This window comes from Cervus elaphus, chromosome 14, assembly GCF_910594005.1.
Source record: "Cervus elaphus chromosome 14, mCerEla1.1, whole genome shotgun sequence".
Taxonomy (NCBI): Eukaryota; Metazoa; Chordata; class Mammalia; order Artiodactyla; family Cervidae; genus Cervus; species Cervus elaphus.
In genome coordinates this window covers 24,604,612-25,181,327 of record NC_057828.1, presented here as the reverse complement: position 1 = coordinate 25,181,327, position 576,716 = coordinate 24,604,612, and the positions used below count along the sequence as shown (strand labels likewise).

The 576,716-nt window shown below is 38.6% G+C and overlaps 2 protein-coding genes and 1 long non-coding RNA gene across 6 annotated transcripts; 1 reads left to right on the top strand and 2 right to left on the bottom strand.

Annotated features, from left to right (window-relative positions):
- Positions 1–282,817: 282,817 nt before the first annotated feature.
- On the bottom strand, positions 282,818–317,206 carry LYPLAL1 (lysophospholipase like 1). Its single transcript, XM_043923588.1, has 5 exons — positions 317,054–317,206; positions 312,066–312,165; positions 299,012–299,181; positions 285,668–285,783; positions 282,818–284,875 (listed from the first exon to the last, which is right to left on the bottom strand). The coding sequence occupies exons 1-5, from the start codon at positions 317,145–317,147 to the stop codon at positions 284,657–284,659; spliced, it is 699 nt and encodes a 232-aa protein (XP_043779523.1). The 5' UTR covers positions 317,148–317,206; the 3' UTR covers positions 282,818–284,656.
- Positions 317,207–317,235: 29 nt separating this feature from the next.
- On the top strand, positions 317,236–565,395 carry LOC122707756. Of its 4 annotated transcripts, XR_006344905.1 has the most exons (6): positions 317,253–317,477; positions 318,427–318,517; positions 480,414–480,474; positions 496,647–496,729; positions 564,121–564,658; positions 565,327–565,395. It is a non-coding gene; the product is annotated as an uncharacterized LOC122707756 (long non-coding RNA). The 4 variants fall into 4 exon arrangements; XR_006344904.1 differs by lacking the exons at positions 564,121–564,658; positions 565,327–565,395 and adding an exon at positions 503,192–503,886; XR_006344903.1 differs by lacking the exons at positions 564,121–564,658; positions 565,327–565,395 and having other exon boundaries at positions 317,236–317,350; positions 496,647–497,523.
- Positions 565,396–572,971: 7,576 nt separating this feature from the next.
- LOC122707755 (zinc finger CCHC-type and RNA-binding motif-containing protein 1-like) lies at positions 572,972–573,814 on the bottom strand. The gene has a single exon (XM_043923589.1). It carries the CDS (start codon positions 573,637–573,639, stop codon positions 572,986–572,988), a length of 654 nt encoding a protein of 217 aa, XP_043779524.1. The 5' UTR covers positions 573,640–573,814; the 3' UTR covers positions 572,972–572,985.
- Positions 573,815–576,716: the final 2,902 nt, after the last annotated feature.

Sequence of the window (576,716 nt, the reverse complement as noted above, 5' to 3'; positions counted from 1 at the left end):
TATATGTTACATGTAATATATATACTATATGTCATACTTAGTATATATACGATAGGTTATGTATTGATGCAATATCTACACCACATATATATGTAAACACAGAAAACCTAAACTTTTTGGCCAACCCAATATCTATACAGAGACTAGGGAATAAGAAGTATTGTGTATATATCCACATATATATATATAAAATATAGCATTGTGTATATATATATAAAATATATGTACATAGTCTGTGTATGCACACACACTACGGCTTCCCAGGTGGTGCTAGTGATAAAGAACCTGCCCGTCAATGCAGGAGACTTAAGACACATGGGTTTAATCTCTGGATTGGGAAGATTCCCTGAAGGAGAACATGGCATCCCACTCTAGTATTCTTGCCTGGAGAATCCCATGGACAAAGAAGCCTTGTGGGCTATAGGTTCCATGGGTTGCAAAGAGTTGAACTCGGCTGAAGCAGCTTAGCACGCACACATGTGCATATATATAGTCATTTTGTGCTTGCCTTGTAAAGCTATTGAGTACTAGAGCTATAGCTAATTTCAAGAGGTTAAATGAATGCATTCCATGATTTCAGATGATTAAAAGTCTAAATCCATTAATACTGACATATTTTCTTCTTTGCTATCTCTAGGGATGGCTACCACATAGAATTAATTTTAGAAGTAGCCTCAGTCATTCAGTCAGTTCAGTCGCTCAGTCATGTCCTACTCTTTGCGACCCCATGAATCGCAGCACGCCAGGCCTCCCTGTCCATCACAAGCTCCTGGAGTTTACTCAAACTCATGGCCATCCAGTTGGTGATGCCATCCAACCATCTCATCCTCTGTCATCTGCTTCTCCTCCTGCCCCCAATCCCTCCCAGTATCAGGGTCTTTTCCAATGAGTCAACTCTTCATATGAGGTGGCCAAAGTATTGAAGTTTCAGCTTCAGCATCAGTCCTTCCAATGAACACCCAGGACTTATCTCCTTTAGGATGGACTGGTTGGATCTCACTGCAGTCCAAGGGACTCTCAAGAGTCTTCTCCAACGCCACAGTTCAAAAGCATCAATTTTTCAGCGCTCAGCTTTCTTCACAGTCCAACTCTCACATCCATACATGACCACTGGAAAAACCATAGCCTTGACTAGACGGACCTTTGTTGGCAAAGCAATGTCTCTGCTTTTTAATATGCTATCCAGGTTGGTCATCACTTTCCTTACAAGGAGTAAGCGTCTTTTAATTTCATGGCTGCAGTCACCATCTGCAGTGATTTTGGAGCCGAAAAAAATAAAGTCAGCCCCTGTTTCCCCATCTATTTGCCACAAAGTGATGGGACCACATACCATGATCTTAGTTTTCAGAATGTTGAGCTTTAAGCCAACTTTTTCACTTTCCTCTTTCACTTTCATCAAGAGGCTCTTTAGTTCTTCTTCACTTTCTGCTATAAGGGTGGTGTCATCTGCATATCTGAGGTTATTGATATTTCTCCCAGCAATCTTGATTCCAGCTTGTGCTTCCTCCAGCCCAGCGTTTCTCATGATGTAATCTGCATATAAATGAAATAAGCAGGGTGACAATATACAGCCTTGACATATTCCTTTTCCTATTTGGAACCAGTCTGTTGTTTCTTGTCCAGTTCTAACTGTTGCTTCCTGACCTGTATACAGGTTTCTCAAGAGGCAGGTCAGGTGGTCTGGTATTCCCATCTCTTTCAGAATTTTTCACAGTTTATTGTGATCCATATAGTCGAAGGCTTTGGCATAGTCAATAAAGCAGATATAGATGTTTTTCTGGAACTCTCTTGCTTTTTCGATGATCCAGTGGATATTGGCAATTTGATCTCTGGTTCCTCTGCCTTTTCTAAAACCAACTTGAGCATCTGGAAGTTCCTTGTTCACGTATTGCTGAAGCCTGGCTTGGAGAATTTTGAGCATTACTTTACTAGCGTGTGAGATGAGTGCAATTGTGCGGTAGTTTGAGCATTCTCTGGCATTGCCTTTCTTAGGGACTGGAATGAAAATGGACCTTTTCCAGTCCTGTGGCCACTGCTGAGTTTTCCAAATTTGCTGGCATATTGAGTGCAGCACTTTCACAGCATCATCTTTCAGGATTTGAAATAGCTTAACTGGAATTCCATCACATCCACTAGCTTTGTTTGTAGTGATGCTTTCTAAGGCCCACTTGACTTCACATTCCGGGATGTCTGACTCTAGGTGAGTGATCACAACATCGTGATTATCTAGGTCGTGAAGATCTTTTTTGTACAATTCTTCTGTGTATTCTTGCTACCTCTTCTTAATATCTTCTGCTTATGTTAGGTCCATACCATTTCTGTCCTTTATTGAGCCCATCTTTGCATGAAATGTTCCCTTGGTATCTCTAATTTTCTTGAAGAGATCTCTAGTCTTTCCCATTCTGTTGTTTTCCTCTATTTCTTTGCACTGATCATTGAGGAAGGCTTTCTTATCTCTCCTGGCTATTCTTTGAAACTCTGTGTTGAGATGAATATATCTTTCCTTTTCTCCTTTGCTTTTAGCTTCTCTTCGTTTCACAGCTATTTGTAAGGCCTCCTCAGACAACCATTTTGCCTTTTTGCATTTCTTTTCCATGGGGATGGTCTTGATCCCTGTCTCCTGTACAATGTCACGAACCTCTGTCCATAGCTCATCAGGCTGTCTGTCTATCAGATCTAGTCCCTTAAATCTATTTCTAACTTCCACTGAATATTCATAAGGGATTTGATTTAGGTCATACCTGAATGGTCTAGTGGTTATCCAAATATGGAAATATTTTCTACACCACCAAATAAATAATTTTAATAACTACTCACTGATTTCTCACCAACTAAATATATTTAATTCTCTAATGTTCATTTCAATGGTTTTACCTTTTAAAAAAGTCTTTGTATTTTTCCAACAAGACTGGCAGCATTAACTATGTGTAGACTGATTGATATCGAACTTTATTCTGATTTTTGTAAACATTATTTTTTATGCTAATATTGCCTCTAAAGTGCCTTCCTATATTTGGTTAAATGGGATGGCTGAGAAACTCTTCCTTTTGAATTACTGAATCATTTTATCATTTAACATAAATCCATTTCCTCTTACTCCACATTTAATACAGATGAAAGTAAAAGCAAAAATCATGTTGACCTCTTCCCTTTGTAAACAAAAGATTCAGGTACTGTTTAAATTCAAATACATTTTTTTGTTTTATCTTGCTTGCAACTGTGGCACTCTTAGAATTTCCTCAATGAGATGGAGTAGCCCTCTAAAACAGATTGGCAAACTATGGCCTATAGTTCAAGTCTATCACAGTCCATTTTTGTAAATAAAGTTTTGTTTATAAATAAACAATCTCATTGTTTCAGGGATGAGTCCATTTTGGCTTCAAGTTGGATCTTTCTGGTTGACTTTAACCTTTGCTTTCCATTGCTTTTGAAATTATAATCATACATAATGGCCTGCCTCAGGGAACCCTGCCCCTCTGCCTGATTGTTAAAGTGCATTTGTTCAGCTAACAAAGAGACAATCTGACCCTGTTCACCTGTGAATGGCTACAGAAGAGAAGAAAGTAACACATTCCCCCACCTCCTTCCACAGGCTGGCCATTCCAAGAGATATTTGCAAGATTAATGGCCTTTTACTTTATTTCACCTCCTCCCACTCTCTGTACTATAAAAGAACATGGCATCCAGACCCTGACAAGATGGCTATTTTGAGACATTAGTCTGACATCTTCTCAGTCTAATGGCTTTGCTAATAAAGTCATTATTCCTTATCTCAACACCTTGTCTCCAATTTACTGACCTGTTATAGCAGTGAGCAGAGTGAGCTTAGACTAGGTAACAATATTCATTCATTTATGTGTTGTCAAGCTGAGCACTGAAGAATTGATGCTTTTGAACTGTGATGTTGAAGACTCTTGAGTGTCCCCTGGATTGCAAGGGGATCCAACCAGTCAATCCTAAAGGAAATCAGTCCTGAATATTCATTGGAAAGACTGAAGCTGAAGCCGAAGCTCCAGTACTTTGGCCACCTAATGCAAAGAACTGATTCTTTGGAAAAGACTCTGATGCTGGGAAAGATTGAAGGCAGGAGGAGAAGGGGGTAACAGAGGATGAGATGGTTGGATGGTATCACCAACTTGATTGACATGAGTTTGAGCAAGCTCCAGGTGTTGGTGATTGACAGGGAAGCCTGGCATGCTGCAGTTCATGGAGTCACAAAGAGTGGGACACAATTGAGCAACTGAACTGAACTGAACTGAACTGGTGGCTGCTTTTGCATGTCAATAGCAGAGTTGAGCAACTGTAAACAGACTCTGACCCACAAATCTGCAGATAGTTACTATATGGCCTTTACAGAAAAAGTTTGCCAATCCCTGAATATAGATGGACATTTAGAACCACTAATTAATTACACAACTATGGAACCAAGCATTCGTATATAGTATTTTTAGCTGTATTAATAAGTGCATCCAATCATGGGATAATTTATATGTGTATTTTATATTCCATGTCAAACATGTTTACATTTAGTTGCTTGTTTCTACGTCTCTCTACATCTAGAATCTACCAAACTTTCCCTGAATTCAAAGTTCTTTTCTCTTTTCTTGGGGTTACTGAAATATCAAAGTTTCCATGATGGTTAGAAATGTGACACTGTGGGGATAATAAATCTTGATTCAAAACCAAGTGTGTTACCTGCTAGGTACCCAGAAGCAATATGTGACCTTGGGCGTATCACTTGAATATTCTTAATCTTATTTCTTCATTTAGAAAATGAAGGTAATAAGAATGTCCACCTCATATGTTTAGTATGAAGATTAAATTAAAAATATTATAATGTGTTTATGTTACACAAGAGCACATGATGTATACCCTATAGTGTTTTTTATGATAACTGTACAATAAAAATTAATAATTATAGTAACATGGTAGCTGCTCTCATTTTTCACTTTATGTATTACATATAATCCTTAGTCTTTCACCTAAATCAGTAACTCTAATTACTTCTTTGACTTGTGATAAAACTTAGCAGTTCCTTCTGAATCATAATGATATGACATGAGGCAAAGCAGAACTCCTAGTTTATTTATGTTTCTTGATTATCCTCCCTCAGTGAGTCTCTCTGTCTCCAGATACAATTAAAATATTATGTGCTTTTCTAACACACCAAACAAATCTCAGTCCCTGAGCACAGTAGAATCTCAAACTGATTAAGCGATTAAGGAAGAGGAGAAGCCCAGAGATGCCCAATGATGACAGCTAAACATCAGAGATATCAAGAACATTCACATTCATGTTGCCGCTAGGCAAGTCCAGCGCACCCATCCATGGCAGATGATGCCACACTGCTTAAATACTGTCAGGCAGATTTTTATCCATCCAGCAGTTTTTGGTGTTTTTGCCTACCCTGGACATTTTTATCTCTTATACATACTTGTCATAGCATCTGAAGTTTTACCATTGGAGAGTCATTTATTTGAGGATTCTCTTTCCACTTTATCAAACAGGCAAACAACTCCCCAGTGAAAAGTAATTTCCCCTTCCTCTGAAATCTGAATTTTGCTTGCCACTGTTTCATAGCGTGCAGCATATGTTACCTTATGATCATTTGCATATTAACCTGAATCGCTTCCCTATCCTCTCTCTGTACTTCTCAAGACAGCCGAGGACAGGTTACTCATACTTAACTCTCTGTATGCCCTGGACATGCCCTTGCAAACAGGCATTTCTCAGGACTCTTATAACTCAGAAAACTGCTTTCCACAAGACTTTGTATCTTTAAAAATATACTCTGTAAGAATTCTATTACCAGTTAATAAAAGCTATAACATATTGGTCAAATAATCTTTTCTGCTATGGACTGAACGTTTGTGTCCTTTTACTAAAATTTATGTGTTGAAACCTGAATCCTCGATATGATGATATTTGGAAGTGAGGCTTTGGGAAGTTAATTAGGGTTAGATTAAGTCATGGGAGTGGAGTCCTCATGATGGGATTAATATCCTTGTAAAAGAGGAAGAGACAAAATCTTTTTCCACTCTGTGAGGATATAACAAGAAGGCATGCATGTGAAGTTGCTTCAGTTGTATCCGACCCTTTGCGACCCTGTGGACCATAGCCCACCAGTTCCTCTGTCCATGGGATTTTGCAGGCAAGAATACTGGAGTGGGTTGCCATGCCCTCCTCCAGGGGATCTTCCTGACCCAGGGATCAAAACTACATCTTTCACGTCTCTAGACCTGGCAGGCGGTTCTTTACCAGTAGCACCCCCTGGGAAGCCCAGCAAGAAGGCATCCATTTGCAAACCAGGAAGAGGGCTTTAAGCAGGAAATGAACCTTATCTTGGACACCCCAGTGTTCCAAACTGTGAGAAATAACTATCTATCATTTAAGCTACCTTGTCCATGGTATTTTTGTTATAGCAGCTAGGATTGATTAAGAGCCTCTGTAACTGAATATTTACTTTTGGCAGGTACTGTTGGTTGCTTAACTTCATTTCCAATTCCCATTCCCTTCTTCCTTGCCTACTTCCACTTATAGACTCTGCCAAATATATTGCTTGTCTTTGCAGCCTGCTTTGCAGCTAGGTGCAAATCAATCATTCCTAAAGGAAATCAACCCTGAATATTCATTGGAAAGATTGACGCTGAAACTGAATACTTTGGCTACCTGACTTGAAGAGTTGACTCGTTGGAAAAGACCGATGCTGGGAAAGACTGAAGGCAAAGGGAGAAGGTGGGTAGCAAAGGATGAGACAGTTAGATATCATCAGCAACTCAGTGGCCATGAATTTGAGCAAACTCTGAAAATAGTGAAGGACAGAAGAGCCTGGTATGTTGCAGTCCCTGGAGTCACAAAGAGTCAGACGTGACTTAGCAACTGAACAACAACAACAAATTGCAGCTATGTGTAGCCATGTGACAGATCTAGGCAGTAAAATGTTAAGAAGAGTCTGCTCAGACTATGGAGAGTGCTTTGGATTTTCCAGCAAAAAGGATAGATGTCACTGGTCCAGCCTTTTCCCTCTTGCCTGACTTGACCATGAACCTAAGGCTTGCAGCTCTAGTGCTACCACACTTCTAAGCTGATGCTTCTCTGTGTTAAGAGTGATGAATGGACAGATAGAGCCTGAGTCCTTGATGGTGTTGCCAAGCCACTGAAACTAATGCTATAGCCAACCCCCAAACCATGCTTTATCATACAATGAACCTCCTTCAATTTCTTTAGGTCATGTAAGTGTATTTAATGATGCTTGCAATAAAATACAGTCCTATTTGTTCAACAGATGATGAAAATATCAGCAGGATTTGTTTAAAACATTATGTGAAAGATACAGTTAAAAATCATATAGCAATATAACCTCTTTCTATATATAAAGTAACTAAGATAGCGAAGAGTTTAAGAACAAGGATTTAGTTTTTTGTCCCAGCCCCATTACTCACTAGTTTACTTAGGCCTTGCTTCATAGTTCTCAGGCTCAGTTTCTATGCCTGTAAATCGAGCAGAATTATGTAATAAAAGGACTGTAAGAATCAAATGGTAAAAATACATGAAGACACTTGGGACATAGTAAGTGCTCAATAAAGCTGAGATATTTTTATTATTCGTAATGTTATGGATGATGTCATCCTAAAGAACTGAATTCATATCTATTGTGCTTTATTGAGGTTCTACTTTACAAATTCATGACAGTTCAAATTTTTGGATTCCATACTATTCTGTATCAGTTTGACATCAATAAATAAACTCATTTCTACTGACTATGCCTTTCAAAAGAGACAGAAAAGGATAGCAGAGAAAGGCTGGGAGATATTACTTCTGGTCTCGGTTTACCATGCTGTTCTTTCTATCATAATCACATTCTGTCACAATTAGATTAGTTCCCAATTAAGGTTCACGGAAATGGCAACCCACTCCAGTATTCTTGCCTGGAGAATCCCAGGGATGGGAGCCTGGTGGGCTGCCGTCTATGGGGTTGCCCAGAGTCGGACATGACTGATGTGACTTAGCAGAGCTAAGTTATTGGAATTAATAATAATTGATATTAATTACTAGAATTTGTTTAAATTAATAGAATTAATATCTCAATTACCAAAATTAATTTGAATCATCCCATCCATTCCAGAATGCTTGTTATTCCTCTTGTCTACTCAGTGTTCAACGATTTTATTTATTCAGTTTCAGATTAAAAAAAAAAACCTTAATAGCTTTTCTTTTTCTCCTTCTACTCAATTTGGAAAAGGACTCATTCCTGGTTACCATAGCTAAAGCAGGAGACATCAAATAGAAGAAAGGAATGATTTATATGAGAAAGAACGAAAATAAAAATCACTCTTCACTTAGAGGAAGAGACTGGGACCGAGTCAAAATAGTTCGAGATGAAAGCTTAGCAACTTTGCACATTTTAAGCACTGCCTGGAATCCTGACTGATGGGGTATTCTGGAAGAAGGCTTAAGCAAATAAGTACACTAAGAGGAACACTGCAGTCGTTTCATGCTGTGGCTGTTTTAATCTTCGGGCATGGACTAGTAATTATTTTCCTAGGGTGTGGGAGGAGAAGTAACCAGGGGATTTCTGGGGCCCATAAGGGACTGCTGTGGTATGCGATGAGGATCGAATGTTCTACCACAAGATTACAGGACTCTCCTGACCAGTGCCGAGCCGAATCCACACGCTAGCCTTTACGTGTCATCTCAGCTGGGGTTTGTGGGGAATCTTAATCATGCAGCCTGGGCTTTGGGATAAGTAAAATCTTATTAGCCATTATCTTAGAAGTTGAATGAATCCATGGCTCTCAGAGAGGTATGCCTTTAGAATTTAAAGGTATCTCAGGTAACTGCAAAGCCAAAACATATAAAATACCCAGAGTCTCTGTAACAGAGAAGGAATGATAAAGCATCCAGGAAAGATCAAAAATAGCAAACTTCACTAAGTGACATTCTTCTTGTGTCAATCATGTGTTTTCATGTGATTTTTGGTTGGTAAGGAAAGTCAAGCTATCTGAGTTTTTCCTCTCAGACAGGAGACAGCATTTATTTATTTAGGCCATGCCATGCAGCTAGAGGGATCTTAGTTCCCCAAGTAGGGATCCAACCCATGGCCGCTACAGTGGAAGCGTGGAGCCCTAACCACTTGAAGCTTAGACTACTGTGACTTTGTATTTCTCCCTGTGCCTTGGGCCTGGGATGACGTTAAGATGGTCCATTTTGGTGCTCTGTGATGACCTAGAGGGGTATGACGAGGGGAGTGGGGGGAGGCTTAAGAGGCAGGGATATATGTGTACTTATAACTGATTCATATTGCCGTACAGCAGAAACTAACACAACAATTACAAAGCAATTGTCCTCCAATTAAAAATGAAAAATAATAAATCAAATGGCCCATATTGAAGAGTGAAGACGGACAAAACACTCGGGTTCCTGGGAAGATCCCTCATCTCTCATTACATTATTCTTTTACTCAAACAGAGTCTATTATTTCCCTAGCTTATGTATGACTTAAATCCTATTAACTTCTCTTTACCTCCTCATTGCAGGTATAAGATATTAAAAATAATGATGTCATTCTGAGGGCGACTGGTTTCAAAAAGGGGGTTTCTCTGCTGTTTACATGTTTGGTGGACATTTGATGAGGAAAAGTTCTTCGAGGTTAAGTCCTGTACTTATTTTCATAATTTCTGTACACACTGAAGCTAGAGTAACCTTCCCTGGGTATTATTTTTCTTGTGTTATAAATGGTTTCTCCTGTCTGTGGTAAAGCTCCTTCTACAGTCTCAGTCTCAGTTCAGTTGCTCAGTCATTTCCGACTCTTTGCGACCCCATGGACTGCAGCACGCCAGGCTTCTCTGTCCATCACAAACTCCTGGAGTTTGTTCAAACTCATCTCCATTGAGTCAGTGATGCCATCCAACCATCTCATCCTCTGTCGTCCCCTTCTCCTCCTGCCCTCAATCTTTCCCAGCATAAGGGTCTTTTCCAATGAGTCAACTCTTCGCATCAGGTGGCCAAAGTATTGGAGTTTCAGCTTCAGCATCAGTCCTTCCGATGAATATTCAGGACTGATTTCCTTTAGGACGGACTGGTTGGATCTCCTTGCAGTCCAAGGGACTCTCAGGAGTCGTCTCCAACACCGCAGTTCAAAAGCATCAATTCTTCAGTGCTCAGCTTTCTTTATGGTCCAACTCTCACATCCATACGTGACTGGCTAGCCCTAATTCTCCAGTCTTTCCTCTCCTCTCTCTTCTACTTGAACTCCATTACTAAGGTCAAGATAAACTTGGTTCCTGATCGTTCTTCCAACATTCCATGTCATTCTGCATTTGTGCTCGTTTGCTTCGCCCCTCATTTTGGAACGTCCTTGTCAACTCCCAGTATGTTGATCTGACTCATGCATCATGGGCTAAATGAAGTCTCTTCCTGCAAGAGGCCTGTCATGGTGACTGCAGGTCTGATACTTTCCTCTCCTAAACTCCTACAGCGTTCCATTTACACCACTACTAGGTCACTTTTTACTCTTTGCCCTTGATTAAGCTATTTGAAGACCCACCTTCATTATTTAAGGTAAATTTATTGATTGCCCTCTCTGCATCAATAACTGTTCTAGGAACAAGCGGTGCTGTGGTAAAAATGTGAGTCCTACATTCATGAAACTCCAGGGTTTCTCTTTTATTAAACTGAACTTCTTGGGGACATCCACTTCACCTTTTTAGTTTACATATAATGCTTCAAACATGGAAAAGAATTCCTAATTTGTATTAAATAAGTAAATCAATGGTTTCCAACCTTTAAAGACCCAGTGCTCTCTTATAGCCAATATTTTGTCATGTGCTTTTCACTATGCTGGAAGAAAAGTAACAAATGACATCATCAATCTGTATACATAGGGGCTTCCGAGGTGGTGCTAGTGGTAAAGAACTCATTTGCCAATAAAGGAGATGTAAGAGGCATGTGTTCAATCCCTGGGTCAGGAACATCTCCTAGAGAAGGGAATGGCAAACCATTCCCATAGTCTTGTCTGGAGAATCCCATGGACAGAGGAGCCTGGTGGGCTATAGTCCTTGGGGTTGCAAAGAGTTGGACACAGCTGAAGTGACTTAGGATGCACGCAGCATCTGTACACATAATTTCAAAAACAATGTATCTCGATGTAAACATAATAGTCTCAACTGACATATATACACTCCTATGTATAAAACAGATAACTAATGAGAACCTCCTGTATAGCTTAGGGAACTACTCAATGCTTCTGCGGCTACCTAAATGGGAAGGAAATTCAAAAGAGATGGGATATGTGTATACATATAGCTGATTCACTTCGCTATACAGCAGAGACTAACACAACATTGTAAAGCAGCTATTCTCCAATAAAAGAGAATTGGTTTTTAAAAAAAGACCAATAAAAGAAAAGCAATTTATAACAATATGTATTTCCTTATATAAATGCCTAGACAGGGCTACTTAGTAGATGCAGTGAAGTAGTCAGGTGAATGAGTTTAGATTCTCCATAAGCAAAAAGATAAGCATGCATGCCCCACATGAAAAGCAGGAAAATGAAATGGTGGAGGTAGGAGTGATACTAAAATGAAAACTACTATGTGGATAGGTTGTAACAACCTAGATCCATGTGTGTATAATAAGGGAAAGAGGGAAATAACCTTAATTGAAGTTGGGATAACATGCCAAAGAAAATTGCAGAGCAACAAAGTGGAGTAATGAGAAAGTGTGACAGTGTGACAAATGAGCCATATCGCACTTGTAAGGGAAAGGTCAAAATAATTCATACGAAACGACCCCGGACAGAGTCGTGACAGAGGAGCAGAGAAAACATATCTTCTATTTTAAATTCCTGCCACATGTTGGGGAATACTTTCAGTTTCTGCTATTTATTAAGACTTTGAAGGCCAAATATTTTGGCAGGTGGTAGGCAGAAGAGGGTGGGCTGAGAAGAAAGAAGAGTAATACACACAGGAGACTGTAGAAAATGGTTTTAGGATATGTTTCTGAGGAAAATATAAGAAGAAAATAAAAATTGATAGGGAACTCACTTCTGTTTCTGGTCACAGTTGAGGAACTAGTGTTGGAGCAGTCTGTCTACCGTGAACACGTATCTGCACAAAATATAGGAGACAACTGTGTTCTGATGTTGGGCAAGAGTCAGTGCAAGATTATGACTCCCAGGAGATGGAAAACAAGTAAGGTGTCTCATCTGATCGCTCTGGTGTTTGTTCTGAAGCCAGGAGGCACAGCCTACCTGGAGCATAGCTGTCTTGCTGGGCCTGGGACTAAGTTCAGAGCCCAGGGAGGTTGAGAGAGCTAGTATGTGCAGGGCAGAAAGCCAAAGAAGAAGGAGAGATGCAGAGAAAGCATGCAAAAGGAAGAGAATTCCAGAAAAACTACTTCTGCTTCATTGCCTACGCTAAAGCCTTTGACTGTGTGTATCACAACAGACTGTGGAAAATTCTGAAGGAGATGGGAATACCAGACCACCTGACCTGCCTCTTGAGAAACCTGTATGCAGGTCAGGAAGCAACATTAGACCTGGACACGGAACAACAGACTGTTTCCAAATTGGGAAAGGAGTACATCAAGGCTGTATATTGTCACCCTGCTTATTTAACTTATATGCAGAGTACATCATGAGAAATGCTGGGCTGGAGGAAGTACAAGCTGGAATCAAGATTGCTGGGAGAAATATCAGTAACCTCAGATATGCAGATGACACCACCCTTACGGCAGAAAGTGAAGAGGAACTAAAGAGCCTCTTGATGAAAGTGAAAGAGGAGAATGAAAAAGTTGGCTTAAAGCTCAACATTCAGAAAACTAAGATCATGGCATCTAGTCCCATCACTTCATGGGAAATAGATGGGGAAACAGTGGAAACAGTGGCTGACTATTTTTCTGGGCTCCAAAGTCACTGTAGATGGTGACTGCAGCCATGAAATTAAAAGACACTTGCTCCTTGGAAGAAAAGCTGTGACCAACATAGCATATTAAAAAGCAGAGATATAAAAAAAAATAAAAAAATAAAAAGCAGAGACATTACTTTGCAACAAAGATCTGTCTAGTCAAAGCTATGGTTTTTCCAGTAGTCACATATGGATGTGACAGTTGGGCCATAAAGAAAGCTGAACGCTGAAGAATTGATGCTTTTGAATTGTGGTGTTGGAGAAGACTCTTGAGAGTCCCTTGAACTGCAAGGAGTTCAAACCAGTCAATCATAAAGGAAATCATCCCTGAATATTCATTGGGAGTACTGATGCTAAAGCTGAAGCTCCAATACTTTGGCCACCTGATGTGAAGATCTGACTCACTGGAAAAGACCCTGATGCTGAGAAAGATTGAAGGCAAGAGGAGAAGGGGACAATAAAGGATAAAATGGTTGGATGGCATCACAGACTCTATGGGCATGAGTTTGAGCAAACTCTGGGAGTTGGGGATGGACAGGGAGTCCTGGTGTGCTGCAGTCCATGGGGTTGCAAAGAGTTGGACACGACTGAGCAACTGAACTGACTGACTCTACATAAAAGTCCCCTTGGATCTAGAATGCAACTCTGTGTGACTGGAGAAAACAATTACTGGAGAAAGACAAGTAGCAGGAGATATAAGATGATCTACCAACCTCAAGAGGAGTTTGAATTTGTTCTGGTTAGAGTGGAAGAACCTCATTAAACATCTGGAGCACTAGGAGAGGCTGCAGAAAAGCCGTGCCCTAGAAGTATGGCCAAATTAGTTCCTCCTGGCTTAGCCTAATAAAGCTGGATAACAAGACTCCATAGGAGTCAAGGTAATCCACATTTAATTGCTGCTGGAATGAAAATTTAGCACTCTTTAAAGGAAGACAACAAAATGGAGAATGTCAACATCATAACATCCACACCGCTGAGAACTGACTCAATGTGTATTCAATAGTTAAAAGCAGATTCCTAATCACCCTTCTGATCCATCTATAGTGTCTAATAAATGTGTCATTTAGGGTCCCAGGAAAAGAGAAGGGGAAAATGGAAGAATATTTGAAGAAATAACATTCAAAAATGTTTTCAACTTGAAAATAGAAACACACAGTTTCCAGAAGCCAAATGAATTCCAAACAAGGAGAAATTCAAAGAAAACTACAAAGGGGCACATTATAGTACAATTCCTAAAAAATGATAAGACAGAGAAAAATCTGAAAGGTAGCCAGAGGAAAACACAAATTGTGTACCAGGAAATAGAGATATTGATTACCATTGACTTTATCAGAAACAGTGCAGACCAGATGATAAGCAATGACATTTTTAAAATGCTTGACAAAACAAAATTCTTGTTAATCAAGGGATCTGAATCATGCAGCAACATGGTTGGACCTAGAGATGATCATACTAAGTGAAGTAAATCTAATGGAGAAAAACAGATCCTATATGACATCACTTACACGTGGAACCCAAAACACAACACAAATGAACAAAGCTACAAAACACAAACAGATTCACAGTCATAGAGAAGAGACTTGTGGTCACCAAGGGGAGGAGGTTGTGGGAGGGAAGGATTGGGAGTGTGGAATTCACAGATGCAAACTTATATACAGGATGGATAAACAGCAGGTCCCTGCTGTATAGCACAGGGAACTATATTCAATATCCTGTGATAAGACATAACAGAAAAGAAAGCTATTTAATATATATTAAAGATATAATATATGTGGCATTCTTTAAAGCAATATAATTATAGTAACTGTACTATTTAGTAACTGTGAAATAGCACTGAAACTCTATCCAACTATATGAAGTCAAAAATACTCTAGTAAGTAATTTAGCTTATTTCAAAAGAAGTAGGTCTGAAATTCATTAACTGTGTAATTAAACTGCTTAAATCCTTTGGCGCCTGTCCTTTCTTTCTTTCTCAGGTAACACTCTCTGCAAATGTTGCCTGATGGAAGTTTTTCTTTTCAAATAAATAAACCCCACTCAATCACTCGTGAAAATTCATCCAGATCTTTACATCTCATCTTTTAGATTTAATCATATAAGAGTAATATACACCCAAACCAATATTAGCACATTTAACCTGATTCAGCAGCTGGAAAGAAACAATGAAAATGTTCAGTGACAAGGGTTATTTTAAAAGGAATTTGTTTCTTGTAATGCCTATGAAAATTGCTTTTACTTTGATGTGATTAATCTAACTTCCTTGAATCTTAAGGATTACCTCATTTAACTTTATCAATAGCTATGAAAAGCAAATACACCATTTTTCAATACTTTAATTTTGGCATTGAATTGATCACTAATCTTTCACTGGTTGAATGAAACAACTCTACAACAGTATCAAATAGTGAACAAAATATTCATAAGCAGCTTCCTACAAGAGTCATTACAAATGTAGGAAAAATTTTCTTAGTATGTAAGACAAACTTTTTCATATTTTTGTCATGCCACAAGTTCCTAAATAAATTGTCATGCAAAGAATGTCTTACTTTCATTAATTTAAGACTGTTAAACACATATATTGCTTTGAAATCACAAATATTTTTAAAGTTTATTCTTTATTTCAAAAAACATTTATTGAAATGTTTCACCAAGATCCTTGTCTATTGATTCACTAAGAAAAATAGTGAAAATGAAAAACAGAATGAACTACTAAAATATTATGATACTTGAAGCCATTTATAAAACCTTGTTTGGTGACAAATTATAGCTGGTCTATGGAACAAACAGTGATATTGAAAGTTAGATTTTTTCCTGTTTAATATTTTTTAAGAATTTCAACTATTGACACCATTTTTTGTCCTCTATCAGTAATTTTGAAAATAATAGTTTCTTACAACTTTTTTCCCTTGCAAATCTTATGCATGTGAATAGTAAATATTTTCTTGAAAAAAGAGAAAGTGTTAGTTTCTCAGTTGTGCCACTCTCTTTGCAACCTCATGGACTTAAGCATGCCAGGGTCCTCTGTCCATGAAATTCTCCAGGAAAGAATACTGGAATGGGTAGCCATTCTCTTCTTCAGGGAATCTTCCTGACCCAGGGATCAAACCCGGGTCTCCTGCATTGCAGGAGAATTCTTTACCATCTGAGCCAGTATGAAAGCCCAAATATTTTCTTACTGGATGCTTTCATACCCTTGTCACAAATTTGCTTTCTACAGTTCATTACATGGTTAATTTTTCAATACTATTTGCGTCTCATCAATACTTCAAATAATAACATTGCTTAATGAAAAAGTAAAAAATTATTTTATTCATATTCTTTTCCATCATCATTCTAGTAAATTCTTGGACAGCCAGTAAGATTAGATTTTCTCCAAAATTTGTATAGATTACCACATTTTGTAATCATTTGTACTACTCTCTAAGATTTGTCCTTTTTTTGATTAAAAGGCTGTTTTTAAACATCTCAGAGACAAGATTACTTGGAAATGTGACATATCTTTAACAATATTATTAAGATGTTTTATTATAAAATGTTTCTTCAATCAATGATCTTGCTGCTTCACTCAAGGAAAAAAAAAAAAAAAACAACCCTTAGGAATTGAAGACACAATGGTGACTTTTATAGGCAAAACTAAAAAACTCAATTTTAAGTAGTCAGCTGGATATTGTTGTCACTTTCCTTTATATTCAACACTTTGAAATAAGATCTAAAGCAATACATTCATACACATGTTCAATCACAAACGGAACAACTACTAATACAAATGGAATACAAGTGTCTTGCATTAGAAATGCAAATCCTATGACCTGAGTTTCTTTTAGCAGTGCTGTTTTCCAAACAGTTGCGAAAAATCTTTATAACAAAGTACAGGCTTCTCTTGATTTATACAGTAGTTGCATTTTTGGAAAATTCAACATATATGCAAACAGATAAATATATTCTGTAATTTATATGTATAAAGGAGTTAGGCTCAAGGTTCAGGTAATTGTACTGGTTTAAAAAATTTAATCTGCAGAATGCAGAACAATTACTTGTAGTTTGGCACTTCTCTGAACATTGCAAGGCATCTAATGTACCTGGTCCCTTCTCACTAAATGCTAGAAACTTTTCAAACCATGTCTCAGCCTAAACGCATGGCAGATTTCAGAAATGTTCTCTAGAGACTATTTTGAATGACACTGGGGTAAAAGAATAATTGTGAGTTGACTGTGAGCAAGCCTTTCAGGCTACATGTTTCTAAGCTTCATAATTCAAACACTACCCATAATACCAGATAGAAGGAGTGACAGGGAGCTGAAGTCCTTTGTGCTCAGTTCTGCCTGAAGGCAAAGCTTGGCACCTTTTCCTTCCTTAAAAAAGTAACATTCTCTTGTCAAGTAATGATCCAGAGAGATCACTTTTTCTTTATTTGTACAAAGGCACCAGAAAAGCAAATAATATACAAGATGGTCAAGAAGGACACCCCCACATCAAATCCAACATATTTAAATAAAAAGCAATCCAGACAAGAAAAAGTAAAAAAAAGAAAAAAATCAATTCTTAGATTTGGAAACTTTAATATATATATAACTGCTAAATATATTCTTTAATTGATATGTTTAAAGGTGTTCGGGTCAAAAATCAATACTTAGATTTTCAAATAGAAAAATGATATGCCTAACATGTTTTTTTGCTTTTATTTCAACATTGCCATAGTTATAGATAAATGTGTATTATTGCTTCAGATGATCATTTCAGAGACATGGAGGTCAGAGGATGATGGAAATTGAGTTTCACCATCTTTGTCATGGACTCAGAGCTCAGATCTTTACTCATTTGTACTGTATTATGGCTGGTTTTCTAGTAAAAAATCAATGCTTCTTTTGCTGATTGTTAATAATTTTGTCATAGGTTGGGGGTTAGCATAAATATTAAGGGCTTCCCTGTGGCTCAGTGGTAAAGAATCTGCCTGGCAATGCAAGAGATGCAAGGTTGATACCTGGGTCAGGACGAACCCCTGGAGAAGAAAATGACAACCTACTCCAGTATTCTTGCCTGGAAAGTCTCATGTACAGAGGAATTTCGTGGGCTACAGTTCATGGGCTGTAGGTCACAAAAGAGTCAGACACAACTTAGTGACTAAACAGCAACAAGCTTAAGTATTAACCCTATTCAAATAAGTTAATAGATCACATTTTGGAATCTTTCTTTATTGAGGACACCAAGTGTGTTCTAATTTTTTCTATCAGTATTCATGCTGATTACACTCTCTATGGAATCCTAATTTGCAGGTGGCTGGGAGTTGAGACCCTCTGAGCTGGAGTAATGGGACTGAGTGATAGAACTAGCCTGGGATGGAAAATTCTCTGTGTCTGGTGTTTCTTCTTAATGGCAAGTATGGTGGCTGCAGAAAACTGGAAAGATCATGGGTCCAACTCAGGACAAGCAAGGCATCACCACTCAAGGATCCCTGATTGAAAATATTTAGGTGATAAAATATATTTTAAAAGATGGTTTTCTGAATCATTATTGCTACTGAAAAATAATAGAAGCAAGCCACAAGAAAAGTTTTATTTGGTTTAAGTCCCCACCCAAGCCCAACTCTGACACTACCAGACATTCTTGGCAACTTGGCAACAAAATAACTTCTGTTATGGAAAGGCCATGATCTTGAAAATATATCAGTGCTGCTCGATGGGTGTCTGGGTCAACAGCAAAGTTGCTGGATCCTATATCGGGCTCTATTTTCAGCCAGGGTAAGTTCTTCGTTCTCAGCCTTTCTCCCAGTTTTAGTCCCACCTATGGACCAAAGTTTCCACGTTCTCTCGACAACCTGCTCACTGCCTCTGTTCCAGACCTCTGTGGTCACCATGTCTCTTAGCCAGAAAATGCAGTAGTGGGTGGAAATGGGCTGTTGTTCCAAATTATAATTAAGGAAGGTAAAGGAGCACTCATTTTTGAATGGTTTCCTTGCTTTGTGAAGCATTGAGTCAGAATCTCCAGGACTATTACGTGTTGCTAGGCAGAGAGAAGCATCACGAAGGACCAAGTGTGTATAGGTTCTAAACTCAGAGAGACTTGAACTTGAATCTTAACCCTGTGTGAATCAATCAGACCCAACTGATTCAGTTGGGATTGAGTCAATCCCATTTCCCCTTGTGCTCAAAGCCAATGCCTTAAGACAAGTGAGAATCAAATGAGACTCCAGGCTACCCGATATATAAGCAGAACAAATAAAAACATTACAGAAAAAGAAATAATGCTCTATGATTTTATGAAATTATTGCAGACTAATAACTCAAACTCAGACCATTCTAATTTTCATGAACTAGAGAACAGGAAAATTAAAAAAAGATGGCAACAACTATAGAGCAGAGCTTTTAAGCTTTTAAGGTGGAATTAACATACTTTTATTTGTGGTTCCTTAGTGGACTTAAATTTAATAGTGCCTTTTTTATTTTTGACTAGGCATGCCATGGAAACTGATATTCTCCACCAAAGTGAAAGCAGGTCTGTGGATCTATATTTCTTTGTTTGAGAGTGAACACACATGTATAAGACCTGATCAGAACATTCATTTGTAGGGCCATAAACGCATTGCAATGAGTCACTTGTTATGAATAGAAAAAGGCAGATTATTTTGCAAATTGTCGATGCTGAGGCTCACCTGATGCTAGTTATCTGGCACGGCTACCAGGCAGTTCTTAGCCGGGCCGTGGGGTGATGGGACCTAGCGCTGGACCTGGGCTCTTTCCTTCCCACAGACCCCACACTTTTGTGTGGTTTGGGGCTGCTTTCAGGAGACAGAGAGATTTTCTTTCAGGGAAAAAAAAAAAAGTGAGCTGAAAAGTCCATTGTATCTTCCATAACCCGGGGAGAGAGGGGTTTCAAATCTCCTTGGTCTGGAAGGCAAGGGTGGCTGAAGGCTAACAAAGGAAACCATTTTAAGCTTGATGAGCTGAGAGAAAGGAGATCATTTGAAGCTCTGGAAAAATCCCAGAAGGTGACTTTTCTCCCTTTTAATATAAATGTGTGACTAAACCCTTAAGAGCTGATTTGATCTATGTCTTCCTGGTGGGTACAGGTCTTGAAGGCTGCTTCTGTTAGCAGCTAAGTGCCTTTCTCACCTTCTTGCCACTCAGCCAGCAAGCGATGTGGTCTTAAATGGGACAGGTTTACACTTAGTGCCTGAATAATCTCTGAGTGCACGCCTGCAGTGCTAAGTTGCTTTAGTCATGTCTGACTCTTTGTGACCCCACGGACGTAGCCTGCCAGGCTCCTCTGTCCATGGGATTTCCCAGGCAAGAATACTGGAGTGGGTTGCCATTTCCTTCTCCAGGGGATCTTCCCAACCCAGGGATCAAACCCATGTCTCCTGCATTGGCAGGCAGATTCTTTACCATTGAGCCACCAGGTAAGCACCAAAATATGCATGCATGAGTGAGTGAAAGTCGCTCAATTGCGTCCAACTCTTTGGGGCCCCATGGACTGTAGCCCGCCAGGCTCCTCTATCCATAGGATTCTCCAGGCAAGAATACTGGAGTGGGTTGCTGTGCCCTTCTCCAGGGGATCTTCCTGACCCAGGGATTGAACCCACGTCTCTTACGTCTCCTGCATTGGCAGGCGGGTTCTTTACTACTAGCGCCACCTGGGAATCCCATCACCTAATTAAACGGATCATAACATCAGCTTTTGTTGCAAACGTTTTCAGAAAAATATAACACTAATTCTGGAATGGGACATTTTTTTTGGTTTGTTTTTTGTTTTTACGCCTTTCTGCATTTACTGTCCACATATGACAAAGTTTTAAAATTTTGATTAAAAATTCCACCTTTTATTTTTTCCCAAGCTTCTGGATGAATTTCCAAAATGCGGAAAGAAATCTTAGGCTTCCCACCTCTTGCCACCGTTCCCTGCTTCTGCCTCTGCTCCGGAGTGAAATCACACAGTCACAATAGGCGGAGCCACGGCTGAGACCCTGGTGTGTGGTGGGTCATTTTTGCATAGGGGGCATTAAAATGCCAGACTTTTTTTTTTTTTTTGTCTCTTGGTGAAGTTATCTCTCCATTGAAGAGGCAGGCTTCAGCCCCTTTCAAAGAAATTTTGCAAGTGCAAATTATGGGAACCCAAGGGAATTAGCTGTATTTCTTTAAATAAATCCCCTCCTGGTTCTTCTGAAGATGGTTGTGGTTCTCTGAGAAGCAGTAAATTTTGCCTTGAGGGAATGGGGCACCAAAACCCTCCCCACCCTCATTCTCTAGCAAGTATCCAGTCGGGTGGGTGGGGCAGCCGTGGCAATGGTAAGGATTAGGTAATACCCCTCCACCCCACCCCCACCCCCTACCCCCTCCCCCGTTAGACTGCAGATGTGTGAACTAGTTTAAAACTTTTATTAGGGCTTTTTATTAGACTCCAATGCAGTCCCAGCGTCTTTACAGTTGCCAACGTAGCCAGTTGCTCACAAGTTATAACAAATTAGGAATACCTAATGCTTAAGCTATTCTTACACTTTGGGGGCAAAATCCCAAGCAAATCATAGTCTTCCTTCTGAGTCCACTCTCCCTTTATGAAACTGTGCTTCCAGGCAGAATGACACTCCAACCAGGGTTTCCTTATGGTTTTGTTAATAACGATGTGGTTCAAGTCTCTCAAGCACATAAAACCCAAGATCCTTTATCATTTTCTCCCTGGCCCTTAAGTGCCGTCTCTTGAGTCTTTGGTGGCTTTCCAAAGTCACTTTTTCTCTTGTTTTTCTTGCTCATATTCCTTAAGTGACCCTAATACCTCTGTAAGTGCTGGACTGGCATCTCTGAAGGCTGGCATTGACTTCTGATCCCCGGAATAGGTATGGGGAAGCAGAAACTCCCCATCTTCCTTTTGCTTGGGAGAAGAGCTGAGAAAGAAGGGAACACCTTTTTTACCTAGGGAGACACAGCAGCCTGGTCCTTGGCTTCCAAGTTTTTATTATATGCCAGTGAGCTTGTCTCACCAGGCTTTCTAGCTCCTAGAAAGACATTAACGGCCCCCTATTCACACTGACTTACATCGGAGGAAATAAGCACAGAACAGGCTGCTTTTCTTGGTGTTAAGGGTGTGCTTTGAAATGTGTCCATTCATCAGTCCTCAAACCTTTCTTCCTTAAAGTTTCAATTCAGGCACCAAAATGAGATTGTTGTGCCCTAACAGCTGCCCTGAAAGACTCATGCTTTGAGCAAATGAAATGATAGAACATGAAAATGAAAATCATTTGTTGGATCACTATAATGTCATAGTCAGACTTACTAAAGATATCTTAATGCAATATGCAAGGCAATGTTTTAGAAAATGAAAGTGAGTCATTGAATCATTATAATGTCATAGTTAAACCTATTGCAAATTTCTTAATGCAATATGCAAGGCCTGTGTGTAAAGATCTCTTGTCTTGTTCATAACCAATAATCAAAGATATTAACTCAGTTTATTGTATCCTTAGTTTTGCCTATTTTTGGTCAGTTTCTGTTTGACTTCCTTCCACAGTGGTTACTTTCTGTGGCAAGAGTTACACAGCAGGGAATAGTTTAAGTATTCTCTGAAAAATTATACACATGTCAAATCATTTGTATCTCAATTCTTTGCTTATAGGAAACATGTTGCAGATGGCAAGATTTCCCTCTTTTTTTATGGCTGAGTAATATATCTATATCAATATCTATATCTATCTTCCATTACATTTTCTTTATCCACTAATCTGTTGATGGACACTTAGATGGTTTCCATGTCTTGGCAATTATAAATAATGCTTCAAAGAAGTTGAGAGTGCAGATTATCTTTTTGAATTAGTGATTTTATTTCCTTCGCATATATGCCTGGCAGTGGAATTTCTGGATGATATTGTAGTCCTACTTTTAAGTTTTTGAAGAATCTCCATACTGTTTTCCACAGTGACTGCTCCAATTTTCATTCACACCAGCAGTGTACAAGGGTTTCCTTTTCTTCGCACCCTTGCCAACACACCATTTCTTGTCTCAGTGAAGAGTCTTATACCCATTTCTATTAAAAAAACCCATTAAACAGAGTGTATGTTCTTACTGCAGAATTTTAAAATATACATTTAAGTAAATTGTCGTGAAAAGTAAATTCCTTATGCTGCTGCTCTGGCAAGGCACTAACTAGAGCTTTTCTACCTCTAATAAATCTCTCTCTAAATCAGCAGTTACTAAAACCTTAGTTCAAGAAGTGCTGTAAGGAGGAAAGTAACTACTTACATTTTGGATACAAGGAAGAACACCTTTCTTGTTTAGTTTTAGTTTTCATTTTTTTTCAGGTTGCTGATTCATGGAATTTCTTTTTTGAATGTGGATTTTTTTTTCTTTCCTTTCTTTTTGGCTGAGCTGGGTCTTCATTTGCAGTATGTGGATATCTCTAGTTGCAGTTTGCAGGCTCTTTGGTTGCTGCACACAGGCTTTGTTGCCTTGTGGCATATGGGATCTTAGTTTCCCGACCAGGGATCAAACCCATGTCCCCTGCATTGGAAGGCAGATTCTTAACCTCTGGATCAGCAGGGAAGTCCCAGGTGTTGAGTTTTAAGGATGTGTTATTGTTGTTTTAATGTAATTTGTTTGAAGGATTAATGCTTTCATTTTTTATAATGACTATGTTTCACAATTGGCATATAACATTTCTGAAAAATTTAATAGGTGACTTTCATGTGCCTGGTGCTTCCGTGGTGGCTCTGCCTGCAATGAATCTGCCTGCAATGCAGGAGACCCAGGTTCAACCCCTGAGTCGGGAAGATCCCTTGGAGAAGGGAATAGATACCCACTCCAGTATTCTTGCCCAGATAATTTCACCGACAGACGAGCCTGGCAGGCTACAGTCCATGCGGTCACAAAGAGTGAGACATGACTGAGTGACTAACACTTTCACTTTCTCACGTGCCCATGTGAGCTGGCTGCAGCATGTCCCATTTAGAGATCAAGTTAAGAACGTAGAGGTGAAAAAGTCTTCTTTTCCCTAGAGTGTACAATATAATGTGAAATGGACCCTAGGTTGTAAAGGAAGAATCATGTATACCTTCTTTATCCCAAGTATCAGTATATCCCAAGAGAAGCTTTCCTCTAGTATTTTTAGGAAATTGGAAGCTTTAATGTATAACTGGCCTTTAATATATTACATTTATGTATCCAAATATGTCATTGCTTAAACTTTAATATTCTTGATTCTCTCTGTGGTGGCATGAATGGAAGCTTGTGTAATCCCACCAGTAACTCGTCTGGGATGTCCTTGAAGTATTAAAGCTTATTTTTTTAAGCCTTAGTCCGCTCCCAAGGTCATCCTCTTGGCAGCTGATTCTCAGTGGTCCAGGTCCAGGGTCGATGTGGGCCTCTGCTTGCTTTGCTGGTCTTCTGCTCCAGGAACGCTGTGCTGCCTGTGGTGATGTGCACGTATCCTCAGCAGCACAGAGGCTGGGAAAGGCTGGGATTCCATCATAAGCCACAGTCGTTAAGTCTCATTCCTTTTCCGTGATTAATGCTTTTGCTTTCCATCCCTTCAGAAAAGTTATACCTTGAAAATTTCTTAGTAATAATATATTTATCTCCTTTCCACGGAGGAAAACCCTACTTCTGAATTTGGTCTTGTTCTAGGAGCCTTTTTTGTCTCATCAGTCCCTCCGATGCAATCCAGAGGATGCAGTAATTCATAGGAGAATACTTTCAAAGCCTTCGATGAAGGGTATTATGCTAAGTAAGATATGTCAGGGTTTCCCAGGTGGCTCAGTGGTAAAGAATTTGCTTGGCAATGCAGGAGATGTGGGTTGGATCCCTGGGTCAGGAAGATCCCCTGGAAAAGGAAATGGCAGCCCACTCTATTAGTCTTGCCTTGGAGAATTCCATGGACATAGGAGTCTGGCAGGCTACAGTCCATGGGGGTCACAAAGAGTCAGACACGACTGAGCAACTAAACAGCAGCAGCAACAACAAAATAAGTCAGAAAGAGAAAGGCAAACACTGTATGATATCACCTATTTAGTTTGAGCAAGCTGCAGGAGATAGTAAAAGACAGGGAAGATTGGCCTGCTGTAGTCCAGGGGTCACAAAGAGTTGGATATGACTTAGCTACTGAACAACAAAAACAACATATGTGGAATATAAAAAATACAGCAAACTAGTAAATATAACAAAAAAGAAACAGACTCACAGATATAGACAGCAAACTAGTGGTTATCAGTGGGGAGAGGGTAGGGGGAGGGGAAATGTAAGGCTAGAGGATTAAAATGTACAAATTACTGCGTACAAAAAAGCTATGAGGATATATTACACAACACAGGAAATACAGCCAATTTTTCCTAATAACTACATATGGAGTATAACATTTAAAAATTGTGAGTCACCGTACTGTACATCTGTAACTTACATGATATTGTACATCAACTACGTGGTGATGGTCAGTTGCTTCTGCCGTGTGTGCCTCTGTGCGACCCTGTGGACCACAGCCTGCCAGGCTCCTTTGTCCATGGGATTCTCCAAGGCACGAATACTGCAGTGGGTTGCCACGCCCTCCTCCAGGAGATCTTCCCATCCAGGAGATCGAAAATATGGGATCTCCTGCTTTTTCTGCATTGCAGGTGGATTCTTTACCACTGAGCCACCCAGGAAGCCCCATATCAACTATACTTCTAATTTAAAAAAAAAAGGAAAAAGAGAAAGAAAATAAAAAGAAAAACCCCAAAGCCTGAAATGGTTTAGAATAATATCAGCAATGAGTAGTATGCAATGTGTGCTATAAAGTATGTGTGTGTGTATATATATGTGTGTGTGTATATATATATATATATTTATGTGTATATATCTGTGCGCATGTGTGCTAAATCGGTTCAGTTGTGTCTGACTCTTTTCAACTCTGTGGACGATAGCCCTCCAGGCTCCTCTGTCCATGGGGTTATCCAGGCAAGAATACTGGAATGGGTTGCCATGCCCTCCTCTAGGGGTTCTTCCCCCACCTGGAGGTTGAACCGGCATCTCTGAAGTCTCCTGAATTGGCAGGTGGGTTCTTTACCACTAGTGCCACCTGGGAAGCCCATATATATCTGAACATGAAATTATATATAAAATTCTGTCTTTTATATTATATATATATTATTCTGTATCTTGGGTATTATATACACACAACACACATATCAAATACACATGAGTGAAATACCTATCTTCTATACGTATTATTAGTGATATCCTGAACAGTACTTATTTCTGTGGATGGAGGCTGGGGATTCAGATGGAGAAAAACTAGTGTTTTTTGGTCTAAAATTTTTTATGTTTCTATTAATTAGTGAACTAAAATGAGTGCTTGCCAGACTTAGTCTCTCTCTAGCCATTTTTGAGACCTGACCTAGAAAGTCCTTCAGCACCCAGTATATTTGGTCCAAGTCAATGGGAATGTTTGCCGCTGACCATCACTTGCCTTTTTGACCCTCTTTCCTTAATAAGATTTTACTAGTTCAATGAACACCGTCTCCAATCTGCTATCACGATGTTCTTGCTTCACTTTATTCTCTTAGAGCACTGTGATGATTGTCTCAGGGAAGGTCTAGTGATGATTGTCATGTTAGAAGTAACACACTGGTTCTCTGTGCTATATAGTTGTGAACTCTGCTTGGTATCACGTAACAACCTAAATGAGAAAAGATTTTGAAAGAGAATAGATGCATGCATATGTATAACTGAACCGCTTTGCTATACACCTGAAATGAACACAACAGTGTTAATCAACTCTATGCCAATATAAAATAAAAAGCTCTATGCCAATATAAAAAAAATTAAAGTATTTTTAAAAAGTGATATGCTAATATCATATTTGCATGGGTTACCTTCAACAAATGAGCCAGTTGCCTAGTAAAATAAAGACCATGGTGCTCAGCAGAGTAATTTCACAGAGGGGAGGGATAAGAAGATTCCACAGGTAACTGTGGAGGCCCCTGAGTTTTGTTGTGACAGTTGCATGGGGGAGAGGATTTTGTGAGTGGACTTCAAGCTAAAGACATTACTTTCATTTAACTCTGTTTGCTTTCAGGTTAAGTGGGCATGGGTCTGTGTACGTAAATTGCAAAAACATAAAACTTATTTAGAGTTTTGTTTAAATAGAAAAAAAAAGGCCAGAATATTAGCTCATTTGCAGTGGAAAAAACCAGAGTTGTCAGTAAGAGACTGGTTATTCCATTTAGATTTTCCTAGCTTCAAATATAATGAAAGAAAAACAGACCAACTCATACTACGTTTATTTGGATAGGTGAGCTCAGTTGATCAGATGTCAGCTCCAAAGTTATCATTCAGCCTAGAAACCCAATTTAATTATTTGCAATTAACTCTCCTACTTTGTCTTGGAAAAAGATGACTATATCAGTTTTACTTAGCATTCCCATTGAAACTGTAAGCTTTCCTTCTGCTGCTGCTTCAGAACTCATTTTCTACTATTATTAATGTCTTTACTGAGGTTTTTCATGCAGATAAGCAAAATGTCAAATAAAGACATAATTAAAAATAATTAGCAATTGGAAGAGTTTAAAATACATTTTTTCAATCTTAATTTGAATTCAACTTTGAACACCAAATTGATATTTTGGAAAAATCTGAATCCTTTGAGAGAAGTAAACTTATTAAATGGCCTAATGTGCATAGTATAAAGAAAAAAAATAACTTTGAGTCTCTAAAATAATATTAGTTTTTATGTCAATTTTTCTTTAACATCAACCTCTTTTTTGACTGTTTTATTGAAAATTCTACAGACAGTAGCTTATTTTTCCACCAACCTAAGCACCTGAGACTTTTGGCTGATGGATATAAGACCAATAAAATTGCCTATAAAATGCAACTTTATATCATAACTTACACAATGTTTATAGAATATACGTCAACATTTTCTTTTTTCAAAAAGCAAACATCTCAGTACTTGTATGTGCATATTCATTATATCACAATGGAAAACAAAAACTAAGAATCCAATTTTAAATAACACTTGCTCCGTTATCATATTATTATGATGTTTTGTACACACTAATTGATAAACTGAAACCAAGAGAACACTGATCTCACTAAGCATAAAATTTTTCTGAGCCTAGTTTGAAGGAAATAGAGTAATATTTTACTGGAACATATTTTATTAGCTTGATTTTCAAATGCTGTGGTAAAATTGTGTCTCTAACCTTTTATACAGCCTGAAATAATATGGTCAGCCAGTGTGGCTGGTACTATTTTGTATATTAGTCAGGGTTCTCCAGAGAAACAAACCCAGTAGTATACAATTCATGTATATTTATAAAGATACATGGGGCTTCCCTGGTGGCTCAGTGGTAAAGAATTCGACTGCCAATGCAGGAGATGCGGGTTCAGTTCCTGGGTTTGGAAGATCCCCTGGAGGAAGAAATTACAACCGACTCTAGTATTCTTGTCTGGGAAAGCTCATGGACAGAGGAGCCTGGCAGGCTACAGTCCACTGGGTCACAGAGTCGGACACGACTTAAGAGCCTGAGCACACGCGTGTAATGATAGATGTGCTGCGCCAGGCTCCTCTGTCCATGGGGATGCTTCAGGCAAGAATTCTGGAGTGGGTTGCCATGCCCTCCAGAGGATCTTTCTAATCCAGGATCGAACCTGGGTCTCCCACATTGCAGGCAGATTATTACCGTCTGAGCCACCAGAGAAGCCCAAGAATACTGGAGTGGATAACCTATCCCTTCTCCAGGGGATCTTCCCAACCCAGGAACTGAACCGGGGTCTGGATTGCAGGTGGATTTCTTTACCACCTGAGCTATCAGAGAAGCCCATAAAGATAGATAGATAGTTATACATATAAAGACAAGTATGTGTGTGTTTTGTATAGGTAGGTAGATAGATATGTATAGGAATTGGATGACAAGGTTATAGAGGCTGAGAAGTCCCAAGATTTGTCACCTGAAAGTTTCAAATGTAATGGAGACCCAGGAAAGCTGGTGGTATAATTCAGTCGGAGTCAGTGCGAGAACCAGGGGAGTCTAAAGTAAGTTCTGGTTTGATTGCAAAGACCCAAGAACCAGGAATGCTAGTGTGCTAGGGCAGGAGAAGATGGAAGAGAGGAAATTTGTCCTTTTTCTGTCCTTTTTTTTCAGGTCTTCTTGAAGCACTCACAGACACACTTAGAAATGACATTTTACCAGTTATCTGAGCATCTCTTGGCCCAGTCCAGTTGACACATAAAATTAGCCATCACTTCTTGTAACCAGCACAGCACACACTCCAATCTCAGAGTATTCTTTCAGATGCCCCTTTTGGCTTACTCCTTCCCTCCTTGAATTCTTCGCTCAGTATCACTTTCTCAGGTACCCATGAGCATTCCGTTTAAAATGACACTCTTGCCATCCAGAATCTTCCATCTCTTTTAGTCTAAGTATTTTTTCTGTCCTGGAGGAGGACGTGGCAACCCTCTCCAGTATTCCTGTCTGGGAAATTCCATGGACAGAGGAGCCTGGAGAACTACAGTCCATGGGGTCATAGAGAGTCGATCATGACTGAGCAACAGAGCGTGCACGCAAGCATTGTTTCTGCAGAGCACGTATCACTTTCAAAACGTTATGTCATCCAATGATTTATTATGTCTATTGTCTGTCTCCTCACAGCAGATTATAAAAGTCATGATGGGAAGGACTGTCTTTTAAAAAAAAAAATTATTGAAATATAGCTGATTTACAATATGTTAGTTTCAGGTGTACTAACAGAATCAGCAAAATGATTCTGCTCCACACACACAAAAATGTGCATATAGTCTTTTTCATATTCCTTTCCCATATAGGTTATTATAAGATATTGAGTGCAGTTCCCTGTGCTACACAGTAGGTCCTTGTTGGTTATCTATATATATAGTAGTCAGTACAATCCCAAACTACTAATTTATCTCTCTCCTTCCTTTCCTCTTTGATAACCACAGGGGTGTGGTTATCATGTCTTTCTTTTTCTCTCTACTGTGTTCCCAATGCCTATAACCATGTATGTAGTAGGAGTACGATAAACATAGCTGTATAAATGAATACATAAATGAATGAACAGATGTAAGTTACTTTCTCCACACATCTCTTGTATTCATTAGTTAATTCCCTACAGTATTTTTTTTTTAAAAAGGAACTTTAGCATTTCATTAAAGTAATAGACCTAGTATTACATGGCACTGATGGCAGTGAACATTATGATAATTTAAAGAAAAATCCCAAAGAGATGATGCCCATGATAGAGTGAGGCAAATTTGCTGAGGATCATAGAATTCTTCTCAAACATAAAAAAAAAAATCAATAAATGTAGTGTTATTCTGCCAAGTATGACAGAACCAGAGTTGTAAACATTTGACTCATTCAGCACAAGGAAATTGACATGGAGACTTAAAAAAAGACTTGGTGGAAATGTGATTTGTTACTTATCTGCCAATATTACCCACTGGAGTGTCTCAACCCCTGAAAGTCCTAAGTCACATAGTGATAGGTGTTTGGGGCACTGGTCTCCTTCTGAGGCACTGGAAGTCAGGTAGAAGGCATGGCAGCTTGCTGCAAGGATTTGTCATTGATTTGAAGGAGACAATGGAATGTGGCCCCCAAAAGGAGGAGAATGGAAATGATGCTTCTCTCCTCCTCTCTTCTGCACTCTCTCTCTACCCAGTTCTACTTATTCTATGGCTCCCCTCCACCTTTGAGTCTAAAAGGGAAAACATAATATTGTCTTTGCAGTTTTAATGAAGTGTGGTTTTTTGTCCCTTCTAAAGATGGATATTTATTGAGGAAGAAAAAGCTGAAATAGGTATTTGGAAAAAAAAATATTACCGATGGTGAAAGAAATGAAGCAGTGGAAAAGATGGCTAAGGGGGAGAAGGGTTCGTAGAAACTTGATTTTTACAGATATCGTGTCCTACCTGCCAACCCTGAATCATGGTTTGGTTCTCCCATATTAGATGTTCAAATAAGGACTTGGAATATGTTCAGGAGGGAAAAAATATTGCAATCCTATCACTATCATGTGCCAATGCTGTACATGTTGCAAAACCCACATTGCAATACCCTCAATGATTTCTCCATCAGAAAAAAAGTTGTGTCATATTAAGTGGTGCTTGGTGTGTTCATCGAACATTCTGTTTACATTAGATCAAATATCAGTACCCAAAGATACTATAAAAGACATGCGAAAGAGGCATGGGTACTGGTTTTCATTGGAATATTGGGTATTAAAAATGCTATCTGTTCTGTTGAATTCTGAGGACTGAGTCCTCTGAAATAAGGTTCACACTTGGCCTGTTTTAGGTTTGGGGTTTGTCTACATACTTAAACGGGGCTTCCCTGGTGCTTCAGATGGTAAAGAATCTGCCTGCAATGCAGGAGGCGTGAGTTCGATCCCTGGGTCAGGAAGAGCCCCTGAAGAGGGGAATGGCTATCCACTCCAGTTTTCTTGCTAGAAAAGCCCATGGACAGAGGAGCCTGGTGGGCTACGTCCGTGGGGTCACAAAGAGTCGGACATGACTGAGTGACTAACACTACATACTTAAATATCTTTTCCTCTCTTTTTTCCCAGCATTTCCTCTACTCATCTTTAATTTCATGTCTTCCATGTAACAAGACATTGGTAGTAAAACAATGGATCTAATTAGACTGGCTTTAAGTTTTAAATGTATTTGTTGTTTTCCCTGATGAGAAAAGAGATAGGAGCTTTTTACACACTGCTTAGAGTTCAGTACAAGTCATTCTACTTTAAAACTTAAGGTTGGAGGATACACAGTGAGTGGGTTTCAAAAGAAACCAGAAAGAGATGGGTAAGTGGCCCCAAAGAATTCTCTGTCTCTCTGTGTGCCTCTTTTTCAGTGTCCGTCTTTCTCTGTCTCTGAATAAAGCAGTTTACCTATATTATCTCTCCTTTACCTTTTCTATATTAACAAAATTCTTTCTTTATTAATTCCCTTGTATAGTGTAGGAATGAATTTAGAGAAGCTAAATAATTGACACAGACCCATAGGTAATACAAGACAGAAATGGAATTGAAACTCAAGTCTACTTGACTTCAAGGTCAATGTTCATTCAGAAAAGGGAGCTCATATATGATATGCCTGTCAGGCAAGCAAGAGCAGACTTGTCTTGCTGGGCTATTACCAGGGAGAAGACTTCCTGTGGTTTATTTTTAGAACTCCAAATTTCACCTCTGTCATTAACATCCTATCTTGCCAAATGCTACTGGCTCAGTATCACTTCCTCCTTTCTTCCTGTTCTCACATTTCTGCTGTACTGATTTTATTCTGCTTGGTGTGAAAATTAATTTGGATGGCTTTTCCACAAGACCTGGTGTGTGGATCAAGAGAATAATTTCATCTTGCTTATTTCTCATTCCTTTCAGAGCAAAGCCTGGCTCTGTGCACACAATAAGTGTATAATACATGTTAAAAGGGAAATAGTAGCTATACATGAGTCTGGAGAGCCAGCCATGGAGTTTCTTAAGTCCTGTGACGTCTGTATTAGCATAAAAGATAGAAGAAACCATTTTCTTGGTATTGCAGTTTAGTCCACTCTGGCCAAGCAGAAACTGTCATGTGAATACTTTTGAACCGCAAAAACAATTTTGGTTTAAGTCGAGTAGGGGAGGAAAAGGATGCTGGTTCTTATTTCTCCCACACCAGTCCACCCATCTCTTATTAGAACATGTAATTCCAACAGTGCTGACTGTCTTAAATTTTGTGAACAGAGTGTCCTCTGAACACAGTGTGGTACACACACATCGCCTCTTTAAGAAGCTTACTTTAACTTATAATTAAATTAAAGGACCAGCAGCTGCTGGGGAAAAAAAAAAAAGGATAGCCTAAAGGCTGTGTTTATGAGTTTCTCAGGCAAGACATAGTCATGTCAGAACTACTATTGTTTTGAGTTTGTTTCCAATGAAGCTTTTGCACGAATCATTTGCTTAGCACTAGTCATTCAGTCATGCCATTTGATTTCAGCCCACTATTTCCTCTATGAACTGGCAAAAACAACTCTATGAAGGAAAACATTTCATAAAAAAGTCACAGGATTTTGCTTTATAAAGCATAGATCTGTTCTCCATGACCAGCTCTGGAGCTGTTGCCTTTGGTTCCAAAGGCCTGGGAAGACCACCATAAAAACTTGAGCTTATGAAAGCAGAATTTCCTCTGTGCCTCCTTAATAGAATATTTGAATATATGGTTGGTAGAGGACTAGCTGTCCTGGTTTTCCTAGGACTGTCCTAGTTTTAGCACTGAAAATCTCCATTATGTCATGGGAATTCCCTCAATCCTGGTCAAACTGGGATAGTTAGTCATCACAGCATGAATGCTGTTAACCGAGAGACTCACATTCTGGACCAGTTTATGCTCTAGAAGGTATTGGACCATGATGGTCAAGTCCCAAATCAATGGTTAAATACCAGTGAATTTATGCTAAAAAGAAGTCTTGGGATCCCCAGTGAGTCCATAAACATCCTTTTCTCCAGAGCTTCCACACTTGTGTGCCCAGTGGTAGATGTTGACACGCTGGTGTGTAACTGATGAGTCCCAGATGAGCTGAAATATTGACTCCCTCGGCCCCTGGATGGGCTGGGCAGGTTCTACAGTGCCTCGCACCCTCGGTTGTTTTCTTCTGGCCATGAACTGTCTTAGCTTTTTGGCCCAGTGAATGCTACCAAATAATACCATTTTCTACATGTGCCATAATGAGAAAAAAGTCACAAAGAAATGTTTACATTGAACCCATTAATTTTATGGATGAAGCTTAACTTTGATCATTTCTGTTAAACATGGGTTTGTACCAAGCTGAGGCAAAATTGTGTTCCATTTGTCTTGTGTTCAGCTTTTTTCAAGGTAAACTGCCGGGAAACTGTTTTTGTAGAAAGTGGTAAGTTACAGAACTCAGCAAGTCGAATGGACTGTGCTGTAGCCTATCCATTTGTACCAAATGGATACAACTAGCTAGGTGAGGAAAAGAATAGACATTTTTCTGGAGAATATCAATAGAAATTCCTAGATTGCTTCACATATCAGTGTTTTCAGTAAACATATGCCATTTACATTAGAATCACCTTTAAGCTTGTGCTATCTAATGCATGAGGACATTAGATGACATTAGGACATGAGTTTGGGTGAACTCCAGGAGCTGGTGATAGACAGGGAGGCCTGGAATGCTGCGGTTCATGGGGTCAAAAAGAGTCGGACACAACTCAGTGACTGAACTGAACTGACCTGAATGCATCAGGTCCACAGTTGACTTTGTACAGATGCAAAGTTCTAATTTCAAAAATCAAAATGTTTGTAAATGTAAAGACAACAAAGAAAGAATTATATATTAAGAATCCAAGGTTTCAAGGAAATGAGCATTTGTACCTTTACTTACTGATTCTCTAAGTATTAGTTCAACTTCAACATGGAGAAAAGATTCAAGGAGAAAGGCAATATGCTTATGAAAGTCTTATGGCTGCAAAAGTACTAGAGTTTGGAATTCCCTGTTCCCTTGCTATTCCTCACAGGCAGTGAATGAAGAAGAGACAGATTTTGTATATAAAGTTAAGCCTTTACAGATCAGAACTTTACATTGTGCCAAACTCCAATCCTGCCCAACTTCTGACTCTTCGATTGCTTAATACATTAGTGGATGTCTTCCAGTCCCCAGTGGTTGGAGTTCCACATCACACAGTCCCTGTCCCATCTGGTGCTAATTGGCACCCTTGTTGGTAGTTTCCAAAAGCAGAACAGGAAAAATAAAAAAGACTATCTTTCTATCCTTAGAAGCTTAGTACAGGCAGTCCTCAATTTAAAAGGAGCTGTGTACTAAAATACTGTATGTAAATCAGTTGTTTAGATCCCAGAACAAAGTTTTCTAATAAAATAGTCATGCCTCATGGTTTGTTAACCCAGGTCACCCCAGTTCACAAAAGTCTGACTTAACCTGAGTCACCCCAGTTCACAAGAGTCTGTCTGATCCATAAAGCACCCAATAAATAGTGCTCATCTTACTAGCATAGACCTGTCATGGGTAAGCCAAGAATTAGAAAGAGAAGTAAAGCCAATGCCATCTTTGGTGAGAGAAAGCCAGGCTGTACTCTCATCAATCCTGTGACCTTGGACAATTCTCATAAATCTTTTTAGCCCTAAGATTCTTTAACTGAATAGGAGGAAGAGGGCAGGTAAGAAAAATTGCTTTTCATCTTACTGGGTAATTATTGCAAGGATCAAATGAGATAACATATATGAAGCCATTTGAAAATGATTTCACCTTCCCCTGAAAGGACAGAACCACAGATTTCTTCTGCTTCCTTTCTAAACCTTGTCAGTGGTGAGAGTGAGGGGCTGCTGCCTGTTCAATTTCTCTATGTGGTCCCCCTCTGGAGGGAAAGGTAGGGAAACAGGAAGATGATGAGAAGTAGGAATAGAGGCTACAGGGGGATGAGATGAGAGGCTGGCTCCTTATATTCCACATAAACCCTCAAAAATTATTCCTTGGCCCAGGCTTGTCTCAGTCAGCCCTGTGTTTTCTCCCCCTACGGATTGGCCTACTGGTTTCACTGTCAACATCTACTCTTTCTGAACAACACAACATCTCAGTTTTACCAAGGACTTAACATCCTTTTCAGGGTTTCATAATGAATTTGATTACTTCATCATAAGAGAAGGTAAATAGGAAGTCAAAAGATTCACTGCTCTATTCTTTGTATCTCTATATCTATCTATCTATAATTTTACTAAAGTCATAAATGAAAAATAAGGCCACACATACATGCTGATTGTATATATGTATTTTTGTTATTTAATTACACATGTCTTAACCATATTTAAAAGCAGGAATGTGTGCTGTCACTGTAATCATGTCTGACTCTTTGCAACCCTCTGGACTGCAGCCTGCCAGTCTTCTCTGTCCATGGGATTCTCCAGGCAAGAACACTTTCTGGGTTACCGTGTCCTCCTCCAGAGGATCTTCCTGACCCAGGGATCAGACCCTCATCTTATTATGTTTTCTGCATTGGCAGGCAGGTTCTGTATGATTAGTGCCATCTGGGAAGTCCTAAAGGAGGAATAGACTTAGAAAATTTCATCTCAGAATGTGATACTTGAGCTCTGGCAAGAACAACAGGCTGCACAGCTGAATAGGGACTGAGTATAAAACCAGCAAGACATCACAGAGGCTTGGGAGCATGAGGAGTAAGGTAGACTGCCTAGAGGAAGGGGAAAGGAGAGGTATTCTGGGGTGTGATGATGACCCTTTCCTATTCTTCTGATTTTCTTTTCCTTCTCACAGAGAAGGGGATACCATCACAAAGGTATCAGTTATGGCATTTAATAAAACTGAACTTAAAATTTTTTTTTATTTTAAAAGATGCTTGCTCCTTGGAAGAAAAGTTATGACCAACCCAGACAGCATATTAAAAAGCAGAGACATTACTTTGCCGACAAAGTTCTGTCTAGTCAAAGCAATGGTTTTTCTAGTAGCCACCTATGTATGTGAGAGTTGGACTGCAAAGAAAGCTGAGCACCGAAGAATTGATGCTTTTGAACTGTGGTGCTGGAGAAGACTCTTGAGAGTCCCTTGGACTGCAAGGAGATCAAGCCAGTCAATCTTAAAGGAAATTGACCCTGAATACTCATTGAAAGGACTGATACTGAAGCTGAAACTCCAATCCTTTGGCCACCTGCGAAGTGGCTGAAGAACAGACTCATTGGAAAAAGCCCTGGTGCTGGGGAAGATTGAAGGCAAGAGGAGAAGGGGATGACAGAGGATGAGATAGTTGGATGGCATCACCGACTTGATGGACATGAGTTTGAGTAAGCTCCGGGAGTAGATGATGGACAGGGAGTCCTGGTGTGCTGCAGTTCATGGGGTCGCAAAGAATCAGACACAGCTGAGCAACTGAACTGAACTGATTAAAAACTTTATTGCAGTAGAGTTGACTTACAATGTTGTATTAATTTCTGCTGTATAACAAAGTGACTCAGTTATATATATATATATGGATATGTATATATATATTTTCCGTATTATTTTCTCTTGCCATTTTCACAGGATATTGAATATAGTTCCCTGTGCTATACAGTAGAACCTTATAATTTATCCATTCTATATATAATAGTTTACCTTTGCTAATCCCAAATTCCTTATCCTTTGCTCCTCCATCTGCCACCTCTTGGCAACCACACGTGAGACTGTTTTTGTTTGTTAGATATGTTGATTTGTGTCATATTTTAGATCCCACACATAAGTGATATCATATGGTATTTGTCTTTCTCTTCCTGACTTACTTCATTTAGTAGGATAATCTCTAGGTCCATCTGTGTCGCTGTGTGTGTGCTGTGTTTTTAGTAACTCTGTCTTGTTTGACTCTTTGTGAGCGCAAGGACTGCAGCCCGCCAGGCTCCTTTGTCCATGGGGATTCTCCAGGCAAGAATATTGAAGTGGGTTGCCACACCCTCCTCCAGGGGATCTTCCCATCCCAGGGATTGCACCCAAGTCTCCTGCATTTCAGGTGGATTCTGTACTGTCTGAGCCACCAGGGAAGCCCGAGAATACTGGAATGGGTAGAATATTCCTTCTCCAGAGGATCTTCCCAAGCCAGGAATTGAACCAGGGACTCCTGCATTGCAGGGGGTAAATGGCATTATTTCATTCTTTTTGATGGCTGAATAATAGTCTGTTGAATGTATATACCAAATCTTTATCCATTCATCTGTTGATGAATGGATGCAGAAGACAGTGCTAAGAATACAGAGGAAGGAAAGATTAATTTCAAAGACTGTGTGGATTTTCAGGTGTTGGGGGGCAGTCAAGGTGATCCTTGTGGAAGCTGGATCTCAAAGGACAGTTTGAAGAGGAGAGGATCTTTGAAATAAAAAGAATATACCCTTAAGAAAATTCCAGGCTGATTATCACATGCAATAAAATATCACAAATTAATGAACCTCCACCACTTCCCAGGAATCTGTGCATTATTTTTTCCCAGGACAACTGAAAGAGAAACTTCAGGCTTCAAATCAAATCTCTGCTAACATAAGAATAACAGAAACATTTAGACCACATGGAAGAAATACTCATATCTTTCTTTCTTCTTTCAATAGATAGACACAAGCCCCTCGAAGCCTCTAAAAGCAACCCATTAAACCAGAGCTCATGAGGAAAAATAGCAAATCAAGAGTATATCTCAGCCACTCCTGGCTCACAACCAAGCAGCCTTGTAGTCCAGGACTCTGGCTCATGTTAATAAATTCTCTGCAAAACCCCCGGTGGAAAGGTTGTAATCATGTGGCTCTGTTTAATGAAAGTATAAACAGAGACCATCTCATTCTAATTTAAAAGAAGAGAAAAGTAAGGATCTGGGGTTCTCAGTGCAGTGACTCAGACTCTGAGCCATTAACTTGAGAGCAAGCCTGTGTTGACATGTACAAATTGGGTGTCTGTTTTGACTTGACTGGTCAGGGAAACAGCCAGGTTAGGTTAAAAAAAACCAAGAAAACAGTATCCAGGACAGTCAAGAAACAGTCAACCTGATTGTTTGACAGATGATTATTATTTCCGTTTCGCTCTGTCACTTATGTCAAGTAAATCACACCAGTTAAAATACTTCACGTTCAACATACTCTTAGCGGAGTTTACCCATCCATCTCATTCTTACGGAGACTCCAGAGTTCTCATTTGGCTCTTTCTCCTCTACTTACTTACTCTTACTTTTTATTCCTCATTCTGGTTCTTGTTTTTGCCTGCATTTATTTCTTCTTTCTTCGAAAAAAAAAAAGAACTTTTCAAATTGTGGTGCTGGAGAAGACTCTTGAGAGTCCCTTGAGCTGCAAGGAGATCAAACCAGTCAATCCTAAAGGTAATCAACCCTAAATATTCATTGTAAGGACTGATGCTGAAGCTGAAGCTCCAATACTTTGGTCACCTGATGAGACGAGCTGATTCATTGGACTAGACCCTGATGCCGGGAAAGATTGAAGGCAAAAGGAGAAGAGAATGGCAGAGGATGAGATGGTTAGATAGCATCACAGGCTCAAAATGAATTTGAGCAGACTCCAGGAGACAGTGGAAGACGGAGGAGCCTGATGTGCTACAGTTCATGGGGTTGCAAAGAGTTGGACATGACAAAGCAACTCAACGACGTTTTTCTTCATTTCCTGCCGTGTTTTCTTCATCCATTCCTAAAAGCAAAACCCCCGGTGGAAACAAAAAATTGTGCAACATTTTTCTCTACTGAAGCTAAGTCTAATGTTGTATGTCATTTTTAAGGAGTCATATCAGAAATTTATTCAAGAAACTACATTTCCAAACTGGCAGAAATGTAGGTAAGCCTCTTCACATTCAAGAAGAGAGCATTTTGACAGTTCTCATAATAGAATGGCTATAGGTAATTTGCTGACACTATCTAGGAGTCAGAAAGTCAGGCTTATTATTTCTCATTTGGTTTTCCTGAGCCCTCATGGTGCCATTCAAAGAGTCCTGGGCCAGCGGTTGGAAGATTTCTGTTCTACCATCTGTTCTACCACCAACGAATGGTTGACTTTCTTTCTCCTTAGTCTCATTTGTATTTGAAAATCAGATGATTGGTCTACTTGGTTTCTACCTTTGTGTCCACCTAAGATTGTGATTCTCTAAAGTCTCTGTAGAATAAAGAATCATCCTGGGAGCATTTTTACACTATTTCTTTACACACATTTAATGCCATTTTTTATGTCACTGTTGACCTAATATTGAAGATCACAGCTAAAAGCAATCTTTCCTTTACTTTGTGAAATAACAATTGCACATGCTAGATTTCTTAAGACCTTTTCTTCCTGAAGATAGACTGAGATATGCTAATGTTAAAGACTTAAATGTCACTATATTATATCTTCCTATGTGAACATAAGACCCCCTAGATCCCTGGAAATTCTTTCCCCACAGGAGTTCTTCCCCTGCATTCTCATTTGGCCACAAAGTCAGATCCCATGGTACTGGGTACAGAAGTTCTTAAGTTGAGCTTGCTGCTGCTCTCCTGGACATGACAGATACATTTCTGCTCTTCCAGGCTTGCATTCTTACCTGTGGTTCAGCTGGCTCAGCGTTCTTTTATTAGCATCTGTTAATGCTGAGCTGGGTATAAAAGCCTGTCTCAGATACTGGGTACCATGTCTCTGCTCCTCAGCTAAAGGCATGGCATTTCTTCTTGATTGACTACCCTCAAACTTTTGTCAAGACATGATAGAAAAAGCACTAGCTCTCCCAGGCACCACACTGGTGTCCTCAGGACACCAACTCTGTGTGATGACCTGTGGAAAAGTGGTGGAGAGACATTCCCTTTTCTGCTAAGTTCTGTTATCGGGGATCCTAAAGTAGAGATGTTTAGGTTTACAAAGTAAAACAACTGTTTCAGCATTTACTTGGAACTATTTGCTTTCCATAATATTCAGATGAAGCTCAATTGGGGTTAAGCTGAGGATAAATCTCAGACTTGCTGTGTTCAGAATTATCTTCCTCATCCAATGACTAAGACTTTTTTTACTGAGTCACTTCATCATGCCTGGGTCGTCCCTCCCTTGGGACCAGTTCTCTCCCAGATTTCTCAGTCTTCATGCAAATCGGTTTCCAGAGGCTGACACTGCCCTTTTGCCAGATGTCCCAAGGAACATCTGAATCTCTTTTAGTCCCTAGCTGAGGCCTGTATTATAGTTGCATAAAAAGCTGGGTATAATTCAAATTCCTCTCTGAATTTTCTCATTTCCTTGAGCATTTATACTCTACCTTCCCACATAGTTCATCCTGATGAGGGTTCTAACACAACTTGTTAGTAAGATTTTACATGGTTTGCTAGGTTTATATGTGGGCTCTCCTGAGTGTTAACCTTCTCGAAGTTAGACCTTGTTTTCTTCTGTTGTGTCCTCTATCACACTTTGCAGAGAAATCTTGCTCACATGCTAGGATTCTGATTGGTACAGAGATAGCCAAGAAGATCACTGGTGCTTTTGTTTTTATTTTTATTGAAATATAGTTGATTTACAATGTTGTGTTAGTTTCAGGTGTATTGCAAAGTGATTCAGATATACATATATATATGTATTTTTTACATTCTCTTTCATTATAGGTTATTAGCAAGATATTGAATATAGTTCCCTGTGCTATACAGTAGGTCCTTGTGGGTTATCTATTTTATACATAGTAGTATACATATTCACTATTGATACTATGTATAAAATAGATAACCATTTAGAATCTATTGCATACACAGGGAACCCTACTTAATGCACTGTGATCTGAATGGGAAGGATGTCCGAAAGGGAGGGGATTTATGTATATGTCTGGCTAATTCATTTTGCTGTACAGTAGAAACTAACACAATATTTTAAAGCAAATATACTCCAATGAAAATTAATGTAAAAGGAAAATAAGTAAAATATTCCAGTACTTTTGTAACATTAATGTCACCTCTTTGGGCCACAATAACTCCCTGTGCTGAGGTTACTGGAGCATGTCTCCTAATTCCCAGAGAAGCAGATCTCATAGTTCTTAATGTATCCAGAGAAGTTGGGTTTTGTTCTTCAGCTTTGGGTCCCTGGCCTGTATTTTGGTGGTTTAAAATATAGAATAACACACTGGCAAAGAACCCTAAGGAGGTAAGCATGAGGTACTGGGAAGATAGTAATTATACAGAATTTTAAGGGACTGGAACACTTGGGGTAGCTTAATGTTATGGTTAATTGCAGGTTAGTCAGACAATCATTCTTATTTCAACACTTTTGGAATAATCCTTATAAAACGCCCTTAGCAAAATTCCGTGTAGCAAACAGCTGCATCTTTCTTTGATGTCTGAGGATTTTTAGAACCTTTAGGTCAACACTGAAGCATATATTTTCATTTTTGAAGGGGCAAAGATGGTGCAGACATTAGCCTTTGCCAGAACCAGTCACTATATATACTTTCTAGACATTGGTTTAGATAAATCTTTGATCTCATTCATTTTTTAATGGTTTTTTTCTTTACTACTCACTCTCAAAGTTAGGTTTGTAAAATTTTTATGATAAAAAACTGCATACAGGAAAATATCATCCTAAATTATTCCCTTTATTCAGACATAACATACTTTTCACATATTTTGGTGTTTGTTTTGTTCTAATGCTTCTAATGATTCCCGCCCCCCAACACACACATTACAAACTTAAGCTAATCTTGGCATCAACATATAGAACAAATATCTGCAAGTACCACAAACATTGAAGTTTCACTGAAGAGTGAAAAATAATTTTTTAAAATAAAGCCTCTCTTGGCACATATCTTTAGCCCTAATAACTAGAAATTGCCTCTCTCCACCTAGTTCTATAAGAATGAAGTCACTAACCACTGCAGGCACTGACCTTCAACACTGCCTGGAAGGAATTCAGGGCAGAGATCAGGAATAAGCCACTCTGTGCTCTGGAACAAACTGGCAGAATAGGCCTTCAGATAGATATTTTCAGGAGAAGATTTTATGAGCTTTATTACTCACATCTTCTCATATATAAGAAAGCACTAAAACTATTAACAGACACATTATTAATGAAAGCACCACGACCACGTGCCTACCAGCAACCTTCTGCCAAAATGTGTGCTTGATTGCACATATGCCCCTTCATGAAAACCACATTTACACTGACCTTCCTCCCTACTTTTAGGGAGAAGTTTCTCAGAGATATCTGAGAGCCTGTCTCCCAGGCTAGAGTCCTCATTCTGCCCCAAATAAAATTTAAATCAAATCTCACATTGTGTTTTTTTTTTTTTTTTTAAGTTGACAGCTCCTATTCCTCAAGGGAAATATTTTTAAAAATAGATTCTATTTCTGTTTTTCTAGTGTTTTGAGGGACATAGTGCATAGTAAAGCCACTGCTAGATATAATATAGTTCAAGGGAGATTCGGAGAAGTGACAGAACGTATGTTTGTGGGACCAAACTATAAGTAGTGGCCTTCAACCCTCCTCACCGGGTACCAGCAACCAGGCTTTTATTTCTTATCCAAATATGGAGGCTGCTTCTCCGAAGAAGTGGAATGAACCATTTAGGAAAATGCTTAGTGTAGATATTGGCATCACAGATGTAGGCCCTTCTTACGTTCTTACCACAGAGGGGGAAATAGTCTGAGTGTTTCCTTTCACTCATCCAAAGCCAGGTCACCCATCTCCCTGTTCTGCTGTACCTCATGCTTGGTAGCCAAGCATATTTTCATTCAAGAGAGAGAATGAAGGAAAAAGAGACATAAAAGCAGAGGAAATCCTTATTAACTAAGAAGTTATTTCTTAAATATGAATGGACAAGTAAGAATCAATAGATATATGAGAATAAATGACATGAAAGACAAAGATTAAACAAGAAAATGGTAAACTTAATCATGGAGGAAAAAAAATATACTACTCAGGAAACAAATATAACAAAAGTAATATAATTAGAGTAATTTGAGATTGTATTGTAGCCACAAAATGACCATAGGATATCTTTAAAAAATAAAAGGATAAGAAATTCTTACAGAGCAATAATATGAATATCAAAATTAAAAACAAAGCTAAAAGTTCATGGAAAATAAAGTTAAGGAAATTACCTAGTACACAAAAGAAGCAGGAAGAAGAAAAAGCATAAGAAAAACATATAAACCATTAAAAACCATTGCTGCTCACAGGTGAAATAAGAATATAGGAATAAATATAGAACATGCATATATTTTTATTGGAATACAGGCAATCCAAAGGAAACTACAAGGAAACCATGACAAGTAACAAGTGAAGATAGTATGAACACTGGGTACACACCTAATATACAAAACTCAAATATTTTAAATATTTTATACACTAGAGAAAAATAGATGAAAATTGAAATTTAAAATTTACCATGCTCAGTAGTATAAAAAATGATCAAACACCTAGGAATAAATCTAATGCAAAATGTAAGACTTCAGCCTATAAAACATTGCTGAGAGAAAATAAATATGCCTAAAATAATTGGAGATTAATGCAGAGACACACCATATTCATAGATTGTTTTTTTAAAAAGATCTTAAGTCTATCCAAATTGAACGATAGAATTAATACAACTCTAATCAAATAATGGGCTTCCCAGGTGGTGCTAGTGGTAAAGAACCTGTCTGCCAAGGTAGGAGACATAAGAGATGCTGGTTCGATCCCTGGGTTGGGAAGATCCCCTGGAGAAGGGCATGGCAAACCACTCCAGTATGCTTGCTTTTAGAATCCCATGGACAAAGCCTGGTGGGCTACGGCTCATAGCATCACAAAAAGTCAGATACTACTGAAGTAACTTAGCACACAGGCAGACTCAATCAAATAATTGCAAGATATTTTGTGGAAATTGACAAGCTGGCTCTAAAATACGTAGGGAAATATAAAAGACCTAGAATCATTAAGACAATTTTGGAAAAAACGTTAAAGGACAAAACTGCAGCACAGCTTATTAGAGTGAAAACAGTGATTAAGTACTACTGGTACAAGGTTAGGCTAGTAGATGTATGGGAGAGAATAAAGTGTCCTGAAAGGTACTCATACATACAAAGATCCTTGATGTGTAGCCAAAGTGCTATGGCAATTCAGTGGAGAGAGTGACTTTTCCATTAAAAATGGTACAACTGCATATTTTTATGAAAAAAAAAAAAATGAACCTTGATTTTTGTCTCACATAACACACAAAAATTAATGTGTGATGGATTAAAACCTAAATATGAAAGATTAAAAAATAAAGGTTTCAGGTGAAATTGGGCTTCTCTGATAGTTCAGTTGCTAAAGAGTCCACCTGCAATGCAGCAGACCCTGGCTCAATTCCTGGGTCAGGAAGATCCCCTGGAGAAGGGATGGGCTACCCACTCCAGTATTCTTGGGCTTCCCTTGTGGCTCAGCTGGTAAAGAATCCATCTGCAATGTGGGAGACCTCGGTTAGGCCCCTGGGTTGGGAAGATCCTCTGGAGAAGGGAAAGGCTACCCACTCCAGTCTTCGGGCCTGGAGAATTCCATGGACTATGTAGTCCATGGGGTCGCAAAGAGTCAGACACAACTGAGTGACTTTCACTTCATTTCAGGTGAAATTACAGGAGAATATTTTCATAAACTTGGGGTTAAGAAAATATTTTTTAACCAGAGACACAAAACACTAATCATAAATGAAAAGGCTGAGTTTGGATTTTGAATTTAAAAACTTCTATTCATAGAAAAATATCATCAAGAGAGTTAAAAGAAAAACCATGGAATGCAAAAAGATACTCAAAATCCATACATTTAAAAAGTACTTGTGCCCAAAATATATACAACGTCCTACATAAAAATGAGAAAATGCATGTAGCTCAGTTTTAAAATGGATCAAAGATTTGAGTAGGCATTTTATGAAAAAGGATATCCAAAAGATCACAAGCATAAGAAAAAGTGTTCAGTATCATTACTCATCAGAAAAAATGAAAATTAAAACCATAATGGAATATCATCTTAAATCCATCAGAATGGCCCAAATTAAAACGAAGTGAGCCGTGGAGTGACTCTCATATGCTGCTGGTGGGACTGTACGACAACACTTTGGAAAAATGTTTGACAGTTTCTTATAACATTAAATATAGTGACCCAGAAATTTCACTTATAGACATATACCTAAAAGAAATCAGTACATATGTCAATCAAAAGACCTGTCTAAGAATGATTGCATTTGCATTTTTCATAATAGTCTAAAACTATAAACAACTCATAATGCTCACCAAGAGGAGCACTAATAAATTGTGAAACACGGAATATTCTAAAGCAATTTAAAAAAGGAACTAACTGCTGATATTCTGAATCACTGATTCATCTCACAGACATCATGTTGTGTGAAAGAAGTCAGACAAATGACAGTGTATATGTGCATTACTCCATTTACAGTAAGTTCAAGAACAGGCAAAGCTAACCAATGGTACCTTGATTTATGAGGGTATTGGCATCTGAAATGCTAGAGTATTCCTTATATTCATCCGGTGGTGGTATATGAATGCACAGATGTGTATATACTTAAGTATTTTATGTGTGGGTATGCAAAATAAAAAAAAAAAAACAAGGAGATCAATATATGGCATGTTAAAAAAGGAAAGTTGGAGATTATATTTTATTTTTAATTTTATTATTCATGGGTAAACATCTTTTATTTTATTTTTAATTTTTATTGGAGTAGAGGTGCTTACAATGTTATGTTAGTTTCTGCAGTACTACAAAGTGAATTGCTATAAGTATACATATAGCCCCTCTTTTTCTGGATTTCCTTCCCGTTTAGGTCACCACAGAGCGCTGAATAGAGAGAAGATATATATATTTTAAAATGTCACATGAGACTTCCCAAAATATTTAGGTTGAAGGGGTTCACAAATTGTTAAGCAAGATAAATTATATATATATATTTAATTCATTAACAGCATTATATATATAACATTATATGTATATTAACAACATTATATATAATATTATATAATAATCTTCTATATTATATTATATTATATTATATTAATGTTCAACATTATATATATATATATATATAATGTTCTGATTAAATTATGGGGGCTTTCCTGGTAGCTCAGCTGGTAAAGAATCTGCCTGCAATGCAGGAGACCCTAGTTTGATTCCCAGGTTGGGAAGATCTGCTGGAGAAGGGATAGGCTACCCACTCTCGTATTCTGGTCTAGAGAATTCCATGGACAGAGGAGCCTGGCAGGCTAAAGTGCATCAAGGATAAAGGAATGTTCATAAACTCTCTGGTAAGGAAATAAGCCATATATATAAAGGAATAAGGATCACACTGACATCAGACATATGCAGCAACTGAATATTACACGGCTATGAAGCATTGTTCCTCAACATCCTGAAACACATACCAAACAGGTGTGAGCAAAAGATAAAGATATTTTCTGACAGCAAGGAAGGGTACTATTGATCTTTTAGTGATTTTTCTTCCCCAGAAAGTTAGTTGAAGTTGTGACTTCAATCAACTTTAAATAACATAGCAAAGATACAAGAAATGGAAGATGTAGGATTTAGAAAAGAAGGGGACCCACACAGAAGAGAAGAGAAGGCAGGTCCCAGATAAGCAGCATAAAGCAGGCCTGGAGAGAAAATACTCCAGCTTGGTATGGGATGATAAATCAGGAGATTGGAACTAGCCTAAACAGATCACTGTATATGAAGTAGGTAAATAACAAGGACCTACTGAATAGCATAGGGAACTATATTCAGCATCTTGTAATAACCTATAATGGAAAAGAATCTGGAAAAGAATATATATATATATATATGTTGAGATATAGTTAATTTGCAATGTTGTGTTAGTTTCAAGTGTAAAGTGATTCAATTATATATATATATAATTGAATATATAATTCAATACTTATAATTAAACATATAATTGAATCACTTTACATTGAAACTAACACAGCATTGTAAATTAGCTATATCTCAACAAACAAATTAAGGTTTGTTTCTTTTTTAAAAAGAAATCCAGATAAAGAGGTTTCTCACTGGAAAAAAAAATCCAGGCACTAGAAGTTATGGATGAAGGGATAATTGCAGAAAACAAGGAAAATTAGAAGCTCTAAGAAAAATGAAAATGAAATCTGTAGTAGAAAGTTATGATCCCAAGAGTACAAAATTAAAAACACAATTGAAAAAAATACAATAAACAGACTCCATTTAACCTTGCTACTGGTGCGTGTTTTGTTTTCACTGGTGAGTGGTCTACTTTGAGTAACACTGGACGCACAGGAAGAAAAATATTATTTTAACAGAAAATTTGACTGATGGTAAAATTTTTTTGCAAATTCAATTTGTTATATGTACAGAAGCAGGAAAGTCCTGTTTATTGTGGAAAGGTAGAATGTGTATGTTCATACACTTGATGATGCAAAAGTCAGAACAGATCTGACAGAAAGGGGAAGAGAAAGGAGGGCAAGGGTGGAGAAGAGGGAAAAGTGGCTAAAATTCTTCAGAGAAGAAAGTTGAAATACTAATTAAAACTGATGGAAGGAGAATATAGATATATATATTTAGAATAATCACAAAGATAAGCAATAGACTATTTTAAAAGAATAGCATTACTCTAGACTTAAAATAAGTAAGAAGTAAGGAATGGAGAAGGATACATGTATTCTAGTGGCAAAGCTCATTTCATAAAGAGACTGAGCCTAAAAAGCCAATTTAGAATTAAGACAGCAGTCATTAGGAGAACCCAAGGCAGAAGAGTTAAGAGCTTCACTCTAGGAGTAGGACTGGGGTTGGTAAGAGAGGTCCTTGCTAGTTTCATGCTTAACATTTCTTCATGACTTGATCTGTGACCATATACATGTGTTATTCTATTTAAAAAAATTCAAATAAAAATGTAATGACCATTTGCTATGAGAGTCCACCCACCCAAGGATTCATTCTCTGCTTCCTTGTGTGTGCTTGCTCAGTCGCTTCTATCGTGTCTGACTCTTTGCGACCCCGTAGGCTGTAGCCTGCCAGGCTCCTCTGTCTATAGGATTCTCCAGGCAAGAATACTGGAGTGGGTTGCCATGCCTTCCTCCAGGGGACCTTCCCAGCCCAGGGATCGATTCCATGTCTCTTATGCAAGTTTCTTGCATTGGTAGGCGAGTTCTTTACCATTAGCGCCACCGGCATGTTTCCTTGTAGTAATAATAATCAGATATTTCAACCCTTGCTCACCCTTCCATGCATTCGGGGAAATGGCCCCACTTGCACATACCATCTTGTCCTCCCGGTGCCGGGGTGAGAACTGAGAACGTGGCCCAGAGGAGGGCTGCAAGATGTGAGGCTGAGAACACTCCTCTGGGTGTCTGGGAAAGAAGTTTCCTCTCTCTTTTCTGAAAGCCACCTGCAGGGAAGCTGTCTTAAGGCTGGAGTGAATAAGAACACGTGCAAACTCAGGGGCCACTGACAGCTACTCTGTGGGTGTCCAAAGAAAGGCAACACCACAGGATTCAAGGAGGAGAAATGGAAAAATCTTTCTGGGAATCTCTAAAGAGTCACTGTTTGAAGCGTCACATAAGGGTGGCCCTGCCTCTAAAATACTTAAGTTATGTTGGTCAATAAATTTTATTTTTAAAGCTAGTGTCAGTCAGGTTTTCTGTTGCTAACAACCAAAAGAATTCTAAAAGACAAGAAAATAAAGGAAGAAAGAAATACTTTGAGAGCATTTATAAAAGGAACTATATAGGCTGCGTGGGTGCTAAGTCACTTCAGTTGTGTTCAAATCTTTGTGACTCCATGGTCTGTGGCCTGCCAGGCTCCTCTGTCCATGGGATTCTCCAGGAAAGAATACTGGAGCGGATTGCCATGCCCTCCTTCAGGGAATCTTCCTGACTCAGGGATCGAAACTGCATCTCTTGTGTCTCCTGCATTGGCAAGCAGGTTCTTTACCACTAGTGCCACGTCAGAAGCCCAACCATATAGGATGTTTTTACAGAATTTTATAGATTATAAAACACTTCTGCAGGTATCTCTTTGATGTTCACAGCATTCTTGTAAAGTAGGAATTATTATTTGTGTGTTACAAATGGGAAAAAAGAACACAATTGTCAGGAGATCTGCTCCAGTTCCTTTGGTTATAAGTGACAAGATCTGACTATAAGAGCTGTGTTCACACATGTGGGTGCGTGAGTGTGTGTGTGCTCAGTTGTGTCCGACTCTTTGCGACCCCAAGGACGATAGTCTGCCAGGCTCCTCTGTCCATGAGAATTCCCAGGCAAGAATACTGTAGTGGGTTGCCATTTCCTTCTTTAGGGGATCTTCCTGACCCAGGGATCGAACCGTATCTCCTGAGTCTCCTGCATTGGCAGGCAGATTCTTTACCACTGTTCCATCTGGGAATCCCTTAAGAGCTGTGCTATTACCAAAATAGCACGTTGCAGGTGTAGACACGTGAACCAGTTGAATAGAATAGACAGCCCAGAAATAGATCCATGCATATGTGGAACTTTAATGAGGGCAGAGGTGGCCTGGCATTTAAGTGGCGAAAAGAGGGATTATTCAATAAAAGGAGCTGGAAAAACTGGTTGTCCATTTGGAAAAAAATGAATTTGGATCCCACCCTTACACCATACCCAAAAATCAACTCCAGATGGATTAGGGATTTAAATGTCAAAAGCAAACTTTCAAACACTCAGTAGAAAAATATAGGTGGGTATCTTTCCGACCTTGGGGTAGGGAAGGATTTCTTAAACAGCCACAAAAAGCGTTAACCATAAAATAAAAGATTTATGATTTTAATTTATTAAAATTAAGATGTTTTGTTCATCAGAAGAATTCCTGAAGAAAGTGGAAAAGCAAGCTACAAACTAAGAGAAAGTCATTTGTAATACATATAACTGGCAAAGGTTTAGTATCAAGAATATGTAAAGACGACTCTACTAAGGAAAATTCAAACGCCTAAGTAGAAAAAAGATTTAAAAGTGAAAGACCAAAATATGGGAACAGATGCTTTACAGGAGAAAATATATAGCTAAAAACATATGGAACGACACTCAGCCTCTTAATAACAATATATGCTGGCAAGTCCAGACGAAAAAAAGTGAAAGTGTTAGTCATTCAGTCCCGTATGACTCTTTGTGACCCCATGGACTGTAGCCCACCAGGCTCCTCTATCCATGGGATTTCCCAGGCAAGAATACTGGAGTGGGTGGCCATTCCTTTCTGCAGGGGATCTTCTTGACCCAGGGACTGAACCCAGATCTCTCTCTTTGAGCAGTGAGTGACGCATTGTAAGTTACATGTTAGTCCTTGGAAAAGATAATAGAAAGAAAGGAAGGGAGAAAGAAGGAAGGAGAAAAAAAGACTGGAATATAAGAAAGTGGGTGAGTATAATCAATAATTAAATTCTGGGGACTTGAAATATGTTATTAAAACATTAGTCCTCAATATCTTGTGATAAACCATGATGGAACAGAATATAGAAAAGAATGTATATACATGTATGACAATCATTTTACTGTATAGCAGAAATTAACACAACATTGTAAATCAACTATACTTCAATAAAATAAATTAAAAAAAAATTCATGCCATACAAAGAGGTGTCAAAGAGTGCAAAAGAAGGTGTGCTTAATCAGGGAAAATTCTCTAGAGCGGGTAAATTGTGAAAGTTTTTTTTTTTAAGTGTAAAAGTGTTGCTAAACTATAAATACATCAGTGAATTGGTTGACTTGTTAATGGGTTAAAGTTCCAGCTTCTATTTTCAGAGTGGAACTTACTTGCCACGATAATAGGAGGTGACATTTGTTTGATTTTCCTCTTTGAGTTGTGGAAGAATCCTATAAACTCCTCTATAAATAACCATGTAGAGGCCGAAAGGCTTCCTGTAACTTACAGCCTAAAGCCAGTAACCTCTGATGGCAGTCTGAGTGGCGGTTGAATCAGCAGGGTGGCAGCCTTCGCCAGGGAATTCCGCCTCCTTCAGCAGGGCTGGACCCGGCAGGAGAGTCTTGTGTTTTGCTTTCCCTGCATCCTCAGTGTATTACATTAAGAGCCAGGACACATGAAACATTCCCTGCAGTACCACTGTGTACTTGAATCAATGAATAAAGCTGGATCTCTCCGGCCAAGGAAAACAGCATCCAACTGTTCCCAGAGAACACACAGAGAATGTACATGATAACTGAGTAATCCAACCAAATTCCCAGCTTGGAGCAGTGGGCAAGACACAAACCCTTCGTCTGAGCGAAGTGTGGACTTGAATAAATTCCACACCTTAGTGAAATAATATAGTATCCTATGGGCCACATTCTAAGACAGGATGGGAAGGGGAGGACATATACTGGGGAGAGGGGTGGGGTTTGGGTTACAGGTGGAATGGATGGCTCAGACAAGGTAAATGAATAGTTTTCCACTCCTCTGGATTGACCTCAAAGTTATCTGTTATTGTTTACTTGTCTTCTTGCTTAATTTGTTTCCTTTCCATTGTCCAAATTCTTCTTGACTGTCTAGGACTCAAGAAGGAATGAATATCTGGGTGGGTGCCTCTTTGCTTACCTTTGGGTTATTTTATTATTTACATTCCACCTCTCTTCAGCAGATCACAAAGGCTGTCACTTAAAAAAATACAAGAGCAAAGGCATGACCATATACACACTACTACAGAGAAGACAGATTACCAACGAAGACCTGCTGTATAGCACAGGGGACTCTGCTCAGTACTCTGTGATAACCTATATTAGAAAAGAATCTAAAAGAAAATGAATACATGTATGTGTATAACTGAACCATTTACCATACACCTGAAACGAACACCTCGTAAATCAACTATAATCCAATATAAATTAAAATTAAAAAAACATTTTTAATGTCCTACAACAAATAAAGGTCCAAATTGTAAGGAACAGAAAAATAATTTTTAATTTTTACCTTTTACTTCCTGACAATAGTCTACCTTTTCCTTTTTTCATTTGAATAAAAATGAAATATGTTAGGAAGATCAAAGGAATTCCCTGGCAGTCCAGTGGTTAGGGTTCTGCACTCTCACTGCCAAGAGTCTCTGATTGATCCCTGGTCCCACAATAGTCCCTTAAAATCCCAAATCCCCACAAATTGTGCAGTGCAGCCAAAAAACAAATAAATAAATAATTTTTAAAAAAGGAAAACCAAAAAAATAAATAAAAACCAACTGCAACTACAGAATTATCTGGGTTCCTTTAGTCAGGCAGTAAGGATTGAAATTACCTTCTCAACTTTGGTCGACGAATATTCTTTCCCTTCTCAGTTCTTTCTGAATTTATGGAAAGACCAACACTTACACATAGAAACTTGTTATTTTTAAGAAATGACAGTATACGCACAGGTCTTCCCCCAAATCAAAAATAAAGCAGAATGGGAGTTAGGGATAAAGTCATTTCCAATTTATGTACAAAACCGAAAGCTCTGATTTCGCTCTTTATTCACAGGACTTTTTTTTTTTTCTTTTCAGGCTATGGTGTAAGAAACCTATTGTGATTTGAATCAGAGACATGTTCCTCTTTCTACCTTTAACAAATTCAACTTGCTTTGATTTGTATAAGTAGATTTTAGTCTGTCCATAATTGAAAGCCATATTAAAAAAAAAAATGGGAGTGGATAATCCAGACTCATTTTCTATGGTTTTTGTGACTCCAGCTGTTGGGCAGTGAAATTCTGGAGAGAGGGATGGGGTATCTCCAGAGGCTTAGTTTAGTATCCGCAAAGCTACCCTGCTCCTCCCCCGATCCCTGTGCACATAACAATATCTGCTTTACTAATCAGAGGGAAATTTATCATGGAGGATTTAGGGGAGATATTTATGGCGTCTGTAAGCGCAATGGCCTTGCCTTGTGTGATGTCGGCTATTCTCTTTAGGAGATAAAAGGCCACAGCTGGTAAGAGAATAGACCAGGGACCATTTCAGGATTTCAAAACAGAAGGCCTTGTTGAAGAAGAGGGATTTTAAACAGCCTTTGCTTTTCTTTTGTTCCTAATAGAATGAACAGGTGTGGAAGTCAGTGCAAGAGGGCTGCTGAGATGATGGTGGAACAAGAGAATGACTATTTTTTGATGGCTGGCAAAAGATTGAGATTTCCAAACTTCAAATTAAGCAAGGTAACACAAGCTCTTTCCACCTGTGCACATCAAGGAACTAGGAACCTAGGTCAGGGCAAGACAGGAGGGTGCCATGCATATTTTTCATTAAGTTATGGCATCCTCCTAGCTGAACAAAATGGAAAACAGTTGTATGACTTATGTCTGATGTGAACACACATACACTATTCTAAATTCTTTGTACTGATTGTATGAAGTGTCTGAGGGAGGCAGGGTGTTACTATTTCTTGAGCTTATGGGCTAAGTATCTTAAACTTAGGGCGCGACAGAGGTTGAGATGGTTGGATGGCATCACTGATTCAATGGCCATGAACTTGGGCAAATTCCAGGAGATGGTGATGGACAGGGGAGCCTTGTGTGCTATAGTCTGTGGGGTTGCAAAGAGCTGGACATGACTTGCAACTGAACAACAACATCTTAAACATATTATCTCCTGAAAGAGAGGATGAAATAAAATGGCAAACTGATTTTTTTTTTAATTAGGGACATCACAATAAACCAGATGAATTATTAAAATGACTTGGGATATATTAAAGCACTGTGAAAAGTAAATTAATAGATGTATTACAGGTTATTAATAGCATTAACATTATGAGTTAATATATTATGAGTACTATATATGGGGTTGACTAAAAAGTTTGTTCAGGTTTGTCATAGTATCTTATGGAAAAACCCAAACAAACTTCTTAGACAACCCAATATTTTTATCTTTGTAGCCCTGTGGCTCTGCATGGTTTCTTACACATGGAAAGCTTTCAATAAATGTTTGTCCAATTATTAGATGAAAGGTAGTCACACTTGTTAATGTGGCTGCAAAATACCTGAACCACAAGAAGAACAAGTAAAATAATAACCTTGTTTATAAGTAAAGTACAAAGTATAGATCGTTTAGGCATTGAATTTTGTACCTGTTCATTTTTCAACACAAACTTTTGGGGAGATGGTGCAGCGTTATTTTAAACAATTCCTCTTAGGTCCCATTAAGCCGGCATTTCTCTGACAGCATAGATGTCTTTTATAGCTGGTTGGTGTTTAGTTCTCTGAATTCCTGACCTAAGGAAGAAAATGATCAGGTTGTAGGCTATCTGACCTATAGATTGCTCATTCCCTGCATGAGTCAATCTTTGAAGTCCAAAGATAAAAATCATCATTCATCACAAAAATTTCCTATACTCATAAGGAAAGATACTCTAGACTTCTTCCAAAATTATCATGCTGACTGGCAGTGGGAGAGACTGACCCAGCCGTGGTTACCTTTATGACACACAGTTCTTGCCCTCTGGTTGATGCTATGAATGGACAGGCAGGAAGAGAGACTTAAAAGTCAGCTAACCATTGCTGAGTCAGTTCAGCCCACTGCATTCAAAGACTGAAGGGCCACCTGACTCTGAGGAGCCGACAGGAAATGCAGGGCTGTTTTCTCCTGGGGAGCAATTTCATGAGGAGAAATCTTGAGTTCAATAAAGCAGAGTCTGTCTATTGCTTTATTGGGCAATGAAAGTTCCCATCATACTGATCAAAGGTTGAGGATTTGGTACATGTGGGAATGCTTTAATATCTCACCTGTGGCTCAGACAGCTGTGCATTGCCAAATGCTAATTTCTTTTCCTACGAAGCCAGGTGGACAAGAAGAGCTAAGGGAAAAGGGAACGTTTGTTTTTTTCCCAATGAAAATATGGATTCAATTCAATCCAATTCAATGTCAAAACATTTAATTTACTTTGTGTCCCTAGGTAAAGAAAATATTATCCTGAGGAAATAAAGGAGGTAGCAACCTAAGTAAGATAAGAAGGATGGAAGGAAGGGAGGAAAGGAGGCAGGGAGGGAGAAAGAGGAAAGATGGTCAAGGGACATTGTGTGCTATTTCACAGACACTGCATCCTTTCTGGTCCTCACAGCGGTCTTGGGAGTTAGGTGGTGTTTAATCATCTTACAGGTGAGGAAAATGAAACACAGGGAGGTTGTTACTTGCCTAGTGAGGTGAACATTGTTCATTTATTTCTGTGTCCAGTGTTTGAATTCCTTTCTGTGTTTTGGGAATTGCTCAGTCTCTGATCCTTAGTAATGGGGATGAGGCAGGTAAAGCCTCTTGTCCTTGAAGGCAATATTTACAATAGTTGAGGCAAGAAAGCAACTTAAGTTTCCATCAACAGAGAAAATATGTTGTACATATATATGTCTCTGTGTGTGTGTATATATGCATGCATATATATATAATGGAATATTACTTAACCAAATTTTTTGATGGCCGGTGAAAGATTGAGATTTTCAAACTTCCAGTTATGCAAGGTAAAGCAAATGCTTTCCACCTGTGCACATCAAGGAACCAGGAACCTAGGTCAAGGTTAGACAAGAGGGTGCTGTGCAAATTTTTCATTAAGTTATAGCATTCTTCTAGTTGAACAAAATGGGAAGCAACTATATTACATGTGTCTGATGAGAACACACACACAATGTTCTAAATTTTTTGTACCAGTGATATGAAGTATCTGGGGGAGAACGAAATAATGGCATTTGCAACAATATGGATGGACCTAAAGATTATCATACTAAGTGAAGTAAGTCAGACAAAGACAAATATCATATGATATCACTTATGGTGGTGGTGGTTTAGTTGCTAAGTTGTGTCCCACTCTTGCAAACCCATGGCCCACCAGGCTCCTCTGTCCATGAGATTCTCCAGGCAAGAATACTGGAGTGGGTTGCCATTTCGTTCTCCAGGTGATCTTCCCAACTCAGGAATTGAACCCGGGTCTCCTGCATTACAGGCCAATTCTTTACCAACTGAGCTATGAGGGAATCCTGATATTACTTATAGGTGGAATCTAAAAAATAGTACAAATGAACTTACTCATAAAACAGAATTGGACTCAGAGACATAGGCATAGACAACAAACATGGTTACCAAAGGGGAAGGGTTGAGACTTCCTTCCAATAATATGTCTTTCTACTTGCTCAAGTCTCCTTTTGTGTCTTTCATGAGTGTTACAGTTTTAATTATAAACGTGCGGACATTCCTTTCTAAGTTTGATCTCTCTCATTATTATAGAGCTGTCTTTTCCACTATATAGTGCAAATGGCCTCTTTGAATATTCATGGAGATGATTATTTTTTATGTTGATATTGTAGCCTTTTTAAAAAATTAAATTTTCTTATTGTTGGCTGTGGCTTTCCCCTTTATTATTTTGGCTTTTCCAAAATCCTATTATCTGTTAATTGAGATAATTTTACCTCTTTCTCTCCTATTTCAGAACCTTTTTAATAAACTCCTGTCCTATGCAATCAAGAATCAGATTTCCTTGCTGGCAACTGAGAACACTTTATAATGTTCAAAGATCAATAATCTAGGAAGTGATAAAAACAGATTCCAAAACAAGTCTACTTTCCTTAACCCAAGCTTCCTTTTACCTTTCCCTTGATGACATCTGTAAAGAAAACCATATGTGACAGAAAGTCAACTTAAGTGAAAGGGAGATATTTTTGGCTCTTGCAGCTGAGAATCCAAGGGTAGAGATGGTTCAAAGCAGGATCTTGGAGTTCAAGTGGTATTAGGGCTTGCTATGTTTCTGTTTTTTGGCTCTTGATTATCTTTGCATGTTGGCCTCTTTATTCCCTACTTTAAATGACTTTCGCCACTGTGACAGGCAATATGACCATAACTCTTTCACTTTATATTTCCTCACAGCTTTTATTCTGAGAAAAAGATAATCAAGAATAACTCTTGCCAGAAAGTTGCAGATATAATTCTGATTGATGCATCTTGGTTCCCATGCCCTTCTTCAAATCCACTCGGTATACCCTTAAAGTGGAATACTCCAGTGCCTATGAGACACGTGACTGTTTATGGAAACCGGTAGTGGAGTAAACCACACATGAGCCATGTGTGGACCCCCAGCTACAATAGGAACGGTCCTCCTAGCAGTAAAGATGCTGTACAAATAATAAATGTGCACGATACCAGACCCTTTGGTTTTTATAGATGTCACCAAGACTCTGATGCTGGCAAAGATCAAAGGCAAAGGGTGAAGGGAGCAGTAGAGAATGAGATGGTTAGATAGCTTGATGGACTCTGGACATGCATTTGAGCAAACTCAGGGAGATAGTGGAGGACAGAGGAACCTGACATTCTGTAGTTCATGGGGTCACAAAGAGTGGCCACACCTTAGTGACTGAACACTGACAGTAACAATCATCAAGCAAGTGCAGATTAATGGCCTAAACTGCTTCATTAAAAAAAATTAATGGTGTATACTTGCTTTACAATATTGTGTTAATTTCTGCTATACAACGAAGTGAATAAGCCATGGCAAATGGATGGGGAAACAATGGAAACAGTGACAGACTTCATTTTCTTGGGCTCCAAAATCACTGCAGATGGTGACTGCAGCCATGAAATTAAAAGATGCTTGCTCCTTGGGAGAAAAGCTATGACAAATCTAGACAGCGTATTAAAAAGCAGAGACATTACTTTGCCAACAAAGGTCTGTCTAGTCAAAGCTACGGTTTTTCCTGTAGTCATGTAAAGATGTGAGAGTTGGACCATAAAGAAGGCTGAGCGCAGAGGAATTGATGCTTTCAAAGGGTAGTGCTGAAGAAGACTCTTGAGAGTCCATTGGACAGCAAGGAGATCAAAGCAGTCAATCCTAAAGGAAATCAATCCTCCATATTCATTGGGAGGACTGATGCTGAAGCTGAAGATCCAATACTTTGGCCACTTGATGTGAAGAGCCAACTCACTGGAAAAAACCTGAGGCTGGAAAATATTGAAGGCAGGAGGAGAAGGGGATGACAGAGGATGAGATGTTTGAATGGCATCACCGACTCAATGGACATGAGTTAGAGCAAGCTCCAGGAGATGGTGGACAGGAAAGCCTGGCGTACTGCAGTCCATGGAGTCGCAAAGAGTCAGACACGATTAAGCAACTCAACAACAACAGCAAGTGGCACATGTTTCCTTGAAGAGTGCTGTTTACAAGGCAGAATATAAATAAGTGCTACAGAAGTTGATTTGTTATAGGAAGGTGGGAATATAAGGGAACATTGCTTAGGTTGGTTGAGGTTGGGAAACATGTTGCAAAGAGTTGGACACTACTGAAGTGACTTAGCATGCACACACGAATGTCTGCTATATGCCTGCTATAGAGGCATAACTATCAAAGTCTGGCATCTCCAGGTGAGGACTGGGCCTAGTGCCAATGATATGAAAATATTATTTGTCACTGTATTTGATAGGGAGTAAAGGGCAAGTGAAATTCTTTGATGAATTTCTATTAAATAGAGAACTCCACCCTCTCTTTTTTTTTTTTCCTCATTGAGAAGAAAAGGATCAGAGTCTCTTCTGACTCAGGGAAAGAAGGTACGCTAGTGTCACACATCTGAAAAACCATAAAATAAAAGGGTACTAATGGGGGACAAGAGGAGGTATATATAACTATATTCACTGAACCATTTCTTGAACTCCATTTTGGGAGGGATACTTGGCAGCACAAATCAAATTTTCTGTGTAAGATTACTGCCACAGTTATTTGGGTACAGAAATGTAGGGAGAGGGAGGATCAGAGTCAGGCAGACCAGGCATGGGTCTATTGCAAGAGTTCACGTAGTTCAGTTTAATTCAGTTGCTCAGTCGTGTCCGACTCTTCGCGACGCCATGAACTGCAGCATGTCAGGCCTCCCTGTCCATCACCAACTCCTAGAGTCCACCCAATCCCATGTCCATTGTGTCGGTGATGCCATTCAACCATCTCATCCTCTGTCGTCCCCTTTTCCTCCTGCCTTCAATCTTTCCCAGCATCAGGGTCTTTTCAAGTGAGTCAACTCTTCGCATCAGGTGGCCAAAGTATTGGAGTTTCAGCTTCAACATCAGTCCTTCCAATGAACACTAAGCACTGATCTCCTTTAGGATGGACTGGTTGGATCTCCTTGCAGTCCAAAGGACTCTCAAGAGTCACAGTTCAAAAGCATCAATTCTTCTGTGCTCAGCTTTCTTTATAGTCCAACTCTCACATCCATACATGACTACTGGAAAAATCATAGCCTTGACCAGGTGGACCTTTGTTGGCAAAGTAATGTCTCTGCTTTTTAATATGCTGCCTAGGCTGCTCATAACTTTCCTTCCAAGGAGCAAGCATCTTTTAATTTCATGGCTTCAATCACCATCCGCAGTGATTTTGGAGCCCAGAAAAATAAAGTCAGACACTTTTTCCACTGTTTCCCCACCTATTTGCCATGAAGTGATGGGACCAGATGTCATGATCTTAGTTTTCTGAATGTTGAACTTTAAGCCAACTTTTTCACTCTCCTCTTTCACTTTCATCAAGAGGCTCTTTAGTAGTTTTTCACTTTCTGCCATAAGGGTGGTGTCAACTGCATATCTGAGGTTATTGATATTTGTCCCAGCAATCTTGATTCCAGCTTGTGCTTCCTCCAGCCCAGTGTTTCTCATGATGTACTCTGCATAGAAGTGAAATAAGCAGGGTGACAATATACAGTGTTGACAGACTCCTTTTCCTATTAGTATCCACTCTGTTATTTCTTGTCCAGTTCTAACTGTTGCTTCCTGACCTGTATACAGGTTTCTCAAGAGGAAGGTCAGGTGGTCTGGTATTCCCATCTCTTTCAGAATTTCCCACAGTTTATTGTGATCCACACAGTCAAAGCCTTTGGCGTAGTCAATAAAGCAGAAAGATATGTTTTTCTGGAACTCTCTTGCTTTTTTGATGATCCAGCAGATGTTGGCAATTTGATCTCTGGTTCCTCTGCCTTTTCTAAAACCAGCTTGAACATCTGGAAGTTTATGGTTCACATATTGCTGAAGCCTGGCTTGGAGAATTTTAAGCATTACTTTACTAGCGTGTGAGATGAGTGCAATTGGGGTAGAGTTCACATAAGAGGACCTTAAGTGGGATATTGGCTCTGGAAATGCTGATGACATGGCAGGTGTGAGAGCTGGTTAGGAGGGATAGAGTGAGGTGGGGCTAGAGAAGGAAGGAAAGGATCACATGTTGATGGAGCTCTAAGTGTGCAATTATGGGGAAGATACGGAAAGGTGGTGGGGAGAGGTGAAAACCTCAAAAGGTCAAGATGCCTGGACACAGATTCTGCTCTGCGCTCACCCAGCCCTAAGAAACGCTGACCTTTCCTAATTGATGAGCACATTTCCATGTCTAAAGGTGCAATACTATGATAGGCACAGGAACTTGGATTCTTGAAACCAGTGGAAGGCGCCTTCAATCCATTTCCAGGGAGAAGTAGCAAGCAGCCCAGTAAACAGGAGGAGGAGAGGCTGCTACAGACAGCGCAGAGCCTGCCACTAGCAGCCCTGCCCACACTCTGCGCACTGGAGGTGAGAGAGGTCAGAGAACGCCACGGCCGCTTGGGCCTTCTTACCGCCTTGGTTAATTAATTCTGTGTTGTTTAATTTAGCAAAGAAAGAGTGGATCAGGGTTCCCAGTCTCAAATTAAACCCAGGGTGGGTACTTTTATTGTTTCTTTTCGTGACATTGATGTCTGAGAGCTGAAAAAACTCATTTAAAAGATGTCAGCTGCTGGTCTGACTTCCTACAAGTTGGTTCACGTTTCAAGGTCATCTATTAGAGAACAGATGTGGATGGAGAGGCACCAGAATGAGTGCTTTAGTCAGACAAATGCAAAGCAGGTATTGACTCTACCCTCTTCATCACGAGAGAAATTCACTGAAATTCACCTGAATGCTTGTGGGTTACTATAAAACAGGAACATCCCTGGATTTGGGAACAAGGAACCCAAATCTGGACCCTGTTCTTTCCAAGGCTGCATAATCCAGCTCTGCTCTGCCTGTGCAGGTCTAGGCCAAGTAGATGTGCCCGCCTGGAGGGCATCCCCCACTCTCTTTATAGACCATACTCCAGGTACTCCGGTTTACAGTAGGTATAGGAGGCACGGTGCCAAGGACTGTGATCCTGCTAGGGGTCACAAGAATGTTTTAATTTCTTTTAACATCAGAAGGAAAAATATGAACTTTTAGTTTGAAAATGTGTTAATGTTGTTATGCCAGTGCAGATGTAAGATAATTTTTTAACTTTATTTTGTGGAAATATAGTTAATTTACAAGGTTGTGTTGATTTCTGTTGTAGAGCAAAATGATTCAGTTATACATATATTGGCATGCTTTTTCATATTCTTTTCCATTCTGGTATATCACAGGATACTGAATGTGGTTTCCTGTGCTATGCAGTGAGACCTTGTTGTTTATCCATTCTGTGATGGTGGGTGGGTGCTCAGTTGTGTCCCTCTCTTCGCGACCCTGTGAACTGTAGCTCCCTGGGCTCTGCTGTCCAAGGAATTCTCCAGGCAAGAATATTGGAATGGGTTGCCATTTCCTACTCCAGGGAATCTTCCCAACCCAGGGGTCAAAACCGTGTCTCTTGCATCTCCTGCTTTGGCATGCAGATTCTTTACCACTAATGCCACATGGGAAGCCCCTATTCATTCCATATAAAGATATAATTTTAAACATTAGCTTTTTGGTAGAAAGGGGGCTCAAAAAGGCAAGAATGCCTAGGGTTCATTAGAGACCGTTTGGCCCTGCTCCTATTCAGGACCTCAGAATTCCATACCCAAGTTGCCCAAGGCTACCTGCAAAGTCTACTTTTCTGTCTTTTCCTTTAAGAGCAGGCTGCACCACTGGTGTGAGCACTCCAAAGCACACCCATGATCTAGGGGCCACTTTTTACAGAATCTGTGACTGGAGTTCGGGTGTAAGGAAATTCTGCATGGTGAAGCAATAAGGGTGAACCTGGAGGACACGATGTTAGGTGAAAGAAGCCAGGCCCAGGAGGACAGAAAGACAAGCGTGACCTGATTCCTATTCTAGGAGCTCTCTGAAAGGGTCCAATTCATAGAATCCATGGATGGGATGATGAATGTCAACACTGGGAGTGGGGGAGGTGGGAGGTGAGGAGGAGCAGACTAGGGGGAGGGGTCAACCAGGAGTTCCTAACCTAGAGGTGTAAGGGTTCAGTGACTCCTTCGGTGAGTCCTCAGTCCGAGAGATCTGCAGTAGAACCTTGTAGGTATCCTTCCCCACACACTGTCTTGTTCACCTCAGTGTTTCAAGAGGGCTGATTGCCTGAGAAGCGTTCTCATCCCAAGAGAGTGATTGATAGATTGACTGATAGGTAGGTAGATCAATTGATCAATGGATTGATTTGGGGGGAAGAAACAAATATGAGCTTCTGTGTCCTTGCATCTGTGTGTGTGACTGCTTGTGATAAAAGGAGTTGGGGGTGGTATTAAAAGGGGAGCAAATGAGAGCTGGGCTAGTTCTTTGGTGCAGACTGTGTGGATGCAATACTTGAGCTGAGCTGGGTGGTAATAGACATTACACTGCTTTCTGTAAGTGTGGAAATTATCATTGATCTTTTATTATTATTATCATTAAAAATATGTTGTAAACTACACCCATCGAAGAAATGTAAGCTAAACAAAGGCTAATCATTGGTTGCAATGCAGGATATCTGGTTCCATCCCTGGGTTGGGAAGAGCCCCTGGAAAAGGCAACAGCTACCCACTCCAATAGTCTTGCCTGGAGAATTCCATGGATAGAGGAGCCTGGCGGGCTACAGTCCATGGGGTCACAAAGAGTTGGACACAACTGAGAGACTTTGACTTTCATTCATTGGCTGGTAAAATAATTTAATGATGAATTTTGTCTGATAGCTGCCATTAATATTTTTCTCAGAGAAGAAATTGTCTTTGTTCAGGAAAATATCTCAAAAAGTCACCATTGTAGACAGGAGCAACATGCTGAAGATTGAAGCAAAACAGAAAATTCCTGGGTCCTTGGTGGCATCATTGAGTCACTGGACCATTCTTGAAATCACCTTGATTCCAAGGTGATTCCAAACTTGAAACATGTAGTTCAGTATTTAAATTGGTTTAGTGTTCAAGATACATTTGGTTGGAATTTTTATTTCTGATGTGGGTGAAGAATGTCACCTGCCTGATCAGTAAACAAAGGGTGTTGCAACTATCAAGCCAGCTGCCCCTGCAACCGCCCCCAGTGGTGCACATTGGGGGGATTTAGGCTGTAGACAAACAGGAGGCTAGCCCATATCAAAGGAATGATTTCAATGAGTGCAGACTTGCATCCTCCCATCCATAGAAAAGTGCTAAATTCATCAACTTGAGACGTCTGGTTTTCTTTATTTAACAGTAATATTTTGATGTTTCTAATACCTGGGTTTTGTTGCAAAACTCTCATATATTCTGACTCCTCCCTTACCTCTTTGCAGGCAGAATTATCTTTCAGATAATTCTAAAAATCTTTCAGAATTATCTGAGAAGCTGTCTTCTGGACTTAAGTCCAAGTAAAGTGTAATTCTCAACTTTTAGGTTGTGCTTTTTTTTTTAATTGACACTTGCATCAAAAAGAACTACATCATAACCCAACAAGCCATCCCCAGACAATCCTGGGGAGGCTGATAGCAGTGTAACATCATTCACAGAGAAAGGATAAGATCCCTTCTACACCCCTTCTCCTAGTTTCATCAAACAGTAGAACAAACCCTCATCCCTCTTTCCACCATCTCTCAACAGCCAGATGACATTACACTGTTTCCCAGATCAGCAGTGCCAAAGGTATCCCTTCTTCCATTTCTCCTCCCTAAAAGAGCCTATTCTTTTCCTGTAAGCACTTCCCAAGATTTGTAATCTTATACTTATTTGTTTATTTTTTTAATTGTATGAATCCCACAGACAGAGGAGCCTGGTAGGTTACAGTCCATAGCGCTGCACAGAGTTGGACATGACTGAAGTGACTTAGCATGCATGCACATTTCACCCCACATGACTGTATTCCCCATGACAGCCATGACGATGCATCTTTTATTCACACAGGAATAACCAGCGCCTACTATCCAGACCCGGGAACATAATAGGTCCCCACTAAACATCTGTGTAGCAAAGAGTGAAAGAAAGCAGGAATGAATGCTTTCTTCCAGCATAAGGGGTTATGAAATCCAGACAAGTGGGGCCATTATTTTAGGTCCAGAGCTCTGCTGTATTATTCTTTCCAGCACAGTATCACATTTGATTACAACAGGGAGGCATGTCCTAAGAACACAGCTGATTATTTCATGACTGTCAAAGGGATTCACTAATCCTTCCCTCCCTTGAAAGGCAAGTCAGCTCTCTTTCAATCTCCGTTTAGACCGCAGTTCTTCTCATCAGTCAACACATTGATCCATCACAGAAACATCTGGGTGAGCCAAGTTAATCCTCAGCTAAACTGGGATAGTGCTGATAAGTCAGCCTTAAGAGCTGAATAACAGCGTTGCTGAGGGGAGGGCATTTTTCAGACATGGTGAGAGGCTTAAGCCTCGGCTAGGAGGCTTCAGTTACAAGAAGACAGCAATTGCACAGAAAAGCATTAGCTGGAGGAGCCCAACTGCTGTCCTTGCACTGGAGAAATTCTGAGAAGAGCTCTTTGCTTTCTTTCTCATCCACACAAGGAGAAGTCAAGCTCTGCTTCAGAATGCTTAGGCTGGTGTTTACAGCTTCTAGCCTCAAACTTATCTGAGAATAAACAGCATCATAAATGTATGTTCTCAGAGGTCAAGTCTCTGACCCAAATCTGAGAACTGCAAGAATTGCTTCCCTCTAATCATTCTGCTAGTTCCCCATCTTCACACAAGTCATTTATTTCAGAATGGAAAACTTGAATAATAATCTTTTATCACCTGCAGTTTGGTGGTCATTTAGAAAATACCACAGCACCCCATTTTAATAAGAACTAAGCGATAAGAATAAGCCATTTCATGGGTTTTTCTAGATAATAGTGAGATTAAAAATAACAAAAAACCACCAATGTATCTGAGTGATACACGGCCGTAATTTTTTTCTTTTATCTGCATTTTAGAATCCTAATAGAAGCATTTCTGGAATTTTTTTATTGTTGTTTTGCTCATTAATGAATCATTCACTGTAAGAATCAACAGCAGTTGATTCTCAGGTACTTTCAGGATCTCAGATGTGGGAATAAATGATTTAAAGCGGACCCAGTAGATGGAACCAACATTTCCTTAGTGTGTTTGTTCCACAGACTTTTGATAAGCACCAAATCAGAGTTCAGTTGCAGATAACAGAAACCAAGGAAGTAATTTCATCAGAAAGCTATTTAATATGTGGAATTAGGTGCTGACAAAATAGAAGTTTCTGGAAGTCAGGGATCTAGATCAATCCTCATGGAGCTAAAGCCTGGAAACTGAGACCCCAGCTGCCATAGAAAAGTCAAGTGCTTTTATGACTGTGCTGTTGGCAAGAGCGCTGTTCCACCTTGTTAGCCTGTGGTTTTCAAATCTCCCTTGGGTGAGTCAACTCAGTGGCAGCTGGGCTTGGGTTTTAAGAGTGGACCTGTGCTCTATGGGACTCTGCCAAACAACTCTAATGTTAGCTTTCTTGCCTCCACTACAGAGTCTGATCTTCTGCAAGAAGTACTTAATCCAGTTATACAACTCAAAGGTGTCATATCCAGTGGACCTTCCTACCCTGCTGCGCATATGAAATGAATGAGCTACATTTCCTGTCTTCAGGGAGCTCACCATTTAGGAAATAGACAGACCCAGGAACTCAGAAGGATACTTCAGTGTTTCTCGGGGTAGTATTAGAGGCAAGTATTAATAGGGAACCAATGAGCCATATTTTGCACCTCTGTTTTGCTTACAAATTTGAAAATAAAAATTAAAGTGCTTAACTTTAAAGGGAAAGTATTCTTTTCTGAAAATTTGTTTTTAATTAGAGTATAATTGCTTTACAATGTTGTTAGTTTCTGCTGTACAACAACGTCAATCAACTATAAGTTTACAAGGTCCCCTCTCTCCCGGACCTCCCTCCCTCCCACCCCCATCCCACCCCTCTAGGTCATCACCCACCGAGCCCGCAGCTCAGCTCCCCGTGGTATACAGCGTTTTCCCACTAGCTATCTAGTTTACACAGAGTGGTATATCAGTGCTATTCTCTAAGCTCATCACACCTATCATTAATCAGTCAGTCAGTGAGTTCAGTCGCTCAGTCATCTCCGACTCTTTGCGACCCCATGAATCACAGCACACCAGGCCTCCCTGTCCATCACCAACTCCCAGAGTTTACTCAAACTCATGTCCATAGAGTCAGTGATGCCTTCCAGCCATCTCATCCTCTTTTTGTCCCCTTCTCCTCCTGCCCCCAATCCCTCCCAGCATCAGGGTCTTTTCCAATGAGTCAACTCTTCGCCTGAGATGGCCAAAATATTGGAGTTTCAGCTTCAACATCAGTCCTTCCAATGAACACCCAGGGCTGATCTCCTTTAGGATGGACTGGTTGGATCTCCTTGCAGTCCAAGTGACTCTCAAGAGTCTTCTCCAACACCACAGTTCAAAAGTATCAATTCTTCGGCGCTCAGCTTTCTTCACAGTTCAACTCTCACATCCATACATGACCACTGGAAAAACCATATTAATAAGGGCCCCTAAAACAGCCCAGAATATTAAGGGAAGACTAAAAGTGATGGTGCCTTTAATTCCTGCTTTCCCAAGGAGACCCTCAGACTTCCCTTTTAGGAGGCACCCCACACCAGCATCTCCACTTACTCAGGCAAGGGAGCAGAATGGGTTACTTGGCTGCAGTTAGTCATCAGGCCCCTGGCAGGGCCGACTGGCACACGGAAAGCCTGAGGCTGAATTTACCGTCAGTCAGCCTTTTGACTCACAAAGTCCTCCCTACCTCCTTCCGCCCCCAGTCTGAACCCAGAGTCCTGTTCAAAGAAGTTTCCCCTTCTCTTTGACTTACCTTCTGAATTCATTTAGGAAGAATGTACCAAGATCCTTTGAATCCTTCAGGAATGTTGAACTCAGTGAAAAGTGATGTGGTTAAGAAAAGCAAATAATATGCTGAAAGATGTTCATTGCAAGTGGCTAGAGACATCAAAGAGATGGATGAATCTGCATTTCAAAAAGCTGGCAGGGGGTAGCATTTCAGCTTTACCTCATATCCACTCCTCATATCTATCCTGCTCTAAACTGGCTATTCACTGCCAATGATGTTTCTTCTGTCCCATGAGGCAGAATACTACTATAGCTGGTTCCAGGAATGAGATGTCTGGAAACGGTATTGACTTCTTAAATCGAAACAGATCAATGACTTACTTCACTATCATATATTAATGCATATATATAGAATTTAGAAAGATGGTATTGATGAACCTATTTGCAGGGCAGCGTAGAGAACAGCGTGGACACAGTGGAGGAAGGAGAGGGTGGGACATATTGAGAGAGTAGCATGGAAACATATACATTACCATATTTATAGATAGCCAGTGGAAGTTTGCTGTGTGAGATAGGAACTCAAACCTGGTGATCTGTGAGAACCTAGAGGCGTAGAATGCAGTGGGAGGTGGGAGGGAGGTTCAAGAGGGAGGGGACATATGTATATCTGTGGTTGATTCACGTTGATGCATGGCAGAAACCAACACAATATTGTAAAGCAACTATCCTCCAATTAAAAATAAGTAAAATAAAAAACCAAAACCAAACAAAGAACCAAAACAGGTCTATAAATTTTGTCTCTTTTATGAACAATAGAACACAGTTGCCAACATTGAGTGAGCATCCATTACATTTCAGGCACTGTGCTGAATTGAATTGAGATATTATCTCAATCCTTATAGAGTTACCAAGATAGATAATACCATTAGCTTTACTTTACAGTTCAAGAAAATGAGAGATATAGTGGGTTAAGAAAATGAGAGATAGAGAGGGTTAAGAAAATTGCCCCAATTATAAGCATTGGAGCAAATATTTGAATGCTATTGATCATATTGGGCACTATGGAATGTTGCCTTTTTGATTAAAAATCAAACTAGGTTGAGAAGGGAGAGATATATGAGACTCTTTAAGGATATCCATGGTGGTCCCGTGGTTAAGACTCTGGGCTTCCAGTGCAGGGAGTACAGGTTTGATCCCTGATCAGGGAACTAAGATCCCACATGCCAAGTGGCGTGGCCAAAAAATAAAAATAAAATAAAGGTACTGTTTAAAAAAAAAACTCTTTTGTGACATTAATTTTCCAGGACAAACAAGAAAGGAGAAATACTTTCATAATCTGCAAAAAACTTAGCTTCCATTGGCAACTACGGATTGGTGAGGAACTGCTAAAAAGTTAGCACCAGGGAAGAAATAGGAATAAGTGACACCGGCAAGGTATCGAGCGACAACATAGCAGTGGTAGAAGCACATCAGCGTCATCATTAAATCTCAGGTCTTAAAGGAGCCACACAGAAGGTCTGGGACAACAGAGGACCTCAGCCAAGGGCCACCTAGATGCTGCTCCAACACCAGCATGGGGCTCATTCTACCTTCCAAGACACTCAGTTCCATTTTCACATAACTCTGACTGAAGAAAATTGCTTTCTGTTTATCCAAATTTCACATCCTTTGGCATCTATGGCATTCATCCAGTCATTGCTGTTAGTTCTACCCTCCGACAGCATGTAAAACAAATCCCACCCCCTTTTCCACAGGACAGTCCTTCAGCCATTCAAAGCACATCACTCCCCCCATCCTGTCGAGCATCCTTCACATGACATGACATGAATTGAACCAGTCACCATTCTAGTCTCACTCTTTTATGCATATGTCAGTTCCAGTTCCTCTCTTGGGAAGGAATGTCATTAGGTAAGTCTGAATAAGACACGTTTAGGGGCTTTAAAGCTTACTTAAAGAAAATTGTGTAAAATTAACTATTGTCAAAAGTCCCCTTAAAAACAAATATCAAGACATGGACCATTAAACGGGTTTAGACTGGAATTATGTCTTCCATTGGACATTGCATGTCTTTTAATGAGACCTAAGTTTACATTGGTATTTTGAGTCACATTGAGTCAACTAAGCCTCTAAATCTTTTTCACACCAACAGCTACTAAGCCACAAACCAAAGGACAATCACTAGAAAGGGGAAGGAATGTTGGTTTTTGAGGCTTTCTCACCCATTTAGCAATTCAAGTTAATATTACCTATTCATTCATTAATTTACTAACTTGTTCATCCCACAAGCATGTCCTGAATACTTAAATATGCCCTGTTACGCATAACATACTTGGGTGGGCTGAATGTGGAAGAATTATGAGATATTATCGTCTGCATTCAAGAAACCCACAATTCAGTTAGGGAGGGAAAAAAAATATTTACACAACAAGATAAATTCTCAGAGTATCACATAATGGAAAAGCATGGAATGGAGGTAAAAACCCTGAGTTCTAGACAAAATGTAGACTGAATCTTGTCACATCAACTCCCCATCTTCAGTTTTCTCATCTAAACAATGAGACATTTCCATTTTTCAGGTTCTTTCTAGTTCTAAGTAGAGGCTGCTTGAGGGCAGAGATTATGCTTCATGTGTAAGTGAATTTTCTATTAAACTGTACAATGTTAATTTGTAATGTCACTCTGTATACGTCAATTGGATGGCTCAAGGTAAAAGATGTGTAGAGGTAATCCACTACACCTTTTCTTCAGCTTGGAGTACAAAAAGCACCCTAAGGTAATCCCAAAATAGGCAAGGGAGTTCTTACTCCAAGTGTCACTAGATGTGATGATCCAAAGATTTGCATGTACAACCTTGATACTCAGGAACAGACATTTATATATATATATATATATATATTCTTGTGCTGTTCTTAGGGGGTGTGACCAAAAGTACAAACCAAGTATACATTCATTGCCTTCTGTTTTTCCTCAAGGTCCTTGTTCTATCTTGTTCTATCTCTTTTTAGGGCTTTCTATCTCTAAAAGAGGAGAAGACGGAGAAGAGTGTCAGAGGATAAGACGGCTCGATGGCACAACCAATGCAATGGACATGAACTTGGGCACACTTCGGGAGATGGTGAGAGATAGGGAGGCCTGGAGTGCTGCAGTCCATGAGGTCTCAGGGAATCAGACATGACTGGGTAACTGAACAACAACAACAACCTTTAAAAAGCCCATTTTCTCCTTTTTTTTTTTCCATTTATTTTTATTAGTTGAAGGCTAATTACTTTACAATATTGTAGTGGTTTTTGCCATACATTGACATGAATCAGCCATGGATTTACATGTGTTCCCCATCCCGATCCCCCCTCCCATCTCCCTCCCCATCCCATCCCTCTGGGTCATCCCAGTGCACCAGCCCCGAGCACTTGTCTCATGCATCCAACCTGGACTGGCAATCTGTTTCACACTTGATAATATACATATTTCGATGCTGTTCTCTCAAAACATCCCACCCTCGCCTTCTCCCACAGAGTCCAAAAGACTGTTCTGTACATCTGTCTCTTTTTCTGTCTTGCATATAGGGTTATCATTACCATCTTTCTAAATTCCATATATATGCGTTAGTATACTGTATTGGTACTTATCTTTCTGGCTTACTTCACTCTGTATAATGGGCTCCAGTTTTATCCATCTCATTAGAACTTATTCAAATGTATTCTTTTTAATGGCTGAGTAATATTCCATTCTGTATATGTACCACAGCTTTCTTATCCATTCGTCTGCTGATGGGCATTTAGGTTGCTTCCATGTCCTGGCTATTATAAACAGTGCTGCGATGAACATTGGGGTGCACGTCTCTTTCAGATCTGGTTTCCTCGGTGTGTATGCCCAGAAGTGAGATTGCTGGGTCATATGGCAGTTCTACCAAAGTGTTTGGTGGTCCCTAATAAAAAGTTGATGGGAATCATTACAGGATCCTTAGCCACCCTTCGATTGTGACATGTATTGTTATTTGTGCTCATGCCCCACATCATTTTTGCATTGTAAGCTCCTCAAGATAAGGAACTACGTTTTGACAGTTGCAGTGGAAAACGCAGGAAGTAGGAAGACTGGAAGAAAACTTATGACCAACCTAGTTCAGCTCAGTTCGGTTCAGTCGCTCAGTTGTGTCTGACTCTTTGTGACCCCACGAACCACAGCACGCCAGGCCTCCATGTCCATCTCCAAATCCCAGAGTCCACCCAAACCCATGTTCATTGAGTCAGTGATGCCATCCAACCATCTCACTTTCTGTTGTCACCTTCTCCTCCTGCCCTCAATCATTCCCAGCATCAGGGTCTTTTCAAATGAGTCAGTTCTTTGCATCAGGTGGCCAAAGTATTGGAGTTTCAGCTCAACATCAGTCCTTCCAATGAACACCCAGGGCTGATATCCTTTAGGATGGACTGGTTAGATGTCCTTGCAGTCCAAGGGACTCTCAAGAGTCTTCTCCAACACCACAGTTCAAAAGCATCAATTCTTCAGAGCTCATCTTTCTTTATAGTCCAACTCTCACATCCATACATGACCACTGGAAAAACCATAGCCTTGACCAGGTGGACCTTTGTTGACAAAGTAATGTCTCTGCTTTTTCATATGCTGTATAGGTTGGTCATAACTTTCCTTCCAAGGAGCAAGCATCTTTTAATTTCATGGCTTCAATCACCATCCGCAGTGATTTTGGAGCCCAGAAAAATAAAGTCAGCCACTGTTTCCACTGTTTCCCCATCTATTTGCCATGAAGTGATGGGACTGGATACCATGATCTTAGTTTTCTGAATGTTGAGCTTTAAGCCAACTTTTCACTCTCCTCTTTCACTTTCATCAGAGGATCTTTAGTTCTTCTCCACTTTCTGCCATAAGGGTGGTATCAACTGCATATCTGAGGTTATTGATATTTGTCCCAGCAATCTTGATTCCACCTTGTGCTTCCTCCAGCCCAGCATTTCTCATGATGTAATCTGCATATAAATGAAATAAGCAGGGTGACAATATACAGCCTTGACAGACTCTTTTTCCTATTTGGAAACAGTCTGTTGTTTCTTGTCCAGTTCTAACTGTTGCTTCCTGACCTGTATACAGGTTTCTCAAGAGGCAGGTCAGGTGGTCTGGTATTCCCATCTCTTTCAGAATTTCCCACAGTTTATTGTGATCCACACAGTCAAAGCCTTTGGCGTAGTCAATAAAGCAGAAAGATATGTTTTTCTGGAACTCTCTTGCTTTTTCAATGATCCAGCAGATGTTGGCAATTTGATCTCTGGTTCCTCTGCCTTTCTCTAAAACCAGCTTGAACATCTGGAAGTTCATGGTTCACATATGGCTGAAGCCTGGTTTGGAGAATTTTAAGCATTACTTTACTATCATGTGAGATGACCAACCTAGACAGTATATTAAAAAGCAGAGACATTACATTGCCAACAAAGGTCCATCTAGTCAAGCTATGGTTTCTCCAGTAGTCAAGTATGGATGTGAGAGTTGGACTATAAAGAAAACTGAGTGCCGAAGAATTGATGCTTTTGAACTGTGGTGTTGGAGAAGACTCTTGAGAGTCCCTTGGACTGCAAGGTGATCCAATCAGTCCATCATAAAGGAAATCAGTCCTGAATATTCATTGGAAGGACTGATGCTGAAGCTGAAACTCCAATACTTTGGCCACCTCATGCAAAGAACTGACTCATTGGAAAAGACCCTGATGCTGGGAGAGATTGGAGGCAGGAGGAGAAGGGGACAACAGAGGACGAGATGTTTGGATGGCATCCTGACTCTATGGACATGAGTTTGAGTAAACTCCAGGAGTTGGTGATGGACAGGGATGCTTGGTGTGCTGCAGTCCATGGGGTCACAAAGAGTCGGACACAACTGAGTGACTGAACTGAACTTAGGGAGACTGGCAAAGAACTGGGCCCACTCCCTCTGGTGGGGTGGTGAAAGGCTGATTTCCTACAACACTTTTAATGAGGAGACATGCTGTTGCAGAGACTAAAAACTATTTTAAGTGATGGCTAAAATGGCTACTTGAAATTTACAGAGTCTAGATTTTGAAAACATCTTAGACCTTGAGAGTTGTGTTTCCCTGGCAAAATTTGACTCTCACTAACATCCATTTGAGACCAAGAAATAAAAGCTCATGACATTTTGGAAACACTTATGCAAATGGCATTTTGATGAGTTAACTGTAAGTAGATCAGGAACACATGGATTAAATCTTCCACAGAGTACCCATTGGCTTAAAGAGCGAAGGTCCAGTGTTGTTGACATCATGGAGTTTGGGTTTTGCTGAGCTCCCTATCTTTGGAAAAATCAGTTTAAGACTGTCATCAGATGTATGCAGCTGTGGGTTTTTCTCAGATCTGCTTTATGGTTTCATGGGTTTTTAAGTGAAGCCAAAATCTTCCAACAGTCATGGCAAGATGAAGATCTGGAAATTTTTGAAAGCATGTTCACAGGCAGACTCATCATGGCCACAGTCTTTTATAGCTGGTACCTGCCTAAGGGCCAAAGTTACAAGGAAACTAATTTGGGATTTCGTGTTTAGAGACAGTCCTGGGTCACAGACTTTGCTAGAATATCTTAAATGGAAATTTTGGCCATTTCTGGTTTTCCTACACATTCAAGTTACAATTAAAATGGAAAATAAAACTCTCAAAAATGAGCTCATAAATACAAGTAGCAATTGTAATGCTGTTGTGCAATCAGAAAAGAAATTGTCATGGAAAAGAATGAAGCAGAGCTTGGTGGTTGATGAACATCTCCTATAACTATTGCTTTCTAATGTCACAAGGTTAACTGTGACAACCAGATTCACTGTCATCCTCCTGCGGAGAGATTGGGAGAATGAAGGAAAGGTTGAACAGCTTCCAACATTCATCTTCTTAAGTTACAGAGCAACTGGGGTGAAAATAGTGCAGTTCACATTTCAGAAAGCAGTGTTCAGTTCAGCATGTCTGCATTCACAGAATTCACTGTATAAGTGTTAGTCACTCAGTGGTGTCCGACTCTTGGCAACCCCATGGACTGTACCTTGCCAGGCTCCTCTGTCCATGGGATTCTGCAGGCAAGAACACTGGAGTGGGTAGCCATTACCTTCTCCAGGGGATCTTCCTGACTCAGGAATTGAACCAGTGTCTCCTGCATGCAAGCAGATTCTTTACTGTCTGAGCCACCAGGAAAGTCAAGTGTCTGCATATAAAATTTAATAGCTCGTACACAAAACAACCTGACATTTTCAGAAGAGGTGACCACTGAACTCTAGCTTATGTTATATCTAAATCTGCATTTTTTTTTTTTTTTTGCTGTTTTTCAGATCTGATGGTACTTGACATTTGCAAAGGAAGAAACACTTTTCCATTTGAATTCAGCATTTCTACAGTCAGTGATGGAGGCAAAAGCTACAAAGATACCATATAAGAATCAGTTTTGGCAACATCTATATCAATGAAGATCTTTATTAACATGACAAAGTAGATCAAGAAAGCCATAAAACAAGTGGCAAACCTTAAAGAACTTGAGGATGTTTCAACACTTACTTGCATAAAGCTAAAGATTATTTAAAGTAGGATACATATAATTAGAATGAAATTAGGAGGTGGGGATTGATGCTTTCAAACTGTGGTGCTGGAGAAGACTCTTTTTTTTCTTTGTTTTAATTTAATTTTTTTTCATTTATTTTTAATAGTTGGAGGCTAATTTCTTTGCAATATTGTAGTGGTTTTTGTCATACATTGACATGAATCAGCCATGTATTTACATGTACTCCCCATCCTGATCCCCCCTCCCACCTCCCTCTCCACCTGATCCCTCTGGGTCTTCCCAGTGCACCAGCCCTGAGCACTGGTCTCATGCATCTAACCTGGGCTGGTGATCTGTTTCACCATAGATAATATACATGTTTCGATGCTGTTCTCTCAAAACATCCCACCCTCGCCTTCTCCCACAGAGTCCAAAAGACTGTTCTGTACATCTGTGTCTCTTTTTCTGTTTTGCATATAGGGTTATCATTACCATCTTTCTAAATTCCATATATATGTGTTAGTATGCTGGAATAGTCTTTATCTTTCTGGCTCACTTCACTCTGTATAATGGGCTCCAGTTTCATCCATCTCATTAGAACCTATTCAAATGAATTCTTTTTAATGACTGAGTAATATTCCATGGTGTATATGTACCACAGCTTCCTTCTCCATTCGTCTGCTGATGGGCATCTAGGTTGCTTCCATGTCCTGGCTATTATAAACAGTGCTGCGATGAATATTGGGGTGCACGTGTCTTTTTCAGATCTGGTTTCCTCGGTGTGTATGCCCAGGAGTGGGATTGCTGGGTCATATGGCAGTTCTATTTCCAGTTTTTTAAGGAATCTCCACACTGTTCTCCATAGCAGCTGTACTAGTTTGCATTCCCACCAACAGTGTAAGAGGGTTCCCTTTTCTCCACACCCTCTCCAGCATTTATTGCTTGTAGACTTTTGGATAGCAGCCATCCTGACTGGTGTGTAATGGTACCTCATTGTGGTTTTGATTTGAAGAAGACTCTTGAGAGTCCCTTGGGCAGCAAGGAGATCAAACCTGTCAATCATAAAGGAAATCAACCATGAATATTCATTGGAAGGACTGATGCTGAAACTGAAGCTCCAATTCATTGGCCACCTGATGTGAAGAGTCGATTCACTGGAAAAGACCCTGACACAGGGAAAGATTGAGGGCAGGAGGGTAAGGGGATGACAGAGGATGAGATGGTTGGATGGCATTGCAGACTCAAGGGACATGAGTTTGAGCAAGCTCTAGGAGATATTGAAGGACGGGGAAGCCTGCTGTGCTGCAGTCCATGGGGTCACAAAGACTCTGACAGGACTGAATGACTGAACAACAACAAGAAGGAGGTGGTTGTGTGAAATGATCTGATTTACATTTTTGATCCTTCCTAGACATATTATTTGGGGCAAGATAACTAGTCCCTTTAATACTTATTGCTTCTTTCATTTAATAAAGATATAAAAGAACCTACCTGATAGAGTTGTTATGATAATCAAATAAGGTAAAATATGAAGAATCTTAGTGACATTGGCCCTTATTGATTTTCACTTTGATAATTCTGTTTTTACTACTACAACAATGGCAACACTACTGAAAAGAAATTCTACGACAAAGCAAAAGTCAAGTCATGCATTTTTTTTTCTATGAATGTGAATTGTTGCTGTTGTTTAGTTGCTAAGACTCTCTGTGACCTCATGTGATCACCAGGCACGTCCTTCCATAGAATTTCCCAGGAAAAAATACTGGAGTGGGTTGCCATTTCCTTTTCCAGGGAATCTTCCCAACCCAGGGACTGAACCCACATCCACTGCATTGGCAGGCGTATTCTTTGCTGCTGAGCCACCAGAGAAGCTCCTTTAAGGTAGGCAGTACTTTGCTAGAGACAGAACTGAAAGCTCATCAGTTACTAGAAGGACAGAGAAAGAGGAAGAATTTTTTTTTTAATGGTTAGCATTCTTTTTTAACCAGGAAAATGCTTTTATTTTATCGTGAAGAGTAGTTGATTAACAATGTTGTGTTAGTTTCAAGTGTACTGCAAAGTCATTCAGTTAAACATATTCATAGATCCATTCTTTTTCAGATATTTAAAAAAAATACTAATAACATACATTGCTAGATGCTTCAAACCCTCTTTAAAATTTCCCTCTTAGGACAGATCCACCAGGCTGTTTACTCAGAGCAGATGTATGTGAATGGACATCATCCTGTTTCAGCCTTGCCTCATTTTCTCGACAAATGAGCCAAAATGACCTATGGCTTAAACACAGGAGTATAAACTTTCACTTAGGATGCACGGTGGTCAGTCATATTAAGCTCATTTCTCCAGATTGAGCCCTAAAACCTTCTTGTGAAGTTTCTACTATATGGATCTTACTACTGTACAAAACTAGAAAAGACATTTTTAGTTTTTTTTTTTTATTATTTCTTTTTAACTTTTATTTTATGTTGGAATTGCAGGAGATGAGGGTTTAATCCCTGGATCAGGAAAATCCCCTGGAGGAGGAAATGGAAATCCACTCCAGTATTCTTGCCTGGACAATCCCATGGACAGAGGGGCCTGGCAGGCGACAGTCCATAGGATCATGAAGAGTTGGACAAAACTGAACATATATGAGCATAGTTGGTGAACAATGTTGTGCTAGCTTCAGGTGGACTGCAAAGGGATTTAGTTATTGTTCTTTAAAGTGGCCCATCAGTGGGAAGGAAAAAGCTTCCATAATGAATGTGGACCTCAGAAACTACAGAATTCTCTTGAAATGTTAAGAGTTTTGTCTCAGAAACTTTTCCCCTGGTGGGCTCCCTGAATATAAGCAAGAAAGAGGATGGCTGAGGCGTAATGACATACTTAGACAGGGGATGGCATCTTTGTATGAAGGATCAAAAGGGTAGAAGAATCAACCATAGGATAATAAATACATCCTGATTCCCAGAAGTTCAGATTCGACAAGCACCTTGAATTCAGCACCTCTGTATCCAGCTCTACATGAAATGCTTTATGTATACTTCTTCTCTGAATATCACAAACAACTCAACGAGGGAAGTGCAATGATTACTGTTCCCTTTTGCCAAGTGAGATAATTGAGGACTAACAAGCTTAAGTGACTTAAGTCTAGCAAGGGAGACAGACATTATTTTAATAATCACACAGAAAAATAAGATTTTTAAATTGTATTAACTTTACAGCTAGATCCAGTGAAGCATAGAGGTGAAGAATTAGTTCCCTGGCATTTCCCTGCTTGTGTCTGAATCCTAGCTCTGCCCCTTATTAGCTGTGAACTTGAGTTGTCACTTAAACAGTCTATGTCTTATGTCTTAGTCGTGTCTTAGTCACAACTGGTAACAGTTGTGCAGATTAAAAGAGCTAATATATTTTAAGTGCTTAGAAGAATGCTTGTTTATAATAAACCCTCAATATATGTTAGCTGTACTTTTATTCCACTCTGATAAAGAAGAAAACAGAGACAGAGAGGTTAAGTAGCTTTGCCAAGATCACATGGAAGGGCAAGATTGGAGGCTTGAACCCATCCATACAGATTTCAAGATCTGTTCTGTTTAGTTATGATCCTCCCTAAGCATCAGCCCTCACCAAGGGAAGAAGAGGGGCTTCTGGACAAATCCGGAAGTAGGGCCCACGAGAAGATGAAGACTCAGCAGGGGCAGATCTCCACACTTTCTGTGGAGTTCTTTCTTGCTACGAATGGGGGAGTGATAACACTGTTTCCTTGACATGCAGGTCGTCCTCTGACTATCCCCGCCTTGCCCCACTCCTGGTGGGGTCTGTATAAGACACTAGGGCACAAAATGCACCCAATTCACTACGATTGTGAGCAACTGATCTGACAGTAGAGGGCTAATGTGACATGGTCTTCAGTTCTCCAACCAACAAACACCGAAAATCTCAAATATTGACTACTTTTATTGGTCAGATGTAGAGGACCTTAAACCACTGGAAATTTATTTCAGAAAGTTTATGTCAGAACCTTAGTACACTCGAGTTTTCTCTCAGAGTCCGGTGATGCTCAATCTAAATTCTCAGTGCGAAGTTTATAGTTTTTGCAAATGAGATGAGTAATTAAGCAAAACTTATCTAGAATGAAATTCATTTACATGAATCTGCTTTTGCTCATAAAATTTCAGGAATGATACTTTCCTTCATGTCATTTCTTCCAATAAATCTGGTGCTTTATGTGGTGATCCTCATTATTTTTAGTACACATATAATACACCTTTGAGTACCTTAAGTAAGTCCCTAAGTGAAGTTGCTCAGTCATGTCTGACTCTTTGCGACCCCATGGACTGTAGCCCATCAGGCTCTTCCATGGGATTCTCCAGGCAAGAATACTGGAGTGGGTTGCTACTTCCTTCTCCAGGGGGTCTTCCCGACCCAGGGATCAAACTCGGGTCTCCCGCATTGCAGGCAGATGCTTTTACCTCTGAGCCACCAGGGAAGCCCTTTTGAGTACCTTAGATTAGCATATATTAACCTTAGGATGGGATTTATTAAGATGGTATTGTCTTCCGCTTTAAAGATTTATCTGAGGAAGGGAGGGAGAAGAAGAAGTCAGAGAGAGAGAGAATTTCTACTTTCCATTTCCTCAGATTTACTTTCCACCATTTACTAAGTATGGTTTCTTAGGGATATCAGTTAAAGTCCCTAAGGTTTGGATTTTCACCTGTAATTTTCTCTGATAGCCTTCCAAGGTGACTGTGAGATTCCAATTAAATAATATCTTCAAAAAATTCTTCATAAAACTATACAATTGTATACAGAATTATAATTACTAATATGTGCTTAGTAATTGAGTATATACATACAATGGAATGAAGTCATTTAGTTGGACAATTTAGATTCACTCCTGGTCTTTAGAGAATGACATAGAGTTTTAATGTGATAGATTATAGCAGTTTTTGGAGAAGGAAATGGCAACCCACTCCAGTATTCTTGCCTGGAGAATCCCATGGACAAAGGAGCCTGGTGGGCTACAGTCCATGGGGTCGCAAAGAGTCGGACACGACTGAGCGACTAACACACATAGCAGTTTTATATATCCCAATAAAATATTTATTAATACTTGTTAATTTGATATTTGTCTATGTTTTTAAAAATGGTCAAAATACAGGACCTCCAGAAGCAAAGTGATATACCACCACCCTCTTCAATCTTACAAGGCAAACATAGATATATGAAATCATAATGCAAAGTTGAATGTTGAAATTGCCATGAGGTAAGGATGCAGATATTTTGGGTGGTGATGAGGACCAGCAAAGTCCTTCCAGTTGGTAAGAGCAGAAAATGGAAATGTCCAGCCATGTTTTGTGAAGAAGGAGCGCTTGCCTGGGTGCTGATGGTCATGGTATGACGTGTGGGTGCTAGAGCTGAAGAATGAGACGAGGATGTGATGAGCAGAGATCGGTGTTCCAGGAGAAATTAACTGTGTGAGCCAAGACCCGAAGGTGGGAACATTTTAGACTTCTCTTTCTCAAAGTCCAGTCCAGGGGGTTTCCTGATTTGTGAACTGATGAACAATTTGTATGTTCCTTTATGGGTTCTTGTGGGAAAGAAGGATGATGTGCAATCTCATTGATTTCATTTTCATGACTAAGGCCAAATTATTACTGACTGAATAAGTGGATGACTAAAGATGACTGATATCTGGTGTATATACACCAAAATTTGTAAGTTACTAGAATTTCCTTGAGTCTAGACTTCTGTCCTACCACGAGTCTGGTAGCTGTGCCGGGAACAGGTTTTTGCTGTCTTGTAGACATCTAGAAAGTGGAATGTATCTCCACTCCACTGCCACTGTGCCACTCCTCAATTTTCTCTAGAAGTAAAATAATTATTTGTGTATATTAGTTGTTATCTTAAATTGATCATGGCTTTCAATGTTTGCTTTTTTATTATGCATTCTTTTTAGATTCACTCTTGTTTTATTTTTTAACTGTTGTATGTGTAATTGCTGGGCTTTTACCATGTTGGTAACTCAGGTTTTTTCTTTGTGTCTAATCGCCAACTTCTTTTCTTCTGGATAAAGGGAATAGGTGATATAGATGGGGTGATGTGTCCTTGTCTTGATGTAATATATCACTCCCATCCTAAGTGTAGCATTTGTTTTACCACTCTGTCTTGCTGTCTTTGGGCTGGGGTTGTTTAGTCTCTAAGTCATGTCTGAGTCTTTGTGACCCCATGGACTGTAGCCCGCCAGGCTCCTCTGTCCATGGGATTTCCCAGGTAAGAATACTGGACTGGGTTGCCATTTCCTCTTCCAGGGAATCTTCCTGTCCCAGGAATCAAACCCACATCTCCTGCTTGGCAGGCATATTCTTTAACTCTGAGTCACCAAAGGAAAGCCTGCCTTCGGGCAAATTTTGCTATCTTTCAGGAAGGTAAAAGACAAAGTTTCTGATTCTTTAGAGCAGGAGCTGGCTAATAATGATCCACAGGTCAAATCCAGTCTGTTGTTTGCTTTTGAAAATAAATTTTTATTGGTACACAGCCAATCCCATTCATTAACATATGACCTAAGGCTATTTTTTGAAGTACAGTGGCAGAGTTGTGTAGGTGCAATAAAGTCCCAGAAATTTACAAAATTTTTTCTTTGTGCCTTTACAGAAAACTTCTTTTGACCCATACTCTAGACATTTGTTGTTATTGTTTTTTAGTCGCTCAGTCGTGTCTGACTCTTTGCGACCCCATGGACTGCAACACGCCAGGCTTCCCTGTCCTTCACCATCTTCCAAAGCTTGCTTTTGTAATAAGGCTATTTCCCAAATGCAAATCCGATAGCTCGCTTGTGGAGGGAAAAAAAAAAGAATAGGGACACTTCTAAGAGTTCAATCAAAACAGGTTGTAGTAGCTCATTGAGCGATTCCTTCAAAACTCGGAATAAAATGATTCTTTTAGGAATAACTATTTTACATGTTCTTCTTTCATCTTTAGAAGGCACAATTAAATCTTTGTTGGCGAAACAGGAGTACACAAAATAAAGATTATTAAATAGATAAATATTAGTAAAATGTACCAGTATAAAATTAGTAATCCTCTCATTTTTCAGGGGTTTCCCATTCTAAATTCCTCCTTTATTTACTTTGTTTTGAGTCATCCTCTAAATCTAACTCACCCTGAAATCCCCCTGCCTTTCTTCTACCATCCTCCTCCTCTTCTTATTTCTCATCATCTTCTGTTTGTCATGCATACACTCATGACAAATAATACTCATAATACTTTTAGTACAATAGGTTCCCTAGATGTTTTTTGATGGTCTTGAGGATGAATCTTTGGGGTTAGGGCCCAAGGCTGGATTTTAGCCACAAGATATTAAGTAATCAATATGTCTAGCATAAGTGTTGTTTACTTTAAATAGCAAAAATATCTTTATTTTTTTTTTTCATTTATTTTTATTAGTTGGAGGCTAATTACTTTACAATATTGTAGTGGGTTTTGTCATACAGTGACATGAATCAGCCATGGATTTACATGTATTCCCCATCCCAATCCCCCCTCCCACCTCCCTCTCTACCCAATCCCTCTGGGTCTTTCCAGTGCACCGGGCCCGAGCACTTTAAATTAAACAACTTTGTGAAACAGCTACCTAAGATTTCAGGACATTCTGTGGCTTTCTCAAATGCTTATAAATGGCAGAACTGGCTATGAATGGAGCTGACACCATACTTTCCTCAGGATTCTTAGGTAAGATCCTCAGTTTGTTCAAATATGTTCTAGTTATCATACAGTGACTTTCACCCTGAAAAACATTATAAGACACTGGATTGAATATCTAAAAATCAATTTTGTATTCATGCAATTTAACTCTGACAAGTCTGTAGCTGGGTTGACTAGATGACCCAAACAGTTCATAAATTGGGCTTAATTCTTTATTTTAAAATTATTACTAAAAGGTTACACTTTATCCATCAAAAATTGTGAAATATTTCAGATCATAGTGGGGGGTATTTCTGGTTTACTGGCCACGTCAAATGGCCAAGCAAATTGTTTACTTCTCACTTGAATTTTTATTTAAAAATCCAAATTTCACAACCAGTCCAGATTTCCCAAGTGGAGTTTGTTTAAAGTAGATTCCATTTAGAAATACTTGATGCATTTCTAAATTAAAAGAACTAACCTGCAAAGAATCAAAATTTCAGAATAGATTAAGAATACTCTGGCTGTTTCGAGAAAGCATGCTACATCTACTGAGATGAAATCCCACATTACAATTAATTCCCAAAGCTTAGAAACCCAGAACTTACTCTAAAGGGGTTTTGTATTAATAGTTAGAAAAAAAAAAAGATACCACAGTAAGGAAAAATACATGGTTCTAATTATTGTGCTTTTTTTTTTCTTTATGAGATGTGTTTTTCCATGATATTTCAATATTTCTTTTGCAGGTGGTCAGCAATTTTATTAACAATTGGCAAACCTACAAATACAAAGGCAACAGTACCAAATTATAAAGCAAGTCATTGGAGAAGAAAAACTGGGCTATGGATTTGCCATAGGATTATTTGCCATATTACTCATAGGATTTGCAAAAGTCATCAACCTTTGAACTGCTCTGAACTAAACTATAGATTACAATATTAGGGGGAGTGTGTGGGTGATTTCTACTTTCTAAGAACAGCTTCCAAGTCCAGCCATATGGAAATTAAGAATATCCTTGATTTTGTGATACAACTATTGTCTGCTCAGGATTATGAAAAAGTAAAGTGTGCAATCAAAATGAAGTGCAAATCACTAGGGTAAATGTTTAAATCAAAAACCCAGGCTCACCCTAGTTGGCAAATCCTTTATCTGGTGAAATTAAATCTTGGATACTGTAATTCTGAATTTCCTGAATTAAAAAAAAAACAACACAAAAAAAACATTTCTGAAGCCTTTGGGGGTAAGTTCACAGCTCAGCTTCTCTTTTCATGGGATCTCTTCCCAAAGTTTCCCCACTCATATCTATGGTGCTCTCCCCACTGGAAAGGACCTCCTGTGAACTTCGTCCAACTACTGCAGATGATAAAGAATGAGGAAGTGAAGATGGCTGGTCCCTTTGCTAAGCAAGAGAAACTGGTCCTATGGTTCTGGCACCAGCTTTGAGTCTATCAAGTAAGGCTCATGAGGACTTGACACAGCAAAAAAGAGCCCTGACTACCACTTTTTTAATTTTGAGAAGTTAGCTGTACATATATTTCCTTCCAAAATCTCCCTGATTGAATAACTGAGGCAAGACACTCTATGTCATTTGCCTATATGTCTTTTCACCAGCCATTGATGTGGTAGCACCTATGCAGAAGCTGGAATTCCATAGCCACAGCTTAAGTGGAGACAACTGTCTAGCCTCAGATGGGAAACATCCATAAATACCCTCTTGGTTCAGCTAATAATGTATAAGACAATGAAGTAGCAAATAAGCATATGTGTGTGTGTGTATATGTTTAGGACTGGGGGTCAGAAACCAAAGAGGAATCAGAGCATGGCCCACCTCTTTTCTCCTAAGAGCATAGGCCAAGTCACGAGTATTCCTTTCTCCCAATAATCAAAAAGAGGAAATATCAAGGCAGGCATACTCACCAAGTGATGAATGCCTGACTCTGGTGTGGCTGGCCGCTCAAGATAGCTACTCTCCCTCTTAAGTTCTGAGAACTGACTCTGGGGCAGGGATTCCAAAGATGAAGAGACACAGCTGGAAATTTGGTTGGAAAGTAGATGGACTTTTTGTCAATGATAAGATCTTCAAACAATTAGAAACTAGTTTGGTAGTTTCTTACAAAACTGAACATGTCTGACCAGATAAACAGGCAACTGTCTGGTAAGACTATTTGGGTATTTACCTAAATAAGTTGAAAACTTTTGTCTACATAAAAATCTACACCTGAATGTTTATAGAAGCTTTATTCATAATGGCCCAAACTTGGAAGAAACCAAGATGTCCTTTGGTAGGTGAATGGATAAAGTATGGTGCATCCAGACAATGGAATATTTTTGAGCACTAAAAATAAATGAACTATCAAGCACAAAGACATGGAGGAATTTTAAGTGCACTTTAGTAACTGAAAGAAAATCTGAAAGGTCTGCAAACTATATAATTCCAACTACTTTCTGGAAAAGGCAGAACTATGGAGACAGTGAAAGGATCAGTGGATCAGAGGCGGGGAGAGGGATAAATGTGGAGAACAGATTTTTAGGGCAGTGAAACCATACTGTAAAATATTATAATGATAGATACACATCATTATACATTTGTCAAAACCCATAGACTCTGCAACATCAAGAGTGAACAGTACTGTAATTGACTAACATGTGTCAACATAGGTTCATTGATGATAACAAATGTACCACCTGGTTTGGGATGTTGACAGTGGGGAAAGGCTGTGCATATGTGGGGCAGAGGCTATATGGGACATCTTTGTACCCTCCTGCTCAATTTCGTAGTGAACTTAAAATTGCTCTTAAAAATAAAGCCTATTTTTAAAAAAACTCTCAATCTAAACAAAGGCTAAATCAGAGCCCCTAGAATAGGCTGGAACCAGTGCTGGAGGGATAGGAGGTTTGGGTTCTCTTAGGGCCTGGAGGGGCTTCCCTGGTGGTTAAGATGGGAAAGAAACCACCTGCAATGTGGGAGACCTGAGTTTGATCCCTGGCTTGGGAAGATCCCCTGGCGAAGGGCATGGCAACCCACTGCAGTATTCTTGTCTGGAGAATCCCCATGGACAGAGGGGCCTGGTGGGCTACGGTCCATGGGGTCACAAAGAGTTGGACCCGACCGAGCAGCTAAGCACAGCACAGCACAGGGCCTGGAGAGCCTGAGGCCCGGATTAATATTTGGTCAAAACCTTGTGTGTAGGAATTGCCCTCCTTTATCCTGCATTGAGAGAAGGACTTGTCCAGCTCTGGGTAAAAACCCAGGTCCACCTCCTCAATGAGGGAGATTGGAATGAGAAGTACTTACTCGTGGCTGAAACAGATTCACAAGCTAACAATGCAGCAGAATTATTGCTTTGGAGATGTTAATATGTGGCTTTCTTTTCCCATTCCCAGTAGATAGCCAGGCATTTTGGATTCCAGTGGTGGAAGAATTTGTGTCAGGGAGGGTGCAGGAGCTGGTGAAGTCAGGGTTCTATTTGTCTTGTTAATTACGTAATGAAACCTGTTAAGTGTCCTGTGTAGAAGGGAAGTTAGGGGAGAGGATTCGAGAGACAGTGGCTCAGTTTTAAATACACATATATCCACTTTGGTTTTAATCCATTGTTCTTTTATTTTTATTATTAATTTTATTGGAATATAGTTGCTTTATAATGTTGTGTTAGTTAGTTGTACAGCAAAGTGAATCAGCTATTTGGATACATGTATCCCCTCTTTTTCGGGTTTTCTTCCAGTTTAGGTCACCAGAGAACATTGAGTAGAGTTCCCTGGGCTTTATAGTAGGTTCAGTAGAAACTAACACAACATTGTAAAGCAGCTGTACTTTAACACACTTCAATAAAAAATTTAAAAATATAAAACTTCTGGTGAAGTTCAAATATTACTTTAAATAAAGTGGTTGCGTCGCACTGTATGCCTTGACACCTAAAAACTGGGAAAGGGGGTTGGGGCAGGAATGGAGTGGGAGGCTGGGGTTAGCAGATGTAAGCTATTATACATGGAATGGATAAACAACAAGGTCCTACTGAATAGCACAGGGAACTCTATTCAGTATCCTATGATAAGCCGTGATGGAAGAGAATATTAAGAAAAGAAGGCAAAACAAAAAATAAGAGACAGCGGCAGGTGGGGGTTCCTGATACTGGAAAGGGGGCAAAGGTCAGAGCACCTTTGGTCTCTGTGGTAGTTCCTGGGGGCAAGGCAAGGCTCTGGAGGCATGAGCTCATGGCATGCCTTGGGAAGCTTCACTCTGGTACACGACTGCATGGCAGAGCTCCCCTTGCTCCCAGCATGAGATTGAGGCAGCAGAGCTGCTAACATGATGAGTCCAGGCAGCTCTGGACCAAGAACTTACATACTGGTAACCTGGGAGGGGCGTTTAGGACCTTTGTCAGCCCCAATGATAGCTGAGATTGAATTGATTCATAATCAGACTTATATTCCTTTTGAGAAAATAGGCCCATCACTGAGAGTACATCAGAGGTTCTCTTTGCAAGTTCTTACCCACAGCATCTGCTCATGCTATGGACCGTCTTACAAAATGTGACACAGGCCAGCTCCTTAGAACGGCAGCCCTCGCACACCTCCATTTCAAATGATGATCTTTGCCTCATGCAGATAACTAGTAGACTCCTTATCCTAGCTTGTCCAAGAAAAGAAATACCAAAGACCTGGTCTTCATAGCTTGCAATTGAGTAAACTGTTTCAACTGTAACGTAAAGTTGCTTTCAAGAATATATTTTTTCCCATCAAAGTTTAAAAATTTTAGGGTTCTGGGTCAACCCAATAATAACGACATTACAAGTCACTGTGCTTATGCTACCAGGGCCTCTGTCTCATGAAACACAAACAGTAGAAGGGGTAAATCTCCTATGTAGAAGAATCCCCAATAATTTATGTGAGCTACATGGCCTTTAAGGAGGGGAAACAGAATTCCCTACCCTTTAAGTGGGTACTGTGCACAGTGACTCCCTTCCAAGAAGTAAACTTTGTAAAGGGGAAATGGGAGTAACTTGGTGTTGCATTGGTGTTGCTGGTGAGAAGGCTGTTGGTGTTCTGATTTTGTTTCTTTATATATGATCTATTTTTATGCTTTGACTTTTAAAAATCTTACCACGATCCCTGCCATACTGAAATGTGGTATTGCGCTTCCCTGTTTGTGTGTGTGTGTGTGTTCATTCATGTGTTGGGTACTTCAAGTAGATGAAAATGTGCTTAGTTGCTCATCATGTCTGATTCTTTGCAACTACATGGACTGTGGCCTGCCAGACTTCTCTGTCCATGGGATTTCCCAGGCAAGAATACTGGAGTGGGTTGCTGTTTCCTACTCCAGGGGATCATCCCAACCCAGGGATTGAACCTGCTTGTCCTTCATTGGCAGTGCATTCTTCACCACTGAGCCACCTGGGAAGAGAAGATGAGTGTCCTTCAATTCTGGATCTCACTGGTTTCTTTTGTTGATAATATTTCTGTGGGCAACGCCCTTGTCTGCTGTATCCTTACTGTCTAACACAGAACTTTCCATATATTCAACATTTAATTAAATCATTGAATGAAGGAAGAAATGAAGAGGGGAAAAGTCATGATGGACTTTGAATTGGTTCTTCAAATATCTCTATAAGTTGAAAGAAAAATTTATATCCACTAAAAGGAAAGAGGGCTGACTTATTGGTCACTTTCTTCTAAAATGGGTAGCATTATCTCACGTAACAGTTGAAAAAGCTAGGGCTCAGGTTCTTCAAAATGGTGAAACCGGAACTTGAGTCCACTTGTTTTTCTGCTTCTATTTACCAAGCACTGTTGAGGCTCCATGCTGTTGCAGGTATGCTCCAAGGCTGTTTTAAGTCCCAGACTCATGCCTTTTCCTCCACTTGTATTGTCTGCAAATACTGCAAGCAGGGAGAAATTGTATACCCTAAAATTCTATAGCATGGGACATGTATGAGGAGACAAAAATGCTATCAGATATTGGCATTTATTGTAAAACTAAGGAGTAACCTTTGAGCTGCAACTAAGCAGGACCTATGGAGCCTTCCTGGGGCAGACTCCTTCCCCCATATTGTCTGCATTAACTCCTCTCTGAAGTGCCTAGATAGCAGTACAAGATGCACATTTCCTGAGTTGTTTTATAGATGTGAAAACCTCCACCAAATGGAAGAAGTTAACTACTTGATGACCGTGAGCACATAGCTCCAGGCCTTCCAGGCCTATCCAGGAGCTTAAGAATAAATAATGTTAACCCCTATGACCCTGCCCTGTTACCTCCCCATTAACCAATCAGACTTGTGCATAAACTGAGCAGATCATATACCCCGGGACAGTGCCCCCTCGGTCATTTTGCATTTAAAAGTGCTTTGCTGAAACCTTTGGGAGAGGGGAGGGATCTGATCACAAGCCGCCTATTCTCCTTGTATTGGCACCTTTACAATGAACAATGCACTTGCCTTCACCACCACCCGATGTTGGTAGATTGGCATCACGAGTACATTGGCTTTACTGAAATGGCAGTAGACCCATTTGGTTTGGTGACAGAACTGAAATGCAGCGATGGTGGGAGAAATAGAGAAGGCTGATGGAGAGGTCTGGTTCCTCTAATTATGGCCTTCCCCAAACCCTGCTACATCCATCCTTCTTCTCTGATGCACTCAGTAGTGTTTGGGGACATATGAAAGATGTTAAGAAATATTAGGAAATGGAGGAGAAGGGGGCAACAGAAAATGAGATAGTTGGATGGCCTCACCAACTCAATGCACATGAATTTGAGCAAACTCCTGGAGACAATGAAAGACACGGAAGCCTGGTGTGCTGCTGTGCATGGGGTTACAGAGTCAGACCTGACTTAGTGACTGAACAATAACAACAACATTGTATCAGTGATATTTAGGGTTTCCCAGGTGGTGCTGGTGATAAAGAACTTGTCTGTCAGTGTAGGAAATGTAAGAGTCACAGGTTCAGTCCTTCAGTCAGGAAGATCTGGAGGAGGGCACAGCAACCCACTTCAATATTCTTACCTGGAGAATCCCATGGACAGAGGAGCCTGACAGCCTACAGTCCATAGGGTCTTAAAGAGTGGACACGACCTAAGTGACAGCACATGCAAACAATGGTATTTAACTCCATGTTTCCCAAGTGTATTTCCCCACAGAATTCCCTATCTTGTTTACAGATTGCAATTTATAGTCCATAATAACTCTTTGGAAAGTATTCTTTTAGCAAGGAGTTGTGTAACACAGTTAGAGTTTAAACTTGTGAGAGCAGGGACTGTTTCCAGGGCCTAGCACAGTGCCCTGTGAGCTATCAGAACTCGATAATGAAAGAATGAATGAATTTAAGAAGTGTTAACACATGGGCAGCATTAAGTTATACGGAGTTGTTGTTTGCTTATGTTAAAGGGCAGGAAGCTCTCAGATAGCCCTTAAAAATGACAATTTTGCTGTTGTTTTAGTTGCAACTCTTTGCAACCCCGTGGACTCTAGCCCCTCAGGCCCTTCTGTTCATGGGATTTCCCAGTCAAGAATACTGGAATGAGTTGCCATTTACTTCCCCAGGGATCTTCCCAACCCAGGGATCAAACCTGTATCTTCTATTTGGCAGGCAGGTTCTTTACCATTGACCCACCAGAGTAGTCTTTTAAAAGGACAATTAGGTAGGTAGCTGTTTACTTTTCTTAGCACCAGTACTTAGAAGGAAATTAAATGCTCCTTTGTTTAGTAACTTTTCACTCAGGCCTCAGAGGTGATTTCAGTTACCAAAATAAACAGGGGCTTCTCTTTCCCTACCAAAAGATATTATAGTTATCTGATTCTTAAAACACTGCTTTAAAAAAAAAAAGCTATTCCAAATGGATCAAGTTTGGAAGGTGTTCTGTTTATCTGGCACATGGTGCAGTGGCAGTCAGCAAGCCCATATAAAAGAAGATGAAGATGCTTATCTGGATGGAATTTAATTAAAAATAAACAAGAAGATGGCTACTATTTTAGGATAATTTCTTTTCAAGAAGGAAGATGATATGAAGTCTTTACAGATTCCAAAGTATTAAAGCATATTCTACATCACATTATGATTCCCAAGTGTAGTTCCCCCCAATAACCTTCAGTGCTCTTCTGTCAAGTAATTTTTCTTCTACACATGAGTTCCATTAGCAGATTCAGTTACATCCTGCCCAGTATCTCTATCTAGTTAATTTTGACAACACCAAGAGCTGAAAGGCTAAGCCAACAATTCCAAAAATAGTTCCTTTGAAAACAAAGATGCAATCACAATTAGATTGGACTGAAAACGTTCCCTGGATAATGTCTTACGAAGTTCTTTCAAAAAAACAAAGGTAATGAGCCAACTCCTGATACCAGAGGTCTCAAGAAATAAACCACAAAAATGCATTTATCTCTTTTGTTGTACTTAATGTACATTCTTAGCTTGGAGACTTCATTTGGGTCTGTCTTAATGCGCATCTTGCCTGTCTTGGTAACACTGAACTTAAAGGCAGACTCTCAAGGGACACTTTCCTTATCTCTTATCACCATGTGAGTGATAAGTAACAGCACTCTTTGAGATAAGACTGTCCAATTAGAGAAGGTTCTGTATAAATCTGGGAAATGGTATGGATTCTTCATGGTAATCTTACAGGCACTTTGAGGCACCCTCTTTTTGTTCCCTCTGAGCAAATAATAGCAGACGTTTACACATCTTTGGAGTTTTCACTAGTGTCAGGTAATGTGCTATTCATCTAACTGGAGTAGATTGTTTAGCTTTGGTTATAATCATGTGAGGTATGTCCTATTGTTTTCACTGTTTTACAAATATATAAGTGGTAGTATAGAGGGATTATTGCAAAAAGTCATGGAATTTGAGTTAGTTAGATTAAAAACTGTCAAATAAAACGCGGAGTTTGACTTCGGAACCCACACCCATAGCACTACACACAATACTGATGTTTGCCCTAGAATTTGAGGGAAGATCTCTTCTTTTATTCCCTCCACTTTTTCTCTCTTTGCTCCACACCATCCACTGTCCATACCTGCTATTATCCCTGAACAATCTTTAATTGTAGAAAGCAAGAAATTCTTCAGTATTAAACCGAACAGAAGACTCAAATTAGATATCACTTTTTAAAGTGCCACTAAACTCCCCAAGGGCCTCTCTGATGGCTGAGTGGTAAAGAATCCTCCTGCAAATGCAAGAGACGAGAGTTCTATCCCTGAGTCGGGAAGATTCCCCGGGACAGGAAATGGCAACCCACTCTGGTATTCTTATCTGGGAAATCCCATTGACAGAGGAGCCTGCAGGCTAAGTCCATGGAGTCTCAAAGAGTTGGACATAACTTGGTGAATAAACAATCACAAAAGCAAAAACTCCCCAGCCTCTCAAAGCATACACATTTCATGCAGAACCACAACAAAAATCTCATTTATTTCCTAAACTTAAACTAGATTTTCATGAATAACTAGCATACAAGAAAAAAACCTATTTCTTATTTAGTTTTTCTCTAGGGTTTCCTAGTAACAGAACAGTAATGCAGCTTAGTTTTCCAGTGAAGATGCAAGTAATGGGGAGTGGAAGAAGGAAAACCAGGAAAATAGATTGGGATCACAGTGTATAGAGCCTAAATCTTGAGACTCAGTCTAGGCTAGCTGTCTAGGATGCAATAGTCAATCTGACATACCTCATTAACTCTCAACATCAAAGACAACACCTGAATACAGCTCCCTCCATATTTTCAAAGACAGTTTTTCTCATTCCTCTTTAACAAACTCCAAGATAATATACCCATGGTTATGTGGAAGTGATAAAAAGACTCCACCTGCATAAAAAGCTTCTCTTCCCCAAAATAGTTTCTCTCCCCCAGAATTTCATGCAGCCATTAAATTAAAAAGGCACTTGCTCCTTGGAAGAACAGGTATGACCATCCTAGACAGCATATTAAAAAGCAGAGACATTACTTTGCCAACAAAGGTCCATCTAGTCAAAGCTATGGTTTTTCCAGTAGTCATGTATGGATGTGAGAGTTGGACCATAGAGAAAGCTGAGCAACGAAGAATTGATGCTTTTGAACTGTGGTGTTGGAGAAGACTCTTGAAAGTCCCTTGGGCTGCAAGGAGATCCAACCACTCCATCCTAAAGGAAATCAGTCCTGAATATTCATTGGAAGGACTGATGCTGAAACTGAAACTCCAATACTTTGGCCACTTGATGGGAAGAACTGACTCATTTGAAAAGACCCTGATGCTGGGAAAGAATGAAGGCAGGAGGAGAAGGGGATGACAAAGGATGAGATGGTTGATCATAGAATCAATGGACATGAGTTTGAGCAAGCTCTGGGAGTTGGTGATAAACTGACTGACTGAAGCACTTGACATATGATATTCATTCATTCAGTAGTTTTGACACAATTAATGAATTCAGCTCCAGAGGTGAATCTCTTTGTATAGATATGAATGCTAGTATTTTTTAATTAACATTTTCATAAATAAAACCAAACTCTCATATCTACACAGCAACTAGCTATACTAATGAACATACAAACTCATTTAGATTTCATGTTTGCTGTTTACTTATTACTTCTAATTTATTGCTAAATTATATCTCTTGTTTATTGAGCCCTAACTGTACCCCAGTTAATGTTATGATATTTTACATTTAGGGTCTCCAATCTTTATTATAACACCCCATAGCTGACACCATTAGGTGTTTACTCAATAGCCACTTGCCAGCATGATATTTCCTGCCAATAGAACCTCAGGTTTGTTTGCAGAGAAAATGTGGCCAAATTCAGACAATAAATCACCATTTCTCTGAACGATCATAAGGATCTAGTCGGTTTCTTATTTTCCTAGCCTCCAGAGGTGGCTGTACAACACATTTCTGGCTGATAAGACAACATCAGAAATCTATAAGCATTTCAAAAAGATTTTGATTTGCTGATAAAAGAAGACAGACATTTGCTGCCTGATTGTTTTTTCTTTTTGATTGCCTTGCATGTTTAGAACCATCTATACATTCTACATCCAGACTTAGTTGTATTTGAGATGCTTCTTTAAGCTAAGATCATTCAGGATTTTTGTAGCTGAACACACTCCCCACTGATCTGCTTTCTAAAATGAATGTCATTTCCCCTTTCACTGATGAGAAAACAAGGGCTCATAGAGTGCTGTGTAATAATAAATGCAGTGTTTTTTTTTTTTTCATTTAAGATAGACTCACATATCTACTATGTTCTTGGCATTGAACCAATTAATAGGAATAAACATAAGACATAATCTTTACAAGCATGGATTGAACAATCTAGGTTCAGCGCAGAATTTCATCATAAATTTCTTAAACTTGTTTTAAATTTCATTTTCCTTCTTTGCATCTTGCCAAACTAAAAATATCAGAATGGTCATTTCAGCTTGATTATAGAAGAGCAGAATCTCTGAGGAAAAAGAGACCTTGAGTATTTCTAAAGGTGAGGAGAGCCTGGCGAGAAACAAAGTCATAGAGTGTGTTTATTAATAGTTGCTAAACTTATTAATAGGCTTCCCGCATAGCTCAGTTGGTAAAGATTCTGCCTGCAATGCAGGAGACCCAGGTTCATTTCCTGGGTTGGGAAGATCCCCTGGAGAAGGAAATGGCAACCCACTCCAGTATTCTTGCCTGGAGAATCCCATGGACAAAGGAGCCTGGCAGGCTATAGTCCATGGGGTCGCAAAGAGTTGGACACGACTTAGCGACTAAACCACCACCACCAAACTTATTAATGCAATTAGTGACACATAGTCTTCTCAGAATTAATGAGAGCAGGACGGTTGTTTGATGTTTTTGGGTACATACCTGAACTACAGAGACGAACTTGCCTCAAATCCCAAGAGATGTATTTTTCTAGACATTAGTGCCAAGTAAAATGGGTCAAATTTCGTCTCAGTTTCAAAGCTTTTCTTTCTTGAACTGGAAACAAGCTGTTGCTTTAATTTTTAGTAAATGAAAGTCAGTTAAGAGTTGCCTGGCCCCAAAGCAGAGAAGATGGTTTACATAATAACTGATTTCCCCCTTTAGAAAGTGGACTTCTGCCTGATATCTAAATGCACTACAGCCTTTTAAAGAAATGGAGTTCTCAAGTCTCAAACCTATTGGGTTGCAGCTGGCACCTGAATCCAGGAGCACTCAGAGCTGGTTAATGTTAGTAACAGTAGGACTGTCAGGAAAAATAGGCAAAGGACACCGTTTTACAATATTAAAGGTGGACCTCGAGACATTCCAACGTTCAGCTCCTTGACCCAATGGGCTAAATACCTCTGACCACCTCACATGTGGCCTGTGCTTCCATTCTCAGGGCTTATTAGAAAGGATTGAAGCTAGAGACCTATAATGACGAAGGGATCAGGGCAGCCTCTGAACCTCCTCAGAGGTACGGTAATGAACTGGTCTCAGAAGGTCTTTGATGCTGCTGCCTCTGCACCCTGCCTATGAGCTTTCCACTCACTCATTTCCTCTGCACTTTGGTAGCACAGCATGAAGCCTACTATTAGAAACAAGGTTTATTGCTGCCTTGCAAACATTTATTGGGTAATATCTAAAACATGGTGTCAAGTTATAGTAATGTGCTGTTCCGGGAACCTTTTTGAGAATTTTAGTGTTTCAGAAAATGGTCCTTTGAGAATTCCTCTGTTTTAGAAATGAAAAGTAGAAGAGACTGTTTATCTATCTATATATATAGACACACTCACTCACATAACCTTTGATTATTTGGTAGAGATATATCATTTTTCTTTCAAGAGGAACATCTATTCCTAAGACAGATCATTCTTAGACTGTTCAAGTAGTGAGCCTCAGAGAGCAAACATCCATATTTGCCATTTGCCTGGGGATATTATTTGCCTGCATTTATACAGGGTCAATGACACGACATACATTTTAATTAATCCCCATGAGAATTTATTTGGCATTGCTATCTACTCAATCTAGCTCAAGCTTCTCTGGTTCACAAGAAAATAGCACAGTATATACTCCATGCAGATTTTTTTTTCATGTTGCTAGAAAAGAATCATTGTGATGGAAATGCATATTGTGAAATCTAATTATGATTGTGCAAGTTCTCTTTTACTCCTCATGACATCTGCAGTATATTTCATATATGGAGGTGATCTGGCAATGTCTGTTGGTTGAGTAGATGATGATTAAACAGATGTATGAATGGTGAAAAATACTATTACTCTGTGCTTGTTTCCTCTTTGATATTAAAAGATTTTTACCAATTGACATGTAGCTGTTTTTCACAAATAGTGAAGCACCATACGGAATGGAGTGATGAAAAATACATGAAGGAATTATTCCTCCATGTCAAGGAGGAGTCAGTTGAATTAGGTTGAACAAACAAATAAATTGAATGTCACCCTAGTCCTTTTGGGCTTCCCTGGTGGCTCAGATGGTAAAAAAATCCACCTGCAATGTGGGAGACCTGGGTTCAATACCTGGGTTGGGAAGATCCCCTGGAGAAGGGCATGGCAACCCACGGTAGTATTCTTGCCTGGAGAATTCCATAGAAAGAGAAGCCTGGTGGGCTACAGTCCACAGGCTAGCACAGAATCAGACACGGCTGAACAACTAAGAAAAGCACTAGTTCTTTTATGATGTGCTCAGCCGTCTTCAACTTTCAATTTTCACTGCTCAGTTTCTCCAAGGAAAACTGTTTCCTGGTCCCTTGCACTGCTTACTGCTGCCTCCTCTTGCCATCCTCTCCTGCATCATCAGACTAGAGCTCCCGTAGCCCCATCCACTTCTCCTCTTCTCTCCCTTTCTTCTTGTCCCCCTTGCACTTTTCTAATTCCAGATTCTCAACTCTCCTTTAGATTCTGACTCCCAGATTTGGCTTTTATGTCCATTTGTGTGTGTGTGTGTTTCCATAATATCCTATGTGCATTTGTGCTCAGTAAGGCTAAGTCATGCCCAACTCTTTGCAACCCATGGTCTGTAGCCCCAGGCTCCTCTGTCCATGGGATTTTCCAGGCAAGAACACTGGAGTGGATTGCCATTTCCCCCTCCAGGGGATCTTCCTGACCCAGGAATCAAACCCATGTCTACTGTGTCTCCTGCTTTGGCAGACAGATTCTTTATCACTGAGCCATCTGGGAAGCCCAATATTCATCTCTATTTAGGATAGGTATATTGCAAAAATCCAGGGAGATTTGCTGATAATGATGACATACATTATTATCCTATATGCTAAGAAAAAAATAAATAGTTACCTGAAAAGATCATCTTCTAGCACCAAAACATTTAAAGATTATAAGGAACAGACAATGTTCTATTCTTCATTTGTAAAGTGACTTGGTTGAAAGGCCTAGATTACTAGTAACTCCCCTAAAAGGAGATTACTTGTTAGGATACTAGTTATATAATTAATCTCTCTACAACATTGTTATGGAATGAATTGTGTTCACTCAGCATTCATATGGGGAAGACCTAATTCCCAAAGTGATGGTATTTGGAGATGGGACCTTTGTTAGCTGACTAGGATTAGATGAGCTCAAGAGGATGGGACCTTCATGATGGTCCCATAAAAGAAGAAACGTCACGGAGCTTTCTCTCTTTCTCTGCAGTGTGTGGACTCAGAGATAAGATGGCTGTCCACAAGCCAGGAGGAGCGCCTTCACCACAGACCGACCATGTTGGTTACCTTGATAGTGAACTTCCAGCCTCTAGAACTGTGAGGAAATACCTTTCTGTTGTTTACTACCACTTAATATGTGGTATGTCATGGAAGCCCAAGATGACTAAGACATACAACTGAATGGAATCTATTAGAGGTAGTTTCTAGTGGGCAGGAAGACTATATTTTTAAATGCGGGATTGAAAGCTCTATTTTCATAAAAGAGCAATCCCAGATTGAGGTTTGTAAATTTCAAACAGTAGAAACAAAGGGATTAATGAAACTGCTTCCTAACATTGTTCTGCTCCAGTCTTGGTCCCTTCAACGATTCTCCATGAACTATCTTCAGAGTTACATATTGAAAATTAAATTTGGACCACATATACATCACTATTTCATTTAAATTCTCTCACTGAATACCTATTGCCCTAAAGCATAGTCTGCTGTTGTAGCTGATTCATTTGAAATAATTTGCCTTTCCTCTGAGCCTTTGCTTCATCCAGTTCAGCGTTTCTCATGGTGTACTCTGCATATAAGTAAATAAGCAGGGTGACAATATACAGCCCTGACGTACTCCTTTCCCTATTTGGAACCAGTCTGTTGTTCCACGTCCAGTTCTAACTGTTGCTTCCTGACCTGCATACAGATTTCTCAAGAGGCAGGTCAGGTGATCTGGTATTCCCATCTCTTTAAGAATTTTCCACAGTTTGTTGTGATCCACACAGTCAAAGGCTTTGGCGTCGTCAGTAAAGCAGAAATAGATGTTTTTCTGGAAGTCTCTTGCTGGATGAAGCACAAGGTAGCATCAAGATTGCCGGGAGAAATATCAATAACCTCAGATATGCAGATGACACCACCCTTATGGCAGAAAGCAAAGAAGAACTAAAGAGCCTCTTGTTGAAAGTGAAAGAGGAGAGTGAAAAAGTTGGCTTAAAACTCAACATTCAGAAAAATAAGTTCATGGCATCCGGTTCCATCACTTCATGGCAAACAGATGGGGAAACAATGGAAATAGTGACAGACTATTTTTGGGGGCTCCAAAATCATTGCAGATGGTGACTTCAGCCATGAAATTAAAAGACATTTGCTCCTTGGAAGAAAAGTTATTACCAACCTAGACAGCATATTAAAAAGCAGAGACATTACTTTGCCAACAAAGGTCTGTCTAGTCAAAGCTATGGTTTTTCCAGTAGTCATGTATGGATGTGAGAGTTGGACTACAAAGAAAGCTGAGCACTGAAGAATTGATGCTTTTGAACTGTGGTGTTGGAGAAGACTCTTGAGAGTCCCTTGGGCTGCAACGAGATCCAACCACTCCATCCTAAAGGAAATCAGTCCTGGGTGTTCATTCGAAGGACTGATGCTGAAGCTAAAACTCCAATATTTTGGCCACCTGATGGGAATAACTGACTCATTTGAAAAGACACTGATGCTGGGAAAGATTGAAGGTGGGAGGAGAAGGGGACGGCAGAGGATGAGATGGTTGGATGGTATCACTGACTCAATGGATATGGGTTTGAGTGGACTCCAGGAGTTGGTGATGGACAGGGAGGCCTGGCATGCTGCAGTCCATGGGGTCGCAAAGAGTTGGACACGACTGAGCAACTGAACTGACTGGGCCTTTGAATAGCTCGTTTATTCTTCTTGTAATCTACAATTCCTTCTCCTTCACTTTTAATAATTAAATTCTACCCAATCTTCAGAATTCAATCAGTATGTCACATCTTCTTTGGGAAAATTTCCTTGGTTTTCTCAAAGCTGGGAAGATGTTTGTCCCCTGTGATCTTAATCCATGGTAAACATCCCCTTTAGGCCCCTATGTTGTAAATGATTATTCACTTGTCTATCTGTGTCACTGGACTGAAATTTTTTAGAAAGGAAGGGGTATTTCTTCTCTTAACTGTCACGCACCTGCACTTAAGTGTTCATAGAGAAAATGATTAAATGAATCATTTACTTTCTGGATCTTTCTGTCTATTATTATTACTAATGACTCATGGTCACAAACCTAAGATGGTCCCTACACCTGAGATTGTATCTCTTTGGTTTGCATGACCCTTAGATTTCAATCTCCCTGTACTCTCCCCTGATCCTTGAGTTCCGATTATTGTCTGGCTTTTAGATATGAGTGCAGTATGGGGGATGAATTGGGAAACTGGGACTGACATAATACACAAAGTTCACCTAAGTGTTATTCACTCAGTCATGTCTGATTCTCTGTGGCCCCATGTACTGTAAGTAGACTGCTAGGCTCCTCTGTCCATTGGATTTCCCAGGCAAGAATACTGGAGTGGGGTGTTCTTTCCTTCTCCAGAGGATCTTTCTGACCCAGGGATCAAACCCGGGTCTCTTGCATTGCAGGTAGATTCTTCACCATCTGAGCAACCAGGGAAGTCCAAGCACGCTATAAGGAGCTATTAATTCTGACATAAAAGTTTGAGGCAGAAATGTGGTAGATTCCAGGGAATGTCTCTGTTCCTTCTGATGCTATCCTTAATTCCCAGAACAGAAGAAGCCTTTTCTTAAGTTTTATTTTCTCTCCACTTTTACTTCTTTCTCCCTATCATAATTAGATGAGATTAACATGAATCAAGACTGCCAGGAGAAATATCAATAACCTCAGATGTGCAGATGACACCACCCTTATGGCAGAAAGTGAAGAGGAACTAAAAAGCCTCTTGATGAATGTGAAAGAGGACAGTGAAAAAGTTGGCTTAAAGCTCAACATCCAGAAAACTAAGATCATGGCATCCGGTCCCATCACTTCATGGGGAATAGACGGGGAAACAGTGGAAACAGTGTCAGACTTTATTTTTTGGGGCTCCAAAATCACTGCAGATGGTGATTGCAGCCATGAAATTAAAAGACACTTACTCCTTGGAAGGAAAGTTATGACCAACCTAGATAGCATATTAAAAAGCAGAGACATTACTTTGCCAACAAAAGTCCGTCTAGTCAAGGCTGTGGTTTTTTCAGTGGTCATGTATGGATGTGAGAGTTGGACTGTGAAGAAAGCTGAGTGCCGAAAAATTGATGCTTTTGAACTGTGGTGTTGGAGAAGACTCTTGAGAGTCCCTTGGACTGTGAGGAGATCCAACCAGTCCATCCTGAAGGAGATAAGTCCTGGTGTTCATTGGAAGGACTGATGCTGAAGCTGAAACTCCAATACTTTGGCCACCTGATGGGAAGAGTTGACTCATCGGAAAAGACCCTGATGCTGGGAGGAATTGGGGGCAGGAGGAGAAGGGGACGACAGAGGATGAGATGGCTGGATGGCATCATGAGTTTTAGTAAACTCCTGGAGTTGGTGATGGACAGGGAGGCCTGGCGTGCTGCGATTCATGGGGTCACAGAGTCAGACACGACTGAGCGACTGTACTGAACTGAACTGAACATGAATTAACTCCCTACATTAATTTATATTCAGACAACAGAAAACATCTCTTTCAGCATTTGTTAATCTTAGTGATTTATACAACAGACAGTTGCATGTATTTCTACATCTGCCTTTTCTATTGGCTCCTGAGAGAGTTTTCCTTTAGCTGGTACTGTGATAATGACAACCCAGATTTTTTCAAAACCATATTAGTAGAAACTCACTAGACGTCAACCTACTTGGCCAAGGTTGATTGACTCATCAACTTTAATGTTTATGAAACATTATAATGTTATGTTTGATGTGAAGGCTTATTTTAGGAGAAAATGTACTTTTCAAAAAACTGATCATGTTTAGACATGCTAGTTCTAGTTTTAAATATGATACTGAAAAGCAAAACAAAATAAGACATTCAATTTTTATTTAAGATTGTGGGCAATTTGCTTTTTTTTCTGTCTGGGATCTGATTCAAATGCCTCCATTCTACTTATTGCAGAACTAACTAAACTAAAACTCAAAGGAAAAATTTTAAAAATGATTTTTATAGCAATGACATCATTATATAAAATGCTGGCATTTCATATTTTCCAAACAGAAACTTGGAAATAACAGAATACAAGTTAAACTTTAAAAGTTGAAACTAATCCAATTCTCTGTTTTTCTTTCCACTTTTTTTTCTAACCAAGCTTTTTATTGCAGCTTTTACTTTGCATAATAATATATGATGAATAGCCCAGGAAAGACCCAGTGGGTACATTTCTCTTAGAAATAAGCCTCACTGCAATAGGAGGCCAAGTTGTAGGGCAGCATGTTTATATAATCATGTAAGATTTTCCTTACTGCTGAACAATTGGCCACGCTGGGCATTTGTCGACTATGTAAATCATGGAGACACTGATCACCAGAAGGCTGAAAACAGAAATCAAATGCATCTCTATTTCTAGAGAAACAATATCAACTCAAAACACATCTCCCACTAGCAATAGTAGTAGTAACATTATCTTGGTATACCAAAACTGTATGTTAAACATTTTAGTATTCATCTATTTAATTATTCTGAATTGCTATACACTAGGGCTAGAACTGTGGATCTTAAAATATTTTGCTGGCATATCTTCTAAAAGAATTTTGAGAAACTATAAATCTTCTTGTAATTTTGTTTGACAGATAAAATATTTCACTTTAACTTGGCAAAAAATATAGTTCCCATTGTAAATATTACTATTATAAATATAATCTATAAAATAGATCACAAAAACGGAAATGCATTTACATTAATAAATATCAAACATAAAAATGAAAACTTTATTGGAAATTTATTGAATCTCTTTATAGATGTATTGGAATTTCCCTCACTGAATTATTTAATATGATTATTTATATGATTATTTAATACAATTATTTAATGAATATGATTGATTATCAGAAGGAGGCTGGGTTAAGTGAAAATTAATAACAAAAAGATAAGGCATTAGGCCATTAAAAGTGTGGAGACAATAAAAAGTTATCAATGATTTTCTGTTAATAACATTATTTGTGGCTTCCCAGGCAGCACTAGTGGTAAAGAATCTTCTTACCAATGTAGGAGATGCAAGAGATGTGAGTTTGATTCCTGGGTCAGGAAGATCCATCCCCTGGAGAAGGAAATGGCACCCCACTCCAGGATTCTTGCCTTGGAAATTTCATGGACAGAGGGGCCTGCCAGGCTAAAGTCCATGGGACCTCAAAGAATCGGACATGACTGAATGACTGAGCACAAGAACTCTATTTATATTAGAATCTAGAATGTGAAGGTATTAATCTAGAATTAATACCTTAATAAGAATTTACTAAGGTATGCCATATCTAATAAATATACAGTGCAGATAAATAAGCATATCAAAAGTTGATTAATGAGAGCAAATTTTGGAGAAAACTCAATGAAAATATATAATCTTATGAGTATGAAAAATGATTAAGAAAAGATAAAATGGTAATTAACTAGCTCTAATATATAGTTCTTTTGTTTCAAAATGTAATGTTGATCTGTGGGATGGAACACAAGTCTCCCACATTGCAGGTGGATTTTTTACCATCTGAGACACCAGTGAAGCCCAAGAATACTGGAGTGGGTAGCCTATCCCTTCTTCAGTGAATCTTCCTGGCCCAGGAATTGAACCGGGGTCTGCTGCATTGCAGATGGATTCTTTACCAACTGAGCTACCAGGGAAACTAAACATTTGGCTCTTTTATTTCAAAATGTAATCTTGATCTGTAAGAAATACTTATGAACCTTTTTATCTCCTTATTAAACTAATGCAAAATAGGCAACTAACACATGAGATGAATGAAAGCTTCTATCAAGCTATTTCTTTTTATTAGTTGTAGGGAAAATGAAGACTGTGTGTTTGCCAGCATACAGTTTTATGAATATTGACTATTCTCATCCTAAGACAGGTAGATAGTAAGTAGATAGATAAACAATAGACAGATTAAAGCACAGAGCCTTGCCACAAGTTTGCTGCCTGACTGACATCAGGTTCTACATGCTTGAATATTTCTTATTGATTATATTTGCTTTGTTTGCACAAAGTTTATCCTTCTGGGTTATACAATTTTTGATGGTACTTGTGGAATTGAAAAGAAAAGTCTTTAAATAAAAGCAAACATTATCATCGTCCTAGCACGGAACTCTGCAAACATTGTGAATTCAAAATACTTCAGCAAGGGCTCAAATAATCCCCATTCTTAAGCACAGGCTTCACCTTTAGCAGAAATACAGTCAAAACAAGGAAAGATAAGAACTTCTAATGTGAGTTTATGGTGCGTCATTAAAGGAGGTTTGTCAGACACAAATATTTCATAATGTTCCTTATTTCCTGCCCTGGAGAGTTCTACACTCCAGTTTAGTTACCACAACATGATTCAGGATGGATAAGAATGACTTTTCTTTGGTACAAAAGGAAGATGATGATTTTGTAAGGGGACCTGGGAATAAGAGAACCTGGCTGATGTCATGAACAAAGCAAGTTCTCAGACATCAGTTTTAAGGAAGAGTAGCATACGGAATTTGAGGATCTAGAAGTTGTCTCCCTTAACACCATCCATCACCATATACCTCATAGGAAAGTCTCTCTAGATCTCCAGGGGTACAAAGAGAATTTATTGGTCCATATAGCCAGAAAACTTTGAGGTAGAATGAGCAGGAATCAGGGTTGATATGATTTAAAGCCATCTGGGTTCAGGAAACTACCTTGGAGGAACTTGCAAACTTCAGTCCTCTCTTATCCTGGGGATACAATCAACGTTAGATAACACCAATTATTCTTTCCAAGTGTCAGCCTCCAACCCTTCTCCCAAGCTGGATAAAACCAAGCTCCACTGGAAGGCTGATTGCCTTGAGGATGGTTCTTAACTCTTTCATCTCCCATCACTCCAAGGAAGAACAGAAGAAAACCAGAATCTTCAGGGAAGTTATATAGCAGGAGGGAAAAAAGACAACTTACTTTAAAAAATAGTTACATCAGATTAATCTGCTAAGAATTCATTTGTACAGTTTTTCTATCACTATTAATTTGCAATCCCATTTCAAAGTACCCAGCAAAAGAGTCATTACCTCACACATAGCTCTGTTCCCTGGCCACTGTGGAGTCAGTTTTCCTAACCCTCGGTGGCAGAGAGGAGCCCCTCACTCTGCAATGCTCATTTTCACTAGCCCTCATCTGGTGTCAGCACAGAAGGACATCAGAAACAGCATCTTAGATGAAACACAGAAAAACAAACATTAACATGGAATGGATAATTTTATGGGTAAAAATGAATTTAAATGGCTATGAAGTTTATTACCTTTTTTTTTTTTTAATTGACCCTTACGGATTTCCATTATTTAAATTATTCTCAAAGATTCTGTGGCTTAAACTTTAAAAAAAATGTTATTGAAGTATGCATGCATGCTCAGTCATGTCCAACTCTTTGAGACCCCATGGACTGTAGTAACCAGGCTCCTCTGTCCATAGAATTTTCCAGGCAAAAATACTGGAGTGAGTTGCCATTTCCTTCTCTACCCAGGGACTGAACCCGTGTCTCTTGCATGGGCAGGCAGATTCTTTACCACTGTGCCACCTGGAAAGCCCTTAGTGAATTATAGTTGCTTCACTGTGTTAGTTTCTGCTGCACAAAAAACTGAAACAGCTATGCACATGTCCCCTCTTTTTTGGATTTCCTTCCCATTCAGGTCACAGAGGCGTCCCTGGTGGCTCAATGGTAAAGAATCCGTCTGCCAGTGCAGGAGATGCCAGACATTTGGGTTGAATCCCTGGGTTGAGAAGATTGCCTGGAGGAGGGAATGCATCCTGCTCCATTATTCTTGCTTGGGAAATCCCAGGGACAAAGGAGCCTGGCAGGCTACAGTCCACAGGGTCTCAAAGAGTTGGACAAAGCTGAACAACTGAGCCTGCAGGCCACCACAGAGCTCTGAGTAGAGTTGCCCGTGCTATAGAGGAAACTACCTTGGAGGAACTTGCAAACTTCAATCCTCTCTTATCCTGGGGATACAATCAACGTTAGATAACACCAATTATTCTTTCCAAGTGTCAGCCTCCAACCCTTCTCCCAAGCTGGATAAAACCAAGCTCCACTGGAAGGCTGATTGCCTTGAGGATGGTTCATTATTTACTTATTTTAAACATATGCTTGATGCAGCTTGTGGCGTCATCCAAAGGTACAGTGTGGCTGAAAATCTCCAGGTATAGCCTACTGCTCTTTCCATAGTCTGTGCTAGGACCCCTGGATTTGATCCCATGACTGGTTCTCAAAGAGGCTTTCATTATTGGACACTATTTAATATGAGGAAAATTTTACCTAAAAAAAACCCCTTTCTGATTGCTGAAATCTATGAGGCTGACATGTTTTAGAAGCTAAACATTAGGCTTGAACATGAAAGAGAGGGTAAAAAAATCCACCCTCCATCTAAAAAAACTTCTCTGAATTGAGAAGGATGGGTTTACACTCATGAGACAATGAGGAATCAATGAACCCAGGATAAGAACGAATGAGACAAGCACTCAATAAACCAGAGCAGGTGCTTTAAACTCATTATCTCACTTAATTCCCACAATGAACTGGAAGGCACATACTGTTGTTTTCTTTTATAAATGAAAATGGAAACTGACTAAGGTGAAAGGTGACTCAACTGGTAAATAAAGGATTTGAGATTCAAATCCAGGTCTATTTTGAGAAAACAACCTCCTTGCTGTTTTGGTAAGTAATAATTCACCTTCTGGTAGCTCTGAATTTCTTGCTAATCACCTGGGGAGAAAGAATTATTGTATCAAAAGTGTCAGGATGGGCTTCCCAGGTGGCTCAGATGGCCTGCAATGTGGGAGACCTGGGTTCGATCCCTGGGTTGGGAAGATCTCCTGGAGGAGGGCATGGCAACCCACTCCAATATTCTTGCCTGGAGAACCCCCATGGACAGAGGAGCCAGATGGGCTACAGTCCATGGTTCGCAAAGAGCTGGACACAGCTGAGCAGCTAATTAATTAATTAAAAATAATAAAGTGTCAAGATTTGAACTTTCCCTGTATAAGTTTTGGAAATACTTTAATCTTCCTGTGGTCTACTTTTAACATGTATAAAATGTAGATAATATCTTTATGTTTGTCTTCTGGATTTACTGAGCAAACAAAATAAATCCTACAGACACATAGAGCAAAAACCAACCTTAGAAGCTACCTAATCTAACATGTAAGTGTTCATTGATGAGGAGCTGAAGAATTAAGTGAATAACTAAAATCAAATAATAAATTCTAAGGATTGCTGAAGCCTTCTAATTTCTAGTCTACTGCTTTTCAGTCTATGAAAATGTGGCATTTCACAATGGAGAATGCTGCTATTAATGTTACTACAAATGTTGCTTTTACCTTTCATTCTTGTCACATAGCCTATTCAGAAAGGTTGTACAGCAAACATCAGTTCTACCTGGTAGCTTACTCTTTGCCATTTGGTGTTAATCTGGCTAATATGTTACACTTTGAGTCCAGATTAAGAGTTCAGATTAACTTGATGCTGATGAGTATTACCTAATAGATAAACTAATTTCCTTGATGAAGCTTTCAGTTTCTGCTGCCAGACTTTCACTACCCAGAGTACAGTTCAAAGAGCAGAGCTGAGTAACATCTTTAAGAATTGGGACTTAGCAAATCAAATTCACAAGTGTGGGAAATTCTATATACTGATTTGCCTGAGAAATTAAAAATGATGATACTAATGTTTGCACAGTAGCTGTCATTTATATTTTCACAATACTTTAGAAGATTTCATTTTATTCCTTTCCTTATCCATGTTTTCAAATTATTCTCTAATGGCCAAACATGACTTAGTTCTAGGAACACAAAGAGGAATATCACACAGTCTTTCCTCTCTCAAAGTTTATACTTGACTACACATGTTTAGAGGCTTTTGGTTTATAGATCCATTTGAGACTCCGATATTCTGTGAAAAAAAAACATCCTTTCATGTGTATGGAATTTTGCTCATGACTCTAGGTGGGCCATGGCTTATCCCCACAGCAAAGTCAAGTTTAGCTGTTCTAGGGGCCTCTGGTTTCTCAGCTCTACAGAGAACTGTAGAACTGTGTTCTTCTATTCTCTCAGAGAAGAATAAAGTTTACAAAAGTTAAGTAACTCACCCTGGGGCATACGGCTAATAAGTAAAAAGAATTCCACCAATTCCATTTTCATTTTTTAAATTGTAGAAGATAACATGGTATAAAAATACATTTATCAAATAGTTCAGAAGGATGCAAACTAGGAACAGTCCTCAGTTCTGACTCTTCCTACCTTGCTAACAGGTAACCATTATTTATATTTTCTTGTTTATTCTTTTAGAAGCATTTGTTCCATGCATATGCAAACATGCTTACATGAATGTGATTGTACTCAACACACTATTCTGAACTTGATTTATTTGCTTAAACATTTTCCCATATTTATACATCTGGATCTACCTCACTCATTTTTATAGAGGTACCGTAATTTGTCTATTCTGCTTTGACAAACGTGCTCTTTTCATTCCACTTGAAATGGAATTAAGTCCGTTTCTTTCCACAGAAACAGAAAGAGGTACCACCTCTGCTTTAGTCTCCAAATAGCTAAATCTAGTACAATTCTCTCACTCCCCATCAGCATTCCTCATATGGTGGACAATAATTAATGTTCACTCTCTACAAAGATGTTTTCACATTTAACTTACCTGCAGAGAGCCAAGTTTTCAACCCAGTCTATGTAAGGAGAGCATTTTTAACCAGACTGTGTTGTTTGTTTCCAGAAATGTCCAGCTCCATATTTATTAGTTAAAGTATTTTGGTTGAGTATGACAAGAAACAAATCTGTCTGGCTTAAGCTAAGAAAAGAAATATACTGGCAGGACTGGGTCCGTCAAAGAATCTGAGAGGTAAATGAACTCCAGGCACAAGCATTGCCATTAATGTGACTCACCTCAGACAACCCAGACTCTGTATCTGCTAGCTCCAAAGTTCACATTCTTGGGGACAGGACTTGTTACTCTAGAGCTCACTTCTGTCCAGATGATGAGAACACACTGTCCTAACACGTGTATGTCCTCAGCTGCTTCAGTTGTGTCTGACTCTTTGCAACCCTGTGGACTATAGCTCACCAGGCTCCTCTGTCTATAGGACCCTCCAGGCAAGAATACAGGAGTTCGTTGCCATGCCCTCCTCCAGGGGATCTTCACAACCCAGGGACTGAACCCAAGTCTCCTGCATCTCCTGTATTGCAGGTGGGCTCTTTTACTCAGCGAGACACCTGGGAACCCCTGTCCTAACACAGTGCTTCTGTTTTCACCAGAGAGCTGAGCCATGGGATATGGCCGGGCAGTTCCTAGGTGAAGTATGCTAGTACAAATACCATGTGTCCACTACCATAGCTAGTGAGACAGGAAGTATTCAAACAGCTCAGGGATGCCATCCTAACCAAGGGGGTGATGATCATCATCTCAATTTTAACACCCTACTTTTTAAAATCAATTTTTTATTGAAGGATAATTGCTTTACCGAATCTTGTTGCTTTCTGTCAAACCTCGACATGAATCAGCCATAGGTACACACATATCCTCTCCCCTCTGAACCTCCCTCCTATCTCCCTCCCCATCCCACCCCTCTAGGCTGACACAGAGCCCCTATTTGGGTCTCCTGAGCCATACAGCAAATTCCCATTGGCTATCAATTCTACATAGGGTAATGTAAGTTTCCATGTTACTCTTTCCATACATCTCACCCTCTCCTCCCCTCTCTCCACGTCCATAAGTCTATTCTCTATGTCTGTTTCTCCGTTGCTGCCCTGTAAATAAATCCTTCACTACCATTTTTTCTAGATTCCATATATGTGCATTAGAATACAATGTTTATCTTTCTCCTTCTGACTCACTTCACTCTGTATAATAGGTTCTAGGTTCATCCACCTCATCAGAACTGACTCATATGCATTCCTTTTATGGCTGAGTAATATTCCATTGTGTATATGTACCACAACTTCTTTAGCCATTCATCTGTTGCTGGACATCTAGGTTGTTTCCATGTTCTAGCTATTGTAAATAGTGCTGCATGAACAATGGGATACATATGTCTTTTTCAATTTTGGTTTCCTCAGGGTGTATGTCTAGGAGTGGAATTGCTGGGTCATATGGTGGTTTTATTCCTAGCTTTTAATTGAATCTCCATACCATCTTCCATAGTGGCTGTATCAATAAACATCCCCACCAACAGTCAAGAGGGTTCCCTTTTCTCCACACCCTCTCCAGCATTTGTTGTTTGTAGACTTTTTGATGGTGGCCTTTCTGAGGTGATATCTCATTGCAGTTTTAATTTGCATTTCTACAATAATGAGCAATATTGAGCATCTTTTCAAGTGTTTGTTAGCCATCTGTTTGTCTTTGGAGAAATGTCTGTTTAGATCTTTTCCCCAATTTTTGATTGGGTTGTTTGTTTTTCTGGTATTGAGTTGTATGAGCTACTTGTATATTTTGGAAATTAACCCTTTGTCAGTTGTTTCATATGCTATTATTTTCTCCCATTCTGAGGGTTGTCTTTTCACCTTGCTTATAGTTTCCTTTGCTGTGCAAAAGCCTTTAAGTTTAATCAGGTCCCATTTGTTTACTTTTGTTTTTATTTCCATTACTCTAGGAGGTGGGTCATAGAGGATCTTGCTTTGATTTATGTTATCGAGTGTTCTGCCTATGTTTTCCTCTGAGAGTTTTATAGTTTCTGGTCTTACATTTAGGTCTTTAATCTATTTTGAGTTTATCTTTGTGTATGGTGTTAGGAAGTGTTCTAATTTCATTCTTTTACATGTAGCTGTCCGGTTTGCCCAGCACCATTTATTGAAGAGGCTGTCTTTGCCCCATTATATAGTCTTGTCTCCTTTGTCAAAAATAAGGTACCGATAGGTGCATGGGTTTATTTCTGGGCTTTTTGTCTTGTTCCATTGGTCTATATTTCTGTTTTTGTGCCAGTACCATACTGTGTTGATGACTGTAGCTTTGCAGTATAATCTAAAGTCAGGAAGGTTGATTCCTCCAGCTCCATTCTTCTTTCTCAAGACTGCTTTGGCTATTCAGGGTCTCTTGTGCTTCCATATAAACTGTGAAATATTTCGTTCTAGTTCTGTGAAAAATGTCATTGGTAATCTGATAGGGATAACATTGAGTCTGTAGATTGAGTTTAGTAGTATAGTCATTTTCACAATATTGATTCCTTCTACCCAGGAACATGGAATATCTCTCCATCTGTTTATGTCATCTTTTATATCTTTCATCAGTGTCTTATAATTTTCTGTGTAAGGTTCTTTTGTCTCCTTAGGTAAGTTTATTAGTAGATATTTAATTCTTCTTGTTGCAATGGTGAAATGGGGTTGATTCCTTAATTTCTTTTTCTGATTTTTCACTGTTAATATATAGAAATGCAAGTGATTTCTGTGTATTGATTTTTTACCCTGCAACTTTGATAAATTCACTGATTAGCTCTATTAAGCCTCTATTTTAATATCTGCTTCAAGATTTGATGGTCATTTCTTATTTGCATAAACTCTTCTGCTAGCTAGTCAAGAGGTCTAAAAATGATAGAGGAATTAGCTACTAGCTAAATGGGTACCAAAGGTTTCTACTTTGTAAGATCAACATACTGCAGAAGAAAACAAATATGTTCATTTTATATTTTACCTGTTGACATTTTCTCACCTCTGTAATAGTTTTATGAGATCTGCTTGCTTATGATTTAAGATTTGCTTGTTTTATGTTATTATTTACTATATATAGGTTTCAAAAAATCAGAAAAAAACATGAATGTCATGAAATAATTATTATGAGAGTCCTCAGCAGAAGTATAGAGAGAAGCAAAATCAGAGATTGAGAAAGGAGTGTCTAAGAGAGGATTTGCTGATTTCTGGTGGTGTTTCTGTTGGTTTTCCAGGCCTTCCTCAGGTTCAACTACACTTCCTGTCTTGGGGATCTATGAGGAATACCACAGTCTTACAATAATTTTCTTTTCTTATCCATGGTCTTGTCAGGAAACCACTCTTCAAATGAGAAAATATCACTTTTTTTTTTCACTTGACAATTATTTTCAGAAAGCTGGCTATATCCAGAGTACTGTGTTCTGTGAAGAATATGAACAAATGAACAAGGCAGGTGTAATGTGGATCTCATAAACTGAAAGATCTGATACTGATGGTAATTATTATAGGACATACAACACTTCCTGTGAGCATAATAATAACACCTGATGTGGTCTAAGGATATTGGGGAAACTTTATTTGAGGAGGTGGTATTTAGGCTGAGGCTGATGGATGAAAGGTATAGAAGCAACAAGTTTAATGACTGGTGTGTGAATTAAAAACCAGCCAATATTGCTTCCCAATTATAAATACCAAATACTGCTGGAAAGAAGCACATTAAACTCAGAAATTTTCACAGTTAATTTATACAGCTGGAAGAACAAAGGGAGAAAATAAAATGTGGAAATCTTTTAAATGAGAGCAAGGAACAATTGACGTTTCTCAGCCCTCTGTCCCAATGATTCATGATTCCAAACATTTAAGACTGTCTTTAAAACCCAGAGGTTGAAGTAGCATTTAAGGTGTTTAACACAACTTAGTAAAAATAATTTGACCTCAGCAAGTTATTATCTCTTTATGTTGGATGAAAGGAAATTACAGAAAACGGAAGCTAGCCCCATGGGAGCAAGAATTATGTCGATTTTTGTCTTGAGGGAAGCCGACTTTAATTTGATTAATCAGCTAATCAAATATCTTCGTTTCATTTTAGTTTCTTTATCAACTCAAAGCAAAACCTTTCAGAGCACACCATCTGTGTAAATATAGCAGTTGTAGGTGAGGCGAGACAGCTTTCTTTCCATGCAGAAGACTTTGCTTAATTTCTTTCGTTTTAATTATGTCTCTGCTAAAGAACATATACTAAAAAACAAAGCTAAATATCAATGTATTTAACCAAAAAGACACTTACATTTTAAAATGCTAGATTTGTATTAGTAATTAGGTAAGTGCAGGCAAGAGAGTATGTCAGGCAGGAATAGCTGAGTGAAGGTTCCAAGGCAAGGAGGAATGTGAAGGATTGTTATAGTTGGACAGAGGAACATGAGGGAGAGAGTGGGAAAAGAAACTGGGCAGATAAGAAGGGGCCAGAATATGTAGTGTTTTGAGGCCATAATAAGAATTTGGAATTTTATCCTAGAAACCGTCAAAATGTTTAAGGTAGGGATATGATCAGATGTGCATTTGAAGATAATGGATTAGAGGGCATGGATATAGAAATTTTTGTTCAAAAGTGATTGTGTTAGTTTGTGTGGCTTAAACTAGGCTACTTATGATGGTTAAACTAGAGAAAGTGGGAATAGAGGTGATTTAAGAGATAGAATTTATTGACTTGGCTGTTTAAGTGTCTCAAAAAGAGAGGAACGTTCACCAAGGATGGCCATGTTTGTAGAGTGTGCCATATTGCTTTGATTGGAAACACGCAGAGGGAGTAGGTTGGGTCAGTTCACTTTTGCTCATGTTGAGCTTGATGCTCTTGTGACATACCTAAAAGGAGAGATCAAGTAGGGCGGTCTGGAGCTCAAGAAGCCTCTTTGGGTACAATTTTGAAATTGAATGCTTATGGGTATATAGAAGATACATGAAGGAATAGATGTACTTAAGACTGCAGAAAGTAAGAAGAGAGAAGAATTGGGATAGGGCTCAAGTTGCTCCAAGATTTTAAGGTCCCATGAAGGATAAGCTAATAAAAGAGAAAAACAAGCAGAGAATGTGAGGACAGCCCCTGGGAAAGCTTTTGTTGTATGTCCAAAAACATTTTGTGAGGTCAATTTCTAATTAATCCTTGAGAGGTTTTGAGGGATCTCAAACTTACCTTCAAATTACAGAGAAACACCCTGATTGTGACAAATTAGTCACTGGTTATCCACACAGCTAGTTTTGTGGAAGAGTTGTGAATAGGAAAGTCACTCAGTCATGTCCGACTCTTTGCGATCCCGTGGACTATACAGTCCATGGAATTCTCCAGGCCAGACTACTGGAATGGATAGCCTTTCCCTTCTCCAGGGGATCTTTGCAACCAAAGGATCAAACCCAGGTCTCCTGCATGGCAGGAAGAGTTGTACTAGAATATAAATATGCTTTCTCTTAGTGCAGAACTCAATCTTTTTATAATAATCTAATAGCCATTCTCTAGTGGTTCTACTCAAAGCTTTGGTAGAAAGTCAGTGAAAGAGTGTAATACTTTTTGTTGTTGCTCAGTCGCTCAGTCTTGTCTGACTCTTTGAGACCCCATGGACTGCAGCACGCCAGGCATCCCTGTTCTTCACTGTCTCCCGGAGCTTGCTCAAACTCATGCCCATTGAGTCGGTGATGCCATCCAACCATCTCATCCTCTGTCGTCTTCTTCTCTTGCCTTCAATCTTTCCCAGCATCAGGGTCTTCTCTAATGAATTGACTCTACACATTAGGTGACCCAAGTATTGGAGCTTCAGCTTCAACATCAGTCCTTCCAATGAATATTCAGGATTGATTTCCTTTAGGACTGATTGTTTGGAAATGCTAAATAACAATTGGCAGAAGAGGTAGGGTTTAGAATTCCCAATTTGCATTTGGGGCTATGGAAGTGTATCCAGAAGGCTCTGCAATCTCCCCTCAGTTGCCCAATGGGAATGGGAGAAGATAGAAATATTCCAGGAACAGAGTTCCGGAACCCGTATGAATGGAGTTCACCTGGCCACTAGAGGGCTCCAACCACACAGGTGATTGTTGTAAAGTACGCAGGGTCTACAACAGTGTATTTCAAAGGCTATCTGTGAAACTAATGTATTTTTGTATATTTCAGTCATACAATAGAGTTAGTGTTAGAAACACTGACGGAGAAAAAAATAGATGAAGTGATTATGTTTCCCTCTGCTTGGAGGTCTTTTCCCAACTGCGTATAATTTACACAGGTTGGCAACCTACAAAATTCTTTGTTAGCAAATTATAGTGTACAATTACTTCTTAACTCTGTTTGTCTTTGTTTCTTTACCCTCTTGTCCCTGTGAACAATTTCATTCTTCTTTACTTCTTCATGAAGCTTGCAAAGAGAAAAAAAATTAAACAAAAGCAGTATTTGGGAAGCTCTGCTCTTTCCCACCTTTGTCCTATGCGTCTACCATACTTTCCTAATGCTTCTCAACATATACAGACATAATGTAAAATTATTTTCACATGCCCAAATCAGAACTCATGCTTTGACAATGAAACCCTACTTTTTAAAGTAAGTTATGCTGTCACCATATTTTGCCCCCAAATTCCTCAAGGATAGGCCAACCATTCTAGAATGGACCAGATTTAGAGCACATCTATTTAGTCTTTTACATAATATTTGGGTGACCTTGGAATACAAACTCAGGTAGGGGACGAGAGAAACTGTAAGAAGCAGCCCATGAGTTTAACCTTTTCACTCTATCTCTGGGCTATATCTGCTAGATTTTCATCATGGGATTCCTGGGTGTAAATTTCTAGGTATAAGTACTTGTTTTGATAGTCTTCCTTCTCCCCCACCCCCCTCAAAAAAAGTGGATTCTCTAGGCAAAGAGTGAGATAAGAACTTTTTTTTTTTTTTGCTTTCTTTTCAAAATGAATTGGTTCTACTTGGATCAAGAGAGTTTAAAATCCCCATCAGATTTCTGGGTATTTACTACCAGCTCATAGTTTCACTAACTGCACCCCCCACCCTTTTGCAAGGAGTTATGAAGCTGAACAAGCCCACCATTCAAGTTGACCGCCAAATATTATGACCTAGACAATCCAAGATAAGTAGAATCTCATTTGAATCTGCTGTATATCCAGTGGCGTCTGGTCATAAAGAGTTACTATACAGCCTCTATCCTCATTTCTTATTGGTGGAACAGAATCATATTAAATGTCTTAGAATGCTATCTAGTCTCTGGATGAGCTATAAATATTTCTGTCTGATGGATTTCTCCTGATTTTATCATTTAGGAATGCTATGTATGTCTTTTCTGTACATATTTTATGGTACCAAAATAAATCATAAAATATAAATAAATAGGTTGCAGTTATTAAACTGATTCATATTTACTAAACTTCTTAACAAATGTGTTATTACAGTATAATTGATGCCATTTAAATATTTGACACAATGTGTTTCAAATACTTTTTAAACTGAAAATCATCATCAGTTCACCTGATTGTGGATTTTACTCTGAGCATTTTGCTTTAATCCCCTGACTTCACCTTTGATCTGAGAAAATTTGAAATAAACTAGAATATATAAAGAGGAGTCAAACATCTTCTCCTAGAAGCTGCTACTGAGATGCCTCCCAAATGCTTGTTGATTACCAACAGAGGCATCATCCAAACACTGTTGGAGAGGCATCAAAGAACATTTTTGTGTGATTGAAACAACAGGTGGATATTCCTCTCTAATTATAATACATGTACAAAATTTTTAAACTTGGCAAGATTATCATTTCTCAATAGTTTCCTTTATCCATTGAAAACTTTGCCATTGGAATAATGGGACTCTAAGATTTCTCTGCACTGTCTTTTCTATTTTCCTTTCTTCCACCTTTCCTATAAATTAATCTCAAAGGAGTTTGGAGGTATTGGTAATGATGAAGATGGGTGTTTCTATTTATTACTCTGGTCTCACTTCTGTATGGAGCTTTGGTTAGTTTTCAAGTGAAGCTTGTTCATGTAAGATGTATGGGCTATGAAGGGGAGGGAAACAGTAGGGAAGAAGAGTGGAAAGTTGGCAAAGTGAAGAAAGAGGTGGTGAGATACCATCCAAAGAAGTCTTTCTACTTGAAAAAAAAGGCTGTAGTCTTAACAGAAAATGAACCATACGTAAACAGGAATGACATCATAAATCATTTCTCTTCATACTAAGTTCCAAAGCCACAGGGTTAGTCTGCTGCTATATCTTTTCTAAATCAAGCTCACCTGGAATATTCCACTGGCTTGCCATGCCAAAAAGAATCTGACAACAAATACACATTGATTCAGTCAGTTGAAAATATGCTACCACAAAAATTGAGACAGATTGGACAATAATAAACTCTGGAGTTGTGCTGTTTATAATTTTCTGTTTCTATTAAATATTATGCATGGGTCTCTACGTTAGTTCCAATTTATTGTTATGGTGAACTGTTACGGAGAAGATCTGTTTGCCATGTGGTTACAGGCATCTGTTGAATATCAAGAAATATAATCAAGTGATTGGCCAAGAATTCCATCAGAGATGTTGCGTGCATTTTTCTGAGTTGAGAACACCACCTGAAGTGTACTGACCTACACTAGTGCAGTAATGCATTTGAACTGAGGGGCACAGTGACCAGCCCAAGCAACTGAGGTGTTTTAAATAAATGTCTGCATTTCCCACTTAGCACAATTTTGATACAACTTTTTACATTTCACCTTCAGAACTTTGCAATCTCAACTAAAACTATCTGTGAATTTGATTCTTCTCATGTCTCAGAACTCAAGGAGTTGACTCAAGCTCTGGGTAAAGTATATAGTGAGGAAGTATAGCTGACCCTTGAAATGCAGGAGTAAAGGATGCTGACACCCCATGTAGTTAAAAATCGGAGTATAAGTTTGGACTCTCCCGAAATTACTACTATTACTACCAATAATAGTAGCTAGTACTGACTGGAAGCCTTATTGATAACATAAACAGTCCATTACCACATATTTTGTATGTTATGTGTATTACAGATTGTATTCTTACAACAAAGCAAGCTAGAAAATAATGAAGAAAATCATAAAGTAGAGAAAATATATTTACCAGTGCATGCTGTGGACTAAGTTGCTTCTGTTGTGTCCAACTCTTTGCGACCCCATGGACCATAGCCCATCAGGTTCCTCTGTCCATGGGATTCTCCAGGCAAGAATACTGGGGATTGTGTAGGCATATAGGATCACTGTCACAACTACTCATTTTTTCTACTGTGGAAATACAACTTTACTGACAAAGCAGACACTATGTCAGACTTAACCTGAAGACCATATTTTGCCAAAACTAGCTCTATATGACAAGAAACTGAAGTCAAATTAAAGAGAAAACAAAACGGTAATACCTGCAGAAGATTAACAATTGAGGATCCACAATCCAATATATCATCTTCTTTCCTTCACAACGATTTTTTGGCTGCCATGGAAACTCATGTGTAGTCTCTATTTCCTATCCAAGAGGAAACTCAGATACACATTCCTAATGCGGACAATATAGGAAACAAATTCTTCTATGCCTGATGCATAATTTCCCTGGGCCAGGAAAACAACCAAAGTGGGTCATGACTGAGTTAATGATATGGACGCTGCTGGGTACTCATGCTGGAGTGACAGTAAGGGGAAGATGCTGAACATGAAATAAGAGAGAACCTTTTTGAAGTGATTTGAGGGAGACGAAGATCCCTTTGTGAAATTAACATTAGAGATCATCCATTCATTTACTTGGTAACAAAGCCCCTTTCATCTTGACCCTGTGCTGTTGCGAGAGATGCAATAAGAGCTACATCAAGGACTCAACACATGACAAGGTCCCAGGCCACTGGGGGAGAGGACAGTGCAGGGCAGTCAGGCTGCAATATAGGAAAGCACGTGGTCTCTATGGACCAATGCCGGAGAAGGTGCTCTCCTGAGTGGCCCTGCTTCTCTTGGGTGTAAATAGATCTCACCTCCACCAGCTTAGCTAGGAATGGGATGTACATCACCTTTCCTTTCTGACAAGAAGACTGTAGTAGCGCCTGAGGAGCTGTTGCCTGCTGGGAGCTGATGCACAGAAGAGGCGCAGGGAAGATGAGCTGTTTGAAACGTGTAACCTGCTTCCAAGTTTTGCAGAAGATTGCCCTAGGTGGGTGGAGAATCTGACTCTACATGAAATGTATTCCCTTCAAAAGGAAGGCAAATTTCTACAGGAAGAGTTGGGGAGTCACAGCCTACGGGAGAACCCCCTGAGGGTAGAAGGCTGCTCCTAAGGACAGCGGGGCTCAGGATCATGGTGAAGGAAAGCCCTTCCTCATTTCATATTGCAGCCCGAGTTGCCTCATGTTAAAATAAGAAAACATATATAGATGACCCTTGAACAAAGTAGGGGTACAAGATTCTTTTTGTATCCACAGTTCCACATCTCTGTATCAAACCATCAAGGATCCCATGGTACTATAATAACTACTCCTAAAAAGACTCTTATAAGTGGGTCCACACAATTCAAATCTGAATTGCTTAATGGTCAAACTGTACTTAAAACTATCAAGTTGAAATATTTATTATCTTGCCCTTTAGAGAAAAAGTACACTAATCTCTGGTATGTGGCAACTACATATGTGGCAACTACAGTGTTAAAATATTTATGTGGATTTTTTACTTTTTTGACCTTTTCAAGGAAGGCTTCACACCAGAGTGTAGTGCTGATTTAAAAAAAAAAAATTTTGCACCCCACGTGGCATGTAGTGTCTTAGCCCTCTGACCATGGATTGAACTTGTGCTCTTTGCCTTGGAAGTGCAGAGTCTTAACCGATGGACCAGAGAAGTCCTGTAATTCTGACAATTTTTGTACATCAGGTATAGAATTTTTAAAGGTTACTTTCCATTTACAGTTATTACAAGACATTGGCTATATTCCCCTTGTTGTGCAACACATCCTTGATTCTATCTTATATCCAATAATTTGTGTCTCCTACTCCCCAATTCCTATATTGCCCCTGCCATCCCCCACTGGTCATCACTAGTTTGTTCCCTATATCTGTGAGTCTGTTTGTTTTATGTTATATTCATTAGCTTGTTGTATTTTTTAGATTCCATATATAGGTCATATCATATAATATTTATCTTTTCCTGTCTTATTTCAATTAGCATAATGTCCTCCAAGTCCATCTATGTTGCTACAAGTGGCAAAATCTTATCCTTATTATGGTTGAGTAGTATTCCAAAGTATAATGTCCACTGAATAAAGAGACAGGAAACCCGTGATCAAATCTCCTTCTTGTAATCTGCATGACCTCATACAGACAGCATGGGGCTTCTGCTGAGATGGCCTCCAGGAGAACCTGCAACAGGGAGCAGAGTAGTTGGCTGACAACCTCCAGGTGCCTCTGGATCCAGCACATGCTGTCACCGAGGCATGCTTCCCTGAGGCTGCTCCCAGCCAGAGACTGTACATGGCAGGGCTAATGGTAATCCTTCCTTTCCTCTTCTTCTACAGCATCCAAACCGCATCATGGTCTGAAGGTTCTCATGTCCACTTTGGATGTGAAGCACCCTGACGGAACTGACATGCTTGAAATAATTTCTAACTTATATGGAAGGCACTTAACCCAGTCTCAAATCATTATATGTCTAAATAATGAATAGGAATTTAAAGGGACTTCCCATCCCACTCATCACTAATGTACACTTGGGTTCTCCATCAGAGGAACCTTCACACATGGAGACCCAGAAGCTAAATGGTACCAGGTGTGTTTGAAGAAGAGCCGTGATCCTCCTGGAATATATATGTGTAGTATATTATATAACATATATAATATACAGTAGTATAGTATACATTGTATGTACTATATATAGTATATAGTATAACTAAGGTATAATTTTAATAAAGTATAAAGTGTATAATATAGTATAATAGTACAAGCATAGTACAAAATGTATAGTATATTATTGTATATTGTATATATTATGTGTGTGTGCATGTGTGTGTAACTCATCAGTCGTGTCTAACTCACTGTATTCCACCAGGATCCTCTGTCCATGGGGATTTTCCAGGCAAGAATACTGGAGTGGTAGCCATTTCCTTCTCCAGGGGATCTTCCTGACTTGGGGATCAAACCCGGGTCTCCAGCATTGCAGGCAGATTCTTTATCATTTGAGCCACCAGGGAAGCCCCCGTATATATTATATAGAATACACAGTAATATATAAATGGTACCTGGTGTGTTAGATGATGAGCATAGCTGCTCCTGGAATATATGTATATAAATGTAATATATATAATATCAATTATATAATAGTTACATTAATGTTAATATATATTATATTAGTATATTACACATTAATAAATAATAATGAGATAATTTGTTGTTGTGACCCCATGGACTGCAGCATACCAGGCTTCCCTGTCCTTCCCCATCTCCTGGAGCTTGCTCAAACTCATGCCCATTGAGTCGGTGATGCCATCCAACCATCTCATCCTCTGTCGTCCCCTTCTCTTCCTGCCCTCAATCTTTCCCAGCATCAGGGTCTTTTCTAATGAGTCAGCTCTTTGCATCAGGTGGCCAAAGTATTGGAGCTTCAGCTGAGATAATTAGATATTACATATTGCAATAGAGTTTACATATAAATACATATAATGCTTCTTCTTTAATATTTTTGAAGTAATAGAAGGAACAGCAAGGTGGGTGAAGCATTATAGGACCAAAAATGCCATCCTGCCCTGGAACTCCTGGTCATAACTTAGCTGACATGTAACAGAGATCCTCCTGAGCCCACCATAAATGTCCTCGAGTTTGGAGCTTCTAAGCTGTGAAACCCCAGGCCCCTTTACAGCTACCCACGGCAAACACCGCATGACACCTTACCAAAAGATGGCTGACTACCCCAGGCCAGTGGAGGGCCAGGACCTCTGCACTACCACTCGGGACAGCGCTGGTCTTCCAGAGGTGGAAGAAGCAGCCCCCCCCAGGGACCCGCTTGGCCCCCCCTCCCCGCCGTCAGACCCAGCCTGCAGGCTAATCTTGGGTTGTGCTTTGCTGTCCTAGTCTTTGCCTACGGGGAGTCCTCAGTCAATGTGACGCAATGGCTTTGCTGAGAGTTGACCAGAGTTTGAAGAAGAGTAAATCAGAGGTTAAATCAAGTCACCAAATCATCCCTCGTGACATTTTTTACAGAATGACTATGTCACTTACTGGCAAATGTTACAGCCAGGCTTAAAGGATAGAACAGACACACTTGCTATATACATATATACTGTGATATTAAAATGAAATGTATACTACGTTGCTAGTTGGCCTCCAAGCAAAAATGGAAATGGTTTGAGTTAAGAATTTGTGCCTCCCTTCAGTGGATCAATATTTAATGGTGGACAAGCTTTCCTCCTTGGTAGGGTGATTCACTGGGCATTGGTCTGTCAAAACTGCTTAGAGCATTTTGTTTAGAATTCAGAAGTCCTTTTAAGTTTTAATTCAAAACAGAATTCATCTCCAGCTTCATCTCTCTCTGCCTCCCCTCAGCCTTCATAAGCCTCTAGGTCTCAGCTGGCTGAAAACCCTTCACATACACTATAGACTGGGCTTCCCAAGTGGCAAACTGGTAAAGAATATGCCTACCAATGCAGGAGACTTGGGTTCAGTCCCTGGGTTGGGAAGATCCCCTGGAGAAGAAAACGGCAACCCGCCCCAGTATTCTTGCCTGGAGAATCCCAGGAACAGAGAAGCGTGGTGGGCTGCAGCGCATGGGGTCGCAAAGAATCGGACACGGCTGAGTGAATCAGACACAACTATAGTCAATAGAGTGAGCACACATGCACGTACTGTCGACGATTCTAACTCCATCACTCCCCCTCCATGCCCCTCCTCTTCCCCCCGACCCCATGCCCTCAGCGAGCTCCGGAAGCACCAGTGTTCTGGACACACACAGCACCATTGAGCCTCTGGGTCTCCACATGTCAGGTTTCCTCTCCTGGATCACCACCTCTCTCGCCTCCCCCACACTGGCCGGTAGGTATAGCATCTTATTTCCTTGTCCTGACTCCATTCAGATATCACTTCCCTGGAGCAGTCTCATCAGACTCTTCTAGCAAGAAGACCCCACTAGGTCAGTCCTGCTCAATGTCGGCTTTTGTAAACAAAGTTTTATTAGAACATGGCTATCACCGTTAGTTTGTGTATTGTTTGTTTTCGCTTTCTGGTGACAATGGCAGAGTTGAGGAGTCAAGGCAGAGATCATATGGTTAGCAAAACTGGAAATTTACTCTTCAGCCTTTTGCCTATAACGTTTACCCACCTGGTGTGGCCCATATCTTTCAGAAGTTGGTTGCCTTATATTTGTTGTTGTTGTTTAGTCACTAAGTCACGTCTGACTCTTTTGTGACCAAATGGACGGTAGTGTCAGGCTCCTCTATTTATGGAATTGCCCATGTACGAATACTGGAGTGGGTTGCCATTTCCTTCAGGGGATCTTCCCAACCCAGGGATCAAACTCAGGTCTCCTGCATTGGCAGGCAGATTTTTTACCATTGAGCTACCTGGGAAGTCCATGTCTTATATGAAAAATTAACAATTTGTATTGGAGACCAAAATATAAAGATCTACATTATTAATATTTTTACTTTGTTGCTTCTTTAAATAAAAAGGATTATTATTACTTTGAAATATGGATACATAAGAAATTGACAATTAATATTTTAGGGAAGTATCTGTTATAGAGAACCAGCTACATACTAATTAAAGAGGCAGTTTCTAGCTTTTATTCTACAGATAAGTCTATCTTTTCTCTTAATTTGGGAATATCTGGGGGCATTTGAAAAGTTGTTTGAATGTACATTTTATAAAAGTAGTTTTTTATTATTTTTTGGCTGCACTGCTTGGCATGCAGGCTCTATTTTCCCCAACCAGAGACCGAACCTGTGCCCTCTGCAGTGGAAGCTCAGAGTCTTAGCCATTGGGCCACCAGGGAAGTCCCTGAATATATATTTTTATTGTGGTAAAATATAGATAATGTGATATAAAAGTTACTATTTTTACCATTTTAAAATGTGTATCACGGACATTAAGTATTTTCAAATTTTTGGGCAGCCTTCACTACCACCCATCTTCAGAACCTTCTGCATCTTTCAAAACCAAACCCTGTATCCAATTAGGACAATCCTAATTGTCCTATTGCCCAACCCCTGGCAACCACCATTCTACTTTCTGTGTCTATGAATTTGACTACTGTAGGTATTTCACGTGCATAGAATCATTTAGTATTTGTCTTTTTATGACTAATTTCACTTAGCAAAATGTTCTCAAGTTTCATTCATGTGTTGGAATGGCCTTCCTTTGAGGGCTGAGTAATATTCCATCAGATGTATATACTGCATTTAGAAAGTTCATTTGTCCACTGATGAATATTTGGCTTGCTTCCACTTTTGGATATTGTGAATAATGCTGCTAAGTACCTGAGTACAAATGTTTATTTGAGCCTGTTCTTTCCATTTTTTTGAGTATATATCCAGACGTAGAATTGCTGGATCATATGGCAATTCTATTTTTTTTTTTGAGAATCACATTTACTGTTTTCCATAGTGGTTGCACCATTTTGCTTTTCCACCAGCAGTGCACAAGGATTTCAATTTTTCCATATCCTTGCCAACACTTACTTTCTGTTTCTTTGCTAATAGCCTTTTTAGTGGTTGCGAAGTGGTGGGTCATTGCAATTTTGATTTGTTTTTCCCTAACAATTAGTGATGCTGAGCATCTTTTCATGTGTTTATTGGTTTCATTTGTATATCTTCTTTGGAGAAATGTTTATTTTGAATAAACATTTTGAATGTTCATTCTTTAATCAATTTTTTTGTTTTTGCTGTTTTTCTGAAACGTAGGAATCTTTTTATATATTCTGGATAATAGCCCTTTATTAGAGATATGATTTGTAAATATTTGCTTCTATTCTTCAGGTTGCCTTTTCACTCTACTGATAGTCTCCTTTGATGCACAGAAGCTTTTAATTTTGATGTAATCTAATTTATTTATATTTTTCTTTTGTGGTCTGTGCTTTTGGTCTTATCCAAGAAATCACTGCCAAATCCAATGTCTTGAGGCATTTCCTCTGTTTTCTTCTAAGATTATTATAGTTTTAGCTCTTACATTTAGGTCTTTGATCCAGTGCGAGCTAGCTACTTTTGTATATAGTATAAAGAAAAAGTCCAGTTTCCTTCTTTTACATGTGGATATCCAGTTTTCCCTGCACAATTAAAAAAATAAAAATAAAAAAGCAACTGTCCTCCCCTCATTGACTGGTCTTGGAACCCTTGTAAAAATCATTTGATCATACATGTGAGGATTTATTTCTGGGCTCTGTCCAATTCCATTGGTCCCTATTTCTGCCTTTATGCCAGTACCATACTGTTTTTCTTACTGTATCTTGTAGTGAGTTTTGGAGTCAGAATGTGTGAGACCTCCAATTTGGTTCTTCTCTTCAAGATTATTTTGGCTATTCAAAGTCCCTTGAAATTTCATAAGAACTTTAAGATGGATTTTTTAAAGATGTCATTAGGTCAAATGTACTTTTCTGAGACAACCTCTACTGCATTAACCAAAATTTCCTCCACTTCACTCTCTTTCCTACGTGTATGACTTGAACATTTTCTTTTGTTCTATTCCTTTCTTGCCCGACCAGAGAAAAGACATTTTTATTTGCCTATGGTGTATTTCATGTGTCTTGCTCTGTCTAAATTAGAGAAGTGGACACCAGAGATAAGATTGGCATCACTTTCCTTGTGCAGGTATTTCTCATTTGGGTTGCTATCACTCTTTGGAAGTCTGTCTTTTTTCTCTGCAGAAAGGATAGGTCTCAGTAACCCCTCATCTCTGTGGTGCCCAAGGGGTCTCGAGAAACTCCCACTCATGGCTGATGTAAACACCATCATATAGCTAACAGCCCTTGTGTGTAACTGGCAGAAATTCAGCTGGAAAACATAAAGATTCAACCTCTCTCTGCCAACTGGATTTTAATGACCAAACCACAGAGGTTTGGACTATTTGAATAAAATAGGACAAATGGAAGAAAAATCTAGTATTCCTATGGGGATGGGGGGAAAACTGACCAATGTGATTTGTAATCTGCCGGATTGTAAAACCAATGTTATATTTGAGAGTAAAAAAGTGGAAACATTTCTTGGATATGCACAGCAGGCACTATTTGGAGTTTCAGTATTTGACCCAATAAACTGTATTATTAAAAATTTGCAGGCAGAAATCTCTTCCTTTTTCCTTTTGGAGATTTTGCTTGATTTTATTTTTTTAGCTGTCTTCCAAAAGGAATTCCAAAGCTTTTTTTTTTTTTTTTTGACAATTTTATCATTTCTGACTTAAGCCTGTTGCAAATCTCTTTGGAACAACTAGGCCCAAGGGTGGCTCGGGCAGCTGCCTGAATTCCACGCAAATGTAAAAAGTCTCTTCCATGTTAAGTGCTATACTTTGCTGTAATAGAATCCAGATGCTTAAACCATTCAAAGATTACCTTTTACAGTGTGAACAGAAGCATGAATGTAAGTGTTATGTTAAAATGTAGTTAGATTCCAATTGTTACTAAGCTTTTTGAGTGTAGCTTCTGAAGCAGAGTTGAGGGAGAGAAGACTGGGGAACAAGGAAGTGGAAAAAAAAAAAAGGCTAGAAATATCTTATCATGCAGTCACTAGAGAGTCCTAATTACATTAAGCTGCTGCAGAGTATGCATAATTAACAGCAAAAGAGACCAGGAGACTTTTGAGACTGCGGTAATAACTCAATAAGCAGGAACCCACTTTCTTCTCTCATGTAATTCAAAGGGAATTCCCATTACGGGGTGAAACTGAGCCCGCACAACTCTATGCTCCGTCAGCTGCTGTGACTTATCTCTCCTTCCCAGTGGAGTGACCAGGGAGGGAGGTTCCCTATTGTTTCTTACGTGTTGTACCTGTTGTACAGATAAGCCCTCAAAGTCTCGTGTCATATCATTGAATTTACTACTGATATTCTGGCACGTCTCCTGGTTTCCCATCTATGTTCAGCAAAATCTCTACATACACACCAATACACACTAACACCCAACTGTCATGTCAAAGTAAGTGACTCATTGTTCCAGCTAGCAGCATGCCTGATGGTTAAATCACAGTTAATCCATGGGACAGCCAATGTAAATGTTTACATGGCACCAACTGCTCAATTATTTTTGCCTTTAGGACAATGTTGGGGACACTGCTTGCAAATTCTTAGTGATCAGTCTAGGAATGGTACAGTTAATTGCTTTCCCAGGAAATAAATTGGGGAGGAATAATTTTTATCACTTTATATTTCCAGGCATCATCAAAGGACACTAATTACACACCTACACTGTGTGAAATGGTTTTGGATCTCAGAAGCAAATGTTCATACTGGAAAGAAAAGATGAAGACTCACACTAAAGATTAAAAAAACAGTGGCCTTCTGAATTGAGAAGGGTCTGCTGAGATTCCAGTGGTGTCACTTGGGGATCTTGTTGTTGTGGGTGCATGGTCAGTTGTAACTGACTCTTTGTGACCCCATGGACTGCAGCCCACCAGGCTCCTCTCTCATGGGACTTTCTGGGCAAGAAAAGTGGGTTGGCTGGAGTGGGTTGCCAATTCCTTCTCCAGGGAAACTTCCTGACCCAAGGATCAAACCCACGCCTCCTGTGTCTCCTGCATTGGTAGGTGGATTCTTTACCCCTGAGCCACCTGGGAAGCCCAGTTTCCTTATTTGGAATATAAGGAAGTTGGACAAGATTTCTAAGTTCTCTTGTGCTTCTAATATTTAATGTTTCTGAAAGTGAAAATCTCTCAGTCATGTCCGACTCTTTGTAACCTCATGGACTATTCAGTCCATGGAATTCTCCAGGCCAGAATACTGGAGTGGGTAGCCTTTCCCTTCTCCAGAGGATCTTCCCAACCCAGAGATTGAAGCCAATTCTCCCTCATTGCAGGCAGATTCTTAACCAGCTGAGCCACAAGGGAAGCCCAAGAATACTGGAGTAGGTAGCCTATCCCTTCTCCAGCCAATCTTCCCGACCCAGGAATGGAACCAGGGTCTCCTGAATTGCAGGTGGATTCTTTACCAACCAAGCTATCAGGGAAGCCCCTTAACATTTCTAAAATCCTCAAATTAGGACATGCCCTATGCAGAGGAAAAGAAATGTTTTTGTTCTTTCTTTTGTTTGTTTTTCTATAAATATGATAGCAAAGGTTCCCTATCACAGAATCTTTAAGTTCTCCTTATCTCACCTGCTTGGTTGCTTGAATTTTGGCCAGTAGAGTTCATCTTTGAAATAAGACAGATGTTAATGTCTTCAGAAGGTTTGGTTGCAAATATAATTGTGCTATCTGGGTCAGGTTGCACTATGTCATTTTCTCCTACTGATGTATTAACATGGAACTCATTTCCCAAAGGCTGAAAATGAAGAACCAGGGGTAGAGGTGTTCAAAGAACAGGGAAATGTTGGATGAGAAGGTCAAAGAGCTGGCTTCAGACAGTGGAATGGAGGGAGCCTTCCTTGTGGCTCAGTTGTAAAGAGTCCACTGGCCAGTGCAGGAGAGACCTGTTCAATCCCTGGGCTGGGAAGATACCCCAGAAGAAGCAGTGGCAACCTACTCCAGTGTTCTTGTCTGGAAAATCCCATGGATAGAGGAGCCTGGTGGGCACTGTCCATGGATCCCAAAGAGTTGGGCAGGACTGAGTAGACACACACACACATAATGGGAGAAGACTGGGGAAGTGGGAGTACATTAAAAAAAAGTTATTATTATTGTTGCTGAGACACGCTTCATGAACTTAATAGTACCCATTCAAAGAAACCAAAAACTACTGACAGAATGCTGTTCACTAGTCAAGGACCATGTTTAGTTCTCAGTAAAAGCAGCACAGTTTTACATCCCTGAAGCCTCCACAAGGGCAGTGCTTCCTTCAGTGTGATTGTTTCTGTACTTTCTGAAGAAACCTGCTCTTTCTTAAGCCAAAGACACGTGCTTGGTGGAAAGAAAAACCTGGTGGGCGGGGAGGGGGACAAAGAGTTAGTGTCTGTGAATCCTCTCTTTTTTGATTGTCCTTGAGTTGTCACTCCAGGTAAGGTTTACCTGCAGTTCAGTGCTGAAAGAAAGGCAGGGGGGATAGAACATGTATTTGTTGGTCAATGTCTTGGAGGAGGCTATGGCAACCCATTACAGTATTCTTGCCTGGAAAAATCCCATGGACAGTGGAGCCTGGTGGGCTACAGTCCATGGGGTCGCAAGAGCTGGATGTGACTGAGTGACTGAGCATGTAGACGTCTTTCTCTGCAGAACTGTTTTAGGTGTTTTGCAGTATTCACTGTCTAGAAAAATTAAGTAGCACACTTAGGCTGATGCAGTCAGGAATTAATAGCATCAAGAATTGATCTACTCATGTATATGAAAGTGAAGTTTGTATGGGGAGGAATTACAATGAATACTTTTTCTCATTGCCAGAAACCTGACAAAGAGGCCTGGAAGTTAGAGTGGACAACTGACTCAGTGCCACCATATTATTGGCCTTTATTATTATATTTTAAATGTTTATTTGCAAAGGTTAGCACAGTTTCCCTGTGTCATTGCAGAAACCCATCTGGTGAGGTAGTTATGCTTGGAGAAGCCCAGAAGGATGGGTGTTAGAAATGATTGCTTCCTTGAACTCCATACAGCCGTGGCATTCCTTCTCTAAAACACAGATCTGAGAGGTTGTTCACTTTCTTAGTAGGGTGGTGCCCGCTTTAGACTCAAGACTCTTTACCATCTGGCCCCAAACCAATGACCAAATCTCATTTCCAGCATTTTCTCTCCCTGTGCTGCCTGGTGGTACCTGACGAAGTTGGTATTCAGTGCTTTCTTACGTGATAGGACAAAAAGTTTTCATCTGTGGGGCTTGATGAACTTTCTGCAGAGAGGAGACCTCATATCACTTTATTTCCCCAATTTTTGAGGGTCTTTCTGCTTCTGGATTTTGAGAATATAGACCTGAGTTATAGGACAATAGGCAAGTGCATCAGGATGATTGGAAGAAAGGGAGATGGAAAGAAAGATTCCCCGAGTCAGGTTTTGGAAACCAGGGTTAAAGTTGGTTGACATTCATAGGGCTTGGAGTGAGAAGGAAAAGAGAAAATGGAAGTGAGAACAGGGTGAGATGGATGGGGCAAGAGAATGCTTCTCATGTAAGAGAACTGGAACAAGCAAGTTGTGGGGATGTGGAGAAATGCAAAGCTCGGGGGATTTTGATAAGGGTTGCTGTTGACAATGTACTTAGATCTTCTTAAATGTTCTCTAAGAGTTGCAAGTTAGGACAAAAACTGCTCCCAGAGTGCTCCTTGAAATGTGACTCACCCCAGAACTGACCCTCTGAGTCATCACTGCAATGGAGCCACACTTGTCATTGCTCTGCTTTCTCTTTGCATAAAATACCCTTCTTTTTTTTTTTTCTCCTATCACACAATAGTTTGCTTGAAGCAGTTCTCATTGCAAACTCCACCTTGATCCAAGGAACCAGTTCTCCATGAGTGCTCCAGAAGCACTTTTTAAATTATTTCAATTACAATACTTATTACAGTTTGGTGTATTGTATATGAGGATGCACTTGTCTTCTTAATACCCCTTGGCTTGATCAAGTTTGCATCTTTAGCATTCTTGCATGTGCCTTGCATGTTGTGTATGACCAGGACATGTTGTACTGAACTGAATCAGTCAAGATCTGGCCTGGTCCCAACCCATACAAACATTCAAATTTGTGCTGTACACTGGTCTTAATCCATACCAGCACTCACACACAATGATTAAAATATTTCTTCAACTAGAATATAGAGTGTTAATAGAATTCTACTTTATTATTTCTCTTTTTATACGGAAGACAGAATGCTGATGTGACAATTTATAAGTCTGAAGTCATCTTTTTTTATTGTCTCCATTTCATACATGTCTGAGTTTGTTATTTGGGAAGGCCATATAAAAGAAACAAAAAGAACATTTTAGAATATTGTCCCATTTTATTTGGTTTCATTATTAAAGAGATTTGTATGCCCACCCTTGTTCAAAGTTAAATGAGCCTGCTCAAATCCTTGTGGGGTTTAAGTGGAATATAAATAAAGAAGAAATATACTCTCTATGTTCTTGTTGAAAAAAATATTTGTGTAGTGCCAGGTTTGTGATAGTAAAACAAAGTGATTCACCATGTTATTATAGTTTTTGCTATACAAACTCTGCTTTTGCTTAAATGTTGTAGATAATTCAAGATTGTTGCAGTTTGAATTACACACATGATAGCTTCAATTCTACTCTTCATTTTGGGTGATTGAAAACCTCTTCTCTGGAATCACAGCAAACACTATTGGTGGCCTAGCCAACTACCTTAATCCCATTTTTTTCCTTGCTGACAAAGCCTTCCAACCCTCTGTTTTCACTTGGGAATCCACTGCTCATGTGACTCAGACAGAGTGACTATCTCAAGGTCCAGGAGTACATCTAAACTGAATATGACAATAATAATTGACTTCAGTGTGGGTCTGAGATGTAATTCTGGAAAAGAAGACAGGGGATAGTCTTCTGGAGGGTACTTTGTAAGATTCCCGCCACTCTTAAGTTAAAATAAAAATGATAATAGAGAGAAAATATCTGTATACTTCGTGATGCCTAGTTTTAAAGTTTGGAACAGCTAAAGAATAAAGTTGACATGCTGAGGATGACATAACAAAAAGGTGGAAAGAAATTACTTCCTTGATATTTGAGCTCCAAATTATGCAGTTCTAGGGTAACTCTACCTCAGCATTTAATGCTAGGTGAGATGAAAAATATACTCCATGGTATAAAACAGGTGAGATAGGCTTTTATTTTTTATTAAAATAAAAAGATACTGATCTAGTGAAAGAAGAATATTGAAGAAGTAGAAAGATATAGTTATTATCTCAGCTTATAATTTAGTCAGAAAGAATAAATCCACATAGGAAATGACTGAAGAAAAAAAAGAATAAAAAGAATACTAGTGCAATCTTTTTATTAATAAAACCATACATCAAGTAGAGAATATTAAGTTTTTGCCCATCTGAACACTTTCACTTTGTCAGTCTCATGAAATCTATGGTTTCCTTGTCAGACAAATACTTCTAGGTGAATAAAGTAAAATACATAGTTTCATAAAAGAAAAGAAGTATATTTTAAAAGTTCCCCAGGTTAAGAACTCTAGAAGGATGCATACTTAAATATGACACTTAGCATTCTTTTTCATGAACTTAAGTTCTCAGAATGAGCATGACTTACAGACTCAAGCCCAGTGTCAACTTGTCCAAGGTCTAAAAAGGCAAAAAGTCAATCAAATCATCTTTTTCAAATATTATTATAAATTTAACTTCAAAAATAAACCTAACTGAATAAAGTTGTTATCCTATACACGTGCTACCAAAGTCATCACCAAGTGGTTAGAAACTGTTATATTCTTTTCCAGTCTTCAGAAAGTAAAGACATTCACAATAAGAATATCACCCTCCACTTTCACTGAAGAAGCTGTGCAATAGCGTGTTATGGTCCCAGGTATATGCTAGCTCTCCTCAACCATTCATGGGGCCCCTCCTTATAGGTTCCTTCTCTGGTATGTTCTCGGTGGTAAGATTATACTTGCTGCCCCAATGATGTCAAGCTTGGCTGCATGACCTGATTTGGCCAATGGAATATGAGCAGAAATGACACGTGCCACTTCCCAGCTGAGGCTTCACAGCAGGTATTGTGGTTCCACCATTATTCTTTTTTCTCTTTGTCATGACAATGTGTTGTACCAGAGAGGAGTCACTCCTTTAGCCTGGATCCTAGAGCAGTGGAGATCCATGGAACAGAATCTGGTCTACAGGTGACAGAATGTGTGAGGAAGAAATACATCTTTGTAGTTTTTAAGTCACTTACATTTTGTGGTTGTTTATTTCCAAGCATAACTTAGTGAAAAGTGATCAAAGCAGGTTGGTATTTATGGAGAATCTATCTGATTTCTCCTTAGGGATCCTTTGTTTCTGTTACCCTGCAACACTTTCCATATTTCTAACTTTTTAAATATCAGATCTCAAGCAGCAGCACCTAATAGGCATTTAAGCATTTATTATCATTTGCAATACTTTTGTAAGCTTTTCTTTCTTCTTCCTGGAAGCTGAGTTTTGCAGCTATTATTAGACAAGATATACGTTAGTGAGAAATTGGTTGTATGGTGAGATAGATCACTCCCACTATAGCAACATTTTGCAGACTAAGCCTGCAGCCAAAATGACTAGATGAGGTCTTTTTAGTTGGAGGATTAGCTAACCTGAACTGATATAAGTTTATAAGCACAAAATCAAAAATCTGGAATACAATTGAAAATGTAGTCAATCATCTTGATATTTTTTACTGTCAACACACTCAACTTCAAGGCACTGAATTTTAAAGTTATCATCATGGAGAGTCTTAACCATAATGCTGAAAGTTTATAGTTCCACTACATCGGAGCTGAGGCTCCCAGGGAAGCCATCAAGACAACGATAACAATTTTTTAAAAGCAGGGAGAAATTTTTAAGTCAAAATTTCACCACTGTCCTGGGAGGTGCTGGCCGTGACTCACATTTATTATGGTTACATCTGTGCTTCTGACTTGTTTGATAGTCCTTTTATGACTAAACTTGAAAGGAATTTTAGTTTTGTGGAATACTGTCAAGAAAAGAGAAGAGGGGGTCTGTTCTGGCAACATTCCCAGGCCTAAACTTTGTGGAGGTATCTAGGGAAGAGCTGTTATTAATTGACATTGACAGTCAAATGGCACAGGTCAACTCCTGGTGATCCAAGGCTGTTTATTCAAGTCTCAGGAACTCAGGTTCTCCTCCTCCTTTTGCATGAAACCTTTCCTTGTGTCATTTTGCTCTCTATTAATATTTCTACCAGAAAAGCAGAAAGTGTATGCTTGATTTTGTGAACCAGCTCAAACAGTAAGTTAGCATGGAGGATGATGAAACATTGAGATTTGAAAATTATAAGTTAATTTCATGCATGAATGTGTACTGATCATTAAGACTTGGCTGAAAGCCACTCAAACAGAAAGCCAGTTAATTTCCTTCCGTCTAGTTCAACTGATGGTCACTAACTGGTCCTTTAAGAAAAGATTCCAGAATCTTTCTGTGACTCCTTTTAAACTCTTCATCACTTAATGTATCCTTGTTTCAGACTATCTTTGACCGTGTACACATTTTCATCATTCTTTGCAGCACTCTTGTGCTGTGCTGCCTTGTTTTGAAACATGGGCTGTATCAACACTGAGCCAAAATAAATATAGATCAAATATCTGATGCAGCTATTCACTTTTTCATCAGTAACATGGAAACAATCCAAATTGTTTAAACAATTTTTGAATACAGAAGCATACCGTTTAAGTTTAACTCAGTTTTTACCTTCTTAACTGTCAGTTGGTTGTAGTAGGTGGAAAGCTTCCCAGGTGGCACTAGGGGTAAAGAATCCACCTACCTGTGCAGGAGATATGAGACGTGGGTTCAGTCTCTGGGTCAGAAAGATCCCCTGGAGGATCACGGCAACACCCGCCAGTGTTCTTGCCTGGAGAATCCCAGGGACAGAGGAGCCTGGCGGGCTACAGACCATAGCATCATGAAGAGTCAAACACGACTGAAGTGACTTAGCATGAATACAGCAACTGAAATAAGCAAGCTGAATCATGATAAAATTCATAAAAACGATACCCTGATTAGCTCAGAAGGCTATAATTAAAGATTCAATGTACTTCCTGTGACTCAATATAAATTCATGTATGAATAAATCCAAATAGAGACTGTATCTGTCCATGAAAAAGGAGTGGTTTTTCTGTTAAAGTAATATGTTTGCTTTCTCTTATTTAAGTTTCTATTCTTTTGTTTGTTCAGCAAATAGTTATTGAATCTCTCTTCTGTGTCTGGCATAGTATGGGGTTTACATTTTATTAAGGGAAAACAAAGAAGTAATCACAAAATCAAGATCAGATGGTGATAAGGTCTCTGAAGACAATACAAACAGCAGGATGAGATGAAGAACGACTGGCAATTTCTGGCTACTCTAGAGGTTGATGAAGGAGGTATAGTCTGATGAAATCACTTCAGTTGGTCCTGGGATGATTGTAAGGAGCTAGCAAGACTAGATTAGAGGCTAGAGTGCAAAGCTCAAAACATGAAAAACTGTGCTGGGAAATGGAAAATAAGTGGATTTTAGGAGGTAAGATGTTTCTAGCTGTGAGTAATTATACTCACTTCAAACAGATTTAAATACTACATCTTTATTTTTAATTGGGCTTCCCAAGTGGCACAGTGGTAAAGAATCCACCTGTCAAAGCAGGAGATACGGGAGACGTGGGTATGATCCCTGGTTTGAGATCTCCTGGAGGAAGAAATGGCAACCCACATAGGTATTCTTGAGAATCCCATGGACAGAGGAGCCTGGCATGCTACAGTCCATAGCGTTGCAATGAGTCAGACACAACTGAGCATGCATGCACATTTATTATCAAACTTAAAAAGATAGAGTTAAATTATACAGGTAATTGGTTTAACAAAGGTAAAGAAAAGGGCAAACATAATATGTTTTATTTAAACTCTATCTCCCATATATTATGAAATCAACATGTAATCAGTATAAAAAATTACCAGTTGGAAATCTTACCATTTTTGACAACCTGGATAGAATTTGAGGGCATTATGCTAAGTGAAATAAGCTAGGCAGAGATAGACAAATAAGGCATGGTATCACTTACATATGGGAAATATAAAAAAAGGTCAAACTCTTAGAAACACAGTAGAAAGGTGACTGCCAAATCCTCGGGCATGGGGGAAATTAAGACAAGTTAGTAAAGGACATGAACTTTCAGCTCTAAGATGAATAAGATCTGAGGCTTTAATGTAAAACATAGTGACTAATATTGGTACCATGTATAAAATAGATAACTAATGAGAACCTATTATATAGGACAGGGAACTCTATTTAATGCTCTGTGGTGTCCTACATGGGAAGGAAATCCCAAAAGGAGGGGATATGTGTATACCTATGGCTTCCCAGGTGATGCGAGTGGTAAAGAACCCACCTGCCAATGCAGGAGACATAAGAGACACAGGTTTGATCCCTGGGTCAGGAAGATCACCTGGAGGAGAACATGGCAACCCACTCCAGTGTTCTTGCGTGGAGAATCCCATGGACAGAGGAGCCTGGCGGGCTACAGTCCGTAGGATCGCAGAGTTGGACACAACTGAAGGGACTTAGGACACACACGTGTGCACACATATAGTTGATTCCCTCTGCTGCACAGTACAAACCACCAAAGCATTGTAAAGCAACCACACTCCAATAAAAGTTAATTTAAAAAAAGCGTCATGACTGTAGCTGCTGTGTTATGAACTTTGCTCAAGTAAACCTTAAGTGTTATCACCCAAATGATTAATAGCAATAAAAATAATGAATCTGTGAGATGGTGGATGTATTAATTAGATGGTGGGAATCCTTTTGTAAAGTGTACATAGATCAAATCATCATGACATACGCTTTAAATATCTTACAATTTTACTTGTCAATTATACCTCAATAAAGCTGAAAAAAACTATGCAGAAAAAATGATCAATGAACTATTTTGCATACTTTGTCTCTTTTTTGATATTAAGTCTTCAAAATCTAGTGTATTTTGTGTAGTGTAGTGTAGCTTCAAAAGCTACACTTTTGTTGTTGTTTAGTCACAAAATTGTGTCCAACTCTTTTTCGACCTCATGTACTGTAGCCCACCAATCTCCTTTGTCCATGGGGTTTCCCAGGCAGGAATACTGGAGTGGGTTGTCATTTCCTTTTCCAGGGGATCTTCCCGACCCAGGGATCAAACCCAGGTCTCCTGAGTTGCAGGTAGACTCTTTACGGCTGAGCCACCGGGAAGACACACTTCCTGTGCTCAATAGTTGTATGTGAACAGTGGCTATTATATTGGACAGAACAAGTAAAGACAATGAATTACGGAGAGACAGGAGAGGAAGCAGAGATAGATTATTCTGACACTAGTCCTAGCAAGAGATGGTGATGTCTTGGACTATGGTGGCATCAGTGAACATGAAGTTCGTGACTTTGAGATATATATGCATATCTTGGGGATATAAAGTCAGTTATGTGTGCTATGATTTCTGCCCTTTACTAGCTGTATAATTTAGAAAAATTAACTTCTGAAAGTTCCTTTGTTACATAGGAATAATATCACACTCCTCTCCTGCAGATGACAGAATGGCATGAGGCAAATCAAGGAAACACTTATCAAAGTTCTTGGAACAGATTTAGTTCTTTAAAACATATAAATGTGGTACAAGTGGACTCATATAAGACCTCAGAGAAGACAGAGAGTTTTTCTGCAGGTAGTAATCACGGAAAGTCACTTTTAAGCAGAGACTTGAAGGATGAGTAGATTCAATACAGGAAGGATGACAGAAGAAGGTATGGAGGCAGTAAATCTCAAGGCACGTGTAAAAAGTGGCAAGTAGTTAAGTTTGACCCAAATGAACACTGACTAAGGAACAATGAAAGATATGGGTGAAAAGGGATACGGCATAGAATATTTGGAATCTTAGCTAAAAAGTTAAATCTTATTGGACAAACCATAAGAAGTTTGGTTCTATTTTAATCAGAGGATTGTCACCAACGTGATATTTTTCAGTTCTGCTTAGGAGAGATTAAAGAAAGGAAATATTAGGTTAGGAGAACTAATCAAAATGCTATTGTGATTGTCCAGGCATGAGACAGTAAAGGAATGGGATAAAGAATTGAGTGCAAACATCACACAGATTTATTACTACATTGTTTTTTTTATTCCTTTGTGCAAACATTGTAAGACTCTGATTCTGTCTATATAGCTCCAAGTTTTTCATTTATTTACAAATAGATGTGGCACATACATATAATGGAATACTACTCAGCCATAAAAAATTTAAACAATGTCACTTGCAGCAATGAAGATGGACCTAGAGGTTAACATACTGGTGAGGTAAGTCAGGAAGAGAAAGACAAATACAATATGATATCACTTATATGTGGAATCTAAAATATGGCACAAATGAACATATCTACAAAACAGAAACAGATTCACAGACACAGAAAACAGACTTGTGGTTCCCAAGGGGAAGGGGGTGGAGGAGGGATGGATTGGGAGTTTGGGGCTAGCAGATGCAAATGATTACATACAGAACAGATAAACAACAAGGTCTTATAGAAAACTATACTCAGTATCCTGTGATAAACCACAATGGAAAATAATATTAAAAAGAGAAAATATATATACATGTAACTGATTCACTTTGGTGTACAGAAGAAATTAACGTAACACTGCAAATCAGCTATAATTCAGCAAAACACATTTTTAGAAAAGCTAAAGGCTACAGAGCAACAAACATACCCAATTCACATGTGAAATATGCACAACAAAGATTTTACAATAAGATTTATCCAGTGCTATTGGGAAATCAATTATTCATGTAAGTTAATCGTCTAAGTTACTGAAAGTTTTCCCTTTGCACACCCAATCCTTTAAAAGCTTTATTTTGGCTGTCTATATGTCTAGTTTAATATGTTCCGTAGCAATTGGCTATTAAGTGAGTTGCGTTGGAAATGTGTGTGTGTGTATGTGGTGACTTGTGCAAGGAACTAGGATTATAACTATTCTTGTGCTTCTCTGGTGGCTTAGAAGGTAAGAAATCCATCTGCAATGCAGGGGACCTGGGTTCAATCCCTGGGTTGGGAAGATCCCCTGGAGAAGGGAATGGCAACCCACTCCAGTATTCTTGTCTGGAGAATTCCATGGATAGAGCAGCCTGGTGGGCTACAGTCCATGGGGTCACAATAGTTGGGCATGACTGACTAATACTTTCACACTCACATGCTATTTTCCTGCTATGTGACCTGGGACAAGTTGCTTTACATCTCTGGGTGTCAGAAGGAGGATTTTGAAGTTTCTCAAAACAGAGAAGAAAGAGAAGTTTCAAGTGGATTAGCATTTCATTTGGGTATTTCTCAGTATGTTACTGGTTTGCTGGCCAAAATAGAGGGACAAAGCATGCATGCTTATCTCTCTAAATGAAGGAGAGATTAACTGTTTTAGGAAGGTATGATTTACTTCTGAGAAACAGAAAAATTGACACTGAAAGACTGCCTTTGCCAAAATAGAACGGTTTTAAAATCAAAGATGCTCGCCAAACTCAATCCCACTAAGATTCAAGTTCCCTTTCCCCCTCGCTGTTGTCGTAAATAATGTGAATACTGATCTTCCCTTAATAACACCTTTCTCTGGAGCTATTGCATGCTGCTATTGGAAAAGCAACTTTTCCAATTTCCAAGAAGTAAGACTTTCTGAAGACTTTGGACTTCTTGGACATCAAACCCAGCTTTGCTGAGCATATATTTTACAAGCATGTTGCTAAATTGAGTGTGAAGGACCCCAAAGCCTGGATTTAGAAGCTGAGGCAAAAGTGCAGGGTAAGGCACATTCCTGCATTCTCCAAGCTCTCAACACCGAGAAATAGCTTCGGATGTGGAACAAACTGGAAGTGTGAAGATGCACACTCTCCTTAACAAATAAATCTACTCTAATAGGAGGTTTGAAAGAAAGGTCAGCTTTAAAGTTTCTCCCCAGATAGACTCTCACGGCGAAAGGGGAAACATCTAACAGATAAATCAAACTGCAAGCGACCCAGAAGAAGTCTGAAAGCAGGAGGCAGTCCTTGTGGAAAACAATGAACCTGTTTTTTAATTGAGAGATCAGAGGGCTGATGGCTGTAAACCTGTACCAAATGGACCCTTTGCTAGTTTTTATCTGTATCAGAGAATTAGGACTCATAATTTGCATGCATGCATACACATACATTCTGCACATAGTCAAGTTAAGCTGTTATGAGAGAACATGCCCCCCCCTCCCACTTCTTTTAAGTGTTTTGTTCCCTGTGCAGAAAGAGGAAAAAAAGAATTGTGATTTTTAAATCTTTGAGTCTTATTAGGACATCTTCTCTTTTATCATAAATTCTCATTTTGTATTCTAATCATCTTTGCATCTTTTCTGTGTGCCTGGCAGAAAAAAAAAAAAAAAGAACAAGGGAAGAGAAAATTCATTCCCCAGTAGAGAAGCCTGCCCAGACCTGATAATGGTGCTTTATGTTTTTCTCCACAAGAGCCCTCTCCTCTGGCCATCATGGAGCATGCACTTAAAAACAGGCTTATTGTGCAAAGATATGTTTCTTCTATGTGAAGGTAAGGGATACATGGGTCTGGATTCACTTAAAGTGGTATGGATACATGCAGAAAATGTCCTCTTATATTTCCTTTTACAAGGGAAATACATGGTGTGTATATGAATGTGCACAAGAATGAACATGCCTACATTAATCCTTTACTTTCTACTTTCACTGATTTATATAAATATACTTGCAACTTTACTCTTCACCTGGGACTTTGCTGGGTTTTGATTATGATTTTGTCACTCATGGAACTTACATTTTCATACAGGGGCAGATGTTTGTCAAATGACTACACTGATGTTTGTGAGTAGAAACTGCCATAAATGTTTTGAAAGCAAGTCTTCAAGTGCTGTGAATCTACAGAGGAAAATGGCAAACTCTAAGAAGAGTTGATCCCATCAATCAGTTCTGCACGAAGAAGAAGCAAGCATAACTAAAATTTGTCACCAAGAAGATCTCATGGTGCAGGCTTTCCAGCTCCATTCTAAGAGCTCCCTCACTTTGCAAAAGCTTTAGATAAGCTTTGACGATTCTAAACTTGAATGGGTTGCAGTTCACCTGGCGCTATGTTAGCTCTTGCTGGTTCCATTCTATCATCAGCAATGCTTTGAGGGGAGTTTCTCACATGTGGAGAGACAGGTGACAATCCTGACTGAGTTTTCCAAAGTTATGGATTTGAATTCTGGGGAGATGCCATGAAAGCTCTATTTGAGACCGCCTCTTTGCAACCCCATGGACTGTAGCCTGCCAGGCTCCTCTGTCCATGAAATTTTCCATGCAAGAATACTGGAGTGGGTTGCCATTTTCTTCTCCAGGGGATCTTCATGACCCAGGGATCAAACCCACAGGTCCCGTGTCTCCTGTACTGGACGGCAGATTCTTTACCACTAGCGCCACCTGGGAAGAGCGTGTTAAGACCTTGGGCAAACAGAGATGGCTGATTCTCAGAGGGAGGTAATTTTGATGCAGCTGCTCTGAGTAGATGCCCACACACTTGCACTTTTTATAACTGGATGTCACGCCTAGTTTCAGTCTTGTGGCCTTTTCATAACCAGCCCTTTTTATGTGTTACGTGTAAAGTTTGAAATAAAGCCGCCTTTGACCACCATGCCCCAGAAATGATGGTTTTGATGCCAGGTGTGTCAGGTAATAGCGAATTTTGGACTTGCATTTTTTTCTTTACAATCAGTTTATACCCCTTCAGTGACATTTTCATTACTTGTGTGTGTCTGTTTATAGATTTTTTTTTTCGCTCTGAATAAGTACATGGATGTTATTTGTTATGGGCTCCATGTTTACTTTAAGAAACTGGATCATTAAACTCACGTCCCATGTTTCAGCAAATGACCTTCAAGTATAAAATGAGGTGAGGGCTGTTAGTTTTCAGAAGAAAGGAAGGCTTTGTGAAGGACTCTACTGGGTGAATTTTGCAGTATCTGCTTCTGTTCCTTCCATTGTTCACCAAAAAACTTCCTGTCTGATCTCCAAAGTGGGGTTGTTTTAGGCTCTAAAGAACTCAAGCCTCCAAATAATGAGGCTGATGTAACGCTGGGAGTAAAAAGGGGATAAATCCCTGATGTAAGAAAACACAGTTCGCTTTGTCTATCCTTTAAGAGTTTAAGACCACGGAGATGCTCGGAGGTATGGAGGTATTTGCTCCACTGCTGAGGTAAGCGCAAAGCTTTACAATGGTCTTGTGACACCCACAGCATGATTTGTAATTAGCCAGAAATGTAATGGTAGCTCAGCACATCTCTTTATTATATTAAAAGTGAGTTTAATTGCCAGGAATTTGTTTTGCTTTTTTGCCTTCTTAAGTATGATGTAAGATTTCTCCAACTGGAAAATCCCTCATTTGCTGACTTACATGAAGTTTATAATGCTGTCTGAGCTTTGGCTTTTGTTTTTTACCTTAATTTCATGCCACAGAGGAATTGCTTTTATCAGTCAAATCCTCCTTTTGTGACTATGGGAGAGCCTGGCACGGCTGTGGAACCCTATTGTTGGGCCCATAAGTGATCTCTTCCTGTCAGCCAGAGCCTGAAGTAGGATGACCAGATGACCAGCTCCATCTCTTCACAGAACATAGGGAATCTGGTTACTAATGATCATGTTGTCTTCTCTTAAGCAAATGAAATATGCTCTGTGATAGCTGCTGCTTCACAATAAAGATTTATTGGGATGCATTTCACCTTCATCTGACAGATTGATTTTCAGCCTGCCCACATACACAAGTGGAATTGGTAGATGGCCTTTTAAAAAATTAAAACTACCATGATTAGTCAAATACATCGATAAAAATCGTACTCTCTGATCTCGCCAGTTCCAGTACAATTCCTTCTTGTTTGTAGGAATAGGCTTTTCTTTGGGAAAATAAGCAGATGATTAATATTTGTTTTGGGAATCCACAGTTCCAATTTTCAGCAGATGCACAAGGGAAGAGAAATAAGACGCTGCTCCCAGAGAGGAAACAAACTCATCTCTCTAATTATGTTGAGTGAGGTTCCTTCCTAAAAGGCCCTCAAGCATCTCCACACCCCCATGGCATTCATGCTTCAGCTGCCACCTTGGGAAATAAATACAGATTGAAATATGGCATCTAGGAAGTGCCCTCTGTGTCGGAAACTTACACTGTGTACATGTGTGTATAAAAGAATGTTAAAATATTATAATCTATTTAATGCCACAGAGTCCTTGTAAAGCGAAAGACATGTAACTATGATAAAACTATGAATAAAGCAAGCTGGTTTAATACTGTAGTGGGAGAGAAAAAATTGAGCTAGGGAGAATGAAGTAAAATACTCTATAAGTGAAAGTGAAGTCGCTTAGTCGTGTCTGACTCTTTGCGACCCCATGGACTGTAGCCTACCAGGCGCCTCCATCCATGGGATTTTCCAGACAAGAGTACTGGAGTGGATAGCCATTTCCTTCTCCAGGGGATCTTCTTGACCCAGGGATTGAACCCAGGTCTCCCGCATTGCAGGCAGATGCTTTACTGTCTGAGCCACCAGGGAAGTTCCTGATAGAAACACTCTATAGTTGCTGCTAAAAATTTTTGATCATCCTCACCCACCCTTTTCTTTTAGTGGTTCTAAAGGGATGGTATTCCTGGAGGAGGAAATGGCAACCCACTCCAGTATTCTTGCCTGGAGAATCCTATGGACAGGGGAGCCTGGCAGGTTACTGTCCGTGGGGTTGCAAAGAGTCGGACACGACTTAGCAAGTACACAAAGGGATGGTGTAACCCATAAAAGGGCTTTCCAGGTGGCTCAATGGTAAAGAACTGACTTTTCAATGTAGGAGAAGCAGGTTTGATCCCTGAGTTAGAAAGATCACCTAGAGTAGGAATGGCAACCCACTCCAGTTTTCTTGCCTGGGAAATCCCATGGACAGAGTGGGCTGCAGTCCTAGGGGTTGCAAAGTGTCAGACATGACTTAATGACTAAACAATATCAACAACAACCCATAAAAATAAACTCAATTGAAGGATAGCTCAGTCAGAGATGCAGTATATGAATTTGTTTCGGGCAGCAGCTTCGTGGCTGGGTCCTAGAACAGAGTGGGCACAGAGTCCTGGGGCATCTCTTTAAGCATTGCTCTTGACAAAACTCCTGACCCAGGGGACACCCAGCCCACACACTCTCTGCTCAAGACAGTGATAATAGCAAGCTTTCATTGGGAGTTAATATAAATTTTAAGGGGTTTGGGAGGGACATAATTATGATTCTCTGCCCTCACCTGGTTTTACAATCTGTATTTGGACCCTCTGGGAAGCAGAATCTGAGATGCAGGCAGAAAGTTTATCAGGGAGAGCCCTGGAGAACATCAATCTGCAAAGGAAAGCAGGATGAGGATCGGGCAGAGGGAGAGGGTCAACTGCCATGAGCTTCAGCACAGGTCTCAGCCCATTAATTACTGGGGAAGTCCAGAGCTGGGATAGCCAACAAGGTTTCCCCATACTGAGGGCGAGAGTGATAAGACTTACTACCTGTAATAGAACCAGTCCCTAGAGGCAAGCTGTCTCTACAGGGAGGCTTTACCTTGGGCAAGGTAAGCTTCTTCAGCCAAAGAAGTCCAGAGAGGCACTCAGCTAAGAGCAGTCAGCCAGCAGTGCTAAGGGAATGAGGGTTTCAGTACCAGAGGAGGGATGTGGATGGTACGCCCTACAGTCCCCTGCAGAGAACGGTAGCACCCATGACAACACAATGAGTGGTTTTTGTATGGCTCATGTAGACTCCGCATATTGTAGGAGTTCAAAACTGAGGACAGGAATTCTCAGAAGACACTGCACACACCAGGAAATGCTTCACAGCTAATTTGGAAAATGGGAAATTTGGGAGTTAGAAACAAAAAGGGAGAATTTAGGGAAATGTTAAAACTTTGGGTGAGCAACATGAATGAATGGACAAAGGTGGTGATAAGCTTGGCTAGTTAGTAGCATTTAATAAAATGGTCCAAGAGAAGGATGTATTTAGCAGAAATAAGATCATCTAGGTGAGATGGGGTAGAAGAAGGCAAGATGAGAATCTTGGCCAAGATACAGTTACTATCTATTATTCTTTTTACTCTGCATTGAAATACATTCCACATACATTCAGATGTTCCCATTTTGACTGAATGTTTCAATGAGTTTTGACAAATATATGGAGCCATGCAGTCATCATTCAAGATATATAGACTTTCTTTCAGTCTCACGCACTTTGACAATGAACCTTATTTCTTGTCTCTATAGATTAATTTTGCCAGGACTGTAATTTCTTGTGAATGAAATTATACAGTATATAATCTATTGTGTCTGGATTTTTTCCTTCAGCAATTTTTTTTCTAATTGGTTGCTGCTGTTTTATGTAATCACCATGGATTTTTGTATAGTCATCTCCCGTCTGTGATCTGGGTAAATTCACTCATTAGTTATATTAGCTTTTGGGGGGAGTGCTTGGAATTTTGTATGTGCATATGCATGCCTCTTGCAGATACAGTTTCACTTATTCTTTTTCAATATGGATGATTTTTACTTCTTTTCTTGCACTAGTACATTGTCTAGGACTTACAATGCTGAGCAGAAGGCGGTAAGAGCAAATATCCATGACTTGCTCTTCATCTTAGGTGGAAACATTCAGTTTTCTACTTTTAAATATGGGGTTAGCTATAGTTATTTTTTAAATTCTATTTCTAATTTGCTGAAAGGTTTTTAACAGGAATTTGTATTTTGTCTCATGTTTTTTTTTTTTTTTTTCCTGTATCTTCTGAGGTGATCCTGTGGGTTTTCTTGATTATGTTTATAAGGTGAATTGCATGGATTAATTTTCAAATGTTAAACCCACTTTGAATTTTGGGGTCATGTAATTTTGAACCTGATTGGTCATGATGCATTATAATTTTTATATGTTGTTAGATCCTGCTTGTTAATATTCATAATCCTGTGGATTTTTTTTAAAGAAATGGTGTCACTTCTCTTACTCCTCACCTGCTTAGTTTTTTTTTTTTTTTTTTTTTGCTTTTTCAAATTTATTTGGCTGCTCCAGGTCTTAGCTGCCACAGACAGAGTCTTCGATCTTCATTGTGACATATGATATCTTTAGTTGCAGCATGGAGTTTTGAATGAACCCGTATTCATGAAGGCTATTGATCTCTAGCTTTCCTGTGATGTCATTTTCCACTCTTTCATTGTGTCTGGTTATGCCACCTTCATTCTGAAAAAACTTATATAGGATTGGCATTATTTATTTCTTAAATTTCTGATAGACCTGCCAGTGAACACCAGGGCCTGAAACTTTCTTTGTGGAAATATTATTAATAAAGATTAATTTTTATTAGGTAAAGGGTTTGTAAATTTTTCTATCCCTCCTTGGGTCACTTTGGTAAGGAATGTGTCCATTCCATCTAAACTGCTTAATCTCTTGGCATTAAAATTTTTCATTATGTTTTTCTTTTCAAGCTTTAAATGCTTACAATTTCTGTAGTTTTATTCTGTCTTTCATCAATATTATTGGTAAGTTGTTTTTCTCTGTTTTTCTTAATTAGTCTAGCTAAAGTTAACCAATTTTATTGATTTTAATTGTTTAATTGACTTTCTCTACTGTTTTGTGCTTTCTAGTTCACTGATCTCTTTTATAGTTACTTTTGCTTATTTTAGATTTAATTTAGTATTTTCCTAGTTTCTGAAGGTGAAGATTTGAGTAATTAATTTTGACCTTTTTATTTTTAAATATAATTACTTAAAGCTATACATTTCCCTCTAATTAATAATTCTCAGATGTGATTCACAGATCCCTGGAGTAACTATATCCTTTTTGGGGATCTGAAAAAACCTTAAACAATTTTCATGACCATATTGAAAAACTGACTCTTACTATATTGACATTTACCCTGATGATATGAAAGCAATGGTATATAAAATATGGGCACCTTAGTGTGATTTAGAGTATAAGCTATAAGAGTTGACGTTACAGTCTTTACAGCTATGCATTCACAGTAAAAATATGCCAGTTTTACTTAAAGATGCCATTGATGAAGTGGTAACAATTATTAACTTTATTAAATGTCAATCTTTGAGTGCTTCTCTGTTTTATGTAAACTTTTATTTTTGAATACTTTTAGGTTTACTGAAAAAAATGACAAAAATAGAAGAGAGTTCTCAGATATATTATACTCTGCTGTTACTATCATTACCTTATGACATAGTAATTATAGTTATATTTATTACATATTACACTATATATTCAATATTATTATACATAATATAATTATATATAATGATATATAATATATAAACTGTATGTATAATAGCTTATATACCATGTATTATATGTAATACACTCATAATTATTATTGTTTCCCCAAAGAGTATATGTGTATAGTAGTTTCCTAAATATTAACCTGTATTCCCACAGGAAACTATGCACAGTGCTTGCATATGCTTTCTTCTGACTCATCACAACCTTTGCCCTCTACCCTCTTCAGTGAGGCTGTTTCATATATTTGCAATACAATTAAATAATATTGCCATATTCTGCATTTCATCCTGGGATTCCCCAATCTCCTAAATGATTTTTTTTTAAATTTTCATACATTGAAGTCACTCTTGGTGCTATAAATTTCCATGAATTTTGACAAAAGCATAGTGTCATGTATCCACCATTATAATGTGGTCCAGAAGAGTTCCACCACCTTAGAAATGCCCCTCCTTCATGTTTAACCCTTCTCTCCAGACCCCTGGCAACTACTGATCTGCTCACTATGTCTGTAGTCTGTCTTTACCAGAACTCCAAATAAAGAGGAATGCGCAGTCTGTAGCCTTTACACAATGACTTACCACACTTGGCACTGTGCATTTAAGATTTATCCACGTCTTTCCTTGGCCTAATAGCACATTTCTCTTAGCAATGAATAGTACTCCATTGTATGGATGTACCAAAGTTTGTTTATTCATTCACTTATTAAAGGACATCTTGATTGCATCCAGTTTTTGGTGATTATAAATAAAGTTGTTCTAAACATTTGCATGCAGGTTTTCATGTAGACATAAGTTTTCAAGTCAGTCGGGGAAGTAACTCGGAGTGTGATTGCTGGATTGTATGGTAAAACTATGTTCAGTTTTGTAAGGAAACATCAGACTGTTTTCCAAAGTGGCTCTAACATTTTTCACTCCCATCAGTAGTGAATCATACATGTGGTTTCTGTTACTCCATATCTTTGTCAACAATTGGCAATCAGCCTTTCTAATAGTGGGTAGTTGTATCCTATAATATTTTAATTTGCATTTCTATAATGACATCATAGATAGTGAGCATTTTAATAGACTGATTTGCCATTTGTATATCTTCTTTAGTGAGATGTCAGTTCTTTTGTCCTTTTTAAAATTGGGTTGCTTGTTTTCTTATTGCTGAGTTTCTGTCTTTCTAAAACTCTTTGTGGGGAAATGGAAAATGTATAAAACACTTGCTGTGTATTAAAATACAGTGATTATCTCAGGGCTCAGCACTTGTGTGATTGTTTCAGTTGCAAGCTGAACAAGCTGGTTTTGGGTTTATATGTTTGTTTCCAGAGAACATCAGTTTTGCTTGGGAAAAATGACTAATAAAAATTTGCATGATTGTAAGTCATTGTTTCAAATATTAATGAAGAAGACATATAACTTCAAGAAATCAACTGATATTTTTGTTGCTAGTGATACTATTTGAACTTTCAAGTGAAAATTAGAATTTTGGAAAACTTTACCAAGTGGGCTTAAAAATTTCTTTCTTATGATGACATCGGTAGTTAAATTAACAAATGAAAGTTTTGAGAGCATATAATGAATCAATATTCTGAAGGACTGCTTAAAATTCAATGAACCAATATTTTCCAAGTAGCCAATGCATAAATGAACAAAATTATGTATGGATAAAAGATTCATTCAACGTGCAAAACAGGTTAATAGAGTTTAATGTAATTAGTGTACAAAAAAAAATCATTGATGTGGCTTCAGATTTTGTATTTCAACTCATCTTTAAAAAAACCACTTCTTATCAAGTTCTGGCATACTGTCAAATAAAAATATCCACAATTATCTGTAAAGGTCATTAAAATACTCCCTCATTTTCTAACTACAAGTCTTTGTGAGGCTAGACTTTCTTATATAGTTCAGTTAAACAATCTGGTAAAAGCTTGACTGCAGAAGCAGATTTAAGAATTGTGCTGTGTTCTCATGAGCAAGACTTTAAAGAGATTTGTGAAAACTAAAACATGTCATTTTTACTAATTTTTTGGAAGATATAGTTAACCTGATAAAAACAGCTTAGTTATGTTAACAGGCAATGGATTTGTTATTCTATTTTATTGTCACTAAATATTTTTTAAATCTTCAGCTTTAATTTCTTAGAAAGTAATCATTGATAGATACGTGCATAATTAAAACCCTTACAGTTGTCAATAATTTTTAAAAGAGTAAAGGGCTTTGAGATGAAAAAGTTTAAGAATAATTGCTCTAAAAAGCTAGCATCTTTCCATAAATTTTGATATATTTGAATTTTCATTTATATTTAGTTCAACATATTTTCTAATTTTCTTTCTGATTTCTTCTTTGTCTTACGATTATTTAGAAGTATGCAGTTTAACTTCCAAATATCTAGGAGTTTTCCAGAAATCTTTCTGTTTTTAATTTCTAATTTAATGCCATTGTGGTCAAAAAGCATTCTCTGGTTTCAATCCTTTTAAATTTATTGAGACATATTTTATGGCCCACCATATGGTCTATCTTGGTGAATGTTCCGTGTGTTCTTGTAAGAAGCTACATTCTCCAGTTTTGTGTATAGTGTTCTATACATCTTCTTGATTGACCCTTTTATTATTTTTTAATGTTCTTCTATGTCTCTAGTACTACTCCTTGCTCTGATGCTTGCTTTTTCTAAAGTAATACAGGCAATTCATTAGGGTCTTGATTTTTTTTTAACAGTCTGATAATCTCTGCCTTTTAATGGAGTGTTTAATCCGTTTACATTTAAATAATTGTCAACATGATTTGTTGATTTGTTTTCTACTCATTCCATCTGTTTGCTGTTCCCATTTTATTCTTTTTTCTTCTTCTTTGGGACTACTTGATTATTTTTGGTATCCCCTTTTATGCCCTTTATTAGCTTACTAATAGATCTTTGTATTATTTTGTTTTTATATTGGATTTTATTGTTTTGTTTGTATTGTATATTTTTTATACTGTGTTGTTTTGTTTTTAGTAGTTACTGTAGGTTGTGATATCTAGTGCCTATACCTGTGGCTCAGGTGCATAGTTCATTGGCCATATGTGGCTCAATTAATTTCTTTTCAATCTTTTTTTTGCCTGTACTTTAGTTTGGAGCTGTTTCTACTGCTCTATCTACAAATTCACTTGTCTTCTCTTTTTCAATGACTAATTTGCTGTTATGCTCATAATGCGAACATTTTTATTTCAAATAAAGTCTATTTTAACTCATGAGATACTTTTTACTTGCATTTTTCTCTTTATTATATTCATGTTTTCCTTTTAACCCTTAACAAATTTATAATACTATTTTTTAACATTTTTGTGTGCTAATACAATAATTTTCTCTGTCATATCTTAGTCTACTTCCCTTGGGTGATGTTTCTTCTATTTATGGGCCATATTTTCCTGTTTCTTCATATGCCTAGTAATATTCAATTAGATGCTAGATAAAGTGATTTTTATGTTGTTGAGAGTCTGGAATTTGCTTTCTTCCTTTAAAGAATGTTGAATTTTATTTTGGCAGGCAATTAAGTCACATAGGGGAGGCCAGTTTATCCTTTGGATGTTTATTTTTAAGGTTGTTCTGGGTTTGTCCACTACAGCATTTACTCTGGAGCTATTTTAGCTCACTTTGAGACGATATATTTCTGAGGTTCTTACCAAGTGCCTTCACTGTTCAGCAAAGTATCTCTACTTCAGTTAGAACACAAATGTTTCCCAACATTGTGTCACTTTTAGAGCTTTCTTGACTTTCCAACAGTTTACCTTTCTTAAGCAGTTGTTCTTTCCCAGGATTTATGAATTCCCACCTTGTGCATGACATTCAAATTTGGTATTCAAACAAACACTTAAGGAACCCTATGCAGATTTCTGGGGTTCTAGCTGAGTTGCTACTTCCTGACTGATTTTATTGTTCAATCACTCAGTCTTGTCCAACTCTTTGTGACCCCATGCATTGCAGCACACCAGTCTTCCCTGTCCTTCACCATCTCCCAGAGTTTGCTCAAACTCATCTCCATTGAGTTGGTGAGGATGTCCAACCATCTCATCCTCTGTCATCTCTTTCTCATCCCACCTTCAATCTTTCCCAGCATCAGGGTCTTTTCCAATGAGTCAGCTCTTCGCATCAGGCGGCCAAAGTATTGGAGTTTCAGCTTCAGCATCAGTCCTTCCAATGAATATTCAGGACCGATTTCCTTTAGAATTGACTGGTTTGATCTCCTTGCAGTCCAAGGGACTCTCAAGAGTCTTCTCAAGCACCACAGTTTGAAGACATCAATTCTTCAGTGCTCAACCCATTTTTATTGTTCAACTCTCACATCACATCCATACATGACTACTGTAAAAACCATAGCTTGACTATACAGACCTTTGTAGACAAAGTAATGTCTCTGCTTTTTAATATACTGCCTAGGTTTTTCATTGCTTTTCTTCCAAGGAGCAAGCTCTTTTAATTTCATGGCTGCCATCACTGTCCACAGTGATTTTAGAGCCCAAGAAAATAAAATCTCACTGTTTCCATTGTTTCGCCATCGGTTTGCCATGAAGTGATGAGATGGGATGCCTTGATCTTTGTTTTTTGAATGTTGAGTTTTAAGTCAGCTTTTTCACTCTCCTCTTTCACCTTATCAAGAGACTCTTTAATTCCTCTTTGCTTTATGCCATATACATTTAAGTTAAATATGCAGAGCAAGCGCATCACTGTACTGATTGGTACACTGCACCATAAATTCCAGTGACTTCAGCTTCTCTGAATTTAATGTCTGTCTCTGCCCCTCAGGGAGACCACAGTGATCTAGTAAATGCCTCCAGGCAAAATTCTGGAGTAATAGAAAGACTCATAGCCTTTGTTTCACTTTCTTAGACAATATATTCTTGTGTTGACAGCTTTTCAATGTATTAAAACTATTGTTTCATATATTTGGTCAAGTTTTCTAGTTGCGTAGGGCAGGCAGGCTAATTGGTGCCAATTACTCCACCATGGTTGAGGTCCGAAGTTAACACTTAGTTTTTGCATTATGTGAAATAAAGAACAATTGAATGTTTTGAGGAAAACAGAAGCATTAAAAGCATTGTATTTGAGAATGATCAATATTGAGAAAGACAGATGCATTATATGGTGGAAAAAGTAGGATAAGGAAAACCGTCAAGGGAGTGGTAAGTCAGATGTAGGATGAATAGAGACTAGCCTGGGCTAGTGGTGATGACAATGAACATGTTGGTACAGTTAGGAAACTTTGTCTCTAGTGTTACTGTTCAGCAAGGATTGGGCTGGGGAGATACAAACACCTGTTAAAATGTTTCTGAACATTTTAACACCTGAAAGAGTAGCGAGTGTTAACAAGTAGTAAAGTTTACTGAGCACCCACTGTGTTTGAAATGCTTTTCATATTTCATCTTATTTATTCAAAGCAACCATTGGGTACTATAATGCTTAACTTGAAGGTGAAGAGACTAGGGCTCAGAGACATTGAGAAGGGGAATTAATTCAAATCAGCTAGGAATGATAGAGATTCACATCCAGTTGTCTATGGACTTGAAGATCTTTCCTCGGTCATGATTCCTCTATAAAGTGAAGCAGAAATAGCTCTTAAAATTAAATATTATATTAAAATTTGCAATGTTATAATTATAATTTATTGAAATCTAAAATGTTCTACCCAAATAGAATTAGAAATTCCAAATTCCTGAAATCTGCTACAAAGCTTCACCCAAGTGGAATTTGGAAGTGATTTTTTTACCATCAATATGACAGATTGATTCATTATAGATATTATGACCTAACTCCAATTACCAGAAAATGTCTCATTGCCAACAGAAGATTCATTAATAATGCATCTAAGATTTGTTTATTTAATTCTCTAATTAACTGATTAATTATTATGATGATCTCTGCTTTTAATAAGGGTTCTTAGTACATCAAAACCATCTTCTGTTTTGTTTCAAAAGTCTCAGAATGACTTTAGGAATAAAAGAGAAAATAAAAGCATGATTTGCTGATTTACCAGAGTTAGCAACAACTTTTTGATGGGCTTTTATTCCTTTACAAGAACATTAACCATCTATGGAATGGATGGGCTGGGGATAAAGAAGGCAACATGGACATTCTCTGTGAAGCAATTGATTATTATCAGACATCAACCAGTAACTTTATGACATTGACCTTTGCTATTGTAACACTAGACTGGTTATTAGATTGATCCTCACCAGAGTGACTTAGTGACACTCTGCATAGAAGGATTTCTTTTTATGTATCCTCAATGACTCTTTTGCTCTCTCTTATGGTTCCCTTCCCTTTCTTCTATACCACTTGTGCTAGTGGATCACAATGGACCTCTCATCCCAACAATTAGCAGCTGATAGGCTTTTTTAGCAGCTGGAGATCTGCATATGTAAAGTCCTGAGAGAAAGTGTGTATGTCTATTACATTTGTGTTTTCTAATCTAATAACTGTCTAATATATTCTTTCTGAAAGTATGACCAGAGGTATTTGGTAAATGCTGAAAATCAATACACTTCAGTATTTTTATCCTTGGCTCCATTAACAGATGTAGTAGGGAGATCTTGAGGGTCTAAGGTGGACACAGTAGAGGCTGAACGAGGCTGTTGATCACTTTCTTTTCTGCCTATAGTTTGTTGTGATGTTTCAGAACAAGATGAACAAATATTTCATAAAATGGCCACTGACCCACTGGGCTCCTCACCCTCTTGGAGAAGCCCAACCAGGAGTCCATTTCTGTAGCCAGTGACAGAAGATGGGGTCAGGCTCATCGCTTTCACCCCACCTAGCTGAGCTACAGATGTTATTCATATTCATCCCAGTGTCCAGCCCTTTGACCAAAGTTACAGAGTTCCTTGGCTCAATAAAAATCATGTGTCATCGAGTTCCCTGGATGATGTGCATGCTACTTAGAAAATAATTCCCCTTTGTCTGTTTGTTTGATAGGATGTTTGGAGACCTCCAACATCTACATTTCAGTTTCAGCCTGTCTTCCCTTGTTCTTCTGTTGTCAAATGCCCTTCACTTGACTTTCCTTCATTCTCCCAGGTGCTTGCTGGCTCTACTTACCTTTACACTTTATATTTTGTCATTCTCAACATTTTCTTGAGTCCAGTGGAATGTTGATCTCCTCTACCCAAAGTACAGAATGTTGGGAGTAGAAGGAGGAGGCAATGTAGCTTCACACAGTTTTATTATTTCCTGCCCTCCGTCTCAATCCCAAAGGCTGAAGATTATTTCCAAATGTGCCCTGTAGCCAATCCCATCATTACATGGATATTAGGTCCTACAACCCAGCATTGTGGCTTCGGCATCTCTGTGCCTCCTGAGACCATGTGTGGGTTAAGTTTTGACATTGAAAAAAATAACAACCTTGTAGCACTGATTGAAAACATATATCGTGGCAGGGTGTACATGTGGATCTCAGCCCATGGCTCCATAGATGTGAGTGGAAACACCAGCATCTGGTGCTGAAAAAAGTCGCTTAAAAAATAGACACCTCTTTTCATTACTCTCTGCCAACATGCAGAAGCTGTTTCTATCCATATAAATTAGTCTGAAGGATGGTCAGGTCACATGTAAAAATTCCGCGGTAGACAACGATTTGGTTTTGAAAGGCAGTGGAGCCTCACTCTAACTCTAGTCTTGGGAGTCATCACTTGGTAACGTAATGACTGACCTAATTTTGTTTTTTTTCCAAAGAAAATCTAATTGTTCTCTGGCTGGAATGGAGGTAAAGGTGTTTCTAAGACCTGATATCATGTTACCATTCCCCCTCTCACCATGTTAGAGATGAAAGCAAAGCCACCTACACAGTGAGAGGTTTGAATAAAAACAATGAGAAGAGTAAGACCAAGAGTGACGTTCCCCCAATACACCATGTTATCCCAGGACTGTCTGCTCCTCCTGACATGTTCCCCATTTCTCCCACTTTGCAGTCATGCTGTTTCTCTTCCACCCCCACCCCTGCACACACACATGTTTTCCCCAGTGCTCTCATTTTTGAGGAACTCTTTCTGACTACCACAGCAAGGGCTTAGAAGTGAAGTGAAGTGAAGTCGCTCAGTCGTGTCTGACTCTTTGCGACCCCACAGACTGTAGCCTACCAGGATCCTCAGTCCACGGGATTTTCCAGGCAAGAATATTGGAGTGGGTTGCCATTTCCTTCTCCAAGCTGCTCCTATTTCGTGCTTCTTTAACCTTCTGTTTACAACTCTCTTGTAGCATTTACCCCATCATATTGCCTACATCTCTCTCTACCCTGTCTCAAAAGTTTTGTGAAGCTTGGGACCATATGTTACCATCTTATCAACTCCTTGTGTAGCTCTTAACACACAGGAAGGTTCAGTAAATACTGGACTGAATAAGCTATTATATTTAAGAAGGATTTCTCTGGGAACACTTTCAAGAGAACTCAGGATCAAAACCAGGGGACTCTCTAGGTCAATGATTTTTTTCTCGAGGTCAAAATTCAGTCTAGTGGTGAGTCAGACAGACCTCTTTTCATCTCTGTATAGCCATAACCTCTCAAAATCTCAGTTTTCTTATTTATAAAGGTGAAATAATGATGTTACCTACCAAGTAGATTGTTACTAGAATGAAACAAATAATTCATAGAAAGTACTGAGCTTCCTGGTAACTCAGATGGTAAAGAATCTGCCTGCAATGCAGGAGACCTGGGTTCGATACCTGGATTAGGAAGATCTCCTAGAGAAGAGAATGGCTATTCACTCCAGTATTCTTGGCTGGAGAAGGCCGACAGAGGAGCCTGGCAGGCTATAGTCTGAGGGGTCACAAAGAGTCGGACACAACTGAGAGACTGTGATAGCTGAGATGGTGAGTGGGGAGATTGCCCTTATTTTTAGAGATGATATTTTCACTTCATCACCAGGACATGCAAATTCCATGAAGTGAGGATTTTTATCTTTTTCTTATTTCCAGCTGTTAAAGATAGTGCCTAGGAAGTGCCTGGTATATAGCAAGACCTCAGTCAATATTTGTTGAATAAATACATGAACACAGGTTTCTTTCCCAAGATTGGTGGCAGACTCTACAGCTTAATATATTCTGGTTCTTCTGAACATTCATAAGACAGCTGGATGGGTATTTAACACAGTGCAGGGACTATATAGTCACCAAACAATGATTTTATACCTTAAAAAAGCATAAGGTAGACTTAATTGACCTGACTGGCTGATAAGAAGTAAACGGAGAATGTAGGAGGTTTTTTCTTTTTTTCTTTTTTTAAAGAAGGTGAAAGGCATGTTCTTTCTTGAAGAAAAAAAAAAAAAATCTATCAGACCTGGAAGGAAACCATGAGTTGAAGTGACCCAGGGGAAGCAGAAGGATGTACTGAATGACCTCCAGAGACTCCTGTCAGCACTAATGATCCAGGAAGGAGATTTACAGACCCACAGGAATTGACCCCAACCAAGCCTTGGCTTGCTGCTTTCCCCCACTTTGGCCAATCTTCTCACTTCATTCACTGGAGCAGCTCCTTCCAGACCCATCCTGCCCACCCCTCCATCCCTGGCTCTGCAGCTGGAAATTTACTGACCCCTGGCCCTTGGCCTGGAGGGAGTGGCTGGCACCATAGAGGTGAGGTGTGCCCCAGCTTGTAGAGCCACACACACAAGGGGTCCAGAGCCAGTTTGTTTTGGGGACAGGACTCCCATGAGAATTTCACTTCCCCCTCTTGTCTAACTTGCCAGTTGAGTAGTGGTTATCCCTGGATCACAGGAAGCACATATTTGCTACAAGTCTCCTTGGAGACCCACGTGGCCCTCAGATGAGCAATAATACAGATTTCTTATTTTATTTTTTTCCAAGGGAATAAGAGTGACTCCCTGCCAAAGGACATAGTTTAGGCTTTGCTTTTAGTTGTTCCCAGGGGTAGAAGTTCAAGAGCCTGGTGATTTTTTTTTTTAAACTATGCATCAAGGGGGAGCTGAACACTTTCATGAAATAAAAGTGTGGAAATATGCTTCATGCACTGAATTGACCTGTCTCCTCCAGTGAACTAGGCTTCAAGGGTAGAGTTGAATCTGTTAAGGTCTTGGTGGGGACAACTGAGGGGACAGGGTAATGGATTCTTTGAATCATCCCAGCCACACCTCTTGTTTAGAAAAAATCAATTATGATGTGCAAATACTTTGTGGATCACAACATCTATTGGCAGCCAGACCCCCCCTTTTTTTTTTTTTTTGCTGTGAATAAAAGGGAAAACAAAAACTGGTAGAATTCTGGGAGATGGATATTTATGTCAGCTCTGATGGGGAGCAAAGGTTGAATCCTAGTAATTGTGAAAGCATCAGGATATATCTTCACTTCTTTGCAGATGTCAATGACCAAGTGCGAGGTCAAGGATTCTGACTTAAATGATACGTGTGCTGAATTTTATTTTGCTTTTAAGAATGTGAATAAAGTGAATGCATTAAAAGTCTGCTCATAGAAGCTCCTTCCAAAAATAGGACTACAGGAAGGAAAAAGTAGTAAGAAGGTCAAATAGTAAGAAAGGTTTTTGAGAAGTCATAATTAATAAGAACGAAAGTGATGGTGTCAGTTTAAGAGAAGTGTGAAAAATATGAAGATACATAGAGATATAACAAGGATGAAAGAGGGAAAATGATTAACAAGCAAAATTAAAGTCTTGTTGGAGGTGTTTTTGTGATTTAAGAATGCATTTTATCTACAATAAACAATGTTTGTCAAAGCCCCAATAAAAGAGACAAAATAGGGACCCTGGTGTTTGTCAAAAGAGGTTTCCACCAGTCTTTCCCAGAGGGAAGCTCTCTGCCCTGGTCTTACCCGAGTTCCTCTGTTTCCTTTCTGATCAGACATTTTGAGTTTGATATTCTGGGTCTCCAGCTTCTCCTCACCCTTTATTTCCCAGTTTATAACTTGTCTGGATTTCTATTTATGTGACTGCCAGCCTAGGTTTACAAACTTGGTCACATCTACATTAATCTCTGAGTGGCCCCCACTGCCTGCTTTTACAGGTTTTCCTTAGGCTCATAGGGTCTCCTGGGAGCATTGGGATCTACTGAGGGGTTTTCCTCTGACATCAGCCTCATCATTTCTTATTCATCTCTCACGTACCTGTGTGTGGGCTTCCCAGGTGGCACAGTGGATAAAGAATCTGCTTGCAATGCAGGAAACAAAGGAGATGCTGGTTTGATCCCTGGGTAGGGAAGATACCCTGGAGGAGGTCACGGCAACCAACTCTAGTATTCTTGCCTAGAGAATCCCATGGGCAGAGGAGCCTGGTTGGCTACCGTTCATAGGATCACAAAGAGTTGGACATGACTTAAAAGCTGTAATATTCTGGAGATGATGGAGATTTGAAACCGATGCCAAGAAGTCATTCAGGTTATGAACAAAGCTAGGAACCATCTGTGCTGACTGATTTAAAGCCATAGCAGTAATACATTAACAGTAGATGTAAACCACAAAAGGAGAAAACCTAGAGAAAGACTCTGATTTAGTGAATGGGAAGAGGACACACAGCTGGTAAAGCAAGAGAGTGAAAAGGGTGAATAGAGAAGAGGGACAAGAGTGTCATTTCACAGAAGTCAAAGGAGGAGCTAACTTTAGGCAGGGAGACAGCACACAGTTTCACCTACCATAAAGGGGTAACACTGGTTGTGGAGGAATAAAAACCCGAAGGGCCCACTGGTTCCCTTAGAGCAAACAGCTTTAGGAAAGTGGTAGAAAGAAAACCAGCAGAGATGGATTATCTCATGAGTGCAGCAGCAAGGCTGAGAACTCTTTTAGAAACATGATAATTAGGAGGAAACAGATGGATGTGTATTTTCAGGAGGTATCAGATTTTAGAAAGGCTATTTGTTTTTGCTCAGAAGTGACCTGAGCAAATCTTAGATAGAAGAGAAACTTTCCACAGGAAGAGAGACTGTAAGATGTTACAAATTAATGAGAGAATCACTGATAAAGAAAAAGCATAGAAAGACAACTATGAATGGAAATAATATCAAGCTGTGGAGAAACCAGCTTTAGAAGAATCAGAGAGGGAAGGAAGGGGAAGATGGCTAAGCGATGGGCAGTTATATTGAGGCAAAGATCAGAGAAAGATGTGGGAACTCTCCCTAGAAGTGAAGTAAAAGGTTAAGGTTATTTGTGATTGATACAGGAAGTCCCCTATGCATGACCATCCAAGTGGCGAACGTTAAAAGATGTGAATGTGCGTTCACTGTCCAACCACGTAAGTTGGTTCATGTGTCTGGCACGCATTGTCACGTGCCGGCGTCCCCTACACGTGGCCGTGGTTCTGTGTGCTTTGGTGTGTGCAGTACTGCAGAGAGCACAGTAGTCCAGTATTTTTCAAGCCCAGGAAGTTGGGAAGCAAGGGTAAAAGCAGGAGGATGCAGCTGGTACAGTAGTGCTTTTCAAGGTACCCTATTGTAAGATGAAAATGTTTTCTTATTTTTTGTGTTTGCTTTTTATGTATTATTTGGGTGAAAAGTATTATAAACCTATTACAGTACAGTACTACATAGTCGATTGTGTTAGTTGGGTACCCAGGCTAACTCTGTCAGACTTAACAAACAAATCGGACTTAAGAACACACTTTTGGAATGGAACCCGTTCATATGTAGGGGACTTACTGTATCCCGACTTAAAGAGTGGGACCTTGTAAACATCTTCAGATTTGCCAACCAAAAGAAGGGGCTTCTATAACAGCTGTGACTGTTGATTGGTTTAAGGGAAAAAAAAAATGCTTTGAAAAAAATTGGAACAAGGGTTTCCCTGGTGCCTCAGTGGTAGAGTCCGCCTGCCAAAGCAGGAGATGCAGGTTCGATCCCTGATCTGGGAAGATCCCATATGCAGAGCAAAGCAGCTAAGCCTGTGCCCCACAACTATTGAGCCTGTGCTCTGAAGCCTGGGAATTGCAACTACTGAATCCTCATACCTCAACTACTGAAGCCCATGCTCTGCAACAAGAGAAGGCATCGCAATGAGAAGCCCACGCACCACAATAAAGAAGACCTCACTCACTGCAACTAGAGAAAACCTTCTTGCAGCAATGAAGACCCAGGGCAGCCAAGAATAGATTAAAAAATAAATTGAAACAAATATTATGTAGGTATAAAACATTTTTTAAAAGGAATTTTTTTAAACATACCTGCTATTTTCCCCTCTGTCTGACTTTAATTTAAAACTTTGCTCCAGTAAAACAAATCTACTAAAAGATGTCAAACATTCCAAACAGAGAAATCGTCAAGGTTCAGATTTCAATCAACTTTTTATTGCAATGGCTTTATGAATCTACCTAATTTAGATTTTGTTTTAAAATAAATTAGATTCATTTTTATTATAAATTCTACATAAATCTAAAGCAAACAGCTTGTCATTCATGCTCAGACCTATAAAAACAGGCTCTTGTAAGTTCACCTAGTAGGGAAAAAAAGAAATGATAAGTGTATTCTTTAACAATGGTTCTTTGTGAACTTTGTTTTCATAAGGTTTTTAATAATAAAAAGACCAGTTGGTTCAGGATAGAGGGGTATAATAAATGCAGCACATTAAAACAAATAAAACATACATTACCAAACTGTCTAATACTGAATCTGATGATTTATCAAGTTGACCCAAAATAATAAACTCTACTTTGAGAAAAAAACGAAATAAAATTGGTCATTTTCTGAAAAGAGAGTCACGCTGCTTATGGGATACACCACATTAATACAATATAAGGAGGAAGAAAACTCGTATGAGTTGAAAGTTGAAGGAAATTGTGACTGTGAGCACACCTCCAAGTATGTGTATTCTAGATCTAGCTTATATATTATGTTGTTAAGAGTAGTAGAATATGTTAATGTGTATTCAAATGAACTTTTTTTTCCCTCTCTGAAGTATTTGAGTTTTTTAATGAAAATATAGCAAACATACTGGCTCTTATTAACAAGACAAAAACCAAAGGAATAATAATAAAGCTGTATCTTAAATGTACGCCACAGGTATTATTTGTAGATTTTGTGATATGTACACAATTCCTATCTTTGGAAAATAAATTCGGACAGGTAGATCAGGCAGACACATGCACGAGGAGCATTAGTGAATAGCACCCTCCAGATTGAGATACTGCTGAGCTCTGACAAGGACTACTGCAGTTCAAGTGAAGCCTTGCGGATCTGGAGCGTGTAGAAAATTTTAAACAGGTAGAAGTTCAGCTGAAGAACTCTTACCCCCATCCTATTCTATAAAAAAAAGAAAAAAGAAAGAAGAAATCTCTAGTTTATATTAGTGAAGATGATCCCAGAAAGACAGGAATTCTCTTGTAGTTTCACTGATGGTTTTTCAGACCCATATCCAACAGTGATTCTCATTATGACCTCATCCCAGCTTCATCTTCCCAGTATCATGAAGCGACTCTTCGTGTAAGTGGGAAACTTGTTGAAGTTACTGAAAGGAATAGCTTTTTAAAATGCCCATTGACTCAACACCAGGAGTGAGAAGAATCCAGGTGAAAGGAAGAAATTGTGGACTTTAATGAGGAGAATAGGAAGAAGGAACTGAAAATAGGTTAATGTCACCTACCCTCCAACACACACTCATTAGTATCCCACCCTCTTAATTGGTTGGTTATGTTTACCATACTTATTGGGGAAATCCCTGATTGTTGTGTAACAGAAGGGCAATCTATGGTAGCTTAAAGAGGTTTGATTCTTAGGTTAAATTTGGGAGAGACTGGCCCTGGAATATTGGATTGATCTGCTTCTAGCACTTTCAAATAAATAGTCAACTACTAAAGCTATCACAGAGAGACTTAAATGAACTAAACACTGTAACTATTTTCCATCATTTTGCGGATACCCAAAACTACAGTTATTAGTTACAGAATAACTCTGTGCCAGTTGCTGTAAGCTGTGTATTCTGTTCACTGAATTGTGTTAATTTTTGTTAGTCACTCAGTCGTGTCCGACTCTTTGCGACCCCATGGACTGTAGCCCTCCAGGCTCCTCTGTCCATGGAATTCTCCAGGCAAGTATACTGGAGTGGGTAGCCATTCCCTTCTCCAGGGAGTCTTCCTGACCCAGGGACTGAATATCTGGGTTTCCTGCATTGCAGGCAGATTCTTTACCATCAGAGCCACCAGGAAAGTCTGTGTTAATTTTTATTGTAAGATAGTTACATGCTGTATATTTTTTAAATACAAAATATTCATGATGAGTGTGTTAGATTTCTCATATATACACTTTTCAGAATCTTGGAGGAAGGTTCTAAGAAACTTGGAGAAAGAAATGTTACAGTTGTGAATTCCTGCATTGGAAAGAGAAATATTGGTTGACAATACAAAAAGTCAATGGAGAGGAAGCCGACAAGCCTGCCAATTAATGATGCAAAAATGCAGTGGGGTTTTGGGTTGGTCAAGTTTCCCAAGCCGTCCTTTACAGATTTACATAAAATCAAACATTTTTCCCCTTAATTTTTCAATCCTGATGTGTTTTCAGGGAAATTTGATCCATATGTTTCTAATTCATTTACTCCAACTCATCAAATGCTGTTTTGTAAGACTATTCTCTGCCTAAGGTTTTCTAAACAATCTTAAGAAGGCCTCTAAACTAGAAAAGGGGATAAACACACATGATGCCCATTGCCAAACCTAAATTTTCCTGAACTCAGTGTTAAGGAAAAGACTAACATCTATTTTTAAAACTTGACAAACTATAGACACATCCAGTTGCTGACTCAAACAGTGAAACAACAATTAGGTGTTATTTGTATAAATTGTGGATGCATAAAGGCTTGTTTTCTAAAAATCTATGGAAAAAAATTCAATTCGTAATAATAACTAATGTTGTTATTGTTGTTGTTGATCTGCTCAGCCGTGTTCAATTCTTTGTGACCCCAAGGACTATAGCCCACTAGGCTCCTCTGTCCATGGAACTCTCCAGGCAAGAATCCTGGAGGGGTGGCCATTTCCTTCTCCAGGGGAATTCCCAACTCAGGGATTGAACCCGGCTCTCCTGTAAGTCTCCTGCACTGCAGGTGTATTCTTGACCACTGAGCCATCAGGGAATAACAAATAGAACAAACAAATAACAAATAATAATAACAAATAGAACAACACTGTGTTTCACTTTTTCCTAAAATTTTATTTATTCTTACCCTTGCTTCTCAGACTTCCCTGGTGTCCCAGACAGTAAAAGCGTCTGCCTACAAAGCAGGAGACCTGGGTTTGATCCCTGGGTTAGGAAGATCCCCTGGAGAAGGAAATGGCAACCCAGTTCAGTACTCTGGCCTGGAGAATCCCATGGACGGAGGAGCCTGGTGGGCTACAGTCCATGGGGTCACAAAGAGTCGGACACGACTGAGTGACTTCACTTTCACTTTGCTTCTCATCAGAATCTCATGAAGTAGACAAGGTAGTTATCATTCCCACTGTATAGATGAGGGAATTGAAGCCGAGAGATATCTAGGAAGCTTCACCCTATCACACAGGGATGATGTGGCAGAAGATGGTCTGTAACCCAGTCCTTCTGGCTCTAAATGACTGTTTGTTTGAACAGATAGTGTTGTCTATGTCTCTCCGTGACTCTCACAGGGTGAGACAATATCCTGCCTCAGGGGAACCCAGTGTGTAAAACTTAGTGGCACAAGGGTTTTGTTAATTTCAGGGCCAAAGAACAAGCCTTTTTTTCTAACATACCTGGGACTTGGATGTGGGGTCAGGCAGCCTCTCAATGACAGCTGAGTAAAGTTAACTTATAGGTATTTACACATACCTATGGTGATGGTTTAGTCGCTAAGTTGTGTCTGACTCTATTGACCTTATGGACTGTAGCCCACCAGTCTCTTCTGTACATGGGATTTTCCGGGCATGAATACTGCGGTGGGCTGCCATTTCCTTCTCCAGGGGATCTTCCCAACCCAGGAATCAAACCCAGGTCTCCTGCATTGTAGGCAGTTTCTTTACCAACTGAGCCACAAGGGAAGCCACACATGCCTATAAATTTCCTCTAATTCTAGTTTTGTCAAATTTAGTCTAATCGGTTTATTCATGTATTTATTGCAAATATTGTTGCAAAGGTTTATCACAAAGATTAATATGACACTTTGTGATGTTAACAATGATTGTGTCTGAGATATTTGATTCTCAAAACACTGAAAGATCAATAACTGCTTGTTTCTTTTATAAATAAAGAACCTAAGGTGTGAAGGTATTGAGTTTTCCATATCAAGAGCAGAGTTCAGATGGGTTAGATTATCTAGAAGCTATTCATACTGAGATGAAGCAACTTTAGGCTTATCTTCAATTTTAGTGATGATGTTGATGATGAAGATGATGAAAATGGTAATAACCACTGATTGGGTTTTTACCATCTGCCACATACATGATCTCAATCACATCTCTCAAAAATATTGAGATAAATATTTTTACTCTTATTTTTAAGATAAAGAAACAGACTCAGCAAAGGTAGTTATTTTATCAGTTACAAATCTATTTGGGGCAAATGATGGATGACCAAACTAAACTGACTTAAACAGAAACAGAATGTCTTGACCTATATAACTGAAAACTTCATGGGCCAGCCTGGCTTCATGTGTGGTTTCATTCTAGGTCACAAATAATATCATCAGACATCAGATTTTTCTGTTTCTTATTCCTTCTTTTTCCTATTGTTGATCTCAGTCTCAGCTCCCACATGGAAGCAAGGTGATAACCAAAAGCTCTAGATCTTTTCTTGCTTTAAGAGTATGTGCTTTTCAGGGGCCAATATTGGTTGTTCAGATCACATGTTCTTCCCTGAACTAATTCCCAAATGATCTTTCTGGTTTAAGCCTGAGTTTCATGCTTACCCTTGAAATTAAAGGTAGGGCAAGTTCTGTTAAAGTTATATAGAAAGAAAATGAAAAAGGAGAGTCCCTGAAGAAAATCTGAGGGAAGTTTATCACAATAACAAAGAGGGCAAGAAGATTCTAGGAACACAAATAAATATTGTGTGCTCAGTCACTCAGTTGTGTCCAACTACTTGTGATCCCCTGGACTGTAGCCCATCACACTCTGTCCATAGGATTCTCCAGGCAGGAATACTGGAGCGGGTTGCCATTTCCTCCTCCAGGGAATCTTCCCAACTTGGGGATTGAACCCGTGTCTCTGCATTGCAGGTGGATTCTTTATCTCTGAATTGCCTGGGAAGCTAAAAGAAATATCGGTGTGGCCAAAAATTTCCTTCAGATTTTCCCGCTACATCTTATGGAAAAAAAACAAACAAACTTATTGCCCAACCCTATACAAATGTCCACTGTTAACAGCATGCCCAACATCAAACAGCTGGAGTGTGACAGTCTTTTTAATTCCAATGTCCATTCTTTAATCCAAGAGTTAGTAATTTTTTTTGAATAAACAGCAAGTTCATAAATATTTCAGGTTTGCAAGTCATAGAGTATGTGATGGAACTACCAAAGTTGGCCTTTGTTGTACAAGACAATGTAGAAACAGATGAACATGGCTGTGTTCATAAAGTTTACAGAAAGAAGTGAAGGACCAGATTCGATCATGTACTATAGTTTGTTGATCCCTGCACCCCACTATTCATGATCCAGACCAGCTACACTCCCCACATACAGAACAGAATAGAACAGCCTCTGTAATATGAATAGGTGAAAAATATTGACCAGAAAAAGGTGCACCAGCTACAAAGCTAATGGACAGTCAAGGTGAGACCCCCAAATTCTTATAATCCTCTTAGAAAATCCTCCATAGGCTTTTGCTCTAACCAAATGAGATACAAGAAACAGAAGCATTCAGTGTTTGTGAGTTAGACAATATTCTACACTATGAGATATTTTCTACGAAAAATCAGTTTTCTTCAGATGCTCTTATTCTCTGAATAAATTAACTTCTTTTCTGCCAATCTTTGTGGCAGATAGAATAATGGATTCCCGAATATGTTCATGTCCTAATCCTCAGAGCCTCCAAATTTGTTACTTTACATGATAAAATGGACTTTGCAAATGTGATTTTAAGAAGTCTTAAAAGGGGAGATTATCCTGGATCATCTGTGTGGTCCCAATGGAAACACAAGTGCACTTCTAAGAGACATCTGGAATAGTTACAGGTGAAGAGTGGAGAAGGGAGTGGGATGCTGGAAACAGAGAGTGGAGTGATGCAGCCCCAAGCCAAGGAATGCCAGCAACCTCTGGAAGGTGAGAGTGGTGAGGAAGGGGTTCTGCCCTGGAGCCTCCAGAAGAAACCACCCTGCTGACAATTTGATTCTACCCCAGGACTTATTTTGAACTTCTAACATCCAAAAATGTCAGATAATAAATTCTCATTGATTTTAGTCAGTAAGTTGTTTGTAACTTGTTATAGCATCCCTAAGAAAAAGCTATGACAAACCTGGACAGTGTGTTAAAAAACAGAGACATCACTTTGCTGACAAAGGTCCTGTTAATCAAAGCTATGGTTTATCTGGTAGTCAAGTAAGGATGTGAGGGTTGGACCATAAAGAAAGCTGAGTGCTGAAGAAATGATACTTTCAAATTGTGGTGCTGGAGAAGACTCATGAGAGTCCCATGTACAGCAAGGAGATCAAATCAGTCAATCCTAAAGAAATCAACCTTGAATATTCTTTGGAAGAACTGATGCTGAAGCTGAAGCTCTAATACTTTGGCCACATGATGCATAGAGCTGACTCATTGGAAAAGACACTGATGCTGAGAAAGATGGAGGGCAGGAGGAGAAGGGGATGACAGAGGATGAGATGGTTGGATGGCATCACCAACTCAATGGACAAGAGTTTAAGCAAACTCTGGGAGATAGTGAAGGACAAGGAAGCGTGGCATGATGAAGTTCATGGGATTACAAAAAGCTGGACATGACTTAGCGACTGAACGACAACAACAAGGAAACAAATGGGCTTCCCTGGTGACTCAGTGGTAAAGAATCTGCCTGCCAATGCAGGAAGATGCAGGCTTGATCCCTGGGTTGGGAAGATCCCCTGGAGAAGAAAATGGCAACCTACTCCAGTATTCTTGCCTAGAAAATTCCACGGACAGAGGAGCCTGGTGGGCTATAGTTCATGGGGTCACAAAGAGTCAGACACGACTTAGTGACTAAACAAACAATTCAAAAGGAAACAAATACAATTCTAAACCTAAGAAAGTTAAGATTATTTTGGTAGTTTTCTCCTCTACTGGATTCAGTAGTAAACATACAAACAAGTAAGAAAAAGTAACAACAGAGTTCCCAATACCCAATATTGATATGCCATACCTAGGTTGTGTCTTATGATGAGAAATAACATACATGGACATTTTGACATTATAATGATTTAGTAGTTGTAGGAATAATAGTAGTTGTAGGAATAGTAGTTGTAGGGATAATAATAGTAGAAAAAACAAGTAAATTAGCTAATGCATGTAAAAAAGTATTGTTGTTGCTCTGCAAGAGTTTTTAAAAAATAGCGATTATTATTTTCAGTAGTTGTAGTATCAGCAACAGTTATAGTATTGGTATTGGTATCAATCAGTACTAGTAACAAAATTAATCATTCTTTTTTAGTAAATGTCATTGCTAAATACTGTCCCAAACATTTTCTATGTATTACCTGTTTTAGTCCTCATGTAATACAGTGAACTAAGCATCATTACCCTCTTTTTGTGAACGATAAAAGAGAATGAATGTAAACTTAAATCCTAACCTTTAATATGGCAGTAGTAGAAGGTGAGACCCTTGCGAAGTGACGAGGTAGGTTATGAGGGTGGAGCGCTCATGAAGGAAGTGAAGTCAGTCAGTCATGTCTGACTCTTTGCGACCCCAAGGACTGTAGCCTACCAGGCTCCTCTGTCCATGGGATTTCCAGGCAAGAGTACTGGAGTGGGTTGCCATTTCCTTCTCCAGGGGACCTTCCCGACCCGGGGATCAAACCCAGGTCCCCCACATTGCAGGCAGACGCTTTACCCTCTGAGCCCCCAGAGAGCTCTCATGAGCAGAATTAATATCTTTATAACAGAACCTGGAGAACTTTCTTGTCTCTTTTTCCATGTGAGGACACAGCTAGAAGACGGCCATCTATAAACCAGAAAGTGGTTCTCATTAGACACCAAATCTATCACTGCTTTTATCTTGGACTTTCTGGGTCCCAGAACTGTGAGAAATAAGTTTCTACTATAGGCCACTCCCTTAATGGCATTCTGTTATAGCTGCCTGAAAAGACTGAGATGGTGAACCTTTGGTGAAGTTCATTATTTGTCCAATAAATTATGTTTATAAGTAGTTGCAATAGAGTTAAATCTTGGTATGTTTATTAATAAAATCCAAACATTTTACAATACTTTGACCATGAAACTAGCATTCCTATGCCTCTAAAATTAGCAGACATAGCTGAGGGTCATTGAATCCTTGATGAAAGAGAATACCACGGGATATCAAAGACACACTTTATTCATCTGACACTTGTGCCGAGAGCTTACATTCCTTTGTTAACCTTGATCCCTCTACTAAGAATATCTTTGTTGGTCTGCCTAGGAAAACTCCAGGCATCTGTCAAGGTATTAATCAAACATCACCCTATTTGTGAAGTTGTCTTGTTTTTCATTGAAATAAAGTTGATTTACAAAATTATGTTTGTTTTAGGTGTACAACATAGTGATTCAAAATATCAAGGTAGAAAATGGAGAACAGAAATGCAGCAGGAGATGAGAGTGATGCTCATAACAGTCCTATGAACTGGTAAGAAAAGATCTTATTCTCACTTAGATGAGAAGAGAAACTCAAGAGTTGAAAGCATCACTCAACTTTACAAGGCTGATATTTAGGTTGGTGCAAAAGTAATTGTGATTTTTGCATTATTGAACTTTGCTGTTTATCCATTCTCAAATAAATATGGTTATGTTATACATCATTTTAATGTGCATTTCTTGCTTTATATATATATTTTTTGCTAATGACATTACTTCCTGTGTATTTTATATTTATTTTAGACTATGGAAATGATGTTAGACAAAAAAGCAAATTTGAGTGGTTTTCTTATTTGAGTTCAAAATGTGTCATAAAGCAGTGGAGACAACTCAAGAACACATTTGGCCCAAGAACTGCTAATAAACATGCAGTGTAGTGGTGGTTTAAGAAGTTTTACAAAGTAGATGAGAGCCTTGAAGATGAGGAGCTTGGAGACTGGCCATTGGAAATTGACAACGACCAACTGAGAGCAATTATTGAAGCTGATCCTCTTACAGCTACACAAGAAGTTGCTGAAGAACTCAACAGTATGCCATTCTGTGACCACGCAGCATTTGAAGCAAATTGGAAAGGTGAAAAAGCTCGATGAGTGGGTTCCTCATGAACTGACTGCAAATCAAAAAAATCATTATTTTGAAGTGTCATCTTCTCTCATTGTATGCAACAACAACAAACCATTTCTAGATTGGATCGTGATGTGCAATGAAAAGTGGATTTCATATGACAACCAGTGATGGCCAGCTCAGTCATTAGACTGAGAAAAATCTATAAAGCACTTTCCAAAGCCAAACTTGCACCAAAAAGAGGTCACAGTTACTGTTTGGTGATCTGCTGCCAGTCTGATCCACTACAGCTTTCTGAATCCCAGCGAAACTGTTACAGCTGAGAAGTATGCTCAGCAAATCGATGAGATGCACTGAAAATTGCAAGGCCTGCAGCTGGCATTGATCAACAGAATGGGCCCAATTCTTCTCCACAATAATACCCAACCACACATTGCACAACCAACGCTTCAAAGGTTGAACAAATTGGGCTGTGAAGTTTTGTCTCATCCACCATATTCACCTAACCTCTTGCCAACCTACTACCACTTCTTCAAGCATCCTGAAAACTTTTTGGAGGGTAAATGCTTCCACAGCCAGCAGGAGGCAGAAAATGCTTTCCAAGAGGTCGTTGAATCCCAAAGCACGGATCTTTATGCTACAGGAATAAACAAACTTATTTCTCGTTGGCAAAAATGTGTTGATTGTAATGGCTCCTATTTTGGTTAATAAAGAAGTGTTTGAGCCTAATTATAATGATTTAACATTCACATCCAAAATCATAATTACTTTTGCACCAACCTAAATAAAACAGAAATATATTCTGTTTCCCATTCCAATAATCTGTCCAAATATTAATATTTTCAACACTGAGTTCAAAGAAACTTTAGGATTCTATGATGGGGTTTCAGGAGTTACAAAGACAGGCGAAGGGGAATCTGAATTAACAATCATGAAAGCTCCATTTGTGCTTTTAAAATAATTGGACTTCTTACATTATTTATCTTTGAAAACCATTTTCCACTACATAAATAAAGTTGAGAGATATTGCACTATATCAATCTTCCTCAAGTCAAACTCATGGCTTCATAATGAGCTTGTGAGGTAATGAATAGTCCTGAGTAATGTTATCATAACTGGAAGAGGACAAGATGGCAGCTGTCTCCTGGGCGAGGTAACAGCTGGTGACCCACGAGAAAGGCTGACTCAGCTGGACAGCCAGAGACAACTTTGTGAGCAGAGCTGAAATGTGCTCAGGATACACGAGAAGAATAGCTACGCTTGAGAATGAGCTGAACAATCTGCAAGTACCTGTTATTTTCTTGCTGATCTATCCTACAGTTTTTCTTTCTACAATTAAAAATAAATTTTATTCCTGTTACAAATATTTCCTTTAAAAAGTTCCCTTGTTTATGTCTAAGAGAATATATTCCTCTTGGGTTAATAAAAACTGGAGATAAAAAGAGACATGCCTCTTTGCAATGAGAGGAAGGTAGTGACTTAACAGTTTGAGATTGGGAGCATCCTTGACACAGACATGGAGCCCCGGATATATAACCTTCATCTCTTCTCTATTATGCTTCTAAGAGCTGAAGCATATGGCTACGCTGGCTGCACATTACACAATTCCTGAGAGTGCCATTTACATAGACCACGATGTGAAAGGAGATACTTGCAATTAACGGAGGCAGAAGGTTTGCTATAGTAGACAGAATAATGGGCTCCTAAATACATCTATGTCCTCATTCTCAGAAACTGTATTATGTTATATAGCAAAGGGAAGTGAAAGTTGTAGACTGAATTAAGGTTACTAATCAGTTGACCTTAACATATGGAAATTAAATTATCCAGTTAGGCCCAATCTAATCATCTGAGCTCCTAAAAGCAGAAGAGGGGGGCAGGAAGTGGCTCAGAAAATGAGACAGAAGTAGGAGAGATTTGAAGTGTGAGAGAGACATGACCTGCCATTGCTGGAGGATGGGGGCAAGAAACCAAGGAATTCAAATTTCCTTTAGAAGTTGGGAGTAGCTCTTAGTTCACTGCCAGCAAGAAAATCTGGTTCTCAATCCTACACCCTAGCATACTTAATTCTACCAACACCTCAAATGAGCACGAAATGAATTCTACTCTAGAGCCTCCAATAACTGCTGATCCTTTGACTTGGCTTAATTTTCTGGCAGAAAACCAACTAATATATTAATTTATTGAACCTCTTCCCTTAAGTAGTCTAGCTGTAGGTTTTAGAATTCAAAATTAAAGAAACTAGTACTAGCTTTTCCCTCTCCAAACTCAACCAATAATGAGAAACTTGAGTCTTTTTTTACCACTGATATTCTCTGTGATAAAAATGCCATGTTCCTTAGAAAGAATGTACAAAATAGTGAAGTGATAAGGGTCAAATAATAATTGTCTTTTGGATAAATTCTCATGAAGATTTGTTTCAATTATCTTTTGCTTTTTAACAAACTATCTCAAAACTTAGTGGCTTAAAGCAAAAACACATTTGTCATTTCTCACAACTCTGTGGATTAGGAATTCAGATCAGGCACAACAAGAATGACTTATCTTTGCTTCACATAATATTTGCTGGTGATCTCTTCACTGTCATACACAGTAAGTATTCTCCTTATGAACCTTCAAGTTGTAAACTTTCAAAGATTTGAACATGCATCTGATTCCAGCAAGGAACGAGAACCCGTGCCATCAAAGTCAGGCATGAATAAAATTGCTGCTTGCCCTCTGTCTCCTATTGCTGTCGATCCTTCAGCTCTACTGTCTCCCACTTCCTAAGGTGATCTCCTCACTCATGTGCAGTAAGTCCCTTACATATAAATGGGCTCCATTCTGAGAGCTCCATTCCAATCTGGTAGTTAAGTCCAACAAAGTTAGCTTAAGTCATGCCAACTAACACAATTGGCTATACAATACTGAACTGTAATAGGTTTATAATACTTTTTACACAAATAATACATTAAAAACAAACACAGAAAATAAAGAAAGCTTAATAAAGTTTTATCTTACAGTATAGTCCCTTTAAAAGTACAGTAGTCTTTCGAAACATCCCACCCTCATGCATGAGACAAGTGCTCGGGCCTGGTGCACTGGGAAGACCCAGAGGAATCGGGTGGAGAGGGAGGTCGGAGGGGGGATCGGGATGGGGAATACGTGTAACTCTATGGCTGATTCATATCAATGTATGACAAAACCCACTGAAATGTTGTGAAGTAATTAGCCTCCAACTAATAAATAAATAAATAAATAAATAAAAAAGAAAACTAAAAAAAATTAAAAAAAAAAATCACTGTCAAAAAAAAAAAAAAAGTACAGTAGTACAGTATAACAGTTGGCTTGCAGGGCCTGGCATTGAGTGAACAGGCAAAAAGAGTTATGACTAGAGGGAAAGGAAGTGGGAGATGGTAGAGCTGAAGGATCGTCAGCAATAGGAGCCAGAGGGCAAGCTGCAGTTTTATCCATGCCTGACACTGATGGCACGGGTTCTCGTTCCTTGCTGGAATCAGATGCACATTCAAATATTTGAAAGTTCACAACTTGAAGGTTCATAAGGAGAGTACTTACTATATATGACAGTTCAGCCAGAGTAGTTGGCGCAGCTGGGAGCTGGCTGAGACAAATCAACTGGACTGATTGTCTGAGTCCAGGCTCTTGCTGTTGGCTGGATACTATTCTCTACGTAGCCTTTCCTTTATCCTTACAACACCATCCCCACCCTTTGACAGCCACCTCAAACTTAGTCTTTCCCTGGGGTACCTCCAGCAGTGGCAGACCCTGACTGCTTGAGTGGCAGCTGGGCTCCAAGAAAAAAGGAGCAGAGGCTGCCAATTTTCTTACTGGCAGAGTTTTCCAAACTAACACAGCATCAACTTTTCCCATCAAGAAATGTACAAATCTCTACAAAGTCTCTTTTCTATATTAGCCAATGTAAGGTGAGAGATACCACTGAAGTCCATAGTCTGTGTAACCTTGCATTAACTACCCAAAAATTAGAGATCTGTCTTGAGGTGCTTCAGTAAGTCCTCGGAGGCTGTGAAAGGTCAAGTTCAAGTGAAAGCTGTTGCATGGCCTTTGTTGCTGAGGTGATTATACCTCTCAAAGGCACCACCATTAATGCCTTGACTATGGCTCTGTGTGTTTCCCCTTGTCCATCTTTATGTCTCTGCCATCGCCATCAGATTAACATATCCTGGCTACTCTGCCAGTCATATGATGATAAACATACGGAACAGACCCAGATCCAACCTGGAAATTGGAGTTGTGCCCAATGGAGACCAATTTAGACCACCTAACCCCTATCTGATCAGCAGATGTGTGAGCGAGAATGATCATTATTGTGTAAAGACACTGAGTTTGGGGTGGCTTATTATGGCGCATTATTTCAGCAACAATTGGTGAATATGCATGGCAAGCTTAAATCACAAGAGAAAAATCTTCCCGTGACTTCAAGCATCAGTTTTCACTATGAAATTTGGAAATCATAAAATCAAAGAACTCCAACCACCTAGCCAATGCTGAGACTCCTATATCACTAAGTGATCTCCAGATTTTGCCAGACTAAATGAATTCCTGGCTTTCTGGTATACTTGAAAGGGTACAGATTACAAGCCAAGAGAATGAAAATAACTCCTAACGGATGTGCTGATGCATACCTTTAGACGATGGAAACTAGCTGAGAAGCTGTTACAATAGCAGTAATGTTGGCCTAACTCTCGCCAGTTGCTAATATGTGACTTTGAGAAGCTTTGGAAGCCAAGAGGTAGAAACAGAAACTGCATTATAAAAACAATGCCTGTTGCCTCAGAGCCAAAGAGAGCTTTGGTCATGCCATGGCCTTCTCAGCACTTGGATCATGTGTCCATGGTGACTGATGCTAATGTAAAGAATGGGGACATACAGCTGTTGGGGAAAATACACATCAGTAGCCAAAGTCAGCAGCCCCCCTTCCCCTCCACTGTTGAGTAGGCAAAAACCTTTTTTCTTGTAGAAAAGCGACTATTTCACTGAATATATTTAGAAGTATGTGTTCATTGGGACTTCTTGTTAACTTAGCATACCACTAAATCACTTTAATTGATATTTCTAACATATCAATTGGGTAAAAGCCTATATGAAAGACAAATTTAGAAATAGGTTGAGATATATGTTATGTTCAACATGAGAGTGATGGAAAGAGTTCACAATTTAAACTTTTGCACTAGAAACAATTAACATTTAGACAATTGATGTAAAAAATACAGTTTCGTTTTTTCTGTAGAACATGAATATTTTACAAAGTTGGGTCTCTGTTCAGATTTAAAATATTTTGTGTTGGTGTAGCAGCATTAAATATATTGTCTGCAGTATCTCACCCTTACTCCATAGGTTATGTCAACATGAAATTCCTGAAAGTAATGTCAATGAAACATGAAATTAATTTTGTGTGGCTTACTAGCTTTTGCCAAAACAGCAGTCGTGTCTTTAAAGTGGTTACTTAAAATGCAGCTATGTTCTGTCTATGGAAAGTTTAATTTTCCTCTTAGGACTTAGTCCCTTTATTATTTCTCCTCACACAACTGAAAGATATCAAAACCCACATGCCTTCATGGCATTCTATGCCCGAGAGATCTGTAAGTCCATTCCCAAGGGGGAACCTCCAGTAAATTTTAGCATTTATCTGCTGGCCTGTGCTATATAATGGCAACTTAATGCTTTTCATGAAGAGAGAAAGAAGGTCAAAAGATACAGTAATAAATCAGAGGGGGTGAGGGTGAAAAGGAGATTACCAGGAATGCTTTGGGGGGAGATAGTAAGCCTGCTTGAATACCACAGGTTCTATAGTTGCCTGTGGGAGACAAAACCTTTGAAGCTCAAGTTCTCATTGTGTGCTCTATAGCTGACTGAGAGGGAGAAACTTGGACAATGAATTTCCTTTTGACACCAATCCCTTCTTCCCACTTCCATTAAGCCTTATCAGAGTTGGTTGGGCAAAAACGGGTGGCACGCTCACCATGAAGGCTGGACTGCACATTTCTGAGAGAATCAAGTAATGCCCTTGGGGAAATATACAACAAAAAGACAAAATAGCTCTTGAGAGTGCTTCATTCATTCAAGAAGAAAAGGATTTTAATTAAAGCATCATTGTCCCTATCTAAAAATGTTTACATACATATTCAATTAATGGCTTCACACTTGGGACTAGGGGGGATATCTTTAAACCAGAAAGAATAGGTTTCTCAGAAATACTACTCAAAAGATACATATTGGCATTGCTTCATGCTAGAGAAAAATTAGGTTTTGATGGTGACAATCATATTTTATAAGACACGAATCAAGTAGTAGTTATTGAGGATATGGTATGGATGACAAATTATGCTAAGACCTTTCATATTCATGATTTTATCTATTTGTCACATTGTCCTTGTTGTAAGAACAGTTCATAAATGTGTGTGTGTGTGTGTGTGTGTATAAATGATTGATTGAGTCAGACTTTTATTTACTTATTTATTTGTTTATTTTACATTTTGCCCATGCAGCATGTGAGATCTTAGTTCCCTGAGCAGGGATCAAACATATAGCCCTGTGGTGGAAGCACAGAGTCTTAACCACATGACCACAAGGGAAGTCCCAGGACCAGTTCTAGTTTAAGTATAGTAAAGAAACTCTTGGGGATAACAGTGCTAAGTGTGGAACTGGGGCCACTACCAAGATTTGTTTATTCCTGTTTTAGATTATGGTGATGGTAAGATGGAAAATCAAGACCGAAAAGGAAGTACTGAACCATGGAAAGAGAGAAGGAAAAAAACACAGGAGAATGAGTGTTTACCTTGCTAAGCTTACAAATAACTTCTGCCTGTTCCAAAAGGGATTTAGTGTAGCATCTAAAAACATACATAAAAATGAGAAAGAAATAAAATTAACTTAGTAGTAGTAAGAGAAAACAATGGTAAATAAGCTAGAAAAGAAAATACTTATTGATGAATAAAAAAATGCAGCGTAGAAATTAGTAGTAAGAGAAAACAACTGTAAATAAGATAGAAAAGAAAATGTTTGTTGATGAATAAAAACCCACACAGCATAGAAATGGCTTTGAAATTCCAGTCAATCCCAAATACTCAAACTTGGTATGGTGGAAAGAAGGGAAATAACAAAGAATACTTTCAGTGTTGGCAAATAATGACATTGGCACCAGAAGCCCATGTGGTGGGCCATTTTCTTTGAGGTTTCTTAATATGACTTGATTTCCATAGGAAACTTCCCCCAAGTTAAGGCCAGTTCCACTTATAAGGGTTTGTATGTTGCATCATGACTTATTTCCTTATCAAATATAAAAGAGGATTTTTGAGCTGTCAGTTATGTTCTGAATGATGACTCTATTAGACAAGAGGGGAAAAAAAGCCAAGAGTGTTAATGAGGAGAAAATGACAATTCTTCTAGCACGTAGTCAAAGGAATAGGACAGTGGCAGGCATACAGAAAAAGGATGCCATTGAAGCTAAGAAAGTAGAAAGAATAGATCCAGATTGAAAGACTACTATTGGCTAGCAAAAAAATCTTTCATCAGGTGTAGATCAGTGAGAAAGGCTCAACAATGGAGAAAACAGCTTAGGGAAATTTTTCTGGGCAGGCAAAATGTATCTACAAAAGACTGGCTGGGTCAGAGAGACATCAAAGAAGTATTGCCATTACAGATGTCAGGAACCAGAATGGAAATTAGAAAGTAGCAAAAAAATATACAGTAAGAGCTCAGACTTGTATGGAGTGTGAGGGCAAGCATATAGGGCAAAACATGTCATGCATAAGTAAGATCTTTAAAATACCTATCTATACATGACAGTGTATATACACTCCTTTCCTAATTTGTCCTACCCTCTCATCCCCTACTGTGTCCACAAGTCCATTCTTTGTGAACTAGTGGGAAGCTGCTATGTAACACCTGCCTGATACCCCCACCTAGAGGGGTGGGATGAGAAAGGGGGATGGAGGCTCAAGAGGGAGGGGATATATAATTAGGACTGATTCTCGTTATTGTATAGTAGAAACCAATACAACATTGTAAAGCAATTATCCTCCAATTAAAAAATAAATAAAAGCAATTAAAACATGGAAAAAATAAAATGAAATGCCTATCTATAGACAAATACAGACTAGAGGAAGAATAAAGGTATTAGTCTTGAAAGTGTGCTCTCTAGATTAAAAACTGATTTTCCCTATGCCTGGGAGGATGGATATTATCAACAACAGGGTATCAGCATTCCCTATCCATGTTTTCAGTTACCCATGGTCAACTATGGTCCAAAAATATAAAATGAAAAGTTCCAGAAATAAACAATTCATAAGTTTTAAATTGCATGCCATTCCAAGCAATATGATGAAATCTCACCATTCTTGCTCCACGCTGCTACCCTGGAGGTGAATTGTCCCTTCATCCAGGGTATTTCGCCCATCAGTCAATTAGCAGCCCTTGGTTATCAGATCAAATGTCTCAGTATCTCAGGGCTTGTGTTCAGATAACATTTATTTTACATTAATAATGGCCCCAAAATGCAAGAGTGGTAATGCTGCTAATTTGGATATACTGAAGAGAAGCTAAAGTAAAGTGAAAGGGCAAAGTTCTTAACAATAAGAATAGAAAAAAACAAAATGTACGCTGAGATTGTTAAAATGTACAGTAAGAACATCTCTCTGTGGGAGCTACTAAGCTGCTTGAATCTAACAGGTGTAAAGAATTCTCCAGCTCACATAGGGGTTTAGGCCACTGACGCGAGTCAAGAATCCCAGAAAGGGTGAAATAAGTCAGACAGAGAAAGGCAAATGTTGCATGGTATCACTTATATATGGAGTCTAAAATATACAACAAGCTAGTGGAGAAGGCAATGGCAGCCCACTCCAGTGTTCTTGCCTGGAGAATCCCATGGACGGAGGAGCCTGGTGGGCTGCAGTCCATGGGGTCTCGAGGAGTCGGAGACGACTGAGCAAATTCACTTTCACTTTTCACTTTCACACACTGGAGAAGGAAATGGCAACCCACTCCAGTGTTCTTGCCTGGAGAATCCCAGGGACGGGGGAGCCTGGTGGGCTGCAGTCCATGGGGTCTCGAGGAGTCGGAGACGACTGAGCAAATTCACTTTCACTTTTCACTTTCACACACTGGAGAAGGAAATGGCAACCCACTCCAGTGTTCTTGCCTGGAGAATCCCATGGACGGAGGAGCCTGGTGGGCTGCAGTCCATGGGGTCTCGAGGAGTCGGAGACGACTGAGCAAATTCACTTTCACTTTTCACTTTCACACACTGGAGAAGGAAATGGCAACCCACTCCAGTGTTCTTGCCTGGAGAATCCCAGGGACGGGGGAGCCTGGTGGGCTGCCATCTATGGGGTCGCACAGAGTCGGACACGACTGAAGCGACTTAGCAGCAGCAGTGAATGTAACAAAAAAGAAGCAGTCTCATAGGTATAGAGAACAAACTGGTGATTACCAGTGAAGCAACTTAGCAGCAGCAGTGAATGTAACAAAAAAGAAGCAGACTCATAGGTATAGAGAACAAACTGGTGATTACCAGTGGGGAGAGGGAAGCAGGGAGGGGCAAGGTAAGGATAGGGGAGTAAAAGGTATAAATGATTAGATATAAAATATGCTACAAGGATGTATCATATGACATGGTGAATATAACAAATATTTTATAATACGTATAAATGGAGTATAACCTTTAAAAATTGCGAATCACGATTTGGTACACCTACGACTGCTACAATATGGTACATCAATTATGTCTTAGTCACTCAACTGTGTCTAATTCTTTGCAACCCTGGGGACTGTAGCCCACCAGGCTCCTCTGTCCCTGGGATTCTCACTATACTTCTATTTTTCTTAAAAAAAAGGACCCCAGAAAGGAGTTGGGGACCATAGTGTATAGTAATAAGCACTACTTGGGTTACGATGGGTAACTCAAAGAGTACTTGTATTTTGGGGTCCCAGTCATCTCTGGGCGCATGGCTAATACATTATTATCCCTGGCCAGTACTGGAAGTCTATAATAACTGGGAAATTGTCACTTTAACCCAAAGAAAAGTGCATGTGCTTATTTCTGTCCTTAACAAAGACCTTTTTATTTAACCAAAAAAATAAATAAATAAAACAAAGTAGGGATTTCAGGTTAGTAAGATTGAGATTTGGGAATCAGAAACCCTTTAAAGCTCCCAAATTACATCATTTAGGTACTTATTACTTTACCTACAAAAAAAATCCTAGATGGACATACCTTTAGGATTACATCACTTCCCACATTTCCCCCCAAATCTATAATCCCAAACTTCACACAGGATTAGTCTGAAGAGATGGCAACAATCACCACTGGGAGCCAACACCTCTGTTAAAACTGTGTGGATTAACAATATGAGTTCAGTGAACCAAGGAGAAGCCTGATATAATTCATGCAGAATTAAGTCAGAATTCATTCTGTTTCTCGGAGGGGAAGGTGAGGTGAGAAGCGAAGTGATGAAGGAAAAAAAAAAAATGTATGTGGTTGCTTAATTGACTTGTACTCATTTATAAGCTACAACCTATTGCTTTTATTCTTTTCATATGTTCTTGAACTCTTCAAAATTCTCAAAGGAATAACACCATATAAGTACAAAACCATGATGATACACTATTGTTATTTCCATTCCCTTTAAGCCTGCTATAATGGTCTTCATGAGTCGGGGGAGATGGTGTTGTTTTTCTTAGCATGGCAATCTTCAAAATATCAAGGAGAGGGTGGTTTAGATAACGTCTCAGAATTTCTTTTTTCAGGAGCTGTGACTTAACAATGTTGTTACAAAGAGCAAAAAAACGGAGGGGTAGGATGGGGGCGAATGAATCTATATGACAAATCTTGTAGTACAAGTGTTTGTGGTTAACCGAGAAACACATTATGAGTCAAACCTTTGGAAAGAGGTGAGTAATTAAAGACAAATGCTATGACATAATCATTTACACACAGCAGAAATATTTTAGATTAAATCTGGCCTGACCCACTGCTCGGCAAGTGTTATCATGGATTCTTGAGAAGTATTCATTTATTTACTTTCTAATTTGGCCCATATGTTTTATTGAAAACAAAAAAATTTGTATTTCCCAGAGGAAATAGGCTGAGTCCGGCGATGGTTAATAAGGTTGGTGTATTCAGGAACAGACCCCTCGTGTGCACCCGCAAACCTGATGAACAACATGTCAGCTGGAACACACCTCATTTGAAAAAAGCCAAGGAGTTTCGCTATAAGCACTTTTACTGAAATAAATTCTCATATTTAAGAAGGTTACTATGTGTTCCTCGAGATAATTCAGAGAAACGTCAGTTAAGCCAGTCATTTTGCCATGATAATGAAAATCACATTGACTGAGTTTTTAGCTTTGCTACTCTTCAACTTGCCCCAAACATGCAAACACACACACACACATACTCACACACACACACACACACACATACTCACACACACACACTCACACACATACACACACACACACACACACTCACACACACACACACACACACACATACTCACACACACACACTCACACACATACACACACACACACACTCACACACACACACATACTCACACACACTCACACACACACACATACACACACACATACTCACACACACACACACTTTTTGGCCTTATTCTATGTTCAGTCACCGTCAATATCAGCCTGATGTCAAGAAACCAGTTTTTGGAGCGAGAACAGAATCTAGCCTCCCTCCATTCTTAATCCCAGCTCTATAATATAAAACATGCCATGTAACTCCAGGAGATGGCTTCATGGTTTTCCAAATGCTGTTAAATTTTAGCTGCTGCTTTTATTAAATGCAGGAAACAGGAGTGGGGAGGGCGCTGGGGGGACAGAAAGGGACTGAGTCTCTACCTTTTGTTCTTTTTCTTTGGGTAGATGTGGAATCGTTATGGTAGGTAGGTCTTCTGCAGAATGAAACCATAGTAGGTTCTGTTTGGTGAGCTGGCCCAGTTCTTCCAGGAATCTCGGAACATTCTATCAAAGAGCAATATACCTGTCTCAGGGAAGGAGAGCCATGTTAACACTCATCTCTACCAGAGAAAGACACTTAGAATTCAGGGCCCTAAACCCATGAGTCACAGGGTGAGGATTAAGTATTATAAATAAACTGGCATGCATTTCCCTTACAGGTTAGTTATTTCCTAGTCACAACTCTACGGCCACTGTTCTTTTGCAGGGTAAAGCCATGAATGTGTGTTCCTGGAGAAACACACATTTAGAGCTGGTGGTGAAAAAAAAAATTATATATATGGCACAACAACAATAAAATAAAATATTAGAGTTGGTGGTAAAGACAACACTCCTCATTGACCAGTTAACTGTGTTCCTGGAAACTGCTGATTGGTCCAAACTTGACAGAGGAGACTTACGTCACAGTCTTTAAAAAATTATTGTTTGATATACATGAGTTTATTGTCTACATCTGTGTCTCTATTTCTGCTTTGCAAATAAGTTCATCTGTACCATTTTTCTAGATTCCACATATATGCGACGTTATATGACATTTGTTTTTCCATGGATACCGAGGGAGGAAGACAGGATGGGATGAGTTGGGAGGTTGGGATTGACATACATACCCTGCTATGTATAAAATAGGTGACTAACGAGAACCTCATGCGAAGAGCTGACTCATTGAAAAAGACCCTGATGCTGGGAGGGACTGGGGGCAGGAGGAGAAGGGGACGACAGAGGATGAGATGGCTGGATGGCATCACCGACATGATGGACGTGAGTTTGAGTAAACTCCGGGAGTTGGTGATGGACAAGGGGCCTGGTGTGCTGCGATTCAGGGGGTCGCAAAGAGTTGGACACGACTGAGCGACTGAACTGAACTGAGCTGAATGAGAACCTACTATATAGCGCAGGGAACTCTCCTTGATGCTCTGTGGTGGCATAAAGGGACAGGAAACCAAGGAAGAGGAGATGTATGTTTGTATGTAGCTGACTCACTTTGCCGCACAGCAGAAACTAATGCAGCGTTGTAAAGCGACTCTACTTCAGTAAAAATTCATTTAAAAAGTTGTGTGAATGTATGTAGGTGTGAGTTTGTGTGTACACAGGCATGGGTATATTTCTTCCCCCAAGTTGAAAACATCACTCCCATCAGTACTGTTATATGGTAGAGGTAAAAGCCACCGCATGAATCTCCTGTACTTTTCCTCTAGGGCTCTTATGATTGCTTTTGCCTTTGCTCTCATCCTTTCTAAATCGCCTCTGTTATTATTGAGGCTTATATTACACATTGTTGAATGAGCGCCAGCCCCATGGGAACCACAGTTTTCAGTCCATGGGTCACTGTGGTATCTGTTTTGCCTGAAGCAGTGGTAACAAAGCCCGGAGTGAAGGTAGCATTCTGACGAGAAAAGTGGGCAGAGATTTCACTATGCCACACGGCGCACGTGGGGCACTCAGGCCATTTCAGCGATTGCCAGTCTCATGGGACACAGAAAAATGGGCTGGGGTGCTTCACTTCCTGCTGTTTGCCTCAGCGTCTTTACCCTTTATCTTTCCCAAAGCCAACTATTTGCTGGAAGAGAATAAGTCTTCTCCGGAGAGTAGGACTATTGGCAGGCAGGCAGTACAAGGGTCTAAGTTCCACTTACCTCTCTCCTATTTTCTTTCCTCCCCACAAGATATTTTATCTTAGATTTTTTTCACCACTCGTCCAACCCCATGACTGACTAAACCTTGATCCATATGTTTTCACCTGCAGCTTTTCACAGTGCACTTTGCGACTTTTCCCCAGACGTTTCTGTGTTTCAGGAAAGGACAATAGGCCTTCTGTGTATACATTCAACAGTCAGGTTAGGTCTTGGATTGTTTAGCTAAATAGTTATACTTGCTTATAGGAGTTAATGAATAAAACAAGGTCTGGATTTCACTAGTATCTTTGAACTTCAAGTCTTACATTTCACACCAGGAGCCAATTTCACACACAACTTTCCTATTTTAACACCTAAGATCAAAGAATAAGAGCATTACTTAAACAAACTGGCATTTAGAATATAGCATTAAAATTTAAAACTGAGGCTAGCTTCAGATTTTCTTTTTTTCCCTTGCTGCAATGTTTATGCGTTTGATTTTTAATTTGAACATGTATCTAGGCTCATAAAAGATCAGAAACAATAGAGTTCTGAATAATTGCGACGGAATACAGGCTCAGTGAGGAAGAGAAAAATAATACACAGGAACCCTGAGGCTCCTGATTTGTTTTTTTCTCAGATATAATACAATTTAAAGTTGGAGAAAACCTCTGTAAACTATTGCCTTCTTTATTTCTCGGGAGTTTCAAGTAAACAATTTTTCCTTGGTTTGCTTGATTTTTGGAAGAATGCTTAAAAGTATGACAGAAGGATATTTTGCCAGAAAGGGACAATACATTCCATTATGTATATCCTAATGTTATCTGATTCCAAAATCATTGCATGTGGGTTTTTACACCTCATTGTCTTTAAAGAATGACTTTGCTTTTGACTTTTATGAAACCAGTATATCCATCCCAGTACTGCAGCACTCTTTTTAAAGTCAGCCTGGATAAATTTATCAACTGGGCTGATGAGAGAGCTGAGAGATTGGGTTTTATACAGATGGGTTTAAATCACTAATATATTATAGTCAAAGTCTGTAATCTTGGGACTTTAGGAGGTTTCCCAGTGTGGGTAAACACCAGTGAGGGTAGACCTGGCCAAAATGGTACCAAAGGAAGTCAAACTCTAGAGTGAGGAGAGTTCTAAGACTCTAAGGGGAAGTGAGGGGCTTGGGAAGATAGTTTCTACATAAATATTTCTAGGCCAGTTCTCGTTATTCCACAAAATACAACTTAGATGTGCTAAACAGAACCAACTGTGTTTCTCTTAACTTCCATATTCTGTTCAATTTCATGCAAGGCATTGGAGCTCCAATTCGGCAAGAAATGGTTACTTCTAGTTTCCGATCTTGGGGAAGCACTGCTTCGGTCTGGGGTATGCTAGTGTTCAACCACAATGCATAATGACATCATTCCCACTTCACATGATAGTTCTCTCTTTTACTCTCCCTCTTCCTTGTCTCTTTGAATGAAGCCTAACTTTTTACCTCTGGCAAACTCCTAGGAGGAGCCCCAAAACCAGTTTCGAAAACTTGTTGAATGAGCCTGGTTCATGCTGTCACTACCTCAGCATTGTGATGCTACCACTAACCACTTTGGGGTCCGCATGCTATCGAACCAACATTCAAAAAAAAAAAAAGAACAAAAAAGGAGCTTCCTGTTTGCTCATGTGATCGATCCTGATGACCAAGGGGAAATCAGATGACTCTGTTTGGTGGGGACAGGAAGGACTATGTCTGGCTTCCGGAGGATTCTCAGGGCATCTTTTCACGTTCCATGACCCACAGCGAAAATGAATGGAAAATGATGGCAATGCAAAAATGGCAGCACCGGTTAGGAATGGAGGTTTGTTTCACTTTAGTAGGTAAGGAACCAAACTTGCTGAGGAGCTGAAGGATAAGAAAACATGGAGTAGAGAGTGGAGGGAAGAAATGAGGAAGTATCTGCTATGGCCTCGTGACTACTGGCAAAATAAGAACTATAGCAAGCATGCATATTTACTTCCTTGTTTATTGTGTTGTGTGGCATATACACTGGTAATTTTCTTCCCTTTTTCTTCCTATTATATTATGTAAGGATTATTTATTTGTCAGCTCATTTTAAAGTTTAGCGTTTAGGTTACAGAATGTTCTGCTGAGTCTGAGACTGGATTATGAAAATAAGAACTGTCTAGGCTTCCTTGGTGGCTCAGTAGTAAAGAATATGCCTGCCAATGCAGGAGATAAGGATTTGATCCATAGTCTGGGAAGATCCCTCTTCAGAGACCTGGGTCCCAACTTTCCAAGGTCTTTCCAAGGTCTTTCCTCTGAGTCCTGTTGGTCAGTCAACACAAGTCCTGAGGCCTGAGTCCAGCCCCTCTGAGATCTCTGAAGTTAGAAAATTCAAACTTCTAACCTCTTTGTTTCCCCAGGCCCTGCTTCCTGCAGCACTTGTCTCTGGGTTATCTCCACCTTCCTCATTTGCTTTTTAGTTCTCCAATGCCTGTTTAACCAATTCTCTGTATTATATTATCTCTGCTGAAACATGGATTCTGTTTTCTCAACTGGATCTTGCCTGGAAAAAAATTGAACTACTAAAAAGTAGTTGAAAATCTTTTCAAATCTAACTACTTGAAAGCCTGCCTACTTTCACTTGAATAAGGACAGACTAGGAAGCAACCTCGAGGGGTCACTTGTCCAAATCATATGCCATATTCCCATGGAAAGGAAACCAGGACCCCCTACACTGGCATTGGGCTGAATTCCTTGGTCAACCCACCTGTCAGCCTTTATCCATCCTCTGGAAATATTTCCCTGTTCGTTTTCCCAGAGACTCACTGGGGGTTCTCCACTTCCTCTTGGAGAGTGTGTGAGTACAAGGTGATCTCATTAGGGAATGAGCAATCCTAGGACTTCCTTCATTAGCTTTGCTTTTGTCTAAGCACACAATTCCCTGATGACCTTGGTCAAATTTTATTCTATTTTATTCATTCAACTCAAGGGCTAGTAAGCAAAGCTAGAGCTATTATTGTGGGTTGTAATCTTTGAGCCTGGAATTTGGCATGAGCATTTCTCCTTTTTTTGACCAAAGATCTGCGGTTCTCTTACTATTAGCAAGTATTTACTAAGTATATGCTAGTCACATCAGTGAATAATGGGATTATTCACATTATTTTTAGATCAGCTTACAGCTGAGTGGGGGGGGGGGATTAGAATGGGCAAAAAATGAGCAAATTGGGTGTTTTAACTTAGTTCTGGCTGCAGTGAAAAGAAGTAACCTTGATTTCTGTGTGAGTTGGTAAGAGGATGGTTTAGACTCAGTGAGGTAGGGAGAACTTCCTAGTGAAGAGAACTTGAGCTGATAGTAAGACAAAGGGAACGAGGAAGACTCTAGGTGATTAGAAGTCAGAGAAGTAGGACAAGTATTAATTGTTCTGCAAAACTGTGCAAAGGAAAAGGAGAAATCTTTTTTTAACTCAAAAGAAAATTAGTTCAAGTTCATACACATCAGATTAGCCAAACATTCTTTATCTCTGTCTTGTAATTCCTCATTTTTCTGAGTTTTCTAATACTCCAAAAACTTACACATTCCAACAGGAGGTCATCACTCTGTCTAATGACCCAAGAGTGATGCGCCTGGGGTCTGGTCAGTCTGTTGTTGCTTTTGCTTCTTGCTGCCACTTGGCGACACTGTTGACAACTGGACTTACCACAGAGATGCTGACGTATCAGAGACCTGCTGGCATGGACCTTGGAGGTTGGAGGATCCGCCTCTCAGAATCAGCCTCAGCAGAGCAAGGGGGGCCTGGGAGCAAAGCTCTTAATCTTTGGTCTTTAGGTTCCACACAGAATCGTTTTCTGAGATGACAGCTTCAGCAGGAGTATGCTGTCAGGATGGAATCAAGTATTTGTTCCCTGCAGGTCTAGAATTTCTGATTTCTTTCTTCCCTATGGACTGATATCACCAGAGGTCAGATAGATTTTCTTTTTCAATCCTGGAAACAGATAAGTGCTTTTGACCCACTCTTCCTTGGACAAATAGAATAGCTTCCTCCTTCCTCGTGGCCACCTCATGTTTCTCCAGAATGTGAGTATATATAGCTCTCTCTATACCATCCCCTCTTTGAATCGAAAGCTCTACATCCTGTCCCTGAAGATTCCTTACTCTTCTGAAGAGGATCAAAGGGACCTCCTACAATCACTTTCAGAACAGCAAAAACGAAAAAAATCCAGATTAAATGTTCAGCAAGACTACAGAAGCATTAGGACTGAAAATAGTTTATAGGAATAGAAAATAATGGTTTGGGGGATAGTAAAACATGAGACTGGTACACAGGAAGGACCTTGGTTCCATGCTAAAGAGTTTGAGCTCACTTCTGAAGGAAGTGGATAGTTCATGAAGGATTTAAGTGGCATGAAGTATTTGAATTTTAGACAGTTGCTCTTGCACTAGTGTGGAGGACTGACTGAGGAAGGCAAACTTGTAAAGATTTAACAAGAAATTGTATCATGACTTTAGTTTTGTTAGTACAAGTCTTCATCAACTCATTAGGGTCAAAATTTATAGAGGCATTTGCCCCTAAAGGGATTCCCTCATGACTCAGAGGGTAAAGAGTCTGCCTGCAATGTGGAAGACCTGACTTTGATCCCTGGGTCGGGAAGATCCCCTGGAGAAGAAAATGGAAACCCACTCCAGTATTCTTGCCTGGAAAACCCCATGGATGGAGGAGCCTGGTGGGCTACAGGGCTATAGTCCATAGGGTTGCAAAGAGTTGGACACAACTAAGCAACTTCACTTTCACTTTCACTTACCCCTAAAGAATGATTGAGCTAGCCTTCTCTTTATGAGCACATGGAAAGTAGCTTATCACCAAATTGTCCCATAAAGGAGTTTTCTTAATCAGAATTTTTCTTAAAATATGTATCTACCTATATTTGTTATTAAATATATTGTTTCAAAGTATAAGAAGGCAGTTAAATGATTTCATTAGCTACTAAGGATCAGATAGTTCATCCTTATCTTTTGAAGACAGAAACCCTAAGTTTGTACTTGTTTATTTCTAAATTTGTGCTCTTTCCTCATTTCTTTCTGACATTTTGCCAATATTTGCTAATACTTTTGTAATATTTGTAATTACCAGAACTCCCAATAGTTCATATCTTGGAACTAGAGATGGGTGAAACCAGCTGTATTGGGGGTTTGGTGAACATCTGGAACTATTTTTCAAATCGTGTTTGGGGTTCAAGGAAAACCAAAACATATTTTCATATTTTACCAAGAACTTTATTTCCACCTCAATTTTAAAATGATGTCTATTTTAAGGGAAATTTAATCCATATGTTACTAAATTCCTTACACTTACCTCATCAAAATTTGGTTCTGTAAGAGCTATTTGATGTGCAAAAAGCCTTGGGAGTTATTTTATGAGATTTTTTTTTAAGAGAAAAATTTTTTTTAGAAACAGGAAGTCAAATTTGCTAGGTGAAGATTGACTCAAGTGTACCTTTTGCCAACTGTAAATTGCTTAATCAGCCAAAAGACCTGAATTTCATGCAGAAATTTTACTTGTCAAAATTTTGTGAATCCTGGTGATGTTAACATTAATATTTTTTCCTTTGCTATTTCACATCATCTTAACTATTCTTGCCAGGTACTAATTTCTATAATAATATTGTTTTACTTTTAACATAAAAAGTCATTCTTAGTTTTAAATTAAATTTGAGAGTACCAGTAATATCCAAAATTTCATATTTCTCATTTCTGCTAAGATTTGCTTATGTTACCACTCAGTTCAGTTCATTTCAGTTGCTCAGTCATGTCCAACTCTTTGTGACCCCATGGACTGCAGCACACCAGGCTTCCCTGTGCTGCAATTGGAATCACCAATTCCTGAAGCTTACTCAAACTCATGTCCACTGAGTCAGTGATGCCATCCAACCATCTCATCCTCTGCCGTCCCCTTCTCCTCTCGCCTTCAAACTTTCCCAGCATTAGGGTCTTTTCAAATAAGTCAGTTCTTCCCATCAGGTGGCCAAAGTATTGCAGTCTCCACTTCAGCATCAGTAGTTCCAATGAATATTCAGGATTGATTTCCTTTAGGATTGACTCGTTGGATCTCTTTGCAGTCCAAGGGACTCTCAAGAGTCTTCTCCAACACCGCAGTTGAAAAGCATCAATTCTTGGGTGCTCAGCTTTCTTTTTAGTCCATACATGACCATTGGAAAATCCATAGCTTTGACTAGACAGACCTTTGTTGACAAAGTAATGTCTGCTTTTTAATATGCTGTCTAGGTTGGTCATAACTTTCCTTCCAAGGAGGAAGTGTCTTAATTTCATGGCTGCAGTCACCGTCTGCAGTGATTTTGGAACCCCCAAATGTAAAGTCTCTCTGTTTCCATTATTTCCCCATCTATTTGACATGAAGTGATGGGACTGGATCCCATGATCTTAGTTTTCTGAATGTTGAGCTTTAATTAAGCCAACTTTTTCATTCTCCTCTTTATAACTTTCCTCAAGAGGCTCTTTAGTTCTTCTTTGCTTTCTGCCATGAGTGGTGTTATCTGCATATCTGAGGCTATTGATATTTCTTCCAGAATCTTGATTCCAGCCTGTGCTTCATCCAGCCTGACATTTCTCATGATGTACTCTGCATATAAGTTAAATAAGCAGGGTGACAATACAAAGCCTTGACATACTCCTTTCCCGATTTGGAACCAGTCTGTGGTTCCATGTCCAGTTCTAACTGTTGCTTCTTGACCTGCATATAGGTTTCTCAGGAGGCAGGTCAGGTGGTCTGGTATTCCCATTTCTTTAAGAATTTTCTACTGTTTGTTGTGATCCACACGGTCAAAGGCTTTCACATAGTCAGAGGATTTGGCATATTGAGTATCGACTATATACAAGGAAAAAAAGGAAACAAATGTTACCAATAATAAACCTTATAGGATCCACCCTTCTTTAAAAAAAAACAACAAAAAAAGCACATGTTATCAAAAATATAGTAAGTATTCCTTCTGGTATTCAGATACTTCTCTTGAGCCACTGTTTTTTACACAGCTTTCAGTGAGTTGCTTGTATCAGAATTATCTAGAATATTTGTTAAACATGTAGAGCCAGGACTTTCCTGGTGGCTCAGTGCTTAAGAATCTGCCTGCCAATGCAGGAGACATGGGTTCAATTTGTGGTCTGCGAGGATTTCGCAAGCTGTGGAGCAGCTCACCCTGCACCAGCCCTGCTCCACCACCACCGAGCCTGTGTGCCCTAGAGCCTGTGCTCCAAACAAGGGAGGCCACTGAAAAGAAAACCCTAAGCACCACTATTAGAGAGTAGCCCCATTAGCTGCAACTAGAGAAAGCCAGCGCACAGCAACAAAAGCCCAGCAAAAATAAATAAAATAAAAATATGTATATTACCATATGCAAAATAGATTGCCAGTTCAGGTTCAATGCATGAGACAGGGCGCTCAAGGCCAGTGCCCCGGGACAACCCTGAGGGATGGGGTGGGCAGGGCGGTGGAGGGGGGTTCATAATGGGGGACACATGTACACCTATGGCTGATTCATGTCAGTGTGTGGCAAAAGCCACTACAACACTGTAAGGTAGCCTCCAATTAAAATAAATTAATTAATTTACAAAAAAAAAAAATAATGAAGAGTCAGTAGCTCTTTCCAAACCTGCAAGTTAAAAATCTCTGCTTTAATGGATCAATAAAGATGAGTTAGGTCAAGGCTGACAGAATATCAATACATGAAATAATGCATGTGCAAAATCTCTGAAAACCGTAAGATGCTATAGAAATGTATTCTTTTAACTAACATTTATTGAGTATCGACTATATACAAGGAAAGAAAGGAAATAAATGTTACTGAGCGCTTGCTATACAGCAGGCTTCATACAGACTTACCATCGCATTTAAACTTATCTGATCATTACAGGGGCTTCCCAGGTAGCAAAGTGGTAAAGAATCCTTCTGCCAATGCAGGAGATGTCAGAGATGCAGGTTCGATCCCTGGGTTAGGAGGATCCCTTGGAGGAGGGCCTGGCAACCCACTCCAGTATTCTTGCCTGGAGAATCCCATGAACAGAGGAGCTTAGTGGGCTACAGTCCATGGGATCACAAAGAGTTGAACACAACTGAAGTGACTTGCCATACACACACAAGGAGACCCTGGGTAGGGCTTCTGGGAGAGCTGATAGGAAAAGGTGCTTCTCTTTAGTCCCAGCCTTTTCTATTTAGCCTTTCCCTTTCCTTCTTGAACCTGGAAGTGAAACACCCGTCCTGTGATTGCACAGCAGCCCAGATTAGGACAGATGCCATCATTTCAGGAGGTCTTTGTTACATGAGAAGAATAAAACCATGTATTTGTTTGGAGCAAAGCCCAACACAAACCTAACTAGTACTCTGAGGTTAGGCAGTTTGTCCCCGGTGACCCACAACTTTCTTGTAGCGGTAGAAAATGAGTCCTTTCCCTTGATCCAAGCACACACTCTTTTACCTATGATTTTTTGGTATGCCACTCATTTCCCAAGGGTCAGAATGCAAGATCTTATACTCGGTAGTCTAAAGGGCTGTAAACATGGAGGAGACAGGATGATGAGCTTTACTTTCCAAAAATTTACAGACAGGCAGGCAGGATGAAGCGAGGCCACAATTACTTGCAATGCTAAATGGAAGAAGAGATGCTGGAAGCGAGAAACAAGAGACAGATTAGAGAAGAGAGAGACCACTGTATTATTATGATGAATAAAAATCATCTGACAGAGCAGCAGCAGCAGTCGTAGTCATGGTGATAAGATTTCAGCTTAGGATGTTGTTGCTTAACAGCCTCTTTCTTGATCTCCCGCAGGTGTTCAAGTAAACCACAGGAAGAACCCAATAAATTCCCTGAAGGGAATTTATTCCCTTCAGGTCTAAATTCAACCCAAGTCCAGCTGAAGGTAGGCATTTTGTCTGCTCAAGAGTGCGGGGAATGGAGACGTTTCCAGCAAAAATGCTTTAGAATAAAGAGGCAGAGAGCCCCCTGTTGTTTATCCTTCATGATAGTTGTCTTCGAAGATGTGCCCAGAAAATGTGCCCCAGAACCCCCTTCTCCGAGCCATGTCCTGAAGAACAGAAGGTAACAGCCAGACCCCTGTCTGGCGGTGGCCTCCCTTGGGGGTCTGCCTATAAAACCAGGCAGGGGCTCACTGAGTACGGTCTCACTGAGACCTCACCACTTTCCTGCTTCCAAAAATGGTATGATCATTGCCTTAGTTTGGGGTTTGCTTTGAGGAGAGGCAGAGACAGTCTAGGGTAAAGGGTGCTAAAGAAGTAGAGAAAGGAATACTAGGGGCCCTGGCAAAATGTCAAAATGAAGTTTGTCCATGCTGAATGCACTCTTGCTTTCTTGCGCCCTCTGACTCTTTCTACCCCTCAACAGATCCCCAGAAGTCCAGTATCCTCTTACTCCCTGAAACACTGCAGTGTTCTCCTCAAATTCCCACTCCAATTTTCCTGTACTTTCCAATGCACTAACATGAATTCTTCCTCTTTTCTCTCTCATCACAAACCTCTTCCTTTCATAGCGCCTCAGCAAATGTTCAGAAAGCAAAATGATTAAACCATCTGCCCTAATGTAAGAACAACTGATGATTCTTCTACAACCTTCCAAAAGGTCTTCCTGGTTCACAAAATATATATTATTATTGTATATAATTTAAAGTATTGTTGGAGGAAGTATTTTTTGAGCAGAAAAATGGATACTATTAAACATATGTTTAATCAATTCTATGTCTAGTTGAAGGATAGATGATACGAGAAAGGAAAAATATAGAGTATCAGGCAGAAAGTAGGTACTAAGAAAATGTTGACTACCTCATGTGTTTATTCAAGCTCTCATCATGAATATCCAATGGCCTGGATAATAATGATACATCTCTTGAACTATGAATCAGTTCAAAATTATTTAAGCCTTTTATCCTATTTACAATTTGTACTAAGTGTCTATGGTAGCCACAACATCACACTAGGTACTGAGTGAAGGAGACTGATAGAAAGTATCAAAAGACATGGTACCAACCTTTAAAGGGCGTGCTAAGTCACGTCAGTCGTGTCCGACTCTGTGCGACCTCATAGACGGCAGCCCACCAGGCTCCCGTTCTTGGGATTCTCCAGGCAAGAATACTGGAGTGGGTTGCCATTTCCTTCTCCAGTGCATGAAAGTGAAAAGTGAAAGTGAAGTCGCTCAATCGTGTCCGACTCTTCACGACCCCATGGACTGTAGCCTACCAGGCTCCTCCATCCATGGGATTTCCCAGGTAAGAGTACTGGAGTGGGGTGCCATTGTCTTCTCCGTTAAAGGGAGACTCATGTGTAAATGATAACAAAGATGAGGATTGGTGTAGGGCTGAGGACAAGAACTGAGATTGTGATGGATTTGGAATGGACCAGACTCCAGGTTCCAAACTACAATATCAGAGCTACTGATAAATGTTATTCCATAAGGATTATAGCATCAAACACAGGACATGTGCTCACACTTCATCAATTTTTTCAGGTGCCATTGTTGCCTCTCACAATTTTTTAAATTCTGGGAGACAGATGGCTCTTCCACTCCATCTCGTCCAGTCCGTGACTGACAAAGATTGTAGTTAAGCCCAAAGCCTACGTAGCAACTCAACACCCAAACCCATGGAGGAAGAAAAACTCGGGATAGAAGCTGAGTGAGGAGACTTCCATGCAATGATTTGATCTGATGGAGAAGATGACAGGGTGGGTAGTCTGTAATGCATAAACCAAAATGATATTCAAGGTGAAGCCCAAATCAGCCAAAGCTAACATATAATATCTCTCACCCTGGGCCAGGGACTGTGCTGAAATGTTTACCTGCATCAAAGTATTTTTTACTTCTCAGCAGTCTTTAGACATAAGATGAGAAAATGGAGGCTACCTAGAGTTAAGGAGCTTTTCTAAAGTAACACAGAGAAGAGGTGGTCAAACTGAGTGCTAACTCAGCATTTTCTGACCCCAAACTCCATTCTCTAAATCACTTTCCTATATCATCATCATGTTTTTTTCCAATGGGGGCAAGGAATGTACACTCATCCAAGGATGAAAAGCATGAGAAGATGGTTTCTTTCACTTCACTTTTTTTCTCCAGATTTTGCCATTGTTTCTTTTTCTCTCCACTCTGTAATTCACAACTTGACCTTTGCTTTTAGTTATGTCATTGATGTGAGTCACAGTGTGCTCTGAAGTCCAGGCTTGTAGAGAGCAAGATAAGGGAGGCACCACCAGCCTGCTCCACTCATTCAAGCATTCCCTTCTCATTTAATTTATTCACAGGTCTCGGTCTTCTGGTTTTACGCTTCCAGTTTACTTGAGTGCTTGCTTGCAACAAGTCTTCCAACTGAAATATGTTACTGAGACCCACAGGCATCTATTTGGGCCCTTACAAGTTGAGAGTCCCAGGTTCTTGGAAGGCCAGGGGACCCAGGCAGAGAGCAACTTAGCTCTGCGTGTGGAAATGAGTGAGTGAAACCTGCTGGGTTTGCTATTCAGCATCCCCCTAAACAGGGCTGATATTTCTGTCACCTGGAAAACAGACAGAAATATTTACTCACTTTGAAAGTGTAGCACCTTGATCTTCTCAACAATGTAGCGAGGAATATTATGATTCCATTTTGTTTTTATTATTTTTAAAGGTTTTTTTTTTTTTTTCTGATGTGGGTGATTATTAAAATTTCTACTGAATTTGTTACAATACTGCTTCTGTTTTATGTTTTTGTTTTTTGGCCATAAGGCATGTGGAATCTTAGGTATCTGACAAGGATCGAACCTGCACCCCCTTGCATCGGAAGGTGAAGTTCTAACTACTGGACCACCAGGGAGGTTCCTATAATCCCACTTATATTTAAAAGTGAGATAACAGACTTGAAGAATTGGAAAGAAAGTGGAGTCGCTCAGTCGTGTCCGACTCTTTGCGACCCCATGGACTGTAGCCTACCCAGCTCCTCCGTCCATGGGATTTTCCAGGCAAGAGTAACCAGAATGGGTTGTCATTTCCTTCTCCAGGGGATCTTCCCAACCCAGGAATTGAACCCAGATCTCCTGCATTGCAGGCAGATGCTTTACCCTCTGAGCCACCAGGGAAGAGTTTACTTTACCCATAAATAGTAAATCTAGGATTCCAGTTCAGGTGTTATGACCCCATGTAATATTCTTTCCTGTACAGCCCACTGTAACTATGGTTTAAAAATTCAAATTTGTTTGAATCAAATAAACAATGAAATTGGTTTAGTATAATAAGGTGACTTAAGTAGACTGAATCTAAGAGTAGGTTTTCAAACCAAATCATCTATCCTTTTCTTTTTTTTGACTCCTAATTAACTGTCTGGGGTTTCCTGGATGGCTCATCAGTAAAGAATCCATCCATTTGCAATGCAGGAGACACAGGGTTCAATCCCTGGGTCAGGAAGATCCCTTGGAGAAGGAAATGGCAACCCACTCCAGTATCTTGCCTGGGAGATTCCTGGCCAGAGGAGCCTGGAGGGCTACAGTCCATGGAGTTACAAAGAGTCCAGCATGACTTAGCAACTAAACAATTACAACAAATTTTATATCTACATGTCTAGCAACAAAGGCAAGTAACTAGATTCTAATAAGTGAAGGTGGAATTCCTAGATTTTGAGATATAATTTTTTTTTAATTTTCTTGGATGAATCACATACATGTGGGATCTTAATTCCCCAACCAAGGATTGAATCCACATCCCTTGCATTGGAAGCTCAGAGTCTTAACCACTGGACCACCAGGGAAGTCCCAGAGATGGATATTTTAAGCAGACATCCCAGAAGTTATAAATTCACATGACCTCATTCTCCAACAGTAACACCTCTGCTCTTATCCCGACAATGCTGTTTATCACTTAGTAATACCAGCTACTAGTGCACTCCCAACATTTCATTAGCTCCGTAAACATAAGTTTATTTTTCATTCATGTAAAATCCAAAAGGAGTTCTCCAGGGCATGTCTCCTCCAGTTGAGAGGAGGGACACAGGTTTCTTCTGTTTCATGTTGCACTGTCTTCAATATATGACTGAATTCCACTGAGCAGAGAAGAACATGAAGACTTTTCTGTGGGAGGTATTTATGGGCCATAAGTGAAAGGAGTAGATGCATCAGGACTCAGTCTCCCACAGGGAGGCTGGGAAAAGTAGTCAAGGTGTACCCCCAGGAAGAAGAATGAGTGGATTTGGTGATCAGTTAGCCAAATACCTCCAGTATTCAAGATCAACTTGGAATTCCCATTTTAAAATTATTTTCAAAGCTAGCTTTTGATCCTTTAAGACAAATAAGGGATGAAACATCTCCATCTATCTGTCTACCTATCTTTTGAGGTGTGTGTGACCAAACTTTCATTTCTAGCTTATCAACTAATGTGTTCTTTGAGTTTGGCTTTCATATTAACAAGAGTTCCACAGGAGAACTGAACAGATAGATCTATCAGTTTAGCTATCTCTTGTATCCCATCCATATACATATACATATGCATATATATATATATACATATATATATATATATATAAGAAGTTTATACAAGATATATAGAGAGTGTGTGTGTATGATGTGCATATGTGTATGATATATGTGTATGTGTAAATGAGAGGGGAAGAGAGTGAGATTTATTATAAGCAATTGGCTCCTGGAATTAAGGAGGCTTACAAGTCCCAGACCTGCAGTTGGTAAGCTGAAAGCTAGAGCCCAAGGCCAGAGTCAGTGGTGTAATTTCAGTCCAAGCACAGAGGTGTGAGAACTGAGAGAACTGATATTGCCATTCCAGCCCATGCCCAACAGACTCAAGATGAAGGAAAAGCTGATGTTTCTATTTAAATCCAAAGGGAAAAAAAATCATTTCCCAGCTTGGCAGTCAAGCAGAAGGAATCTCTTTTATTGAATCTTTTTGTTTTGTTTAGGTCTTCAACTGATCAGACAAGGCTCACCCATATTAGGGCACACTATCTGATTTATTCTGTCTACTCACTCAAAAGTTAATCTCATCCAGAAACACCTTTACAGACACAGTCAGAATAATATTTGACCAACTATCTGAGCACCTTGTAGCCTGATCAAATTGACAGTTAAAATTACTGGTAAGACTCCAAAAAACTTTTAGCTATATATATAAAATATATTTATCTATTTTAAAGTGGGTGATAATTTTGATTTTTTTTTCTGGGATCTTAGTTCCCTGAGCAGAGATTGAACCCATGCTCCCTACAGTGAAAGTGCACAGTGTTAGCCACTGGATCACCAGGGAAATCCCTGAAGTTTATATTTTTAACAAGATAAATATTTTATAGAACTAATAAATTCAAAGGATGCAATGAACTTGCTGAAATCAATTTCCAAAGAGTTTTTCCAAGACTGTTTTTGACTTTGGACTCTTAAGGTCTACATTGAAAACTGTAACGTTCACATGTATGAACATATATGTTTGGTGTGGCTGCTAAGAATTTAGCTGCGTGTATAGAGCACATTGTGTTCTAAAAAACACTGGAATTCTAGAACACTAGAGTTCTAGAAAACTCTCAGATTAGATTTTTCCTCATGTACAAAAACAACCTGACCCAATGCAATATCTCTAATCTGGAAATGAGAGAAAGATAACCATCAACAACCTTAGGTTAAATCACAAAATACTGTATAAATCAGCTGAAATTATGATGGCACCATGATGGCAGTGCTGGTGATGGCGATGGTGTTGAAGGTGAGAGGTTATCATTATCAATAATATGTTGATGATTCTTCCTACCCCAGTTGTAGTTTCCTCTCAGCTGAGAAATCAGCCTTGCATGTCTTTCATGTTCTGAAAGCAACTGGTATAGAGCTCAAAGCATAGTGAGTGGCCAGTAAACTTTTGTGTGTAAATTTTAGGTTTTTCAACAAATACCTAAGCACTGAACACCACATTCGGCAGTATCAAATTGTGTCCATCAGTTTAGACATGCACAGTTAAGTACTGTTTCCAACAGCCAAAGTGTGGGAAGAACCTGAATATCTATGGACAGATGAAAGGATAAAGAAGATGTGGTGCACACACACTGACAAGCAGTTCAGTTCACTTCAGTTGCTCAGTCATGTCGACTCTTTGCAGCCCCATGAACCTCAGCACGCCAGGCCTCCCTGTCCATCACCAGCTCCCGGAGTTTACCCAAACCCATGTCCATTGTGTTGGTGATGCCATCCAACTATCTCATCCTCTGTTGTCCCTTTCTCCTCCTGACCTCAATCCTTCCCGGCATCAAGGTCTTTTCAAATGAGTCAACTCTTCGCATCAGGTGGCCAAAGTACTGGAGTTTCAGCTTCAACATCAGTCCTTCCAATGAACACCCAGGACTGACCTCCTTCAGGATGGACTGGTTGGATCTCCTTGCATTCCAAGGGACTCTCAAGAGTCTTCTCCAACACCACAGCTCAAAAGCATCAATTCTTTGGTGCTCAGCTTTCTTCACAGTCCAACTCTCACATCTATACATGACCAGTGGAAAAACCATAGCCTTGACCAGACGGACCTTTGTTGGCAAAGTAATGTCTCTGCTTTTTAATATGCTGTCTAGGTTGGTCATAACTTGCCTTCCCAGGAGTAAGCGTCTTTTAATTTCATAGCTGCAATCACCATCTGCAGTGATTTTGGAGCCCCCTAAAATAAAGTCAGCCACTGTTTCCACTGTTTCCCCATCTATTTGCCATGAAGTGATGGGACCAGATGCCATGATCTTAGTTTTCTGAATGTTGAGCTTTAAGCCAACTTTTTCACTCTCCTCTTTCACTTTCATCAAGAGGCTCTTTAGTTCTTCTTCACTTTCTGCCATAAAGGTGGTGTCGTCTGCGTATCTGAGGCTAATGATATTTCTCCCGGCAATCTTGATTCCAGCTTGTGCTTCCTCCAGCCCAGCGTTTCTCATGATGTACTCTGCATATAAGTTAAATAAGCAGGGTAACAATATACAGCCTTGATGTACTCCTTTTCCTATTTGGAATATACAAAGCTGACTTGGGCCAGTGGATCTTCCTGACCCAGGGATCGAACCCGCATATCCTGCATTATTGGCAGGCAGATTTTTTACTGCTGAGCCACCAGGGAAGCCCTACAAGCCATATACGTCACATATTTATACCAGAAATTCTGCCCCCTTCCCATTGCTAATTTATTGAGCCAGAATTCATGTAAGAACAGACCACATCTCCTTGGCGACATGGCCCAAGTCAGCTTTGTATATTGCAGGATATGTCAAACTAGTGAGAAATGTCTGGGAACTTGTTGGCTGATTTCCTCCTGGTCGAGGACAATTTTGCATCCTCATAAGTTCTCAGAATGTTTCTCCTTTAGGAACAACATCTGACACTGTAATTTCTGAAACCTGCTGAACTGTGTTGCCAAGCCTCTTCTCTGATAGGAAAATGAAAGTCCATTTTGTTCTTCCTTTTGACGGACTCGTTGTGTTTCGACCTTGCGTAGACCAGCCTTTAGTTCCCTTTGAGGTCTGTGTGGATGATTTGGCGCCTCAGTGCAGCACTTGTTGCTTTCGTGGCAATCCAGGGCCTGGAACCTTCGCTATGTTCCTCCACAGCCATCCCTTAGTGATGACTCCTTCAATTTCTGTCTAACTTACACCCATTGCACGACTTAGAAATTAATTATATGTGACTTTCCAGGTGGTTCAGAAAGAATTTGCCTGCAATGCATGAGACCCGGGTTCAATCCCTGGGTGGGGAAGATCTCCTTGAGGAGGAAATGGCAACCCACTCCAGTGTTCTTGCCTGGAGAATTCCATGGACATAGAAGCCTGGTGGGCTATGAGACATGGGATCGCAAAGAGCTGGGCATGACTGAGCGACTAACACACACATGTGTGTGATTTTATATTTTTGAACTCTTGCTTCTTAGTCTAAACTGCTGATTTGTTAAGGTATGGGCTGTATTTTGTGCTTCTCCTAAATCCTAGTTAAAAAACCTAGTATCCTGTCTGAATAACCTAATGGTCACTCACTAAATAGGTGCCATGATGATGAAATCATGCTTACAGACTTTTTTATGTGGTAAAAATCACATAATATAAAACATGCTATTTTAACCGTATTTAACTATTCAGTTCAATGGCTCTGAGTGTATTCACATTAACTCTCACCATTACTCATCTCCTGAATTTTTTACCTTCCTAAACTGAAACTCTGTTCCCATTAAACTCTAAATGCCCATCCCCCCTCCCCACCTCCAACCCCTGGTACCTACCAATATACTTTCTGATTATGAATTCAACTCTTCTAGGTATCTTGTATAAGTGGAATCGAACAATATTTGTCTGCACTTAATGTATACTGGAATGCAATTTTAAGGTTAACTTAATATATGTCCTACAAACAGATTGTACCTTCTTAGTTTTTAAATTCCCTGTCCTATACAGCAGGCCTTCACTGGACATTTACCTGATGACATCCCAGATCTTACACTTTCAAATGAATGCTTTCCTTGGCAAGACTACCCACCTGAGGAGGCGATCCACATATGCCAATGATTTTATCAATGCTCAACATAATTTTTCAATACTTCTCTCTGCTTAAGTATGTGTCAAAATCTGTGATGCCTTTTAATACTTGATCTGTAGCACGGACTATGATGTCGAGCACTGTTTTCAGTGGGTATCTCAAAGATTATTAAGACACAATTCCTGTGCATGGACGTTTACCATCTTATGTAGAAGAGAAGGCAAAGGTTTAAATAGTGATGATACAACGCAAAATGTGTCATGTACCACTGTGAGGTACAAAGGATGATAAGGGCCACAAAGAGAAGAGGTGATTCAGAGCTGAGCCTGCAAGGTACCGTGCGATGCCAGTAGCTATAAATCCTTTTCCTATAGTTGGGTTGGTCTAGGGAAGCAAAACTAAAAGCTGCCTAAAACTAGGTCTAGGAGTAAATTAGATGAATACATTATATAATACCATTTGTAGCAGCATGTCAATGTTCCTACGTTAAGAAATGATTTTGAAGGCAATTCCACCTTCAGACAGAAGAAATTGATGGCCAAATGAACCAATCACATATCAAAAGCTGCCTGTAATATGGGTCACACCTGCCTGGCATCTAATTTTTGACCATTCATCTCTACATCCATCTCTACCTCCATTTCCTCAACCGTAAAAGGAAATAACATAAACCAGATCGAAGGTTTTCAATGGAACTATGAACATATCCAGAGGTTGTAGACCTTGTGAGATTTCATTTGCACAAGCCAGTTATGTGTTATATGACGTTATATGGCAATAACAGCGCATTTGAGAATCACTGGGCTGTAAAACTGCCGAGTCCTCTTCCCGTTTGCATGTTCTATGCTCTGCACACAGCAGAGGAGAGGAGCTACCGTGCCATCGGGTGACAGAAAGCAGCCATCTGCCCGCGGCAGATCAGCTGTCCCGTGGCCAAAAAGCCCTGGGAACTCCAAGACCCCGGGCCCTGTCCTGCTCTCTGTCATCAGGTCTCCCGTCGCTCGATTTTATTTCTCTCGGAGTATTCATGGCTCAGATTATTCATTTGTTTACCTTTGAATTGTGTGTTTTTCCCACTAGGGAGACAGAGAAAAAATAAAGCTGAAATTAATTTGTTGTTGGAATATACGAAGGTCCTTGAATGAAATTCTGTACTGTAACTGTAACTGAAGTAGTTCTTACCCATGGGGGTGACTCTTTGGAAGTGCTAATTTAGGAAATTTCATTTGAATGGATTTGAACCTCAGGGATGGAAACAAGGAGGTCTGTTCATGGTTATTGTGGCATCTTTGAGCTGAGGTGAATGTCAGTGAAGTAGCAGGGAATAGGAACATTGGTGAGCCTGCCTTTAAGGGGGAGAGAATGCCTGAGTCACCAGGGGACTAAGTCAGAAAGAATACGCACCCTTAGTGCTTTATGCTCACCTCCCCTGTCACACCTGTCATACCTTCTTCTGGTTAGAATCCCTATCCTCAACACACACACACACACACACACACACACACACACACACACATCATAGTTTTTTCTTTGCTTTTTTAATCCCTATTTTGTAGTCTTTTATCCAAAACAAATATGGATTATCAGGGAATAAAAAGGAAATAGCACTGAAACATACACGTTGCCATATGTAAAACAGATAGCCAGTGGGAGTTTGATGTGTAACCCAGAGCCGGTGCTCTGTGACAACTGGAGCAATGGGCAGGGAGAGAGGTGGGAGGGGGCTTCAGGAAGGAGAGGACATGCGTGTGCCTATGGCTGATTCACCTTCATGTGTGGCAAAACCCATCACAATATTGCAAAGTAATTATCCTCCAATTATATGCTAATATACACCAAGAATGGAAAAGGAGAGTTAAATGGTATATTAAAGAAATGCAGTGTTAGATTATGAACAGAAGAGTACAAATGATATATTTTGGAGAGCTGTAAATTTTAAGAACTTTTACTAAACAATGATTATGGTCTCTCGCCTGGAAAGTAGCTGAAGTTATGAGTTATTTCTATAAATGAGAAATAATAAAAGTACTTGCCTCTTTTTGCATCTCTGAAACACTACAAGATTAATGATAAACATGATGCATTTGAAATTGTTTTATATTTTTTGAGAAACATTTATTGAAATATATCTTAAAAGAAAGGAGCAAATTCTAAATGTAATAAAAATAAACTTATTATGTCTTGCTTTCTATCACCACAATTTCCCTATATATTTTAAAATCATTTTTATTCAGTATAGTTCTTAATGGAGTTCCGAGGTGGCTCAGTGGTAAAGAATCTGCCTCCCAATGCAGGAGACATGGGTTTGATCCATCCCTGGGTCAGAAAGAAAGATCCCCTGGAGAAGGGAATGGCTACCCACCCCAGTGTTCTTGCCTGGGAAATTCCATGGACAGAGGAGCCTGATGGGCTACAGTCCATGGATTGCATAAGAGTCAGATATGATCCAGTAATGAAACAACAACAGCATAGTTCTCATTTCTGGATATCTGAGAATTTAGAAAGCCTGGTTACGCTCATGGGGTTCTCCAGGCAAGAATACCAGGGTGGGCTGCTGTGCCCTCCTCCAGGAAATCTTCCCAACCCAGGGATGGAATCATGTGTCATGCCTACTTGCTTTGGCAGGCTAGCGCTGCCTGGGCAGTCCACGGTTATGCTCACTCACATGTATATGTATCGCACATAATCCTCACTATTTTGTACCATAATTAAATAATTTTCTACCTGTGAGTGTCTTGGGGAAGATGATGTGTTTATTTTTGCATCCTTGGTGCCTTGAGTAAATGAGATGCTTAATAAGTGGGATTATTGAATGAAAAGATTCATACAATACAAATCATGCTATGACATTTCATAGCATAAGAATTAATACTATTGAATTACTCTTGGAAAAAAAACTATTTGATTTCTTGTATAAAAGTCAATAAAATACGAATATTCTTGAAAAGAGGAAACAAATATTTCAATATCTAAAAGATAATTTCCACCACTGATTTATTCTCAGGGAAAGTAGAATTAAAGAATCTCATAGTTTCAAGTTTCTTTTCTTTCTTATTACATAAATCATTTTTTCCACCTGCTTGTGGGTTATAATTAAAAATAAATGTTTAGGAAATGAAAAGGGGAATTTTATGTTAAAAATAATCACTATATTCACAGAATAATCTTACCGCTTCACATAAATACCCTGAAAATGAGAATTACTCACATTTTTCCTTGTGATTATATTTACATACATGTTAAAGGATAATGGGCTTCCCTGATATCAGTTGGTAAAGAGTCCACCTGCAGTGCTGGAGACCTGGGTTCAATCCCTGATCCCCTGCAGAAGGGAACAGCTACCCATTCCAGTATTCTGGCCTGGAGAATTTCATGGACTGCATAGCCCATGGGGTCGCAAAGAGTCGGACATGACTGAGAGGCTTTCACTTTCGAGAATAAAGATTATATCTCATATATAGCTATATGTTATACATCTATTTCAATTTTTACTTTAAGCCGACTTACTTTGATTACATATAATAATTATTTCCTTATTTGGCTATATTGGCATGGGGATCTCTAGTTGTGGCTTAGTTGCCCCAGGGCATGTGAGATCTTAGTTTCTGACCGAGGCTTTCCAGGTAGCCAAGTGGTAAAAAATCTGCCTGTCAATTCAGGAGACACGGGTTCGATCCCTGGGTCAGGAAGATCCCTTGGAGTAGGAAGATCCGCTCCAGTATTCGTGACTGGAAAGTTCCATGGACAGAGGATCCTGGTGGGTTACAGTCCTTGGGGTCACAAAGAGTCAGATGTGACTGCACACACAATAATAATTATCATATGAAATATTAAACATTTAAATTTATTAAATATTAATAAATTTTATTAATTTAAATTAAAAACTAAATATTAAATTGAAGTAAGTGAAGATTTTACAAACAGTGGTGGGAAATGACAACTTTTTCCCTTTGACTATTCTGAAATGTTGATAGACCATGTGGTGCTGGTCTTCATGTTTTCTCACCTCCATTCAGGCCAGCTCAAGAAGGAGCAACACTTTGGCCTAGGAGGAGAATCAACTTCACAGTCAGATATTCTCAGACTCGAATTGCTCTCTCCCACTATTTTGAGGTCATGAGTGCTTAAACAAATCACTTTACCTTTCTAGCACTCTGGCCATCAGTCCAATGGGGGTGATTCCTACTCACCCCCTCCAACACACCTTCACACCTCCCACGTATTAACTCCTCTGTAAACACTAGTAGGCCTGCTCTTACTTCCCGACACTTAAATCTTATTTCAAGATCTACAGAAATCTCTTTGAATCCATTACTTCACAATGATGCCTTCTTCTTTTTTTTTTTCCCCCTGTTAAACCTTCCACTATGGTTTCTGAAACCACACATGTGCAATACCACATAGTTCATATGACTAAGATGTAATACCCTGTAACAGCATTTGCTCATCCTGGTAGGTGGAATCTCAAATTGGCGGCCTCCAACTGGTTATCTGTTGAAACACTTTATCCTTTCATAAGGGTGAATCCAGAGTGCACTGAGTAATGCATAATAAAATTAGTTTTGGGAGAAAGGAACCAAGTTTAAAAGAAAAAAAAAAAAAGAAGAAGGGACAGATAAGCACAGTAAAATAATCTCCAATGACTTCATTGTGAAGTAATGACTTTTACCAAATAACTGCATTGTAGTTTTATCTTTCCAACCAAGATTGTGTTAATGCTCTAAAATTAAATCTCTTGTGAAAGTTATCTGGAATTTCTCAACAAGATTTTAAAGGGGTTTTATTTTTTCATTGGAGGTCATGCCTCAAGAATTTGTAGGAATTCCGCCTGGAAAGTAATAATCAGTGGAAACTGGCAGTCAAAGCTAATTTATATTACTCTTCCAGATAAAAATTCCTTCCGTCTTAGACCTGCATTTCAAAAAAGATTATTATCACTCTGGAGAGAATACATCAGTGTAGAGAAAAAAAAAAAGAGAGAATGACCTCAAAGATGTCTTTGCTGCCTCTGTGCAACTTCAGGTCTGCTTTTTTTTAAAAACTCCCTTTTTAATCCTTTTTTTTTTTGAAATGTTTTGAGGCTATTCAAAGTGGGAGGATGTCAGAGGCATGCCTGAGGAGGACACCCAAAATGATGTTTCCTAGTTTGCCTGCTGTGGGAGTTCATGACACGTCTTGGGTGGTGGGAAAAGGAGGACAGAAGAAGGAAATATGGTTTCAGCCTCCAGATCAAGAAGAGGAAGGTGTTTTCCCTACAGCAATATATTCTCATTCCCTTAGTGGCTAAGAAGATTGGTCCTTCCCAAATCAGATTCTTTGTCCCTCCTTTAGCTATGTCTGTATTTTCATATGCATGAGCTATTCATGAGGGAGAACACTTAATGGGAAAGCCTTGTTTTTTGTTTTTTTTTTCATTTATTTTTATTAGTTGGAGGCTAATTACTTTACAATATTGTAGTGGGTTTTGTCCTACATTGACATGAATCAGCCTTGGTTATTTTTAATGACCTATCTAAATTTAAACCTCAGCTCCTCATTTACAAGTTACTGAAGCCCTCAGTGTCTCAGTTTCCATATCTATAAAATGGGTTTCATAGAACTGTTAGGAGTCAGCTATATGTTATATGTAAACCACTCAGCTCAGTATTTGGTTAGTGCCAAATAAAAGTTTGCTGGAAAGACAAATGGGTCAATAAATATTTGTTTTTCTTTCTACCCTCTCCAGAAAATGTGAGGTATTACTCCAGTGTGGATAACTTGTCTTTTCAAAGATCCAATCAATGAAGCACTAGCACTGTCTGTGGTGATGCTGAAAAGTGAAGCCACCAGACATTTTTGAATCAGTATTAGTTACAATCCACAAGAGAAATGATAAATCAAAATCTGTAAGACCCGGTCAGGTATTCAGAAGCCCCACCGATTTCTCAAGACTAGAAACACACCTAGGAGATTAAGAATAACTTCAAAGGACCATTTTTTTAATTTATATGATTTCAGTCTGAGATACATTAAAAAAAATGGTATCAAAACCAAATGGCTGGCCTTTTCTTTCATCCTAGATATATGTAATGAATGGATCAGACTCACCAAACTTCCAGCATTCAACAGACCAAAACTGAACAGAGGAAGCATTTCATTTACTAAGAATTCAGTCCCTCTTACTGAAATATTTCAGCAGTTAAACCGAAATCTGCTAGCATCATAAATACAATTTGTACAATTCCAAGAAGCTTATATTTGGGACATGGCCATTGTTAATACTATGTGGCTTTTCAGTGGGTAGGTAATTCTTTAACAGTAGAAACAGAAGACAGATTCGCTTCCAATTGTGAGCTCATTCCTAAGGTCAGAACTGAAAGCTGAAAGAGAAACAGAGTCCAAAATAAACATCAGTTTGGACTGTAAAGCATTTCTCACTGAGGGTGCCCAGGTTTATAGGAAGGAATTCCACCTCAAACAAGGAGACATCTAACTCACTTTTCCCAGTGAGTGAGTGGGTATATCTAGTGTCTCTGCCCGCTCACATTGATCCATCCCCCCACCTCCGATCCATTTTCTTAAGGTCCTGATTTAAGAACCACATGAATCCAGAGTCCTCCTGACTTGTTGCACTTCAGTTGCTCTGGAGGGGCAAAAAATAGAGTTATAAACTATCTGTAGGAACAGTCACTAACACGGTTGGCCAAAAAACCTCAGTAAGAGAGCCAAAAAGTTTAATTTGTTGTAACCTATGATTTCTTAGTAAATGTTAACTAATGTGGGAAGTATGCATGGATTTACTTCCCTAGGCTGTTTGAACCTTTTAAATCACAATTTTTTAAAACAAAAAATTTAAGCAAGACCTTAAAAAATGACTCATAAAGGAAGGGTGTTTGGTTTGCTTCCCTCACCTCCTCCAGGCTACCCATCTTCAGAGTGATGTTTTTCTTTCATGGGCTTGTCCCTTTCACTTATGTGCCTGGTTGATGGATAGTCCCCTTTGCAGATGTCTCCAAATCTCCCTCTGGTCAAGAGCCTGAACAAACCAACCAGTGTGCACCAAAGATACTTACCTTTCTTTACTTCAGTCACCTCTGCCAACTGGATGCTCAATTGCGACAAGATTGAAGACTTAACCACTGACCCAGGTGCACACTCCCAGGAGCCCTATGCGGAATCATGACTGAGACATGAACCAGAAGCCTACATGTCTCCTCACCATGACAATTATCTTCCTAGCCCAACCTGCACAATTCTCTTCCTAGCCCAACCTGAAGAAGCTCAGTTGACCTGTAAATAGATGTCTGTATAGAGTGGATTCTTAGAAGCTATTCTTTACAATTTATTTATTTATTTATTCATATATTTTTCAGAATGTCAGATGCTGCCTTCCTTAGATCCAATGGACACAGAACTACTTTAGAATTTAGGAAATTTCCAACATGTGTATGCTGGAAATATAGATATTAATATATTAATAAACTATCAATTTAATACCAACTCTGTACCAATTGGAGAAATGAGGGAAAGGAAGAAGACAAGAAAAAGCAAGAAAGGCTCTATGATATACTGCAGAATATGAACAAGTCAGTGTGGCTAGAACTTGGCATTCATTCATTTGAGAAAAGGGTATTAACTGGGGACTGGAAAGCTGGGGAAATGGGGAGACGCACTGAAAGGACCCATTGGAAAGATCTTCCAAATGCCATTGACTTTGGTTTTGCAAATCAAAAGAGAACTAAAGGAAGCACATGAAATTTGTGATGTGGGATGATAGTATTAGCTGCAGTTTGGAGAACAGCCAGAGTTGGGGACTGACCAACAGCAAAGACGCTAGTACAAAGGCTCTGGTAGCGTGGAAGCTCTGAATTAATGTCAGTGAAGAGAAGTGGAAGAGAATGGGACAAATTAAGGAACTTGGCTAAAATTAATATGGTCTCACAACAGTCCTCTTTTGGAACAGACATGTTTTCTGGTAGTGAATGTAGCTTAAAACTAAAACGATTTCAAAACTAGGGTTTGGAAATCCCTCTTAAACACTGAATGTGTTTCTCTCTTTACTAATGCGTGACTTCAGAGCTAAACTAAAATATCAATTCAAGCACATGCACAATGAATGTCCTTGTGTAGGAGGTGGGGGTGGTACAAAGATTTAAAAAGATACTGTCTCTGCCCTTAGAGGTTTGAGAGACTAGTTCAATGGTTCCCAATGGTTATGTGTTGTGAACAATTGTGAACTGAGCCATAATGAAAATTTTAAAATGACAATACAGGGCAGCATATGTAAGTGTCTAGTAACAGTGATGATAAATGTTATAATAGAATTTTTGAGCTCTTTATTTGAGCTTTGTATTGCATGGATTAGTTCATCCAATCCTTAGAGAAAAAGGAAACTATCATTTCCTTCTCTCTTTTGAAATAAGCCATAGAGGCATAGAAAAGTTGAGACACTTATCTGCAATCACATAGCTAGAAGCGGGAGGGCCAGTGGGTACTCAACAGGTCTGTAATGGATGCTGTCGTGTGCTGCCCAGACTTCTTTTGGGACCAGGAAAGGCACTCATCCTCCAAGAGCAGGAAAGGAGTGTTGATTGCTCACGATTCTTGGTCTCTCCAAGAATTGTCATTGGCTGAAAGAAGTTGCCTTGCCTACAGTTTAGTCTGGTGGTGGGAGAAGGGTATAAACTGGTCTCAGCTGGAAAACTGGGAGGATCATCCCACCCCCAGAGCTCCCAGGATTGGCTGAAGTCTCTGGAGCAATGGTGTTACAATTCAACCTCTCCCTCTGCACAGTATTACCTCTTTCCCTCCTCCAAAGACATTGACCCCAAGAGTAGGCTGCAATAATTCTCTTCGTGACCCAGGAATATGAGCTGTAAGAAGGCTTGACTCTAAAGACTGTGTGTTTAGCTATCAAGCTGGGCAATAGAAGAGTCATCACAGATAATTTGAGCCAAGTGTGAAGAAAGGGTAGATTTTGAAAGACAAAGATTAGATGCTTCAAGGAGTAATGGCAAGAAATTGAAGTGTATTTAGGGATTGAGGACAAGAAGCATCTGACAAGAACAGGAGGTTCAAGTGGTTATTAGAGGTGAGTGATGAGGGTTTTGTTCAGGCTGCATATTGGATGCCAGGGTCAGGAGCTTCTTTCTTGCTCTCTTCTTGAAAATGGCAGAAGATTGATAAGATTTAAACAATATTTTAGGAAAATCAATCAGGTATCTGTGGAGAGGACAGACTAGAACAGGAGTGCCAAACATCAGTGACCTTTTGTGCTAAAAATAATCCACAAGAATTGTTGACTAACTGGACAAGGGAAGCCAGGGAAAAATAAGAGTCATGGAGACTTGAAATCTTCAACCTGGGTAATGGGAGAAGAACAGGTGTCCTTCCAGAGAGATGTGACCTGCTTACCCTCCTTGGGATATCTTCATGGAGAGTTACTATGCACATAAACAGTTGAATCTGAGGATAGCTCCCTCTTATCATATCAGGCTTCCTTGGTGGCTCAGATAGTAAAGAATTTGCCTGCAATGCAGGAGACCCAGGTTTGACTCCTGGGTTGAAAAGATTCCCTGGAGAAGGGAATGGCAACCTACTGCAGTATTCTTGCTTGGGAAATTCATAGACAGAGGAACCTGGTGGGCTACAGTTCACGGGGTCGCAAAGAGTCAGACATGACTTAGTGACGAAGCAGCAGCAGCAGCTCTTGTCAAATACTTTGTGGAAATTTCCTTCTTTTATGAAATATCCCTTGATTAACCCTCTCCAGCAAATTCACCATTTTGGATGTTGGCCTCAAGAAGATGGTAATGAAGAAGTAGTCAAGCTTCTTTGGGGATAACCTGCCGTTTGAGTATTTTTCCAAGGACCAGTTTCGTATCACTGCCCTGTCCTGGGCACGTGAAACACAGACAGTGTAGGCACGCAGAGGCAGGACAGAGGCTGTAACTTCTGTGACACAAGGCAAGTGTTCATCTTTTATCCAAGGGTGATTTTATTCACCCTCGAACCTTAGGTTCTTATTAACCTCAGCTGCCATATTTGAAATGCGAGCTTCCCTAATAAATACCAGTTTTATTCTGGATATGTTATCGATTAAGATACCCATGATATGAGTTCCTATGTATGCACAGGTCTAGTGACCTGGTCATAATTAGTTACTAATCATTTGGTGAAATCAAGTAGGAAAGACATACCAAAACACTATTTGTGTTTTGTAATCAGCCTTCCCAAGACAAGTTCTTTCTGGCTTTCAGCTATAGGAAACAATATGTTTTATTTCAATGTGAATTTCCTGATTCCAAATTTAAATAAAATAACAAAAAATGTGACAGATGAGGAAAGCAATGACCCCAATGATATGATTACATTAAATTGCAGAATTGAGGGGAGCAAAGAGAGATGGGGAAAGAAAGACTAATATTTTCAGCTGTGAACCAGAGGTGTAATAACTAAAATTTCAAGTTTGGATAACAGAATTGTCTTATTTGAATCTCTTCTCTGTAATGTCATAATGAATCCATTACTTGGGGAAAATACGCTGTATCTTTTCATTTTTACTGTTTCTCCTTGCTTCTCTGCTTTTCTTTTTCTGCTCAACTTTTACATAGTTGCTCAGACCAGAAGTGTCAAAACTGTGGGGAACAGCTGTTCCCCTTGTTGGCTCCTCTGTTGAGGAAGTGTTCAGAATGTCCTAAAGGCACATGCCTTCCATGAGCTGTCCCATTCCAGATGTAAACCAGGAGACTGATTTTTTTATACTCTGAGAAAGAAAGAGAGGCAATGGACTTAAATTCTCCCTTAGCTATCATATGGAAATTATTTGGAACCAAAGCTCCAAAATGGCGAAGCTCTCAGGAGGTCTCAATGCAGTGGGTTCAATAGGATATAAACAAGACATTAACAAGACAACCCAAGGCTTTGGGGTGGAGTCAGAGAAGACTAACTGTTGCTCTTCCTCCAGGAAACGTTCTCTGAAACCCCATCTGCCAGCCTAGGTCAATTGTCTTTTTACAAGTGCCCAGGAACCCTTGCCTCTTTCTCAACACACTAACTATAAAGCACACATTTTTATAATAATCCCCTTAAGTGCCCCCTCCACAGTAGATGTGGAGTGGAGGATGTCTCATATTTAAAATCGTGACCACGGTGTCTGGTAGAGTATGCAGCACATCTAAAGTGCTCAGTAAATATTTGAAGGAGGCAGTCAGTTTTGAACTCAGCTGGATACAGCTGGAAGAGAATTGAGAAGGTTCTAAAAGACAAGCTGTGCCGGGAAAAGTAAAGGTGCAGAGGTTCTCTGTCTCAATTTCAGGCATAGGACTCTGAGAGGCAAGTTCCCTGCAGGCTCACAGGGCACCAGCTGGCGAGGGAGCATCAGTGCCTAAGAGGTTGCTCAGATAGACAGAAAGGATGTTAGCTTTTTTCCAAAACTTGATTGGCTCCCAGGCTAAGGTGGGTGCATGCTCAGTCCTGTCCGATTCTTTGTGACTCCATGGACTATAGCACCCCCCAGGCTCCTCTATCCATCAGATTTCCCAGGCAAGAATACTGGAGCCGGTTGCCATTTCCTCCTCCAGGGGATCTTCCTAGCCCGGGAATCGAAACTTCGTCTCCTGCATTGGCAGGCACACTTGGGAAGCCTCTTAAGGTCAGTGATGTGCTGTGCTTAGTCACTTAGCCGTGTCAGACTCTGCGAGCCCATGGACTGTAGCCCATGAGGCTCCTCTGTCCACGGGGATTCTCCAGGCAAGAATACTGGAGTGGGTTGTCATACCCTCTTGCAGGGGATCTTCCCGACCCAGGGATCGAACCCAGGTCTCCCACATTGCAGGCAGATTCTTTAATGTCTGAGCCACCTGTGAAAGAGTGAGTGAAAGTCTCTTAGTTGTGGCCAACTGTTTGTGACCCCATGGACTATACAGTCCATGGAATTCTCCAGGCCAGAATACTGGAATGGGTAGCCTTTTCCTTCTCCAGGGTATCTTCCCAACCTAGGGATTGAACCCAGGTCTCCCACATGACAGGTGGATTCTTTACCAGCTGAGCCACAAGGGAAGCCCTGGGAAGCCCCTTAAAGTGAGTAGGACTCAGCAATTCCAACTCATTCCCACTAGGGGATGTGACATTGCTGAAAGTCTGAAATTACCAGAAAAGATTTACAATTGTGGGTGGAAAGCATTTGGTGGTGGAAGGCATCTGGTTAGACCCTCTGGTCTGGGGACCAAACTTGAATCACCTTGAGACCTCAGGGGGTCCACACTGTCAGGAGAGACGTGGACATTAGCAGGAGTCCTCTGGGCTCCAGTTAATTCAGACTTGGAGAGCAGAGAGCAGCAGCACAGATGTATCAGGAGAAGGGCGTTGCTGCAGGACCAAAGGAGGAAAAGGACAGTTTCTGAGTCCACCTGGGCCCCCACCATAGACCAAGGCAGCTTCTAGTAAAGAGCAAGGAGGATGGGAAGAAATGTACTCATAACTGCCTGGCATATGCAGATTGTTTCAGTTATTAATATAACCAGTGATGGGGAAAAAAGGACACTTTTTTTTATTGGCTTTACTCTCCAACCCTGTTACCAGTGGGTAGAACCTTTCGATGACAAAGAGAGCATGTATGTGTGCTCAATCCTGTCTGGCTCTTTGCGACCCCATGGTTTGTAGACTGCCAGGCTCCTCTGTCCATGGAGTTTCCCAGGCAAGAACACTGGAGCAGGTTTCCATTTCCTGCTCCAGGAGATCGAACCAGCCTCTCTTGCATTGGCAGGTGGACTCTTTACCGGCATGCCGTCTTAGAAGCCCTAACAATGAGAGCATTTTGCCATAAAACAAAGAAACTACAATTTCTCTCCACATAAGAATGGTGTGTGAGGAATTTGTAATCCTGCAACAGATCAGTTTAATTTATCATTTATACTGAAGTAAATTTAAGTAAAAGAGACTTGCTTAACTTGGAAAGTATATAGAGAAGCAAGGGCTGGAGGAAAGATCTGATCTTTGATTAGAAGTAAGATGAATTCATCGGCCTCCCTGGTGGATCAGCTAGTAAAGAATCTGCCTGCAATGCTGGAGACCTGGGTTCAGTCCCTGGGATGGGAAGACCCCCCTGGAGAAGGGAATGGCTACCCACTCTGGTGTTCTTGCCTGGAGAATTCCATGGACAGAGGAGCTTGGCGGGCTACAGTCAAAGAGTTGAACGTGACTGAGCAACTGCCAATAACACAAGATAAATTCATGACATATAACTTCATTATCACCACCTCCATTCCCACCAAAGGTCAGGAGACCCATAGAAACCGGAACAGCTGCGAAAAGATGTATTGATGTTTCACCTATGAAACATGGTAAACATTATTATTATTCTGGGAAAAGAATCATTAGGGAAGTCAAAAGATAAATGTTCCCAACAGAACAAAAGACAGGGTGATATAAAGAAGATTGAGAACTGGCACTTATTTTTATATATCTGTGTACTATTTATCTCTTGTACATCCAAATCATCCACACAAATAAGCAAAAATAAATATTTTCCTCCACATCTAACACAGCCCAGAACACTGAAACACAAAATGACAACCTCTGGTTAAGAGATCATTTGGTCTTGTACTAAATGAGGTACTGAGAATTTATTAAATAAGCAAAAATTATTTGGGTATTTTCCTTTTCTAACTTATTGTTTTTTTCTGATACCAACAACATCATATTAAATAATATATAAAGTAAAAGTATCTAGCACTTACCGCATGCCAAGTACTTCTTTAAAAACTTCATACAGATTTACTTAGCAGGAAACTATATGAAGTAGGCGCTAGTAATTCCCTGTATCACAGATAAAGAACCGAAGAAAAGGATCTTAAGCAAGTCAATTAAGGTTTTACAGCCAGTAAGTAGCAGGTGTGGGATTTATGCCAGGCTTTCTGCTACCTTAGACTATGTGCTTAGCTTCTACACTACACTGCTCTGTGAGTAGAGCAAATCCAACGGAATCTCATGAGTATCTCCCACAGGCAAGGCTCTATGGCAAATACAAAGATTACTCATGCAGGGATGGTTCCAGGTAAAATGTAAGTTCTAAAATCACTATCGGAAGAGAAAATAAAAGAAATAGAATTCACAGCCCTTGTGCTTAAGGGTCTGACAAATTAACAGCAGAGAAAACATGGCAAGAAAGCTTGTTCAAGAAAATAATATATCATGTAAATAGAAAATGGTGCATAAAATGTAGGAATGGTCAGAAAGAAGTATTGTGTTGAATGAACAGTCTTTGGTTCCAGTATAAAAAAATCACTCTCAGTTCTGGGTCCACATTTGTTCAGCTGGTTTTCTTTCTTTTTCTTTTTTGAGTTCCTGTTATTGTCAAGAGCTTTCAAGTGCATTGTTTTCCTTAATGTTCACAATAACTCATGTCATCCTCATTTTACAAATGAAGAAACTGCAGTTCAGAGAAGTTAAATAAACATTCCCAAGATGACACCATTAAGTGATCAAACTTGGATTAAAAGCCAAGAAAGTCTCTCTGATCCTAGAGCCACTTGGCCACCTTATTTCACTTTAGAGAAACATGTCTATTCATCAACTGTTATTTAATGAAATAAGAAGTAGTATCTTGTGACTGATCCCAGTCATCCAAACTCTTCCATGTCCAGATAACCCTTTGGTTTAGTGAGTGCTGCAAATGAACTTGGCTTTGCCTTGCTAATGCCAGATGTCTGAGAGATGACTGAAGTGAAGTGAAAGTCAGTCGTGTCCAACTCTTTGCAACTCCATGGACTATACAGTCCATGGAATTCTCCAGGCCAGAATACTGGAGTGGGTAACTGTTCCCTTCTCCAGGAGATCTTCCCGCATTGCAGGCAGATTCTTTACCAGCTGAGCCACCATGAATCTACAGGAAATGACAGGTCACCCTGACTTTCTTGCTTAAACTCACTGGAATGCTCAAATGTAGTGTTTTTGTAACCATGCCCCCCAAAATAAGTAAGTATTAATTGCTCAGTCATGTCTGATGCTTTGTGACCCCATGGACTGTAGCCCAGCAGACTCTACTGTCCATGGAATTCTCCAGGCAAGAATATGGAGTGGGTTGCCATTTCCTCCTCCAGGGAATCTTCCCCACCCAGGGATTGAACCCAGGTCTCCTGTATTACAGGCATATTCTTTACCATCTGAGCCAACAACAGTTGAGCATGTCTGGGGCTCTGTTGTTCCATGTTATTGTAATGGGGAAGAATATATCTGACTCCTATTAGATCTGTTCCTTTTGCTTTAACTTTTGTCCTCTGTTGCCTGTGCTTAGTCATGCTGGCTCTGCACCTTTTGGAAAAGAATGTTGCCTATAGACTGATACATACAGGATAGCCTGTTCTCAAGATTTTTCTTTTAAAAGTCCATTCATATAGAGATAAAAAGTTGCAGAACTGATAATAACATTTGTCTCATTGGAGATTTACAGAAACATTGTGACCCGACCTACATGGACAGTTGCAGGAACAAAGGATTCCTACACCAAGAGTTTGCAACAACTAACCATACTCCTCCGTCACTTTGCCTTTAAAATCGCACCGCTGAAACCCTTAGAGGAGTTGGAGTGTGAGCCCCCTGTCTCCCTGCAGGGCCCTGCAATAAACATTTTTGTGTTTCAGACTCCCGACGTTTTGATATTGTTTGGCCTCACTTTGGGTCAAGCACATGGACTTTTATTTGCTAACATCATTTGTACAAATATTTTGTTTCTCTTCCCATAGTACCTCTCAACAGAGCCTGTGATGTATGGTAATAATACAAATATATTGCACTTGACAATTTACAGCACTATATAATATGCTTTGCAATTTACTAAATAATTTCTTATGCATCACCTCATGTGATCTCAGCACACCTCTCATGGGCTTTCTTGGTTCTCAGATCACTGTGATTGGGCGGTGGTCAGACTAAGTAATGATCAGGTTTCAGCGTGAAGCATGTACCCTGATACTTATCAAATTTTTCTTTGCCACCTCCTTCTTCTCTCTAACCTTATGCCCTCAGAAATGTATCTCAATTACACACCCTCGGGTCCTGTACCTCCAAAAGAGGGTTCAAGCAGCCAAAGAAAACCAAAAGATAACACGTTCAGCACAGTCTCTGTACTCCTTCCCTCAAAGGAAAGCAGCCTAAGTTTATCATCCAGATTCGTTAATACATTAACATATTCTGACCTAGTTCGTGCAAAGTGATTTAAGTGAGAACACGGCATTGAACAACAAATGCATTTGAAAAGCATAAGTTGGTTAATTTAATTCTACCAAAATTTTTACCAAACCAACAAGGACCTACTGTATAACACATGGAACTCTCCTCAGTGTTATGTGGCAGCCTAGATAGATGGGGAGTTTGAGGGAGAATGGATAATGTATTTATCTCCCTGTTCACCTGAAATTAACACAACATTGTTTGCTAATCAGCTATACCCCAATCCCCAGTGGCCCAGGGGTAAGAATCCACCTGCAATGCAGGAGACACAGGAGACATGGGTTCAATCCCTAGGTCAGGAAGTCTGGAGGAGGGTGTGGCTCCAGTATTCTTGCCTGGAGAATCCCATGGACAGAGGAACCCGACAGGCTACAGTCCATAGGGTTGCAAAGAGTTGGACACGACTGAAGCAATTTAGCACGCATGTACCCCAATACAAAATAAAAAGCTTTTTAAAAACTCCAAATGTACTCCAGAATCAATCTCCCTTTACCAAAAAGTTTTACCTATAGTCATAAGAAATATATCCCCCTTATCTTAAAAAAAATAATAAATGTGATTTTTAAAATCTTTGCTGGGAACAACTGCACAGGCATCTGTGTAGAATAGGTTAGTAATGGACATCATCTTTAAAAAAATATCCTGTGGCTTGGTTAACTCTCTGTTAAAATAGTTAGATCATTTACATCCAGGGGAGACTGGGAAGCAAGTCTTTATCATTCTTTCTCATTTCTATCCCTGAATCCACTAGAAAGAGAGGATTGTTGTGGTGTCCACAAGACAAAAGGTAAGGCCAACAGCCAGCATCTCTATAGAAATTCCAAGGTCACAGATCCAAACCTCATACCTCAAAGAGCAAAATGATGCACTAACCTTGCTGAGCAAATACACGGTGGCTGTGTTTTGCTGTTGCATCCTGCCATGCAACTGAAAAGGTGACACCCTATGTTTTGCCTCATGCTGTGTCCTTCCTCACTGTCTCCTAAATTTAATTCTTTTGCAGATGATTTCAATAAAGTAGGCGAGTGGAAGAAGCCCACTACTGGTAAGTGTCTAAAGCAAAGGCCATGAAAATCTAGAGGGGTAGCCAGAACTGTTACCACACAGAGAAGGGTAGGCAAAGTGTTATGGAGCAAAATATTCGCTGTTTTCTTGGAGTTAGAAGTTCACAGAGAAAAGAAAGTAAAGCATGTTGTACAGGATTCACAGTTGAGCTCCACTTCCTGATGGGAGAGGTGTCATGTGACTTGTTGTGACCAATAGCATGCAGCAGAGGCCACAGGGTCCAGGGTGAGCTGGAAGTGGCCTGGCAACCTCTGTATTCACTCAGGGAAGAGGGATTTCTCAGTTAGGCACAGTGCATTGTGCAGAAGGAAGCTGTAAACTTCAGAGAGAAGGAGTTTTAAAACAAAAATACCTTCAATTTTCTTTTCTCTAGGGATTTTGAGTGACCCTAATAAGTCAGGGCTAGCCATTGTTATGAAATTGTGATTGTTGACCTATCAAATGAGCAAGGAGGATATGTTTCTTGGTTAAAAAGTATAAACTGATTTTGGTTCTCATCAGAGCTGAAATTCAGCTAGTGTTATGCTTGTTGTGAAAATATTAAACTATTTCATTGCCCATTGCTACACAGCTCCTTCCTCCGGCTCTTTTAATGATCTTCAGGTCCCAGGATCCCCAGTTTGTCACTTTAGGGAAGGCCACTAGCCAGTCTAGTGCAGCTCTTCTCTACCAGCCCTTTTTCTTGGCTCCCCAATGCAGGAGACAGCATCTTTGGCTTCAGGATAGACACCCTGGTGAGCAAAACCCCAGGGAACCCATTAGCTTAAGCTACCTGGCTATTTGTGGGAACTGTAGCTTTCCACATGCACTGTGCTGGTTGGTTGTATGGGTGTGTCTATCTCAGTTCAGTCGCTCAGTCGTGTCCAACTCTTTACGACCCCATGGACTGCAGCACACCAGGCTTCCCTCACCAACTCCCAGAGCTTGCTCAAACTCATGTTCATTGAGTGGTTGATACCATCCAGTCATCTCATCCTCTGTCGTCCCCTTCTCCTCCTGCCTTCAATCTTTCCCAGCATCAGACTCACTGGTCTTTTCCAATGAGTCAGTTCTTCACATCAGGTGGCCAATGTATTGGAGTTTCAGCTTCAACGTGAGTCCTACTGATGAACAATCAGGACTGATTTCCTTAGGATTGACTGGTTTGATCTCCTTGCAGTCCAAGGTACTCCCAAGAGTCTTCTCCAACATCACAGTTCAAAAGCATCAATTCTTCAGCACTCAGCTTTCTTTATAATCCAACTATTACATCCATACATGACTACTGGAAAAACCATAGCTTTGACTAGATGGATGTGTCTATCTAAAGTCTGTCTATCTATTTATCTACCTATCTTTATCTCAAGAGAAAGGGATGAAATTCACATAACACAAAATTGACCATTTAAAGTGTGGTTTAAATTTGAGGCACTTCCCTGGTGATCCAGTGGTTAAGAATCCACCTTCCAGTGTGGAGGATGTGGGTTCAACTCCTGGTCAGAGAACTAAGACCCCATGTGAAATGGGGCAACTAAATCTAAGTGCCACAATGAAGATCCCACATGCCAAAACTAAGACATGATGCAGTCAAATAAATAAATAAATGCATTTATGTGTGTGTGTACATATATATATATATATATATATATATTTATATAAGACATTTAAAGTGTGCAATTTAATGATATTTAGTATTTTCACTCACAATGTTGTATACCACCAGCCCTAGCTCCAAAACAATTTCTCATCCCAAAAGCAACCCTCTGCACCATAAGCAGCATTCCTCTCTCTTCCCAGTCCCTGGAAACCACTAATCTACCTTCTGTCCCTATGAAGTATTACTAATGAATACTAAGTAATTACTAAGTGTTAATAAATAAGTATTTTTCTAAGTAAAATACTAAGTATTACTATGAATAATATTCAATATTACTAATGAAAAGTTGCCTATTCTCAATATTTCACGTAAGTGGAATAATGTGAGATTTGGCTTTTTGTGTCTTGACTCCTTTTACTTAGTATGATGTTTTCGAAATTTATTCATGTTACAGCAGATCTGAGTACTTTGATCCTTTTTATTGCTGAATAAATCCAGCAACTATGCTGTCTGATTTCCAATCCAGATCAAACTGTCTGAATTTCAACACACCTTCCCTTATGCATCAGCTAGGGGCCAAGGCAAGGTCTTCAATGTCTCTTTGATGTTAGTTTCCTCATCTGTGAAACGGAGATAATGTATGTAGTCCCTACCTTATGGGGGTATTGTGAAATTAAATTAATGACTATATAAATAGCATTAAGAACAGCTCTGGACATGTACTTAGTAAATGCAAATTTTTTGCTTTTTTCATTTATTCTTGTGAATAGGATGACAGAGGCAGAGTAGTCCTTTGGGGTCATCTAATCTCTGTGGTTCCCATAACCGGGAGAGCAGTTTGATCCTGAGTTTCCATCACCTGACTATTGCCCAGGCTCAGAGCCTCTATGTTTTCCACTGTATTCCCACTCTTCTGATATCATAAACGAGATAAAATTGACAATGACTCCTGTTACTCAATGAGTTAGGCACCACCCACAGAACACAAATGAGACAGTATAAACTTGTAGTTGAAAATGTACAAGAATATACAAGGTAATTTGACAGTTTAACAAATCACTACAGCTCCTAATAAACATTTTGCCTTTCCTCTGCCCAAAGCCCAGAAAGGTAATTGTCAATTGCTACAAAAATTATTTTTTTAAAGTTGTGCTTTGGTTTGAAACTATTGTACAATTACTTTTGTTTTAACTAGAATAAAAGGTGTAGAATTTAAAATTCAAATAGCACTGGAAAGCTGGTGATAAAAATGGATTTTTTTCACTTTCCATCTCTTCTGACATCTGAGTCCTACTCAAGTGAATACCTTCAATAGATCTGTTTCTCCTCTGCCTTTAACTCAATGTGTTTAAATAATATGCATGCCCTGTGATTTTTCCAGTAACATGATTCCAATAACTATGAAAAAATTAAATAGTCATCTTTCCTTCATCTTCTTTCCTCCAGGTGTACACATCTCACACCTATTTTCCGTAGGTAAAGTTGTAGGAAGAATAAAAATACAGCTTCACATCCTGGAAAAGCAGATATTGTTGTTGTTCAGTTTCCCAATCCTGCCCAACTCTTTGCAGACCCATGGACTGCAGCATGCCAGGCCTCTCTGTCCCTCAACATCTCCTGAAGTTTGCCCAAGTTCATGTCCATTGCATCAGTAATGCCATCCAGCCATCTCAACCTCTGATGCTCTCTTCTTCTGCCCTCAATCTTTCCCAGCATCAGGGTCTTTTCCAATGAGTCAGCTGTTCACAACAGATGACCAAAGTCATCTGTTTCAGCTTCAGCATCAGTCCTTCCAGTGAGTATTCAGGGTTGATCTCCCTTAAGATTGACTGGTTTGATCTCCTTGCTGCCCAAGGGGCTCTCAGGACTCTTCTCCAGCACTGCAGTTTGAAGGCGTCAATTCTTTGGCACTCTGCCTTCTTTACAGTTCAGCTCTCAAAACCGTACATGACCACTGGCAGGACGATAGCCTTGACTGTACAGACCTTTGTTGGCAGAGTAATGTCTCTGTTTTTCAGCACACTGCCTAGGTTTGTTATAGCTTTCCTGCCAAGAAGCAAACATCTTCTGACTTCATGGCTGCAGTCACCATCCACAGTGATTTTAGAGCCCAAGAAGAGAAAATCTGTCATTATTTCCACCTTTCACCCCTGTATTTGCTGTGAAGTAATGGGACCAGATGCCATGATCTTCATTGTTTTAATATTTAGTTTTAAGCCAACTCTTTCTCCTCTTTCACCCTCATCAAGAGGCTCTTTAGTTCCTTTTCACTTTCTGCCATTAGAATGGTATCATCCACATATCTGAGGTTGTTGATGTTTCTCTCATCTATCTTGATTCCAGCTTGTAACTTATCCAGCCCGCCATTTCTCACAGTGTGCTCAGCGTATAGATTAAACAAACACGGTGACAGCAGACAGCCCTGTCATACTTCTTTCTCAATCTTGACCCAATCAGTTGTTCCACAAAGGGTTCTAACTGTTGCTTCTTGACAGTTTCTCAGGAGACAGGTAAGATGGTGGGTGTTCCCATCTCTCTAAGAGCTTTCCACAGTTTATTTTGATCCACACAATCAAAGGCTTTGGAGTAGTGGATGAAACAGAAGTAGATGTCTTTCTGGAATTCCCTAGCTTTCTCTCTGATCCAGCAAATGTTGGCAATTTGATCTCTAGTTCCTGTTCCTTTTCTAAGCCCAGCTTGAACATCTGAAAGTTCTTGGTTTGCATAATGCTGAAGCCTAGCATGCAAGATTTTAGCATAACCTTACTAGCATAGGAGATGAGGGCAATTGTCCGATGGTTAGCACATTCTTTGGTACTACCCTTCTTGGGAACTGGGATGAGGGTTGATCTTTTCCGGTCCTGTGGCCACTGCTGGGTCTTCCAGGTTTGCTGACATATTGAATGCAACACCTTGATGGAATCGTCCTTTAGGGTTTTGAATAGTTCTACTGGAATTCTGTTGCATCCACTACCTTTATTAACAGCAGTGTTTCCTAAGGCTCACTTGACTTCTCTCTCCAGAATGTCTGGCTCTGGGTGGCTGACCACATCACTATAGCCATCTGGTTCATTTGGATCTTTTTTGTACAGTTCTTCCATGTATTCTTTCCATCTCTTGATCTCTTCAGTGTCTACTAGGTCTCTACCATTTATGTCCTTTATTGTGCCCATCTTTGGGCAATATGTTCCCTTGATAACTCCAATTTTCCTGAAGACATCTCTAGTCTTTTGCCTTTTGTTGTTTTCTTCTAGTTTTATACACTGTTCATTGAAACAGGGCTTCCGTCTCTCTGTGCTGTTCTTTGGAAATCTGCATTTAGGTGGATGTACCTTTCCCTTTCTCCCTTGCTTTTAACTTCTCTTCTTTGATTAGCTATTTGTAAGGCCTCCTAAGATAGCCACTTTGCCTTCCTGCTTTTCATTTTCTTTGGGATGGTTTTTTTCACTGCCTCCTGTACAATATTACAAATCTCTGTCCATAGTTCTTCAGGCATACTGTTTACAAGTTCTAATCCCTTGAATCTATTCATTACCTCCACTGCATATTCATAGGGGATTTGATTTAAGTCATACCTGGCTGGCCTAGTGGTTTTCCCTGCTTTCTTTAGTTTAAGTCTGAATTTTGCTATGGGAAGCTGATGATCTGAGCCACAGTCAGCTCCAGGTTTTATTTTTGCTGGCTGTATACAGCTTCTCCATCTTTGGCTACAGAAAGTATAATCAATTTGATTTCAGTATTGACCATTTGATGATGTCCGTGTGCAAAGTCATCTCTTTTGTTGTTGAAAAAGGGTATCTGCTAAGAGCAATGCATTCTCTTGGCAGAATGCATTGTAAAGCAGATATGCACCTGTCTAAATGACTGTCATTGGGATATTAGGAGTAATAATATTATAATAACATCTAGGTGTTGAGTGACCAGTTCAAGTATTTTGTTAAGTTTTAAAAGTATCTTTTAAAAGCGTTTTTGAAGCATCAAAAAGCTTTATGTAATAGTTATTAACCACATGCTTATATATGGAAATGAGACTCAGGGAAGTTATGAGGCTCAGGGATGGGACAGAGGTATTTGGACAACTGTCTGAACATCTCTGAAGCCCACATATTCCATTTTGCAGTAGTGAGTAATGAAAATAACATCCATTTATAAACTTTTGAAAATCATTGACTTCCCTTGGGAATCATCTGTCTCAATATTTTTTATTCTTTTCTGCTACCTCATCTCAGGGAAAAAAGTCAAGATGTTTGGTACATTTGTAATCATATTTTCAAATATCCTGAGCTCTCTTAAAGGTGCAAGCTTATCTGTAATTTCTTCTCTCTTATTTATTTTACTTTATCTGATGTGATTTTTATAAATGTCTATGGGGATTTGGGAGTCTTTTCTGACATCTCTGAAGAAAATTTGATTTAGAAAGTCTTCATTCAAAAGAACTATAAATCTCACTGTGAAAAATCCTCCTGACTTTGGTTTTCTCTGCACAGTTGAATATACTGTTTATGATAGGATGACTGTGCTACAATTAAACATCCTATAAAGAAACCCAACTTGTCAAAACTGGCTTGTTAAATAATCTTGGAACCATTATTTGAATAACAAACTAGATTTGAACTTGGATAGCAAACTTCAGTTTTATGGGTCTTCCAGTGACCTCATTGTTATTGTCAATGAGTACATCAGGTTTCCTTATCCATCAGGAAAGCCCCACACTCCATGTGTCAGATGACTCAGAAAACACACAAATGTCTCCCATGCTGAAAGATAAGCTGGTTCTGAATTTTCTCCATCCAATGCCCCTTATAGCCATACATCAAAGCAACATCATCTCAGTCAACTCCTAACTGAGTGAGGGGTATTTACCAACCTCTCGGTTCACCCGGGCATCGGCTCCATTACTGCACAGTGAGCCTCATTCCTTTCTTTTCAGGAAGATGCTGCAGGTACTGGCATGTGGCCGGATAGGAGCATTTGCACCATCAAGAAATCCTCTCTCCATCAGCGTTCCCCCAGCCACCCACCATCCTCTCCCTAGCACAGGTAGAATATTGCCTAGATTCAAAGATGTCATCCCAGCAAGCACTGTCTCCCAGCTGTTGGGAGAGGAGGCAGAGATGCAAAAGGCTCTCCATTCTCTTTCCAAGGTTGTATTGAGGCAAGGTAGTCAAGCGAGAGCATTCTTGAAATGAAATTTCTGAAGAGGCCCTACCTGCTATATTCTCCTTAAAGATTGTACATCTTTTTTATGCCCTTGGGCAAAATGTCTCAATCTAGGGTTTATTTTCCCATCACCCCTACCCCCGCTTGGATATTGGGCAATATCTGGATGCATTTGAAACTCCAATACTTTGGCCACCTCATGCGAAGAATTGACTCATTGGAAAATACCCTGATGCTGGGAGGGATTTGGGGGCAGGAGGAGAAGGGGATGACAGAGGATGAGATGGCTGGATGGCATCACCGACTCGATGGACATGAGTTTGAGTAAACTCTGGGAGTTGGTGATGGACAGGAAGGCCTGGCGTGCTGCGATTCATGGGGTCGCAAACAGTCAGATGTGACTGAGCGACTGAACTGAACTGAACTGGATGCATTTGGGGGTTTTCCCAGGTGACGCAATGGTAAATAATCCACTGCCAATGCAGGAGACGCAAGAGATGTGGATTTGATCCCCAGATCAGGAAGATTCCCCTGGAGGAGGAAATGGCAACCCATTTCCATGGAAAATCCCATAGACAGAGGAGCCTGGCAGGTTGTGGTCCATGGGGTCGCAAAGAGTCAGATACAACTGAGCTCACACTCAAATGCAAAAACAAAAACAATAGACATTTTTGATCATCACAATCAGGGCAAACCACTGGCATCTAGTGAGTAGAGGCCAGTGATGCTGCTAAACCTCCTCCAAGGCACAGAAAGCCCCCGATGCCAATACTGGAGAGGTTGGAAAGCCCAGCCCCAAGCCCAGAGGCAAGTAGACAAAAAGATATCACCCCTTCTTTCTCCATCCATAGACAAATTATTAAGTGCTTTTCATGTGGTAAAGATTGTGCTCACTATCAAAGGAGATAAAAAGGAATTGGACTGAGTTGGGAAAGTGAATAAAGTATGGTGGTTAAGAGCACCAACTCAGGTGCCAGAGACCCTGAGTTCAAACTTCAGCTCTGTCACTTAGGAGCTGTGTGAACCTGGGCAAATTCCATAATCACTTTGAGCATCTTTTCTCATTTGTAAAATACCACAAACAATGACACATATCTTATAAGCTTGATGATTAAATGAATTGTTACACATAAAAGTGCTTTGAATAGGCCTGCCACTTTTCCCCTCTCTTTTCCTACTACTTCAGATGATATGGACACATTAGGAGTGTGTCCTCGGACAAAAAGAGACTGGTTCCCCTACAAACAGGTGAGATCTGGCAGAAATGTAGTTCATGTGACAGATCCTGGGCTGCGTTATGTTCTAGTTCTGACTTCCTTAGCAGTCTTGGCAAAATGACTCATGCAACTCAGACCTCTATTTCCTTTTGTTCAAAATGAGGGTGTTGGTACCTGCCAAATCAGAAAGTCACTGGGAAGATAAAATGAAATAGTAAATGTGAAACCAATTTGAAAAATTGTCACAGATTTAAACTTTGGGAGAATAATATTTCATGGTATATATACTGCATCTTTCTGCATTCTCACATCTCCTCCAAAACTTAAAAGAAAATTATTTGTTTTCTCGAAAACAGTACAAATGGAAGACTTTATTCAAAGACCTTCAATTTATTCCTGGATATAGGCCAGTGAATTGAATTAATCTCCAAAGTTTTGCTAAAATATTGTTTAAGATTACAATGATAATATTCTGGTTTGAAAAGAAGATGGTGGATAAAATACATTGATTACCGAGACCAATTTGTTGAATGCCTTCAAGGCTCACAGGCATCTGAACATGAGTCATTTAGAGAGTGACAACCAACTGGGGAATCACATCAGATTCAGCATGTGTGTGGGGCTGTGTTCTTTTGTTTTCCAGTTTCTGAGTTTAAAACACTGTGCTTCCCCTAAATCTCTTAGTTCTGGCTGAAGTTGCTGATCACTAGTGTGAGATCCTGACTTGACTCCACTGCGTTTCTCGCCTCACTTCCTGTTTGTGTCGGCTGTATGGTACAAGTTCCAGGTTAAGACAAGCGGAGATTCCTAAACCCACAGCCTCACTCTCCTCTTCTCTCTCCCTACCTAGGCACGTGCTATTTTCTGTGCTCTATGATCAGGGGAACACTGCAGCGACACTTCTTTTACAACACCAAAATGTACTGACCAAAATCAAAGGATATTCTCAACTCCAGGTGAAAGGAGCTGTCAAAAAGCATCATAATGGACACATGTCCACCTCATCAAACTCTCAGTAGAAATCCCAGAGAAAAGGAGCATGACCCCTTGTAAAATTAATTGTTCTAATTGGGGATTATAGGGGATTAGGCGGGAGGGAGTCTTATGCTGAGCTGTGCTGTCCCTGTTCTGCCAGGGTGGAAAGAGCCTCTGCCTCTGAAGACCAATGCCCTTCTCTAAAATCTAAATAAATGTTAGATTTATTTTCACTGGACCTTTTATATATGCCACTGAAGTCCTTCAATTTGCCTGGTTGTCAGAATTCATTTTCCCTTGGTAACTGGACAGGAACAAACATGACAGTGATTTCACAAGTCCATGTACAGTGCGACTTGGTTTTGATGCGATAAAAGCCATTCACCACCAACCTCACCATCAGGACACTAACTGGGAAGCAACATCTCAGCTTCTATAGCTGAGCTCTTATACTTCTTTATAGCGAGGGTTGCCATATCCTGGATATGTTCTCTTGGGCACTGCCTTCCATATTCCTCCCTTCTTCACTTCTTTGGCAAGTTGATCTGTGTGTTATGCAAACGCAGAGCTGAACTTAATTTCCCATCCAATATGCAACATGATCCCCACCCAGAACAAAACCAATCTCTGTCATTTCCCTCCGAGGCCTTGAAGACTGTATCAGTACATTTGTGCAAATACGGTAATTGACACATAGCCCCACCCCCAGGGCAAGAAGCTATGTCACGTGCTCCAAGTCTACAGTAAATTCTCAGTTTTCATTAAGATACTGGAAGGGTTTTCGCTCAATTTATCCTCTGGCTGACTCAATTCTATGTCTTAGACAATGAATGCTTTTATAGGGAAAATGTTCTTGGCTTTTAAATCTTTTTTTTTTTTTTAAGTCCGGTGCAAATGTAAAAATTGATTTCCTTCACTGCTTCTTCTTAATTCCAAATAATGCTGCGTGTATTGCTGTTGCCTGAAGGAGCAGGAAGGACATAATTTACCAGATGTAAGGCTATTAGGCCTTCATTTCCTGAAGTAATGAAATAGCAACTTTTTTTCCCTGTCACAGAAAATTGTCACCAGAATAGTCCAAGACACAATGGCAAGTCCAATTAATGTTTTGTTTCTTCAAGACAGCCAGCTGAGAGATGAATTGACCAAGTGAGAAGCAAATTGGGTAGGAAAATACTCAGTTCCAAAGCGGGGAAGAAGGGCACTGCAGTAAACGTTGTTTTGTATATTCTAACATTGTTTTGTATATTCTATATTGTAAATGTTTCAAAGATTACATGAGGATCATTCTTTCCTACTAGTCAAGATGAAAGATCATAGGTGATATCTTTGATTTTGCTTTCTCCAATTCTCTCATGAAAAACACCCAATTTCACTTTATAAAAAGTAGCAGCAGAAAGATAAATTTAAAACATGCAAAATTCTCTTGTAGTTGGAGTAGTGTCTTGGGGGCAAAGAGTTAAGTTAGATTCTGGAATCCTTAACCTTAAGATGAGTTTAATATTTTTCAAATTATTTTTACTTTATATTCAATGTATTTACACATTATATTTAATGTGAATATTCATGACGGTTAATAACTTGAGAATAAGTACATACCTTTTTTTACTTAGAGCTTACCTTAGTAGATGGTGTATTCTTGGCCTACTCTATGGAAATATCTATAAGCTTTATCATAGATTAATAATTTGCTTTTAGAAGAAAGTATTCTCTGAAATTGACTTTGCTGCTTTCATTGAATAATAGGAAAATCTACTTAAATCTTATGAAAAGAATAAAGATAAAAGTTATGATAATATAGTCCATGTTTCTGAATATATAGAAAATTATGGATACTCTTCCCTTGTTGGGGCTTCCCTGGTGGCTCAGATGATAAGGAATCTGCCTGCAATGAAGGAGACCTGGGTTCAATCCCTGGGTCAGGAAAATTCCCTGGAGAACAGAGTGCCTACCCACACCAGTACTCTTGCTTGGAGAACTCCACACGCAGGGGAGCCTGGCAGGTTCCAGTCCACAGAGTCTGAAAGAGTCAGCCATGGCTGAGTGACTAACACCGTCACTACTACTATTTTCTCTTGTTGGTACATTTGGTTAATAATCATGTCGAAACCATGTGAGATTATATAGGATACACATAAGAAGTGGAGGACACAGTCCTTGCTCTTGAGGAACTTGGGACACAACAGAGAGACTAAAGGGAAGTCCTGGAAGCATTTGGAGAATAATTACCAGGAGCCCACAAGGAAAGCAGAGTCAGTATAATAGAGATACCGACACTGGAGTCAAGGACTTCTGTAATTAGGGAATGTTTGCTGTGTGCAACTGCAGCCAGGAAAGCCTGGCAATCTCTTTCCTAAGAAATTTAACAGAAATGAAGAAGAGAAGAGTGGTTGGAGGTAGGGAAGGGCATTGGAGTCGGAAATAGAGAAACTATACTGAAAATCATTTCTGAAAATCCCCATATTTGTCTTTAGATTTATGGAAAGCTTTCCATGAGACTGAGGGGGCAATAGGAGTGATTTAGGAAAAACAACTTATTGATGGGACACCACCAACGAAAGGAGAGTTACCCTTATAGAATACTATATAAAACTCATAATAATGAAAATCAATTTTTAAAGCCTGGTGTAGGAGGAGGGTGTGAGAACTTTTAGAGAGTCCTTATGGATTATCTCACATGATAATGTTGGGAAAAATCCATCCTTTTGCCTCCTCTGGAAGGTTATGAAATCCTGAAAAGTGGCATAGGAAATAGAACTCACCTCCTGAAACATGCTGATTAATTCCACTTGGGTCTCAAAAAATACAAAGCTAAGTCTTCTGTGCTTTAGATTTTCCTCAGGTAATAGATAAAAATGTTACCACATTTTCTGTTTTATGATTTTTGGGTCTCTTCATGTACTTCACTCTCCAATGGATTAGTTCAGCTGCTGGTCTCCCAGGTAACCTGTATGCTTTTCTTCCTACGTGCATTTGGGCATGCTGTTTTCAGTGCCTGAAATCATTGACTCCATCATTCCACTTCATTTCATTTTTGTTCAAAATCGTTCCACTTTCTAGATCTAGCTCAAATTCTACACCCAAGTTCCTCCCTGTCTGTTTCGGCAAGTAAGTCAGCGGTACTTACAGAACACATTCAAAAAATACTGAAAGTAGCAGGGAGGTCAGTGGTGGGGAGTTGGAGAATGCACTCCTCTTCCTTACAGAGAAACAATCCTCTTTGAGAAGAAAGAACATACAATGGGAGCAATACTTTGGAATGCATGTTCAAAGGCACACCATGAGCCCCAAGTAAGAGCATAAATACTAAAAGAATTAGATTTGTTAGTTTGGAATTGCAAATGTCCCACCTCCTCAATCATTAAGTCATTTAATTCTATCACACCAGTAAATTGAATCTTCCTAAACTGTCGTCATCAGGTGCCTAGGAAAAACACAAATAAATCAAAGTTAACACACTTTTATTTATTTATTCAGAGTTTAAGGGAAAAATGATATCACAACGTGGGTTCTGATTATGAATGAAGTATATTGAAAAAGTCTTACATCAAAAAGTGTGTGTTGGCAGTTCCACATGACATCATATGATAGATACAAGAAGGATTTTATGTTGATGCAAACTACTATTTTATTGCAGTTGTATCAAATAAGTTAAGCCTCTTATGGACTTTAACAAATGTTTACCTTTTCTAGGCAATTACTTAACTTTTCAATTATCCAGAAAGTGAGCTCATGTGGAGAGCAAAATATACTAAATAATCTGAACACACGGTATTAAAAATCAGAGAACTTTGTTCTTTGTTTGCTTAACATTCCATAAGGAGGTAGAGACATGACCCTGAGCATTTTGTTAATTACAAAGCTTCTCTTTCTATTTGAAACAAGCTATACAGTTTGCTCTCATCATCTATTCACCCATTTAGATGCAGGTTTTCAATTGTCAGGGTAAACTCTAGCAACATAGGGAAAGGAGTAGCTATACTCTTCTCACCTGTTTAGACCATCCAGAATTTATTTTTAACTATTATTGTCATTTGTGGGAGAATGGGATACCAATAGCTACCCAGGCATCCTTCCTAGGATTCTAATATAGCTCTTGGTAGAATTTTCACTCCTTAGAATATTACTAACATTGTACAGGAGGAAATGATCAAAACCATCCCCAAGAAAAAGAAATGCAAAAAGGCAAAAACGTTGAGGAAGCCTTACAAATAGCTGAGAAAAAAGAAGTGAAAGGCAAAGGAGAAAAGGAAAGGTATACCCATCTGAATGCAGAGTTCCAAAGAATAGTAAGGAGAGATTAAAAAAAAAAAGTTTTGCTAAGTGAACAATGCAAAGGAATAGAGGAAAACAATAGAATGGGAAAGACTAGAGGTATCCTCAAGAAAATTAGAGATACCAAACAGAAGCAGAAGATATTAAGAAGAGGTGGCAATAACACACAGAAGACCTATACAAAAAAAGAGCTTAATGAACCAGATAACCACGATGCTGTGATCACCCACCTAGAGCCAGACATCCTAGAGTGTGAAGTCAAGTGGGCCTTAGGAAGCAACACTACAGACAAAGCTAGTAGAGGTGATGGAACTCCAGATGAGCAATTTCAAATCTTTAAAGATGATGCTATTAAAGTGCTGCACTCAATATGCCAGCAAATTTGGAAAACTTAGCATAGCCATGTGACTGGAAAAGGTTGGTTTTCATTCGATCCCAAAGAAGGGCAATGTCAAAAAACGTTCAAACTACCACACAATTGCACTCATCTCACATGCTAACAATGTCATGCTCAAAGTCCTCCAATCTAGGCTTCAACAGTATGCAAACCAAGAACTTCCAGATGTACAAGCTGGATTTAGAAAAGGCAGAGGAACCAGAGATCAAATTGCCAACATCTGTTGGATCATAGAAAAAGCTAGAGAATTCCAGAAAAACATCTGCTTCATTGACAACACTAAAGCCTTTGACTATGTGTATCACAACAAACTGTGGAAAATTCTTAAACAGATGGGATTTCCAGACCACATTACATGTCTCCTGAGAAACCTGAATGCAGGTCAAGAAGCTACAGTTATAACTGGACATGGAATGATGGACTGGTTCCAAATTGGAAAAGTAGTACATCTAGGCTATATATTGTCACTCTGCTTACTTAACTTATATGCAGAGTACATCATATAAAATGCTGGGCTGGATGAAGCACAAGCTGGAATCAAGATTGCTGGGAGAAATATCAATATCCTCAGACACGCAGATGATACCACCCATACGGCAGAAACTGAAGAGGAACTAAAGAGCCTCATGATGAAGGTTAAAGAGGAGAGTGAAAAAGCTGGCTTAAAACTCAACATTCAAAAACCTAAGATCATGGCATTTGGTGCCATTACTTCATGGCAAATAGATGGAGAAACAATGGAAACAGTGCAAGACTTTACTTTCTTGGGCTCCAAAATAACTTCAAACAGTGACTAAAGTGATGAAATTAAATGACACTTGTTCCTTGGAAGAAAAGCTACGACAAATCTAGATATCATATTAAAGAGTAGAGATATTACTTTGCTGACAAATGTTCATCTAGTCAAAGCTATGGTTTTTCCAATAGCCAAGTATGGCTGTGAGAGTTGGACCATAAAGGAGGCTGAGTGCCGAAGAATTGATGCTTTTGAATTGTGGTGTTGGAAAAGACCCTTGAGAGTCCCTTGGATGGAAGGAGATCAAGCCAGTCAATCCTAATGGAAATCAGTCCTGAATATTCACTGGAAGGACTGATGCTGAAGTTCCAATGCTTTGGTCACCTGATAAGAAGAATCAACTCACTGGAAAAGACCGTGATGCTGGGAAAGGTAGAAGGCAGGAGGAGGAGACAATAGAGGATGAGATGGTTGGATGGCATCACCGACTCAGTGGGCATGAGTTTGAGCAAGCTCAGGGTGATAGTGAAGGTCAGGGAAACTTGGTATGCTGCAGTGCATGAGGTCTCGAAGAGTCAGAGACAAATGAGTGACTGGACAGCAGAACATTACTAAGGTAATCAGTATTGTTGGTATTGATCAGACTGCTAGATCAAGTTGGATATGGGCTTTTATCATTAACTCATTTTTCAAATATATCTAAGGATGTAAATAGACTTACTCAAAGATATGCACCAAAGCACTGGAATGAAAGCTAGGACTCTCAAATCTTCACTTAATGTGAGGTCTGGGAATCTGGGTAAACAATTTCAAGGTATGACATCCAATTGAACCTTCTTGATCAATAATGCATTTGATAGGGATCTAAGTTCCTAATACTAGAGTTGTTTTTCTTTTGATGATTTGAAGATGTTCTCTTTTTCTTTGACTTTCAACATATGGACCATAGTATATGTAGGTGAGGATTTCTTTATGTTTACCTTATTTGGGATGCAAAGAGTTTCTTAAGTTCAGTTCAGTTACTCAGTCCTGTCTGACTCTTTGCGACCCCATGGACTGCAGCAACCAGGCTTCCCTGCCCATCACCAACTCCCGAAGCTTACTCAAACTCATGTCCATCAAGTCATTGATGCCATCCATCCATCTCATCCTCTGTCGTCCCCTTCTCCTCCCGCCTTCAATCTTTCCCAGCATCAGGGTCTTTTCCAATGAGTCAGTTCTTCCCATCAGGTGGTCAAAGTATTGGAGTTTCAGCTTCAGCATCAGTCCTTCCAATGAATATTGAGGACTGATTTCCTTTAGGATGGATTGGTTGGATCTCCTTGTAGTCCATGGGACTCTCAAGAGTGTTCTTCAACACCACAGTTCAAAAACATCAATTCTTCGGCACTCAGCTCTCTTTATAGTCCAACTCTCACATCCATACGTGACTACTGGAAAAACCATAGCTTTGACTAGATGGACCTTTGTTGGCAAAGTAATGTCTCTGCTTTTTAATATGCTGTCAAGTTTGGTCATAACTTTTCTTCCAAGGAGCAAGCATCTTTTAATTTCATGGCTGCAGTCACCATCTGCAGTGATTTTGGAACCCCCAACAATAAAGTCTCTTACTGTTTCCACTGTTTCCCCATTTTTTGCCATGAAGTGATGGGACTGGATGCCATGATCTTAGTTTTCTGAATGTTGAATTTTAAACTAACTTTTTCACTCTCTTCTTTCACTTTCATCAAGAGGCTCTTTAGTTCTTCACTTTCTGCCATAAGGGTGGTGTCATCTGCACATCTGAGGTTATTGGTATTTCTCCCGGCAGTCTTGATTCGAGCTTGTGTTTCATCCAGCCCAGTGTTTCTCATGATGTACTCTGCATATAAGTTAAATAAGCAGGGTGACAATATACAGCCTTGACGTGCTCCTTTCTTGATTTGAAACCAGTCTGTTTTTCCATGTCCAGTTCTAACTGTAGCTTCTTGACCTGCATACAAATTTCTTAGGAGGCAGGTCAGGTGGTCTGGTATTCCCACCTCTTTAAGAATTTTACACAGTTTGCTGTGATTCACACAGTCAAAGGCTTTGGTGTAGTCACTAAAGCAGAAGTAGAAGATGAGTTTCTTATATGTATTAATTTTTTTTTTCATAAAGCTTGGGGGCATTTTCAGTAATTATTTCTTCAGGAATTTGTGTGTCCCTTTCTTCTCCTACTGAGACTTATTATGCACAGGCTGATATGCTTGGCAGTGGCTGTGAGATCTCTCAGGCATTGTTTAACTTCAGTTTTTTTCTCTCTCCTGTTTAGGCTGGATAAAGTCTATTAGTTCATCACCAAATTGACTAATTATTTTTTTAATTGATCTCAAATCTGTTGTGGAACTCATCTACTGAATATTTCATTTTAGATACTGTGTTTTTCAACTCTAGAATTTTCAACTGGTATTTTTAGTAGATCTGATTTCTTTATCAATATTCCCTATATATTCAGTCATTGTCAGTATATTCTTCATGGGTTCTTTAATACTGATAATAGATGTTTTGAAGTCTTTGTCTGGTAAATTTAACTTATAGAACTTCTCAGTTTTTTTTGTTTTTTTTTTTTTACTGCTTTTTCCCCACTCTGCATATGGGTTGTATTTTCTGCTTTATTTGCATGTCTAATAATTTTTATTTTGGAAATTGGACATTTTAAATAAAATATTACAACAACTCTGGTTCTAATTTTTCCTCTGAGGGTTTTTTCCTTCAGTTCAGTTGCTCAGTTGTGTCCAACTGTTTGTAATCCCCTGGCATGCAGGATGTCAGGCTTCTCTGTCCATCACCAACTCCCAGATCTTGCTCAAACGCACGTCGGTGATGCCATCTAACTATCTCATCCTCTGTTGTCCCCTTCTCCTCCTGCCTTCAATCTTTCCAAGCATCAGGGTCCTTTCCAATGAGCCAGTCTTCTCCTCAGGTGGCCAATGTATTGGAGCTTTGGCATCAGTCCTTCCAATGAATCAGGACTGATTTCCTTTATGATTGACTGGTTGGATCTCCTTGCAGTCCAAGAGACTCTCAAGAATCTTCTCCAACATCACAGTTCAAAAGCATCAATTCCTCAGTGCTCAACTTTCTTTATAGTCCAACTCTCACCTCCAAACATGACTACATTTTTTCGTGTTGGGTTTTTAATTTTTACTTTCTTTTAAATTAAATGAACATTTTCTTAACTAGCATGGATTTACCCAGCAGAAACTATCATCCCTGTCATGTGGGGTTGTGGTCTGTTTCTGCTCATATTTTTTTTAATGTTCTATTTTCAAACTGTTTTCCTAGAAGTAACCCTGGTATCTCACAGCTTTGTGGCCAGTCAGTGGCTGTTGACAAACTGTGCTCAAACACATCTAGTCTATAAGGCTTCTACTCCCTGTTAGAGGATCGGTGTTTGGTTTGGGAAAGCACTCCAAATATGGGCAGTTTTCAAGTTTGCCAAGTTCTTACTTTCTGCAGAGCCGTCTCAGGTCTCCACTTCATAAGTACATGGGCTTCGAGTCAGGGATGTGTGGAATGCCTATCAAGGTCCTCCAAGGCTATGTAATTTCCAGAATCTCCTGTCTAGTCCTCTGATATTCACACACATCCCAACAAGGGCTTCAACCTCAGATTAGAAGAACTCAGGCTTTTCTCATTTGCTGCTGGATATGGCTATTCCTTCTTCTACTCTAAATCCAAGTCTGCCCCTCCACCAGTAAAGCTGCTGGTTTTCACAGACTGCTTTGGGAGATTTAGTGATTGTTTTGGTCAACTTTGCTTCACTTTCAGAGTTGTTTTAGGGAGAGAGGGTTTGTTCATCTATTCATTCCTCCACATCTGAAGTTCAGCCTCATTCTTGACATGAGAATCATTCTCTTCTTAAGAGATTTTAAAGCCTTATCATTGGTTTACTTGTGGCAGTGGGCATCATTTCTTGGCAGGTGGCCATCCATGACTACCCAGGGACAAATGGTCAGGTCAGGTCAGTATCATCTTAACATGAGTCTAGTAAGGGAAGAACGGGCCTAGCATTACAGGTTTATAATCTGTTAAAGACAAATATTGGCTGATCAATTCCATGTTCCTAAATTACCTGCATGGTCTCTTAATTGACAATATTTTTCAACTGCTTTTTAATGCACAGTCAGAAAGTCAATGAGAAAGATTAATCTTTTAATCTCATGGATCTGGCTTCCTAGTTAGCAATATAGAAAATGCCCAAGGAAAAATGTCTTCAGGAAAGAAACACTTGAACAAGCATGAATCAGTGAACCTAAATTCAACCCCACAAATGCTGTGGGGACTAGCACATGTTAGTTCTCAAGAGAAAAGTCCTCAAGGTCCCACTGTTTTTCGAAAAGTCAACAGAATCTTTATACAATGTCATTTAAAAGTGCATGATACGTGAACAAAGAGTAATTCCAAGTATATCAAGATAGGGTGAGAATTTGCCTTTTTGCTTGGTTTTTCCTATTGTGCAACTGCTCACCATCCCTAGCTAAGCAAAGTGTAGATTTTAGTTCTATGCTGCTATTTCTCCATGTGGACCATGCTGGTGACTTGAGGGAGGTCTAAATTTAGCTTTTGTCTTCCATTTTCCATCAGCAATATCTAAGCTTGAGATTTATGATTTACTGGACTTAAACCCTCAACCTAACATTATGAGACAGGACTCTAAGTCATTTTTTTAAAAATCATGCAACCTTTGTCACTTTACCTTTATTATTTTTAGTTGCATCTCTGTTTTCCCTTTTTTCTTGAAAATAAAATGGCAAGAACACATCTAGAAAATGATGTCTTCTCTTATCAGAGATTTTCTGCTTCTTCATAGTATGATATGTTTATAATTATGATTTATGGTATATTTATATTAAGATGTCTTATAAAAAGTAAAAATTCTATTTATCAGCTTAAATCTTTAGGAATAAAAAATTGAATGAGGGAGATAGGATGTACTCTGATCATCCCTTGGGCTGACATATTTATGAAACAAATAATTATGCCAGAAAGTTAGCATAGCATAGAATTGGCCTGGAGGTAGAACACTAAGAAAGATCTTTTAAACGTGGCCATTAAAATGTCTTTGTATTAAAGTAGAGTTAAGATATTAATCAGATAAAATTCCTGTTCGTTTTCCCCTTCTGAGTAACAAAGCTGTGTTTGTGCATTACCACGCTATTTCCACTATCTGTGAAGTCTGCAAGCTGAATCATTTGAAAATAATTAGTCACCAGGTTCAGATTTTTTCCTTTGGCATGTCTTCATCCCATGTTTTGCTATTCCTCCAAAGCATTTTCCCATTCAATGGTGATAAAAACAAGTTTAAGATATATGCTACATACTTAAAGTGACTAGTTTGACTGATGTTTCATTTCTAATCCCCAAAAGACATGACCAACACCTTTCCCATCTCTTCTGCTTTCAACTCCAGGAAATGAGAAATTTCTCAGCTTCTTTCGCCTTTGCCCTTCAATTTCTGATATTCTGTCTTCTCTGCCAGTAATCTTGTCTTCCCATTAAGACAAACCTGTGCATATAACACCTTTTCTTCCTTATAAAACTTTGGGAAAGACTGCCAGCCACAGCTTGTCACAGATGCCAAACTGGTGACCATTTAGACTGATTACGTCACCTACTGACAATCAGCCAAAGGAAAAGGGGTTTAATTGCAATGGAAGTAATTAGGTTGGGAATAAACAATTGCTTCACAGGCAGCTTGGACCACATACACTGCTACTGAGGCCCATGAGCGTAAATCCAATAAAGCCCTCTGCACTCAGCATAGCACCTCACCCAGGGTAGGCTATGGATTTAATAAATCTGTCGTTAATGAATGGTTGAATGAAGCGGCTAGGTGACTAAAGAATAATGAAACCTCATAGGGAACTATACTCGATATTTAGTAATAACTTACAAAGGAAAAGAACCTGAAAAGGAATACATACATGTATATGTGTATACATATGTGTGTGTGTTCAGTCATCCAGTCACTCAGTCTGACTCTCTGTGACCCCACGGGCTCCTCTGTCCATGAGATTTTCCCAGCAAGAATACAGGACTGTGTTGCCATTTCTTCCTCCAGGGGATCTTCCTGACCCAGGGAGCAAAACTGGGTCTCCTGTGTCTCTTGCATTGCAGGCGGATTCTTTACAGCTGAGCCACCGGGGCAGCCCTGTCTCGTGTGTGTGTGTGTGTGTGTGTGTGTGTGTGTGTGTATACTAAATCACTTGGCTGTATACCTGAAACTAACACAACACTGTAAGCCAACTACAGTTCAGTAAATAAAATAAAAAAATAAAAGAATATTGAAGCCTCCTTGCTTGTGAAATTGTAACTTTTTCTGGACTAATAAAAATAAAAAGCCTGACTTTTCAATGAAATCTGGACTAGAGAACTTCTCAAAAATTTCCGGGCTTTTGCAAACTGAATTGTTTGTTTTTTATTTATCAGTTCATCTAACTTTTCCCCCTCCTCAAAACTTGACAGTTCTTTTCCGCTTTATTTAGAGTAAAAGCACTTACAATAGCCTGTATGACCCAAGATGGATTCACCTGGTCCTTCCCCTCTCTTTGCCTCTTGGACTTCAACTTTTTCTCCTTTTTCTCACTCTTTTCCTCGGTCTCTTTGGTACTTTTTTAAGTATTTATTTTTATTTATTCACTTATTTGGCTGCAGTGGGTCTTAGTTGTGGCATGCAAAATTTTTAGTTGCGTCATATGGGATCAAGTTAACCAGGGATCAAACCTGGGCCCCTGCATTGGGAGCACAGAGTCTTAACCACTGGACCACCAGGGAAGTCCCTCTCTTTGGTATTTCTTGGATGCCCCAGGCACATACTTGCTGAGGGCTTCTGTGCTAGCTGTTCCACCTGCCTGGTTGTTCTTCACAGAGATGCACATGGGTCATCCGGTCACCTCCTTTAAATGTCGCCTTGACAAGAAAAGCAACCCCGACCACCCTATTTAGTACTTACCCTGCTAATCTCCTTACACTATTGTTTTCCCTCAGCACCTACCATCTCCTAACACATGTCATTTGCTTATGTATCTTGTTTTTGTCATCTTCTGTGACCTGCCTCCATCTTTACACTAGAATGTAAGCTTCGTGAGAGCTGGAATTTTTGCAATTGCCATTCCTATAACAATGCCAGAGACATGGTGACATATGGATGCTCAGTAAATGTTTGTCAGATGAGTATTTATTAAGTGTTTTGGATCAGTTACTGTATTAGGAGTTGGAAAACTAGCATGCTGTGTTTTAGGTGTTTCTAAACCTGCGTACATATCAAACATCAGATGGAACCCTTGTTAAAATAGATTCCCGAGCCCCACCACAAAAAATTCTGTTTAAATAATCCAGAATGAGATTCAGAAATATATATGGGGACCCAAATAAAATGGCTACCCACTCCAGTATTCTTGCCTGGAAAATCCCATGGACAGAGGAACCTGGCAGGCTGCAGTCCATGGGGTCTCAAAGAGTTGGACATGACTGAATGACTAAAACACACACACACACACACACACACATATAACCACACACATACAAACATACACACACCCACATATAGAGATCCAGATGATTCTGATGGAGCCCATGTTTCAGAGACCTTGAATGGCGGAAAGAACATGAGTTGGAGTCATATTCATCTAGCTTCAAATCTCTTCTTTACAATTTTATTAACTGACTGGGTGATCTCACACAATTGACTTGGTAAAGCTTATTCTCTAGGAGCCTGTTTCCTCATCAGTAAACTAGAAGCAAGTATTTAGTGAATGAATAATTGAATGAATGGATGAGAGGCCCTCTAAAGGATACTTCATAAACAACATACCACAAGAAAAGGAGATAGACTTTAATGAGAACCAATTAAGGGATGTTAATTTCCTAGTTGCCTCTAGGCATAGTTACTTTTAACAAATAAACAGGCACATATCCTGTCCACTTTTCAGCCTTCTCAGTTTGGCAAAGGCTAAACTTGCTGGGGCTTCATCCAAGCGTGAACTATTTACTCTCTGTACTTAAGTAGATAAGAGTTGACTCAGGTTGGCAGGTTATTTTGTTGTTGTTATTGACTTTGGCCAGAACTACTACGTCATTAGCTCTTTGGAAAATGTCCTAAGTTTATGAGATGGGTACATTTGACATCAATATGTAAGTGGTATCTTGCTGGGGTCTTAAATATCTGTGTTTGAAATGATACTGTATTCTCTTGACTGAGATTGTGTCACCCCAGAAGATTCCTTTCCGAGTTTGGGAAATATAAAAAAAGAATTCATACACTGGTTTACGAAGAATTGCCAAGGTTTATGAATGCTCATAGGTAACTTCAGAAAAAAATAGTTTTTCTGCAACTTTGAAGTTTATTTTCAAAGAGTAACTGGGGTAGTATTTTCCAGCATTAAATAATTCATCCCTAAATTTAATTTGATTCTTTGACACAGCCAATAACAGAGACCGTTTTCATAGAAATATCTTCTACACACTCTCCATTTTATCCTACTACTTGCAAATGCAGCTTATTTGATGATGAGGCACTGCCTTGCAAGAAAAATATTTTTTCTTATTTTACAATTGTCAATTATTTATCTATTTTACTATAACTTATCATTTATTGATTTAAGATTTATCTCTTCAAAAACTCCTGGAAATAGCAAGAGTTATCATGTTCTTCATTTCCAGGCTTTCCTGAGACCTGCATCCCAAACTTCAGCATAAGAAGAGTGTAATAAGCCTCTATTATTTGAATGATTGGCTTGCTGGTTTAATCCATGTAATCAAGGAAAGGAACATTAACTAGAAAATCATAGAAAGTGCTGTGTATGCCCCAGGGCCACACCCATGCTGGGTCAACCTGCGGCACCCCTTTGCCTAATTTATTACTGTTAACACTCTTTATTTAAGAACAAAACACATAAAATTAGCAAAGTGAATTTGCTATATTATTTTCAATATTAACTTTTAATACAAAGACAACTGGCTGCTTAAGAAAAAGTATTATTTAATATGCCTGCCCAAGCCAACAATAAATTATATATTTTTGAAAATGCTGCCGGCAAAGTAACAGGGGTAAGGCACTGAAATCATAATTGGCACTACTGTTTTGGCCCCATGACCAGTTTTACATCAGGGACTTATTTTCCAGTTTTTTTCCTCTATAATCATTTGCTCTAGTAGAAGTTAAATTGAATGGCATGCACAATAAACATGCTCCCTCCTGGAGTTCACATAGGCATTGTAAAATGCAAGCTAAACAGTGAGAGGCATTGAAGTGATTCACACATTGATCTTTAAAAAACTGAATAGGAGAAAAGAACTTCTAAAAGCCCAGGCTAGTTCAGAATCCCACCCACACTACTCCAGACTACCCATACTCCAACCCAAGCAAACATTTATATCTAATATAACTATGGCTGCTGCTGCTAAGTCGCTTCAGTTGTGTCTGAATCTGTGTGACCCCATAGATGGCAGCCCACCAGGCTCCTCTGTCCCTGAGATTCTCCAGGCAAGAATACTGGAGTGGGTTGCCATTTCCTACTCCAACGCATGGAAGTGAAAAGTGAAAGTGAAGTCGCTCATATAACTATGGAGACAGACCCAAATACAATGGAGTCAGCCTGGAGCCATAGGTATAAAACTAGCAAGTGAGGATGAATTCTACTTTGAATAGTCTATGAACTGACTTTGCTGAAGTTGGTAAATATACTTAATATTTGTCTTTGCAATGCAAATCTAAGCTAAATAAAAAGAACTAACCAAAGATTTTTCTAGCTACTTTTAAAGAACTTTTCAAGAAAAGACACATTTTCAACTGATCAAAAACTCTGTCAGACGTACCTAGAAATAAAACATGGTGATGCGTTTAAATCTTTCTCCACCCAACTGGTTGTCTGAAAAATCCAATTTCTCTTCAATTGCTAATAAGAAATGTCCTTCTGTTAGAGTTGACCCTTTCATTAATAACATGTGATGGAGATCTGGTTATAGGCTGGCTCTTGAAAGATTCTGGCTCTGGGGATACATAGAGAGCAGTGATTAAAAGAAAAGTAAAATATTAAAGACAACTCAATGAAACAAAGTATAAAGTATATGTATGATATAATACATAAACCATCATTTACACTTAAAAATTGAAACATATGAAAACTAGTTTGATTAATTAAATCAGTGCCCTTATAACTTTTAAAGAGTGTCAAGGTTTACTCTAACTTAAATCTCAGAAATGGTCCCACTACCATGCCCCCACCACTACCCTTAGTTTTTTCTTCCTGAGTTAGTTGTTAGTTTCCCAGGTGGCACAGTGGTGAAGAATCCGCCTGCTAATGCAGGAGATGCAAGAGAGGCGGGTTCAATCCCTGGGTTGGGAAGATCTTCCGGAGTAGGAAATGGCAGCCTGCTCCAGTATTCTTGCCTGGAAAATTGCATGGACAGAGGAGTCTGGTGGGCTACAGTCCATGGGTTGCAAAGAGTCAGACATGACTGAACACACACACACACACATCATAGTAATTTCTTAGCACATTTCCCCTGTATCAACTCTAGAAATGAAGCCAACTACCTATAACGTCTCTCAAATTGTTTCTCCTGCTCTGCAACACAGTCACAGTTCTCCCCGTTGATATTTATGGCCTGGCGTGCTGCGGTTCATGGGGCCGCAAAGAGTCGGACACGACTGAGAGACTGAGCTGAACTGAGCTGAGATAATCACTATTGAGTAGTGACAAATCATAAACAGAACGATGAGGAACCTGGATTTTATGGCTGGGCTGTAACTAATGTATAGGTTCATGCAGGTTATTTAAATAATTATGTAAATATTCTATTTAATGTTTTGAACTTCACTTATCATGCTATGGTGGGGATTGATGATAACTAGCTTCTTAATTTTTCATCTTTTTTTTTCTCTAATAAGGAAGGCATTTAAAGCAATTCCTTTTCCTCTGAATACAGTTATTACTGTGCTCCATAGATTTTGATATAATGTATTCTCCTTTTCATTGCTTTCCATATTGTTTTATAGTCTTTTTTTTTTTAATCTTTTCTTTGTGATCCAAGGAATCTTGAAGGGGATGTTTCTTAATTTTCAAGTTGCAGGGCTTGCAATCTTAATGATCAATAATTTGCAGAGGAAAAAATTCACTTTTCAATTATTTTAATGTTTATGATCAAAGAATGTGGCATCTCTTTGTGGTTTTAATTTATATTCTTTGATGGCAAGTAAGTTCCTTTCACTTGGAAGATTGTAAACTTTTTCTTTATAGCCTCTGAGTTCAGAAATTCTGTTCCATATAGGACAAGACATGCCTTGTCTCATGCCATCCTGGAACACAATGAGAGTCTCTAAGCTTTGAGTCAGCTCTTTCTTCAGTATAGAGAAAATCATTTTTTCCTTTATGAATTTCCCATATAAGTTGTTTTCTCTCTATCATGGGTTTTATTGATTCCTCTAAACAAATTCTCACCCTAGGCTTTCTCTTCTCCAAATTTTTCATGTTAAATCTTATAATATTTTTTATATTATGTTCTATGCTTTGAAGTATTTCATTAATTCATTAATATTTTAAAATGTATTAATAGTTATGGCAGCACAACCATCTGTCAGAACAACTAGAAACACTGGGTTAATTTAATGTTAGTTCTAAAACACTGGGGAACTACCAAGGTGGATGAACTTGAGGAGCCAAGATACAATATAGAAGGGAGGGACAGAGAAGTGAGTGCAACATTTATCTCCACAGGACTCCTCAAGAGATTTGCTAATTTGAAAGACATGAATGATGAACCACTAAGGTGAACAAAGCTTCGTTCAATCTCACCAGGTTTGGGAATCAAACTTTTAGTTTAGAAACTACCATGGAGGTAGGTTTTAAGGGATCCACGCTAATGTTAGGATTCAACTGTATGTAGATAAAGCCTCAGAGAGACTGAAAACTTTAATGTTTATTATTTGACATGATTAAATATCCTGAATATATGATTTAAGTATGATAATCTTTTCCTAGTCTAACTCCCCATTAGAATAAAATTAACCCTCTGTAGAAAGATATCTTCCAAAACTTCAAATTATTTCTCAAGTCTTCCCTTGAATTATAAGGTATTCCAAGAGACAACACCAAACAAATGAAAATCAAGAGAAAAGATAGAAAATAGAGACAGAGGCACAAGAAAAAAAAAAGTTTTCAGATATCACTGTCAAACTAGTTGTAATTACAAGATCAAGATAACGAGCAGAGAACTGCTGTGAGCTGAGCTCAGTCATGTCAGCCGTGTCCTACTGTCTGTGACTGCAGCCTGCCAGGCTCCTCTGTCCATGGGATTCTCCAGGCAAGAACACTGGAGTGGGTTGCCATGCCCTCCTCCAGGGGATCTTCCCAACCCAGGGATCAAACCCGCATCTCTTATGTCTCCTGCATTGGCAGGCAGGTTCTTTACCACTAGTGCCACATAGGAAGCCCAGATGTGTGTGTGTGTGTGTATAAAATTTAAATTCCAAAAGTGAAAAAAATAAATACCCTAAATTGAGAATTTGATAAATGGGTTTAACAGAAGAATCAATGCAGCTGAAGAAGTGTTGGTAAGCTGGAAGATGGCCAGTAGGAAATATCTACACTGAATCTTAGGGACAAAAGTAATAACAACACAAAAAAGAGGGAAAGATGTATGACACACCGTGAAAAAGATTAACCTATGTAGAAATGGAGTTCCAGAAGAAAAAAAGTGAGAAAATGGGACAGAAATAAGAGTTGAAGAGAGGAGAACTGAGAAAGACATCAAAACACAAATTCAAGAAGCACTACCTTGTGGATGGGAGAAATTCATAACTAATGACATCGTATCAAAACTGTTGAAAACCAAATAAGAAGAGAAAAATCTAACAGAACTTAAAGGAGAGAGTACACATTATTCTTAAAGAAACAACAATAAAATTAAAATTGACTTCTCAACAGAAATAACAGAATATAAAAGTTGATAATGGGATTACATCTTCAAAGTGCTGAAAGAAAATGAACCTAGAATTCTAGAATTGGCAATCTAGAATTCTATATGCAGTTTATGTATTCTTAAACATAAAGCAAAATAAAGGTATTTTCAGACTATCTACCATACTCTCCTCCTCCCAAAAAAGAAAATTAAAGAAATCGTCAACAGTTGATTAATTTGAAAGCAAACATTTTTTTTTAAAGGTTGTGACAGGTATTTATTTATTTTTTTTTTATTTTTTAGTTTAGTAAGTACATTTATTAATTATTAAAAATGAATTTGATGGGTATGGATATATTGTATAGTCTGCTGACTATTGCAACCTCCAACATTATTGATGTCTTTTTTTTCCCCCCACTTATTTTTATTAGTTGGAGGCTAATTACTTTACAATATTGTAGTGTTTTTTGTCATATATTGACATGAATCAGCCATGGATTTACATGTATTCCCCATCCCACCACCCTTTCCACCCAATCCCTCTGGGTCTTCCCAGTGTACCAGCCCCGAGCCCTTGTCTCATGCGTCCAACCTGGGCTGGTGATCTGTTTCACCCTAGATAATATACATGTTTCGATGCTGCTCTCTTGAAACATCCCACCCTCACCTTCTCCCACAGAGTCCAAAAGTCTGTTCTGTACATCTGTGTCTCTTTTTCTGTTTTGCATATTGGATTATGGTTACCATCTTTTTAAATTCCATATATATGTGTTAGTATACTGTATTGGTCTTTATCTTTCTGGCTTATTTCACCCTGTATAATGGGCTCCAGTTTCATCCATCTCATTAGAACTGATTCAAATGAATTCTTTTTAATGGCTGAGTAATATTCCATGGTGTATATGTGCCACAGCTTCCTTATCCATTCGTCTGCTGATGGACATCTAGGTTGCTTCCATGTCCTGGCTATTATAAACAGTGCTGCGATGAACATTGGGGTGCAAGTGTCTCTGAAAGCAAACATTTTAAAGAGGTATTTAGTTAGAAGAAAACTTTTTCTGATTTACACATGAAAACTCAGGAAAAGATAAACAGCAATTAAAAAGGTAAAATGTAAATCTTAATAAATACTGGCTTATTAAATAATGATAATAATACCTTGTAGCACTTAAAGTGTATATAGAATGGACATACATTTTTAAAATAGCAAAAATGGTGTTAGGGGGTAAATGTAATGTGCCCTAAAGTTTTTGCATTGTCTGGGAAATGGCAAAAGTATTGATATATACTGCATTTTCTAGAGAATCATTAAAAGAATAGCAAAATAATATATAATTTATAAACTAATAGAAAGAAAATGGAATTTTAAAAATAGTTCATCTTTAAATGCTTTAATATAATCTTTAAAAAAGATAAAATAGAACAAGCAGATTAAATTAAAAATTGGCAAAGGTATAGAGCATCTGAAAAAGCAATTAAGAAACCTTATCTAGAGGCACCAGGGAGGGGCTGGGGGGAAGCGACCTGTCCCTTGGAAGGCAACTGTACCCAACTTCGAGAAACGGGAGGACCCTGGGCTCCAACAACGCTCTGCGCCCCCAAGTGTCACCTCCCACTCTCCTTTGGGGGAGAAGAGCCCAGGGCTGGGGGCAACCAGGACCCATCCCTGTTTCAACCGCTTGTGGGCAGAGCAAGGGGTCCGTTTAAATTTCCTTCCAAGACTCCTTCTTAAAAGACTGAACTTGTGGGAATCCCCTGGAAGTCCAGTGGTTAATAGGACCCGGAGCTCTCACTCCGGCCGTGCGTTCGATCCTTGGTCGGGGAACTAAGATCTTGCAAGACTCACGGTCAAAAAAACAAAACAATCAAACAAAAAGATATAAAAAGAAACTTTCCATGGTGCTGTCTAAATAAGACTTAGGTTTTCAAGTTTTAGGAGTGTGGCCAGAGGAGAATGTGAGTCTTGTCACTAGCAGGAAACTCAAGAGAAAAAATGTTTTAAGGCGATGATGTCAAAAGGCTGAACGACTCTCTGGGGTCAGGCCAGGCACCAAGACCCCCGAGAGGTGGAGTCAGCTCTGCGCAGAGAGGGGGCCCGTCCCCCCTCACAAAAAAAAAAAAAAAGAAACCTTATCTAAGGGACAAACTAGATTAATAACAAAATAAACATTTTTTTTAAGTACTCAAAGAACATTTACTAAAATCAACAATATGCTAGACAAGACATGTCTCAATCAGTTTTAAAAGCTTAAATCATTCAGTATATTCCCTATTATGGAATTTAGGTAAAAAAAAAATGAAAAGATAGGGAGAAAATTCCCTTATTTTTGGAAAATAAGTAATATACTTTCACCTAACTCATGGATCAAAAATAACCACAAGGAAAACTGAAAAACAATTTTAAGTAAATGGTGATTAAAATATAACAACTTATTGAATGTGCCTAAACCCTTATATAGAGTGAAGCATGTAGTCTTAAATACATACACTGAAGGGAAGAAAGGTTCAAATCAACAACTGAATGTCTACCTTAAACAAAGAGACAAATTACAGCAAATTAAATCCAAAGAAGAGAATGGAAAATAATAAATGCTAGAGAAACAAAAATTAATGAGATATGAAAACAAATGTGTGATCAGAAGCATCAACAAAGCCAGAGGTTGGTTATTTTACAAGGAAAATCAGCAGGACTGATAAGGCTGTTAATTAACATAGAGAAAGGGAAAGTATGGATAGAGGAGGGAGGGGCCCAAATTAGCTTCTGGAAAAGGAGTCCTCACTATGTTTTATACAGATATTCACATTATAATAAGAGGCAAGTATAAATGACTATAAGATAGTAAATCTGAAAATTTTAACTAATTTAAAATCATCAATAATTTTTAAATAAAATGTATACATTTATTGAAAAACTAATTTAAGAATACTAATTTAAGAATAATTGGAAAATCAAAATAGTTCTTTTCCTATTAAGGAATTAAATCAATTATTAAATAACCTCTCCCAAAAGAAAACTCTTAAGTCCAGATGGCTTCACTTCTGAATTCTCCCAAACATTTAAGGAAGCAATAAAACCAATATTATAAAAACTCTTGAGACTAGGAATAAAGGAACACTTCCTAACTTATTTTATGATGCAATTAAACTTTGATAGAAAAACCTGATAAGAACATTACAAAAAGGAAAATTACAGGCAAATTTATTTATTTTAGGAACACAGATGAAAAATTTCTAAGCAAAATAATAACAAACCAAATCCAACAATACATAAAAGGAATCATGATCAAGTGGGGTTCAAAATTCAAAACTCAATCAATATGGTCTATAACATCATGTGAAGAGAAAAGGGGGGAAAATCATGTGATTTTCTTGTATTTTTATCATCTTTATAGTTAAAGAAAAATAAAATTCAATGCCCATTCATGATAAACACTCAGAATCTTAGAAGGAAGCTTCCTTAATCTGATGAAAGTTATCTACAAAATATCTATATTATATTTAGCTGTAATTTGTTGAAAGATTCCTGACAACGGGAATGGAAACACGGTTGTCCACTCTTGTTACTTTTACTCAACTTTGGGATAGAGGTCCTACTCTGTACAACAGGCCAGAAAAAGAAATGGAAGGTGTGAGGATTAGGAAGAAACACAATTGCACTTTTTTGGAGCTAAAACGATTTTAGTTCCAGTAGTTACATATGGATGTGAGAGTTGGACCTTAAGAAGGCTGAGTGCCGAAGAATTGATGCTTTTCAACTGTGGTGTTGGAAAAGACTCTTGAGAGTCCCTTGGACTGCAAGGAGATCAAACCAGTCAGTCCTAAGGGAAATCAGTCCTGAATATTCATTGGAAGGACTGATGCTGAAGCTGAAGCTCTGATACTTTGGCCACCTGATGCGAAGAACTGACTTATTGGAAAAGACCCTGATGCTGGGAAAGACTGAAGGAAGGAGGAGAAGGGGACGACAGAAGGTGAGATGTTTGGATGGCATCACCAACTCAATGGACATGAGTTTGAGCAAACTCTGAGATGGTTGAGGACAGGGAGGCCTGGCATGCTGCAGTCCACGGGGTCACAAAGAATCAGGAATGACTGAGCAACAACAAAATGATTTTAAACATAGAAAACCCAAATGATTTATAGCTGAACTATTAGAATTAGTAAGTGAATTTAGCAAGTTTGCTATATACCAGCTTGATAAAAGCAAATGGTATACAGTAGAATTAACAAATAGAAGTGAAAGTGTTAGTTATTCAGTTGTGTCTGTCTCTTTGCGACCCCATGGACTGTAGCTCATTAGGCTCCTCTGTCCATGGGATTTCCCAGGCAAGAATACTGGAATGGGTTGCCATTTCCTTTTCCAGAGAATCTTCCTCACCCAGGGATTGAATCCGGGTCTCCCACTTTGCAGGTAGATTCTTTATGATCTGAGTTATCAAATAGAAAAGTGAATTTAAAATGACATTTACAACAGCATAAAAAAAACAGCATATGTAATAAACATAATAAAAGAAGTATACTACCTCTACATTAAAAACCAAAAACAATTAAACAAACCAAAAACATTATTGACAGAAACAAAAATAATCCTAAATAAATGAAATAATATGTGACATGTTCATGAATAGTAAAAGTCATTGTAATATCATTTCTTCCCAAATTGATTTATAATTCAATAAAATTTCAATTAAAATGTTAGCATTTTTTTGTGCATATATTGACAACCTGATTCTAAAATGTATAAGGAAATCCAGAGGACCTGTAATAGTCAAGTTCTTCTTTAATAAGAAATAAAACGTTGGAAGACTTATGCTATCAGACCTCAAGTCCTATTATAAAATGATAATAATTAACACTTTGAGGCAGGACTTCCCTGGTGATCCAGTGGTTAAGACTTTGTCTTCCAATGCAGGGGGTATGGGTTCAATCCCTGGTCTGGAAGCTAGGATCCCACATGGCTCACAGCCAAAAAACCAAAACATAAAACAAAAGCAATACCATGACAAATTCAATAAAGACTTTAAAAATGGTCTACACACACACATACACACCAAAAAAAAAAAAAAAAAAGCTTTAAAAAAGTACTTTGAGGCACTGATGTAAGAAGAGGCCAGTGGAACAGAGGGAAAGAAACAGACTCACACATGTATGATCATCAGAGTACAACAAAGATAACATAGCAGTGTGGTAGGAAAGAAGTGTTATGTCACTTGATGGTGTTATGTCAAATGAATATCTGTATGGAAAAAAAGTGAATCTCGAATCCTACCATACCATACAAAAAATCAATTTTAAATAAAACACAGATCTAACTATGGTATACTTCTAGAAATAAATATAGGAAAATATATTTATGACTTTGGAGTAAGCAAAAATATTTCTTAGACACAATTGATACTACATAAAAGGTGTTAGCATAAGGGAAAATTTAAAAATTAGACTAACTTAAAGTCAAAGTTTCTATTCTTCATAAGACTTGCGACCCCATAAACTATAGCCCACTAGGCTCCTCTGTCCGTGGAATTCTCCAGACAAGAATACTGGAGTGGGTAGCCATTCCCTTCTCCAGAGATCTTCACCACCTAGGGATCAAACCCACATCTCCCGCATTGCAGGCAGTTTCTTCACTGAGTCACCAGGGAAGCCCTAAAAAGCATCACACAGTGAAATGGCAGGACAGAGAATGGAAGAAAGTATTAGCCACTCATTAACTCAACAACAAACTCAGAATGTGCTATTTAAAATTCCTGCAGTTAAATGAAACAAAGAAAAAATCAGTGGAAAATGAATGAAAGATATAAGCATGTACTTTACAAAAGAAAAATTCCAGATGTCTAATCAACACATGACTAGGTGCTCACCTCCACCAGCCATGGGAGGAATGCTGATTTAAACACAGCACCTCTCTGCTCCCACAAGAGTAGCTGAAAGGAAAAAACTAGAAAAGATCCAGTATAGGTAAGAATATAGAACAATTAGTACTTTCTTGCACTTTTGTGTACTCTGGGTGAGAGCATAATTGGCATAATCCACTTTGGAAAATAATTTGACATGTTATTGTACAGCCAAATATTAGCATAATCTATGATCCAGTGTTTTCATTCCTGGATACTTTTGCTTCTGTGACAGGACACACGCACAAGATTATTCATGTCAGTGGTATTTCTAAGAGCAACACATACACACACATTCCTAACACAAATGCCCATCAACATTAGAATGGTATTTAAATAGGCATATTTTAACACTGTAGAATAACCCGAGGAATGAATTATATTCAATAATATGGATGAATCCTAAAAACATTCATAAAGCTAAGTGATAAAGAAAGCTACAAACAAGATGATCCTACTTTTACAACAGCCAAATAGCAGAGAAAATAGACCACATACTGTGTCCACATGTGCATAGGTGTGTGTGCGCACGTGTATATGTAGTTTGGCTTTTTTGTTTTCATTTTTTTAACTTTTGGCCACTCCCAGTGACACGCAGGACCCCCAACCAGAAATGGAACCTGTGCCCTCTGCAGTGGACGTGCAGAGTCCTAACCAGAGCACTGCCAGGGAATTCCTTGTGGTTTGTTCTTAAAAAGGAAGAGAAGATAGATAGAAACCCAAAAACTTCATAGTGGTTTCTTCTGGTGGGAGGGCAAGCAAACGAAGTAGGTGAGAAGCTTGAGTGTCTACAAAAGTGTTGGTAATCATCCAGTCATTTGACTGGGTGATGGTTTCATTTTTAAAATTTAATTGTTTCTATTTAACATTCAGAAGTAAAATGTCCAGCACCAGCTTCTAGCCCAGTCTGGCTCATGCACTGTGTCATGAGTTGCTGACTTATTAGGTTTTTAAAAATAATTTATTTTAGTAAAGTGAAGTTGATTTACAATACTGTGTTAATTTCTACTGTAGTTTATTCTATTTTAGTTGCTGAAAGCAGTGCACAGAAGACAGGTCTGGCCTTTCTTATAAAAAGAGATGGTACCCATCTATATAACAGGACATTATGTAATCATTAAAATGAATATAAACACATACATCACAGAAAGTGGGAGAGGAAGAGAGAGAAAGAGAGATTGATTGATTGAGATGGTTCTAATATACTGTGTGAAAAAAAACACTATCTTGAGCAATATGTGAAAGACTTCATACTATTTATTTAAAGGCATACATGTATCAATATATATTTTTGTGTCTTTATGAGTCTGCATGTATAAGAGAAATCAACATACACCAAAAGTGGTTATTTCTAGATGGTGGAATTCATTTCCTTTATGTTTATCTGTGGTATATAAAGGTTGTAGAGTGAACATATAATGCAACTTTTTAAAACATGTGTGCTATTTTTAGATGGGGACTTTCCTGGTGGCTCAGCGGTGAAGAATCCACTTGCAATGCAGGAGACATGGGTTCAATCCCTGGGTTGGGAAGATCCCCTGGAGAAGGAAATAGCAACCCATTCCAGTATTCTTGCCTGGGAAATCCCAAGGACAGAGGAGCCTGGTGGGGCTACAGTCCATGGGGTCACAAAAGAATCAGACACAACTTTAGCAACTAAACAACAACAAATTTTAGGTGTTTAATTTATCATGACAACACTCCTACATGTCGAGAAAGATATCCATTTTTACTAAAGCATTCATGCTCTGAAGTAACAGCAAAAGAGAACATTCTACATGGAATGAATTGTCTGTGCAAATCAACCAGTCCCCACAGTGGCTGAAATAATGGTACCAACCATCTCAAAATCCATGAGCCATGATGACACAGCCTCAGCAGCTGTTCATAATTAATATTTCAGCAGACTTAGTTCCTTGCATCTTTTACAGTTTGGTGTCTTCTTCTGAGAATGTATTTTCTGAATGTAAAGAAAAGGTACTTAGGTCAGCACCTAAACCCAAAGCTGTATGCTCATTTTGATTTTAAACCTGCCACTCTCATCTCACGGAGAGCCAGGTGTGGGAAACAGATCCTCCTGCTTAAGTCTATAAAGCAAACCTCATCACTGCGTGTGTCAGAACCCAGGGATTTATTATAAAGTGATATATTTTCAAAGAGCAGCTCAAAGAGTCTTTTAACACTGAATTTGTCAGAGACCTTGCCGACATCAAACAGATGCTTTTCGCTTGGAGCATTTGACTCTTAAACTTCAGTGTTTCATATGTTAAGTGATTGGAAACTTGGGAACCATGAAGTAATACTTTTCTCTGATTTGGAAAATTTGACTCTTTAACAATGAAACTTTAGATGCATATTAAGAAATACTTTGAGAAGTGGTAGAGTGTTTTCTTTATAGACAGACTATCATTTGGTCCAATAATATCACTTTTTCAAAGATTAAAAAAAATCTCTGAAATTGACTTCATGTTAACAAGTTTTTTTTTAACCCTCTCAACCCTTTCCCCTTGACTCACTAACATTTCTTGTGATTTCTCCTAAAAATCAAATAAGCACTACATGCCTGAGGCTTTCATAAAAGACTTCTAACATGGGTCACTTGATTTTTGGCCTTAAGAAATAAATCATATGCCAGGAGCTGGATTACTATCATGCCCGATTCTTGGATAAACACGGTGCCGCTCCTCAGCTGAGACTCCTGCCAGTGTTTATATTTTTGCATACATTTTAACCCAGATGCCATGAGCTGGTTATATTGCATTTTCCTGGTAACCGATCATGTTATTAAGCCATAGAAAGCATGCAAACTGGAAGAAGCAAAGCCTAGCTTTGGTTTATGGCCCTGCTCAACTTTTGGTCCAACTGACTCTAACAACATCTCTGAACTGGATCATAAGGAAGAGGGCTATTGCTTTTGGATTTAAGAAGCAGGCAGTGCCTAACATTCCTAATGCACAGGGGGAACAGCTGGGCCACCCATCATGATCTTAAACCTGCACCATAAATAACAGAGCATAAATGAGAACTTTCCCTAGTAAAGAGACTTATGAATTTCACTTGACAGATGTTTCTTTATAAGATTTTTACATTGCACTTTTCTATGTAAAAATAAACCAAAACTTCTTTAGTTTGGATTCTATTTCTCATTCTTCAGGGGCAAAGCCTGAATAAAAGGAATGAATACTAACCACCCAGACAGAAGAAGACAGATACTGTAAGATATCACTTACAGGTAGAATCTAAGAAGTACAACAAACCAGTGAATATAACAAAAAAGAAGCAGATTCACAGATACAGAGAACAAACTAGAAGTTACCAGTGGGGAGAGGAAAGAGGGCAGAGCAATATAGGGCAGTAAGAGGCACACACAACTGTCCACTGAAAAATAACCACAATGTGAGTTAAGTTTTATTGGGGGCAAATGAGGGCAGCATTTCAGATAGCTCTGAGAACTATCTCAGATGGAGATGGATGGTTGGCCAATATATATGTGATTTTGGTGAAGGGGGAGTACATGAAATCTAGCACATATTTTTTGCAGAGGTCTCTGCTAATCTCGTGAAGCTTTCTGCCAGTCACGAGGAGCACATGTCCATGAAGTATTTTATTTTAGTGCTTTTTGAGATGTGAAGAGATACAAAAACTGGGCTCATAAAGTCTTCTCCTGAAAATATCTAACTATTTAAAAACCTGCACTGCCCGTTTTTCCCAGAGTACAGGGTGCCTCGTTCTTGATCTCCATCCTGAACTTCTTTCAGGGGGTGTTGAAGGTCAGCAGCTGCAGCAGCATGTGATTTAATCCTCATAGAGGTAGATGGCAAGTGTCGATTTGTCATCGGCACTATTAGGTATAAAATAAGCTCCAAGGATATGTTGCACAACACGGGAAATACAGCCACTATTTATAGTAACTATAAAAAGAATATGGGCTGTCCAGGTGGCTCAGTAGTAAAGAATCTGCCTGTCAGTGCAGGAGACCCAGGTTCAACCCCTGAGTTGGGAAGATCCCCTGGAGAAGGAAATGGCAGCACCCTCTAGTTTTCTTCCTGGGAAACTCATGGACAGAGGGGCCTGGCGGGCTACTGTCCATGGGGTCACAAAGAAGCAGACATGACTTAGCAACTAAAACAACATAAATGGAATATAACCTTTAAAAAATTGTGAATCACTGTATCTTACACCTGCTGCTGCTTAGCCACTTCGGTTGTGCTTGATTCTGTGTGACCCTATGAACTGCAGCCCGCCAGGCTCCTCTGTCCATGGGATTGTCTAGGCAAGAGTACTAGAGTGGGTTGCCATGCCCTCCCCCAGGGGATCTTCTCAACCCAGAGATTGAATTCAGGTCTTCTGCATTGCAGGCAGATTCTTTACCACTAGCCACCAGGGAAGTCCATATCATATAACCATCACTTATATAATATACAGTAACTGTATTTAAAAAAAAATATTCACTGACTATCATGTGACATGTCAAAAATCTGTTTTTCCTTAACAAGCCATTACCAATATTAGCAAAAACAATCTATTATTGAATAACTCTTATACTTGACATAGTATTAGGTGTTTTTTTAAATATGTCTCATTTAATACACAGGGTAGTCCTGCCAGAGAGAAAGCAGGTTCAGAGAAAATGATATCCTGTGCTGACATTCAGGTCATGATGGACCTAGGGTTCTAAACTTAAGTTTCTGGGTTTTCTTTTAACCCTAAACACTAATCCTTTATTTTTATGGACAATAAAAATCAAATCTATTCATAAGCTAGGCATTTGTTTGTCATAAAGGGAGGGAGTTCTAGTGTCTGGCAATCCAAGCTGGGGCAACAACACAGAATGCGCTGGTGTAAAGAGTTCTTTGCAGGAGACTCCTTTTGTTCTTGTCACTTTAGCGAAGTTATATTGTACCTCCAGTTCACACCTTTCAAATCTTTGGATCACACAATGCCTTGCCTAACCTGCTGATTCTTTCCTTAGATTACTTTATCAATGAAATAGAAGTGAAGGATAAGTAATTAATGGCTGATCAGATCTCTCCCCCAGCTTCACTTTCAGTAACCTCATGAGCAAACAGTGTGAACAAAACAGCATCTGAAGAAAGATCCCTCCAAACTGGGGTAACAACGCAGGATGCATGGGGAGAAGTGTTGATGTTCAGGAAGCAGTAAATAATATCCTTTGCCTCCCTTTTCTTGTTCAGATACATTTGAGAAATCAGACCCAGATGGAGATGAAAAGGTCAGCTGTATTGCTGATAAAGACAATTGAATAACATGACTTTAGGTCAATTGATGAAAGGGTCTTCCTTATTCATTTCAAGTCTGAACCTTGGGCCAGCCTGCGGGAACATTTGGATCTAGAGAATAGGATTCCTGCCTCTCATTCACCTCTCCTTGCAGCCTTTGGATAGTTCTACTCAATTGAGAGTAGGGACCATGGGCTCTATCTGCCAATTCTCTCTCAAGGATAAGTAAGAGATGAGGCAAGCAGCCAGGTCTGCTATGTTAGTGGAAGCTTTTTTAGAGAATGGGGTGCTGGTGATCAGCTGTGTCTAACTCTTTGCCACCCCATGGACTATAGCCTGTCAGGCTCCTCTGTCCATGGGATTTCCCAGGTAAGAATACTGGAGTGGGTTGCCATTCCGTCCTCCAGGGGATCTTCCCAACCCAGGGATCAAACTCGAGTCTCTTGCATCTCCTGCAACAGCAAGTTGATTCTTTACCTCTGCACCACCTGAGGGAGCCTAAGAACAAGGATGCAGGGTGAAAAACAGTTTTCTGTTAACATTTTCCAGCAGCTTCCCTTCTTACCCATTAAACCTAAAATAAACCAGGGATATGGCTTGCTGCTCACCCTCACCCCCAGCTGCCTGGAACTCCCCACTGTGCATGCACACAGGAGAGTCTCTCATGGTAGTTCAGTTTCTAACCTCATCAAGCCCTAATTCCTCTTTTGTTTATCCAACTCAGTCCAGAGTGTGCAGTTTAGATTCTGTCATGATAAGGTGCTGAAATGGGTCAAATTTTATACTAATCAAATCAACTCCAAGCCTGGTTCTATCCTAGGATACAAATTCTCTCCTCACTCTTTTTCTGATTTCACACTGACACATGTAGCTCAACATAGCTTACCAGAACAAAGGCACAATCTAGATACTCCAGTTATAAGCAGTGAATCACCATAGAGATGCCTCCAATTTCATTAAAATCATTGCCAAATTCAGTGAATAATTAAGGTAAAAATTCCCTTGTTCTGAGTTAAAATGCAGTAAAACATGAGTTCACAGTCATCAAAATCTGAAAACCATCCTCCCCAGTTTATCGTTGCCTATTCCATGCCTCATTAGAGCTGTGAGTCCTTCAACAACTGTGACTCAGATGGATGAAGTTCCTTTAGGACTCCAGAAGTTGAGCAGTCTATCCAGAGATGCTGATTTTCCCTGCCGGATGTTTTCAAATGCTTCCAAGTTGTGACTTGATCTGTCCTTTTTACCCTGTAATTCTGCAACTGTAATGTGATATTGAACATGAGCTCTCTCTAAACATCTGAATCTAAATGAATGAAATGAAGTTCTATTATTTAGTCTATTTCCAAAGTACAATTCATTCATTTACTCAGGTTGCTAATCTTAAGGTCCAGAAAGACATATAAGATATACATGTGTGTGTAAATGTCTTCCAGCAGTGATTCTTTCACAACTGCATTATGAAAACCACACATACAACTGTCAGTGCAGTATGCTATAGAAGCTAGTTTTTATTTTTCCATATGTTTTTTAACTAGGACCTCCATATTTCAGACTACATCAGTTGTCTTTTCCCATTTGGAGTCATTGTTTAACAAACATCTAATAATAGTGGGAATGTTGAGGTCCTTTTTTTGTCCCAGTTAATGGGTTATTTTCAAATCCATCGATCAGTGTCTGACGAGTAGGGAAAATTCCAGTGGTCACTTCATAGTGAGCAAATAAACAGACTCAATGATAAAGATTGGATTAAATGCCTGTAGAGAAAATGCTGTAACTTAACTTCATTCCAGGCCTAAATATGAAGAGTTAAAATATTATGATGCATTCTAGAGGCATACTTGAGGAACTGCCAAGATTTCCATTATAATCCTTCCTTGTCAGGAGTTTATATTCTGTGACATTATAGTATGGCTATAAATTGGAATATAATACCTAAATCTCACTTTTAAGTTTAGACCTTATCATTTTAAAAGTATTTTATATGCTAACAAAAGTAAACACACACCCACATACACACACACACATATTGTGAATCACACATATATTTTTGTGACAAATTTCTTTCTCTGTATCCCAGGATAGTGCTTTTCTTTTCTTTCTTTCTTTCTTTTTTTTTGGCACACCTCAGGGCACGTGGACCTTCCCTGATCATGGATCACACCCATGCCCCCTGGTGTAAAGCACAGAGTCTTAACTATTGGACCTCCAGGGAAGCCCGAGTGCTCCTTTAATAAAGGGAATTCCACCATCATCGTGACCAACTCCCCAAGTTAGCTTCACGTTTCAGATCTCCCCAACTACTTCTGGAACCCTATCTATTCAATCTTTTATTCACTTATTAATTCAGCAAACATTAACTGAGCACTTACTATGTGCCAGGAAGTAGGTTCTATGCTGGAAATATCAGCAGACCAAGCAGGTCGCAGAAACATATAGTAACAACATGCTTGGTCTTCATTCATATAGCCCATATTCAAATCTCAGTACTCCCATTTGTTTTCTAATTACTTAATCTGTAAACATTTTTACCTAATCTCTTACCTGGACCTAACCTGTGCACTATCACAGTGCCTACACATAGCAAACTCTGAATGAGTGCTAGCTATTATTATCTGACAGTCTCTTTGGCTGGGCCAAGGCCAGAGAAGTTAAGATAGGAAAATAAAAAAGACCATTAAAGAAATTTCTCTTGATGTACAGATTTCCTGGGATGATCCTCGTCAGTATATCATTTACAGAGATTTGAACATATTCTCCAGGTCTTTCACTCTATCCTAGATAATGTCTGCCATATCCTTCTCTTCTTTCTCTTCTCTGGTTAATTTCTGCTTGAATTCATATAGATAATGGTCAAAACATTTATCTAAATAGTGGTAGCAAGATTATATGTCTATTTTAATACTTTACCTTATTTTATACTAAGCTTATTGTTTAAATGGCTAAATGAAAAATTTAAAGAATATAAGGTTTATATTGTTCTTTGTGCTGACATAGGTAAAATAAGGCCTTATTTTATTTTATGGTCTCCCATTTGATTTTCTGTGATAGTCTGAACACCATACAACAGATGGTATGTACAAAGTCTGCGACAATTCAAGACTTTGCCTCAAAGGCTAAACAAATGCTCTATATTTAGGTTATCAGTTACAAATTTGTTCATGGAAGCAATTTTTCCTCAACATGGCTTATGAAGTATTTTGGGGTTTTCCTCAGGCAAATGAAATGATACTCTGAGGAAATGATTATTATGAAAGGTTCATCATAGAACTGTATACACTGAGATTCATAAAGTTTTTAGAAATCATCTTGCCCACACCTACATCTCTCATTCTGACCTTGTGGAAACTAAGACAGAGAGATGTGAGTGCCCTGCCAAAAACCATATAGTTAATGGCAAGTTCAGGAGCCAGGTCTTCAAATTATTATTCATCTATTTATTCATTGATTTTTCATTTACTCATTATTTCATTTATCCAATACATATATGTTGGACAATTGTTATTTGCCAGAGACTCTGCTAGATGCTGGGGCATGCGCGCATACATAGTTGCTCAGTTGTATCCGACTCTTTGCGACCTTGTGGACTGTAGCCCACCAGGCTCCTCTCTCCATGGAATTCTCCAGGCAACAGTACTAGAGTGGGTGGCCATTTCTTGCATTGCAGGAAGATTCTTTACCATCGAGTCACAACAAAAGCACAGAAGCTGAGGATAAGGTGGTAAATGAGATAGTTCTGCCCTAGTAGAGCATACACTGGGAAGGGAGTGGCCAAGCAGGTGGGCAGACTATTATACAAGGAATTATAATAAAGGGGAAACAAAAGAGCCATAATATAGGGAGTCATGAGAAAAACCAGGGGAGGTCTAACTCAGCCTTGATGCTCCCAGAAAGCTTCCTGGAGAAAGAGAAGTCTAAACTGAAAACTGAAGAAAAGAACAGATGAAAACCAGACAAAGAGAAGAGAGAAAACAGAGACAAGAACAGTAGAAAGGATGATCAAACTGGACCCAGCAGTAAGATAACTAATATAACTCTTCATTCAAAATGAAGACATCTTTGCTGCTCTGACATAATGCCACATGTCGTAATTACTAATACTGCCTTTGTCATGAGGCTTAGTATCATATTACCCAGGAAAATGTGTTGACAAAATCTCTGTTAACCATTGGAAACTTCTCCTTGCCACTTTTATCCTCCCACACAGAGGTTCTGAACCTTTGTTAAGGGCCATTGTTTAGTCAATGTGAAAGTGAAAAATGAACATTTTAGTCGCTTAGTCATGTCTGACTCTTTGCGACCCCATGGATTGTAGCCTGCCAGGCTCCTCTGTCCATGGAATTCTCCAGGCAAGAATACTGGAGTGGTTGCCATTTCCTTCTCCAGAGGATCTTCCCAACCAGAGATCAAACCCTGGTCTCCTGCTTTGCTGGTGGATTCTTTACTGTCTGAGCCACCGGGGAAGCCCAGTTTGGTCAATATGATCCAGAAAATAATATTACTTGAAAAAAAAGAGATAATTTTCTGTTATACTGAAAAGAAAGTAGAAAACATGTAAACAATGAAATTTGAAGTATATGGAATCCATATTTTATTCTGCTGATGATTGAGTTAGCACAATAGTTTACTCAAAGATTTCTCAACCTCAGTATGCAGTAGGGATTTTCAACAAGTGTGCATATTCATTTTTGTTGATCTGACTTTTTATGTTGTTCTAACCTTTAATTTCCTTGATTATCAAACTACTTGGTTAACAGCTTTAGTTTCTTGTTGGCATTTTCTCTGAACCCATACAGTCTTAAGGTGTTAAAATTTTTTTCTCTTACATTCAACTGGCATTTAACTGATCTGAAAATTCATAAAAAGTTCAAATGGATTATTTGACTGAAATAAAGTTTATTATTTTAGTACTTTACTCTTTCACAGAAGATTAGGGATGCTCTGGGGTACAGAAAAAAAGGATCTTTACTAGGATTATATGAAAGAATGGATTGTTTTAGTAGAGATACATAAAGTGATACATTTTTGTTTATTAGCAGACTTTTATTGACAGGTGTTTGATATAGGTTTTAGATGAATGAATGAAACTATAAGTGAATGTATGAAATTAACATGAAGTCTGATGCAGACAACTAAAACCATGAAGGTTTTTGTATGACAACTTCATACATAACAGAGGCACCATTACTTTCTTTGAGATAACTGAATGCTATAATTGCTAATACTGTCTATTCCGTGAATCTTAGTATGCCATTATCCAATAAAACGTGTTAAACAAAATTGTGATAACTGCTGAAAACTTTGCCCCACCCTTTTTGTTCCCCACAGGAAACCACATCTTCTCACTTGTAACACCCCCAGACAGTAAGAGCTGTCCCCTGACTGAAAGGATCTTATGCTCCTAAATGGATGGAATCCAGACATGTTAGTGGATGACTTCAATCATACCACATGGGACTCATATCGTGCACATTTTCGTTTTTTTAATTTTTAATGTCCATATGTTTGTTTGGCTGGAAATCTCATTTTATTACATGCTCCTATTATTCCACTGTATAACAATTTTATTTATAGGCCATTCACATGAGGACTAATTTCTTTGATAGAAAGACCGCTAATACTTATTTAAGCTCACTATAATGAAAACAATATTGTTGGAACTCTGAACAAATGCCAAATCTTAAAGCCATGTCCTTGGTCTTTTCCCTGAAAATGGAACTTCACAATGTCAACATATTCTCTTGGCTCCCTACACAAATGTGCCCAAGGTAGACAAGAACTTTACGAAATGATGGCAATTTGTATACAATTCATATAAAACAAGCACGGTGTACTTAATCTTCATCCTGGCTTTGAGAAATCTTCCTGATGCCAAGACTATGCTAGAATTCAGAGGCTCACATACATAATGAATATGTCTTAAAAATCATGTAGGAAGTAAGCAATTTTATTTTTGAATACACTCTGTATGTGTACACATACTTTGTAGAAGGGGCAAGCTTGATTTCTGTGCTACTCTGCAAAAACATTTTTGGTCAACTCACACACTTCAAGGCTGAATGTAAAATAGATTGTCTGAAATACTAAAAGAGCATTGATGTCAAGTCAGTTTCTGGCCTATTTTCCCACCCTGATCCTTAGGTAATTAGATTATGCTCTGTAAACAAAGGCTTGGCTTGACAACCTCACTTTCTCCTGCAGCATGGTCTGGTAGTAATCAAAGATGCCTCAGTATTAACTTTAGAAAGTGTATGTTCTCTGTGAAAGAAGTTTTCTGTTTCAAGAATGTCACCTTTATGTTTCAGATGTTTACATTTTTGCTTACAGATGTGGCCGTGAGCAAGTACACCAGTTACTCTGTGATTTAAAGGTGCGGCTGTTTCAACCTCTGTAAAGTGTCTTGTCGTCTTGTCAGCCATCTAAAACCAAATAACATGTTAATTCAATTAATCTTTTTTTTTTTTTTGCTCAAGGCATCTTGGTCAAAGTGAATTATGATGTACACAGAGGAGAGATCCTATATGATATAAGAACTACATAGAAAGCCAGGGTGGAAAAAGTAATATTTTTAAAAAGTATTGCTTTTAAATCATTTTGAGTGATTTTGATCTTTTTCACATTCTTATTTTCATCAGTTAGAAGGATAAAGAAATGAGCAATCTTTGACATTTAAAGGAAAGATATAACCCTTATCCTACTTCCAACCTAGAGGATGCATGTACATTACCCATTATCTGTTTGCAGATATAAATTGTCTTAGGGACTCCACAGTGTAGACCCAATAAATATTTCTAAGTGATAAAAATGCCACATCAGTTCAGTTCAGTTCAGTTGCTGAGTCGTGTCTGACTCTTTGCAAACCCACGAATCACAGCACACCAGGCCTCCCTGTCCATCATAAACTCCTGGAGTTTACTGAAACTCATGCCCATCGAGTCAGTGATGCCATCTCATCCTCTGTCATCCCCTTCTCCTCCTGCCCCTAATCCCTCCCAGCATCAGGGTCTTTTCCAATGAGTCAACTCTTCGCATGAGGTGGCCAAAGTATTGGAGTTTCAGCCTCAGCATCAGTCCTTCCAATGAACATCCAGGACTGATCTCCTTTAGGATGGACTGGTTGGATCTCCTGGCAGTCCAAGGGACTCTCATGAGTCTTCTCCAACACCACAGTTCAAAAGCATCAATTTTTCGGCACTCAGCTTTCTTCACAGTCCAACTCTCACATCCATACATGACCACTGGGAAAACCATAGCCTTGACCAGATGGACCTTTGTTGGCAAAGTAATGTCTCCACTTTTCAATATGCTATCTAGGTTGGTCATAACTTTCCTTCCAAGGAGTAAGCGTCTTTTAATTTCATGGCTGCAGTAATCAAATACTATGTTTTATAAAAGAACCAAATACAAGATATTCTAAAAATTAGTGAGAATTCTACAGGAAGAGGATGACTGCTGTTCCCAGTTGTTTTATAGCAATAGGTAGGAAAGAAAGCCCATGGAGTTATGAATATTTGCTAACATGGAAGCAGCTTTTTTTCTTATTCAATGTATAGATTATCATTATCATTTTTATAATGTAAAATATGCTTTAGTTTTAAACTTATAACATTTCCAATTATCTTTAGTTAATTCTTTGTGCATAACTAAATGTGAAACTCTTTACATTTTGAATTCTACAAGTCTTGTTGATTTGATTATAGGGAAAGAAACTCTTATTTAAGGAAGTTATCTAATACTTTAGACCATTTGAGACTCATTAGTAATTTATCAGTTGAATAACTTAGGCTTAAAATTCTACCTATTAAATATAAACTCTGGCATGTTAGCTATTTTCCAAAGTTCAAAACAATTTTGACTTGAAGCAAAAGCATTTCTATTTGAAGAACAGTGATAATGATAGTAAAACAACAATATATTAGTATTTCCTTTGTTCCAGACTGGAACAAACACACATATATCAACTGATCTTCAAAAAATCATATAAAGCTTGTTATATTTGTCATATACATATAAGACAGCTCAGGACCAGAACACTTAACGACTTTGGCCCAGCATAACAATACTTAACATGGTCAAACTCTAGTTTGACTGACCTTAGGTGTGACAGTCTTTCCCCATAAATATGTCATATCTCTTCTTCGAATGCCTAGTACAGCCTGTCCCGTTTCTATATGGCAGTGATTATAGGCAGAGGTTATACTGACTTGAAAAGCATTTTGCATTGTTATATCTGATTGTGTTTTGTTATTCTGTTTTTTTTTTTTTTAAGATGATGGTAAAATAACGGCTACCATCTTAATCCTTTTTATACTTCAGTAGAATTAACTATATTCACATTGCTGTGAAACCCATCTCCAAATCTTCTTCATCTTGCAAAAGTGAAAATATATATCCTTTAAACAACAACTCCTCCATCCCCTCTCTCTCATTCTTGGTTAAACCACTATCCTGTTTTCAGTTTCCAGGAGTTTGACTGCCCTAGATTCTTCACTTAAGAGGAATCCTACAGTATTTTCTGCTTTGTGACTGACATTTCCTTAGTATAATGTCTTCAAGGTTCATTCATGTTATAGCATATGTTGGAATTTCCTTCCTTTCCAATGCTGAATAATATTCCATTGTACATATATATACCATATTTTATTCATCCATCAGTGGACAATTGATTGCTTCACCTTTTTGGCTATTGTGAATAATGCTGCTATGAACATGAATACACAAATACCTCTTTGAGACTCTGCTTTCAGTTCTTTTGGCTATATACCCAGAAGGGAAATTGCTGGATTATAAAGTAATTCTATTTTTAATTTTCTGAGGAACTGTCATACTGTTTTCCATAGCAGCTGCACCATTTTACATTTGCACCAAGAGTACACAGAGGTTCCAGTTTCTTCACATCCTTGCCAACACTTGCCTTCCTTTTGTGTTTGTGTCTGTGATAGTAGCCATTCTAATGGGTGTGAGGTGATCTTTCATTATGGTTTTGATTTGCGTTTTCCCAATGACTGGCAACACTGAGCATCTTTCATATGCTTGTTGGACATTTCTACATCTTCCCTGAAGAAATGTCTAAAAATCTCTGCTTAAGTAAGTTCTTTATCCATTATTAAATCTTTTTATTGTTGTTGCTGAGTTGTTATTTTTTATATATAATCTGAATATTAACCCCTTATCAGATTTACAATTTGCAAATATTTTATCCCATTCTATACATTGCATTTTCACTCTGTTGATTGTGTCCTTTAGTGTACAGAAGATTTTAATTTTGATACAGTCCAGTTTTCTAAATTTACTTTTTTCCTCTGCCTTTGGTGTCATATTCAAGAAATCACTGCCACATGAAATGTCATGAAGCTTTCCTCCATGTTTCCTTTTGAGAATCTTATAGTTCAGCTTTTTGATCCATTTTGAGTTAATTTTTGTATATGACATAGGATATAACTTCAACTTCATGCTATACGTTTTTTTTAAGTGTGTGTGTGTGTATGTGTAAATGAATTGTATTCAGGCTATCTGAGCTTGGGCATTCCTATAAGTTAGCTCTTCACTAACTTATCTGAAGTAAAAAATACCACTCTATTCCAAATCAATGTAATAAATATTTCCTTAAAAACCTTAAAAACCTTTCCTTAAAAACCTCACACAGATTTTAGGTGATATATCTAAAAGGGAAAGCTTCATTTCTGAATAAAAAGGTATCATCACAGAAGAAATGAAGATTTAGAATTTCAGGAGAAAACTTGTCTCCTGAAAGCTGACAGCCAGTTTTATGAAAATAACTGTGGTAGAAACATATAGAATTTCAATTACGTATATGCACAAATTCTACAGTGCCATGAAAAGTCCATACTAAGTATTCTCTATCATGGGCATCAAAAGAATCTGTATTTCTGAGACAGCTTAGTATTTAGTGAAAATAAGGCAGCTGGTATACAGCACATAGAAATAATTACATACACATATTTATTGGTGATTGTTTGACATAGCCTTTACCCTTATGAGAATATATATGCAGTTGCCCATAGATATTGATGTTCAACAAGTAAGGGAAGTGTGCCAAGCTTGTCAAGGAATGCCAGATAGTCTGCAGAGAAGTTGATGCAGACAAAACATCAGTCTGGCTGTTCTTCCCCAGAGAGTGTTTTTCCCATCTGTTTAAAAAATGAAGATCCTTTTTAATTTTATATTTTCTCACTTTGGTGGTGTTGTTAAGAAAATAAGAAAATAAAGTTTGATAATGAACATTTTCCATCAATTACCAGTGCCATACGTCCTCTAAAAACCTACATACATATGAATACATACAATCATATATATACATACACATATATGACATATGTAATATATGCAACACATTGCATAAAATTTTATGTGTATTGACATATATGTTGGTCTGATATACTTTATATATTCAAGCTTAACCCCCTCTTGAAAGAAAACACAAATATTTTTGACCAGGGAAAGACTGAATGAAGACACCACAGGTTTTGATATCTACATATTCTTGCATTGTTTCAGACAGCATTAGGACAGTTATTTCCATTGCTTATAATCACACTGTTTGATGTTTTCAGTGTTCTCCCCTAAAATGTTTTAAACAACCCTTTCTACATTCTCGTCATCTGGATCTCATCCCCATGCATGCAAGATATTCACCCACGTGGCCCTCCATCTGTACAAAATTGTTAAGGGAACTTAAGGATGATTTACTTAAAATTCCAAGCAGTTCAATATACTGGCAAGAGGGACTAATTTAAAAGTAGAATTATATTTCTTTTAAAATGCCTTTCTACAAGTTAGCTGTCATTGTTAGTAGTTTTATGAGCTATTTTCAGGGATTTATATAAGTAAATTTTGACAAGTAAATTTTTTTTAAAGGGCCTCTGAAGTGACTTCTGAATCAGAACAATGTCTGTTTGGGTGGGTGGCCAAGTGGGATTCTGTGACTCTGCCATGAAGATTGGACTGAGACTTGCCTTGGCACAGTTTGCCCACAGAATTAAGCTTTTCCTCTAGAGCCGCCTGAGTGAAAACAACTTCCCCCCAGCACCCTAGAAAGCTTCTTTGCACCAATTAGGGGGGATTTAAACTGAACAAAAGTGGATGTCAGCTGAACATTTAGATAATACTTCAGGCATTAAAAACCAATGGATGTAATAGAAAAAGGTGAAAGGAGACACAGATGGAGACAGAGTATTACATTTGGGGATTAGAGGTTGTCTGCTAAACTTTAATTACAATTGCACCTAAGATTTTTAATGATATGAGATTAACTCCATACATATTCCATTTGTATGTTGCTTTTAGACACTGTTGAAAACATCTAGTCAGGACAATAAAATCTTAGCTAGACTAATTTTCTTTTGACCAATGAATTGACATTGCTAAACCGAGCAAATAGCAAAAAATCTACTTGTGAGTGCACATTCAGTCAAATTCAACTCTTTGTGGCCCCATGGACTGTAGGCCGCCAGGCTTCTCTGTCCATGAGATTCTCCAGGCAAGAATACTGGAATAGATTGCCATGCCCTCCTGCATGGGATCTTTCTGACCCAGGGACGAAACCCACGTTTCCTGCGGCTCCTTCAATGCAGGCAGATTCTCTACTGCTGAGCCACCAGGGAAGCCCTTAAGAACCTACTTGGCAGTTGTTTAGTGGTTTCTTCTTCAGCATCCATTTCCTCTCCTTCCAGCTTCTTCTTTCCTAGCAGAATCCAATTGAGTTCAGATATCTGCTTTCTACATGGCGTATCATGAGAAAGTGCTCCTATCCTCAGCTCTATGAAATGGACCTTAATTTAAGCAAATCCTGACAACCCCACTTCTCTCACCAGCAACTGGTTTAGAAATGGGCACGTGACCCAAATCTAGTCAGCAACACATGAATGAGAGCCTTCCGGCGTGGGGGGAGGGGAGGACCTTTAGGAAGGTTTCTCACTCAAGAAAAAAAGATGGTTTTTCTGATTCCCCTTGACGATGTTGTGTCTGAATGGAATGCATGGCACTTCTTAAGCCGTCACTCAGTCAGAGTGAAGTTGGTCTGAGAGCACAGTCAGCCCTTTTAGGGTGGTAGGGCCACGGGTTGGAATGAGCCTGAGTCCCTAACAGCTTAGCTGTGTGGTGGAGGAGCCAGTGCAACCTCTGGACTTCTTATTACGTGAGATAATACATGTATTTATTTACTCAGTTTATAAGTCTGTATGGGGGCTTCTCTGGTGGTCCGGTGGTTAAGAATCCACCTTGCAATGCAAGGGACTTGTGTTCAGTCTCTGGATGGGGAACTAAGATCCCATATGCCACAGGGCAACTAAGTCAGAGCCCCACAACTTAAGAGCTCTTGTGCCTTATTGAAAGACTTCGCATGATGCAGCAAAGATCCCATGTACTGCAACTAAGACTCAATAGCCACTGAAAGAAAACTTTAAAATAATCTTTTTTAAAAAGTCTATATACATCGGGCTAAATGTTTGCACTAACCCCACCCCCAGCCACAAACAAGCTTATATTTGGAAATCCTAATGCCATATGTGATGCTATTAGGAGGCTGGGCCATTGGGGGTGGTTAGGTCATAAGGGAGGAACCTTCATGAATGGGAATGATGACCTTATAAAGCCCTAGAGAGCTCCCTTGACCTTTCTGTCATCTGAGGACATAATGAAAAGTCATCACAACCCAGAAGAGGACCTCCACAAAAAGGCAACCAGGCTGGCCCTTTGATCTTGGACTTCTAGGCTTTAGAACCATGCAAAATAAATTTCTGTTCTTTATAAGCCACCCAGCCTGTGGTGTTTTGTTATAACAGCCCAAATGGACAAAGACAGAGTCAGTGTTTTCTATCACATGCAGTTCCAAAGCATCTAAACTGATAAAATGTCCTCTTAAAATAGACATCAAGCAGTAAGTTATTATTTAGTTAAATATACACTGTTCTTTTGTAAGAAAAGCATATCATAGAGAAAGAGTGATATAATAACATTCCCTCTTTTTCTTCTCCAAGGTGTCAAATCCAAGGATTATTTTTTAATGTCCTTCTTTAACCAATTATTTTCATTGCCAAGTCCTATACAATCAAAAAACATTCCTGTGGCGATTTTCCAAAGCCATATCATACAGCCAAAGTTTCCATTTAAAGTATAAGTTTCGTCCCCCGTGGGACATACTAAATTTAAGGAAGGGTGGCTGTTCAAAGTATAAGACTACGCAATTCTCAACACCCTAAATGACCAAAAGGAGGAAAAAGATGCAAAAATAACATTGCGAATGTTAGTACTTAAAAGTAGGAAGAAGCCCAAATTCACTTCACAAACTAAGAAATATTAGCCAGGAAAAATATAATTTAGGTCGGAGTCAAATCTACAAATTTAGGTCAGAGCTGACTCCTGGTTTTGAAAGAGTAAAGCTGAGTGATAGGAAGTAAGTAAAGGAAATTCTGAGAAATCTTCTGATCTACTCTCATCTGGGTTTAGATTTCCTCTAATGAAGCACAGATTGGTCACTAGAATGCAAGCTCCTTCAGGGCAGGAATTTTTGTCTATAATGTTAACCACCATATCATAGCATTTACAATAATATCCAATGAATGTTCTTTGAACTAATAAATACATATTCTGTCATCTTGGTGGAATTGGACCCCTGCATAAGGGTGTCAATAAGTTTAGAAAGAACAGATGTGGTTTTCTCTACATATTTACCCAAGAGAAAGAGCTGCTGTAAACTTCAAATTAAAAGTATGTATATTGTTAACAAAGTCAGAGAAGTTTAACTAAGTATGACTTTATTTCTAAGGGAGCTGGGGCCACAGAGCATAGTTCTGAAAACTCCTATGGAAGGCGGAGACAGTTGGGAGATTTCCGGGAGAGATTACATTGATTGTAAAAAGACAAGTGATGAAGTCTTTCTTGTGCTGTGCCTTCTCTTTCTTCTGGCACATCTTGCTGTGGTGTGAGGAAGAACTGTCTTGTTCTCTGGCAGCCATCTTGTGACCATAGGGTGAAAGGGTCAGGAAAAAGGCCGACATGCTAGGAATGACAGAGTGAACAAATAGAGAAGGCCAGATCCTTAGTGACAGCCTTGGACAGCTATACCAAACCAGCGAGCACTTTCCCAACTTTTCTTTGTGAGATTTATAACTGTTTTACCTGTTTAAGTGACAGTTGATCAGGATTTCTATAGCCAAAGTCACTCTGTACTGATGATTCTAAACTTTAACACATTTCAGAAAAAGTCAGAATATATTCCATTATCATACATTATCTCTCATTCAAGGTAACAAGTTTATGAATTCAGTTGACCATGCAAGAAAAAAGCAAAGACAAAAATAAGGCTGTGTTTATGATGACAGGGGCTAATAAAGAGGGACATATAAGAAATGTTTCAGAGATGGACTCAGTAGAACTTGAGGACTAGATTTAAGAAGGTTTAGATTAAGAAGTGAATAAAAATGATTCTATTGTTTCTTGTTTATGGGACTGGGAGAAAGCTGTCTTCTTAGTTATAAGGTGAACATCAGGAGTAGAAGCAGAAGTGGGGGGAAAGGATGATTAGACTTCTAACCCTGGAGTTAATGCTCACAAGATGAAGTCAATGAGCAGATAGATATCTGGCAAGGAAATCTTGGTCTGTTGTTCAGAAGCAAGATGGGTGTTTCAGTTGCAAATTATAAATCAGACACGTGGAGGGGAGTGTTTGACAGTTTCCATGGTGTAAAGACTCTAACCATGACCAATGTCAAGCTATCAGCTTGCAAAATTTCTGTAAAATTCACAATTGGGAGATAGTAAAATTGGCTCTAAGACAACTCAGGAGTAGAATAATCACTTGTATTGGAATTAGAGGTATATGTATGAACTCATCTCATATATGCATATATGTAATATATATATTCATATAATGTAAATATAAGCAAATGTATATATTAATATATTGTATAATACTCATATGTATATATAGATAATCTAGGATATACATAAGTATATATACATATACCTAAATACAGTCATTAATGTGTGTATGTATATACATAAATTCATCCCCAGTTCTTTCCACTAGGTCCTGGAAACAAATATCCTAAAGAATGAGTTTACTCAGTGTCCAGATCTTGGTTTCTGAATTTTATGTTACAGTAAATCAGAACCAGGAGTCTTTGGAGAAATAATTGATTTGGTGGCTTGGGCAAGAAAAATACAGGATGTGCCTGATACATCTTTTGTGAGCTATAAAATAACACAATGTTCAAAGAGGGAAAGGAACCTGTGAAAAGAACATTGAAGCCATCTCAAAAAGGCACTCACTGGCCAATTCTGGGAAAATTTTCAGTATCCAAAGGAAATGACAGCATCATATTACAACCCATTGAATAATGTAGGAAGCCATGAGTTGATTTTGATATAAGCAAATAAACAAATTAAAACTTTGATGAAGAATAATATCTCGCCATGATTTCATATTACCTCTTCCATAAAATACTTATGAATTGCAAAATGGACAGAAGTAACCTTATAGTGAATAATTCTTAAGTCACCATACTGATAAAATGATCAAAATAAACATATCTAAATATGGGCTATATTGAAACCATGAGCCATTTGATAAGATACAATGAGGAGTAAACATTGTCAATTGTATATTTCTGCATAAGAGTAATTAGCCCAAATGTAATTGTGAGGAAACATCAGAATATCTCAGTTTATAAGAATAACTAGCCTATGGCAACCCACTTTGTCCTGGGAAATCCCATGGACAGAAGAGACTGGCAGGCTACAGTCCATGGGGTTGCAAGAGTCAGACTTAGTGACTAAACCAGCCAGGAACAGGGCTGAAGACCAAGACCAACCAAAAGTTTCAAGAGTATCAAAGTGACTTAAGTCAAGGAAGTGTAGGAACTCCTCCAGGACAAAGGCAATTAAACAGACATAGTGACTAAATGTAATGAGTTATCTGTGGATTTTTTTTTTTTTTACTATAAAGGATATAATTGAACACTTGATGAAACTTGAGTGGGTACCCAATCTAATGAGAATTAAATAGAAGTAATGTATTATTTTGAACTTCTCAATTATTATGGTTATATGAAATTCTTGATTATTACAGATCTGCAGAATGTTCTTGCTTATAGAAAATATACACCAAAGTATTGGAAATGATAGGGCATCTTGCTGGCAACTCACTCTCAAATAGTTCAGGAAAAAAGTTCTTTGTATGGTACTTGCAACTGTTTTTTATATAAATTTAAAATTGTTTCAAAATATACACTGTCTGTCCTACCTTCCTAATTGTTATAATGCAATAAGAAGACATTAAATTAGTTTTCCAAGTTAACTATTTCATTGTATACAAAATTTTAACTGAACAAAACTCTTCCTTATTTATTAAATTTTTTTCCTCAATTCCTGATATTTTTTTTCTTATGTCAACCATCCAAAGTAGTTTGGAAATTGCCTACTTGATGTGTGAATAGAGAAAATGAGGGGGAAACAGTCACTAAATGAGGGGGAATAGTCACTAAAAGAAGGATACCTGTTGAATATCTATGTCATGCAAGACACCACACAAAATACATCACATGCATTTCGGAGTTGTTAGCAATGAAGCTGGACCAGGATTTCAGTTTAACCTGTATTCAGCTCACCCTGTATTTTTTAACTACCTATTATCCCAAATAGGCTCCATATCAGCTGCCAACATGATTCAGGATACAGTGGCTACTCGGAGTGCTGTGTCCAGAAGGATGAAGAAACTACCTGGCCAGGTAGTTTCTCAGGGAAAAATGACTTGCCTGATGATCCATGTCTGCTGGGGTTGGGTGGAGAGTAGAATGCAAGTAGTATATTTACCAACATTTTGACTGTAAAATGTTGTCTTCCTGAAAATTAAATCTAACCTCATGGGAAACTAACGTTAAAGAAAGGACCATATCCCTGAATTCTTAATTTTTTCGGCCACGCTGTGCACTTTGTGGGGTCTTAGTTCTGGATGAGGAATCAAACCTAGGTTCTCGGCAGTGAGAGTAGGGAGTCCTAACCTCAGGACTGCCAGAGAATTCCAATTAAATTCCTACAAATAAATGGAAAAGGACATCCAAAGAAATCTAACAGTTAAAGAAGCCAGCAGGAAATGGTAATTATGTTATCAGCCATTCATTGCTCTTCTGTTGCCTATTCTTTTTCTAATACCAGTCACTTTACTAGGTGTGAAAGTCACTCAGTTGTGTCTGACTCTTTGTGACCCCATGGACTGCAGCCCACCAGGCTACTCTGTCCATGGGATTTCCCAGGCAAGAATACTGGAATGGGTTGCCATTTCCTTTTCCAGGGGCTCTTCCTGACCTAGGGATTGAACTTAGGTCTACTGCATTGTAGGCAGATTCTTTACTATCTGAGCCACCAGGGAAGTACTGAAGAGGAAAAAAATAAATACCCCTTGCCTTTGAGTTCAAAATTCACAGTTTGTGGGACCAACATGTAACAAATAAATACAGAAACATGGAGAACACAACACCTTCTTCTGTCAAAGACAATTGGGCAAGATTGGGTCACTCAAAATCTGTGTCTTAAGTGTTTAGAGTTTGTCAGTTGAAGGAGGAAGGGAGAGTATTCCAAGTGGAGGTAAGAATATGCTAAAGGTAAAGTTGTGCCAAAGGTAATAGGTAAAGGTAAAGTTGAACTGTGGTGTTGAAGAAGACTCTTGAGAGTCCCTTGTACAGTAAGGAGATTCAACCAGTCCATCCTAAAGGAAATCAGTCCTGAATATTCATTGGAAGGACTGATGCTGAAGCTGAAGCTCCAATACTTTGTCCACCTGATGTGAAGAACTGACTCATTTGAAAAGACCCTGATGCTGGGAAAGATTGAAGGCGGGAGGAGAAGGGGATGACAGAAGATGAGATGGTTGGATGGCATCACTGACTCAGTGGACATGAGTTTGAGTAAACTCCGGGAGTTGGTGGTGGACAGGGAGGCCTGGCGTGCTGCAGTCCATGGGATCACAAAGAGTCGAACACAACTGAGTGACTGAACTGAACTGAACTGAAAGTTGTGAAAATGTTTGGTGTGTTTAAGGAATTTTGGGGTGGCAGAAATATCACGCATGTGTGTGTGTGTGTGTCTGTGTGTATTCACATGCACTATGACTTGGGAGAAAGGAAGAGCAGGAGATAACACTAAAATAGTAGCTAGGTACTATGTTGTAAAGGGATTTACTGCTTAACTTAAAAAAAAACTTTAATTTTTCTCTAATGACAGTGGGAAGCCTGCCCAAACAGTGGAGTTGTCAGGTAGAAGAGGTGGCCATTAACTCTGATGGCATGCTGGAGAATGAAGACAAAAGAGGCCAGAGGCAGACTGATCACCAGAACTAAGGCAGAGATGATGAGTTGGTTTAGAGGCCAAAACGGAAACATCTTTCATTGATATAACATCAGAAGGCTTTGTTAACTGACTTGATGAAAAGATGAGAGAGGGGGAAGAGTAGGGTATGACACAAAGATATTAGTATGCTGAAGGAAGGTCATGGAAAGCAGATCACAACAGAAGTAGGTTCTGGAGTGGACAACAAAGTAATCCTTCTCCACTTGCTGTGCTGGGCTCTTTATATACAATCTCCTAACAAATCCATTTACAGGTGAGGGAACAGAAAGTTGGAGAGATATTTTTTTTTTTAATTCAAATCACATTTGGAAAGTGTGAACATTTTGCAATGTTTTGAAAATACAAGATGTATCTTGGCTGTCTGACAACCAGGTGGGAAGCTCCAGCAGGAAGTGTAAAACACAGATGTGGAGTGTCAATGAGAGCCTGGGACCAGAGATTTAGCTATGGAGCCAGCTTTTCAAAGCCATAAAGTAGAAGATCACCCCAGAGAGAGAATACAGTCTTCAGGGTGGAAGACTTGAGTCACCAGAATCAGGGGTTAATCAAAGTGTCGCGTTCTATAAAGATATCAAGTAAGATAAAGACTGGAGTAGGCTATGGGATTCAGAGGTTAGAACTCTGATAGAAATGGTTCTGATGTAAAGATGGAAGTCATTACAAAGTCTTAAATCTGTGCCAGTACTTAAAAATGAGGCTGGGTCTGCTATTACACGAGGCAGAGACCACTACATTCATTTAGCAAAATGGTTAGAAATGGGGCCAAAAGGAGCCTGAATAGAAAACGTCTACAAAGGAAAGGAAATGGCTCTGAACCTAAAATGTTTGAAATTTATCTGAATATTTAGCTATATCTTCTGGATATAATGTGGCATAATGAAAGTTTCGGTTCTCCTTATTCAGGACTATGCGTACGTCACCAACTATCTCTGGATCTCAGTTTCGGTATGTGTAAAACCATCATCCCTGAATTCCCTCCAGCAATAAAATTTCTTTGATTCTATGGCAGAACTAAGACAATGTTAACTGGATGCCTTAATACACACTTGATGTTTCGCAGGATAATTAAGAAATGTTAAAAAAAATTTTTAGCTACTATTTGAAATCAGTATATTTTTTCATTTGCCATTTAAAAATTCTGGTTCGAAATTTAACCAGAGATTTATTGCTGTTGAGGTGAAATTTTTAAAGAGAACCATTTATTTGCTTCTGCCAATTGCATGCTGTGAACTTAGGTTTTAAAACTTCTCTCTTGCTATGTGATAGAGAAAATGGTTTAATACTTAATGACCAATGGGAAAGACTTCCGTTGCTCTGGAACACCCCCACCCAATTTTTAAATAATTTTATTGGCAAAAGAAAGCATACCAGAAGTGGCCAAAATTAATATGTCAAGTAACTAATACGTCAAATGTTTCTATAATTTCTATTGGACAAACCATTAACTGACTAGAAAAAATTGAGGTGGGAAGAAAGAAACAGAAAATGAAAACAGAGTGATTTTTTACTTAAAATAATACTATGGCCTTAAGAGTAGGTAGTGAAATGCCAAAATAAAACAAACAAATAAGTTTGAATTTTTTACAATAACAAAAACTGAAATAACAAGCTGTTTTGAAATCAGCTCTAAAATGAATTCAAAATAGAATAAAAAAGCATCAAACTTTCTCATCACTTCTTAAAAAAAAAAAAAAAAAAAGGAAAGAAAGATCCCAGAGGCTCTGAACTAAACTATTGGCAAAAACACATCTCTTAATGGGCATTTTGCCCAAAATATGATTTCTTCAAAACAGGATGTCCACTATTCATCATAGACCCATTAATTCTATTCCCAATATAAAAATCACATATGGCTTTTGCAACCAATCCAAGACTAAAAGGTCGAAATAATATCACAAAGGTAATGTATATAATAACTTGAGGATAGCACAAAGAAAGTGTATTTTAAAATAATATTTTACATTTTAGTAAAATATCCACCCAATATTTCAAATTAAATTTCACACTCATTTTCTAGAAAGGAAAGAACGAAGCTTTGCAGGGTGGTGAGCAGAATTTGAGGGAAGTCCAAGGGAAATGGCAACAAACACATTGAACAAATTGTATGGTCAAATGGTCTTCCAGTTTAGTTGCTCTTAACAAGGAGAAATTATATAATAGGGACAAACCTGACTCCATATTAGATCTAGTCTTCCTCCTGTGCCAAGTCATGCTGGCTCTGCACCACTGTTGCCCATACCCTGAACTACAGAGTTGGGGCTCTGACCTCCGTTTACATAGAGATAAAAAAGTTGCAGAGCAGAGAATAACAGTTGTCTTGTTGGAGATTTATAGGAACATATTGACCTGACCTGCATGGGCAGCTGCAAGAACAGAGGATTCCTACACCAAGAAGTTTGCCACAACTAACCACACCTCTCCTTCACCTTGCCTTTAAAAGTGTTTTGCTGAAACCCTTCAAGGAGTTCGGAGTTCTTTGGCCACGAGCCACCTGTCTTCTTGCATGGCTCTGCAATAAACCTTTCTCTGCTCCAGACTCTGAGTTTTCATTTTGTTTGGCCTCACTGTGCATCGGGCATATAAACTTGTATTCAGTAACAAGTAGGGAGGCTGTTGTGGGCTAACAAATGGGATCCAGACAACTATCCAGTAGGTGCCCTGTTCATCGCTAATTCTTCTCCAGTGGAATGACCTTGGTCAATCTCAATCGTGGGCCCACCCCTTTAGAATAACTGATACTAACATTCCTTCTGTAGGAGCAGAAGAATCTTTTCTCTTTCAGACAATAGTTACAGAGACAAGTACCTGTCTTGAATATGAAGGAGTGAAATTCACAACTTGTTTGAAGGCAAGTCTTCAGAATGTTCTCCGGTTCATCTGGTAGATGGGGAGGATCCTGCACGGATGCTCCCCAGGGAGGAACAGAACAGCTGGGCTGGCTTATGGCTCAGACCCTCTTCCAGTCTCTTATCCCAAACTTAGATCTATTTGAAGAAAGGAGTAAAAGGCCTTGGAGCTTTGTTTTACTTTTTTGCAGTGGATCCTGCCTGCTTTCAGGGAGCTTTGGCCCTCTGGGAAAATTTCTCTGAGACAATTTCCCATGGGAAACCACAGATAGGTCATTGACTGCCATTGAGGCTTTCATTGTCCTATACTTGGTTGACAATGCTGATGAGGTTGATCCCCTAAAGACTGAGAAACTGACTCCAACAATCTAAATAAATTATTGAATGCCTCCCAAAACAAATGTGACTTCTTGATTGCTACTGCGTGGAGTTACTCTCCCTCAAGACGCCCCTGTGACCCTCCTGTCTCCTTTCACTGACCTCAGCTGGTTTAAGGAACAAGATGGTTAGGGCTAGGTAACATTGTTGTGTTCCCAAAAGGGATGAGAAGTCACAATCTATCAAATAGGTTAGGGAATGTCTGGAAAAGAAGCAGATTCAAACTTCTGTAGCTCTAGTGCATACTGGCAACTACGTTACCATCCAACTGGGTCCCATTAGTGAGTTTATGGCCAAATTCAACTGCTGGGGTTTGGACAGAGTTCACAGTAACAAAGGGAAGTTAATATGACCCACAGAGTGGAGTCCTCTGTGCTGATTCAATGTATTATTGTTCTGGCTTCCACTGCTGAATGTGTAATGTTTTACATGCTTATATTGTAAATGCCGATAAGATCCAAAAGGGGTTCTTCCTGTTTGGGAAGAGCTGCATGTAGAGAGGTGCTGATACTTCTGGGGCCCTACATCTTCAGTGATCCCTTTGAGCTACAAGTCTCTGTGATGATGATGTTGCTAACAGGAGCTTCCAGCAAAGGGAGGTGGCTTCCACTTGGAGATGCCACTTAGGGTTTAGACTCATTGCCTCCTCGACACAACTACCAGTTTCATCTCTTCTGAAAGCAACTCTCAGCTTACTATTGAACTCTTATTGAAACTGAGTGCCTGACCCCTGGAGGAACTGTGATTCTCTGCCCTGGTATTTCCATTTTGGGATAGACTGACAGACTCAGTGACTAACAAAGTGAAAAGGATCCAGTAATGGAAATGGTACCTTCGAACATGCGGCCAGCCTGGCCCCAGAAGCATCTTGGCGCTACATGAAAAAATGGCAGCTATTCCACTCCCCACCTGTAGCAAAGTTGCTGGCTCAACGGCGCCCTTGATTCACAGAGGTTCCCCATAATGTCTGGGCCTGCTTCACTGATGGTTTGGCTAAGCTGACATCTGGTGATGTCCACTGGGCAGCTGCAAACGGTCAGGCTCAGGGCCAGCTTATTCAGAATTCAAAGTGGACAGGGTCAATCTGCTCAAGAAACTCAAGGTCATTATTATAGCTCTGGCAAATATGACACTTGATAAATCTCATTATATTTTTACTGATTCTTGGGTTGTGGCCATGGCCTGATTATTTGGACGGTCACTTGGAAAAACCACAGACTGGAAGATTCAAGACAACCCCCTTTGGCACTGCTAACATAGGAAACAAATAGTGCCTGCTGATTGAACCGTCTGAGTCATGCATGTAGGGGGACCCATTTGCTGCTGAAACCGACTGGAATCAAGCTGCTGGTTGAGCCTGTAGTGCCAGACTGTCAGTGTTGCTTACTTGAACCATCATTAGACTAGACAGGTGACACATCAACCATTATGTTGGACACAAAGTAAAAGAACTTATGTTTTTGATCCACAGGCTACCCTTGCATGCCAAACTTTTGAGTCCTGACTAAAGCTGACCTAGTTGTCTGACAGCAAAGGCAAGCACATGGCAGGGGCATCGCCCATACTTGGTCCTGACACATTGATTACAGCTGACCTTTGACCTCTTCTTGGGGTTAGCAGTGGTGCCTCACTGCTTATTAATACTTGTTTAGCCTGTGTGTTGCCGTTTCAGTGGGTCATGAAACTAATCTGTTATATTTTTGGCTTTTATTTCTGGACGACTTTCAGTCTGGCAATGGTGTCTTTTGTTGCAAAACAATTCAACAATGGGCTGGTAGTCAGGTATTCGGCAGGCTTTGAACACTCCCTGCAGTTCACTGGGATTTGGTATTGTTGAGAATTCAGGGATTCTTTCTTATCAAAAATGGACTCAAAAGACGTCTGGCTCTGCCTCCTTCACTTTCTTCTGGTCCACACACCTTGGTAAGGCAGTCTGGTCAAGGAACACAGCTGTCCTCAAAAAGGGACCATCTCCTCTCAGCTGTTTTCCTGAGTAAAGAATAAACGGTCAGAACAAAAGTGCTGAGAGATTATATAAAGCTCTTTTGAGATTTTGAAGTTCTTGACCACAGAGTGTGATGCTTCCTCTTTTCCCTATTGGCAATCAGGCAAGTCTGGTTGGTAAACCTTCTGGAGGCTACATATAAAAGCAGACAGGGAATTCAAATTACTCTGATTTACAAATACGGATTTATTTCAATGACATGATCTTAGATAAGTAAGATGACTAATTGGCTGAGCACAGTGTTTGCTGAGTCCTTCTGTAGTGAGGAGCCAAAGTGGGAGGCATGATGGGTCTCTGCAGGTTTTATAAAAATACCTTTGTCCTGCTTGTACCCAACCTGCCTGGATGAAAGGTCTGGGTGCAAGTAATGGTCAACTAGAGAAAAGATGAAGTTACAGCTGCTGGAATAGGACATATATTAGGAATAAATGGAGAGAAAGCAAAAGGAAAGAGCGTGTTTAACTCCAGGAACTTATAGGAATGAGAGGGACATTGATGTCTTCAGGACTACCCCTGGAGCTTTCCTCAAGCTTAAAAACACCCTGGTGAGTTCCCCAAACTGTTACAAGCATCTTAAATTTAATTGACTGCTGGGCCTGCCACCTTCTTGAACCTCACAGAAAATTCAAGACTTGCTTACCAGTCTTCTTTACCAGTCAATCCAAAAGGAAATCAACCCTGAATATTCACTGGAAGGACTGATGTTGAAACTCCAATACTTCCAGCACCTGATGCAAAAAACCAATTCATTGAAAAAGGCCCTGATACTGGGGTAAGACTGAAGGCAAAAGGAGAAAGGGGCAGCAGAGGATTAGATGGTTAGATAGCATCACCAACTCAATAGTCATGAATCTGAGCAAACTCTGGGAGACAGTGAAGGAGAGAGGGGACTGGCATGCTGCAGTCCATGGGGTCACAAAGAGCTGGACATGACTCAGCAACTGAATAACAACTTCTTAACCTTACTAAGTCTGTGGAAACAGCTGGGATGGCCCCCAGCTCCTGAAGAAACCCTTCCCTAACAAAAAACACCTGTCAGCATACCCCACCCTTTGAGTTCTCTCTTCTACACTCCTCCTCATAACTGTCCCTTTTTCATTCTGTGGTATGGACAAATGCCACACACCAGGTGGTGTGGATAAAGAGCACAGACCAGGGTGCCTTCCCTTGGGGCATTTCCTGCAAAAACAAAGACTAAACTCAATTGTTAAACTGAACTGAGAACTTGGGCTTCTCAGCTGGTCAGGTCATGCTGGAGATAGTTATCTGTGTCCTTGGCTGATGGAGGTCCCATTTGAAGGGCCTGATAATTGTAATGTAGGTATTAACTTGTATCGCTGGAAAACAGTGACTTTCACCTGCCATAATAGGCTTTCAAGTGTGTTAGGAGATACCACAAATAGCTCATGCAGGTCTAGGATGATTGGAGATCGCTCCAAGATGAAGCTACCTTGATTATTTGGGTGAGCTTACTAGAGAGATGATAACCGATTTGTTATTTACGTACAGCCTAAGGGATGTGATCTTACAATGGAAACCATCCACTTTGAAAAACTGGTATGAAATCTGTGCCTATCTTGAGTTAAAACGGATCAATGATGCTATTTCATTTCTGGAAGTGTTCAGGTCCACTTAAATTCATGGCTGTGGCTGTTGTGGAGGTTACATTGTCTGAGATTGTGGCCTCACAGGCCAAGGCGGAGTCTGTGCAATTGCTCCTGCAGTGCCTGGGTGAATGCTTCAGTCTGAGTAGGAAGGTTAATGCAGAAACATAAGGACAGCTGGCCTCCTAAGGCTCATCCTAACTAGGTCACAGGATTTGTCTGGCTGGATTGGACCCCGGCCCTGGGATCCACAGCTGAGAGCAGTGCTACAGGTTGACTTCATTCTGGCATTTGGAATCCTGTTCACAGTAGCCTTAATGCAATGCTGTAGGAAACTCACTGAGATGATCGGGTTGCAGCTAAATGGCAGAATTTAACAAATATGACACAGATAACACATGTGGGGGTGTGCATCTTATCCTCAGTGTAGGAATAGGCTGAGACTACACTTCCCTTCAGAAGACTATACCCATGTATACCCACAGAAACTATTTCTAAAGGGTAAATTATAAAGTAGAATCAAAATATATGTAACAGTACATTTGTTCTCTGTAAATATAATTCTAGTTTTTCTCGTGTTAAAATTATACACAAAGTTTTGTGAAGCAGCTGTCTTTGTGTATTATATAAACTGAGTTTTCTTGAAATGTCTGGATGACTTTGGTAATTCTGTTCTCTTATGATGTATTAAGAAATTCCTTTTATATGGTAAAGACTTATGGTTTAAGCATATTCTGGCTGAGTGATATCTGGATATTTTATTTTACATATCAAACTACCATAAATTGTCAACAGCCAAATTGCTAGTATGCTTCATATTTTGTTCTGAGTACATTTTGCCATATTTTAACTGAAGTAATTAACTTCCTATAAAGAAAACATTTAATTTTCTAACCACTGATGGTGAGCCTTCTTGTTCAGTCTTTAGTTGAGGAAAAAATGCCATTAATAAACATTTCACTTCACTTTAAGGATTACAAAGCCAGTAAAGCCCATTATAAAAATTCAAACATTAGAAATATAGAGTAAAAAGTGACTGTCTTCTTTCACTTACATACTAGTTTTCTCTCTCCTCTTTTGCAAAATTCCAATCTCTCCAACAGATAAACACGTATAATTTATTGTGATACTGATTTATGCTTTCCTCTTGTTGCCATTCTTCCTCTCCCAGGTAAAAAAGTCTCAAGACTGTTCCAACTCTCTTGCCTTAGCAAATGTTTACGTGGGTGAAGCAACAGAACAGTAAGAAAATGGCTGAGTGGTTTTAAGAGACCACCGTATGGATAATAGTTATCTCAAGGTGAGTGAGCACTGGATATTGGAGGGACTCCCTTGAAGATACTGCTCTATGCAAGGGGGCCCCAGACTGGCATAATTTGGAATGAGGTAAAACAGTAAAAGATAACTAAGGCTGAATATCCTATCAGCCTAATGTGTAGGGGACTAGAACTGGATGGAAGATTATCTACATAAAATATTTAGATATATCTTCTACATGTAGATCAAACTGTGAAGACAGATTTATAACCATTACATGCACACATCCTGCTACCTCTGGTAAAACAAGTCTAGCAGTACCTTCAATTTCTATAACTTTATTTTAAAGGTTTTTACATGTGCTATAAAACTTGATCCTAAACACTTTTACAAAGGAGTAATCTGTGGCAGAGGCTGAGATTTATTCCAGCATACCTAATTATTAAGGGCTTCCCAGGTGGTACTAGAGGTAAAGAACCCACCTGCCAATGCAGGAGATGTAAAGAGATGTGGGTTCAATCCCTGGGTCGGGAAGATCCCCTGGAGGAGGGCACAGCAACACACTCCAGTATTCTTGCCTGGAGAATCCCTTGGATAGAGGAAACTGGCGGACTACAGTTCATAGGGTTGCAAAGAGTTGAACACAACTGAAGCTACTTAGCACACATGCACATAATTAAGTTCTAGGACAAACATTCACCAATTAAATCTAGATTCCTTTCTCTTATACTCTATTTGGTATGTATATACTCAACATATATAAGCCTGACACCCTTATCTATGATACGTACATATGCTACTCTTAGGGCAAATTGCAGCCAAAAGGGCTTTCAACATGAGAACATGAGTGATACCACATATATTCAAGTCAGACCATTTAAAATTTCAAGAAGTTGAAGTTCATTAAAAGCTTAAGATAATTAAAACACTGCAGAGTCTTCTCTGAGGGCATTTTGGACTTTCAAAGTCTCAGTCTCTCTTCCCTCCTTCTGTTTCTTCCTCCATCCCTCCCTCTTCAAATTTATAGTTTATAGCTTCAAATAAAAGGAGAATAAGGGACTTCTGCTTTTAACTAAGATAGCCAAGATGGAATAAGACGGACCAGGTTTAGTTTTTGGCCTGAAACAACTAAGAAGCTGGGCCACATCTGTATTTTCAGATACTGGGCACTGGTACTACAGGATGGTCATCTTTTAGGAAAGTTTAAGTGCCCAGCTTATTGTGTGAAGAGTTTTTTAGGCCACAGCGTGGAGAGGAGACTCAGAGGGAGCTGAGGGAGTCCAGAAGATCGAGAGGCTTAGAGTTACAGAACAGAGGATTAGAGAGTTGCAAGAGTGCCAGGGTTCTGCAGAAGGCCCTCTCAAATCTTTAGTAGACTGTTCACCATCAGATATGTGTAAGAAAAGTTACCTAAAAGGAACAATCGCTGAGGCTCAGAGAGGGCTGGGAAAAGTCTGAGTTCCCACCAGACAGTGTGTGCAACCTCACAATCCAGTATCAGCGAGGGTCTAAAGGAAGCTAGAGGGGCTACAACAATATCACACAATGAGTATTTCAGAGCCTCCTCCCCTCCAAAAAATCTATCAGGGATAAAGATGATCATTTCATAAGGAAAAAGAGGCCAATTCATCAGAGGAACATAATCGTCTTACATGTTTATGCATTTAATAACAGTCTCAAAATACATAAAGCAAAACCTGAAGGAATTGCCAAGTGAAACAAATTCACAGTTACAGTTAGAACTTTCAATCCTCCTCTTGCAATAATTTATAAAATAAAGAGGCAGAAAATAGGTAAGGGTACAGTATATTTGAACAAAAATATCAACCAACTTGCCCTGACAGATATGTATAGAATATGCCACCTAACATGAGCAGCATGTACTGTTTTCAGGGGTACACAAAACACCAAGACAGACCATATTCTGGGCTATAAAAAAAGTCACAATAAATGTAAAAGGTTTCAATTCATATAAGAAATACTTTCTTAACCATACATTAGAAATCAACAGCAAAGATCTTTAGAAAATTGCCAGTATATTGAAACAAAATAACACAATTTTAAACAACACAAAGCATAAAGAAGAAATCAAAAGGGAATTTAGAAAGATTTGACCTGAATGAAAGTGAAAACACAAAATATAAAAACCGTGGGATGCTTCTAATATAAAACTTGGAAGATTTATAGCACTAAAGGAGTATTTTAGTTGAAGAAAATATGAGGAAATTTTAGTGACCTTGGCTTTCTTAAGATTGCTTAAATAGGACTTCAAAAGCACAGACTATAAATTTTAAAAAATGAATAAACTGGACTTCATCAAATTAAAAACTTCTGTTCTTTGAATTACACTCTAAAGAAAATAAGGCAAGCCATGGATTAAGAAAATATTGGTAAAACATCTATTTAACAAAGGATTTTTATCCAGCATATATAAACAGCTCTTACAATGCAATAAGAAAAACAGCCTAATAAAACACACACGAAAGATATGAATAAAGATATCATCAAAGACTTTATATAGATTGCAAATGAGCATATAAAAATTGCTTTAAGAAAAAGCAAATTAAAAACACAAAGTGTTATACTATACACCCACCAGAATGGACAAAATTTTTTTAAAAGACGGGCTATACGGAGCACTGACTAGGGTCCGGAGAGCAACTGGAACCCTAGGGTTGGAGCAGGGCAGCAGTCTGGGTTCAGAGAACAGGGGCTCTGCTGGGACCAGAGAGCCTGGGTTTTAGTCTTCGCTCTTGAGGCTTTGGGAAAGTCTGTGTTCCTTCTATCACTATTATCAAATACCAGGAACAACTGGTTCTGCTTACTTCATCAAGCTCTAGTGATGATCAGGTGAGACAATGGGAAACCACTTTGTAAACATGGGGTCCAATGTTATTTGGGCTTCCCTGTTGGCTCTGCCTGCCAATGCAGGAGCTATGGGTTTGATCCCCGGGTCGGGAAGATCCCCTGGAGGAAGAAATGGCAACTTGCTCCAGTATTCTTGCTTGGAGAATCCCACAAGCATGACAAAGAGCTGGACACAACTGATTGACTGAGCATACACGCACTAATTTTATTCTTTCAAAAATAAAATGAATGTGAATACATACATAAACATATTTTTAAAAAGGCAATTTAAAGAAAATGATAATGAAAATAATACCATGCTAAAATCTTTTCATGATTTCTCACTGCTGTTAAGCTAGTTTAATTATTGTAAAATTTCAATATTCAATTATTTACAAGGCCTCCAAATATTTAAAAAGAATTTGACAAATAATACAGAGATGTTTGCCCAAATTAATGTTTACCATTAATAAGATCACACTACTCCCTATGGTGCTCAGTATGTCAAAAACAAGTAAGTCAGTAAACTGTTGATATTTCTTAATATTTTAATAAGTATTCATCAAATCAGAACTAGACAGTAAAAAACACTGTTCATAAAGACATTACTTGTATATTAACTCATCAATCTTGACTTAGTCCGGTAGCTTTGTAAGAATCCATGACTTTAGTTTCTCTAGTTCCGCTTTACTTAACTCATGGTAAACACCTGGAAAACTATGAAACTTTGTGCTCACTCCCAGAGATTTTAACATTGAATTTGTCTCTTCACCCCAAGAATGAAGAACTAACTCATCTGCAGTACCATGACACTGAAATAATTCAGGAAGAACACCGTCATTTTTCTGAAGAGCCTAGAGAAGAGGATATAAACATGGAGAAGTTTAAGAAATTCATTTAAGAGCAGTATATATTCTTGGAAGTCAGGGAGGGCAGAAACATCTCAATTTAACAAAGCTTCAATATCTAAAGGGGAAAAAGTGGTAGTGGCGGCGATGCCCAAGGTATATACTGATGGACCAGGCTCAGGAGCCCAGCTGGCTGAGGGCTCTACAGGAACCGCGGTTGTGTGGGACCTGCACTCATTCCGTAGAGGGCTGTTTCAACAACAGTCAAAGCATTTCCTGAAGAAACCCTGTGTCTTGGGAAGACAACCCTTTTTGCACAGAGTGGAGAGAGGGAGGAACACAAGGGAAAAATGGCATTCTTGTTCTCGTTTCTGTACCTGCTGGTTCTATTCCTGGTAATGAGGCTGTATCACTATTATATTCCATTCATAAATTAGGAATAATGCTGCAAAATAGGTGTCAGCCATGTAACTTATTCTTTGGTTTGATTAAGTCATAATCAGCAAACCAAGCTATAATCATCTACATTTTTAATATGTATACAGGACGCATATATATTACATACATATTTTTTATCCTTTCCCCTTTGAGACTTTGATTAACAATATTCTTTGTACAAGGCATTTCCTAAACAAGAATGACCAGCTGGAATTAATCAATATAGCTAATTTGCCCATGAGTTCCCAGGAATGCTCTGTGAAGCAACCGTTATTGTGTAATTATCAATGTCATTTTACTTTCAATGTGTGTATGTCTCATTTTTTTCCTTCTGTTTTGCTTTCTAAATCTGAAACTTACCTGGTAAACAGCAGATGTTTTATTCAGAAAACTAGAAAGAGCAAATACTCCTGCCACATCTTGATGATTTCTATATGCTAAATGCATTGCCATGCACCCTCCCATAGAAAATCCTCCTAAAAGAAGCAAAAATTGACTTATCAGTAAAATCAGAATAATGATAATTTGGAACAAGATATAGCTATGCCAATCTTCCATAAATATCTGGAGACCTAAAAGTGATACAATGCAAAAGAAAAATTTAGTCTATTTTAGATCTTATGGAAAAAGACCTGCCACGAGTAAATAACACTATTCCAACTACATCATCACTAGTAAAATAATTTGCTATAAAGGAACTAGAATTGTACAAAGAAATAAAGTTTGGTCATCAAGTAAAAATATTTATCATAATTCAAAATATATGAGTCATAACACAAGTGTTATTTACTTAAACGTCTAATGTCTACTTATATTTAGTTTATACTTATAGAAGTACTCATACTACAATTAATAACATGCACCTTTTTGTCTTAGTTGCCAAACTATAAGCTAGAGTTTTTCATATAACAGATGCTTAGTGATCTTTGCATTAGGAAGGATGATCAAAAATTTGCTGAGCTAATTAAAACATCTTTATATTATCATATTATTTTGGAAACTAACGTGATGGTACAATTAAAACATATATACTTATATGTACTTTTAAAAAAGTTTGGAAAAAATTTATTCACTTAACAAAATTTTATTGTCTTTTATGAGCCAATCACTGTCATTGGAGTGACACCAGTCACTGGAGATATGCAAATTAAAATACATGGATCCTTCTGTTCGAGGGGAAAGAGACACATCACAAAATGTGGAAATGGGGACATGTCATGACACAGCAGAGAGGGTGGCCCAACTTAGAGATGTGGTGTGTTATTCCCCAGCTTGACTGAGAATTAAAAGACCCATCTCATGATTTAAAAGAAATCCGTATGTTATAGAGAGCAAGCCTGCAGGGACACAGTTTTTATTTTTGGAGAAATTCAAGAGCGTAAATAATACTTTTGCCAAATGTACCTAAGCAAAACATTGAATGTGACTAGTGTGACTGAGGAACTAAATGTTAATTTAATTTTACCTAGTTAAATTTTGAGTTTAAATACTCACATGTGGCTAGGGGCTAAGCTAGAGGACAACGAAGTTCTAGATAACCTAAGCTGCATACCAATGACTGGAAAAAAAAGCTTCAAAAATTCACAAATTGAGCAAAAATGGAATTAATGTTTTATTAAGAAAATAAGGTAGCTAAGATAATTAAGACACGCCTGAGGTCAGGGGCGGCGGCTGAGTGGAGCTACCCCACCTCAAAGGAGCAGTGGCTGTGTGGGCGCAGGAGGGCCGGGAGGAGCTCCTCCACGTCCAAGGTCAGGAGGGGCGGCCGTGAGGAGGTGCCCCTCGTCCAAGGTAAGGAGCAGCGGCTTCGCTTTGCTGGAGAAGCCGTGAACAGATACCCCACGTCCGAGGTAAGAGAAACCCAAGTAAGACGGTAGGTGTTGCGAGAGGGCATCAGAGGGCACACACACTAAAACCATAATCACAGAAAACTAGCCAATCTGATCACAGGACCACAGTCTTGTCTAACTCAATGAAACTAAGCCATGCCGTGTGGGGCCACCCAAGACAATCAGGTCATGGTGGAGAGGTCTGACAGTGGTCCACTGGAGAAGGGAGTGGCAAAGCACTTCAGTTTTCTTGCCTTAAGAACCCCATGAACAGTAGGAAAAGGCAAAATGATAGGATACTGAAAGAGGAACTCCCCAGGTCGGGAGGTGCCCAATATGCTACAGGACATCAGTGGAGAAATAACTCCAGGAAGAATGAAGGGGTGGAGCCAAAGCAAAAACAATGCCCAGTCCTGGATGTGATTGGTGATAGAAGCAAGGTCCAATGCTGTAAAGAGCAGTATTGCATAGGAACCTGGAATGTTAGGTCCATGAATCAAGACAAATTGGTAGTGGTCAAAAAGAAGATGGCAAGAGTGAATGTCGATATTCTAGGAATCAGTGAACTAAAATGGACTGGAATGGGTGAATTTAACTCAGATGATCATTATATCTACTACTGTGGGCAGGAAACCCATAGAAGAAATGGAGTAGCCATCATGGTCAACAAAAGAGTCCGAAATGCAATAATCGGATACAATCTAAAAAACGACATAATGATCTCTGTTCATTTCCAAGGCAAACCATTCAATATCATGGTAATCCAAGCCTATGCCCCAACCAGTAACGCTGAAGAAGCTGAAGTTGAACGGTTCTATGAAGACCTACAAGACCTTTTAGAACTAACACCCAAAGATGATGTCCTTTTCATTATAGGGTCCTGGAATGCAAAAGTAGGAAGTCAAGAAACACCTGGAGTAACAGGCAAATTTGGCCTTGGAGTACGGAATGAAGCAGGGCAAAGGCTAATAGAGTTTGCCAAGAGAATGCACGGGTCATAGCAAACACCCTCTTCTAACAACACAAGAGAAGACTCTACACATGGACATCACCAGATGGTCAACACTGAAATCAGATTGATTATATATATTCTTCGCAGCCAAAGATGGAGAAACTCTATACAGTCAGCAAAAACAAGACTGGGAGCTGACTGGCTCAGATCATGAACTCCTTATTGCCCAATTCAGACTTAAACTGAAGAAAGTAGTGAAAACCACTAGACCATTCAGGTATGACCTAAATCAAATCCCTTATGACTACACAGTGGAAGTGAGAAATAGATTTAAGGGACTAGATCTGATAGACAGAGTGCCTGATGAACTATGGACGGAAGTTCGTGACATTGTACAGGAGACAGGGATCAAGACCATCCCTGTGGAAAAGAAACACAAAAAGGCAAAATGGTTGTCTGAGGAGGCCTTACAAATAGCTGTGAAAAGAAGAGAAGTGAAAAGCAAAGGAGAAAAGGAAAGATATCTCCATCTGAATTCAGAGTTCCAAAGAATAGCCAGGAGAGATAAGAAAGCCTTCCTCAGCATTCAATACAAAGAAATAGAGGAAAACAACAGAATGGGAAAGACAAGAGATCTCTTCAAGAAAATTAGAGATACCAAGGGAACATGTCATGCAAATATGGGTTCGATAAAGGACAGAAATGGTATGGACCTAACAGAAGCAGAAGATATCAAGAAGAGGTGGCAAGAATACACAGAAGAACTGTCCAAAAAAGATCTTCATGACCCAGATAATCACGATGGTGTGATCACTCACCTAGAGCCAGACATCCTGGAATGTGAAGTCAAGTGGGCCTTAGAAAGCATCACTATGCCTAGTGGATGTGATGGAATTCCAGTTGAGCTATTTCAAATCCTGAAAGATGATGCTGTGAAAGTGCTGCACTCAATATGTCAGCAAATTTGGAAAACTCAGCAGTGGCCACAGGACTGGAAAAGGTCAGTTTTCATTCCAATCCCTAAGAAAGGCAATGCCAAAGAATGATCAAACTACAGCACAACTGCACTCATCTCACACACTAGTAAAGTAATGCTCAAAATTCTCCAAGCCAGGCTTCAGCAATACGTGAACTTCCAGATGTCCAAGCTGGTTTTAGAAAAGGCAAAGGAACCAGAGATCAAATTGCCAATATCCGCTGGATCATCGAAAAAGCAAGAGAGTTCCAGAAAAATATCTATTTCTGCTTTATTGACTATGCCAAAGCCTTCGACTGTGTGGATCACAATAAACTGTGGAAAATTCTGAAAGAGATGGGAATGCCAGACCACTTGACATGCCTCTTGAGAAACCTGTATGCAGGACAGGAAGCAACAGTTAGAACTGGACATGGACCAACAGACTGGTTCCAAATAGGAAAAGGAGTACATCAAAGCTCTGTATTTTCACCCTGCTTATTTAACTTATATGCAGAGTACATCATGAGAAACGTTGGGCTGGAAGGAGCACAAGCTGGAATCGAGATTGCTGGGAGAAATATCAATAACCTCAGATATGCAGATGATACCACCCTCATGGCAGAAAGTGAAGAGGAACTAAAAAGCCTCTTGATGAAAGTGAAAGAGAAGAGTGAAAAAGCTGGCTTAAAGCTTAACATTCAGAAAACTAAGATCATGGCATCCGATCCCATCACTTCATGGCAAATAGATGGGAAGACCATGGAAACAGTGGCAGACTTTATTTTGGGGGCTCCAAAATCACTGCAGATGGTGACTGCAGCCATGAAATTAAAAGACGCTTATTCCTTGGAAGGAAAGTTATGACCAACCTAGAGAGCATATTAAAAAGCAGAGACATTACTTTGCCAACAAAGGTCCGTCTGGTCAAGGCTATGGTTTTTCCAATGGTCATGTATGGATGTGAGAGTTGGACTGTGAGGAAAACTGAGTGCCGAAAAATTGATGCTTTTGAACTGTGATGTTGGAGAAGACTCTTGAGAGTCCCTTGGACTGCAAGGAGATCCAACCAGTCCATCCTAAAGGAGATAAGTCCTGGGTGTTCATTGGAAGGACTGATGCTGAAGCTGAAGCTCCAGTACTTTGGCCATCTGATGCGAACAGCTGACTCATTGGAAAAGACCCTGATGCTGGGAGGGATTGGGGGCAGGAGGAGAAGGGGACGACAGAGGATGAGATGGCTGGATGGCATCACCGACTCGATGGGCATGAGTTTGAGTAAACTCTGGGAGTTTGTGATGGACAGGGAGGCCTGACATGCTGTGATTCATGGGGTCGCAAAGAGTCGGACATGACTGAGTGACTGAACTGAACTGAACTGAAGATAATCAAATGTGATATTTAATTCTAATGTGGTATAGATCTTAAAAAAGTCATACAAAGACAAAATGCGAACAAAAATAGGTTGGTAAGCAAAAATATATTTAAAAATTATTATAAAAGCACACTACTGAGAAAATTTTACACATTAAATGCACCCAGCCCATCACTTCATTTTTATTGACTAGGGTAATCTAATCACTTCATAGGATTTCAGAGTTCCTTGATGGGTCCAATCTAACAGTAACAACAAAAACTAAAAAGAAAACACTTTCCCACATAGGAAATGTCTTTATGAACAAAGGCATCCAGAAGACATTTAACCTCAAGTTCAATTCTCGTAATTTATGATGAAGAAAAATGTACTCACTGAAAATTTATTATTTTAAGATTCAATCTAAGTCCCTTATCCATTTATAATCCTGTGAGGTAGTCTGCAACTCCTCACCAGTGATCTCTGACAATACAGTCACCTTTAACATTGTGGACACCAGTGTGAAAAGGGACTTTATGTATTTTTTTCTTCTAATAGAAGAAAATTTAACACAAAGGACTAGTTATTTGAATTCAATTTCCATCTAAGTGTCTAAAATGCAATATAAAATATACTGTTCAATGAGTAAATACCAAATAGCAAACTCATTGTAGGTAATACTTACAATGTATATTTATAGTTGCTGGCAAAGTATTAAAACATCAGGAGTTAACATTTCAACATACATTTAAGATTAACAGGCTGAATAAAACATGTTAAAAAAATAATAAACCTAGCTTTTATGAACTCTTTAAATGAAATAAAACAGTAACAATGTATAAAAACTACACTGGGAAAACCAAGCTAATCTATCTGAAAACAAAGTTGGGGGGAAAAAGGGTGGGGAACTTACAATTCAAGTTTATCATCAGTTGAATAGGATTTTTAAAATGCAATAAAATCCACCCTACATTCAAATTTCAACAATTTTTCCATTTGATTTATATATAATTATTCTTCAGACTGAACTGTGATAAAGTTTCAAAAATTTGGGAACATATAAATTATGCCAACCATATTTGTATACTTTCTCTTGTATAAAGTTTATAGGATAAATAAAATATTAATCATGTTCTATGGAAAGGTATTAAAACAGCAATCCCAAGTCTTAAAAGTTTTGATAATTGTTGTTGAAGAAACTCAAGTTATTTAAGACATATATATGTTGAAAGAAGGTAGAAAGATGCTATCACTTTCCAGTTTTACTCTAAGATCTTCAGAAGAAACATATATAATGTCGGGAAAGTAAGCCTGCAAATTGTGGAGCTAGGTTTCATCTTGGTAACTGCAACTATCTCTTCATTTTAATTTTAAATCTTTCTTAAAATTAATATGCTAATATATGCCCACTGAGTAAAGTATTTCCATCATACAAACATAAAGAAAATGGGTTACTCAAAATCTCACGACTCATATACAATTCTGACAAGTTTTAAAAATTTATTTTAGTAGTTAAACTCACACTATATGTACAATTTTATACCTTACTTTCTTGTAATACTGATTTGAATGTCTTTAAACAGAGTTATGACATTCTATACTTATTTTTTTAATTCATTGAGCACATACTAAATATACCAAGTGCCTTCTAAATGTGTATATACACTATATCCTGGTTACATAACATTCAGTTGTATTAACTGACCATTATTCCCTTAACCGCTTTCCTCATGATGGGTATTTAGAGCATCCAAGTAAAATATTTAGGTGTAATTCCAGAAGCACATGATTATCCATGCTTCAATTCTGCTAATACACTCATATTATCAAAATTCTTATAATCTGGTCATTATCATTTGTCAGATTCTATACATCCTAGATCAAAATTAAACCTAAATTATGTCAATTTTCTCTTAACAACAAATTATCACCACCTAGTGGCTAAAAAAGGAATCTCATTATGGTACAAAGTTTCTGACTTAAGTCAATAGATCTGGGTTCTAGTCCCAACTCCATTTTAGCCAGTAATCTCTTTGAATTTTACTTTTTTCTTATCTGAAGGGTGAGTAATCATTTTATATTTTACCTATTAGAAGGGTCAAGAAAGATACTGTTTGAAAATGTGTATAATTTAGATACTTTTTAGTGTTAAACTATACTTTTAATAAATTTTCTCAGAATGCAGGATCTGAATCCAGGTTTTAATAATACCTATGAGGCCAAATTCAGAAAGCAATTAAAAAGTCACTAATTATTGCTTGTGTTTCCCCTAATTTTTACCACATACTCTGAAGAATTATGTGTGGTATAAATATATAAAAATACACTTTCTTGTATCTGATATTCTTAATGTACAGGGTGAGGATTCATGAGTGTCTCCAAGGAACACATTTAAAGAATTGGCCCAGATCCTCCTCCTATCAAACCGAAGTTTATTCTTTCCATTAAGAAAGAAATATATTCCCACTGATGAAAATAAGGAAAGGAAGAATTTCTTTTTGCAGCTAAAATCTGCAGTTGAGCGCGGGGTCCTCAAGTGTAACCTTACAGCCTTGAACACTCTATGTGCTGGCCTCTCATTCTACTGGATCCACTGCCTCTTCCCTGGCCTTCAGCCTCCACTGTGTTGTCAGCGTACTCCTTTTATTTATTTATTTTTTGATAAAATTATTTTGAATACATGTAAACTATTTAATACAAAGGATTAGCAGCCAGCAAGCATAAATAACTTATAGAAATCAAGTAAGAATAATTTTAAACAACCAATATGAGAAACAAGCAAAGGTTTTGAATTCATGGGGAAGAAATTCAAATGGCCAATAACAGATGCTCAATTTCACTAGTAAAAAGCACCATAAAATGTAATTAATTAAATTTACATCCACAAAACTCGCAACAAACACATTACTATGAGTGAGTAAATAGTAACTCTCATTCATTGCTAGTAAGAAACAAAATTGGTCTACCAACTTTGACAGTGGTTTTATAATAATAATAAATTGATTTGAATAAGTGAAAATTATAAATACTCTATGAATAGTCACTGAGAATGAGAAACAATGTATATTATTGATGTAATCTGACTCTTCTATATTATTTTAAAAGATGGACTAAATCTACTTGTATTAAATCAAGTCACTAAATTTAAAAAATAATGTTGACAAAAATATGTATTTAAATATTGAAGCAATCATGTAAATTTTTGGCAAAACAAAGAAATCACTGAGCTTCCCCAAGCTTAGTGGTAAAGAACACACCTGCCAATGCAGGAGACATGGGTTCAATTCCTGAGTCAGGAAGATCCCCTGGAAAAGGAAGTGGCAAGCCACTCCAGCATTGTTGCTTGGGAAATCCCATGGATAAAGGAACTGGTGGGCAACCACTTGTAAAAGAATGAAACTAGAACACATTCTAACACCATACACAAAAATAAACTCAAAATGGATTAAAGACCTAAATATAAGACCAGAAACTATAAAACTCCTAGAAGAGAACATAGGCAAAACACTCTCCGATATAAATCACAGCAGGATCCTCTATGACCCACCTCCCAGAATATTGGAAATAAAAGCAAAAATAAAAAAATGGGACCTAATTAAACTTAAAAGCTTTTGCACAACAAAGGAAACTATAAGCAAGGTGAAAAGACAGCCCTCAGAATGGGAGAAAATAATAGCAAATGAAGCAACGTACTCCTTTTAAAACGCTCACCCGACTGAGTCATTCTCTGTATGTAACTCAATAATCCTAGCAGCTGAAGTGCACACCAAACTAGTAGTTCCTGAGACATTTTAAGGTGTCCCTTGTTTTCTTTCATGAATGTGTTTCCCTTCTTGTTTACCAGTCATACTCTCATTCATTCTTTAAAACTCAACTGGAAATGATCTCTTCTAAGCAGTTCTCAGCTCCCCCTCCAAATTTATGTGTTCATTCCTCACTGTTCACACTATATACCTTGTAAATACTTTTACAATAATACTTGGATTGTATAAAACACTTTACTTTTGTTATCTCCCTCATTATAATGTAAAGCTTTTGATAGTATTTTTTTTTTTTCTTTTTTGGTACTCCAGCACTTAAAAGTTAATAATGATTTGGAAATTAAATTTAGTATGAGAAGCATCATTTTTGACCTGACTAAGCTGTGTAAACTACTGGAAAAGGGGTATATCATATACCATGAAAACATTGTTTTTAAACTAGGTTTAATATAATAAAATATCACTAATCAAAATAAAACCAGAAAAAAAGAATGGGCTGCCACTTATTCAAATATAGAGAATAGTTTTGTTTACAAAACCATACTGGTTAAAACCACAATCTCAGGGACAAGGGTTCCATGAGGACACAGTATATGATTAAATCTGAAATTTTATCACATACTAAACAAAATTAATAAGGATAATAATTTTGTACTTATTATCTCCATGTTTTCCTTTTTAATCCTTTAATTTTCAAGTTTTTTCTCTTAGAATTCATTAAAAAATACAACCTAACCTCACTGTGTTGTTCATATATGTGTTTCCTGCATCTCAAATGCATTGTTCTTTTAATAAAAATGACTCAGCATCTGAAATGCAGTTTTCTTTGACTTCTCATTGAATACCTCCTTGATTAAAATGTTAAAAATAGCATTTAAATCTTAAACATTCTATGGGCAATGAAAATCAGCATGTATACCATTAGGGAAAGAGAAGAGCTGGTGGGGAAGGGCCACTGGGCTCCTTGCGAGTCTCCCAAGGGCAGCGGGGTCCAGGACAGCCTTCCCGCTGTGTGGAGACAACAGGGCAGGTGGCAGGGAGAGCGTTTAACAGCAGCAGCAGCATCACACGCCAGGCACGTTTCCGAGTATTTCACATGAATTGATTAATTGAATTATCACAACTCTATAAGTACTATTATTATCACCCAAGCCCAGAGGTTAAGGACACTCACATACCCACAGAAATAGGCACTGGATCGAGGATTAGAAACTTGCAATTTGAGTGCACAGCCCAAGTTCTTAACCATGTTAAACTGCTGTCAGCTGCATTAGTGTGTCTGCAATTATGATATTTGTAACTTGGGAAATGCATGTACAAACATTCAAATACATAATGATATTGCCTCATGTACCACATTTTCAAATGAATTGAGAGTTCAGTCAGATAAAAGACAAAAAGGAAAATAATAATAACTACAAGAGAAAATCTGATAGGACTAGAATGCCATTTCCTCTAAACATCAATAGCCAACCCACGTGAAGAATCCAGCATATGAAAAGGAGGCAGTATGATAGGTGTTTTGTTTTAATAAAGAAGGTCAAGAATCACTTATATTTTGACATACATGTTTAACTGTATAGAAATGCTTCAAAGATTTACTTTCATTGAACGGTTAAGTAACTAACAGTACAGGTAACAAAGACAAACAACCTTGAATCTACACTTCTGTGTCTCTTTCACATCTCAAGCTATGAAAGAGGCTTTACAGGAATTGATAGGCTCACCCCACAAATTCTAAATAAATTTTTCTCTTTCCCCATTATTTTATATTCATATAAGTGCATACAAATTTCCTATTACATATATATTTTGTAATAAACTTCAAATTTTATGATTTAGTAGTTTATAACTCTTCTAAAATGAAATTTGTTGTTAAAAATTCAATGGAGCTATGATAAAATAGCGATCACATTACTGACTGCTTAATAAATAAGATCATCTTTTAACAAGGTTTTCTTGGTACTTCAGAAAATAATTTAAACCTTTCATGATATAGTAGAAAGAAACTAAAATAAATTCTAGATGAACCAAAGAATTACAAATTTAAAAAACATTATGGAAAAGTCAGTAGAAAATCTATTTGAATATTTACTCAAATTCTAGAAGAATAACTTCTTAATCTGAGAAGTTATTTGGAAAAAACAGACAACTACAAACAGCTTTCTCATGTCAGAACATAACAAACAGAATTAAAAGGAAAATAAATTAAGTGTAAATTAATTGCCACTTTTTACTTATTTTTATACTTTGGCCACCTCATGCGAAGAGTTGACTCACTGGAAAAGACCCTGATGCTGGGAGGGATTGGGGGCAGGAGGAGAAGGGGACGACAGAGGATGAGATGGTTGGATGGCATCACCGACTCAATGGACATGAGTTTGGGTAAACTCCAGGAGTTGGTGATGGACAGGGAGGCCTGGCGTGCTGCGATTCATGGGGTCGCAAAGAGTCAGACACGACTGAGCGACTGAACTGAACTGACTTATTTTTAGCAAAGATTTTTCAAGACAGCATCATTTGCAAGGTATAATAAGACAGATATTCTAATAAAGGTGGGAGAAGAATCAACAGGTGCAGTGTTTTCATGAAAGGACTTTGACAGCATGTATTAAGAGTTTTACAAATATTCATACAATGTTCAGTTAAACAGAAGAATCATGTGCTTTAAAATGAAGTAAACCTAGATTCAAAATTCTTATCAACTCTCTGACCCTATAACAATCCATACATAGCCTCTTTTCAAAAATGAATAAGATGAAATAACTGATGGATATGGGGAAGGGCAAGGAGTAGGGATGGGAGAAGAGACAAGCAGGTTAAGTATCAATAGTTACAATTCAATGTGATACATTCTTTAACACATGCACATTAAGAGTACTAAGTGTATTTTCTACTTATTCACATTGTCATTGCATTAGTTCAGGATCTTACTATCCTACAAACATAAATTCAGGAACTGGTTCTTCCATACCCAACTTTTTATCTCCTCCCTTAGCCCTTCTGAGGATTAATTTTCCTAAAGCACAGTTCTAATTAACTATATGACTCAAAGACATACTTAAGTCATTGCTCCTCAATTACCTATAGAATAAAGGATAAAAGGGGAATCAGAAAGAATTTATTGAGATTGTAAAATAAGCCAAGTATTTGACAGACATCATCTTCCAGTAAGGGAGTTCCCTGGTGGTTCAGACGGTAAGGAGTCTGCCTGCAATGCAGGAGACCTGGGTTCAATTCCTGGGTTGGGAAGATCTCCTGGAGAAGCAAATGGCAACCCACTCCAGTATTCTTGCCTGGAAAATCCCATGGATGGAGGAGCCTGGTAGGCTACAGTCCATAGGGTCACAAAGAGTCAAACACCACTGAGTAACTTCATTCACTCACTCACTCAGTCTCCCAGTAAAATAGATACTGTATCATTATTCCCACTTTACAGATGAGGCAGCAGAAAATCAGTGCAGGTTATTAAGTGATGAACCAGCTAGGCAATGGTGGACTTCAGATTTGAAGCATTTTTGTCACTATGCCATCATGCTCTTTGAGCTGTTAGTCGAACTATGAGATTAATAGGCATTTTCCAGTCACACAACAAACTTTCTGCTAAAATAATCTAACGTTCAGTCAGACAACAACAAGCACTACTTTTTCTATTTACCATTCATATCACTCTCTATATCTAGATATCCATACTACAATAGTTAAAATTTTATTTATTTGCACATCTTAAAATCTCAGATGTCTTTGACACTTTTCTCTTAAATTGTCTCCTAATAGACTTCATCTAAACTCCAATTACTTAAATCATCAGCTTACTGATCAGATCATGCCACTGATTATAAATGTTCAGTTCTGTGCCAGGCATTGCAATGGGTGCTGAGAAATAAAAATAAATATGCATGATCATTCCCTTTGAAGAGCAGCCAGTTATATAGCTTTAGGGCACTTGTCGAGGCTAGTTGGCAGGACAGTTATTACAAGTGCCTCATGGGCTCCTCTAGGTTGTAAGCAATTGGGGCACATAGATCCTGTTGTATTTACCTGTGTCTCTTTGAGCATTCGACTTATTGCCTGACACACAATACTTAGAAAACGTTTGCTAAATGATCGAATGACAGACTCTGTTATACACTCATGTATCTTGAGTTCTATCTTGTAACTGTTTCATGATGCCCTAGACTGCGCTGGAACCCCTTTAGTGGGTTCTTCACAATACTCCTATAATGTTCTACATCCATATCTGTGACATGGTGTGAAACACAGAAACACAGAAGCAGAGTTAACACCGATGAGGAAACAAAGGCCCAGAAGGGTGATGTTACTGGGCTGGAGGGCCAGTTGCTTTTAACTCACGAAAGTGAATACTGGAGCCAAGACAGAAAAGAATGGATTCCATCCATTATATCACACTGCTTCTTAACTCAACGAATAGCTTAGTACTTCAATAAACACAAAGGCAGTTTATTACTTTGCTCAAATCCTGTCTGTACAGGATTTCAAAGTGCATTCTAAACTTATTTACAACACGATGGTGGTGGTTTAGTCACTAAGTCATGTCCGACTCTTGCAAGCCCAGACTATAGCCCTTTTCATGGAATTTCCCAGGGAAGAATACTGGAGTGGGTTGCCATTTCCTCCTTCAGGGGACCTTCCCCACCCAGGAATGAAACCCACATCTCTTGCATCTCCTGCATTGGCAGGTAGATTCTTAACCACTGCACTACCTGGGAAACTATGAATAGGTCTCATATGATATACAAAGTGCTTCCAAATAATGTTCCAAGTAAAATCCAAAGTATAGAATTAAACAAGTGAATCAAAATATTTAAATTGCCAACATCTAAAAATCTTACCTACTAATATTCTGTTCTTCTTGATGCCAGTTTTTACTTCATCATCAATCAAATCTGTAAGCACCTGACACATTACATCAATTGATTCAAGGTGCTCTGGGCAGTCATTTGATATTTTAAGTCTGTCAAACCATACATTGGAGATTCCTCCTTTCAAAGGAGTATATGGCCTGTTTAAAACCAAAAAAGAAAAAAAAATTAAAACACTTTTTAATTTCTAAAATATTAGTGCTTTGAATTAATTACAATTTCTTTCATGTTTTAAAAGTTAAAGAATTCATATTAAAGACATTCCCATGCTCGTCTTAACTCTCCTATACTTACATTGGTTCTATTAACATTGATTAATGCCAGTTCATCATAGTCTCTCCATCTTTTGAGTTTCATACTCTCCAGAAATTCCCAATGAAAAAAGAGTAATCATATTTTGTATATTGTGTGTGCATGTTATTTTTTCCACTCAATTTAAATGATTAATAAATCAGGTCTATGACTTCTTTAAATTTCTGCCTTGATATACGTTAATCTTTATTTTTTTTTAAGTATAAGGATCAATATTTAAGTATTCACAGCTAAATAAATAATGACTGTCCATGCAAAAAGTCAGGCCTCAAGAGCAGAAAATATGATTCACCAAAATGCTTTTAAATGATGGTTAGTTTGTAGCACAGAAGTTTGAAGGCTGAGTTAATAATTTAAAGGTTTCTTGATCACATCCAGGCAGATTATCTTTAGAATAGGGGTTTTCAGGTTTTTTTTTTTTAATCAGGAGTTGGAGATATTTTATTTTTAAACCTTCTCAGAAACCTTGAAATGAAAGAATTTAAGGGGATACAAATATTCACTGGAAGTGCTGTTCATACAGATATCCCAACACTGTCTGCAACGCTCAATTTGGGTCTCAAATTGAGTGCTTTGCTGGACTTACAAAACATTCTATGTGCTAAGATACCCTGAGTTGGATGTCTTGTTGAACAAGATTGATATTTTAAGATGCTTTACATTTAAATATCAGGTAGGATGGCTACAGTATTAGTGAATCTTGCTTTGGATTCTTTTAAGGATATGTGTGTGTGTGCGCGCATGCATGTGTATCCCAAGGTATTCCAAATACTCTGTTTTAATCAATTACAATGGGGTTAAGGGGTCTGGTGACAAGTCTTATGTCGGTAAACGTAATTAAGGGAACTGAAACACTCTTTCAGTTTCCTGTAGCAAACACAGAGAAGTTTATGGGGAGATATAGATATAAATATATATGACACACATGGAGAACCAATGGTTTCTCAAAGATGAGGAACAGGATAGTTCAACAAAAGATACAGCTCTTCACTTAGCAAATCTTGCTTTCTATTTATGAGACAGTGAAAAATGGGTTTTATGTTCTAAGTAAGAAGGCCACAGAAAATTCAAACAGTGACAGAAGTATACACTATAATTTGAAAGAAATCTAAAGCAATGCTGGCCACAGATGCAGGGTTTCTTCTAGATCAACACTTCTATTGCTTTGCCCCATCTCAAATTAGCTATATATTCTCACCGTCCAGAGTCAGTGAAATAAAAGCATAAAATGTATAGCCAGAACAAAAAAATGGAGGGCTAAAAGACACCAGCTGAGATCTGATTGTGCTTCCTTGCATATTCTTTAGTGAAAAACCAAGTGGAATCAACTGCAAACCCAAGCAGCTAGAGCTATTCAATTTTCATTCTGTCATCCATGGTAGCAAAAGAACTCTGCAGTCTATGCAGATCTGACTGTGAGAAACATCCAATTAATACTATCAACGGTGTGGTGTGGAAGGGAACAGGAGAACCATACAACTGTTGCTCTGTTTTAGTCTTAACTCACCAAAATAAATGGATATCCACTTGAGGAAGCTAAAAGTCAAGAGAACTATTCTGGAAACTTTCTCGGAGAAAGCGAAAGAAATCTAGAAACAAGCAAGTTGCTCCTACTCAGACTTAACAAGAACTCATCTGAAGAGATTCTTTCATTTACTAAAATATAACTGTGTTATACACTTCACTCTGTAGCATACTTTCTACACTGTGAATGTATATTACCAGTATCGATATGCCAGCACATAAAACCCTAACATTCTCTCCTAGTTTATGCTGGGCTGTGCTCAGTCGCTTAAGTGGTGTCCAACTCTCTGCAGCCCCATGGACTATAAGCCCACCAGGCTCTTCTGCCCATGGGATTTTTCAGGCAAGAATACAGGAGTGGGTTGCCATTTCCTTCCCAGGGATCAAACCCGCACCGCCTGTGTCTCCGGCACTGCAGGTGGATCCCTCACCCACTGAGCCATCGGGATCTAATTTATGCACATGTATGAAATGGTGCAAACACGGGATACTTCGTCTGCACGTGTTCTGCTCTGATGCTGACTGTCCTACTTTTTTTTTTGCTTATCTCTCTGTTTCTCTTCTCCTCTCCTACCCCCTCACATATCTTGCCCTTCACACTGGGTAAACTATGTCAACCTTCTCGAATACATCCCTCACTGTTTTTCCTGCACATATATTAAAAGATGTTTCTTTATATTTGTTTTTTAACAGCACTATATGCTTTTCAAAAATGAAATAAGCCTATCTGGTTTTCTTATGTGCATTATACTTTTCTCCTTTAACAATACCTCATGGAAACCCTTTCATGTGATGTAGTTCTTACCCATCTTTTTAAATAGCTATATAGTATCTTGTCATTAAGATGGTCCATAATTTAATCAGCTACTCACAAATGGGCATTTATTTGGTATCCAAGTTTTAGCCACTAAGAGCAGTTCTGCATTAAACATATTTGCGTACATGTTTTTACATACTTAGATTTTTATTCTATGGAATAGAGTTTGTGGAATAGGCCTACTGGACTGAGAGGTATAATTTGATAATTTTATCTTAATAGAGGTTTCAGAGTTGCTTCCATGAAGGCTCTAAAAATTCCCCTTTCTACAAGAAAAGTCAGAGAACATGTTTTTGCCCAACAGCTCTAATTACGATAGTTAATACACTTTAAAACATTACTACTGAAAGGTGGTAACTACACCTTTAAAATCAACTTTACTGAGATATAATTTACATATATAAATGTACACCTTTTAAATACACAGTTCAAAGACTTCTGACAAAGTAATTCCATAGTGACACAGAATATTTTCTTTACCTCAGAAAACTCCATCCTGTCCACTTGCAAGCGAATCCCATTCACTTCCAACGCAGCCTCTATAGATTAGTGATGCCTTTTCAGAACTCCGTGTGAAGGAATTACTTATTCATATCATTGCTATTTTTTCCTATTGGAATTTTGATTTTTTTCTCACTAGTTTCAAAGTGTATCTGTATATTATTCACCTAAATATTATTCACTTGTATTTCAAGTATTTTTTCCAAATAGATTTCTGCATATTGACATAGGTATATAAAGTATCTTTTATTAAGCCAAATCAAAGACTTCACAGCTGATGTACTCTGAGAGGTATAATTTTAAATTAAACTGAATTAAATTAAACTAAAATTTTGGGTATTCTGATTTATTTAAGGTATGTGCAATTCATACATTATTACATGTAGAATCCAAGATTATCTTCTAAGATTTTTGTTTTCATTTTTACATCTAAGTTTTGAATTTTTCTGGAATTTATTTCCTGCATGATGTGACCCAAGGGTTGAAATTCATTTTCTCCCTATCTGCCAATTGTGCCTGCACTGCTACAAAAACAAAACACCTTTTCTCATAAAGGTGAAGTTCACCTTTACAAGAATTTACCTCTGCCATATTGTAGTTCTGAAGAATCTAGTCTCTCTCGCCATAGGTTCTATAAGAGAACTAAACCGTGATGCCTAATACATTTACTACATATAATGAATGGACTTCTCTCCAAAGCATCTAGAAAAGTACTAGTTCTATCCTTGGCAAAAATCAAGAAAATGACGAGTCATTTTCTCTGTTTTGTCACTCACTGGAAGAACTCTGGTTGAGAAAGGTTCTATTTTGTTCCACTGATTTATTGATCTACTCCTGTGCTGGGACCACACTGAGACATCGTGATGGTTTTAGAGTAAGTTCTGAGGGTGAGTCAGGTGGTCCCCCCTTCCTACCATCACCACCACGTGTCTCTCAGACTTGTCCTGCCTATTCTTAGGTATCTCATCTTCTTTCTCTCTCTAAGAAATAGTAATCCAATATTTAGTAAATTTTAAAATAATTTCAAATAATCCCTCTTAAAAGTCCTTTGTGGGCTTTTAACTAATATTGCATTATTGCCTGGGAGTTAACATTTTATGACCTGAATCTGGGAGGAATAAAGATTTTTGCAGGCTGCACTCTTTCCAAGATCTGCCACATTCTGGGCCTTACCTAAGGCTTCTCCTGCATCAACCCCCAGGGTCACAGTGGGTGATAAAATCCCCCGTCAGCTCTGTATGGGGACTCCTCCTGCAGAGCCTAATTCTCCCTCATTCCTGTAGGCCTTCTGACTTCAGAAGCTGCTTGGCTCAAGACAGGGAGATAAATTGGAATCAGAAGGGGAGAAAGCATTCCATCCACCCCTCCTCCCAGAACCCCCTCTCAGGATTAACTTTCTTAACAGGACTCAGAAAATGAAAGCAGGTACTTTCCATATAGCATTAATGCCACCGTTAGACAAAATTAAATCCCAAACCAATGAAATTGCCACTAAAACCCCAATGATCTTCTGAATGAAAACAATATACAACACTCGGGCTAAAGCCTGAACTGGACTGGTACTCTTGTGACTTATTTCTACTTCCCTTTTCATTTTATTCTATTTCTCTTAAGTGTTTACTTGTCTGTCTAAGCACTTAAATAAGGATGATATCATAGGCTAAAATATGAATCATTCTGGGAACTCAGCCATTAATAGAAAAAAATGACACTTAACTTTTTGTCTTTGACAGTGCCTTACTTAATTAGAGATAGATGCTCCATAGAATGTAAGTTTTACCAATTTAGCAGCTTTTTGTTCTCTCAGTTCTCTAACAAAACTAATTCTGTCCAAAGGGAGATAATAAGGAAAATGTGATGAGACAAAGAATAATTTAGATCTTTTTGTTAAGAAAACAATCAAGAATGCATAATTCTCCTAAGATGGTAGAATAGTCTTTTTCAGTAAAGCATGAAAGTAAGATTGTTTTTTAAAGCAGCTAAACAAACTGGCACATATGGTATACTCATTCGCCTTCTTCCTCAAATAAATCACTTCATTAGCTGGCATAAGACAGTTCAGACATTATTACCATAAATAAGTATATTTGGCAAAGAACGTATGTGTGGCTTCTCAACCACTCGATCAATCAAACCATTACACACTGGTAAAATATTAAGCTGGAATAGATGTTCAAGGCCTAAGAAAAGAAAAGAAGTTGCCATTCAGCTTGTCACCAAGTTTTGTTCCCTGAGAGTCATAAAATCGAAAGGTCATTCACAACCTCTCAGACGCGGTCTCTCGGCCCCAGGCTCCCTCTCTGCCCTCATCTCACTGCTCTCCCCACGACTCCCTAGGTTCCAGTCACACTTGCCTCGGCTCTCCTCAGAACCGCCTCACTACTGACCCAAGGACTCAGCACCTGACATTTCCTCTCCCTGGAATGCCCCTTTCCACAGTGATTACCCCTAGTGCCAAGAACAGGTATTTGTTGAACGATGCATGTCAATAAGCATTTGTGATTTGGGAATAATTTTTGTCAGTGAGAAATAATAAAGATACCTAAAATTATTGAGCTTTGCTCTGCATATCTTTTAATTCTTGTAAAAATCCATCCTGTGATTTCTAGAAAAGGGTCAAATTGTTCTTTTGTTGATTTTTTAAAAGGATGTATTTCTAAGGAATAACATACTTAGAACACATGTCTAACTCTTATGATCCCATGGACTGTAGCCTGCCGGTCTCCTCCATCCATGGCATTCTCCAGGCAAGAATACCGGAATGGGTTGCCATTTCCTTCTCCAGGGGATCTTCCCAATCCAAGAATCGAACCCAGGTCTCCTGCATTGCAGGCAGATTCTTTACCAACTGAGCTATGAGGGAAGCCCAATAACATACTAATAGATACTTAATAACATACTAATAGATACTTAATACTTAAAATACTTACAAAGAAGTAAACTACTTCTTCAAAATAGCATTCTTTTAGGACAGTTCCTTGCCAGTGAAGTGTACTTGCAGTACAGATCCACTGTTATCAGGAGACAGATCTCCTAATATCATGCTTCAGGTATGAATCCTAAGTGATGGAGTGAAGATGAGACATTACTACTAAACCTAAATCAAAAGTGCCTAACCTTGTTTCAGAATATAAGTTTACTGAAAAATATAAACATGCACTTCACGTGGAAAAATAGTAGAGGCACGACTGACTGAATCTTGCTACTTTTAGAATTTTTCAAAACACTAAGAAACTGTATCACATAAATTATTAATAGCTTATTAAAAACTACTATTTTTAAAATGGAAATTCTACTAGTAAACTCAAACCAACAAGAACCTCTAATTACAAATACAGCTAAAGTATGTCACAGAAATAAAAATCTTTATTGAGCACTTCAATTAAATATAGTCTAAATTAACGTAATAAAACAATGAAGCAACATTTTCCATTTAAGTCAACACAGCAGCTAAATGCTGACTTTTACTGAGTATGCCCTAACTCAGCTGATTAAAAACATCTATTAAATAGGGTTGAGAAAAGGAATACCTTATAGCCAGAGTGGCAATTCACAGTTTAATCGAAACACACTGATCTGCTGTAAGGGGCCATAACAGGGTGTGAGCAGAATAGACCACTGTTCTCTTAAGTTCTTTAACGCGTGTCTGACTGTTAGAAGCGAAAGCTATAACCTTGTTTGACAGAGTTTTCAACGTATGCTGATAAAACACATATAACAAGCAGCATGTATACATTAAGGAGGGGAAGATAAAGGAAGCTATATGGTCATAAGGCTTCTACATTTTGTGAAAAGTGGTAAAAAACTAACTCTAGGTAGGTAAAAGGTGTGATATATATCCTATAGTCTTTAGAACAATCAGGGAAAAAAACCATAAATGATAATAAAGTATTAATTTTCTTAAATCCAAAAAAAGATGGAAAAGGGAAAAAGAGAAATAAAAAGCAATAAATTTAAATACACACATAGCAATAGTTACAATAAATGCAAATGGTCCAAATAAATCACTTAAAAGACAGAAACTGCTAGATTGATTAAGGAAAAAACAAAGCCCAAATTATGTTATATATAAGAAATAAATCTTAAAAATAATGGCATAGATGTTAAAAGTAAAAAGATTTAAAAAATATATGCTATACAAACAGCAAACATAGAAAAGCTGATAAATCCTATATGATTATTAAACAAAGTACAGTTCAAAGCATTACCAGAGATTGAAAAATGAGCATTTTATAAGATAAAAGTAGCTCTTAATGAGGAAGAGAGTAAACCTGCCTGGGAATGTACCTCATATAGCTTAAAAACCATGAGAGAAAAACTGGCAGAACCAAAGGGAGAAACAGAACAATCTAAAATCACAGCTGGAGATTACAACACCCATTCTGTGGTAACTAATAAAGTGACTTGGAATCACTAAGAAAACATAAAAATTTAAAATAAAAATATAAAATTTAGTATAATCACCTTGAACTACTGACCTCTATCAAACCCTATACACAATGAGTCACCGAGAGAGACCACATGCCCATCATGATCCAAGTGCCAGTGAGCATCAAAAGAATGAAACTGTACAGAATACCGGCAGCAACAGAAACAAAATCAGGAATCTAGCAGGAGAACACCTAGAAAGACCCCAAATACTGGGACGTTAACAACATGTTTCTAAATAATTTATGGGTTAGAGAAGCTTGCAGAACTCTTGTTTTCCATATCTGGCCAGAAAAGTATCTTTCATCCCACATGCTCTTCTTACAATGTGACTCAGATGCTCCCATCAAGAGGCAGAGTCAATGTCTCTCTCCTTGACTCTGAGCGGTCCTCTGACTAGAGATAGCACTATGCAACTTCTTCTAAGACTAGGTCGTAAAAGGCAACACGGATTCCTTCTGGTTCTCCTTAGTGTATCTGCTCTTGGACATCAGCTTCCATGCTGCCAGGATGTCCAAGACATCAGAGAGTAAAAACTCATGTAGTTGTTATGGTAACAAGACCAAAAGACCAAAGGAAGATCCCAGATATTATCGAGTACTAAGTGCCAGATAGAGCGAATCTTCAGATGATTCTAGTCATGCCCAGACTTCAAGTCTTCCCAGCAGAGGCCCCAGTTTTCACAGAACAGAATCAAGGCATTAGCACTGTGCCTTTTCTGAATTTCTAACCCACGGATGGATGACCAGACTACAACTGTTGTTTGGGGTGCTTTAAGATCCCCTGGAGGAGGGCATGGCAACTGACTCCAGTATTCTTTCAGAGAAGGAAACGGCACCCCACTCTAGTATTCTTGCCTAGAGAGTTCCATGGACAGAGGAACCTGTCTGGCTACAGCCCATGGGGATGCAGAGTCAGACACCATTGAGCAACTAACACTTTCACTTTCGTGAGCACACATAAAAGATTTCAATATATTAAAAATACAAAAGAGAAAATTAGTGGGAATTACCTAAGGCAGTGATAAGAGAGAAATTTAGAGCTTTAATATAAATAGAAGGACGGAAATAACAAATGTAAAAGCAATATAAATAACAGAAAAAGAGCACAAAATAACCAAGCCAAAACTATCTCTATGAAAAGATTAACAAAATTAATAACCCTTTGACAAGATAAAGGAAAAAAGATATAAATTATTAATATTGGTAATGAAATAAAAAATAGCAGCACAAATCCTAACAGCATTAAAAAAGAATATGAACTTTATATCAATAAATTTGGTAAATCAGATAAAAGATACAAATTCTATGAGAAACACAAATGATCAAAACTGATACAGAAAAAAACAGAAAATCTGAATATTCTCATTATATGAAAGAAACTGAATTTATTATCAAAACCTTCACAGAAGAAAACTTAAGGTCCAAATAATTTCACTAGTGAATTTTCCTGAACACTGAAGAAAAAATAATACAAACTCAGAAAACAGGAAGGTAACATTTTCTAACACATTTTAAGAGATCTTGGGAATTCCCTGACTGTCCAGTGGTTAGGACTCAGTGCTTTCCCTATTGAGGGCCTGGGTTCAATCTCTGGTTGGGAAACCAAGATCCTGCAAGTTACATGGCATGGCCAAAAAGTAATAAAGTAAAATAAAAAGAGACAGTATAATCCAGATAACAAAACTTTACAAGAGAAAACTACAGATCAATATCCCTCATGAATGCAGATTAAAATTTCTCAACAAAATCCTAGCAAATCAAATTCAGCTACACAGAAAACAAATAATACATTATAACCAAGTGGGGTTTAAGCCAAGAATGAAAGGGTGGTTTAACATTTGAATGTCCACCATTGTAACAAAATGAAAGATAAAAACCATGATTATCTCAAAAAATACAGGAAAATGATTTAACCAATTCAGAGAAAAAACTCAGCTAATTAGGCAAAGAAATAAATTTCCCTAATAAAAGGTGCACAGAAAAAAACCTGTTACAATATCATACTTAATGGTGAAATACTGAACTCTTCCCCTCTAAGATTATACAAGAAGGCATTCGTTGATTCTATTAAACACTTTATCAGATGTTCAAATAAGCACAGTAACGCAAAACGATAAATTAAAAAGAAGATTGGGAAGGAAAAAGGAACACTGCCTTTATTTACAGGCAATATGATCATTTACACAAAAAACATAAAGAATCTACTAGATAATTACTAGAAATAAGTGAATTTAGGAAGACAGCAAGATATAAGAGTAAGATCCAAAAATATGTTTCTTATATAGGGTACAGGGAACTATATTTGATATCATGTGATAAACCATAATGGAAAAAATCATAGAAAAAGAATGTGTTTATGTACATAACTGAGTCACCATGCTGTAGCAGAGACTGTTCCAGCACTGCAAATCAACTATGCTTTAATAAAAGAAAATTTAAAAGTGTTTCTATGGACTTGTAACAATCAAATTAGAAGTCTAAACTTTTTAAAAATTCTCTTTATAATACAATGAAAAAACATGAAATATTTGTGACTAAATTTAGCAAAAGACCTCTCTACTGAAAATTCTATATCACTGCTGAAAGAAATGAACAAAGATCTAAAATGGGGACATACCATGTTAATTTCCTGTAAATAAACCTGCTATGGATTACATGCAATTCTAATGAAAATCCAAACAGGTGTTCTGTTAAATTGGCAGGTGGATTCTAAAATTTACATACAAATGCAAAGAACCTACAATGAAAAATGCTGAAAATGAACTTATATCACTTGATTTCAACATTTGCTATAAAACTGTATTAATCAACCATTTTTGTATTGGCATAAAACTAGATAAACAGACCAATGAAATGATCACTCTAGATAAGAAGTCATTAAAATATGTTCACAAAAAGACTTACACAAAACAGCTTACAGCAATGATAATCATTGTTTTTAAAAATTGGAAATAATCCAAATGTCTATCAACAGTAGAATGCATAAATAAATGTGTGGTATATTCACACATAACATCTACTCAAAAATTTTTAAATGAACTACATAACACTATGTAGTGTTGAGTGAACACTATGTTGAGTGAAAGAAGACAGACACAGAAGGTTAAATTATCCCATTTAGTTGAAATTCAACAACTGGCAAAACTATGCTCCAGTGATAGAAATCAGAACAATGGTAATCTATGCGTGGTAGGAACGAATTGGAAGGAGGCATAAGAAAACTTTCTCGGGTGATAGAAACGTTCTCATAATTGAAACAATTAAACAAGAACATATATTCATGAAAACGGATTGACCTGTATGCTTAAGGCATTTGTGTTTCACTGTAAATTTTACTTGTAAGGAAACATACTAGGACTTCTGGTCATAAGATGTGATTATGGGAGTGAAAATGCAAACCAGACAGGGACAAGATGTTTGAATCTGTTTTAAAAAAGATAAATGCTTTAATAAATTAATAAGTAAAAGACATAAAAACATGGGCAAACAATATGAGTGGATGGTTCTTTTGAGGGTATACAAATGCTCAACAAATATAAGAAATACTCAGTATCATTAGCATCAGAGAACTACAAATGAAAAGCAGAGGATACTACTACACAGCTACTAGACTGGCTCAAGTTAAAAAGGCTGACAGTGGAAATTGTTTATGTGGATGTGAAATGAATGGAACTGTCAAGCATTGCTGGTAACAGTGTAAACTGCTCTAACCTCTGTGGAAATATGTTTGGCATTCCAAACCAGAGCCAACACAGCTAAACCTGCTTCAACATTTCATTCTTACTCATTTCCATAAATATCTAGCTTGGGTGAAGTTACATAACAGGAAGCATCATTTCAAAGATGGGAGACTAGATCCATTCTAGGACAAAACTGTGGTGAACAGGTCATTTAACCCTGCATACCAATTAGGTGGCATCAATGGAAAGATTTAAAAAGCCAGATCATATTTTCAGCATACTCTGGTAGGAATAACTTAGTCAACAAAATACTACAGTAGAGAAAAACTTACAGGTTTGCAGGTGATGGAAGGAAAAACAGGAGAGAAAATAAATACTATAAAATTTGGACAATGTCAGAAAGTGTGAAGGAAAATGTCAAAGCATGAAAATTTGCTGCAGTTTTAAAGTTTATTAAAATTCACTTTTATCAAGTACAAATTACATTAAAAAAGAGAGTTAAGAAAGGCATCCATCCACCACTGCCTCCTGATGCTATTTAAAAGATAGTAAACAAAGGAGATGACACAAGACTTTCTATGGGCAGCACAAGAGAAGTGTTACAACAGATGTGAAGCAGCAGCTACTTGGTGCTACCAAATGAAGCCACAGTATGGTACAAAAGCAAGGTCAATAAGTCTGTGCCCAAACTCCTTGCCTAAACAGAGCAGACTGTTTGCAGTATCAGTCAGAGACCCTGAAACAGCAGAGTACACTGTAAATGTCAGATTCTTCTAATAACATACAGTCAGACAGCCTTCTAAGGTTTGGAATCCAAAGTAAAAACTACAAACTTCGTGGCACTGCAGGCTTCCTCAATTTGGAACTTGCTGGTGAAAAGTGGCCCATGAGGCTTTACAGACAGCAAGTGACCTCATGCTCACTCTAGATTAATCCTACTACTGGTCAGGTCCTAGAATGAATAACTACAAACTCTTAGGAACTACACTTCTTATATCATTTACTGCAACAAAACATACTTTCAAAAAACTCATGTCAGTAGTTAAGTCATTACACAGTGAAAATATCAGTATTGATATAAATATCCATAGTTACACATTCCTAGAACAGTATTCTTAATTATATCAAATTCTGTAAAGTCCTTCTAAGTGATGCTATTTTATGAACACCCTGCCAGTGTGCTAAATTAAAAATGCCTCATATAAAACACTGCATAATCAATCACTGAATGTACCATCTTCTTTTAGGTTTCCTATCTCAATATCACTGCCTTCCCATCCCCCCTAATTTTCAGTTTCTCCCATTATCTGCTCTATGTATCTACACCGAATTGATTGCAAGTCTTACATTTTCACAAATGTCCTGGATCAGGCTTTCTTGATGGTTAGACTATCAGATCTCACTTTTGGATGTGTACTAAAACTCATGCTAGAATGAAGCTTTTAAAATATAAAAAAAATCTTTCTGCTGTGAACACATCCCAAACTGAGTCAAACTCGGGGGGTAACAAGTAGGTGAAATTGTAGATAAAACATAGGATACCAGTTACATTTTCATTTCAGATAAACAATGAATTAAAAAATTGTTCTGAAAAAAAAAGGACCTCAATTTAAAATATTTTAAATACAGAATTAAGCTGAAAAACCATCCAGCTGCTGTGTGTATATACATATACATATACATATATACATATACACATAAATATATATATATTTTATGCCACAGAGTTATACTGAGTAATGATTTAAATGACTGCATACCTGGGAGGAGCTGTTGGATAGATAACTTTTATGTGCTGGAATGCTAAATCTTGATTTAAAACTTGCTTGATCCACGTTCTCAATCCTTGTCCAGAATCACCTGATGAATCACAAAGTCTAGATTAAGTTAAAACATTTTGCCAGCACAGTGTTTTGACAGAACAGTGTATTTAAAAGCAGTCTATAACTTTCAGGTCACATAGGCTGGAACAAGAAATAAAAAACTCTTCATAAATAAATTGTACAGAAACCGACTTATCAATGTGGACTAACTGATCAAGCATCAATAGTTAGAAATAATTCTGATTATTTTACTCCTGACTCCACCCATTGATCACTTTAAAGCCCTCTTTAAGCTTTATTTTTTAAATTTCCCCATCTGTTTACATGATACAAAAGGTATAAATAAATTAAATTGATTTTTCTAAAAAAAATTCCATATCTGATTTCAAACACTGTCATTTCTTATTTTATTCTTAAAAATAGTAAATTCCTAAAGTGCTTATAAACTTTCATAATTGGAACAACCTAAAAGTTTTCTTGGTTAAGACAAATTCCTTCAAAAGATGTATTTAGCATACTTTTATTTTTGAACTTGAAAAAATGAAAAATTAATTTTGACAATATGTTTACATAATCTAAAATAATGATCATACATCCCAAGGCTGAAAAATAACCAAGCCTCATGCAAGAATTGATATACATGTATTTCCATAAAAAAATTAAACTAGGTTCACTTTAGGTAGTCTTAAAGAGAAAAATTTCAAGTTAACAACTCTTAGTTTGTAATCAATCAATTTATTAAGATAGCAATTTTAAAAGTATCTACTGAATACCTATTAACGTGTGAGACACTATTCTTACTGCTAGAGAGGCAGGGACAGAAAGGTGATGGAGAGAAAGAATTCCTGCACTCATGGAGTATATAGTTTATTGTGAGAAACAGACATCAGTCAAATAACCATATACAGAAATGTGAAGGAAAGTGGCTGCAAATGTAAACACTGCAAAAAAAAGATTTTTTTTTTTTTGCTTCAAGGATTTCTTATATTCGGAACTACCCCCAACAAGATTCAGAGATAACTTCATTAGAATATAAGCTCCACAAGGAATGGTGCATTTTGTGTTTAGCCACTGAGTTATTTGTTCATCTGATGCCTAAAACAGGACTGCCACAAACTAGGCATCTAGTAGATAGCTGTGGAATGGTTTGAACTGAGATCTACAGGACGGTGAAGAGTCAAGTACAGAAGGAAAAGCAGCTCAAACAGCACAGGCAGATGCTGAAACCCCGCACAGGAAGGAGCAGTATGCATCTAGAACTGAAAGGCAGAGAACGAGAGGAACAGCAGTGAGAACATGGAGAAGCCGAGAAGGTCATTTTTTTTGCAGAAAGGGGGCACACTTCTAAGGATTATTCTGGAATCCTTATTCTGGAAGCTGTGTGAAGACAGGCCTGAAGGACAGAGATGCGGAAGGATCAGTCAGGTGGTTGCTGTTCAGATGACAGTTGCTTAGACTATGGAGTAAATAGAAATAGACACTAGACATAATAAGGAGATGAAATTAACATCTCTTGCATCGGCAGGTGGATTTGACCACTGAGCCACCAGGGAAGTCGATGAAATTAACAGAAACTGGAAACAGATTAGTTACCAGCAGTCAATCATGACAGGTTTCAAGGCTGACAGCAAAAGTGTTCGGCCAGAGAGGAAACACAGGAAGCAGCAGGTCTGCAGACACCAAGTAAGAGGTACCAAGGGCTGAGCCAACTACAGCCAGCTGGAGGGCAAAATCCAGGTCCCTGAGGGCTGAGAGCTAAGAAAGGCTTTTTAAAGAATTTTTAAAAAAGAAGAAAAAAAAAGAAAGAAAGAAAGAAAGAAAAAGGAGAAAACAGAAGAGAAAAAGAAAAATATGTGAAGGAGAATTGATGCGACCCACAAAACCTAAAATGGTCACTACCTGACCCTTTACATAAGTCTGCTGACCACTGCCCCACACTATCTGCTGCCAGAATCCTCCTCAGGTGTCTTTTCCTGCTCCTATCACTCTAGGCATCCTAGCCTTACTGCCATTCCTTGAATGTTCCTGGTCTTCCTCTTGTCTGTACAGTCTAACCCAATATTCACATGATTCACTCAAGTCTAGCAGCTAAAATATTACCTATATGAAATCTATTCTGATCACCTTATTTACAACTGTAATCCCATCATACATCTCATTTTCCTAATCTTGGCTTCTTTCTTTCCGAGGAATGTACTATCTTTTACCATTAATACTTCCTCCAGTAGAATGAAAGGCCCTTGAGAGCAAGGCTTTCTGTTGTTTTGTTCATTGTTGTATGCCCAGAGTCAGGAACAGTGCTTTGCACAGTGACCACATAATAGGTATTTCTTCAGTGAATGAATTCATGCATGCATGACTATTAGGCAATTGGATAAACAGGTCTAGCGCTCAAAGGACATCTAAAATGAAGACGCATATTTGTTTCACATGAATGGAGATAAAAATAGAATCTGTGGGCTTGCATGGAATTTAGCCTGGGGAGAAAAATGTAGAGGGAATAAGAGAAGAGGAGCGAGGTCTGAATTCTGAGGAAGTCAACATTAATGGCCAGGGAGAGGAAAATGAACGTGCAAAATAAGCCACAGAGCAAACAGCAGCAGAAAGAACCAGGAGGGTTTCCAGAAGAAAGCTGAATGCTGCTGACAGTTCAAATAAAAGGATGACTGAAAAATGCCCATTATATTTGGCAACACAGAGGTTACTGGTGACTTCAGTAAGAGCCAACTCAGTCAATTCACTAAGACCTACTATACGGGGAGAAAGCAAGTCATATAGGGTTTGGCTCTATGTGAATCTTAGAGTTCAGTGTGAAATACAGACATTACATTAGGTGAAGCATATAACAGCATGAATTAATCTAACCTGAGAAGTAAATAAAGCTAATTAAGCTATCGTGCTTTCATCATCTTGAAAGAAGGTATTGTATTGTAGTAACTGGAAATGCTAAAATTAAGTTGATTATATATAACACATTCATTCACACATGATGTTCTAGGTTGCTGTATCCCATAAGAGAACCTCAAGTTTTCAAGATTTTAAAAAAAAAAACCAAAATCTGCCTCTAAACACTTCTCTACTTTGAAAAGAAAAACTAAATGCTACAAAAGAGCATGGATCCATCCATTCACAAAGGCCAATCCTTAAAAAGCCAGCACCTGATTCTAAGAGTATAGAAGTTGTTAAAACTGGTTTGCCACATTTGTATCAATCAGAAGTCAAGCATATACTATAACACAACCACATATATCATTGTCTAGTGTAAAATCATATTCCCAGTAAGTTGGAGCACAAAATACATAGGAATTGCATTATACTTGCATAAGTGGTAGGATTCTGTGGATAAAGTCTTTGTTTAAAGTACAAAGGGGAAAAAAAAAATGCAGGTACAAGTCTGGGTTTCAGACACACACAGTCACAAATTTTAAAATGTCAGTAATTTGAAACTGAAAGGAGTAAGGATAGTAACTTTAAGCACAGGGGTCCAGGCAAAAAGAAAGAAAAGTCTCAGAGTGTTTCCTAAAGATATTGTGGAATAATTTATTTATTAAAAGAACTAGCACTGGGGAATTTCTGGGTGTTTATTTCTAGCTGCTGTTTGCAGCCCCAAATAGTATTAGTATTAGTCTCTGAGTTATAAGCATTGCTGTCATCTTAGGTCTCTCATCTTCTAAGTATATTTCATCAGCCAAGTATTTCCCTTTAAATATCTTTGGCCCTTTTTTCTCTATTTCCAAAATGATAAACACTAGATCACAATTTTTTCACTTCACCTCTCCAGAGCACTGATTTTGGAGTCAGAGATCTGGGTTCAAATTCCAATTCTACCACCACTGATTGCAATAGCCAAGTAACCTCGGACAAACTATTCAATCTACCAAGACTCATTTTTAAAATAAGAGTATTTCCAGGTTTCCACCCTGTACCTTTGCAATCCCCTCCACCATCCAATCACTGTCCTCTTTAAGCTTACACAAGTCTTGGCTCAAAGACCACTTCCTCTGTCAAACCTAACAAGCTCTTCATCTTCCAAAAGCGTTGATAACGCCTAACCATTTTCTCCCCCCTCTTAAAATTCATTTGGCAGTAAATCACGCCATCGTGGGCTCTCCACTGCTGAGTAAAACTAAACGAACTGCTTTTACCTTTCGGTGGGCCCCCTAAGGACACAGGCTATTTTCATTTCTTTAAAAAAACATTTCCCAAGAATTTACCCCAGGTCGCACTAGGGATGCAAAAATTCAAACAAGAGTTTGAATCTCTTGAGAAAGAGAAAGAAGGGAAGTGGGGAAGACAGGAGTAACTACAGGTGAGTGTAAGAAACACTATACAGAATTGAGTACCTTTATGAAAGGCAGGCAATGGAAGAACCTGCCTCTGGGGCTCCGCTTTATTTTGGGGGCTGAATGACAAGAGGGGCAAAGAGGAGAAAGAAGGGGAAGGAAAAATGGGGGGGGGGGGCACTTTAGCCCTGGCACAGTGCCTCACAGAAAGAAGTAATAATCCACTGCGGCTAAAACTCAAATCACTAGTAACTGACTCTTAAAAGTACTACATAATGTATCTGTCTCTAGGAGAAAACGTATCTAACTTGCTCTGTTTAAACTTGGGGGAACGGATGGGGCGGGGGGTGGCAGGGAAGGATGTGTGCGGCCAAGGGCTGCAATGGAGAATGTGAACAGAGGGCTGACCAAGTGACGGGGCACAAAGGCCAGAAGCGAGGACCGCGGGGCAGTGGCCTCAAGACAAGAAAAAAGAAGACAAGGGGATACGGCTGTGGACAGGTTACCAGCTCCCGTGTCCACATCCGCGAGGGTTAGCAAGGAGGCAAGGTCACCCGTGCCTCCACGAGGGCAACACTGGGGGAACCGGAGAGGAGGGCGTTTCCCATGCTGCAGTAACCTGGATGGAAAACTGTAATCCACCTGAGCCATGCAGGAAGATCAGCGAGGCGCTGTGCCTCCCAGCCGGCGAAACCATGCAGCGCTGCAGGCGTGCTGAGCCCGACGTGGCGGCCATGACTGCGGCCTGGACCAGCTGCGCGGGCCCCGCCCCTACGCCGTCCTGCGGGCCCGCGCACGTAGGCGCGCACGGGGCGCGCCAGGAGACGCGCTTGCGCAGCGGGGTTGCGCAGCCCGGCCTCGGGGCGAAGTCTGAGGCCGGTTAGGCTGTACTGAGGGTTTGGATTTGCTAGGTCTGGTGTCATACAGGTGACCCCTTTGGTAAGGTTAATGGATCTACTTATTTGCTGTAGGATTTTCAACTGCAGTCCTAAAACTCAAGATTGCTTTTTCATTTGGAGACATATAGGTGTTATGATTTACCACTGGGCCACTTGGGAAGCCCTATGTGAGTATCTGAAATAGGCAGATTCATCAAGACAGAGTAGTGGTTACCAAAGGTTCAGAGGAGCAGGGAATGAGAAGATATTGTTCAGTGGGTACAGAGTTTTTGTTTGGAATGATGAAAATTTTCTAGAAATAGTGGTGGTGGTTATACTACATGGTGAATGTATTGTATTTCATGCCACTGAAACTTATCACTTATAAATGGTAAATATTTTGCTGTGTAGATTTTATCACAGTTTTTAAAATACAAAAAAAAAAAAAATAGCTTAAAAGTTTTCTATATCAAGCCCTAACAGTAGAGATCTTTTAATACTGATGGCTTCAGCCCCAGAAGGGGATTCCCAGGAGGTGCCAGGGATAAGGAATCTGCCTGCAATGCAGGAGACTCAAGAGACGTGAGTTCAATCCCTTGGGTGGGAAGATCCCCTAAAGTAGGAAATGGCAACCCATTCCAGTATTCTTGCCTGGGATATCCCATGGACAGAGGATCCTGGCGGGCTATGGTCCAGGACGCACACAGTCAAACATGATTGAGCAGGCTTGCATGCAGCCCTGGCAGGTGGCTCCTGCCTCCTGTAAAATTCAACAAGAATCTGCAGAACTTTTAAGTGCCCTTAAACACTAGCCTTCCATTCATTGTAGACTGCACCATATTTAAGCAGTTGCCACTTTTATTTGCTGAAGGTAATTTTGTTACTCCCAATTGACTAAACTGCTTATCTTCATGGATCAGATGCCAAGATAAACTCTATGCTATCACAGTGTTATACCAATGCTGTCCACGGGAATGGCCCTAAATGCCATTAGTTAAGCAGATCAAAAAAAGCTGAGTCATTTCTCAAGTCTCTAGACCTTCAGCAGAGAATACTGAGAACAAAGTAATTAAGGAGGATAGGCTGGGATGGACAGAGCTCTGATAGCCAATTCTCACAAACTGCTTCTTTCTCTAGAACTGCTCTCCCCACTTGAATTCTGAATAACTCTCAAGAGCCAGGTGAGAAGAGGGTGGTGCTATAGGAGAGACCACTGGATATATGCCAGGTAAGGCTTTGACTACTCTTAGAACTCCATTTACTGCCTGAAAAATTTTGCTGTGCCCTATCCCCTGCGTTTGAAATGACAAGAAAAATCAGAAGCATAATTATGGTGATTATTGTTGCTAATAAAGTGATAAACTCCTGAAATTCATTGGGACTTACTAAGTGTGAAGCACTGTCATAAGTAAATTCCTGTGAAACTGAGACAAGCTGGAACCTGGGCCCTGGGACCCTTTGCTGCAGTGCTTGCACCTGGATAGATGTCTCCTCCAGCAGCAAAATATTAATACAAAGAAACTATAAGGGGCTAAAAATAACTGTGTGCATGTGCAGTTGGGGAAAATTATGGAGAACAAGATACAGAAAGACCAACTGCCACTTATGAAGGAGCTAAAGCAGGGGACTGCACATGCTTCCTGCACATAGCACCATCAAAGGAGTAGGCAAACCAGTTAAGCCACTCTTCCAGCCCAACATCTGGGCACACCCCTACCCTCTCCATATATAAAGAGCTAGTTCATTACCACCACCCTCCCCCCCAACCTCCCCCAACCCTCACCACCCAGCCTCCATGAGCAGGGGAGCAGGGAAACCTGTTGCTTGTTCTTCCTCCCCTCTGCTGCAGCAGGGACTCCAATAAAGCCTTGTCTGAATTTTTTGTCCAGCCTCTTATCAATTCCTATTGATTAAGGTGGCCATAAAACCTGATCGGTAACGAAGCTGTATACTGTTACTCTCTGGTTTGGCCAGTGAGGCTCAAAGGGCTGAAGAACTTGGCTCAAGGTCATGTTGCTAGTCATTTGTAGAGCCTGGATTCATATATTGGTTCTATCTGACTCCAAAGTCCAGGACCTTAACTGTTACATACATTTTATACATGAGTTCACAAAAATTAGTGTATGTTCCAACTATTTTATTTTAGGGAAAAAAAAAAACAACTGCTTATGGGATTTAAACTGTAGCTCTTCAGAGTCCTATCGATTAGGATTTCCTGTGTTTCTTCAGATATCCCCAAGTCTCCTGGTTTTAATTCCTGATTTGCTCCTATACCTTGAATAAGCACCAGTTCACCTTGAAGGGACATTAGTTTAAGCAGGTACCTGAATGCTGGGATTCTGAGTTTCAGCTAAAATTTGAGCCTTCCCAGATTTAGGATCATTATTGGAATAAGCCAGATTTTTCCAAACCTAATCGAAATACCCCTTTGTTTCCAGTGATTTCAATGCTTAGCTATTGTTGCTATTCCTTTCATCTTTATTTATAGAACAAACAGAAGGTTTTAGATTACTGTATTTAGAAATGCCATCTGGTAGGCAACTATTGAAAAAAATGTTTTGTTCCTTTCATGTAACTTTGTTTTGTAGCTTTCATGGTCTTTTCATCCATTACTTTGAAATGTAATTAAGTTTCAGGATGGTTGTTTGCTTCTTTTTATGGTGGATCTTTTGCCCTTTTGAACTTGGGGGAAGAGTTATCCTTGGAAGATTTTTGCTCATACACTCTTTTACTCTTTGTGTATCTCTTCTTTTTGTTGTTGTTGTTGTTGTTACTCACTTCCTTTCAGCTAATCTATATGCCTTTTACTGATGCACTCCCTTTTGGTAACTTCATTGTTTAAACTCAGAACAACAGGTAAATAAAAGCAAAAACAAAAAACCAATAACCAGCCCTCCCTTTTTGCAGTGTTTTAAGCCCCATTTGGATCTAAAGATATAAATGGTAGTGTTGGTATTTAGTTTGCTGCTATATATTTAGAAATCCTTAAGGACACGTTTATTAGTTTTTTAAAAAAGCTTGAAAGATTAGCCATTTAGAGTGGTATATTTGGTACTTTCAAATGATCACAGTTAAATGGAATCACTTTAGTCATGAAGACAGGACAGTTTTTATATTTTCTTTTGTCATTCTAGAGCATCAAATCTTACCCTCTCCATTGGTTGGTTTTTATCTGTTGCATTAGTTCAATGGACAGAGAAAAATACAGACACACACACACACATTTATAAATGATACATAGTGGACAGAATGTCTCAGCATTAGGTAACTTTGTAAATTTTGCAAGTTAGCAAAGTAAATTCCTTTATACTTTCTCCTTACATTTTATGAAAGAAAAACTAGAAAACACTTAAAGGTCCTGAATTCTTATTAAACAATAAAACTGAACTTTTTAGAAATGAATGGCTGTATGAGATTATAAACTTTAGTATGGTCATTTTCTCAATTCTAGGGACCTTACATTTTTTTCAGTTCAGTGCTTCTGGATAAAGATGTGAAGAGTCCTCCTCCTTTAGCCCACTATTCCTACTAGATATACATGGCATACATACATGGGGTCTTTGCAGACCAGGCGGTCACCTGGGGCGTTGTGTGCTAGGCTGAGGCAGCATGGTGGGGATGATACACGACTTACTCAAATGCGGACTGAATACAGTCCTGGAACATGGGCACTTATCACTCCTGCTGTATTATTAACAGTCAGAGTGATTCACATCAAAGCAGTGTACAGGCCTTGGGTGAGGACAGTGGAAGTTTCTGCCTCAAACACAGGCTGGGTGTCAGTATATGTGACTGGACACTGGAACAATGTTCTCTGCATCATCATATGACCCTTCTTTAGGAAAGGGATCATCTCCCTTTTGAGCACTTTCCGTGATGAGTTCCCATATTCCTAAGCTACTTTCTGGAAACACTTCCTAGTCAGCTTTCTCTAAGTCCTTATAATCCTCTTGGGTATCCCTCTATTGATCTTCGTAATGTCTGTGGACTCTCCCATCCATTCTTTACTCTTGCATGACAGATCTTGATGGCTCTTCAGTGTCAGAGCAAGAGTTATTAGCAATGCCTAACCAGATCCCACTCCCTTGAGGGCACGGAAGGCTCAATCTTCAGACTGTCCCAAGGGCTGCGGGGAAGATGATGCTTGCCTTACATGTATATTTTTTGAAAAAAAAGGAAAGTGAAAAGAGCAATTTCCCTATTAATACAGTCTGAACGTTTATGTCCTGCCACATCCATTTAAGAACAGATGAAATATAAATGTAATCATAATAGCATGCAATGAGCAGAGTATTGAAGTGATATTCCAACTTTAGGAGTAACAAGCTGTGTAACATTATACAGGCCATTTAGTCTCTTTGGACCAGTTTTTCCAACTGTGAAATCAAGGAGTAGGGCTTGGTAAGCTCTCAAGTTCTGTGATTCTACGATCATGAAAGAATTTAAATTTATGACACATGCCACTTTTATAAATATATTTAATTATGACTTTAATATTATGGCTCAAAACTATTATACTGCACAAACTTTTGTTTAGTAGTATCAGAAATATCAGCAAATATAATTTTCCTTCTTCCTTGGGTGGCTGATTTTAGTACCTTTAGTCTCTAGTTTCTTCCTGATGGTTTCTAAAAACCAGGAAAAAGAGAGTTTAAAAGATCTTTTAAAAAAACAATCAGATCATACGAATCCATCTTTGCAATTTATAAAGTAACTGCAATTTATTCTGAAGTGAACTACTTTCTAGTTATCTATCCATCCCTATCATTGATCAATGGAAAATATTTATGTAAAGGTATGACAATGGATTTTCTATTGTCATATCTATATTTTATTAGAATATACTGAAACTGTAAAATCCTCTTCAATTCATATTGTAAAGGCAAATACCATTCCTTTGTCTAATTATATTTTCAGAGAATATTTTTTAACAAAATTCTGGCAAAATGTAAGCCTTTAAGGGAAAAATTTTCTTTGTATAGGTTAAAAATGGATACAAGTAAATATATTAAAAATAACTGAAAGCAGGGTCTTGAAGAGATATTTGTACTCCTCTGTTTATAGTAGTACTATTCAAAATGGTCAAGAGGTGGAAGTAGCCCAAATGTCTATCTAGAGATGGGTGAAGACAAAGTAACGTATATAATACAATGGAATATTATTCAGCCTTAAAAAGGAAAGAAATCCTGTTACATGCTACAACATGAGAGAACCTTGGGGACATTACGGTGAGTGAAATAAGCCAGTTACAAGGGGACACATACTCTGTGATTTCACATAGAGTGGTCAGATTCATAGAAACAGAGATTAGAATGCTGGTTCCCAGGGGCCAGGGCAAGTAAGAAAAGAAGCGTTGCTGTTTAATGTGTATGTGCTGTGTTGTGCTAAGTGGCCTCAGTCGTGTCCAGCTCTTTGTGACCCCATGGACGGTAGCCCGCCAGGCTTCTCTGACCATGGAATTCTCCAGGCAAGATTACTGGAGTGGGGTGCCATTTCCTTCTCCAGGGGATCTTCCCAACCCAGGGATGGAACCTGCAGTTCTTATGCCTCCTGCATTGGCAGGCAGGTTCTTTACCACTAGCGCCACCTGGGAACCCTTATTGTGTATAGAGTTTCACATTTAGAAGATGAGAAGGCTCTGGAGATTTATTTCACAGCAATGTGACTATACTTAGCGCCTCTGAACTGTACACTTAAAAATGGTTAAGATGGTAAATTTTTGTTATGTGCTATTGTCATTATTTAGGTAAATACATGCAAGGGACAAAACAGGAGTTTAAGGCAGTGGTTATTCCGAAAGTTAATTTGGCATTACATAGTTTGGCATTACATAGTACATGAAACATTACATAGTTTAATTTGTATGCATTTTGTTTCATTTGCCTTCACAGGGCTTAAGAGAATATAAGAATACATGTGAAAAGATAAATTTTTATTAAACAGTGTTGAAGATCTACAAACCCACAGACAATTTCAAACTAATTTAGACTGAATTGTCAGTGTTGTGTGGTAGAAAGTGCCTTTGCTTTGAGGTACAAAACCTAAATTTAAATACTTTTCCTGTCAGCCCTGTTACCTACTAAACTGTAATTTCCTTAGGTGCAAGACCTATTTTACTTGCAAGACCTATTTTACTCATCTTCCTGAGATGCCTAGAATGGAATCCTGAATATTACTTGTTGGAGTTAAATTATACTTTTAATTGAGTTATATTTTGAAGAAAAAGTGTAAAAGAAGGGTGAAACTCTACAACCCAATACAAATATACCTGACGTTGGTCGATGTTGGCAGTAGCCGGGAAGAGCCAGAAATGTGGACAACCAGACAAGGCCAAAGCCAGGATGACAACATTAAGACTGGTTTCCAGCTTCACTTGGAAAGCAGGACTTTTTGAAAATCACAAAATACCTTGTCAAGAAATTGTGCAGTGGGAATAAAGTAAACCTAGGATATGAACCTGAGTGAAAAGAAGAACTAGGTTGTAAGGACAAGGAAAAGAATGAGCCATAATCCAGGAAGGATGGTTGCTTAAAATGTGGCATATATGATTGGAGCAGGTAGGATGTTGTCCTGTGACAAGGCTGTTGAATTGATGCTCATATTGGAGAGGGGATGGTCATGGTCTCCTTTAAGAGAGATTGTGATTCAGCTTAAGGTTATGGGCCACCTCAAGTGAAAGGGACACACACACCCCAGTGCACTTTGGGGGTTTTCTGAATCCACCAAACGACTCCCTAGAAAAGGGTCGACCTCCGGCGCTCCATGCTCTTCGGTGTTTAATTATGAGATTAATGTTGACAATATCGTAATGTTGATAATACGAGACTACTGTTGTCAACAATTAATGTTGACAGCAAGCAGGGCTTATGAGAAGCCTCTACTTAAATTCTCAGCTAAACCTTAGCACTGTCCTCCTGGTGCTAGCTATCATATCATCCAGCTTAGTTGGTAGGAGAAACATGATTAACTTCTATAGAGATTGTCTCCAGAATTTTTTCATTATATACTCTGTCACTAAAAGGATTTTAGCATATCTCTTGTATTTATTTATGTTATATAATGTCTTATTTAGTAATTCATTATATGCACATGCAACGTAAATAAAAGTAGAAATCTGAAAGCTTGGGATAAAAGTAAGATATAAACAAGTTTTAATATCTTCTTTCTGCAGTCTAAAGGACTATCCTGTAAACTCTTGAGATCAAGTTACCCTATTTAGAAAACTCTTTTCTGGAAGATGATACTTGCATATCTGAGCATGGAAGAACAAGGAAACGAGGTCATTTTTACGGGAATGCTTCATTTTAGGAGTGCGTGATATACACCTCCAAGTCTATATATATCAGACAAATTAAATATGGTATAATTTGTATTCCGATGAGTGTCTATTTCTTTGACCTTTTGGAAGACACACTGGATTTTTTCCATCTTTCTATTCCCAGTGCCTCAATAGTAAAAGATTCCTCACAGTTCTTTCTTTCAAAAGTGCTTTTATATCTAATATAAAGTTTGCTTTTACAAAAGCAGTTTTCAAAACACTGTTCAGGAACACCCTGTATTTATTTTCCTGTATATTCTCGGAGACAACCAGGCTGTTCTACTCTTTTCATCGTGTTGAACGGCAAGAGTTCTCCCGACGTGCTGTGCCCCCTCTGGGCCCCTTTCCCCTTTTCCCTTCTGATCTCTCAGCCAGGGATATCTCTCCCCTCCTTCGCTTGCTCATTCATTCTTCAAATCTCAAATCTATCTTCTCTTCCTTTGTCCAATCTTTATGGAGCCCAGATGCCCCACCTACCTGCTCCTCTGGTGTACACAGGCCACCACAAACCCCGCATTTGCACATTTGACTATTTACTTTCCTGTCTCCCGCTTCCCACTCCCCCCCCAATGGCCCTAAAATACCAGTAAAAATAAAGATCTTGTCTAGCCTAGTTGCTGTGTGATCACAGGAGACTTCGAAAGCAGACGAGGAAGGCAAAAGACCTAGTGGAGGGACGATGCAGAAAGGGTGATGCAAACCTTGAGAATGACTTGACTCCCCATTGCTGGCTTTCAAGCTGGAGGCAGCGGACTATAAGCCAAAGAATGCAGGCAGCCTCCAGAATGTGAAAGTAGCTGACAAGAAAATGGGAAACTCAGTCCTACAACCACAGGGAACTGAACTCTGCCCCACAGCCTGAATGAGCTTCACAGCAGGTTTATCCTCAGAACCTTGAGAAAAACTTGATTTTTGAATCATAGAGCAAAGAGCCAGCTGAGCCATGCTGTGCCTAGACTTCTGACTTAATAAACGGCTGTAATTTTTAAGTCAAAAAATAAAGAGCTTCCATTTAATGTTGCCACTGTGCTAAAACCTATGCAATGATTCTCTTACTTGAAGGCAGGCTGAAGTTGTGTATTTGTGTGTGTGTGTGTGTGTGTGTGTGGGCATGTGCACACACACCCGCACATGTGGAGATAGAACTGTTGTTTAAGTTTTTCTCCCATTCTCCCCATTAGTTTATATTTACGCAATTATTATAGAATGTGTAATAGACAAAGGACGTTCACAAATATCATTCACTACAGCTGAGTCATTAGGAAAAGCACAAGAGAGAAATAAGCAATCTACTTAATAATTTCCATTTTTAAAAACACTGAACACTAGCTTTTGGAACTTTCACTGGCAAAAAGCACAACTTCTTGCTTCACTTTGCAACAGTGATGGTCTTTGAAACGCTGTTTATCCGGGTAGTTTATTTCTTTCTTCTAACAATTTGTATATTCTTCTTACTAGCATGGAAGTCTAAATGGAAAAACATTAATAATATTTTGTTTATGAACACAAGTGGGTTGACTCTAATAAAAATATTGATTCATGTCTTCCTTCTCTGTGAGAAATGCCACCCATTAAGTTAGCTGGCACTTGCTTCTAATAATAATATAATTTCACGAAAGCCAGAAAAAGTACATACCGTCCACTTGCAAAAGTGTGAATTATTTGTTTTTCTTAACAAAAAAATATAAAGCACATCAGTGTTCAACGTTAGCTGAAAACAATTTAGCAGCAAATTTTAACTAGACCATGTAAGACATCAAAAAGGCTTGTCATAACATAGGCTGTAAGAATGTATATCCCTTTCTATAGAGCACAAACATAAAATTTTAAATCTAAAAAAGTTTAAAAAATAAGGAATAACCAGCTTTCATTGTTAGTTTATTTCCTGTTTTAAAAAAAGAAAGATTCACATATGCTATATAGATTTAAATCTTCCTCTTCTCCATGAAAAGTATCCCATTTATGTAGGTTTTTTATATCATGCAGGTGGAGTTGATAGACAAAAAAGTGTGCTTCATGGTTATGAAAATCATCACATATACTAACAATTCCCATCACTTACCTCTCTAGTCAGAGAACATTTCTGCTCCATCACATGGTTAACATCTGGAAACCACTTGGGGTAATAGCTACCACCAATTTGTTGCTTATTCAGGGAAAACTTGGTAGAATGGGGCTAGAGAAAGTAAATTCTGTGTTTCCTTCAACACACACACAGACTCAAATCTCATCATTGTCTTTAAGCCATTCCTTAGACCAGAGAAAAGATTGAACTATCAATAAATATATTCCTTGTCTTAAAACAAACTTCCAGAAAACATAATAACATGCTGCAAATGAAATGTCTTGATTATTTCAGTTCACACAGGTCATGATTTTTCATTTCGACCCATGGCCCTGGTCATAAACACAAGGTACATGCAGTTTTTCTTAGAAGCTGTGCACTGTGCAAAGCACCAGGTTTCCCTCATCACATCATTCAGGGGCTTGTTCATTTCTGAGTAAGGAAAAGAAGAAAATGAGGAAGTGTGGTATTAAAACTTCAGCCAGACTCTTTGTACCTAATGGCAGCCGTTTCTTACTGCGTCCCACTGATCTCCAAGGCATTTTCAATAGGATCAATTCAAGAAGCCTCTAGGGATTTCATTTCAAAGATTCACATGATCTAAAGAAGAAAGAAAGAAAGAAAAAGACAAATACTGTAAAGAAACATATTTTTTTCCCCTTTTCTATCGAGGTCCATGTCACAAATTAGAAAAGATTTTCCTTTATATTCAAGGGTTATGCTAATCATGCCAATAATTTGGGGATCTGAACCTTAAAATGAAGTCCTTTGAAGAGAGAACTTTAATTTGTGACTATGGCTGTTGTTCTCCAAGGCTGTCATTGTTTATAATTATTTTCTTTCTTAACCTGTGGTTGACTAAATCCAGTCCTCAAAAGATGTCACCACATGCCACATGGCTACAGTCCAGGCTGCTCTGCTCAGCTGTCTTGACTACCTCCTATATTGTTTGAAAAAAATGCTTTATTTTATCCCTAGGAGGGTTTTTGTCAGGCTTGACTGTTTTGCTGTTGATTGACTTAAGCTCACTTAAGCCTTTTGGTTTTTTTGTGCCTAGTCCAGTGAAGTTGTATTGTGATGGCCGTCATTTGAACTCAAGTAGAGGAAAAAAAATCTCATACTAAGTGATAAAAAGTCTCATACTAAGTGATACAAAATCTCATTAGTTTAAAACTCTCTGGTATTCACTTCTCAAAATGAAGTCAGTCTTTTAAATGTATATATGTATGTACATATATATATATACACACACACACTTCAATCTCTTCATATATATAAAATCTACTCTCCCAAAGTTTAGCCAAGTTAGGTGGTGGTGGTTTAGTCGCTACATTTTGTCTGACTCTTGTGACCCCACGAGTGTAGCCTGCCAGGCTTCACTGTCCTTGAGATTTTCCAGGCAAAAATACTTGGGTGGGTTGCCATTTCCTTCTTCAGGGGATCTTCCCAACCCAGGGATCGAACCAACATCTCCTGGACTACAGGCAGATTCTTTACGGCTGAGCCACCAGGGAACACAAAATGTCAATAGCACTGGTAGGTTACAAGCTATATTCTGAGCACTAAAACAAAGATAATTGGCAAGTCTATATTCTTAAAGAACTTATGGTTCCTCTCTATGGCTTGGAATATAAAACAGGGTGATGAGAAAAAAATGCATTTCAGTGCCACCCACTTAATAGTTAGAACCTACTACAATTATAGGGGACTGGAATACAAAAGTAGGAAGTCAAGAAATACCTGGAATAACAGGCAAATAAGGCCTTGGAGTACAGAATGAAGCAGGGCAAAGGCTAACAGAGTTTTGACAAGAGAACACACTGGTCATAGCAAACACCCTGTTCCAACAATGCAAGAGAAGACTACACGTGGGCATCACCAGATGGTCAACACCGAAATCAGATTGATTATATTCTTTGCAGCCAAAGATGGAGAAGCTCTATACAGTCAGCAAAAACAAGACTGGAAGCTGACTGTGGCTCAGATCATGAACTCCTTATTGCCAAATTCAGACTTAAATTGAAGGAAGTGGGGAAACCCACTAGACCATTCGGGTATAACCTATATCAAATCCCTTATGATTATACAGTGGAAGTGAGAAATACACTTAAGGGACTAGATCTGATAGACAGAGTGCCTGATGAACTATGAATGGAGGTTTGTGACATTGTACAGGAGACAGGGATCAAGACCATCCCCAAGAAAAAGAAATGCAAAAAGGCAAAATGGTTGTCTGAGGAGGCCTTACAAATAGCTGTGAAAAGAAGAGAAGTGAATTTTGTCAAAGGCTTTCTCTGCATCTATTGAGATAATCATATGGTTTTTATCTTTCAATTTGTTAATGTGGTGTATTACATTGATTGATTTGCGGATATTGAAGAATCCTTGCATTCCTGGGATAAAGCCCACTTGGTCGTGGTGTATCACAGCAAGATCCTCTATGACCCACCTCCCAGAATATTGGAAATAAAAGCAAAACTAAACAAATGGGATCTAATGAAACTTAAAAGCTTTTGCACTACAAAGGAAACTATAAGTAAGGTGAAAAGACAGCCGTCAGATTGGGAGAAAATAATAGCAAATGAAGAAACAGACAAAGGATTAATCTCAAAAATATACAAGCAACTCCTGCAGCTCAATTCCAGAAAAATAAATGACCCAATCCAAAAATGGGCCAGAGAACTAAACAGACATTTCTCCAAAGAAGACATACAGATGGCTAACAAACACATGAAAAGGTGCTCAACATCACTCATTATTAGAGAAATGCAAATCAAAACCACAATGAGGTACCATTACACACCAGTCAGGATGGCTGCTATCCAAAAGTCTACAAGCAATAAATGCTGGAGAGGGTGTGGAGAAAAGGGAACCCTCTTACACTGTTGGTGGGAATGCAAACTAGTACAGCCGCTATGGAAAACAGTGTGGAGATTCCTTAAAAAACTGGAAATAGAACTGCCATATGACCCAGCAATACCACTTCTGGGCATACACACTGAGGAAACCAGATCTGAAAGAGACACGTGCACCCCAATGTTCATCGCAGCACTGTTTATAATAGCCAGGACATGGAAGCAACCTAGATGCCCATCAGCAGATGAATGGATAAGGAAGCTGTGGTACATATACACCATGGAATATTACTCAGCCGTCAAAAAGAATTCATTTGAACCAGTCCTAATGAGATGGATGAAACTGGAGCCCCTTATACAGAGTGAAGTAAGCCAGAAAGATAAAGAACATTACAGCATACTAACACATACATATGGAATTTAGAAAGATGGTAACGATAACCCTATATGCAAAACAGAAAAAGAGACACAGAAATACAGAACAGACTTTTGAACCCTGTGGGAGAAGGTGAGGGTGGGATGTTTCAAAAGAACAGCATGTATACTATCTATGGTGAAACAGATCACCAGCCCAGGTGGGATGCATGAGACAAGTGCTCGGGCCTGGTACACTGGGAAGACCCAGAGGAATCGGGTGGAGAGGGAGGTGGGAGGGGGGATCGGGATGGGGAATAAGTGTAAATCTATGGCTGATTCATATCAATGTATGACAAAACCCACTGAAATGTTGTGAAGTAATTAGCCTCCAACTAATAAAAAAATTAAAAAAAAAAAAAAAAAAAGAAGAGAAGTGAAAAGCAAAGGAGAAAAGGAAAGATATACCCATTTGAATGCAGAGTTCCAAAGAATAGCCAGGAGAGATAAGAAAGCCTTCCTCAGTGATCAATGTAAAGAAATAGAGGAAAACAATAGAATAGGAAAGACTAGAGATCTCTTCAAGAAAATTATGAGGTGGATGAAACTGGAGCCCATTATACAGAGTGAAGTAAGCCAGAAAGAAAAACACCAATACAGTATACTAACGCATATATGTGGAATTTAGAAAGATGGTCACGATAACCCTATATGCAAGACAGAAAAAGAGACACAGATATATAGAACAGACTTTTGGACTCTATGGGAGAAGGCGAGGGTGGGATGATCTCAGAACAGCATCGAAACATGTATAATATCAAGTATGAAACAGATCACCAGTCCAGGTTGGATGCATGAGACAAGTGCTCGGGGCTGGTGCACTGGGATGACCCAGAGGGATGGGATGGGGAGGGAGGTGGGAGTGGGGTTCAGAATGGGGAACACATGTAAATCCATGGCTGACTCATGTCAATGTATGGCAAAAACCACTACAGTATTGTAAAGTAATTAGCCTCCAACTAATAAAAATAATTGGGGAAAAAAAAAAAAATTAGAGATACCAAGGGAACATTTCATGCAAAGATGGGCTCAATAAAGGACAGAAATGGTATGGACCTAATAGAAGCAGAAGATATTAAGAAGAGGTGGCAAGAATACACAGAAGAACTATACAAAAAAGATCTTCACGACCCAGATAATCATGATGGTATGATCACTCACCTAGAGCCAGATATCCTGGAATGTGAAGTCAAGTGGGCCTTAGGAAGTATCAATACAAACAAAGCTAGTGGAGGTGATGGAATTCCAGTTGAGCTATTTCAAATCCTAAAAGATGATGCTATGAAAGTGCTGCACTCAATATGTCAGCAAATTTGGAAAACTCAGCAGTGGCCATAGGACTGGAAAATGTCAGTTTTCATTCCAATCCCTAAGAAAGGCAGTGCCAAGAATGCTCAAACTACTGCACAATTGCATTCATCTCACACACTAGTAAAGTAATGCTCAAAATTCTCCAAGCCAGGCTTCAGCAATACATGAACCGAGAACTTCCAGATGTCCAAGCTGGTTTTAGAAAAGGCAGAGGAACAAGAGATGAAATTGCCAACATCCGCTGGATCATCAGAAAAAGCAAGAGAGTTCCAGAAAAATATCTATTTCTGCTTTATTGACTATGTCAAAGTCTTTGACTGTGTGGATCACAATAAACTGTGGAAAATTCTGAAAGAGATGGGAATACCAGACCACCTGACCTGCCTCTTGAGAAACCTATATGCAGGTCAGGAAGCAACAGTTATAACTGGACATGGAATAGCAGACTGGTTCCAAATAGGAAAAGGAATACGTCAAGAATCTATGTTTTCACCCTGCTTATTTAACTTATATGCAGACTACATCATGAGAAACACTGGGCTGGATTAAGCACAAGCTGGAATCAAGATTGCCAGGAGAAATATCAATAACCTCAGATATACAGATGACAGCACCCTTATGGCAGAAAGTGAAGAAGAACTGAAGAGCCTCTTGATGAAAGTGAAAGAGGAGAGTGAAAAAGTTGGCTTAAAACTCAACATTCAGAAAACTAAGATCATGGCATCTGGTCCCATCACTTCATGGCAAATAGATGGGGAAACAGTGGAAACAGTGGCAGACTTTATTTTCTTGGGCTCCAAAATCACTGCAGATGGTGACTGCAGCCATGAAATTAAAAGATGCTTACTCCTTGGAAGGAAAGTTATGACCAACCTAGACAGCATATTAAAAAGCAAGGACATTAGTCAACAAAGGTCCATCTAGTCAAGGCTATGATTTTTCCAGTGGTCACGTATGGATGTGAGAGTTGGACTATAAAGAAAGCTGAACACCGAAGAATTGATGCTTTTGAACTGTGGTGTTGGAGAAGACTCTTGAGAGTCCCTTGGACTGCAAGGAGATCCAACCAGTCTATCTTAAAGGAAATCAGTCCTGAATATTCATTGGAAGGACTGATGTTAATGCTGAAACTCCAATATTTTGGCCACCTGATGCGAAGAACTGACTCGTTGGAAAAGACCCTGATGCTGGGAAAGATTGAAGGCAGGAGGAGAAGGGGATGACAGAGGATGAGATGGTTATATGGCATCACTGACTCAATGGACATGAGTTTGGGTAGACTCTGGGAGCTGGTGATGGACAGGGAGTCCTGGTGTGCTGCGATTCATGGGGTCACAAAGAGTCGGACACGGCTGAGTAACTGAACTGAACTGAACTGAACTACAATCACCAAAATCCTTCTTGTTTTTACCATTTCAGTGTATGTGATTGTAGACCGAGTAATAACTTGCAGTACTAACACTGAGATTAATAACAGTTATGGGGAAATGGATTGATTCCTGGAAATCATCTGCATTTGCATAATTTGCATTTGTTTGTGAGGAAATACTCCAGTGATGCATTTTATTAAATTATGAAACAAAAAATGATAATATGACTGCACATGTAACTGTAGCCTTTGGTTGTGTCCTACAAAGTATATTCAAAATCTTTGGGGAGTTTGGGAAAGTTGCTTTTCAGTGACTTATTCATGTAATTCAACAATTTAAAAACTGTAGTCAGAGTTCCCTCATTTTTCCTATTAGTTATTAGTTGGCACATGATTTAGACTGTCTGCTTGGTACTTCCCCAATAATAGTCATGCTTTTTAGTTTTCTCAATTAGTTTTTATATTTTTGTCTTTATTTGCTACCAGAGTATTATCTGATGCTGTATTAGATTACGTATGCATTGACTCCACTGAAGATACTCATTCAACCAAATGAGAGAATATTTAGAATGTACTCTGCTAAATACTGTGGGTGAGTAAAGGATATATCAAACTTTAGTCCTACCCTTAGGAGTTTATATTTTATAGGGAGGCAAGAGGTGTACATATCTATAATGTAAGGTAAATACTCATAACTTCTTTAAGAAGATTTCAGATACAGTTTTAACAAGTTTAGAGGAGAGACATTATATTTCTAGCTATGGAGAATCAGGGAAGGTATACATAAAATAGATAACCATAGTTATGTAAACGTAGTTGAGAATTCCCAGCTACATTGAGAAGCCTAAGTAGAGGGTCCTGAGTTGCTCTGCCGCCTCCCTTCAGTGAGGTCCAGTGTCCCCTGTGGGGATGGAATGTTCCGTGACTGTGTATGCTCTTGGCTCTGCGCTTGCTTACCTTGTTCTGGCTCTGTGAGGTGGGTTCCTAGCCCCTGCATAAAGGGATTTCTCCTCATGACAAATGTGGGTCATCTTGCAATGGTGTCACTCTTGTGACTTTAGACAGTCTAGTACGTTTATGCACTTGGACATCGTAAGCCTGCACTAGATGTTTGCAGATTGAGGACTGAAGGAATGGCCGATGAATGAGAATGAGTGAATGGCCATCAGGTAGGAAACAAACCAACCCAAGGAGATCAGTTGTGTCCTGATTTCAGTATTGAATGTAAGTTACCTACGAGGACTCAGCCTTACTTTCTGAATGCCATTATAGGTGTTTGATAAATGTTTCTTGTGTATGGGGTTCCTCAAAAACCTCAGTATGTGCATTCATATTAGAGCATTTACATTGTTAGGGAAAACTCAGTCTCCTTGTAAAAGGGATAATCCTGTTTCACTATTGGATAAATAGATCATTATTTAGTGTTTCCAACAGCTTTCCTAGAAATGACCCCTTTGGGGTTCAAAAAAGGAACAAAAGTGATTAGATTTTATAAATGTTATGCCACTTCTTATTACATATAGTATTCAATAAAAAGAAAATCCCACAAGACTGTTCTGTTTGTCCCAGGAGTCTAATACCATAAAATTTCATTCTTACAGCATCTACATTTTGCCATTTGTTTGTCAAAAATGGGGTGGAGGTAAAAGTATTCTTTTTGCCAGTTTATGTGATGCCATAAAGCAGCATTTTTCATTTTTCAACACTTATTAGCTCAGCTCCCCAGCTGTGTAGCACCACGCCCTGGTGTGAAATTGAGAGCGAGAACTCTGACAAGTTTATATTGGCCTAAATTTATAACTTTTCTTTTAGATGGGGGAAGGGTTGTGTGTGTTTTTTTAAAAGAACATTTTAATTGTGTGATTTTGTATCATAAAACTTCTATTATGTGGAGTAAATAGCTTATGAGAATGAGTTTCAGGATATCATGTTTGCCTCCCCTAAACAAATATAAACAGCTATGTAAATAGAGAAAATGTGAAGCAGGAAGTTAGTTAACTAGTTAATGAACTGATTGACCCATTTAATCTGGGTGTTTTTATATCCTGCAAAATATATATACAGCCTAGTGCCTTGCATGACAAATATGCTAGAAATTGTGAGCCAGTAGAGAAAAATATAAGTTCAAACTCTACTTAAATAGTTGGATTTTACTGTAATTATTCCTATAATCACTTCAAGTCTATATTTTCCTTGTTTTTTGGAGAGAAATTTCAAAAGGAACAACTTTAAATTGATTTCACAGAAGGTTTGGTATGGTCAGCAGAAAATGGGTTAAAACAATTACTGTAGCATGATGTAGCACATTAAAATGAAATGATTGACGACAAGCTAAAAATTTTAAGATAAACAAACTTAATCCTTGGCTTTTTCTTTCCTGCTCTCACACACACCCTCACACGTGATGAACAAGGAGGAGATTCTTAAAGCATTTTTAAGATCCATCTTGAGTGAGACAGTACAAGTAAACTCAGATAAAGCTTTTTATATTTATGTTGTGTGAAAGGCTTAAAAATCAACACAAAATCAAGCTTTCAGTCTTCTATGAAATAATACTTTACACTGAGAGGTAGAGTAGAAGAGCCTTTACAAATCCTATATAAGGCTTGAAAAATATGATCAAATTCTCCCAGCTGTGATTGGTGGTGGCTGAAGTGGGGAGATCCATGCATTAAGACTTGGTTAATGCTCAAGCTGGCACTTATAGTAAATAAGAATGTTTATGTGCAGTGAGGGTAAACCAGAAGCAACTTTAATTGGCTTCATAGCTTAGTTTGCGCATGTTTAATGCAAAATAACAATAGGAAATCTTCTAAAATAATTTCAAAAATCCAGGGCCTTCTTCCACGTAGTGAGTCCTTTTAATCCTAATCGTAATTTTATTCCAGATGGAAAGCCAGCACACTGGACATTTCAGTTTCAGCAAGTCATTTATAAAAGTGACATTAACTTTTATCCCAAGTGAAAAGATTATTCTATAGAAGTAAATGAGGTATCTTTAAGAGAACTCACTGAAACCCAAATTCAATCATTTAACATGGCTTCCTTGAGGTACAAGGAAACTGCAACAGCAGGCAAATGAGTCTAGGATGCAACCAGTTACATGGAGAAACCTGTTTTGGAGCAGAGGGAACTGCATCTGGAAAGAGGAAGAAATGGTTTTACATATGTCATTGGAACTTTGAACAACAGAAGAAAGTAAGAACAATCTTTCAAGTAAAAACCACATGGCCAAAAGTTATACACTGGTCATCCCAACCAGCCTTTATACATAGACCGTATTTTAACTTGGGAAGACACAAAGGACAAGCTAACTTTTGAAACAGATCAGAGTTGATACTTCTTTTTAAATAGAGGAGTGACATGGTCATGTATGTAACAAACTAGCTCTGGCAACATAGAAATAACTTAAAGACACTAAGTGGGTAGATTGAAAGAGACTATAGGGAGAGACTCATTAGGTCCTTTTTAATAGACTAGGGAAGAGACAAAGATTACCTGAATTTAGGCAGTGATTTTTAGGTTGGAGGAGGGCAGACTGGGAAATCATAATGGGTTAGGACTGGGTTACCCACCGGAATTGGAGATAAGGTATAGGAAATAATCTAAAAATGACTGCCTGTCGGTGTTCTGGTGAAATTATTCCCAGGTGGTGCTAGTGATAAAGAATCCACCTGCCCATGCAGAAGACACAAGAAACACATGTTCAGTCTCTGGGTTGGGAAGATCCCCTGGAGAAGGAAATGGCAACCTGCTCCAGTATTCTTGCCTAGAAAATTCCATGGACAGAGGAGCCTGGTGGGCTACATACAGTCCATGGGGCTACAGAGAGCTGGACACAACTGATCAATTAAACACAGCAATAGCAAGCACAAAGAATGTAGAAGAAGGAGCGAGAGTAAAGATAATGAGTCCAGCTTTGCCCAGGTTATTTGAGGTGTCAACACAAGTTGGTGACTGTTGGAAATACGTGTCTAAAGCTTAGGCTGAGGGTGGAAGTAAACTTTGGGAGTCATCAAGATTGGGGAATCAGATAAAACCATGGGAATTGAAGAAATTACTGTTAGAGAAATTTGGTAGTATGAGGGAAGAGAAACTAGGAAAAAACATTTTTAAAGACCCATATTAAAAGACTAGGCCAGGGAAGAGAAATCAGTGAAAAACTCTCAGGAGGAATCATGAAGGTAGAAGAAAATATGGAGGAATGTCATGAGAGCAAGAGAGACAATTATTTTGAGACAATTATTTAGGTAAACACCCGTGGGTGTTATAGAATGAAAATGAGGCCATTGGATTTAGTAGGTAGGAGGGAGACAACCAGTCTTTCTTTTTTTTTTTCCCCCAGTTTTATGGTTTTTCCAGTGGTCATGTATGGATGTGAGAGTTGGACTATAAAGAAAGCTGAGCGCTGAAGAATTGATGCTTTTGAACTGTGGTGTTAGAGAATACTCTCGAGAGTCCCTTGGACTGCAGGGAGATCCAACCAGTCCATCCTAAAGGAGATCAGTCCTGGGTGTTCATTGGAAGGACTGATGTTGAAGCTGAAATTCCAATACTTTGGCCACCTCATGTGAAGAGCTGACTCATTTGAGAAGACCCTGATGCTGGGAAAGATTGAGGGCAGGAGGAGAAGGGGAGGACAGAGGATAAGATGGCTGGATGGCATCATTGATTTGGTGGATATGGGTTTGGGTGGACTCTGGGAGTTGGTGATGGACAGGGAGGCCTGACGTGCTGCAGTTCATAGGGTCACAAAGAGTCAGACACAACTGAGCGACTGAACTGAACTGAACTGAATTGAGATATAGTTGACATATAGCACCATATAAGTTTAGGGTATACAGCATAATGACCTGACTTACATGTATTGTAAAATAATTATCACAATAAGTTTAGTTAACATACATCATGTCATATAGATACAAAATGTTTTTCCCTTATGGTAAGAACTTTCATGATTTACTCTCTTAGCAACTTTTAGATATACTCCACAGCAGTGTTAACTGTAGTCATCATGTGGTATGTTACATCCCCAGTACTTATTTATAACTCAAAGTTGGTACCTTTTTGAGCACCTTCACTCAATTCCCACACTGCTCATAACTCTGGTAACCACAAGTCTGATCTCTTTTTCTGTGTGTGTGTTTGTTTTCAGATTCCACACATAAGTGAGATAATACAGTGTCTGTCTTTCTCTGTCTGACTAATTTCACTTAGTATCATGTCTTGAGGGTCTATCCATGTTGTCACAAGTGGTAGGCTGTCCTTCCTTTTAGTGGCTGAATAGTGTTCTAATGTACACTTATACATTTTGGGGAGCGTTTCCCATGAAGCAGTGAATCTAGCCATCAGGATTCTCAGGTTGGGAATCTGGACTGGAAAAGTGAGCACAGCCAGTGTAGTCTTTAAAAAGTTGACCTGTCAAATCCAGAAGGAGACAAAGGTTTAAAAAGGGGTATTTGAAAATATGGAGTTGGTTTGAGCATATTATACACGTTGACAAGAGATGCCAGGAGAGGGAGAACAATGGCTTGGACAAGAACTCAAAGAAAATGGAAGAGGAAAGGAACAAGAGCCTTACAAAGTAGGAATGCTCTTCCCTGTAAGACTGGAAAGGAGCATAGGCATATTGGAGTGTGGGGATCATGAAACCGAGCATGACTGTACCTTTTCATGACCATTTTCTAAGAATGAAAAGGATAGGATTTAAGAAAATCTGTGAAGGAAAGGAAAAGGCAGCTGCATAAGAATGGGGAAGAATTACTGAGTAATCATAAATGCATATAGAAAATTTAAAGGCACTGATATATGTTGTCATCAAATTTGTACCCGTAGCTACTGAAAAGAGACCAAAGAAATGGCACAATTTATTAATCTTGTGTTGGAGTTGGCAAGGCAGAGGGTCAAGGGGAGATGGGACTATCGATTGAACTGATGAGACTGTCATGCTGTGTAAGGTAAGTAGGGACAGCATCAAGCTGAGAACGGACAGGTAGACTGGGAAGATAACGATAGAATAAAGCCCACAGATCCCAACAAAGTCTCTGAGCCAATTTCATGAGAATGAGGGACCGAGAAAGATGGAAGGACAAGCAGTTACATATAATTAAGGACTTTGAGAGTTAATTATTTCAGAGGTGAAATATTGTGTGGAGAAGATTCCCTGAGGAAGTAAGACTGAGCAGGATCTTTAAGAATGAGTAGAGTTTTTTTTTGTTTTTGTTTTTGTTTTTGACACAACAGTGGGGAAGAGGGAGGACATTCTATGCTCAAAATCCAAGAAGAACTGGGGGCAGGCTGAAAGAGTCATCATGCTTCCCCCAGCTAGAAAGGCAACACTGCTATCCTGGAGTTTACAAGAACAAGCCAGACTGAGAGATACATTGAATTACATTATAGAAGAGTTTGAAAACCCATTATGGGATTAGCACTTTGATCTAGTGGACAATTGGGAACCATAACAAAATATTCAGCAAAGAAATGCCGTGAAGCGAGTACCATTTTAGGCACATTTGCCTGGACGGAGACTGTGGAAGGGATCTCAGAGGGGAGGGGTGTGTGCCCAAGGGGGTCCTTGAGCAGGATCAGGCGACAGAAGCTGGAACCACAACATGAAAGGAGGCTGCTTCAATCAAGAAGTGAAAGGATTTGGTGGCAAACTAGAGGCAGGGAACATATAGAAGAAAGAGTTCAAGTGGTCCTCAAGTTCCTGGGCCAGGACACCAGAAAATAACCCTGCAGCTGAGGGATATCAGGAAGCTGGAAAGGAGGGCAGCGTGGAGATGCAGAGAGGGGGGCATGTGTACATAGGAGAGTTTTCCATCCAGGAAGACCTGCCCCAGTGCTTCTTGTTTGTGCTGTGAAAAAATAAGGTTCTTCTGAAGCCACTGGACGTCAAAGGCTCGTAAACATAGTTATCATCATGTTATTTGCTTTATTAAAACTGACGTGTGATGGAGCCGTGCCCTGTTGAGAGGTGGCAGTAGCAGGCATCAGCCTGGCATGAAGGAGTCAGAAGTTGGGTGGCTTCTTTCGTCACTTGGAGCAAAGACTTCTGGTGAACAGGCTCTGTTAATGATGGCTGTGTTCCAATTAAAAAACCTTTAAGGGAGGATTATATGAAAAAGACTGTTTAATCACACCTTGAGTTTTTTCAGTCACAGCTGCACACGGATAGTGAGCACCATGCTGGGAGCACTACCTTTGATTGAAAAGCATAAAATCTTTACAGGTTTTATTTTTTTTTTCCTACTAAGCTAAAATTTGAGGGTCTCTTCTGTGTTACACTTTGGTTAATAATTTAGGACAACATAGTCAAAAATGCATGAATGAGGCCAGTTAAAAATATGTTTTAAAATATCATCTTTGATGGTCCCTAGTTATTTAGGTTGTGGAAAAATGTGGATTAATGAATATTTTAAATAAACTTTACCATGTAATAGGTGCAAAACTGGGCTAGATAGATCAGTAGTAACCGAGCGTAATGAAAATATTTCTGGAAATGGTTGTTTGATGGCAGAAATATGACAGTAGTTTATTATATTTTTGAAATTCATTTTTTATAATATATTTCCTTTAAGTTCTTTTTTTTAAAAAATAGACTGTGTCTTTTAATAGCATGCTGTTTTATAATTACATGGAAGTATGCTACACAAGGGAAAAAAGTCCCTCAACACTTAAGTAGATTTTGTTCTCATTATTGAACCATCAAGAGTGAAAATAAATGTTGCCCGGTAATGACTTCTGCTTTTTCCATGTGGAATGTGATTAGTAGAATTTTCTCCCCATATAGAGTGCAATTTATAAAATTTTTAATTTAGTTCTAGATTTAGAATCTGATTCTTCAGTAACTTCTAAACCCATTGAAACACCTTTTCTAATTCTTTATGGAATAAGCAGTAAGAGTGTGGATTAGTTCTCTAGGGCTGTTCTAAGAAATTATTGCAAACTGAATTGCATGAAAAGATTTAAGTTTATTCCCTCACAGTTCTGAAGGCCTGAAGTCTGATATTGAAGTGTCAGTAGGGTCATCCTCACTCCTAAGACTCTAGGGAGTCCTTCTTTCTTGATTCTTCCAGCATCTGGTAGCTCCTACTGTCCTTGGTGAGTCATGGCCTTCATGTCTGTTTGTTTGTTTCTGGGTCTGAATCTCCCTTTCCTTTCTTTTATAAGGACCTCAGTCATTGGATTCCAAAATCTAGGATTTTATCTCAAGATCCTTAACTAGTTATATCTGTAAGACCCTTTTTCCAAATAAACTAATATTCTGAACTTTTGGATAGACATTAATTTGGGGGGATAATATTCAATCCACAGTAAGCGTTAACAGTCTTGTCTCAGGCATGCATTATTTCACATCTTAAAAGCGGTCAGCCAGACCACCTGTAGAGGGGAGGGCCTGCCAGGATGAGTGGCCAAAAATGTGGAGGCCTCGGGATATAGCTCGGGAAGTGATCTGGCAGTGGAACCATCCCTTGGGCCTTGCACGTTCCATGATGGAATTTGGATGGGCTGCAGCAAGATCCTTGGCCTTGCGAAAGTCTTCCAAGATCTCCTGACTCTTCCATACATGGGCACATAGTCAGCAGCTTCTGCTATGATGTCTAAACCTAATTCACGACATACTACGTTAGACCAAGAAGGAGAAAATAAGAATGGGGCAGACCAGTCTAGCTGTCTAGGCAAGGCTATCATTTCTTTCTTAACAAATATTGCTAGTAGCTTCTTGCATGCGTAGTTGATTCATTGTGTCCAACTCTTTGCTATTCTTTGGATTGTAGTCCACCAGGCTCCTCTGTTCATGGAATTTTTCAGGCAAGAATACTGGAGTGGGTTGCCATTGCCTCCTCCAGGGGGTCTTCCTGACCCAGGGATCAAACCTGCGTCTCCTGTGTCTCCTGCATTGCAGGCAGATTCTTTACCTGCTGAACCGTCAGGTAGCCTCTTAACACTTGCATGAAATGTGTTTTCTCTTTGACACTCACACAGGTCAGTGAGGTAGGTGGCTGAAGCAGGATTCACAGACTTGTGAAAGAACATGTTGCGCAAGTGAGTTCAGCAAGTGTTTTATTAAGCATGTGTTTGGTTCTAGGCTCTGGCTAGAACGTCCCTAAAGTAGAACAGTGCAGGTTTGCCAGCCACTGGTCCAATGCTGTTTATTATATCAAACATGTTATGCATTAGTGGTGATGAAATAGAGATTCTGGGCCTGGAATCTCAGTTCCTCCATTTACCTCTCTGAGCCTCAGATATTATACATGCAGAATGAGAAGAAAAAGAACTCCTTCATAGGCTTGTGGTAAAGATTCCATCAGTTTATACAAGTATTTAGAACAGTGCCTGACACATAGCAAGTGTTTAATAATGTTCAATTACTCTTACTACTCTATGCAAGGTACTTAAATTGAACAAGTGTTTATATAATCCTCAACTTCAGGGAGATTATTGTTATTAATACGAACATACTTACATGGTACTTATAGCTTGGTAGAATCTTCTTCCAATTCTTTCAAAACCCCTTCAATTTAGTCAATATAGTTATAGGCTAGAAAATGGACTTGTGTGAAGTTAGGTGACTTGTTTAGTACAGCAAGTTAATGGCAGAGGTGTGCACTCAAATCTATATGACCTATTGGCCACACCTTAAATGTTAAAAAGAGGGGGAAAACTTTGGTGGATATTCAGTAACTCTATTCCAGGCTTCAGTGATATGGAAAATTGAACTGAGAGGCATCCTGTGGAATGGAAAATATACTGGTTTAAAAGTCAGAAAGCTTGCATTTTAGCCTCTTCTCTGCCATTTGAGCCTGAAAATGATGTTCATGCTTTTGCAAAGTATCCTGACTATTCATGAGATAAATTCTCACCCCTCAAGTCCATGTAATGTATTTCAAGTAATAGAGCTTTGAGTTGCAACAGGCAAATCCCTTTTTTATTTGCTTAGTTTGTATTTTCTGGAAAATGAAAGAGTCTAGCTCATGAAGCAAATGTGTTTGTATAACACCTTGGTTGCCATGCGTTCTGGAGATGATCCCATGCACTGCTGTTGATGCAACAAGGAATGGGTTTTTAAATATTGTTACTATGAAAATGTAATGCAATTGGACTTGGGCAGGTGCCTGAACCAGACCACCCAACATATTTATTTTGCTGTTAAACAGTTCAAACAAATTCACCTGAAGGGCTTTGAACTTTCTTGATAGTGAATAACTCACATTTCATTTTATATACGTGATGATATTCCTGCTGAAAGCTAGTTTTGGTGCATATTTTTAAGAGATCTTTTACTTTTTATCAATTTTATGTTTAGGATTTGCTTTGAAAGGGAGAGAGAAATCCTTTTTTTTCTTTTCTTAACCTTATCATGGGATTTTAATCAATGTGCAAGGTGATTGCTTGGAAGAATGATCTATTTTGTTTTTTTCCTGAATTTGTTCACCAGATCTAGTGACTAGGATCTGTCTTATTCCCGTGACTCTCTGTCGTATGACCTTCCATATGACCTGCATACCCTTCCATATGACCTGCAGGAAATTCTTCCATGAGAGATGAGCATGATGACCAGCATGTAGCGGGCATTCAGAATTTGCTTGATAAACACTTGAGGTGTGTGTCCATCTCACTAACACAGATAGTGCTGGGTCTTAGTTTCCTTTTAAACTAACCTGTTCCCCTGACTACTACTACTCCTCATTTTCCTTATGTCTTTTTGGGAACAAGCAGAGCATTAGGAAGCTGTCTCAGAAAGACATATCTAACATGTTCCTCTCGTTAATGACTACATGGTGTCACAACTAGCTCTGTCCTGTCTTAATCTGCAAAGAAAGTGAATGGACCTCATCCTTCCTCTTTCGAAAGGACTGAACTGTAAAGTAGGACTTCCCTGTAGTTCAAATGGTAAAAAAATCTGCCTGCAGTACAGGAGACCTGGGTTCAACCCCTGATTTAGGAAGATCCTCTGAAGAAGGGAATGGCAGTTCACTGCAGTATTCTTTCCTGGAGAAACCCATGGACAGAGAAGCCTGGCAGGCTATGGTCCATGGGGTCGCAAAGAGTCAGACACGACTGAGTGACTAACACACACAAATGTAAAGTGCCTGTCATCACCTACTCTGACTGTACAATTATTCTAAACCTAAGGGAGTGACTTTTCCCAACCCCAAGGAAACCAGATTGTCTAAGACAATGACTTCAGGCTGGTGAGAATGACTTGGTCTAGAGTCTATACTTCCGTGTTCCTTTGATTCTGAGAAGTCTCATATATCCTGGGCTGGCATCAAGGCATGTAAGAAATTCCTTGATTCTAGTTTCTAGTGTGTCCACAAAGAATATGTTCATTTCTGAGCCCTTAAATTTATATTTTTATTTATGCCCTATATGGAATCTTCAGTTCCACTTGGATATCTACTCCATTATCTAAACTTCCCTATAACTCTGAGACTTCCCCCACACTGAGGACACAAGTCTCCTGGGTGACAGCTCATACTAAGATCAACCAGAGCCACCAGCTCCAAGAATGACATCTGTGGCTGGGGTGTAGTGGGTTTGAGAGCAGCTAAACTTCTGTTGTTGTTGTTGTTGTTCAGTCACTGAGTTGTGTCTGACTCTTGTGACTCCATGGACTGTAGCCCGCCAGGCTCCTCTGTCCATGGGATTTCCCAGGCAAGCATACTGGAGTGGATTGCAGTTTCCTTCTCTAAGGGATCGTCCCAACCCAGGTCTCCTGCATTGCAGGCAAATTCTTTACCCATTGTGCCACCAGGGAAGCTTAGAGCTAAGCTACTATTGTTCAGGAAAAGAATATAAAATTATATCTTCACAATGGCTTTAATAACTGAGAGTCAGAGACACACAGCATTCATATTTTCTCAGTTAGAAGTCTTCTTTTTATGGCAATACAATCACCTCTTTCTTTGAACTCCTTAGAACTTTGTTCTTTATCACTTGTTCTTGTCAAGCAGTTTAGCCTAGTGGCTAAGTGTGCAGACTTTAGAACCACATTGCCTGGGTTTGAACCCAACCTCTACCATTTACTAATTGTGTGACCATAGGGAAATTACTTGTTTGTTTAGGTGTATCAGTTTTTTTATCTGTAAAATGGACCTAATAAGAATACCTAATAAATAGGAACTAATAAGAATATTAAATAAAGAAATCTATATAAAACATGCTTAAAACAAAACCTGGTATTTTGCAAGTACTCAATACATTGTAGTCACTAGTCGTGGTTCCCCTACCTGCTACCTCTACAGTAAGATCCCTAAGTCAAATTATGACAAATATGCAGTCTTGGGATTCAGAATGGATTCTTTTTTTTTTTTTTTTCAGGGTGAGACAATCATTTATTTATTGGACAGGGCAAGATCATTTAAAGAGAGGAAACATATCAGAATGGATTCTAAACAAAACAAACTGAGAAGCAAAAGGAAAGGTTAGGTCTTAAGAAATTTCAAAATAGAAACTATCCCTTATGCCCCTGATAGTTACCAGATATTGAAAAGGGTGAGGAATTGACGTTCCTCTTGGGCAGTGGTTCTCAAACTTTGCATTCCCAGAATCTCTTGGTGAGCTTATGAAAAGATGAGAGATTCAATAGGTTTGAAGTGGAGCCCAATACACTGTGTTTAAACAGAGTCTTAAAAGAGTGAATGATGTGAACAGTCTACCAATTGCGTTTCGGAAAACTCTTCTTGATTTTGGCAAGTTACTACCACCTTTCTTTCATGTACCTTTATTCATTCAGTATATGTTTTGAGCCCTTGCTCTGTGAAAAAAAAATTCTGCTTGGTGCTTTGGGGGATCCAAGATGAATTAAAAACTACTTCTGTTTTTTCAAGAAACCAAAAATATACTAAGGAAGCTATGTCCCATAAAGATATTTTAATTTTGAAAGGAAATATTAATAAATAAAAATACTCCATTTTGTTTCCAGCTGAGCAGTGTAATTAGCGGGTTGAACTTGTCAGTTGGGTGAACATAAGAACTGACTCCCTAAACTCCAAAGGGACGCATCCAAGAATCTTAATTTAAGACTATGAATCATAATGTATTAAGAAAATGGGCCTTGAATGAACCATACAACCCAGGAAGTTCTCTATGTTAGAAATATGAAGATATAACTATGGAAGGTTTAGATGAATACTTACAAAAGCTGACTCTAAATTGTTAATTATTTTCTTTCTTTCTTCAGTTGTGACCTTGAGCCTTTATTTGCTCTCAGTTTGAAGCCACTTTATTCAACTGTGCCCATAAACTGTGTCTTTAAACTCAGAAGCTTCTCCTGAGAAGGAGACACTGACATGTCCAACATGCCACTGTCTCGGAAGGAGGACAAGTTGTTTTGGTACCCTCATTATAAAGATTACAACAGAATCAGAAAATTTATTAAGCTTTAAAATTTTCTTCTGCTCTTAGACTCCCAGCTCTTTGATGACAGTCTTCTTCACCTGTTCAGTGGCAAGTCTCTGTGAATTTCAAGTTCCTGGTTCTAACGTGTACAGTGTACAGTTGGCATTTTGTCAAATAGGGACCACAGGCAGTACCTAATTTAATTTTGGACCTTCAAACGGAAATTCAGAGACCCACGTGAGTTGTCCAAGGGAAAGCAGCTGAATAGTCACAGGTCAGAAACTGTGCCTCAGGTGCAGAATTACCAGCCCGGTATTTGATTTGATTGATTGATTGATTGATAGGCTGATGTATGGTTGCTGTACAATATTATCAAAGTCACAGGTGTACAATATAGTGTCACAATTTTTATAGGCCATCCTGCATGTATAGTTATTATAAAATATTCACTATATTCCCCATGCTGTTTAACATATCCTTGTAGTTTATTATACCTAACACTTCATACCTTTTACTCCTCTACCCCTCACTTGCCCCTCCCCCTTCCTTCTCCTCAAACCTTGAGTTTGTTCTCTGTGACTATGCTTCTTTTTTGTTATATTCACTAGTTTGTTGCATTTTTAAGATTCCATATATAAGTGATGTCTTACAGTATTTATTTTTCTATGTCAGACAGGATTTATTTTCATAAGTCGGTGGACCCGAAACCTATTTTTGATTTTTGCATCTCTGTTAGTAAAACAAAACAAAGGACATTTGGAGCCTCTTCTTTTAATACCAGTGTATCTGTGAAATGTATAGTTGTACTATTCAACTAGTATATTCACATTATACACTATATTTTTAAAAGAACATTTAAAGGAGGTTAAAAAATAAAATATGTAGAAGTTCTAGGAATTTCTTCTACTCCCTACTTTAGACTTTGATCTTATTAAGGCAGACTTTTATCTTAATAAGGCAGAATAATTTATGTAAATGGTGAAATAAAAAGTTTTTAATGATCATAAATGAAGGGTAACACACTTCCAACCCTAGTGCCTTATTTTCCACAACACCTTGGTCCAGGAATGTTTTATTAAACGAGTGGCTTAGGACCCATGCTGCACGATTTTCTTTCACTGCATTTTTTTCCTGATAAAATTTTTTCCCACTCTTTCATTTGATAAAAGAAAAGCTCAGGACCTTCATTTATGAAACTCAGGAGGTACATTTTATGCTCTGTATTGAAAAAAACACTTTTTTCCCCCTGCAAATACCACACATATCTCTTTCATCTCTCTCTAATTCCAGAGAAAGTTGATGAAAGAGAGCTGTTTTTCTCCTTAGGAATTTCCTTCAGATTATTCTTATTTCAGTATGCTAATCCTTTGTTTTTAAGTTTCTTCTACAGAAATTACATATATCTCATAGCCAGAGGACTTTTATTTCTGTTTTTCAATGAGGAGCAGAAGGAAGGAATGCCTCTAGATCAAGATTTTGTCTCCAAAAGAGTCCTTAGATGGAACAGGGAAAAAAGTGGGGTTTGGTGAAGAAGGACATAGCAGGGGTGGGTGGAGGGAAAAGTAGATATCAGTATAAGCAGATTATCTCTAATGTATTACAGAGTCTTAAGGGTTTTTATAAACACAAACCACAGGGAAACTGGGATCTGACAAGCTGTTGGAGGAATGCCCATGAAGGAGGAGGAGGAACAGGAGGTATGGTTGCTAATTTCCTAAACCCAAATGTCATCCATTTTAATGAGAAAAATAAAATCCCATGTGATGGTAGGCTAAGAGACATACTAGCCAATGGGGGAGCAAAATATCTCTCATTAAATACTCAGACATAGACCTTTAGTGTATATTTTTCCAAGTTGGTAAAGAAAGGAAATGCATGTGTCCCCATGCTTTATCTAATATACTGGGATTAGATGAGTAAAACCAAGGAATTATCTGCTTGATGAAGTCATTAAATAGATAATTTTGTACTTGTTCACGCACATCCTGTAGAGAGTCAGGTAAAAATTTGTCTCTCTCTATATAGATAAGCAAACTGTAATAACTGTAGTGGTTGGGTCATGAGAGATTATAAGATTATACTGCTTGATCCTTTTAATTTACTACTGGTAGAGGAAAGCCTTCTTTTCAGACTCTGTGGATGAACAGACTTCCCTGGCAGTGGGAGCCTCATCCTGCGTAAACAAACAGAGCTGATTGGGTGTCAGCTGGTCCCAACTCCAACAACTTTTGCACCATCAAAGGCTTATAGTCTCTAAAATAAAAGTGACAAAAAATAGAGCCAGCTATCAAAATAATTCCTCCCAGCTGCAAGATTTGGAGCGAGGTGCCGTCAAAGGCAAAGTGTGCCTGATCCAGTTAAGAACTCTCTCATTCTTTATGGACTCTGAGTATTAAATGAGGCCCCAAGATTTCTGGGTTCAGGTTCTCATTGTTTACTAAGTAAAGTGAAAGAGCCCACAGAAACTGTGCATGAGGCTTTGTGCTTCAAATCATTCTTACTAAACATGTTGATGAGTTAAGTATAAATGAATCAGAAACATACGGTTCACATTTCTGTGGAAATCCACAGGGTATATTAAGGGAATTAAAGGGAAATGTGTTAGGCCAAACATATTTAAGAATTTGACAAAACCAAAATCCACCAAAATAGTTTAACATTTTCTGGTGAGTCTGTTCCAGTTTATTCGTCTTCTTTAATAATGGATTTTCTCAATTGCCTTAAACTCACATTTTCATGTGATGTGATAAATCTGTAAATAAATATCTTACAGAGAATTTACCCATCTACTTCCTTATATTAATCCCATGTAATGAAATTTATCTCAGCTAATGATGTGGTAGTTGGACATAATTCAAGTATATTGAAAACTCTGGGGAATTTGGGTCAATTGCAAAGAGGCTACATTGTGAAATGGTAAAGTCAGAGTAATATAATATATTGAACTTAAATCATTTCAAGTACCTCTACTATTTTAATTCAGCATCAATATTTAGTAGTGTTTAAGGCACTGTCCCTAGGTATTTTGGGACCAGGCAAATTTTAAAAAGTAAATAAATCAGACATGGATCATGCTCTCAAGGAATATACAAGACTTAGTCTGTGCTGTATATGGTATTCCTACTACACAGCTAAAGCAATATTGTAGGATTTCTTTGTAAAGTGATTCTTCTAAAGTGAGGAAGAGTCTTATCCAGAAGAAGTTTGTGCAGAAGTGACAAGCTTTCATATAATTAATATCTTTGTAACTTAGCATATTCTAGAAGGTATCTTTTCTCATTTTAAACATAAGTGGAAATTATCCTCTATATAAAATTCTTAAAGATGGTCTGGATTTTTAAGTAATAGTCATCTGAGTGAAAGGAAAGATTGGATCAGTTACATTTTATTTTTCTCACTGACAGTTAAGAGTAATCCTAAATGAAAGTCTCTAATTCCACTAAAGCATATTATGCAGAAATGAATATATGATGAGGAGAGGGCAACTTAACTTCTTATCTATTTTCCAATTCTAATGTAAAATCACTCAGAACGATGTTGCATCCAAACCATAAAAAGAAAAGGAAATCTGTACTTTAGGTATCAGAAATTAATGCAAGATAATTCTAAAAAAAACATTTCATCAAGATATATTTTTTATTTAAATTTTGTGTAAGTGTGTCCACTGAGGGACTTCAGTTCAGTTCAGTCGCTCAGTCGTGTCCGACTCTTTGCGACCCCATGAACCACAGCATGCAGGCCTCCCTGTCTATCATCAACTCCCGGAGTCTACCCAACCCGTGTCCATTGAGTCGGTGATACCATCCAGCCATCTCATCCTCTGTTGTCCCCTTCTCCTCCTGCCCTCAATCTTTCCCAGCATCAGGGTCTTTTCCAGTGAGTCAGCTCTTCGCATCAAGTGGCCAAAGTATTGGAGTTTCAGCTTCAGCATCAGTCCTTCCAATGAACACCCAGGACTGATCTCCTTCAGGATGGACAGGTTGGATCTCCTTGCAGTCCAAGGGACTCTCAAGAGTCTTCTCCAACACCACAGTTTAAAAGCACCAATTCTTCGGCACTCAGCTTTCTTTATAGTCCAACTCTCACATCCATACATGACTACTGGAAAAACCATAGCCTTGACTAGACGGACTTTTGTTGACAAAGTAATATCTTTGCTTTTTAATATGCTGTCTAGGTTGGTCATAACTTTTCTTCCAAGGAGTAAGCGTCTGCAACTGAGGGACTTACCTCCACGTAAAAATACAGTTGTCATGGTGTTCATCATTTTCAGACTTTCCAGATTCCTTGGAGAGACCATTGTCCTTCTTACCTCATTTTTTTTTTTTGAGAAGGCAACATCTTAGGCTGACAATATCCATCAGTCAGTGTGTTACTGAACACAAATTTGTGTGCCCCATATACAGTGAGGCCAAATTAACCAAAACATCAGAGTTTGTAGCTGAGAAAGGTTTATTTAAGTAGGGCCATGCAAGGAAACAGGTGGCTCATGCCCCCAGAACCCCACACTCATTTCTAAAACCCCACAAGCATTTTTAAAAGCAAGGTGAAGGAGGGGCGTGGTGAGTTGTTGCAAACTTCTTGGTGTAGGAATCCTTTGTTCTTGTTTTGTCCTTGTAGGTCAGCTCACAAAGTTCCTGTAAACCTTCAACAAGACAAACGTTCTTTGTTCTGCAACTTTTTATCTCTACAGAATGGACTTTTAAAGCTCAGAGTCCTGAGAACAGACTATCCTGTATATTTCAGGCTATAGGCAACATTGTTTTACAAAAGGTACAGAGCCAGCATGAATAAGCTCTGGCAACAGAGCAGAAAGATTAAAGCAAAAGGAACAGATCTAATATGGAGTTAGATTTGTTCTTCCCCATTACAAATGGTCCTTGTTAGAGGCAACTCCCTCCATCTGAACTTATTCTGGAGCTGTGGTCATTTAGGGTCCCTGCCATTAGGCAGTGTCTAGGTAGTTAGGGTCCCTGAAATAGATGTTCTGATTGAGTTCAATCCCATTGGAGAGATGGACGTGTCAGGGAAATCTCATTGTTATGGCTGGCATCTGGGAGCATGTGTGTGCCGGGAAGTTAGGGAGCAACTTTATTGCTGTGAGTAGACCAGAAGAGAGAGGCGAGGAGTACCAGAGCTCCCAGTCTGTGGTGGGAATCAGACAGGATGTTGGGTGTTTTTCATGATTAGTATGTTTTTAGCTGCGAGGTGTGTCATTTGCAGGACTTCTGAGAATGATGTTTTGGGGCAGTTGTGGGGAATGAACTGTGTAGCAGGAACTGTGGGCTCTTTAAAGAACATGACTAACTCTGATTCTGGCTCGTCTGGCATCAGTAGGCGAAGTTCTCAGCAGTAGGTATGAGTAAGTACAGGAGCTGAATCTTCAAGGAGCTCTGGGTTTCAGCAGAAGTGCACAGCTGGGTGTTATCAATTAGGAAGAACTGTGTGAATCATTGAAAGCAAAAGAGTTGTGGTGTTGCAGGATTAGGGGAGTGGTAGAAATGGTGATGGGAATGAAGAGGCCCAACCATAGTTTCAAAATTAAGGTCTAATTTCATTCCAAGAAAATGGCAAGGAATTCAAATAGGAATAGAGTATCGGGATAGTAGTAAGAAGTGAACGTGAAATTTGGTCAGTCTCAAAATTGTCTAATTCTGTTTATTTAAGATGTGAATTACCCAATAAAATGTTAAACATTAACTCAGAAAAAATTCTAAAGCATTTTAAGAAACCTATTAATATTTCATTGAGAATACAATAAAAGAGACCCCAATGATTTTAAGGATGGGAGGGACTAGCAGAAAGATGTTTAAATTGGTAACAGGCTAGTTTGTCTTTATAATAGATGAAGCTGCTTCATTATAGCATTGTCTATATTAGTATTCTTACTCATTTCACTAAAGATTCTGTGAGAAGACAGACCATAGTGTGGCATTTAAAAAATTTCTCAAGTAACTTAAAAACAGGGATGGTGGCACCAGTTAATGCTAATGGAAGCAAGGAGAGCTATGTTCTGTAGGAAGATGAAATATTTCTAAGGAAAAGGGTGTAAAAAATGATTTTATTGAATTCTCTGTCTCCATAAAGTTTAGACTTGCCAACAACTGAATCAAATATTTTATCTATTTTGCTGTGTCTTTTGTTCAGTAAAGTCACAATACTTGGAATTTTTAACGATTGGTCAGTCACTTAAGCCATCCTGATGAAATGAAATCTACCTCCAGTGCACCAAACAATTGCTTAGTTATCTCCTGAAGTTAATATGGAAGTTTACTTTACTTCCATAAGGAAATAAATTTTTGGCTTCAGATTAAGGAAGATACATTTAGCATATGAAGACTTACTTTGCAGTGAAGTTGCAAAAAGAAATTAATAAGAGTTAGTGAATGTACATGCTTCTGTTTTGTGTGCCACTGACATTTAACTGTTAGTTATCTCACCTTCCTCAGATGAATGTTTTCTCATACCATATATTTACATCTCTGTAAGAGATGGCCTCCAATTTATCAATACTACTTAAGTGAATTCCTGCTTACCTTTCAAGGAATTTCCTCAACTTGCTTCCCATCAGAGTTAGAGATGCTTCCCTTTCCTCTCACAGCATGTTTTTCATACTTTTAACAGCTCAACTTCACAAGACTGTGTACCTCCCTGTTTTATTTGATCGCTACATAAAATAGTGGCTGAGAGACCATGGCCTCAGGTAGCCTAAATTCAAATCAGAGTGACTGGCTCTGTGATCTTGGGCAAGTCGCTCAAATCTTGGAGCCTTTGTGTTTTCAACTTATAAGATGGGGATGATACTTAATCTACTTACAGGCTTTTTGTAAGGAATAACTGAGTCAATATATATATATATAAAGGATGTAGATGTGTATGTATTTTCTCGGGTTCATCATTGTATAAATTTAATACATATATTTGTACAGTTGATTTCATAACTTATTGGTATATAAATATTGCTGAAAAGTCTTAATCAAATACCTGTACTTCTTGTGCTATATTCAGAAAGCAGAAAAAGGGAACCTGGTATTACATAGTTAATACTATAGAAAGATAATTTTAATAGTACAAGTTTTTTTAAAAAAGGACTTGGAGGCTATCCACATTAAACAAATTAACCAGAAAATTACCAGATCTTTGGTACACACTGCTTGGGCACCTCCTTTGATTTTAGATTCTCAACCTTTACAAAAATAGTGTTTACTTCTGGTTTGGATTTTTACTAATCTAACCTGGCATAAGATACCTAAACAAGCTTACATCTAAACTAATTTTTTCTTCCTTTCCTCTAAACCATGTGGAATATGTTTACTTTATTGTTTTAGAGGGTTGTTTTATTGATCCTTTTATATGACCCCTTTGCTCCAGAAGATGTTGACATAGTAGAACACTATGCTATTGATCTAGTAATAATAAGGGTATCGTATTAAGACCTGGTGTCTATTTTGCCTTATCTGTTTCTAGCCTTTTCACTGCTGTTTTAATTTCCATCATCTCACTTTATAACATTTTTCCAGTTATTCCAGGAAATGGGTTCCCAGTGCTGGCCAACTCCCTTTTTTCTTGATCCTCCTCCTTAAGGAAGTAACAATCACTGGAGTTGGTATTCATGTTATTTTTTCTCCCGTCTCTTATTTCTCATTAATATTTTGTCAGGAAAACAGCTTTTACCTTTGCTCCTTTATTCTGAAAATTTATTTCAAGAGCCAATTATTTTTCACTGAAATATTTTCCTGTGGTTTGGCATATAATCCTTTCACTCATTGCTAAAGCTAAAATCTTTTGCCTTGCTTCTACTTATTTTTATATATGGCACCTCCAAACCCTTGTACTAGCTTTCTATACATTTTTTAAAGGCTTTCTGCATATAAAAATTTTATATCCCTTTCCCCACTTTACTGTAGTGGCCTGTATTATTCTTACTCTGGTTAGTTTTAGCTTGAAACATTTTCAAATGCTGAATCTTTAACAGTTTCTTAAATGTATTTCATCTTTATATAGTAGGCTTTCCAGGAACCCTCAGAAAACCAGATTGGGGTCTTCTGTCTTTCTTTAAAAGACAGTTCTCTAAATATTCCCAACATATTTGGAACTGGCTATTGGACACATACTTAGTTATCTTATGTATATTTTCCTAAAAGTTGGGTAGAATATATTTATGTTTCTCTTTCCTTGTGGTTTCTTGACCTCAAATACTTTTTAACATAATGTAAAATTGGGCCTCTGAAGCTTGCATTTTCTCAATCTAGCTGTTACCATGGCTTTTTGAAATGCTTTTGCTAGTGAGCAGAAATATGTGGGCTCATCATGAGTTTGAGTAAGCTCCGGGCATTGGTGCTGGACAGGGAAGCCTGGCGTGCTGCAGTCCATAGGGTCACAAAGAGTCAGACATGACTGAGTGGCTGAACTGAACTGAACTGAACTGATCTCTTACCCAGGGATACTTTAAAATGAAAGAAGAAAAAAATTATTACATGCTAAACGTAAGTGCTATATTCCTGTGAGGGAGTTGAGAGGCCAATTGGAACCGTTTACCTCAGACTGGGACTTGAACCCACGTGCTGGAACTCAGACCAAGCTGAAACCCAGTTTGGGATTCGAACCCATGTGGCTAGGACTCAAACCCAGCCAAAACCCACAGTACCTGGTTTCAGGGCCTAAGGAAGCTCAGGTTCTTGATGTCTCATCACAGAAAGAATTCAGTCAAAGACAAAGTGATAGGTAAGAAATGGATTTATCCAGATTCAGAGAGAAGTGCACTCCACAGACAGAATGTGGGCCATCACAGAGGGCGAGTGTGGTCTCAAAACGTGCTGTGGTTAGTTTTTATAGGCTGGGTAATTTCATATGCTAATGAGTGAGAGAATTCAGTTCAGTTCAGTTGCCCAGTCCTGTCCGACTCTTTGCGACCCCATGAATCGCAGCACGCCAGGCCTCCCTGTCCATCACCAACTCCCAGAGTTTACTCAAACTCATGTCCATTGAGTCGGTGATGCCATCCAACCATCTCATCCTCTGTCGTCCCCTTCTCCTCTCGCCTTCAATCTTTCCCAGCATCAGGGTCTTTTCAAATGAGTCAGCTCTTCGCATCAGGTGGCCAAAGTATTGGAGTTTCAGCTTCAACATCAGTCCTTCCAGTGAACATTCAGGACTAATTTCCTTTAGGATGGACTGGTTGGATCTCCTTGCAGTCCAAGGGACTCTGAAGAGCCTTCTCCAACACCACAGTTCAAAAGCATCAATTCTTTGGTGCCCAACTTTCTTTATAGGATGGACTGGTTGGATCTCCTTGCAGTCCAAGGGACTCTGAAGAGCCTTCTCCAACACCACAGTTCAAAAGCATCAATTCTTTGGTGCCCAACTTTCTTTATAGTCCAACTCTCACACCCATACATGACTACTGGAAAAACCATAGCCTTGACTAGATAGACCTTTGTTGGCAAAGTAATGTCTCTGCTTTTTAATATGCTATCTAGGTTGGTCATAACTTTTCTTCCAAGGAGTATGTGTCTTTTTATTTCATAGCTGCAGTCACCATCTGCAGTGATTTTGGAGCCCCCAAAAATAAAGTTTGTCACTGCTTCCATTGTTTCCCCATCTATTTCCCATGAAGTAATGGGACCAGATGCCATGATCTTAGTTTTCTGAATGCTGAGCTTTAAGCCAACTTTTTCACCCTCTTCTTTCACTTTCACTTTCACTTTAGTTCTTCTTCACTTTCTGCCATAAGGGTGGTGTCATCTGCATATCTCAGGTTATTGATATTTCTCCTGGCAATCTTGATTCCAGCTTTTGCTTCATCCAACCCAGCATTTCTCATGATGTTCTCTGCATATAAGTTAAATAAGCAGGGTGATAATATACAGCCTTGATGTACTCCTTTTCCTATTTGGAACCAATCTGTTATTCCATGTCCAGCTCTAATTGTTGTTCCTGACCTGCATATAGGTTTCTCAAGAGGCAGGTCAGGTGGTCTGGTATTCCCATCTCTTTCAGAATTTTCGACAGTTTATTGTGATCCACACAGTCAAAGACTTTGGCACAGTCAATAAAGCAGAAGTAGATGTTTTTCTGGAACTCTCTTGCTTTTTTGATGATCCAGCAGATGTTGGCAATTTGATCTCTGATTCCTCTGCCTTTTCTAAAACCAGCTTGAACATCTGGAAGTTCACAGCTCATGTATTGTTGAAGCCTGGCTTGGAGAATTTTGAGCATTACTTTAATAGCGCGCGAGATGAGTGCAATTGTGCTGTAGTTTGAGCATTCTTTGGCATTGCCTTTCTTAGGGATTTGAATGAAAAAACTGACCTTTTCCAGTCCTATGGCCACTGCTGAGTTTTCCAAATTTGCTGGCATATTGAGTGTAGCACTTTCCTAGCATCATCTTTTAGGATTTGAAATAGCACAACTGGAATTCCATCACCTCCACTAGCTTTGTTGGTAGTAACTAGTTTTGGGAAGGGGTAGAGATTTCTAGAACTTGGGCCACCACCCACTCCGTGGTCTTTTGACAGTGCCTTGGAACTGCATGGCGTCTCTGGGTGTGTCGTTTCACTTGCTGATTGAAGATCAAGGTCTAGTCTTGTCTTCCATCTTGGTCCCATTTGATTCTAATCTGTTTTCGTTGTGTCCTTGGGTTATGTCATTCTTTCATAAGTTGTGCCCTGCCCCTTTCCCTCCTGTTACACAATGACCAAAGAAAATTTCCCAGATAGTAGGGAGGGGGATCAGATTTAGGCTAAAAGAAAATAGAAAGCCAAGAAAGAGTTTAACTAAAGAACTTAACAATATAATAAAGATGCTTGTACTTCATTAAAAAGACCTCTGAAGTAAACAAAGCAAAAACAAATAAAACAAGGGCAAAAAACTTTATTTCTTTAAGAAAGCCATCATCCTGGTACTTTATTTTTCAAAGAGCTTACTCTCTACTATTATTTTACTCCTACAAAAATCACATGCATAAACTTTGCTTCCTTCCTCCTTTCACTCCTCCTCTCCCACTGCCTTTTCAGTATCTATTCCATATAGGCCCTGATGCACATTATTCCATTTAAACTTCACTGCAGTCTTCAAATTAGACATCATTATACCATTTTTCAAATGAGGAAATTGCGACTTGAAAGGTTAGTTTCTCAAACTAATTCAGCGAGATACTGGTTTGGAGTTAGCATTAAAACATATATATACACAGATGCTCTTTCTTCTCTGTTTTGCTTCAGTAACAATAAAATTATTTTATTTTTAAAATTTATTTTTAATTTGAGGATAGTTGCTTTACAGTATTGTGTTGGTTGGGTTCTGTCATATATCAACATGAGTTGGCCATAGGTATACACATGGCCCCTCCCTCCTGAACCTCCATCCCCTCCCCCACCCCGTCCCACCCCTCCAGGTTGTCTCAGAGCACCAGATTTGAGCTCCCTGCATCACACAGCACATTCCCTCCAGCTCTCTATTTTACGTGGGGTAATGCATGTGTTTCAGTCCCACTCTCAGTTCATCCCACCCTCTCCTTCCCCACCTGTGTCTACAGGTCTGTGCTTTATGCCTGCATCTCCATTGCTGCCCTGCAAATAAGTTCAGTACGTTTAAATGGAGAGTTCTGCAAAATGTCAGAGAGATGAAAGCACCAAAGTGATAAATCATACAAGCCTTGGCTATAGTTTAGTATTAAAGGGGCTTCTTAATGTTCAAAGCTTTGGTATTCAGGAAGTCACTTTTTTTTTTTTTTTTTTTTGAGGCTGTATGAACAAAGACACATACATTACCATAAAAAAGGATATTGAGTACGGTGAGAGTCATCATGCAATGATTCCTCAGTTGACATGAGGAACTGCAGCCTAGAGATTATATTTCAACTTCATATCGTCCAACCTAGAAGCTTACCTGATGCTATCCAATAGGTGTTTAATGACAGTCAAATGAATTATTGAGTCAATCACACAAGAGGAATGAAAGAAGAACTAAAGATTGTCATGGAAGGAAACATACAAGCCTGCCGAACACCAGCAGCCAGCCTAGTACCTGGCACATTAGTCAGTGCTGTGAATGAACCCAGCAGCTCTGAGAGCCTCCTTCAGCTAGATCTCTGGATCTACACCACACGTTAGCCAGTAACTTTTTTGGCCACCAGAATGGCGATTTAACAACTTACAACTGCTCTTCCAGTTCCTCTGATGCTTTCACAGTCTCTGAGAACAGAGGGAGAGAGGAACTTGGGGGAAGTAGGGGCTCAGCAGTATCAATGCTGGTTCTAATTCTGCAGTCACAGCTCCAAGGGGCACAATACTTGTGACCTTGCCCCCCTCCAGGTCTTGGGAAGAGAGGAAACCACCGCATTTCCTCCATGCAGCGGATGAGAGCTAGTCTATCATTAACGGAAGACCAGCAGAGGAAACCCCTCAACTGCGGGCAGTCCAGGAGATGTGTACATTGCTATAGCAGGCTCTGCTGAGAGGCAGGCTGGGGGAGGGCCCTCGTGAGCCTGGGGACTGCCTGGCCTTGAGTTCCTACATGAACTGTGTGACACCAGGTAAGTTACTTAATGGTATTTCTGTTCCTCCGTCTGTAAAAGGTGGCCAGTAAGTGTCTATTGCACAGTGCTTGAATGAAGAGCAAATGAGCCAGTATGTCTGTGTGTGTTTGTGTGTGTGTGTGTGTGTAGCCACTTTGTTTATACACTCACAGTGGCTAAAAGAGTGCCTGGCACTTATTAGGCACTGGTGTGTTGGCTGTTATCATTATTACCTTAAGGCAACTATTTATATAACGGAGAAGAGCAATGAAATGGGATTTAAGGTGTAAGCCCCCTATGAGGTAGAAAAGAGCTGGTAGCAAGGAAGAGGGCAATGCAGGTGTGTAGACGTACCATGGTTCCCGGTGGCACTTTGCATGGCCTTAATGGTGAGGACTGGTGTTAACCCAGATTGCTGCCATGAGGAGGGTGGCACAGCATGTGCTGGGGCCAGGGAAAGGGAGAAATTCAAGAACAGGGAGAAAGGCGGTTCCTCACAATTGCTGCTTGGTGCTGACTTTCTAAATAGGCCTGGTCAGCGGTTGGATAGGAAAAAGGCTGGTGAGTTTCCAGATGTGTGACAGGAAGAGGAGGAAGGAAAGTAATGATCCAGCAACCTGATGTTAGGATCATGACAGGGACATGAACTGTGACAAAAAAAAAAAAAGCTGAAAGAGCCCACAAAATAATAATAAACAGTCCAGCACCATTTGTCCTCAATCCTGGATCACAAACCACATTTCTGTTCAAATAAGTCGTTAGGAGAAGATGCTGAGAATTAAGACATGGAAAACTCCACGGCCAACATGATCCCCTTAGAATTTTTTTAAAGCTGCCTTTCTGCAATTGAACCGTATCTACACAGCACAAATAAGAGAGAAATGTTGCAATTACCTGGTTGGCTTGATCAATTCAGACAGCCACACTGGATTACTCATTTTTGTATGATTACTTGATCCAAAAAATCCACTCAGAGGCTTGAATGTTCTATTTGAGCTGTCTAACTTGATCAGATAAATCCAGTCCAATGAAATTTTTGTTGATATTTCATCCAGTCCTGATTTTTATAATCAATTATTTTCTCCATCTTGAGTTGAAAATAACTGTACAATCAAAGGCAATTAAAACACTCTGAGATGATTTAGTAATAATATAAAGTATCTTTATCTTTGTATAATGATCACAATAAGAATCTGTGATTATATTTGAAATATACCAGACATCCTATCCTCTACATACATGTGCGTGCCTGTGAGTGTGCATGCTCACTAGTGTCTGACTCTTGCCACCGCATGGACTGTAGCCTGCCAGACTCCTCTGTCTATGGAATTCTCCAGGCAAGACTATTATAGTGGGTTGCCATTTCTTCCTCCAAGGGATCTTCCTGACCCAGAGAGCAAACCTGCGTCTCCTCCTCCTGCATTGGCAGGCGGATCCTTTACACACTGCACCACCTGAGCTGACCCTACATGCACAGAGTTCATCAGGTCCATCTAGAAAGAAATCTTTCCTCCTCGCTCAGCCATTTTCTGGCATGCCCTTGATCTGGTCTGCTGATGGGACCATTAGTGTTACAGAACAGTGGCTAGGGCAATGACTTGTAACCCATTCAATCACTTTCTATACTCACTTTTTTTTTTTTTTTCTTGAACATCCTTACTCTCTCTTCTTTTTCTTTTCTCTGTACTTCTCTCTGTTTCCCTGATTTACCTACAGCTCTTATGAACCTAGTTATGGTTGCCCAGAGGCTATAAGTTGGGGCTGAGTTGTGGTGTGTGTGTGTACATACTCAATTGTCTCTGACTTTGCGACCCCATGGGCTTGTAGCCCTCCAGGCTCCTCTGTCCATGGAATTTTCCAGGCAAGAATGATGGAGTGGGTTGCCATTTCCTACTCCAAGGGATCTTCCCGACCCAGGGATCAAACTCACGTCTCCCATGTCTCCTATATTGGCAGGCAGATTCTTTACCACTGAGCCACCTGGACTGACATTCAAAGACAGTGGAAAAATCCAGTGGCCTAACAGGTATGACTTACACACAGGCTCTAGGAAAAACTATACAGGGGTCAATTTATCTCTGAAGCGCTGCCACCTCTTCATGTCCTTCCCCTTCTAGGATGCCCCATTTTAGGTTTTCTAGGTAGCCTGAGATTTTATTTTGCCCTATTTCCATGTTTCCTCCTAACTTTAGTCCATCCAAACCCATCCTTTTCCTGAAGTACATTGCTTAGATCATTTCTTCTTTTCTGCTACTTCATAAAAACAGCTCTTGCCTCAGTGTAAACATTTTATCTAAGAGGAAAGCAAACTGATTTTTAAAAACTCAGTATACTTTCAAAATACATCCACTTCACTGCACATCCTTTTTTGCAGACAGCATCATCTTCTTTGTGGGCTATTTCAGCAACCTTCTGACTGGTCTCTCTGCTCCTATTTTTGTTTCCCTATGATTGTTCTTTTTGCAACCACCAGAGTGATTTTCTTATTGAGTGGTCATTATTTTACTTAGAGTCCTTCTTGGCTCCTCATTTTATTCAGAATAAAAGCCAGCATCCTTATCTGAAATGCCCACAGCTCTGATCAGGCTCCTCGCTGACTTCTAAGTTGAACCTTCTGATCCAGGTACACCGCCCTCCTGCCCTCTGAGGATGCACCAGGAGGGTCCTGGGTGTTCCCTGCTTCCCTCTCCTGACTCTTTTCCTCAGCTGTCCCCGTGGCTCATCCCCTCACATCCTTTATGTCCTTTCTCAAATATATTTTCGGACAGACTTCCCCCAAAACCTTAATTATACTTGCCACCTCCTCAACATATTTCTGTCTTCCTGTCCTTCATTTTTCTTCAGCAGTACATTGTATTTTTTACTTAGTTATGTTGTTCAATGTCTTATCTGTCACTACTAGAATATAAGTTTTGGAGGGCAGGGATTCTATCTTCGTCAGTTTTCTCCCGACCATATCCCTGGTGCACAGAAAAGTGTTTGACACTTGCTAAGTACTTACTGAATATTTGTTGAATGAGCAATTATATAATCAATTTACAAATGCATCAGCATGTAGACAGCTGAGGATATGGGAATTTTTTGAGGTGTTTATTGCTATTTTTGAGGATATATTTTTCTAGACATGCTGAGAAATAATCACCTTCTTAATCTAATAGCAAGGCATCAAATGAAAGAATGAATGGCTGTGTCTTTTTTAACAATTTTATTGAGGTACAATTGATTTACAGTGTTGTGTTAATTTCTTCTGCATGGCAAAGTGACTCAGTTTTTTATGTATGTGTATATATTTGTATTCTTTTTCATATTATTCTTCATCATGTTTTATCACAGGATATTGAATATAGTTCCCTGTACCATACAGTAGGATCTTGTTGTTTATTCATACCATATACACTAGTTTGCATCTGCTAATCCCAAACTCCCAATCCTTCCCTCCCCTCCCCTCTCTCCTTGGCAACTACAAGTCTTTTCTCTATGTCTGTGAGTCTATTTCTGTTTTGTAGATATGTTCATTTGGATCATATTTTAGGTTCTACGTATAAATGATCTTTTTCTGAATTTCAACTCATTTTTTTTTATCCCCTGCCTGGGCCTGGGGGAGAAGAATAGCAGTTTGTTCTCTTAGTTTTAAATGATTCCCCGATCTGAAGTCAATGTGATTACTGTCTGTATTTTATAGTTACATTCTCATATCTTGACTCTCTTATAGACATGTATCATAGACATAATCCATAGACATGGATTAATGTTGATTTTTACAGGAAAATTAAAATGAATGAATACATGATTTGTAGACCTGGTAACACCGATGTATATAACTGAGGCAACTGTGTACACCCCTCAATTAAAGCTTTGACTGTGTTCATGATCTTCGCTTCTGCCCATCTGAAGAAACACATGCTTGCACAGCTTGAAACATTTAACATCTTTCAAGTGAAGCTTTGGCACTTCATAGAGTGTAAGCCGTGCCTAGTTAATCATAGGAACTGAAATTCTTACTTTCTGCCCTTTAAAGCCAAAAGCTATTTAAGATTATCTTTTCTTTTTTCACATTGTTTCATCAAAGCAAAACTTGCAGAGCATGAAACAATGTGATTAGGGCAGCGGATTTAAAAAAAAAAAAAAACACACACACACACAACAAAATCTAGAAAACGGCAACATTCTCCTGTGGCTGTGTGATGGCAAAGTCAAACCAAGCTGCCGTCTGTCTGGATTCGTGTATTAGAATTCAAAAGGAGGTTCTGAACAACTCGGAAGCCTGCTTCATCAGGGACCATCCCTGAAAAGGGAAACAGTCAGAGTCCGCACCATTGGCCTTTTCCTTTTCACGGAGGAGCTGTGTATTTTGGATATTGGGTTGTTTGTTACCTGGGAACCCAAGAGGAATTTCTCAGGCCTCCCCAAACTTCCTGCCTCCGCTGGTAGGCTCTGTAGGCTGATTCTGTTCATCAGTTCTCCAAACTTATTTGATACTAATTCCATTCCAAGGCCTTAATTCTGTCTCCAGCTCTACCCAGTTCACTCCTGCAAGGGAAGTTGTTCCCCCTTGCCCATATTCACCCTCTGTTCCTCCTCTTCCCCCAGCTTTAGCAATTTTTAAAATGAATTTTTAATTTTAACCTTCTCTGAGATCCCTTCTCTGGAGAAGCCAATCCACATGACCTCTGTCTTCTAATTTATCAGTCATTCACACTGTCATTGAGAGCTTCGCTTACATCAGATCCTGCTGGAAGTGATAGGGAGACAAAGGTGAGTGAGAATTCATCAACTTGCAATCCATGATGAACAAAGATGGAAACTAACAGATTGTTCTGGGAATGCTTAAGAGATGTCCCGATTCTGCCTGATAGCTCTTATTAGCTTTATCCAGGTTCACCACTTTTAACGTTGTGTTACATTTGCTTTCCTCTTCTCTCTCTCCCTTTCTTATTGCTTTTTCTGAACCACTTGCATTCATTCAGTTGCTACCTCTTGTCTGACCTTTGCCACCCCATGCAGTGCAACAGGCTTCCCTGTCCTTCACTATCTCCTGGAGTTTGCTCAAACTAATATCCATTGATTGGAGATACCATCCAACCCCTTGTAAGTAGGTTGATATATCATTGCCTTGTACTCTTTAGTACTCTGTGTGTTTCCTAAGAACAAAGATATTTCTCATATAGTCACATTAAAATAATCAGATTTAGGAAATGTAAAACTGATGTATACTCCTACGCTTTGCTCTTTTCACTTCATATGTTCTGGGATTTAATCTCCTGTTGCTTCACTGGCGTTTCCTGGATTCTCTTTTTGCAGCTATACATTCCTATGTTACTGCATTGTGTGCTGGTAACAGTGTATTCAACCAATCTCCTATGTTTGAAGTTTGAGGTTCTTTCCAATATTTTGCAATTATAAATAATGAGGCAATGAATAATCTCTTGCATATATCTTCATGTTGTTCAGGGAAAATACCAGGAAGTGGAAATACTGCATCAGAAGGCAAATTCATATACGGTTTTGTTAAACATTGCCAAATCCATACCCCCTCAGAAGTGTTGTGACATTTTGTCTTCCCATCAGCAACTTCTGGGCGGATCTTACTGACACTGTATAATAAGGTTTTGAAGTTATGCCAATGCAATAAATGAGGAAAGTTATCTCATTCAGTGTTAATGTGCATGTCTCTTCCCATGAATAAAATGAAACAGCTATCATACACTTAAGGGCCACTTTTTGGTTTATCATATTTTTATGTTTTTGCCCTTTTCCATGGCATTTATACAATATTTTTCCCTCAATTTTCAAAGCCTTTTATATATGGATAGTATTAGCATTTTTCTGATATATGTTGCAGTTTTTTCCTATTTTCATTTGTCTTTGATTTTACTTAAGATTTTTTTCCTATTCACAATTAAAAAAAATTGTATGGTCAAGTTTATCAATCATTTATTCCATCTGGACTTTGAGTCATATAAAGTTTTCCTCTATACCAAGGTTAATAATGAAGAATTCACCCATGTTTTCTTCTTGAACATTTATGGTTTCCTTTATTACATTTAAATCATTGATTTGGAGTTTATTCTTGATTATGGTATGAGGACTAAATGTAGTTTTACTTTTTCTAAACGACTGTCCACTCACTCCAGCATAATTTTTTATTTTTATTTTTTTATTTTTTTTTTTATACTTGATACTGATTTTTTTTTTATTAGTTGGAGGCTAATTACTTCACAACATTTCAGTGGGTTTTGTCACACATTGATATGAATCAGCCATAGAGTTACATGCATTCCCCATCCCGATCCCCCCTCCCACCTCCCTCTCCACCCGATTCCTCTGGGTCTTCCCAGTGCACCAGGCCCGAGCACTTGTCTCATGCATCCCGCCTGGGCTGGTGATCTGTTTCACCACCAGCATAATTTTTTAAAAAGTCACCTTTGCTCCATTGATTGGACCTAGTACCCTTCACATAACAAATTTTCATACATATACAATAAAAGAGCAAGAGAGAATCTATTTCTAGACATTATCATCTACTTGATTGGTTGTTATTCATGCAGCAGTACCATACTCAACTGATTATAAAGCTGTTTTATTTAATTCAGTAGTTATTAGCCACATGTAGCATTTAATTTTAAATTTACTATAATTAAACAATATTAAAAATCCAGTCCTTGAGTTGCACTAGCTACATTTTCAAGTGTTCATTTAGCCATACACAACTAGTGGCTACTGTGTTGGACAGTGCAGATACAGAAAATTTCCATCATCACAGAAAATTCTACTGGACAGCTGTTGTTAAAGAAGCTTTGTAGTATGTTCTAACATTTGGTATGGCTAGTTCTTGCTCATCTCTTCTCCTTTTAAATCTTTTCCTGGCTATTTTAATGTGCTTTTTCTCATGTGAATTTTATTGTCATCTTGCCTAGCTTAAGTAAAAAGCCCAGGGATATTATTTTAGGGTAACATTTAATTTACAAATTAACTTTGGAAGAACTTGATATAATTGATGATAGTGAGCTGTACTGTTTAAGAACAAAGGAGAGCCTTGCATTTGTTCATGTCTGTTTTTGGTCCTTTAGAAGTGTTTTTATCATTTTCCTCATATCAGTTTTACATATAACCTGTAAGTTCGTTTTTGAGTATTTCATTCATTTTTATGTGAATATTTTAAATGGAACTTTTCCATTATATCCTTTATCTAGTTATCTGTGTACAAGAAGAATTTTGCTGTCTGCATGTTTATTTTATATTGTTATGTGACTAATTCTTTTATTATTTTAGTTAGTTTTATCATCCATTTTCCAGACACACTCAGGGTATTATTCAATCATTTCCCCCAATTTTTATGTCTCTCGCTGTTTTCTCTTGTCTAATTGCGTTAGCTAATACCTCGTGTACCATTGTTGAATACTGTAGAGATAGTGCGTACCCTTACTTTTTTCTTCTCTGTGATAGCAATACTTGTAGTTTTTTCTTTTTTCTTTTTTGCTTTTCCTTTTAAGTAGTATGTCGGGTTTAGGAAAGAGGCATGTACGTTCTTTCATGTTATGGAAATAGCCAACCAATCCTGTTTTACTAGAAATGGATATTGAATATTATTAAAGGCAACTAAAAACAATATGTTTTTCTCCTTAGATCCATTAATTTGGTAAATTAAATTATTTTATTTCTTAACATTGAACAGTTTTAACCCTTCTGGTACAAATACCGTTAAGTTGGTTATGGTGGATTGTTTTCTTAATATGGTGTTGGATTTGGTAAAATTTTCATTTATTATTTTTGCTTTGATATTAGTAGGTGTATTGGTCTGTGATTTTCATTTTTGCATTGTTTATTAGGTTTAGCTATTGGCATTACATTTATTTCATAAAAATAATTCAGAAGTTTTATTTTCCATGCTTTGAAATAATTTATATAGTATTGAGACTCTCTGGCTGTCAACAATTATATGTCTGAATTTTGCCATATTTTTAAGCTAACAAGTTATTAGCTTGCTATTGTCTTATGGATATTAGTAGAAGACATGAGATTCCTGGGTCAGAGACAAAGGTCTTAACTGGTAAAAGCAGAAGCTAGAGTTTCGTTTTTCCATCAGTCACATTTAAGTCCCGCAGGGCAATGCTGGTGGACCCAGATGGATGCCTGCCAACACAGTAGGTTGCATTGTAGGAGACAAACACTTTCAGGAGCTAGATACAGGTTTTCTCTTATTTGTAGAAAGTTTTTGGGTTTTTTTTTTTTTTTTGCATTATTATAGTAAATGTTGTTATGATCCATGGATTTGTGTTTTTTATCTTTTCTTTGTTTTATCTTCATTCTCTTGTACTTTTTTGTTTTGTTTTTCTTTAGTGCTCCTTATTACATCTTCCTTCAAATTCCATTCAGATATCCCTTTGATACCTTGCAATTTATTCTCAGTTTCTGAAATCATTTTATCTTTTACCTTAATATAGTCTAGGAAACCACGCAACTAACATTACATTTTTCCTGATGTTTTTGTTGATTTTTCCATTACTTTTTCTATTTCTGACTTAAGTCTCTAAATGGTTATTCGAGTTTATTTAACTCAGCTTGGAGAGAGATGATACAATGCTCCATGTTTGGTGCTTGCTTTAGAAAACTTTATCCAGTAAAATAATTTGATTCAAATTTTCTGAGTTATTCCAACAGTAGCTTTGTATGCAATTTGACTGCTTTTTTTGTACTCATAGCAATGTTATAGATTGACATCCTAGTTCAGTAACAACCTTTGTCCCAGAATAGTGAAGCATAATTTCTTTAATGGATGACATTGTTGGTGGTAGGAATGGGTAGAGATTGGCATGTTTTGTGATTCTTTTTTTGTTTCTATAGGCTCCTTGAAGACTGAAAGTTAGTAGCTCAGTCGTGTCCAACTCTTTGCGACCCCATGGACTGTAGCCCACCAGGCTTCTCTGTCTATGGAATTGTCCAGGCAAGAATACTGGAGAGGGTTGCCATTTCCTTCTCCAGGGGATCTTCCCAACCCAGGGATTGAACCCGGGTCACCTGTATTGCAGGTAGATTCTTTACCATTTGAGCCACCAGGGAAGCCCTGTAATATTCCTCTTATTTCCCTCTTTTCCTCTTACAGCTGCTTGTATGAAGGTATCCTTCTGTTTTTGCCTCTTTATCCTCTACAAGCCCTCCACCTCTGGTACTGCCTTCCCTGGGCCTTGCTCACTTTCAAGAAGCCTTCCTATAGCTGTTGCTATAAACTGTCAAACCAGATCTGTAGTTTAAGGCATAATGATCGTCTTTCTTTTTATAGAAAGTATTTATTTCTATGCTTTACCTTTGTTACCGACTGCTTCCTCTCTTCTTTTCTACAGCCTCTTAAAACTCCCTGCTGCCAATATTTGCATCCACAGGCTGGCAGCTATGGTGGGCATTCCAGTGGGAGTTCTGTTGAAAATTCAGTTTTATTTCTCCGTTTACAAGGATTTAAAAGTCATGGTCCTGATATGGCTGAAAGCACGATTCATGTATGGTTTTATTTGTGCTCCTTATTTTGATCTTATGGATTTTGAGGAGAGTTTGGGCAAAGATTTGGATTTAGGATGCTGCCATTATCCTGTGAAATATCTTTAAAGTGAGAAATGAGTTTTTGATAAATTTTGATTACCCCATACCAACTGCCGTGTTGGAAGAAAACGAAAACAACCAAATTGGCCATGGAAGATGTAGGAAAACTTATGTCATTGCTTAATAAATATTGACTGAGTACCTGCAATGTATTAGGCGCTGAAGCTAGACTAATTAGCTAAACAGGCAAGGTCTGTGCTCTCATTAGCTTACATTCTACTGGGAGAATGGCTACAAAATAAATACACAGTGTGATGTTAAGCAATGTTAAGGACTATAAAAATTATAGCATTATAGGGGATAAAGAGTAGGCAGTGGCATGATATTTAGTTTAGCAAGGCTATCTCTGAGGAGAGGACTTTTCTCTAAAGTCTTGAAGAAAGTAAGTAAGCAAGTCGTGCAAATATTTTTAGGGAAAAGAATTTTAGAAAAGACAGCATGTGTAAAGACCCTGAGGCAGGACCAAACTTGATGTATTTGAGGAAGGGAGGAGCGTAAGGATGATTGGACCTGAGATTGTAAGAGGAAATATATTACAAAATAAAGTCAGATAAGCTGGCAGGAGCTAGGTCATGTATTGTCTTGTAGGCTATAATAAGTTTTTGGACTTTGTTGTAGGTATGATGGGAAGCCAATATAGGCATTTAGGCAGGAAAGTAATGGGATCTGATATACATATTAAAGGCATAACTCAGACTTCTGTGTCCAGCATATACTAAGGGAAAGAAGAAAAGCAGGAAGATGAGTTTCTGTGATATTGCCTCTGTACAGCACTAATGACTGGACCTCTTAACTTCTCTTGACACAAAATCACTGTCTTATGACACGGTTATTAAAACTGGATGTTTGCCTTTCTCCTTCCCATGCCTGTACACAAACTCTGCTGATCTGTGCAATTTCCTAGTCTTTCTGTATTACATCTGTGGGCTCCCAATAGGATCATTAAAGTGTCCTGACTCTGTTCTTGTTAACATGAACTTGTTGCTTTCCCAAAGATACCTCTAAAGTTAACAGTTGTGAACATTTCCTGATCCAGGGTTCCTTATTACTGTGTTCCCATCGACCAATGTCTTCTGTTCTCTCAGCTGTATCTTTAGATATCAACAATTTCTTCTGGCCCTGATGTTCCATCACTCATCAGTCTCTGCTTAGTGACGTCACCATATCAATGGCCTTTGTTCTCCCCCACCTTCCCATTGTTCCTCTAGTCTCTTTTGGCTCCATCTGTTCACATGCCTTCTTGCCTCCTGTGACCAGCCATATCATGTATAGATAGTAAGGATGATCATCTATTAACTCACTCAGTGAATACTTATTGAACATAAATTAAATGTACAACTTGTATTAGATTCTGTGATATCTAGACTCACAATCTCTGTCCTGAATTTTAAAGTCTAGTGGGAGTTGCAAACAAAGAAATGTCTTTTAATGAGAGGCGTACTGTGTGCAATGATGAAGCCAAAAAAGGATTCCAAGAGGAGATGATATTTATTTAAAATCTGAAAGTTGAAAATAATGATCAGAGAGGAAAAAAAAAGATGTAGAAGCAAGACCCTCTGAGGTAGTGTGTATAGGTGGCTCAACAGCATGAGAAAACCATGATATGCTTGAGGAACTTAGAAAAGTCAGTGTGATGGGGTGAGAGGTGTGAAGGATGCAGTGATAAAGTATTTCCATGACTGGTTCTTATTGTTGTCATTGTTTTCACTGAATAAATCAGTAGCCAAAATGGTCTTTGTTTTTGCCTCATGTCACTTTGGGTTTCATCTGTGGAACCTCTAGAGCCCTTGGTTTGACTTAAACTCATGGACTGTGGTGCAGGTATCTCTCCAACCCTCTTTTCAAGACATAAATCAGTAATTGCTCCTTGTGAAGAAGCAGCTCTTTTTCTCTTTCATTAGGAACTTCATAAACCTCAAACGTCTTAATTTATTTTATCCAAACTCTCTATTTGAACAGGCAGAACCTAAGTTAGAGTCCCTAGAGGCTGCACTGGACACTGGTTGGTGTGTTTATGGCCAGTAGGGGTACAAGAGCAAGTTACTCAAGTAGCTTCAAAGATGGAACCAAAACTAAGAGCCAGGAAGATAGTTTAAGGGTTCAACCTTAGGAGGCAAAGCAGAGGGGCAGAACCCACCAGTTTAACCAAGAATAAGGCATTTAGATATGAGGCAAGTGAGTACTAGACTAGGATGAGGGATTTGGACAAAAGAGTGGGAGTAGATCCTGGACATAGTCCATTAAATGTTGGAGGCGCCCCAGGGACATTTTTATAGGGCACATATGGTCTCAGCTGTGAGTGAGGAAGGAGCTATTAAGGGCTAAGCTAGTCCTTAAGGAGATCTCAGTCTTCTTGGGGTAAACATATGTGAGAACAAAAAATTACAACGCAACCTGAGAAGTTCTATAATCAAAGCATGTGCCAAGTGGGAGCAAGTTGTAGGGTTTTAATGAAGACTTCATAGGGGTGGCCTTTGAAAGGTTGGCAGAGGTTGGATGATTGGACAAAGGTAAGGAAAGCCTAAGAAGAGTGTATAACATGGGCCAGGGCTTATGTACAAAAGAGCATGGTAGTGCACTAGAGAATCAGCAGCTAGACTGTCGGACTATCACTGATGTGGAGTATGCCAAAAGCATATTAGGATCTCTTAGTTACAAACTAATAAAGTTGGTGTAATCCTGCAGCAGGAACAGCTAGGGTGTAGGAAATTACCCTTAGTGCTGTCTTCACAAGGCTCAGTTGGTGCTATCTGAGTTAGAACCAACACACTAGAGAATCTGACCTATTGGAGAGAACACAGCAGAACCCCAGTCTTAGGGCAGCAGGACAAGTTCCAGATCCGAACAGTCCAATCCTCCCAAAAGGATAACTGCTTCATGCAGGATCAGTTCTAAACCCAAGCAGGGCTCTATCTTTGCTATATCTTAGGACCTATGGCTGAATAGGGCCTGAATAGACTGTTGCTATATTAATTAGAGTCTGCTATTTCATCATAAGAAATCTGGGCTTTATCCTTTGGGTAACTGGGAATCTTTAAAGAATTTTGAGAGGTGACCAAACATAATATTTATTTTTGGAAGATGACTCTGGTGGTGATATGGAAGGCCTGGAAACTTGGAGTCCCAGCCAGAGGCTTTTCTGTCTAACTATAAGTTATGCAGTAATGGTTGGAATTGAGTTAGTGATGGTGGGGGGTGGAAATAGGGGGTTTCTTATGAATTATTTGTTCTTAAAAAATGTAGCTTAGGACTTTTTGGAAAGGCAATCATATTCGTATGTATTCCTTTATCGATACCTTCAGTTTCAGGTGTAAATGGAGAGATGTATTTCGTATATGTGTATCTATCTTTCTTTTAACACTTATTAAACCTTCTATTTATTGCGTGATGCACTAGACTATCATTAGTGTCCTTCTTTTTGTTGTTGCTTTTGAATGTAAGACTTGGCTCAGATATTTCCTGATACAATATTGAACCTTAAGCTATCAGTCCTTTTTTTTTTTTTTTTTCTTAGCTTGAATTAAATCAGATAACATATTTGGAATGAGGAATAAGGTAGGTAACTGTATAAAGATCCTTGTTCTCTGGGTAACAGCAAAGAGGCTAGTTATGCTCCCAGATGGGGAGACTAAGATTACTGAGAATAAAGATTTTTGACTACTTCAAAGTCTTAACCAAGTGGTACAATAAGGAAAAAAAATTTTTTTCACTAGGAGTGAAGTGTAAGAAAACTGGGTTTCATGAGATGATTTGGAAAGTTTTCATTAAGAGCACATGCAGAGATTCCAATAGCAAGTGATAATGGACTCCTAGAAGCTCTTCACATGCATTGTATTTGTACTAGATAATTCACACGAGAGAGCCGCAATGAGCTAAGCCCAGTATTAATTTCAAGCCACCTCCCTTTTTGTTTAAAGGAAACTCATGCTGCTTTATAGAATTTTCAGATTCAACTAGATTTTGTCTACTTCTTTAATTGGCATCCATCCCAAATGTCAGGTGGCTTTATCTAAACTAATGTAAATAGCCTTTTCTTTCCTTTCTTTCTTTCTCCCTCCATCCCTCCCTCTCTCCTTTCTTTCCCCCCTTCCTCCCCTTTCCTTCTATGTTTTTACTTATGGATCATACTTGTATGCTGGTTAATATAGGATAATGTTGGTAATCTTGTCACTTTTGACATCTTTTTTCCCCTTTTTGCTATAGATGCACATTCTTAATTTTAACATTGGCTATTCTATTTCTAGCCTCTTCTCCTTCCTCCCAAGAATTAAAAATTTTAGTATACTCTCAAAATAAGAAAAAAAATCTGTATACTTTCAAAGGTGAAGTGTCAGTCTAAACTGTATCTACATGGAGGCTTTGACTCAACCATTTCTATCAAAATTCCTTTCATTGCCCATATAAAACCAGAAAATGCTACTCTCTCAATTTGTCCCACCACAGGGAGCTCAACCCAGTGGCTCTGTGACAACCTAGAGGAGTGGGATGGGGTGGAAGATGGGAGGGAGGTTCCGCAGGGAGGGGACATGTGTATACCTGTGACTGATTCTTGTTTATGTCTGGCAGAAACCAGCTCAATGTTGTAAAGCAATTAACCTCCAATAAAAAATAAAAAAAAAGAAACCCATCTCTACGGATGAAACAAACAGTCCAAGTGAAACTAAAAATGTTCTAGTCACTGATTTGAAGCAGCCAGGATGCTTAGAGGAGCACCTAGGGATTTTTATCAAGATATGCAACAAAAAGCAAAAAAGCACTTCAGAGTGTTTGGGGATGCAAAAAGTTAATCATGGTAATGGCCTGTCTGGTACAGGGGCATCAGCTACCCCAAAGCTTTGGAACACCATGTCTACATGTGTGTAGTTGCCTACAGTGTATAAATCCCACTTTCCAAGGGAGAATCCCTTCCTGCTGGGAACAAACGTGGAATTTGGTTTCTAGAAATCAAAGGCACCTAGGGAAGATTTTGGTTTGGACCTGAGAGCCAGTGAGTGTGATGCCTCCATTTCTCAGAGTGGGCTGTGGCAGAGCTGTTAATAGCAGCCTCCTGCGTCTCTAGCTCCCTTACTTTGGCAGACTCATCAGCTTCCTGGGTGGGCCGGTTGGGAGTGTGATTCTGGGAGTCATTCCTGGAACTTCGCCTAAAGTCTGTTTCCTTGGCCTCCCGATGATTCTGTGAGCCACCCAAAGCTCGTAATAAAACCCTTTCTGCTTCAAGTAAGTAGAGTGGATTCTGTTATCACAACTAAGAATATTAGAGTATCTGATAATTGCTCCTGTAGGATTGACAACACTGGCAGCCAGTTTCAACTGGGAGCAAACCAAATTGTATAATAACAAGAGCATAGGCATGAAGGGAAACATTTTTAAAGGAGACTGTGCTAGCTAGTTTTGACTGTACTAATTTAATCTTATATGACCAACAGTATTATCTGAGGATGAATGATGATGCCTTTAATTAATTTCATACAAAATAAGGCCCCTAATGTGGTTTAGAATACTGATCTTGGAAATCTTTTACTGTAGGGATATTCTAGCATTAGAATTTTGATAGCAGTGTATTATTTTTTGAGGTGGTAATTTCTGATTGATATTGCTTCTTTAAATATTGATTAAAGCCTGAGATAGTATAAATTTGTGTAGAGAATAAAATATTCTTCAGGCTTCATAAAAAACCAAAACAACCCAAACAAACATTTTGTTCCATCCTAGACCTCCTAAATCTGATATTCTGAGATCAATGCCAAGGACTTTGAACTTTTAACAAAGTTGCAAGTTCCTTCTTAAGTATACTAAGGTACTGGGACCAATGTTTTAGAACATCGAGAGAAAATTCCTGTTAGAGAACTCTAATAAATCTTTGTTAATTAAAATGGTTAAAATTTATTAATAAATTCACCACCTGGTTTTCAGTTCGTAACTTTCACTCTTAAAGTTAAATGCTGCATATCAAAAAGATGTTCTTCTCTCAGAGATGAAATTGTAATAGCTTTTCCAACTATCTTTTAAAAGTCATAGCCAATAGCTTAAAAAATGTTTAAAACAAACAAAAGTTCAGCTTTTACTCAGTCATCTTTCCCTAACCTCTCTTTGAGCCTTTTCCTGGTCAATATAATAGGAAAAATCATCCAAAGGGATCTGGACCAATTTATAATTCTCTTCCATTTAATTTAACATTTATTGAACACTTGGTGTGTAAAAGTCATGATTCTAAGTTCTAGATATGAAAAGAGGTGAAGTAAATAAAGTAAAGGAGGAAGCTATTGTTGAGGAGGGCAGGTGGACAAAGGACACACAGATTTGATGCAGTGTGCTAAGGGCCGTGACGAGGTCTGCATGTAATGTTAAGGAGCAGAGACTAATGACTCTTATGCTTGACCACACGCTGGGATCACTTGGGATGCTTAAAAAGAAAACATACCTGATGCCTGAATCCTACTTCCAGAATGTCTGATGTGTTACTCCGAGATGTGTGGCCTGGCCATCAGGATTTTTAAAATCTGCCTGTGGATTCTAATGTGCAGCTCAGTTGAGAATCAAGGTTCACAGTAGGCTCCTGGAGACAAGTATATAAAGCAAGTGTCACAATTTATATCAATCCATATCATAGATCTAGCAAGATAAGCTATTCATTGAATTTATTGTTTACCAGATTAACCAAGCTAAATCAACTAAAGATTAAAGCTATAAGAAAGTTATCCATCCAAATGCCTTTACAGTGTACAAAGCAGTTTCACATACTGTATCTCGTTTGACTTTGTTAACAACACCATGGGGAGTGAAAGAACATTGGAGGGTCTGCTTTCAGAAATATGACGGGGAAGTTGCTATGCACGATAGGGAGTGCTGCTACCTAGATTTCACTGAGCAAGATTGGGCTTTTGTCCAGCAGCATTGTTAGTCTTAGGATAAGTCAAGAAATTCAAGTTAAAATACTTTGGACTTGAATCAAATAAAAAGCAGAGACATCTGGAAAAGCGAGTGATGCAAGGCTATATACTTGGGTGGAGGTCAAAGGAAAGGCAAGGGGTTCAGTGGCCAAAAAGCAAGCAAAAGGGGTTGATGGGCCATGCTACCATGACTCCGCAGTAACAGTGAGCACTTGGGAAAATCAGCAGGTCATGTTGAAAACAACACATTCTGAGAAATGATGACAGATCCATTTATTTGCAACTTGGATTTAACTCATAAAAATGAACAGGGGAGGCTGCTGAAAGAAGTCATCCTACAGGAAGAACCCTCCAAAAATGCAAACTCAGACTGGACTTATCAAAGTACATGCTCTTAGTTTAAAGATAAATTAAAAAATTTAGAATCCAACTGTCAGTGCATGCACTTTGCATATAAGTCATTTAACCTCACTGTTCATGGCTAGGAAGCACATGTTTTCTTCAACAGAGTATGGGTTAGCTTTGTTTAGTATAACTTGTTTGTGTCATAAAATAATCAGGCTCCTTTAAAAAATATTAGGCTGCAGAGTCATGCTAAGTCATTCACCCAGGGACAGCCAGAATTACCTAATTAGAAGCAGATGGTGCAAGGGTGGTACCCAGTGCACATTTTAGCTGCACACCCTTCCGAATTCATATGGAGAAGGATGGATCATAAAAATTGGGACAATCCTATATGTCAGGAAAACAAAATAATTTGGGGTAGAAAATAATTATTTTTAAAACAATTCTCCCTGCAGCCTATATGGGGAGACAAAAATGGAAGCCACGGTCCCCTTCCTTCTTCATTGCAGTAACTTGTTTAAAATGGATTGCTTCTGTGAAATTTCTTCCCTGACTCCAACCTGCCCTCCTGCCAGTCACTCCATCTCCCCAGTCTTACAAAGGTTGGATTTGGTGATTCTTCTCTGCTGCTGCCTCAATGCCCTATGTTTAATACCCTTAGTGTTTAACACTTTAAATTGTGACTGTGTTTTTGTCTCCTCAGCGATTGAACTTATCCAATATGACAATTTATAAGAAATATAATTTAGTAATTGTTGGATGAATAGTTCAGAGTTTGCTTCTCCTTTGTGTTAAGTCGCTCAGACTCTTTGAGACCCCCCAGGATGCATGGGGTCCTCTGTTCATGGAATTTTCCAGGCAAGAATACTGGAGTGGGTTGCCATTTCCTCCTCCAGGGGATCTTTGTGACCCATGAATTGAACCCAGTTCTCCTGTGTCTCCTGCACTGCAGGCAGATTCTTCCACCACTGTGCCACCTGCTTTTCCTAGTAGAAGACTAAATGTAACTCAGGAAGGCAGAGACTGTTTACCGTCTACCCCTGTGCCTCTTCTGATCCTGCATATAATAGGCACTTGAAAAAAATTTGATGGGTAGAAGAATGAGTGAATGAATGAATGGACCTGAATGAGCTATCTGGGGATATGGACTGGATCTTATTTCTCTCTGTTCCCAGCACTTAATGGTCTTCAATGTCCAGTACTAAGAAGGTACTGTTTTCAAGGGCAAAGCAGTTAACATAAATGTGAGGAATTGCTCCATCTGCTTGATTATAAAACAGGTTTACTGGATAATGCAGTTTCACTTGGAGAAATCATGACAAGGGCTTTGAAATAATACCTTGAATATATCTGAATCTCTTTCATAGCTTCTGTTCTTTCCCCACATTCTCTGTGAATTTTGTGTTTATTCTTTCTTTTAAAAAGTTTTATTTTGTTAGCATGTATGCCTAAACTATCTTTTTAAAATACACAGACACACACACACAGACACACACACAGACACACACACAGACACACACACAGACACACACACACACACACACATATGGGCTTCCCTGGTAGCTCAGCTGGTAAAGAATCTGCCTGCAATGTAGGAGACCCTGGTTGGATTCCTTAGTTGGGAAGATCCCCTGGAGAAGGGAAAGGCTACCCACTCCAGTATTCTGGCCTGGAGAATTCCATGGACTGTATAGTCCATGGAGTCACAAAGAGTTGGACATGACTGAGTGGCTTTCTCTTTCACTCATATATATATAAACAGTGGAAACAGTGGCAGACTTTATTTTTGGGGGCTCCAAAATCACTGCAGATGGTGATTGCAGCCATGAAATTAAAAGACACTTACTCCTTAGAAGAAAAGTTATGACCAACCTAGACAGCATATTAAAAAGCAGAGACATTACTTTGCCAGCACAGGTCTGTCTATTTAAGGCTATGGTTTTTCCAGGAGTCATGTGAGGAAAGGAAAGGAAAGTGAAGTCGCTCAGTCGTGTCTGACTCTGCGACCCCGTGGACCATAACCTACCAGGTTCCTCTGTCCATGGGATTTTTCAGGCAAGAGTACTAGAATGGGTGCCATTTCCTTCTCCAGGGGATCTTCCTGACCCAGGGATTGAACCCAAGTCTCCCGTGTTGCAAGCAGACGCTTTCCCGTCTAAGCCACCAGGGAAGCCAACGGATGTGAGAGTTGGACCATAAAGAAAGCTGAGCGAAAAAAAAAAAAAAAGAAAGCTGAGCGCTGAGGAATTGATGCTTTTGAACTGTGGTGTTGGAGAAGACTCTTGAGAGTCCCTTGGACTGCAAGGAGACCCGACCAGTCCATCCTAAAGGAGATCAGTCCTGAATATTCATTGGAAGGATTGATGCTGAAGCTGAAACTTCAATACTTTGGCCACCTGATGTGAAGAGCTGACTCATTGGAAAAGACCCTGATGCTGGGATAGATTGAAGGTGGGAGGAGAAGGGGATAACAGAGGATGAGATGGTTGGATGGCATCACTGACTCAATGGACATGAGTTTGAGTAAACTCTGGGAGTTGGTGATGGACAGGGAGGCCTGGCGTGCTGCAGTCCATGGGGTTACAAAGAACCGCACAAGACTGAGCGACTGAATTGAACTGACTGATACTTTAGCCTGTTTTACAGTTTACAAGTGATACTATCTTGTGTGTGGTGTTCTGGGCCTAGTTTTTGTCTCCAATATTATTCTTCTATAATTCATCTATGTTATTACACGTAGTAATACTTCTTTCAGAGGCTTCCCAGGTTGATCAGTGGTAGAGAATCCACCTGAGATGCAGGAGACGCGGGTTCAATCCCTCTCGGGAAGATCTCCTGAAGAAGGAAAAGGCAGCCCACCTCAGTATTCTTGCCTGGGAAATCTCATGGACAGAGGAGCCTGGAGGGCTATAGTCTACGGGATCTCAAAGAGTCGGAAATGATTGAGAGACTGAGCACACATACTTCTTCCATGTTCATTGTTATGTGATGTTCAAACATGTGACCACACCATAATTTTATATCTATTTTTCTTCTGGACACTAGATGGTTTTCAGTTTTCTGACGTTACAAAGAGTGCTTCTATAAACATTTTTTCAGTCACCTGGTATTTAAGAGCAGGAGACTCTAGGATATAAGTCTAAGAGTAGAAGCCTTGGGTTGTGGGGTATGCAGAGCTCAACTTTGGAAGATGATGCTAAATGAGTTACTGACTTACAATACCCAGAGCAGTTTATATGAATACTCTCCAACACTTGGTATGATCACACTTACTAATCTGTACGCATTTATTGGCTATGTGTGTGTGTGTGTGTGTGTGTGCTTAATTGCTCAGTTGTGTCTGACTCTTTGTGACCGCATAGACTGTGGCCCACTAGGCTCCTCTGTTCATGGGGATTCTCCAAGCAAGAACACTGGAGTGGGTTGCCAAGTCCTCCTCCAGGGGATCTTCCCAACTCAGGGATCGAACCTAGGTCTCCCACATTGCAGGCAGATTCTTTACTGTCTGAGCCACCAAAGATTTCTGATTCTGGTGTCAGTAGTTATTTCCCTGATCCCTAATGAGGTTAAGCATCTTTACATATATTTAGCCATTTCTTATCTGTGAAACGTATGTTCATATCAGTTTTTCTTTTGACTTTCTAGTTCTTTATTTTTATTACTAATTTATAGGAGTTCTTTATGGATTTTGGATTCCAATTCTTTGTTGAGAAAAGAGTGTGTGTTGCAAATATTTTCTTTCAGTTTGTGACTTTTTTTTTGTTATCCTGTGATATCTTTTGATAAACATGTGTTCATTGTTTTAATGTAGGTAATTTTATTATATTACTTTTAAGACTAGTAAATTTGTATTGTATGTTAAAAGGCTTCCTTAACTAAATCATAAAAATATTATCCTATATTTTCAACCAAATGCTTTGCTTTTTACATTAAACTGTTCACCTACCTAGAGTTGTTTTTCATTTTTTTTCTTTATGGATAATGATTTGTCATAGTTCCATTTATTGGAAAGCCCCACCTTTCTCTGTTGACCTGCTATATATGTATCTCTCATATATCAATGTTGCCTAAATATTGAGGTTCCATCTTTCTGTTTTTTATTGGCAGATTTATCTCTCTCTGCGCATGTGTCCTACTTCACAATTTTTTAGAAATATTTCTAAATATCTAATGCAGAAATTTGCTTACTTTCTTCTTTTATTTCAGAACATCTTAGTTATTCTACCACATAAACCTTAGAAATAGCTTGTCAAATTTCACTTGACTCCAGTATATATTTGGCAAGAATTAATACTTTTATAGTTTTAAATCTTTTTATCCCCAAACTGGTGTTTCTCCAACATCTTTAAAATATGTTTTTAATAGATTTCTATCACTTTCTCCATACAGGTCTTACATATCTCTTTTATTAGGTTATTCTCAGGTGTCATATGGTTTTTACTGCTGTTATGAAAACTGTCACCTTTTCAAATTATACTTCCTAACTCTTGAGAATATGTACAAATAAAATTGATTTTTTTGCTTATTGATTTCCTTCTTAGCTCTCTTCCTAAGTTCTCAAGATTTCTAATAATTTGTTTGTGGTTCTTTGAGATATTGAAAGATTACAATTATATCATTTAAAAATCATGATTTTTTTTCTTGTTAATCATTATGCATTTCTTTTAATTTTATTTTTTTTATCATGTGCTGGTAGGACTTCCAGGAAAATGTTGAATAAAAGTTGTGATACGGGAAAAAGGAAATTTTCCCAATGCTTTCTCACACTGAATGATCTCTTGTTTTGGGGAGACACATTTTCTAAGATGAAGGAGTCATTTTCCATTCTTGTTTGGTAAGAGGCATTATAATGAATATGGGTTTTTATAAATAACTTTTTATAAGTTTTCTTCATGAAATAATGTGTTAATTGCTCAGTCATACCTGACTCTTTGCAAGCCTGTTGACTGTAGCCTGCCAAATTCCCCTGTCCATGGGATTTTCGAGGCAAGAATACTGGAATGGGTAGCCATTCACTTCTCCAGGGGGATCTTCCTGACCCAGGATCGAATCTGGGTCTCCTGCATTGCAAGCAAATGTTTTACCATCTAAGGCACCAGGCAAGCTCATAGAATATATGATATGACATATCTTCTATGTAGAAGATATATCTTCATAGAAGATATAGTATATCATATTTCAATTTTTTATTTGATGAACGGCATGTATTGATTTCTGATACAAACTATTTTGCACGTTTGCAATAAAACTCAGCTTGGTTACTGGTGATTGTCTGTGTATTCTGCTGAATTCAGTTTGGTAGTTTTGTTGGTTTTTTTTTTTTCCCAGAAGTTTAAATCTCTTTGTGAGTGAGAAAAAATCATAACTGTCTTGTCTATTATGTTTGCTGTGCTTTGGGTACCAAGGAGATTATGGTCTCAGTACAGGGACCTACTTCTTAGAAGTCAGTTAAATCATCTGAATTTGGTATTTTTCTTTGTAGGAGGGATTTCAGCCTGATTCAGTTACTTTAATATGCACTGAACTTTATCGACTCTAGATTCACTTCTTGACTCCATTTGGTAAGGTATTAATTTTTAGGAATGTATTTCTTTTATCTAAAATTTTAAATTTATCAGCTTTACAGTATTGATTTTGTTTTCTTATTTTTAAAATCCCTATTATTTTGTGACATATCCATGTTTTCACTCCTAAAAATTGTGTGAGAGTTTTCTTTCCTTAGTATCAGAAGTCTACTTTATTATTTCAAGTAACCATATTTTAGTTTATCCTATTTCTTTTTCTTGTTGGACAGTTAAGCCACTACTTTTTGACTTTATTTCTAAAATAAACATTTTAAAGGCTATAAATTTCCTTCAAAGTGCTCATTTTATTGCATCTCATGTTTTGATATTTACCTTCTTGCTCATTTCTCAATATTTCATAATTTCTTTATGAATTCTGTTTTGAATGAATTATTTTTAAATGCACATAAAAAATTACAGATATCTGGGATTTTTAAAATATCTTTTATTTCCTGAGTTCTAATTTAATAGAATTGGAATTTTGGTCACAGAATGCATTCCACCTGATATTAATGCCTTGAAATGTTTTGAGTCTTGTTTTACAGGCCATTGGTGTGCCCCATATTCCATTCTATTCCTATTTGGAGGAGTTATAAGATGGGAGACAGACCCACCTTCCACTCTAGAAATACAAGGGGTCTGTATTAACTCTTTAGTCTGTAGATATGGATACATGTCTCTGGCTTAACTAGTTAGATTCCCTTGCCTGTGGCTTTAAATAATGCAGGAGTAGGATCAGTTAGAGACTTTTCCTAGCCAACATGAGTTGTTGAGAGGCTAGTGGTGTGGCATTAAGAATCCAGTAGCAATAGAATCAGTTTCTGTGTCCTAAACAAACTATGATGATGTATAAACCGCTTCCCTTGGTTTTCTGCCAGAGCTTTGCTCTCTACTCTTTCAGTTGGTTTTCTAAGTTATTAGTATCTTGTTGAATAATTTTCTTTTCTATTTAATTTAGCCAAAGTCAGTTTCTACTTACTTAAAACTGAAAACCCTGACAAAGGTAATACTTCTGAGGGAATGACAGTATATTAATTTCTATTTTTAGTTTACTTAATCTTACAACTCCTTCTTCAGTAGGCATTATTTATTTTCCTCATTTAACAGATAAAGAAACTGGGCCTTAAAGAGTTTAAAGGTTATGTCCTAAAGCCACAGAGCTTATTAATGGTGGAACCAGGATGCAAGCCAGCTTCTTGAACAGCTCCTCTTAACCATTATATGTAATCAACAGATAATTTTTAAGCTTTTTCACCCTGACTGGAATAGCCTATAAACTGAAAGAATCAATACAGATTGCCAAAGAATAGGTAAAGGTACTGGGAGGTCAGAGACTAGATCCTACAAATATTCATACATTCTTAAATTTTAATTGGGGGAAAGTACTTCTCCTAGGCTTTTAAGAAATACATGGTATTTCTTCAAAAAAAAAAAAAAAACAAACTTTTTAAAAACTGGTTTTCTCTTAGCCATCTACCCTACCCCCGCCCCAACTCTGCAAATTTGCCACATGTGCCTTGGCAACATAAACAAGCATCACACACAGGGACCAGTGACATAACATACTTCATCATCTCCCTGGCCTAACAGAGGGGTCCTTTTAGGTCATGGACCACTTTTCTTCCTGTAGGTTTACTGAGAGTTTGTGTGTTCATGCTCATTAAGTAACTTCTAGCAATCTTGGCTAAATAAATTGGCAAAAGACTGAACTCATAGTCAGTCAGTATTGCTTCATAACACACACATGCAGACCTCATAATATATGTGACAGTTGACTCACTTAAATCACCCAATTAATTTTTTGTAGTCTTGTGTAAATATAATAAAGTAGCTATAGAAATGAAAGATGTTTTCAAGTTTAATTTGACTCCACTGAACTCATGGAATCAGAGTTAACTTATATTTCAGTTTAGGTGATTTTACAGAAAGTTATTTTAAAGACAAAATATTCTTAAAAGATTGAAGTTGTTTCTGCCTCCATTTTTCTTAATTGCTTTCATGAAAAGCCTACTGATTTTATAATCTATTAATTTGCAGTGGAAAAAAATCTATACTCTTGTTGATGTAAAAAGTTTACTCTACCAATAATGCATATATATATAATATATGTATATTTACCTCATTTTTAATATGTTTGTTGTCGAATTACACATTACTGGCAGTTTTAGTTGTTTCTTGGCTTTTCCCACAGTAGAATACTTCAGTGCTTTAAGTGGTCGATTCAGATTTAAGTGAAATAAAGCAGTGAGGACATTCTGACAAGAACATTTTGACAAGAAGCAATTTAAGTAAGTGTTAGTTATTTGTATTCTTCTCTCTTCCTATCAATAGAGACATTGACCAAGCCACAGCAATTCAAGCTCTATCAGAAGAACAACAAGGGTCCCACAAGTGTTATCCAGGTGCCAAAATCAAATTAAACTCTTCTGTGTCGACAGGGATTCATTTTTGGAAGGTACAATGACAATAGAAAGTCAAGGGAGAAGTGCTAATTTCAGCTGCCACGTACCAGTTGAATTATCTTGGTAAAAATACTGCTGTTTGCCACATGACATAAAGAGCCATGAAAATTAGGCACACAAAGTATAAATCTGTATAAACAAAGGGAGAAATATCACAGGAGTGATCTAGGGAAATGTATTTTGAAATGAAAACCAAGAATTCCTCATTCCGACTGTTATTCCCTCGGAGACAGAAGAGATTGCTCCCTGGATTTGTCTATAGATAAACTATAGATAAGTATAGCTTATCTATCCTGAATGTGTAAGGAAGTAAAGTAAATAAGGGCAAAGAAGGAGCTGCAAGAATTTATTTATTTTTCCTTAAAAATGGCCTCTGAAGGCAATCTGATTTCTTGTTCATTGTTTCACTCTGGCTCAGACTCTGTGTTTTGAAGACAAATTAAATAATAGATTGGTTGTTCTCTGGCTCATGTCAACAACCAGATTGATTAAGTGAGGGAAGAGTAGCAAAGATTACTGGTGTATTTATATGCAACTGATTTTTCTTATCAAGTTCCAGCTTGATATGTTGACCTGATACGTTACATGATACATTCATAACTAAAGTCTCTGCTCTAGCAAGGGATGGACCTACCTCTCCAAGTTCCATGTTTTTCCATCATATGCCACTGATAATCCACCTGAGTTGGGGATGTTGATTATCAAAAGATGCCCCTTCTTTCATCTTTTAAAAATTTCTTCTCATTCAAAAACCGACCTTTGAGACTTCCCTGGTGGTCTGGTGGTTAAGACTTCATCTTCCAACACAAGGTAGGTGGTTTTGATCTCTGGTTGGGGAACTAAGATTCCACATGCCTTGTGGCCAAAAAACCAAAACACAGAGCAGAAGCAATACTGTAAGGCATTCAATAAAGACTTTAAAAAATGGTTCACATAAAAAAAATCTGAAAAAAACCTACCATTTATTTAAAAGTACTATTTTCTAATTAATGCTAAATAAAATTATGAGCTCTTAGCTAATCAGGGATTTAAAAATTACTTTATTTCTACATTTATTTTCTCCCTCCATCTGCTGCTCTTTATTGTTATTTAAGTTTTAATGCTTTGACAGGAAGCTAATATTTCAATAGCATTTTCCCTAATACTTAATAATTACTCATAGCTGAGAGATGTATTAAGGCATGGGAATGCCTATTTTCCTCAACCATCATCACTTTACATAAAAACTTAAGAATATTTTACACCTAGTATTCATTTTAATCCTTATTCTGACTCAGAGATGGCATGGAAGAGTTTCTGAGTATTCACAGCAGTAACACTTGCTTTCTGTAGATTCTCCTTCCTGGGGTTACACTGAGATCATTGCCCTAGAGCATTCTCTTCTGTATTCTGAGAGGGTGCTAGCAATGGCTTAGATAATAAGACATTTTTGAGGTTATTTGTGTTTCCCACCTGTATGAGATGAAGATAAAAAATTCTTTGAAGAAATTATTGCAAAAAAGAGCACTTTTCCTCCATTATTATTTAACTTAAGGATTTCTAATCAGTTAAATTCATAAACCCATACTTTTGGATCACATAATGAACATATGTGTGTATTTTATATATAAATATAATATATTAAATATAAAATGAAATAATATATTGAAACATACATTAAATTTTAATATAATTATGTATGTATATCTAAATAGTTTTAAAAAACAAATTTTGTTTACATGCATCTTTTTGTTTTTCAAAAGTATATATTATAATATTCCTTTATTAACTCTCAGATTAAACCTTTTTACGTGCTAAGCAATTTTTTGGGCCCTGGAGATTAAAGCCTCAGAAAAAGAAAACGGATCCAAAAACCCAAATCTGTCATTCTGGATTGTATACTCTATGGGAAGTGGGCAAACAATAATCAAATAACCAAGTATACGGATACTGTGTCAGATACTAACAAGTGCTGTGAAAGGAAAAAATAAAATAAAATAGAGTTGGGGACTGGGGTGTGTGTGTGTTGATTTCTACTTTATGTTGGACTGCCATGGAAAGGAACTTCTGATTAGAGGACTAAGGAAAGTTAGGGAATGAATGGCCCATTCAGCCCATTCAAAGTAATGGGACTGAAGGAGTGAAGTCCCTGAGATAGGGTTTGCACAGCATGTTGAGGAAACATAAGCAGGCTAATAAAGCTGCAGTGACATGAGCTAGGATAGTAGTAGGAGATGAGGAGAAGTATTAAGGGGCTAGATTTTCAGGCCCTTTCAGGTTCATAGGGAGGGCTAGGTTCTATGTTTGATGAGCTAGGAAACCAGTGAGAGAGACATGATCTGATTTAAATCTTAAGACAGGCATGCTGGCTGGCTACAGTGGAGAGGAAAGTAGTGAAATTGTTAATTCATTTTGAGAGACTACGTGCTAAGTCGCTTCAGTTGTGTTCCACTCTTTGTGATGCTAAGGACTGTAGCCCATCAGGCTCCTCTGTCCATGGGATTCTCCAGGCAGGAATACTGGAGTGGGTTGAACGACTTGTGGACACAGCAGGGGGAGGAGAGAGTTGGATGAATTGAGAACGTAACACTGACATGTGTACACTAAGTATAAGTTTTAGTCACTTAGTCAAGTCCAAGTCTTTTGCGATTCCATGAACTGTAACCCGCCAGGCTCCTTTGTCCAGGGGATTCTCCAGGTAAGAATATTGGAGTGGGTAGCCATTCCCTTCTCCCGGGGAATCTGCCCCATCCAGGGATTAAAACTGGGTCTCCTACATTGCAGACAGATTCTTTACTGTCTGAACCGCCAGGGAAGCCCATATATACACTGCTGCTGCTGCTAAGTCACTTCAGTCGTGTCTGACTCTGTGTGACCCCATAGACGGCAGCCCACCAGGCTCCTCTGTCCCTGGGATTCTCCAGGCAAGAACACTGGAGTGGGTTGCCATTTCCTTCTCCAATGCATGAAAGTGAAAAGTGAAAGTGAAGTCACTACCATGTGTAAAATAGCTAGAGGGAAGCTGCTATATTACACAGGGAGTTAAGTTCTGTGCTCTTGTGATGATCTAAAGGAGTGGGATGAGGGGGAAGTGGGAGGCTCTCAAGAGGGAGGGAATATATGCATAATTATGGCCAATTTACATTGTTGTAGAGCATAGACTCACACAACATTGTAAAGCATTTATCCTTCAATTAAAAAAATTACTATTTGTGGTCTACACCTCTTTTGTGCATGTGAAAAAGCAAAACCAAAAGTTTTGGACACAATATTGAAGTGAAGTTTTTTTTTTTCCCCCTTATTTATATACCTCTTGCAGATTTTTCACTGTGTATGTGAAAAATCATTTTGAACTATCAGTTATTGGTTCAAAAATGAGGCATGAATGTGGACTTAGTCACTTGGACAGCAAGAAGATCAAACCAGTCAGTCCTAAAGGAAATCAACCGTGAATATTCTTTAGAAGGACTGGTGCTGATGCTGAAGCTCCAAACTTCAGCCACCTGATGGGAAGAGTCAACTCTTTGGAAAAGACCCTGATGCTGAGAAAGACTGAGGGAAAGAGGAGAGGGGGCGACAGGAGATGAGATGGTTGGATGGCATCACTAACTCTATGGACATGAGTCTAGGAAAACTCAGGGAGATAGTGAAGGACAGGGAGGCCTGGCGTGCTGCAGTTCATGGGGTCACAAAGAGTCAGACACGATTTAGTAACTGAACAGCAAGAAGACTGAACAAAATCTACATTATCTCTGTATGTTTTGCTACCATAGTAAGTTATAAGCTCTAGAAAATGTACTTGAAAGTATAAAATCAGAGAGTGAAATAGTTTTCCAAGCCATTCTTCCCATTTAATACTCAAAATTGCTACTAAGCACAAACAGAATTTATTTTTGCATGAATCTGTTTTTGTGATCACTCTTCATCTATAAACATGAAGCAGCACTAGATATAGTATCATGTAAACTAATTAAGAAAACACATAGCCAAACACATAGAAAAGGAAACCCCTAAGTCTAAATATGAGAAATTAATATAGCTCAAATCCAAAATGAACCTTGAAGTGATGCCCAAAGGACTATCAGGTACAGCCTTGAGTCTCTTTAGGATAGGGCATTAGAAGAGAAATCCCCATAGAGAGATTGTGCAAAGAGAGAAGTGCAAAGATGTGTTGCTGAATTTCCAGGTCCTAGACAGAATTACAGGTAATATCATGAGAGAAAAATCGAGGACCCAAGTCTCCATCAAAAGCTAGTGTGTGGTCAAAACTTATAGTAACTACATGAAGCAAAAATAACAAGTTTTGAAATTAAATAGAAAAATTTGTCAGAGACCAAAAGAATCCTTTGAGACTGATGCTTAAGGAAACAAGAAAGAAAAAAAAATTATTCTAAGGATAATTCTGCACCCCTGGATGCATGGGACACACAAAAGAAAAAATAAATTACCCACTGAGGATAATCTATTTATGTGTACCCTATTTGTATATATTATATATATACATGTATATCTATATATATTATATATACATATTTGTATTATATATTATCATGTAAGTTATTTTTTACAAAGACACAATCTTTGCTGTGAGTTAACAGAGGCAACAAACAATCTCCCACTGAAGATGATATTTAAAATATGTTTATATATATGTACATTTTGGGGTACAAAGTATTTTAAGGGAGAGACAAGCATAACTATAAGGTATGAAGAATTGATGCTTTTGAACTGTGGTGTTGGAGAAGACTCTTGAGAGTCCTTTGGACTGCAAGGAGATTCATCCAGTCCATCCTAAAGATCAGTCCTGAATGTTCATTGGAAGGACTGATGCTGAAGCTGAAGCTCCAATACTTTGGCCACCTGATGCAAAGAGCTGACTCGTTTGAAAAGACCTTGATGCTGGGAAAGATTGAGAGCAGGAGGAGAAGGGGACGACAGAGGATGAGATGGTTGGATGGCATCACTGACTCGATGGACATGGGTTTGGGTAAACTCTGGGAGTTGGTGATGGACAGGGAGACCTGACGTGCTGTGGTTCATGGGGTCACAAAGAGTCAGACACGACTGAGTGACTGAACTGAACTGAACTAAGAAGCAGTGATAATAATTAATGTTTATAGTTCTTCTGCTAAATATAAAATTATTAAATAGTTGAAGAAGAAATAGTAATCTAATGTAATGATAGGTTATAAATATTAATAAAGCTTTTTGAGAAAGAACAAAATGAACTACTAGAAATAAAAATACAGCCATTGCAAAAACAAAACCCTCCGTGGATGTGTAAAGTTGAATATAAATGAAGCAAGAATTAATAGAATTGATGGACAATATTCAAGAAATATAGACAAAGAATTATTTAGAATTGAAGGAAGACTTGACTTTTCAGATTGCAGAAGCAAATTATTTACCAAGTAGGACAAACAAAACAAATCTACATAAAGCCATAGCACAGTTGAATTTGGTGTCGTATGCCAACTTCAAAGAGAAAGATCTTGAAAATAATAAAAAGAAAAATAAAGTTACTGATAAAGAATGATAGCAACTTACTTCTCATGAGCAACAAGAAGACCGTGGATTGATATCTTTAAAATTGTGAGGGCAATGAAATGTTAATCTATAGCTCTACATCAAATTAAACAATTATTTAAGAATGAAAGGTGAAAAAAGACTTTAAAAATTCTCAAAGAATGAGCAGGCTTGTGTTCATAAACTTCATTGAAATATCTTATGTATTTGGATCAGCAAGATTAAACCCAAAGTGAAAGTATGTAATACAAAAGCAGTGGCTACGTTTGAAAATTTTTAAACAGGACAGTGAATATAAATATTCCTGACAGTAAAACACTCAGAATTATAGTGTTTATTTGAGAGGATTTTAAAAACAGATTAGAAAAGCAATAGAGAAAATCCCACACCTTTTAGTGATTAAAAAAAAAAAAAAAAAAAAAACTGCTCAAAAAACAAAGGACCAGAAATGAACTTCCTCAACCTAATAAAGGCATCAACAATAAAACCCACAACTAACATTATTGTTAGTGTTGAGACTCTGAAAGCTTTCTCCAGAGATTAGGAATAAGACAGGGATGTCCAGTCTCACCACTTTTATTCTGCACTGTATTGAAGTTTCTACCCATGGAAATTAGGAAAGAAAAGGAGGCATCCAGATAGGAAAGGAAGAAGAAAAATGTTTGTATTTGCAGATGACATTTTCTTGTATATAAAAAACACCTCCAAGTCTAGAAAATATACTTTTAGCACTAATAAAGAAGTTCAGTGAGGCTGTCAGATACAAACGTGGGTGTGTGTGCATGCTTAATTGTGTCCAACTCTTTGTGACCTCATGGACTGTACCCACTGGGCTCCTCTGTCCATGGAATTTCCCAGGCAAGAATACTGGAGTGGGGTGTCATTTCCTCCTCCAAGGGATCTTCCTGACCCACAGATTGAACCCACATCTCTTGCATTGGCAAGAAAGTTCCTTACCACTTGAGCTACCTGGGAAGCCCGTCAGATACAAGATCAGGATGCAAAAATCAATTATATTTCTATACAGTAGCAATGAACAAACCAAAAATGAAATTAATAAGAAAGTCTCATTTGCAATAGAATCAAAACCATGAAATAGGAATAAAATTAACAAAAGAACTGTAAAACACATTTGAAAAACTATTCAACATTGCTAAATTAAGGAACAAGTAAATGGTAAGGCAGCCCATGTTGTCATCTCATCGCCAAAGGACGTGTAACTAGAATTTACAGAGTTCTTACAACTCAATTATAGAAAGAAAAATAGCCCAATTAAAAATGGGCAAAGGATCTGAAGAGAGATTTCTTTGAAGAAGACATACAAGTGATTAGTACATGAAAAGATGCTCAAAATCATTAGTTATTTGGGAAATGCAAATCAAACTAAAACATGAAAGGCTACTTAACACCCATTATGAAGGCTATAATCAAAAAGACAGTTAGATCACTCATTATCAGAGAAATGCAAATCAAAACCACAATGAGGTACCATTACACACCTGTCAGAACAGCTGCCATCCAAAGTCTACAAGCAATAAACGCTGGAGAGGGTGTGGAGAAAAGGGAACCCTCTTACACTGTTGGTGGGAATGCAAACTAGTACAGCCACTATGGAGAGCAGTGTGGAGAGTCCTTAAAAAACTGGAAATAGAACTGCCATATGACCCAGCAATCCCACTCCTGGGCATACACACTGAGGAGACCAGAACTGAAAGAGACATGTGTACCCCAATGTTCGTCGCAGTGGTGTTTACAATAGCTAGGACATGGAAGCAACCTAGATGCCCATCAGCAGACGAATGGATAAGAAAGCTGTGGTACATATACACAATGGAATATTACTCAGCCATTAAAAAGAATACATTTGAATCAGTTCTAGTGAGATGGATGAAACTGGAGCCCATTATATACAGAGTGAAGTAAGCCAGAAAGATAAACACCAATACAGTATACTAATGCATATATATGGAATTTAGAAAGATGGTAATGATAACCCTATATGCAAGACAGAAAAAGAGACAGATGTATAGACCAGACTTTTGGACTCTATGGGAGAAGACGAGGGTGGGATGATCTGAGAGAACAGCATCGAAACATGTATATTATCAAGGGTGAAAGAGATCACCAGCCTAGGTTGGATGCATGAGACAAGTGCTCAGGGCTGGTGCACTGGGAAGACCCAGAGGGATGGGATGGGGAGGGAGGTGGGAGGGGGGTTCAGGATGGGGAATACACGTAAATCCATGGCTGATTCATGTCAATGTATGGCAAAAACCACTACAATATTATAATTAGCCTCCAACTAATAAAAATAAATGAAACAACAAAAAAAGACAGTTTCAGTGTTAGAGAGGATGTAGTAAGAATGAAAATTGTTGGCAGGAATGTAAAATGGTGTTTCTATTTTGAAAATCGTCTCTGTTCCTTAAAAACTAACCATACAGGTACATGTGACCGAGTAATTCCATTCCTATCTAGATTTATACCTAAAAGAAATGAAAACCTATGTCAGTGCCAAAATATGTAGACAGACCTTCATAATAGCATTTTTCATACTAACCAAGGGAGAAATGACCTAAGTGTCCATCAACTGGTGAATGATAAATAAAATAGGATATATCCATATAATGGAATATTATTCAGCAAAAAAAGAGAAATGAAATTCTAATACATGCTACAACCTGAAAAAATCTTGAAAAGTCATGTTAAAGTGAAAGATGCAAATGATCACATATTGTAGGATTTGTGAATCCTGCACATTGAAATGTGCAGAGTAGGCAAATCTATATAAACAGAAATTAGATTATTGGTTTCCTAGGGCTGAGGGTCCCATCACTTCATGGCAAATAGATGGGGAAACAATGGAAACAGTGACAGACTTTATTTTCCTGGGCTTCAAATCACTGCAGATGGTGACTGCAGCCATGAAATTAAATGAAAAAGCTTCCTCCTTGGAAGAAAAGCTATGACCAAACTAGACAGCATACTAAAAAGCAGAGACATTACTTTGCCAACAAAGGTCCTTCTAGTCAAAGCTATGGTTTTTCCAGTAGTCATGTATGGATGTGAGAGTTGGATTATAAAGAAAGCTGAGTGGCAAAAAATTGATGCTTTTGAACTGTGGTGTTGGACAAGAGTCTTGAGAGTCCCTTGGACTGCAAGGAGATCAAACCAGTCAATCCTAAAGGAAATCAATCCTGAATATTCATTAGAAAGACTGCTGAGGCTGAAACTCCAATACTTTGGCCACCTGATATGAAGAGCTGACTCATTAGAAAAGACCCTGATGCTGGGAAAGACTGAAGGCAGGAGGAGAAGGGGACAACAGAGGATGAGATGGTTGGATGGCATCACCGACTCAATGGACATGAGTTTGAGCAAGCTCTGGGAGTTGTTGATGGACAGAGTGTTAGTTTTTAAGACTTAGAGCATTCTTACAAATGCTTTCATATGTGATAAAAGCAATGTTTCACTAAGAACATAGAATAATTTTAAATGTCCACAACCTAGAAAATAGGCTCAAAATATAAATAAATAAGAGTAAAGGCCATTAAAAGGAATGATAGTAGAAGATTTTAACTTAACTCTCTCAAAAACTGATAGATCAGGCAAATAAAAATTAGCAAAGTTAGAAGAGATTTGAACAATATACTTAACAAGTCCAATCTAATGTACATGTTTAGAACCACGTATAATGTGGCAATACACAGTTTTTCAAAGCATTCCCATGCTTCTACTTTTAAAATTTGTATTGGATTATAGTTTATTTATAATGATGTGTTAGTTTCAGGTGTATGACAAAGTAATTCAGTTGTACGTATACATATATTTTCTTTTTCAGATGCTTTTCTCATATAGGTTATCTCAGAATATTGAGTAAAGTTCCTTGTGCTATACAGTAGGCCCTTGTTTTTTATCTATATTATATATAGTAGTGTGTGTATGTTAATCCCAAACTCCTGATTTGTTTTTAAGATATATAAAACCTAAACCTCTATTAGAACACAAGGGAAGTCTCCAAAATACCAGTTATTGTCTAGGTAGATGATGTTCACTGATCACACTGAAATAAAAATAGAAATCAATAAAAATGTATAGCTGTATTTCATTCCCCATGTTTAAACATCAGAAGACATGAGTCTAAATAATTTATGGGTGAAATAAATCATAATGGCAATCACTCAGTATTTAATACTGAATGTCAATGAAAACACTACATACCAAAACTTGTGAAAATACTGCTAACACAATGTATTGGTTTATATTCTTAGGTATTAATACTGGAAAGAAAAGTATATGGAGAAGAGGCTGATTAATTTTAACTATCAGTTCAGTTCAGTCACTCAGTCATGTCCGACTCTTTGCAACCCTACAGACTGCAGTATACCAGACTTCCCTGTCCACCAATCCCTGGACCTTGCTCAAAATCATGTCCATTGAGTTGGTGATGCCATCCAACCATCTCATCCTCTGTCGTCCCCTTCTTCTCCTGTCCTCAATCTTTCCCAGCATCAGGGTCTTTTTCAATGAGTCAATCTTTGCATCAGGTGGCCAAAGTATTGGAGTTTCAGCTTCAGCATCAGTCCTTCCAATGAATAGTCAGGACTGATTTCTAAACAACAAAAATTTAAACAGTAAATTCTTATGAAGTAGAAGGAAGGTGAAAGAACTTACCTGACATCAGTAGACCCTCAAATAATTTAAGAAATTATCTTAGCACAGAACATGCAAATGGACCATGCGTATTCTCCACTTCTACCTTTTGTTTATCACAGACAGGGAAAAATGAGATCACACTGTCTTGCTGATACTCACATGGCCGAAAAAGAGGCACAAAAAGACTAGATTGTTACCCCAAGTTGAGAAGGTAATACCAGAAATAGATATTACCACTATCAATACCATTGAATTACCCCAGTCTCTAAATTAAACTGGCATTCATATTGCTAAATAGATATTTAAAGTTCAGATTCTTTCATGCCTTATAATGACCAATATTTGAAAGAGTATAAATAATTACTGAGAAAAACCAAACATCATATTGTGGGACACAGAACACAGCATATCCTATAATGAATGTTCTTTAGCATTATCAAAATCTATGACAACTTTTACATAGAATATATAAAATAGCTTGAATAATTACAATGTTAACTTTGGTAATTGTAAAGAAATAATGGCCTGGTGAAAATTACTGTTTCTCTTTTACTTATTATTCATGTACTTTTCAGTTTATCATACAAACCATGCTGATCAGTCATAAAACTCTTCCTTTAGCATCAGTATCAGTTCAGTCACTCAGTCGTGTCCGACTCTTTGCAACCCCATGGACTGCAGCATGCCAGGCTTCCCTGTCTATCACCAACTCCTGGAGCTTGCTAAAACTCATGTCCATCAAGTTGGTGATACCATCCAACCATCTCATCCTCTGTCATCCCCTTCTCCTCCTGCCTTCAGTCTTTCCCAGCATCACAGTCTTTTCCAATGAGTCAGCTCTATGCATCAGGTGGTCAAAGTATTGGATTTTCAACTTCAGCATCAGTCCTCCAATGAATATTCAGGGATGATTTCCTTAATGATTGACTGATCGGATCTCCTTGCAGTCCAAGGGACTCTCAAGAGTCTTCTCCAACACCACAGTTCAAAAGCATCAATTCTTTGGTGCTTAAAATAGTGTAATGCCTTAATATACAAAACTGCCTTTCAGTTCAATTCAGTTCAGTTGCTCAGTCTTGTCCGACTCTTTACAACCCCACGGACTGCAGCACTACCTTAATATAGTGTAATGTAGACTTTTTTTTTCTCATTGAGCTGTGCTTTTTCGTAAGCACAGTTTGTGATATGTGAATGAGAATTTACTATGCTATAAATAGCTTAGTTCTGCAAATAAAGAATTACTTTCTTTATCTGTAAGATAGCTGGTATATTTCTTAATTATTTGGCTATTTCCTTATGTAACATTGTACTAAACTTCATGGGATTTACGTTCAGTAGACTTTTTTTTTATTTAATTGGGGAATGTTTGCTTTACAATGCTGTGTTGGTCTTTGCGATACAACACATGGAACCAATCATAATTATATAAATATATACATATATATATATGTGCATGTGTGTGTGTATATTTATATCTCCCCTCCCTCTGGAGCCTCCCTCCCACCTCCCCTATCGCACCCATTAGGTCTCACAGAGCACCTGGCTGAGTGCCCCGGGCTATGCGGCAGCTTCCCACTCGCTATCTATTTCTTGCTTCCTTCATAGCTCAGTTGGTAAAGAACCCGCCTGTAATGCAGGAGACCCCAGTTTGATTCCTGGGTTGGGAAGATCCGCTGGAAAAGGGATAGGCTACCTACTCCAGTATTCTTGGACTTCTCTTGTGGCTCAGCTGGTAAAGACTCTGCCTGCATTGTGGGAGATCTGGGTTTGATACCTGGGTTGGGAAGATCCCTTGGAGAAGGGAAAGGCTACCCACTCCAGAATTCTGGCCTGGAGAATTCCATGGACTATATAGTCCAAGGGGTTGCAAAGGACATGACTGAGCAACTTTGACTTTCACTTTCAGTGTGTGTATGGGCTTTTCCCAGGTGGCTCAGTGGTAAAGAATCCACCTGCCAATGTGGGAGATGTGGGTTCAATCCCTGGGTCAGGAAGATGCCCTGGAGGAGGAAATGGCAACCCATTCCAGTATTACCTGAGAAATCCCATGGACAGAGGAGCCTGGTGGGCTATAGTCCATGGGGTCCCCAGAGAGTTGGACACAACTTACCGACTAAACAACAACAGTATATGTATGCCAAGGTTACTTTCTCAATTTATCCCATCCTGTCCTTCCGCTGCTGTGTCCACAAGTCCATTCTCTACATTTGTATCACCATTCCTTTCCTGCAAATAGGTTCATCAGGACTCTTGGCTGAACCATTTAAACAGCTCTGTAATTAAAAAAAAAACTCTTTGAACCATTGTTTTTGATCTGTGAAACAGGGCACATACCTCACAGGACTAACGAGAATTAAATTAGATAATACACGTGAAAGTCACTTTGAAACTGTCACGTGGTTTGTCCCCATTATCTAGATACTTGATAGACTCAAGTGGTTTTCATTTGCATATTGGTTGAGTAAAATGACAGCATCTTATTGTCACAGTTCTACCAACCAAAAGGATATGGAAATCCCCAGGCAGAAAATTAAACAGTCTGAGTTGAATTTTTGACTGCCTATCTTCATTCTGTGATTCCCAAGATGATTTGAGGGAAAGTGCCAGAAACAGATTCATAAACTGCCCAGGAGAAATGCTATAAACACAAAATGCAACCAGATTTATGCCATAGCAGGTGACTGAAAAATTAGAGGCATTTGGGATGGAAAACTCTGCATATCCAGATGGTCTTCAGGCATGGAGCTTCATGTGCAGAGTCGTAAGTGATTTGGGGGAATCTGTGGCTGAAGTGTGCGAGTCATCTTTGGAAACCCGGAGCTCCACAGGTGGCTGGTGCTGGATTGAACACTGCCTGTCTGTAATAATGCTTGTGGCTCCATGATGCCTTTCGTCAGAGCTCCCCAACAAGCTTTGCAGACACAGCACTTCAGCTCTTAGAGGAGATGTGAAACCCCTTCTGGAGAGCAAAATCTTAGAATCTTGTGACAAAGTCAATGTTTGAAGGTTGCACAGTAGATTGGAATAGAACAAAGGCATCCTGATAGTCCTCTTTCCCTGAATCTGATGTATGGTGTACTTTGTTCTTCTGTTAAAACCAATCTCTGTTTAAGTCTGGCTTAGAAATTAAACAAATATTTACAAAGCACTTACTATGTAGGAGACATAGTGTGCAAGGCATGAAGATAATACGCAAGGAATGAAGAATATACAGAAATGAGTGCTGACTGTTCCCTGCATAAATGGAATTTGTATTTAAGGAACAGAAAGGTGCCCATTCATAACTTGCAAAACATGGAAGCATTGTAATTGTGGTATAAATAATGTTAAGTGAGCATAAAAGACAGTAATTTTGGTAGAGTTGTTGTAGAAACTTCATAGAGTGAATGGCAATGGAATAAGTAATTGGATGTTTACAGAAGTCGAAGGAGGAAGGAAGCAGTGAAGACAGAAGGAGTAGTTTAAGTAAATGTACATGTATGTGAAATGTACATGTTTATGACAGATTTATAAATGAGCAAATCATCTGGGATTAGTCAGTAGTCTGACTGAATAGATTATAAAGCATATGTGTATGCCTGTATAGAGAATAAGAAGGCTAAGAGACAAGAATGATTGTTGAAAGTCAGTAAGGTTGGAAGGGTAGGCAGGGGTCAGATTGTGAAGATCTCAAAACTGAAAATGAATTTGTTTTCTGTAGAAAATGGGGCAGGGATGGGGGCCAAGGTGATGAAGTGAACATGCTGATTCTGGTGGAAATGTGATTAGTGGATTAAAGAGGGAAGGACAGAAATAGAGCAGTTAAGTGGCCAGTAAAATGAATTAGCTCACAGGCTTGGAGAAAGATGAAGTCAGATATTTGGCATGGGATATAATCTTATCTCTGATTGAATCCTGAAGGTTAGGTAAGAGAAAGGTTGAAAATGACTCTAAGACCTTTAGCTAGTGACTATGTAGATGATGAACCTATTAACTAAGAAAAGTGATGAAGCCATCCACAAACATGGACGGGCAAGTATAAGATGAGAAGGAAGATATTGACTTAGCTTTTGATATTTTAAGTTTCATGTGCATCTTTAAAAAAGACCAGTATGAAGTCAGAAATTCATGTTGACTTTAGATAAAAAACACTCATGTCTTTCCCTAAGATTTGTGAGTCCTCAGGTAAGAGTAAACATGGAAGACCACAGAACATATGCCAAATATTTAAAAGCTAGAAATCAAGTCAGAATTGCTAAATGAAATGTAGTCTACCCTCCTACCATGACAAAATTGCCTTCATATCAACCTTGAAGGCCAGGTTTGAATTAGAATTCTGTACTAAAATGTTGGAGACTAGCTAAGAAAGAGCTTCCCCTTTTTCTTCCAATCCTGGAACAGGTCTCAAGTGCACTTCTGGGAAGCCCCAACCTGCAGGCTTAAGCCCTGTCTACATTCCTGTTGCCTACAATTGCCCCTTCTCACCATCACGCACTCCTTGGCCACCTCCAGGATCTCAGAATACATTTTACACATCAGAACTATTAATATAACTCAGATTCAAGAAGAAAAGACTCAATGAGATTCAAGTAAGAACTCTGAAATCCTGGGTACCTGAGTGTGGTTTGGATGGAAGGCTGTAGGCTCCAGATGAGTACAGTCTATTGGGCTTGCAGGCTGCTCGGCTCATGAAGGGCAGAGCAGGTGTCTACAGCTTGAATTTCAGGAGAGGCCTCTGCTTTCTCTAATATAAAGGCAGTGATGAGAAGGCATTCCTAGAAAAGCAGATTTGGGAGTCTAACATGTTCAAGGGAAGGAAATAGAGTGTACAGAGAAAGAAGAGAGATGAGCAATAGATCTTATAATTATGAGGTAAATAGTATAGAACTAAAAAGTCCCTTGATGAAGGTTAAAAAGGAGAGTGAAAAAGCTGATTGGAAATGCAACATTCAAAAAACTAAGATCATGGCATCTGGTCCCATCACTTCATGGCAAATAGAAGGGGAAAAAGTGAAAAAAAAAAAAGACAGATTTTGTTTTCTTGGGCTCCAGAATCACTGTGGATGGTGACTGCAGCCATGAAATTAAAAGATGCTTGCTCCTTGGATGAAAAGCTATGACAGACCTAGACAACATATTAAAAAGCAGAGACATTACTTGTCTGACAGAGGTTTGTATAGTCAAAGGTATGGTTTTTCCAGTAGTTGTGTGTGAATGTGAGAGTTGGCTGAGCTGAAGAATTGATGCTTTTGAATTGTGGTGCTGGAAAAGACTCTTGAGAGTCCCTTGGACTGCCCGGAGATCAAACCAGTAAATCCGAATGGAAATCACTCTGGAATATTCATTGGAAGGACTGATGCTGAAGCTGAAGCTCCAATACTTTGGCCACCTGATGCGAAGAGTCAACATATTAGAAAAGACCCTATTGCGAGGAAAGATTGAAGGCAAAAGAAGAAAGGGGCAACAGAGGATGAGATGGTTAGATAGTATCACCGACTCAATGGACATGAATTTGAGCAGACTTGGAGACAGGGGAGAACAGAGGAGCCTGGCATGCTACAGTCCATGAGGTCACAAAGAATCAGACATGACTTAATGACTGAACAAATATAGAACCTGAAGATGGAGCTGTGGAGGAAGCAAAGATAGCATGTGCAGAGCATCCTTCCAAGAGTTATCAGAAGAGACAAGCTGAAGAGGGAACTTACAATGGATCAAGAATAGAGGAAATATTTAAATTATTTAAAAATTAAAAATAAAATTATAAGAGTTTTTCTTGTTAATATGTCATATTGCAATTGTGAAAGGTCACCAATGTGACATTCAAAGGTTAAAAACAGTGCACTTGGAACAAGGCATTTAACTGATTAAGCCTAGATTTGTAAACACAAGAGGTTAAACATCTGAGTCTAGAGATATCCTTTATTTATTTTTTTTTAATGAAATAAAGGCTCTACTGAACACCGTTTATGCCAACTTTAATGCATTAAGTTTGGAAATAGAAAAATTTCTATAAAGGATGGAGCTAATGGCATTTCGGTCAATATCCTGACATTAATGTTTATGCTTCTGGAAAGGAAAGATAGAGCAAATGTATTTTCTGAACCTAGAGCTCTTCTAAGAGAAGAATAGAAGAATAAAAATTACACCTTGACATGAGGCAGCCTCACTCAGTGTTTTTGGACAGACAAACCCCAAATGTGTAAATAACAAAAGGCTCCATCGAGTCATTAGTAGGAAATTCTAGTGATAAAGTAAATCAGTGTAGCTAGGCTGGAAGTTCAAAGATCCTAGAATTTTAGCCTAGTTTTGTCCTAGACTGTTTGTAAACCAGGATAAGATATTCAGTGGACAGCCTTCGTTTATCTCTCATTTTGGACCATGGGTTTAACATCCCCAAATCTCCAGAATTTAGTGTTCATACAACTTCTTTCTTGGAAAGGTGAAACAATTGATATGATGAAAGCAGTGTTGGATGAAAGAGGGTGAGGGCCCTAGGGCCTGCTGCCCACTTAAACTGCTGTTTCCATTCCTGACCTCTTTTGAAATGTTCCTAAGTGTCTCTCTTTTGCACATTTGGAAAATATTTGAACTAGATAATCTCTAAGATCCATTCCAACTATAAAATCCTATGACTCTCCTAAGTCAGGTAGAACTTTGCCTATGAGGTGGGGTTTGACTGGGCCTTTGAAGCGGGGCCATATATTTGGATTATGGGTAGGAAGAGTGAAGATATTTAAAACAGGAAGAGGAGCATCATAAAAATAATAAAAGAAATAGTGAAAGGAATAATACTGGTTTCCTTGGCAGAGGATGTGTGGAATAATAAAGAGACTTTGCTAACTAAACTGTAGGGATTGTAAGGGAGAGCAGTGGGAAATAAAATTTAAGTACAGGGCACTTGCTTTTCATATAAGAGAAATGTTATTCCTGGAGACTTTATATAACTTACAACTCAAATAATTCAAAACAAATTTTCCCAAAGGGAACATGCATTTTCGAACTTATAAAAATTCATAATTATTTTAGTGTATGTTTGCTTTGAAGTTGTTTTTTACATTTCCTTTATTATTTTGCTGAGGGCTCTTTCCAAAATTAATGTTGGTGATTGTTTTTTCTCCTTCTAGTGGTTTATCCCATCTTACTTCTATTCCAAAGTTATTGATTTTTGGTTTGTTTTCTGCACTAGCTTTGGCAGCACCACTTAATGAAGTTGGATAACACTGTGAAAGGCTATAAAAAATGAGATTTGAAATGATAATAACAGTGTTTGCTTAGGTTATAAAACCAAAGCTCACTTTCAGAAATTCAAATACAAGTAACCAAGAGTTCTCATAATACTGACAAAGGAGGGCTTGTGTTTCTTTTCACTAGTGCCATAGGTGATGGCAATCACAGAAACACAGTTTGCAATTAGCTCAGTCTTCAAATTGGGCAGTTTTTCAAGAAATAAGTAAATTGAATTTCTCATTGGTTCAAATTAGGCACAATCCTTTTTTTAATCCCACAGTTTCAAGTTTTTCATAATTTTGAATCCCATTTATATGTATTGCGAAATTGGTCTGAGGTCAGTGGATATATGCAATTTATCTTTGTAACCCCTGAGGCATCTTTGCAGTATGCCTTTCAAGAAACAGACATTGAAGTCAGCTTTGGCTAAATGAAATTGAATTGTTCCATGCAGTTCACACTGGGAGAGGAGGTAGGATTAGAGAGTGGAAATTCATAAGTTAGGCCCTCAGAATTCAGGACCTGGATATATGTTAAACATAAAGGAAGTGCTCGATAAACACTTTTGATTGCTAGATTAGGGGAGTGGGCATTTCTGATCACACCTTACCCATTGAAATCTCCTGTAAAGCTATAAAGGAAAGTTCGACACCCAGTGACTTATGACTGGGTTCTAGGATTCAAGAAAGAAGTGTGTCTTGGACAGGGAGCAGAAGAGGCTTGGTGTTCAGTTAGGCTGGGATGACATATGGAAGGCGAGAGGGGGCGGAAACATTCAGAGGCCGGGCTAAGTGTAGCCAAGAAGAAAGGTGAAGCAGAGTGTAGTGCAAAGCATGCAGCTGCAAGCAAGTTACAGACTAAAGCCCAAAATGATACAGCTCTGTCTATGCAATGCCAAAAGTCTAGGTGAAGAGTGGAAGAATCGAATCAATCATTGGGATGATTCAAAACATCCAGATGTGTGTTGTCATCAGGGCCATCACTAAGGGGTACGTGGGGTTAAGGCAAATATCAGTCTTCCCACACTCCCCCCAGATATTTTTATTCAGTTGAAATCATACTGAAACAGAGGTTTCAGTAGAAATAAGTCATAAAAGAGCTCTGCACGTTCAACTAATAGGGAGCTTATGAAAAGGTGGGGAACAGCTCACTGCTCATTGCCTTAGTGGATTCAAATGGTTAGATTCTACTGACCAAACTATATGTTAGAAATGCTTGCATAATTAATTTTTCAAATTAATTTTATCTAATTCTTTAAATCCTACTTTCTGAGCCAGGCTCCTCTGTCCATGGAATTCTCCAGGCAAGAATACTGGAGTGGTGAATAGACATTCCCTTCTCCAGGGGATCTTCCCAACCCAGAGATCAAAATGTGATTTCCCACATTACAGGCAGATTCTTTACCCTCTGAGCCACCAGGGAAGCCCTGAGAAGAAATTTAAATAAGTTTAAATACATAATGGCAGCAGAAATACCAGAATAATGCAACATAGACCTACACAACATGATATTTAAAAATGAATTCTAAGATCAAACTTAGGACAAAACAAGCATATCATCAGAAATGAGGCCACAGAGGCTTTTTTTGTTTGCTTTTTTTTTTCAAGGATCTCTATGACCAGTTTAACTTATTCCTAAGGCCAGAGGTTTTGACTTACATGCCCCTTATAGTGCATAATAGAATGTTTTGTTTGGCCAAAATACCATTTTGAATTCACAGTAGTAGAAAGGGAAAAGACCTTTGGCCTTTTGGTTTGGCCACAAGATCACGAGTAATCAGCATTTATTTCCAGGTCAGACCTTAGATTCTCAAGCCAAACTCTCAAGCAAATAATTCAGTTGGGAAGAAGGACTAGGATTTTAGACTGGGTTCAGAAACACTTGAGGGGATTTTTGAGTAGAACAGAAGCTCTGACCTTTGGAGCAGTTAGGGCCAGGGATGCATAAGTGCTCAGAGCTCACAGGGTTACAGGCAAGTCACCATCAGAAAGGGCAGGGCTTAAGGGACGACTTGACATTCTTGACTTTAAGTATTACGTAACTCTAGTGTTAATTTTCTTCCCCATTGTCTAATGGAGAAAAAAAATTTACACCATTTTTTTTTTCTCTCTCATCTAACATTTCTTCAGTGCCTCCCTTGCTCTGTGCCAGGCACTCTGCTGTTCTCGGTCATGCAGATACAGCAGTGAACCAAAGCAATATCTTGAAGCTTACATTCTAGAGGAAGATAGGCAATAAAGGAAAAGTTAGTCAAGCTGGAAGTCAGCTTTGTGTAAATAATACAGCTTCTGCTTGATTGAATCATATACTTTTAAAACCAAAGACCTGCTTTAAAAGGTAATTTTGTCCATAATAGGTACTCTAAAAACATAGGGACTATTGTTAGTAGGTAATATGCTCCATTAAAGAAGTGGTATTATTGAGGGGAGAAAAAAAATCATGTCCAATCAGAAATTTCTTTTGTAGGGATAATGACAAGACTATATTGATTTTATAAAAGAGATGAAGAAATCAGGGTGAAAAAAGGAAGATTCTGTAATATTGACTCAACACAGCAGAGAGATCAAGATGGTCTCCCCAAACTCCTTTTGCCTGGTAATGTCCTATTATCAAGGACCCTTAATCAGAATGAACAAACTATTAACACTTTTTTTTTTTTTTTTTAATGAACTTCGGCGCGTGGTGAAATTCATGGGAAAGACAGGTCAGTTCTACTCTTGTGGCTGGGTCCAATGGCCTGACTGAAAATTGTAGTGTTTTCTATCAGATTGTTGACCATTTAGCTTGCGAGCCCCCGAGTAGGGGAGCTTTGTCATCTGTCCTGTCCTGGGCCTCTCATTCTTTTGGCTCTCTCAAAATCTGTGAATAATGTCTGCCTATACAGCTGAGAGAAATTTGTCATTTTCTCAATTGTAATATGTCATCGCTTTCATGCCCTAACTCCAGCACATGCTAGCCACGGGGGCCTTGAACCCATTTGAACGCTTGTGCTTGTCAAAATGTCTACAAGAATGGATTTGGGGTTTGGAGGCAACCCTCTTCCCGCCTCTCCAAAGAGCGGCACGGAGACAAGAGTTCTACAGTTATTTGTTGAACTTGGATTTTCAGTCATAGCCAAGGCACGGTCGTGCCTTCTCTGGGTTGTTTTTCTCTTTTCACATGACAGTACTTCATTATTGCCACAGGGGGAACTGTTGGCTTAATTTTGCTTTAGAGACACTGCTGCTGAAATTATTAAGCTAATGATTTATGCCCCCTGTGATACAGCAATCTCTTGTGCTTAAAATGGTTACTATGTTTTGTTTACTGTTTATAACTACCAGTGGTTATGCCATGAAAAGCCCCTGCCAGCTTGCAGGGTTTATTTATCCCTGTGGATCTTTAGAAACCACTGATTAATAGAGAAAAAATTTGAATGGTTTATATTAAAAAAAAAAAAATCTCATAAGCCATGAATTAAACCACTGTGCTGTGCTGTATAGAGGAAAAGTTCAGTGAGAATAAACAATGGATGTCAAAACCTACTGACTCTCCTATGTGCTTCTGGTTTTATCAAAGTGGAAAGTATGAGTGCTTTTCAGGAATACAGTGCTGTGACTCCATCAGTTTTGGGCTATGAGATCACCAGCATTTCCCCTTGGGTGCCGCACATTTTACCATATTAAGGAACCAATTTGCTTAGAGAAATGTTGCACATGTTTAAAGGCTGTTAAGTTTGATGGCTGGCAGAACTCTCCATTTTAGCCCCGAGGCTGGGCCTTGGTGAAAGAAGCTTTACAGCCAGCCTGCATTTTTTGTTCTGCAGTGCTTTCCGTAACCAAAGGATTACATGGGGCAGATGAACCACGGGGCAGGGAGGGATATGATTTGTGAGTGTTGATTTGTTTAAAATGGCAAAATTGTTCTTATAGAATGTGTAAGTCTTGACCCTGTTACCTCTCCAGGAGAAATAAAGTAAACATCACTGTTGTTTTGGGCAGCTTCGGCCCAATTCCACACCTTCAATCCTAGGCATCACTTGCTGGCACTTCAGTTACACCTTCCCACTGGCTCCTGAATGAACCCTGTCAGTCCATTTGGCTTTATTTCCACTGCAAAATAGTTCCCCTGCCCCCACCCTCTCTGGGACTGCTTCACTACTCCACTCCTCCTGCAATGGGCCGGTTCTGCTTGTTTACTGAGCTCCTTCCCTCTGTGGTCTGTGGTGGTCCATTCAAACAATGACTGCTCTTCCCTCCAAGGACCGCAGGCCTTCCACAAACCAAGCCAGGCCAAGGCACAAGAGAGGTCTGACATTTGTGCCGTAGTTAGTTCAGTCACTCAGTCATGTCCGACTCTTTGTGACCCCATGGACTGCAGCACGCCAGGCCTCCCTGTCCGTCACCGATTCCCAGAGTTTACTCAAACTCATGTCCATTGAGTCGATGATGCCATCGAACCATCTCATCCTCTGTCATCCCCTTCTGCCTTCAATCTTTCCCAGCATCAGGGTCTTTTCCAATAAGTCAGTGCTTCGCATCAGGTGGCCAAAGTATTGGAGTTTCAGCATCAGTCCTTCCAATGAATATTCAGGGCTGATCTCCTTTAGGATGGACTGGTTGGATCTCCTTGCAGTCCAAGGGACTCTCAAGAGTCTTCTCCAGCACCACAGTTCAAAAGCATCAATTCTTTGGCACTCAGCTTTGTTTATAATCCAATTCTCACATCCATACGTGACTACTGGAAAAACCATAGCTTTGAATAGACATCCCTTTGTTGGCAAAGTAATGCCAACAGGCTGAGTATAATAACAAAATATTTTTCAGGTGGGGGTTTGTAAATGTAATGAACATACACCATCCAACCCAAAAGGCCACACTTCAGGAAACTAGTTTGGCAATAGGAAAGAGGACAAGGCCCTAAACATCGGTTTAAAACTGAGTTCCAATGTGCACATCTGTGTACACAGTTTGAGCCTCAGATATTCCCTTGCTACAGAACTCTCCACACCAAAATGCAATCAGATCCTTAAGAGAAAGAGATAAGCTCACCGTTGAACACTACACGAAGGAGTAATAGTCGCTCAGTCCTGTCTGACTCTTTGCAGCCCTATGGACTGTAGCCCACCAGGCCCCTCAGTCTGTGGGACCTCCTAGGCAAGAATACTGGATTGGGTTGCCATTCCCTTCTCCAGGGATCTTCCTGAACCAAGGAGTGAACCCAGGTCTCCTGCAATGCAGGGAGATTCTTTACCACCAGGAAACCCATGGAGTAATAATATCTATTTTATTCTTCCTTATAACTCATTATTTTTCTTCATGAAAATGCAAATTTTAGCCCAAAGATATTTATAATATTATAACACATACATATGAAAAACAAATACCCATTACTGAAGTAGCAATTTTGATTGGAAATACCTGATTTCATTTGAATGAAACCTTCACTGAATGAAGGCATCTTCATTCAGTATGTATTTTCAGTTACTCTTAAAATTACTCTTCTTTTTGTATTAGAAAAAATAAAATGAAAGAAATAGAAATTCTGATGTAGTATATTCTAAAGATTTTTTTATGAACTCCATGTATGATTTTTATTTTTACACAATATTTATGAAACTAAATCCTATATAGCTTAAGTGTGTTGCTGATCATTTTTTTAAATCCAAAATGTGATTTAATTATAAATTATTTTTAAGTCACAGAAAATCTAAACATCTAAAAATCTAAACACCAGTATGGTATGTTATTTGAAATTTTATACAATCACAAAACAGATTAAATATAAATTGTAATAAGCCTGATGGGTAAAAATATCTGTAATGTGTAGGATTTTCTAGCATGAAAAATCCCAGGCTTCAGTAGATGTGGGAATTAGATTTCTCAGAGTCAATTGACAGAATAAATTTTCAAGGATCATGAGTGAAAAAGAATGAAAATAACTTGAAAATTGAATGCTTTTTTGGGGAAAGCAGTGACCAATTATTAAATATGTCAACAAAAAAATTGATATTATTTTTAAACATTATTCAGGATGATACACTTTTACTCTACAGAATCATAATATTTTCTAGGAATGTTCATTTGTAACATTATTCTAGATATAATAGCCATATTATTGATTGAATTTCTTTGTACCCTAACAGCTCCTCTTGTTTCTCTAAGACCACTGGATTCTGAAGGTAGAATGTGAATTCTGAAAGTATCAGAGACACTTTAAGATTTAACCTTAGCTCCAGAACACATAAAACTTCATTACTCAAGAAGAGGAAAAGCAAGAGGACTCCTCTCACTTGGGGATTTAAAAATAAATAGAAGATGTTGAGGCTATGGGCTCACTCTGATTTTTTCATTTAATTAGCTTTCATTGAAGTAAAATAAACATACAAAAATTTACCAACTTTATAGAAGTATGATTTGAATAGTTTTGACAAATTCAGTTATGTAACCACCACCACCATCAGGATATAAAAATTTCCGTCCTTCCGCAATTTTCCCTCATATCCTTTGAGTCAGTCTTCAAACCCCCAGCCCATAATAGATATTCATCTCCTTATGTTACTCTCTATCATTTCTTACATTTCATACAAATGTACTCATACAGATCATGCAGTGTATCACTGTGAGTTACATGCAGAGTACATCATGCGAAATGCTGGACTGCATGAAGCACGAACTGGAATCCAGATTGCCAGGAGAAATATCAATAACCTCAGATATGCAGATGACACCACCCTTATGGCAGAAAGTAAAGAGGAACTAAAGAGCCTCTTGATGAAAGTGAAAGAGGAGAGTGAAAAAGTTGGCTTAAAGCTCAACATTCAGGAAACTAAGATCATGGCATCTGGTCCCATCACTTCATGGCAAATAGATGGGGAAACGTTGGAAACAGTGGCTGACTTTATTTTTGGGGCTCCAAAATCACTGCAGATGGTGATTGCAGCCATGAAATTAGGTTACTCCTTGGAAGGAACATTATGACCAACCCAGGCAGCGTATTAAAAAGCAGAGACATTACTTTGTCAACAAAGGTCCGTCTAGTCAAGGCTATGGTTTTTCCGGTGGTCATGTATGGATGTGAGAGTTGGACTATAATGAAAGCTGAGCGCCGAAGAATTGGTGCTTTTGAACTGTGGTGTTGGAGAAGACTCTTGAGAGTCCCTTGGACTGCAAGAAGATCCAACCAGTTCATCCTAAAGGAGATCAGTCCTGGGTGTTCATTGGAAGGACTGATGTTGAAGCTGAAACTCCAATACTTTGGCCACCTGGTGTGATGAGCTGACTCATTTGAGAAGACCCTGATGGTGGGAAAGATTGAGGGCAGGAGGAGAAGGGGACAACAGAGGATGAGATGGTTGGATGGCATCACCGACTGAATGGACATGGTTTTGGGTAGACTCCAGGAGTTGGTGATGGACAGGGAGGCCTGGTGTGCTGTGGTTCATGGGGTTGCAAGAGTCGGACATGACTGAGCGACTGAACTGAACTGAACCCTTTCCTTTCTGAATTACCTTGACATCTTTGTTCAAAATCAATTTACCATGTATGTGTCTATATTCTCTCTATTCTGGCCCGTGGATCTGTATGTCTATCTTTATGTAAATAGAGTAAGCCTTGAAATCAAATAGTATTAATCCTCTAAATTTGTTCTTCTTTTTCTAAACCATTTTGAATATTAAGGATCCTTTGAATTTCCATACAAATGTAAAGTCAATATGTCAGTTTCAACAAGTAAGTCTGCCAGAATTTTTATTGGGATTGGCAATTTTAATAAATAAGCCTATTGATCAATTGGGGGAATTAACTTGAGAATCAGTTTGGGGAGACATCTTAATAATATGTTTTCCAATCAATAAACTTGGCATATATCTCCATTTATGCCTCCTTTAATTTGTCTCTACATTTATCTGTAGTTTTCAGTATAAAGCTGTTACACATATTTGGTTAAATTTATCTGTAAGTCATATTTTATGTATTGTAAATAATTTGATTTTAAAGTACAAATTATATATATTACTTGGAGATGGAAATGGCAACCCACTCAAGTATTCTTGCCTGGGAAGTCCCATGGACAGAGGGGTCTGGTGGGCTACACTCCATGGGATTACAAGAGTTGGACATGACTTAGCAACTAAACAACAACAAAATATATATTTCTACTTCTGTTATATCCTATGATCTTGCTAATTCACATATTCTCAAAAGTTTTCAGCTTACACGATCGTGGCATCTGTTAATAAAGATATTTCTACTTTCCCTTTTTAGTCTGTATGTCTTTTATTTCTTTCTCGTATCTTTTTTTCTGGCTAGAATCATCAGTGTAGCATTGAAAGGTATTGGTGAGGGCAGCCGTTCTTGACTTGTACATGATCATTCATTGTTTTACAGTTAAATATAATGTCTACAGTAAAGAATTTTTGTGAAGTTCTTTATAGAATGAGAAAGTTCCTTTCAGTTTTTGGTTTGCTGAGAGTTTTTATCAGGAGTGGATACTGTATCAGGAATAGGAATGATCTTTAAGGGAAAGCTCTCAGTTTTTCATTAATAAGTATTATTTAACTATGGTAAATATAGATGTATATTATATATATTTATAAATATAATTTTCTAGCTTGAGAAAGTTTTTTCTACTTTTAGTTTGCTAAAAGTTTTTGTCATGAATGAGTGTTGAAATTTGTCATATGTTTTCTCTACATCTATGTATATGATCATACGGATTTTTTTCTTTATTCTTAAAAACAGTGAGGTAAAATTCAAATGTAAAACTAGCCTTGCATTCCTGGGATAAAGCCAGTGAACATAATTTATTATTTTTACCTATATTTGTTAATTTAACTTTAAATTAACAAGTATGCCTGTGTTCATTAGGAATATTTGTTATTGGTTTTCTTTTTTTATAATGTGTTTGTCATTTTTTTGATATCTGGTTACTGCTTACCTTGTAAAAAGAAAGAGTTGAGAAGTGTTCCTTCCTCATCTATTTTCTGGAAGTTTGTACAGGATTCTTGGTATCTATTTTCTACTTAAATAATATACATTTTTTAAATTCACCAATGAAAGCATTCAAGCCTAGAGTTTTAATGCTAGGTTGAAAATTTTTAAAGCATAAATTTAATTTCATGGCTTATAGATATAGCATTTCCTCATTAGCCTTTTAATTTTTATAGGATCTGTAATGATGTTTCCTCTTTTCTAGATAGTTTTTCTTTTGTGGTCAGTCTGGCTGGTTGCTCATCAATTTTATTGAACCTTTCAAAGAACCAGTTTTTGGTTTCATCAACTTTTCCCATTGTTTTTCCTTTCTCTATTTCATTGATTTCCATGCTTATTTTTAGTTTTTCCTTTTTGTTCTCACTTTGATTTAATTTGCCTCTTTTTAAGGTGGAAGATTATGTCACCTTTTTGAGATCTTCTCTTTCATAATATATATGTTTTGTTTTTGCTATAAACCTCTTTAAACCTTGCTTTTTTATAGTCTATAAATTTGGTAATTTTTATGCTGATTACTAATTTGTTGCTTCTCATCTCATATTTACCTTTCTTTGTTCTACTTTGAGAAACTGAAGATGAGTCCTGTAAAAATTTCCTATTAGCCAGTTAATGTGATGTTAGCATTAATCAACAGTGGGTTCTAGAAGACTAAATGACATAAGCCATAGAGCATGCCTTCTAATGTGATATATAGTTTTCTCCCATACCAGCCAGTGCTGTGAAGGAGGCTTTAAATTCTCATCACTAGTGAATGTTTTCAGCACTCTAGTGGACTGTTTCTGGTGGCCCGGCTCCAGGCTACCAGCATCCAATGGAGGCCGCCTTCTACAGAGAGGCTGTCTGACCTGCTGGTGCTCTACAGTACGTTTCTCTACCAGTGAAAGGACTGTTTATTTGGACCAGCTCTGGCTAGCCTGCACTGTTCAGCTTGTTTTATGGTCACTTTATGGCCACCTGCATGTCATTTCTATAGAATAGCTGCCTGGACCCTCTGTTGAGTTTTTCAGACATTCAGTGGGCTCCTCTTATTGGCTTAAGCCTCTGGCAAACTTGTTTGTCACAGGCAGGTTGCCGTTTCCTATAGCAGTCATACTCTCTCCAATAAGGTCTTAAAATTATGCTAGTTGGGTAAGGGGGATTTCTTCCCACTTCTGAGCTCCTTCCTGATATGGTCTTCTTTAGCTGTAGAAATAGTAGATGGTTTCTGGCATTTGCTAATAGTATATTCTGTAGTTCATTGCCTTTTATTAGTTAAAAATTCTTAACCTTCAGTTTTGTCTGTTGCTGTGATTTCTGGATACTGATTGGAACCTGACTTGATGCACTTGTGTTTTTATACTCCAGTTCAAACTATTTTCTAATTTCCCTTGTAATTTCTTCTTTGACCAACAACATTGTTTTATTTTCATGTATTTTCAGATTTGGGGGATAACTTCATGTTATTCTAGTTTTAATTTTGTTGTGGTCGCAGATCATACTTTATGTAATTATAATCATAAAAACACCTTATTAACAAAATTTTAAGTGTATAGCACAGTATTATTTTATTTTATTCTTTTTGATGCTATTGTAAATGGACTGTTTTCTTAATTTCCTTGTTAGATTGTTTATTATTAGTTTATAGAAATGTTGATTTTGTTACAACTTTCCTGAGTTTGACTATTGGTTCTAACAGATTTTTGCATTTGCAATCTTTAGGGATTTTTACGTATAAGATCTTTCACATTTTCATCACTGAATGTGTTGTTGGCTTTGGGTTTTTGTATGTGGCCTTTATTTTGTTGAGATCATTTTCTTCTATTCCTAGTTTATTTACTGATTTTTATCATGATAGGCTACTGAATATTGTTAAATGCTTTCTCTGTATCTATTGAGATGATTGTGTGATTTTTCCCTTTGTTCTGTAATGTGGTGTATCATATTGATTTACTTTCATAAGTTGACCCATCCTTGCATCCCCCAAGTAAATCCCTCTTAGTAATGGTGTATGAGCATTTTAATGTACCATTGCATTCAATTTGGTAATATTTTATTAAGAATTCTTGCATCTGTGTTCATCAAGGATATTGTTTGTGGTTTTCTTCTCTTATAGCATCCTTGTCTAGCTTTGGTATCAGGACAATGTGACTTTATAAAATTATTTTTGGAACATTCTCTTCCTTTCTATATTTTGGAAGAATTTGAAAAAGAATGATGTTAATTCTTCTTTAAATGTTTCATAGATTTCTCCAGTATTTCACAGATTTCAACAATGTTGGTTCACATGAGATGTGTTCTGGTGTACAGTGCAGAAACATATTAAAGGATGATGTGAACAGTATGAGAATATAACTCAAATTGGACACTTAGCAGTTATAAGATGAAGGTTTAAGCAGTGGTGTACTGGAGTTAGCTCATACTAGTTTATGAGAATGGATTTTTAGTTTGATAGCTGGCTATTAAACACAACTACAATTAGAAATTAAATTTATAGATTTTATTCTTCAGTTTGTGAGTGTGGTGTGTCACAATGATTGATTTGCAGAAATTGAACCATCCTTGCATCCCTGGGATACATCATGATGTATGATTCTCTTAATGTATCGTTGGATCTGTTTGCTAATACTTTGTTGAGGATTTTTGTATCTATAGTTGTTATTGATATTGGACTGTAATTTTATTTTTTGTGTGATATCTTTGTCTGATTGTGGTATCAGTGTGATGCTGGCCTCCTAGAATGAGTTTGGAAGTATTCCTTCCTCTGAAATTTTTTTGGAACAGTTTGAGAAGAATAGGTATTAACTTTTCTCTAAATGTTTAGTAGCATTTAACTGTGAAGTTACCTGGTCTTGGACTTTTGTTGGTTGGGAATCTTTTTTTATCACTGATTCAGTTTCATTACTGATAAATTGTCTGTTCATATTTTCTCTTTCTTCCTGGCTCAGTCTCGGAGATTGTATGTTTCTAGGAATCAGTCCATCTTTTAAGGTTTTCCATTTTACTGGCATATAGTTGTTTGTAATAATCTCTTATGATCCTTTGTATTAAACATTTGTAAGCACATTCAGTTCAGTTAAGTTACTCAGTCATGTCTGACTCTTTGCAACCCATGGACTGCAGCTCGCCAGGCTTCCCTGTCCATCACCAACTCCCAAAGCTTACTCAAGCTCATGCCCATCGCAGCAGTGATGCCACTCAACCATCTCATCCTCTGTCATCTTCTTCTCCTCCCACCTTCAATCTTTCCTGCATCAGGGTCTTTTACAATGAGTCAGTTCTTCGCTTCAGTTGACCAAAGTATTGGAATTTCAGCTTCAGTATCTGTCTTTCCAATGACTATTCCAAGACTGATTTCAGTTCAGTTGACTGCTTTGATTGACTGGTTGGATCTCTTTGCAGTCCAAGGGACTCTCAAGAGTCTTTCCCAACACCACAGTTAAGAAGCATCAGTTCTTCGGCATTCAGCTTTCTTTATAGTCCAACTCTTACATCCATACATGACTACTGGAAAAACCATAGCTTTGACTACATGGACCTTTGTTGGTAAAATAATGGCTTTGCTTTTTAATATGTTGTCTAGGTTGGTCATAGCTTTTCTTCCAAGGAGCAAGAGTCTTTTAATTTCATGGCTGCAGTCACCATCTTCAGTGATTTTGGAGCCCAAGTAAATAAAGTCTGTCACAGTTTCCATTGTTACCCCATCTATTTGCCATGAAGTGATGGGACCAGATGCCATGATCTTAGTTTTCTGAATGTTGAGTTTTAAGCCAACTTTTTCTCTCTCCTCTTTCACTTTCATCAAGAGGCTCTTCAGTTCTTCTTCACTTTCTGCCAGAAGGGTGGAGCCATCTGCATATCCGAGGTTATTGATATTCTCCCAGCAATCTTAATTCCAGGTTGTGCTTCATCCAGCCCGGCATTTCGCATGATGTACTCTGCATATAAGTTAAATAAGCAGTGTGACAATATACAGCCTTATACAATATATGTACTCCTTTCCCAATTTGGAACGAGTCTGCTGTTCCATGTCCAGTTCTAACTGTTGCTTCATGACCTGCATGCAGATTTATCAGGAGGTAGGTCAGATGGTCTAGTATTCTCATCTCTTTAAAAATTTTCCACAGTTTACTGTGATCCGCACAGTCAAAGGCTTTGGCATTGTCAGTAAAGCAGAAGTAGATGTTTTTCTGGAACTCTCTTGCTTTTTCAATGATCTAAATTTTTGTTTAGATTGATCACAGTGATCAGCTCAGGTATTGCCAAACAGGTATCTTCATTTGACTGTAAATGGTTAAGGTAATTAGGGTAACTGATTATTTTTATACAAAGAAGTTTTACAAAAATTTAGTTTTACTCTACTTGTTTTCTTTTTTTTGTGCAATTTTAAAAATGTTATGCAAATTTAATGTTCAGAGATATAAATAATCCAAAGTATAAAACTCTAGTAATGTTGCCCTTTGGAAATATCCTTATTAAGTTTGGTAAAAATACCTCTGACTTTTTTTCTTTATATCTATGAATATTTTTGTATTCTAAAGTTATTATTTAAAAGTTAGATTACTATTTCTATAATATACTAAACTTACTATAAAAGAAAAATTAACAGTATATCTTGAATTCTCTAACATGTTCTGTTAAATCATACACACCTACTTCACTCTTTTCAAAAGATTGTAATAGTCCATTGTAGGAATGTACTATAATTTTATCCACATATTAATAAATATTTAAGTTATTTCCAGTTTTTGATTATTAGAAACATTTTGATGAGCATTCTTGGATCTATATCTTTGTGCACATGTACATCATTATTCTGTAGGATAAACTCTTTAGAAGTAAGACTACTAGGCCAAAACATATACAGGCATAGGATGTTAATAGCTGCTGCCTGATTACCTAAAGTGTTGTAAAAAATCACACTTATATCAATAGCGGATATAATTCATTAAAATGTATCACTGCAAAAAATTTATTGTTGTTTTAATATGTACTTCTTTAATTATTGAGATAAAACTTATCTTTCATATACTTGTGAATGTCCTTTGATCACTTTTTAATTAGGTTTTCTTCCTGATGAGATTTGTAAGTAACTTTTCAAGCACTAGCATTTAGATTTATCTTTACTGTTTCCATTTATAGTTAATTTTTTTCTGTTTTTGTCTGTGAGGTTCCTTGTATTGTTCCCTTATGCCCACTTTGTAGTTTTTCTAACTTCTCATTTAAATTATTAATTTACTTTTATTTTCTTGCTGGGAAATAAACATATTTAAGGTATCAGTTTTCATTTTAGTAAAACATTGGTTTATCTTATATTCTTTGGTTTGTTATTGTTGTCATTTTCCAAATATTTTCAGTTGTGTTTTGGTTTTCTCCCTGATGTAAAAGTTCTTTAGGAGAAAACTTTAAATATAAAAGCACTTTGAATTTTATTATTGCCCCATCTTTGTTATTTATCTAGATATTTTAGTGTAAAGTTAAATCTTAGCACTTGCAAATAAAATCAGAATTGAATTGCTATGAATATATGTGTATGTGCATGCATATGTGCAGACACACACACACACACACAAAATAAAAAACAATTTTTCACATGAGTCTTTCATATTGAGTTTGGGATACCTTTCCCTGTGCCTTGTGGCCTATTTGGGTAGACTGGCTAAATATATGCTAGATGTGTTTAAGGAGAATGAGAAGATTTAAATATGTTCCCTTAAATGTTTTTCTCTACCCATTTTGTTTCTTCTATTTCTCCCTTTTCTCTGTCTTCTTTTTCCTTCCTCTATAAACGTCATTCTTTTCGATCTTGTCTTTGACTTAAGTTATTTTAAAAACAGGCATTTAGATGAGAGGAATACTTTGCAAACACACATCTCATTCTTAGGTGTGAGAGTCTGAGTTAAATGTCTTCTTTTCAACAGTGAGTGCTAGTGGGGACTGGGGAATTTGCTGGTAGCAAATGAAGAGAAAAACTGCATCTATGTTTGCCTCGTATCAGGTCTTTCAATCCAAGGTCAAAACTGGTGTACTTTAGCAAATAACATAGCACTTGACACACAGTCAGTTCAGTTCAGTTCAGTTCAGTTGCTCAGTCGTGTCCGACTCTTTGCGACCCCATGAACCACAGCACTCCAGGCCTCCCTGTTCATCACCAACTCCCGGAGTCCACCCAAACCCATGTCCATCGAGTCGATGATGCCATCCAACCACCTCATCCCCTATCGTCCCCTTCTCCTCCTGCCCTCAATCTTTCCCATCATCAGGGTCTTTTCCAATGAGTCAGCTCTTCACATCAGGTGGCCAAAGTATTGGAGTTTCAGGTTCAGCATCAGTCCTTCCAAATGAACACCCAGGACTGATCTCCTTTAGGTTGGACTGGTTGGATCTCCTTGCAGTCCAAGGGACTCTGAAGAGTCTTCTCCAACACCACAGTTCAAAAGCATCAATTTTTCGGCACTCAGCTTTCTTCACAGTCCAACTCTCACATCCATACATGACCACTGGAAAAACCATAGCCTCGACTAGACGGACCTTTGTTGGCAAAGTAATGTCTCTGCTTTTTCATATGCCGTCTAGGTTGGTCATAACTTTCCTTCCAAGGAGTAAGCATCTTTTAATTTCATGGCTGCAGTCACCATCTGCAGTGATTTTGGACCCCAGAAAATAAAGTCAGCCACTGTTTCTGCTGTTTCCCCATCTATCTGCTATGAAGTGATGGGACCAGATGCCATGATCTTAGTTTTCTGAATGCTGAGCTTTAAGCCACCTTTTTCACTCTCTTCTTTCACTTTCATCAAGAGGCTCTTTAGTTCTTCTTCACTTTCTGCCATAATGGTGGTGTTATCTGCATATCTCAGGTTATTGATATTTCTCCTGGCAATGTTGATTCCAGCTTGTGCTTCTTCCAGCCCAGCATTTCTCATGATGTACTCTGCATATAAGTTAAATAAGTAGGGTGAAAATATATAGCCTTGACGTACCCCTTTTCCTGTTTGGAGCCAGCCTATTGTTCCACGTCCAGTTCTAACTGTTGCTTCCTGAGCTGCATACAGGTTTCTCAAGAGGTATGTCAGGTGTTCTGGTATGCCCATGTCTTTCAGAATTTTCCACAGTTTATTTTGATCCACACAGTCAAAGGCTTTGGCATCATCAGAAAAGCAGAAATAGATGTTTTTCTGGAACTCTCTTACTTTTTCGATGATCCATCAGATGTTGGCAATTTGATCTCTGGTTCCTCTGCCTTTTCTAAAACCATCTTGAACATCTGGAAGTTCATGGTTCACATACTGCTGAAGCCTGGCTTGGAGAATTTTGAGCTTTACTTTACTAGCATGTGAGATGAGTGCAATTGTGCGGTAGTTTGAGCATTCTTTGCAATTGGAATGAAAACTGACCTTTTCCAGTCCTGTGGCCACTGCTGAGTTTTCCACATTTGCTGGCATAATGACTGCAGCACTTTCACAGCGTCATCTTTTAGGATTTTAAATAGCTCAACTGGAATTCCATCACCTCCACTAGCTTTGTTTGTAGTGATGCTTCCTAAGGCCCACTTGACTTCACATTCCAGGATGTCTGGCTCTAGGTGAGTGATCACACCATCGTGATTATCTGGGTCATGATCTTTTTTGTACAGTTCTTCCATGTATTCTTGCCACCTCTTCTTAATATCTTCTGCTTCTCTTAAGTCCATACCACTTCTGTCCTTTATTGAGCCCATCTTTGCATGAAATGTTACCTTGGTATCTCTAATTTTCTTGAAGAGATCTCTAGTCTTTCCATTTTACTGTTTTCTTCTCTTTCTTTGCACTGATGACTGAGGAAGGCTTTTTTATCTCTCCTGGCTATTCTTTGGAACTCTGCATCCTTTTCTCCTTTGCTTTTTGCTTCCCATCTTTTCACAGCTATTTGTAAGGCCTCCTCAGACAGCCATTTTGCTTTCTTTGCATTTCTTTTTCAATAAATGTCTGTTGAATTAAAAAATACATATTTTAACTCTAAACCTTTCCTCCCATTTCTAGCATTTTCTGCCTCCCCATCCATTCTATCGAATGTCCTATTTATTTGTTTGGATCCTACCTTTGGAATATACCTTTGGTTGACATTCTGAAGCTTTACAGAATAACAAGTGCCTGTCATGATTCCTTGATTTTTCCAAGTATTTTTACATTGTTCCTTCAAATAGTACTACAGAGCCTCGCATTCTAACTCTGTCTCCTATATCCTCTGCCTTTTATAAATTAATGAAATTCATGGAAGGAAAAATGTGTGCTGTGACGACGAACATTTAGTTAGTTGACTTGTTTTGTGCTCTCAATTTTGTGTCCTCTGGAGCATTTATGAAGAATCAACTCTCTTAGCCATAAAAAAGAATGAAATAATGCCATTTGCATGAATGGACCTAGAGATGATTATACTAAGTGAAGTAAGTCAGACAGAAAAGAAATATCATATGATATCGCTTATATATGGGATCTAAAAAATGATATAAATGAATTTATTTGCAAAACACAGTCAGACTTACAGACATACAAAACAAATTGATGGTTACCAAAGGTGAGGGAGGGATAAATTGGGAGTTTGGGATTAGCAGATATAAACTACTATACACGAAATGGTCTTCCCTTGTGATTCAGACAGTCAAGAATCCTCCTGCAATGGGGGAGACCTGGGTCCGATCGCTGGGTTGGGAAGATCCCCTGGAGGAGGGCATGGCAACTTACTTCAGTATTCTTGCCTGGAGAATCCCCACAAACAAAGGAGCCTGGCGGGCTACAGTCCATGGGGTTGCAAAGAGTTGGACAGTGAGCAATTAAGTACAGCACATATACAAAATAGATAAACAACAAAGTTCTACTGCATAGCACAGGGAACTAACGGTATTCAGTATCTTATAATAAACTATAATGGAAAAGAATCTGAAAATTATGCATACACACACACATCATATATATGTAACTGAATCACTTTGCTGTGCATCAGAAACCAACACCACATTGTAAATCAACTATACTTCAGTTAAGAAAAAAAGGAATTAACTCTCAGATGATTAGGGTGGGGCTTACTTCCAAGAGAGCTAAACAGAGTTATATTGGTCTTCTAGAAATTTATATTCTGACGGTTTATTAGATTTTTAGAATAGAGATCTCTTTCCTTATCATTTTTCTAGGTAGTTGAGATTAAAGCAGAACAAGGAAGTGTTCCCCATGGCTAGAGAAGAGAATAATCCAGGTGACCTGGTGAAAAAGAACATGAAATTCAAAAAACTGTAAATGTTTTGATTATTTGACTTTTCTTATAAAAATTATAGTCATGCCATGGGAAGCTGCTGGCCATGATTTGAACTGATCTGAATTGTCCTGTTAACATATTCCCCTCAAGAGTTGGATGAGGGTAACCTTTATGTACTTCTGTACTTAGCACTGTTTCAGTTGGGATTTTCCAGAGAAATGGAACCAATAGGGATTCTATCTATATCTAACTATATCTATATATAGCTTAATATATGTATATATATAATATGTATTAAATGCAAAAACTATCAAAAATTGATGTAATTATGGAGGCTGTCAAGTTCAAGTTCAAAATCTATAGGCTTGGTGGAAGGCTAGAGACTCAAGAGCTGATGCTATAGTTCCAATCTGAGAGCAATATGCTGTAGAATTCTCTCTTGCTCAGGGAAGACCAGTGTTTTTGTTCTAGTGAAGTCTTTGACTGGATGAGGTCTACCTACAGTATGGAAGGCAGTCTGTTTTAAGCAAAGCCCACTGATTTAAGTATTAATCTCCTCAAAAGACACCCTCACAGAAACATTCAAAATGATGTTTGACTGAACAGTGGGCATCCCATGGCCCAGACAATTTGATACATGAAATTAGGCATCATAGTACCCAAACAAACTTCAGGATAATTTTCTTTCCCAGATTCACATGTAGAAGACAAATAAAATATGAAATGATTTACTGATGTTTCATAGAATGTCCTGGTATAGACTAGTGTTCAGGGGATTACCGAGAATAAGAAATAACTAAACAGAGAACTTATGAATAAAGTATACCTCATGAGAAAGTCACAGTGTTTAGAATATCCCCAAAGAGCCATAATTTCCTGTAACTTGTATCCTCAGGGGTAAAATGAAAAGAAGCTATGTCAGCAGGAAAACTAGATAATTTATATAAGCAATAAAAATTCCTTTTTCCTATGTTTTGTGGTAGCTCACCACACAGATATCTCCTGTCTAGGTAACTGCTGAATTTAGATCTACAATTCATTTTACAGAGGTGTTTTAATAAATATTTTAGGTTAAATCATTTTAATATTTTAGGTGAAAACAGTTACAAAAACAAAGTTATCTGCACAACCACTCAATTCCTTTACTTCATTTTGTTAAGATATTTTCTCATTGGTATGTAATCAAAGCATATTTAAGCTAAAAACAGAACAAGTAAGGAATTATTCATACATATTATAAGAAGACTATTTTTATTCAGGTAGAAAAGGCAGAAACTTTTCTAGTGGCTCATTTTCCTATATTTATTAAGTAGTATGAATGCTTAAAGAGACAGCATAGAGCAATGTTTTTTTTTTTAATCCCTCAAAATGCATTACTTAAAAAAATGCATTACTTTAAACAATATTTTGTCCTTTTTATTTCTGTTTATAAATCCACATTTTATATGAATAATGATGACTGTACCTTGGGCTTTTCACTGAAATATCAGAAGCCAGTGTTCTTAGCTGCCCCGGTCCTATTAGAACTTTGCAAATACGCCTTTTAAAACTTTCAATTGAATAATGTTATAAAAACAGACCTGGCAACAGAAACTCATTTTCAAAAATTTAGTCTTGAACACTTTATGTGACTTTCAGGATAATTTCTTTTATGTATTTTCTTTCCCTAAACGAGTTCCTGTACTTTAGATTATAGGACTGTCATGGTCCCTAAGGCAAACCCCTGATTTATCAATGTCTGCCCTTAAAAACCTCAGGACATACAAATCAAACTTCAAGTCATCATTATAGCTTTAGTCCTTGACTTCTCATTTCCCAGTCTACTGTTTTGTTTTGTTTTTGTTTTTAAGTATGTGCTAAGCCTTTTGGGTAGGCCAAGAGAGATCTTTGGACTTTTTGATAGATTTTTACTTGTTTTTTATCACTACTTTTTAGAACTCTGAAGACAAAGAAAACCATAATCAAGTGAAGTTTTAACAATTGAGTTTCATCACATTGCATCCATCTTTTCACCAAGCATAAATCCACTAGTGACGCAAATAAGCATGACATAGAGTAATATCATGCCTGGTGATTATAAAAGGAAAAAACCCTTAGATAAATGTTAACCAGTGAGACCACATGAAGAGTGAAGATTGAGTCCCTGAAAGGGACAAGTGCCACACTCTGGCACCACCATTTTATGTGAACTGTTGCTGATATTTCAAATGGTTGTGATGTGTTCCACACCCTCCTGTGAGTGGAGTCAGCAGAAATTCACTAATTGTATTTCTATTTAAATGGTTAGCTCCAAAAATCAGTTTAGAGAGTTGAGGCCATAATAAATATGCCTCTCAGATTTGAAATAAAGAACACTAGTTGGATATAAAATAAAAGTATTTTTGTATCAGATTGGCCACTGAACCGGTGAGAAATGTAGAAGAGAAAGAGGTATTGAATCTTCTTTAATTGAGAAAGCAGATTTCTCCGGTCATTATTAAGGGAGTGGAATAATAATGTCTTGTTTTTGTAACCCCTTTACTAAGGAACTATGCATGATTTTGATCTCTGTGGTAGTCAGTATAACACTAGGCAACTTTACAGTAACAAACTATATTCTGGGTGGCTTAATCCACAATGGTGTATTTCTCATTCATGAACATTCTGGTGTGTGATGGAATGCTGTCCATCATCTGGCAGCTTCACCATACAGATTTCATGACCTTGAGCTGTTTCTGTGGGAGAGAGAGCTGGATCGGCCTGGAAGAGACATCCACCACGTTCTCCCATGCACTGGCCAGGTCCTTGCTGTGTGGTCTCAAAGACCAGCCAAGCGCTCAGTCATTTCAGTCGTGTCTGACTCTGTGCGACCCTATGGCCTATAGCCCACCAGGCTCCTCTGTCTGTGGGATTCTCCAGGCAAGAATACTGGAGTGGATTGCCATGCGCTGCTCCAGGGGATCTTCCCAACCCAGGGATCCAACCCGCGGAGCTCTACCTGCATTGGTAGGCGGGTTTCTTACCACTGGTGCCCCCTGGGAAGTGGTCTCAGTGAACAGCAAGGGTGACTGGCAAATAAATGTAAGGACTACCTCTGGTCTGCTGCATGGACTCTTTTAAAGACTGAATGTCTCTGCTACAATCAGACACTGGAATTAGAGAACTAGATAATGTGCTTTGTTTACATGGGTATAGGAGAAACAGAGTCAATCAAAGTTTGTTTATTAATATTTGTTCCCCAATCAGCTACATGGCATATGATAATCATATAATGGTTCTGAGTTACTGAGGACTTACCAAATTCCGGAAACCACTCTAAGCACTCTACTTGCATTATCTCATGCAGTACTCGCCTGTGCTTTTATGGTAGGCATTATTATTATTACCTCTATTTTACAAGTGGGGAAACTGTGGCAAAAGATGGTAAATGACTAGTCTCAGGTCACATGGTGAATAAGTGATAGAGCCACTTTTGAATCTGGGAAGTTGGACTCCAGACCTAGGAACTTTGCTTTTGTGTTTTAAGGTGAAGATCAATATAAAGCCACTAAAAGAAAAAAAAAAAAAAAATCAGCCCAGGTATGTTTCTTTATACTCACTAGAAGATTGCATTTCTGCAATTAACAACATCTCATAGAAATAGCAACAGATCAAGTGGGCAGGTGTGTGTGGATGGTGACCAGATAGGGAATGAAGAATATTAAAGCTCTTTCTACTATTAGTTACAGTCACAAATTCAACAAGGAACTCAAAACAATTTTTTTTTTATTAGAATGAACCATTTCCTTAGATGTTTACATCTGTGCTTTGCACCTTAAATTACTACTGATGTCACTAGAGAATAGAAATTTCATTAGAAATTGCCTCTTGATACTCTCAGTTATTCAATAGAATAAACTGAAAAATAATATTAAAAATCTCTCCCCTTTGTCTTCTGCATTTCTCTCCTTATCTTTTTCTTTTTGTTTTAGACTCATTTCTGCAGACATCCTCTGTTTCCTATCTGCTTGCCAAATTTTAATCTATTTTAATACTCCAGTGTTGCTGACATATAGTTCCTAACTTTTCAAATCAAACACTGAATGCTTTTTGTTAACCAGTAAATTTCACATAATGAGTTTCTATAAGTATGCTTCTTTTATGGAAAGGAATAAAAAGTGTGATTGAGGTTTCTACTATTTCTGAAGAATTAAAACTCTTTTAAAAAGCAGTGGAGCTCCATCATCATATTTCTTTGACTTTAAACTTTCTAAGACAGTGTATTTTCTCTCAGTGCAGCATCGTAAAGCTTAAGTAGGATAATAGTAAATACAGCTTTTCTATGAAGATGAACATTTCTGCTTTTGCTCTGGACCAGTTAAGTCTTTGGTGTGATTTGAGCACTGCATCACATGCCTTGCTTTGTCTGATCCATGATGTTTACATTTATCCCTTAGTAACTCACTACATCACGTTTAAATGTAAAGAACTGAGATTCGTTTCCCTCCACTGGAATTTCTAAATAACAGTTCTGCCTATTACAGCTTAAAAGATGTGTCATGGCAGCTGCAAATAACTTTCAAAAAGAAATGTTGTGCAGCAAACTATCATATTTCATGTACACTCTGGCAAATGGTGCTTGCTTTTTGGCCCCAGTTCAGCCTTCTTTTGCAAACCAACTTCCTGCAGCATGAGGATATACATTTTCCTGGGCCAAATATTCCAAAGTGGACACCAATTTGGGACTGCTAGCTTTTTCCAGCTCTCCAGCTTTTGGACATATGAACATTGAAAATACTAGATTTCTACTTCTGATGCCAAACATTTAGGCTTTGGAGGCTGAAAAGTCAAGTCTTAATTTTAGCATTTAATGCCAGAAGCAAGCTGTCCTTTTGAAACAATTCCTCTCTGGCAGTGGGTCAGCACAGAACACCTCCTTTTCAGGCAATCTCCATGTCATCTGCTCAGCACACCCGTAGTGGTCAGTTACTTCTAGTTCTGGAGTAGAAAGTGAATAACATGAAGTGAGGGTGGAGAGGTGGGAGGATCGTGGATATGGCAGCATGGATATTTGGTAAAAGGGAAGCTAACTCAATTTTACTTTTTCATGTTTGTTTGTTTTTTTCTCAGCTAATGTGCAATTTTCTTTTTTTACTTCTGCATCTTTGAAGTGTAGGGAAGTAGTTGCTCTTCTATTTTACCATCCTCTTCATTCTAAGTGCTTTAATAGTGTAATGGGATAAAGAGTAACTTAGGTTTGGGGAGGACAGTTGTAGACAGGGTAGTCAGAGAGAGTTTCTTTGAGGGGATGACATTTGAAGTAAGACCTGGATGACCAAAAGAAGGAAGACATGAAAAGTTATAAAGGAAAAGCATTCCTGACAGTGGGGATAGCTCATGAAAAGGCCTTAAAGGAGGAACTAGCACTAGCTTAGTGCATCTATGGAATAGAAAGGCCAGTGTGGCAGATAATATTATTTGACTCACCCAATAGACAATTTCTTTCTCACCTATTTGAAAGTTAGATAATAGCTTTCTCAGCACCTCTCATTACCAACGTTGATCATTAACCTATTTTGAAGCAATGAGACTTACAGAAATGTCTATTTGTGGGTAATGAGACATAAGGGAAAACTTCCCCAGTAGCTCACTGGGAGAGAATCTGCCTGCAATGTGGGAGATGCAGGTTCAATCCCTGGGTTGGGAAGATCCCCTGGAGAGGAAATGGCAACTCACTGACTATATCTTGCAGGGAAAATCCCATGGACAGAGGAGCTTAGCGGGCTTACAGTCTGTGGGGTTGCAAAGTGTTGGACATGACTGAGCACAGCGAAAGTTTTTACTTTTCAAATAAAAAGATAGCTGAAGCTTCTCTCCCTTCCCTTCTGTTCCTACCTAGAATGCAGATGTGAAGGATGGCATGACAGCAGCCACACTGTAGCGATGAGGCAATAAGGCTAAGGACCACAATCCAACATGCTAAGCATGGTAGAATAGAAACTTAAAAACTAACCTGGATTCTTGATCACATTGATTTTTGGATGAATTCTGAGTTTACCTATTTATGGGTTTTGGGGTATGTAAATTATTAATGTCCTTATGGCTTAAGCCATTGTTTATCAGATATTCTATAAACTTACACTAAAAGCATTCATACCCATTTCTAACAGTAAAGGTAGTAGAATAGTATAGAGTAGTGAGTGAACACAGTTCAGTTCAGTTCCTCAGTTGTGTCCGACTCTTTGTGACTCCATGGACTGCAGCATGCCAGTCCTCCCTGTCCATCACCAACTCACGGAGTTTACTGAAACTCATGTCCGTTGAGTCAGTGATGTCATCCAACCATCTCATCCTCTGCCATCCCCTTCTCTTCCCGCCTTCAATCTTTCCCAGCTTCAGGGTCTTTTCAAATGAGTCAGTTCTTTGCATCAGGTGGCCAAAGTATTGGAGTTTCAGCTTCAACATCAGTCCTTCCAATGAATATTCAGGACTGATTTCCTTTAAGATGGCCTGGTTGGATCTCCTTGCAGTCCAAGGGACTCTCAAGAGTTTTCTCCAGCACCACAGTTCAAAAGCATCAATTCTTCGGTGCTCAGCTTTCTTTATAGTCCAACTCTTACATCCATACATGACTGCTGGAAAAACCATAGCCTTGACTAGACGGACCTTTGTTGGCAAAGTAATGTCTCTGCTTTTTAATATGCTGTCTATGTTGATCATAACTTTCCTTCCAAGGAGTAAGCATCTTTTAATTTCATGGCTACAGTCACTATCTGCAGTGATTTTAGAGCCCAAGTAAATAAAGTCAGCCACTGTTTCCACTGTTTCTCCATCTATTTCCCATGAAGTGATGGGACCAAATGCCATGCTCTTAGTTTTCTGAATGTTGAATTTTAAGCCAACTTTTTCACTGTCCTCTTTCTCTTTTATCAAGAGCCTCTTTAGTTCTTCTTCACTTTCTGCCATAAGGGTGATGTCATCTGTATATCTGAGGTTATTGATATTTCTCCCGGCAATCTTGATTCCAGCTTGAGCTTCTTCCAGTCCAGCGTTTCTCATGATGTACTCTGCATATAAGTTAAATAAGCATGGTGAAATATACAGCCTTGACATACTCCTTTTCCTATTTGGGACCAGTCTGTTGTTCCATGTCCAGTTCTAACTGTTGCTTCCTGACCTTCATACAGGTTTCTCAAGAGGCAGGTCAGGTGGTCTGGTATTCCTATCTCTTTCAGAATTTTCCACAGTTTATTGTGATCCACACAGTCAAAGGCTTTTGCATTGTCAAAAAAGCAGAAATAGATGTTTTTCTGGAACTCTCTTGCTTTTTTGATGATTCATCGGATGTTGACAATTTGATCTCTGGCTCCTCTGCCCTTTCTAAAACCAGCTTGAACATTTGGTAGTTCATGGTTCACGTATCGTTGAAGCCTGGCTTGGAGAATGTTGAGCATTACTTTACTAGTGTGTGAGATGTGTGCAGTTGTGTGGTAGTTTGAGCATTCTTTGGCATTGCCTTTCTTTGGGATTGGAATGAACACTGACCTTTTCCATCTGATGGATGTTACCAGATGGTCAACACCAAAATCAGATTGATTATACTCTTGGCAGCCAAAGATGAGAAGCTGTATACAATCAGCTGAAACAAGACCAGGAGCTGACTGTGGCTCAGATCATGAACTCCTTATTGCCAAATTCAGACTTAAATTGAAGAAAGTAGGGAAAACCACTAGACCAGTCAGGTGTGACCTAAATCAAATCCCTTACAATTATACAGTGGAAGTCAGGAATGGATTTAAGGGAATAGCCCTGATAGACAGAGTGCCTGATGAACTATGGACAGAGGTTTGTGACATTGTACAGGAGACAGGGATCAAGACCATCCCCAAGAAAAAGAAATGCAAAAAAGCAAAATGGCTGTCTGAGGAGGCTTTACAAATAGCTATGAAAAGAAAAAAAGTGGAAAGCAAAGGGGAAAAAGAAAGATATACCTATTTGAATGCAGAGTTCCAAAGAATAACAAGGAGAGATGAGAGTGTTTCTCAGTCATCAGTGCAAAGAAAGAGAAGAAAACAGTAAAATGGAAAGACTAGAGATCTCTTCAAGAAAATTAGAGATACCAAGGGAGCATTTCATGCAAAGATGGGCTCAATAAAGGACAGAAATGGTATGGACCTAACAGAAGCAGAAAATATTAAGAAGAGGTGGCAAGAATACACAGAAGAACTACACAAAAAACATCTTTACAACCCAGATAATCACGATGGTGTGATCACTCACCTAGAGCCAGACATCCTGGAATGCAACGTCAAGTGGGCCTTAGGAAGCATCACTACGTACAAAGCTAGTGGAGGTGTTGGAATTCCAGTTGAGTGAACACAAGGATAGAAAAATAGGAAGGGACCAGCTCATGTAGGACTTTGTAGACAATGATAAGGGATTTAGGATTTATCCTTATAGGCGAACTTTAAGGAGAAAATTCTTGTTATCATAATTATGTTTTGTTTTTGTTTTGTTTTTTTAATGAAAAATTTACTCTTATATGTGAAGTATAGACTACAGGGAGACAGAAGCAACAATGAGGCAAGTTAGGAAATTGTAATAGTCAAGGGAAAAGATGAACACAGTTGTGACTATGATGATGACAATGGAGAAGGATATGAATTCAAATTCAGTATACATTTACAGACAGAGCTAAGTGGGTTTTCTCTGGCTCTGGACATGGACATGAGGGAAGGAGAGTGATCAAGGATGCCTCCTAGATTGTTTGCCTGAGATAATTGGTGCTCAACGGTGCCATTCACTGAGATGGAGGAATCAGGGAAAGGGGCAGATTGCTAGGAGTGGTATAGTGGCAAGGGAAACTGGGAGTTATTTTTGAAACATTAACTTTGAGATACTTAGTACACATCAGAGTGGAAATGGAGTTTAGGGAAGAGGGTATGAGTAGATATATAAATTTTGGAATTTGTAATTCCTTTATCTTCAATAGAAAGTTAGAAAAAATCTTCTAAATATTTTTATGACTACAATGAATCTTCAATAAATTCCTTAATAATGTTAGAAAGAGAAGTGGGATTTAAAATTTCCCAGGGTTTTCCTAACCATTCAGCAACTTTCTTTTTTTTCTTAGCAAGTCTTTGATAAGTGAGTGTGATATTGGGGTTGAGAGTACTTTATTTTAGGGTTGATTGCCCATTTATCTATCTATTCCCCTGATCAAGTGGAGTCATCTTATATGATTTCCTTGTTTACATAGGTCTTAATCAGCTGCTGTACTCCTCTTGTTTTCACCTCTAGTCTGTCCTTTTCTCCCCCTATTATTTCTTTAACCTTCCCATGATTTCGTATTGTGCAACCTTCTAGAACATTCTCCAGTATAGTAAAACCATCTGGAGGTGTTTTTGATTTTCTACAGACTAATTTACACCAAAATTTAGGTCATATCCTTCTTTGTCTAAAGGTAAAAACTGGCAAGATTTATCATTATCTCTGGATTAGGAAATGTATAGTGTTGTCTGCCATGAGGTAGAGAATCTATCTCTTCCTCTGAGACCAGTATTATTATAGTAGTGTTTCTCCACTGACCTTTGTTAAAAATAAGGATTAGAAGTGTCTACAGTTACAATTTAGTCTAATCTGTTTATTTTGAAGAGGCAAGGATTTAGGTGGGGACAGGTGAGATTATTTGCTCATGAATATTTGAAAGCATATAATTCACCCCAATGATAGGCACGTGTCTGTGTAGTCATCATTATGGGGCTATCTGTCCAGCTGCTCTCATATTCATAAGCATGATGAGTTGTCAGTACTTAAGTAATAATAAGGAACACTTCTTGACCATTTACGGCGTGACAACATGCTGCTCAATATGCTCCTTCGGTCTTGTTCACAGCAGCGTCCACTGTAGTTTGCGGATTTTCCCAGAAAAAAAAAAAAAGGCATTTTTCTTAAAGTTAAAATGGAATTGTTTCCTAGACGTCAAAACACAAGAATTTCATTTCTTTATTGTCCTTATTTATAATTTTTAGCTTTAAAGGGTACCTTTGGGAGCAAAAATCCCAGGAGTGAAAATGTGAGCACGTTGAGATAGGACACCAGTTGGGGGAGTGTTACTATAGCCTGATGACACGCTTAGGTTGTCGCCATGGAGATGTAGACAAATATAGAGGGAAAAAACCATTTAGTAGGTACTCAGCATACTGATTAATCTTTTCATCACAGCATATATCACAAAGGCTAACACGAAGCAATTTCTTAATAAATAGTGTTAAATGGAAAAGCAAGTTTGATGTGGAAAATAGGGGAAAAAGGAGAAACATGAAAGGATTCCTAGGTTTCTTACTTGATCTCTGTGTGGGTATTTGTGTGATAATAAAAGAAAGGCCAAAGGCAGTTTATGTTTCAAGAAGGGGAAAAAGCATACTAGGTTTGAGTTTGAAATGCTCCTAAGACATCAGGTGTCTGGCAGGCAGTTGAGTCTGGCACTCAATGTAAAGATACAGATTTCAGGGAGTGTTATAGGCATTTTTGTTGATAACTCAGTCCATGGGAATAGACAATGAATAGAGTAAGAAGAAAAGGAAGACAATAGGCACACCAGACACACACCAGTCTCCAGGCTCTTTTCCAGACCCTGTTCGCTTTGCCTGGAGTGGCCCTCTTCCAGACAGCCCATGACCCCACCCTCACCTCCTACAGCCCTTTGTTCAAATGGTATCTCAGTGAGATGCCTTGACAACCCTATTTCTACTGGACACCCTCCTGGAACTTTCCTCTGTAACTCTTCTTTATTTCCCCTGATATACTTAAAAGTATCTAGCCTATTAAATATTTTATTTCTTTTTGTTTTTTACCTATGATTTACCCTCTCTAAAAGTTGCATTCCATAAGAGCAGGCTTCTGTTTGCCCCTGCTTTGTTTATTACTATAAACAGGGTGCCTACAACAGTGTTAGGCACCTCGGAAGTACTTAATATATATTAATTCTATGAATTAAAAGCCTAGGAAATCCCAAACAATGAAGGGTGTTTAGATTATACAAAGGTCAGAGTAAAAATTGAGAGAAGACCAGAAATACATATGGAGCATCAAGAGAAATTCACGCCATCGAGGATTAAGGAGAAAGAGTTTCAAGTTAAAAATAGTTGTCAAAATGTTCCGAAAATCATGGAGATAATAAGAAAGAAAAGAACTGAAATTTCAGTTGGATAGAAGCAATAACAGATCTTGAATTACATGGGAGAAAAAGTCTCCAATGAGCATCATGCATTCAGACTTATGCGTGTAAGAATTTCTGTGGAAATCTGGTTCTCACAATGAAGCAGGAAGTCAAAGCAAGCTACAAGAGCATCTGTTCTCATGAGATTTTCAGACTTGAATCACAAACTAAAGGAAGTTTGGATAGTTCGGATAAAGTTCAGATACTTATCTGAACTTTGGGGGTGGTTTTTTAACCACACTGAATACAATCTACAACAGTTCATCTCCTAAAGACTAAATCATTTGAGAACACTAACTATAATGGTATTCACACCACATGTTTAATCACTGACCTTTCCTATTTTCTGTATCTAGTAAAGAGGAAATGGAGAAAATACATAGATTTTTGTGCTATCATTATATTGGTTAGAGGTGAAAAATAATCATGTAATCTGTTTTTGCTCAGTGTTTAATGGACTAATGTGTTTATGTATTGACATCTTAGTCTTATAGTAATATTCCAGTGAAATTTGAAAGCAATATCAGAGGTATTAAGACAACATTGAGAATAAGTCTCTCCCAGGTGCAGATCAATGAGTGTTTTGTTTATAATACAAAATAATGGCTCACAATTTATATACCTAAAAGATATTTTTAACCATTTTTTAAGTTGAAGTATAGTTAATTTACAACATTGTGATAGTTTTAGGTGTACAGCAAAGTGACTCAGATATATGTGTGTGTATGTGGATGCTACGTTGCTTTAGCTGTGTCCAACTCTGTGCGACATTATGGACTGTAGACCACCAGGCTTCTCTGTCCATGGGATCCTCCAAGCAAGAATACTGGAGCTGGAGTGGGTTGCCATGGTCTCCTCCAGGGGATCTTCCCAAACCAGGGATCAAACTTCATGTCTCTTATATGTCTCCTGCATTGGCAGGTGAGTTCTTTACCACTGGAGCCATCACACAGATATATATATATATATATATATATATTCCTTTTCAGATGTTTTCACATTTTAGGCTATTATAAGATATTAACTATAGTTCCTTCTACTATACAGTTAGTCCTTGTTGTTTATTTATTTTATATGTAGTAGTGTGTATCTATGGAGAAGGCAATGGCAACCCACTCTGGTACTCTTGCCTGGAAAATCCCATGGACGCAGGAGCCTGGTAGGCTGCAGTCCATGGGGTTGCGAAGAGTTGGACATGACTGAGCGACTTCACTTTCACTTTTCACTTTCATGCATTGGAGAAAGAAATGGCAACCCACTCCAGTGTTCTTGCCTGGAGAATCCCAGGGGTGGCGGATCCTGGGGGGCTGCCGTCTATGGGGTTGCACAGAGTCGGACATGACTGAACAAACTTAGCAGCAGTGTGTATCTATTAATCCCAAACTCCCAGTATATCTCCACACCACACCCCCTCGCCCTGCCCCACATCCCCTTTGGTATCCATAAGTTCGTTTTCTTAAAAGACACTTGTTTTTGACCTACACTAAAAATCAAGGCTCCTCATATGGACAACAAATCATAATTGGGTTGCATTTCAGTCTGATGCAGAGAAACAGAATAATTTCCTTTGTTTATGAAATGTTTTGCTGAACTTGGTCTATATTTGAAAGCAGTCAACTGATGTGCTCATTCTGGGAAGCAGCCCAATGGGAAATGGGCTTAAATATGTGGTATAAATCAGAATTGGGTGACTATAACTGCATTTTTGGTTTGGCTAACACCTTAAACCAGTTTTCAAACATCTAGATTTCGCAAAATTTGAATATATATTGTACAGCACAGTTATCTCCTCTTTTTTAAACTGATATGCATTTAATAGGAATTAGAACCTGTAAATTCTTCTGCTTTTATAGCTAATTCATCATCATACCTCTTAAAATCTCTGTAATGTGCAGAAAGTCAACAGATCCTGTTTTCTTAAAAAGGCACTTTTATAAGGAACACCTACAACTAAAACCTTGGTTCTAAATTTATGAAATGTGCAAGCCTATATTGATCTTAGGGCATCAGGTTGTGGGAAACACTCTTCTGTCTTGGATTGGATTATGTTACAAAAGGAAGGGATCTCTGGCAGAAACGTAAACCTAGAAGAGAAGTCCCCTAAAACAGGATTTGTCTGTTCTCTGTACTTGTCTCTAGGAAGCTTTTTATCTTGGCTTTCCAAAGGCAAACATCTCAGAAAATTTTGTTACAGACAAACTAAGCAATTAGGATTATAGGCAATGGCATCATTAGGTTCTAATGAAAGAGAAGAGCGTTCAGTACAGTGTATTCTGTCCCCAAGAGGTCAGGGAAGGGCTAAAGCTCCACTTGTCCCTGCTCCAGTGAAAGTTCCATTTCAAATGATCTTAGAGCAAAAGGGTGTCACAGGAAAGGTTAAGGAAAGGGCTGGCAAAGAAGAGGATTGCAAAAAGGAGCTTATGTAAATCATCGAAGAAAACAAGGTTGAGGATTCTTCTATAATTAATGTGTTGGTAGGATTTTTTTTTTTAAGTGCTTGTAAGGAAGTGAGGGCTAAAAAAGTGTGGGAGTTGTAGAGATGCAATAAAGGGATTTAGGATATTACAAATAACCAATTTGTAACCTTTTGTGTTAAGGTTTTAAAATATTTTTGACTGATAACAGGATGCTGTTAGAACTTTGCTTGGGTAATTATACTGCTGAATTTATTCAATACATGGTTCTGTGATTTTACTGAGCATACATGTCTGAGGATTAAGGATTAGAGAATGTTGCTAATGTAAATGGAGAAAACTTTAGGGTGAACTGAAGGCCTGAACTTCATATTTCTCCTGATGTATTCAAAATACCCTTGAAAGTTCTGTTTCATAGCTAGATACTGCAGTAATAATCAATAACCAAAGTTAGTTGTTATTGATGATGTTTATGAGAAATATCCATCACATGTTCCCATCACTGCTTTTCAATAATTCTACTATATTCAGTTGTTCTTTCTGTGATGTGGTCTGTTGCATACAATGGTGCAAAGCTCTCCAGGTAACGACAAAGTACAAAGAAAACGAAAAAGGAGAAATGAGGAGGTCAAAATAACATAATGGAGAAGAGTTTGACCCAAGGTTTTGATAAGCTAAAAGATGTTAAGAAAATATGAGGATATAGAAAATTAAGCGGTCTATATGATTTAAGGAGATCAATATGGATCATTTGAATGAGGGAAGTCATTTAGAAAACACTTGAAACAGTTTAGAAAACAAAAACTACCTCCTTGATGTTTGGATTTTCAATATGAGGACTCAAATCATTTTTTAATTTAATTCTGGAAAATTCTCAGGGAATATTTTGTTTTATTTTTAGTTATGGTAATTACTACTATCATGTGTGTATATCTTACTGTTTGTGTGTGTGTGTGTTAAAAAAAAAAAAACAATATTGAGTGAATTTGAAGGTCTGATTGGCTTTATTTGATTATTCATGAATAGGGTAGCATCCAGTCTGGCAGATAGAACAAAGCTCCAAGGAGCTGTACCAAATGGAAAGCTTTTGTAGGCTGAAGAGGGAGGGAAAAGGAGGTTTCTGGCAGAGTGTGGATTGTTTCAGGCAAGGTCACCTTATGTGGGGGTCAGGAGAGGTCTTTTGGACAGTTTACCTTACTAGTACTGACCAGGTAGTTCCCGACTGGTTAGAGGTCATACTTTGGGGAGAGGTTGAAATCACAGTTAGACTAGGCATTAAGTCTTTGTTTGCTCACTGAGGTTTAGCACAAGTAACTCCATTTTGGGCCTGGTGTTTCTCTTTCTTTCTTTTCTCTCTCTTTGTCTCTCTCTTTTTTTTAACAGTTTGCCCAGTTTTGATAGACTTTAATAGACTTTTGATAGACTCAAAAATAAGAGATGTGATCAACATTTAAAGAGCGCTAACTCCCAAATATTGCTTGGTAATTCTCACAGCTTTCCTGGATCCTCTGCTTGATATTCATAAGTGATGATGTTTCTGCTGAATTTTTGTGGTATTCACAGGCCACAAATTTAGATTCGTGTTTTTTAAGTTGGTCATTCTCTGTTTCACTTTTGGTCTTCCAGTCTTAGATTATTTACTTGGTGGTTAGCAGCTGTGATCATGCATTTAAAGCTTCCAAGAGAATACTGAGCATAGGGGAGAACACTATGATTATTATAATTCCCAGTATTTAGAGAGCCCTTCAGATCCATTGTCCCCCAAATCCTAACCAATAAAAATCAAGTAGATCAAAGAAAGACTCCATTGAAGGAGTCATCTTTTTAGGCCAAGTGTCTTTCTCAGTGATCTTACATAACTAACTGAGTTTTAACTTCCCCAGAAATGCTAATCAAGGTGTAGCAGGTGGTGTTGGCCAAACACAGATACCTCCTGGCTCAGCTAAATGATAATCAAAGGCCATCCTATCATCAGGAACTACTTTGGCCAGAGAATATGAGGATTTTTATTGGACAATTGTTGCTTTACCAGCAGATTCTGCAATACTTTCCAGAATTAAGGAGAGGGTCCCATCATAGCTTCACTTACATTTATTCCTAGTCAGGGGATCAGTGATCTTCCAGACGAAGTAAATTTTGAATCATGAATTGCTGTTATTGTTCAATCGCTAAGTCGTGTCCGACTCTTTGCCACACCATGGGCTGCAGCATGCTAGGCTTCTGTGTCCTTCATTATCTCCCAGAATTTGCTCAAATTCATGTCTATTGAGTTGGAGATGCCATCCAACCATCACATCCTCTGCTGCCCTCTTCTCCTTTTGCCTTCAATCTTTCCCAGCATCAGGATCTTTTCCAATGAGTCAGCTCTTCACATCAGGTGGTCAGAGTGTTGAAGCTTCAGCTTCAGCCTCAGTCCTTCCAATTAATATTCAATATTGATTTCCTTTAGGATGAACTGGTTTGATCTCCTTGCAGTCCAAGGGACTCTCAAGAGTCTTCTCCAGCACCACAATTTGAAAGCATTGGTTCTTGGGCACTCAGCCTTCTTATTGTCCAACTCTTACATCCATACATGACTACTGGGAAAACCATAGCTTTGAGGATACGGACCTTTGTCCTCTTGGTAATTCCCATTTGAGTCTGTGGCTCTGGGCTGAAAGATGATAGCCATGGAGGCCAGTAAAACTTAAGAGTCTGTCAACCACACAGGTAGTGTTACTCTGGGTGCCCTTGCATTGTGTCCCCATGCTTTTTCATACTAAATTTTTTAGTGTGGCACCAAGTACATTTACTAATAGATCCCAATGTAATTGGTTTATCTGTGAAAGTGAGGTAGAAATTGCTAGGCAGTCAGTGTAGGACTCTGAGACTTTGGTCTTGTTTTCAATAAACATCTTGTTCCATTAGCCTAAACCTATACCCTTTGTCCCAAATTCCTGGAATGTGTCCTTGGTCTGATAAATTATCAGCACTCAGATCCAGGGAAGGGCAGTAATTAACTTCTGTTCCATATGCCTGAGGGAAAAATAACTGGTGATCATTAATCTTAAGCCCATACATCTGGTCCATTGTAAAATGGCCAGGAGACATGAAAAAGGTGATCTGAAGATCAAGAGAAGCCATAAAGATGTTAAGCATCTTGAGAACTGATTGGTTAAAATTAAGTATTTTAAGGACAGGAGCCAACCAAAAATGCACAGATTAAGGATTTAAAAAGTCCAGCCTTTGGGGAACTCTTTACCCCTTCTCAGTGTCTGTGCTGAGAGCTTTGTACTTTCTTTCGCTTTAATAAATCCTGTTCTCTTGCTACCATTAGTGTGTGTGTGTTCATGAAATTCATTCTTTGGCCCTGTGAACAAAAACTTGGATTCCTGATTCAAAAGGAAGCCAAAAGTGGATAAAAGTTCAGTAATTAATGTTTTAGTGTTTTGCTATTTTATCTTATTTAGAAATGATCTAGATTTTGAATTTCCATCATTAAGCAACTCAGAGGAACCTAAGTTTTCAAGTTACCAAAATATTTCAGAAATTAATTTTAAGTAAACATTTTCTAAAGCCTCTACATCCTTGAAAAGTTGACTTCTAAATTTTGTTCCTCTTTCATCTGTTTAATTCACTGCTTCCAGTGATTACTCATAGATTAGCCATAAAAACTTAATAAGATATTAGGCAAAATTAGCTATCGTTCTAAACTATTTTTCTTGCTGACAAATTTTGTAAGAGATAACATGAACTTGTTTGACCTTTCCTAAATCTAGGTAGAATAAAATATTGTATTTAATGCTGAAAACTCTAACAGCATGCCTGTTTTAATTAAACCCCCATAACTAGCTTTAATCCCAAATAAATTTCCAGATCATGTAAATTTGAAAAGCATTTGGATTAGTTTCTGTTTCTGGGAGTTTTAAGAATCCTTCATTCATATAAGCACTTAATCTTCTTTAAGCCAATAAAATAGAGCTCTTTAACAAATTAATTTTAGTAATACCATTCACAGGTAGAAAATATCACACATCTACATAGACACACATAAACTTATAGACAGAATCCTTAAGGCTTTTTTTGAAAATTGCAGTCATGAATCAGGTGCAATAATACAAAACTCACTAGTTAGAAGTTGGATTCAAATTACATTTTTGACGTATGGAGTAATTAAAGGTTACTCCCTCAACCTCAACTGGCTAAGGTTTTTTTTAATACTTATAAAGAAGACACTTTAAGATTTTTTAAATTTGTTTAGGTTTTAAAATAACCTTTCCTCCTTTTGTTTTTCCTTCAAATAAGAATTACCTCCCTGAAGTCTGTATTTTAAAGAGATGACCTAGATAAGAGATCATGCAGAGATCAAGAAGAACATTTACATCTCAAAGGCACAGGGAAAGAATGCTAGTTCCTCTAAGAAGGACTTTTGTTTCCTATGGCTAGAATTTTTACAATACCTGTAAGACTTTTGAGATGAATAGAAGAAGAAAGAAAGTGCAGTTGTTGGGTCCTGTCCAACTCTTTGGGACCCCATGGACTGTAGCCTGCCAGGTTCCTCTGTCCATGGAATTTTCCAGGCAAGAAGACTGGAGTGGGTTGCCATTTCCTTCTCCAGGGGATCTTCCCAACCCAGGGATCAATCCTGGGTTTCCAGCACTACATGCAGACTCTTTACCCTCTGAGACAGCAGGGAATGAATAGGTGAGGATAATTGTTTAAAAAGGTAGGTGGACTCTGATTGTTTCTAAAACTGCATTTCTGGTTTTGCAAAGATTTGTACTATAGGGACAATTGCTTTTAATTCCTCAAATAATTGGTTTGCAACTTAAATGACATCATAGCTTGATCCACCCTTCCAGTCACATTATCTTTAATTTGCTTTTTTATATCATGGAGATTTCCAACTAAAATGGAAATCAGGTTTCTATGTTCTGGGTTTAGAGCTGCTTGTCTTTGACATGTTTTAATAAATCCTTCCACAAAGACTTTCGAAAGATTTTCTTTCCCTATGGGTACATAGTTTTATTTTAGCTTGAGGAAGAAGGCCTGAACATTTTTCTGGTAGACTCTGAGTATCAATCTTTAATTTGACCAACTACTGAAAAAAAGAAAAATTCTTTTAAATACCTGGTCAGTTTTCAGCTGGGACAAACAGTACACATTTCCAGCAGTATTAAATCATCCCTGAGACTCAAGAAGCATGTCCAAAGAGGGTACAAAGGACATTTATTTTCCTCTTTCTGTTGAGAACTAGGGACTGAGATCCTTGAGAGCTGACTATGTTGAGAATTCTCATCACTCTCCAGCTTTTGCCAGTTTCCCCAGGTTCCCATCTGTAAGTTTTAAGTGGAGTTTAAAGTAGAGAGTATAGCTCTGATATCTACCAGAATTTGGAAAGATTTCATTGATTTGAATTTTCAGTTTTCCTTTTGCTGACTAAGGGGAAAATGAAAACTCCCTCAGAGTCCTACCAACTCTGGCAGAAACCCATATGGGCTCCCACCTTTGAGGGTGATCTGGAGATTCCTGTAAGTCCACTGATTTGGTGGACTTTTGTTTACATTCTTATACTAAAGAGCCTCTTGATGAGGGTGGAAGAGGAGAGTAAAAAAGCTGGCTTAACACTCAACATGAAAAAACTTCATGGCAAATAGAAAAAGTGGGAAAAATGGGAAAAAGTGGAGGAAGCTGTAACATTTTCTTTTCGTGGGTTCCAAAATCACTGCATTGGTGACTGCAGCCATGAATTTAAAAGACACTTGCTCCTTGGAAGAAAAGCTATGACAAACCTAGACATTGCATTAAAAAGCAGAGACAGCACTTGCCGCCTGGTTTTTCCAGGAGTCATGTACAGATGTGAGAGATGGGCTGTAGAGAAGGCTGAGCACTTGCTTAAGAATTGATGCTTTCGAAATGTGGTGTTGGAGAATACTCTCGAGTCCGTTGGACTGCAAGGACAGCAAACCAGTCCATCCTAAATGAAATCAACCCTGAATATTCATTGAAACGACTGATACTGAAGCTGAAGCTCCAATACTTTGGCCACCTGATGCAAAGAGTCAACTCTTTGGAAAACATCTTTATGCTGGAAAAAATTGAGGGTAAGAGGAGAAGGGGGCGAAAGAGGATGAGATGGTTGGAGGGCATCGCCGACTCAATGGACATGAATGTAAACAAACTCCGGGAGACAGTGAAGGACAGGGAAGCCTGGTATGCTGCAGTCCATGGGATCACAGAGAGTGAGACATGACTGAGCGACTGAACAGCAACAAGATATGTGTAACTTCTAGAACTATTATTCTTAGATGTAAAATAGTCATATATATTGGAGGTGCCTTGCTTGACTCTATGGAGCTTAAAATATTAAAATTAAAATTATTGTTAAAAATTTCTTAATTATTTAAAACTAAAACTATTAAAAATTATTATCTATTAATTTTTTAGCTAAGTCTTTGGACTTCTTGGTGCCAAATTAATATCTAAAAGGGTTGTGCCACTGGGTTGGGAAATTGTAATTTCCCAATATATCTCATTGCATGGAAATTTTCTTGAGGTTGGTGGGTAACATGTGTCCATCTAAATTGTCCTGTAACCAATTTATCTTAACATGGGAAACTTTGGGATAGGTGGAAAGTATCCTAATAGCTGTTAAATGCTCAATCAGTGCTCACTGATTTTTTTGTGGCTTTTTGGTTCCCATTAATGTAGCTTCTATCTACTCAGATCAAAACTAAATGGCCAAAGGATTAACTAAAAGATGTGGAAGTGTTTATTTCTGGAAAGAAAAAAATGGGGCAAGGTTAGTGGGTTTGGGCCACTGCTTTTATTGTTAGCAAACCTAATAGAACTATTTCATCCTTTACACAATATAAGTGTAGGACCAATAAAAAATAAAAACTATAAAAACAAAGAAATTAATCCTTAAAAAAAGAAGCAACAGGCCCAAAATGGAGTCACTTTTGCTAAAGCACAGGTCAGCAAACCAAGACTTAAAACTTAATCTAATTTCTACAATCTAATTTTAATTTCAGGCTGTCCCAAGAAGGTAAAATTTACCAAATTTACCTGGAATTATTTGGCCAGTATTAGTGAGATAATCCACCCAGTAGATCCTTCTGTCTCCCATAGGAAGGTGACCTTGCCTTAAACAATCATTCTTTGCTAGAACTTCCTTTTCCCACCTCCTTCTGCCTATAACAAGTTCCATTTTCTATAGCTCCTTAGAGTTCCTTTCTATCTGTTAGATGGGTTTGCTTTAGGTTGAAAGCTGGTGATGAAAAATTATTGCAAGATTTACTTTGAGCTCAGAAGCAAAAATTTAGATACTTATTCAAAACTTATCTTATTCCCTTAAACCTAGCACCTTCACATGGTTAAAAGCCTCCAGTAACTAATTTCCATGTGAATTTTCTAAGTTTTTCTTTTGCTTCAGAAATATTTTGGAACTTTTTAAAGGATTAAACTGAGACAGAAAATGAATTACTTACAACTTCAGTTTTTAAGAGCTTCAGTAGTAGTGAGTTAGATTTTCAAATTCAGATAAGTGAATACTTAAGTATTATTCAACAGCTGTTGACAAATATAATTGATGGAAAATGTGCTTATAGATCATGTGTTCTATTTTCTTACCGAAATATGTGAATTATAACTGGAATTCTATGGTTTGGAACAAACATGAACTTGAATTAGGAAATTTAATTAAATGTGAAATGGGGGTGGGGGGGGAATGTGAATGGTGGAGTAAAGAGAACCACAACTCACATACAGTTATATTGTTTACTAAAACCTGCCAAATTTTGAATCCCTGTATGCATGTGATAAAGCACAATATGAGAATTCAGATTCTGTCTTAGTCATCTGTTCATATACACTATATTAGCTTGGGACGTTAAAGAAATATTTTAGTAACACTGCAAGAATTGCAGCCAACAATCTTTTCCGGGTTATGTGCAAAGTAAACAGTGACTAGGAAGAAAACTTATTCAGTGAGAGAACGTTTTTAAATTTTATAGCTACAACTTTTGGTGTTCAGGGAGGAAATGAAATTAAACTGCATGGCTATTAGTGAATTCTGGTTTTGTTTAGGTATAGTATCTTTTCACTAAGATTGCTGCATATCTTTTTAGCATGATAAGATCATAGGAAGAATAATAAAGATTATTCTAATTTGGGCACAAACACTAAAAAATTATTTGTGAATTGGAAATGAAATAGTTGTAAACCAAGAGAGGAATTTTTTTTTTTTTTTTTTAATACATGGAAGTTTCAGTTCCTTATTACCATGAAGAAGAGCCAACGGGCAGATTTTGCACCAAAAGATGTTACAATAGAAGAACTAGCCACTTTAATGTTCAATATTATTTTGTTTATATTTTCCCAAGATAATTGTATATCTTCATGCTCTCTCATAGTTTATCTGTGTAATTTCTGATTTAGGTAGAAAATTGAAGTTTCATTCAATTCTTTTTGTACAGTACCTTGTGTTGTCATCAAATAAATGATGAATAAGTGTATTTATTTAAATACTCAACATTGTAAGAGGATCACTAGATTCTTTACATGTTCTTCTTGGGGAGGGGGGGAGGGGCGCTGTGCTATGCAGTATGTGGGATTGTAGTTCCCTGACCAGGGATGGAACACATGCCCCCTGCATTGGAAGCACAGAATCTTAGCCACTAGACCACCAGGTATGACCCCTATACGTTCCTATTGTATTTATGATCTTTTAAAAATGTTGCTTGTATATCCTCCCTCAATTGCCATAGATTACTCTTGCAAAAAATGTTCATTTCTCACTTTTTTTTGCACACCCCCCTCACCACTCACAAGTCTTCAGGTTCTATTAGTCACAGTAGTCATTTTCTGGGTGGGTTTGATAAAATATAAAGTAAGCAAATCAGAAGACCTGCTTATTTTATTTTTTCGGCTTTTCCACTCAGTGCTTGGTGTTTTATTTTCCTTTTCATTGAGACAGATGTCATTGCAATCATTTTACAGATCCAGGCAACATTAGATTCCTAATAGCCTCATTGTTGATATGTGTTATTTGTCCCTGTACAGGTCTCTGATGTCCTGAACTCTGGAGCTATGATTTTGTTTCATCATTACCCCGTTGATTTGACCTTAACACTTACCCCTGTCTAGGGATCCTTATTTCCAATGGGAAAGGCTTGGAAAGACTTAGGAAAATATTTACCTCATAACCAGGAAGGAAACTGGTTTACACCCTGAAACATCTGAGCTCAGACAAAGAGGCAAACATATCATTGGGCTTGTTTCATTTAAAAAAATCATCAGTAGCCTTCAACCCTTTCATCCAAAGTGGTAGTAGCACAGCAAAGTAATTGGTAGCCTAACTCTAAAATATTTTGACAACAAAGACTTTTTTTAAAATGTGTTTTATTGAAGTATAGTTGATTTATAATGCATTAGTTTCTGGTGTATAGAAAAGCGATTCTTTCTCATATTCTTTTCCATTATGGTTTATCACAGGATATTGAATATAATTCCCCATGCTATATTGTAGGACCTTGTTGTTTATCCATTCTATATATAACAGTTTGCATCTGCTAATCCCAAAATCTCAATCCATCCCTCCACTTCCCCTCCCCCTTGGCAACCACAGATTTGTTTTCTATGTATGTGAGTCTGTTTTTCTTTCATAGATAAGTTCATTTGTGTCATATTTTAGACTCCACATAGAAGTGATACTATATGGTATTTGTCTTTGTCTGACTTCACTTAGTATGATACTCTCTAGTAACATCCATGTTGGTGCAAATGGTATTATTTCATTCTTTTTGTGGCTGAGTAGTATTCCATTGCACTGTTGTTGTTTAGTTGCTAAATCATGTCTGACTCTTTTGCGACCCCATGGACTGTAATCTTCTAGGTTCCTCTCTCCATGGAGTTTACCTGGTTAGAATACTGGAGTGGTTTCCATTTCCTTCTCCATTGGATCTTCATGACCCAGAGACTGAACCCATGTCTCCTGCAGTGTAGGGAGATTCTTTACCACTTAGCCACCAGGGAAGTCCTGTTCCATTGCATATATACACACACACACACACACACACACACACACACACACACACACACACACACACACACACACACACACACACACACACACCCACACACACCCCCACACCTCCTTTATCCATTCATCTGTCAATGGACATTTAGGACACCTGAGACCTTAATCATGTCCCCACCACTTCCTAAAGAGGTAACATTAAATGTATTCTTTAGTTTTAAAAATATGAAAATCTACAGTCCTCTTTACAAAAAATAGGTGCATATGATCTCCCTGTTAATAATCCCCTTTTCTACATTCCTGTAAACTAAGGCTTCATAAACATGCACTTTAACCTCACACCTCTTTTTCTTTTCACTATTGGGGTTAAAAGAAAACACACAAGCACCTCCCAATAGGAACAAAGCAAAAATAAAATTAAAAACTTCGATTATAAAAGTAAATCCTGGTGCATAGGAAAAATCAGTTAAGACTTAAACGTACTCTGCCGCATGAAACATTTTGACGTCTTACTTTAAAAATGAAACCAAAATAAATAGAAAGATTAAAGAATCTCATTCAAGAGAAAACTGTGGGATGTAGTCTATATGTTCTGACCAAATTCTAAAGGGGAATATCAGAAAAAAGAAAAAAGAAAAGATGGGGACTATAGTTATATGGTTGAATGTTGAACTCATCCTAAGTTTAGATATAATGATTACTTATGAACAAGGCACTGATTTACGCTCAAAAACTGAGTTGTATTTTGTCAGTGAAGTGTTATGTTACCTTGAGAAGATCTCATCTTATAGCCTTAAAATCTTAAATCAGAAGTAATTGGTATCTCCTTGCCTGAAGGTTTAGCTTGATTATTAAATAAATAATGGGAAAATAAGTGGTTGTGGAAATAAATGCTTGAAACTGAGGTTTCCACTTTGATAATAGGTAATATTCCTAATAGCTAAGTCTGTTTTCTGAAAATGTCAGAAAAATGAATAAAGGAATGATTTTTGAGAATGTGTGTTGTGAATTGTTACCACTTAGTTTCTTTGAGGGCAACAAGAAAAGTTGAATTTACTTATATCTTTAAAAATGTCTGTTTGGAGTCAAAACATGGATATAAGAAATTCAAAATGGAAAGAAACCGAAATGGTGTTACCCAAATCAGAGAACTGTGTTGTGAAATGAAGATGTGAGAATTATAAACTTTATTTAGAGACATCATCTATCATTTTTACTGATATCAGCATTTGTTTTGCATCCAAGGCAATTATACAAGAGGTAGGTTTTCAAGCTGTCTGCTTTGGTCTGATAGTCCTTGTGCTGCACTTCTTCTCTCACGGCGTGTCTTGTAATAATTAAAGTCACAAACAAAACCAGATCCAGAATGGTCACTTATTATTTTAGCAATGGGAAAATACAATCCATACTAGAGAAAAATATGGTTTTTTTTGTTTACTTCCTTTGGATTTAATTTTTTCTTATTGATGAGAAGACACAGTTTACTCACCATGCATTTTTTTTTCATTCAGTGATCAGAATTTGAATATTTGTATTACTTAGACTTCTGAGAAGCAAAATGTTTCCTGACATCCCATTTACTTTTGATGTGTTTACCAGACTGTATAATTTGGGACTTAGAATTCATAAGCTGAGTATCTTCTTATAATTTGATTTTAGCATCATATTCAAGATTCCAGAGAAAGATACTTTGTGTTTCACTCTTTTTTCCCCAAATTATTTGTATATCAGTTGTGTTCACGATACCCTTGACAGTAGGTATGGCAAGGGTAGTACCATTATAGTTTCACAGATACAGTATCTAAGACCCAGTGTACTTGGTCCAAAACTCCTTCTCCTCAGAACTTTTCCCACTAATCTAGAGAGAAAAACACATCTTAAATCTTAATGTATTAATAAACTTAAATAAACAAATAACTTAATAATTCTTAATTATCCAAGTTGTTAGAATCTGGCCTAACAGATTCAGTACCTCAGTCCGGCCTCAGTAGACAGTAATGGTGTGAAGGAGGAAGCTAGAGGCCAAATACCACTGACCCTGAAACTTCTGGATCCTTATCCATGTTCTTCATTGGATAAAAAACACTTGTTTTTACCTGAAAATACTGTTCAAGACTAAAAGAGAAGGTTTATGGATACAGGCAAATAGAGAGAAGTCCCTAACTCTGCCTCCCCCAAATTCCCATTAAAATACTTATGCAGGCAGTGAAAAATATGAAAATTCCTCAACCTCAAACACTTGGACTGAGCATCAATTTACTTCTAGGATCTGAGAGAAATGTTTGCTTGGCAGAATTCTCCTTTCATGCACTTCTGTTAGGAACAGTTTTAGTTGCCAAGCATTAAAGGGGACAATTTTCCCTCTCTAAAAATCTTACTGCTGGCATCTTATTTTCTCCTGATGGAATTTCTTCTCCTCTTTCAAGGTATTTTTTTTTTCTTGAATTCTATTGATAATGATAAATAGGATTACCATCATTTTAAAACTGTTTTTTAAAAAAGGGTTTCTTCTTTCTTCTAATAAATAATCTTCATGTATGTTCTTATGAGGGTCTAGAATAATATTCTGTATTTAGTTCTTTATTTTGCATAATTTTTCCACAGAGGGCCCAAGGTCTACACTAAACAGAAAACTGGGCAGCATTTTTTTTTTTTTTTTTTTGAGGTACCGTCTTTTCAGCTAATCAGAGTACTTTCTCTCTACTTCCTCTCTCTTAGGACTCACCTGTTAGAGAACAATTGTGAAGACATTAATTTGAGCATATCACATCCTTAGTGTTAAGGTGGGAATGGGGCTAAAATTCCATAAGTAAAATAATTTTGAAGAAAGCAAAAATTCAAATAGGAATACATGTTAGCATTACATTTTTTAAAATAAGAAAAAGGCAGGGAGCATAGAAAGAGCCTTACTTTAGAAAATATATACAAAATAAAGAATTGCTCTATGCTGGGAAACATCTTATATGAAGGATTACTACTTCTAATTTCCAGTCTGACATGTAAGAAGCTTGGAAGTCACCATTCCACCCTAACAATAATGAAATAAGTGAGCAAACTTAAAAGTCATCCATTCTTCTTAGATCACTTAGAGAAGTGTGGTCACAGGGCAATCTGCTGTCCTAAAATTTGGAGAGACAGACAGGAGAACACAGAGAGTCCTGATTGGAGCAAAAACTGCCCCATGAATCAGTGCTGGAAAATCTAAGCTACAATAAACAAATCACTGTAGACAACAGCAGGGGAAGGGAAAAGTTGTTATTTGGAATTACTCCAGAGCATTTAGTTCTTCTTCACAAGGCCTAAGTTCAATAAAAATTATTTTACCTGAGTTTAACATACTGGATTTTTTTTTTTTTTCCAAAGCCTAACCAACCTTAGGGAAGTGAAATATCTAACTCCAGTTCCTCTAGCCTTCCACATGTGGAGATGAGAAATACAGAGTTCCAGCCTATTCCAGGCATTCTGTCCCACCTAAGGGAGGGTGAAGTCACAATCCAACGGCATAGGCTTACCAAAACTGAGAGCTAATTACAGAGACAGCAAATACCAGAAACACTCAGATATGGCAGTATACCTCAGTTGGAAGTATTAGACCAGAAATATAAAATAACTATGATTGATATGCTAAATGGGCTCTAATAGAAAAAGTAGACAACATGCAAGATAGGTAATATAAGATAGAAATTTTAAGAAAGAATGAAAAAGAAGTGGTATAGATATAAAACATCAGTCAGAGTAAAGAATACCTTAAATGATCTCCTTAGTAGACAAGACACGAATGTGGAATCTCTGAACATATGTTAATGGAAACTTCCAGAACTGAAAAACAGAGAAAAAGTGGAACAGAATAAATAATTCCCTTGTAGACAAGACACAAATGTGGACTCTCTGAACATATGTCATCGGCAACTTCCAGAACTGAAAAACAAAGAGAAAAATTGGAACATAATATCTAAGAAATTTGGAACAACTCCAAAGTATGTATCATACACATAGTGGGACTATCAGTAGCGAAACAGAGAAAGAAAAAAAAATACTTGGAGTAATAATAACTGAGAATATCCCCAAATTAGTGTCATAGATCAAACTAAGATATGGGAAGCTCAGAGAACACCAAGCAAAATGAACGCCAAAAATACAATGCCTAGACATATTATGCTTCCCTCGTGGCTCAGATGGTAAAGAAGTTACCTGTAATGCGGGAGAGCTGACTTCAATCCCTGGGTTGGGAAGATTCCCTGGAGGAGGGCATGGGAAACCACTCTGGTATTCTTGCCTGGAGAACCCCATGGACAGAAGAGCCTGGCCAGCTACAGTCCATAGAGTCACAAAGAGTTGTGTATGACTGAGCAACTAAGTGCATGCACACACACACACACACACACATGCACACACACACACACACACTCACACACACACACACACACAGAGGCATATTATATTCAAATTGTCTGGCTGTGTGCCTTTAACTGTTGTAGGTCAAGAGCAACAGTTAGAACCAGACATGGAACAACAGGCTGGTTCCAAATAGGAAAAGGAGTACGTCAAGGCTGTATATTGTCACCCTGCTTATTTGACTTTTATGCAGAGTACATCATTATGAAACGCCAGGCTGGATGAAGCACAAGCTGGAATCAAGATTGCTGGGAGAAATATCAATAACCTCAGATATGCAGATGACACCACCCTTATGGCAGAAAGTGAAGGGGAACTGAAGAGCCTCTTGATGAAGGTGAAAGAGGAGAGTGAAAAAGCTGGCTTAAAACTCAACATCCAAAAAACGAAGATCATGGCACATCCAGTCCCATCACTTCATGGCAAATAGAAGGGGAAACAATGGAAACGTGTCAGACTTGATTTTACTGGGCTCCAAAATCACTACAGTTGGTGACTGCAGCCATGAAATTACCAGATGCTTGCTCTTGGAAGAAAGGCTATGACAAACCTAGACAGCATGTTAAAAACCAGAGATATCACTTTGCCAACAAAGGTAGTCAAAGCTATGGTTTTTCCAGTGGTCACGTATGGATGTGAGAGTTCGACCATAAAGAAGGCTGAATGCAAAAGAATTGATGCTTTTGAACTGTGGTGTTGGAGAAGACTCTTGAGAGTCCTTTGGACTGCAAGGAGGTCAAACCAGTCAATCCTAAAGGAAATCGATCCTGAATATTCATTAGAAGGACTGATGTTGAAGCTGAAGCTCCAATGCTTCAGCCACCTTATGTGAAGAACTGACTCATTAGAAAATCTTTCCCGTGATGCTGGGAAAGATTGGAGGCAGGAGGAGAAGGGGATGACAGAGGACAAGATAATTGGATGGCATCACTAAGTTTGAACAAGCTCTGGGAGATAATGAAAGACAGGGAAGTCTGGCGTGCTGCAGTCCATGTGGTCACAAAGAGTCAGACATGACTGAGTGACTGAACGACAGCAAAAGGAGATTATAGGAAATCTCCATGCCTTCCTACTCAATTTAAAATTAAGAAGTGGGGGCACTAATCCTATTAAAGTTGACCAGAAAGATGTCTGACTCTCAAATCTTTGTGACCAGAAAACGTCCCAGACTTTTGTATCCCTCTACAGTAGTAAGAGTTTTGGACCACAGGCTGGAACTCATGTCAGGGCTCTGGGCTCAAGTGAAAAACTCGACTGTGGTTAGAGTAGCTATTCCTACATTGGTAGGTGCCCAAGCTTTCTCTCAGTAGGCATCATAATTTGTATCTAAAGCAATGACAGTTCCAAATTCTGCTAGACCTACCTACTGGCATGCAATCATTTGTATAAGACATTTTTGGCAGAGCTAATTTAATATGGAAGAAGACTCTAGAGTAGGCATATAGTACCCCCACATCAGTGCTCTGAATTAGATACTCTTTTATAAATAAAGACATTGAAATTTAAGTATATTCACCTACTTGCCCAAGCTTGAACAGTTAAGTGGAAGATCCAAGATAAACAGGCAGAATAGGGAATTCCTTGGTGGTCCAGTAGTTAAGACTCAGTGCTTAGGTTTAGTATCTGATTGGACAACCAAGATCCTGCAAGCTGTGCAGCATGGGTCAAAAATAAAAAGGAAAAACCAGAATATGTTAAACATTCAAATTTAAGAATCTGGATAGAGTTCAGTAAGTACTATAATCAAAGTATAAGCCAGTATTAGAAGAGAGCATTGAGAGGTAAGATACTGGAATTTGCAGGAAGGTTTCAATAGGGCTGAGCTTTGAATTAGGTCTTGAAAGGCAGAAAAAAAAAGTTCCATTCATTAAATGTTACATTTGGTGGGCAAAGATAGATGAGGAAAAGAAAGTAAACAAAGACAGAGACAGTAGAAAATTCTGGGTGTGTTCACTTAATAGGTCTTAGTGCATTTGAACAGCATTGCAGATATAGTCAGGTTGAGTAAGAGAAATGTATGGACGTATTAATATAGTGGGGGGCTTCCCTGGTGGTTCAGATGGTAAAGAATCCACGTGCAGTGCAGGAGACCCAGATTCAATCCTTTTTGAGAAGATCCCCTGGAGAAGGAAATGGCTACTCACTCCAGTGTTCTTGCCTGGAGAATCCCATGGACAGAAGAGTTTGAGAGATACAGTCCACAAGGTCACAAAGAGTTGGACACAACTGATCAACTTTACATGAACTGTGAACTTCAAGATGTTCAAGCTTGATTTAGAAAAGGCAGAGGAACCAGAGATCAAATTGCCAACATCCGCTGGATCATCAAAAAAGCAAGAGAGTTCCAGAAAAACATCTATTTCTGCTTTATTGACTATGCCAAGGCCTTTGACTGTGTGGATCACAACAAACTGTGGAAAATTCTTAAAGAGATGGAAATACCAGACCACCTGACCTGCCTCTTGAGAAATCTGTATGCAGGAAAGGAAGCAACAGTTAGAACTGGACATAGAACAACAGACTGGTTCCAAATCGGGAAAGTAGTACGTCAAAGCTGTATGTTGTCACACTACTTACTTAACTTATATGCAGAGTACATCATGCGAAATGCCAGGCTGGATGAAGCACAAGCTGAAATCAAGATTCCCGGGAGAAATATTAATAACTTCAGATATGCAGATGACACCACCCTTATGGCAGAAAGCAAAGCAGAACTAAAGAGCCTCTTGATGAAAGTGAAAGAGGAGAGTGAAAAAGTTGGCTTAAAACTCAACATTTGGAAAACTAAGATCATGGCATCTGGTCCCATCACTTCATGGCAAATAGATGGGGAAACAGTGGAAACAGTGGCTGACTTTATTTTAGGGGGCTCTAAAATCACTGAAGATGGTGACTGCAGTCATGAAATTAAAAGACGCTTACTCCTTGGAAGGAAAGTTATGACCAACCTAGACAGCATATTAAAATACAGAGACATTACTTTGCCAACAAAGGTCCATCTAGTCAAAGCTATGGTTTTTCCAGTAGTCAGGTATGGATGTGAGAGCTAGTTGGTCTATAAAGAAAACTGAGCGCCGAAGAATTGATGCTTTTGAACTGTGGTTTTGGAGAAGACTCTTGAGAGTCCCTTGGACAGCAGGAAGATCCAACAAGTCCATGCTAAAGGACATCAGTCCTGAATATTCATTGGAAGGGCTGATGCTGAATCTGAAACTCCAGTACTTTGGCCACCTAATGCTGGGAAAGATTGAAGGCGGGAGGAGAAGGGGACAGGAGAAGATGAGATAGTTGGTTGGCATCACTGACTCAATGGACATGAATTTGGGTAAACTCCAGGAGTTGGTGATGGACAGGGAGGACTGGCGTGCTGCAGTCCACGGGAGTTGGACACGACTGAGCTACTGAACGTAACTGAACTGATCGACTAAGCACATTGGCACGTTAATATAGTTACTCAGCCCTCTTTTGGTAATACTGCATAGAATACATTTTTATCCTTTCACTTTCAACCTGTTTGTTGTCTTGGATCTATAGCAAGTCTCTTTTAGACATAAGACAGTTGGATCATGTTTATTTTGCCACGTTTATATTGCCACACATTCTGCCAATCTGTGTCTTTTGATTGGATATTTTAATTAATTTACATTTAAAGTAATTACTGATTAAGGATGAACTTACATTTTCCATTTTGCCATTTTCTATATATGCTTGGTATTTTTGTTGTTGTTGTTTCTTATTTCCTCCATTACTGATTCCATTTGTGTTTGTTTTTTGTTGTAGTGAAATGTTTTGATTCACTTCTGTTTTCTTTTGTGCATTTTCTACATTTTTTCTTTCTATTTTCCATGAGATTGCATTTAAAATTCTAAAGTTATAATAATCTAATTCAAATTTATATCAATTTAACTTCAATAGCTTATGAAACCTGTGGTCCTCCTTTTTTCTGTTTTCATAAATTACACCTTTATACACATGTTCCCCAAAACATAAATTTATAATTATTTATTCTGTGTGCATCTTTTAAATTATATAGGAAACAGAAAGTGCAATTATAAACCAGAAGTACAAAAATACTAGCTATTATATTTACCCTTTTTTTTTAAACTTTACTGGGGATATTTATTTATTCATATGTCTCCCAGTTACTTCTGGTGTTCTTTTATTTCAGCCTAAAAGATTCTTCTTAGGATTTCTTCTATGAGAGGTCTAGTAATAATAAACTGCCTCAGCTTCTGTTTATTTAGAAATTTGTTAACTTCGCTATCATTTTTAAATTCAAATATAGTTAGCTTGCACTGTTGTCTTAGTTTCAGGTGTATAACATAGTGATTTAGTTATATATATGTGTGTGTGTGTGTATATATATATATATACACATATATATATATATGTATGTATATACTGCTTTCAGATTCTTTTCCATTATAGATTGCTCCAAAATATTGAGTATAGTTTCCTGCGTTATACAGTAGGTCTTTGTTGGTTATATATTTTATGTATGCTACTGCTGCTAAGTTGCTTCAGTTGTGTCCGACCCTGTGTGACCCCATAGACAGCAGCCCATCAGGCTCCCCGCGTCCCTGGGATTCTCCAGGCAAGAACACTGGAGTGGGTTGCCATTTCCTTCTCCAATGCATGAGAGTAAAAAGTGAAAGTGAAGTCGCTCAGTTGTGTCCAACTCTGTGTAACCCCATGGACTGTAGCCTACCAGGCTCCTCCGTCCGTGGTATTTTCCAGGCAAGAGTACTGGAGTAGGGTGCCATTTTATTTATAGTAGTGTATATATGTTAAGTCCAAACTCCTAATTTCCACCACCTTTCCCCCCGTTTCCACTTTGGTAACCATAAATTTGTTTTCCGTTTCTGTGGGTCAGTTTCTGTTTTATATGTAATTTCATTTGTGTAATTTTTTAAGATTTCACATATAAGCAGTATCATATGATATTTCTCTTTTTCTGTCTGGCTAGCTTCACTTAGTATGTTGTACGTGGTCCCATGTGACTGCAAGTGGCGTTATTTCATTCTTTTAAATGGGTGAGTAACATCCCATTGTATACATACCACCGGGAAGATCGTAATCTTGACTATATGGACTTTTGTCTGCAGAGTAATGTCTCTGCTTTTCAATACACTGTCTAGGTTTGTCTCCGCTTTCCTGCCAAGAAGCAGTTGTCGTCTGATTTCATGGCTGCAGTCACCATCTGCAGTGATTTTAGAGCCCAAGAAGAGGAAATCTGTCACTGCTTCCACCTATTCCCCTTCTATATGCACTAATGGGGCCAAATGCCATGATCTTGGTTTTTTTAATATTTAGTCTTAAGCCAGCTCTTTCACTCTCCTCCTTCACCCTCATCAAGAGGCTCTTTAGTTCCTCTTTGCTTTCTGCCATTATAGTGGTATCATCCACATATCAGTGGTCATGTAGTTGTGAAAGCTGGACCATAAAGAAGGCAGAATGCCAAAGAATTGATGCCTTCCAACTGTGGTGCTGGAGAAGACTCCTGAAAGTCCATTGGACAGCAAGGAGATGAAACCAGTCAATCTTAGGGGAGATCAACCCTGAATATTCACTGGAAGGACTGATGCTGAAGCTGAAGTTCCAGTATTTTGGTCATCTGATATGAAGAGACGACTCATTGGAAAAGTCCCTGGTGCTGGGAAAGATTGAGAGCAGGAGGAGAAGAGGGCATCAGAGGATAAAATGGCTGGGCGGCATCACTGATGCAATAAACATGAACTTGGGCAAACTCCAGGAGATGGTGAGGGACAGGGCGGCCTGGCATGCTGCAGTCCATGGGGATGCAAAGAGTCAGACATGATTGGGCCACTAAACAACAACAACATACATACCACATCTTCTTTAGCCATTCAACTGTTTTTTGACATTTAGATTGCTTCCACGTCTTGGCTATTGTTAGTGCTACTATGAACATTGGGGTTCATGCATCTTTTTGAATTATTGTTTTCTCTGGATATATGTCAGGAGTGAGATTCCAGGATCATATGGTAGCTCTATTTTTAGTTTTTTTTAGAACACTCCATACTGTTTTTCCTAGTGGCCGCACCAGTTTATGTTCCCAACAGTGTAGGAGGGTTCTTTATTCTCCACACCTTCTCCAACATTTATTATTTGCAAACTTTTTGGTAATGGCCATTCTGACTGGTGTGCTGCTGCTGCTAAGTCGCTTCAGTCATGTCCGACTCTGTGCGACCCCATAGACGGCAGCCCACCAGGCTCCGCTGTCCCTGGGATTCTCCAGGCAAGAACACTGGAGTGGGTTGCCATTGCCTTCTCCGCAGGGCATGTGGTGTGAGGTGATACTTAATTGTAGTTTTGATTTACATTTCTCTAATAATTAGCAATGTTAAACATTTTTTCATGTGCCTTTTGGCCATCTGTATGTCTTCTTTGCAGAAATGTCTATTTAGATCTTTTGCCCATTTTTTAATTTTTTTTTTTTAATATTGAGCTGTATGAGATTGTTGTATATTTTTTGGAGGTTAAAGACAGTCTATTCAATAAGAGGTGCTGGGAAAACTGGACAGCCACATGTAAAAGAAAGAAATTAGGGCAATCTCTAATACCTCACACAAAAATAAACTCAAAATGAATTAAATACTTAAATATAAGACTGCTAGTATAAAATCCCTAGAGGAAAACATAGGCAGAATACCATGGCATAAACTATAGTACTATCTTTCTGGATCTGTCTACTAGTGTAATGAAAATAAAAACAGAAATAAGCAAATGAGACCTAATTAAACTTAAAAGCTTTTGCATAGCAAAGGAAACTATGAGCAAAATGAAAAGGCAACCTACAGAATGAGAAAAAAAATTCCCAAATGATACAGTGACAAGGGACTAATTGCTGTCATTTTTTGAAGGACAGTTTTGTTACAATCTTGGTTGAAAAAATTTTTTTTTCCCTCTCAGCACTTAAAATATGACATCCTGCTGCCTTTCTACCTCCATGGTTCCTGATGAGAAAACGAGTATTAATTTTATTGACAGCCTCTCATAAATGATGAGTCACTTCTCTCTTCTTTCTTTCAAGATTCTCTAGCTTTTAAGAGTTTGATTATAATGTGTCTCAGAGGGGGAATTTTTCTTTTCATACAACTGGGAGTTCATTTGGTTTCTTACGTTTATAGAATTATGTCTTTTATCAGGTTTTAGAAATTTTTAGCAATTATTTCTTCAAACATTCTTTCTACAATTTTCTTTTTCTTCTTCTTCTGTGACTCATAAAGTGTATGATGGCTTGCTTGACGGTATCCTCCAAATCTCTTAGGCTGAATTCACTTTTATTCATATTTTTTCTACTGTGCATACTCAGTCATTTCAGTTGCCTTGTACTCAAGTTTGCTGATTCTTTCTTCTGCCAGTTCAAATCTTCTTTTAAATTCCCCTAGTGAATTTGTTGTTTTTTTTTTAATTTCAAGTATTGTATATCTTAGCTCCAGAATTTATATCTAGTTCCTTTCTACACTTTCTGTATTTTTATATTCACTCTTTTATCAAACATCATTTTCTTTACTTCTGTTAGTTCTTTCCTCATGACTTCCATTAGCCCTATGAGCATGTTTAATAACAATTAAAATACTTGGCTAGTTACTTTGATGTCTCGGTGTCCTCAGGGATGGTTTCTATTCATTTATTTTGTTCATTTGACTGCAGTATACTTTTTTTTTCTTTTTAATTTTTTTAATTGAAGTATAGTTGATTTACAATGTTGTAAGTTTTGGGTGTGCAGCAAAGTGAATCAGTCACATATTATAGTCATATATATATATATCTATATATATATGTATATATATATATATCTCCCTTTTTTAGACTCTTTTCCCATATAGGTCATTACAGAGTATTGATTAAAATTACCTGTGCTATACAGAAGTCTTTATTAGTATCTATTTTATATGTAGTAGTGTGCATATGTTGGTCCCAGCCTCCCAATTTACCCCTTCCTTAGCCCCTGAGTGCAGTATACTTTCTATTTATCTGTATGCTTTGTCAATTTTTGGTTGTTGTTTGAATCTGTACATTTAAATGTTATATTGTGGTAACTGTAGTCAGATTCTCCCCTCTCCCTAGGGTTTGCTATTTTAGTTGGTTGTTGAAGGCTGTAGTCCATTCATTCAGATATTCTTCAAAGCTATTTTTGCAAAATCTGTATTTCTTGTCCTGTGGTAACCAAAGTCTGTTTTCCTTTCTGTCTGTTCAACAAAGGTGTTGACAGATATGTCCTTGCATGAAAGAAGCTAAAAAGAAAAACAGAATGAGAAGCCAAAAAAGTAAAAACAAAAAAATGGGAAAAATAAAAATTAATGGGTAATCCAAATAGAATTGCAGATGTATACAACAAGGATTTATTAGCATTTTGAAAAGCCTTCCAGTTTTTATTTCATGTTTGTTTTAGTACCACCAGCTTATCAATGTTAATTTGTTTTTTCCATTCAGACATCAGAAACATCCATTCCATTCTCTCTTATACAAATCTAAGATTGCAGGTCAACTCTATATTAGAAAGTTTTTGATGTCCCAAAGAAGTTCCCTAACATAGTACTCTCTTTACCAGTTGTTTCCAGGCACTTAATTTTCTACCTTTCTCTCTTCCTTTCACCAAGCAAGAGGAAGAAATTTTCAAAATGGAAAAGATAAACAGCAATTATTTTGTGTTGACTAAATTATCAGTAAGTGATTGAACAGAAATAAAAAGAAAATATACATCAGAACAATTGACTTCCAATACTAATAAATATTCCTTGTAACTACAAGAAATAAGAAGCATTCCCTCTTCTAACAATTACTTATAGGTTGTAACTATTCTACGAAGAGATAACTGAAACGTGAATTAAATGATACATCAATTAGAAACTGAGGTTGCTGACATCCTATAATTTTACAAACTGATGAAATCCTTTTTGAAAGAAATTATATCTTTCACCACAGTCCATTACAGTTTGAGAAACATTTTAAAACAAGAAACTATAAGAGTCTGTATAAATGTGTTCATCAGTTTCTCTCCCCAAGTTCTCAATATAACATGGTTCAATGAGTGTTTGCATATGCTCAAAAGTGGTCAAAGCCAAAAATAGCTGTCAAATGGATATAGTAACTTATAAGTTATAGTAATATTTATTTTGTCCATTTAATATAACTCTTGTAGTAAGTCAATACAATCCTCAAGAGTTAAATATATTATGTTTCAAATAAAATCCAGTCAAGCACTTAATCTGTGTTTACTATTATTAACAACACTCCATGGCAGCAATCTTTCATATTTACTACATAAAAGAAGTAATAGTAAGTCCTGGATTAAACATATGAGTAATTCATGTTCCACTTAAACTGGAAAAGCAAAGATTGATATGTTTTATATGGACCATGATTATAATCAGAAAATTTTAATGTTGTTTTTGGTTATGGCTGTATAGTTTTCAATTTGTTCAAAAAGTTGTCTCGCTGGAATTATTTAAACATAGTAAAACATTAACCTTTCTTTTAGGTGACATGAATTTTGGCCAAAAATGACTTAAAACTTTACATGAATATATTCTATATGATTATCATAGTCTTAATGAAGCAGACTGACTTTTATCACTTAACATCAACTTGGAGATTAATCATAAACACTACAATTTAAAGTTCAAATTAATTCCACTTGAAATTGTCATACTCTTCAAATGCATAATAAACATCTAGCCATTTTCTTTGGTTTTCAAAGAAAAGAAGTATCTAAACCGAAAGCAAAAGCAACCAAAATAATTTGAGTCAGTGCCATCCTTTTTCACCTGAGAGGGTAATGTCTATGACAAGGGAAGATGACTCATTCTATATTTTAAGAAAAAGTATACATTTCTTACTTCAACAGAAAAACAACTGCTTAAATATAGAAAGCTTGTGTGCTATTTCATGTACAAATTCCTCTGAAAATTTGTACGTATTGTTCTCTTCATTTACTTGTCCATTTATTAGTACCTTATATGTACCAAACATTATAGAAGGCACTATAAAAATCAAGATCAGAAGAGAATCTCCAGTTTCTGGAATAAGAGCTTATATCAAACCAGTCTTCATAACAAAAATCTTTGACTCTGGACTAAACAAAATGAAATAAATAAAAAAATAATTCTTTAGGGGTATGGAAGAATGACTAAAGAAAGCAGAAACATGAAGGAAAGAAGTCATTGAGGATGAGATCCATGTTTGACCACTTTCTCAATGAGCATACTCCTAGCCCGTGCTATGTATGAGGGATAGAGACCAACAAGAAAGTGACATTCTTGCTGGCTAACCAGTCAGAGATTGGAATTAGGAGCTTCCAGAATATAAACTGAGGAAGAAGATCTCTGTGAAGAAGAATTCGTAAAGGTGAGGGAGCCAATGATCTACAAGTGAATTCCCTCAAAGTTTTGCCTTGGCCACTAAACATTGAGTCAAGGACATTGAAAGAATATTTTGAGCTGAATGATAAAATTTTGCCTACATTTGGAAAATATCATAAAAATAATAATTAGAAGGAAATTTTTAGGTGTAAGTGTGTTTGTTTGAAAAGAAAAAAGGCTTCAAAATCGATGAGATAAACTTCCAACTTATGCTAGAAAAGGAGGAGCAAATTAAACTCAGAGTAAGTTGAAAGAAGGAAATAGAAAGATAAGAAAAGGTATCAGTAAAATAGAAAATAAACAGTTGAGAAAGAAAGCCAAAAATGTGTTCTTTGCAAAAATAAATTTAGTAAACCTTTAGTAACTCTGATCAAGGAAATATAAATAGAAAACACATATTACTACTAATAATAATGAAGGAAACACACCACAGAGCCTACAAATATTAAAAGAATAATAAAGAAGCATTATAAATAATTTTAGACCAATAAATTCAGCAACCTAGAAAAATAGACAAAGTACTGAAACTCACTGGTTAATAAATAGAAGAATACCTGTGTATCTGTTTTAAAATTTAAATTTTGTAGTTTAAAACTTTCCTACAGAGAAAAGTTCAAGACCAAATTATTTTACCACTGAATTATTTTACATAATTAAGGAAAAAAATGATGTCAGTTTAAATAAAACCTCCGTTAGTTTCCTAGTGCTGTTGGGAACAAACATTACCGCACAATGGTTTAAAAACAACAAAAATTTATTCTTCTATAGCTCTGGAGGCTAGAAGTCTGAAATTAAAGTATCAGCAGGACTGTGTTCCTGCAGACTCTTGGAGAAATCTGTTTATGCCTTTCTTTCAGCCTCTGGTGTTGCCAGTGACCCTGGGTGTTCCTTGGCGAGTAGAAGCATCACTCCATTCTACCTCTGTTGCACACGGCATTCTCCCTATGTGTCTCTACCTGTGTCTGTTTTCATTTTCTTAAAAAAATACATCAGTCGTACTAAATTAAGGCCCACCCTAATGTCCACAGTAGATGTAGCTTAATTATATCTGCAAATGGCCAATTTCCAAATATCTGCAAATGGCCAGTTTCCAAAAGGTCATGGTCACAGGTATTAGGGATTATGACTTCTATATTTTGGCTTCCCTCGTGGCTCAGATGGTAAAGAATCTGCCTGCAGTGCAGGAGACCTGGTGTTCGATCTCTTGGTGAGGAAGATCCGCTGGAGAATTGATGACTACCCACTCCAGTATTTTTGCCTGGGAAGACCCACTGACAGAGGAACCTGGCGGGCTGCAGTCCACGGGGTCTCAAAGAATCAGGCACAACTGAGCAACTAATACTTCAGCCCATAACAAACTATTTCTGAAAATAAAGAACACACCCCAACTCTTGAGGCCAACATAACCATGATCCCCAAATAAAAGAGGGATACCGTAAGAAAAGAAATGTATAGCCCATTGTCTTCATGAACATAGATGAAGAAAATCCTTGGAAAAATTTTAATCAAATACCTCAATATATAAAAGGATAGTTCATCATTTCTGTTGGGGTTTATCATAGGGAACGAGGTTGGTTTAATATTGTAAATCTAGTAGGTATTTCACCACGCTAATGAAATAAATGAGAAACTATATCCTTTCAATAAATGCAGCAAAAACATTTGTTTCTTATTAAACATTGTCAAGATAAAAGCCACTCTTATCAAACTAAGAATAGAAAGGGGTTTCCTCAATCTGATAAAGTATGTCTATGAAAAAAGGGCGTCTATACAATAAACCTGCCTAGTTTTAAGAAACTGAGGAAAATGCAGCTTTCTTTTTAGGGTCGTCTATTCAGCATGTATTGGAGGTCTCAGTGCACTAACATAAGAAAAATACTTTTAAAAGCATAAAAAATTGGAAGTAAAGAATTCAAGATCATTTTTACTTGTGGACAGTACGCCTGTGTATATAGACAATCCAAAGTAACTTACTTAGGATTTTTAAATTAAGAACTACAAGAACCAGTAAACACTTCTAGTAAGGTTACAGGCCACTGAGGCAACATACAAAAAACAAAACAAAAAAACAACCAAGTTCCTGCCTTCCAGTAGCTCACAATCTGCTGAAAAGAAATCTCTATACAAATACAGTTTTAGAGTGATTTCAGTAATGTGTCAGAGTATGCTGGTCCATGTTCTCATTCCCCCACAGACAGATCAAAAAACAAGCAGAAGCTGTCAAAGCAACTTTGTCAGACTTCTGGAAAACAGTCAGAGGTTTATAACCACCCAGTGAATGCTAAATAAAGGCAGAAGGAACTTGAAAATGGTAGAAAGCTTTGTGTCATTTTCACTGGCTTTTTTGACTGCATCCCTCTCCTGGCGTGGAAGCTGGTGTTCCCAGAGTAGGACCCCGGTTTTGGAGCGAGCAGAACTGACCTTATTTGAAAATCATTGTGTATGTCCATTCTCACTGGTCTAGGGGCTCTCTAAAGGACTGACAAAAGATACCTTTGCCTAACTCAAAACTCAGGCCAGAAAAGCAGAGTGCATTGCTAGGAAAACAACAACAACAAAAAATAGCAGGGCCAAATAACCACCCATAGTGATGCTTGGATCTTTTTTCTTAACTAATTTGTTTCATAATTATATAAAATGTTCACTTGAATCCAAAATTAAATCTGCAACATATATTATATTTTTAAAAAATCTATCCTTGTATTCTCCACTATATTTCCTTCCTCTTGTAATCATTATCTTAACATATAAATTTGTTTCCAATTTCTCCATTTCTAACAGAGAGGACACAATACATGCTTTTTTCCATCTTCCTTTTTCTTCATTCAACAATACTTCTTTGAAATAATTCCATAGTGATATGTAGAGATATCACATATTTAAGGCTGCACTCCATTGTGTACCATAGTTTATTCTAATCTGCCCCATACCCCATATAGAAGAATATTTGAATTATTTTCATTCTATTTTTATTGTAAAACATCCTACAATGAATATCTTTATTCATACATATATTATAGTTTTGCCACTATATATAAGGGAGATTATAAAACATGAATTTATGAATTAACTGATAAATATATATGTAATTTTGCTAGATATGCCATATTGCCTTCCACTGGGAATGTATCATTTAACATTTATCCCAGCAGCGTATGAAAGTTCCTGTTTACCCACAGCCTCACAGAGTATATTGTCATACTTTTTTATTTTGTTAGCGATCAATCTGGTAAGAAATGGTAGAACAGGGTAGTTTTAATATGCATTTTTCTTATTATGAATGAAATCTTATTATGAAGTCATCTTTATCTTTTCATATTATAAAGTCATCTTTTCCTATTATTAAGAGCCATTTTTATCTCTTTTTACCTTGTCTGAACCGTCTGTTTTTCTATCTAATTTACCCCATAGGGCAGTGAGAATTTTTCCTTTTCTATTTTCAGAAGTTTCTTATATGTTATGAATATTAACCCCCTGACTATGATATAATTTTAAATATTTTGCTCATTTTATAATTTTTATTTTTACTTTGTGAAGAACCATTCTGCCTGCAAAATTATAATGAAATGTATATACTTTATCCTTATTGTTTCTAGATTTTGATTCATCATTAGGAATATTTATTCCTACTCCAAAGTTATAAGGGAATTTACCTATCATTTGTTTTTAAAATCTTGATTTTATTTCTACACACAAGTCTCTGTTTCATTTTGAATTTATTCTTGTGTAGTACTCCAGGGAATCTTCCCAAGCCAGGGATCGAACTCAGGTCTCCCACATTGCAGGCAGATTCTTCACCATCTGAGCTACCTGGGAAGCCCATAGTATAAAAAATGAATCTGACGTCTGGTATTTAGCTCTAATATGTAAAGAGTTCAGAAGTCATCATTCCCATCCTTACCTCAAGAACATCTGCACAAACTGAAGATCAATGGCTTTCTTTAGACTCATGAGAAAACTGAGGTTCCTGGGCAAATAATCACCCTGAAATCTGGAGAGACAGGGCAATCTGAAGAGTCACAATTGAGTTCTACTTGTTTGGATCAGAAGCCACTGGAGCTATTAACTGGTAGGAACCTTGAAATAGTAATTTTGTGATTGTCAAATTCCTCATGGTTGTGGGCTGTAACTCTAGGAACCCACACCCGGTTCTCATGTTGAGGTTCTGAGAAAGATCCTTCCACAGATCAGGCAGAGCAGTGGGAAGAATAATCATTATACATTTTGCATCGATATATATTGGAATATTTGAATGTTTTTTAACATGAAGAAGTATGGAATTTTGTCAAATGCCTCTTCTCCATTTAAGATATGATTTTTATACCTATGAATATACCATATTACATTAATGGATTTCCTTATTTCAGATCATCCCTGCTTTCCTGAAGGGATCAGTTCTTGAGTGTGCTGTGTTATTTTTGATGTGCTTCTTGTTACAGTTTGCTAATATTTTAAGATTTTTACATGGACAGCCACACACATGAGATTGGTTTGTAGTTTTCTTTTTCAGGGCAATCTTTGCCATATTTTTAGAATCAATAGCCTATTAATTTTTAAAAGTTATTTATTATGATTTATTTACTTTTGGCTGTTCTGGGTCTTTGTTGCCTTTCTCTAGTTGCAGCGAGCGGGCGCTACTCTCTAGTTGTGATGCGTGGGTTTCTCATAGTGGTGGCTTTCTTGTTGCAGGGCGCAGACTCTAGGGGCGGTGGGCTTCAGTAGTTGTGACTCCTGAGCTCTCGGGCACTGGCTCAGTAGTTGAGGTCCATGGGCTTAGTTGCTCCATGGCATGTGGGATCTTCGCGGATCAGGGACTGAACCCATGGCTCTTGCACTGGCAGGGCAGTCCTCTACCACTGCGCCACCAGGGAAGCTCTTTATTAATTTTATACAATAAATTTAGAAGTCTTTATTTCATTTTTCTCTATCCTCCACATTAGTTTTAAGTAGAATGGGGATTTTCTATTCTTTAAAGTTTAGATAAAATTTCCCTGTGAAAACTTCTGGGGCTTATGCTTCTTTACTCCTCTTTGTTCATCTCTCATAATTGAGATTATTTAAAATTTTTGCCTCAGCTGAGGACGGTTTTGGCAATTTTTCATTTCCAAAACAAAAAATTCATTTCATCTAGCAATGTGTCTCTCTCCTCACCTAAACTGTAGGTTCTTGGGGGTATATTCCAACAGCAATTTTATGACACCAATTTGGTGTCCAACAAGTCAGTTCAATTCTAGCATAATAATATATTATATATAACCAACTGTAGTTAGAACCCACAGGTTAAGGAGCTTAGTCTCCTGATACTGTCTCCATTTGAAATGCCAGGTACAAGTCCCAGGTCCTCAGTCCACGTGTAATTCTGACCAACCATCTTTTCTCAAAGTTCAGAGGATCTCATGACCCATCTTTAGGTTTGATGTTTTTCTAGAACCACTCACAGAATTCTCTGAAAGCACTATACATACAGTTATAGTTATGTTGTAAAGAATGCAGTCAAATGGAAGATGGAGCCACGTATAGAACCTCCCTGCCTTCTCCAAGCATGCCACCTTCCCAGCACACTGATGTGCCTACACCCCAGAAACTCTGAGAACGTCTTTGTTTTCAGAGTTTTATCTGGACATTCATTACTAAGGCTTGCTTGATTAAATCACCAGCCACATGATTAAATGCAGTCTCTAGCCCCTTTCCCCTCACCAGAGATCAGAGAGTGAGGCTGAAAGTTTTGGCTTTCCAATCAGATTGTTGTTCAGTCGCTCAGTCGTGTCTGGCTCTTTGCAACTCCATGGACTGCAGCATGCCAGGCTTCCCTGTCCTTCACTGTCTCTCTAAGTTTGCTCAAACTTCTGTCCTTTCAGTTGATGATGCCATTCAATCAGATGCTTGGTATCATTTCTAGGCGACCAGCCCCTCTGTAGAAACTAAGAGCCCACTGGTGCATTACCTCATCAGTTGTAAACTCTAGTGTGGTAGAGTGGGGCTCATTACGAATAACAGAAGACACTCTTAACTTTCAGGAGCCTGGTGGGCTACAGTCCATGGGGTCACAAAGAGTCAGACACGACTGAGCTCACATGCACACCAATGGTACTAGTAGTAGTTGTATAATCATTATGTATTAAATTAGTGAACACAAGAGTGAATAAATTATTGTGCCAGTTAGTAAGGCTATGCTTTATTTGTGGAAGAAAACTTGAACTTTCCTTTGCATATGTTATCTGGTAGTGCTAATTCATTGCATTCCCTTCAGGATCTCCCCAAAGTGCAGGTTACTCAAAGCTGTGGAATCCACAAACCTGAAACCTTGATTTAGGAAATACCAATGTGATCTTATGATCAGAGCTTTCACTGTAATGTACCTAGTCTCTAGTTACATGAAAGTATGAATCTTGCATTGACAGAAGTAGGTGAACATTTGGGATAAGGTCCAAACATCAGTTCTGTTCATTGCTCTTTTATTGACACAGGTATATGTGGAGATTTTCTAATTGCATGTTCCCTAAAGGTTGTAAAATCTAGTACAATGTCTGTGTGTGTGTGTGTGTGTGTGTGTGTGTGTGTGTGATCTCTCACATATTTCAATGGGAAAAGATCCAGTGCTCAGCTAGAACCACTTGAGGATAGAACCAATTCCATTTGACAGTCATACCTGATGCTCCATTAATCCTCAACATTTTGATCATCTGGATTTTGTAATTCTGTTGTGTTTTGTAGGAAAAGCAACTATGTCATGTGAGAGGGGAAACTTCGCAGTTTTCTCATGTTTTATTTTTTCAAGTCTGTCTTGGAGAACTTTTCCAGCTGGATGACTAATGCAGAGGGATTTTTCTCTTCCATTGCTATCATCCCTTATGTGAATTATTAATATATGTTTTTATTTATAATCCATTACCTTTTAAAAAAAAGAGTCATGGATGAGCAAAGACCCAGCTGCACTTGGGCTCATCCAATGTCCCGAACTATTTTTCAAAGTTTGAGCATATTCCCAAACTTGTTTCCATGAACATTCTCCCTTTATTTATAATCCCTGGTGTGTTTAAGGGAAATGTAAGCCTTATGTTTCTTTTTCATTTATACTTAACTCATCAAGATGTTTTGCAAAACAATTTAGATGTCCAAGAAGATTTTTATTACTGATTTTCTTAGAAACAGAAAGTTCTATTCTGCCAATAGTAGAAGAGAACAACACCTATATATAAGCCCAAGGACTAATGTTTACTTCAAAATGTGAAACCAACAAAGCTTGATTAGGTTGTGACCTTGGCAATCCTGCCCTAAATCACTTGTAGGATATCATCATCTATTAACTACAAATAAGCAGTTTCATGTGTAAACTGAAACTATAATTACATGCCTTACTGCCCGTTTTGCTTGTGCTTGTATTGATTTCGAGCTGAGTCAAATTGTAATATTTCAGAAAACAAGAGTTAGAGGTACAAACCATGTGGGCAAGTTATATTGGGTTGGTCTAAAAGTTCATTCAGGTAAAACCAGAATGAACTTTTTGGTCAACCCAAGAGAATGAATTTGTCAGCCAACCAGGGATGAAAGAGATGTAAATTCTAGTTTGTGAAAAAACAGTAGGAAACTGAATTTTTCTGTGTCTGTATAGTTTTCCATGTGACCTAATTAAAAGCATAGAATTGGAGTTAAAAATACTTCATTTCTTTAAAAGTTCCAAATGTTTTTCAAATCTTTTAGCTGCTTTTATATGGGCAATCAGTAGGGTTCAATTAGTCTAGTTTAGTCTTTAAAGTAAGACAATCAAGACTTCAATTTGGCACTAATAGAAACAGATCAAATTCATATACTGAAGAATAAAATAGAGGTTCACCCTGAGCTTGGGTGGGGAGGGGTGGCAGTGGGGAATTTGATACATTTTATGAAACACTATCCATTTACCCTTTAGTTTTTTCAAAATAGTGAAATTGATTTTGACTTATTAAATAAAGTACTTAAATAGAGGTCTATTATTTCTTTCATAACTTTTCAAGGTTGGGGTTCTTGGTAAGGCTAGGAATTATGACATCATAGAAAAAAGTCATTTATCTGTTTTCAAATCCTGACTCATCTGTATAACCACTCTGCACTGATTTTCCCAGCTGTAAAAAAAAAAAAAAAAAAAAAAATCACTTTTGCAGGGTTGCTGTGTAAAGAGTCTAGTGTAATACCTGAAACTTGGCAGGTGCTCAGTAAATGCAAGTTCTCCGACAGCAGGAGAGCTCCCAGCAGTCAGTGGTGTTTAAGCTTCAGTAAGCTCATTACCTGGTGGAAGTATTATAAAGTTGGCCTCAGCATCTGGATAATGAACTTGATGATTTCAAGGCTTCTTCCAATGCCAATCTATTTCTTTCAGGTTCCTTTTCACCCAAGGATGTGTTCATAGCTGCTTTTTTAAGTCCATGTGCCCTAGACTAACAATGGCATCATTTTGACCTGTAACCTATAATCTCACAACACTGAAGTCAATTGAGAAACTCCATGTGCCAGTTTGACAGAGGTTAACACTTTAAGAAGTCCCTATTTTTAATAAGACCTGAAAAGGATGCAGAAGGAGGCTTTAGGGAAGTGTATTCCTTTCTAAAAAGCACATTTTGAGTACTCCAGTGCTGGTAGGAGAGGACTGTACTTCAACGAGAAACTTTTGTTTGTTTTTAGGCTAGGATTTGTTAAAGCATGTGTTCATTAGAAAGAAAACAAAATAGAACAAATTTCTGTATAAAGCTATAGAAATAGAATGGACCCTCAGAGGAACTAATAAAGGGGGTGTCCATTTCACACACATCTGGCTCTCTTACCTCATACCCCCAGGACAGACTTTGCAAGTCAGTCAGTCAGTCTTTTTGACCACGGAGCTCTTGCTAAGCCTCAGAGTACTTTACAGTGAACATTCATTCCATAAACGTACTGTAATTCTGTAATATGCACAAGTGGACTTTTGTTTTTAATCTAGACCATTCTTTCACTCATGATCTAAGTCATATGTTTATCAACTTCATCCCTAGCATTATTAGAAAAACTTGTCACTAGCTTTCTTTTTTATATTTATTTATTTGGCTGTGCCGGGTCTTAGTTGCAACATGCAGGATCTTCGATGGCATGCAGAATCTTAGTTGCAGCATGTGGGATCTAGCTCCCTGACCAGGGATGGAACCCAAACCCCCTGTATTGGGAACACAGAGTCTTAGCCACTGGACCACCAGGGAAGTTCCTAGCTTTCTTTATTATAAAAACTCTCAAAAGAGAAATTCTACAAAGAAATTCACTTTTCGTAATTGTTCTAGTTTACTCAAATTGGTTGCCATACTGGTACATATCATGAAGATACTAACCTGATCAGAGAAATTTTGGGTTAATCTTGGCAAGTATCCACTACTAACCAAAAAAGTACACTTCCTTTCTTGTTTGTATTAAAAGGAGAATTTCTTTTTTGTCATACTTGTTACATGAGATACAAATCAGCATGGTACTGATTTATTGTATTGATTATTTTTGACCAGCAGTTTAAAAAGTTTGATGACAAAGACCATCTAAATGTTAAACATGAAAACTATGAAGAAAACTAGGGGCTTCCCAGATGGTGCAGTGGTAAAGAAATATGAAGAAATTAGGGGATTCCCAGGTTGGCACACCTGCCAATATAGGAGACACAAGAGAGGTAGTTTCCATCTCTGGGTCAAGATAAACCCCTGGGGGAGGAAATGGCAGCCCGCTTCAGTATTTTTGCCTGGAAAATCCCATGGACAGAGGAACCTGGCAGGCTACAGTCAATGGGGTTGCAAAGAGTTAGACACAACTGAGCGACTAAGCACACACATACAAACATGAAGGAAAAATAGAAAAATTTAACTCCTTGAAAATGTAAAACTCAGTACCTCAGAAAGACCAAAATCAAAGTCTAAAGACCAAGAAGCACTGAAATAGATATTTATAATGTTCAATTAAAACCTGGAGACAAGTTTGGTAAAAAAAAATTTCATTTATCAATCAATAAAGGTAAAACTCAATACCGCCAAAGGAAAATGAACCAAAAAAAAAAAAAAAAAAAAAAGAGTGGAAGAGTCATTAAATAAGTGACAGAAATGGACTGTAACATAATTTAAAATGTTCAGCTTCTTTAATAAAAGAATTTTCAGTTGAATTAACATTAGATTCATTTTTTTCCACATGTCTGATAAATACATTAAAAAAAAATATGAAAGCACCCAGTGTTGGCAAGTGTGTGGGTAACCAGAGACCACTGGGAGGAGGTCACCCTATAGCCGTTGAGAGCCACGTGGGGTCTGTGCATCAAGAAGCTTTATAGACGTTCAATCCTTTTGCCTGAGTATTTCAAAATCTCAACGTCTCCTTAGAAATAATGAGATTAAAAAAATAGAGTTCACAACAGTACTATTTATAATGAAAAACTGGAAACTATTTAAATGCCCAATAATAATAATAATAATAATAAATTCAATATAGTGATTCCATATAAGAAATCAAGCTAGATTTAGAAAAGGCAAAGGAACCAGAGATCAAATAAATTGCCAATATCTTTTGGATCATAGAAAAAGCAAGAGAATTGCAGAAAAATATCTACTTCTGCTTCATTGACTATGCTGAAGCCTTTGACTGTGTGATCACAACAAACTGGGGAAGATTCTTAAAGAGATGGGAATACCAGACCACTTTACCTGCCTCCTGTGAAACCTGTATGCGGACCAAGAAGCAACGGTTAAAACCAGACATGGAACAATGGTTTGGTTAAAAATTGAGAAAGGAGTACATCAAGGCTATATTTTGTCACTCTGTTTATTTAACTTGTATGCAGAGTACATCATGCAAAATGCTGGGCTGGATGAAGCACAAGCTGGAAACAAGATTGCTGGGAGGTATATTAATAATCTCAGATATGCAGATGACACCACCCTTATGGCAGAAAGCAAAGAACTGAAGAACCTCTTGATGAAAGTGAACGAGGAGAGTGAAAAAGTTGGCTTAAAACTCAACATTCAGAAAACTAAGATCATGGGATCCAGTCCCACCATTTCATGGAGAATAGATAGGGAAACAATAGAAACAGTGAGAGACTTTATTTTGGGGGGTTCCAAAATCACTGCAGAGGTGACTGTAGCCATGACATTAAAAGATGCTTAATCCTTGGAAGAAAAGCAAGGACAAACCTAGACAGTGTATTAAAAAGTAGAGACATTATTTTGCTGACCAAGGTCCATCTAGTCAAAGATGTCATTTTTCCAGTGTCATGTATGAATGTGAGAATTGGACCATAAAGAAGTGTGAGCATCAAAGAACTGATGCTTTTGAACTGTGGTGTTGGAGAAGACTCTTGAGAGTCCCTTGGACTGCAAGGAGATGAAGCTAGTCAATCCTAAAGGAAATCAATCCTGAATATTCATTGGAAGAACTGATGCAAAAGCTGAAGTTCTGATACTTTGGCCACCTGATGCGAAGAACTGACTCGTTAGAAAAGACCCTGATGCTGGAAAAGATTGAAGACAGGAGGAGAAGGGGATGACAGAGGATGAAATGGTTGGATGGCATCACCAACTTCATGAACATGAGTTTGAACAAACTCTGGGAGATGGTGAAGGACAGGGAAGCTTGGCGTGCTGCAGGTCATGGAGTCACAAAGAGTTGGACACGGCTGAGTGACTGAACTGAAGTGAACTGAGCCACTGAACAGCGATAATAACATGTAAGAAAATATCATAGAGGTATTTAAAGTGAGATTTTTGATACATGCCCTACAGTGTCCATTACAACACTATTTGCCAGGACATGGAAGCAACCTGAATGTCCATCAATAGAGGAATGGATAAAGAAGCTGTGGTACATATATATATCTATATATATAATGGAATATTACTCAGTTACAAAAAAGAACAAAATAATGCCATTTGCAGAAACATGGATGGACTGAGAGATTGTCATACTAAGTCAAGTAAGTCAGACAGAGAGAGAAGAATATCATATGATATTGCTTATATGTGGAATCTAAAAAAAAAAGGGTACAAATGAATTTATTTATGAAAAAGAAATAGAATCACAGATGTAGAAAACAAACTTTTGGTTGCCAGAGATTAAGGGAAAGAAAGGTAAAGTGAAAGTTGCTCAGTTGTGTCCTACTCTTTGTGACCCCATGGACTATAGCCTGCCAGTGTCCTCAGTTCATGGAATTCTCCAAGCTAAAATACTGGAGTGGGTAGCTGTTCCCCTCTTCAGGGCATCTTCCCATACTAGGGATTGAACCGGGGTCTCCTGCATTGCAGGTGGATTCTTTACCAGCTGAGCTACCAGGGAAGTCCAGAGAATGAGGGAGGGGAGGGATAAATTGGGAGACTGAGATTGAGACATAAACACTACTATATCGCACAAGGAACTCTACTCAACACACTGTACTGGCCTATGTGGGACAAGAATCTAAAAAAGAGTGAATATATATATATATATATACACACACCAATTGGACAAGAGGGGAACTGGGTAGCCATTCCCCTCTCCAGGGGATCTTCCCTATCCAGAGATCGAACCCAGGTCTCTTGCATTTCAGGCAGATTCTTTACTGTCTGAGCTGCAAGGGAAGCCCATGACTTTTATATTTAAGAGAAAAAAACATATTAAATATAAAAAGTATAATTCCAGTATAACTTAATTGGCTATCCATGTCATTCTGAATGCCACACGCTAATTCTTAGACTTTAGTTTTAGAGTGGAGAAGGAATAGTTTTTCCATTTCCCCTGAACAAAATTGAGTCAAGTTGACAGCAGGATTGCAGAGGTGGGCAGACCCAGGCAAGGCAGGCAGGGTTTTAAATCACTGCTATCTGTTTGTCATTAGGAATTGTTTTTCTTTCCCCTAAGACGTAAATGTCTTTTAATTATAGGTCAATTGATTCTGTAACTGAAAAGTTGAGCTGCAGATTAAATACAGCCTGCTGTTCTTATAATGAGGAGTGATTAGGATCTGAAACAGTTTTCTCCCTTGCCTGGAAAAAAGCACCAATTAGTATTAATGAATCACTACTTGTAGGAGGCAGCCAGGCTTCCAGTTTTCCCAAAATATGAGAATGACTAAATTTTGGCCAAGATATTCTGTTCCCTTCTTCTCACTATTAGTTTATTTGTGTTATTTTTTAATGAAGTCTTTGTTTTGAAGGAGTATCTGAAGTTTTTAGGGATAATCTTTACAAATAATGATTGAGATTGTTTCAAATGAGGAGTAGCTTTAAATTTCTCACATTGAATACAAATGTACCTAGGCTGAAAACTAAGAGGTTTTTGTTTGTTTGTTTGTGGTTTGGTTACATATCTGAAATAACTTGTGTACTTTTATTTTCCTATCTTTGTTTAAGGTGAATTTTGTCTTAATTGAAAGAGATCCTGTTTGTCAGGGAATATTGAAGTAGTCGTGATTGTACATTTGTGATGTATAATATAAATTTTACAAGTCTTTTGGGAGATATTTTGGCATTATTGTCAAAAAGTTTAAATATGTTTATACCATTTATATAATAAAAGCATTTCTAGGAATATATCCTAAGAAAATAATGATAAACTCCCAAAGATTCATGGTTACAGTGTGGAAAGTTGAAAAAAATTTAAAATCTACAATAGAGATTTCTGTGAGAGGCAGGAATTTTTTCTGTCTTGTTCAATACCATATCACAAATGCAAAAAAGTACCGGTTCATAACAGATAATAAACATTTATTGGGTGAATAAATACATAATATGCAATGAATAAAAGTAATCTAAAAAGCCATTTTCTTTGAAAATATTTAAGATCTAAGTGAAAAGGCAGGAACATTTTGCATGTATAGTATAACAGATATTAAGCTTATTTGAAAGTGTATATATTTTGGAAGGGTAAAGAACAAATTGCAAAAGTGATTGCCTCTGGGAAACAGGACTGGGGATTTGGGACAGGAGAAAAAGTTTTGCTTTCAATGTATAACTTTGTGTAGTTGGTGCTTGATCCATGCATATTCTTTTAAATTTCAAAAAGCTGACTAAAAGTGGATATTGGAATTTTATTAAAACCTTTCTCAGTATCAAGATGATCATTTGGCTTTTATTCTTCAATTTGTTAATGTGGTCTATCACATTGATTTTAAAATATTGAAAAATCTCAAATTTTTTTTAGATATTTTTGGATACATTGAAAAATATATCCAAAATTTTATATCCAATTGTATAATCCAAAAATATATCCAATTATATAATCTGAAAGTATATCAATTATATGATCCAAAAGTATATCCAATTTTATAATCCAAAAATATATCCATCCAGTTTTCAGATATTGAAAAATTCCTGGGATAAATCCCATTTGATCATGACTTATGGTCCTTTTAATGTATTGTTGGATTCATTTGGCCAGTATTTTGTGGTGGATTTTCACATCTGTACTCATAAGTGATATTGGCCTGTAATTTTCTTTCTTTTTTTTATTTTGTGATATCTTTGTCTGGTGTTGGTATCAGTGTGATACTGATGTCAGATAATGAGTTTGGAAGTGTTCTTTCCTCTGCAATTTTTGGAATAGCTTAGAGATAGATATTAACTATTCTTTAAATGTTTGGTAGAATTAATCTGTGTATATGTGCATTTTTCTCTGTGTGCAATATTTGAGGCATGTGTGCTCAGTCACCAGTCATGTCTGACTCTTTGTGACCCCATGGACTATAGCCCATCAGGCTCCTCTGTCCATGGGATTTTCCAGGCAAGAAAACTGGAGTGGGTTGCCATTTTCTCCTCCAGGGGGTCTTCCAGACTCAAGGATTGAACCTGTGTCTCCTTCATCTCCTGCGTTGGCAGGCAGATTCTTTACCACAGAGCTACCTGGGAAGCCCCAGTAAAGCTTAAGTTAACTATTTAATAGTAAAGCTATAAGGGTGGTATGCCTAATGCAACTGTTTAAACAGAACTGGAAAATTCACTTTAAATAAATTAAATGAGGACTTACTTGAACCCATGTTCTCCTTTTAAAATCACACATATGGGACCAATGCATAATGACCCCAGTTAAATACCTTATTGACATGAACCCACTCAAAAATGCCAAGACAGCAACCATTATAAATATTTTAGGCCATTGTTAAACTGGTACCATGCCATGGGCTTAGGGTGGTTAAGATGCTGTAGCTTAATGTTGACATTTGGCATGAGAAGCTTATGGTCTGAATCATGTTCCTTTTTATGTAATTCTGGCTCAGGAATCAGATACAGAGCAGCTGAGAAATAAATTACATTGTTGAGGTTGAAGACGAGGCACAGCAGTATGGCTCCGGCTATCTGAGAGAACAACGGGGGCCCGGAATGGGCCAGGAGCCATTCCTTCCTCAGAGTCTTGTCCAGAATGATAGCTTCCATCTGCAGGTGTGTGGCCAGGATCCCACACACATGAAACAACTGGTGACTGTGACAGATGTAGTCAAAGCATCCAGGGGCCAGGAGCTGCGGCAGATGTGCAGAGTAGAAGACAGAGGCCAGGACGGTCATGGCCTGTTTGCAGATCAAAAGCCAAATTTGAAAGCTCTACACTAATTTATATTTTTTTCTGCTTTGTAGAATTGCTGTAGAATTGTTTCCTCATTATGTTTTTTTTTTTTTTTGGAATTTTCCAGCCTTCTCTATGAACAGTATTACATTGTAGTTAAGATTTAAAAGATATATAATAAGTAAACAGGTAAGATTGGTGGAGATAAATATCTTTTATCGTTCATCTTTCATCAACAGAGCAGTTTACCTGAGCCATAGGTTATAATTCCTGGGGGGTGGAAGGGACATGCACAGGGTAAGAGGAGATCATTTTTATACTTGAGACTGTGATGCCTTGACAACTAAAATTAATAGAGTAAGTTCTTAAACAGGGGTTCCCAGATGGCGCTAGTCCAAAAGAACCTGTCAATGCAGTAGACATAAGAGACGTGGGTTTGATTCCTGGGTGAGGAAGACTTCCTGGAGGAGGACATGGCAACCAACTCCAGTATTCTTGCCTGGGGAATCTTATGGACAGAGGAGCCTGGTGGGCTGTGGTCCATAGGGTCGCACAGAGTTGGATATGATTGAAGCATCTTAGCACACATGCACATCCTTTAAAACAACAAGCATGAAAAATTTCTATGGGCTCTACTGGAGAATGGGTAGCTAATAGGAAGAGGAGGTTGGGGGAAAAGTTTGTAGCTTGATTCAGATTGGTACCTCTGCATCTCTGGTGAATGGGGAGCTCTTAAGGGACTCTGAGCTCCTTGTTGAGTGCTGGAACAAATGTATCAGAGTCAGGTCAGAAGACTGAAGAAGGACAAACAGATGAGAGTGAAAAGTGGAAATATGAAACAGAATGAGAGCATGGTCTATGGGAGCTGAGATCCTGGGGGGATTCTGAGCCTGCTACAGTGTTAGTCTATTCATATAAAAAGTGGTTTGTAAATAGTCTCTATTGGCGTATTTCTAAAACTTTAGGCCCTTCATTTGAACCACATCACTGTGCTTCTCTATTGTAATTATAATTCTGTGTATAATATGGTATATCCAGGCAGGAGTTTGTATGTATAGATGGATCTGGGGAAATTGGCAGCTTCATTCCCTTGTGGGAAGCACTGTGGTTCATCAACAGAAAGTGAAAGTGTTATGCAAACACTCTGCTGCAGGAAAACTGGTAAATGTTTGGAGTGTGACATGATATATCAGGAAAGTTGTCACAGTTGTTCCTTATTACTAGAGAAGAGCTTCATTGCCTTCTTTTCCTCATCTCCCCTCCACTGCTCTGCTTAAAGCATTCTGCCTTTTGCAGGGATCAGAAGTTATTGATGGTCTAGCTGCTGTCATCCTGGTCTCAATTGCCTCTTACTGCAAGTTGGAAAAATGACATTTTCCATTCTTCCTCTTGCTCGATCACTCTGAGGTCCTCGTGCCATTGACCACTTTCTCCTTCCTGACATCCTCTTGTTACTGACTTCTGTGAATTAAAGATTTCCCTAAGTTGTACAACACTGGTTCCTTTCTAACTTTAAGTCCTGGCTGCTCTGCTGTGCTCAGTCTCTCAGCCATGTCCACAGTCCTCTCTGTGACCTCAAGGACTGCAGCCCACCAGGCTCCTCTGCTCACAGGATTTTCCTGGCGAGAATACTAGAGCTGGTTGCCTTGCCCTCCTCCAGGGAATCTTCCCAACCCAGGGATCAAACCCACGTCTCCTGCCTTGGAGGAATGCATTTACCTCCTCACTTACCACCGAGCTACCTGGGAAGACCTTAAGTACTTACTGTGGATAATCTTAAACAGACATATAACAACCACATACCCACTTTAAATTTCCATCCCCTGCCCTCATCTCTCTTCTCAGTTCAATGCTCATAGTTCTAGGTGCATACTGACAGTTGTGACCCCCATGTCTTATGCATTTGGTATTTTTAAACTGAACCAGCTATCTTCCAGAAAATATGATCTTCTGTCTTTATTTCTCTTAATTAACGTAGAAAAGATCTACCCAGTCTTCTGAGCTAGAATGCTAGAGTCTTCCTTCTCCCCTTGATTGCTTTCACCCATTGCCTTTCTCCATCCTCATCACACCACATATCACAATCTCACCTCATGCCACATTCTTGCTTCCTTCCCCACTGCCCCCTCCACAGACCATATGCTTTCATCCCAGTGAACCTCTGCATGGCCCGTAGAGACATTACAGTATGCAATGACACACGATGCCCTTAAATATGTTCTTTCTTCTGCTTGAAATGACCTTTGTTGCTTTGTTCACCTGATGAAAATTTATTCATCCTTCCAGGTCTCTGCACATGTGCCTCCTCTCTGAAGTCTTCCCAGACTTACATTTCCAGAAGAATGAAACATACTTGCAGTTCTGGTTCAAAAATAATATGTAGAGTTCTATCATAATTCACATCAAGTTATACTTTTAGTGTAATATCTTCATGTCTTCATTTTCTATCATTCCATGAAAATAGGGATCCAATTAACCTAAGAAGCTTTCTAAGAATACAAAGGAAAAGGAAAAATAGATGAAAGTAATGAAAAGAGAATAGCAGGCATCTAATGTGAGGATTATGGGTTTTCCAGGAGAAGAAATCAAAATAATTGGAACAGAAGAAATAACATAATTAAAGAAAATTTTGTGAAGCTAAAAATTGTTTATTTATGAAATTCAAAGGCCTCAGTACATTCTTGCCAAACTAATTAAAACAAGAATTTGCATGTTATTTGGGGAAAATGTAAGATAACATGAAAAAACAAAAACTCAATCTGACTTTTCAATTTCCTGCCATACTGACAATTTTTAAGGCAGAAATTTGCATTTCATTCACAGCCAATTAGTCCTTATATGTGAAAGCAATAGAAGAATATCATGAGATATACAAAGGTTTGGAAAATAAATTGCACATGAACATTTTGAACAATTTTCCTAGAAATGGAGTCCATCTGAACTCTGTTATGAGTGAAAAAATGTATGCACAAGGTAGGATTTATGCTAAGTCACTTCAGTTGTGTCCGACTCTTTGCAACCCCATGGACTGTAGCTCGCCAGGCTCCTCTGTCCATGGAATTCTTCAGGCAAGAATACTGGAGTGGGTTGCCATTTCCTCCTCCAGGGGATCTTCCCAACCCAGGGATCTAACCCACCTCTTTTATGTCTCCTGCATTAGCAGGTGGGTTCTTCACCACTAGTGCCACCTCATAGGTCAACCTATAAGACTGTCACCAGCCATAAGGGACTGTCACTGCAGGAGTTATAACAATAATTTGTTCTTCAGCATCACAGATGGCTGAACTGATCACAAAAATGAATCAGTAAAGAAGTGTACAGCATAGTAATGCCTTCCATTATTAGACCTGAGTCACGATTAAACTGAAGCAATTTCACTGCATGTTCTTTAGCTTATTATGGAAATAATCTGATGATTTGATACATTCATTCCTGCTATGACAGGAACCTCTCTCAGGCAAAATGTATCTCCAGATTTAAAGCTGTCAGTTAAATAATATTATTAAATAGCATGACAACTATTATTTAATGCTATGGTAGAGATTGTACTGCTCACCAGATCTATGTTAATTCTCTTTTTAGTCACACAGCTAGACTACTCCCAGGCCTAGCCTTAACTTTGGCCCATGACTGGGATCCAGCAATAGAATTTGAGTTGAAGTAATATATAACAGTTCTAAGCCTGGTTCATGTAAATCATGCAGTCTTTGCTTTTTATTTTTTCTCACTCATTGGCTAAATGGGGAAGAATGCAATAGTATAGAAGAAGACAGAGCCTCAAGATGTAATGAAACTTTGTCGTTGAATGATTGTATGAAACAGAGTCCCTCATTAAACTATTGTTGACTTAAGTCACTGAATTGGGGCATCATTTTGTAAAGCTATCTTATTCTTACAGACTTAAGTACCTACAAAAGGTAAAACATCGAACTGTCGTTATGGTTGTGTTTTGTTGTTTTATAATTTTCTTCTTTCTACTTGTTATTTATATTCATTTTATTAGTATACTTTAAGTGAAAAATCCTTGGATCTTCCATATAGTGATATCAGTCTTATATGCCTAATATCTCCAATGTTCCACGCTTGAGCTCCTTGACATACATTTCATTCTCAATTCTTCAAGGCTCTTATCACAGAACTAAGCATGTGAGAGGAGTTTAGTAGTTGACTTTAATTTGTCTTATAATTGCATGGAAGATTGATATTTTCTGGCTCTATAGACCAAAATAGTAGTTCCCAATTTCCTAAAAGATGCCAAGTCTTACTTCATAAGTAGTAAAAAGTGTTGAGTGCTCGCTTCCAGAAAACACAGTTGTGGCTGGGAATATGGTAGAAACAAAACAAAGTTTCTAGTGTCAAGATATTTACATGCAACCAACAGGGAGATGGACAAATAGGAAGAGGCATAATATAATTTCAGGAAATAATAACTTCTATGGGAAAAAAAGCAAAGTTTAGATGGAAAGGACTCGTTCAGTGAGAGAAGGGGACTATTTGAGGCAAGAGTGATGTCTGAGCAGAGACTGGTGAGATACTGAAGTATGTCCTTTGAATTCTGGTGTAAAGGAGCAGTCCTTGTAAAGTTCTTGGGACAGAAAGGAGTTTGGACTATTCAAAGAGTTGAGTAAGTTCCAGCATAAACTATGAAAACATGGGAGGAAATGGTATCAGAGAGACAGTGACTCACAGCAAAGAGTTTGGACTTTATACTATATGACAGTTTCTTTATACTTAAAACTTCATTTGATTCTCACTGCAAACCTGCAAGGTGATGTTAGTATTTTTGTAGTTTCAGAGAACTGGGCTAAGAGGGTTGTACTCCAGACTACAAAACCAAAAGACCCAGAATCTACATTCTATCCTCATTCTGATTGTCTCCAAATCCTGTTGTTCAGGTAAACACCTGGACACTCTGCCTCCAGAATGTAGTCAAGCCCTTGAAGGAGCCTAGATGTATGTTGAAAGTGAAAGTGTTAGTCGCTCAGTTGCATCTGACTTGTTGTGATCCCATGGATTGGGGCCCACCAGGCTCCTCTCTCCATAGACTTGTCCAAGCAAGAATACTGGAGTGAGTAGCTATTCCCTTCTCCAGAGTCTGAGCCACCAGGAAAGCCCCAAGAGTACTGGAGTGGGTAGCCAGTCCCAACCCAGGGATTGAACACAGTTCGCCTGCATTGCGTGCAGATTCTTCCCCATCAGAGCCACCAGGGAAGGCCTCATGTATGTTACGCCTCCCCTGTTCAAGTTCACAGTTCAGTTCAGTCGCTCAGTCGTGTCTGACTCTTTCCCTAAGCCTCCCTGGTGGTCTAGGTCTGTCCCTTCTCCTTGACAAAAATCAAGCGTTCCTCCTCCACCCAAGAAGATGGAGGAAACCTGCTTTGATGCAGTGATACCTATTTCTTCTCTTTTGTCCCTAGAGTATTCTTGGGACTTGGGGAATTTTCTATTAAAAAAAAAAACATAAACATTTTACTTTTTCATTTGAGTGCCATCCTAAAAAATACTATATCCTGGATTATCTGACCCCTTTGTGAATTCAGTGTCTACATTGTCTAATCTCCTTGTGAATTTAGAGTCTGTATTCGTGTTTATGTCTGGGATTTTCATGGTCCTTAAGCCAAACAGGGCTATTTTATTGTTTAGTGGAGGTGGGGGAAATGAGTGGCAATAAGCCCTCAAATGATGGTCACTAGCAAACAAAGGCTAAGTGATGTTAAGGTGATCTATTTAAGTTGAGAAAGGACAGGGAGAACAGAACCATCCCAGGACACCCACGGTCTTCCAGGTGTGCTTAATAGAGGGTAACCTGCACCATGGTATTTAATTTCAGCAGAAGCAGCATTATTTGGTGTAATAAATTGTCATTCATTTGAACTGTATCAGTCCTAAAATTTTATCTTTACAAAATTTGTTTGATTAGATTACCATTCTGTTAGTAGTTTATACCTATTTTTTGTCCCTATGTTTGTATGTCTTTTGTGTGTGTGTGTGTCTTAAAGAAGCACTTGATTAAAACATTTACATTCAAATTAGAGTCTTCAAAAATATTTTCCTTTAAAAGAGATTCACACATTTCTTAAATTTAAGAAGCTCTGGTTTAAAATGTACATCACATATAAAGGAAACAAATGTTAATAGTCTTTGGTAATTTTGTAGCTTCAGGACTGTAACTCCAACATTTATAAAATTACTATAGCTTAATCCAGATGGCTTATTTTAATTTAAACAACAAAGGTGTCCATTGCAATGCTGTTCATGATGGTAACTATTGGAAACAATTTAAACTTTTATCATTACATGATTAATTGAATGAGAAACACTGTAAAATTCAGTATGTTTTATACTTCAAAATAATATTATAGATGCAATTTTATTGACTTGGGACAATGTTCACCATATATTGTTAGGTGAAAAGACTGAACAACAAAAATGTATATATAATTTAATCCTATTTTCACAAAAAATGTGTATTTGTGTTACATGTGTGTGTAAATCTATGCATGTGAAAAGGCCAGGCCTGAGAAAACATATACCGTGGGATTTAGAGTGATCTTGTCTGAACTATTGGATTATGATTTTTCCTCTTTTGGTTTACCTGTATTTTCTAACTTTCCCACACTGATCAGAAACTGCTTTTGCAATTAAAAATAACTTAAAATTTAAAATGTAGTTTGAATGTTTTAAAAATTGCACAAGATAACCATTCCATTTTAAAAAGAGGCATCAAGGAGAACTTCCATCAGGTTACATACACAAGATTAAAGAGTGGGTGAGGCAAAAGATAGCTCACAGATTTTGATGATTCCTTGAGAAATACGGAATAATATCCGAAATATTCATTGGAAATAACAGGTTGGGGCATCACACACCCACACCTGGGAATAACTTACTCAAACACTAAAATGTGGTCTTTTCATATAGTCTGGGATGTAATTATAGTCTTTTATCTTCCCTAAATGAAAATAGCAGAAACTGTTAAAGTCAGGTTGCAATTTTGTACTAAGAAGTAAAGGCATTTTTTTTTTTTGAAAGAGTTAAGTTTTACAATTATTTCCAGATAACTCATGATCATAAAAAGGAAAATACTAATCATTTATATATTTCATCATTTTGAGAAATAAAATGGTGTGTGTAAATCCAGAAAAGTAATGCTTGAAATAATTATCTGTTTTCCCCAATTATTCCTTTTTATAAACATTTATAAAGTATAGAAAATTTCAAAATATAAGCCAGAACATCTGCATTTTTAGCACTCAAGGAAAATTGTTATTAACACTTTAATTCATATAGTTTTGGTTATTTTCATTTTTATTCACATTTTAAAAATACTTGGATTTAATAAACATACTGTTTTACAACTAATTTTGATTTAAAATACCCCTAGAACATTTTTTCTGTATCAGAAAAGTCTTAGAAAAGAAAAACATTATTTCATAGTAATCTTTTATTAAATAGTTTGCAGGCTGTTGTATTTTTGTTTAAATATTACTATCTTAAACAATACTGAGAGGATCACGTTTGCACATGAAACTTTGAGCTTCTCTTTAATTGTCATCTTAGGATAAATTCCAGTGGGTCAATACATAAGCAGTTTAAAGATATTTACACATATTGTCATTTTTGTTTTTCTTCTAGAAGACTGTATCTGCTAATACACCCATCCTTGTTGAATATTTACAGTTTTACCCAACTCATGGTAAGTACCTTGAAGGGAGAAGCCCTGAAGATTCTACTTTAATTTCTATACACTTCTGTACTTTGTATTCAGAGCTGAAGAGAAAACAGAAGAGCTATAATAGCTTTATGTTCTTACAGAATTTCCTCACTGATCAGAAAGAATGATTGTAAAAAATCTTCCCACCTCAGTTCTGCAGATGGCAGAAATCAAGTTTGACAGTTCCCAGAGCTGACAGCTCCTTCATGATACCATCTCTGAAGAAAATGGAAGACAGGACAGGGATCTTCTATCCCTTTGCCTTTGACAGAGTTACTTTCCAGAGTGCAATAAACATCCCAGGATATGCTGTTGAACTGAGTTAGAAATAAAGACCCCCAAGGCCTGGAAACCATTTAATTGCTATCCAAGCATTTCTGAAAGTGCTTGGAGCCCCTCACAGGAAAATTCCCTTATGCACAAGACAAGGGAATCGCTAATAACAAGGGGGTGGGGGGTGGGAAGGAAAGCCAATTTTCAGGGTAAGAAATGGCTTGGGACGCCAGAATTAAAACATTCAACGTGTCAGGTCAACCTTTATATTAAATTATAAATATTTACAGTTTCCTTTTCTTCTAAGAAGAGGAAATCGTTTTATGCTTGTTTGTTTCTTTGTTCATTTTTAATGTTGACTAGCAGGAAAAGTGTTCCCTTCTCTGGCCTTGCCCCCTCCCCGCCTCTGGGGATGTCATAGAGAGATGCTCTGCTGTATAACATTGCTTCTTTACACTGAGCTATACCTTATACATCACATGCACCCCTAAATGATTTGATTCCAGCCTTGCTAGTCTGTGCCCGAACCACAGGGTTAGGGGAGCAGTGGGATGATATATGTGTATCCTACTCTGGAGCTACGCTTAAGGTCTTAAACGCTTTGACTATTTAATGCCTATCTCTGTTTACAGTGTTTTCCCCATAGACCTAGAGGTCCACAGGGGCTGAATCTGTCTTTCTTATTCACTTTTGTATCTGCTACACAGAGGTACTGTTGAACTGGCAGCCTATAAGAGCACATGCTTTCCCATAATCTTACCATCACAGGGAGTTCATTTTGGTTTTAACATTTGCCAATTTGATAGCGGAAAATGGAACTCATTGTGTGATGCTGGTAAAGTTGAACATCGACTCATTTGTTTATTTTTCCTTTGTAATTTGCCTCTTTGTGCCCCTTGTGTATTTTTTCGATTAAGAACTCCTCTTTTTCCTGTTGATGTAAAAGAAATAGTAGTTTTTATAATTAAGGATAGTAACCTTTTGTCCACCATAATACTTTATAAATATTACTCCCCTAGTATGTTATTTCTAGTGTTTTTAGTGTAGAGAGAATTTTAACTTTTTTCCTCAAATACACTGTTTTCCTTTATGATTTTTGCTTTATGCTTAGAAAGCTCGTCTCTACTGGATGTCAGTTCTTACTTTTTTAATAGCTAAATTTTAAAATTAATCTAATTCATCGAATTCAACAAAATATTATTTCAGGAGCTTTAAATTATTACCTCAATTAATGTAATTTGTGCAATGGAATTTTTATATTTCCAAGCTTCTTAATCTGCAAATGTTACAATGGGGAATGTCTATTTGCATGCATGCATGCATGCTAAGTCGCTTCAGTCATGTCTAATTCTTTGCAACTCTATGGACTGTACCCACCAGGCTCCTCTGTCCATGGGATTCTCCAGGCAAGAACACTGGAGTGGGCTGCCATGCCTTCCTCCAGGGGATCTTCCTGACCCAGGGACTGAACCCACATCTCTTAAGTCTCCTGCATTGGCAGGCAGGCTTTTTCTCACTAGCATTTGAGGAATAATTCTAATAAATATCACTAGGTTCCTACTTGATTTCCTCTTTCCATAGATCATTTTATAGAAGCCTTGGGAAATAATGTTGACTTTTTCCTACAGTTTTTCTGAAAGGATGTGAGGCAGGGGTTTTACTCTAAATGATACGAGGAAAGCTTCCTAAAAATATTGTCTGAATAGCTTCCCCTTCCCCCAAGAATTCCATATTGCAGAGTGGTAGCTAAAAATATCTACCCCAGTTGTTCTCATTGAAATAATCCATGCTACTCACTATCTCACAATTTTCCTTTCTCTGCTCCTCTGAGCCGAGGTGTTGGGGAGTAAAATTTCCACTCTGCCTCCATCTAGTCAAGGCAATGGTTTTTCCAGTAGTCATATATGGATGTGAGAGTTGGACTATAAATAAAGCTGAGCACAAGAGAATTGGTGCTTTTGAACTGTGGTGTTGGAGAAGACTCTTGAGAGTCCCTTGGACTGCAAGAAGATCCAACCAGTCCATCCTAAGGGAGATCAGTCCTGGGTGTTCATTGGAAGGACTGATGTTGAAGCTAAAACTCCAATACTTTGGCCACCTGATGTGAAGAGCTGACTCATTTGAAAAGACCCTGATGCTGGGAAAGATTGGGGGCAAGAGGAGAAGAGGATGACAGAGGATGAGATGGTTAGATGACATCACCGACTCAACGGACATGAGTTTGAATAAACTCTGGGAGTTGGTGATGGACAGGGAGGCCCGGCATGCTGTGGTTTATGAGGTCACAAAGAGTCGGACACGACTGAGTGACTGAACTGAACTGAACTGAACTGCCTCTCATCAATTATCTGGAGAAATAGCCTGCTATCCAGATTTCAGTATTAACAAAGAACATGAAAGGTGACATAGAAATCCAGAATCCTTTCCTTTTAGAAAGTGGACAGAGAGTTCCAGTTTCTGGTTTTTCACATTAGATGCTTGGAAGTTGCTACTTTGTCCTAAAAGGAAAAAGCTGAAGAGAGTGGCAACAACAGCAGCTCTTTTGTATTCATAAGAGAAGGGGACCATGGCTGATTCATATCAATGTATGACAAAACCCACTGGAAAAAATAAATAAATAAAATTAAAAAAAAAAAAAAAAAGAGAGAGAAGGGGAAACACAAGGCAGACTGCTTGGAGAGGCAGTCAAGTCTGCACATGAGGTCTGGGTTTCCCAGAGTGAAAACTCACAAAGTAGAAACCACTGCAGGAGTTAAAGACCTAAATGGCAATTGATGGATTACTGGCGGCTCACTGGAAAATTCTGAATTAACAACTCCAGGGGATCCAGTCACAGGCGCGCTCCCACAGCACTGTGACATTTACCTCCAAGAGCTCCACCAGATTCCCACAGTAAATACTAGGGAAAAATCTCCTAGAACTTCCTGCAGGGGGAGCTGAAAGAAGAACCATTTTGAAATACACCGGAGGAATCAGTTCTTCTGTCATCAGGGGAAGCCAGTGAACCAGAGCCTACCCTCCTGGGGCATTGTTATCAGAACTTAACTGACCTAGACAGCATATTAAAAAGCAGAGACATGGCTTTACCAACAAAGCCCATCTAGTCAAAGGTATGCTTTTTCCAGTAGTCATGTATGGATATGAGAGTTGGACTATAAAGAAAGCTGAGCACTGAAGAATTGATGCTTTTGAACTGTGGTGTTGGAGAAGACTCTTGAGAGTCCTTTGGACTGCAAGGAGATCCAACCAATCCATCCTAAAGGCAATCAGTCCTGAATATTCATTGGAAGGACTGATGCTGAAGCTTAAACTCCTGTACTTTGGCCACCTGATGCAAAGAACTGACTCATTGGAAAAGACCCTGATGCTGGGAATGATTGAAGGTGGGAGGAGAAGGGGACAATAGAGGATGAGATGGTTGGATGGCATCATTGACATGGTGGACGTGAGTTTGAGTAGGCTCTGGGAGTTGGTGATGGACAGGGAAGCCTGGCGTGCTGCAGTCCATGGGGTCACAAAGAGTCAGGCAGGACTGAGTGACTGAACTGAACTGACCTAGGGCAGGGAACTAACGCAACTCTATCCAGCTCTACCCATCCTGCCTCAAGTAAGTGAGAAAAGAAAAAATGCAAGAAACTCTAGTGAAGTTCACAGCCCAGAGGCAAAGCTCACTAAAAGTCTGAGACCTAATCATAGACCTATTGAACATTTCCCTTCCCATCTCACCACCATGTTACTAAGGCTTATTTATAGTATTTCTTTTTGTCTTTTACATGATATCTGAGTATTAAGAAAAATTGCGAGGCATATCAAAAGGTCGAAAACACAGTTTGAAAAGGCAGAGCAAGCATAAGAACCAGACATGGCAGGATGCTGGAATTATCAAATGGGGAATTTAAAATAAAGATGATTAATAGGTTAAGAGCACTAATAGATAAAGTAGACAGCATGCAAGAAAAAATGGACAATGTAAGCAGAGAGACAGAAATGCTAGGAAAGAGAAGGAGGGAAAAGTTGGGAAGGAGGAAGTGTACAGATACTGATTCAGTAATAACTTTCAGTGCTATCACAAAGTAAAGCTACTGTTCTTTCTTACACAGCAGGTGATAGTAATTTTTAATGCCACTTTTGATGAAAGTGGTAATGCTCATAAATTCTTCATGCTAAATCATTGAATAAAGCCTCTTTCCCTCTGATTCTCTTACAATGTCACTTATTACCCTATTCTCAAAGGGGGACTTTGGCGATATGTTTCTTGACATGTTTTATAAGATTTCCTGATTTTATTTTTAATCAAAGCTGAGATTACTGATGGCCAAGCTGCCAGCTAGCTCACCCAGTACCTTTGATCTAATCTAAAAAAAAAAATTTCCCCCCTTAGAGATGGATGCCAAGTGAATTCCTTGAGTGCAGGGGTGAGATCTAAGCCTCCTGGACAGGCTCTCTTATGCAGGGCACACCCTAAACAATTGTACAGAGCACCAGGGATCCTGAGGCCTCTTACTTATGTAGTTATGAACATGAAGTTGAAAAGTGACAACAGAGTGGGCAACCACTGGATTCATCATGAAGCCATCATGCTAATTTATTGAGTTCAATGAACCCTGGCTCTGATCAAAAATTTTTCCATATTGAAGAATAGTTGATTTACACTGTTATGTTAGTTTCAGATATACATCAAAGTGATATATATCACTTATTTCTCAGTTTCTTTTCCATTATATATTATTACAAGATTTTGAATATAGTTCCCTGTGCTATATTGTAGATCCTTGTCTATCTATCGTATATATAGTTATGTGTATCTGTTAATGTCAAACTCCTGACATATCCCTCCCCCTCATTTCCCTTTGGTAACCATAAGATTGTTTTCTATGTCTGTGAATCTGTTTTTGTTTTATAAATAAGTTCATTTGTATGGTTTTTTTTTTTAGATTCCACATATAAGTGATATCATGATCTTTGTCTTTCTCTGCCCGACTTACTTCACATAGTATGTAAACCTCTGGGTCCATCCATCTCTCTCTGCTGCAAGTTGTCCTATTTCATTCTTTTATATGGATTAATAATATTTCATTGTGTATATACACCACATGTTCTTTATTCGTTTGTCTGTCAATGGACACGTACATTGCTTCTGTGTCTTGGCGATTGTAAATAGTGCTGCTATGACTCTTTTTTAATTAGAAACTTCATATTTTCCAGATATATGTCCAGGAGTAGGATTGCTAGTTCATATGGTAACTGTATTTTTAGTTTTTATGAGGAACTTCCATATTGTTCTCCATAGTGAATGTACCAATTTATATTTTTAACAATAGTGTAGGAGGGGTTCCTTTTCTCCACATCCTCTCCAGCATTTATTACTTATAGACTTTTTGATGATGACCACTCTGACTGGAGTGAAGTGGCACCATATTATATTTTTGATTTCCTTTTCTCTAATAATTAGTGATGTTGAGCATCTTTTCATGTGCCTGTTGCCATCCATATGTCTTATTACATAGAAGGATGATACTTTGAATTAATGATTTCATCATTAAAAAAAAAAATGAGCTAACTAAACAACCAATGGATCACTGAAGAAATCCAAGAGGAAATAAAAAATTACCTAGAGACAAATGGCAATGAAAAGATGACAATCTAAGACCTACGGGGTGCAATGAAAACAGTTCTAAGAGGAAAGTTAAGACTGAAGCAACTTAGGAGCAGCCGCAGCAACAGTATTACCTTAGGAAATAAGAAAAATCTCAAATAACCAACTAAACTTTATACCTAAAGCAACTAGAGAAAGGAGCAAATAAAACTCAAAGTTAGTATAAGGAAAGAAATCATAAAGGTAAGAGCAGAAATAAATGAAATAGACATGAAGAAAACAATAACAAAGATCAATGAAACTGAAAGCTGGTTCTTTGAGAAGACAAACAAAATTGTTAAGCCTTTAGCCAAACTCACCAAGAAAAGAAGAGGACTCAAATCAATAAAATTAGAAATGAAAAGGAGAAGTTGACACCAAAGAAGTACAAAGGATCATAGATTGCTACAATAAAATGGGCAACTTAGAAGAAATGGGCAAATTGTTAGAAAGATACAACCTTCTAAGACTGAACCAGGAAGGAAAAGAAAATAGGAACAAACCAATCACAAGTACTGAAGTTACAAAACAAGCTATGCCACTTAGTCCTCCTTTCCTCAAACACGTAATTTTTTTTTGAAAAAGACATTTCTGGCTAATGTAGTATAACTTCTGTTTTATTTTACCTCTGTCAATGTTTGATATTCTTCTATGTTGGGAGACTGAAAAAGTCTACATTTATTTTTAATTAGTGCTGTGTGAATTCCAGCTTTATTCATATTAAAAAGTATAAAAAGAAAAGAAATAAAAACGTTCATATTCTCACTCTCTAAGGGAGATGCATGGAGCTCTGTGATTATGCAAGTATCTGTGGAGAGAACACAGCTAACCCAGCTAACCTAAATTCAGGGTCTGGCTACTGAGTTCCCTTATTTTAGCATGAATTTCCTTGATACCTAATTGGTACTGTATCTTTTTGACTTGTGATTTGGCTAGACTTTGTTTTTCAGTACCGTATACTCCAAAGAGCTCTGCATCCCTCTGATTTCCTTTTCCATATCTTTGGATTGTTGGTGGGGTAGAGGGAATGTGGTCAGGTGGGACAAATACAAACGAGAGCAGTAGAGTCCAGGCTACCTGAGCACCTTGAGGAGTATCAGATAGTGGAATGCACTGCGTGTTTGATGCTCTAAGCCATGGGGAGCAAGCTCAAGGACTTTTTTACTTAATCATGGTAGGACTCAGTGGGTGTGTGTATAAGCAGAAAGCCATGTCTGTTCCTCTGATGGAGTGGGCTTTCCCATGGGCCTCACTTTTGGTCTTAACCTTGTTCTTCTCACTGCTGTCTTCATGGACATCTGTGTGTCCTCTAAGGCAGCAGTGCCCAATCTTTTTGGTACCAGGGACTGATTTTGTAGAAGACAGTTTTTCCATGGACTGTGTGGAGGGAGGGATTTGGGATAATTTGAGTGCATTACATTTATTGTGCACATTATTTTTATTATTATTATATCAGTTGCACTTCAGATCATCAGGCATTAGATTTTGGAGGTTGGGGACCCCTGCTCTAAGGTGACTCAGTTCCTTGAACTTTGGCTGATGTCTATTACAGAATTACTGGCTAGTGGTGCCTGACTCAGTTCTGTTTCCTACTCATCAATGACTGTGAAATCGTTCCCATTCAAGATTGAAGGGACCATTCCAAACTTCTAGTTATACTAGATTATATTTCAGAAAAGAAGCTTTATGTTCTCAAAGCATTTATTCATGTAATCATTATGACTGGCAAATGTTTCCTGTCCTTCACTCTTGCCGCAGGTTGGTCAAGTCTTTGAGAGTGTTTGCATAATATTTATTTCATGGATAGGTATTGTGTTTGAATACCTCTGCTAGCTTTAGACAGTCACATGGAAACAGAAATCAGAGAATAATTCATTAGAAAGAATATTGAACTAGGTATCAAAGGACATTAGCTCTGATTCTGCCTGGCTGTCTATGAACCTTGAGAAAGACCTTTGACTACTCTGGTTCGGATGCTTCATATATTAAAAGAGGGAAACAGTGCTTGCCTTACCCACATCAGAGGCTTGTTCTGAGAATCTTAAATGTGAAGGTACTTTTGCAAACTGTAAAGATCTTCTTAAACTCATGGTTTTCTTATTAGGAGGGCCTGCCACCTCCCTACCTGAGGGAGCCTTTTACAGACTCTCCCTGCCTCCACCCACCATGGGCATTTCTGCTGCTCTGTTCAGAGAAACACAATTTATGGCGTCACAGATACAGACCTGGATCACAGGGTCCCTGCTCAGTTTCCATTACAAACACACAGGCTTCAGGCTTCAGGCTTCAGGCTTCAGCCCTTTCCACATGCTGAACTTCACTGGAGTCCCATGTGTTGAGAGCCTTCTGGAAGAAACCCAACAATTACAGAGCAGCGCACCATACAGACTTGGCCTGAGCGCAGTTTCAGCCTGAACTTTCTGGGGAATGTGACGAGGTCCCGTCCTGCAGTCTCTCAACATGCAAAACTCTCCTGGGCGTGGAAGGTTTGGAAATTATTCAAGACTGAGGAGTACTGCCTCTAGGGTTGAGCATCAGGGAGGACCCTTTAGCCAGAATGGACCTTAAATCTCAATTCACGAGCCTGCTGCTTTTCTCTGTCTGTGTGGCCTTCTACTTAAAATGAATAAGCAAAGGATATCATTTTAAGTACAGTGGTTTCTACATTCCTAGGGCTGAATTTTCCTTTGCCCCCCAGGTTGATAGTAGTAAAATAAATGGATCCAAATGGATTTTGCAGAGAGAGTCAAAAAGTCATGCCAACTTGGCCTCTCTTGTACAGTAGGTACAGTATAAGCAGCTGCCATTTAGAGAGGATATGACCTCAAGTCAAATATCAATTCTTTCACCTCCTCCTTAGGCCAGCCAACCACAGCCACACATCGTGTCCTAGCACCCAGAACGTGACCTTGGAGAATGAGGGACCACATGTACACAATTTCTGCCAAGGCAGAAAGGTCAGCATGTAGCATGAATACTGTAACTGGAGCTCTGATCTACAAGTCAGCTTTCCATGAACCTGTGTCTTTTGTCACATGGTTGTCCAATGTCTCCATGTGGTGATCTTTCACATGAGTCCAAGGCAGACAGGCTTCCCAGTTGGTGCTAGTGTTAAAGAACCCACCTGCCAATGCAGGAGACATAAAAGACATGGGTGCGATCCTTGGGTTAGGAAGATCCCCTGGAGGAAGGCAGGGCAACCCACTCCAGTATTCTTGCCTGGAGAATCCCATGGACAGGGGAGCTTGGCGGGCCACAATCCATAGGGTCACAAAGAGGCAGACACAACTGAAGTGACTTAGTTGTACCAGGGCAGACGTGCAGATCCAGAGGAAGACTGGGAATGAAAATAAAATCAGTGGTATTCATTTTTCTTTTTGTGTTTACCTTAGCTTTGGCTTTATACTGATAGTCAGCATGGAGGGGTCCACCCTAGGGCCGTTAGTTCATCCTCTGCAGTATGGTACCCTTCCTCTGTCAAGATGCCTACTATAGCTAGTGACATGCCTCAGCACATCATCGGTACTCTTTGTTTTTTGTTTGTTTTTAATAAAATTAGGTTCTCCTTTAAAAAAGCATTGAGCAAATAATTCCCTTGGGGAAATGAAGCCTCTACATTAAAATATAATCTTCAAAGAACTACATGATGTGTGAATTAGAGGTTCTCCAAGAGCCCTCTCTCTATCAGGCAGAAGTGAATAGGTAACTCAATTCCATAGGCCAGGGTTTGGTAAAATTTCTATACAGGACCAGGGCCAGATGGTAACTATTTTTGGCTTTGTGGGCCATGAAAGATCTCTGTAGCAAAGGCTTGACTCTCCATTGTAGCACTAAAGCCACATAAACAGTACTTAGATAAATACATGTGGCTCCATCCCAATAAAACTTTATTTACAATAATAGACAGTGGGCCAGATTTGGTCCACAAGCTGTGGCTTATGGACTTCCATTATAGGTTCCTGTGTATGGTAATACTTGTTTTGGGCTATAAAAAACTTGGCAATCATTAGTGCATATTATGTGCTATTGTGGATGCAAAACTGGGGTAAACCCCATTTTGTGCAGATCCAGTATCTGTTTCTGGCATCCAGCAGGATAGGATCTGGTCTCTCCCCATCACGTCAGCGTGTCTCTCCAGCGTGCTTGCTTTTCATCACTGCCTCTCTCCCCGTGTCCTCCTTCTCCATCTACACAATGTGCCTTGAGGGCAGAAAATGGTCATTTCACCCCTAAAACAGACAACTGATTCACATTCAGCTTCAATTTACACTGTGCTGGGCACGCTCACATTCACATCTTTAGTCTTCAAAACAATCCAGTGAAGTAAGCTCCATTATTCTTTGTTTACAAGTGACACAGTACAGGTTCAGAGAATTTAGGTCACGTCCCCCAAGGATTCTACACTAGTTGGTAGTGGATCTAGGGTCCAACCCAAACCACAAGAACATTACCACGAATGTCCTTCATGGCAGATTTTCTTTGGGCATAAGTAGTTTATTTTGAACAAGTGGAAAAACGATAAGAAACATCTTAAATCCAAATAAGGGAACTGGGAAGAGGGTGGCTGGGTGTCCAAGACCACTTGGAGGGTGGAGTTTTGTTTTGTTTTGCTTTGTTTTAACATTAACATTGTGGCTCTCTGCTGGAAAGGACATACATTCTTCATTCTTTTTTCATTACTTGAAAATTGTTGCAACCATTATGCAAAACCAATAAAGGGAAAACTTAAAAAAAAAAAATGTCATTTGGCAGGCAGGCAGTGCCCAGTTGAGGAATAGCACAGGTCTCAGGGGAAAATAATATGCATTTTGTAAAATTTCTTAAGAGACAATTTATGGTTTTGAGAAAACAAAACAGGAAATTGAATTAAAAGGAGAAACATATTTAAATAATGCTCAAGTGATGACATAACCAAATGAAGTCCAACAATCGCAACTTAGAATCAGGCATTGTCAGCTGCAAGAATCTTATAGCATCAGTTGGTGGTGTCCAGAGTGCAGAGGGATGTTTTATTCCTTAATTGGTACAGCATCACAACTTTAGGGTAAATAAAAGCTAAATTTTAAAATTGGAATTTGGCCCTAAATATCAGGTTCCTGGCATATCTTTACTGAAAACACAGAAATATGACCCTCCTTCTTAATGTCCTTTACGAATTAATGACTTAATGAATTTTAGTCCTTGTTTCTGAATTGGCAGTTCTTGGCCCTGGAATGAATTTAGAGTATGTCAAGTGGGTATTCTTTTTTTCTATTATTCCATACTCAATACATCTTGTAGAGTAAGAGATTTAAAAAATAAAATCTATTACAAGAAAGCAAGAAAAAAAGAAAATCAGAAGTCATTTGCTACCATCAGTAGTAAATATACACACACGCACATTTTTCTTTAATGTTATGTCCAATTTAAAAAAATGTTTCAGGAAAAGACAGCTGATCCCAATTCAAACCAGTATACTACATTTAAAGCTTCTTCTATTAATTTTTGTTTGGTTTTTCAAAATCCTTGAAAGTTAGGGGGTAAAGGAGAGAAACTGTTGACACTTAAGTTCAGATTCTGAATCTTTCAGCAAACAGTTCTAAATGAGGGTCCTTTTTTCTTCACCAGTTATAAAAAAAAATAATAATACTGTTATATATGTAATGAAGATTTTTATACACTTTGCACTTTCTTTTTTCTGTTCCACAATATAACTGTATGAGATAGATTATAGTATAGCTTCTATTTTTTGGTGAGAATATGGAGACTTCACTTACATATGAAAAAAGAATATATATGTATATATATATATTTTTTTTCTGTTTTCTTTTGCATAACCAAGTTCTTAACTACCACCCTAATCTGCTTCAGTGGGGATCGAAACCTGTTTTGTCATGCAAGTGTGATGACAATGTAATTAATTTAGTCTTAGCAAAAAAAAAAAAAAAGCATATTTGATTTGCTTGCTTCTATCCTCATGCGAAGAGTTGACTCATTGGAAAAGACCCTGATGCTGGGAGGGATTGGGGGCAGGAGGAGAAGGGGATGACAGAGGATGAGATGGCTGGATGGCATCACTGACTCGATGGGCATGAGTTTAAGTAAACTCCGGGAGTTGGTGATGGACAGGGAGGCCTGGCGTGCTGCGATTCATGGGGTCGCAAAGAGTCGGACATGACTGAGTGACTGAACTGAACTGAACTGACTGATTAATTTACTGTCATGAAGTAGTGAGGTTGAGTTTGTAAACAGCACATGTACACTTTGTTGCCCAGTCCATTTTGTGATGAATAGCAGACATCTCTGCAGTGCCGGGTCAGGTTCAGCCGTTCAGCTGAACACAACTAATTGCATCACATGGTCACTGAGCCACTTCACATCCAGGAAGTGTACTAAACTTTACTCTCTGGCAGAGATGAAATCATTTAGAGCAAGAGCTGTATACACACACACACACACACACACACACACACGTATATAGCTCCTTCTGTATCACTAGCACCTGGCACGCAGTGTATAGTAAGGAAAAAAGTCATCTAAGTGAACCAGGAAGATGAGTAGAAATTAAGTATGGATTAATTGATTCTTACAAAGGTTTATGTGGCATGGCGGAATATTTGCAGTGTGGATGCTATAATTCCTCTCTGTGTATACAAGTCTCTGGGCTTAGCCACATGACGCTTGACCAACAGAATGAAGTAGAAATGATGGCATGTGAATCTAATTCTCAGGAGGTCTTATGGTTCTGTACTTGTACTCTGGAACCTAGCCACCAGCTCAGGCTCTCCTGCTGGAGACATGTGTCCCAGTCAACTGTTACTGATAATTTCCAGAGATTTCTGTGAGGCCAAGTTAGCCCATGACACTCCAGTTTCGTTACTGGTTGACTGCAGCTTTGTAAGTGACCGTAGGTAACACAAGCGGAAGAGCCTCCCAGATGAGCCCAGCCTGAACGGCTAACACATAGAGTAACAAGCAAATAAAATGGTCATTCCTGTAAGTCATTAAGTTTGGGGGTAGTTTTCTACACAGCAATAGATAACTCATACCTATGAGCTTTTGACAGCTGAATATTTTCATCTGTTACTCCCTTAAAATGAATAAAAACAGACAACGTAATAATAAGAAACCAACTAAACAATACCCATCTGAAAAACCTATTAGAGTTGACACCTCTCTATCACATGAGGGAGGTTCTTCAAATATAATCAGCAAGGGCAATCTGTTCTTATTTTGTTTCTTTTTCTTAGAAGAGTCAGTGATATGAAACCAAATTTGTGGTTCAACTTACGGGCATTTCTTCACAGATTGAGGAGATGTGTTTTGTTAGATCTGTGTTTCATATTGTCTGATAATACATTAAGTGAAAAGAAATCTACTGATACTGTTTTTCTTGGGAATTTGATTTACAACAATAATAGTTCCAGGATAGTACACTTGGACTTGAGGAGTGGTCATCAGAGTAGAGTGAAAATGAAATAAAACATTGAGAGAAAGTTGTCCTGCCCATTAAGGCATGGAGAGCTTAGACCAGTGAAGAGGGTGTGGATTTAAGAGGAGAGAAGTTTGAACTTACTTGATAAAATAGTAATAACATGTTGACTCGATGTAGGTTGGGGTCATGAGCAGTAACCACATTCTGAAAGGCTGAGGGTCTTGTCCTGGGGGTGGGAGTCCTCGACATTTTACAAGGCTTGTAGTTTTCCTTAGCCAGATTGCTAAGCAGCAGATAATCACTCTTTAGTTTAAAAATTTTGCCAATGTAATATTAAATATAGTGCAATTACTACATACTTAGCAGTGAATGAACCATTTTTTATGCATTGTCTCAATTTCAAAACAATTTTACAATGGAAGAAATAAGGCCACTATATTATAGAGAAGGAAACTGGGCCTAAGGAATGTTGAGTAACTTGCTCAATTCACAGTTATAAGGAATTGGTTGAGATCTCAGGCCCAAGATATCTCATTCCAGAGCACTTTACTACCACAATACTAGATTGTAATCTAGGAACTAGAATGTGAAGAGAGACCCTGGGAAGAAAAACACCAAAAAAGCCGTGACATTGATTCATTATCAAATTGCAAGACATTTTCACTAAAAGGTTATTTTGCCCATATCTTTACCACCATGCCACCTAAATCATCTCAGATGAACAGGTAACTTCTTATAAGGAAGACACTAATTCTCATTAGTACTTTTTCTTTTCTTTCAAAATACAAAGTGAAAGGCTTTCCTTGAAAAATATTCCCTCCCCCAAACTAAAACAATATTATTTTCAGTTAGGATTTGCCATTGTGTAGAAATATTTTTTTTGTTCATTGTGTCGACTCTAATCAAGATTGAAACAAATTCAAAAATGTCTTAAAGATATTACTGAAAAGTACCAACAGATGTAAATTCTCTAATAATGTTGTACTACCCTGAGCTATGTCTCCTTCTTCCAGTGAAATTGGAAAACAGATTATGAAAATAAGCCCCCTTCCTAAACTATCTCCCTGAAAGAAATGCTCTGTGTTATACCATATCTGCATAATTCTTTTTGTAATTCAGCTGCAAGTCATGGTATTCTGATATGAACCTCTGGGTATAGAATCACATAAATATGGAGTCAGTATGAAGTTGTTACAGATGGCAGATGAAATGAATGGAGTGGAGCAGCTTTCCAAACCTCTGTTTCTGCAACACCAAAGGAAGTTTTAATATCAAATCGGTTTACGGTTTATAAGTTATAATAAAATTTGGGTACTGTTGAGAGATTTTCACCTACAAGTTTCTGTTTGTATTTCTTTTCTGTTACCCACAAAGATAAGAAAGGTCTCCAGTCCAGTCACTTATTAATTGAGGTTCTCATACCCCATAATTGAAGTATTGATGCCCCATCTGGAAGCAAATGTCTGTTGTAATAGATCCTAAGCTATAGGAAGAGTAGGATCTATGCTACTAATTAATTCAAGATGCCCTTCTAGCATGCCTTTGATATTGACTGTTTTTTGGGTTTTTTTTTTTTTTTCTTTTCAATAGTTGACTTAGTGTAAATACAGACTACCAGAGATAGGAAGAAAGGATGGAATGCATTTCTATCCTTTGAAAAGTTTCAGGGACACTTTGAAAAGCTTGAGTCTTGTAGTAAAATAACATCTATATAATTGAAATGAAACAGACAGCCATTCATGCTGTGACTACTTCAGGTTGTCTTAATATAATGAAATCATCACAAAAGGGACTTTCAGTCCAGGTGTATTTGACAACCCTTCTCTTGCAGAACTGGACGACCTCGCTCACTTCCCAGTTACCATCCCAGCTGGCTTTTCAATTATTATTTTTTCAAATTATGTTTCAGTTTGAATCATCTCTGATCATTTCAAATGTAACAGTTAATATTCCTATCAGATAGGAAAATATGTTTTGTGAAAATATGTATCTTTTATTTTATTTTATTTTTTCTCTTCGGTGGTATTTGGTAAGGTAAGGAGGATAATAAGCAATTTGAAAATGCTCTCTCTGTTCCAGGTTGCTGGGATGTGAAATTTGGGAGAAAGAAGATGAAAGTATAAGATGATGGCTTTTCTCAGCGGTGTGGATGCTGAAATGTACAGAACACATTGTTTACAGCATCTCTGGGCTGTGAATCAGCCGTGATTACAGCTGGCTGGGGCAGAGCTGAAAGGGCAGAGGCATCAAAACCCAGCTCGTTTTTAAAAAACACAAATCCTTTTCACTGCCCGTGGACGAAATGACTGACTGACATGCTAAACCTATTAAATATGTATTTTGCAAATTTCGAAATGAGCAAAAATGCTATGTAAAAATTTTTACAGATGCTGAATGATTGTAAATGTGGTTAAAGATGTGGGACTGGCTCCAACTTTGTTCTTTCGTGGGCTGCTATTAGCTTACATTTGAAATCTCTGTTGGCCACGTAGTCCACATTGTTCTTCCAAATGTAATCATTTCTCTCTTTTATCTGATCTCCTACAGTCTCTCTGTTTTCATCAATATCTGACAGCAATTCCCAAAGATCCAATAGCGTCCACTCTAATATCCTTATGTGTACTCTCTTCCCTCTTTGAAATCTAATATCTTAGCAGTGAAATAATTTATTGTGCTTTATTTAGTCTTTTTATTTTTTGCATGTTTTGATACTATCCTTTTGAAAAGAGTTATTTGGAAATTTAAACCAACTGTTCACCAAAAGTTATGAAAGCATGATTAAGAAATTTTCTCTGTTTTTAAATCTCTTTTTTAAATGTTCATTTTTTTTAGAGTGCCATGGTCAATGCCACCAAGTTCATGGATCTGGCAGTGATGGGAAAATGAAGATGCATTTCTTGGAGTCCAGCTAATGGGTAAGCCATACAGAAGATCAGATGAGCCAGAGGATTCAGTGACAGCCCTAATTTTTCTCAAAAACTGTTAGTTTATGTGTTTGTCCCAACCTGGAGATGTTTCATTTCTTGAATTTGATCTTCTGATAAAACAACGGTGGTACCAACACATTCTCCTAGTAAGTGAGAGCCATACTTGGTTCTAAATGGTGCATGCTGTATTTCTATTTGTCCTGAGTCCTAAAGAAATGCATTTTGTAAGCACTATCTGAGAAGAAATTTTTATGGGTACATTACAGTCTAGTATGTGCATTGTTAAAGGGAAAACTTGTTTCAGTGAAGTAGTTGGCAGAGAACTATAAATCTTAATGGATAGGAAAATATGCCTTTCCGTAAAAAGGAAAGAAAGAAACAGACACGGAAAGCAAGCAAGACACCCTGCTAAAGACTCCTCAAAAAAATCACGCCTCTGACCAGCATCTAGAATGTTCATCCTTTTCCAGTGTTTATGATCAGTCCACTTACATATTGCCATTCTCCTCTGTGTTCTTCCATTCTATTTGAGAAAATTGTCCCTTGGCTGTGCCAAAAATTTGAGGCAAAAATGAAAAATGTTTTGCTTTATTGCTAACCTGTGAAAATGTGTTTTTTTGCCAGTGTTGTGATGGTTGGGTTTTGCGTTTTGTTTTTTTTTTTTTTTTCCTCTTTCTCACATGGCTCTAATCCTGGCTGGATAGATCTTGACGTGCAAATAAAATTCCATCCTAAATAAGTAAATTGTGTTTCTCAGTTGGAGGCTGGAAAACCCTATTCCTTAATCTTCTGCTCATACAAAATATACTTCCCACTTCTCGTTACTGAAGTTCATGCCTTACTATACCAGAGTGGACAAGCAAAGAAAGTATCTGGAGAAGGATACTTTTTCTTTAACTGAGATATGAGAAGTTGAATTAAGGAAGCTCTATGGGAAGGCATAGTCAATGAAGCAGAAATAGATGTAAGATCATGGCATCTGGTCCCATCACTTCATGAGAAATAGATGGGGAAACAGTGGAAACAGTGTCAGACTTTATTTTTTTGGGCTCCAAAATCACTGCAGATGGTGATTGTAGCCATGAAATTAAAAGATGCTTGCCCCTTGGAAGGAAAGTCATGCCCAACCTAGACAGCATATTAAAAAACAGAGACATTACTTTGCCAACAAAGGTCCATCTAGTCAAGGCTATGGTTTTTCCAGTGGTCATGTATGGATGTGAGAGTTGGACTGTGAAGAAAGCTGAGCGCCGAAGAATCAATGTTTTTGAAGTGTGGTGTTGGAGAAGACTCTTGAGAGTCCCTTGGACTGCAAGGAGATCCAACCAGTCCATCCTAAAGGAGATCAGTCCTGGGTGTTCATTGGAAGGACTGATGCTGAAGCTGAAACTCCAATACTTTGGCCACCTCATGCGACGAGTTGACTCATTGGAAAAGACCCTGATGCTGGGAGGGATTGGGGGCAGGAGGAGAAGGGGCCGACAGAGGATGAGATGGCTGGATGGCATCACCGACTCGATGGGCATGAGTTTGAGTAAACTCTGGGAGTTGGTGATGGACAGGGAGGCCTGGCGTGCTGCGATTCATGGGGTCGCAAAGAGTCGGACATGACTGAGTGACTGAACTGAACTGAACTGATGGGAAGGCAATGACAACCCTCTCCAGTACTCTTGCCTGGAAAATCCCACGGGCAGAGGAGCCTGGTGGGCTGCAGTCCACGGGGTCATGAAGAGTCAGACACTACTGAGCGACTTCACTTTCACTTTTCTCTTTCAAGCATTGGAGAAGGAAATGGCAACCCACTTCAGTGTTCTTGCCTGGAGAATCCCAGGGACGGCGGAGCCTGGTGGGCTGCCATCTTTGGGGTCACACAGAGTCGGACACGACTGAAGCGACTTAGCAGCAGCAGCGTGGGTACTTCCTACAACTCTAAATACCTTTTAGATATTTGCAGGATACTCACTCTGTTGACAAAATTTTGTCTGTAGAGACATATCTACATTACAAAGACATGAGAGACTGTACTCAGCCATTCAACAAAAAACATACTGAGAGTCTTAAGTGCTCTGGAATAAAGTGAACAAAACAAACTGACCACAGAGATAGCTGTCATCAGGGAGCTATCTAACTGGCATAGTGTTCAGCACTTATATTTAATTGTTCAACCAATGATTAATTATTTGGCAGTGTTGTTTGAACCTGCTTTATGTACCACAGTTATGTTACTACTCTGTTAGGTTTTAGGATTCAGAGACTTGATCCCAACTGTCAAGAAACTCTCAGCCTAATAGTACAGAAAAACATCTAAGCCAATACATTCAATAAATTATAATTGGCCCTGGTTGCTGGGAGAGGGTGAGTGCTCAGTAGTAGTGGGTCATGTGAGTAGGGGAGATACAGTTTTTTAATCTAACTATACTGTCTCCAGTGACTAGTATCCCCATGAGATTTCTTCCCTGGAACTTCTCCAGACAGGCCACATTAGAACTTGTATTATCCTGATGTGACTGTGAATTCAGCTTTTCTCCTGTAACTTACCTGTGCTTTGCAAAATTTAATTGTTTTTCTATAGCACGTTTAGTTCATCTCATAACTTCGTACCCCACCAATTCAAAAACTTTGATTTACCGCACATTTTCTATAATAATTACTCTAGAGATATAAAGCCTATCAGTCTTGTTTCTCATACACTAAAGATTGGTTATTGAGTGACAAAGCTAGACTTAACGTGTCTTTTTTAGCTGCAGGGAGCTCTCATAATGTGGAGTTCAGAGCTGGCTTGGTTATGTGAGCACTAGTTTAATTTAGACAGGGTAGACTGAGTATCAATTAAGACAGTATTCTAAGGATTGTGTTGGTGTTTTAGTTACTATGTTGTATCCGACTCACAACAAACTGTGGAAAATTCTTAAAGAGATGGGAACACCAAACCACCTGACCTGCCTCCTGAGAAATCTATGTGTGGGTCAAGAAGCGACAGTTAAAACCAGACATGGAACAACAGACTGGTTCCAAATCAGGAAAGGAGTACGTTAAGGCTATATATTGTCACCCTGCTTATTTAACTTATATGCAGAATACATCATGAGAAATGCCAGGCTGGATGAAGCTCAAGCTGAAATCAAGATTGCCGGGAGAAATATCAATAACCTCAGATATGCAGATGACGACACCATTATGGCAGAAAACAAAGAACTAAAGAGCTTCTTGATGAAGGTGAAAGAGGAGAATGAAAAAATTGGCTTAAAGCTCAGCATTCAGAAAACTAAGATCATGGCATCCGGTCCCATCACTTCATGGCAAATAGATGGGGAAACAGTGGAAACAGTGAGAGACTATTATTTTGGGCTCTGAAATCACTGCAGGTGGTGACTGCAGCCATGAAATTAAGAGACACTTGCTCCCTGGAAGAAAAGCTATGACCAACCTAGATAGCATATTAAAAAGCAGAGACATTGCTTTACCAACAACGTCTGTCTAGTCAAAGCTGTGGTTTTTCCAGTAGTCATGTATGGATGTGAGCATTGGACTATAAAGAAAGTTGAGTGCCAAAGAATTGATGCTTTTGAACTGTGGTGTTGGAGAAGACTCTTGAGAGTCCCATGGACTGCAAGGAGATCCAACCAGTCTATCCTAAGGGAAATCAGTCCTGAATATTCATTGGAAGGACTGATGTTGAAGCTGAAACTCCTATACTTTCGCCACCTGATGGGAAGAACTGACTCACTGGAAAAGGCCCTGATGCTGAGAAAGATTGAAGGCAGGAGGAGAAGGGGATGACAGAGGATGAGATGGTTGGATGGCATCACTGACTTGATGGACATGAGTTTGAGTAAGCTCTAGGAGTTGGTGATGGACAGGAAAGCCTGGTGTGCTGCAGTCCATGGGGTCACAAAGACTCGGACATGACTGAGTGACTGAACTGTACTGAACTGCTCCTACTCTTTTGATTCTATGGACTGTAGCCCTCTAGGTTCCTGGATCCATGGGATTCCCCAGGAAAGAATACTGGAGTGGGTTGCCATTTCCTTTTCCAGGGAATCTTGCTGACCCAGGATGAAACCCGTGTCTCCTGCATTGCAAGCAGATTCTTTACCAACTGAGCTACCAGGGAATCTCCATTCTAAGGATAAAATTTAATAAATAAGAGTGTGATGGCAATGTTTAAAGAAAAGCTATTCTGAAGATGATACAGATTATTCTGCAAAAGTTAAGCAGGATCAAAATATCTTTTATATCATTTGACATGCAGGTAGGGAATGCTCTTCCTGGTTACATGTGGATTAAACAGCCCTTCTAAGAGCTGCCACAAGATAAAATGTATGTCCTAGTCTAGCCTCATCATGTGGAACTGTAATTGCCTGCTATGGTGTCAGCATCTCCCACTAGACTGCATCCAATGATGAAACCAGTGATATCTGTTTGATTCTGGCTGTGTACATAATAGGTACACAATATTTGTTCATTTTAAGTTCAGTCAACAGCAAAAGCTTTGCAAAATGTTTAATTATCATTCAATTGACCTTCATAGCAGATTCTTTTTTTTTTTTTTTGCCAAGTTAATATATAAATTTATTTATTTATTTAAAAATTTTTATTTTTAATGGAAGGATAATTGCTTTATAATATTGTATTGGTTTCTGCCATACATCAACATGAATCAGCCATAAGCACACATATGTCCCCTCTTCTTGAACCTGCCTTCCACCCTACTGCATCCCTATAGGTTGTTACAGAGCCCCCGTTTGAGTTCCCTAAGTCAGACAACAAATTCCCATTGGCTATCTGTCTTACATATGATAGTCTACATGTTTCCATGTTACTCTTTCCATTGGTCTCACCCTCTCCTTCCTCCCTCCACACCCATGTCCATAGTTTGTTCTCAATGTCTGAGTCTCCACTGCTGCTCTGCAAATTGGTTCATAAGTACCACCTTTCTGGATTCCATATATATATATGTATATGGAAATGGGTACAAAGCTTTAAAAAGCCCCACTAAGGTATAAAACTAAGAAAAAGAAAAAAATTTTATGATGACCAAGTGTAAGTTTTAAAATCAGGCAGTACGTAATCTTAAAACTTTATACTTCTATTGACTCTGTATCATCTTCAAGCAGGGAGACTTGTCACTTGAAGGGCCTTGAAAAGTCATCTGAAGACTAGGACATCAAAGCTTAAATTCAAGATATTTGCCACATTTCAGGCAAAGGGAATGTACCCAGCATTGGCAGGGAGGAAATGTCATCTCTGGTCACCTTGTAAACTGCTAACCTACCAAGATATGTCCAAGGATAAAAATCAAAACATTTTCAACAGGGTTCTATTCAGTGGTCACATTCTTGAATATTTCATCTTGTCATTATTTTATTTCCAATCAAATATAGAAAGTGGTCTCAAATTTGTCTTTGTTTTTCTTTTTGTGAGATGGCAGAACTGTTTTTGCTTAAATTGGAGTAGTGCAACTTATTTTTTTCCTAAAACTTTCTGATAAATTAAAAAAAAAATTCCAACCTAAGATGCTTTTTCAAGCCTTCCTTCCAACAAAAATAGTGGATAAGGAACAATGTGTGTATTTATTTATGCACAAAGAACTTATTGAGCACCTACCATGTTATGAGAGGGCAGGAGGAATGGCTATACAAAAAGAAATTGCAAAATGATTACAACTGGATTCTCTTTAGAGGTTCAGAATCTAATGGAAATGACAGACATACATAGAAGTAACTATATTAAAATCAATTGATACTTGTATATGTATGATATGTGATTATATATATTATATAATTAAATATATAACCACTATATATTTATTCATCACCTGCAATGTGATGGACATGAGGCTAAGCACTAGGAATATAATAGTGACTGAGATGCAAATTCTTGCCCTTGTGGTGCCTACATTCAACTTGGCAAAGCAGATGATAAATGAATGAATACCAAAAAATGATTAAATACATCATCAGTAAAGAAGGGGATTAACTGTAGGAAGAAGATCAAGAGGGGGCTGTGATAGAGGGGTGGATTAATCATCACAGAAAATGTGATCATGAAGATGCTCATAACTAGGAAGCATTTAGGCAAATACCTGAAGAACAGTTTTCAGTCATGCAAAGAAGGAGCTGGGAAAGGATGCTTCAGGCAGAAAGAATTGTCATCCTAAGGGCTAGAGGTGTGATTCAGTTCAGGTCAGTTCAAATGTCGCATCTCTGTGTTAAAAACTTTCCTGAAACCCTCCAGGCAAAGTAGCAGAGTTGTACTCCTTTCCGTGTTTGATTATGTTGTTAATCCTGCTACTCCGATCTGTTCCTCATTATGTTAGAATTATTTGTATGTGTGCCTGATTTCCCACTAGACCGAGCTTCCATTTGCCATTCACCACTGCGCCACCGTACCTGTTGCAACCCCTGGTGTAGGTGTCACGCTGTTTTATTTTCTTCTTCCTTCTGGCAGGTTGGAACACGTACCAGGTGAGAGGATGAGAAGGGTGCAGAGTTTCTCATATAATGCTCGTGGAATAACTAATCTTGATGGTATGAAAAAATGTTCTCACTGACCCCCCACATTCTGAGGGAAGAATGGGTTTCTTTTCTCTTCACTTTCCTTTAAGAAAGAAACTATAATAACCTGTACCACTGCAGTGGAAAGCCCTTGGAAGTGGAACTGACAACTAGCAGAGAAAATGTGGGACCACAGGGGTAAGAAACAAAAAGACAAGGTAAATGAACGAATGGAAGAAGAGAGAGGGGATAAACGGGGGGAAACTTCTCAGCTTATCTTAAATAACAGAAAGATATTTAAGAACAGAGATGTGACATTCTTGAATGCGTAAGAGAATCTGGGAAATTACCTAAATCTCCAACTTGTCTTGAGAATATTTTTTATAGGTTAAAGTATATAAACCCAGTATGTGACTTTGGGCAATATTATATTATTTTCTAGACACTGTGTGTTTTATTTACTAACAGCGAATATGTGAACACAGGTAGCCCTACCCTCGCCTATCAGTGATTAGAGTAAAATGAGGGATGTAAATAGTAAGTTTTCAATATTTTGTCAGTGGATGTTAAATAAAGTTCAAAGCAAGAGCTATTTATTGACTGCTTCCCTTGTGGCTCAGCTGTTAAAGAATCTGCCTGCAATGTGGGAGACCTGGGTTCAGTCCTTGTGTTGGGAAGATCCTTGTGGAGAAGGGAAAGACTACCCACTCCTGTGTTCTGGCCTGGAGAATTCCATGGACTGTACAGTTCGTGGGGTCGCAAAGAGTCGGACATGACTGACTGACTTTCACTTTTCATAATTCTATTGGGTTGTTTGAAATGAAGGAGTTTTATCAATTCAGGCTCCTGGACATATATTATAAATGGGAAAAGAAGCCCTGTATCATTTTATAATGAAACAAAATACTGACACAAAGAATTAGCTGGTTTGGTTAAAAGTTTTAAGTTTTAAAACGGGGAAATACAAAGTGTCTAGAGTAATTTGAACTGTAAGGAAAAGAAAAATGGGATATCTCAGGGGTTCTTAGTGGGTAGGATGTAGGGTGATAATATGAAGAAAATCAGTGGTGAATGAATAATTTATTATACTTTTAGGGGTTACTTTTCTGAAAAGTACCATGACTAAGAAATTTTATCTTGCAATATTGATGTCCCAGCAAACTTATGAAAGCCAATAAAAATGATATTATGCCTGTGAATACCTTATATAAAAACTCAAGAAGCTCTGCTTCCAAACCAAACTGAATTATTAAAAAATAAAAACAAAAATACTGCGCTGGTACCTTGTACTAGTTAAGATAGCCTAAATCATGCTATAGTACAAGAAACTTCCTAAACCAGTGAGTAACACAAAACTTATTTCTCACTCATGGGAGGGTGTTACTTCTCATAAAAGCCAAGTAACTCATTGAACTAACCCTACATCAGGTAATACTTGTAAACAGTGGGAAAAATTTTTTAAACGAATCCCTTGAAAGCTTGTGAAAATGGCCAAACCAGGAAAATATTGGAGCAGTATCAACACTTATAAGAAGGGAAGAACACAGGGTAAATTTCCAAATGTTTAAATACAGTTAGGTTGATAGCAGTCCCCAGTGTAAACACTCCTCTGTCCAAAGAGTTCTCCAGCCAAGAATACTGGTGTGAGTAGCCATTCAGTTCTCCAGGGGATCTTCCCAATCCAGGGATTAAAGCCGTGTCTCCTGCATGGTGGGCAGATTCTTTACCACCTGAGCCACTGGGGAAGCCCATAGGGCTGAAATCCAACTAGAAAACTATCAGACTTCTGGCTTCAAGAACCAGATTCCAAACAACATAGCAAAGGCTGGAAGAATGAAGTGGGAGTCTGCTGTTGTCAAGTACAGAGGAGAGAGAATTTGTTGTTGGAGTTTCAGCTAGTTTAACTATCTGCTATAAAATGGTTAATACTTCTTGAAGGAAATAACATAATCCAGAGTATCCACACACACACACACAAAAACCCACAAAAGAATATATTATCTGGGGAGTGGGGGGAAATTGTTTGAAATTAGTAGGTGAGGATTTTAAAACAACTATTAAAACTATGCTAAAGTATAAAGAAAACTATGTTCCTAGTTACTGAAAAGTTATGAAATCCAAACAGAAACATAAACTATAAAAAAATCAATATAGCTTCTAGCACTGAAAAATAAAATATCTGGAATAAAGAAAAATCACTGAATGGATTAACAGCAAGTTGGAAATGACAGAGCACAAAGATAGTAAACTTAGAAATGGATGAATTGAAATTATCCAACATAAAAAACAGAGGAGGAAACAGTCTTTTTTCTTTTTTTTTTTTTAAATAAGAATGAGTAAAGTCTTCAGGCCCAGTGGAGCAATTCAAAAGGCCTAATATGTATGTAATTGTAGCCTCATAAGTAGGAGACAGGTAATAGAGAAAAAACTTTGAGAAATTGCTGAAATTACCAAAATTAAAAATTTAAAAAAACAATTTTAGTTTGAAAAAGTTCTGTGCATGAGAAATATAATGCAAAGAAAATCAACCGTGTATATCATAGTCAAGCTGCTAAAACAGAGATAAAGAGAAAATCTTGAAAGCAGGCAAAGAGAAAAAGACACAGACCTTCAGGTGAACAACCATTTGATTAAAACAATTTGTGACTTCTTATAAGCCACATAGAAGGCCAGCAAAGAGTGGAACAATATTTCTAAGGACTAAATAGGAAAAACACTCTCAATGTAGAACTTTATATTGAGTAAAAATATTCTTCAAGAATGAATTATGCCTCAAAAAAGCTGGAAGAAAAAGAATGAAACAAAAAAACATTTTCAGATAAAAAGAAAGTAGGAGAATTTGTTGTCAGCAAACCCACACTATAAAAAGTGATAAAGGCAGTTCTTCAAGATGAAAAAAAAAAAAAAAAGATACCAGATGGGAACTCAGGTCTTCAGGAAGAAATGAAGAACCCTGGATATCATAGATGCAACATCACATTGAAAGATATTTTCCTCTTAATTAAAAAGATACATATAGTTTTAAAGTAAAAATTATAATAATTTATTATGAAAGTTCGCAGTGTACATAGAGGTAATATATGTGACAAATTTAGCATAAAGGACAAAAAAAGAGGTAAATGGCCATATGTATTTGCAAGCCTCTTATGTTTTGGGGGAAGTAATGGAATATTAACAGTAAGTAGACTCTAAAAGGTCAAAGATTTATGTTTTAATCTCAACAACAACAGATTAATATAAAGATATATTGATAAAAATCCAATAGATAAATTATAATTGAATTCTAAAAATATTCAGTTAATCTAGAAGACAGAAAAGGAGGAACTGAGGAACAGAATTGAGGGAACAACCAGAAAACTTACACTAAAATGGTAGACCTAAATCCAACTATCTCAGAGCTGATATATAGTGTAGATGCTCTATGCACTCCAATGAAAAGGCATTATCTTGTTAGATTTTTTGAAAGACCCAGTTATGTCTAATCTATAAAATATGTGCTTTAAATATAAAACATAAATAAGTTGAAAGCAAATAAGGCTAGTGTGACAATCAATATCAAAGAATATGTCAGGACAAAAGATTCCCAGAGATACAGGGATATTTTGTAATGATAAAAGGCCAATTTATCAGGAAGACATATATATGCACCTAATAACAGAACTTAAAAATGCATGAAACAAAAATTGACAGAAAGAAAGGGAGAGATAAAAAAATAAAATCCACCATTATAGTGAAGGATTCTTAATACCCTTTTCTAAGCAGTCAATAAAAAAACTTAAGAAAAAAAGATATTAAAGATATGGAAGATTCAGAATTCATTTGAATCAGTTCTAATGAGATGGATGAAACTGGAGCCCATTATACAGAGTGAAGTAAGCCAGAAAGATAAAGACCATTACAGTATACTAACACATATATATGGAATTTAGAAAGATGGTGATGATAACCCTATATGCAAAACAGAAAAAGAGACACAGATGTACAGAACAGACTTTTGGACTCTGCGGGAGAAGGCGAGGGTGGGATGTTTCGAGAGAACAGCATCAAAACATGTATATTATCTACGGTGAAACAGATCACTAGCCCAGGTTGGATGCATGAGACAAGTGCTTGGGACTGGTGCAATGGGAAGACCCAGAGGGATCAGGTAGAGAGGGAGGTGGGAGGGGGGATCGGGATGGGGAATATATGTAAATCCATGGCTGATTCATGTCAATGTATGACAAAAACCACTACAATATTGTAAAGTAATTAGCCTCCAACTAATAAAAATAAATGAAAAAAAAAAAGATATGGAAGATTCAATAAATAATGCCATCAACCATCTTGACCTAATTGTCACAAAGCACTGCAGCCAACAGCTAGAGAATGTACTTTTTTTCAAGTATATATGAACACTAGAAGCTTCTATTGGAAAAGAAGAGTCTCATATCAGTGACCCAAGAAGTCTTTACTATGTTTGCACTGTAGGGAGCTAGAAAAAAATATCCAAAAGAGGTAGAAAGAAGGAAATAATACAAGAGTAAGAAAATCAATGAAATAAAAGAAAATAAAAAATATACAAAAGTGGACAAAGATCTTATATAAATAAGGTGTTAAGTGCATGGTTGAATCAAGATTTGTTGTGACAAGCTGAGATGAAGAATGTCATCTTGAAATACACATTGTGAACATCAGTGATACTTCAATTTCAAGATATCACTCTACTTATTAAGGGCCTCCCTGATGCTCAGTTGGTAAAGAATCCACCTGCAATGCAGGAGACCCCAGTTCGATTCCTGAGTTGGGAAGATCCGCTGAGAAGGGAGAGGCTAACCCACTCCAGTATTCTCAGGCTTCTGTTGTGGCTCAGCTGGTAAAGAATCCTCCTGCAATGAGGGAGACCTGGGTTCAATCCCTGGGTTGGGAAGATCCCCCTGAAGAAGGGAAAGGCTACCCACTCCAGTATTCTGGCCTGGAGAATTCCACGGACTATATAGTCCATGGGGGTCGCAAAGAGTCAGACATGACTGAGCAACTTTCACTTCACTTCACTTCACTTCACTTCACTTCACTTCTTATAAAAGAAACAAAGTCCCTTACTGAAACTCTTTCCACAAAGAAAATATCAGGCCCAAATGATTTTCCCGTTGAATCTTATTCCTCACTCACATAAAATGTGCTCCAGGTTGTAGTGACTCCACAGGGAAACATTTCCCAGACTCAACATTGCAGGAGATTTTGTCTCTAGCATCTTGGTATGTGGCTTCCAAGGATTCCAAGTAAAGAATCCGTCTGCCAAGGCAGGAGATGTAGGAGATGTGGGTTCCATCCCTGGGAGGAGGGTATGGCGTCCCACTCCTGTATTCTTGCCCGGAGAATCCCATGGACAGAGGAGTCTGGGGGACTACAATCCATGGGGTCCTAAAGAGCGGGGCATTAAAGCAGCACAGCACACTCCTATCTCCTATGCGACCTCTTTGATCACTGAGGGAGCGCAATAGAGAATTGAATTTCCTCCTTGCAGCCTCATCCTGGAAGGGACTCTTCACTTCTATTCACTTTTATTGGCTAGAATTTACCATATGACTTCACCACCCTTTAAGGGGTGGGAAAATATAGCTTATTATTCTGAGGAATGAAGAACATGAAACAGGATGCAGTGAACCTTTAGCACTGTTTGCGACCCAGAACTCTTTTTCTGTAACCATCTTTGTCACGTGATCAGAAAGTATCACGATTAGTGAGGCAAAATTGTCTCCAAATAGTATTTGTTCAGACTGAACTTGGAAATGTGTATATTATGTTTTCCAATTCACTATCTTACTTTTTTCATTTTTGTAGATCTTTATAAAATTCCTAAACTTTAAAAAGATGATCATATTACTTAAAGGGTATTTCTTTTGCTGGATTTGATATTTTAGTCTTTTATCCATATTCTGAAAGGATGAGGGATTAAAAAAAAAAAATTCTACTCTTTGCTTTACTCCCAGGGACATATTGTGTTGTGCTGTGTTACTCTGTGATTGGGAAGGACAGAGTCAGCAACTATGATCTTTGCCCTGCTCTTTTGTTTAAGGGAATCAAATGGCATCAAATTTATGTATGCAGATAGAATATAAAATATTTTCAAACTACAAATTGTCTAGTGAGTATACTATGTTAGGAAAATTGAATAAGAGCCTTAGTTGAAATTGCTCTGCTCTGAAAAGCCTAAAGGATGGACACATGCACTTGATATTATGTATACAATAGATAACTAATGAAAACCTACTGTAGAGCACAGAGAACTCTACTCAATGCTCAGTGGTGACCTAAATGGGGAGGAAATCCAAAAAAAAGAAGAAGAAAGAGGGGATATATGTTTATGCATAGCTGATTCACTTTGCTGTTATAGCAGGAACTAACGCAATGCTGTAAAGCGACTGTATTCCAAGTTTTTTAAAAAGCTATGGAAAAAAGCTATTGTTTGCCTCAAGTGCAAACACTCTGAAGAAGGCAATTGTCATCAAATGAGTGGGAAGGTAAGCCTGGGTAGCTGATTCGATAACTTCAGATCCTTAGTTTGAGAAAAAGAAAGCCATGCAGTTAGTCATCAACACACACACACAGCACTTACAGACCTATAGGATGAGCCACGTGAGGGAGAAGCATTGAATAGTGCAGGGTGGATACTGTCAGCTAGAGGGCAGAAGTACAGTGGGAGAAAAATGCCATGGTGCCTTGGAGATCCAGCTTTCAGAGCAGACAGCCTTGGTTTCAAATCTTCTTTCTTCCCCTTCGTAGCTTTATTACCTGGTTGGTGCCAGTTATTCCAGTTTTGTAAGCTCAATTTCTGCCTCTCCAAAATGGTGATAATTGTACTTTCTTTGGAAAGCTCACATGGGGATTAAGTGTGTCTGGGACGTAGGAAATGCTCGGTGTATCTAGGGGCTGTTATTGTCAAGGATTCAGAAATTATCAATGCTTTGGTCGGTGAATTTAGAAAACTTTTGCCTGAAAAATGTTTTAAAGTTGTAGGGACCTTATCATGGTTGCGATTCACTTAGTATGCACGGGCAGAGCCAACAGCAAACAAAGTAGATTATGCTTCTTTGTAGTTTTCCCTCTTTCTAATTTATTTACATGTTTAATGTACATGCACACGCAAAGAGACACATATACACACAGAGAGACGCACATAACACACGTTCACACACATCTCCATCTTTTTTTCCTTTCTTTGTGGTGGTTAGCGCGTGACTGAATTGAGACTTGTTGAGACAAAGCGAGACGGAAAATGAAGTCCTGAAATAAACAGTGTGAACATCAGTAATACTTTAATTTCCATGTTTCATGGTTATGCAAGCCCACTGCTTTGGAGTTTCAACAGAACCTTGAACCATCACCAACTTTAATTTTCCTCACACTTCAACCAGTAGTAATTGGGTCCTCCCTCCTGCTGCTGCTGGTGCTGGCATTTTTGTTGTTGCCTTTCCTGTGCTTTGACTCACTGGGTTTAATTCTTTTTGGCAGCTGCAAGAGCCGGATGCCAAGCTCCTGTGTTTGTCACAGCAGAGCCAGGGTTCCCGCTCTTGCAGCGCAGCGGGCTGAACAAAGCCTCTGATTCTTCACGTCGCCTTGATGAGATCCCTGAACTCACCAAGGCTCTTCTGAGCTGACGCGAGGAGCAGGCGCTGTGCTGGGGTCAGGTACAACTGCGTTCAAGTCCTGGTTCTTCCTCTCATTATTGGTGCACATTGGGCAAGTTATTTCATCTGTGGGAGCCTGAGCTTTCTCTTTTCTGATATGACGATCAAAATAGTGGGGTTGTTTATTTTTTTGAGATTAAATGAACTAGTGTAGGTCATGTGTGCCCGGAAGGTATGAAGCCTTCAATACATGTTAGTTATGTATGACTATTTCCATTCCTCACGGTAGGCCAGCTGTCCCCTTCAATTCATCTCTAGTTCAGTGCTTTGACATCCATGACTAGCTGGTTATGGTGGAGCTCGAGAGCTCTGGGGACGTTCCAAACACCGGCCTGTGCTTCATTCCCACACACAGGATGCATTACAGAGTATCACAAACTGGGTGGTTTAAAGCAATAGAAATTTCCTCTCGTAGTTCTGGAACCCAGACATTTGAAATCAGGGTATTGGCCAGGCAAGCGCCCTCTAAATCTATAGAATCCTTCCTTGCCCCTTTCTAGCTTCTAGAGTCTGCTAGACATCTGTGGCATCTTTTAGATGCATCACTCCGGTAGCTGCCTCTGTTGTCACATGACTGTCTTGCCCCTGTGTGTCTCTGGATCCTCACATGGCCTTCTCCTCTCTGGGTGTCTTCCTTCTAATCTTCCTGCAAGAATGCTGGTCACACTGGCTTAAAGCCCCACCTTACTCTAGTATGCAGTCCATGGGGTCACAAAGAGTTGGACATGACTTGGCGACTGAACAACAAACTTCTAGCAGAACTTCTTCTAAGCTATGCTGACAATAACCATATTTTCATGTGAGGTCCTCAAGGTTAAGACATATATTTTGGAAAGGGGGCCACAGTTCAACCATAACCTGTGAACTCCTTTTGTTTTTCCTAATTCTGGTTGTTGTTTGCAATGTCTGTGCCTCTTGGTAGGGGGTGTTATCAGGGTCTGGTCAAAAGAGGTGGCTGCAATGGACTTCTGATGGGCTCAACAGGAAAGGACTGTGGGAAGGACCAGGTTAGGACCAGACAATTGTTCTTAAACTTGGGTAGACATTGAGATTGGCTAGGCAGATTCAGAAACGATGATGCCTACGTCCCGCCCTCAGTGAGTCTGATTAAATTTGTCTGTGTTTAAACCTAGGGCTTAGGATTTTATAAAGTTCTCCAGGTGACTGCACTATTCAGGTAGGTCTAAGAACCACTGAACTAGAAGAACTCAGAGCAATGGTGGCAGCTTTTCTACTTGATTGGATTAAAAATAATTGAAAAAATAGGCCTGTATTTTTTTTTCCAAAATCCTTTGGGAATTCATATTTAGGATTTTTTTTTTCAGAATTTAAAAAAGGAATAGTGAGTGTCTACACTATAAAACATAAAACTCCCAGTATTAAGGGGGTGTCTGGATAGTACCCCTTGATATAAAACAATATTTTTTCCAGTGAAATATGTAAATATCTTCACATTATAAGGTGGCCTATGTCCATTCAAGTCAGGTTTTGCTGCCAGAAGAGAATTGGTAGTCAGTTATTCAATTTAGAAAAGAAAAAAGCAAACAAACAAAAACTTAGCTTTCAGTTCTTTGTAGATTCTAGACTCAAGGATGGGGGATTGTGAATGTAAGTATAAAACTCTGTGTCGATGGAGCTCAGGTATTATATATCAACACTGACTAAAGAGATCTTAGGTAGAAGTCATGTGCAAAAAGAGTTCTGATGTGTGGCCAAAAGGGTCAGCCCTGATCACCAGGTTCTTTCTACCAGAACCTGCTCCTGAAGCCTCTTCAGGTTAACTTCTTGTTTTTGTTTAGGCGCTGAGTCGTGTCTGACTCTTTGCAACCCCATGGACTGTAGCCTGCCAGGTTCTTCTGCCCATGGGATTTTCTAGACAAGAACACTAGAGTGGGTTGCCATTCCTTTCTTGAGGGTGTCTTCCCAACCCAGGGATTGAACCCTAGGCTCCTGCATTGGCAGGTGGATTCTTTACCACTGAGCCACCGGGAAACCCTCTCAGGTTAACTTAGTCATCTGCAAATATCCCTTCAAAACAACAAAGAAATAGCAGGTCTTGATTTCTGGCTGCTGCCTCAGGGGAAATCTGTACTGACTGGGTTGCAGGGTCGCCCCCAATTCCTATCTTTCCCAGAACCTCAAAATGTAACCTTACTTAGAGATGGAATATTTGCAGATGTCATGTGTTTAACTGAGGTCATATTGGAATAGGTTGGGCCCTTATCCAATAGGATTCGTATCCTTATAAGAAGAGGAAGAGAGTCGCAGTGACAGGCATGCACCAAGGGAAGACACCGTGGAGACACAAGGAGATGGCCATGTGACCAGAGAAGCAGGGCCGGGCTGTGTAGCTCCAGGCCAAGGATGGCTGCCATCACCAGAACCTAAGAGAAGGTGTGGGTGGGCCCCCCAGAGCCTCTGGGGAGAGCATGGGCCTGCTGACACCTTGATTTTGGATTTCTGATCTCCAGAACTGGGAGAAAATACATTTTTGTTGTTTAAAGCATGTAATGAAGGGCACTTTGTTATGGTGGTTCTGGGAAATTAACAGAGAACCCTAAGATTAGCACTTCAGAGAGAAAGAAACCGTGTCTTGTGTTGTGCTGGATAAGATCTTTCTTCAGTATCACTCTGTGAGTTGCAGAAGGAGAGTAGTCTCACTGATCACAAACATTAATCTTATATATGTGTGGGTTTTCTCAATGACTCAACAGGTAAAGAACCCACCTGCCAAGGCAGAAGACACAGGAGGCTAGGGTTTAATTCCTGAGTCAGGAAGATACTCTGGAGGAGGAAATGGCAACCCATTCCAGGATTCTTACCTGAAAAATCCCATGGACAGAAGAGCCTGGCAGGCTACAGTCCAATGGGTTGCAAAGAGTCAGATACGACTGAGTGACTAAGCATGTGCACATATATATGCTTATATAAATAGAAAATTATACACGTATATGTGTGAGAGAGAGACATTGGAACTGCATTTTTCTCTAATAGGAAAAAAAAAAAAGGATCTTGAGGCACACCAGGACACTGGTGCTATTTTTACTACAAGGAAATTTTTGGATAATATTTCACTTAGCTTCTAACTGGAGTGAAGCTGAGAAGAAGATCAGAAAAATATCCAGGTGCCCAACTATTCCACACATACTTATGGAACAGATCACTATGGGGAAGTCATGAGAAAAAGTGATAATCAATGCAGAACGTATAAAAGGTGGAATAGATAAATACATAGAGGAAAAAATGGTTAGACATTTCAAGAAAGCTGACCAAGCAAATTGACTAATAGAAAGAGAGGGATGGAAATTATGTTAAGGAACGGAAGTCTGGTAATAGTTTTATTTTAAGAGACATAAACCAGAGCTGCACAAGTTGGGTCTGTTTGAGCTTTCTCCTTCTTCAGTCCATGCCTGGTCAGTACACATGCACCTCACTGCACATTCTAGATCTCAGCAGCAGCACCCAGCAGTCTTGGACTTTCTGCAATTCCCCTCTGCCTTTTCTCTCCAAGGGACAGAGTGTGTGATAATCAGGTAAAATAAATATGAGAACCTGAGTGGAGTGGGGTAGGAGGGGTTTTTCTATTGAGCACAATGTGAATTCTGGGAGCAAACAGCCGCAAGAAATGATAGACGAATTTCTACCCTTGTTGTTCAGTCGCTAAGTCATGTCTGACTTTTTATGACCCCATGGACTATAGCACTCCAGGCTCCTCTGTTCTCCACCATAGTTTACTCAAATTCATATCTATTGAGTCAGAGATGCTATCTAACCATGGGGAGCTTACTATCCATTTTCAGACAAATAAAATCTGCATTAAAAAGTGACTTAAGAATGCTTCCTAAAGATAAACAAGGACCTACTGGATAACACAGGGAACCATATTCATTGTTTTGTGTTAACCTGTAGTGGAAAAGAATCTGAAAAGGAATATGTATATATGTGTAACTTAATCACTTTGCCATACACTTGACACTAACATGACATCGTAAATTAACTATACTTCAGTTTTTAAGAATCTAAAAATAATGCTTCCAAAATAACACAATGCCACATACTTAAACAGTACGTTGCAGCTGGCCAAGCATTTCCCATGTGCTATTGAAACTGGTGCTGATAAGGAGGGTAAGGCTCATGTTATCAAAACCCATTTTACACGAGGAAAGGTAGGCAAGGTGCCCATAACCGGCAAGTGGTAGGCCAGGCTTGGAACCAGGTCTGGTAACTTTGGGTCCAGAGCTTTCACCACTGTCCACCAAGCACTCCATGCGCCTCTGAGTAGTAGAGTGGAGTGGGGGCAAGTTGAGCTCTATTGCCTAGAATTTAAGAGGTTGGACTTCGGAATCAGATGGACCTGACCTGGGTTTGCAAAATAGCTCTGCCTCTTAACTACATGGGTGACTTTGAACCAGTTACTTGGTTTCAGCCTCTGTTTTCTCAGCTGCAAAATGATTTTTCTTCTAATTCCTGAAGGATGTTGGTGGTTATTAATGGGCTAGTGTCCACAAAGGTCTTAACTTATGGGTTGGAAGATGGTATTAATAATTGAAAAATAACACAAAAACTTTTTAGAGGTACTGAGAATATCCAAAGTAATGAAGTGGTCTCACAGTCTGGTGAGATGTGCTAGGAAAGGAAGCTCTGTGTTCCTCCTTCTGTGGTTTCTATTACTAGATATCTGCCTTCATCTTAGCCTTAATACCATCCAGTGTGGAGTAGGGACAGTGTTTGGAATAAAACATAAATATAGGCATCTCTATATAGTTATTAAACTGTTGCTATTGTCATCACCAAAATTATTATCATGCTTAGATGGCTGTTGGATAATAGTTCTTCCATGTGGAGTCTGGTTGGATCCCCTCCCTGATCCTTGCAGTTTATCAGATTATTCTTTTGTAATCAACAACTCTGTCTGAAACTGCAGGTTGTGACATTTGTTTTGATGAAGGCTACTCTCTGTTCCCAATTAGGCAAGTGATCACGGGATATGCCACTCACTCATAGGAAATAATAAATAACCATAGTCATGGAAAACGATTTCCTAAAACATTAGTTGCAAAGGAGAAACAGTAACCAGTGAAAGGAAATGGTCTATTCAAAGAACAGGAGTGTTCCCAACCTAATTGGTAAAATAATTGACTTGTAAAAAATTAATTATCAGGGGATTTCCAAGGGCAGTTAGTCAGACAGTCTTGATTCAGGCTAAAAAAATTACAAAGTGGAAATAACAATGTGTGTGTGTGTGTGTGTGTGCGCGCGCACGTGCGCACACGTATGTGTGTTTGTGTGCTCTGTCATGTCCGACTCTTTGCAACTCCTTCAACTGTAGCCTGCCAGACTCCTCTGCTTAGGGGATTTTTCCAAGCAATAATACATGAGTGGGTTGTCATTTCCTCCTCCAGGGGATCTTCCGACCCAGGGGTTGAACTTGTGTCTCCTGCATTGACAGGCAGGTTCTTTACCACTGAGCCACCAGGGAAGCCTGAAAATAGCAATGGAGAAGATTTTTTTAAAAAACTCTAATATTACATAGTTGGTGAATATGCAAAATAATAGGATTTGGGGTAAACTACCATAGTATTTGGTGAAGTCCTGTTGTACCTACTTGGCTTTTTCCAGGCTATCTCTTGCCATTTCTTCTGGAAAAATAAAGATGAGGGAGTCTAAGAGGAAAAAATGTAACATCCTTATGCTGAGGAGTCACTAAGAAAGTTGCTGATGCTGAATTACACAGCTTTATATTTCTCAAATTAATCTGAAGCATGAAACAATGAGCAGTGTTTAAGCTCACAACTGCCTTTTATTTATAATACAAAAGCAAAGGCTTCAGTTAGTAGTTATTGCCACTCCTACTCCTACTGGAGAAATATTTGTAGTAAATAATATGCAAGGGAACAATATCCACCAAACCTTAGTTGTTCTGTAAAATATAATATAGAGTACATACATATATAGCATACATAGGTTCATTTCAGTTCAGTTCAGTCGCTAGGTAATCCCATCTAAATACATATAAATGTAGATAGAATACGTACATAGATAAAAAATTGTTAAAAGGAATCAAAATTCCTTTAACATGTAAAACTGTCTTTAGTTTAAGATACACTGATAGGATCTTTTATATGAATGGTGATGGTACCCAGGGTGTAGCCAAGATGTGTCAGATGGAAAGAGAACTGAATTGCTGGACAGACAAATAGAAAAGGGAATATCATGTATTCAGGGGTATACTTTCCCCAACCTTTTTACTCTTTATATTTTACAAATTAGAAAAGTGAAGTTTAAAAAAGTTGAATGATGAGTCCCATATGTTCAGTCTATAAACATATACTGGGTGGCAGCTGGGTGCCAGTCCCAAAGCCACCCTCGTGGAACTTACATACTCTATGGAGTGATGGGGGAGCAGACAATGAAAAGGTAAACAAGTAAATATGTAATAGAATTTATAGTTATCATAAATGCTATAAAGAAAGAAATTAAAGGCTAAGGGAATAAATAGAATGTGGATGAGGAGTGTACAGTCTAGCTTAGGGCAATTTAACACTAAAAACTCACACAGTATGGATTAAAATTAATCACAAATCATCATGTCAGGTTGAAGGAATCTAAACTAAATCATAAAGAGTAAAAAGTGGTGAAAGAGCACTCCATGTAGAAAAATACCAATTACAAATGCCCTGAAATGCAAACAGCTTATTGTGTTAAAGGAAGAATAAGAAAGCACCAATGCCTGGAACTTTAAGAAACAATGAGGAACATGGTTGGAGGCGAAGGTGGAGAAGTAGGGGTCTGCAAGATCACAGAGGACTTGAAGCTAACATGTTTGGAGGAGATGCCACTGGACAGTTACGAATTCTGGAGTGATAATTTGCTGTTCGGCTTCCCAGGTGGTGCAGCGGTAAAGGATCTGCCTGCCAAGCAGGAGACACTGGTTCAATCCCTGGGCCAAGAAGATCCCCTGGAGAAGGAAAGGGCAACTCACTCCCATGGGCAGAGAGCCTGGCGGGCTACAGTCCATGGAGTAGCAAAGAATCAGACATGACTTAGTGACTAAACAACAACAATTTGTTCTTTTGTTTTGGAGGGTCACTTTTGTGAACAGATCAGAATGGTGACTTTTGTGAAGAGCTGGGAATGTGGAGTGGCAAGCCTTAAAACACTAAAACAATAGTCAATAAAAAGGCTATTGCTGCTGTCCAGGTGAGAGAACATGAAAATATCAGAGGGAATGAGAAACCCTTGGATTCAGGATGTGTTTTAAAAATAGAGCGGACTAATTGCTGGGTGTGTGGGAAAGAGAACAGTCAAAGATGACTCCTGGATTTTTAGCTCACGGAATTGGGTGAATGGTCCTGCCATTTTCTGAGATGGGGAAAATTACAGAAACAGGTGTGTGGAGGGGGGTGAGTCCAGTTTTGCGTACTTGAAGTGTGAGATGCTTATCAGATATCCAAGTTGAGTGTTGAAAAGGCATTTAGGAAATTTATTCCAGCACTCAAGGGAGAGATCAGATCTGGGAGTCATTGGCACCTGTGCAGCACGAAGAAAAAAGCAGCCCTTAAGACTCAGAATTTAACCAAAGCAGGAAATTGGAGCACAAGATGACTAGAGAGGTGACTAGTAGAAATATAAGCTCCCATTTTCTCCCACCTGTTCTCTCTTCTTCAAAAATTCCTGGAGAGATCAAGAAGGATGTTATATGGGTTGAGCCTTTCAGCCTTTTCCCCCTTCTAATAATTAAAGAATCCCAGATGTCTGAATATTTGGGGGCATTCAGGATGCAGACACTTAGGTTATGATTATAAAAGCCAATATAGGACATCTGTAGCTACACATGCATGTTTTTATACAAGGACTGTTACCCGAGTGTTTCATCTAAGGTATTTGAACAGGTTCATCTAGGTAGACAGGGCAGGTAAGCTGAAATATTGGCTAATTGGAGATACTAGTTTGAATCTCAGAGGAGGAGTCATGATCAGAATGTAAGTTGGGGAACTATTATCTAGAAGTGGGAACTGAGGTTCACTGATATACCTAGAGAAGGGCAGATAGAGGAAGAAAACAGAATTAGGTCCTTCGGGTGATTCATGGACCTAGCATCTGAAAACAGCAAGAAGACAGAGAAAACGTCAAAGAAGACAAACAATAAGAATGAAGAAGGTAATTTCAGTAAAGTCAAGAGAGAAAGGACTTAACATTCTGTAACAATGGCTTTAATATGATAAATATTTTCTGCAATAGAGTGCTTACTATTCTTGAACAATCTAAAGTTTTTAATGTGCTCATTTTTCTGTGTTTGCTGGCAAAGTGCAGTGTAAGGCTACACCTTTAGATAATGTTTTCACAATAAGAGCTAAAGTGCTTTTTCTGGTTAAGCTTCAGTGTCAGACTTGCTGAGGTGGAAAGAGAACCCAGTTGCCAAATCCCATTTCTGGTGACCTTCATAATAGTGTAGAAATGGCATCCGCCCTAGAGAGTCCATGCAAAGGATTTAAAATAGAAACTCAGAAAGTCAGCCACTCACATCCAGCCTCCACCCTTCTTTCATCTTCCTTTGTTTTCATTTGCTTGTTACTGGGAGCTCTTGATCTAAGAAGGGTTCCCATCCTTCCTGGCCAACCTCTGAACTCTGGCATCCTGCCCAGCGCTGAATAGTAGTCCAGGATCCCTTGACTGGAGAGATGAGCAAAACGTAGATAGGACAAAACAAGGACTGCTCTTTGATATCCTTGGCTTATGACTTGTAAATAAAGCTGACATTAGATACAAATGGAATCATTTGGCTAAAATCAGTCCTGATGTACTGAAAATCTCCAGAGTTTTCTCCTTGAATAAATCTTCAGGGTCTCTACTTTATGATGAAGCTTTCTTTGTGTCTAAAGAAAAAAAAAAAATAAGGAAAGGCAAATTATATTTTTGATTTAGAAAACATATTTTCAAAATCATAAATGACTTTTAGCTATTGTAGTCTCCAATAAATTAGACTGCAGTCTACTGTCAAGCACTTAAAAATAGTTCAGTACATTCTCCACTGTTAAAGTGAATTGAATTATTAATGATTGTTGCTGTTCAGTCACTAAGTTGTGTTAGACTCTTGGCGACCTGGTGGAATGTGACATGCCAGGCTTCCCCTGTCCTTCACTATCTTCCAGAGTTTGCTCAAATCCATATCCATTGAGTCAGTGATGCTATCTAACCGTCTCATATTCTTTGATTATTCTCTCACTAAAATATTCTGCTTTTTCACTAAGCCACACTCAGTACTTGCAGAAGGAACCATGATAATACAGTGAGAAAATACTGGCGGAAAAGAGTAGTGAAATATGGAATTTGGCTGACTTTAGGTCAGGGGAGAGTAAAGGCCCTTGCTACATTTCCATTTCCTTTTTTGGCCATTTGGAAATTTCTATTCCCAACACAGTCCTTGGGCATCACCAAGTTCGCTTTGGTGACTCAAAGTCCCACTTGTAGATATCCAGTCCTTAAATTGCCCTTGTAGGCAACTCATAATCAATCAGTGAACTAATAGAATTCCTCTCCCCTCGCTTTCAGTCTCTAGCTTACTTACACAGCTACTTTAATTTAATCAAATTTCCTTCTACCTCTACCTCAGCACATATCACCAGCAAGTTCACGGACATATAACAAATCAATAAATACAATAATATATATTATTTCCCTTGTTTTCCCAAACCACTTAATTTTTTTTTTTTTTCTCAGAGTCCTGCTGTGGGCTTTCGAAAATAAACCTCACTCTAATGAATTTAAGGTAAAGTGAAGGATGTTATTGAATGTGGTTATTTGTGAGAACAGTAATTCATGCTGTTCTTTGGGAAAAATAAACAAGAACTCCATTCTTGACTTTGACTACCCCATTTTTGTGTGTTCTTTAATTTTAGAGAGATCTTGACTAACTGCAAAAAAAAATTAGTATTTTAATTGTGGTCTTATAATATTTAAAAATGTAACTCAAGGAGTTTGCATCTTTTTTATGTTGATATTTCCTATCCAAGACCCTGGTATGGCTTTCCATTAATGGTTTTAAAAGTTTTATTGTATAGTTTTTAACATTTCTTGTTTTAGTCATTCTAAGTGTTTTGTGTGTCTTTTTATTGTAAATAAGGAATTGTATTCAATTCAGACTATTATGATAATATTTTTATATAGACTGCAGACTGATTACTCTAGCTAAATTTATACCCTCTTTCGTATTATTTCTTATTCTTTCTTAATATTTTTAGAAGTTTTTGCATTGGCATTCAAAGTGAAAATTTGGTGCTGGATATGCTCATTACTAATGCTATGTCATTGCTCTTTAACCCTGTCGACATAGAACTAGTGGAATTATGTAGTTGTGCAGGTACACACCCACACCACATATTGCAACAAAGCAAATTACATAATTTTTTTTGTTTCCCAGTGCAGGTAAAAGTTATATTTACATATTGCAACATATTGCAACAAAGCAAATTATGTAATTTTTTTTTGTTTCCCAGTACATGCAAAAGTTATATTTATACCATAGTCTATTAACGGTACCATAGCATTGTCTGATAAAAAGTGCATATCTTAATTTAAATATATTTTATTGCTAAAAAATACTAAGCATCATCTGAACCTTCAATAAATCATAGTAGTAGAATCAAAGATCACTCTTCACAGATCACTATAACAAAATAATAATGAAAACATTTGGAATATTGGAAGAATTATTACCAAAGTGTGAGAAAGAGACATGAAGTGAACAAATGCTATTGGAACAATGAAGTCAATAGATTGGCTCAAATGCAGGTTTGCCACACACCTTCAGTTTGTAAAAAACATTCAGTGTCTGTGAAGCTTAATAAAGTGAGTGCAATGGAACAAGGTGTGCCTTACTCTTAACAACTACCCAGTGTATCACACAACAGTGTGAGCTACAGTCCCAGTGTAGCACCTGTTGTTTGTTCAGTCACGCAGTCGTGTCTGACTCTTTGCCACCCCATGGACTACTGCGTGCCAGGCTTCCCTGTCCATCACTGTCTCCCAGAACTTGCCCAAACTCATGCCCATCCAGTCGGTGATGCTGTCCAACCATCTCATCCTCTGTCATCCCCTTCTCCTCTTGCCTTCAATCTTGCCCAGCATCAGGGTCTTTTCCAGTGAGTCAGTACTTTGCATCAGGTGGCCAAAGTATTGGAGCTTCAGCTTCAGCCTCCGTCCTTTCAATGAATATTCAGGACTGATTTCCTTTAGGATTGACTGGTTTGATCTCCTTGCAGTCCAAGGGACTCAAGAGTCTTTTTCAGCACCAGAGTTCAAATCATCAGTTCTTTGGTACTCAGCTTTCTTTATGGCCCAACTCTCACATCCATATGACTACTGGAAAAACCATAGCTTTGACTAGACAGACCTTTGTTGGCAAAGTAATGTCTTTTCTTTTTAATATGCTGTCTAGGTTGGTCATAGATTTTCTTCCAAGGAGCAAGTGTCTTTAAATTTCATGGCTGCAGTCACCATCTGTAGTCATTTTGGAGCCCAAGAAAATAAATATGCAGTACATACATCTCTAATACTTGTTTTATAACTGGAAATTTGTACCTTTTGACCACCTTCCTCCGATTACCCATCCCTCACTCTGTGCCTTTGGTAACCACAAGTCTGACCTCATTTTCTATGAGTTTTTTTTTTTTAACTCCACATATAAATGAAATCATAAAAATATTTATCTTTCTCTGTCTGACATTTCACTTAGCATAATGCCTTCAAGACCCAACCATGTTGTCACAAATGGTATATATATGTATATAAAATGGGATATTACTTGGCCATTTTAAAAAAAAACTGGAAAAACCATATATATTTATATTTATAAATGTAAATAGATAAAGTTGTGATATATACATATGTATGTATCCATTTTATCCATTTTTACATTTATGTAGAAATTTTGTGTGTAACTATAGGTGTAGGTGGTGGTTTAATCACTTAATTGTGTCCAACTCTTTGCAACCCATGGACTGTAGCCTGCCAGGCTCCTCTATCCCGGGATTTCCAGGCAAGAATACTAGAGTGGGTTGCCATTTCCTACTCCAATATAGGTATAGACACATATATAAATATATATGTATGTATGTATATATATGTATCTCCCACATTCTTTATCTGTTTATCTATTGATAGATATTTGTTTCCCTGTCTTGGCTAATGTAACTAACGCTATAATTGTGGAAGTGCAGGTATCTTTTCGAGTTAGCGTTTTTGTTACCTTTGGAAAAATACCAAAAGAGCAGTGAAATTGGTGGATTATAAGGTAGATAACGTTTTTAACTTTTGAGGATCCTCCATGCTGTTTTCCACTGCTACGGGACCAATTTACAATCCCATCAACAGTGCACAGTTCATGTCAGCACTCATTATCTTCTGTATTTTTAATAATGACCATTCTAACAGATGTGAGGTGATCTGTCATTGTGGTTTTGCTTTGCATTTTCCTAAAGAATAGTGATGTTGAGCATCTTTTCATGCATCTGCTTCATGCATATGTATCTTTTTTGGAAAAATGTCTTTTCAGGTCCTTTGCCCATTTTTAAATGGGTTGTTTTTCTGCTATTGAGTTGCGTGAGTTCTTTATATGTTTTGGATATTAACCCCTAGTTAGATATATGGTTTGCAAAGATTTTTGCCCATTCTGTAGGTTGTCTTTTCACTTTGTTGATGATTTATTTTGCTGTGCAAAAATTTCTTTTTTTTTTAGTTTGATATGTCCCACTTGTTTATTTTTAATTTTTGCTTATGCTCTAGATGTCATATTCACAAAAGCGTTACCAAGATCCATGTCAAGCATCTTTGTTCATGTGTTTTCTTCATGAGTTTTATAGTTTCTAGTCTTACATTTAAGTCTTTATCTACTTTGAGGAAATTTTTGTGAGTAGAGTTACCATGTGGTCTGATTTTATTCTTTTACATGTAAATATCCAGTTTTCTCAGTACGATTTATTGAAAAGATTGTTCTTTCTTGTGAATATTCTTGACTACTTTGTCAAACATTAGTTTATTGTACAATCATACGTTTATTTTTGAGTTCTTGATTCTATTGTGTTGGCCTATTTGTCTGTTTTTATGCTAGAATTGTACTGTTTTTATGATTATAACTTTATAGTTTGAAATCAAGAAATGTGATACCTCCTGATTTGTTCTTCTTCCTCAGAATTTCTTTGGCTATTTGGGATCTTTTATCAGTTCAGTTCAGTCACTCAGTCATGTCCGACTCTGTGACCCCATGGACTACACTTCCCTGTCCATCACCAGCTCCCAAAGCTTACTCAAACTCATGTCCATCGAGTCGGTGATGCCATCCAACCCTCTCACCCTCTGTCATCCCCTTCTCCTTCCACCTTCATTCTTTCCCAGCATCAGGGTCTTTTCAAATGAATCAGTTCTTCTCATCAGGTGGCCAAAGTATTGGAGCTTTGGCTTCAGCCTCAGTCCTTCCAGTGAATATTCAGGACTGATTTCCTTTAGGATTGACTGGTTGGATCTCTTTGCTGTCCAAGGGACTCTCAAGAGTCTTTTTCAACCACAGTTCAAAAGCATCAATCCTTTGGTACTCAGCTCTCTTTATAGTCTAACTCTCACATCCATACATGACTCCTGGAAAAACCATAACTTTGACTAGATGGATCTTTGTCAGCAAAGTAATGTCTCTGCTTTCTAATATCCTATCTAGATTTGTCATAGCTTATCTTCCAAGGAGCAAGCGTCTTTAAATTTCATGGCTGCAGTCACCATCTGTAGTCATTTTGGAGCCCAGAAAAAGAAAGTCTGTCACTGTTTCCATTTTTTCCTCATCTGCTTGCCATAAAGTGATGGGACTGGATGCCATGATCTTAGTTTTTTGAATGTTGAGTTATAAGCCAGCTTTTTCACTCTCCTCTGTCCCTAGGATTTTCCAGGCAAGAATACTGGAGTGGGTTGCCATTTCCTCCTCCAGGGGATCTTCTCAACCATCAATCGAACCCTCTTTTGCCAGGCTTCCCTGTCCTTCACTATCTCCCAGAGCTTGCTCAAACCTGTATCCATTGAGTCAGCGATGCCATGCAACCATCTGATCCTCTGTCGTCCCCTTCTCTTCCTGCCTTCAATTGTTCCAAGTATCAGGATTGTTTATGGTTCCATATAAATTTTAGGAGTATTTTTTCTAAGTCTGTAAAAAGTACTGCTGGAATGGTGATGCAGATTGTGTTGAATCAATAAATGACTTTTGGTAGTATTGACATTTTAATAATATTAATTCTTATAGTTCACGAGTAGAGGATATCTTTCCATTTATTTGTGTCTTCTTTGATTTCTTTCAACAATGTCTGGTAGATTTAGAGTAAAGATCTTTCACTCCCTTAGTTAAATTTATTCCTAAGTATTTTATTGTTTTTGCTTGATTACTTTCTTTTAGAAAATCTGTCATTAATGTATAGAAACACTACTAATTTTTGTATTTTAGTTTAGTATCCTGCAACTTCACTTAATTGATTGATTAGAGCTAATAATTTTTGGTTGAGTCTTTAAGATTTCCTGTATATAAAATCTTGTCATCTCCAAATAGAGATACTCTCACTTCTCTCTTTCCAATTTTGATACTTTTTATTTCTTTTTCTTGTCTGACTGCTCTAACTAGGACATCTAGTACTTTGTTTGAATAGGGCTGGTGAAAGTGAGCACCCTTGTCTTGTTCCTGATTATAGAGGAAAAGCTTCCACCATTCATCATTGAATATGATAGCCATGGGCTTGTCAAAAATGGCTTTTTTATGTTGAAATATATTTCTTCTATGCCTAATTTGTTAAGAGTTTTTATCATGGATAGATGTTGAATTTATCAAATGTTTTTTCTGTGTCTGTTGAAATGATCATGATTATTTCCCTTCATTTTACTAATGTAATGTATCACATTGACAGACTGTGTATGTTGAATGATCTTTGTATATCAGGAATAAATCCTCTTCATATGCTGCTGAAAATGGTTTTCTAGTACTTTATTGATAATTTTGCATCTATGTTCAGCAGGGATATTGACCTGTAGTTCTCTTTCCCAGTAGTGTTCTTTCCTGTTTAAGCTGGTCTTATAAAATGAGTTTGGACACTATTATATATAAAATAGATAACCAACAAGGACCTACCATATAGCATAGGGAACTATACTTAACATTTTGTAATAACCAATAAGGGAAAAGAATCTGAAAATTGTGTGTGTGTGTGTGTGTGTGTGTGTGTGTGTGGTTGAGTCACTTTACTGTGTATCTGGGACTGGAACAACTTTGTAAATCAACCATACTTCAGTGTAAAAAAGAAAAAAAAAAAGACTTTGGGAATGTTCCCTCTTTTTCAGTTTTTCAAAGAGTTTGAGAAGAATTGGTTTTAATTTTTAAAATGTTTGGTAAAATGTACTATTGAAGCTATCTGGTCCTGGGCTTTTTGTTGTTGAGAGATTTTTGATTACTGATTCAATCTCCTTGTAGTAGTTGATCTAATCAGATTTTCTATTTCTTCCTGATTCAGTTTTGTTAAGTTTTATGTTTTTTCTTCTAGGTTGTCCAGTTCTTTGGTATATACTTGTGCATGGTTGCCTCTTAGGATACTTCAGTTTCTGTGGTAACCATTGAAATGTCTTCTTTTTCATCTATAATTTTGTTAATTTGGATTCTTTCTCTTTTTTTCCTTGTTTGGTGTAGCTAAGGATTTGTTGATTTTGTTTACCTTCTCAAAGAATCAACTCTTAATTTTTTTTTCCCCTTCTGTTCTCTATTTCATTTATTGCTGCTCTAATCTTATTTCTATTCTTCTGCTACCTTTGGGTTCATTTGTTCTTCTTTTCTCTGGTTTCTTCAGGTATCTGTTCACTTCAGTTCAGTCGCTCAGTCACTCAGTCGTGTCTGACTCTTTGCGACCCCATGGAGTGCAGCACGCCAGGCCTCCCTGTCCATCACCAACTCCCAGAGTTTACTCAAACTCAGGTATAGAGTTAGGCTATTTATTTGGAATCTTTCTTGCTTCTTAATGTAGGCCAACGAAGGTCCAACAAAGGTCTGTCTAGTCAAAGCTATGGTTTTTCTAGTAGTCGTGTATGGATGTGAGAGTTGGACTGTACAAAAAGCTGCTGCTGCTGCTAAGTCGCTTCAGTCCTGTCTGACTCTGTGCGACCCCATAGATGGCAGCCCACCAGGCTTCTCTGCCCCTGGGAGTCACCATGCAAGAATACTGGAGTGGGTTGCCATTTCCTTCTCCAATACAGAAAGCTGAGTGCTGAAGAATTGATGTTTTTGAACTGTTATTTTGGAGAAGACTCTTGAGAGTCCCTTGGACTGCAAGGAGATCCAACCAGTCCATCCTAAAGGAAATCAGTCCTGAATATTCATTGGAAGGACTGATATTGAAGCTGAAACTCCAGTACTTTGGCCACCTGATGAGACGAGTGGACCCATTTGAAAAGACCCTGACGCTGGGAAAGATTGAAGGAGGGAGGAGAAGGGGACGACAGAGGATGAGATGGTTGGATGGCATCACTGACTCAATGGACATGAGTTTGAGTAAACTCCGGGAGTTGCTGATGGACAGGGAGGCCTGGCGTGCTGCACTCCATGAGGTCGCCAAGAGTCAGACACGACTGAGCGACTGAACTGAACTGAATGTAGGTGCTTATTGCTATGAATTTCCCTCTTAGAACTGTTTCTGCTATAACCCACAAGTTCTGGTACATGTGTTTTCATTTTTACTTGTCTCAATAAACTTTTTTATTTCTTCTTTTTTTTTGATCTTCTGGTTGTTCAGGAGTACCATGATGGAATTAAATTAAAAAATCATGAACTAGTGAACTATGTAGAAATCCCCCAGATATTTGGAAATTCAAAACCACCTTTCTCAATAATGTGAGTTAAAGAAGAAGTGAAAAGAAAAAATTCAAACCAAATAATAGTGAAAACAAAACATTTACAGTTTTGTGGTGTGCAAGCAAAGAAGTACTTCAGAAGAAATTTATAGCAAAACTTTCTACTATAAGGGGAAAAAAAGACAATGACCCAGTATTCCAGCTTAAGAAACTAGAAAAATCTAGAAATAAAATAGAAAAAAGAATAAATTATACCCAAAGTAAGTAGAAGGATGGAAATTATATAAAGCAAATAAACAAAAAGAAATAAATAATGAGTAAATAAATAAAATGTCATTGAGATGGGCAACAGAAAGAAAACTAAGGAAGTTAACACTGATTCTTTTAAAGAGGCATAAAACTTCTTTAAAGAGTTTTAAAATAGTGAATGTTTGGAAAACAGTTACTTATAAAGTTAAACACGTAAGTATTATCAGTTCAGTTCAGTTCAGTTCAGTTGCTCAGTTGCGTCCGACTCTTTGCAACCCCATGGAGTGCAGCATGCCAGGCCTCCCTGTCCATCACCAGCTCCGGGAGTTTACTCAAACTCATGTCCATTGAGTCGGTGATGCCATCCAACCATCTCATCCTCTGTCATCCCCTTCTCCTCCTTCAATCTTTCCCAGCATCAGGGTCTTTTCTAATGAGTCAGTTCTTCACATCAGGTGGCCAAAGTACTGGAGTTTCAGCTTCAGCATCATTCCTTCCAATGAGTATTCAGGACTGATTTCCTTTAGGATGGACTGGTTGGATCTCCTTGCAGTCCAAGGGACCCTCAAGGGTTTTCTCCAACACAGCAATTCAAAAGCATCAATTCTTCGGCCCTCAGCTTTATAGTCCAACTCTCATATCCATACATGACTACTGGAAAAGTTTCATATGGCCCAGTAATATTTCCAAGGGAAATGAATGCATATATACCCCTATAATCCAGTAATTTACTCCAATAAAGATGAATGCATACATATGTAAAAAGACTTGTACATGAATATTCATAGCAGTTTTATTCATAAAGGTTTCAAAATAAAGGTAAGCCAAATATCCACCTGCAAGTTAATGAATAAACAACTTGCGATATAGTTACATAGAAGAATGCTACCTAGTAATAAAAATGTATGAACTGCTGATACCTGCAAAAAATAAGGATGGATTTCACCAACATTATATTGAGCAAAAAAACAAGTCTAAAATAGGCAACATTAATCCATGGTGACTAGTGATAGAGATCAGAGCAGTGCTTACCTCTGATGAGTAGATAAGCTTCAAACAGACATGGGTGGAATTTATAGGATACTGGGAATGTGCTGTATCCTAGTTAGATTGTTGATTATTTGAATGTATACATTTGTCAAAATTCACTGAATTGTATACTTTAAAATGGTCTGACATTTTTCTAGGAAAATTATACTTCAATGACATTGAAAAATTAGACCAGATCTTCAATCATGTAGCCTCCTGGTTTTCTTTGTGGAAAATATGCATAGAGATGCCACTTTCTACCTCTGCCTGCCTACTCTGTATCAACAAAGAACAGAAAGGGGATAGCTTCTTTTTCTTCCCCCCATTTATTTTTATTAGTTGGAGGCTAATTACTTTACAATATTGTAGGGGATAGCTTCTTTGACTAATACCTGGAAGTTTTAGAGATGCAATTTATTGGCAGTGCCCTAAAGGTATTTCATTCTGAATATGAAATATGAGTCCATTGTCTTTTGAATGAGATTAATCCAATCTAATTGAAATAAGTGAAAAAAGATCCTCATGTCTTCAGGGCAAATAATTTATTCCACTAAACATATCAGGAGTACCTTAAAGACAGGAATTGCACATGCTGCCTCATTTAATTCTCAATAGAGCTACAGATCTAGTAACAGAGAAAGAAAATAATTGCTAGTTGAGCATCAGCTATGTATATGGCCCTTACATATACAACCTCATAACAATTCTAGAAGGTAACAGTCATTTTGTTATCCACTTCAAAAAAGATGAAACCAAGTTTGAGTCCAATACGAATAGTAAGAAGTCCACTATGACTCAAAGACTGTGCTTCTGATCTACCCAGTGACTCCAAGAATTTGGTCAAAAGATGTCTGTTTCAGAATAATATAGGGTGTTTTATTAACATGCAGATGTATAGGCCTCATCCAAGACCTACTAATAAGAATTTTTAAGGATAGGGCTTGGGAATCTGAATGTATGACAGCTTCTTCAGGTGATTTCTAATTAGCTCTGCAGTTTAAGAACTACAGTTACAGACAGTATCCAACGCATAGTTAACACTCAGCAAATTCTCTAATTAGCAACTGACTACACATATTTATGCGTTTTCCATCTGAAATTTGGATAGGAATTAATTGTTCCTCTTTCAATCCAATTTTATAGATCTAAGATTTCTCAGTCTTGGATTCATAAGTTCTTTAGTTTGCATTTTTCTTTTCTTTTTTTTTTTTTACTGCTTATGTGTACGTACTATTTGTAACAACTAAAAAGCAAAGAGTTTTTATAGTCACAAAAAAAGCTCCCAGCAATAATATTAAATGCAAATGACCATGACAATCCAAAGCTTTTAAAGAGACAAAGTAAAATTTTAGGAGTTTTTATTGTCCATGCATGTGTGCTCAGTCATGTCTGACTCTTTGCAAACCCATGGACTGTAGCCCACCAGAATCCTATATTCATGGAATTTTCCAGGCAAGAATAATGGAATAAGTTGCCGTTTCCAGTTCCAGGGGATTTTTTCGATCCAGGGATTGAACAGGCATCTCTATCTCTTCCATCTCCTGTATTGGCACGCAGATTCTTTACCACTCGCACCACCTGGGAAGCCCACTGTTATTCATTGTTGTGAATTAATTTTATCTTCATAGTTGGCTTCAGATTTTGTCCAAGTTCATAAACAGATAGTTTATTTCAGAGTCTGTGCTTTTTCATACAGAATATTCCTCACTCTCTTCCACATGGAAGACAGCAAAAGAGCAAATGAACATTGGATTTCAGGCATTTTTGTTTATCCTTACCTAATAAAATAGTTTTAAAATGTCTTGAACATTAATTTATTCCTATTTTTCTTAGCCTTGCAGATAGTTAGTGAACTCGTTTGTTGTTGTTCAGTTGGTAAGTCGTGTCCAACTCTTTGACCCCATGTACTGCAGTACACCAGGTTTCCCCGTCCTTCACTATCTCCCGGAGTTTGCTCAAACTTGTGCCCATTAAGTCAGTGATGCCATCCAACCATCTCATCCTCTGTTGCCCCCTTCTCTTGCCCTCAGTCTTTCCCAGCATCAGAGTCTTTTCCAATAAGTTGGCTCTTTGCATCAGGTGACCAGAGTGGAGCATTGGAGTATCAGCTTCAGCATCAGTCCTTCCAATGAATATTCAGGACTGATTTCCTTTAGGATTGACTGGTTTGATCTCCTTGCTGTCCAAGGGACTCTCAAGAGTCTTGTCCAGCACCACAGTTTGAAAGCATCAGTTATTCAGTTCTCAGTCTTCTTTATGGTCCAGTTCTCACATCCATACATGACTACTGGAAAAACCATAGCTTTGACCATGTGGACCTTTGTCAGCAAAGTGATGTCTGGTTTTTAATACGCCATCTAGTTTTTCATAGCTTCTCTTCCAAGGAGCAAGCATCTTGCCCACTACATTTCTATTATGCTCATCAACCTGAAAAAGTTATTTTATCTTTCAATCTGCTTTGCCCCAAAGCACCATATCCACCAATAACTGTGGAAACAAGCAACAAACATTTGACATCTGTACTTCTCCCATCCATTGATTTCACTCTGAAAGTACATCTCCACTCTTCTGGCACAAAATGTTCTAAATGTAAATCATTTGCTTGTTTATCTTGCCACTGAATCTGAAGTAAAAACAGAAACAAATATACAAGCAATATCTTAATCATGAAAAAAATATTTAGCCTCAAAATTCCCCAGAATGTTCTTGGAAAAAAATCATGAAGATAAAATGATTAGATTTTTTCCTTCCAACAACTAATTTGTATGAGTGTGTTTAAATATTAAAATAATTGAATATTAAAATAATTTTAAACATTAAAATAGTCTTGTGCCTCAAACAATAATGTTTGTAAATACCCTGGACCTGAATGCATAGTAGGGTGAGAAACTTATACCCAAAGAAGGTAATAATCTGTCCAGTTTTAAATGTCTTTTTTTCTAAGAGACTAGAACATTTGAAGTTTATATTGTAGCAAGTTTTAAAGTTTCCCCTGCCAGATCCAACAGGCATTATGTAATTCTACTGTCATTCACAAATCTCTCCAGGTAATTAAGTTATTACCCAAGACTGTAACATTTGTTAATTGAGGTCATCAGTTTTACAAAGTCGTGTTCAAGAAAGTCTCTATGGTATATTACGTTGCTTTTGAATTGGATTTCAAGAGATTTGCAATCTCCTCTCTAGATTCTTCCATTTATAATTTAAGTATTAACCTCTAAATCTCTTCATTCATAAAGTAAAAATAATAATAGTTGTTTCAGTCTACCCATCTGTGCTGTGCTGTGCTTAGTCATGTCAGAATCATGTCAGGCTTCCAGGCTCCTCTGTCCATGGAATTTTCCAGACAAGAACGCTGGAGTGGGTTGCCATTTCCTTCTCCAGGGGATCTTCCTGACCCAGGGATTGAACCCGCATCTCTTGTGTCTCCTTCTTTGGCCGTCAGATTCTTTACCACTGCACTACCTGGGAAGCCCCAGTGGCAGTCTTCCCCTAGGAAATTCATAAAAATTAAATTGTTAAGTAGGTGAAGTACTTGGAGATCTCAGAAGAAGGAGGTTTCGTAAAGTGTAACATATCTGTAATTTATGTGAGGTTCTGCTTTGTGTATGAGATGTCCCCCTGCTGAAAAGATTCCAGGAAGCGCTCACAGGCATGTGAGATGAGGGCAATCTAAGCTTCCTTCTTGTTCAGCTCCCTGTCTCGATACCGTTGTTCACTATTTTCTGGCTCTCCACCAGCAGAATCCTTCGATGTTGAGCAAGCTTCTGGCTTGGAGAAAAACTAAGTGCATACTTGCCTATATTCCAAAACCAAGATGACATATACTTCCAATTGAACAGATGTGGTCAGCCGTTGATTGGGCCCAGAGGAGAAGAAATTAAACACATCCAAAATAACAGTGAGTAGGAAATAGGGGTGAGCAAAGGTGAGTAGATGCACAGTGTCTCTCCTTTTGGGTCATTGTGTTTCCTTTCCTCATACTCATCCAAGTTTCCCCTTTCTCTCTGTAAGGAGATTTTCCAAGTCTTTTTCTTTCCTTGGCTTCCTTTGCTTGGTCATAAGCATAGGTGTGTCCAGGACAGCAAATCTTTCTCATTACCTTCCAAGCACTCACAATTGAGCTGGAATTTTGAATGATGCTCAATAAGTATTGCCAGTTTCCATAATTCAGAAACTTATATATCCATCAAGAGGGTTTCCAGGCCCCATGGCGTTTCTATTAGCCATTTCATTGAAAACTAACCAGCTAAATTCATAGTCCCATAGTGTAATTAAGTTGGAAGGGTAAATTCCTTCTTTCCCTCATGCAGTATAACAATCCTCACAATGCTATCTATGCAGAATTTCATTCAGCCTCAGTTCAGACAATTTCAAGCAACTGGGAGTTCACACCCTTCCTAGACATGTCTTCTAGCTCTAATGATAAGAAAGTTCTTCATCGTGAGCCAGAATCTGCATTCCTATGATGTTTCCCCTCATTCTTAGTTCCCCTCTAGAGCACAGAGTAAATACAATCCTCCTTTCACACTCAATTTCTCCTCTGGATTAAGCAGCCTCAGTTCTTCCATTGTCTCTCTGTGCAAAATCCACTGTGTTGTCCAGTTTGGCACACTTGACTTATACTGAACTTGTAGTCAACTCTAAGGCCTTTGTCTTTTCCAAACACATTGCTGCAATCCACCTCTCCCTCATGTTGCGCCTTATCCAGATGATTTTTTGAAGCTAAGTGGGAGGGCTTTATTTTTATCTTCTTCAAATTTCATTGTTAGTTTGCACCTATCATTCAAGATTTTCCCCAGTCTTGATCTAAGTTATTAGCTATTCTCTCATATTTCTGAGTCATTCACAGATTTGATGTCTGCTTTCTCAGTCGTGTTTGACTCTTGGCAACCCCATGGACTGTATGTAGCCCACTAGACTCCACTGTCCATGGAATTCTCCAGGCAAGAATACTAGAGTGGGTTGCCATTCCCTTCTCCAGGGTATCTTCCCAACCCAGGGATTGAACCCAGGTCTCCTGCACTGCAGGCAGATTCTTTGCCATCTGAACCACCAGGGAAGCCTTTCTATATATTTCTTCAACCTGCTGGTCAGAACTCTGAAAAAAAAAACAGGGTCCCTACATGTGTGAGTGATGCGCTCCCTCAAGGGAGTGGAAAATCAGCTGTTGGTACTCCCCCAGAACCCCCTCAAATCCCCTTTCCTTTTCCTACATGCTGGTCACAGGTGAGCTTTTCCTCTCTCAGATGGCAACCATCTCTTTGCTGGAGGACTATCTTAGGCTCTCAGAGCCCATGTTCCCTGTGCTCATGGCAAGATTTTCTGGGAATTAATGTTTTCCTAGAGGCATGGCAACCTACTCCAGTATCCTTGCCTGGAGAATCCCATGCACAGAGGAGCCTGGAAGGCTACAGTCCTTGGGGTCGCAAAGAGTTGGACACAATGAAGCAACTTAGCAAGCAAGCAAGGGGCAGCCCTTAACTGACGACCATTGAATGCACTGGAGTATAAATACCCTGGCTCTCTTGTACTTAATGCAACCACCTTTGAGGTGTGACCTCTACTGCTGAGAGCCCCTCTACACAATTAAGTGAAAGCAGCTTCCATGCCTGATAACATGCCCTTGCTTATCCTCCCAGTGTGTGTGTGTGTGTGTACAGAAAAATCACCATCCCATCCCTAACTTAATAATCTGCTCTTTTTCCCCATTTGTGTGTGTGTGATGGCTTCTTTATCATATATATACATATATATATTTAATTTTTTATTGGAGTATAGTTGTTTTACAATGTTGTATTAGTTTCTACTCTACAGCAAAGTGAATCAGCCATATGCATACATATTTCCCCTCTTTTTTGGATTTCATTCACATTTAGGTCACCACAGCACTGTGTAGAGTTCCCTGTGCTATATAGTAGGTTCTCGTTAGTTATCCATTTTATATATAATACCAATATTGTGTAGATGCCAGTCCCAACCTCCCAGTTCATCCCACCCCTCCTTTCCCCTCTTCGCATCCATACATTTAAGTTCTCTCCATCTGTTTCTCCATTTCCCCTTAGCAGATAGGTTCATCTGTAGCTTTTTTCTAGATTCCATATATATGCATTAATATAAGGTATTTTTTTTTCTTCTTGACTTAATTCTCTCTGTATGACAGTTTTTGTTTTTTAGAATAATCTATCTTTTGTTGATTGATCTGTGTGTTCTGCACTGACAAAAGAACATGTGGTAGAGAATATTCTTTTTTCATCTGATTCTTTTAACCACAATGATATGAATGCCTTTTTAATTTGAAGATTTTTCTCCTAAGTAGAGAATATGGAGAAAAAGTGGAATTAAATAATTCTGCCTTTTCTTAACTCTTAATATTATGTCTATATACCCCTTGTATTAAGCCTCCTTAATGTTTTCTTTCTTTCTGAATGTAATTTTAAAAGGCATTTTCAATACTGATACCACTTGTTACAAACTGAAGTCATTCTGGAATGTATCCTTCTTGACTATTTTTACCTTCTGATAGGTAAAAAATCCATCAAGGCAAAAATCAAAGAGGTTTCAGGTGCTTATCAGGATGAAGTGGCAAGAATCTGTGTAGCTATTTGAAGTTCTGTATTTCTACTTGCATGTGATCTGTATTAAAGAGTGCATAATCTGTGTCCTCCTTCTGACAAACAGTTTACAGACTACTTTGATGAAAATAGCATCTATATTACTATAGCAAATGCTTGCTATCATCATATCAAATGTCTTTCTTTTTTCACAATGCTTATATTCTTGGGTGGGGTTTCCAAGCAGTGAAAAATATAGTGTTATCCCTATATCCATCTAACAGATACTTCTGGATTGACCTAGGTAGACTATTTCATCATCATATGCTAGCCCTGAGTCCATTACGTATGTTCTTAGTCTTACCATTAATAGATCAAAGCTGAAGCCTTGCATTTGGTGCCCAGACATTTTTTTCCTACTATTCTATTCAGTGAATCTGAATATGTCCTCTTATTTCTAGCCAAAATTTCCTCTTCTTCCCCTTCTCCTCCCCGCCACCTAAACCCAATGTCAGTGAACAACAGCAGGTGTGCCAGGTGATGGCTTATGACTGTCTGTGCCAGACTTGAAAGCAAATCAAACCAAAGAGAGACCTGTTTTCAGTTGGGAGAGGGAGTGAAGGATATACTTCAGGCAGAGGCAACATTTTTGCTGAGTTTGAAAAGTAGATAGGATGAACCTTTAGAGTTCGTGCCTGAGTTTGGATTGGGCCCCAGAGACCTGACCAGGCTAGAGGCAATGGACTATATTCAAACACCATAACTAGGTTGAGAAGAATCCAAGAAGACTGTACTTTTTTTGCTTTGTTTTTCAGATGATCCAAGACACTATATATGCTTGGGTTTCCCTATTGATCTCAGTATCTTGTGTGTCTTTTGGTTTCAATGGATGAGTAGATAACCTGACAGTATACAAAGTTAAGAAGTTTCTCACACACTGGATGTTTTTCTACAAACACTGAAGATATCTCCTTCCATCAAATGTATTTGAGACAACAGAGATTTTTCCATCTAACAGATATTATAGTGAATCTCCTTACTAAACAATGTTCATTCATACATGTATGTTTTCAATAAATGTGAATTTTTAATGTATAGTTATAATAATATGTAGTATAATTTTTGAAATGTATAGCTTTCTCCATTGGAAAAGTCCCTGATGCTGGGAAAGATTGATGGTAAAAGGACAAGGGGCAGCAGAGGATAACATGGTTACACAGCATCACCTACTCAATGGACAGGAATTTGAGAAAACTCAGGGAGATAGTGGAGGACAGAGGAGCCTGGCGGGCTACAGTCCATGGGGTCGCAAAGAGTCAAGACACGAATTTAGTGACTGAGCAGCAACAACAACAATGTAGGGTTTGTTTGAGGTGGAATAGATTTTTTTTTCCCACCCGCTCTGATGTTGATAGTAAAGGAACATAGATATAAATGGAGGGGAACAAATCCATCCCTACCGTAAGAGAGAGAAGCATCTCACAATGTGTGAAGAGCTTTCAACCACTATCAGAGAGGTTGTGAACAACACTGGTTCATCTGCTTCATTCTTTGAGGGAAGACATAAAGAGGGAAGCAAATAATGTCCTTTTTTTCCTACCTGGTTATGAGACTGTCATCAACATTGGCTCTAATCCTGGATAATCAACTTTTCTAGCAACCTGATAGAAGGAAGGAGAGTTTGTTAGTGATTTGAGCAATTTCCAAACTAGAACTGACTTGGTTCTTTTTGCTTGCTGACATATTGGCAAATCATTTTTATGAGCCCTTATGTGATTCATTGAGCCATTTGGGGAGGGTCAGAGGGCAAGGGTGCCATTTACCAGAGCAGGTTTAAGCCTGGAGAAGGCAAGGTCAGAGGGGAAGAGAGACCCTCATTACTCTGGGAGGATGCTGGGGGCCGGCGCTGAGCCTGCCTGACTGTGTCAGGCTCACATGGGGTGTTTGTTAGCACAAAGCAGCGAGCTGCAGGTGTTCGGTGCACCAGAGTCTTCAAAGATCAGCCTCAATGTTTCTGTTACTATAAAGAGGATTAAACGGATTTAAAGACATAGTTGGCCTGTCCAACTGCTAGCATATTTGCCAACATTTGCCAAGAAGGAGGAAAAAAGGTAGGCTATATCAGCTACAAGTCCTGGTAGTTAGGGGAAACATACTTTTCAGGTTCCTTTTTTTTTTTTTTTTCTCTCTCTCTCTTTTTCCTCCTTTTTTTTTTTTTTTTAATAGCCTGAATGTGGAACTGTAGCACTTTCAACTGGAACTCATTAAGAATTCATGGGGCAGAAAATGTAAGGAGTTCTGGAAACAGGGACTTTGAAAGGCCAGAAGTGAGCTATAAATAAACCACTGCTGATATTCATTTTTTTTCTGCTGTTTAAATACACTTATTACACCAGAAAGCTAACGTGGAATAAGCCAGGTGATTTTTGACCTGGAAACCCAGTTTACGTTGAAAAGCACATTGACATTTATGGACTCACTTACCACAGACAGATATCATAACAGCCGTTACACATTCTCAAAAAGCACTTTGGTCTCCTGTATGGGCTGCAGAAATTGACAGCCATCGCCTGCAGGTGAAAGCAAGAAGGCCAGGCATCTGGAATCCTTGTTAAGGCACCACTGAAACTACTAATTGTTAATGGTTTTTAACATCAAATTCCAATTTCTTTCCTTTCAGCTTTGTTCTGGTTCAATAATCTACCCTTGGTGGTGTTCATTCATCAGTAGGGCCCAGAGAAGAGGCAGAGAACTGAGTTAGTTGTGTGATCTTCATAGTATAGTCTTGCGCACTCATTTGTGTCCAACTATTTGTGACCCCATGGACTGTAGCCCACCAGGCTTCTCTGTCCATGGGATTCTCCAGGCAAGAATTCTGGAATGGGTTGCCATTCCCTCTTCCAAGGGATCTTTCTAACCCAGAGGCCAAACCCCCGTCTCATGTGTCTCCTGTATTGGCACGTGGATTCATGACCACTCGTGCCACCTGGGAAGCCCATTCCAGTATTCCTGCCTGGACACAACTGAGTGTGAGCTTCAGTTCAGTTCAGTTCAGTCACTTAGTCATGTCCGACTCTTTGCGACCCCGTGGACTACAGCATGCCGGGCTTCCCTGTCCATCACGAACTCCTGGGGTTTACTCAAACTCATATCCATTGAGTCAATGATGCCATCCAACAATCTCATCCTCTGTCAGCACCTTCTCCTTCTGGCTCAGTCTCTCCCAGCATCAGGGTCTTTTCCAATGAGTCAGCTCTTCGCATCAGGTGGCCAAACTATTGGAATTTCAGCATCAGTCCTTCCAATGAATATTGAGGACTGATTTCCTTTAGGATGGATTGGTTGTATCTTCTTGCAGTCCAAGGGACTCTCAAGAGTCTCCTCAAAGACCACAGTTCAAAAGCATCAATTCTTTGGCACTCAGCTCTCTTTATAGTCCAACTCTTACATCCATACATGACTACTGGAAAAACCATAACTTTGACTAGATGGTCCTTTGTTGGCAAAGTAATGTCTCTGCTTTTTAATATGTTGTCTAGGTTGGTCATAACTTTTCTTCCAAGGAGCAAGCGTCTTTTAATTTCATGACTGCAGTCACCATCTGCAGTGATTTTGGAGCCCAAAAAACTAGTCTGTCACTGTTTCCATTGTTTCCCCATCTATTTGCCATGAAGTGATGGGACCAGTTGCCATGATCTTAGTTTTCTGAATGTTGAGTTTTAGGCCAACTTTTTCTCTCTCCTATTTCACTTTCATCAAGAGGCTCTTTAGTTCTTCTTCGCTTTCTGCCATAAGGGTGGTGTCATCTGCATATCTGAGGTTATTGATAATTCTCCCAGCAATCTTGATTCCAGCTTGTGCTTCATTCAGCCTGACATTTTGCATGATGTACTCTGTATAACTTAAATAAGCAAGGGAGAAAAGGAAAGATATACTCATTTGAATACACAGTTCCAAAGAATAGCAAGGAGAGCTAAGAAAGCCTTCTTTAGTGATCAATGCAAAGAAATAGAGGAAAACAATAGAATGGGGAAGACTAGAAATCTCTTTAAGAAAATTAGAGATACCAAGGGAACATTTCATGCAAAGATGGGCACAATAAAGGACAGTGTGATCTTAGGTAAATCAAATAACCTTTCTAAGCTAGCTTCTTCATTGATCAAATAGAAATAATAATGAAGTACTCTATCCCCTTACTAAGGGTTGGCATTTTTAAAATAGGAATAAGACTGAAACAAGAAAACTTGCTTGTTGCATTTACAGACAGGCTATAAAGACACACACACACACACACACACACACACACACACACATACAGAGCCAGATCTCCCATCCATATCACACCAAATCTCCAATTTCTAGGATAACACTGTAAAAGTTTGCTTGTACAGTGTTAGTCACTCCATCCTGTCTGACTCTTTGCGACCCCATGGACTGTAGCCCGCCAGGCTTCTCTGTCCATGGAATTCTCCAGGCAAGAATACTGGAGTGGGTAGTCATTCCCTTCTCCAGGGGATCTTCCCCACCCAGGGACTGAATCCAGGTCTTTTACATCACAGGCAGATGCTCTATGGTCTGAGCCACCTGGGAAGCCTTTGCTTGTATAAAGGGTGTGGATTTTGGAAGATACCACCGAAAGCTTTGGTTCAAATGTCATACAATGTGTACTCATTCTAAGAATTACTACCCTGGGTCCACAGACACTGTAGACTCAAAAGATGGGCCTTAGAAGTCAATATCCTAGAAATTGAACGCAAACATTTAGTGTGCAATACAAGTTTGTTTGTTTGTTTGTTTTTGAAGAGACATTCTATAGCTTTTATCTGATTCTTGAGTGAGTCTGCAGCCTTGAAAATATTTAAGAACCAATATTCTTATAAATTCTTGGACTGTAAGACAGTAGGTGAAAATATATGCTGTTTCTCCAAGGAAACAGATGACTCTCATCTCTCCAAAAAGGGAGACAGCTCTTAGTTTTTCTCACAGCTCTTCCTCTTAACTGCTCTTTCTTCCATCTCGTCAGTTTTTGGCAATGCTCGCTAAATGTTAACTATTGTTTTACTATGTTGGTATCATGTAGCATCTTGATAGGCAAGTGAGACATGGAAGGAGATGTTGCCCGTGACTAACTTGCTTTTGAGTAACTCAAGATCAGATACCTTAGTATGAAACCATCAAAAACAATGATGAGATTATATGGAAAAGAACTCAAAGGAAATGATACAGATCATTTTGCACGTGTTCAGATTGAGGAGAAATCTATGTAATTTGAGATAGGAAAACTGGGTAGAGAAGTGGGGCAACTCATCATGAGACTGGGTAGGGAGAAGGAGTTGGCTTCAAGTTAAGAAGCATCCAGAGGTCAGTTTATCCAGACAGGTTGAAACAAACTGTGGGGAGTCCAGAATATTATGCTGCAGAATTCAGACCTGACCTGGAGGTGATGGGAGCCTTAAATGACTTTGAGAAGGAAAATTGCATGGTGAAAACACTATTTTTGAGGCATTAATTTGGCATATGTGGGTGGGATGGAGTCATGTGCGGAGGGACTGAGGTTGGGGAGCAAGCTGGGAGCCATGGCAATAATCGAGGTGTGAGGTGATGTGGACCCGCCCCAGGATGGGGATGCTAGTGGGAGGTGTTGGGGTGGGAGTGGGCATTGTATCCACCTTAATTGCTTGTTTGCTACAATTTCTGCTTCTAACCACAGTTTGCCTTGGCTACTAAACCTTCCTGACTGAAATATTCATTCCTGTTTTCCAACAGAGGAAGGAAGGTGGAAGGAAGGAAGGGGAGGAAGGAGGGAGGGAGGGATTGTTGGAGCAGGCAGACCGGGGCTTCTGGTGTGGAGACTGGATTTTAATGAAAGAGGTGGTCTCAGGAAAAGAAGGAGGAGGGGGTAAGGATGTTCATTTGGATTTATTTAACTTAGGAATAGCTTCCTTAAAAAGAACCAACATGAGTGCAGAATGAGTGATCTGTTCTCCTGTTTACACCAGAAAAGGCCATAAGATTCTGAGAAAGACATTTGCTCTTGTAATTGAGTACCTAAAGAGATGGCTTTCAAATTTCTTGGCCAACACTTCATGATAAGAAGTAAACTACATTATAATTAAACACAACATATCCCTGGTGGCTCGGTCGGTAAAGAATCCGCCTACAATGTGGGCAACCTGGGTTCAATCCCTGTTTTGGGAAGATCTCCTGGAGATTCTTGCTCTTACTCATTCTTACTCTTATTACCTGTGATTCATTCTGATACTTTTCCAATCTATTTATGTTATGTTTTGTTTTGTTATGTATGCACAAGGATTCTTCTGACTCGCTAATCAACTAGGGGATCCCAACCTGCTCCTTACAAATCTCTAAGACCATGGGACTCAGAACCAAGATCAAGAGATTCATGATTCACAGGCATAAGGGAAATGTTTTTGTCAGCTTCTGCTCCCTACCCACCTGCCCCACCCAAGCCTTTCTTCTCTCTGGCATTTCAAGAACTGAGAATAAAGGGAGACAGCTGTTCCATTAAGTTTAGAACTCAGTTTCAGAACCTGATTTCAGATTCAGCAGTTGTACCCAAACCCTCTGGCGGTGTCAGCCCCCTCACTAGCTTGAGGGTTCTCACTTGGCACATGAGGCCCACACACAAAGATCCATCAACCAGGTCTGCTCCCTAATGAGACCCAACCCAGACACAATAGCCATGAGTGGTGCAGACATTTTAATGTCTTGGGCTGGTTCCTTATATTATCCTTGGCTCTCGTGGACCAAGGCACACACAGTAACATTCTTTACCTGCAGTAAGCTGGAATTTCAAACTAGGTGGAATTCTTTCCTACCTTTGAAACCACAAAATAAAATCAAAGAAATAGGATCTTTTGCAAACCGTGGCTCTGTGCTGATGAGGAGGCGTGGACCGCAAGCACATGGCCTCAGGTCGGAAATAACTTTTTAAATGTCTGATTTTGATCATGAGGCCAACTTATCTGGGCACACAGTGGTCATTAAAGCCTCCTGTCTAGAAGCCACTTATGTGTGCACATGCATACCTGTGATTTAGCATTTAGAACATCAAAGCAGAGGAGAAAAAGTGAACGAAGGCAATGAAAATCAATCTGGTTCAAGGGAATTGGGTCTGGCTAGTTATCAATATCCTGGAAAGAAAAATGCAGAGTATCAATTCTAGGAGCCATAAATCAAAATAGTGTGTACAATTATTCCCACTTATATGCTCACTGGTTTTTTTTAAAAAAGGCAAAAGTTGTACGGATAACTCTGGTGGGAGTGAACTCTGGTTATTCTTCTTTTAGGAACAGTGACCCACTTGTAACCTGACCTTGACCATTTCCCTGGAAATTTAAGTTTATGCTGGAGACAGTGTTGAGTGTTTGGGTGGGCCCCTGGTTTCCTTTACAGTCTGAGGATTCGGTGGATGTGTTGTCTGCTTAATTTCCAAGTCAAAGCCCTGCCAGTCAAATGGTTCTAGAACTATGGTATGTTAATCCCAGAAGGAAGTCTCTGGTTGAGTTTTGGAATTATATGGAAAATTATATGTGTATATATGGGCATGAATTTTCCTAGGAAGGGGGCCATACCTTTCATTGGTCTGCCAAAAAGATCTATTAAAAAGTTTACAGATCACTGCACCAGAATATCACCAACACCTAAAGGTAGCAAAGTAACAGAATCATGAGGCTCAGCGACCACCCAAACCATTAATTGGAAAGTGGAAACACCAAAGGTGGTTGTGTGTGACCACATGGAAAGTGGCTTCAGTCAGAGTGGAGTGCTGGGGTAGCCTGAGATGGTTTGGGTTTCTGTATGGGCCAGCTTCCCTATGCATTTCTTGGTAATGAACTTACAATATGAGGGAACTGTTGGGGGGGGCGGTGAAGGGACTATGAGGAGAAAGATGGTTTAAGCCCCCCTCTGCCACTGAGAAATCAGCTCAAAACTCATAATCAGCTGACTGCAGCCCATGTTATTGTTGTTGTTCAGTCTCTAAGTCGTGTCTGACTCTTTTGCAACCCCATGGACGTAGCCCGCCAGCCTCCTCTGTCCATGGGATTTCCCAGGCAAGAATACTAAAGTGGATTGCCATTTCCTTCCCCAGGGGATCTTCTCGACCCAGGGATAGAACCCATGTCTCCTGCTTTGGCAGGCAGATTCTTTACTACTGAGCCACCAAGGAAGCCCTGGCAGTCACCCACACACATGAGATGATATCAGAGTTTTAGTTTTGGAAGAAACTTCTGGGCACGTGGGTGAAATCTCCATTCAGTACAGCAGTCCTTCCAAACTGTTGACAATCAATGGTGCTCACTCTCCTACTTGGCCTTCATCATTCTAGAATGGCCTCCAAGGCTTTTTGGACCTGGGTCCTGCCTGTCCCTCCCATTTTTCCTGACATACCCAGCTTTTCTTTTACCCTCTTCTAGTGGATGCTCTGGAGGCTGTAGAAGCTACCCTTAAACACTGAACATGCAGTTTCCCAGCTATTTGGAGTGCCGGCAGCTGATGGATCAGATATATTCTTCTCTAGGAATCCCTCAGTCACAGAGCGCTGCCTTTCCTGTCCTGGGCCAGCCCATATCCACTGACTGACAGATGCAGTGGCAGAAAGGCCTGGACCTTTGAATCAATTTGGGATGACTCTCAAGGACCATCCCAGCTGTAGAGTTCCCTTAAGATTGGCCAAGTTCTCTGTGGCATCACTGCTTCTCAACTGAGCATCCCTCTCTGCCCACCTGTGTTCCCTCACTCTCTTCCAGGTAATATTCCAAAGCAGGGCTCAATGAACCTCCTGCTTACAAACCTCTGTCTCAGAGTCTGTTTCCCAGGGAACCAGGCCCAAGATTCCTAGTGACATCAGCCTGTTTATAATTCCCTGGACAGATCATATTCCCTCATACTGCCCCTCGTTTTGTTTCCTTTGCCTGACTACATTCTTTTACCTAGACATCTAGATGATGTCTAGACAACCTAAATCTCATGACTTATCTCAGACACTGTCTCATATAGAAAGTCTTTTTGGAGGGCTACATGTACTTCGCTGGTGCCTCCTTAGCATCCTATTCCCCACTTTGTAATGAACATTGCCATATGATATTGAAGTCATCTGTCTCTTCAACTAGATTAGTGGCTACTAGCTCTCAGAGTTTGTGGCTAACTCACTTTATCTCATTCTTGTGTCCTTGCTTGGAGGAGACACTCAGTAATTCTGTATTAGCCTGATTTCTGAGAGTAGAGTTCAGATTCTGCATTTATATAATCCATTAGGGCCAGTAAAGACATTGGCTGGCCTGCTGATTGCTGCTGGTTACAAAGATGTGGTGCATTTAGGAAGCATTTGGGTTGCTCTAAATGAGCAGGTAAAGCTTCTTGGAACCATAGGTCAAGGTTCTGCAAACCTATAAGAAATTACTGAGCCAGGTCCATTGAGCATTGAAACCAAACTTGGAAATATGGTGAGTATGTGCTAATGAAAGGAAGCTAGCTTAGGAAGAAATGTTTGCATCTTGTGGAAATATGCCTCTGGAAGCAGTAAAATTTAATTGCAGTGTTCTTCAAGAGTCTCAGAAACCCTCACCTAAAAATTCCCCAAGTGACCAGAAAGCTGTCCTTGAAGACCCTAGAAGTTTCCATACTATGGCAATACCTAATAAATAGTACATGTTCTCCTGACATTTGCAATTGAATCCCTGAAGTCTACTGTGATAATCATCCTCCAAGATGACCTCCATTGACGTTTTCTCCTCCTGTTTATTCCCTTGGGTAGTCCCATGCCACATTAAAACATACTGATCTGGGTAACCAAAATAATATTGAGGAGTGTGATGGAGAATGATGGCCAAAGGAAGATCGTAAGTCATTCCATTATGGTTTCTGCCCTCCAGTCTCTGAATAGCCAGTTTGGGAGGAAGCAAGCTGCCATGTTTTGAGGACTCACAAACAGCCCTGTATTGAGGTCCATGTGACAAGAAGTTGAGCCCTCCTGCTAACAGCCAGTGTTGCGTTGCCAGTCATGTAAGTGAGCTATCTTGGAGGTGAACTCTTCATATGCCTTGAGCCTGGCCAATTTCTTGACTGAATGAATCCCTTTGAAAGACCCTGAACCACATCCATCCAGCTAAGCTACTCTTTAATTCCTATGTTTTAAGCTTATTTGCTGCATAGCAATAGATAACCAACACATCTGTTAAGTAAAATAAGTGAAACTTTTCTCTGTCATATGCTTTATATTCACATTCAGATAAAAATATGGATCAGCTAACATAATACCATATGTTTTATGAAGTGTTTTAAAATAAGTTATTTTGTTCTTTTTTTTATTGTAATTCTATTATGGTTGTATAATTAGTCTTTCTTTTACATAGCAGAGAGCTAAATTTCAGAGTAAAGCAATTTAACCATGATCTCATATCCCTGGTGGCTCAGATATTAAAGAATCTGCCTGCAGTGTGGGAGACCTGGGTTTAATCCTTGGGTTGGAAAGATCCCGTGGAGAAGGGAATGGCAACCCACTCCAGTATTCTTGTCTGGAGAATTCCATGGACAGAGGAGCCTGGCAGGCTACAGTCCATGGGTTAGCAAAGAGTTGGAAATGACTGAATGACTTTTACTTCACTTCACATCTAGAAAGTGAGTAAGTTAGAACTAGCACCCAGTTCTCTGTGGCCAGAAATCTCATGTTCTGCCTACTAGGGTATAGTTTCAAAAGACAGAGGAAACCAAAATATCTGTAATAGAAGGTGATGGTGCTCAGTGGTTGAGCTAAACACTAGATCTTTACCTTCATCTACTGGTACAACTAAGTTTCTTATACCTTAATTAAAAATATGACATTGCTGCATAATCTATTTTCTTTTATGTTTCATTTTAGTTTTGCAGAATTCTTTTTTAGACAAAACATCATGTGAAAAAAATATGAACTCTAGTGAGGGAGTAGACTTTGAGAACGTCAGTGTGAAAGCTATCATTGTGTGTTTTATCTGGGTACTTAGATAGAGGGATAGTCTTCAGCACTTCACATGATCACTAAGTCACATTTAACACCTCTTGCAGACATCTGTGTACTTGACTATAATATCACATAAAAACAAGTGAAATCCACATCAGGACAACAGGCCATGTTTTATTTCCACCACTGTACTCCAATGCCTAACTTCTTTGATACGATAGATACTTAATAAGTTTGTTGCCTATTATAACATATAATAGGCTGCCTTATAAAACAGACTTTGACCTTTTTTTGTTTTCCATTTATTTTTATTAGTTGGAGGCTAATTACTTTACAATATTGTAGTGGTTTAAACCAAGATAGACTGTCACTATAATATTTACATTTTTTTTTTACTGTATAGAAAGAAATGCAAGAATCTGAAACAGATAATTCACATGAACACATTTTTTTATGGGGATTATTCAAATCTTATATAGCAGTATAGTGAATGATGTTCTAAGTCTGAGCTTTATTATTTTTAGTCACATTAAAGAAAAAAATTTGAAAGTTAGGGCAGTGACTTTTTATGACATGGCTATGTGGAATTTTTTTTTAATACCTTATACTGGATGAGCTTGGTTTTCTTGTTTATTCTTGTTAACATTTAGCTATTATGGATAGTATTCTCATTTTGATTAAGATAAATGTTTCATGAGAAGCATGTAATAAGCAGCATTTAAACAAGTTAAATTATGGTCCCCATAAAAGTTCTACTTGTTTGCTGTGTGAACACTTGATTATTACAGTTATAAATACAAACTTCAATATTTTCTACTGGGTTAGAGCAGAGAAATTAGTGGATTTTAGATTGCATGTTTAACTCTTAATTATGCTAATTAGTCTTTCAGTCTTTTCCACTAGAGTCTATTATATGCCAAATTCTGTTTGGAATACAGGGATTTCACTGTTGAGAAGAAAATAAAACAGATTTCTTCAGTTTAATGTTTAATTTCAAATGCCTAATAATGGTATCACTGTATGCGATAACAATGACATGATTCGACTCTCTTTGAGGAATTTCACTTCATACAATTTCCTGTAGAACCAGGACTTACTAAGAAGATCCCATTCACTGAAAAATAAGTCAATAAGAAATTTCAACAAAACAACCAGTGTTTAATGCTTAAACAGATTAATAGGAAGACAATAAGGCAGTTCTGTGCTAATGATTGCTTGATTTCTGGGTTTTCAGGAAAAACAAATCTTCCAGATAGACTTTTTTATGTAGTTAGGGAGTCTGAAGAGATCAATCTGCCCAACTTACATCACTTAATCTTCTTCCATTTTAAAGAGGAAAACTTAGAGCCAGCTGCCCAATGTTATTGTCATTGTTGTTTGACAGTTCTAAAACAATGTCTGTAACTCAGGGATCTCTTTCACATAAGGTATTTTCTTTCACTAAATATGGCCACATGAAAGTTTCAGATTACCATAGGGTGTTCCTATAGGAAACAGAGAAATTCTAATGGATTCCCATAGAATACCTCAAGAGGTCATGGGAAAAATTTTCCCAGCCCCATGCAATTGATTAAAAATGTATTTCTTTTCTTCTCTACAGCATCTGCTACTTATGGGTAGATGGCATTTACAAGTGTTGGAAAAGAACCCTGCAATTCAGGAGATAAAAACGCTTGGGAGGGGTAGTTTTTCCCACTCCTTCCGTATGGTGTAATCTTTTTTTAAAAAAATTTTCCAAGCATAAATAGAAACTTTATTTGTTTTTAAATTTTTTATTTTATATTGTTGGAGTGCAGTTGATTAGGGGCTTCCCTGATGGCTCTGATGGTGAAGAATCTGCCTGCAACACAAGAGACCTGGATTTGATCCCTGGGTCGGGAAGATCCCCTGAAGAAGGGAATGGCTACTGTCCGTGAGATCACAAAGAGTCAGACAGGGCTGAGTGACTAACACTTTCACTTTTCACGTTCACAGTTGATTAGCAACGTTGTATCAATTTCACATGTACAGCAAGATATTTCAGTTATACATGTATCTATTCTTTTTCAAATTATTTTCCCATTGTGGTTATTACAGAATATTGAGCAGAGTTCTCTGTGCTATGGAGTAGGCCCTTATTGGTTATTTATTTTAAATATAGCAGTGCATGCATGGCAGTCCCTAACTTCCAATCTATTGCTTCCCCTCACCCTTCTCCCCAGTAATGATAAGTCCATTCTCTATATGGTGGAATCTTTGCTAATGTATTTTTTTTCCTTCATTTATTTTTATTAGTTGGAAGCTAATTACTTTACAATATTGTAGTGTTTTTTGTCATACATTGACATGAATCAGCCATAGATTTACACGTATTCCCCATCCCGATCCCCCCTCCCACCTCCCTCTCCACTGGATTCCTCTGGGTCTTCCCAGTGCACCAGGCCCGAGCACTTGTCTCATGCATCCAGCCTGGGCTAGTGATCTGTTTCACCCTAGATAATATACATCTTTTGATGCTGTTCTCTCGAAACATCCCACCCTCGCCTTCTCCCACAGAGTTCAAAAGTCTGTTCTGTACATCTGTGTCTCTTTTTCTGTTTTGCATATAGGGTTATCATTACCATCTTTCTAAATTCCATATATATGCGTTAATATACTGTATTGGTCTTTATCTTTCTGGCTTACTTCACTCTGTATAATGGGCTCCAGTTTCATCCATCTCATTAGAACTGGTTCAAATGAATTCTTTTTAATGGCTGAGTAATATTCCATGGTGTATATGTACCACAGCTTCCTTATCCATTCATCTGCTGATGGGCATCTAGGTTGCTTCCATGTCCTGGTGATTATAAACAGTGCTGCGATGAACACTGGGGTGCACGTGTCTCTTTCAGATCTGGTTTCCTCAGTGTGTATGCCCAGAAGTGGGATTGCTGGGTCATATGGCAGTTCTATTTCCAGTTTTTTAAGAAATCTCCACACTGTTCTCCATAGCGGCTGTACTAGTTTGCATTCCCACCAACAGTGTAAGAGGGTTCCCTTTTCTCCACACCCTCTCCAGCATTTATTGCTTGTAGACTTTTGGATAGCAGCCATCCTGACTGGCGTGTAATGGTACCTCATTGTGGTTTTGATTCGTATTTCTCTGATAATGAGTGATGTTGAGCATCTTTTCATGTGTTTGTTAGCCATCTGTATGTCTTCTTTGGAGAAATGTCTGTTTAGTTGCTAATGTATTAATAATACACTTAACCTCTCTCTACCCTCACTCACTTCAGTGTGGAATGGTTGGATTTGTAGAGTGAGATAAACACATGCGTTATTTTGCATGTCTTTGCGTCGCACTTGTATTTGAAATCTGCTGTAAACTTATTGCCTCAGTGGCCAGCCAGTTCTACCTAGTAAGTGGGTATGAGGGTATGTGCGGATGTGCTTGGTCGCTCAGTCGTGTCCAGCTCTTCTGCAGTCCCGTGGACTGTAGCCTGCCAGGCTCCTCTGTCTGTGGAAGAGGCGCAGGCAAGAACACTGGAACGGGTTGCCATTTGCTACTCCAGGGGATCTTCCTGGCCCAGGGATCAAACTCACGTCTCTTGCGTCTCCTGCATTGGCAGGCAGATTCTTTACCACTTGAGTCACCTGGTGAGCCCTCGGGTATCAAGGAGTCCAAGTCAAAGATTCACAGTAGGGTTATTTAATTTTACAGATGGAAAAATAACAGAAGTCAAGTCCCATAACTGCTCCAAGACCAAAAAGCATATGCCTTAGTAATACTTTAAAATCTTGTTCTTTGGCTTCTGATTTTTAAGCATACTCTCCAAATGACAGATTATTTTGTTCATTTATATGAAAAAACACCTTCCAACCATTTATTCACTTATTCTCTGCAGGACTCTTCTCATATCTGTGAAGTAGGGATATTCGTAGGGAATATGAAATCAAAGGAGATGATCTATATGAGCTGCTTAGCAGTTAGTACTGGGTAGAAAAATGCTCAGTTAATGTTTATCACTCTTATTATTATTATTATTATAATGATTAATAGCATGCCAACCAGAGAAAATGCCATATGCCAAGGAAATTTGCTACCAAAGAACATAGTAGCTCCAGAGGCCAGAAAATGGTTAGGTTTACTGGCCTATTAAGTGCATGTCTGACAGTGTCAGGAAATGGAGCTGTAATCTGAAACTTGAGGCATGTTCAAAGTCTTTTAAAATGTTAAATTTCATCTTAGAGACAAGGGGAAGTCACTGAAAATTTGATGTTAAAGTGTTGAGGATCTGGTTTTAGAAATATAATTTCTGGCAGCAGGATGGAGATTATACTGAAAGTGTAATTGTCTGGAGGCTCTGGGCAGGGCAGTCAGGTCCCAAAGATTAGAGGTCTAATTCTAAAGAACAATATATGGTAGAGAAAAGTCTTGGATTCTTCATTTTAAGAACAGGTCATTGAATAATTCATAGATCAGGAAACAGAATGGAGGGCTCAGCAATAAGCCCAAGAATTTACGGTTAATTAATCTATGACACAGGAGACAAGAATACACAGTAGAGAAGAGAGTCTCCCCTAAGTGGTAAACTTGACAGCTACGTGTAAAAGATTGAGATTAGAACATTTTCTAATAGCATGGATAAAGATAAATTCAAAAAGGATTAAATAACTAAAGGTAAGACCAGGTACTGTTAAACCCCTGGAGGAAAACATAGGTGGAATCCTCTGACAGAAATTGTAGCAATATATATTTTTTTGGATTTGTTTCCTGCAGTAATGGAAACAAAAGCAAAACTAGACAGATGAGACCTAATTAAACATAATCAATATTTTTAGTGATAAAAACACACTTCTAAATAAAGTCTCCAATAGGCACAGAAATCATGTTTAATATACTGTGATTTTGGTGATTTGAATTTTTCATTTTAATTCCTAAAGATGAGTAAAGGCAGATTTTCTGTGTGTTCACTTTTGTTTCCAAGTAGTCAGGATAGTGGTTCTAGAACCCCTGAAAAATTGATGAAAATATTTAGCAATTTATTCTACAAAGAAAAGTTTGTGTATGTATTAAACTTGAACTGTTTGAGAATTGGAGCAATTAGGTTGAGCCAGGTTTTGTTTTTTTGTTTTACTTTTTTCCCCCTTTTATTTCATAGACTTCTTAGAGGGCAAAACATAGTCAATTATACATGAGTTATTTCTTCCAAGGCTATGGTGTGTTGACAGATACGTGTAATTGGTGTTCAACCACATTTCTTTGTTACGTTTGGGTGACAGATCCTGGCATGTAAAACTCACCGTATTAAGAAGCAAATCTCTGACTGCAGCCTCAAACCTGTCAAGCAAACTATTAAGACACTTTTCTTTCTTTACAAAATGTTGCAAGAGTCAGAAGGTATGATTTTTATCATGGTCTTAAGTAGAGGATATCATTATCATCATCACCATTATATATACTTTGAGGGAATGTCAGGTTTGTTTTTCATTTGTGTTTGATTTGATCTGGCTTTATTTTGTAAACCCCTACTCAGAGTCAGAATTCAACGTTTGGATAAAGTCACCTCCACAGATTGAACTGTATATGTTTCAGGCTACACTCTCAAGACATTTGTCAGTTCTGAAAGGTCATAAATGTTCACTGAAAACTTTACTACCTTCAATATAGATGAAAATGTCTTCTCCTTTAGTCATTCTTTATTTTCTAAAAATTCTATGAAGAGTTAAAAAAGAAGTCCCTCATAATTTAGAGACAAGCAACTTTTGGAAGGCTTTCTCAGACATGGGAAATCTGTGTTTGAATCCCACTTTACTAAAGGAAAATTCAGTCTTCCAGCCTTTCTTGCAGCTGGGGTATAGGCTCCTCCACTCAGATGCACCCATGCAACAGTTTAATTTGTAAGATAATAATATGAAGGAGATGCTCTCTGAAATTGATTTTTCTGGCAGTAGTGGCAAAAGGCCTAAAGGAACTTCTCTGGCACAGCATCTACTTGGAAAACTGTGGTTCCAACCCTAATAATGGCAGCATTGCCCTCTTATGTCACTGGGGTACATTCTTGGTTGTCCAGCCTCCAAACCCAATCTTCTGACCATCCTGGACATTCTTTAAGCTATTCCATACCACTTACTACATTTATTTTCTGTTAAAAATAGCCAGAATGGGCTTTTTTTTTTTTTTTTCTTTTTTTGCAACCAAGCAGCTTTCCAAGTGGTGCCTGTGGTAAAGAACCCGCCTGCCAATGCAGGAGATGTAAGAGACGCAGGTTCGATCCCTGGGTTGGGGAGATCCCCTGGAGGAGGGCATGACAACCCACTCCAGTATTCTTGCCTGGACAATACCATGGATAGAGGAGTCAGGGGCTACAGTCCATAGGGTTGCAAAGAGTCGAATACAACTGAAGCGACTTAGCATGCACGCATCACACACACACACACACACACACACACACACACACACCCTGATAGGTATGTGTATTTGTTTACACACAAACATCTTTTAAAGTACCACATAATTGCCACAGCACACCACCTCTCTCCAAGGGAGGTAATTATTTATTTATTCATTTATTTTACCAAAGTATACATTGACTGCTTGCTACACACGAGACTCATCACTAGACGTTGGCAGTGAAAGCATGCTCTCAGCCCTCTTTGGGCATACAATCTGTGGTCCATACAGCCACTCTCACATCAAGGCCTGTCTTTAAAACACTACATCACTGCACACCTCTGCTCATACTTGTGGCACATAAACCACACTTACTGCTTTAGATGACTTTAATCCCTCTTTTCTCCATAGCTTCAGAAACCATGGGAATCATCAACAAGATGATACTCTAACACAAAGAAAATAAGAATGCACTATATTTCTGAAAATACCAAAGCTATATCTTTATGATTAAGAATAAAAAAAAAAAACAGTGTGATAGCAAAGTAATTACTGTGTGTATGCTGCTGCTGCTGCTGCTGCTAAGTCCCTTCAGTCGTGTCCGACTCTGTGCGACCCCATAGACGGCAGCCCACCAGGTTCCCCCGTCCCTGGGCTTCTCCAGGCAAGAACACTGGAGTGGGTTGGTTGCCATTTCCTTCTCCAATGCAAGAAAGTGAAAAGTGAAAGTGAAAGTGAAGTCGCTCAGTCATGTCTGACTCTTAGCGACCCCATGGACTGCAGCCCACCAGGCTCCTCCGTCCATGGGATTTTCCAGGCAAGAGTACTGGAGTGGGGTGCCATTGCCTTCTCCAACTGTGTGTATAGTGAGTAGCTATCTTATACTAAAGAATATGTTAGTTGCTTGAAAAGGAGGAATATATTAAAAACTCACGTGTTTGCTTTCTTTACTTACCTTAGCACTAGAGTTGAATAGGGTAGGCAAATATTAAACTATCAGAAAAGAAAATTAGGTATAGCAAAGTATAACTTTGCAGGTTAAGGAAAACACATTGTAAAATGTTAATTGTGTTACACAATAAGCATAACATGAGGTAGAGAATGAAGTAATAAACGTGGACTGGAAAAATCAGAGATATTTTCTTCATGATACAGGCGTAAGCTGTTTCTTGGTAATGGTGATGTGGGTTTAAATTCTGGTTCTTGCACTTACTGTTGTGTAACTTTGGGCAAGTTACTTAACATTTCTGGTTTTAGCCTTCTTCTTACGGGTAAAATGGGGCCATAATAGTATCTGCTTCTGACATTGTTGTGAGGATTAAATGGTTTAATGCATGTAAAGTATTTCTAGTAGTACATACTTTAGCTATTAGCAGTTTATTTTCACTTTTAATATTATTAGTGTGTGATATGTCTGGCTATTAGTTTTGTCTTGAATGGTAAAAAGGGTATAGTTTAGGGAGGTGGAGTAGCAACATAAATGGGACAGAACTGAGCATCATATCAACACATTAAATTTGTCCATCCCATCAGAAAATGCATTGCCTCCACGTTTCTGCAATAGTTGATTACTTCCTTGTATGTATCTACATTAGCAATCTCATTCTTTACTAAATTCATCTTTTTTACCCTAATTATTTTTATTAGCAGGATAACCATGTTCTATTCCTCATGCAGACTGCTTTATAGAATTTTCTACTCTTCTATAAATCATAATGGGCAGAATAATCTTTCATTCCTTTTCTGCCACGTAGGTGGCATTGCTCTCTCTTTAATGCCCACTCTGAGATGCTACTAATAAATTGAAGGAAAAGTGATACATAATATACAGAGCTTGTGGTATAAATACAGAGCGTGTAGTGGAGATCTGTGCTCTGTGTCCTTTAGAGCATCTTTATTTAGTAAAAAAAAGCAAAACAAAAAAAACATTGATTTCCCATGGAATTGATGCTTGCCAAATCTCAGACCATGAACCCATGCCAATGGGTTTGTGAAACACAAAACCTGAACTTGACCAATTTGGCTAATATAATGGCTTCAGGGATAGGCTTAACTTATGATTTAAGTTCTGCCAATGAGTGTCTTCCTGGAATTGTTGGGAGGAAAAAACACTCTGTTGTTGCCAATAGAATATAAGCTCAGAAAGGCCTGGTGGTCTCTTTGCTTGGGAAATACCTTCCAAAGAATGCACACAGAAAGTCAAAGACAAGAATAGAATAAATATTGTTGATGACACCAGCTGGGCATTCATATCCACTTGGTAGAGTGAGCTTTTCAGTTATATCACCAAATAAACTCCCCTTTTTGCTTCAGCAAGTTTGAATTTGATATCTGTCTCTTATAACTCATAGAGTTCTAGGACACCTCTATACCCTTTCATATCTTATTTTTTACTCTTTTTGGAGTATGAAATAGTAGCTATTCTAATGACAAATTGATATATCTAGTGTCTAGATTATAAATTCTTAGGAGGCAAAATCATAATCATTTTATTGTTACTTCCTAGAATAGTTCCAAGCATCTGTATTAATTCAATCAAAATTGCCTAAAAACACAAGAATTAACATAAAAGAATGAGGAAAAGACATGACACATATAATATTGAGCACCTACTTTGTGTCACGCATTCCTCTGGTAATTCAGAAGCACCATGAATGGATAAAATTCCTATTGTTGTGTAAGCACACTTTCCAGTGGAGCAATGCCCAATGAACAAGGAAACACAAATAACTAAATCTAGCTTCAGATATTAAGTGTTAAGTTTCTGGAGAAGAATAAAGCAAGAAGAGAAGGCAGAGAGAGGTAGTGATGGGATTTAGGTAGACTGCAACTGAAAGGTCTTTCTAAGAGGTAACGATAGAACAGAGACAAGTGTGGAAATGAACATTTCAGGCATATCAACATGTTCAGAAATGTTGAGATGGGAATGAACTTAATGGTCTGAAAATCAGCAATATGTGGACAAGCTCCTGCACTGTTAACATGCTCATTTTTGTTGACTCAAAGTTGGTGTATGCTATTGTGAATTATGAAGAGATGAGAAGATGCAGGTGTCAGAAAAGCTGCTTCATTTACCAGAAGATGATTATTTCTCATTTTCATATATTGCATATGAAGGGCTGTGAAGAGAATAAAGGTGTGTTAACCCTTTGATGATGTGATTGTATACTGTCCCCATTCCACTATTGAACTGGTTAAGAATATGGCCTCAGAAGGAAAATGAATGGAAGAGATTATTAGGCATCCTTATTTGACATTCTAGAAAGTTAAATAAGTTGTCAAAGTTATATATCTTGTTCCTACTGAATGAAATATTGGTCTTAGATTAGGAATCATTTCCTAGCCACACCTTTCACATGACATTTCATTGACTATTCAGTAAATTTTACCCATTTACCTCTTTATAGGGAGTGGAGGTTGAACAGGAGGGATACAATTGAATATAGCATCAGGGAAAAAAAAATATGACAAACCCTAACACTGTTTATATTAGACTTCCAGTGTATTATATGGCTTTGCATAGCAAAGCTTTCTTTAATAACTGTACTTTTCTTAGGCTATCACTTAGTTTATAGTCCTTCAGACCACTATTGTATAATATTGCTAAATTTTTAGAATTAGATGAATGATATATTAATGAATGAATAAATCAACACTGATAATTTTTTTAGCAAATCTTGGAACAAAATAAATGTGTAAGCTTAGTGTGAAACAAAATGGATATTTAACATTAATCTGTTAAGAATTAAACACTCTCTGTCTCCATTAATATTATTAAATATGCTTTACTGGAGATTATTCATTCATTATACATGTAAGATTGTTCTTGCTCTGTAGAAATTCATAGCCTAGCTGAGTGAGCCAATTATTAAGCTATTTATTGTCTCTCCGTTTCAACCCTGTCTCCTATACTTACTCTTTGAGGCAAAAGCTGGAACTCTGTAAACCACATTTCTACTTTGCCGACTGCTCCTTGGTAGGCTCTGCTGTTAGGGGTGCTAGACAAATCATCTAAGACTGGGGAAGGAAGAGAGGAAGTAGCTTCTAGTTAACTTCCTGCTTCCGATTTTGCTTCCTTTTCCTAATCAGTGTTATTCTAGCAATGTCTCTTCATACTGAAATCAGCAGCCCATTCAAGCTGCAGGACCTGATTCTAGTTTGCAGCATTTTCAGCACTCACAGAATCAGCCTCGTTATGCCTCTTTAGACACACCAGTGTCAGCTGGGCAGTACCCCCTGATCAGAGGTATGAATACAGCTCCACTGGGCTTCTTCTCCAAGGAAGGGTTAGGGGAGGCTTCTTCCTGCAGTTATCAGCTCTGTGTCAACTTAGTGTTCACTTTGATGCCTCTTTACTTTTTCTGTTTGTTTTCTTTAACTCTCATCTTATTTTCAGTTTTTTAATATATGTATATTCTATTTAGTTATTCATTTTTGGCTGTGCTGCCTTCATTGCGGCACAGGCTTTTCTCTAGTTGAGGCAAGTAGGGGCTACTCTTCATTGTGGTGCAAGGTTCCAGGACGTGCAGGCTTCAGAAGCTGCTGCTCCTGGGTTCTAGAGCACAGGCTCAATCATTGTGGTACATGGGCTTTGTTGCTCTGCGGCATGTGGAATCTTCCTGTATCAGGGGTTGAACCTGCATCTCCTGCATTGGCAGGTGGATTCTTTACCACTGAGCCACCAGGGAAAGCCCTCTTCAATTTTCAATACCTCTGTGAGAGTTGTTTGCCTAGGGATTTGAAGAACTACATATATAAAACAATACACATAAGTACCTCAGACCTGTGAAGAAAGATAAATCAGTGCAAGGTTGTGAGAATACTTTTTTGCTAAAACATATGACCGTGTGTTTGTTTGATAAGAATATTTTAATCAAATTGTTTCTAGTTCTCCATTGTAATCCATCTTGCAAGCTTTCACATGTGTACCAGAGAGCATGAAATGGATTAACAGGAACATTTAGTGAGCTGCTGATGCATTAACGCTGTTTCCTAGGAAATGTCAGAAATCTGTGTTGCTTCTCAATGTGTGGAAACCATTTGCATTTGGCTTATGCGTCTCACTAAAAAGATTTAAAACAGTTTAGATTTTACTTGTTGGGTGAAGAGAACACAGCTTACAAGGAGACTGCACATTAGCAGTTAGAATATTTTTGTTTATTTTGTATCATTCTGTACTGAAGAACATCCCATCAGTGGCATGAATTAATTTTATAAATAGAAATAAAATATCATTTGAATGAAAATTAGTGAAGAAAGAAAAACACCAAAAAATTAAAAAGGGAGAAAGGCAGAGATTTTAGATTGGTGAAGACTGGCAACAAACAAAACCTACATGAAACACAGGAAAATATCATCAGAATTAAGAAAACAGAAGGACACACCAGAGTAGAAAATGGCAGTCATCTGAATTGTATGACCCAATAATTTTCACAAGAACCTTGATGAGAAGAGTCTAGAAGTTTCTATGAAAACCTCACATTAAAGTGTTTATAGTTTGAGGTTTGATGAGATTTAGGGCAATTTAAATCAACGTATTTCATTTCCCTGTAAAGCCATGTTACCTCACCGCCTTTGCCACCTATAACGAAGACAGCATCGTCACTAGCCTTGGGGTATCTGTGCTGACCTTTGGCATGCCGGATGTCTTGGGAGGAGAGAAGAGAATTCTTAAATATGTTTTGATTCTTTTCATATCAAAAGCCTGGCTGATTTAATCAGAAAATTTTATGTTAGAGAAATCTGTGCCAAGGAGAAAAAGTGAAAAGCCCAACTCTTCCTACCCAAGTGATTTGTGGGAAGATAGGAGTTAAAAGTAGAATGTGAAGCATTCTTACACCTTTGCTTTTTCTTTCTTTTTCTCAAGTGTGGCCATGGTGGGTGAGTGCTAAGTCGCTTCAGTCGTGTGGGCCTCTTTACCACTCTATGTACTGTAACCCGCCAGCCTCCTCTGTCCAGGGGATTCTCCGGGTAAGAATACTGGAATGGGTTGCATGCTCTCCTCAGGGGTTCTTCCCTACCCAGGGACGGAACCCAAGTCTCCTGTGGCTCCTGCATTGCAGGTGGATTCTCTACTGCTGAGCCACCAGGGAAGCCCAGAGCTATATTGAAATTAATAAAGAGGAAATCAAGAAGAGAGACGAGGGTAAAACAAGTGAAGGTTTCAAGCTGTGGAGCTACCTCCTCACCATGGGAGAAATAGCACGACTGATAGATGATGGTTTCTATGTGGACAGGCCCCACACAGCACCCTGGCTTCTCTTGGAATGTGTACCATGTAAGACATTTAGAAACCCCCATTTGCTCCTGTGAAGGAGAGCAGAGTGCTGAGAGGCACACGGGACAAGCAGGAGCCCGGGGCGGGATAGAAGAGACCGCCTTGTGCTGGGGACTCTGGCTGGGACCACAGCCTGCCGGGGTGGGTGCCAACATGTTGAGCAGGATCGGTTTTACTTCAGCCATCACTGGCCCAGAGAACCAGTCAGAACACAGCCGTGTCACTCAGGAAGTTGTCGTCGTCCTGCTCAGTCACTCATTGTATCCAACTCTGCGAGCCCATGGACTGTAGCCTGCCAGGCTCCTCTGTCCATGGGATCTTCCAGGCAAGAATACTGGAGTGGGTTGTTATTTCCTCCTCCATAAAATCTTCCTGACCCAGGGATCGAACCCATTAACCCACGTCTCCCGTGTCTCAGCACTGATAGGCAGATTCTTTGCTGCTGAGCCACCTGGAAGCCCCCATTCAGAAAGTGAGAGAATCCAAAACCTATGGTCTTTCCTATCCTTTTCCACAGCCAGGGTACAGGGCACCAGGAAGCTTCCCTACTGATACCAAACATCATCCCCCAAGAGGAGCAGAGGACAGAAGAGGACATGCTTCAGATGAAATTAAATTAAAATATTGATACTTGAAATTAAATTATTGATAGAGCATTTTTATGAGACTGGATAGCAGTTATTTTTCCCTATTGATGATAAGATGGAGACCCCTGAGGAAGATTAGAGTTAGAGAAAATTGCAGAAATTAAGTTTTATTTGTATAGCTTAGAGTAATGTAAGTGAATTTTTATGTCACTAGAATTGTATGTAATGGTGCCTCATAAGATGCATATGCTCTTCATGATCAGTAACTGAGTTATAATGTTCATATGATCATGAGGTAAAGAATAGATAGTATTTAATCTGTTAGTTTCACTCTCCTTAAATAAGCCTTATCAAGATTCTGATACCTAGAAGGAGAAAAATCAGGTAAGTAGCACTTCTTAATAGAATATTGTTTTATCTTGGTTTAGTTTGAATTGCTAAGACCATAAGCAAAACTTTTAGTGGCCTATCCTATATCCTACCTATTATGTTTCTTGTCTAGTTATATCTTTCTTTCCCAAGTTCCTGAGTCCTTCAAGGAGCTATTTCATGGTTGTCCTGATTAACACTATAAGAATTAAGCTATTAATATTAATGTAGCTTAATATTTTCATACTTTAATACACATTTAAAAGACTACAGCCCTTTTTAGACAGTTAATATAGTGCGTGCTAATGTTTACGGCATGTCATGAGGCTAACCACAAGGAAAAGTCCACTGTATGCCTACCAAAAATCAATCAAAGGAAGGGTAATTGAGTTAGCGTCCTCATGACTTAACATGGCATGTCCGTATTAACAAATTTGCCTTAATGGTGTAGTCACGCATTGTCCCAGGACGCGAGGTAATGATTTAATAAAATGAAGCAGACAGCAAAGATTAATGACTAACACATGAATAGTTGTTTATGCCAACTGTTTGGTGTCGAGAAAAAGAGCCTATAATGTCAAGTCAGATGATCTGGATTTGAATCCCTGCATTTCCAGTGTTTGATTTGTGTGTGAATTGGGAAAGTCACTTGTTCTCTCTGCACTTGAGTTGGTCCATTTGGACAATTGGAAGTCACACCTCGCAGGGCAGATGGACTCACATAAACCACAATTGGAGAGCAGGGGCTACGTGCAGTGCTTTTAAAGCCTCCATGAAATGTCCACCTGTCCATGCTCATCACACTCTTCACAAGAGGGGAAGTGGGGCCGTCACCCAAGGTGAAAAGAAACGCTCTCTTCATATCTATAGACTATGAATGAACACTTCCTACTGGGACTTTAAAAATTATATTACTCAAATGTGACTTTTTTGGCTATAAAGTCACATTTTGCTCATGCACTCTTTGGAAAAATAATATAACTATCTATACATTGAAACTGTCAAATACCTCACCCTTTTTGACTTCAGCAATTACTAGGGAAGGGTCTATTCACAGAATATGGGAGAATAGGAAAAAATAAAAAATTATGAAAAAAATAATGGAAAATGTTGTTTATCTCTTTGAGCTGGAAAATATGAGACCATCTAGATTTCACAAGACTATTCTAATTTAACCAGACCTGGTTGTTCAGCTGTGGTGCAAACAACACCCTCTTCTCTGATCCCCCTTCTTCCCCATTTTCAAAATTATCTCCTTCAATATTTTAATCATCAAATTATTTTCTTTCTCAAATCCTTATGGGGCTTTACAATTCTCTCTTGAATCAAGTTAAAATCTTCTCATTATTCATAATGAATATTACCTCTCAGGTTCCAGTTTCCTGCTAGACATTGATTTACCCTCATTAGGAAAGTCACTCAACCATCCTCATATGTCTGTCATATCTCTTTCCCTCTTGGGTTATTTAATGCTGTTCTCATTGCCTGGAATGACCTTTCTCATCCTCTAGCAACTAAAATGCTGCTCAAGGCTGATTATCTCCAAAGCCTTTGTCAGATTATACCCTTTTTTCACTCCATCTCTCTACCTCTATACACATGGATGCATTCAGTTATATTTGTTTATGCCTATATTACTCTATCACAGTATTTTGTGAGTTTCACCACTCATAATATGTATGAGAAACTCAGAGAAATGCACCAAAACAGAAGAGGTCCCTGATCTCTGAAGCTCATAAAAATTTCTGTGAGAAAGTCAGCTTTCAAAATGTACCAGGTGCTAAGAGTGGGTGACTATCTTATACAGTCCCTGTTGGTAACATCTAACCTATATTCTCCACTTCTGCACGGAAGGGGACAAACGCAGGATGAAGAGAAGCAGGGACAGAGGGGAAGGGACAGACCTCTTCTGCACAAGGAGCTCGCCCACAGCAGGACCAGCTGGGGTGGGGGCTGGGTAGAACATTTAGGTTTAAATCAAATTTGAAGTTTTGATTATTACAGGGATTGCCACTAGACACAACTAACTACTGAATGGAGATTGTGTTTTTACCTTTTTCTTATTTCCTAAGAGTGACCAGGAAACCAGAAGGCTGCTTAAGTTTTTATGCTAAGTGAGGGGAAGGCATATTCCCACTGAAACCGTTTAAAGATACTGTGGGAAACAGTGTGACTGAACTTTTATGACCGAATCCTCAGGAGTCCAGATTGTATAACATGATGTGATTTTTCCACTTTCAGTAGGATTTATCTTTACAGCACAGGTTAAAGAAAAGCATTGACATCTTTCCAGTCTCACCTACCTTGTTCCTCTGGAAGTGATTATTTGGAAGATGTCTGATTGAAGATTAGAAGCTGAGAACTGAACCATTTCCAACTATAAACTCAATTTATACGCAAAGTTGGAATGAACTTCTGCTTAAATGAACCCCAAGCTGAGCTGAGCATCCTCACAGAGAAGTAACGCCAACATTTTTGTTTTGTTTTGTTTTAAAATCCAGTGAGAACTTCTGAACAGAAACCAACCCTATATTTTTGAAAGCCACTGAACCAGAATTAAGCTAGAGCTTCAAAATAGTTTCTGAAATAAACTTGAATCAAATTGATATTTTATTAGGTCCAAGTCCTTGGTTAAGATAAAGTGTGTGGTCATGTTAACTGAGCAAAGTAAAATAGCCCACCCAGAGATTAACTATGTGGCCTTTCACTCATTAGTACCATATTTTCAAACTAAAACAACTGAGATGGCTTCTCACAAACCACTAGAGTTTACACAAAGAGAGAGCTGAGGATCATTTCTCTAGGAAGGAAGGTTGGAATCCAAAACTGTTCAGTGGTTTAACCAAGATCAAGAAGAATGTCAAAGAAGAGTTTGGGATGTTTCAAGCGCTATTTTCCTTTGGGTTTTGCCTAAGAAGAAACAGGCAGGCTCAAAGCCATAACTTAATTCGTATAAAGTCATTAACTTCGGGAATAGTTTAAGTTATTGGTGTTGCTAGTTACCAATGGCAGAGGCAGTTGAAAAGAGAATCCCATGGGGAAGATCCTCTGGAGAAGGGAATGACAACCCACTCCAGTATTCTTCCCTGGAAAATCCCATGGACAGAGGAGCCTGGCAGGCTACAGTCCATGGGACCACAAGAATCAGACATGACTTAGCAACAACTAAACTGCCACACCACCCTTCTCTTTATTAACTGAAAGCTGTAGTGATTGATTCTTACTTAAACACTGTTAAATCCATGCTGATTGTTTCTCCTCTAAGAACAACTGAAAAACTGAGTAGCATTTTCCGCCAGATAAGTTGACAGATATTATCTCCATCAGAAATTCACATGCTTCCCCCACATATATCAGAATTTCTGACCATGGGACTTCCTGGGCAGTCCAGTGGTTAAGACCTTGCCTTACAATGCAGGGGGTATGGGTTCAATCCCTGGTCAGAGAGCTAAAATCCCATATGCCTCAGGGTCAATAACTGAAACATAAAACAGAAGCAATACTGTAACAAATTCAATAAAGACTTTAAAAATGATCCATATCAGAAAAAAAAGATGTATTAAAAAAAAAAAGAATTTCTGACTTGATTCTTCCCACTTGTGACTCAGTGAACTGGAACCATGACAAGTTTTACTGGAGAGAACTCAGGGATGCCCTTGGTTTTGCCATGGGATTCTAGCCATGGGACATCTCTGGAAAGCTTCTGTTTGGCTGTGAAAATAGTTAAGGCAAATTATAGGTAATAGAGAATATTTACTCAGATAAGGGGCTTGCTTTCTTGAAGCTTTTTTTTTTTTTTTTTTTACTCATATGGCCTAAACTCTCTGTCCAGGTTTCAATTCTCTGTTGCATGATCTCTAAATTTATACTGTCCCAACTCCCAGAATGGCATAGTTACGACTTACTATAATCTTAAGTTGACTTTGTCCTTCACAAAATGCTAACAGAGAATTTCAACCTCGTATCCACCAGACACTTCATACTCCTGTGAATCTTACCTCTGGAGCAAGTCATCTACATACGAACCTTCAACTTGTGAAGATTCAAAGATGTGAACATGCCCAGAGAAAGGACAAAGAGGCAGAAGGGAAGAAGAAGGAACTGAAAAGCTGAGGAGGTTCACAGTGTAGGAACCAGCAAGGGGGTTTTACCTGCTTGAGGAGGCACAGGACTGAAATGTGGACTGGGACATGCAGGTTGCAGCCGCTGTTCTGGATGCTACTGTGCTGCTGTGTCATCTATCATGAGATAAAAAGAGCTCCTTCTCAGACACCACTGGATCCTTTTCCAGAGGGCAGATAGAACCGAATCCAGCTAGGAACCAGAGCCTGTGCCATCAACATCAGGAGTGAGTGAAACTGCAGCTTGCCCTGTCTCCTATTGCCGACGATCCTGCGCTCTACCATCTCCCACCTCCTCCCCCTCCTCCAGTGAGCAACTCTTCTTGCCTGTTCACTTGATGCCAGCCCCTATATGCCGGCTATTGTATTGTACTACTGGGCTTTTCAAGGTACTGTACTGTAAGATTAAAGATGTTGATTTGGTGTGTGTGTGTGTGAAAAGTATTATAAACCTATTACAGTATAGTACTATACAGCCAACTGTGTTAATTGTGTACCTAGGCTAACCTTGTTGAACTTACAAACAAAATGGAAATTACGAATGCACTCTCAAAACAGAACTCATTAGTGTGTCCTCACCTAATTCTGACATCTAATACTGCTCTGACATTAGATTTATGGATGCACTTTTATACTGGAGATATAGACCCCCTAGCCTATACCTACTCAGGTCCAGACATCTGTATCCATCTTGCTTATTCGTTTCTAAGACTTGCTGTGATTGTGTATCCCTTTATATCTAGCCTCCTTAGCTTTACCCTATATCTCCAGGCCCCAAACTCCTTACTTAAAATTCATCATACATTTTGGGATAGTCAAAATAAGGAGGAAAACCTCCAGTTATCACAATACATGCTAAGTGAGTGAGACACAACTTTTGTTGTAATGTTTGCCTTTAGAAGAGCGTACTTGTTAACATCAATATATCTGTACTGGATTGAATGTCAGATATAGAGACAAAAAAAAAATCTGAAAAATTTGGACCTCCAGAGAGAATGAGTTTGGGGGAGGTAGACTGAGTCTTTCTCAAACTTCAGTGCTTTATCCCTGCTTTCAGATCAGCCTTTGGTCATCATCACTATTCACCTCCTGCTGTGTGCCAGAGAAACAAACATGGGAAGCTATGTAAGTTCTGTTTGCGGGGGGTTCAGTTGCTTCTTACTAAAGCACAGATACTCTTGGGAAAAGTGACTACTCAAAATTCTACACTTTGAGGTAGCATTTGCATTTTGTTCTGATAACCAGGAGAAGTTTAAGTACAGTAGATTTAACACCTGGGATGTGTGGAGAGACAGAAAGATGTTTACAAAGGAGAAGCTGACAACTGACAATAAGCTTAGCCTACTCTGCAACCTCGCAGAGATTTGGTTTCAGGTGCAGTGATAATTTGGAAGTGGGTGTGTGTGTGAGTGTGTGTGTGGTGTGCACACACTATGCTCACTCAGTAGTGTCCAACTCTTTGTGGCCCCCATGAACTGTAACTCACCAGGCTCCAGGGTAATTCTGAATCTACACACGATAGTGGTTGAAGGGAGAAGACTTTCAGGGATTCCTAAATTCCTAAATTGTGCAAAAAACTGCTTTGCAGCCTTTACCATAGTCATGGCAATGGGAAGTAGTTTGCAACTATTTTTTTAAAATCTATGTGCGTGTGAGCTAAGTGTCTTCAGTCATGTCCAACTCTTTTGCGACCCTATGGACTGGAACCCGCCAGGCTCCTCTGTCCATGGGATTTCCCAGGCCAGAATACTGGAGTGGGTTGCCATTTCCTTCTCCAGGGGATCTTCCTGACCCAGGGGCCGAACTCATGCCTCCTGCAGCTCCTGCATTGCAGGCGGATTCTTTACTGCTGAGTCAATGGGAAGTCCTTTAAATCTATAGATCAATGAGTTTATTATTTTGTTTAAAATCTGTAGATCACGAAGCACTGAACTGAACTCCCTGTGCTATCCAGGAGCTTCCTGCTAACTCTCCATTTCCCAGCAGAAACAAACACAACATTGTAAAGCAATTATATTCCAACAAAAAATAAAGGGGAAAAAAAAACCTATAGATCAGTTGATTCAATTTAATGATACTCTTGAGATGCATTTGGATTAACTTTAGAAATTAATTTCTGAGGTGTAACGTTGGTATTTTTAATTTGCTTGTCAACGTGTGATGTTTAGTAGTTAAAACACTAGGAATTTTTCCACAAATTGTTTGGCTTTCTAATAGTATTTGCTATTTGACTGGTCATACTAATGACAGTTGCCTATTTATTTACTCTGTTTCTTTGGATAGTCTCAACCTAGTGGCTAACTGACTTTTATTTCTTCTTGTTTCTGCTTTGGTTTTTATTGATGAACAAGCATTGGATAGTGCCATGAGCTTCACTTTTGTCAAAAGAATCTCTGTCAGTAATGCTGCTCTCTCTGTCTCTCTCATTCTCTTCCGCTTACTCTCTCTCTCGCATACACACATAAACACACACACTCTGTGAAATTAATGACCGATTGTCAACAATCCCAGAACCTGACAGCACTACTGTGTTAATGATCTTAAGCGCTCCCACCACCAAATCACACAAAACAAATTGTTAAGTATTTCATGCTATAGTACGTGGGTGAATGTATGAGCAGATTGTAATTGCAAAATAATGACAATATTTGTACAGGTATTTTCAGTTTATAGAGCCTTTTGCATCATCTTATTTTATTCTCACTATAACGCAGCAATATATGCAGCAAAAATAATATTATTCTTCATATGCATGGATGTGCATGCATGAAGGTACACGTGTGTGCGCACACACACACACACACACACACACACACACACACACAGAATATCTTGCCCAAGTTCATGCAATTATATAATGCTAGTGCAGGAACACAAATCAAGTTCCATTTTAGTTCTCCCTTCATTTCAGTAACATATCTATCCAGTTTTCAGCAACATTATTATTAGGTATACCCCAAAGGATATACATGGAATAATATGCTCCATAAAAATGTGCATATGATTTTACAAGACTAATTCATTCTAAAATATATTTGCTGAAATTACTATGAACATTGCTTTTTAAATGTGAATCATTTCTCCCTAATTTATCTTTTGCAACAAAGTATGAATTTTTATATAAGATTTTAAAGAATGTAACTCAACTTATTTTCTGCTTCAATTTCACATATATTTGATATCCAAAATGATTGCAGGCTAATGTAATCATAGAAATATTTTAGGAGACAGAAAAGCTAAGGTGTATTCTTGATTTTCTACTTGACCTTCCCTACCATACTTAACCTTTCTATTGGAACTTCCTCCATCTGTAAAAAATTCTGCGTAATTATACCACCATATTATCTCATCAGTATGTAGGAATTCTAAGTTCTTTTGGAAGTAAAGGAACACATAAATTCTAGGACTTGCTATCCCCAAAAATAGAGTGGTGAGATTTTGTTTTGATTGCCTCGGGGTGGTAAAACACTGGCATTATTGTAGCCACCACCACCAAAGTTCCCTCGTAGATGGTGTCACTCTTTCCCCCAAAGCCAGGATTTAGCCTCAGAATCTCCTTTTTCGATGTCCCATTCAAGGCAGCCAATGTAAAATTGGTGTGCTGGATCTCTGCATCTCAAAGTATGGCCTGAGGACCAGCAGCATTGCCCAAGAGTTTCTTAGAAACATAGGAGCTCAGACCCTGTTCCAGATCTACGAGTCAGAATCTCTACTAAGTAAGACCAGGCAGTCTCGGTGTGCTTTGAAGTCTGAGAAGCAGTCAACATACGAAACATTTGTTTGAGTTTTGAATACTTTCATTGTTGGGCATCTAAGAAACATGTCAACAAGGATGAAGGGATGTCTTCTAATTGGGGGCTGTTGGCTTGGACAGGAGTTGGAGATAATCCCCCAAACCTCCAACACCTCTGCATTTAACTGTGATAGAAAAGAAGATAGCAAAAGGACCCTCCGCACCAGAACTCTCCAACCTTCCTGACCTTTGTTGTTTGTATAGGGTAAGTGACAGCCTTCACTCTCTGCTGTAGAAGAAAGTACTTGAACTTGACACAGGTTGGGCTGCCTCTGTTGTATACAGAAACACTAATGCTTAAATCAGAAACATCTTTTTAAAAAATTTAATTCTGTTGCAAGATGAATTAGGATCTAAACTTAGCTCCAAATGGAATGAAAACTGGGGTGTTTCTTTTCAAACCGTCAGTTTGTTTATGCAGTGGTTTTAGTCCTGAGCAGTATCACCTTCAAAGAGAAAAGCAGTTCTGGCTTAGAGTTGCCAGTTCACATGAAGCCACCCTAGGAGCCAGGATGCTTCAGGCCCTGGTGTTTGTGTGGTGTAGACTTATATTTATACAGTAACACATTCGTAATACATACCCGACATCTTCCGTTAACTTAAAAAGTCAAATGGGTTAACAACCTTCGCAGAGCTGTTCTGACTTTGGACCAGATTTTCCAGTTCTTTCTAAAACTATTTTTTGGGTTTCATAGTGCATTTTCAGATATTCCGGAGATTTTTTTTTTTATTCTAAACTTTTATTTTGTATAGAAGTAGAGCTGATAGTTTCCAGTTGAATGGCACAGGGACTCAGCCATACACATACATGTATCCGTTCTCCCCAACTCCCCTTCCATCCAGACTGCCACGTGATATTGGGCAGAGTTCCCTGTGCTGTACAGTAGGAACTTTATGGTTATTCATTTTAAATCTAGCGATGTATACATGTCCTTCCCAGACTCCCTAACTATCCCTTGCTCCAGTCCTTCCCCCTGGCAACCACAAGCTCTTTCTCTAAGTCTATGAGTCTGCTTCCGTTTTATAAGTAAATTCATTCATATCATTTATTTTTAGATTCCACATGTAAGCGGTGTCATATGATATTTCTCCTTCTCTGACTTCACTCAGTGTGACACACTCCAGCTCCATCCATGTTGAGGCAAATGACGTTATTTTATTCTTCTTAATGGCTGAGTAATATTCATATATATACATATGTACCACATCTTCTTTATCCATTCATCTGTTGATGGACATTTAGGTTACTTCCATGTCTTGGCTATTGTAAACAGAGCTGCAATGAATATTAGGGTTCATGTATCCCTTGGATAATGTTTTCCTCTGGATATGCCCAGGAGTGGGATTGCAGGGTCATATGGTAACTCCGTGTTTAGTTTCTTTTTTTAAGGAATCTCTATACTGTTCTGAGATAGTCTGGAGATTTTCAGACTAGAGTGCAAAAGTGTTTCAGATCTTAGGGTGATGTCTCTGAGCTTTCCTCACCAATCAGTCTGGGATGACACCACTGACATCATGATGAATCTCTGTCTAAATCATGAAGCAACAGACAAAATTTGTTGAGCCTAATTTCATTTGATGTAGCATAGGTACAAGTGTTAGTGAAATAAATCTTGGTTTTCTGCTATAAAGGAAATAACCTCTTTTCCATTTGAGATCATTCTTATTTGTCATTACCATTCCTCCTGCCATAAGTCTATTGGTATTGTGTTTACATGAATCATAATACAGGTTTTCCCAGGATTATCCAGCAATTCAACAGTCATGGTGGCATCCACACTTGCAAAGAGTTTTTAAAAGAAACTTCTGAATACAGGTTGCAATGTAGGGAGCAAGTGTTGAGGACACGCACCCTCCCTTACAACCTGGTTGGACCTGGTACACTTTGACCCCAAAGAAAACACTAGAAGCCTGTAGATGGTAAGACCGAGGCATCTGCAGGATCCTTCCTCACATATTCCCTTTGGAATCAATAAGTGTTTCTAATACAGGAGAAAAGGTACAGGTGTTTCCAGAATTCTTTCTTTTCACACCCATAGCCAGGGCAAAGGAACAAAGTCAAAATAGTCCTTTAGCTGGCTATATTGTAAATTTTAGAACATTTGAGCCATAATATTAAATGGCCAAATCCCTTTTCTTAACAACTCCTCTTTTCCTCAACAGAATGCCATGATGTGTTCATGCCATGATAAGAAGCACGTGTTCTCTGACCCAGAAACTTCTTTTCAGCTTGGTTTAATTTAGAGAATGAGAACTTTGTAACCCCATGTTTCATGAAAAACAGTTGCATTTGACAAGCACATTGATTAAGGTCTAAGTTGTTCCACTAACAATCAAGAGAGGAAAATGAGGTTAACTGCTTCATTTTCAGGATGTCATGCTGACCAAGAGCTTGCAGATTTTTTTTTCCCCAAAAGCATTTTCTGATTACAAAAAGGAACAATAAATAATCCACTCTCTCTTTTAATATTGAAAAGTAAAGAACAAAAGCCCATGGTGTTGGCAATTTATCTCAGGTATGTTGCCAAAGAATGAAATTCCTTTGACAGCTACAAAGCAGTTTTTGAGTTTTGGTTAGTTATTTGGAGTTGTTATTGTTGTTGTTTACTCACTAAGTTGTGTCTGACTCTTTGCAACCCCATGGACTGCAGCCTGCCAGACTCCTCTGTCAATGGGATTTCCCAGGCAAGAATACTTGAGTGGATTTCCATTCCCTTCTCCAGGGATCTTCCTGATTCAGGGATTGAACCTGCATCTCCTGCATTGGCAGGCAGGTTCTTTACCACTGAGCCACCAAGGAAACCCACTGGAGATATACCAACACATAAAAGAAACAAAGGTCTCTGCTCTTGTGGGGCTTATATTTTAGAAGGATCAGAAAATCCTTAGTTCTGACCTTATGGAGCAAGCAAAACACACATTTCCAAGAACATCAGGAATGAATGCTGGCAAACAAGTGGAGACAAGTTTGTCTCTTGATGCCAGGCTAGCCACACAGCTCACAGACGCCCTGTCACCATTATTTATGTTAGTCATCTTTATTCATACTAGTTTACTTTTTTTGTTAGTTGGGTTATTTCTCTATAAGGGTTTAATTCCAATGTATCCTATTAGCATACTGACTTCCTGTAGTAGCATTTTACGGAAAGTCTCTCCCACCACCCACTATGCAGGGCCCACAGCTATGAGCACAAAGGCCAGGGTGATCCTCCCACTCTCCTTCTGTGAATGGCACTATAGACATGAATAATGCTCTCAAGTTTTGGCCTTTAAAATAGGCTCAAATATGACAAACACAGAAGTATGATGACTGTCATAATTTGAAGTCTCTTCTTAGGTTTCCACAAGGCTGGGAGGGCTTTTGAGGGTTTGTGTGTGTGTGTGTTTGTGAGAGTTGCGGGAGAGTGGGATGTAAGAGCATCCTCCTGTTACTGTTGTTACTCCCAGGAGGTAAAAAGATCAGAACTGTCATTGACGACTCCAAACAAGTCAATCTTAAGTTGTTCCATAACCACTTTGGCAGGCAAGCATTTTAGTTTTCTGCTTGTCCAGGGGCCTCTGGTTACTGTTACTGACAGCCTGGATTTCATAAACTGACTCCTAAGCAGAAAGCAAGAGTCAGTAAAGAGATCTTCTTATTCATAGTGTACCCATAATCAGTTCAAAAACACTTTTGAGATCAGATAAGTAGACCACAGAAAAGCCTACGCTGTGTTTTATGGGCAGTGACTATGTGATTCAAATAGATCATTTACTACCCAGTTATAGTGTGTAATATACATAAATTGTTGATTTCTGGGCTTCCCAGGTGGTGCTAGTGGTAAAGAATCTGCCTGCCAAGGCAGGAGACACAAGAGGGTTTGATCCCTGGGTCAGGAAGATCCCCTGGAGGAAAACATGGCAACCCACTCCACTGTTCTTGCCTGGAGAATCCCATGGACAGAGGAGCCTGGCAGGTTAGAGTCAGTAGGGTCACCAGGAGGTGGACTTGACTGGAGTGGCCTAAAACCCATGCACACAAGGGAGCAAAGTAACTCAGTTAAACCTGACCTCCTCACTGATGATTCAGAAGTTACTGAAAGATCTGAAGCTACTGAATTAGAAATTAGTAAAGGTTAAAGTACTTTCATTTTCAATTTCATTCATCTTATAGTCTATTGATAGGCAGGAGTAGTTGTTCCCTGTGTGATAGAATACCAGATAATCCAACATTTGCTATAATATTGAAATCTGTACTTCTAGGTATGTATTGGAAACTGTATTCCAAAATACTGATGAACTTTTCTTTTTTTTAAAAGTCTCTTGAGAAAACTTTATTAACATGAATAACAATATATCACTCCAAACTTTCCACAGTCTTTATGAAGTTTTTGTTTTAAAGATGAAATTTATTTCAAAAGTTCTTATATAAACCAATCATGAATAAACTTTTATAATGAACTTCTCAAATCTTTTTACTATCTACCTTTCTGGCTCAGCTGGTAAAGATAAATGCCTGCAATGCGGAAGACCTGGGTTCGATCCCTGGGTTGGGAAGATCCCTTGGAGAAGGGAAAAGCTACCCACTCCAGTATTTCTGGCCTGGAGAATTCCATGAGCTGTATAGTCCATGGGGTAACAAAGAGTCGGACACAACTGAGCGACTTTCACTTTCTTCTTGGGATAGAATTGTTATGATAGTATTACATTTTCTTTTTTATTCAAATGAACTATTTTAAAGATTAATGATTATTAGCAAATCTTGATGCAAGATAAACATGATACTATAAAATTACCATTTCCTATCAACTATCTAAAGTAAAAAAGTATTTGGTACTAAGTGTTCTTATGTTCAAATTCTAAAAGTAATTTTTAATACCAAGGGAACTTGGTACTCCAAGACTTAAAAAAAATTTTAATGATATTTACATAATATATATATTTTTAATCACTAAGTTCCTCCTCATCACTGAAGTATGTGCTTTTCTTTATCCTTGGGCGTCTAGAATCATCTGATGTTGAAGGACCTCCTGAACTGGGTTTCCTTTTTTTTTGTTCTTCTTCAATTTTGGCTTGCTGGAAAGCTATAGCCTGACTGAGGCTGTCAAGAGCAGGATCTTCCCCTTCATCTTCACTTTCTTCTACTTCTTCACTTTCTTCTTCTGGCTCAGGAATTTTCTTTTTTTTCTTTTTCTCTTTCTTCTTTGGAGGTTCACGTTCTCCAAGCATATTTTTAGGACAGGCATAACTTAAGTGTCCACTTTCCCCACATTCATAACACTTAGATTTATCAAAGTAGTTTCGTCTTCGGATGAACTCAGCTGCTCTTCCATTGTCAATAGCAATGCTTGCTTTTATCACTCTACCAAATAGCTGTTTGTTGTTTATTGCCCTGGTACAGTTTTGTGCAGAGTCTTTATCCAAAAATAAAATAAATGCAACCCCTTTACTCCTCCTGGTATCTTTATCTTTCATTGTAGTAACCTTTACAACTTTGCCATACTTGGAAAATATCCAATATAAGTCATTGTTGGTCAGGGAAAAGGGCAGATTTGGTACATACTCTGTGCTTTTACTTGGGGCCAATCCACCACTCATTTCTTCAAGTGGGGCGGGCCCGGGGGATAGGGCCAGAAGAGCACCAGCCCTCAGCTCACTTGGGGCTCAACCCCGACTGTTCGTCGCTCCTTGCAGCTGCCTCAGCATCACGGGTCCCGGGAAGGGGCAGGGGCAGGAGACGAGAAAGTAGATACCATGCCTCTTCCCGGCTTTCCTTTCCCGATGAACTTTTGAAAGTATTTGGTCTCTGATGAGTCACATAAGCCAATTTGAAAGAAAAAAAAAATGCATTTCAAGTTTGTTAACTAGAAATTTCAAACTCACCTACTTAACCACTAATAATAGCGGAAAGGAAGAATTAAGACTGTCATTATTTGCAGATGACATGATACTATATGTAGAAAACTCTAAAGTTGCCACTAAAAAACTAATTAGAACTAGTCAATGAATTCATTGAAGTTGCATAATATGAGTTTAATATACATAAATCTTTTACTTTTCTGGGCTCCCTACGTGGCTCAGTGGTAAAGAATCTGCCTGCCAACTCAGGAGACGTGGGTTTGATCCCTGGGTGAGAAGATCCCCTGGAGAAGAAAATGGCAAACCACTCCAGTATTCTTTCCTAAAAAATCCCAGGGACAGAAGAGCCTGGTGGGCTACAGTCCAGAGGCTCATGAGAGTCGGACATGACTAGGCAACTGAGCACACACACACACATGCTCTTTTCTATACAGTCTTAATAAGTTATTAGAAAGAGAAAGCAAGAAAACAATCCCATTTAAAATCCCATCAAGAAGAATAAAACACCTCAGAATAAACTTAACCAAAAAGTTGAAAGATTATACCCTGAAACTGTAAAACACTGATGAAGAAAATTGAAGATGATACAAAAAAATGGAAAAATTTCCTGTATTCACGGGTTAGAAGAATTAATATCTGTAAAATGTCCATAGTGTCCAAAGCAACTCACTGATTTAATGCAATCTCTATCAAAATACCCATGGCATTTTTCACAGAACTAGAACAAATTATCTTTAAATTCATATGGAACCACAAAAGACCCTGATTACTTTTTTTTTTTCCCTCAAAGCAATCTTGTGGGAAAAAAACAAAAATGAAAAACAAAGCTGGAGATATCACACGCCCTAACTTCAGACTACTATAAAGCTACAGTAATCAAAATAGTATGACACTGGCAGAAAAACAGACACATAGCTCAACTCGACAGAATAGAGAGCCTAGAAATAAGCCCATGCATTTGTGGTCAATTAATCTGTGTCAAATGAAGCAAGAATATACAATAGAGAAAAGACAGTCTCTTCAGTAAGTGGTGCTGGGAAAACTGGACAACTACATGTAAAAGGATAAAATTAGAACAGTCCCTAACAGCATATTCAAAAATAAATAGAAAAAGGATTAAAGATTTAAATGTAACATTGGAAACCATAAAACTCCTAGGAGAAATCATAGAATGCTCTTTGACTAAATTGAAGCAATATTTTTTGGATCTGTCTCCTAAGGCAAAGAAAATAAAAGCAAAAATAAACAGAACCTAATTAAAAGTTTTGCATAGCAAAGGAAACCATTAACCAAACAAAAGACAACTTACTGAATGGAGGAAACTATTTGTAAATGGTATGATCGATAAGAGATTAATATCTAAAATATGTAAACAGCTCATTCGATGCAATATAAAAAAAAACCCAATTAAAAAATGTGAAGAAGATGAATAGACATTTTTCCAAATAATATATACAGATGACCCAAAGGCACTCGACAAGATACTGAACATTGCTAATCATCAAAAAAATATAGATCTAAACTATAATGCAATATCACCTCAACACCTGTCAGATTGGCTATCATCAAAAGAACACAAGTAACAAATGTTGAAGGAGGTGGAGGAAAAGGAACCGTAATACGCTACTGGTAGAAATGTAAATTGGTGCAGCCATTGTGGAAGACAGTATGGACATTCCTCAAAAAGCTTAAAACAGATCCATCATATGACCCAGAAATTCTACTACTAGGTATATCTCCGAAGAAAACAAAAACACTAACTCAAAAAGATATATGTACCCCAGTACTCATAGCAGCATTATTTACAATTGCCAAGGTATGGCAGCAACCTAAGTGTCCATCAACAGGTGAATGGATAAAGAAGATGTGGTTTACATATTAAATACAATAGTTCAGTTCAGTCCAGTCGCTCAGTCATGTCTGACTCTCTGCGACCCCATGAATCGCAGCACGCCAGGCCTCCCTGTCCATCACCAACTCCCGGAGTTTACTCAAATTAATGTCCATTGAGTCGGTGATGCCATCCAGCCATTTCATCCTTTGTCGTCCCCTTCTCCTCCTGCCCCCAATCCCTCCCAGCATCAGGGTCTTTTCCAATGAGTCAACTCTTCGCATGAAGTGGCCAAAGTATTGGAGTTTCAGCTTCAGCATCAGTCCTTCCAATGAACACCCAGGACTGATTTCCTTTAGGATATTCTGGTTGGATCTCCTTGTAGTCCAAGGGACTCTCAAGAGTCTTCTCCAACACCACAGTTTAAAAGCATCAATTCTTCGCTGCTCAGCTTTCTTTATGGTCCAACTCTCACATCCATACATGACCACTGGAAAAACCATAGCCTTGACTAGCCAAAGTCATGGCTACGTATTGGCAAAGTAATGTCTCTGCTTTTAAATATGCTATCTAGGTTGGTCATAACTTTCTTTCCAAGGAGTAAACGTCTTCTAATTTCATGGCTGCAGTCACCATCTGCAGTGATTTTGGAGCCCAAAAAAATAAAGTCTGACACTGTTTCCACTGTTTCCCCATCTGTTTGCCATGAAGTGATGGGACCAGATGCCATGATCTTAGTTTTCTGAATGTTAAGTTTGAAGCCAACTTTTTCACTCTCCTCTTTCACTTTCATCAAGAGGCTTTTTAGTTCCTCTTCACTTTCTGCCATAAGGATGGTGTCATCAGCATATCTGAGGTTATTGATATTTCTCCCGGCAATCTTGATTCCAACTTGTGCTTCTTCCAGCCCAGCATTTCTCATGATATACTCTGCATATAAGTTAAATAAGCAGGGTGACAATATACAGCCTTGATGTACTCCTTT

Bases quoted from the DNA above. Each gene is read 5' to 3' on its own strand.
- LYPLAL1 (XM_043923588.1), bottom strand. From the start codon at position 317,147: ATGGCCGCCACGTCGGGCTCAGCACGCCTGCAGCGCTGCATGGTTTCG. The intron at 312,166-317,053 runs GTGGATTACAGT...GTGATTCATCAG, and splicing joins GATCTTCCTGCATGGCTCAG to GTGATTCTGGACAAGGATTG. The intron at 285,784-299,011 runs GTAAGATTTTTA...TGCTTCTTTTAG, and splicing joins GAAGAACAGAATATTAGTAG to GAGGATTTTCTATGGGAGGG.
- LOC122707755 (XM_043923589.1), bottom strand. From the start codon at position 573,639: ATGAGTGGTGGATTGGCCCCAAGTAAAAGCACAGAGTATGTACCAAAT.